We start from the raw sequence: 576716 nt of genomic DNA, 5'->3' as shown, positions 1-576716 counted from the left end.
TTTTCTGAAATAAATGTAGCCCAGGGTACTCCTTATTACATCAACTACCTGCCAATAAAAGTCCCGTCAAAATCGGTCCAACCATTTCAGAGATTAGCCGGAACATACAGACAGACAGACAGACAAAAATTAAAAAAAAAATATTTTGGTGTATGAACCGTATATATATTCATATACATATAGTAAAAACGATTATTTCAATATTTCAAACAGACACTCCATTTTTATTTATATGTATAGATTATGTCAACAGAAACAACTCTAGTAAAATACTGTTTTTATAATGAATCAATTGAAAATCGCTTTTGCCATCAATAACTGTCTTATATACGTTTGTATAACCATACGTTTGATATTTTTGTTTGTTTTCAATGTGTCTATTAAAAATTCGATCTAATAAGTTTAACAAATTCAAGTATTTCAAGAAAATCAGGCTATAATAAACTGCTTATTTTACGATTTTTGTAAAGAACCAGAACAGAACCAACTACTATTTGACCAATTTGTCATTTTTTCCTTGAGTTATTTTGCAGTCGGTTATAATTCTCATTTCTCGGTATGAATTTTTGTAGTCTTATGTAGGTAATGTCTAGGTTCTCATTGTAGAAACAGTATCATACCTCGCTCGCTGCGTAGGTTGTCTACGGTTCTCATTGCATATCGCCAGACGCACTGGTCAAGCAACTATCAACTTTTACAATGCTCTCTGAAGCTAAGAATACAGAGATAATTCTACGTTATATGAATCTATAGAACCTGCTATCTGTAATGGTGGATGAAATCATATATATCTACTGCTTCGTGTCTGCATGTCTTAATCAATTGCATCTACTATGTGTTAGTTGGATTAAATCACATATAATGCCTATATATATGTTGCTAATTACATCGACGCTGATCGCGAAATATTCCTGTCTTGTATACGGAAATCGTGATGGTGCCCGGAAGCCGAGCTTTTGCTAATTGCAGTTGGATAAAATGAATTCGGAGGACATCGGCTGCATCTCCAATGTGGCGTGTTGGACTCGCCCCGCCACCGGTCATCATATTTATACATCAGAGCGGACGTCGAGCAGAGTTCAAACGTGCGACGGGCGTTCGGAACAGTAGACGATAAGAGAGTCGCATCGCGTGGGTACAGTAGGCCGAGTGCAGTGCAGTGCGTGAGGGACTTGTGTCGCTGAAAGCTCGGCCGCGAAGCCTGCGGCACCGCCAGCGGCGAGCGCCCAGTCGCACACACAGTCAGTGCCGGCCGGTCCGCGCCTTCGGCATCACGTTCGCGAACACTCTCTCTGCTGCAGACTGTGACACACACTCAGCGACCACGACTACCATCGACTACGAACTACCACGGAAGTGGACGCCGACTCACTGCTCAACACTGCGGTAAGTTTTATTTCAAACACGATTTCAGCTTTTACACGAAATACCTGTGAAATGTAATTCGAAATTAGTTTGAATGCAGTTCAATTGGAAGGAAGTTGTGAAAACTTTTTTTTTAATGCGATGATAGGCATTATTTGTTGCATCTACGAGTATTAAAACTACTTGGGCTTTGAAAAGCCGGTTGAGAGATTTTCCTAAGCACGCGACGCTCAGCCAATTGCCTAGTAAGAGCCTTATTGTTATATTTTCAGACACTTACACTGCAGTCTCTTTAAAACATTTACTTTACATAGATACGATATCGTTTGTTGCTTGCACAATATTTTTAATTAGCAAACAAGTTAGAACAGGTAATTTTAAATTCAATTATGAGTTAATAAAAACAGTTTTTGCTTGATTTTAATGTTTTATTGTTCCGTATTTTTAAATTTGAAATACCCGTGATTACATTAATATTAACACATATAATAACATAGTTAAAAACGAGACGTTAGAAATAGCAGTTATTTCCGAACTTAAATGTGGATTTTTAAAAAAATATTATATTTTTAGTAGATTTTAGTTAATTGATAATTTTTTCATAAAAATGTGAAAATATATTTGCGTGGATGATTCAAAGCATGTGCCGTACGACCGTAACCAATCGAATATTTTACAGTCACCACCACTAATCGTTCGTCATTGTTAAGTCAAATCAAATATTGTACTTTAATTAATGGATCTTATAATGTATGATACGGTTAATTAAAGTTTTTGTTCTTAATCTCGCTTGTTGATTTCAATTTATATTACTTTGCAACCGTCGAATCAAGAGTCTTACGTTAAAAGGTGTTGCGGTAAAAACTAATAATAATGAGTTTTTTGAAATAAATAACGTTCGTTACATAAAAAACAATAAAATAAAAATTTTGCAATCTATTTAGTTATGTAATGTTTTCAATATCTTAAAGAGGTAAATTTAAATAATCAAATAAAAAAAATGTACCACTTGAATTTAAACCTTAAATTTAATTTTATATTTTCTATTTATATTTGCAGCTATGTTTTCTTGGGGCAAATACCAAATAGGCGTAACTAAAATTTTGACATTTCTATTTTTTTTTAATAAGTTTTTAAACGGTAGGAGCGGTATAACAATGGACTCTAGTCATATAAAATAAATTAAAAAAGGCTCCATTTATTTATTACAGAAATACCTATTACTAATCATATCTTACTTTAATTAACTTAATTTGTAAGAAGCCTGCAATTCATACAAATTAATCTCCTCTCTAAGCTCTAGTTATCATATAGTAAACTTTGGTTAAATGTTAAAGCTAAAAGTTTTTAAATATTTTTTTAGCATGTAACAGGAGATAAAACGAGATTGCAGGTTTCCCGTTGGAAGTTCATTACCATCTTGCAATACCAGAGGAATTATATATCTATACGTAATTCCAACTACTGACTCGCCTATATTTGCATATTTACTATAAATAACTACTAAATTAGCCCTTTGATCAATAAGTTGAATTTTTGCCGTTTAATGTAACTGCTTGGCTTGACTAACTCAATCCAATTTTCATATTAATTTTTCGTCCATTATCACACCAAAAATCTGATTAAATCGGTTTTATGTAGTAAGTATTTTACAATCTCTCACACTCTTTCTATTTTCATTAGATCTTTGCTTAACATTAGTTGAAAGTATTTTACTGACGACTTTATTTAAAAAAAAGTGTACATACACTTTTTTTACATACATACATATACATACATTTTTATACAAACGTACATATGTACGTATGTATACCCGTAAGAAGTTATAATATCTCTTTCGTGTAACAAAACAAAAATCCTTACAAAAAATTATTTTTCGTGCTATTTTTCGTTCGTACAAGAAACAATATTGTAATAAAGATGGTATTAAATACAACCAAAGAAAATATTATTATAACACATAATTTAGTTAAATAACGTTTATTTAAATATCATTGAGTTACATTGTTTTCATACAATTGGAAATAAATGATATTTTTTTTATTTTACAACCTTCCATTTTAACCATATTTTATGAAAAAAAGAAGCCCGCTGAGTTTATTGCGCCCGGTGTTCTCAAGTCTGAGGCTTTTCGAAATAGTTTTTGACTTTCAATAACTAACATTTATATCCCATCCTCTGTTGAACAACAATATTTGAATTTTGAATTTTATACATATTGAAATTTATTAATGTCTCATCCATTTTTTGTAGTTCATTAGACATATGAGTTACAAGTGGCTTATGGTAGCAGAAGTATGATACAAATGGTCTAGTTGACCAACCAACATCAATTTGCGTGTCGGTAGCGCGTAAAAAAGGAGTATAACTTAAAAAAACAAAACAAAAAAGACTGCTAGTTTAAAGTAGCAGTTTCTATGGTTTATAAAATTAACGTTACACCATAAATCTGTGTGAAGAAAATCGAAGTAATTACAGTTTAGGTGTAGCATTGTGCGACATCTCAAGACATAAAGTTACGAGTTAACGGCACGCCCGGCGGCGGCCGCGTCGGCGCGTCGCACAGTATTTTCGCTTTTACATCTCAGTGTGAATAGTCTCTTTGGTCGCGGTTGATTGCGCAAAGCTTACGAGCGAGCGAGTTCAAGAGCAGGGTGAAGGTTCCAATATTACATCCTTTCGTATCATAACTTACGCAAACCGCAAATGTAACTATTATAACATAACTTGTTTATGTTTATCAAAATAGGTGTAATTTTATTTATTTAACATGGCATTACTCATGGGGTATCGGTTTGGGTACTCAATGCACTCTCCCTGATGAAGGACCTCCGAATGGTCCGAAACGAGTCGGTACCCACACCGATAAACCGATAAAGTTAATAATGTCTCACGAAAGTTTTAATAATTCAATAGGTGTAATTTTGCACAATTTTGTAACTAAAAGAGATGTGGACTTGAAGAAAACTTAAGGGGCTGTTAAGTACCCCATACTACATACTATAATATTAAAAACACAGAAAAATAGTTCAAGGATTTCAAATACCAAAATTTTGTTTTCCACTGCCACAATAATCAGGCGCCTTTTTCTGTAGTGAGGCAGTAATATGTAAGCATTATTGTGTTTCGGTCTGAAGCGCGCCGCAGCTAGTGAATTTACTGGGTGACGAGCGCAATTGTAGTGGCGCTCAAAATTTGTGGGTTTTTCTAGAATTCTGAACGGCATTGCATTGTAATGAGCAGGGCTTATTAGTTACCATCAGCTGGACGTCATAAAAAAATATAATTTGGTTCATGTCACTTTTATTAACGGCTAGGATAGCTTTAAAAAGAGAGACAACAGTTACCAGACTGAAAAGATATCTACATGAGGCCTAACTGAAATTTACAATATCAAACCTTTTAGTAATGCGATAATTTATATTAATACAGTTTATTATTTAGTACCTTTTTAAATATTTTATATTATTTAAACACGATTCATATATTGGATGCAGCACCTTACAAACGAATTTGTTATGTATATTATAACCATTAAAAAACTTTAAAATTTGATTTAAAAAAGTAGCCGTTGACTTTCTCGTATGTTCTTCTCACGAGCTCTACTTTTTCTGAACACATGTTAGATACAGTAATTTAATAGTGACATTTTGGTGGTGATTCAAAAGTGATTATCTTAAGCCTAATTGAATAAAGTTTATTTGACTTAGACTAATTATCCATCTCAATTCTCAACTGTGTCTGAAAAGATAAACGGTAATAAATATTTTCTATGAACAATGCATATCAGCGTTATTTATTCGTTGTAAATATTTAGAATGCAGTATGTTACGTACGTAGCAACTGTACTACTGAGAAGTAAAATATTCTGAGAAGCTATATGATGTATATATTCACTTGCCGCAGGACATAATTATTCATACATCGCAACTTTTACTACGTTACTGTCTTCTGAATGGTATTTTTGAATTTATAGTCAGTATGCACTATGAAACACTTAATACATGCATAGTTTCAGCATCCTTATGTATGGTTTAAGTACGTTAATTAAGTTATTATTGAGGAGAGCAAATATTATTATTGGAAATTCTATAAAATTTAAACCTTCATTGCAAAAGGATTGATACAATTTTATTTTATTTACATTTTAAACGCCTGAATTTTTATCGAATCAACTCAGGAAAACACTATGAATTTATTCGGAGAGATGGTAGTCAGTATATATGCGTGTGTGTATGAGTGTGAAGGTGAGTATGTGTGTGTGTGTATTTGTGTTATTTTTATGATATAATAACATTTTATATATGTATGTGAAATACATACGTCATAAATTAATGTTATTAAAAATAACTTCTGGAGCGACGTTATAACGAAGAGTTACTTTTAAACTTTATTCAGCTCTATGCTTGCAACTTTGTAGACAAAATGGATGAGTAAGCACTACTATTTAAAAAAATGCAACTTTGCAACTTTGTAATATGTTTTTCTAACTTTCGACGCTTAGAATTAATTTTATGCAATTTGTCATCACCGTAATTTTCACCTCAGGTTCGATATTACAAATAATTGGTCATATTACAAATTGACGAATTAGAAAGTGAACCCACGGAATAAGGCTGTGTTTTAAACTACACTTCAGTTAGGTATGTTTTTATTTTTACTACGTAGATAATTATTACCCAAAAAAAATCTAATATCCAAAATATTAAGGAGCGTGGCTTACTGTTTATGACTTGTAAATCAAAAATTGGTTACAGTAACAATAGATTCGCTTTTTTTCTATCTTGCTGTATCACCGTTAGAGATATTCTTCTCTCTCACTCTTTCGCTTTGTTTATACGCTAGTATGTTGTAAGTCCAATCGGAACTGTTTATTACATGATATGTGCTATATAGAACAATACGACATGGGAACTGTCGAAACTGTCTGTCTGGACGTATACTTTTCTAAGAGATAAGCAACGCTCCTGTGATTCCTCTGCAAGATAGTGTAGCCGGCGGTGTTTACTTAACATCAGGTGGTCCTCCTCTGCTCTGAAACTAAAAAAAGTTTTTTATGAATGCTCTGTAATCATATTTTAATCACAACATTAATGAGTATATAATATAGTAAGTCCGTTTTGCAAAGACAAAATATGTTAAGTAAACTAAGTAAGTACTAAAATAATATAATATATTGATACGAGCTAACTTATATTTAGTGATGGAGGTTTTGACCGTAGTCAGATCTTCGCGACGCGACAACAGATGTCCGAGGCATTCTCACACAAACACGCGTTCATTTTGCAAAGAAAAGAGTATTGGAACCGTAGAGAATGATGCTTTCTCAGAAATAAGTCTCAAATTCTACGGCTATTAGAAGAACATTAAAACTCTATTTTGTCACGCAAATGTTACGGTTAATGTTTGATCACTGATGTTACAATATTAATTCGACAATCGGACCGTCAAATCAATCCATTATGTACTAATTATATCGTATTTTAACTAGTTATTTCGTATTATCGGAACAATCAATTTTCATGGACATATTTATGCTCATTTTGAATTATAATTTTAATGCACCATGCAATGACAACACGATCTAAGATTCGTTTAGTTGGCAAGGCTTCGGTACTTCCGATTCTTTTGTTTGTCTCGAATCCAACGCGCGGAATTACGCTCATTTGATGGAACTTAAATGGCTAGATGACGTTGAAGACATGTTGTTAAGTCGCTTTTTTAAGACAAATGCAAAAACTCAAGGCCAATAGCATCACCTCTTATTGTTCACGGATATAAAATTCATGCCCTATTCATCGCCCGATCATTACAAACGCTCAAACATAATGACTTGCTAAGTACTAACGTGATGTATTAATTCCATTTGGTGTTTTGTGCTGACAGATCTTTTAGCACCGCAGCTTAAGAAAATGATAGGTGTAATAAACGTATGATATAATATGAACAAATTTATTTATTTGTACTGGGATGATAATATTTGGAGTCTGACGAGAAGATAGTCAATGGCAATTACTAAGTAGTAAGTATAGACTGTGAGTAGGAGGGTGTATAATTTATAACCTACATACATACATAAGGTAAAGGTATCATGCATGTGTGTATATGTGTTAGTGAATCGCAAATCTGTGAAATGTATAATCTCATATCTGAACTGTATAAATTTTGCACAGTCAAATATTATCATTTTTTTTTACATAACCAAACCGCTATTTTGTATTAGTCCACTGCTGGAGATAGACCTCTCACAGGCTGTAGCATATATGATCCGGAACCAGTGCTACTCATACCTCAAGCCCAAAAGACACCCACCTATCAGAGTAAAGAAACAGTAAACTAGGTAAAAGTACCATTAATCAAATCAAATCAAACCAAAATCACTTCATGTAGGTCACGGAAATGACACTTATGTCAAAAAAAATTTTTTTCTTATTGAATCTACCGCTACTTCGTAAAGGGTTGAGCTAATGAGAAGAAGTAGCTAGAAACTCATTGCCACTCTTTTAAATCAAGAGATCATAGGTGTGACAGTCAGTTCCTTAGGCAGAGGTGCATCCTCTGGTGGAAAGCTGGAGGCAGAAGAAACATCAGAACAAGTGATTATATTATAGAGTGCAGGAGTGTGACCGAACAACGGACACTCCGAACTACAGCATCACTATCGGATTCCTGTAGCATTTGAAAATACTGCTAGACTTCTGGGCCGTTTTGGGCTGGATGGAGTAAGAAGGAAAGACACGCACAATGGCCCAATGAAGAGGCTAAGTCCGTAAGCAGCTTAGCTAAACTAACATAGGCCTCTTCGAATGCACGCTACTAGCCGATCATTGGCTGTTCTCATCCAACTGCCTTCAGCTACTCTGCGTATATCCTTGCTCCACCTAGCTGGGGTTGCCATACACTACGTTTTCCGAGTGGCTATCTCCACTTAAGCAAACGTTAACTCCACCATATCACCCGGCAGCCACTTCAGCTTGCTGATTCGAAAGGAAATGTGATCTTAATTATTTGGCGGATCACCTCATTTCTTATTCGATCCTTCAGAGAGATTTCCAAATATTTCAGTCATACCACACTGAGTGACTTAAAAGCGCAACGTGAAAATATTTGAAAGTGACTCTCACCTTTTTCGTGTTCTCCTTACGACCCGGTCGGTCGATATCCTTTGCCGGGTCGACATGAATATGATTATCGAATAAATTTGTTTACAAAGCTCTTATTCCAAAAGTTTTTATGAATTTCACTATTCGAAATGAAAACTCCTTAATATCTGCGGTTGTTTGCTAGAGTTCTAAAAAAATCATTAAATTTTTTTAAGATTAATTTTTACGTAAGAAATCAACTGATGATTATATAGCATATCGTGATTCACATAATATCGTCAATACTAAGCGTATTAAATAAAGGTTTAAATGTTTAAAGTCGAATTTAATACTTATAAGTCAGCACAGACATTCGGTCGTGATAAAATGCGTCCGCGTTGCGTCGCCACAGTTAACGAGCTTCGCGCATGCCCATTTCGCATGACATTAGGCACTGCTTGAGAATCACTCAACCACGGGAATACAATGTGGTTCACATTGGTTTCCCGTGTTCCATATTCACCTTTTTAACACAATTATGATATATATATATATATATATCATAATTGTGTTAAAAAGGTATATATATATATATAAAAGAGTTCACCGCCATACACGGATGCTGTCACAAAAATTACTTTTTACATGTCTTGCATATTACATTTGAACGCAGACAATGGAAAAAATTGAGTCAGGTTTAATACTTACCTCATACAAAGTCAAGGTCAAAGTCAAATAAACTTAATTAAATTAGGCTGACTTACTGAATCCATATGTTCGAAAAAAGTAGAGCTCATGAGATCAAGAAACTCAACCTCACTCTTTTTTAAATCAAATATTTTACATTTACAATAGCTGTAAATGTAATATACATAACAAAATAGTTTGTAAGGTGCTGCATCCAATATATGAGTCATACTTAAATAATAGATATTAAAAAAAGGAATAAAGAGTAAACTGTATAAATATAAATCAGGCTTTTTTACCCTCAAATTTGTAAACGTTCAAATAACAGAAATAACATTAAAAATACCTGAGAATTCGGTTAAAATATATTTAAAAGAATACGACCAGTGGCGCCATCTTCTTCATTATTTTATTCGATCATCAAATACAATTAGTTTAGACATGACTTAACACCAAGAATAGACTTTTTTGTATATTGGTAGTTAATTAAAGATCTGATGCGCAAAAAACAATGAATCACCTTTCGAATGATTATATTTGATTGTAAATATTATAAATGCTTAATTTTAATTGAAAAAAGTACGAGTGTATACATTATTTCAACATTATCTTAAAAATATATCCGAAGGTACTCTTTACTATTGGAAAGACTAGGTTATGGACCGCAATAATCACATACCAGGACGAAAAGATGGAACCCTCAATTTTTTTTACTAAACCATTAAAGAGGTAATTTTTCTTTGAGCATGTCATCATAGAAACCTTTGATATAAAAATCTTTTAAATTAGCGACATTCGTTTTAACTTCTTAATATATATAAATCCAGTCTCCTGATGTTCGTTTGCAATGAACTCATAAACTAATGAACGGTTTTTAATGGGGATTACTTCATGGAGTGCAGTTTAGTCCAACTTGAGAGATAGGCTAGTTTTTATTTCGATTTGGGACCCATAATTATTTTTATTTCCAATATTTGTTTTGTATGAACATATTATTTTCTATGAGAGAATTTACTGACGCACTGTTTGACAATGTCCATTATAACAACATATTATCTTACAAAATAATTCTTGATGTTATGAAAACATATTGACAAATTCATAAAATTCAGTATTTTATTTAACAAGATCATATATTACTATCTCTAATAATAGCTAAATTAATAACATATGCTCTTCGAAATTTTAAGTTCAAAAAATCAGTGTAAAATATAAAATGACATCATTATGGAAAAGTATAATAACTAAGTAAAATAGTATAATACTGTTCCATAACACTTTCGTGCGGAGTGGGAACCGTTACTTGGTATCAAGATTATCACAAAAACTCGTCATTGTTTTTTTTACAACGCCAATTCGCTATGTTTGGACTCGATTACACCTAGATAAATTCTTTGAAACTTTTACTCCTCTCTTAGTATCCAGTTTTTATGCCAGTACTGGCGTAGATCTCTACACTTTATTCGGCAATCACTTCAGTACTTTACTAGCAGCATCATTTTATGGAATTGGAATTTTTAATTGAATTTGGGCAATTTTGGCAAACACAACTAAGTGGGCTTTGTTAACGGTCTTCAAAAAAGGAGGAGGTTCTCAATTCGACCTCAAAACTTTGGACTGGGTGAACCGATTTTGATAATTCTTTTTTTTATTTGAAAGCTGTTGCTTCCCGTGTGGTTCCATTGCGATTATTGTTATTTTTGGAGTCGGTGTCAGCCAAGGTAGGTTTGTAACTACATACATAGTTATAAGTGAGATGTGCTTGAGTCTAAAATTAGATTAAATAATGAGATTGTTTTAAAAATACGCAATTATTTTCATACATTTTAGTGAATTATAATCTATTGATTTGGAATTTTTTTTTGAAGTCAGTTGTTTTATTGTTAATATTTTTTTAAAGTGAAAACTTCTTTAGACGCGAATGAGATTGAGGTGTTACGGTCATTTGGGAAAAGTTGGCTCCTGAAAGACAAGTACATATGTCTATATATTTGTTTCCGAGTCATGGATTTTTATATGTATTAATGTATGTTTAAGAAGTATCATTGGCATTCAAAAAGCCCAACAACTTTTGTGAGAGTTTGTTGCGCCGCTTCTTCTCTCGCAGAGCGCTATTTGTTTCCGAAGCGATGGCAGTGTTAGAAATGACATCAAAAAGAATTCATTTGTCCTCAACTTCCATAAAAAGCTTTTTCTGGACCTCAGTTCAGTTTATTACTAAAATCATTCGTCTTCTCGTATCAAATAAGGCATTAAGGCTGTTTCTTCCGGCTACATTATTATGTTCAGGATCTCCAGTGGCCTCTAAATCGAATTAGTTGACTACGTAATTATTATAAATAGTATGGATAAGACCTGCATTATTAATATTTAATAATGATGAGTTTGGATAATATCCGTAACCGCCATCATTACTAATGATACTACTTGTTGAATCCGACTTATAAGCTACTAGCTTCTACGCGATTGCGTCCGTGCGGAGTAGTTAGAATAGAAAAAAAAATATTGCTAACAAACAACCACCACACAATTATTAAATAACAAACCAGAATGAGTAATAAATTATTAGAACTAACAAATAAAACCAATTAAATAATACAATTTATAGCTAAGAACGAAAAAGGTACTGCGCGGCAGTGAATGTCACCAAATGGAGCTAACTCAGTAATAAGCTGCAATGTCGTGGCGCCAATGTAGCACTGGTTTTCAGTATCCCCAACATTATTGACTCCTGGAGTAGCAGCGACTAGTATTTTTTTTAATGATAGTTACTATTTTTTATGATACTTAATTTGCAAATAAAATACATTCAATCTGATGTGGTTAACTGGAAATTGCTGTCATTATTTTATTTAATTTACATGGTTTATCACCAAAAATTACGAACTTCCATCCCCTATATTAACCCCTACAAACCTTCTTTTTGCGATTAATGGTATCCTAAGCTTTAGTCTATTCCTGTATAATATCATTATAATCGGTTGAGTAATTTCGGTGTGAAAACGTTACAAACAAACTTACATTCACATTTATAATATTAGTAGGGATGGTTTACTAAGATAGTAATGAGATCCAGAAGTCGTATGTTGGGAGTAATGAAGTTACAAATCTATTAAACGGAATGTGAATGTAAAATATTTGATATTATAAAATGAAAACCAAAAGACAAATAATTACTACTGACTCCTGAGCATATCCTACTACCCAACTCCTCTGAATCCTGCAAAGGAAGGCATCCTTTTCATCAGTTAACTTTTAAGTATAAAATTTTTGTAACTTTGTCACAAATAAAGGTTAAAGAGCGGTGCCTCCCGACACACGCGATAAGCTTACTGTGAGATCGGAGAATTTTTTTTTAGTGACTACTGACTATGCTACTATTCAAACGATAAAGCTAATAACGAGATAAAATCAAAACTTGCCACAGAATTTTTAATATTTCAATCCGTAAAAACTTTTCAGATCTATTTAAGTTACGGTAAAAGTGTTTCGAAATATTCAAAACTTTACCAATAGCTCTCGTATACCGCCATGCCCCAGCCGCTTTCCGATCGAGAACTCAAGGTACTTGTAAGAAACCTCATGCCAAGTCGCTACTTGAATACCAATATTGGAATATTACCACAATGACCGATCAAAGAGAATCATTCAAATATGACCTTACGTGAAGTCGGTTTAAAATACATGTTCAATAACGAGGCATTGGTGCTGTATTTGACAGCGCCAATAGGAATGTAGGTTATGATGTTACTTAGCCACACTTTTTGCCGCGCCATGTTTTTATTACAATAGATATCTAATTTCGCGTCAATCAGGTTAGCATGTGGCGAGAAAGTAATGACGTCACTGTGCTAAATTTAGTATCTGATCTTAATACAAGCTATTAATCAAAGCTCTTTAATTTTTTGGATGTGTTAATACAAATGACTTTCATAATGATACCACAGATTGGGAACGGATCGGCGGCCCCAGGCTATTTTTTTATAAGTGTTGACACACTTTTACATAGATTATCTTGCCCCAAACTAGGAATAGCCTACTACTAATACTATGGGTACTAGACAAGGATATATTTACTACAATATACTTACTTTAACATATATAAACATCCATAACTCGGAAACAAACATACATTATTAGTCATAATAAAGGCTATTTTTTAAATATTAACACACTTTCACAAAAATTATCTTACCTCAAACAAGACATAACCTTTCCTATTATTAAACATATATAAACATCCATAACTAGGAAACATACATCCATTATTCATCATTTAAATGTTTGCAAATACCGGAACTTAAACCCGGGACCTAGTCACTAACCACTGGCCTACATGGGTCATCGATTTAATTATAAAATTTATCGTACGATAATATATAGTAGCGAAATTTTACTAAAAGAAAAGAAGCAAACTGAGTTTCTTGCGCTCATTCTTCTCAGGTCTGAGACATACCTTTTCAAATGGGTGATAGTTTTTAACGTTCAATAAGTGATTTTAAATCGTATTATGAAAAAAAAATGAATTAGAATTTTAAAGACTATTATTATTAAGAGGCAACATTAGTTCGGGCTTTTCTGAGTTTTAAGTGCAACACAACGATATATTTAAAACTTCGGAAACAAACATCCATATTCATATTAATGTGTGCACCTACGGGGATTTGCACCCGGGACCTCTAGCTCAGTGAGTAGGGTAACTAACCACTGAGCTATTTGGACGTGAGTTATTATATTAAGTGGATACAAGAACCTCAGTACGAGCTTAAGAAGGATGAAACATACATACGTGCTACCATACTAAAGAGCCCTCAAATACGGCCTCAGAGGTTCACAGCTAAAGCTGGCACCCACACTCTAAATAACAAGTCAAACAGACCTGTCCACTCTTCCATTTATCACGTAAAAATTCTCAAGTTATGTTTGTATAGGTCTTTTAACAATTAGTATTTGTACCGATATATACGACTTTGTATTAGAGGAGGCCGGAGGGTGTCTGTTGCACTCACTACGAACTTTGTCTAGGGCCCGACCCGACGAGTAGAGAGGGTGAGAGAATAAGGATTCTACTTAACACAACAACAATTGTTTGCCTTCAAAACAATAAAAAAGCCGTTTGAATTTTCGAGAATGTCTTTCTGCTTGATACGGGAAAATGGATATGAAATAACAAACAACATTGGATCGTTCGGTTAACGTAGTAAATTGGAATACAAAACATGCTCTCGCCGTGTTGTCAATACCTTTTACCTTTTACGTGACTACAGAATAAAATGGCCAATCATATCTATCGCTGAGTCCGTGCGATGCCGCAGAATCGTAAATCGATCTTCGTACACGATTTGTCTGCGGGAAAAATACAATAAAACATGATGCAGCTATTGAGAATGATTCTCCGATTATTGTTATAGGTGTAATAATTATTATGGTTGTAAAAAGTGAGAAGTGCTTGTTGAGTACAGGTTGTTATGTGAGACGTGTAATGTCATTGTCCTAAGAAGCGCCAATGCGCCTTGTTTGCGACCACAGAGAACCTAATGACTACCAGACATTTTTGTTGAAGCATTTCACGAGTGGGGTGTAAATAAATACAATGCTGAGTTTAATCATAGAGTAGGGTGGATGAACTTTTAAGACCAATTCGCGGACTCATAGCTTAATTATATTTTTAATCATATTTCCTTGTCCAGATTCAGGAAGTTGGAAAAATTCTATTTTTTGCCAAACTTAAAGCAACATCAGTACATATCATAACTATAATATTATAATTTTTGTAATAATTTGACCACTTATTATCTAAGCTGTATTTAAGTTTTTGTTTCTAACTTAAATATAATAATTACATTGGTATTCATTATTTGTTTGGTGACATGTTGTACAACAATTTAGTAATGTTTATCTACCATAAATTTTAGCTAGCAACAGTTAGTGCCGTAGAATCATGCATGTGGTGTTTTCCTATAATTAGTTCTACCATTACTCATAGTTATGTACACTTTCCTTGCTGTTTTATAAGTTTGGGCTAATCATATAGGCTAATTCGGTATATTTGGGATCTCCTCATTTCTGATGAACGCAGGGAAGCTCCGAGCATATATATTAATAATATTAGTTATAAAGCATTATATGCATAAAGTAAAAATTACCACTTTAGATAATATAAACTAAACATACACCTTAATACTTATTCATATATAATTTTTTTGGGTTAACTCAATAGAACTTCCTCATTAGCCGTTCCCTCAATGCTATTAACTTCGTGCAAGCATCATTTCCTTAAAATAAACTATGTTTTGTTAGTTTTTCACGTTCGAATCAATCACGAAGTATTACGCGTATAAAAAGCCATGCATAATTATCTATGAACTATGGATTTAATTTACGTTTTTATTTCTTATACTTTCGCGTCATTCTTGTTACATGTCGGCTTGCTAACGAAATACAGTTTACAAATATAAAATTCTTTAAAAATTGTCCTTTTTGGGAGCTTTCTATGAATCTACTTACAGTTAGGGAAAATCTAAAGTTTTAGTGGAACTCTTTAGCAAATCTTAATCTGACTTTATTTCCCATAAAATGATGCTACTGACATTTTGAATTTCTATAGATGAGGTAAGTGATCCCCGTACCCCATACTCTCTCGCAACACCAGAGGAATCATAAGAGCATTGCCTACCTTAATAGTCTGAACACAAGACTGGATTTAGAACGGCCGAACCTTCAGATGTGATCTGGTAACGGATCATAATCGATGGTATGACGCATTTTCCATCGCACAAAAATATTAATATTACCATCAGGACCCTACCGAGTACGACGCCGGACGGAATACAGTCATTTTAAAATTTGATATAATAATAATAAAAACAGTGTAAAAAACTAAAAGTATAAGTTAAAGTTGAAAAGATAATGGTTGAAATTTTAAATCAACATCTAACCTGCCTTATTATATGTATCCGACGATATATGAAAAAATTATATAAATTAACAAAAATCTTATTTTGCAAATTGAAAAATTGAATAATTTTATCAAATTAATGAATTGTCAAATCTACGGGGTTTGAACCAAATCTGGCCGTTTAAAGTGGGTCAAAATCGCGCCCAATAAGTCGGTTACAAGCAAACATAAATACAGGTGAAGCTAATAAAAAGCGTGTAAAAGATACTTCAAAACAGTAATAGAAGTTGACACAAAATTAACGTTCGTTTAAACTGTTAAATAAACTGTTAACAATATTAGCATTGGAGAGGTGTGTTGTTCAATAAAGCTAATGAACATTGCGTTTTTGAAATCAACGTACAAATCTGTAGAACGGGACTTAGTTGTGGCGAAGTCGATTTAGAACTTGATATACCTACACAGCAAGTACAATAACAAGAAAGCAAGCCGTCTTAACAAAATAAAATTTCCATTTCATCTTGAGTCGGACAGCTTTATTACGATAAGAGCAAAGGCTTATCTCTTCATGCATCAAAATTGATTTAAACGTCCATTTCTTGAGTTAACATCCGTGATGCAATACTCAATTGTATACTATTTAATAGCTGTACCTACCTACTATATTTAGCATGCCTGTTATTACTTTGTTTTTTAAATAAACATTTGATTTAACTGTTATATTTAATATCTAATAAACCATTTGACATCCGCTAAATACATACTGTATAATACACAATAAGTATACATGCTGTAAACTAGTTGATTTTTTTTATGAAAATAAAGTTTTGACACAAGCAAGGTGTTAACCTAATAGTAAGTGATACCCTGCCTATTACAATGCAGGAATCTTATGCATAGCATATGCGCTCGACAATTTGAGACGTATAGATTTTAAGTCTCATTACCCGAATTATTTCATTAGCTGTTGTAGCCATTCAAACAAAAGCCAAATAAATAAGTAGTAGTAGTAGTTACTGGTACACTGGAGAAAAACAATTTTTTTATGAGAACAACGGTCGAGACGATCACTTACTTCAGCTGATGGAATTTGATACGCCCCGCCCTCAGAATTCTTGAAAAACCCAAAAATTCTGTGCGGCACTACAATTACGCTCGAGACATAAAATATGCGCGCCCTTCAGACCGAAACACAATAATGCTTACACATTACTGCTTCACGGCAGAAAGAGACGCCGTTGTGGTACCCATAATATAGCTGGCATCCTGTGCAAAGTAGCCTGCCACTGGCGGAATGATACTCACTAAAAAGCCTCTACAGTTTTCGTAACTAAAACAATATCTTTGGTAATTAAGTGCAAAGTTTAGTTTAATTAGAATCAGAAATTTATAATCTACAAGGAAAATTATCAACGCGATCTTCACAGACGCAATTCCACAACGAAATAAATGCATCACAAAAAACGAGATGTGGATCTTAGATCATTTATACGTCTAGATAGACTAAGACAGCTATAAAAACGGCGAAAAAAATTGAGTTTAGAGTTAACCTCTATTTTGATCGATGTACACACACTAAAGTATTAAACCTAGCCTGTTTTTATCGGTAGTCTAACACCAAGAGACTCTATTTAGACGTATAAATTATCTTAGATGTGGGTTGTAGACAAATGTTTTCTATAGGTATATACATATTTTAACAAAAACAATCTATCAAATATCTCAGATGTCTTACAGCCGTTCCCAATATAATATCTACAGATAAGAGATAAATTACTACCTTCTACTGTCAGTAATTAGCTGTCAATAATCTGAAGCTGTCCCAATATACCCGATAAGTCATTCTTATCGCTTCATATTGGGACGCGTGAATTGCAATTTCCATACAAACTTATATGGCTGGTAAGCTATACGTCGCCCCATTGACAGACAGCGTGTACGGATAAGGTGAGTCACCGTCGATAAGTTTATTGGGACAGAAAAGTCAACGATAGTTACGATTTTTATCTCAAGTAAGAGATAGACTGAATATTGGGAACGGCCGTTACATTTTAATACAGTGTCATACAAATCGCGAGTGTAAGACGTAGCTTGTCACGCACACTATAGAATTAAACCTAGCCTGTTTTTATAGATTGTCTAACACCAAAAGACTCTATCTAGACGTATAAATTATCTTAAGTGTGGGTATTAGGCAAATGTTTTCTAATATATCAAAAATATATAATTTTAACAATATTAATCTATCAAATATCTCGGATCTTCTACATTCTAATACAGTTCCACTGTGATAATTATTCATGCAAGCGGATCAAAATATAGGCTACAACTATAAATCTTAAGTACCCGTACTTCATAAAAAAAAACTCATTTTGTATTAAGAATTCGGGCAATTATTTACAATGTCAATTAGTTTGTCTAATGGCATAAATAAATTGGTCGTAAACGAATTGATGATGAAAGTGGCTCAAAAACAGCGGAATCTTCATAACGGTACCGAGGCACCTTCAAAATGTGCATGTCATAAAGTGAGTGTAACTAAAACGAGATAATTTCCGGTCGCAAGCCCTCTTTTTATGATTATTTTATATCGCGCTCTACAATATTATGGCCTGGGAATCTGCTTCGGAGACCGATTGAGGCTAATGTTTACACCAAACCTGACGCACTCACAGTTTGACCAACATTAATAATGCTCGTGGTAATTGAAATTTGATTCATTTTCTTTGTATATTTTTGAGAAAGTCTACAGCTAGTTGAGCGTAGATATGTATTCTAATAAATGGAAAGTTGGTTTTTTTCCTTTTGTTATACTCCGAAAACTACTGAACTTTTCTGAATAATATTTAAACTATAAGATGCAGCGTGTTTCAGTGATTACATATCCGGATCCTATATTTTTTGACCTATATATTCGCAAAACTTATAATTCAGTCAATTACATTTCATTACATATGACAATTCATACAATGAGCAAGCGCGGGGTACTTAGTTTATATGGCAAAACAAATTTGCCGGTTGTGAATAGTAAACAAGACTAATACAATAGGATTATTATTTGTAACTTTGCTTAAATAAAGTTTTTATATGGATTAATATTAATAAAAAAGCCCTTGAGAATAGTACTCAAAGCTTTAGTAGGGATTTAAGAATTACAATTGCGACTCACGTGGATAAATGGATAACTGGTGGTGAACAGCTATCGTCAATGAGCTTAACGGACGCACGTATATACATCATGGTAATTTAAATAAAAATGTCTGTCATTGATTTGCAATACATACATGTGTTAAATATCTTAGAAGTGTTGGAAAATGCGAGCAAGAGACGCGATATTCAAGGATTTAATTATTTGTACAGTTTGTTGCGATTGAGTAAATATCGTAAGCGTTGCACACCAGCTATTGTTTTAAAATCAGAATAGAGTATTGGAACCATTTACACTCAAATTAAAGACCTTTTAAATTACAATCATAGTTCGGAAGATGAAATCACAAACATTAAATAGTAATGCCTTTTTAGATCACTAAATGAAATGATAAATAAATTATTTGAATTCATTGAATTAAATATATATATTTACAATACTAAGATGCCATTAAATTAAAACTGTCATTACGGGGAAGCGTATCGAGAATACTGGTAGCATTTCCACGTTGGATAGCTAAGCTGATCCGAAGCAGCTGCCAGTGCTTGGGTTGCCAGTAGCCCCATTGAGGCGATTGAGTAAATAGTTCTTTGTAAATTCTTCGCGCCTCCGGGGTCCACGGGCCAAAGTGTCTCGACACCAAATGGCACAAAGTTGTAGGACTCACTGAGGCCCGACATATCTTCGGCAGTCGAAGCAGCAGTATTGAATTTGATATAAAACTTTGAGTAGTTGCTTAAGCCTTCAATAAAAACGTGAAAGCTATGGAAGGAATGGAATAAACAACAATTTACGAATAACTTCTCATACGCATTGATTTATTTAAACATGAAAGCAGTAAACTGATTCTAAGCAATTCAAACCGATTATCTCGTGAAGGCTAAAATTCATGTCATGCAAAACTTAGGAACGGAAATTTCTCATACTTTTTCCGGCCGTACCCAACAATATTATAGGTATACAGTCTCTATACTGGTAGTGTATATATATAAATATAGAGGCGCATAATGATATGCCATCGATGTATACTCATGATCTCAATACAAGCAGACACATGCCCGGGCCAAACGCGTATTCCGACTTACTAAGTCAATATTTGCGCAGATGTCGGCACTAGAATACTATGCTTGAAGCGACCTAAAATTCATACAGCTTATATGGAAACGATAGCGGTAAATTTTCTCGGTAGCTACTTGTATTTCTTTGAATGTGGGTCGATGTTGCACGCATAATTTGACCCCGGCAAGCTGGACTAAAGATTTCAGCCCACACGTTTTGATGAACGTGTAAGAAGAGCCGTTTGAGACTGCTGCTAGATAGCTTAGATTCATTGGCTGAGTGCACTTAGACTTTGCTCAGACTTTGCTTACGTAAAACTTAGCAGAGTGTACGTTTAGCATCATCTTTGCCACCGTTTCTAGAGTCATTTGAGAGCTAAAATTATGTTGAGCTTACGCTAAGACAGCCCAATGCAAAACTCAAGTTCGCGTTTTATCACACTCGGCTAAGTTTCGAAGCTACGTAAGTAAAGACTGAGAATAGTCTAAGTACGCTCTATTGATCTCAGCCTGAGACTCCAATCATGGCAGCTAATTGTAAGGTATTTTTTTTCACTGCAAGTGTTTAGTGTATTATCTGACCGTAATATTTCATGCGGATTTTAAGAATGTATTTCAACAATTAAACAAAAAATTTGTCGCAATTTTGATCAGAAAAATATAAATTCTTTTTATGTGTTAGAATCCGTGATTGGAATGGAGATTTCTATTTGGAAAAGACTCTCCCGTAACATCAAATGGAGACACAGCAGCAATTGGATTGAGAATTATTGACAGAAGAAAAAATTGAGAAAAATGTCTGCTCCTTCCAAGTTTTATATATTAGTATTCTACAACAAACTTATTGATTTTTTCAAAGTGTATCCAAGGGAAAATATTACGCCGGAGATTATCTTCAGCATTAAAATATAATATTTGTAACATAATTTTTTCCTTCACTAGCCGCTTTAGTCCAGGTCCCCGCTGTTAAATTTATCTTGACCCCTATCTTTTGAGCTGTGTTCCCTTTTTCCACTCACTGTATTTTTTGGATACCAATAAATTATACCTTTGCTCCATTTATTCTTTCTTCCAAGTGATCAAAAAGAATGAAAATATAACGTGGAGACCGTTGCCAGAATAGGCAATGAGCCGATTATGTCGGTGTTAATTATAGCGTTGTGATTCCGTAATAGTTAATTTAAGTGTATACATAATTGTAAATCCAATTAAAACGCTTAAAAGTAAAGTAAATACTCATGACTCATACAGAGTTTCAAATGCTTTATATATGAATTCGACTTCTCAAGAATATTTTAATAATGCGCTTAGCTTATATTATAAAACAATATCTGGACGACCGAGTTTTGCTCGGATTTATAAGAATGAACAATACTTGAACAAAAAAAAAGCTAATAGGACATCTGGATTAGAACCGGGGTCTTCTGCTTTCCGGATCACCCAATGTCCCATCTGAGCTATGCCTTGTATATAGTGGTGAAATTTACCTTTGTATTCTAATGCTATTGTAGCTGCTTCACATTTAAAGACGGATAAACCTTCTTAAAATTGAAATCTAGCTAGATTGATTTCTCGCCCCCGAAACTACCTGTTTACTAAATTTTATTAAAATCGTTTGAGCCGTTTCCGAGATTCAGAATATATACAAGAATTGCTCGTCTAAAGATATGTAATTCTTATGTTCATCGTATGCATTTAGCAAAGTAACTGATCACGTTCTAACAGATAACCAAATAAATATTCCATTTCACTACATCAACCATTAAAATTATCTGGAAAAATAATTAATGCTTTTAACTTTGAAATAAATCAGCCATGTTGTAAGACAACAATAATATGATATAAAGTTAAGTTTATGAGCTGTAAAATTATCTGTTGTTATAAATGTAGAACTGATAATCTTTGGACCCGCTGAAGTTTTATGCCTTCTGAAAGCCCAATAACAATGAGCCTAAGAACCTGTTGATTAAAAATACAACAGACTTTTAATGGTTTCATTTAATAGCCTTTGCAATAAAGTGTATGGTGATAGCTAAATATTAATGGGTAGGAGATCAAATGAGTTGCGCTAAAGGTAATACGCATATAACTCATTAAAGTCTGCTATTACTACATAACTTTTTATGGGACTATTAATGAAAGATTTCAATGAAAAAAAAGTAACATCACTCTAAAGTAAATTGATTTCTACTGGTTTATAAGTAAAAATGAGTAAGCCTATGGCATAATTTTCTAAACGATGAACACGATGCCCGAGTAATATGATAATGCATTCCATAAATATTTCATGTTTAGGCCCTTTTTATCGTTTTTGTGCAAAAACCAGTTCTTATGTTGCAGTTTCTATGAGGGAGTAAAGAACAAAGCTTTAATTTTCTTTTTACTTTTTGTTATGAACTCAACCATAAAGCAGACATAATAAATTTAATGGTTGGATATAACATTTGTGTATAGTTATAGAATAGGATTTTATGTTTTATGAATTCACTAGCTGACCCCACAGACTATACAAAAACGCAACAAATTGCATACTAAAACCTTCCTCGACGATCACGCTATACATTGGTGGAGACAGACGCGGCGGAGGACTATGTTTTATAATATGTAGCGATTTTACAGTTAATTAAGTCATTGTAAATTTGTAATACAGATAACGTTATTGACATTCTTATGCAATATACTAAGGCCATAAACCAACCCGGAACTTAAATATATTGAGCGTGAAATATGTAATTCTTCTCTTAATACGTCTTTGAAACAGTAAAGCAGTTAACAGAGAATGCCAACCTTACATCTCCTACGTGCCTTTGCGGAGTCGTTTAAAGTTTTGACGCCCGTTTGTGAGGGCTTGCCATTCAATCCTTACATAGAGATATGGCAGTAATGACTAGTGGGCCGGTTTGCTATCGGTCAGACGCTCATAAAGACTGTTCGACACGAACTATTCGTACATTACTGCGTACACAACTCAATAGACATCACGTAAAGCAACTTACTTCCTTGTATGCTTTCTATGTAACTGTATAAACTCAACGCCCTTTTCAAATTTGCTAAACGCACGCCCTTTGATTGAGTTTCAAGAAGAATATCAGATTTGGAGGTCACAGCTCATATGTGCCCTTGTTTGGAAGGGTGAGTTAAGTGTTTCGGGTCAGCGGTCGCTCTAATGACTACTATCAGATATGTAGTGTCCCGGAGGAATAGGACGTGTGACTGTGAGGGTCATTGGGCATAACGAAAGTACGTAGTTAATGACGATAGGGAGGTCGCCCTAATTGTGTGCCCCGTGGACCAATATTGATCGTTTTACTCATTTCGAGCCACATTAATAAGAAGTAACCGAATAAATTCCTTTTGCGCATTCGTAAGTTTAGCAAAAGTCCGTTTTCTCATTTAGAGTTAGATGGTAGACGTATAATAGGATGAGGAAAGGGGTTGGTCCAAATGAAAAGCATTTCTCTTTTAATTAAATATAGTTATCATATATCTTTATCCACTACATCCTTCACAACATTTAATAAGAATGTTATATCGACAATTTTTATTTTAAGTTCTAAGTCATTTATGTTATAGTAACCTTTACCACACTAATGTTTTTTAACAATTCTTTTGAATTTCGCAATACATTTGTTTTCAACATTCTGGGATCTTGTTGTACATCGCCCCACAAAGACTTACTTACTCCACTTAGAGGAATAGTAGGCATTATAAGTTTACGTCTATATATTTTGAAATAGAGTATAGAAGGATTGACTGTAGAGCTGTATTTGTGGATTGTGTGTGCGACGATAGTCGGGAATGGCGCGAGCGCATGCGCACAGGAACGCAAGGGCAATGCACGTCGGGTAAGCGCGCCACCGAAGCGTGCATCGTTCTTGGACTCGCCGGAGTTTGCGCGAATTCACACTACGAAGCCTAGCAACAATACCCACTACTTTAACATATACGTTCTTTTTACATACTTTGAACTCAGTGCCTTTATATTCTGAAAAAAAAAAATTATGTTACTTCTTTTAAATTTAAATAATTTCTATTGTAGAAGCGTCATTACTTTATATTTCGCCTTATTCGTAGTATTTGTTCTTTATTATAATATTAACAAGGGTATTTAATTTCATTTTACTCAATTTCCATTATTTTGTTTCAAACTTTATCTGCAGCCAATTATCAATATTTAAACTGTTTAACATATTAGCTGCACTTGAAGCCTGTTGCAATTTTAACAAGAGACTATATCAGTCTGAATTGGAACTCCTAAATGTTACATATATATCTGTTTATATTATTGTAGGATAATATAAATGCAAGACAATATTAAGAGTTGTTTGTTCAAACAGAGAAACGGTACATTCTAATCTCCGAAACGGATAACTGTTCCGAATTCATTGCAAATCCAATTCCAAATTCGAAATTTCAACACTTGAAAGTTAGATTTGTGATCTCGGAATGGAAAGATAATTGTTGCAAAGATCCGTGTGGAATGTTAAGATATAACGGTGGTGAGCTGTCTCGCGGCTAACTCGCAGTCAGCTAAATTATTCGGACTACGTTGGTGCTACGTGCTTGGGCAGGAAGGATCAACTCAATATACCTAATAGACCCAAACTAATGTGGAGCGTGAGATATAAGTGACATTATTCTGTTCGTGTTCGATTTGGTATACGCTTAGATTCAACGTTTTCTATACAATAGCGGCCTTACAAATAGACTTGGTATGAAGTTATACCTGGGAATATATTTTTTTATGAAAATAAGGGATGAGGCGAGCAGGATGTTCAGCTGATGGCAATTGATACGCTTTGCCTAATACAATGCAGTGCCGCTCAGGATACTTGAAAAACCCAAAAATTCTGAGCGGCACTACAACTGCGCTCGTTACCTTGAGATATTATGTCTCAACATCTTAGGAGATGTTAAGTGTCATTTGCCCAGTAATTTCACTAGGTACGGCGCCCTTCATACCAAAACACAGTAATGCTTACACTTTACTGCTTCACGGCATAAATAGGCGCCGTAGACCCATAATCTAGCCGGCGTCCTGTGCAAAGGAGTCCACTGGAATAATCCAAGAATATGTGAAATGTTGACAATATCGTTGACAACACTGTCAATACACTTATAATTCTCAAGTTTTCCGGATGTCAAGCAGCCTTGCAAAAAACGGAACTGTTATAACCGAATAAACCAATCATTTTGTATATTTTTTAGCTTATTCTCATTTATCACTTTATACATAGTACATTTGTAAGGCCGTTAGTGTCATTGATCAATATAACTTCAAGTCATCATGACTTCAAATAATTAATATTGCTTCCCGCATCAGTCCTATTTGGTCTCGAACTTATTTCGTGTTATTAAACAACATACATTAACTAGAATTATTATTAGTCACAGTTATTACGGAGCAAACTTACGGAGTAAATAAACGTATAAAAAAAAATTATGAACTACTTTTAATTATTTGCGTTAATAGCGTGAATAAAGATAACGTTAGTTTTCAGAATTAAAATGCAAAATTAGAATATTTTAATAATATTATTTGGATTTTATTTAATAGTACTGTTAATTAACATTAACTTTAATAAAGTACTGTTATATTGAGGCTGGATCGTTCTCACTTGGACCATCTGACGTAAATTCGCACGGGTCAATGACCCCTTAACGACTGGAGAGGGAAAACTAATATTTGTTCACTTCCTACCCAATTTCCTCAGAGACATAAACTTTGTCACATAAGTTCTTCCACACGACTGCCCTACATCAAGTTCTTATACGAAGAACATATTATTCATTTTAATTAGATAATGTATTATAATTATTCATACATTATCCCCCAAGGGTCATTTTTCGATCACAATTTATTGAATTCTTTATTATTTCCAGTTTCAAGTTTTGTTTGTTTTCGATACATTTACTTGGTTCTATAGTCGATGCAAAAAAAAATGGTTATGTCACTTACATTTGAAAATTCTTTGGCAACAATCTCTTGTCCGTGAATGGTTGGTAGTTATTTTGTTGCAATTTATACAAATTAAATTCGTAACCAAATTTATGAACGATGTGGGACTCGAACCCGTGCCTCTTGGGTTCCGTCGGAGCGCCTAGTAATCCCAGAAGTGAGCGATATCACTTTAAAAATATCAAATTGCTTGTTGCATTTTGAATATCTATTACATATACATTTTAAATCTTATTATTTTTATGCACTGTTTCTTTATATAAACTTCAAATATACCAAATACTCCGAATACAAGAGGCCGACAACGCTCCTGCTATTACTCTGGGCTTACAAGAGAGAAAAGAGAGAGAGTGGTGATCATCATAAGGTGTCACTTTGGCAGAGAAGGCTAAGAAGAATCCTTTATTCTCACACTCCTCACATTGATTCGAAGCTGTTTTCGCAAACAATTTCCTTTCCAATATATTTCCGCGGAAGGCAAATACTAAAGGCGTGATAAAGTTGCATGTTACATACTTTGTATGCAGGTGTGTTGGGCCTGCCGTTAATCGGGCACATTGACAACAATTATCGTCTAATAACGATGCAATGTATCGCCGAATCTAATAACAACGCATGGGCCGTGTTCACGACTCGACTCCTATGCTAATCACTTGTAATTTACGACGCTTGATAATCGCTAAGTGTACGTGAGTACATTGCGCGAATGAAACTGTGGCCACAATACTTGGAGCTGCGACCACTGAACTGACACGTACTGAGCTTTGCACAGGAACGGAATTCCTATTAGTATTCGCTAGAGATAAATTCCTTAAACACTCGACACAACTTTTGCTTCTTCAGAATAACCGTCTTTAACAAGTTCACAGCTATCCTATCTGATAGATCCGTTTTATTTATTATTTCTCAAATAACTTATATTTAATTCCTGTTCGTTCGTAATCTGCACTAATTACCAGATCATCTACTTCAAGTTTCTCTGGTATTACACTCGTATTTTCTTATTTGATATATTAATTGTTCTTAATCTATGTAAATCCAGTGTGATGTTTGTTGCCAGTGTACTTCTAAACTATTAAACAGATTATAAATGAGGATTCTTCATGCAGTGCAGTTTGTGAGATAGGATAGGTTTTATTTCGATTTGGGACCCAAAATTATTTTTATTTCAAATATTTGTTTTGTATGGATATATTTTCTATGAGAGAATTTATTCATTACACGCGGTTTGACTGTTAAAACAATTACATTTTAACAGCAGGGAATATATTTTACGAAATAATTCTTAATGTAATGGAAAATTATTCACAAATTCATAAAAAAACACAGTATTTTATTCCTTAAGCACAGAACAACGTCTGTCGGGTCAGCTAGTATATTATAATTTTCTACATTGATGTAAAAACCTAAATAAGGATAAGGAAAATAATATAATTATGTGAGTATTAAATTGGGATTTAGTATTGACGCATTACTAACAACTTACTTACAAACATGAGTCATTTAAGATGTGAGTATTTTTTAAAATTTTAATTCTGTGAGATATATCTAAAAGATTTGATATCCTCCCAAATTACACACTTGCACTTTGTACTTTCAAGCAGTTTCGTGATGATAAAAGCAAGTCAAATCATACACAATAGTATGAACTTGATATTGAAGTAGATAAGTGAAGTATTGGTGTCAATGTTCGCCGTGGCTGCAGCGATCCCAAATTATGTGTTGTGCAACTCTTTGGGCGATTGGCCTGCCTTCACCAAGCTCTTCCGAGTTAACAATTCAATCATCTTCCGTTTTTTATTGATTAAATCTTTGCGGTAAAACCAAATAATAGCTGAGCGCTTTGGTGAAGCGTTAACATTCATATTTTGGTCTTCTTACAATCAAAGCGTTGAATAATTTAAGTTCTGAAGCTATTTTGAAAATAGTAACTAATAAATTAAGATTTATTCTAGATAATTTTCTTTGTTGAAATACATATCTTAAAGATGTACTAGTATAAAGTATTGGCCATCTTATCGTGCTAAAGATGTTGCCAATTTCATTTGCTTCGAGGGAATTAGCTAGCAACAATTTTTTTTTAAATTAGAATTATCAAATTGCAAGAAATTTGAAGTATCTTATATAATAGTGAGGTTGCATGTTGCAAACATAAGTAGTTACTACTATGCATTAATTGTATTATCTATTTTCATACATATATGTATTTACATTCTCGGTCTTAAACCCTTAATACATTACAGAATATATACATAAGATAATCGAATTAATATTAAAACTGTCATGTGCTAAACTTCGCTATGCTTTACCAAAATACAAATTAATTTAATTGCATGCATTTCCTCCGAACAAGTTCATTGGACGATGATGAAGATAAAAATCATTCCCTACAAAATATCAGCGAATCTTGGTTTTCAACGAAAACACCAACATCAAATTAATCTGGTTAACTGTTAACTCCAACGCTACATGAGTGGAAGCAACGGTATTTTAAATTACGTTTGGGAACTAGGCTCCCATTGTGTACATTAAAAAGAGGTGAATTTTGTGAAGTCTTTAAATTATAGCTCATGGCCATTACAGCACTTTAATGGAAACCAGTCGAGAGTGCCGGCCAACTCGCATAACTAATAATTTCGCTGCATTTCCAAGATTATTTTAAATAGCTGATACACCGCGACTGCGTCCGCGTACACACAGAACTGAGCACATAGCAGAACAGTAAAAGTAGTGAACATTTCAATTAAATTTATAAATAAAAATACACTTATGACATACGCTGTTACTACACTTTTTGTTACTAATGATGTGTTCTGCAAAGTCGTAGTACATTATTTTGTTCTATCATTTATAGTTTTCGTAGCGCCCGCGATGTAAAGAATATTTTATTTAATTTTTTACACTTTGTGTTACAGTATTTGAATTTTAGTAAGGATCCCAATTTTTACAGTACAATAAAGCCTTTGTCACCCGAGGATAGTGCAGCATCCCAACAGTGAAATAATTTTTGAAATCGGTTCAGTAGTTTCGGAGCCTATTGCATTCAAACAAACAATCAAATCTTTCCTCTTTATAACATTAGTTTAGATAAATATTATTATGATTGATAACAAGCTATCTCTGCCAAGTATTTTAACGTTTTTTAAGTTAACCAGAACACTCTAAATTACTTCTAAATAACATGAACTTTCTGCCGGAGAAAATTTTCGTAGTCGCAAATTTCTGAGATCAGGAGAAAAATATCCCATTTTTTTCCAGGCATAAATGCCGTCTAATCATTAAATTAAATTTAGTGTTATTTGAATATTTATTTTCAGAGATCTCACTTTAATTTACGTGTATACGATGATAACTAAATATGATGCTATTATTTCTATAAGATACGATATGTCAAACGCAGGAAACATTTTCTATCAGCAAATAAACAGATACAGTGTGGAATCTGCACCCTCAATCCTCACCCTCTCGGAGGTGACTTGCGAGAAGCGGCCGCGGCGTCTAGACGGAGGGACCCTACCTCTCAATACAATAATACTTATATAAGATGAATTTAAATTGAGTTAAATCAGTTATCGATTCAACTAACCAACAAGTCTTATGTCTCCGTTTCTGAAACATTTCCGCGTCGCGAGCGAATTCTAAGGATGAATGGAAGGGGGAAAAGAAAACAGGAACCATTCTCGTACAAAGTTGCATGGAATTGCAAAAAATGTAAGCTTAGATGTACTAGTAGGCAGGACTGGGGAACAACGAATGTAAAATGTAAGAGTACGTTGAATGGCGAGTTGGATGCGTTCCCACGGTAACGCTCGCTCCTAAGCTTACGGAGGTGAAGTAACAATAATTTGCTCCGTTGTTATTGACTCTTGGCATAAGCCATAAATATAAGCTAGCTGAAGCAAGCAGGCGCGGGAGAGCACATAAAATATGTAAAACACCCTAACGCTGCCAGCTAAGAGACGCTTTACTACAAATATAAATATATTGTGAATCGTATGAATATGTTTATGAATATAATAACACTTGAATCATAAAATGGGAACGAATAATCTTTATTCATTACACATTAAGGCTTTTTCGTTACGTAAGTCAGAATACTTTCGAATAACTATAATATAACTTCTTATGTGTTTAGTTTATAACAATATTTATTATTATTTTGGCCTGATACGAGTGGTTAGCGATCCTACCTACTAAGCTAGAGGTCCCGGGTTCGAATCCCGGTAGGTGCAAGCATTTATATGATGAATATGGATGTTTGTTTCCGAGTCATGGATGTTTAAATGTATTAATGTATGTTTATATGAATTTATGTATGTTTAAGTAAGTATATTGTATTAAATATATCGTTGTCTTGTAACCCATAACACAGGGTATATATGCTTAACTTGGGGCATGATAATTTGTGTAAAAAGTGTGTCCATATTATTATTATTTAAATGACATCGTTTAAAAAGAAAATGTGTAAAATGGAACTGAAAATTTTATTAATTCAAATTCAAATATTTTTATTCAAAATAGGATGTGACATCACTTATTGAAAGTCAAAAATTACCACACATTCCAAAACGAATGCCTCACACGATGCCTGAGAAGAATGGACGCAACAAACTCAGCGGGCTTTTTTTTTTCATCGAAAAAATATGTTTACAAAGTAATATTGTACAATTAAACATATTATTTAATAGCCTGAGGGTGGTCGCTCCATTACCAATCTGTGGTATCATTAAGAAAGTCATTTATGTTATAGTTACGTTTACCACACAAAAGTTTTTTAACAATTCTTTTGAATAACGTGATACTTTTGTTTCGAACATTTTCTGGGATCTTGTTATAAAAGCATATACAGCGCCCCACAAAAGAATTACTAACTCGACTTAGCCGAGTAGTAGGCATTGTAACTTTGTCTGTTCCTGTTAATATATTTTTGTATTGTACACATATACAGAATAATAAATCTAAATATCTAGTATGTTCTTAATATTTTCTAACAATATCAGCCCATTGATGAAGCAATGTGTAAACACACATAACAGGCGCTTGGGAGCGCGTCCCTACCCTCTCCTTGAGTACACATCTTCAATACTTCAAGTTCCGTCGACACATTCCTCCCTCCCGTTTACCTATATTACGTATAAGTAGAAACGAATTTATACTTCCGAGAGATTTACATGATTTATTACAATTTCTGCAAACAAGCTTGTTTAAGAAAATATTTCGCTTAAATCTACAAATTTTAATCAACTTAAAATATCCCTACAATTTGTTATGTTTTTTTTTTAAACTGATAATCCTCACTTCTGGGATTAATACACAAATAGAATTGGGAAACAAAATTTTATGAACGATGCGGGACTCGAACCCATAACCTCTCGCGTTCCGTGCAAGTGCTCTCCCAACTGACCTAAGTTCGAGTGACGTATCGTCATAAAATCTTGTAGGCTTTGTTCAACTCTTAGGTTGTGGCTTTATCTACAGGTTCTACTTTACAGTTGATAACCTGCTCAACCCCAATATTTGCATATTAGGAAATTGACTTGAGATGTCGCTCTTGCTAATCTAAACAATTTGTTATGTTTTTTTAAAGTGATAACCCCCACTTCTGGGATTAATACAAAAATAAAATTTCAAAACAAAATTTTATGAACGATGCGGGACTCGAACCCATACCTCTCGCGTTCCGTGCGAGTGCTTTCCCAACTGTGTAAAATATCCCTAATAAAACGTACGTCCCTGAGCTATTTCACCTTTGTTGAGCAAAAACTTTTTTACTAAACATACTTATTCATTCTTGCGGTTAGAATCAAAGTGGTTTTTATTCATATACTCATGAGTATTCCAGAGTTCTTAAACATAAGTGCGTACTTACTGTACCTACGCTGAGTCACGCGAATGGAATTCACTTTTAATAAACAATACAATATTAATTTAATGTTTGAAGTTGTTAACGATACTTACTTCGATTTGCTATTATGTTTATCCCTACTAATATTATAAATGTGAATGTAAGTTTGTTTTGTTACACTTTTACGCTACTAAACCGATTTTGATGAAATTTGGTACAGCAATAAAGTAGAGCTTGGGAAAGGCTACATTTCATCCCTGAAAAATCCATGGTTGCCGCGAGATTTGTGAAAAACTGAAATTCACGTCGATGAGCTGTTACTATACCGGAAGTAGGTTTAGTTTGAAAATAGCAATCTTTCTCGAAATAAGATTCAAATAATAAGTTGGGAACGGGAGCGAAAACTGGAATAGGACATGAGATTATCTTCAATTCGAAACTTGCTTCTTATTTTTAAAAACCCCTTATCTGCGCGGACGAAGTCACGGGCATCAGCTAGTACTTTTGTATATAAGTATATATAAGGAAATTGACTTTTCTTTGAGGCAAACTCGTAAATATTACTGATACTACTTTTGCATTCCATTGATCCTTATTTTTTTTCCTATTTAATTTCATTTTGCATTTTTCCTTTTAGTATTCTTTAAAGCCTCAATGACGTAGCCGGACTAAGTATACTATTATCATAATTTAAACCTTAGATAAAGGATAAGTCTCCGCTGCGCTCCAACTAGATACTGCACTACCTAAGAACAATAGCTTTTTTATTACGGCAACTGTTAGATACTTGTGTGCGTCGCGTTTGTAATATACGCTTCGTGTTATTTTACATTGAAATCAATAAAATACAAAATACCTACTGATGATATTATGTGGTCCCAGGGTCTTTCTTATTTCTTGTAGTATTATTTTTACAAACTTTTTCTACGCAAACCCGGCATTTTAGTATTCATTATTAGCTAATCTAACAAAACTGTGGCACGTCAACGTCACACATTGTTCGAGACTGACTCGAGTAAGCCGACTTGGGCGTAGTATTAGTTGCTGCACTTTGCGACAACGCCTGCGTTATCTAGTTGGAGCGCAGTGGAGACCAATCCTTAATCTAAGATTTAAGCATTTCAAAAATAATAGACTTAGCTTCAATGACAGCAACTTATTTTGATAATTGCAATATCTAATGATAATTTTTCTTTTGTAATAAGTTTTCATTAATTTTATTAAGAAGCATTGTAAAACTTGGCCAACTTGTGAGGTTGTGCCTTTAATAATTCAATAATATAAGCTGCATGTTAATATGAATTATTTAAAGTAATTGTTTTTACAATAATTTTTCACATTAAGCATGCAATTACGTAAAGTATGACGTTAGTAATTACTTACAGTCTAATCTGGCATGAGTTATTTAATAATTATTAATAATACTATGCGTCTAAGTAAGTTTAAATTTCTAATAACAGTATCGTGTTTTTATGACTGACAGACGTTACTACTCAAACTTTACTTCGACCAATACGTGGTAGGAATATCGAACAAAATAATTGCAATTATAGACTAACTAACCACAAATGCAAATGTAATAGAAAGTTATGTTTCTGCCCAAAATATGAAGTTTCATTTAAAAAAAAAACATGCAGGGTAGTCGGGGTAAACATGTAACTTGTGTAACATGTCCAGTGTTTATACAGGCCAGTGGACCTAATTGAATGAATTACTTTTCTTTCTTTCTTGCCAAGGTGTAATGTGTGTTGTTTGTTGCAGGACAACGACGTCAGATGGATCAGTGGCGCGCGGCGGCAGCGCTGCTCGCGCTGGCCGCGTGCTTCGTGACAACCATAGCAGGTAAACAAACTCTAAATCATGAAAAATTGTATTTCTAGGGTTTTTTTTATGAAACTAAGGGACGAGACGAGATGGTAATTGATACGCTCTGCCTATTACAACACAGTGCCGTTCAGGATTCTTGAAGAAACCCATAAATTTTGAGCGGCACTACAATTGCGCTTATCACCTTGAGACATAAGATGTTAAGTCTCATTTACCCAGTAATTCCACTAGCTACGGCGCCCTTCAGAGCGAAACACAGTAATACTTACGCATTACTGCTTCACGGCAGTAATAGGCGCCGTTGTGGTACCCATAATCTAGCCGGTATCCTGTGTAAAGGAGCCTCCCACTGGTGCAAAGTTACGCAGTGGTTTTAAATCGTCGGTCATCCAAAGCCGCTTTTGTCTGTCGTCCTCCATTCAATTCTGATACGTTTTATTCGATACTTACTATAATGGAAATCATGAGGAAACCCACACACTTGAGAACTCTACCGTTGGGAGGCTCCTTTGCACAGGATGCCGGCCAGATAATGGGTACCACATCGGCGTCTATTTCTGCCGCAGTAGTAATCTGTAAGCATTATTTTTGTTTCGGTCTGAATTGCGCCGTAGCTAGTGAAATTACTGGGCAAATGAGACTTAACATCTTATGTCTCAAGGTGACGAGTGCAATTATAGGGCTGCTCAGAATTTTTGGGTTTTAAAAGAATCCTGAGTGGCACTGCATTGTAATGGGCAGGGCGTATCTATTACTATTAGCTCTACTACCGATACTAATAAATTTACAAATAGAGTCGCAACACATAATGCTAAGATATGAAATATAAATTATAAAGATGTCCTGCCACTATACTAATAACAGTAAGGTGACAGGTCACATTACATTATCATATCATTAAAATTATATCTATTTATCATCATTATGAATCATTCACCTTACTCAAGACTACCGTTTCGTTTTTGTAACGGCTTTAATTAGCTGTCAATATTACAGCCACTACATATTTCTTTACAGCCACTATATTATTTTACCACGTGGTTTCAGCTAGTTAAAAAAACAATTTACCGAAATATTCAACGATATATACGAAAGGGTTATTGCTTTTTATAAGGTTTTGGTTTTCATTAAAATGGTGGACACCCCAGACTCCTTTGATTAATTAATAAAGAATGATAATGAAATAAAAATAATATAGTTTTATAATCTATATATATATATAAAAATGAATTGCTGTTGAACTCGGGAACGGCTGGACTGATTTGGCTAATTTTGGTCTTGAATTATTTCTTATTAGTTCAAAGAAGGTTTAAAAGGTGAATAAATATGAAAATACTCGGAATTAAACAAAACACAACAATTATGTTTTTCCTTTGATGTGTACCCCGTCGTTCAGAAATCAAATTGAAAGAGTTTTTATGTAGATTGATAAATCTTAAGTTTTGTCACTTTATTTATTATATACAGAACAACGTCTGTCGGGTCAGCAATTATATAATAAAATCAGATTTAGTTTTATACATAATAAAAAAATATTTTTGAAGACACTAAAACTAATAAAAAAAAAATATTGAATTAGGCGTTACTTTGCGGAAATCCATAATTATACAAATGATTTAGGTTTTCTTTAGTGTTAATTCCGCCAATATTTGTTTTTAAAACAATTCGACACGTGTTTCGCCTCTACACGAGGCATCCTCAGGACGTGTTGTCTTGCCAAAATCTGGCACGAGACTAGGTCTCGTTAAAAACAAATATTGGCGGAATTAACACTAAAGAAAACCTAAATCATTTGTATTACTAAAACTAATTTCTTAATTCAATCCTACAGCGTCTAAAGCATACATTCCTAAGTTATTGAATAATGTTGCAGCCACATAAATAACTTAATAAATCACATGCAAATAATATGCAATAATCTCCACATAAAACACAATACCGAAATCAAGTTTACGATTCCAATCACACTAAACACACTCGTGCAGTTTACTATTGTCTATTCACTTTACCACTCATAATTTATGGTATTCAGGTACTGAAGAACAGGTATAACCGTTTTGCTGTCTGGTGACCTAGAAAGAGCCCTCATGAGATGTCTTCCTGCGATATACCGATGCTTCGAGACAGTCGCGGCATATCTTGCATTACAACACATAAAAGCTAATTTTATGGTTAATTTCTGATGGCCACTATACGGCTGTTATAGGTCGTTGGTCTTTTATCGATATATTATGCGAACTGTCTAACTGTCCTAATATTTAGAATTTTGATAATATTTTATATTTATTTACATTTGATTTAAGATACTGTTCAAAGGTTAAGGTTCTGTTTTGTTTTGTTTTCTGCATTGTTATTCTATACTAGCTGACCCGGCAAACGTTGTTTTGCCATATAAAGTATAATTCACGCGATAGTTTTATAAGTAATAAAATATTGCCTATATTATAGCCTGTACATCATTTTGTTCTACTGTCAATAGTTTTTGCAGCGCACGCAAAAATAGGTTTTCGATTTTACACCTTGTGATACAAAAAAGCAATTTTATTACGGATCCCTAATTTTGAAAAAAAAAAACATAGCCTATAGCCTTCCTCGATAAATGGACTACCCAACACTGAAAGAATCATTCAAATCGGACCAGTAGTACCAGAGATTAGCGCGTTCAAACAAACAAACAAACACTGCAGCTTTATAATATTAGTATAGATTCTTGGACATTGAATATATAATATGATTAGTAGAGTTCGAATAATGCTGCTTTACTTATTTTTGCCGTTGCTGACATTGGGGTATCTTACCCTAAAAAAAACCCATAACCAATTTCAATCAGACTTTCGTATTTTCTTTTTGTTTTAGTTACTTAACAACAATTTTAATGCTTAAAATAAAAGTAGGTATGTTTCTCACACTAATAATAAGATATTAAAACCCTTATTTTCATCAATATGTTAAGTTTGACGTAAATGTAGACTATGTATGTATGTTTATCCATTTTAATATATTTTTTTAAATGTTTAGATTAAAATTAAACTTTTATTTAATTAATCATCAATTTATGTTTAAAGTACCATTGTAGTAATATATAACATAAATATATAACACAATAAGAAAAATTTCAAATTTATACTAAAGAAACTTTCAGTCTTATTATAGATGTTCCATCTTTTTTAATTAAACAAAAACACTTAATATAAATGTAAAGGTAACAAAAATTATTTCATAAATAAATAAATCAATTCAACGTGATATATATTCATATAATATCATATAAATAGAAAATATAATATTTATTATGAAATATGAAAAATGTACTTCTAAAGGGAAAATTTTAGCAGTGTGAGGCTCCTTTGCACAGTTTGCCGGCTCACCACCGGCGTACCACAACGGAGCCTATTTCTGCCGTGAAGCAGTAATGTGTATTGGTCTGAAGGGCGCCGTAGCTAGTGAAATTACTGGACAAATTAACCTAGCATCTTATGTCTCAAGGTAATGAGCGCAATTGTAGTGCCGCTCAGAATTTTTGGGATTTACAAGAATCGTGATCGGCACTGCATTGTAATGGGCAGGGCGTACCAATTACAATAGCTGAACGTCCTGCTCATCTCGTCACTTATTTTCATAAAAAAAAAATATATAACTAATCAAGAAGGCATTTCAATTTATTAATGAATTCATCTTGTCTTACGGTACATTTTCATACAAGTGCTCATACGGCAAACGTTGCTTTGCCATATAAATTAAGTACCCCGCGCCCGCTCATTGTATGAATTGTCGTATGTAATGAAATGTCATTGACTGAATTATTTGTATTGCAAATATATTGGTATTTCTAAGTAAAAAAAATAGAGGTCCCCGATACGTAATCACCAACATATCATATCATACAAAATCCTTCTCCGAAGCACACTGCATCTTATAGTATTAGTATTATTCCGTTCGGCTTAGTAGTTTTCGCAGTATAACCGAAGGAAAAACCGGCTTTACATTTATTAGTATAGATTTTGAAATTGAGTACAAAAACATAAGATAAACTAACTCCTAGACAAGCTAACACACGACGATCGCATATTTTTAAAGAGACATGTATTATGTAACATCTATAATGCTTCTTCATCATCATCATATCATCTGGAAGAAGTCCACTACTAGACAAAGGTATCCCCAAAAAATAAAAGATAATGATATATAAAGCTTATACAGTTAATGTCTGATCATTCGTGTTGGGAATTTTAATGAATAAACCATAAAAATTGTAACAAAACGCATTCATACAGTAATTCCTAGTGAAAATGAAATTGTAGTAACAGATCAAAACTCCAAAAGCACATCGCTATGCATATTGTTAGAGCTATTTTCGTACCCAGGATTAGTATCCTCCGCACGATTACTTCATAGAATTCATATTGGATTTATGTTATACATAGGAAGTATATTTAAATGCGTCCTACAATGTTTAGGGGTACCGTGTGAACTTCGTCGCGCATAGCAACTATAGCGACAGTCGTTCATTGAAACAGCAATCCATATTGATGGAGTGCAAATTTTAAATTCATGCAGTCTACCAGTTTCGGAGCATGTCGCCTAAGCGCACATTTTTACATAAATAATTCTGCTTCCATGGGAATTCATGAATGTTCATTGAAAATATTTTAACGTTATTTTATTTGCTTATGTTTAGCGTCTATGCCTGAGTCTTGACGAGCTATAATTGTTCAAATGGTTTTTGTTTCTGTCTAGAAACTGATTGTGGGTTCGATATCTGCAAGAGATAGTTTATTTTATTTAGCATGATCTACATCTACATGTATACTGCCAATATATACATAAATAATTCTAGTTCCTTGGGAATTCATGAATGTTCATTGAAAATATTTTAACGTTACTTTATCTGCTCACGCTTATGTTTAGCGTCTATGCCTGCGTCTTGACGAGCTATAATTGTTCGAATGGTGTTTGTTTCTTTCTATAAACTTATAATGGGTTCGACATCTGCAAGAGATAGGTTGTTTTATTTAGCATGATTTACATCTCTATGTCTATGTCAATATATTTTTAACAAGATATTGAACGCCAATTCCAAATGAAAAATATGTGCAGCGGAAGTTTGATTTTAGTTTGAGACCATCTTACTTTTTATTTTACTTTTATTTTTATACCCTAAGAAATTTATTAAAAAATCTTGATGAAGTAAATCATTCATTGTTGCGTGAAGGCAATCTGAAAACATTAAATTATTAAAACAAACTTACAAAACACGTTCTTCAAATCAACGTATCGAATCTTAAACAGCGCAAGTCATCAGTGACGAAAACTCGACTATTAGACTCGTCCCGTTATGGCAATAATTTGGATTTTATTGTCAATCATACACTTTAAGATAAAAACTGGACATTGGAAACATTCCTGACAGCCGTTATAATATAAATGACACGGGTTTAAACTGTTATAACTTAATGATATAGATTGGATTTTGTGTTTTTTTGAGTGACACTACAGTAGATACTAAATAGAATTGATCGTAATATTTTCGTGTTTATAAAATTTGTTAAATATTTTAGTACTTCTCTCTGGACCTGACGTCGATGACGTCACATCGTCGCTTTGGTACGGTGTGCAAAACAAGTATCACTAGGATATTATTATTTAAAAAAAACTGCGGTTTATTATTTCAGTATTGTGTTGTGATGCTTATTACTATTTTTATTATAATGATGAAAAAAATTTTAACAAAAAATTAAACCGACTTCAAAAACACTATTCCAAAACAATAGATATAATATGCACTAAAAAGTATGAAAATAACTGCGTGTTTTATACAACCTCATCAATTAATCTAATTCTAGTAACGGTTATTGTTATTTTTGAAATCATCAAAAATTAAAGAACTATCAAAATCGAACTATCAGTCGAAAGTTTTGAGGTAACAAACATAGAAAAAACATACCGACGAATTGAGAACCTCCTCCTTTTTTGAATTCGGTTAAAAGTCAATTATAGGATTTGGGTTAGGTACAAAAGGTCGAACGACTTGTTCCATTAAAAAACTATATCTTTCTGTACATTTGTAGGTGTGTCATTTTTTCTGAGCAATAGTTGTTAGAAAACTAATTAATTAAGACTGCAATGAGAGAGTGTCCATAATGTTATGCCGTTGTTCTTAAGTAATAACTGGTATTTATTGAAAAGCTTCCCTTAAAAACAAGGCTGGGTAACCTAAGCTTAATATAAGATGTATTATTGAAAAGTAATTGATATTATGTTTTATTGTTTCAGCACCCACCTCTAACCAGACAGCGCTAGATCTCTACGAAGGTATGTACTATTGCAACAGTTTTCAACTTCATTCATCGCGCGAGTTGAACGGAGTCGGGGCCTGGGGTGAAGAGCGGCAACATCTCCCCCCGCTTTCCACACGCCTCGCCTCACGCGCCTGTAGTGTAGTGCTGTACCGTAGTCGTGGCTTAAAATTTTGAGATTTAATCTTAGGTTAAAATGATACAGAAATTGATAAAATATTTTTTAATCATTTTGACCCAGTGTTAAATGGTAAGCATTGCTTAAATTTATCGATACACTTATAATTATTGTCATCTTATAATTAGGTCACAACACTGTCACTATTCCTGAACTCTGCATTCAACTCGCACGTTATCTGTATTTAATCTCTCGTCTCGTCCCTATTTTCATAAAATTTGTAAAAAAATATTTGAATGCTTATAATGAAATTTTATGGATTTGTATTTTTTAAGGTGTAGTAAGTATCATCTCTGTAATAATGCCTGATCCAATTTTTAATACAGCAATTTTGTAAAATCAATGTATACCGTCTAATTTTCTTTTTCATTTCTTATCATCCTCAGCTTTGCTCTGACAATCAACAAATCACATGTGCAAACGTTGAGCAAAGCTGATTTAACTAAGGGTTGTTTTACCCATCGGCAGCTTGCTATACGGGGCATGTTCACATGCGAGGGATGCATTGTAGTATTAGCCCAAGAAAATCGTACACCAAACATTGTTTATTAAGAGAATTTCCACTGAGATTAATACAGAAGAGAAACAAAAAAAAACACACGTTACATAGATTTAAAAAGAAGGTTTCAACTAAACATGGAGTATTTCCTTGCAAATAATACAAAATTATTGAATTAACGTAAATGCTGCGAACTGAGCACACTTTTATTTCTCCAGTCTACGGGGACTGATATTAAAATTCTTCGTGTGTGTTTAGCAAATTGGATGGTTTGAAAATGTTTTTTAAATATTATGCTTATCTTGAAAATACAAAAAGAGATAATTCATTATGTGTGTAAGTGAAAGAACCTTTTGAAATATACCCTTGTTTTAATGTAAAGCTCAGGCATAATTTAATTTCCATTCCGGGTTTTCTTTTTCTGCATCCTGTATGTAATTTGATATAAAACTGCTATAAGTTTTATTTAATAAATTTCCTTTATTGTGATTTTCTTAAATTAATCTGAATGTTTGTATGCTTATACTCTATGCGTTGCTAATTCATCCAATTATTATGAAATCTTGCTTATGTTTTCTTTGCAACGTATTAATTCTTGCATCATTCAACCTGTTTACTTAAAATCTAGTACTTAGGTAATCGATTATGGAGATTTTTCGCACTTCGGCTTTTGCTGAAACTTCCCACAAAATAAAACTGATGTATAATTCTTTGATCGATGAATATAGTTTAAGAATAAGCATCGGTGAAGCAATTAGTTTAAATAAATATGGCCATTGGACGAGCAAGCAAGTTATGACAAAGAATTTTCTAGCGTTGCCAATCTTTGCCAGTTTGGGACTTCTTTGCACAAGATGCATTAAATGCTATCACAGCGGCGACTAGTACGTTTGTATTTTTTTGAATCGTCAAGACTCAACCCAAGCTCAACTCTTGTAAACGGGGCCAATATATGTAGATACTTAATAGAGCTGTCGGTAACGGTACCAGTGTCACGAGTGCAAAGGTTTTTCCCATCTCAAAAAATACCCAACGCACCTAAAATACTTTAATTAATAACGGCAATACTTCAACGGCCGGCCCACATTCTAGCACTCTACAAAGCGCGGGTCCGGCCACATATGGAGTATTGCTGTTATCTCTAGTCTGACGATCCCCAGTATCAGCTCAAACCTTTTGACCACGTACAACACAGAGCTGCTCGAGTTGTCGGGGATCCAGTGCTCTGTAAACGGCTCAATAGCCTGGTGTTGCGTAGAGACGTCGCTTCATTTTGTGTCTTCTATCGCAATTATCACGGGGAGTTTTCTGAAGAGCTGTTTCACCTGATACCTGGCGCCGAATCAACCTACGCACGATTAGCATATCATCCCCACCATCTGGATATGCGTTCCTCCACAGTGCGGTTTTCAAGGAACTTTCTTCCACGTAAAACAATGCTGCGGGATGCGCTTCCTTGTGCGGTGTTTCCGGCACGACATGGGTACCTTAAAAAAAAGCGCGTATACATCGCTCCTGTGATTGCTCTGGTGTTGCGAGAGAATGTAGGCGGCGGTGATGATTATAACAAGGTGACGTACGCTCAATTGTCCTCCTTTTCCATTAAAAAAAAATAAAAAATAAAAAGTTTTTAAATCCAAATTAAAGTTAATATTTTATTTCCAGGTTCAACAGAGGGCTGCTATTACAATTTCCAGCATTATGGTGAAGGAGACCGGATTATGACGAACGAGCCCTGTCTCAACTGCACGTGTCACAACCGAATGTTAATGTGTTACCTGAAAGTGTGCCCGTTTACGAAGGCTATTGGCCAAGACTGCACTGTAGAGAAGCGAGCGGATCAATGCTGTCCTATTGTGACTTGCCCAGATGGTGAGTTTGTTCAAAATAAACTACAAAGTGTAATTTTGTATGTGATATATTTGTGGGGTAAAATCCTAAGCTTTATCATATGCGCACGTATTTCGCCACAGTAAACTACACATCTACCTACCATGATGCCCTTTGCAGAAAAGTGGAAGAAGCACATCAGCTTTACAGAATAACGGCCTTTGCCCTAGCTTCTTCTAGTCTGCTAGCAGACTTACTTACGTTTCTATATATTTATGCCATAGAGCGTAAAATCGTAGTCCAAAATTTATTATCACTTTGTACAAAAATCTACCTACGTGTATGCAATTTGGTTGAGCTTTATACATTTTGATAATAACAGTTTACAATAGCTGTCATTCGATTCGTGTTATAGCTGTTTGAATAAAAAAAGGCCCTGTTTGAATAAAAAAGGCCAATGTCATGTAGTTATATTTTTCCTCCAGTTTATAAATATCATTTGTCGACTATGTACTGGACCCTCAATTAGTTTTGTCTTTTGATTTTAAAGTTGGAATCAAGTTTTTTTTTTTTCAATGATATTCCTAATTCGCAAACATTCTCTCATAAGATTTTGAAACATTCGAGAAATAGACAAAAAGTTGTAAATGAAATATCATTGTGATAAAACAAAATTTATGTTCATTTATTTGTTTCTTTAGTTCCAGTTGACCTGCTAACTTCGACATCAACATCTTCACCAGCTGAATACGGCGCAACAGGCATAGGAAAATTAGATAAATATGGCTGCAGCATCAACAACAAATACTTCCCGGAAGGTTCGAAGGTGCCATCGACGCCAAACAAGCCATGTGAACATTGCTACTGCATCCGTAACATGACGACGTGTGTTATGCAAGAATGTACTCTCCACGTAGATGGCTGTACTCCGATCTACCACAAAGATGTCTGCTGTCCCATTCGATACTCTTGTGGTAATTATACTTCCATTTTTTTTACATATTAATCTTTAAAAATATAAGTATATTAGTTATGTCTCAGCTGGCTATGTACGTATATCATAACTTAAACGTCCCTTAAAAAATATTATAATTTACACAAATGTACATGAATTACCAAATATTTCCAAAATTAATAGAAAATGAAATTCACAATGAAAAGACACAGATAAAAATATGATACTTATCCTATACTTAAATATGAATATGAATTGTATTTATTTATAAATTGATATGCTATTAATTCTGTTTACAGATCACCCTGAAGATGAAATACCGCTTTTGGATGATATGACCACTACAGTAAGACCTACACCTGGATTCTTATTAACAACTACAACGATGATGCCTGTAACACAGACCACACAAAACTGTGTACATGATGACCAGATATTCGCTGATGGTGCTCTCATAAAGACTGAAAAAGCTTGTGAGCATTGCTATTGCATGAAAGGAGATATTGTATGTGTCGTGCAAGAATGTGGAACTCCAATGGAAAATGAAGGTAAAAATTGTACTTCTATTCCACCACGACATGGCCAATGCTGCCCAGATACGTATATATGTGAAGGAGATGAAATTCAATCTGAGCCAGCACAAACAAGTTTATATGAAGATATAACTACTACATCTCCTCCTAGACGGGTAGCAGAGGGTAGTGGTTACAGAAATGAACCAGGTGAACCGATTACAGAAACAGGCATTTTTGAAAATGAAAATGAAGGAAGTGGAGAGGAATTGTCTTTAACCACATCTAGTTTCGATACAACAACAATTAAGAATTACACGCCTGAGAGAACAAGTGAGATCACGGGGCTATACACAGACATGGATAAAAATCTAATCACAGCAATAACTGGTAAAGTAGAAGAAGATATCCATGATTCTACAGAGAGTATTTTACCGAGCAACACTATTCCTGATACCTCTAGAGACACTATTACATCTGAACCTCGTGCTACAACATTGAAGGTAGATGAACATACACTACAAGAAACAACTGAGGTTGTTACATCACCAACTGAACCGTTCAGTGAAACTTTGGTAGCTGAAGGTACAACTACGCCAAAGGAGCATTTGGTAACGGATACTTCATTGGATAAGAGCACTCAACTAGATGAAGAGTTTTTGTTGGCCACTAAATTGCCAAGTGATGATATACTTGCAGAAACGACAAGCAATCTAAGTAATGATATTACAACTGAGAAATTACTAGAAACTGAACAACCGTCTAAAATAGATAACACGTCTCAAACTGAATCACCTAAGTTATTGGTCAGTGAAGTAACACCGACGTCAACAGACAAAATAAACCTACCTGATATTACAACAATAAACACGAATGAAAATGAAATAATTGAGGATGAATCTTTAGGACACCAGCCCGGAAGAATTCCTGGAGAAGGAGATTGCTTACTAGGTGGTATAACATATAGAAATAATAGCAACGTACCTACATCAAGCAAATGTCACTCAAGTTGCAGGTGTGTAAGTAGTATAATAAAATGCGACCCTATAGTTTGCACACCACCTCTCGAATATATGGAAAATATGAACGATTGCGAACCTATTTATGACTCTGCAGACTCTTGCTGCCCGACTTATGTGTGTAATACAAAAGAAACAACTGCACCAGAATCCCATAGTCAAATGTCAGGTACTGAAACATCCAAACCAACACTTGAATGTAAGGGTGATGAATGTCATATAATTGAAAGCCCAAAACCTAGTACACCAATCGTTATAAATAATGAGAATTGTGGGGAAAATGGATGTATACAAGAAAATGTACCAAAATGCAATGATGATAAATGTGGCATTGAGATTGAAAAACCAATTCCTGAAAAATGTACCTCAGAGGTTGGATGCCAAGTACCTGTTGTCAAACCTTGTGAAGATGATAATTGCCATCCACAAGAAGTAACCCCTGAATCTACAAAGAAAGAAGTTCAAAATAATATTTGTGACGACGACCAAAATTGTGAAAACCTAAACGATGAACGAGATGAAAGTGCTATATGTACAAATAATGACTGTAGACGAAAAGAACATGGTCAAATAGAATTAAACGTACCATGTATTGGAGATAGCTGTACTAAAGAAGAAGACTCTGACCAAACTTCAAATACGTTTACTTCACTTCAGCAGACTACACCAAAGTTGATCATGACTAGTGAAGATGACTCAAAATCTGAATCTGATATAGGACCAACACAACAAGCCACTGAAACATCACTTGAGCAAACAACACCAGCACAACAAACCACTGAAACATCACTTGAGCAAACTACACCAAAAAAGGTGTCAACTAATGAAGACGAATCAAAAGTGGAATCTGATATAGAATCGGCACAACCAATTACTGAATCATCACTTGATCAAACTACTGAAAGGAAGATTACAACTGGTGAAGATAATTCAAAATTAGAACCCGATATAGAACCTGCACAACCAACTACTGAATCATCACTTCAAGAAACAACGCATAAGCAAATAACAATTAGTGAAGATGATTCAAAATTAGAATCCGATGCAGAACCTGCTCAATTAACAACCGTATCGTCACTTGAACAAACTACTCAAAAGAAAATAACAGATGGTGAAGATGATTCAAAATTAGAACAAACTACGCAAAAGAGAGTAATAACTGGTGAAGATGAATCAAAATTGGGCTCTGATATAGAATCTGCACAAGCAACCACCGAAACATCACTTGAGCCAACGACGCCTACGAAGATAACAACGGGTGAAGACGGTTCGAAAACGGAATTCAATATAAAACCAGCAGAACCAACATTTGGAACTTCATTTGAGCAAACTACGCTAAATATGCTCATATCTAATGAAGGTGACACAAAATTAGAAAATGACGAGGAACCAGCACAATTAACCACAGAAACATTACTTCAGCAATCGATGACAACGATAGAAATAGACGGCAAAGATGACTCAAAATTGGTTTCCAATTCAGAACCAGTGCAGCCGACCACTGAAACATCACTTGAGGAAACTACCCCAAAGACGGTAACAACTATTAAATACGATTCAAAATTAGAATCTGAGGTAGAACCTGCACAACAGACTACTGAATCATCACTTGAGCAAACTACCACAAAGAAGGTAACAACTATTAAATACGATTCAAAATTGGAATCTGAGGTAGAACCTGCACAACTGACTACTGAATCATCACTTGAGCAAACTACGCCAAAAAAGATAACAACTATTCAAAACGATTCAAAATTGGAATCCGATATAGAACCTTCACAACCAACTACTGAATTATTACTTGAGCAAACTACGCCAAAGAAGATAGAAACTGGTGAAGTCGATTCGAAATTCGAATCCGACATAGAGCCTGCACAACCAACTACTGAATCACCACTTCAACAAACTACTCAAAAGAAAATAACAGCTGGCGAAGATGATTCAAAATTAGAATCTGATACAGAACCTGCACAACCAACTACTGAATCATCACCTGAGCAAACTACGCAAAAGAAAGTAACAACTGGTGAAGATGAATCAAAATTAGGCTCTGATATAGAATCTGAACAAGCAACCACCGAAATATCAATTGAGCTAACGATGCCTACGAAAATGATAACTGCTGAAGGTAATTCAAAATTAGAATCCGATATAGAACCTGCACAGCCAACTACTGAATTATCACTGGACCAAACTACACAGAAGAATATAACAACTGGTGAAGATCATTCAAAATTAGAATCCGATATAGAAGTGGCACGAGCAACCACCGAAACATTACTTGAGCAAACCACGCCAAAGAAAATAATAGCTGGTGAGGACGATTCAAAACTAGAATCTGATATAGCTTCTGCACAATCAACTACTGAATTATCGCTTGAGCAAACCACACCAAAGAAAATAACAACTGGCGAAGACGAATCAAAACTGGAAGCTGACACAGCGTCTGCTGAACCAAATATTGAATCACTACTTAAGCTAACTACGCCAAAGGCGATAACATCTGATGAAGACGATTCAAAATTAGAATCCGATGTAGAACCAACAAAACCTATTCCAGAAAAAGAAGAAGGAACAAACCATCCTTTAAGAGATAAATTCCAAGATGAATATACAACTGTTTCTAACTCTGATGTAAATAAATACGAATCTACGGAGGCGGTTATTACCAACCTTTACCACGTGACAACAGAAACTATTCAAAGTACTTCTAGCATCGAAGAAGATTCTGCCAAATTTGAACATAGTACTGAATCTCCTGATGCAACAATACAGCTTCATACAACAGAATTACCGGAGCTTGATAATGATGGTAAAATCTATAATGAGATTTCTCAAGATGACAGTAAACCCGAACACCAAACTACACAAAAATCTATAATAACTACTCAAGAAGCAGACTTAGATATGACAACTCTACTTTATAAACCATCTCAAGGATCAACTAAAGACGATCAACCACAATTAGTAACAGAACGAATCAGAGATGAAACGCAAACAGATGGTCTAATATCTCCAGGGGAGACTGAAGAATCAAATCCACAATATATTGATACTGACTCAGTAAAGGAGACGGTGGCACCAGTTAATTATGATATCACAACGACAAATATAGGCCAGAGTGATGTTGACCATACCACCGAAATTTCCGAAATGTTCATTAATAATAAGGAAACAGATTCAAAATCTACAGAAAGTCCGATTGCAGGTAATAAGGTAACAGAACGAGAAATGACAACATCTGTTTTGTTGGATATTCAAACTAAAACGCCACCAATATACGAAGAGGAATTGAAACCTACTGAAATATTAGGATCAGCTGAAGATGTTGAAAAACACAGTACTGTAGTAGGAGAATTCACATCTCCAAACAGTATTACTGTTCAGAGCTCTTCAGAAACCTATCAAACTTCGCAAACCTTTAGTGATGAATTAGATAAATTAACAACATTGGGGCTATCTGAATCTACAAGCCATCCTAAACCACACAAAGATTATAATGAGGAACAAGCTCAAACAACTGTTTCAACACATGATGATGACAATGTTTTACCAGGTATAACTTTGATGGATGAAATCACAAGTTCTAGCACTGACACAGTTACTGAGACGAATGAACAAGCAGACACAGAACCAAAATTGACTACACCTAAAGATACAAAGCTTGGTGAAGTTGTTACACCATCGTATGAACCTGAAAAAACTACACTTGAAATTCTGGACTCAGATGTTGAAAAGCAAACAGAAAAACAGTATACAATTCCAGAAAAAGAACTATATACAACGTCATTGCCAGGTGCTACTGAAATATCAATGGAACAACAAACAGAGATGGTACCAACTTCTGAACGTATACGTACAACTCCTTCGAATATTTTCAACAAAGAAATATCCCAGACCGATTACATATTTACTTCGGTAGGAACTACAAAAGCCCCACTTGATGATTTTGCAGAAAATACAACGCCTAAGACAATTGAATTAGTTACAAAGCAAGATGAACTTGGCCAAAAATCAACTATAAATGTTGAGGATCAGAATATTGAAACAAAAACGAATAAACCTGATTTACTCGATGATGGGAAGTATACAACTCTATCTCTGTTTGCAACCGAAGATAAAGCGACCACCATAGCTGATGAATACCAAGGAACAAAGAAATATGGAGATGAACAGCAAACCGATCAGCCAACCATGCTTGAAATCGATGTTACCAGTCATCCTGACATATCATTCACACAAGAAGCTGCGATAACTACAACAAAGGAACAGCAATTAGATGTGACCACTGATAGTTCAAATAAAATCGTAACATCTCAAGCCGGATCTGAAAGCGACACGGATGCGACATATGGCCCGTATCCTGTGACGGTACAACCTGTCAGGGTGTCTGATTTTACACCTAAAGAACCTCATATCCAATTTGAGCAAAGCACAATCGTCTCTGGCACACACGTCAAACCTGAAGGGGGTGCTACTGAGGCAACCCAGCTTTTCCAAACGGCTACATTAGAAGAGGAAATCATCAAACCAACTCCTGATATAAAGCCTGTTGAAACTGAAAGGCCGATGTCTCTGGTTACCAGTAAACCAGATACTTCAACAGAAACATTAGACATGGATCAATATACTGTTTCACATGATCTTTATTCTAGTGTTAGCATGCAAACCAAACCCGATGAAAATGAATTTGTAACAACAGAAAAAGTGCAATATTCGATAGATTTAATACAAAATACCGCCACACATAAAACTTCAGATGACACCACGCCATTCACAAAAGCACCTATTATAGATGAAACGCCATTGACAGAATACGAAAAGACATCAAGAAAAACTACCATAACTGATAAAGATGGAGTTGAACTAACACTAATCACTACAATTCCACAAACAGTTGTCACAGAAAAGTCTTCAACCGAATATATTACACAAGCTATATCAGAAGATGTAACAACACCAGGTACTGAATATAACGTAAATGATGAAACTATATCCATTACAGATAATCCTATAATTGAAAAGACTTCACAAGACATTCGGGATCAACCTAAAATAACTGAAATAACATACACAACAGATAATCAATATTCTTCAACATCTCAACTGCCACAAGAAATAGTCGAAGATTCATCACCAAAAGTGACCCTTGTAACTAAATCTCCTCAATCCTTAACAACAGAGAAAGAAGATATATTATTGAATAGTGAAGAAGTAAGAACTACACTTTCAGACGATGCTTTTACAAACAAGCCTATTACAACTGTAGTTGAAAGTTCGACATCCATTGAAGAAGGATTACGAATAAAGACTACAAGTGACGCATCAGTAAGCGAACCTCATATGAATTTAGTAACAACGGAAAGACCAATCTCTAGAGACAGAATTACAACTGAAACTGAAGATCAAGCAACAATATCAGCAGTACTACCTGATGAAATAAAAACAGATAAATACGATGATCTACATACTTTGCAGCCATTTACTTCCGAAGATAAGTATTCAACTCATTCACCAGAAATAAGTGATCAAAATACCCACGCATATGACATTACAACGACTAAGATCCCAGAAGAATCCCCAACAGAATCCATAGAAATTCACGTTGCTGATACTGAGTTACCAGAAGAATTAGAGACAAAACCTTTTGATAATAAATCAACCACACAAGGTATTTTCACAACCAAAGAACCAGGACCAAAAGATATTATTACAAGTATTGAAGTTACAACCGAGTCTAAATATCAAGATTATGAAACAACGCCATACTTTGTTGAGTTAGAAGAACACACACATGTAATTCCTGAAACATCTGTTACACCCGTTAGTGATATATCTACTGAGGAACTAACAGAAATCCATACAACCGAACGTGGTGATCAAATTCTAAGTGATGAAAAATTGCAAGGGGACTTAACCACCGAGGAACCACACATAACAACTTCTAAATACGACAGTTCTACTACAGTTTTATATGACAGCAAATTAAGCACCATATCACCTCAGAAAGTAACAGTCAAAGACACAGCTGTCGAAGAAGAAAAACAAGAAACTATTGCTGTTTATCTTGAGCCGTCAACATCTACGCAACTTCCAGTTCAAAACGAAGAAGGTTTAATATCTATGCCTATCGAAACAGAAAAGCCATTGTATACCAGTACCGAATCCGATAAAACATCTATTGATAATGAACTCCCGAAGGAGGAATCACTCGAAACTAAAACTCCATACCTAGATAAGACTACAATGGCACCAGACCATATAATGACATCTCAGGAAGAAACAACTATGGCCACTATTTCTTCGAAGATACCTGATGTGAAACCTGAAGAAAAACCTGCTGAATCAATAACATCAACTTTTGCACCAGTCACATCAAAACCGGTTATGAGCGACGTGCAGCCTACAGAGGACTTGGTACCTGATTTTCCACCTACCGGTGTCAGTGGGTATGGTCAGGAACCAGACTATGTTGAAGAAGATCAAGCGTTTGGACCCGGAACTTGTCGTTATGGAGGCAAAGTATACGTTTCAGCACAACAAATACCTAGGGATGATCCTTGCGACTTCTGCTTCTGTTTCAGAAGTGACATTATTTGCCTACAGCAAAGCTGTCCTCCTCCTATACACGGTTGTCATGAGGAGCCAATTCAAGGATTCTGTTGTCCACGCTATGAATGTCCTGTGTCGATGGCTACCACACTCAACGTTACGACAACAACGACCACAACAACAACAACACTACCTCCACATTTCTTACCACACGCGTATAAAGGTGCAGCTCAAAGAAGAGGATGTCAAATCAAAGGTCACTCATACAAAGTTGGAGAAGTCGTGCGATCTTCATCGGGACCATGCTTACATTGCACGTAAGTAAATTTAATCTGTTAAATTTTTATATAATTTTAAACTCAAATATTTTTATTCAAAATAGGATATGATAATACTTATTGAAAGTCCAATTCGAAAAAGTATTTCTCAGACCTGAGAACGGGCACAAGAAACTCAGCGGGCTTCTTTTTTTTAACTTAAAAAATATTTTTACAATGTAATATCGTCCAATAAAACCTATTATTTGGGTTCGAATCCCGGTAGGTGCAAGCATTTATATGATGAATATGGATGTTTGTTTCCGAGTCATGGATGTTTAAATGTATTTATGTATGTTTAAGTAAGTATATTGTATTAAATATATCGTTGTCTTCTAACCCATAACACAGGCTATATATGCTTAACTTGGGGCAAGATAATTTGTGTAAAATGTGTGTCAATATTATTATTATTATTATTATTATTTAATAGCCTGAAGGCGATCGCTCCATTCCCAATCGGAGAAATCACTAAGAAAGTCATTTACATTACCTTTACCACACAAACGTTTTTGAACAATACATTTGAATTCCATAATACATTTGTTTTGAACATTTTCTGGGATCTAGTTGTAAAAGCATATACATTGCCCCAAAAGACACACTAACTCGACTTAGCCGAGTAGTATGCATTATAAGTTTATGTCTGTTAAAACTATCTGAACCAATCAGAATTTATAATTTAGCGATCATTCATCATGAACAGATATTGATTTTCATTTTCTCCCTATTTAATATAAAATTGTTATTTCAGATGCGGAGGTGATGGCCAAATGAAATGTGATCCTAAAGTATGCACACCAGAGCCCATGCTTAGACAAATGATAGCAGCAGCTGTATCTGCCAGAAGACGGAGGTGAAAATCTTAATTAAGAAGTAACTCTTTATAGCAAGCAACGGAGATGACCTGAACGGGCTCATCTAAGTGATTCTAATTTCCACGTCTTTATAAATGCACAAGAATAATGCTCAAATTTCACGATGGAGTACTTAGTTATAGATTTTGTGTCATAATAATAATATGTAGAAATTGATTACTATATGTATAGATTATGATGCTGTGGCAGTTATATTTATTTTATTGAAATAATAACTGTGATTTTTATACTAAAATTGAACGATTCAAAATTTTCGTGAACTCACTGAAAAAGATATTAATTTTTCTTTAGACGTGCCAAACTATAGCTAGTTTAATATACTACGTATGTTTACATATATTTATTTCTAAATTTTATTATTAGTATAAATTTTAATGACATATAAAGAACTTGCCACAAGACATGATCATTAACTAAATGGAGAGTAAAATATACAATATAATTAACTTCTTGAACAGTTAAGATCGCCGAAATCTTGACCATTTTCGATCATATAATTTTGATTTACCGATTAGTCAATTCTTTATTTTACACGATTTTATACTTTTTGTCTAGTATCGTGTAAATATAAGATGCCTACGTTTAAGAAATCTAAAGTTGTAAATGCCTTAATTTGTAATAATTTATATATGTTAGGTGTATAGTACTTAAGCCATGTTTTAAGACCAGTGATTATTTTAGTTTAGAAATTTAGGAGGCAATTCTCATTGCGATAGAAAAGTATCAATCGATGTGCTAATTTTTATCACCTCGGTCGATATTTTTCCTTTTAATTTCACGTTTTACAGAAAGCGACCTTAACATCTTGTTTTCTTTAATCCGTGGATACTCGAATGTGCTAGCACTTTTAAGTAGGAATTTGTAAAACGTATTTTGATGAAATTTGTATCCACTTGTAATTTAGATTTTTATACAAAAGTGCTAGTTTATAATTGACAGACATAGGTCGGTACGAAAGTCGTTCGGCTGTTGTAATTATCGATTCATACAAGAATCAATAAATAGTTACATTAATTCGTACAAACCTCGTTCTGAGCGTAATGTTGTAGTAATATTTTATTTATTTAAAGTTCTAGTATATAGTGATACATATTATTATTATATTTGTTTATAATTATTGTAAGTGATAAAAACAGCAAAAAATTATCACAGCGACACAACAGCTACTCAATCATGTCAATTAAACTTTATATGTTATTGTTTAATTACAATTTACCGATTTTGTAAGCTAGAATCTAGCTATATTGAACTGTGAATGAAAATCAATTTAAATAAACCATTTAAAGATATATTTTATTTATTTACACCTGTAGTCCTTATTATGAATTACACAAAAACCGACCTCTTATTCGTCTTCGTGTGGTCAATGAAGGTCGTGTTTCTCCTGAAAGGCCTTCGCTGATTTGTTGACAAGCTGGATCCACATATGACGGGCAATTGTATTAAATAATTGCAACTGTACGAATCCTGTAATTAAACTGCTTCAAGTAATGATTTTATTTTATTTGAAACAGCCCAAAATCACGCATACAAAAGTAGCTTTGGATCTACTTCAGTAAATCTGCAAAATAACTGCTCGAAAACTGCTCCCATTACTATTAACATTCGTAAACATGCAATTATTGCATCGCAGTTTTGTTAGTGGAATAGATCTACATTTATCGGAGCGTTTCTGCAAAATAACTACAACAGCGGGCCTAACATGAACTCTTATTGCAATTCAATTGACAACCTAAAATGAACTGCTTTGCTATTTCGTACCACGACGTGATTAGAGCTATATAATTTAGGTTGACGTCAAATCAACTGATTAAATCGCAATGATGTCAATTGAATGTCAAAAATAATGTCAATCGAATCGCAAACTGATTTAGTTCGATCATTCATTCCTGCCATGAGGTAATATTTCAACCTAAACTGTATAGCTTGTGTCAAAGTGGGCGATTTGAAAAAAGTTGCTACTTCCTTAGAGGAAAGTGAATCGTGTTGTTAATAACTCTTAAAAAATAGTGAAAACATACAGAAAAGGAAAATTTTATTGATGACAGGTGAAATGAGAATACTTTATTGACTTTTTTGTAAAACAAAATACTTACTGAAAATAAATACCAAAAATAAAAATACTAAAGACGAGGCAGTAAGGGCCCGGGCCATAGCCTGTTCGCAATAACAAATTAAAAAAAATGTTCTTGGTGCTTCTGTCAAATAAAACATCAATATTTACGAAAACACCTAAGCAAACATTTAATTTGTAATTCAAAGAATTATTTTTAATTATATTACTATCATTTAATAAGTACAAAAAGGCAAAAATCATTAAGGTTTATAATTTGACGCTATAAAACGCAATTTTTTATATGTATTTTTAGTATTTTTTATGCATAAAAACCGCTAAAATCTTATCATTTTAGGTTTCGAAACGCAACGCATATGGTTCAAGTAAGAGAGACAAACTTATGCAACGACTGTAGAGCGTCATCTCTTTCTCACACCGCGGACCACAGACAAATTTATTTCATTCATTCTTCATAAGCGATCCAAACATCATTCAGTAAAAGGCAATTCATGGTACGAATTTTAGCGATTCAGTTTAGGTACCTAAACTGAACTGCATCGGAATCGCATCGCTTATTAAAAGTTGATGGTAGGCCCTCAGGTCTACTTAGGCCTGTTCCCAATATACTTATATATAATCAAGGGACACAACAGTTTGTTGGGGAATGACGCAGCGGATGAACTTCAAAGGCTGGTCCAAGTGGTCTCTTTGCCACTCCTGTCAATGCCCTTCAGCCAAATGCATTCATGGATACGTTCCCTCACCAACAATTTACACAACATCCAATTAATAATTGTTTGAAGTGATTTGTATACTATCGCCAAAATTGACACGTCGACTTATCAGCCTAAACAGTCACGGTATCTGAATCATGGTGGGCACTCTAACACGTCACACATTACTAAATTAGCACCTTTTCACATTCGGACGGAATAACAGACAGTCTTTAGTACAGAGGATGATTGGCTGCGGACGAAACGACACGTAATCCTGGAATGTGCAGGAGTGGCCAACCAACGGGCAAAAACCTTAGTAACTACAAGGTCGCTCCGAGATGTCCTCCGCTTATTAGCCAGCGAACTAAAATTTAAATATGTATGGACACGCGACGGTAAAATTTATGTACGGCAAGAGCAAGGAAAAGAACGTTTCAGGATACGTGAGGAGAGTGATTTATTCCGGGTTTTTGGAAAATCTTAATATTTGAGCCTTTATTTTAATATCATTCTTATTTTAAACTTACATTTAAAGCTTATATTTTTATAATGTGCAACCTTCTGTTATTTCATACATTTTCTACACAACATAGTACAAATAATGCTCACACTCTAAGCAGAACTCACACTAAACACACAGAACTCTTAAACACATATTCATATAAACATACACAAATGTTAAATATTAGTTGCACATTGTTTATTAAAGTAGTTCATTTAAAAATTCCTAATGGCTAACCCTTCAAAAAAATGTTTGAAAATAGGTTTATTAAATGCAAGATCATTGAATACAGGGACGGATGATTTATTGATAAGTTTATTAAAGTATGAACCAGATATCCTTGCGCTCAATGAAACGTGGATAAAAGAAGGGGAAGAAGCTCTTGTGGTGACCAACTACAAATTTATTCACAAGGCTCGAACCGGTCAAAGGAGAGGTGGTGGAGTTGGTTTCTTTATCAGAAAAGGGATAGTCGCTCGCATTAAACAACTTCCAAGCACTGCTCTTGAGCAGTTATGGCTGGAAGTTCAATAACCAGGTGCTATTATGGCTATCGGTACAGCTTATAGACCCGAGTGTCAGCGTCCGTGATGCGATAGATAACATTAGTGAATCAGTAAACCTGATGGGGCACTGCAACTATAGCTGTCTTCTCGGTGACCTCAATATCAATCTCCTCAATGAAGATCTGCCACAGGTAAGAGATTTATTATCTTTTTGCTATCAACATAATTTACATCAAATAGTTAAGGATCCGACTAGGGTTACGGATAACTCGGAAACATTGATTGACATTATCTTAACTGACACTCCATCCAAATGTCAGAAAGTTGACATAATTCATAACAGAGACCTAAGCGATCACGCGATGGTGTTGACATATTTTAATTTTAAGAAACCAAGGCTTAACAAAACGTTTGAGTTCAAACGATATCTCCATAATATGGATCTGACTTTATTCAAATCTGACCTTAATTTAATTCCCTGGCATCTTATCAACAGCTTCAATGATGTAGATCATATGGTTGATACTTTTAACGATCATATCTTAACATTATTCGACCTTCATGTCCCAATTAAAAGATCAGTTCTAAGAGGCCCACCTAAGCCATGGATCACAGACAGTTTAAAAATTATGATGAACCTGAGAGATAAAGCTCTAAAGAAAGCAAACATTACTAAATCTGATACCTCAAAAACATACTATCGCACCCTCAGGAATCTTGTTACAGCTACTATGGAACGAGAAAAAAAAGCATTTTTTGAACACTCTATTAATAACAATATTCACAAACCAGCCCTCTTGTGGAAAAATATAAAAAATATTACTACGATTACTAAATCAGTCAACCTCTTTACCGGACCACCTTAAAGACCCAAATGAAATAAACGCTCATTTTTTAAATCTACCCCCATACAACAAAGAAGATATAGAAATTACGACAAACGAAAAAGACAGTATACAACAAGCATTTGAACTGAAAATTACATCAGAGCAGGTAGTCCTTAATATTTTAAAGGCTATCAAAACTAAAGCTATGGGTGTTGATAAATTAGACATTGACATGATTTTACTTAACGTTGTAGTTACTCTGCCTATAATAACAAATATCATTAACACGTCAATATTAACTCATAAATTCCCTTCTTGTTGGAAAAACACACTTGTTAAACCTATACCAAAAAAAACAACTGTTAATGGACTAAATGATTTACGAATAATTTCTATTTTACCCTTACTATCCAAATGTTTAGAAAAAGTAGTCCTAGATCAAGTGGTTGCTTATCTCGACAGTATAAAAGTAATACCAAAATATCAATCTGGGTTTCGTAGGGGTCACGGCACAGAAACAACCCTTCTACATATCACTGATGATTTGACAGAAGCATCGGATATGGGATATAGTAGTATACTAGTTTTGCTAGACTATTCTAGAGCCTTCGACTGTATCCCTTCAGAAATACTGCTCTCAAAACTAAAACACTATGGTTTCACTAAAAATACTTGCTGTTGGTTTGAAACGTTCCTGACCGGTAGAAGTCAAATGGTGGAAATTGAAGACAAAACTGGTAAAAAACTTCTTTCTTCGTTGCTGCCTGTGATAAGAGGTGTCCCACAGGGCTCTCTGCTAAGCCCGATAATTTTCTCCATTTTTACTGCTGACCTCCCCAAATATATAAAAACTTGTAAGTACCACCTCTACGCTGTTGACACGCAACTGTATTACTCTTTCAAAGGCAAGGATGTCAAAGACGCTATACGTAAAATAAATCAGGACTTAGAAAATATCTACAATTGGTCAAAAAAAACTCGCTGTCACTTAATCCAGCTAAATCACAGATGTTAGCCCTTGGAACAAAAAACCAAATTAAATATATATGTAACTGCAACGAAAAAGTAAAAATAAATGATATACCAGTAGAATATGTAAAAACTGCACGTAATTTGGGCCTGGTATTAGACGGCGAGCAAAAATTTATGGAACATATTAACAATAAAATAAGAACTGCTTTCTATAAACTAAAAACACTATATAAAATAAGGCCATACCTAAAAGAGGAACTACGTACTTCATTGACTGAGTCACTTGTCCTCTCCCAATTCAACCACTGCAGTACAACATATGGTCCCAGACTTAGTTATAAATTGGAGAGAGCAGTGCAGCGGGTACAAAATGCATGTATTCGATTCTCCTTTCATGTTCCAAACAGAGGCTATATAACTCCATATTTAAACAACAAACGAATACTTAATATGAAAGCTAGGAGAGAATTGCATTATGCCTGTAGTATAAAGAGAATTATCTATAGCAAGCGCCTTGAATATTTATTTGAAAAATTGTCCTGGAGCCGAAGTTCTAATTTAAAATGAATACCATACTACAAAACAACAAGATATAGATCCAGTTTCAAATTCATGGCTTGCCGTATTTGGAATGATTTGCCACCACCTCTTAGAATGATAAAAAATATAAATCAGTTTAAGGGTAAATATAAAATGGCATTGTTAAAAAAACAACAGGAAGCTGAAAATTTTAATTATTGTGTATGGAAAGAACTTCCCTTATATAAATATTTTTCATGATTAAACCATAACATTTGCAAATCGTTTCATATTACATTTAAACTGACACATTGACACACACTCATATATTTATACAACACACACACTCACACTCACAAACACACTAATAATTTATACAGAGGTTGATACATTTAGAAAAAGTTTAGATCTGCATTGTTATCGTTATTAGTTTGCCCTCTTTACTATGTATCCCACCCTACACCTTAGGGAGATGGGAATGGCTGAAAACCAGCGCTGCATGAAAATATTATTTCAGGCAGCGTAAGCTGAGCCTACTCCCTTTTGTCTTAATGTATGTTTTGTAATAAGCTGGTATTGTATACTTAAATTAAGTTCAAGGCAATAAATTTTATTATTATTATTATTATGTCTGCTAACACTCCAGGACTGAACTGAACTTCTGGATTGAGCTTGGCTGGTAGGAATGACTGGCTAACATTGCACTCAAAATGAACCCAATTAATATTATGGTTTTAATGGTTTAATTGCTAAAACAAGAGCCCTATACCAATAATACCATACAAAACATAAAAGTAACAACAGTTAAATTTGTTATCAGTTTTGAATTTGTTAGAATACAGCACATAAAAATCAGTTGCAAAAAAACTTGCTGCGAATCAATATATACATCTGCTTAATAATTAAATACCAAACATTATAATAATGTAAGATAATTGAAAAACTATTTTGTGAGATATAAGTTTACAATGATGAACAGGGATACCATCATTGGAAACAATGTTAAGTTGGATTAGACAGCCTCATCAAGCTGTTAGCTATAAACCCACATCTTACAAAAGGAGCTTTCTTCCACGTACTACAAAGCTGTGGAATGAGCTTCCTTGTGCACTGTTTCCGGGACGATAAGACATGGGTACATTCAAAAAAAGCGCATACACCTTGCTTAAAGGCTGGCAACGCTTCTGTAATTCCTCTGATGTTGCAAGAGAATGTGGACGGCGGTGATCCCATTACACCAGGTACGCTCGTTTGTGCTCCTTTATCCATAAAAAAATTGTAAAGTACACTGAAATTGGTCGTGCGCAAGGCTTCAAATGGTTTCAAATTTAATGATTTTAAAATCTGTTTGTGTTTATTATAAAAATTATAAGGAATCGTTTTATTTTAAATATCTACAGTTAAAGTTAAAGTTTTATTGTAAAACCAGGGACGATAGATAGACCATAGTTTAACACTAAAACATGTTTTGTAATAAGACTTTTGTTTAGACGGTGGTTTAAATAAAAGTACCTGACTGAATATCAGCTGCTGATCTGAATTCGAGCCGTGCTGTCTAAATATCAGACAGAAAAATAATTGTTTTTACAACAAAAACAGCCGACATAAGTCTTCTTGTTGAGGTAGTTAGTTATATGAGGATTTCATTCAACTCGAGAATCTAAATTTAAAAATAATGATTGAGTCAACAGATTGTATTATTTCTTCATTAATTTTAAAAATTTTACTGATCTGTTTGATATTTCGTTATAAAAAATTTAATACATTTAGTTTTATTTGAATCATTACAATTGATTATTAGTAGACCAAACCAACACACTTCTTTGGAAAGGGCATTAGTTACACTGTCAATAATTTCTATTTTGTTTAAAATATAGGGAAGTTCAGGGATCTATCTCCATATAATATCGTCTCCCATTATTTGTGTATATAGATAATCAGATCATTGCATAAATAAAAAAAGCAATGGACCTAATATTGTTTCTTGCGGCACGCCCGTAACATTAGGGGCACCTGGAGACTTTGCTTTATTTATAACTGTTTGTTATCGGTCACTTTAGTATGATTTAATTATTTTTATTGAGACACTACACAGTCGAAGGCCTTAAACAAGCCACAGAATACACCGAGAGCATCTTGTTAATTGTCCCAGACACCAAATATAAATGTTCCGTTAACGCAAAACCTACATCTGCCGTATTTCTTAATTAAAGCAGAGTTTATGGATGGATACTTACGTGAAAAACAGAATTGTCTGTCATGAAACTAATAAATATAATAAGAATTTATAAAATTAACCAACCAATTTATATACACCGGAAATAACAGTAAGAATCTTATAGAAATATTAAAGACATTTGCTTCGAGAACATTTGTTTTTAAATTAAAAGTTGTATTTTTTAATACTTCAAACGTCTATAATATTATTCGAGTATACATTAATACAAATACGTGGGCAGGATTATTGAAATAGGGTTGAACTCAAAAGCCCTCACAATTTTTTATCTTGTACATAAATTGTAGCTTAGATATAGCACCTATTGGCGATTTGAAGAACTATAACTACAATGTGACTCTACATTCTAAATAGACTAGTGGCTGTTCTAATAGTTCACCACTGTTCCCTAACATTTCAGCCATAATAAACTAGGTGGCGCTGTTCTATCTTTGTAAGTAAACGGATTACAGTTAAATTAAAACTTAAATAATTAGTTAGAATTTTCATTTAAATGTATGAAAATGATTCTATCGATCATTCAGACATTGAGTTATTGATAAAGTTAACGAATGAGGCATTAGCTCGACTAGCATTACTTAACATAATATAAGTCAGAATAATATTGTTTATTCCGTTAAATATAAAATTCATCTGCAAAAAATATTTATATTATTAAAGTTATATAGTTATAGTATTCAATCTTAAATGTTAAAATTTATGATTAAAACTATAAAATTCTATTAAAAATTATTAAATGCTATGCCAATTAATTTCACTTCCTATTATTCCATGCTAAGAAAAAAATCACATATTAGACAGCTCCATAACTCTTCGCAATAATGGTAAAATTAACATGATTAAATAATCTATCTTACGTACAGAGTACATTCTGGAATAACCTCTACAAGCTACATAATAATATTTAAACAGTGTAAATACCTGTTCTTCAAGTTGCCCCTGCAACTCTCTTCCAACTTTTATACTTTTTGTTCCATAATCATAACATGGATCAAACATTTACGTCGTACGAAATATATTTGTACATTTATACATATGTACGTTATATCTACGCACGAATATATAAATAACAAAATTAAAACATGATTGTTAGATATATGTCTATTATTAATTAAGGCCGTATTTAAAACAATAGGATAAACAGAATTTAGCCTGTTTCTTTTTAAATAACAATTTATTTTTTATGTTTTTTTCTGGAACCTTTTGTCTAAAATAAAAACAATGTAAGTTATTCCCTCATAATATCTATCTACAAGAGCCAGTGAATGCCCTAAATGACAAAGAAATCAAATTTCATTAACTGCTTTATTAGTTCACGTAAACAGTCGTAAGTATACACCTCGTATTTAGTTGATATTTCAAAACTAATCAATTTCATGTATAGTTTACGTATGTGGCCATAAAATGAAATAATTTTTAATCATAACATCATATAATTATGTTATTATTATTGAGTAGTATAACAATATTTTTCCATAGATTTCTTATAGTGTAAGTTACATCCAAATATTAATATAACAATAAGATTCTAACTAAAGGTGGCATATCCACTTTTTCTCAACTAGCTATTTGTTAGCTACGTAGAATTATGTCGGTACCCTCAATTTGAATAAACCGCTCTCACTCGCTCTAACGAAAATCTATAAATTCCATCTCCCTCTATTCCATTACTTTTATATTGTTCGCTAACTTTCTTGTTTTATAAGCAAATACACATATTTGAAAGTTTGTATATTTGTTGGTTGTGTTGTAGCTACGATAATAACCTCGTGCGCTCTTGTTGAGTTTTTAATTTAGTTAAAATTAAAATCTGATTCATTTACCAGCGTTGTTAGATTGATTGTATTAGTCTTTATAATGCAACGTAGTTAGTTATTATTAAATTAGTTCTATAGGTAATGAATTACTTGAATAAAAAGTAAGTAATATGAACAGTTACATAATTATACAGAAAACTATTAAAGTACATTAATGTTTTGTTTTTTCTGGCACTGTGCGGTATACGAATTCAGCCATGAAACCTTTTTTAGATAGAGAAGTTAACTATTTATAAGTGTTTGGGTGCTTCATTTGAAATGTGACAAGACCTTCACCTGATGCTAACTGTAAGTGATACGCCCTGCCCATTACAATGGATTCTTGATTGAAGTTAAGATTGCGCTTGTCACTTTGACACATAAGATGCTAGTTCACATTAGCCCAGTAATTTGAATAGCTATGACGCATAATTATAATCCTTGCTTCGACTTTATGTCGAATATAGAATTCTTATTTTTATGAAAATAAGGGATGAGACGAGCCGGATGTTGAGCTGATGGCAGTGCGGCCGATATTAATACCATCTTTGTGCTGCAGAAGAGGGCTATTCGCGCGACCTAGGTCCTAAAGAATCATTAAGAGAAAATTTAAAGAAATAAACATTTTGACTGTTGCTTCTCAATACATTTTTGATAATGTTCTGTATGTTCATAAGCACATTGAGGAATTTTCTAGAAACTGTGACATTCATAATGCTAACACGAGGAACAAACATAAACTTGTTATGCCTACTACTCGGCTGGGTCGAGTTAGTAAGTCTTTTGTTGGGGGATGTATATGCTTCTACAATATGATCCCAGAAAATGTACAACAAATGTGTTACGAAATTTAAAAGAATTGTTAAAAAACGTTTGTGTGGGAAAGATTATTATAGCATAAACGATTTTCTTAACGACATCACGGACTGGGAATAAAGCGAACACCCTCAGGCTCTTTAATTATAAATGTTTATTGTATGATATTACATTGTAATCCATATTTTATATTAAAAAAAGCCCGCTGAGTTTCTTGCGCCCATTCTTCTCAGGTCTGAGGCAGTCTCTTTTGAATGGGTGGTAGTTTTTGATTTTCAATAAGTGATTTTAAATCCTATTTTGAATAAAAATATTTGAATTTTAATTTTAATTTGATGGTAATTGATATGCCCTGCCCATTACAATGCATTGCCGCTCAGGATTCTTGATAGACCCAAAAATTCTGAGCGGCACTACAATGCTTGCCCTAAACATATGGTCGTAATTACTACGGTAAGACCATCGTACGGTCCGGTGGGCGCCTCGCACCAATTGGTCCGGCGTAGCACTTGGTACGGTCCGTGCGGTACAAATAATTAATTTTGTGAAATGCACAACACGATATACACTCGAATATGGTCCGCTACCAGACCGCCTCCGATGATATCACCAAATCCGATCATGTGTTTAGGCTATTACTGTATCACGGCAGAAAAAGACGCAGTTGTGTTATACAGATGTCATTAACACTGTTTGGAGTACATATTATTTAAAAAAAAATGTGAAGTAGGCGTTACTTTGCGGAAATCCATAAATATATAAATGATTAGTGTTAATTCCGCCAATATTTGTCTTAAAACAATTCGACACGTGTCTCGCCTCTACACGAGGCATCCTCAGGACGTGTTGTCTCGCCAAATACTGGCACGAGACTGAGTGTTAATTCCGCCAATATTTGTCTTTAAACAATTCGACACGTGTTTCGCCTCTACACGAGGCATCCTCAGGACGTGTTATCTCGCCAAAATCTGGCACGAGACAATTCGACACTAAATAAAACTCAAATCATTTATATATATATTGTACATATAATTTTTTAGGGCCTGAATTCACTTTGAATACCAAAACTTCACTCTGTTATAACCGTTTTTCTCTAAATTAATATTACTAGCAGTTTTAAAAAAATATTATATTATATGTTTAAGATATATTGACCAATAAGATAAAGACCAAAGTATTTATTTCATACTTCAGTTACCATGAGCCTCTTGGATAATATATCGACAATGTAATCTTCAAGTCTGAATAAATCTATGTAATATAATATGAATAAAATATAAAATACTTATCAAACTTTGTATCACTATGATCATTATTAAAACCTGCAATTATCCTCTTCCCGAAATTTTACATTCGTCCCATTATCTTAAAGCCAAAATTTTTCAACATATCTCACGGAGGAATACTCTTTCGCACCATGATCGAATGGAAGGATTTGACTCTCCAAAGGTTTCACTTCAAGCACGTGTGAATCTCACACATGTTTTTTTTACTCATCAATTATGATTAATTAATCATTTAAAACTTTTAAATACGACTCGTAAGCCCTGGTCACCCGCCTTTGTCCTATGACCAAGGTCACTCGCATGTATTAAAGCCTTAATATTCTTAGCTTAAATTTTTCATTAATCATTGTTACTATCTGTAATTGTTTATAAAAAGCTATTTTGTATTGAAGGAAATTTTGATTTGAATGTAAAATATAGACGTGATATTTCTTGGAGTAATGGGAAACGAAAAAAAATCAACCCAATTCATCAATGGACGTTTGAGTACAGAGACTACTTTTTATTCGGATTTGTTCTACTTTTAATCAAAGCTTCTGGTTATTAAAGTTCACTATAAAAGTTTTTTTTTGAAGACGAGGACTAACTGCATGCAACCAGATGGCATTAGATCATCGCGGCCAAAACTCTCATGTCTAAAGTCTTTCTTCAGAGGACTCACAACTAGGGTTGCCAACCGCACTGTAAAATAGAGTACTGTACTGTATACACGGACTTCTAATAAGTACCACTGCACTTGCGGCTGTCAAAGTGCTTTTGTGCCTGTTTGATATTCGCCATTTTGGCGCTGTTGGCCATGTAGCGAGACTCTGTGGTACTAAAACTACTGATGAAAACCTCAGCTAAACAAACAACGATAGGAAAACTATTTCCAAAAAGAATTGCGTACTTTATTACGCTAATTCTTATAAATAACACGGAAAATGGCCGAAATTAATACAAAATGCAAAAATACTTCAGAGTATAATTGTACGCTTCTCTTGCAGCCATTTGTATTATACGTCAAAACTAGTTCTCTGGACGCTCGCGAATGGCGCTTCAAATAGGCACAAAAAATTTCTGTCAAACATAGGAAACAGCCTGTCCAGTGGTATTTATACAGGTCAGTGGCTGTATATCGTGTAGGCATACTCTATAATCTATAACATGTAATAGAGTGTGATACAATACTCTTTTTTACACAATGTTATAAACTATACTACTACCAGTCATGTAATATTATGCAAACTCACTATCATAACCAAAAAATATGTATTCACTGTTAATTTGTTGGTATCCTCAATTTACCCAAGCCACATTCGGACGTTCCTGAACGCAGCCACTAATGTCATTATGTCAATGTCATGCATAAAAAAATACCTTTTTAGAAAAATATAAAATAAAAGTGTAAGTAATGATATTCTTTTTTGTAAGTCTGTACTCTTTATTATCATTATCCTTTGAAATCAGTTATACTCTATTTCTTCTAATAAAAGTTGGCAATAAAGAGGATGTAAATACTACGTAATAAGAGTAGGGACTGCCTAAGTAAAAATTGAAATCAAGTTTATTATGAAACGTGCAGTCATTTGACATAAATCTCCTTTTTTTACAAGATTATAGCCGTCATCTGTCAATCTGTCAATCACTGCACGTTTCATACAATCGAGTGAATCGCTTTTTTCTTAGAGAGTTTCGCTAGGCTGGTTGGCAAACCTACTCACAACCGACCATATAAATATACAAAATATCAATTCGAAAGCAGTTGTGTGCCGTTTCAAGAGCTTGAGATCCAATTTGATATGGACCCGTAATTCAATTGCCCGAGACATACCATTTTAATACACTGTAATTAATCAGTTAACTAGGGATAAAACTGCTAGGTCAGGCGAGTAAGTATACCATTATTAACTGTTTGTCCTTATTAATAATTTTGTGTTCAATTTTATAACTAAAACTTACATTTATAGCAACGCAGTGGTTGAGAGTGTAATAAATTTAACTAACAATTCAACAGTGCTTTTAAAAATTAGATACTTTAATAAAAATATTTGTCGGTGACTTTCAGGGTTTTATCTTATAACGCCACGCGCGCTGTAGGTATTATACTGATGCAGATGCTGTGCTTCATCATATGATTGGTCACTTACTTGCATAAAAAACAGCATTTAATGAAGTGGATTGACGCAGAAGATCCAGAAGGCAGGGCCGGAAGATTCGACAGATACTTTTTTGAAGTGTCATATTGTCTTTTTCAATTGACCGACGGACGGCTCTATAAGACTCTGCAAGGCATTCACTGCAAGTCTGATCTTTAAAATCCCTATCCATTATTATAAATTAATATTAACCTCATATAAAAACACTATCGAGTCGCTCTCTTGAAGCTGACTGATTAATAACATTTAATGAAATCTCAATTAATATGTTAATATGGCGGGAAATATCGAAGTTTATGACATACCGCGTTCCAAATTTGAATTCAAACAAATATAAATTTGAAGTTTGAAGTTATAATTATATTGAAGGCCAGATAAGTAGATCCTTTAGATGGATCTAATGAAGAGTTGAACAAACATACCAATATTATTATCATGCGTCATCGTGACGGTGGGTCTAGTGTTTATAGCGCTGGGGCGTATCTATAGAGTAAATCTAAGCAGTACATACTGTAACGAAGGTAACAAGACAATCCACGAACTAAATCTTACATGAGCTTGATCTTGAAATCTCTTTCACAAACTAGCACGCTGGTCACCTCCTGGTAAGCAAATACTCCCTATGATATCATATATATCATCTTCCTATATATATAGGAAATGTATTTTAGTACCTGATTAACTGAACCTTCTATGGTATCTCTCTTCTACAAAGTAATAATAAGGTTATCAATTGTAAAATAGATCCTGTAGATGAAGCCACAACCCGAGAGTTGAACAAAGCATACATGATTTTATGACTATACATCACTTGAACGGTTAGTTCAGTTGGATGAGCATTCGCACGGAACGCGAGAGATCGTGGGTTCCCACATCATTCATAAAAAATTGTTTGAAATAAATCTTAGAAATGAGGGTTAACACTTTATAAACATAACGAATTGTTTAAATAATAATTTTAATCTCTCTTGATTCTGTCGTTAAATTCTGTTGATGACAATATTGTCAAGTGTGAATCTCATGCCATTCATAAATCCATGCTGAGAGAGGTCTCATTTGCACAAGAGCTTTTCCAATACCTATTATATAAAATTTAAATGCCAAATAATATTTATTACTTACATACGCTTGTAAGTGTGGGAAACTTTTATCGTATTGTAATCAATTATTAATTTCGGAAGATATTACGATACAATATTTTTCTATGTACCGGAAGACGTAATATTGGTCGGCCCCCAACAAGATGGACCGACGATCTGGTCAATATTGCCGTAGTGGGTTGGATGAGGGCAGCGCAGGAGCGACCGTCATGGAGATCTCTGGGGGAGGCCTTTCTCCAGCAGTGGACGTCTTCCGGCTGAAATGATGATGAATCAATAATTTGATTTTACTTATGTGCGTGAAATATTAACAATCTCAGCCCTTTTGGGAAAACCCGTATAACAAGCATCAGTGGTAGTAGGTAAGCATCATAGGTAGAAGCTTTTTCTCTCACCACGTCACCGCAGTTCGATGCTCGTTCGCCACGTGCCAATGATTATTATAGTTTTGGAATTTCAATGTAAGTTTATTCGACGCTTCATAAGCTCTACATCGCTCCTGTGATTCCTCTGGTTTTACAAAAGAGTATCACAATCAGGTGAATCGTTGGTCTGCCTATTATTATATACTAGATGACCCGACAGAATAAATCCGTAATTCTTAGCTGACCTCTACTCGGCGAAAGGAATATTACTACCAAATTTCAAGTCTCTACGCCTTATCCAGGGATATCGTGATGAGTCAAGAAATAGGTGGAAATATCTTTTGTCTATTAATTTTTAAAAGTAAGGGCAAACGGACAGGAGGCTCGTGTGATGGGAAGTAGTGAGGCAGCCGCCCATAGACATGGGCAAGAGATGCGTTGCCAGAGAGAGACAAGAGTTGCGTTTTAAGTCGGGAGTATGCTCTGCTTGAAGGTCTCTAAGTCTTATCGGTTCGGAAAAACTGCTTCCGATAATTGTTTCGACAATGTGGCTGTGCGACACAAAAAGTTTCTTGCAAAACGCTTGGTTGTAGAATGCAAGACGTCAACATGATGTGGGTGAAATCATGATGTGTTGCATATTGTTGAAGAGAGAACCCACATCTCTACGCAACTCCAAAGAATCAAGCCGATGAGAGATGACTTGATCGCCGATGATTCGATTTCGTTGTGTGTGGTCAAATGGAATGGCTGATATATTTGCAGGTGGTGGCTTGAAAAGAAGTCTTTGGACTTCTCTTCCAAGAAAGTAAAATCATTTATTAATTTAATATCGATAAATATATATTGCAAAATATATTTTAATAAAAATAAAAAAAATGTGATAAGCAATAAGAACAAAGCCTCATTATAAATGAATATTAGCAATATATTTCACTGCCAAGCAGCCTTATCATTAATGAAGTCTTTTAAATTGTATTATAACTCAATTAACTTTTAATATAGTGTTTAAGTCTTAGATTAAGGAGTGGTCTCCGCTGCGCTAAAACTAGATACCGCAGGCGTAGGTCGCAAAGTGCAGCTACTGCAGCTAATATTACGCCAAAGTGGGCATACTCAAGCCAGTCTCGAACAATATGTGACAGAAGTGCCACATGTTCTGTTAAACTTTGCTAATAATTAAACTAACATTGCCGGATTGCGAAGTAAAACTTTGTAAAAATAATACTACAAGAAATAAAAGTATAATTTGAATAAATAATAATAATAAAAAAATATAATATTGGCCAATAAACAAATATCAATATATCGAAGCCAAGTCCGCCGATACCGGCTGTTGCAGTTAGGAGTGATCTCGAATCGAGGGATATAACAAACGGAGACTTGTCACCGGTGAACGCACAAACTTGCGTTTACTTAGCGTTAAATTTGACTGAATTTTGGCGGCACCATTCAGAGACTTTGCAAATCATAGTCTCAATTTCAGACACAAGTTTGTTCCGTTTCTCCTCGACGCTATCGCGGGGATGTTGGTACGCCGATGTACGAAGCACACACTATGCTGCCGTCTGCATAGTAATGAATACTGCAGATTTGCAGCATATTATTGATAAGTAAAAGAAACAGTGTAGGGGATAGCAAACAGCCTTGCGGGACACCAGCGTTTATTATTTTTAAGTCGGGACATGCAGTGTTGATAACAATACCTTGATGCTCCAATCTGCCAAAAGCTAGCATGTTCCACAACCTCTCGGGAAGTCCAAAGGATGTCAGTTTCGCTATAAGAGCTTAGTGCCATACCTGATCGAAGTCCTACGCAATGTCCAAACTCACCCTTCGAGTCAACCGCATGCACCCATTAATAGATGAGATGTAAAAGAAGATCACCAGCTAAACGACCTTATAGAAAACCGTAATGGCATACGAGCACCAGCTGATCAGTTTGGAGAAAATAGTTGGCAATGGGACCGTAATTGGATAGATCCCAGCGAACACCCATCCTAGGAATCGGGTGCACTTATGCCGCCTTCCATAATTTTGAGACGAGTAGAAATTCCGAAAAATATCGGCCCGTACTTCTCACCAATTCCAGACCACATATCGGCTGCACTGATGGGGAAAGCTATTGGACCCGCTAGTTTTAAGAATGTCCAAGGTAAAAGCAAGCACCTTAATCACGGCGCCATCCCGGGAATTTATCTCCGGCATTTATAAGTCGCACCGCGGAATATGCGGTGGTGGTGCACTTTGGTTCGGTCGAATATCATGTTCACAAAGTACCTTTACACAAACAATAAATTCAAGCTCTAAACGTTAATGCATCCAATATAGGATAATCACAATTTATATTTATACAATTTATTTTTTATTACTTTTAGTTAGTATCTTAAAACTCTATTGATTGAAAAGAGCGAGCGTTGAGTTTCTTGTATACGCTTCTCACATGCTCTTCTTTTTACGAACATGTGGTAAATTCAGTAATTTAATAGAAATATTTATAGTGACGATTCAAAAGCAATAATTTTAAGCGTAATTGAATAAATATTATTTGACTTTGACTTTGAAAAGAGAGCCCAGGAGGAGGAGATTAGCTTTCTCTTTCACGTCATGGATAAGCGACTTATCGTATATGGCAGGCAAATTTCGTTGAACAGACTTGGCGAGTAACCAGAACGCACGAGTTCCCGTGCAAGTCTCCAATGCCAATTTGCAAGTTCTGTTATGTACTTCGGATTCGCCTCGACAATTACTCTTTTCTGGAACCTGGTATGATTGTAATAGTTTTAAGTTTCCTGGTATTTTCCTCCTAAGAAACCAACGCATTAAGCCTCACAGCACTCCTGCTTTCGCCGGAGGATAAACAATGTTTGTGACTTGCCAACGATAAGCACCAAGGAGAACCTTGCGGTACCACATCAGCATCAGCGTCAGCAGCGGATATGATGTAAAAAAATACCGCATCTCATCCCAGTCAAGCCAACGTTTAGTGGCACACGAGGCAGCAACATCTAAATATTTATGTATAATATCTATTTAATATGAATAGATGTATGATGTAATAAACTAACACTTGCATGTTTAAGAAAACGCAGAAGGCCCTTTATGCAAAGAATGCATGGTCGCAGTAGAAACACCCCGGCACATGCTTGCAGAGTGCACGATATGGCCGAACAACGGGCACACATCTGCATCGTCCGATCTCCAGCATCGCTTCCTAATGCCTGCAACAGATTCAAAATGATGCTAGACTTCTGGAACGGTCTGGGCTGGTTAAGAGGCTAAGTGCGTAAGCAGTTCGGTAAAACTAACTAACTGTTTACCTAAACACAGCATTTTCACGTTGGATAGCTAGGATGACCCGTTCACCAAAACAGCTGCCAGCTCACTTTTTACAATCTCTGTTTTTATAGAAGAGAAGGACAAACGAGCTGGTCATCTGATGGTATGTGATTACCGTGGCCCATACTCTCGAAACACCAGAGGAATTACAACAACATTGCCGTCTAATTGAAATTGAAAAAAATTTACTTCAAGTCTCTTGCCTACCTAGCTTTGACTACCGAAGACATTTGGTCCATTTGCCTAGAGGTGCGGAGAATGTACTACATATATACACATGTCAATAGGGCTACTGGAAACCTAAGCGCTGGCAGCTATTTCGGCCAACGGTTCAGCCTAGCTATCCAACGCGGAAATGTTACCATCATTGTTTTTACTTCGTGTAATCATATTACGTAATCTAAATACAAATATAACCATTATTTTGTAGTAAATAAATATATAATATTAATATTGTTGGCGCAAGTTTAGCAAATTAATTTAATTTTTTCATTAGATTAGGAAACGCGAGTTGCACCCACCAACCCGACGTCCCGAAGCCGCGTCGCCCCCGCGCCGCAGCCGCTTCGCTCGCGGTATCCATGGCGACCAGCTCAAATGACGTATCGATCCCGCGAGGGGGGATGGGGGACGCTCGTGGCTCGCGGGGAGGCACCTCTCCACCCGCCGCGCCAACCCCCTTGCACCCCAGCTACTCTAGACCGTTGGCCCATGCAAAATGACGGATGTAAAGTTTGGATATATCTTGCAAGGAAAACATTCCATTAAAATGCTAATGAGGTTTATTTTAATTTGCAAAAAATATTTATTTAATAACACCGGAAGCCAATACGACAACCTTTAATATAACTCATATTATAAGTAACTTTAAGGGAAACGAATTCGTAGCGATCTATTTTCCTTTTATTGGGTCGTAAATCCTATTTATTGTTACTTCGTTATATTTTTGTTTCAAATAAGAAAATATTTTCCTGTTTCAAGGCCCAGTACCAACTGTATCATATTTTTGTTGTTGTTTAATTATCATTTAAAGAGTCTTAAATGATGTCACGTCTTGATGATTTTCACTGAGCATGTACTTTTTTGGATTTTACGAGCACTTCAATCACTTCCCAGAAAGGAAAGATCTGGGGCTTGAGTGGTTAGGGTGCAATAAAATTACACGAATTTATTTACTGAAAAAAAAAAATGTTGAATTGAAAAAAATGTTGTAAAAAGAAAGTAGAAATATCTTTTTATTACGCAAATTCAAATTCAAATATATTTATTCAAAATATGATGTGACATCACTTATTGAAAGTCAAAAAACTACCACCCATTCCAAAATGAATGCCTCAGGCCTGAGAAGAATGGGCGCAACAAACTCAGCGGGCTTTTTTTTCATCAAAAATATGTTTTACAATTAAAGTAACATTGTACAATTAAATTTATTATTTAATAGCCTGAGGGCGGTCGCTGTATTCCCAATCTGTGGTATCATTAAGAAAGTCATTTATGTTATAGTAACCTTTACCACACGTTTTTTAACAATTCTTTTTAATAACGTAATCCTTTTGTTTTGAACATTTTCTGGGATCCTGTTGTAAAAGCACATACGTCGCCCCACAAAAGACTTGTTAACTCGACTTAGTCGAGTAGTAGGCATTATAAGCTTTTGTCTGTTCCTGGTGTTAACATTATGGTTATGACAGTTTCTGGCATGACATTACATTATCAAGAATATATACTCGTTAAATTTAATGAATTTATTAACTCTGATATTATGTCTGTATCAATCATATGTTAAATAGAGACTAAAATAATATATAATAGATGAATAAAATACTGCTTAATTTTTATAATCTAAATTTTTTCCAGTATAAAGGTGTTGCTAGGCGTGATTTAATGTTTAATATGCATGAAGTAAAAAATATCTTGTGTTAGGGATTTTTTACTTCATACATATTTATTGAGGCTCACAGAACTTTGTAAACCTAATACTTTAAAATAATCCATTTCAATTGTCACACAACACCGGGAATCGATTCGGCCCTGGGTCAAAGAAATCCTCTACTCAATATAAACTCCTTTGCAAAAATAATACGGGTTCCACTCCGAGAGTACCGGCAGATGTGAAACCTTGAACATATCATTGTGGATTTTTGGATAGTTTGGAATGGTTAGGAAATAATTTTGCATGAATTGCTTTATTTATCAGTATAAAAGTACTAGCACTCATGTTATTATATACAATATTCATTTTCAATCATCGAACACAAAAATTACAATTTATCTTATCTAATATATAAAATTCTCATGTCGCGGTGTTTATAGTTAAACTCCTTCGAAACAATAAAAAAAAAATCATATGTATCGAGTGTGGCCTGAACCAACTAAAATATTATGTGCTGCAATTTTTGTGGCATACTTTGAATGAGGTTTTGAATTCTTTGGGAATATCATTCGTTCGTAATAGCAATTGGCTCTCGGGTGATCTTTGGGGCTGGATGTACAACTCTAACACGTCGTTTTAGAAAGTCCCATAAACGCTGAATGGGATTGAGGTCGGGACTTAGTGCTGGCAAATCTCAACGGTGGAACTTCGGTGGTGGTTCGACATCTTCACTTAAGGCTCAAGAATACCCCAACGACCTTCAGCGTTTGGGTGGAGCTATCTTGATTCACACCAATTCCAAAAAAATATAATTGTTGTTAAAGTCAGCGGCACACAGCCTCCCGTCACCCGCACACGGACCCGCGAACGGCTGTTTATAGTGAATGTAGTATAAAGTCCTTTATGTCAAAGTTATATGTTTTTGTTTTATGCTTTTAAAATGTTTGCTTTTTAGAGTAATAAAATAGCTATTTTCTCTTATTAGAGTGATGAAAATATCACCAGTAATCTAGAAGCAGTACAAATTTAAAGTTGAAGACAGCTTCATTAGAGCTCCCCCTTGTGGCGTAATTTCTTGAAAACATACCTCTGCACAACGCTCTCCTGGCCTTCTTAGCACTTTACGACCTCAGTCCTCACCAGGTAAAGAGATTCTAGCTTCATCAGAAAAAAAAACCTTCATCTGTACCCTAGAAATACGGAGCCCACGGAGTTATGTAGGACCGCTAGCTGGTGCTCGAATGTGTATTTCGATTACCACCACTTCAGAAAAGAATTAGCTTCTATAAGAAGATGTGGCAAGAAACTCATTGCCACTCTTTTAAATCAAAATTTACAGCTTCATCATTTTACAAATCATATCAATTACAATATATGCAAAGACGAGTAAGCAAAAACAAAAGTAAATTAATAAGTAAAAACAAAAGAGCTATTGAGTACAGTAGATGCATCAATCCACACACACCGTAAATAAATAAAGGCATTATGCGATTATAAAAACAACCCGCTCCACGTAGCCGAAACAAACAGTGGTCAGGTCAGGCTCAGACCCTTCCAATACCTGCCGGGCATAAGCACCATAAAAAGTAAACAAATAAATACTAATAATATTGACACACTTTTACTAAAATTGTTTGCCATAAACTAGGTATAGCCTGTATGTACTATGACTGACAAGACAACGAATATATTTAAAACAATATACTTGCTAAATCATACATAAAAGCATATTTATCAAATTAACATTTGCACCTACCGGGATTCGAGCTCGGACCCTCTAGCTCAGTAGGAAGGGTCACTAACTACAGGGCTACATGGGTCGAGTCTAAATAATTACTGAGTGAACATAACTCAATTTTATGTTTAATAAATTGAATTTTAGTTTTCTTGATTCAATTACTAACACAATTGAATTAATAATCATTGTTTTAATTTTCATAACCCTTCTCGGTGCAAAAATCTTAAGATCGGATACGAATTGGAAACTAGATTATGATTATTTTATAGCGATAACATTTACAGTACAATATTGTTTATCATATTTTATTAAAAAGAGCGCAAAAAGTATTCTAAAAGAATCAATTTTGAGAAAATAAATGCCTTTTGATGCCTTAAATGTAATATTTTTCTTTATTTTTATGTACCTAATACAAATATAACAAGTTTTCCGCGTGAACACAGAACCTGTGCCATCCATTTTCCACTCGTCTTTATTATTATTTCATATTCATTTATTCCTTTTTCGTGAAAAATTTGAATTGTGAATGAGACAGTCTTGTATAAGTCTCTCACATTGAGAATTATGACAGAGTGTGGTATTTTGATTTCAATGGAATTCTCAAATGGACACACATTTTGATATAAATACATTCACTTAACTGTATGTAAAAATAATTATTATAACTGAAATTGTTTTCATAAATTTAACTTAATGGTTCCCAAAACAGCTTTTTTATATGTATGAGTCACGGACGAGCAAAAAAAGAAGGACTCCGCGCCGTGATATTAGCAAGTGAAGCACCTTTGTGCTAGTGTGTGTGCGGTTACGGGGATACTAGTTACACAATTTTTTCTCCCTTAAACTTATTGTGTATCGTTTTTACACTGTTTAACAACGCACGACGGCATTTTTAACATATTTTATTGATTATTGACGCAAACTGATCTGTCACAGACGATGACAATTCTCATAATGGCCGCCTGTCGGCCTGTAGTAGTGTAAGTGTGTGCGTGGGGGCTATGTATTTACGACACGTTATGACACGGACTCCTTATTTTTTTACCAGTCCGTGGTCTGGGTTCGGATTTCGGAAAATATGGCAACAACAATTGTCTCACATATTATATTCTCTCTGACACTAAAATTAATAACAATGGAAAGATGCAGCAGTTTTCTGCTCAAATGTTACGAGGAGCTGCTAAACACTGATTGTGTTGTATTTATTGGTTTCTTTTGCTTTAACACAATATTTTCTGAGTCCTTTTAGCAAGGAATCATGCGCTGCATCTACCCTGAAAAGTTATCTAACATAATAAATTGGGGAAAAAGTTAATTCCAATTTTATATGAAAACTCAAGGCATAATTTTTCAAAGTTTATTTACATTTAATTACAGTACATATTTGCCATTTTCTTCAATAGCTTAATGTCATCTTTTGGTAATGAGGTGATCCTGACATCCGTAGAAACTTCGGGATATCTGATCAACAAAACGCGACAAGTAGTTTTAGACCTGACACTGCCTAACCATCTCTGAAAAGACCGAAACGGATAGAATTTTGAAGGTGGAAGCTTAGGGCTATTTATTTATAATTAAGGAATCATAAATAGATATTTCATAAAAATTAAGAAAAACTTACAAGAAAATATAGAAATGTATATCATGAAAGATGCCTTAACCGCCTTAGCAAAGCCTTAGCCGCCTTGCCAAACTCTCTTAATTTTTGGTGAGTAGATAATGATAAGTATCCTTGTCCTTTTCCTATCTGTGGATCAATTTCGGCCGCTTTCTGACCACTTCTTGCATTAACCTCATCAGTTGTTGCCAGTAGTTAAATATATGTTTATAATATCGATGTTTGAAGTTCATAATGAACAGTGCCCCTCCCATTCCATACACAGTGTCACCTTATTGTGAGTTAGCCTGTCCAGTTTCATTAAGTCTTAATAAACAAACGCATATGAGTACACGGGTCGCCAAGTTTCTCTCAGTGAGCTCCAAATATAGATCTTTATGTGCCTCAAGCTTTTTTTCATGGGTCAAAACTGTTTAGTGGTCACCTTCTGATTTTAATGACGTTCATTTTATCCGATACAGGGCGGTCAGAGCGAGGTGACAAGGCGATCTTTGACATCAAAATTCCCGAAGTGAAAACTCTTAAGTCCTCGTTATGCTATTCTTACTCACACTACTGCATTAAAACCATGAACTACGAAGTCTATTTCGCGGTTTGCATTGCATTTTGCCTTTTCTTAATAAAATTCTAAAATGTATCAGATTCCTTGATTCTAATCGCTTATTTCGACAAACGGAAAAACAAATGAATAAAGCTAGAAACTTTTTAGTTATATTATGTTCTAGTAATGTATGTCTTTTTATGAAGTGTAACCTTTTTAAAGTCATCAGAACTAGCCAAATATAAATAGTACAGACAAAGAAATTTTATGACAAGTTATTATCAAAAAGACTTTTTCCTTAACCTATTCCATTATTCTATATATCTTGAACACAATTACCAAGTCAACCAAACAATTGACCAGTCGACGTCAATTCTAGAAAATTCAAAGCTAAAACAATAATCCAAACAGCACCGCTCAACATTATGTCTGTCATATCGAGAGACTGGTGTAGTTATTTCATTTCGTATTAAAATTACTAACGAAATATATTTAACTCTTAATTCTACGAGTTTATCAAAGTAAAACTCTATTAAAGCTAAATAGTAGACGCGGCTTCAGAAACACTGACGAAACTTTGATTAGTTCGAGTTGGAAGTTAATTTTGCAATGCAATTAGGATTTCGAATATAATTCAGGTACGTTCTCTATTATTATCATACAGACATTTGAGCTTTGTAGACTGCTTTATATTTGTAAGTGTATAAGTGTTATCTCATGTAAATTTATGTTTAGCGATGTGTGCTTAGTAGTTTAGTAATATACGAAGATAATAAAAGAAAATATACCGCGAGCAACGTAGAGCAGCTTGAATTGTGGGGGACCCAGTGCTCTGTGAACGGCTGGATCACTTGGCGTTGCGTAGAGAAGTCGCTTCATTGTGTGTCTTCTATCGCACTTATCACGGGGAGTGTTCCGAAGAGCTGTTTAACCTGATTCCTGTCGCCGAATTCCACCTTCGTACGACACGCCACAAGTTAGGATATCATCCCTACCATCTGGATGTGTGGCGGTCCTCCACAGTGCGGTTTTGAAGGAGCTTTCTCCCACGTACTACAGAGCTGTGGAATGAACTTCCTTGCGCGGTGTTTCCGGGACGATACGACATGGGTACCTTCAAAAAAAGCGCGTACACCTTCCTTAAAGGCCGTCAACGCTCCTGTGATTTCACTGGTTTTGCAAGAGATTGTGGGCAGCGGTGATCACTTAACAACAGGTGACCCGTACGCTCGTTTGTCCTCCCATTCCATAAAAAAAAAGTCCTCACATATAGGACCTTGCCAAAATATTTTGAAAGCCTAGTTGCCAATTCTACTTTATGACCTTTAATGTTTAAAAAGGATTCTTGATGTAATTAATACTCATACACTTCTGCCTCTCAATCAGCCAGTATCGAGTTCGATTTTCGCTGGTGTCACGTACATTTTTGTTCATCGGTAACTACTAAAGGACAGGGTGGATTTGTACCTTCAAGCTAGATGTTTATTGGTACCTATTCTTCTGAATTCTTCTGACATAAAAAATATTATGAATATCAAAATATGTTGATAGTTATATTTTCAAATATATGCAATGTTTAAAAGTCTCTTCGTAAATTTTGTTTCAAACATTAACATAATTAAGTGGTTCTCAAAGTTTTCCCATTATAAACTTAGCGAGAAATTTTATTTTTCCCTCAAGTCATAAGTCCCTGTGTGCGTCTATATGAACGACACAGCGAATTGGATTTAACTTTGTGTGGGTGAACCTACTTTAGTCGACAGGACAAGAGAACCTGTAGAGTCGTTAATAATATTACTATATAATCTAAAATTATTACTAACTGGCATTTCGTGCAAAATTTTTGTATTTACATACAAACATACAAATGGCAGCACAGACTAAAAAGAGACTACTCCAGGACGGTACCAGGCTATGCAGCCCTGGAGAATCCGTCCCTGGGCGTCCACAATTAGAGCCTGTACCTAACAGTGGTTGCCCAGGCTGCCCCGCGTATTCTGGCAAGGGGGCAAATCTGCGCTGACTCGGGGCAAGCAGAGCAGGAGGCTCAAACCTCCTCCACACTCGCTGTGGACTTTTGCAACATCAGGGGGCTTCGATCAAATTTAAATGCCGTCCACTTTCACCTGGAGACGGCGAAGCCGGCCCTGCTCTTTTTAACCGAGACACAGATATCCTCCCTGGCTGATTCATCTTACCTTTCCTACCCGGGGTATAATTTGGAACACTCCTATATACCACGGGCTGGCGTGTGCGTTTACGTCAGGGAGGATGTCTGTTCTCGACGCCTGAGTTTTCTTGAAGGACAGGATCTATCCATCATCTGGCTGCGTGTAGACTGCGATGACCATCCGCGAATCTACGCATGCCTGTAAAGGTCCCATAGCTGAGACTGACCGGCTCCTCAAACACATCCAAATGGCTACAGATTCCGTGTTGGAGCAGATCCCCACTGCAGAGATCGTGTTTCTTGGCGATTTTAACGCCCACCACGTCGAATGGCTAGGCTCACGTACCACCGATCATGCAGGGAGATCTGTTCACGACTTCGCCTTAGCATATGGTCTGACGCAACTGGTTATTGCGCCAACGCGAATCCTAGATGTGCAAGATCATACACCTTCACTGTTGGACCTTCTGTCGACCTCACATCCGGACGGCTACCTAGTTTCCGTTGACCCTCCTCTGGGATCGTCGGACCACTGCCTGATCCGGAGCACCGTGCTGATCACACACCTAACACGGCCCCGCTTCTTAGGCTGTCGCCGCGTGTGGCACTATAGGTCAGCAGAGTGGGAGGAGATGCGGTGCTTTTTTGCATCCTACCCGTGGAGTCAGATCTGTTTTTCGCTGGGAGATCCAGATGCCGCTGCTGACGCTGTTGCTGATGTGGTACTGCAAGGTATGGAACTCTTCATTCCATCCTCCTCTGTGCCTATCGGTGGCAGGTCCCAACCATGGTTTGACCGCTCCTGCAAAATAGTCTCTCGCCGAAAGCAGGAGTGCTATCAGGCTTGGTTCAATGCGGTGGTATCTAAGGATGTGAATTCCAGCGAACTTAAAAAACACTTCAATCATGCCTCCAGGTCCTTCAAAAGAGTTATTGCTGACGCGAAGTCGAAGCACATTGGCAGAATTGGCGAGAGACTTGCACGCCTTCGACGATGACAAACATGTGTCTGAAATCGAGACTAAGCTTTGCGAAGTCTCGGAATAGGGCTGACAAAATTTAGTCCAATTCAACCTCAAGAAGACACAAGTTTGTGCGTTCACCGCTAAAAAGACTCCCTTCGTCGTATCCCCTCAATTCAAGATCACTCCTCTAACTGCCACAGCCTGTATTGGCGTCGATATATCAAGCGACGTTCAGTTCCGTGGTCACTTGGAAGAGAAGGCTAAACTGGCCTCTAAAAAGCTAGGTGTACTCAGTAAGGCGGGACAGTACTTCAGTATAAATAAGCCACCGCCTGCAACTATATAAGGCGCAAATTCGGCCTCACATGGAGTACTGTCGTCACCTCTGGGCGGGTGCTCCCCAGTACCAGCTTCTTCCATTTGACCGCATACAACGAAGAGCGGTTCGAATCATCGACGATCAAGTCTTCTCCAATCGGCTTGATTCTTTGGCGTTGCGTAGAGATGTGGGTTCTCTCTACATCTACCGCATTTATCACGGGGAGTGCTCAGAGGAGCTGTTCGGGTTGATTCCAGCGGCCGAATTCCACCACCGGACATTACGTGCAAAGTACCACCCGCATCACGTTGACATCTGGCATTCCACAACCACGCGTTTTGTAAGAAATTTCTTGCCTCGCATAGCCACTTTGTGGAATCAATTACCGGCTGCAGTTTTCGCGAACCGATACGATTTAGGGGCCTTCAAGAAAAGAGCATATTCCCACCTTAAAGGCAGGCAACGCATCTCTTCATACTTGATGTTGCGGATGTCCATGGGCAGTTGTTCACCTATCTCCATCCACTGAGCCTCTTGCCCGTTTGCCCCCTCTTATATATAAAAAATAATATTAATAAATACTCGTAATCTTTAAAACGATATCAGAACTAGTTTATGTATTTTTTAGATTTTATCGTTAAAGATATCACCAACATTACTTACATCTCTCTCATATTCAGATAGTTCTGTCTTCTTCCGGCACGTGTTTTTTACTATCTATAACTTATCAGGATAAGTCTTACACAAAATAATGCCTAACACACAGCAAAAGTGATTGCTTCAAGAATTAACCAATTAAATAAATTTAACAAATTTTATAAGGAAAATGTTTATTTTCGACTCTATGTTTTTAATTTTCAGTCATAACCTTCTCCGCCAATGCGAACTAAGAAATATAGATCTGTAAGAGTAAAACCTGTAGTAAATCACAGCTCTGCATTATTGCCTAAATACAGTGATTCGGAAAATAAAATTAATCGGTTTAGAGAAGCTATTACTAACGTATACATAATACATCTATAAGTATAATAAGTATCTAAATTCTCTGTAACCTTATACCTATTTTAGAGAAGAGCAGATAATAATATTTTTGCGTAGCAACTCTTCGAAGTATATGACGAGAGTTGTCAGACTTCAAGACATTGTTAATTTCAACAGCTCCGTCAGCAATACTCGTAGCTCAGCGGAAAAGTGTTTAGTTTAGACGCTGTAGACCCGGGTTTGATACACCTACCCGTGTATGGATTTTTTTTGGGTTTTGTAAAGTTAAAGGAAATTTCTAGAAAGTTCAGGATCAAATCGAACAGAAAAAAAGGGATGGAAAATGTGTAAGCAGGATAAAAATAGGTAAAAGAATTTTCTAGTACAATTTAAATTTAAATATGGAATGGGAGAATCATTTTGAAAATAGAACGGATCCGGGGGTATATAAGCCGTACTAAGCGTGGCCTACGGCAGTTCTAGTTCTGACTCGAAAGTGTAAAGAAGAAGAAAAAGAAAAGAAGAAGTAGTGAAAAGTGGAAGTGTTCCAAGAGGAAGAAGATAGAAGAGACTTTGTGTTCGGTGCGGTGTGACGCGTTGAAGGTACAGCCGCCAACAAGAGGAACAGCAGCAGACCGGCGAAGTGCAAGTTCAGAAAAAGTGAACGCAAATAAAGACTCGTTCCTATAAGCGGAGTATTATTTCCAATCCCTGACCCACTCCCGTGTCAATATGATACTAGCCGGCGCGTGTCTCAATAGATTTTTCACTAGCAAACTCTAAGTAGGTACGCTCTATAGATCTCAGTCGACTTGACTATTCTTTTACGCTCCAGGTTGCGAGTGCGTAAAATGCGATTCATCAAAAAAAAGTGTGTGTGTACTTATGTATGCACGCCAGAAATTATTCTTCTGTGGCCTAACGAAGCAAAAATCATTAAAATGCCTCGTGCTATTCTACGTTTTTAGAAAGAACAATTTTATAAAAACTTGCAAAGATGGCCTTGACAATTAATTATTTAATAGTGAATACTTCTGTATGGGCTTGAACTCATTGCCTGTCCTTATAATGGACGAAGAAACCAAAAAAAAAATAACGAATGACGTAAACTTCAAAAAATTTTAGGAACCCACTTCAACCTGTTACTTTTGTATTACAGGGATGCGCGCGCATCTTAAAATTTCACTCTAATAATTATTTCAAAATTCACATTAAGAAGTATAACTTCAAATATTTATTTTTATAATATGCAACATACACCAATAATATTTTTAATGTAATCCAGTCATAATTAAGGCACTTGTGTTGTTGAATGTCGCTAATGAATAAATCATTATCTTCTCATTATTAATTGTAACGGATCTTTCCCGACATTAAAATTATTATTTTATTTATGTAAACTGTCCCAGAGCATGCCAAAGATTCATACAGATTTTGACATAATTCCAATCTAACTTACACCGCTCGTCGATGCTACATTCTAACTTCCATAATAATTCAGATCTATGCAATGTTACTACCAATTTTATTATAATTCGCTTTTATCCGCGACTTCATTTGCGTTTACCTACACAACCACATAAGTTAGAGTTCCAATGCTGCCACATGTATGTTTACAAAATTTCATATCAATGGCGCCACCAGAGCCACCTATTCGGCATTAACGTAACGTCTCATCCCCGCTTATTTGTTTTGTTCCCAACCGATGTACATGGAATGTCAACAATTATAAATAGACGCAAAGTTATACTGCCAGAAATATTAAGAACCAACATTGAGACCCTATCTCAGCCAATAACGTGTGCTGGGTCGTCTTCTTCCCTCAAATATGTGTGAAGGGAACGATAGCTAGTCCATGCGTCAGCTCGTGAACGTTTGCTGAAGGTCGGTGAAGCTTATGGTGCCAGGTCGACCTGTTATAATTTATAAATCATTGTATTTGTTTGGCATTGCCCCAGAGTAGGTATGGATACTTATGTATTAAATATTACTAATTATGACAATAATCACGACTATCATATTCATGAAGCATCCTTACACAAACAATGAAAAAAAGCTCTAAGGGTTGATGCTTCCGACATACGATAATTTATATTGAGAGATATATTCTTTATTGCATTACACACTACCAATCCTTACACATTATCAATGCAGCACCTTACAAACTATTTTTTATGTTTAATAAACCCATTGTAAAATGCTCTATTTGATTGAAAAGAGTGGCCGTTAGCCGTTGAGTTGTAAGATCTTCTCACGAGCTCAATTTTTCCAAACATATGGTAAGTTCAAAAGCGCTTAGCTTAGGCCTAATTGAATAAAGATTATTTGATTTAACTTTTACTTGCAATCTAGCAATATCTACTAGTGAATTTCCTACTGCTTTTAACGAATAAGTCCAGGTTTTAACGGACTCATAAGAGTGAGGACAAGGTGTCAATAGCTATAGACCTATTTCGATACTCCCCACACTGTCAAAAATACTAGAAAGTATAATTAATAAGAGATTCGAAAATAAGAAAGTAGAAAATAAGTCTACTATCAACAGCACAATTCGGCTTCAGATTTGGAAAGTCAACAGCTGACGCAATACAAGAACTTACAAACTTTTTAGTTATAAATATGGATAACAAAAAAAACAACCACTATTTCTCTGGATTTGACTAAAGCTATCGACACAGTGATCTCTGTCCCTATCCTATTAAAAAAGCTTGATCATCTCGGAATTAGGGTTGTCTACAGCTAAAATTGTTTGAAAGGTACTTCAAGTGATAGGACACAGTGCGTTAAAATTTGTAATTTCATAAGTAATAAAGCTGCAGTGTAATATTAACGTTCCTCAGTTCTCATGGATGTTCCGAGAATATTTCTCGGCCCTACACTATTTTTTGCATATATAATAGACCTGTGTCAACTTCAGCTTCTAAATGGTTTGCTGATAATTAGCTTTACTGTTTAGAGGGGATACTTGTTGGGAAGAAGTTTGTTTGTTTTAGAGTGCACAGAAGGGCTTTAATACCGTCAGTAGTTGGCTAAATGACAAAATTCTGATAAATAAAACCAAATACATTAATTTCTAAAAATTACCAAAACAACAACTAACTATAACTATTTTAATATAATGTTCCACTCATGTGGTAATTCTGTAGTTATTTTATTGTCGTTGTCCTAAACATAAGAAATCAGAGACCGTCAAGTATCTTGGTACCATACAACTAGATAAACGAGTACGAAAATTAACTTTTATTTTTAAGAATTTAAGAAATGCAGCTAAAAGGAACTGGTGATAAACATAATATATCAAGCACGGTGTCAGTCGATATCAACGTATTACATCACATCTTGGGGCGGCGCTACAAAATCATACATCCTGAAAATAGGAGGTCCCAAAGAGGTCTACATTGAAGTAAGCAGCTCACTACCAATCTATCATCCAACTACAGAACTCTTATCATCTTACATCTACAAACTAGCAAAGGTTTTGACGGTGCGTCAGCTTTATATCCTGCATACAGTGTTAAAAAAACATAGCCTTATTAGTTACCATCAGGAAAAAAATAAAACACAACGAAAATAATATAGAATCAAAAAAAAAATGTTTATTACTACTTTCTCACGCCGCTTCTTCTGTGTTAAGGTAAGGTAACCTTTAGAATGAGGTAAAACGTGTGCTGCCAATTTAACATCTCGATAAAACTGAATACAAGCTTGTCTTGAAAGAGTGGATACAGAAATTGAAGTCGGATCTGGTTTATCCAGCGAGTCACCACGTCCTGAGGATGCCTCGTGTAGAGGCGAAACACCTGTCGAATTGTTTAAAGACAAATTGGCGGAATTAACACTAAAGAAAACTCAAATCATTTTGAGGTTGAAGTTAGTTAATAAAAATATGTCTTTTAAACATTGACAATTAACAATTATTGGCATTTGACATATTTCGGACAAATCACATTGATTGTTTGTTTTATTTATTTAGAGCACTTGTAACAAGACTAAACAAAACCAAAATACAATAAGAGAATATTTAAATCATATCTAAATAGGTTAATAGGACATAAAAGCAAAACATACATAATAAGGTTTGTACCTTTTTGATGTTATTGAAGATAAAAACACAAACAAGACATCTAAAAATAAGTTTTCAGAAATTTATTGATGTTTGCGATATTAATTAATTTTTTTGGTTTCGTCGTTCATTATTAGAACAGGCAAAGGGTCCAAGCCAATACAGCCGTATTAGTATTAAATAATTTATTTCACGATTTTTACAATATTATTCTATCGTAGAATAGCACGACGAATAAATAATTTTAGGGATTTGTTTTGTTACGCCAAAGAAGTATAACTTCTTGCGTGCATGCATAAGTATACACACACTTTTTTTTTAATTCTGACAGCCCGATAATGAGTGACCAGTTTAGATTCCTCAATTTAATTTAATATTCAACATACTTAGATTTTGAGCTACATAAAGCTGCATCTTTGTTTTACTAATGAAAAAAAACCCTTGTAATAATAATATTGACCATCAGGAAGCAACGTTTGACTAATAAAGAATAAAAGGAAAATAATAAAAATTATTATTATATAATGCAATTATACGTACAGATGGACTTGACATATTATCGTCTCCCATGCATCATCAAGCGATATTCACACCATAATGACGTCAATAAAATGGCAGCCTATCCCTAACAAAACAAAATATCAACAACTTGAGTTTCCTGTTTGATTCAAACAACGATAAAAACAAATTCAAACAATATTAACTTTAATTTAGGCGTTCGAAATGGCTTACGCTTGGAAAATCTTCGTTATTTCCCCGAGATAAGACAAAATAATATATAACCAATGCTGATAAAGGAGAAATTTAATGGCAAATAAATATTTATATGTTTTATGTCACCACAAAATACATTCAAATGATCTAAATTATTTTTACTAATGATAATGCGTAAATATCCATATTTAACTAAAACAAAAACCAGTGTTTTCAAACTTAGATCATTTATATTTATTATATTAAAATTGACTTAGAACTAACCTCTATTTTGAGCAATTCACGCACACTAACACAAAGTGTCATACAAATCGCGAGTGTAAGATGTAGCTTGTCACGCACACTAAACTAATATTCCTGGCCTATTTTTATAGGTTGTCTAACAGCAAGAGACTCTATTTTTTTATGAAAATAAAGGACGAAACGAGCAGAACGTTCAGCTGATGGTGATTGATACGCCGTGCTCATTACAATGCAGTGCCGCTCAGGATTCTTGAAGAACACAAAAAATCTGAGCGGCACTACAGTTGCTCTCGTCACATTACTGGGCAAATGAGACATAAGATGTTAACTCTCATTTACCCAGTAATTTCACTAGCTACACCGCCATTCAGACCGAAACGCAGTAATGTTTAAACATTACTGCTTCACGGCAGAAATAGGCGCCGTTGTGGTACCCATAATCTAGCCGGCTTCCTGTGCAAAGGAGCCTCCAACTCGTCTCTATCTAGACGTATTCATTATCTAAGTTTTCAAACATGCTCGCATACAGGCCGTGATACGATTACTATAATAGAATTTGTTAATTATTTATCACAACAATCTTCGTTCAAAATAAGCTACGAACTCATTATGTACAGTTAACAATTTCTCCTCGTAACCGGTTTTTAAGTTCGAACAAACGAACTTTGTAAGCTTTATGATGTGGAACTGGTTATTTCATAAGATAATAACGTTAGTAGTTAGAACACTGAATATTAACGACAGAATGTATATAATATAATAAAAATGTTCATTAATTTTAATTGAATTATAGAAGGGCATTAATTAAGCACGTTTTATAAGCTCTGGAGGGCCAGATAAATACATAATAATCGTTGAACTTGGCGACGATGAAGGAGAGCTCAGAAATGTATGAGATAACAATAATTGTAACAAAAAATTACTTAAATATTAAAACCACGTTACATTCATACATTTTAGAAATTAGTGTGGTAAGTTATTGTGTTTGTTAACCGAATCCTCGCGCATGGAAGAATTGGATAGGGATAGAACCATGTGATAAAACGTCAACACGACTTGAGTAGGCTGTCGTCAGCTTTTACTGTCTTTGCAATTTTGTTTTGTATTTCTGTCATTTGACAGAAGTATATATAAGTACTAGCTGACCCAACAAACGTCGTATTGCCATATAACATATTAAAAAAAATCAATTATTAAAATTTTGATGCAACCAATTCTCAGACCTACCAAATATATCGTACTACAATTATTGTATTCGATTGCCATCTTGCAACCCTACCCGTTTGGTGGATGGAACAGAATTATATAAAAATCATGATTCAAAAATAGTTGTTGGCGAAAAATTGAATTTGTATGTATTTTTCAATGCTGAATCATAATAAAATAAAAACAAAAAAAAATGTAAAAAAAATAAAAAATAAATTTGGGGTGAACTACCCTTAACATTTAGGGGGATGAAATGATAGTAGCCGATTCTCAGACCTACCGAATATGCATATAAAATTTGGTAGAAATCTGTAAAGTCGTTTCGGAGGAGTAAGGTAACTAACATTGTGACACGAGAATTTTATATATAAGATACACTTGACAAAAATCACCTTTTAGACATGGAATGAATGTGTCACGTAACCGCTCTTCCATTTTATGTCACATTTTATGTATGTGATCACAGCGGCCTTTCTCTCTGTCTATCTATACACTCTTTTAAAACCAGAGGACGTTGTAAACACATTGATACGTGGCGGGCGAGGATCAAACCGGGGCTCTGCGGTGAGAGTCAACGGTTCAACCTATTCCGCCGCCGAAACCTCAAAAATACATATAACAATTAGGATTACTTAACTAAAATAGTATTATTTTAAAGGAGTGATGTGATAAACTTGAATAAACTGTATGTAGGAGTGCCTCTATTTCATAAATTTTAAAATTGGTGATTTTTAAAGTGTAATTATACCTGGATCTGAAGTACTTCTGCCGTCATTTAGATAGCGAACTCTGTCTGTCTTATCGTACCGGATATACAATAAACAGCATCAGGACTCTATGAAGACACAGTCATACACATATATACTCGATTCCCATGAAAATGCCGTTAAAATTCAAATCAATTTGCACAAGCGGAAAAGAAACGCTTTACAAAAAAATACCTTTACCTTACGACTTTGATGATAGATAAGCAAGATTGTCAACGAGGTAACTGAAAATTAAACAAATAATTTTCATTAATACATTTTGAAGGTGTCAGGGAAAATGTTGGGAAATTATAAAATTATATTTTTGAATGTGTCCAGAAACAGCACGAAAAGGACAAGATAAACTTTAGTATTAAATGAGAACTATTTACAAGACCGACACTGTGTCTCTTCAATACGCTTACATAATGCAGTATAATTTACAATTATTGTGCTGATAATAACTCTAGGAAACTTTTAATTGAGTTTTTGGGTCCCCATATCACTCATACCCACAACAATGCCGATTCACAGCCCACTAGAGGTTCCGCAGGGTTGCACCACTTCCCCCTACGCTGGAATGTCTATTGTTAAATTCTGTCCCCTGTATATAACGTTTTGATATCAAAATTTTCAATTAAATGTGACTCTTTTTAGGTAGAATTAAGAAGGATTTCACCGTATAATAAGAGAATTTAACCATTATACCTTTGGAACTCATATGAATAGAGAATATTGTCAATTATTGGAAATTTATATCCATTTCACTTGTTTTTGGATAAAAGATTGAATTGTTGAAATAGCTAAATAAATAATTTTTCATCTTAGGAAATATTTTATTCTATTATTTTTCAATGGTTTAAAAAATTAGGGATCTCGTCATAAGACATAGATTTTATGTAGTAGCTTTAGGATAGAACATATACTCACAATATACTGTTGTAGAGACATAGTCTCTACAAAAATAATACAATAACTCTACGATAACAATAATTGTCTATAGAGACAAACGTGCGAGAGAGAAGAATCTCTAACCTGTATCTTTGATTGATAAGTCGTAAACAATCAGCCACGCTTCTAGTCTAAGTCTAGGTCTAGGCCTCTCTGTAGGTTACATACATACATGAAAAATAAAAGTTTTTGTAATTGATTTCTTGTTAATTAGATTAAAACTTTGACTTGATGATCCAACAGACGTTGTTCCGTATACAAATAAATAAAATACTGTTTTTATGACTTTGTTAATAATATTTCATAACATATTCAATTATTTCGTAAAATCTTCTGTTGTTATGATGAATTTGTTTCGCAGAAGAACTGTAAAACCGTACGTCAGTAAAATCTCTCATAGAAAAAACAATGTCCATACAAAACAAATATTGGAAATAAAAATAATAATGGGCCCCAAATCGAAATAAAAATTACTATCCTATCTCTCAAGTTGGACTAAACTGCACTCTATGAAGGGTATATACATATATTAAGATATTTGAAGAACCATATAACACAGTGGTTAGTGGTTAGTGGTTATTGACCCTACCCACTAAGCTAAAAGTTCCGGGTTCGAATCCTGGTTACGAATCCATAATAGAACAGGCTGTACCTAGTTTGAGACTACATAATTTAAGTGTACCCGAGTAAAGTTGTAAAGTAGCAGTCCAGATAAAATATCGAATGAGATGTTAATATTCGGAAGAACTCTGCTATTGGAACCACAAACTCAGATTTTTAATAAGATCTTAGATGAAAGAAAAATACCTTGAGAATGGGCCGAATCTGATATTATCTTACTCTACAAGAAAGGCGACCCATGTGACATTGGAAACTATAGGCCTGTTATGAGCAGGACGTATCAATAACCATCAGCTGAACGTCCTGCTCGTCTCATCTCTTATTTTCATAAAAAAATCCTGCAAACTAGCCTCTACAAACTTCTAGCTACTTGCTTAGAGCAGCGGCTATCTGAATTAACTGAAAATATCAACAATTCGAACAAGCAGGTAAGTAAGAGTCTCCTTTTTTTCCTTTATACTTGGCATTTATCGATTATACAAAAGCATTCAACACTATCTCTACAAAAAACTGGTTGGCTCTACAAAAAAGCAATATACTTAAAACTCATACAACTGATTCTAGATATTAGAGCAAAAGCACAAGAGATATTAGAGTCAGGCTGGAGAGAAAAGGAGCTGAGATCAAAGTATGTAAAGGTGTATGTTAGGCATGGCGACCCAGTCTCGACGAGGATTTTAATAATTTAAGTATGCCACCAGCTCAAAAACAAATAGCACCCTGAGAGAGATATATATAATCTCCCAGTCTTATTATTCGCGATCTTTTAAAAACAATAATTTGTTATGATTTAAACTGAAAACAATTTTTTATGAACGATACGGGACTTGGAAAGAGCGTTCGCATGGAACGTCGAACGGTCGCGGTTTTACAAATTGTTTAGATTTGCAAGAGCGACATCTCAAGTCAATTTCCTAATATGTAAATATTGGGGTTGAGCAGGTTAACCACTGTAAAGTAGATAATGTAGATGAAGCAACAACTTGAGAGTTGAACAACGCATACAAGATTAATTTATAAACTATACGTCACTCGAACGGTTGGCTCAGTTGGAAAGAGCGCTCGCACGGAACGCGAGAGGTCGCGGGTTCGAGTCCAGCATCGTTCATTAAATTTCGTTTTCAGTTTTATTTGTGTTACAATACTAAACACAAAATTTCTGGTTTCTGATAAATTAGTTACTACTGGCTTCATGAAATACGTTCGTCGCTCTATCATGTCTCTAAGCTAGTTTTTCTTAATTTAATAAACTAAAAGAAGTTGCGAGCTCTCGACTGTTTTGTGATTGTGTCGTCACTTCTATATTTACCAGTATTATTCCTTATTTATCCACCAGTGGAAGGCTTCTTTGCACAGGATTCCGACTAAATTGGGTACTAGATAGGTACCACAACGGCGCCTTTTTCTGCCGTGAAGCAGTAATGTGTAAGATTTATTGTGTTTCGGTCTGAAGGGCGTCGTAGCTAGTGAAAATACTGAAATCTTATGTCTCAAGGTGACGAGCGCAATTGCAGTGCCGCTCAGGATTCTAGAAAAACCCAAAAAATATGTAATGTAATGTAATGTAATGGGTAGGGCGTATCAATTACCATCATCAGAACGTCCTGCTCGTCTCATCCCTTAATGTCATAAATAAATTTAAAACCTTAAAGTGGAGAATATCGTCCATATTGCCTCTTGAGGATTGTTTTTCGGGACAAGAATGTGTCCTTTTGACAATGTCCTGATTGGCTTAAAAACGGTAAAATTAACCTTCCAAATATTTAGACTCTTCTAAACTTTTGTTGGCAAATTTATTTTATTTTTTTATTTAGATTCACCAGTGGTAATTACAATAATACGTTTATAATTATTATGCTAATGTACAAGGGTCTTATTACTAAATGCATTACCTTTTAAGGTGAATACCGCATGCTATTTTATTTTCAAAAGGTAAGTGATATTTGCCGATTGGCTTGACTGTTAGTGCTCCACTATATTTGCTGGTAAAGGCCCATGCTTAGGATCCCTAAAATAGGTACTGTACCTAACTACCAAAACGTGACCTTACCATAGCCATATTTCCAAGCACGAAATAATAATCTACTTAGTTTTTATTTAGAAGGAGAGTTAACCCTCACTTCTAGGACTAATTACACAAATTAAATTTATAAACAAAATTTATGAATGATGCGAAACTTGAAGCCACAACCTGAGAGTTGAACAAGACTTATCAATCATATGTCTCTCGAACGGCTGGCTCAGTGGAAGAGCGCTCGCACGGAACGCGTGAGGTCGCGGATTAGAGTCCCGCATCGTTCATAAATTCTGTTTTCACATTTAATTTGTGAAGATACAAAATTAAGCTAGATAAGGACTTTAAAATTTATTTTAAAGAATTTTTGAGGATTTTAAAATTAGCGTCCCATTCCGGTATTTTCGTTTGTAAATTAAATATCTAAAAAAATGCATCTCACAAACTACAAGTGGGGTCACCATCCGTACGGATTAAGCCGGACATATGCGCACTTAAATTAGACTCTAGATTTTGTCCGGCTCTCTAACTTTTCTGGATTTTATTTTTAATTACATGGAGTATAGTAATAAAAGTACATGTTAACGCATATCAAATAAATCTTTAAGAAAAGAGTTCAACTAAAAAGTCCGGACTTTTATCGGAATGTCATGCTTTTTGTCAGAACTTTTCAAATTATTAAATGGTAACCCTAACTACAAGTGAATAAATTATATCAAACAGATAGTATATATTTGATTAACGTGTTACACATTTAAATAAATTTATAACATATAATTTTAAAAGTTACATTTTATATTATTTTTAAATTTTTATTTAAGATAAACCGACGTTTCAACACTTCAGTCCCCTTAAAAAGTAAAAAAATGTGGGAAAAAAACGTGAGTCACTTGAATAAAATAAAAAAAAGCACTTTTACGCAATAATCTAATGTAAAAACATAGTTACGCGCACACGCGTTTAAATACTTTAAAAAGTGTCTTATTTAGAAACCAAACCTTGATGCCAATGCTTTGATGACATAAAGTGTGGTTTAATGAAACAATAGGCTCGTAAGGCATAGTCCCATTAAAGCTATTATGTTGTAGTAAAGATATTAAGGTGGTTGATTCAGCGTAGAGCGCGCTGGCCGCGGCTGTAGGCAGCGACCACATCTGTCAAGGCCAACTGAGGTCACTCCACCGCCGATCTCCGAGCCGCGATGCCCGCGACCGGTTCTACAATTTTTAGTCTCTTTTATTTTCATTTTTGTATACACGACGCTGAGACTAAACAATGTTTATAATGCCAGCGTTCGCCAGATTAACTTTTATTTAATGATAAATAAGGGAAGCTCAATTTCGCTGTAAGTTTTACTTTAATAAGTGTAATGCATATATTAATTTTGTTAATAAACGTTCGTATGTAAAGGTAACTCTTACATACATGATTTTCTTAATGATCAGACTGAGAATGGAGCGAATGCCCTCAGATTATTTGATTATAAATGTTATTGTACGATTCTACATATTACATAAAATGCCCACTGAGTTTCTTTCGCACGCTCTTCTCAAGTCTGACGCATACTTTTTCGAATGAGTGGTAGTTTTGTGACGTTCAATTTTAAATCCTATTTTGAATAAATCATTTGAATTTGAAATACATATCTTGAAACTTTGAGTGTTTCCGCATTAGATATCATGCTGAAATAACAAACGGACTAAATAATAAAGGTTGACTGATTGGCCTAATTATGTCTATATAGGTGCACGAGGCATCCCCAGGACGTGTCGTCTCGCCAAAATCTGGCACGAGACCAAGACGTGTAGAGGCGAAACACGTGTCGAATTGTTTAAAGACAAATATTGGCGGAATTAACACTAAAGTAAACTCAAATCATTTGGATTTTAGATTGGACTGGGAAGAGACTGACCCTATGTCACGGGCTATCCTAATTTGGGGGTAATTTTAAGCAAAATTGTATTTTCTTTTTGCAACAAATAAAGATTCATTATTATTATTATGACTTGATTTTCTATTCCTTCTCGTTTTGCAAAACTAATTAGGCTCAGTAGGAAGTGTTTCATTAGGTTATACTAAACGTTTGGCTCATACAAACTCATATGTAGGTAGAATACATACCAAAAACTACTTTGGCTAATTAAATGAAATTATAAAATTTATATATATTATTCTCATCCTTACTAATATTATAAATGCGGATGTGACTTTCTTTGTTTGTAATTATTTGTTTATTTCGCGTTACTACTGAACCGATGATGACAATATTATGATGGACACACGTTGTCAGTCAGGGGCACAGAAAAGAACATACTTAGGGTACTTTTTATCCCTATTTTTAGGGTATTTTTTAGAGTTCTCGAGGAGAAGTAATGAAAATAGATCATCATGTCCTATAAATACCTCTGGGGGAAATATTTAGTGGAAGACGTCGGGATAAATTTTATTTGTCCAGGACGTCATTTTGTGTATGATTTTCTTATAAATCCTACTTCATCTTTGAATGCAAAGTATAGCTTGCTATTACCTATATATATATGAAGGAAAAATAATGTGTATATATATAATATTATTTTTCCTTCAGCGCCTACAATTTAAGTTTATTTTATGAAGCCACAAGTACTTACTAAATTCTGAGGGAATTTCTTATCCTTACATGTGATCGTACATGCCGAATAAATTAACATTCTTAACGAAGCAATAAGTGCCCTGTTATTAAATCAGTCGTAAATCATATCGATGTTTTTTTTATATTTTATTTTTAAGTTATATTATATTTATATATATTTATAGTTATATTTTATTTTTAAGGGCATGGGGTTCAGGATCGCTGCTACATGCTGCTGCTATATATAAATCACTTATTGAAAGTCCAAAACTAGCATCCATTCCAAAACGAATGTCTCGTACCTGAATGGGCGCAACAAACTCAGCGGGCTTTTTTTTCATCAAAAAAATACGTTTACAAAGTAATATTGTACAATTCAACTTATTATTTAATAGCGTGAGGGCGGTCGCTCTATTCCCAATCTGTGGTATCATTGAGAAAGTCATTTATGTTATAGTAACCAAACAAAAGTTTTTTAACAATTCTTTTGAATAACGTAATATTTTTGTTTTAAACATTTTCTGGAATCTTGTTGTAAAATCATATACATCACCCCACAAAAGACTTACTTATTTTTTCTTAATCTATGACCAGAATATGTCTGAAATTAAATCATACAGAAAAAAACTGCAAATTTTTCGCTTAAGTATTTATTAACATTTAAAACGGTTAGCACAGCACCATTCAATCAAAAATATGAAAAATAATTTACCGCCTTGAAAAAAGTTGGAGGTCTTCAATTCAGCTGTGCAAATAGATATAATTTTTAACACTTTAACAATAGTTTCAACTATGTAAAAGTATGTATTTTACGGAAACTTTGCACAATTATGATGCACATACGACAGTATAATACTTTTAATATATATTCTGTATTTTATGTAACCGGGATCATAAGCAAAATTAAAAATATCGACACACATACGATAGGAGAAATCGGGTTTTTTTAATTTGAAGTAACATTTAATGTTTTTTTTGAATTACAAATCTACTGGTTAATCCTACTTATTTAATTAAAAAAATATCAACTTTTTGATGCGTGATTCCGTTTTGTTTTTGTGTTGTTTTCATCATAACAAAACATTATTATATAAACCGATTGGGCATATGCAATGACACACTAATCAAGTGACAATACATTATTATTTCAGTTCTTAGATTTAGGATTGGTCTCCGTTGCGCTCCAACTAGCCACCGCATTACCTAAGAACAATAGCTTTCTTATTACGGCAAACGTTTATACTTGTTTTGGCTTGTGTGCGTGGCATCTTGACACTCAATGGCATCTTTCAAATTTTGTAACATACGCTTACTACTACTTAATACAAGATACTTACTGATGATATGTGATCACTGGGATCACATATCATCATTTTTTTTATGGAATAGGAGGTTAAATGAGGGTACGGGTCACCTGGTGTTAAGTGATCACCGCCGCCCACATTCTCTTGCAACACCAGGGGAATCACAAGAGCATTGCTGGCCTTTAAGGAAGGTGTACGCGCTTTTTTTTAAGGTACCCATGTCGTATCGTCCCGGAAACACCGCACAAATAAGCTCATTCCACAGCGTTGTTGTGGAAGAAAGCTCCTTGAAAACCGCACTATGGAGGACCGCCACACATCCAGATGGTGGGGATGATATCCTAACTTGTGGGTAGTCGTGCGAAGGTGGAATTCGGCGGCAGGAATGAGGTTAAACAGCTCTTCGGAACACTCCCCGTGATAAATGCGGTAGAAGACACACAATGAAGCGACGTCTCTACGCAACGCCAAGTGATCCGGCCGTTCGCAGAGCACTGGGTCCCCGACAATTCGAGCTGCTCTGCGTTGCAAATCATCATCTTATTTCTTCGTCTTTCTTATTTCTTCGTCTTTCATATTTCTTGTAGTATTATTTTTACAAAATTTTATTAAGCAACCCGGCATTTTAGTTTCAATTATTAGCGAAGTTTAGCAGACATGTTCTGTCACGTGCACGTCAACGTCTGGCTCTTAGTACCTAGGCCCACTTGGTCATAGTATTAGTAGGATACTTTTCAAATAATACACATACAAACTACTCTTACCGCTGCTGGCAGTGCTCTTTATATTATACAGCGCATATCCCTTGTCATTGTAGACAGTCTCTTTAAAAGTATTTCCTTGTGAACTTTAATCTCCTATTTCATCCCCATGTACCTGCAAATAGATTCAAAAATGATTGAACAAATGTTTGTAAATTATTTCTTATCAAGTGCCTGAATACTAAGTTTCATGGTTTTATCTTCGATACTGACGAATTTCCATACAAACTACGATCCCCTATTTCAACCCCTCGATTTATTTATTTTGCAATAAAAGGCCTGTTTTCAAGATCTAGTCTATCTCTGTACTATTTTTATAAAAATCGGTTCGGTGCTTTAGGCGTGAGAGCTACACATTCATACAATGAGCGGGCGCAGGGTACTTTATTTATATGGCAACACAACGTTTACCCGGTCAGCACTTGAGTTTGAAAATGATTTCGGTAATTAGCCCTCTCCTCTGAAAATAGCCACAATTGGTCTTACAAAATTGTTTATTTAACATCTACAGCATTCAAACAGATTAATCTATTTTAAATCTAGTCCTTTGTTTACTTTATGTGTAGTTTGTTTTCTCTGATTGGCGCCAGATGGCGTGTGTTGATCACATTCCGAGCGCGGTAAACATGAACCTCTCATCGCTAGCTTTGGAATTTTTACACGCACTTCGACTTGTGTCTGCCCAAATGTAGTCATTGAGATACTTGAGGGGTTTCCCGGCACCTGATGTGGAGTAAAAAACTTGTAGTCACGAACTTTGTGAGCTCTCAGGCTATTTGAATTACTTAAATTTAATTTTTTTAACTCTTAAGTTACAAAAATTAACTCTTAAGTTCATGTACATTTCCAATTACGTGCTACAATTTTTTTTAATAATTTTGGTATAGGTCCGGAATACAATACCGATTATATTTTTCTTCTATTTAAAGATTTTAAATGAAAATCAAATAAAAAAACATGAGGGGCGTGAGGAAAACGTAATATTATGTACTAGAAATCTATAAAATGCTGTAATATATTTATTTAAAAAAAAATATATAGATTTATGTTTATAAGTATAAACGTGGTCATAGACAATATCGTTGTCTCGTAGCCACAGGCTATGCCTAATTAAGAGTGTGTGTCAATTCTGCATGGATATTAAAAAGAGGTCGCGGCAATTTAAACGTCCGAAATGGTAGAACCAGGAGTCCTAAGATACAGCCAGCTGTAGTGAAATTACTGGGCAAATGAGACTTAACATGTTATGTCTCATTTGTGTGGTGACGAGCGCAATTATAGTGCCGCTCAGAATTTTTGGGTTTCTCAAGAATCCTGAGCGGCACTGAATTGTAATGGGCAAGGTGTATCAATTACCAACAGCTGAACGTCGCGCTCGTCTCGTCCCTTACTGTCATAAGAAAAATTGTAATAAGTCATCATATAATTGTGTTGGTAAAATAGTCTTATTGTTATTATTACATTAAAACGCTAGGTGCAGCCATAGTATTATTACTTACATAAAGCGTCCACGGGGATGACGTTGCGGGCAGCAGCTTGTATAAAAGGCATTTATTTTCTCAAAATTTATTCCTTTAGAATTCTTTTTGATGTCATTTCTAATATACCAGATACTACTACCGCTTCGGAAACAAATGGCGCTCCGAGAGAGAAGAAGCGGCGCAAGAAACTCTCCCAGCATTCTTTTTTTGCTCTCTTTTTAATAAAAATATTCAATATTGTACTATCATTGCTATTGCTATAAAATAATCATAATCTAGTCCCAGGCAGTCCTATATGTTCACAATATCACATATTTTAGTGTCGCCTTGATTTATTTCAGACAACCGAGATAAAAGATCGAATGATGGATACCATGTCAGTACTAGCTTACCATTTAAGAACATGCTTTGTATTACAATTTTTAAAGATGAATTCCCAAAAAGCGAAAATGCATTTAACATTTTCAACTCTCATCACAAAATATCGTTTGATTTTATTAAAATTATATTCATGAATCAGAAAAGAGAAATATCAGCCAAGTGAAGAACAATGGAGCATTATGTGGTAATAGTGGAATATATAAGTTTTGTTATGCGTGGAAAAAAGTATCTAAACAAATCGGGGTATTGTTATAGCCGGCTTCATTATAATATTATTATGGTCACTCATATACGTATAACTAATATAATAGAATATCAATAATTTATTTTAGGGGAAGGTTTTTCTAGTTTTTGAAGTAAAACTTCTTTAGGCGCGATTTGGGGGTTAGAATTTTTTTCTGTCGGAAGTAACGCTCAGTAAAAAAGTCAATTGAAACAATTTTTTAAGCCGTTATAATTGTATGGTTTTTTGAATATATCCAATTGTATATAATTTGCTTATTTATTACTACTTTTGTAATAAATAATATATAAGTTATCAGAATTTTGCTGACATTTGCGACATTCGTTAATTTTTATTTTAATTCTTCGTCGATTATTAGGATAGGCAAAGGGTTCGAGCCCATACAGTTATATTCGTTAATATTCAATAACGTCATATTAATATGTGATAATATGACCTTCAACTTCTTAATATCAATCATTTTATTTAATGAGTGAATATTTTAAAATGTGCGAATGTTATTAATGAATTATAAATAGAATATAAAATGAAAATAATAATCAATCAATTAATAAGCATAAAAGAGAAAATCAACAACCTGGTAGTGACCTCACCTGTAAAAAGTTTAAGTGTTTATTTTCTGTTGAATAATAATATCAAAATATAACATTATATCATTCTTTGTAAAATATATAAAATCTCACTTGATTAAATAATATTATTTATTAAAGGCATTCTTTTATTTTAGGTAGAGAAAATGCCAAATTTGATCAAAAGATGGAGTTATATCGTAAGCGTTTCCGAGAAAAAAATAGAAAAAAATCTAACAAAGCTCCCCAGTAATACCTACGTGAGTGCTTATTTGGTAACAAGGCTTTATTTAATGCAATATATTAATGTATCTGTTAATTATTCCTAAAGTTAATTATTATTAAGTTTTACTTCCATCGCGCCTAAAGATTACACGCGCACACTTTTTTTTTATTATAGCCGTCGGCAGGCGAGTACTAGGCTCGCTTGAAAAAATACACGAGTATGACATTAATATTTTATGGAATATTTTTTTTGATTTGAAGTTCATATATTTCCATTCAAAATAGAATGTGATATCACTTATTGAAAGTCAAAAACTAACACCCTTACTTACAGGGCGCAAAAAACTTAGCGCACATATTTTTTTCATAAAAATGGGATTACAATGTAATATCGTACAGTTAAACTTATTATTTTATAGCCTGAGGGCCGCACCATTTCCAATCTGTGGTATCATTAAGTAAGTCGTTTATGTTTCAGTAACCTTTACCACATAAACGTTTTTTAACTATTGTTTTGAATTTCGTAATACATTTGTTTTGAACATTTTCTGGGATTTTGTTGTAAAATCATATGCATATAAATTTTGATCTCAATGATTCTTTACAGATATTCATCAGTATAACCATCAGTTCGTATTCCAATACATGCATATATACGAAACGACCATAATATATTGTCATCGAAAAATTAAGTTTAGTTAGTTTATCTTTGTAATTTAACCGTTAAATAACATATATGTTATTTAAAGTTAAATGCTTAAAAAATCAGGTTAAGAACAACAGTGCTTAAGTTTTATATTGGTTTCATTTAAAAAAAATATTTTTAAACGAAAGAAAAAGAAAATGTTGGATACATTTTCTTCTTCTTTCGTTTATTATCTCCCAAATATAAAGCACCAACCAACACCTATAATAATTTAAAATGACAAACTTTATGTTGTTGAAGTAACAGCATTCCTAGGCATCACTCTAGACTTTAAACTACAATCAGGCATTCATATAAAAAAAAACTTATCGAATAGACTAAGCTCTGCACTGTTTACAATAAAAGACAGTTGTTGAAACGGCTACAAATAGTTATTTTCTCTGACTGTATTTGCCAATCCGACTATCGCGAAAAGTCTTTTCATTTTTCGAGTTAACATATAGCCTATGACACTCACAAATAATGTGGCTTTCTATTGGTAACAGAATTTTCAAAATGGGTTTAGCAAATCCCAGGTTATCCCTTTGAGCCTCACAAATTTTACCTCTTTACAATATTAGTATAGGTACACTCTAGTAGACATCTGTGGTCTCTTGCCAAGTATCAGCTCGAACTATTTGAAAGGCCGCGGTGTTGTGTAGAGACCCGGCTTCATTGAGTCACCTTCTTGCCGAATTAATCACAGGGAGTGTTCCGAAAACCTTTGTAACGTACGCCACACGTTGAATTATCATTCTGACTATCTATAATATGTTCGTTCCTCTTCATTGGTGGTATTTGAAGGCACTTTCTTCCACGTATTATCTAGAACAATACAAAAATCTGTACGTACAAATACCAATAGTGTCTAATATGGCAGTATTTAATAAATAAATGATCAATCCGTTGGGGTAGTAAAATCCTCGAATGGCGACCACGTACTAGAAGATGCAGTGTTGGTGGAGACACAAATGGACCGATGATCTGGTCAAGATCGTCGGGATAGGTGGATGAGGGCAGCGACGGATCGATCGTCGGAGGGATCTTTGGAGGCGACCTTTGTCCAGCAGTGGACGTCTTTCCTGGAATGAAATGAATGGATGGAATAACCATCTTGTGCGGTATTTTAAGAAAGACATCCTTCAAAACTAGTGCGTTAACCTACCCTAGCGGCCAACAATGCTCCTGTCATTATGTTGGAAGAATATGTGAGCGGCGGTCAACACTTACCATTACGTGAAAATTATTCTATCCAGCTATTAGATAAAAAAATATTGAGTAAATATCATTAGTATCAGACGCTAACGCGGATTAAAACCCGCGAAACATTCTAGAAAGTTGTGACTCTCGTCCAATGCACTTATGGCTGTTATTACCTGCTATTATTTTAACAGTTTCGAATTCGTTTTCATTAGCTTTTAAACTTATTACATCACAGTGTTTATGAATGCCACCTGCTTTCACACGACACATATTTTCAATCTCATCCTGTTTCGAGACAGAAAGGAAAAAGTCAACGGTCGACGCCAAGATATGATGACCCTTTGATTTTATCCTTTAGTAGCCTAACAGGAGGCAATAAAGCATAGTTTTGAAACGACCGGGATCATGTGATGTGGTTAAGGCTTCAGGCGAGTCACTTGTCGGGGTCATAACCTGTTTGCGACCCCTCCCTTTGGGATGTAGACTCTGGCTTGTAGCGATGAAGGTCCTGACCTGTCAAACAAAACACACACAATAGCTATCATTTCAAAAATAATATGAGCGAGATAAGGATTTACTTGTTAAAACATTTGAATTTTATGAAACGCTTCCCGAAAATTTTTTAAAGAAATAAAAATGATACTCAATTAAGTGAAATAATATGATATTCTTAGAGATTCTGAGTCGAGTTGGTAAGTCTTTTGTGGGGCGATGTATATGCTTTTACTACAAGATCCCAAAAATGTTCAAAACAAATGAATGAAAAAATTCAAAAGAATTGTTAAAAAACGTTTATTTTGTAAAGGTTACTAAATAAACGTTTATAACATATAACATTGACAAATGACTTTCTTAATGATACCACAGATTGAGAATGGAGTAACCGCCGTCAGGCTATTAAATAATAAGTTTTACTGTCACCACATTTTTATGAGAAAAAAAGGCGTGTTGAGTTTCTTGCGTCTGTTCTTTTCAGGTCTGGGGCAAGCTTTTCGAATAGATAGTTTTCGACTTTATTAAGTGATATCACATCCTATTCTGAATTACTAATTAACTAAGCAGAAACAAGATTTAGGATCTACAATATTCATTATCAATTACAGAATTTTGTCTCCGCGTTTAATTCCATATTGGACGATGTTTTTATCAGATCGTCAATATCATAATTAAACTGATGCAGTTTACTAGTCAAATCTTTATTGTATTGAGTCATTTTGTGAGCATTTAGTTATTGTAGGGCGCACAATGGCAGTATAGGCAGCAGGCCGTTGCGCCTTGTGAAATGTTGCTCGACTACTTTTTTCGTCTGGATTGTATATACTCATGATAGTCGTTTTTTAAGCCACAACCTCGAGATGTACAGGTTTATCTGTTTTAAATTTACTAACATCGAGAAACAATTTAAAACCTTTTCTTTAAATGGCCCTTGAGAGATTCACCATGAGAGGAAATGTTTGGATTATATAATTATTTATTGGCATTGTATTCATAAAACAATGGTTTGAAATCGTTTGTTGAAAAGATGAAATTTTATTTTTCTCCCGCTTTAGGGGCGTTTAAAATTCTTAACTTAAATTCTTTGTTCAAACATGCTATTGTACAGAAATGGAAAACTACTTATGGAATAGTTTAGTTATGTTTAATTATTAAAAATAAATCAATCACTTGCCAATGTGATTTAGTTTTGATAACAAATACCCAAATGTGTTGCCGTATGTATTATTGCAATGTCGTTTATATATCTAGAAAAATGAGAAGTGAAGGTGCATGCCCACATTCGCTCTAAAAAGCACAGATTCGGCTTCACCTGGAGTATTGCTGTCTACTCTGGTCTGTTTCACTGCGTGCAACGCAAACCTGCTCGGGGATGCTCTGTGAATGGCTAGAACTCTTGGCGTTGCGTAAAGACGTCGCTTCATTGTATGTCTTCTACCGCTTTTATCGAAGAGTGTTCATAAGCGCTGTTTGACCTGATTCCTGCCGCCGAATTCAAACTTCGCACGACACCCCACTAATTAGGCTATCATCCCCAACATCTATGTGTGTCGTTCCTCCACAGTGCGGTTTTCAAGGAACTATCTTCTACATACAACCAAGCTGCGGAATGGGGTTCCTTGTGCTGTGGTGCCAGGACGATGCGGCATGTTTACTATAAAAAAAAGCGCCTACGCTTTTCTAATACGCCGGCAACACTCTCATTATTCCTCTGGTGATGCAAGAGAATGTGGGCGGTGGTGATCACTTAACAAAAGATGAGCGTATCTGTTGTTAAGTGATCAATCAGTTTGCATAAAAAATTGTGTGATGAGCTTCTGCTAAAGCCAATTTTCGGCAATCTGCGTATTATATTAATGGTATAAGTTGATCAAGTACTTATTTGGAATAATCTTTTCTAATTCCCTAGATATTTTAATTCTGTTTATATAATATTAATAAACAGCTAAAACGTTAGCTGATTTAATCATTCATGGTCCTATATTATCAGTTCAGTTGCCGTGATGATGCAGGCTCTAAAGCACACGGGAAATTCGGGATAAATAATTAAAAATATTTTTAGTTTTCTTATTGAAGTAATGTTTAAAGAGTCGAGGATACAATTGGTAGAACCGTTTATTCTTACCACGCTTCAAACGGTTCGATCCTCGTCCGTCACATTCAAATATTTTTTTTATGAAAATATGGCACGAGACGAGCAGGACGTTCAGCTGATGGTTATTGATACGCCCTGCCCATTACAATGTAGTGCCGCTCAGGATGCTTGAAGAGCCTCGAAAATTCTGAGCAATCAAGTCTCATTGGACAGTAATTTCACTGGCTACGGCACCCTTCCGACCGAAACAAAATAATATTTACACATTACTGTTTCATGGCAGAAATAGGCGCCGTTGTGGTATCCATCAAGCGGCATCCTGTGCTAAGGAGCCTCCCACTGGTGAAGCACCCAATATGGTAAAGGTTTTTAAATTAAATTACAGATTATGTGGCGCGGTATTCACATACGATCAGTTGACCCTTTGGATTGTTGGATGTATGCTCGTTTTTCCTCCTCTGGGGGACACCTTTGATCAAAAATAGGGTGGCAAATATATTGGAACAAATTTAAAAAAATATAACTTGTAAATATCTATGTCGTGATGAGCTTATATACAGCCTAGCGATACTTTCTAAGAAAAAAGCGAGTTAGTCGATTGTATGAAACGTGCAGTCTTTGATAGATTGACAGATGACGGCTATAATCTTGTAAAAAACGGATATAGAATAAATCCACTACTTTTGAAACAACTGTTCCCTTTCAAACGTAGCCGGATTATACTTCGTCACCAATCGCCACACTGTAATTACTACTATTTCAAACTTATGTCAAATCACTAACTGGCGAGAGACCAACAAGTAAACCCACATTGAAATCCTCTTGGACAACATAAAAAAAATTTTAACAAAAAAAACAACCGACTTCAAAAACACTATTCCAAAACAATAGATATAATATGCACTAAAAAATATTAAAAAAATTGCGTATTAATATACAATCTAATTAATTAATCTAATTCTAGTTACGATTATTTTAATTTTTGTGTCCTTCCGCCGCGACCCGCTCTCACTTCACGTCTCCTCACGACTCAAGCACATCTCACCTATAACTATGTATGTAGTTACAAACTTATCTTGGATGACATCGACTCCAAAAATTACATTATTGATTGATTTTCCTTTGGATTTACAGAAACCCCAAAATGTAAATATATTTTGTAGAAAGTCAACATAAACTTTAAAAATATAAAATGTATTGTTATTTTTGTTTAAGGTATAAAAACCTAATCATGTAAAAGTACCTTTTAAACTTTCATTTGAACCGGAGTCGGGCTGGGGTCGCGCCCTTCTACCTCAATATTTTATTATGTTCTTAAATTTCATTGTTTCCAAATTCTTGCAGCACATACATGATTCATGAAGCTATTTGAGAGATTTATTTGTCGTAGAAATTGAAAACGTTATGTATAAGACATTATTGATTCATTCTTAATGTGTGAAAACTTTCATTTATTTGACTATCTTTTAGGGCATTGTTTTAGAAGGCTAATGTGAAAAAAAGCCTTAGGCATAAGAGTCCGTGCCAAAAATTTACTCGCCCAAGATTAGGCATTATTATGTTCGTATGTGAATTCACGTAGACGGTGCACTGCTTATACCTAGGTAGCACTGAAAATGTTTAAAAAATGAAAAACCGCTTAAAATGTAGTAAATTACCCATACTTTTGTTTTTCGAAGTAATCTCCGTTCCTCTCTACACAGCGTCGCATTCGATGGAACCACTGAGAAAAGTAGTGGGCCCATTCTTCCTCTTCATCTTCTATGGCATTTTCGTACGCTTTCACCGCATCTTCAGGGCTCGTAAAGCGAATACCTCGAATTTTCTCTTTAGGTCTTGGGAATAAATAAAAGTCGCAGAGCATCCTGCTTCGACGGCGCTGCTGTCGAATTTTTACCAAGACAACAGGCAAACAGCAAAACAACAAACATACCAGTCTGCAGTAACTGTCCTTCCATCTTCTAGCACAAGTGTCACTAAATGACCTTTGCGACCTTACTTAGTTGGCCGATCCTCGAAAGGTTAAAACCTACTGAGCTGATTGTCTTTTGGTTTCGGGTTCGTAGCAAAATATCCAGCTTTCATCACCTGTGACGATGTCAAATACAGCATTTGAGTCACCGCCGTTGAACTTATCAGATATTTGGTGACACCAGTCCATGCGAAGGTGTTTCTAGTCGTCGTATAAAGTATGGGGAATCTATCTGGTACAAAGCTTCCTGACGCCTAAATGATCGTGTTATATTTTTTTTTAACTTGACTCATCAAAGTATGGGGAATCTATCTGGTTCAAAGCTTCCTGACGCCTAAATATTCGTGTAATATTTTTTGAACTTGACTCATACCAATGCCTAGACTTGCCCGTATCTACTGATGGGTCATTCGCTTATCTTCCCCTATCATGCGTCACACAGCACCGATGTTATCTTCAGTAGTCGCTGTTAAAGGACGTCCCTCACGCGGATCATCATTGAGATTGCTACGTCCACGCTTAAACTTAGTAGCACGAGATGGGCTTCATTAAGAAATGCTTATCGAAGCCTATCATAGCTTTGTTGTTGAGTGAGCCCACAACGAAATTCATAATTCAAATCATGGACCGAAAATTTTCTCGCATTAGGTTCATTTTCACGTGTAACAAGATTTTTAGATTTGCCGCCAATTCACAAAAACAAATGACAAATGAATGTAATATACAACATTAGATTACCAAAGAGTTCTAAAATTGAAATTCAAAAATGTTTTCATTAGCAATGTTTCTAACTGGCCAGTTCTAAACATTTTCAATGTTATCCATGTAGTATTCTAATAATAGTAAAGGTTTTGAAGTGAAGTGTATTAAATTTAATACACCTCTTGTACATACCTACAACCTTTAAAAAGATTTAATTAAATCTTTATTAAGTCATTTTATACTTTTTAGTTCTTGAGGTCAGTTTTTTAAGCGTAGTTTTTTTTAATCTAGAATGCTCTAGCAGTCATGTGAAATAGTTTCGCACCAACGTTGTATTTTAATCCAAAGTAACCAGAACTCCAAAGGGACAATTTCATACTCAAACACCTATTATTATATAAATTAAAGATTGTTTTTTATGACAGTAAGGGACGAGACGAGCAGGACGTTCAACTGATGGTAATTGAAACGCCCTGCCCATTACAAAGGAGCGCCTCACAGGATTCTGAAAAACCCAAATATTCTGAGCGGCACTACAATTGCCCTCGACACCTTGACACAAAAGATGTTAAATCTCATTTGCCCAGTAATTTCACTAGCTACGGCACCTTTCAGATCGAAACACAATAATGCTTACAAATTACTGCTTTACGGCAGAAATAGGCGTTGTGTTACCCATAATCCAGCTTAACCATAATCTTGTGCAAAAGAGCCTCCCACTGAGATTTTGGTACACATAAAAAAAGTGTTAAAATGTTAAATCTTTTACGTAATTATGTAGTCAACATTCAATATTAGCAAAGATATTCGTGAGTAAAGTGCATATTAATACATGAAAACATGCCAAAGAAATAAAATATTTATTTAAATATTTCAGTTTTAAATTGAAGTAAAATGAAGGAGCGTTCCCGCGCGGGACGGAGCAGAGAATAACACATGGGGTGCAGCGAAGGGTGCGGCGGGGCGAGCGGGAGGGAGGGGGCGGCGTCGCGCCCGGGCCCACTGAAAAGTGCGCGGGGGGCTGAACAAACTCGCGGGGAAGTACAACTGAACCCGCACACTTTTATATATCGATATACCCTCCAATACTCATAAGTCTGACATAACTTACCAACTATGGCCTATAGCATCGTCTAGACACAGTTACCTAACAATAGCTCCAAGAATGTATGAAAATGACATAAATCTGACAGTGTTTTTTTTTAATTCTGGTAATGTTAGTTTGTCTTTTCAATCCGGTACATAATCTACAAACTTTTCATCCGTTATCACTACTTAAAACAACCAAAGTGATGTTAAAGCATGCCATAAAACTAGTAGTTAAAGTCACTCGTTAGTTATCAAAATATTACGAAACATTTTTACTTTAACGCATGTTTAAAGTGCAATTATTTAAGGGCCAATATCGTAAACGCAATACTAACAGTTAGGCGCTGTATGATAAAACACAAAACGTTGTAGATAAGAAAACTTCTATAGAAAGTATGTCATCAATATCCGGTCGTAAACCTTACGTAAACAACGATAAACAAATTATTTGAAGGAATAGATTTGTTCAGGAAGGCATCAGTTGAACGACCCTGCAGCATGTACTCTCAAATAGGGGAACAAGCATTTTAGCATTACCCCCGTGAGCAACTCTTCCCGAGGGGAGGGGGTGGCCCACGGCGACGTAAAAATCAATATGCTGGAGTTGTTAAATCACGCTTATAAACGAGTACTCGTCTTCGTTTCATTCCTGAAAATCCTGAAGTGCAATGCCGATCTTTTCATGCATAATTATTACATATAAACCTGTATTGATTGTAAGCTACATATCTTGGGGTAACCTTGCCAGATAATTGAATAGTAAAACTGAAGTTAGAACAAATTTTTCCTCAGACTAAACTGCAATTGAATGATCAGTTCACTAAAAAGATTTGCTATTGTTTTTTGTGAACGACATCTTGGTAAGATCGTACCATTATAATAAACTGAATTAAGTACTTTTATCACGATGAAATAATGAACCAGTTATAAAATATGTATTACATTTAATATTGCCAATCTTGCCAAAATTATTATATATTAAAATTTGCTTAACACTAACTGAAAATACACGCGCAGGCAGTTATTCGGTAAATGGATCAACCTAGGTCAACGGATGTCCAACGCGGAAATGCTACCAAATGCTTAATATTGTTGGTAAACTTCCTTTAAGTGATAGTTTTATCTATTTTAAGTATTAAAAATAAAGCTAAGAACATTGTTATGTTGTAAATTACCTAATTAAAATTAAAATGACACCTACAACGTATAATATATTTGTCGTTTCATTTAACTCCACATAAAAGTTAAATACCTAACTACGAACATTGTACATTATATTCACTTACAGCAACGTTCATTTTTTGTGAATTCAGTTCATTGCATCATGTAATGTAAGATTTATAATACATTCGAAACAATACTTGTCAAATTATCCAAACTGTTCTGTTCTTGGTATAATTCTATAAACAAAACAAAACAAAACGAAAACGCAATTAATTCAAACAAATACGCTCGCGCTTAAGAAAACATGAGAATGAGGGCTTATTATACACACAGAGATGTGATGTACATTAATACACATAGCATAGCTTTCTTACGAAGAGTTGGTTTACATTAACGCCACCATTATTAGTGTATTTAACGTTCATTGAACTTTCATCTTACCAGAGCAATAATTTTATAGAAGAAAGAGGGTAGTTATAAATATATCTGTAGCATATATTATGTTTGATGTAAAGACTAATGAGACTATATTCTTTAAATAGCTCAGAAGTTATTTACAATATGTAATGTGGTGATTATGATAATAAAATGTGAAATAGTTACCTAAAAGTAAAAAGTAATATTACTTGTCCTGTTAAAGTGGGTCACCCCCAGGCACTCCCCCCCACTCCTACCACAGAGCCGTCTCTCATCCGCCTCTCCGTCCCCACAGCCCACCACCCCTAACATTCATTGTGCCGCAATATATTTCTTTTTATGTGCAAACAGAAAAGTCATTTATTTAAATTTTCTCACGAATTCACATCGCAATTTTATTTTATTATATTATCTATATCGTATTTAGATTGCTCGGAATTTCATTACATACATGTAAAGTAAATCTTATTGAAGTGAGTGTATTCGAATTTTGAATATTACATTTGTATATTTTATATGTGCAATTTAGTTGGTGCTAGTGATGTCGCTTATTCTATATCGACGATTGCTGTTAAGATATTTCGTAAGAGAAAAAAGGTTGCATAATGTTATACTACCACAGCGTCTTAGAGCAAGACTGTCCCAATGGATTGTCCATCGTGACCATTGAATTGGATACCTTGTCTAACTCACGCTGTAAATATAAGCTTTTTCCTATTTCAATAGAATCTTAGGCGTGTTTATTTGAGCACTTTATTATTGTAATATTTCAAATGAATAATGTAACTTGTCTGGGTGTTAATATTCCATAAATTATGTTTACTGGATCTCTGAAGAACACTCGTGTATAATTTTCATTTATCTATAGAGCTTGCTTGCGTCGCTATTATGTCCCCAAATAATTAGATTGAAAGCGCTCGACGTTCCGAGGAATAATATTAAGCTCAATAAAATTGCATAGAACATAATGAATTTACTTTGTCGAATAATATTATAATGCAACTTAGAATATAATTGTCACAGTATATATATATAATATGGATGTTTGTTTTCGAGTCATGGATGTTTAAATGAATTTATGTATGTTTATATGTATTTTTATATGAATTTATGCATGTTCAAGTAAATATATTGTATTAAATATGTCATTGTCTTTTAACCCATAACACAGGCTATATATGCTTAACTTGGGGCAAGATAATTTGTGTAAAAAGTGTGTCAATATTATATTATTATTATATTATATACAATGTGTAATAAATACATTTTTTAGAGTTCTATATGAAATGTACCGAATTTCTTTACAGTCAAGTAATGCTTAATCGATACCGTTGGGGGGTATGTAAGGGGTAACCTCTGGATCTACAAAACCTATTTTGAAAATTCTGTTACCAATAGAAAGCCATATTATTTGTGTGCATATATATTAATTAACTCAAAAAAATTAATAATTAATTTTTCGTAGCAGTCGAATTTGCAAAGTATGTCATAGAAAAACAATCGAACGAAACGTTTTTTTTTAATACTGCCTTAACAATGAGAGATATATTAGGGTAATGCATATGGCAGCATTGGAACGCGGACGAAGCAGCCGGCAAGAGCTAGTTTATAATATTACCCTTAGTAAGACTAGTTAGGCATGACTTATAAGTAATTTTGTATCTACTGGTGACCGGCTTCAGCTCGGTGTATGTAAAGAGCCCAAATGTTTTCTCAAAAAAAAATGTCGTATCGTCCCGAAACACCGCTCAAGGAAGCTCATTCAAGAAGCCAGAGCTTTGTAGTACGTGGAAGAAAGCTCCTTGAAAACCGCACTATGGACGACCGCCACACATCCAGATAATGAGGATGATATCCTAACTGTGGCGTGTCGGGCGAAAGTGGAATTCGACGGCAGGTGAAACAGCTCTTCGGAATACTCTCCGTAATAGATGCAGTAGAACACACACAATGAAGCGACATCTCTACGCAACGCCAAGTGATCCAGCCGTTCAATCCATTTAATACCGACTTTGTGAAAAATAAATAAAATATTACTGTTAATAAAGGCTGGTCGTGTTCAAGTAATATCCAAGTTTTGCGAGTCCTATAAATAACAATTTTCACAGGATTGGCAACGGACTTAAACATGCTTTGGCTCGACTTCAATCTAAAAATAAAAAATATAATATATTATGCTTTACTTTATTTAATTATTTTTCATTTTGGAGACATAACTTATGCTTAGGCCCTCTATAGCTTTGCCACAACCCCTATGGGACATATCCCATGGTTTCTATAAATTGAGGCTGTTATAATGTATATTTCTTCTTTAGTCTAAAAGTACGTACACTTAAAAATTATTTAACTTTTTAATGTAAACTTAAAATATATTATTTAATATTTAAATGAGCAATTCCTATGCTTACGGTACATATTATTACAGCGAAAATATCTTAATTTTTATATTTCACATACATTTACGTGGTTTTCGTTAGTTTATACATTGATATTAATTATTAATAATATAAAGCTCATTCATATTAATCTCCAATTGCCTTAATACATTCTTTCAAACATTGAGCCTCGTAATCAATATTCAAATATGTACTCAATCCATGGGAAGATTCTTAACTGCTAATATTATGGATTCTTTCATGCACTCTGAATTATCATGCACTAAGCATGCCATACTCTCTAAAATTGCCATTTAATAAAAAATTCAGTGGATTAAGATACCCAGCCTACAGCTCTTATGATCTTCTGAAGTTTATTTCCTAGCACTCTTGTGGCTATCTAAACCTCAGCCTTTTCATGTAAACAGCGTTTTTACCAGGTTTTAAGCATTGCTGAAAGGGCCAATCCTGGTAACGGAACTTGGTGTGGGGAAGAGGCCTAAAAACCTTCTTAAGATTCTTGTTATATATTTTGACACCTTTTTCACCTCAGTTACTTCTTGATAGCTAACAATACATATCATCACTGAAGTCGGACAATTGCCACGTTGTACTCTGCCGACTAATTCTCAATAAAAGATTAGAAAAAAAGATGATTTTGTTATTACATGGTAACACCAGGTATTGATCAAATTGATAAGCTTCAATAAACTATTTAACACGTTTATGATGCTTATGTCCTTTGACCATTCTAATTAAAAATTGCCCTATTACTAAAAAGATAACCCAAGCAATTTTGATGAACATATTCTGTGGATAGGTAATATTTTATTCAGGACTTGCCGAGGGAGAGTGTTATAGCTGAATCTATAATATGGCAGTCTTGTGATGAATATACTATTCAACCTACTATTTTACTAGTGGGAGGCACCTGGATACCGGCTAGATTATGGGTACCACAACGGCGCCTATTTCTGCTGTGAAGCAGTAATATATAAGCATTACTGTGTTTCGGTCTGAAGGGTTCCGTAGGTAGTGAAATTACTGGGCAAATGAGACTTAACATGTAATGTCTCAAGGTGAAGAGCGCAGTGTAGAATTTTTGGGTTTTTCGAGAATCCTGAGTGACACTGCATTGTAATAGGCAAGACGTATAAATAACCATCAGCTACACATCCTGTTCGTATCGCTCCTTTTTATCATAAAAAAACTTTGATGCAGGAGAAGTAGGTGTGGTGACAACCCTGCCCCGAAAAACACCGAACAAAAAGGAACTTCTAATACTGGACATTTTCCTTAGTAAACAAGTTACAGGTGTTTGCTAACAAATCTCATACTGTCACTTACCGAAGTAGTCGTAAAGAGTAGGGATCACACGTTCATTCATTCGATGTCACGTCGCCCGTAACTGCACGCCCTTGTCGCAGAGCTAGTAATGTTTTTATGTAACTTAAAAAATCAGTTGCAAGATTTCAATTGCACGAAATAGCTTAGGTTGGTATTTAAGTCTCGTCTCAATACGTAATCCGTGATCAAGAGTGTTTTGTCACTTTCTTTATAACCGTGTATAAAAGAGAAAAAATACACTTGATCAAGGATAACGTATTGAGACACGATTTAGAGGTCCGTGGCCTTAGGTAATTTGTTCAATTGAAATCATGCAATTGAATTTTGAATATTTTATTCACAACTGATTGAGATGAAGTTTTATGCATGTGTAGTTTGGACGACGATACATTTTTATGTAAAGTATGACCTGAATCGACGTACACTATTAGCTCTACATAAAGGAACTCTACATCGAACAGATGTCAAATGTTGTGTACAAATTAAATTATGTAAGCCTAATTTATTTGTTACTTCAAGGTTGGCTCCAATCAAGGGAACTCCTCAAGGGTTAACTGTTTGTAATTTTTAATGAAACCCTTCAAATCACGCAATACCCATATTTATGAATATAAAATGAAAGGGTTTGCTTAAAGAATTCGAAAAACTTTTTCTCCAATCGTACTTAGAACGTGTGCCCCTAAGTTAACGCCGGTGTTAACGCGTCTATTCCGGCACTCATATTGAAAAGGCGTAGTCTCTGTCCATCTGATACAAAAAAAAAGAAGATAGTTCGAATCCGGCAAAGTACAGGCCTATAGCTATTATCTCCTGCTCTCCAAAATCATGGAGAGTATAATTAACTGCCAGCTCTTGGTATACCTAGAAGGTCACCAGTTGATAAACGAGTGACAGTACGGCTTTCGCCATGGTCGGTCGGCTAGAGTACCCTAAGGCTATCTGCTATCTCCTACACATAAAAAGAGCACCGCAATACTTCAAGCCAATCCACATTCTAGCGCTCTACAAAGAGCAGGTCCGGCCAAATATAGATTATTGTTTTCATCTCTGGTCTGGTGCGCCCCAGTATCAGCTTGATCCATTTGACCGCTCGCAATGCAGAGTAGGTCAAATTGTTGGAGTCCCAGTGCTCTGTGAACGCCTGGATCACATCGCGTTGCGTAGAGACGTCGCTTCATTGTGTGTTTTCTACCGTATTCACCACAAGGAGTGTTCCGAGGAGCTGTTTCACCTGATTCCTGCCGCAGAGAAGGAACGAATCCTATCCCAACTTGCTGACTTATAGTGCCAACCGCGGCGGGTCGCATGTCTGCGACGTGGGCGTTGGTTAGGCACTACACCTCTGACCAGGCAATGGTCGAACATTCCGAGAGGGGCGTCGACAGAGATAGATCCGGTAACTATCGGGATGTGTAGTCAGCAGAAGATCTAATAAGGTGTGCGCCATGTGGCTATCCACATCGGGGAGCTGCGTTGACGACTCAACCAATTGTGACAGACCATACGCCAATGCAAAATTTTGCACATATCACCCTGCGTAGTCTGTGGTATTCGGCATTGTGCCCGTTGAAATCACCCAAGACTACGATTTCAGCAGAGGGGATCTGTGCAAATACGTTGTCAATTATTGCTGCTTGAACGTAGCCCATGGATGATCCGTTTCAGCATTTTGCATGCGTTACCGGTCCTCGACACTATCTATGTGAAACATAGAGGCACTACCCCGATACTTCACGCCAGTATTCTGTCCGAGTGTGGTAGTTAACCCGGACGAGTCTGGGCCGATTGCGCTGACGTCATAAGACGGCAGCGTAACTCACAGTCACTTCTTACGACACCCTTGGGCCTGGGACTCCCCTATCATTTTTACACCCCGGGGAATTATTCTACATACTACATATATACATTATTCATTATTTACATTATGCCTTTGTCGTTTACCAGAGCCAGCAATCTCCAAAAAATTTGGAAGGATAATTTCTGCTTGTTTTCATGTCGGATTATGATTTCTGGAAACGATAAAGTGAGTTGATCCGACAACTTATTTAACGATTCAAAATATCTTAGCAAATGAACTTGGATCCTACGATAGTTTTATTAAAATTAAGTAGTGTAAGGCATAGGAAATATCAATAAAATGTTACTAAATACTCGGCGCCAAATTGTACAGTGACTCTTAGTCTAAAAAGGCCTGTTACGTGCTGACGATATACGCATATCTTTGACAGCTGATAAGTTCGCTTGCCTTCTGAGTACTGAATGAATCGTAAGTTCTATTCAACATTACAAAAGGAGCGTTAGGTTGTAATACATTCTCCAAATGATCCCCTCGCTCCCTGTCTAGATTACTGTTAGAAACGAAAGCGAATATAAATGAAGGAAATAGCCTGCAAAAACGATGATGAAGGATTTAGCTGTACAAAATCTTTTATTTAATTAGAGTGGCGAGTTAGTTTCTTGTATGTTTTTCTCAAGAGCTCTACTTTTCCAATCATCCGGTAGATTCAGTAAATAAATAGAATTATGTCGATTAATAAACGCGTAGTTAAAGCCTATTAAAATAGAGATTATTTGATTTTATTTTTATTGGTTGGTGTATATCGTTATTATAGTCCACACTGTAATGAATGACGTAAAATCCACAGCTGACATCGGCAAATGGTGAACTAATATTTACATACAAGTTAGTGCAGTTTCATTGAAAGGAAGATGAGTGGAGTTGTGGTTCACGAGCACGCTAAGCGAGGTCACTTAAAGTTAGTGTCGGCTCGTAAACGTATTGGGCGGAGGCTACTGGGAACGACTCGCCCGCGGCGACCGCACTCGACACGTCGCCGGCTCTGAATCGCACCCATTCACACGTTGTCATAGTGTGGACATGACTTACATATATTCGAAGTTTATAAGAATTTTGCATGAATATTACTTAAAGAGCTGAGTTTTCAGACATTGATTTACCATTATGTTTTTTTAACAATGGATCGCTGGACTCCAGTTGGATTCCCCCAGGGATCACCGAAATTTAAATTTAAAGGTTATAAATTTCGGTCCACTTTGTAAGTCTCAACAATGCTAAGTAAGAGCATATAAATAAATTTAATTGAAGATATACATTGTAATACGAAAGATCTGTTACGCGTGAGTTTTATGGTTGTCATTCCTTGTGGCGAGTTTAAATTTACAGTGTGTTCACTGTAAATTTAAACAACCTTATAAAAATCAATAATTTTGATGATCCTTGTGAAAATTTGACATACAATAAACGGTCACACCGAAAGCATCTCATGAAATGATAAAAGATGGGACATCTTAAAATTATGAATGCATGTAATCTAAAATTGATTGATTATACTATCAACAGGTTCAATGGTTACATTTTATATACTTTTAGATAATCTATGACAAAGAACACCTTTGGCAAATAATGTAATATTTGCACACAAGAAAATTTATAAGTATAGGAAAGTAATCGTAATTGAGAATCGCTTGAAATATGTTTAAAAATAGCGAGGCGTATCCATAGCAAGCTCCCCTGGGAAAGGCGGTGGCGGCGTTCCGACAACAGACAGCGGGTGTCAGCCGCCACGTGCTACCCAAGGCCACTCGCTTAGTGTCAAGGTCATTGCCACTCCAGCTCAGTACACAGTACTCCGTGCACGCCGCACCCACGCTGCGACACCATAAACTACACCGACCCACATACAACAACCTGTGCCTCGCAACTATGTCTCACATCGCATCTCAACTCTCCACATGACACTCTCAATCAATGTTGACGATGTATAGTATTCACGTGTCGTTTGATCAGAAGTACCCAATGTGTGCACTCATATGTATACCGAAAGTCAGGCGTGTATGAAAAGAAAAAACAGCGGTAGACGACGCAGATTCTTGAAACCCATGATATTCTGGGCAGCACCTCAATTGTGCTTGTGAGAGACAAGGACCTATCCACACTCAATATTTATATGTAGATAGGTTTGCTTAACGACACACGAAAGCCAGATTAACATCTCATTCTCTTTTTCTCGTCTCGTTACACATTTTGTGAACCCGATCTAAGATTGTAAGTCGTTATTTTTGAAAGGAATCCGTTTGGCTCAAGATGAGCATCATTGAGGATGAGCCAATAGAATTGTTTGCCCTATCAAAGGTGTATCTAGGTCGCAATTTGCGTTTCATCCTTCCTGTACACCCTCCACCTATTTTTGACTTTAGTGCATTCAAAGACGCCACTCAAGATCCATGTCCGGGCCTCTAGGCTCTACCAATTTAAAGTCCTGCAAGTCTTATTTGGCAGGCCCAATATGGAAAATCGTCAGGGAAACCTTACAGGATTCTAAAAGCTCGTACTCCTCAGAGCAAGAAAAATTTGTTTATATCAATCTCAGTTTTACACTACATATGTCCATCAACGCCTTTTAAAGCATTAGAGCAAAGAGAATTCCTCTTTTAGTTCATATATATGAAAATTGCAGTAAGTTTTTGTTGCTTTCTTGGATTTGTTTAGTTGAGTAACTATTCTTCCGAATACTGCTTAACACTGAAGAACAAGGTCTTTCAAAAGGCATCCGAAATATATGGATCTAACCCGTGGAATTTACCATTATTTGAATATCGTCAAAAATATAAGAACTATTAATCCAAAATACTACATTATAAAGTTCTAGTACAGTACAATCAGCATCTCAGCAAAGATTACGAACCTCAATTTGCCATGTTCCTGTCATTCTCCCCGGCTTCTTTCATTGACATCAACGTTTTCATACAAGCTCTCTTTTTCTTGATAGATTACAATATCTGGCCTATTTTCAATTCAGGTCCCCAATCTGATCATAGAATATCAGCCTAGATTGACCTTTTTCACCCAAGATATTTTTGAATCTACTTTCATTTGTCCTCACTACATATTATATACCTCAACTTAAAATTATATGCCTGGATGAAAATGTGTTCCTCTACAGGGCGGTTTTCAAGGACTTTCTTCCACATACAACCAAATTATCTTCTTTCTTTTTCAGTTTCTTCTTTCGCAGTGTTTTCAGGACGATACGACATGGGGACCTTACAAAAATCACGTAGGTTCGCTTTTCTAAAAGGCCGCAAACGTTTCTGTGATACGTATATTATTGCAGGAGAATGCGAGCAGAGGTGATCTCTGAGCAATGGATGACTCGTACGCTAGTTTCTTTCCTTTCCATGAAAAAAATATAACTACTTATATGTTGCACTTTTTGAATGATACTTAGAATTTAAGAGTAAAATCTCCTTTATGATACCTTGGAGACAAGTAAATGGGCTAAATAATTACTGTTCATCAAACTGGTGCATAAAAACTGCCAAAACAGAAACTCCTTCGTTCAATAAAAAGGTCTATGAGCATGATTCCTCTGGTGTTAAAAATGGGCTGTGATCATAAACCATCAGGTGTCCCGTATGTATCCTCTTTATATGAAGCCCAATCACTGAAGAAGCGTACCTATCAGAATGCTGAATGAGCACTGTTACTACAAGCATATCAGTGTGGTGGGAATTAAAAACAAAAATACTTGCAGATTTTGCCTTGAGGACGATGAAACGCCTGTGCATCTTCTTTGCGATAGCGGCCCATTAATGCATAAAGGTGTGTTTCTTGGAAAATACACTTTACTTCCAAGTGATGTTTGCAATACCAATGTCAAAAAGATACTGTGGTTTGTAAAAGCTGCACGGGCTGATGACGAAGTATGTATGAGTGGCATACACAATAGTTCAATCTTGGACGTACTAAGACCCATGGCACCAGGAATAATACCCCCCTTTCCAAACAATAACATTAAATCCCCGTTGGTCCTCTTTTTCACAAATGCATAACAATACCATTTGCATAAATTGTCTTTACGTACTAAAATATATTAAGGAAGAAGTTAAATTAAAAACTATTTTTCAAATAGCTACATTACTAGGATATCATAAAGGCTCGACTTATTTACGATGCGTCAGGCCACCAAAATAATAAAACTTCATACAAATTGAGATGGATTGAGATATTTTGGAGTCATGCTAAAAAAGACAATGATACTATTATGTTATATATTTTTTATTATACTCATATTCAAATGAATCCTTAGAAAACATAGCAAATATAATATATTTTAAATATAGAAATAAGTCAAATAATAAATGAAAAACTATAGAAGCAACTGAGATTGTAAGTATCGCCAAAGACAAGATCAATATTTAATACTACACCACATAAGTGAAACATCTACACCTACCGAGTCTGCCTTAGGCAACTCGAGCTAATTTTGCCTAAACAAACGTAACATACCTGAGCGTGACCGCTGAATCTCAATCAATATCCGCAAAAGTGCTCAGCTTGCACAACGAAGTTTTTACTTGAAATAATTAAAAAAATAATCTGAAAAAACATATAAAAGGCATATATTTTCTAAAAATTGATGTCTTTAGAATTCTTTTTGATGTCATTTCTAATATACTGGTTAACTATTTATTAAAGTAAACTTAGTTAGTTAGCTATTGATATAAGTTATATATAATAACTATAAATTTAAATCTACCATGCAACTGTTAAGGGACAACATTCCCGCCATTAAATAGGACTCTAATCTACAAACTGCAATTCTGCTAAATTAAAGGATTTATCGTAATAACTTTACAGCGTCGTACTTTTTAAATTAATACATTACTGACGCTTGCAAAATTATATTGTAAAAATAAAAACCTTTATAACTATAACATTAATAGCCATTGAACTAATTAAAATTCTGAATGTATTACTGGAGAATCGAATGACTTCAAAACTTATACCAATTGCAATACATGCTAATATTTTATAGACAATAAAGTTGGGGTAAACGAGGGGTCGGAAGGGTCAATTGATTGCAATACGTATGCTTTGAGCACAAACAATTATTGCATGTCTGGGTCCGCCGAACCACCCTTGTTGTCTGGGACAGAGATTTCCTATAATTATATTATGATTACGAATACCTGTCTGCAGTCTGCATTCAATAGCTACGCGTCATAAATTGTATTAATTTGGACTTTGGAATTCATTCCCATATTTACAAAGGTGTACTCTACATCTTACTTTGTAACAAGATGTATAACAGAAGCCTACATTGTCGCACTTGAATAAAAAATCCTGCAATTTTATAAATATACACTCATTTACCTAATCCGAGTGTTAAGGTAGATTTAGATTAAGATCAAGGCCAATTCAAGAGTACTATGAATAAGACAGCATATTTGAAAGGGTACAGGAATATGACGCGGTTAAAACAAGCCACGCAAGCCTTGTTGATTACATTGCAGTATCGGTCAGAGTCCTTGATTGAACCTAAATTCTGAATGGCATGAATCAAAATTGGTCTTTTGTCACATTGAGGCATAAGATGTTATGTCTCATTAGCCCTATCACTACTGAGCCCTTCAAACCGAAACAGCTTAATGTGCCGCTGAGGTATCCATTCAGCCGGAGTCCTGGGCAAAGACGATTTCCACTGGTAATAATTAAGAACACCAGGACCGTGATGTATAGAGGCGCGTAATCTCTGCCTATCCTGTAGGAGACAGGCATAATTGTATGTAGGAATGACTAATCCGTCCTAATGAATGACATCAAATTAAGCCCTAAGCCCAACAGAAAACATTACTGGAAGTTTAATTTGCGATTAAGGCAAGTATAGAAGCGGGGTGTACGGTGGTGTGGAGGGTTTGGAGTGCATGTGCGGGGGTCGGCGGGGCGCGGAGCGGGCGGGGGGGGACGCGGGCTCCGCGGCGCGCGGGCGTGACTCGGCCGCCACTTCTCTGTACTCCAGGAGCCCTGGTACACCTCGGTTTCCGGAGAGAGCTCCCTCGCGAATTTGCAAGTGTGTCCCGCTGCATTGGGTCCCGTGCCGGCCACGTGCCAGCCTGTTGACGGCGACACCTTGCGTCGCCGACTGCCGAGTACCCATTCCATTGATACCCGTAATTACGATACGTCCGGACTTTTTGTTACGTTTGTTTGAAGACTTTCAGTGAAGAGTTGTGCTATAGCTATTCGTCCGTGTGTGTGATCAATGAACAATTGGATGATTTTAAATTAGTATGACTTTTAACAACACAAAATACGGTATTATAGTTTCGTAAAGGTTTTTTTGAAAGTATTTGACAGTTGTATTTAGAACTTTTTGTTTTAAATTGTAACACGTAGTAAATGGACCGTTGCGATTTAAAATCAGTTTCTCATACTGCCGACACCTCAGTATGGAACAACAGACGACAAGGGATGAGCGTGCTCACGCGTATAAGATTTACAATATGTACAAGGTACTGTACCTATTACTCTCATAATAATATAATTAAGTTTAAGATAGAAATGATAAGGAAGAAGTGTGGTTCGGTATATTTATAGTAGCAAGGTTAATACTTTAGTACCACCATTTAAAAACATAACCAGATCATAAGCTATATACATATTATATATATTTTTGTACCTCATATCGTATCAGCTTCTTTCATACATCACTCGTATATTGACATAATCTTAAATAGTATTTTGTAGTTTTTTTTTTTAATTTACTTTAAAGCATTTAAGATTATTATTATACATTTTTATTTCACGGATGTAAAGTTTGGAGTCTATATAAATCACGGATATAAATTATCAAAATACGATAACCATTTACAAATCCTAAATAGTTATTTGAAATACTTTTATACTTAACAAGTGTGTATAAGTTATTTTTTTTACCTACTCCAAGTGAATGAATTTAAAATGGTTTAAGTACTATTATTTATATCAAAGATGTTTCATTTCTTTTAGATCAAAACATCTTATATTATTTTTAATATAAGATTCAAATTTGAGACTGTTTTTTTTACTGTCTATATTTCGAGTGCCTCGAATAAACATACCTAAAGGGGTAGGGTGTATTAGCATTACTCAAGTAAGGGCGGGTTTATAAGTCCGTAAGTATGAATAAACATAAATTCCAAGCTACGAATAATTATTGTAGATAACACAGGTAGTTACTGAGGGTACATTTGAGTGTATAGGTGAAGGGTACTGAAGCGCCATCGGCATTTCACGGCATATTTGGGTACTACGTGGAACGCCGTGATGGCAACATCGACGCCCCTCCGCGTCTTGCCACTTGCCACCGCCAGTCCGGCAACCAACCGCCACGCAGTCTTGAGTCTTCCCGCGCGGCTCGCACGTGTTCATAGCGTATACATTAATCTCAACAAAATGTTTTCCGACTAATATGTACAGTAATAGGGCCAAAGTTGGTCACCGTTAATATTACGTGAGTTTAATACCATTGCGGTAGACATAGCCGACTTTTTCAGTGTGTGTTCGAGCAGTGTGCTCTACAAATTATTTTTAAATTATTTCAATTTTACTTAACTGTCATATTAATCAAATCTTGTATGAGAGCGGACTTCAAAGTTATAATTGGATTTTTCTTCGTCTTCGTGCATACTAACGGTACGTGGCAGCTGTTTCTATCTAATTAATGTATCATATTATATTATTTAAGGTCTTACGAGAGCATTATATATTGTCAATATAAAATATAATATTTCACCTTTCAGCATATAAGATATTTTTTACAAAGTCAGAAAAATCTATTTAACAAAATTAAGTAACTAAGAAAGTAGTGTTACAATTTAGATCTATAATAGATAATATATCGATATTGCGATAAGGAAATTTATTGCTCATGCTACCTTATCTACATCATTATTATTATTTTAGATTTTCTGTTAGAAAATACCTGATATTTTTATGTTCGTACTGAAAGCTTGATTTACAAGACAATGTCAAATAGAAAAAATGTTCAATACTTTGCTCTCTAAGGAGACAAGTAGGTACATGTCTGATTAGCGTAATGGTTCCGTACAATATACAGATACGTCAGTCGGGTTAATCTAGATACATTACTCTATGTTGAGTTCTTCATCACTGGATGCAGCATACAGATCGTTTTCGGCTGCTCAACCCGTTAACTCGGTATTCCTCACAATTTCTTAAACTAGGAGACCTCCTCCAACACGCATTGCTATGCCGATGATAGTACGTATGGAGGTGGCATATAGGTACAAAAGCCATGCTTGCTCTCTTAAGCAATCTGCGACCGAAAGAAACTTGTATCATCTATCGAGCCTCAATTTGAGTTTCAGAGACACTCAGTGGTAAATTACTATAAAATCGCATATTTTATCGTATCATCACTCTTCGACAATAGAGGGAGCTTTATGCCTCGGCTGGTATCAAAATATTGGGTTTCAAATTCTCGAGCGATTGCCAAATCTGCGGTCATCTGGAAGGTAAAGCCAAATTGCCTGCGAAGAACCTGGGGGTCAAAATTAGAGCGATAATACTTCAAGTCGGCCCACATTCTAGCGCTGTACTTCGCTACACAAAGCGCAAGTCCGGCCACATAATATGAGTCTCTTCTTTGGTTGCTGGATTTCTGGTAGCGTTTGATAAATCAATTATTATAAAATAAAACCATCACAGGCAGCAATAGTTTGACATTAGAACATTCAAACAAATATTCGTTAAAGTATCAAAATCTTTATAAAGCGATTATTCAAGATGTTTGTAACAAACGGTCACCCTAATTGACTCTACATTTTTTGTTGGTAATAAAAACTAGTCACCTGCTTGTTTTTTTGAAGATGTTTGAAGTTTAGTTAACAATTTACGAGGGTTATTGTCAGAGTTGCTTTCCATTCGTAATAACGACAACTCCAATTGATTTAACTATGTTTTAGTAGGAACGACTTCGGATTAGGGGTTATTGACCGTAACCACAGAGTATGTTAACAGATAATGTAGCGTTACTTCGTAATATTTTAACTTGCTCGTGCTCCGTGGCTTAGTTTTGTATTTTAATGTACATTATGTAATACTATTTCTTTCTTGATAATTCTTACAAAAAGAATCGAAAACTAAATAATAAACAATAATATGTACTAATATTTTGTGTTTTTAAATTAATTTACTAATCGATACCTGAGTTGAGTTTCGTATATCATAATGTTATAGGAATACCTACTTGAGATTTCGTAACTCAAAAATAGCCTTTCCGAACAGGAAGACGGATTGAGCTTTATAAATTTAAGATAACTTTGATGGTACTTAACTACTTACCAATATATCGTTCACTTGACAAACACGTCATATCATGATAATATTAATCGGGGCGACCAGTCTTAAGGGGGGTATTTCATTTAAATGAATAAAAAAAACTCATTATTAAAAGTAGCTTAGTACCTATTAAAAAGATTAGAACGTATTTCATATCAGTATTGAAACTTGAATTAGATTATTTCGCGTGCTTTACAGACTGCATTCCAAAATCACTCTACGACCCACTACCAACGCGTAGCCAATACAACTGAGATTAGGAAAGATAACTGAAAGAAAAATGGCTGCTTGAAATTTTAAAGATATTTTTATTACATAACGTAGGTATTCCCCGAGGTTCTTTGAAATCATGAACATCAAAATTTTAATTGCGGATACTGAGCATAAAATTATAATTTTAATTGATGCGTTTTAAACATTCACATTTCTTTGGGGAAATTGGATTGTGTTATTTTCCCATTTCTATGGGAAAATTTTCTAAATCGGTTTTTTCAAAGAAAAAAAAAATGAAAAATTTATGTTTTTTTTTTGTGAAAGAAGAGAAACGAACGTACGGGTCACCAGATGATAAGTGATCACATTCTTGTGCAACACCCGAGGAATGACAGGAGCCTTGCTGGCCTTTATGAAAGTAGGTGAGTGTACGCGCTTTTTTTGAAGGTACCCCTGGGCTCGTTTGTCCTCCTCTTCCATAAAAAAATACCTAAACAAAGGCGACCTAGATGTATTTCGATTCTGGACTAGACAGAAATATTAGTACGATTTTCAGCTGGTAGGGACACATTTACAAATAAATTCTAACAGAGCCCAAAGCAATCCAATGATTTAAACGACGTGAAATGCTAACTTTTGAACTCAAGCCGTAATACTCTGTAATCGTTAAAAAATAACAACACCACGGCGGTGGTGTACACGTACCATTTAGACATACTAAAAAAGTTTTTCACGTTCATTGGTTATCCTAAAACGCCAATTTCAAAAAGACCCATATAAATCTTCCTAAATTCACGGGTAAAATTTTAACCTCTAGCCGCGATTTTACCAATGACACTTCAAACTGAGTTCAATATAACTCAGTTTTACGTAATTAACTTCAAATCCCAGTCTTAATCTCGATTAAACACAAAGCGATTTCACCAATAACTTTTGAGCGTGTTGACGTAAGCTGAATTTATATGTCATATACAATAGAATGTATCAAATACCTGTCAAAACTGTCATCAATCAGAATTGTTAAAAGTCAATGCTCCTATTACGATAACGACAGTGGCAGCTCTTGAATGCAATCAAATATGTTGAACGTCCAAAATTTGGCGATCAGAGGGCCTACCATCAACTTTTAATAAGCGATACGATTCCAATGCAGTTCAGTTTAGGTACCTAAATTGAATTGAATGCGTATCATGATGTGCCTTTTACTGAATGGCGTTTGGATCGCTTATAAAGAATGAACGAAATAAATTTTTCTGCATAAGTTTGTCTCTCTTACTCGAACCATATGCGTTGCGTTTCGAAACATAAAATGATATGATTTTAGCGGGTTTTTTTGCGTAGAAAATACTAAAAATATATTTTAAAATTGCACTTTATTGCGTCAAATTATAAACCATTAAAGCCTTTTTTGTACTTATTAAATAATAATAATATAAATAAATATAGTTCTTTGAATTACAAATTAAAAGTTTGCTAGGTGTTTTCGTAAAAATGACGAGTTATGAACGCACCTTCATTGATGTTTGATTTATCAGGAGCACAGAGAACATTTTTTTATAATTCGTTCTTGCGAACAGGCTATAGCCCGGGCCCTTACTGCCTCGTCTTTAGTATTATCATTTTTGGTATTTATTTTCAGTATTTTGTTTTACAAAAAAGTCCAATAAAGTATTCTCATCTCATCTTTTATCAATATAATATTTCCTTTTCTGTATGTTTTCACTATTTTTTGAAAGTTATTAACAACACGATTCACTTTCCTCTAAGGAAGTAGCAACTTTTTTCGAATCGCTCAATTTGACACATAAGCTATCCAGTTTAGGTTAAAATATTACCTCATGGTACTAATGAATGAACGAACTAAATCAGTTTGCGATTCAATTGACATCATTGCGATTTAATCAGTTGATTTGACGTCAACCTAAATTAGACAGCTCTAATCACGTCGTGGTACGAAATAGCAAAGCAGTTCATTTTAGGTTGTCAATTGAATCGCAATAAGAGTTAATGGTAATTCAAACGCGTTTAGGTTATAACTGCGTTTAGTTTCTGTTCGTAAAATCAGAATTTAATCTTTAAACCCGTTTACAGGTGTAACCTTAGTTCAAAGTGTTAAAGTAAAGTTGTAATCGCGTTCTACTTCAATGGTGAAAACGGAATATAATCCTACAAAGCTGATACACAAATACAAAAATATTTTTATAAACTCGCAGACCTCTCTTTAATAAAGAAAATATTCTTGGTTACAAATATAAAGACGCAGTTTCAAAATAATCTAGCCCCAATCTCGACAGCCTGTGCAACGGGTCCCAGCAGTACATTTATTTTTATACTCAAACTTAATCATATAACATGTATGCTAGCTGATCGGTGTGCTTCGCTTTGCCTAAATAAATGCATACAAATTCATCATTTATTGAAGTAGGCGTTACTTTGCGGAAATCCATAATTATACAAATGATTTTAGTTTTCTTTAGTGTTAATTCCGCCAGTATTTGTTTTTAAACAATTGAGTCTCGCGGCAGATTTTGGCGAGACAACACGGATTTTTTTTTATATTATGAAAGTAAGGGACGAGACGAGCAGGACGTTCAGCTGATGGTAATTAATACGCCCTGCCTGCATTGCAATGCCGCTCAGGATTCTTGAAAAACCCCAATAATTCTGAGCGGCACTACAATTGCGCTCGTCACCTTGAGACATAAGATTTTAAGCCTCATTTGCCCAGTAATTTCACTAGCTACGGTGCCCTTCAGACCGAAACACAGTAATGTTTACACATTACTGCTTCACGGCAGAAATAGGCACCGTTGTGGTTCCCATAATCTAGCCGGCATCGTATGCAAAGGAGCCCCCCACTGGTAAAAACTTAATATTATGTATGTAATAATTTATATGCATACTTAGTGATACCTTCGTAGAATAATTATTATTGTGAACTCAGATACGTTCCAATAATAACAAAATAAATTAAAGCTACCTACTTTAACAACTTTCTACTTTCCGCGCTCTAAATCGTACAAGAGATACACTAGCATTAAGTATGGCTACTTTATATTATATCACTTGTCAATTATTAATAGTATTTTATAATCGTCTGGTAGAAGTGGAACGATACGAACAATGAAATGATTACATTAAAAGTCTAAAGAAAAATCTCCATCTTCCTTTTTAAGATTAGATGGACCCTCTTGCTGCTAGACAAGCGGTGAAAAGAGGCCAGGTTTATTACTTTAGTGTGAGTGACAAGCTACGTCTTACACTCGCTATTTGTATGTCACTTTGTCTTAGTGTGCGTGTATTGCTCAAAATAGAAGTAAACTGTCAATCTCATTTCGTAGTATAAAAAGCTGTCACAGTCTATCTAGTCGTATAGATGATGTACGTTTTAAGTATAATTTTTTCGGGCGGTGAGATTTGGTATCCTTGCAAATTACCTTTAAAATCTTTTTTTCAGTATGCTTTGTAAGAATTCAAATAGATGTTCAGAATTATAGTTATTTATTTTTTATTTTGTGCGTAGTAAATAAAATCGCGTGTCATAGTGTAATAGGGAGAAAGTGTGATTCTTCAATTCGGGTGTTTTGAGACCCTCGGCTTCTCCTCGTACAAACTACACCCTCATAGGAATTCCTAACAATCTCTTCTTAGTGAACAATATACTATTTTATATGCGTATACTAAAAAAAGTATAACAAATGCTTTAAATTTATTAAATAGGTACTCATGGTTCACATTCGTAATGGCATTGTGAACTTAAACGTAGACTTGAGATAAAAATAACTTTTAAATTATCATCGAATGATGAATTGTTTCAGATGAATTCATCAATAAATTTTGTAAATGTATTCGTTTCTAATGATATAAGCACTTATTACACATAAGTGAAACTGAAGAGTGGCAGGGCACATAGCCCTACCGAGAGATGGCCGTTGGGGCAGAAAGTCCTCGAATGACGACCGGAAGACGCAGTGTTGGTAGGCACCCCACAAGGTGGACCAAAGATCTGGTCAAGATCGCCGGAATACGTTGGATGAGGGCAGCGCAGGACCTATCGCCGTCGTCAAGTTATTCTTCTTTGGCATAACAAAACAAAAATCCTTGAAAAAATTATTCGTCATAATATTTTACGTTTGTTGAAAGAACAATATTGTAATAAAGAAAGTATATAACCAATGAAAATATTATTATACCGCATAATTTAATTTAATTATATTAATTTTATACTATGTATTAGAAAGACTCTCATCCATCGGTTGTGGTTCAGTAGATATGAGTATCTGGTACATTGGCTTGGTAGCTGAAGTATGATACAAATGGTCTAGTGCTTAGTAGTACAAGTTACGTCAGGGTGTCGAATTTCCGTGTCGGTATTCGCGCGCATAGTAAAAATTCACTCTAATAATTTTTCCCTAACGCGCCAAAAGAAGTCATTTATTTATTTAATAGATCACCAACATAAGAAACAGTGGTCACAGTGTTAATGATTGCATTGCATTAATTATAAAATCTATCTTTTCCTACAATTAAAGTTATTACTTCAAAAATCATTGCTAGAATTTACTACACGTGTTTTAAAAGAAATGATGTGAGTTTAAAAAAATATAGTAATTATCGGTAATCGCTGTATCCTTTCACTTGTTGGTTACTATGCAATGAAGCAATGGGCCACAGCAGCCGGTGTGCTACAAACTGGTTTGGTGGAATGAGACCAAGTTTGAGTCAGCCCGAGCACTCAATATCTATCAATTTTTGTTACCAGTGTCGATCATTTTACATTCTTACGACATTGACACGCTTGTTACAATTTATTCTTTACGTTTACGACGTAAACTGAAAATTGCAACGGCTTTTTGTAGATAAAGCCATGAGTGTTTTTTTGCGTCGGACCCTAACGGTCTTACAAAATTTTAAAAAAACGAACGTCATTTTAATCAAACGTTGTATTTAGTTATACCTGTCAATAAATCAAGAAGATGCTAAATGTTTACAAATCGATATTTTGCTTATGATTGGTTTATTCGGATTTCTTCTCTCTCAGAGCGCAATATGTTTCCGAAGCGGTAGTAGTATCTAGTATATTAGAAATGACATCAAAAATAATTCTAAAGGAATCAATTTTGAGAAAATAATTGCCTTTTATGCCTTTAACGTTTCCCGCGTTTATTTTGCAAGGCTGCCTGACTCTCGGAAAACTTCAGAATTATTAAATTGACAGTTTTGTCAGTCGATATAGTCAACATTTTGCATATTCTTGGTTTATTCTCAGGTAGAACTTTATTTGTACTAAGTTTATTTGTATAGCCGTAAATATTTTTCAATAGATACTCCCTATGCGTTTGAGAGTATAAAAATCATTACTGAGAAGCAGATTTTTTTTACTATTATTTACCTAATTAATATTTTTATAATTGTATGGCCTCAATCTCCTGCAAATAAAATGGTATATGATTTTTTTTTACGTAGGTACTCGTGTTAGGCATTGATTATTTGACGTTTGAGAACCTATTTTTCTTGCATCACTTTACATATTAAATTGTTATTAAAATAATTTGTAAAACAATGGCAATGAGTTTCTTGCTAATAATTCTTCTCTTTAATGCGCTTGTTTCCGAAGTGGTAACTGGTTAAAAGAAGAAAAAAATAACGGGTTGCACTCCGGGAGTGCCGGCAGTAGTTAAGACTGGAACATCATCGTTGTGCATTTTTTAATATTTTGGAATGGTTGTGTCTGAATCTGGATCGATGTGGCGGTCCTCCACAGTGCGGGTTTCAAGGAGCTTTCTTCCACGTACTTCAAATCTATGCAATGAGATTCCTTGTGCAGTGTTTCCAGGACGATACGACATGGGTACCTTCACAAAATACGCGTACACCTTCCCTTTAGTCCGGCAACTGTGATTCCTCTGGTGTTGCAAGAGAATTTGGGTGGCGGTGATCACTTAACATCAGGTGACCCGTACGCTCGTTAGTCTTCCTTTTCCATAAAAACAAAAAAGAGAGAAAACAGTGGAAATTTTCGGAGGAGGTCTAGAAGAAGGTCTATAAGAAGGCACACCGAGCTAAGAGACATATTATCCCTATTTAATATTATAAATATGAATGTAAGTTTGCTTGTTACGCTTTCACGCCTAAACCACTAAACCCATTTTAATGAAATATAGTACAGAGATAGACAAGAGCTTGGAAAAGGACATAGGTTATCTTTTATCGAGAATAAAAACCTTCCCGGGTATGAAATAGGGGGTTGGGAACTTATATGAAAGATCGTCATTATCGAAGATAGCACCTAAATAGCAACCTAGATAGCAAATCTAAAATATTTCTTCTAGCGTTTTTAAAATTTAGATCTGTGTGGGTTTAAAACGGGGATAAAAGTTCTATAGTTGGTAGCTTATAAGAATGAATTAACCACAGCAGTTTGTAGTGTGCATAGTGAGTATATTAAAAAATAAAAAATGTTGCCCAAAGTAACTATGCACGTGCACGAAGTCGCGGTTAAAAGCTAGTGATTAATATAGTTCAAAAGTATCAATAAGTTCAAATGTATGAAAGTTCGGAATAAAAGGTTTTATTATTATTATAATATACAGTGTAGGAGTATAATATTGCGATCATACTCAATTGTGATGATCAGATAGTAACGAGTACCGCAGAGCTCTTGGACGATCAAATACCATTATTAAAGACCAATGAGCTCTCTCAAAGGCGAATAGAAAACTCGAGTCTACAGTAAGTACATAAAAATTATAGATAATTTTATAAAATTGATCGTAACCATAACGTAGAAAGCTAACGTAGTTAGTTGCTCACTATCTTTATTAGTCTGTGGTCACTTAACTCTATCATCTATGGGTGAATAGAGGTTACTCAAGGAACAAGGAAGAGCGAAATTAATAGGGAAGGTAGTTCTTATGTGATTCGTGGTATATTATTAGTATTATACTATGCTTGTAATATCTAGTAGTATTATTAAAAGAGAAAAGCACATTAACGAATTTGCTAGAAACTGTGGCAATCATAATTTTAACACGAGATACAAATATAAACTTCTTATGCCTACGACTCCGTTAAGTCGAGTTAGTAAGACTTTTATTGGGCGATGTATATGCTTTTACAACATTTTCCCTCAATATGTAGGTAAAAACAAATGTGTTACCAAAATCAAAAGAATTGTTAGAAAACGTTGGTGTGGTAAAGGTTACTATAACATAAATTATTTTCTTAATGATACCACAGATTGGGAATGGAGCGACCGCCATCAGGCTATTAAATAATAAGTTTACTTAATTGTACTATATTACTTTGTAACCATATTTTTTATGAAAAAAAAAGAATCCCGCTGAGTTGCTACGCCAGTTCTTCTCAAGTCTGAGGCATAACATAATATAACCATTCCAAAATATTCAAAAATGCACAACGTTAATGTTCAAGTTTTCACTTCTGCCGGCACTCCCGAAGTGCAACCCGTTATATTTTTTTCCATATTTTCACAGCTTTTACAATCTATTTGTACGTATAAATGATCTAAGGTTTAAAGCATTATTATTTTGTTCCATCTCTATCTATCGACCCATGGACATCCGAATCCGGTGTTGGTTATCTCACGTGAGCCTCATTTGCGTTTGCACCCACTAGTATAAAAAAAAATTATCATTCTAAAAATTGAATAATAGATTTTTTCGTTTTTGCAACTGCGGTATTTAAAATTCGTACAAATTACTAGCTAGCTCTAAACACTGAATAATTTTTCCTAGATGTTGTTCATTATTAGACTACAATTGATACTCACTGAACATAAACGCAGAATGTCATTTTGTAAATGTACTTTTTAGTCAGTTCTCGATGTATAGACGTGGGGTCCTTGATAGATAATCGACCCGGGCCATTACGTCAATGATAATATATTACTAAATTAGCTTCAGCTATAAATCTTCATTGCTTTGCTCAATATAAAATGTATTACTTACGTCAAATACATTATATTGTCAAATGTTTCTTTTTAATAAATAAATATTTGTTATCTAGTTAGGTTATGTGACTTAATGTTCATTTTATACTTGTGACAAGTATAAAAGGAGTCTTTTGGCACCTTAGAGAAATATTATCAGAGTACATTTTTACAATACGCGCGCACACCGTCACGTAAATTCACACCCTGACGTTAGTTGGTCAACTAGACCATTTGATACTTCAGCTACCAAGCCTCTTGTAACTCATATGTCTACTGAACCACAACCGATGGACGAGAATTAAATAATTTTATAATCATTTCTTTCTAATTGTATAAAAGTAATTTAATGAAATTTAAATAAATAATAGACGAGAATTAAATAAATTTCAATATGTATTTGTAGTAAAATAAAAAAAAATCATTTCTTTCTAATTGCATAATTATATTTTAATGATATTTAAATAATTATTTAACGTAAAATATGCGGTATAATAATATTTTCATTTGTTGTATTTACTACCTTCTTTTTTTAAATCTCGTTTACATTAATTATCCTAATCTGTTCTCTAAACGAAATGTTTTTTGTCAATATTAGTAATTATTTGATGTTCTACTTACTCGCGGCTACGCGCTAAACCTGCACGATACAACGCTAGTAGGGAAGATGTTCTACTTTTTCGCGGCCGCGTGCTCACCTGCACAGGAGTGAAGATGTTCTACTTACTCGCATCCGCGCGCTAAACCTGCACGATACAAAGCTAGTGGTAAAGATGTTCTACGTTTTCGCGGCCGCGCGCTGTAGGTACCCTCGAGAACCTCGGATACGATATTATTCATATTGTTGAAACCATAATATTGGATTTAAAAAAAACAAATGGCGCGTAACCGAAAATCGTGACGATTTGCTATAAAATTTCTCTCATTCGTCGATAAAGAGGTTTCACTTAAAAAAAATTGAGTTTTTTGTTTTGTTACGCCAAAGAAGTTTTCTTGAGTGCGTAGGTACCTACACACACACTTATTTATACGTACGTTTTATACACGTAAGTCAAACTTTTAATTGTGTATTGCACCTTGCAAAGTTTCATTGTAAATATGATTTTGCATATAATATTCTATAAAATAACGAATTTGAACTGGAAAACTCAACTTTTCCGAAGGAAATTTGCTGGTGATTAGGTAGATTGTAGGTACCTTTAATTAATCATTATTTATTGGTGGACTCAAGTAAATAAATTATTTTAACTTTGAAGCGATGTCTTCAATATAGTAGTTGCGTAAAAACTTTATGTTGTAACGTTTGTGTTGCTAGAAAAAAAAATATCGTTATATTTCGTTGTTACCAATCACTAGAGGCTGTGTATGTAAAGTCCTTGTATGCTAATTTGTGCTCTCAGTTGTCCCAATTTGAATGTTTATTATTATTAGATGTCAAAGGATGAATAGCTATATTTACTACATGACCACATTATCTCTGAGCCTCGCTGTATCGTGAGCCCCCTCTTGTCCTGTTGCGACAGTACAGTCTGCAGTTTGATTACCATTAGGTACATGTTTGAAGTTTTGATTGTTACGTTATGACTTTTGTTCTTAATAGTGCTGTAGTTTCTATTGTTCTGTGTCATAAGAGCACTACCAGAAAATTTAATACTTTTTTTACATAACCCAGATTCTTTCATTGCTCTTTCATCGCTGTAATAACAATAATATAAATCATTCTTTGTATATTATCAAAGTGCATTGTCAAATTCAAAAAAGATACTAATTAGTACCTTTAGTTATTACTAATATAATTACCCATAGTATAATTATACTATTGTATAATTATACTATGATGAAGGATGAGGGATATATTTGGATATGATAAGCAAATAATAATACCGTATATCTTGAACGAGATCTCAACATACAAAAACTGTTGAAATAATTTCTTCTATGACCTCCCTTTGCTTACCACCTAAGATGTTGTTTTCATTATACTCATTTCCCGATATAAAATCTTTTACTAATAGGTGAAAGTCAAGTTCCAAATTCAAATGTAAGACAAGGGATTTTTTCAACTCCTAACTATACATCTTTACAGAAAGACTAAGTAGCATAATTTTAATATGTACAATAATATTTTTGCATCTTTTTTTTATCATCACATCAGCCGTGCAATTGCAAGCTGGACAAACGTCTCCCCCAAAAGATCGTGATAACATAATATAGGTCTAAAGTTCTTCAAAGGCGTTTTATCGCCCTATTTGAAGAACAGTACCACTATACTTCTGTGCTATGCATGCGGCGTTTTACACTCAAGGATGACGGAATTGAATAGCTTCTACGCGTAGAGGAACATAAGCTCCGTGCCACCAGGTCTCACCCGGCGCCTTGTTCTCTAAACAGTTTTAGGACCATACTAATCTACTAATACAGGTTGACGTCTGGGATAATAATTTCATAAATAAATAAGTTTATGGCCTTTTGTACCTACCACGTCATATCTAGTTATACTTCTTTATCATAGCAAAAACTACATAATAATCCCAAAACTTATATAACAAATTACATGTCTAGATTTAAGAAAATTTATTGAAGTAGGCGTTACTTTGCGAAAATCCATAATTATCCAAATGCTTTGAGTTTTCTTTAGTGTTAATTCCGCTAATATTTGTCTTTAAACAAATCGAGGATCTGAGAATCTCGTGTAGAGGCGAAACACGTGTAAATTTGTTTAAAGACAAATATTAGCGGAATTAACACTAAAGAAAACTCAAATCATTTGGATGTCTAGATTTAGTTATCCCGTCAATCCGTCTGAGAGTCGTGACTCCTCCACTGCATCAGTTTCTCCCGTATGACTCCCCTCCATCTGCTGCGATCCTTAGCCTTATGAAGGGCATCATGAAAGTTGATGTTTAGAGCAGATCGTATTTGGTCCGACCATCTCGTGGGACGGCGTCCTCTGGGACGCCTGCCATCTGCCTTGCCTGTCACCATCAGCTGTTCCAGATTATGACCCTCTTTACGAGCAATATGTCCAAAGAATTCCAGCATCCTACGAAGGCATATTGTGGAAAGTCTAGTTTTGACGTTAAATGCTCTTAGAATAGACACGTTGGTGCGAAAGGCGCTCCATGGAATCTGCAGCATTTTTCTCCAGCACCACATTTCAAAGGCGTCTATTGGGTCTCTGTCGGCCTTTTTCAGTGTCCAGGTCTCCGCTCCATAACTAAATATGGAGAAAACTAGCGAAGTCACCAATTTGTTTTTTTTTGTAGTATTGTCAGTGTGACTCGCTAAACAATTATCTTGCAGATAAATATTACTCTTAATAGTAATCGACAAGTCTCCCTGTAAATTTTACAGGGAGACTTGTCGATTACATGTATCGTGTCGGAAATTATGTAGGTACTAAAAGTAGCGCTCGGATTGTTAAAAATTAATTTTGATATTTTCTCCTAAACGCGGCATTAAAGTCTAACATCAAAATATTTCACAGCATTAAGCGTTGTTTAGTATCTACTAAATATTATAAAAAATAAAACCTAAGTATATTTAAAAAAAACACTCAAAAAACTAAAAATGTATAAAATAATTTAGTAAAAATTTAATACACATCTTATGCAAACCTTTACATTTAATATTCATAAAAAAAAATATTATTTATATATGCTACATATTGATAGGTTTTAAAATTCGGTGCCATATAAAATGTTCATAAAATGAAAAGTACTGGGCCCAAACTATGTAAAATTTTTATAGGACCAAATGGCATATGTACTGCATCGAACTAAATAAGAATCACGTAAATCGGATCGGATTATAAATCTCAGCGTAATCGGTGTACATAAATAAAAAAATACCGATCGAATTGAGAACCTTCTCCTTTTTGAAGTCGGTTGAAAATATAAGCTTTGAGAACTTATCCTACAAGCTGAGATCTATAGAGCGTTAGACTTTGCTCAGGCTTTACTTACGTAAAACTTTGCTGGGTGTAAGCTTAGTATAATCACACAGGGTGGATACTTACGTAGCATAATCTTTGTTTTTATACGTACTTGACAGCTGAAATTACGCTGAGTATTAGCTACCGGCCATTGCCAATATACTATCTACAGATAGAGATAAATTACTACCTTCAACTCTCAGTAATTTACTGTCAATAATCTGAAGCTATCCCAATATACCCTATAAGTCATTCTTATCGCTTTGGGACGCGTGAATTACAATTTCCGTACAGACTTCTATCGCTGGTATGCTGCTATAGGTCCTCCTATTGACAGACAGCGTGTACGGATAAGGTTAAGGTAGAGTTACCGTCGAAAGTTTATTGGAAGTTGGGACAGAAAAGTCAACGATAGTTACGATTTTATCTCAAGTAGGCCACAACCGGAGATAGACTGAATATTGGGAGCGGTCGTAAGACAGCCCAAAGCAATAGTGAACTTTGCGTTTTATCACATTCAGTTAAGTTTTATGTAACTAAAGTCTGAACAAAGTCTAAGTACGCTCTATAGATCTAAGCCTTAGATGTTTTAAAAAAAAAGCAAGTCGGAAATCACAATGGTTCTACTCGTTCTATTTACTTTTTATTAAAGTTATCAACCTTCTTCGCTAACTGTATATTTTTTTTTCAGCGACCTGAAGATCTTGAGCCGGCCCTGCCGCCTACTCGTACAGCAAAAGGGCGACTTTACACTATGAGCGATCAGGTATTCAATTAAATATAATAAAAAATTTATGTATAAGAGTACATCTAGTGCTAATCTAGTGTGTAATTTATAAACAATCTAAGAGATAGGTACCTACCGTTAAAAAAATGAGGTACATTGGTCAAAATATAATCGCGCCATTCTTGGCTTGATCAGCGAGAAACTTTGAGAGCGAAATTATTACCTTATTTGCTTTATTGTTGGATTTATCTTTAATATTGGACATGGTGCCAACCATAAACTAAAAAAAAATGCGTATAGACGACCTGACAGCACAATAACACATGGCCAATTATATTTGTCAATGTGTGCGTTATCAATAGATTCGCTTTCCTATTCTATTTTGCAGTATCTCCGTTAGATTTCTTCTCTCTCGCACCTTTTGTTTGTATATACGCTAGCATATTTTAAATATATGGACACATGCCACTGTCTATGTCACACATTTTATCTGTCAGGATATTGATCCAGCAACGGATGCTGAAAAGAGAGTAGGTTTTTAGAAGTTAATCTGGTAGACTCGTAAAAAATTATGTATCTTCCTCTTACAATTAAACTATGGATCTGGGATTAATTCGACCCTGGGATAAATTGTTCAGGTCGATATTACCAGGTCTTGTACTGCAAAGAACCTGTAATTGGTAATATAGAGATCGTGACTAGAACACTCTCTGTGTATCAAAAGTGTCCCTAAAAGTCGTTAAATTAGGGTAGTGCTTCAATAAATGGGAACATTTGCAAAAAAACACATCATTTAGTAAAGACTACTCTGGTCAGGTAGCTACGTCACTGTGGCATAAAAGGAACTATTCTCGATTTTCTGATTTCATATTTAAACAATAGAATTCAGAGGGTCGAAGCGAATGGCAGGAGATCTCCTGGGACTCCTCTCAGTATCGGGGTACCACAAGGATCTATACTGGGACCGTTCCTCTTCCTTATCTACATAAATGATCTTCCTAACCTTAAAGAATACATAAGGTAGTATTGTTTGCGGACGACACTTCACTGATATTTAAAGAGGTGAAGTGGAAAGGTTATAAGTCAGTGGAATCTGTTATATTTCTTGGCATAACTCTGGATTCCAAATACAATGGGGGCCCCATATTTAAGGATTGACTAATATACTTAGTTCTGCAGCATACGCGGTTGAAAAGATAAGACAATGAACCGACGCAGATACGGGCTATTCGCGCTATTTACAACCTAGGTCCTAAAGAATCATTGAGCAAAATTTAAATTGCCTCTCAAAATTTTCTTGATAATGTTACTTAATATGCTTAGATTAAAGATTGGTCTCCGCTGCGCTCTAACTAGACACCGCACTACCTAAGAACAATATCTTTTTTATTACGGCTACTTTTAGATGCTTGTGTGCGTGGCATCTTGACACTCAATGGCATCTTTCAAATTTTGTAACATATGCTTCGTGTTATTTTGCATTGAAATAATTAAAATACAAAATAATTACTGATGATGTTTGATCCAAGTGTTTTTCTTATTTCTTGTAGTATTATTTTTACAAAGTTTTACTACGCAACCTGGCATTTTAGTTTCAATTATTAGCAAAGTTTAACAGAGCATGTAGGGTAGGTACACATTTGGGCGTAGTAAAAGTTGCCACACTTTGCACCTACGGTATTTAGTTGGAGCACAGCGGAGACCAATCCTTAATCTAAGTTAATATGGTAAAAAGTGTATTGTAAAAATACTGGTACGGTTTCCGCGTTGGACAGCTAGGCTGAATCGTTGGTTGATATAGCTGCCAGGCTTTGATAATACAATCAATTCAATTTCAAAAACACTTCAATCTAGTTGAACATACAAGTAATCCTACCTACTGAAATAGTGAACTCAAGAAAACTTGAGTATTTAAAACTCTTTGAAAATAGTCGAAAGAAAAAAACTTTTTCATTTTACTTTATGTTACATCCTAATGCCAAGGCTATAGTCCTCATTGAGGGCCTGGGAGCAATCGTAGACCTTTTGGTTCGGCCGCCGCCTTCTCAACTATGTACCCCAACATGGACACTTACCACATTCCCACACCCGGTTAATAACAGAGTTTCCTTCTGCGGCCTTGTGATCTGTGGGGGGTATTTTATTTCCTACCCTTTAGGCGGGAGCATCTGTTGCAAATATTCCTGTCTGACAAGCACCCCCCTATCCGTCACCTGGGGACGTAATCTCTGGGGAATAAGCCCATGCTACCCTGAGACACCATAACATTAGATTGTTCTTACTTACTTCGACAATACTTCCCTTCAAGCCTTGCTTAGTAACGGAATTCAATTTGGGTCTCGAAATCTCGAGCGATTGCCAATTCCGCGGTCATTTGAAGGTAAAACCAAACTGGCCTCGAAGAAGCTGGGCCTCAGAAATAGAGCACGGCAATACTTCAAGTCGGCCCATATTCCAGCGCTCTACAAAGCGCAAGTACGGCCATATATGGAGTATTGCTGTTATGTCAGCTCGAACCATTTGACCGCGTGCAACACAGAGCTGCTCGAATTGTCGTGGACCCAGTCCTCTGTGAACGGCTAGATTACTTGGCGTTGCGTAAAGACGCATTTATCACGGGGAGTCTTCCAAAGAGTTGTTTGACCTGATTATTGAATGATATTAATTCATGCCACAAATTCATTATCATCTGAATCTGTAGCATTCCTCCACAGTGCGGTTTTAAAAATTTTCTTCCACGTATGACCAAGGTGTGGCACGAGCTTCCTTTTGCGGTGTTTCCAGGACGAAACGACATGGGTACCTTCAAAGAAGCGCGTACACTTTTCTAAAGGGCCGGCAACGCTCTTATGAATCCTCTGGTGTTTGAAGATAATGTTGGCGGTGGTGATCACTTAACATCAGGTGACCCGTACGCTCGTTTGTTCTCTCTTCTATAATAAACATGGTAATCCATGGTATTATCATATGATATTGAACGTTTTTCTTGAAGATATTTTTGAGAGGCAAATAATAGAATACTGAGAGACAATCTCCTATCCTGGTCTCCAGAGAGGTAGATGGACTCCAATAATCAGTATTTTATCATTGCATTTCTTTCTAGTTCATGGCAAAATGCCAAAGAATTCAAATTCAGCTTGTAAAATTACATTTATTGTATGTGTGTGACTACATTAATAATTAAAAGTGATATGCAGCTCACGTAAACTATATGCGTAGTACATAAGGATAAATAATAAATTTAATTAATAATATTTTTAAATTTTAAATTTTATTTCGTAGACATTCCACACGCCTTCTTTTGGTGATGAGGAGTTTGACATCCCACTCATTCATGGACAACATGCGGCGAGTGCTGGTGGACAAAATTCTCATATTCAATATTCACAGATACACCATCCAGCTCCCCAGGTAAATTATTATACGCGTAAAACAAAATATATACTTATACACACAATGCTTATACATATTTATTTATTACTAGCTGACCCGACAGACGTTGTTCAGTATATAATAAATAAAATAATGTTTTTATATGAATATGTCAATAATATATCATAATATCAAAAATACTTCGTAAAATATGCACCCTGCTGTCGTAATTATGTATGGACACATCAAAGGAAGAACAATCTTGTTGTTTTTATTGAATTTAGCAGCATTTTCCTATTTATTTAAACCTTCTCTGAACTTCCACAAATAATTCAGCCAGCGGTCCAACTAAGAAGAGGACTAAGGTTTATAGATGGAATTGCAACAATTGTATTCTGTGCAGTCCGTTCCGTTCTGGTTCAGTTATTTTTCCTCTGACATTTTACATTATCGCAAGGTTGACTTAGATACCATCTTGTCATTTCTAATAGGTTAGATATGCTATCAAAATGATTAACAAAAAATAAATAACCTCTTCATAGAGTAATCATCGATTTGTTATTAGTTTTAATAAGCTTCTATCATAATTTAACAAAAGGATTATGTTTAAATGCCTTCCAATAACGCACTGAGATTGCTTCAAATAATTTTGAATTACCTGCCAAAAAGGATAATTATTATGCTCGCCAAATTGTGTTTCATTATGTATTTTAGAAATAAAGCTAATTTCCTTTATTATTCCTTATTCCATGCCATAAAAAAATGTGAACGCCGTTAAAGTTAATTTCAGACTAAATATTTTATATTATCGATAAATAGATGTTACCAATATTTCATTTTATGACTTTAATTTTTTTCATTTTTTCTGAAGCGAAAAAACGAGCGATCGGTAATATTACTTACCCCCGCCACAAGTTACTTGTTTATTGATGAAGTTGTTAATAATGGCACCTTAAGAAATACAATAACTAACAAAAAATAACTCAGCTTTTTAGCAACAAAGATTTTTTGGATTTTGCTAGCCTTCTTTCTCTTCTCACCAATAGAGATATTCCTGACTTCAAGAGGTGGCTCTACGTAGCCGGTTAGCCAATTATCATCGTTGCTTGGTGTTATTGCTGCCCATTCACTGAAAAACTATTGCTTATAATTCTCTCAATTCAAAATCAATATCTTTTATTTTTTTATTCTATTATAATTTATCAATACCTACATCAGCTAGAAAATCAATAAAATATAAGTATCATAAAAAGATAACTCACAATTTCATTAGAAGTTATTTATTTTCATCCGATATTGCCATAAAATATATCATTAATTATTATAATTCTAACATAACCTAACCTAACCAATTTTAATGAATTGCAAATTTGAAAAAAAATCGAGAACAAACAAATGTTTATAGAGAACAATCAAGGACAAATGGCGAACTAACGATGTAATAAAAAAATAAATAAAAAGTAAAAAGAATAAAAATCTGGGGGGCTAACTTTCTTGAGCTCTTTTAATGCTGTACACTTTTTCAACTTTTGTCTACCCTTCATAGACAATATGAATGTGAAATGACAATATAATGACATTTTATCTACTTTACTCCGTGTTTAGTTGTTACCTACAACTACCTACCTTGTACTCGATACTGTCAGTAGATGGTACTTGTTTTTACGAAAGACTAGGCAGTATGGTCAAACGACTATAGCCTGCCAATAATTAAATTTAAATAAAATTAACGGCGAATTAAAAAAATCAGTAAATAGTCCTGAGTAATACTCAACCATTTCACCTAGTATTTACATCCAAAGATAATTTAAACACTACGTTCAAGAGACAGGAGTGCGATAGAAAAAAATGAGAAATGTCGCTTGTATTGTATTGTACTAAATCTTGATACCAACATAAGCAACTAATGACGTAATATCAGCGCTGCCAACATAATAAATATATAGGGTTGGAATCAATCCATAATTTTTATCGATAATTTACTAATTATATACTTGTAAGTATATATTTAAATTCATATAAATAACGTCTATTTTTAAGGTTCTATTTTATTAATTTTAATATAGACCTAAGCAAAGTCTAACTAGTTAAAACTAAGGGATAGGTTTTAGTTATCTCAAAGAAAAATACAATTAACATAATTAATATTTTATTAATAGTTTTGTTTTGCGTTGTAGCTTCGGTTTAGACAGTCATTGGTATTCGTTTTTCAGATGTTGCAATAAATATTTTTTGAAGTCGTAGGGGGTCCAGAATCTGAAATTAAAATATTAACAGAAGTTAGTTAATCCTAATTTTTAGGCTTTAAATATTTTTTGCGCATCTTAACCACAATATAATATGATAAAAAGGATTTTAAAGGTTAATAAACTTATAAACTATTTATGATCAATTAACTTAATAAACAAAATATATATACCATAAAAATTGAGTAAATAAAAATAAATTTAATAATAATTTAAAATAAAATATCGACAATCGATAAAAAAGTGTCAAACACTACAGATAGATTATATTATTATAATTTTTACTCTAGATGAATTAAATCAATACTCTTTCACTTTTAATCACTCTTTAAGCATTCTAGCTTATTATTTGTTCTTTAGTGCTTACCTTTCTTTATCCAAACAAAATTTAGCCATGAAAATTCTCTTACTCCCATCTGACCAGCCAGATATTAAACATATTTTACACAATTTAATATTACATGGTGTAGCTTAGAAATTAGACATTTATTTATTAGACATTTATTCTATAAATAATTAAGCAAATCACCCTGAATAATACATGAATAAAGTAAAAGACAACGAAAATTCGTAACAAAAAATGTAAAAAGTCACGTTTATTTTCAATGAATGACATGCCACATGACACTCAAACCAAAAAAAAACAAAATAGAGTCGAATATATGTTAGAGCGAGACAGCGTTTGCCGCCATTATTTTTAGTACAATGTCGTACATATTCGAGTAATAAAGAGTTACGCCAAGCTGTTTACATCCTCTTTGGGCTCAACATAACATTGGCTGTGGAATGTTCAATGTACCTACTACCTAGTGTTTAAATTCTCTTTGATTCCGATTTCCACTAAAATTGGTTACAAATTACAATTTAATTACTACTTTATTTATCACTTTTAATTTACTACCTACTTTCAGTTCAGTTTTTTATTATTCTACTTACGCTGATGTACTTACTACCTAATATTTTGTAAATGACAATAGATAAAGCTAATACATATTATTATCTTTATCATTTTGGTTTCACTTTTCTCACAACATAGTATATAGACCCTATTTATATAAATTAAATAGTGTTTTATGAGTTAAGTACAGTCTATATTTTTCGAAATTATGAAATTAACTTACGTGGAAATTGGACTTGCACGTTCTCACTTCTCTAGAAGTATGTACTATGTACCAATGGTACATAGGTACGTGCTTTATTATGTTTTATTGTTTATATCTGCAATGACAAAATATAGTTCTCTACTTAAATTTAAGGTTTTGGGCATTTGTCTAAATTAGAATATATTTGTTACTACAGGTTGGTATGATGAATCCTGCACAGGATGGCCTATCTCCACCAGGTGGAGCACCTTCTTATCAACAGCCCTTGTATCTTCAAGAATCTCATACTCCAGTCACATCTCATAGGTAATTATTTTTTGAAAAACTTATTTTACGACCCTATACAAAATAAACCTATCTACTTACATTTTAAAAATAATTATTTTACTGTAGTAATTCTTTTGTTTGAATAATTTACATTACTATTATATAATTGTGGTTTGCAAGCTTAATTAGTGATAAAAGCTGCTTACTGCTTTGTAGTTACTGTTGTGTATCTCTTATTTATTATCTTACATTAAATGTTTATTTAAGCTAAGTCAATTTTGTAGTGGTGCAGGCGCCCCTTCTGGAAACTACATGATACAGCAACAGCCTGGAGGACAACAGCAGCTCTTAATGATGCAACCTTCGCAAGTAATCAGTGGCCCGCCAACTCCAAGTACTCCTACACAACCAGCACCAGTTTATGGATCACCACAGAGAGCCTCCCCTCCGGGTACAACAAGTGATGACTCTGATGATAGTGTCCCTTCACAACATTCCCAGGTATAAAATATGTGTATTAAAAAGCCATTTTTGTAGCAATTTAAATATTCATGAATGTAATTGTAAATTTTACTAATTTTAATTATTGATTCTTGTAATACTTGAGGTAAACCCTCAACATCTGATTTGTAATTAAATTTATAATTATGTAATAAAATGAAATATAGTTCATTGGCACATACAGTCAGAATAATATAGATTAGATGAAGTAAGTTCTAATGTATTGGTTGTTTGTTGGTAGTTGCCTGGTGATGCGGAAAGTCTTCTGCCTATCCATTATTGCTCAGCGAGCCGGCAGCAACAAACTGCGCTTCATCAGGTATAGGCAAATTTTCTTATACAAATATACATTTAAATCTGTATTGCCAATGAGCTATTAGTAATTTAATGCTTACTTATTGTTGCTGTACTTCCCTATAATTTATAATTTCAAATTGATATTTTATTTAAAAAAATGTAATAAATTCACAAATATTTATTTTTCTATAGATAAATGTTAATATGGGTGTGAAAAGATCATCCCCGGAACCCATAGATAATGGTGTCAGTCGTGGCCACTTACAAAAGAAGCCGAAAATTCAAAAAAAGAAGAAGAAACGGGACCCTAATGAGCCACAGAAGTATGTCTTTACAACTAATATTATTTATAATTACAGAAAATACATTATGATAATATTTATGACAAGGCAAATGTGCTTGGATTTTTTTTTATACTCATCACCTTTACAGTTTATTGATTCAAGATATCTGTCCCTTTACCTAATGAGAGACCAATCATATTTATTGTCTTATGGACTTTTAATTGATTTATTATCTTTTCCAGTGCATTGATTGACTTAGTTAATTATTTACAAATTCTGATGAAATACTAAAAACAAATTAATTTTTAGGCCAGTATCCGCTTATGCATTGTTCTTTCGAGACACTCAAGCAGCCATTAAGGGTCAAAATCCAAATGCAAGTTTTGGAGAAGTCTCAAAAATTGTGGCCTCAATGTGGGATGGTTTAGATTCTGAGCATAAAAGTGTGAGTATGTATAAAGAATTTCTGCAAGCTATGAAATTTTAATTTTGTTTTGTACCAATAATATACCAGATAACATTAAGTTTAACTCTTTGTTGATAATTTTGACAACAAATATTATTCATATAAGTTTCTTATTAATAAGATTTTTGAATTTGTTAATATTTAAATGTTTTCTTAGGTTTACAAGCAAAAAACTGAAGTGGCCAAGAAAGAGTACCTTAAGGCATTAGCAGCTTATAGAGCAAGCCTTGTTTCTAAGGTAAGTGATATATGATATATTACCAGTGAAAGGCTACTTTGCACAGGATGCTCGCTAGATTATGGGTACCCCAACTGCACCTATTTCTGCTGTGAAGCAGTTAATGTGTAAGCATTATTGTGTTTCTGTCTGAAGACCGCCATAGCTAGTGAAATTACTGGGTAAATGAGACTTAAACAAATTATGTCTCATGCTGACGAGCGCAATTGTAGTCTCTCTCAGAATTTTTGGGTTTTCAAGTATCCTAAGTGGCACTCTGATATTCAGGCGAAAATGTAATCTTATACCTACTAACTAAGAAGCTGGAACAAGCACGGACTTTTCGTCGCGCGAACCTGGTGATGCACAGACAAAGTTAAACACAGTCCTCACTTCTTAGTTCCCTATTAGTTCATATTATTTAAGTCAATTTCTAAGATATAAAAAACTGTGTGCATCTTGGAACACACTCAGATGTGATAATTTAACAATTAGATTTGTTTGAACTACATATTTAATATTGAAATTGTTTAACTTGAGAAAAGCTCAGGTTATTACTTAAATTTTATGTATATTAATATGATAATGTAAGGAAGGTTATTTATTAATAAAATCTTTTATCATTTAAAGATATATTTTATTCTTAGATCTAATTCTTGAATGTGTACATTGGAATTTTGTGTGTGTACATTATAACTATCATTATTTAATCCTATTAAAGTAAGAATTTGCTTATGGTAGCTATAATAAGCAAAATAATTTTTACATTGTATTTTATCTAAAAATCTTGCAAAGACTGCTTTGACAATTAATTATTGAATATTAACGAAAATGGCTGTATGGGCTTGACCCTTTGCCTGTCCTGGACGAAGAAACAAAACAAAATTAACAAATTAATTTAAAAAAATCTGAAGACTTAATTAGTAGCTTCCTGCGGAGTCGCGTCGCCCGCATGGATGCTTTTAACAGCAAATATATATAAAACTATATGCACATAGCCTGACAATATGGAGCGTATATGTTGTCCCAACCTCTTGATGATTACAAAATTTGAATTAAATCTATAATATAATCTAAAGGGTTACCCCCTTATTCATAATGGTCCGCTAACTTTAAACAGCCGCTAAGGTGTGTTTTTTCTCATTCTGACTTAGGTCAATAGAAGAAGACAGAGTGAGAATTAGCAATGCATTAAGATAGCAGACTATTATGAATAAGGGGGTTAGCAGTTACCGCACCATAGTATCGCGCACACTGTTGTATATCGTCATCGTCGTAAACATTCAAATATTTCTAAAAATGATGTAGTGTAAAAGACAAAGTTTATCTACTTTAAATATCAGATTCGATAGAAGATTTATTTAAGGATTGATTCATTACTAACAATAATTGTGCGTTATAAACAAACTATAAATTTTTATTGTATTATTGGTTCACTATTTTGGCGATAATGGCTTATACATAAATGATAGATACCTATATGGTGTCGCGAGGTTTTTGTTAGACTATTTAAGATAAACATTTCTACATTATATTAGTGTAACTCGAACGGTTTTTGCGGTGCACGCCAGAGTAGCTCGCAGAGGGCAGATTTTTTGGTACTTACTTGGCACTTATTGCTATATTTTGGATAATTCACACAATCTGTATAAAAATGAATTGCTGTTCGTATGTCTCGCTAAAACTTGAGAACGGCTGGAATTTATTTAGCTTTTAGTCTTGAATTATTAGTAGAAGTTCAGAGAAGGTTTAAAAGGTAACTAAAAATGAAAATACTCTGAATTAAATAAAAACAACAATTTTGTTTTTCTTTAGATGTGCCCCCGTCGTTCAGAAATCAAATTGAAAGTATAGTTTAAAATGAAAATCTAATAAAAAAATTTATATCTTTCTCACTTTCTCAGGAGGTAAAAAATAAAATTAATTTGACAACCAATATGCCGATCCATCCTCTATGTCAATCGATACCTAGAAAAAGAGTCCATCCTTATATCTTTGTGAGTGACGATTACCGTTACGTATCCGAGAACTTTCTTTACTTCGGTTATCCTTTGTGATAGTGACATTTCAAGTAATGTGCTCTTTTTTTGTTTATCTTCCATTTCCTGAGCAGCTTCGGTTATGCTCGCTTGTATCTGCGCTTCTGTGTTAAAACATTTCGAATAATCAATCCCAATAAAAAATGGCGTGCGTACAAAGTACACATGTCAGAAATGAAACTTCATTGCAAAACTAATTTTTAAATCTTGTTACAACAATTATCCGTAGTGTTTTCTATAAACCAAATATTTTTTGTCAATATTAGAAATAATATGTTCTACTTGCGCCCATGCGCTAAACCTGCACGATACAATGCTAGGAGGGAAGATGTTGTACTTACTCGTGGCCGTGCGCTAAACCTGCACGATACAAAGCTAGTCGAGAAGATGTTCAACTTTTTCACATCCGCGCGCTTAACCTGCACGATACAAAGCTGGTAGGGAAGATGTTCTACTTTTTCGCGGCCGCGCGCTGAACATGTATGATATAACTATTTGGGAATAGGTTCCACTTACTCGCGGCCGCGCTCTAAACCCGCATGATACAACGCTAGTAGCGAAGTTGGTCTTCTTACTAGCGGTGGCTTGTGCTTCATGCTACGTTCGCCCTTACTCACTCTCACTCAGTCGGTCTCAATCTCCCTCTCCTTCTTGGATAAAAACGGCCCACATTTAAAAAATGAAATTTCCAAATCCCAAATTTGTCGTCTGCACCCTCGAGAAGCTCGAATTCGATATCCATATTGTTGAAATCATACATTTGCGCGGCGGCCATCTTGGATTTTAAAAATGATCTCAAATTCATTCTCTTCACCCACGAGAAGCTCGAATTCGATATATATATTGTTGAAATCATATATTTGCGCGGCCGCCATCTTGGTTTTAAAAATGATCCCAAATACGTATTCTGGACCCTCCAGACCCTCTGATTCGTTATCCATATTGTTGAAATCATAAATTTGCGCGGCGGCCATATTGAATTTTAAAAAAAACCTGCACGATACAAGGCTAGTAGGGAAGATGTTCTACTTACTAGCGGCCGCGCGCTAAACCTGCACGATACACAAGGCTAGTAGGGAAGCCAAAGGGTAAGAAATACTCTTAATCAATCGGTGTCAATCGCTCTCTCCCTTGAACAAAAACGTTACAAAATTTTCGTGACACTCTATTGCGTTTCATTCGTTAAAACTTTAGCCTCATGCGCCTAAAAATTTTTCACTTCAAAATCTAAGGGATTTAAATAAGGAGACCTTGGCGGCCCGATATAGGTCCAAGCATGTCAATCCAATTCGATCACGAGGAGGATACCGAACATCTTTAGTTTATATTTCTTTATTTTTTCGATTGAAATACAAGTTTTAAAATTAGTAGATTAACTTTTGCTGTTATGAAAGGGTGCATTTTAATTACAAATATTTCCGCACCTTCAGTTAAAAAGTGATTTTTTTCACACTTGTCCAAGCAATTTTTCCAAATGATACCGTTTTAGAATCCTTATTTATATAATTGAGCAAGTTTTAAATATAGTTAAACAAATCCAGCCCATACATTTTTTACACTATAGCCAATCGAACTTAAAACAAAAAAATTATTCAAATGGATAATTAAGGAATAAACTACTATAAATTCGACATTGCCCTTGTCCCACCTATTGTGGGACACCCAGTATATATACCTGTAATATTCTGATATATAGCTATATTGTTAAATTTCATCAAAAACCATTCTGTAGGTTTTGCTTGAAAAAGTAACAAACTCACTAAGAAAATTTCGCTTTTGTATATTATGACACAATTATTTTAAAGCCATTAAAGTCGGTTAAAAATTGTTTCAAATTGTTTTTTTTTCCTGGTGGTGGTTACGTAAAGAAGCGGTTTACCTTACTCTTACTTATCTAAGAAGTTATCAGTACAAAAACCTTAATTTTTGCGCATTCTTAATTTTTGTGTTCTTTACGATTAATTCACTTCCCATCATTCATAACTTGCTTGAGACAGACAACTAAATTCAGCTATTTTAGGGCACAGCTCCACACTGTATACGTTCTCTGTGGTATCATAGCGTAGTCTGTGTTTGTCAGTTGACATTGACGTCGGTTTGTTCTCATCGATCTTGGACGCTACAAGTCTAAGCGTGTTTTCTGATTTGGATTGAGTGGCTTCAGCGGTTTTGTTGTTTGCTAAAGAAATAACGGTGTATTATTATAATTCTATACATTTGTTTGAATTTCATATCCAAAACTCTGTGTAGTTCAATTATATTTGGAACAGTAAAGTTATCATGTACTTCAATCCATTGAATTGCGCAACGGTATCGATCGAAAGTTGTTTCATCTCGAAATAGAAGTGGTTTAGTATTATATTGAGTATTATTATTTTGTTATTTTAGGGAGGAGAACAAGACAACCAAGCCATGTATAATCACAGCAATTCAAATGCCAATTATGGTAACTATTACCAAGGACAAGTATACGGGAATGGACCTCCACCTCAAGGCTTTGTTCCCAATTCTACACCGCAAGCATTTTCACCCAATAATTTTCAAGGAAACCAACCACAAGCTAATTATACTGCACAAACTCCTCAAGGGTATACTAACCCACAACCACCTCAAAATTATCAAGGCAATATTGGACACCAAAATCAAACGTACCAAGTAAGTTTATTGAATATTATCTCGGGCAAAATAAAAATTATTATTTTAGTAATTTCTTTAAGCCTTTCTGACTTGTAGTTAAATTGTAGTTAATTTTTATTCATTATTTTTTCTATATCAACATTATATTTACTTCTAGATATTTAAAAACCACAGATTATAGTTTTTGAATACATTGTGACGAAGATTTAACACATTAAATGTGAAATTTAATTATTTATTACATGTAAATCAACCCTGCTATCTATTCCATTTGTGTTTCAGTGTCTCTACTCCCTTAATATGAATAATGCCTCCAAAAAAATATTATATTCCCTTTTTTAAATTAATGTATTGAATCTGAATCATTTCTATTTGTTTTTCAATCAAAACTTATATAATTATACTTTTAAACTAGTTCAATGAGGCTGATTTTTGTGTCAATTAAATATAAGTAATACTTGTGAATATTGTGGTGTTTATTGTGTATTTATGTTTTTAGGGTGTTCCTGGTCAATCTCCACAGACTTACCCTGGAAATCCAGCAGCATCACCTCAAAATTGTCAACCAAGTATGGCACAATCACCAAGGAACTATCAACCCACACAGTCTCCTCCTAACTATCAACCAAATACAGGAGTATCACCCTCAGGTTATAGGCAGGTGCAGTCACAGTCGCCACCAATGGCAAATGTCCATGCAGCTATGCAATATCATCACAATCAGCAAGTAAGTTATTATATTGCAAATTAATAGCTTGTACATTAAAATTATAGTAATAATATGAATGAGACATCAATATGTACTTATAATAATATCTTTTTATTGTGATATAATAGATGATATTTATTTCCAATAATAAAGCATTTTCATCTTCAGAAAATTTAAGTAACAGCATAACTTTGAGAGTATCATGATTGAAATTAATATTTTATATTTTGTAAGAAATTAAATAAATATCACGTAGAGAATTTTGTTTTAGATGCAGCAAGTACAACAATATCAACAGACACAACAAAACCATCCACAACAACAAAGTCATCAACAGCAACAAAACCATCAACAGCAACAAAACCATCATCAGCAACAAAACCACCAACAGCAACAAAACCACCCACAGCAACAAAACCACCAACAGCAACAAAGCCAACAACAAACACACCATCAACCACAACAGACACAGCAGCAGCACATACAGCAAACTCAGCATATTGCTCAGCAGCAGCAACAACATCAACAGGCAGTCAAGAATGAGCAGCAGATAAGCAATAATAACACACCTGGCATGCAACCACAATCAGAGGTATGTAAACATTTTTTACTAGAGATGTGCCGACTAGTTGGAGACTAGTCGGTAAAGCTGACTATCGGGCAACAATCATAGTCGGCAACTATTTGACAAAAAACTCCAACTATCATGCTATACCTTGTATGTATTTGTCAATAAAATTTATCTAGGGGAATTACAATAAATAAAAACCTTCTTTGTTTATTAATTTATAATCAGTCTATACATTTCTAAATGTAACACAAACTTTGGTAGTCAGTTTCCAAAATTAAATTATACTTGTTAAAAAATTGTATCTATTCGGCGTCTTTACAACTGACTAATCGGTTAGTCGGCCAAAGTTATAATCGGCACATCTCTAATTTTTACATAATAACATGTAATTAATATAAATAAAAATCATGTTATATTTCACTATGCCATTTTTATATTTGGGAAGGGACATGACAAATTTTGACACTTAGTGCTATAAATATATCAGTGGGTAATTGTACCTATTGAAAACAATTTTCTTTATGATTGCACCTCTTGTTTCAAGATATTCATACTTACTGTTACATAATTGCTTGAGAGGTGTCATGGGGTGCAACTTTCTCATATAAAATATGGTCATGGAAAGTACATTTGCACATGCTTGTGAGTGGGTGCTACTTGTGGTGGCTGCATGATCCTATTTTGTTAAAATTTAAGATTATCTTAAATGTTTATAGTTATGGACAGTAATATTAGGCTCCCATAGTACCTTTATTTATTTACATTGTGCACCAATAATATAGATTTGCGAAATGATGAAACTGTATTTAAAATGAAACTGATTTAAAAAATTGCAATGAATTTCATGCCACTTCTCATTTTTCTGTAAAGTTATAACTTTTGGTATCCTTAATTGAAATTTCTTTAACCTAATTGAATAAAGAGATTTAATTTGAAACTATGTATATGTATCAAACATAGTGTGAGCTGAAGAATCTAGAATAGTAAGTCTGCCAAATGAAGTCTGTAATCTCTCTTCTCAATTTTCACTTGGATAGCATAAAATAAATAATTTTATTAATGTTACTTCAAAGAAAGAAGGAAGGAACACCTACTTCCCTTATTGTACATAATTATTTTTACTAGGGTTCAAACATATGTCTTTAAAGCTTATCTATTCATAAAAGACTGAGAAAATTTATGTCTAGTTTGTAGTACTTAATGTTGTCTTCTGAAACTTATCTGACTAATGTTTGACATTGTTACAATAAATTGTAGGTTGTTAAAATGGTTGATTTAATTTCTTAAATTGTATTATGTGTGTCATTTCTTTTAGCATGCTCTACTTCTTCTCTATGTTAACATTAATTATACACAATCTCACACTTCCATGAGCACAATGTGCTTAAGAAAAGTAGTAAAAGGTTTTTCCTCATAAATTAATATTTTGATTGTATGTATTTAAAATTGCAAGTATCTTAAGTATCACAATAAAAAATTACATTCAACATATTTATTTCAGCAAAACGAAAATAGAACACCAACATCATGTGTTCGCCAGGGTTGCACAAACCCCGCCATTGCTAACAGTGAATGGGAAGATGAATATTGTTCAAATGAGTGTGTTGTCAGCCATTGCAGGTATTTTTATAGTTTAATTAACATGCAAAATATGAAAGTAAATCATGTTCAAGGTAATACATATTATCAATCATCATTAGTAACTAAAATATGAATGTTTTACAGGGATGTATTCAGCTCATGGGTTGCCTCCAATTCAAATAATCAAATGCAAAACTTTTCTGCTGTCAAGTAATGAGCATATCAAAGTTAAAGATGTGATCTTCCAAACCATGAACAAATTGTAACACTTGTATTATAATTTATGTCACAGTTCATGCATACTGTTGTCTTAAACTTTGTTTACCATACCTCAAGGTTATCAGTATTTGTGTTGTATATTTATAAAGAATGAGTGATATTTTAGTTATTATGCATTTTAAATATTTTTATATTTCTATGATTAGATAATGCTTATTGCCTATTCTCTACTAGTGTATAGCAATTAACATATAACAATTAGCCTTAGAATTAATAAGAATACAAAATATGTAACTTAAAGTTAACTCGCAGTGTTTTAATTATATTTTTTGTATTAGTAAGAAATCACTTGTTACTTAGAATTTTGTGGATTTGTTTAAATAAAATATTTAATATCGTTCATTACACATTTTTAATATGAATCTCATTTATTTGTCTTTTAATTATTTTATTTCTAATAAATTACAATCTTGTTTCATTTAAAACAAATTTTAAGCTGTTATTCATTTTAGGTAAAGGAGGAGGTTAGGATTGTTAATCTTAGATGAATTTTGTCACTAAGCTAATTTGACTTTTTAATAGAATCATATTATATTACTTAGTTTAAGTAAAATATTAGGATGTCGCAATATTGTGTGTGACTGATATTAGAAATGGACTGTAGATGATGTTAAACATTGACCCTGTTAAGAAAATACTAAATTTCGTATAGAATATGGTAAATGTTAATTTTACGAGTTATAATAATTTCTTTCCTGTATAGTATGTTTATATTATCAAATATAATGTACACGATGGCAATATATACTCATTCCTCTAGGAGTTGTGCTTAGCATAATATTTAGCTGGACCAAAATGGCATTTGTATTCAAAGCAATGAAAATGAATATATATTTAGGATATTGTTTTTATTGTAAATTTCTAAATGTAATTAGTTACATAAATGTAAATAAACACTTGCAATAATAGTTCTAGTTCATTTAGAGCAACACTTGATAATAATAATATGTTGGCATTTATTTGGCAAGTAGTGTCAGTAGTACATGTAGGTACAAATTGGCAATATCTTCATAAAATGTAAAGTTACAATGTATAAAATATAATTAGAACAAATTCATTAAATACTCTAAGCATATATGAGACATGTTTCCTTTACACCCAACTACCTTTATAGTTTTACATGAGTAAATAGGTGCTAGTGTAGATATCACCAACTCCATGACATATCAGAGCTCTCAAACACCAACCCATAGATGTTTAGGATTTTTTTGTGTCATCTAGTCCCTCCTTATGTACCTTTATCTGATTGCCCGACTATGACAAAATGAAAGATCCTTTTTGTATATATGACTACTCTGCTGGCGTGCATAATTCAAATATTTTTATTCAAAATTAGGATATGATATCTTAAAAGTTAAAAACCTGAGAAGAACGTGCCCAAGAAACTCGGTCGGCTTCCTCTTTCTTTAATAAAAATTTGGTAACAATATAAAATCACTAAAATTTATTAACTAAACCTAGAGTACTTATCATCGCCTGGGATGCAGCACTCGCAGTATTTCCGCGCGCAACTACCAAAGGGTTTACGTGAATCAAAACCATTTTAGCCAAGTGAATCCGCATATTATCCGATTACTTCAAGTTTTTTATTTTTTACCCATATTTTTGGATCGAAGTTCCTTATCGAGCGTTGCGAAAGGGGGTGCGACACTTTTTCTATAGGTAGCTCTCTCTCTCTCATAGAAAGCGAGCCAGTTATTTTCCTTTCGTCTTTCTATTTCGCATTGGACAGTGTGGTGTCACGACGATTATTTTTGTTGTGTATATAGGTTTTTTGTACATAATAATAATGAATTCTGACAGTGTTTCTGCTCAAGTTCCAGATATTGCTGATGGAGTTAGGTAAAAGTACCTAAAGATTTTATACAGACATGAGACAATAATAAATGCTTATGTATTTTTAGCAAGTACGCATAACCTCTCTTTACTATTGCTAACCAAGTCATACGCGTTATAATCTCTCCATTATTGTGTGTTTAGCAAGTGTGCACGTCATAACTAACAAATGCTTTTTAATTATCCAACAATAACTGGGTCGCTTTTGCAGTTTGGATTCCTTAAATGCATATAATTACTCAAACTACAAAAGTCCAACGCAGAACTCATTCTTTACTGGCGAATATATTGCTTTCAAAAGCGGTGTTAAATCAACTTTATAACGTAACTAATTTAAGAGCAATGGCGTCTCTGTACTTTATGAATAACTGCCAATGAAATTGCAGACTCGTGTGGTAAAGACGCGATTCAGCCTTGACTGATAAACTATAATAAGGTATAAGTATTATAATGTTAAAGTTGCAGTTTTATCCTCTTTAATGGGATGTATGCATGTAACTTATATTTAGGGGAAGGTGGGGTAAGACGGGGACCTTAAGGTATTTCATGAATAAAATTCATGTTTTTAATTGCACATTGTAGGAACTTTTATTAAGAGAATAATCAGGATTTATCATAATTATCAGGAAATATCAACTTTAAAAAAATAGTTATTATTTCCCGTCTTACCCCACGTATAGGGCAAGACGGGATACCCCCTCGGATAAGATGGGGTATAGAATATTTTAAAGTCGTCATCTTCACAAACTGGGCAGATATGGACGGCTTCGTTATCTTCCACTCCTGCACAGCCACAATGCGCCCACAAGCCTGGGAAGTGATTCAACCTTCAGTAGACTTGGAATATAAGCCGTGGCAATACAGACATTCTGTATCTTCTTATTCTGATATCTGACATTCATCGCCAGCTTTCTTGGTTTTTTGAGATCTCTTAAATGTTATTTTCTTGTTGTTAGTTTCGGTTTCTTACTGTTTTGTCTTTTTTCTAATTCTGTTGTATATGGAGATGCAGTGATAATAGCTGCTTTTCCACATCTTCGAACTTGTCTTGGTCTTTTTTCGGCGTTTCGTGGATATGGCATTTACTGATAGTTTGAGTACCAGGAGCTGACGGTGTAACTTCTAGTGGAACTGTCAGTGATCGTTGTGAGATCGATGATGACTATCGATGGTGTCGAAGTTGTATCAGCTTTAGGTTCCTTTGCAGCGTTCCACTCGCTTTCGGTGGCCTCTGCAGCAATGAAGTCATCTTCAGTAAAAATCTGTGCATTATAAGGTGAAATCCCACATGCTTTAAATGCAATAATTGCAGTTGGCATTGTTGCTGCCCGAAGAGTTCAGCCACTTGAAATTGGGAAACTACTTTCCCAGGATTAAATCTTAACCACCGTGTTAGAGCCTGATCAAAAAAGATTCTCAAAGGCCGCATAAAACCAGCATCTGCAGGCTGTAGTTTGTGAGTGGTGTGTGGCGGGAAGCATATTATTGTCACACTAAATTTACGTGCTTCATCGATTAACTGCAACTTTTGGGGTGTGAGAGGCATGACCATGTAAAATCAGCATTGCTAGGTTGCGTTTAGAAGCGTTGGTGAGTATCATTCGGAAAACACTGTAGTTATTGGACCCAAGGAGACCTTGACTTTTAGTATATTATTGCCTCATTTTCTCGCTTGGTTAACTGTACGCTCGAGTGTTGTTTGAGGGACATTATAAGCCTTGCTGGCCGATTTATATATAACCTTTTTTATCCATCCAAAACTTCTTGAATGGCTAATTTCATTTGTTCTTCACTCCACCCTCTTCTATCAGATTTTCTTTTATCATTTCGAACCATTCATAGATTATAAAAAATTATTTAAATTAAACAAACGAATAATGATATTATGAATTCAATTTATTCATCCAAAAAATAATAACAAATCAGCGGGTAAGATGATTAAATTATGAAAAATCAACCCCGTCTTGCCCGCAAGTAGGTACCCCATCTTTCCCAAACTGTACCTATAAGGTGTATAAATTTTTTTAAGGTTATAAATCAAAGCAAAACGGAACGAATTAATGAGTTTAGAATAGTAAAATAAACAAACATTAATAAAAAAATTATATAAAAGGCAGCTTGTATAACATATAATATCCGGACGACTTTTAAGAATGTACAAAACTTGAACAAAAAAAATACTAATAGGACATCTGGATTCGAACCGGGGTCTTCTGCTTTCCGGATCACCCAATGTCCCATCTGAGCTATAATAGTCTTGTATATAGTGGCGAAATTTACCTTTGTATTCTAATGTTATTGTAGTTGTTTCTCATTCAAACATGGCTTAAACCATTTTTTTTAAATTGAAACCTAGCTAGATCGATTTATCACCCCCGAAATCCCCTGCATACTTAATTTTATGAAAATCGTTGGAGCCGTTTCCGAGATTCAGATATTATATATATATATATATATATATCTATAATCTGAATCTCGGAATATATCTCGAAATCTCTGAATATATATACAAGAATTGCTCGTTTAAAGATATAAGATTACGAACTGTCGCGCAGTTTATATACGTCAATAGTTCGATAAAACCACTTAAAATTAAAAAAACATATTTACCAACAAGAAACGTACACTCCTTCGACAAAACTTTTTGTGACGCTAACAACTAATACTCAACACCGTCAAATAGCGTTAAAATAAATTTGCTTGTGACACTGCAATACCTATTTTGGTAGGGTTCCCATCTTACCTCGCTACCCCGTCTTACCCACCTTCCCCTAGTTCAAATGTATTTTTTAAATCTTTATTATTATTAACTTTATCTTAAATAGTTTTTCTTGTTAAATATTTGCTGAATAATAAATAAACAAAAATGAAAAAAATGCTCGAAAAAAAAATAAAACGTGACGTCAAAGTCTAGATAAACTTATGCATGGGTATGGTTTTTAGATATTATTTTCAGTGGTTAGCGATATATTCAATTTAATTTCGGTTTTTGATTAGTCAATGATCTGTATTATTATTATATACAATGACTGAAAGTGTATTTGTTATAGCGCAACCTTCATCTTCCAAAAATATACGCATTTATGATGCTATTTCATGACGCGTTTTTTTGTGTTTGAACCCAGGCTTTATATCTGCTGAATTTGAAAGCTACAAGGTAAGTATGTGATAATTAATTTAATTTATATCTTCTCACATTAATCTGTAAAACTACACATAACCTAAAAATGCAGAAATTATAATTTAATAGGAATTACTATTTCCATTGTTTTTTCTGTTGTTAAAGATCTCAACGAGAATCATATTCTGTTTTAAGTTTACATTTTTAAATTAAAAAACAGTAAAATCATAAACTCAATAAAAAATAAAATATTCACACATATACAATATATAATATACTCACTTCAAAATTGGTGCCTTGTTTATTATTTAAATATATTATTTAAGCAAGTTGTTGGAGATACTATACCTCTTCTCATTGATTTTCTTTTTTTTATGGAAGAGAGGACAAACGAGCGTACGGGTCATCTGATGTTAAGTGATCACCACCGCCCACATTCTCCGGCAATACCAGAGGAATCACAAGAGCGTTGGCGGCCGTTTAAACAGTGCACTCGCTTTTTTGAAGGTACCCATGTCGTATCGCACATCACAAGGAAGCTCCTACCACAGCTTCATCGTACGTGGAAGAAAGTTCTTTCAAAACTGCACTGTGGAGCAACGCCGCACGCATGTGTGGCCTTCCGGATACATGGTGGGGATGATATCCTAATTTTTGGTGTCGTGCGAAGGTGGAATTCGGCGGCAGCAATCAAGTCAAACAGCTCTTCGGAACACTCCCCATAAACACGATAGAAGATACACAATGAAGCGACGTCCCTATGCACTGCATCCCCGACAATTCGAGCAGCTCTGCATTGCACGTGGTCTAATGGTAACTATTTACACCACTTTAGTAGTTAGTCAAATAGTTGAACTAGAAAAAATACTTTATCTAGTGCACTTTTCGAAGTATTTTTGCACATAGGCACCAGAAAATTCTTATAAGGAAGTTTTTGCTTTGGTCAAATATTTTATAAATCACAAAATGTAATTAAATTTAATACGTTTCACCAGAGTCACTACAAATTTGGTTATATACGACAAGTGCTGAAATACTCCGAGCCCGCTCATTATATGAATTACCATATTGTAATGAAACGTCGTTGACTGAATTATTTGTGTTGCGAATTTATAGGTTTTTTAAAGTCAAAAAACTAAATGTTCCACATAAGAAATCACCAACATTTAATATACTAAAACCTTCTCCTAAACACGCTGCATCTAATGGTACAAGTATGTTTGACGCCACTATATCCCCGCGCAAAATGGCACGAAAATAATATTTATTTTTAATTCAATATGAATTTTTTCAAATGAATATGAATGTATTTCTCAATAATTTGATGTAGTATTGTATAGTTTAGTAGTAGGATAGTATTTTTAAAAATCATGCATGTAGCCTATTAACTTTCCGCACTGACATTGGCAGAATTGTTGACACCCAGTCGATGGAGCCATTTAATATTAAAAAAAGATTTAAGACAGCTGAAGCTATAAAACTCCGAGTATTTCCTACTCTTGTATCGTAGTAATGAAATGATGGGTGATGTGTAAAATTAATGTACCTACTTGTAATTATTATCAGAACAGAATAAATTATTATCATCGAATTTTTATTAATAAATGTGTTAATAAATAGCATTAAATATAAGAAAAACAATTAATGTGGGTTCAGTCATTACTGAGTGCTCAGTGTGAAAGCTTAAGCTATGATGGACAGTAATGATTTGGGATCTGAGGCTAAGAGAGGTTTTATATCTCAAGGATGGACGCGTATTTCGCAGGTCTGAGAATACTTAAAACATATGCATTAAATAATACACATAAAGTATTAAAATTATTGATATATTTTTATATTAATTCCGCCAAATGTTAGTCAAGTGAGAATAAGTATTAGTTCCTTCCAGTTTGACAAACGTATCAGTGTAACTAACACAATATTTATGTTATGCTGTAATGAGATGTATAAGAAGCAAAATTATGTCAAAAGTCAATTAATAAATCTCGTAATTTCTAAATAAATTGTACGATTTTTCTTTATTATTTTATTTTCTAAAAATCTATCCAGTATTTCATCATGTATGCTTGATTATTTCAGATCTATCAGGGCTTACTAGATAAATGGACTCCTCACATGAAAAGTCGATGGGCAGCAGCTATTATTCTGTTGCTTGCATTTGTTCTCCGAATATTTTTGATGCAAGTAAGTAAACTAATTAATTCACAGAAAAAGTGATATTGTTATCCAGTAGTATATATTGAGATGAAGTATTGGTCACTGACCTACTGACCTTACATTGTAAAAATAATATTGACTCATCATCATCATTGTCTATGGTTAAATTCAGATGACATCTGAAGATATAAATAATTGAAATCCTTTTGAAAATTTCATACCAGTTTCTCTCAGGCCAGTAATTATAAAAAATTATTTGTAATTCCTTGGTTGTTGCATGGTAGTGTAGATAAATGTGAAATATTTGCCCTCCTGTCATACCATCATCTAACATGGTAACATCTTTTAGTATCTTTTGGACATTGGAAATAATTCCATTTAGCAAAGTACTGGTAGATAAACTTGTGTCACTCTCTGAAGGGTTCATTCCAGGAGAATGTCCATCTATATGGTTATGGATTCCGTAAAGTGTGATAAGTGATGTATCACAGTTTGCTACACCATAGGTAGTAAAAGTCTTACAACTTAGATTACATGGTCGCTGTTTATGTAACATCTCTCTGGGGTCGGTCCCTCATGTCTGCCGATTGTGGCCAACATTATGGATGATCTGTGTCTACCGGATTCTGTCCAGTGTGTCTCTAACAACCGTGGAGAATTTGGTCAGTCCAACTTGTTGGAGAACAACCATGTGAAGTTTTCCCTTCAGTATTTCTAACCACCATTATTTTTTCAAAGCTTAGTATTATTAGCTTATATGTCACATAATGAATTAGAATAAATCACCATTTATGATCAGGTGTGTAATCAGCTCTTTCTTTCATTAATTCCCATAACAATGATGTTGTATGGGCTGGGCTAACTGTTGTGGATTCAGATTATTGCTGTAAATAATCATACTTTTCATAACATTGAACTTTTCTCTCAATTTGATTGGTAATAAAGTACTTTTCTATACAACTACAGCAATTATTTCTGATAATTTCTGAACATTTTTTATATAAGAGAGTGCGAAAGACCTAGAGGCTCACAAAATGGGAGGTGGTGAGAACACCACCCATCACAACACCAGGGTCAAGAGATGTGTTGCAGAAAATTGAAAATTCTGAAAAATATGAACATGAAATTTGTAATTCATTTTAAAATATTTGACAATAGTTGTGTTGTTGACATTGTTCGTGATACAGGAAGTGTTGATAAGGCAATCATATTGTGGTAAAAATACAACATTGTATTAATCCAGTGCTTCTCAGTTGGTTCCTTTATAACCAAAGCTTCTTATATGTATTTTTTGTTAGTATAGTAAATAATGAATATATGTTTTTGAATTTATATATGTTTTTGGTGTACTTTGGTAACAGACATTGGCAAATGTTAGTAATATCATATCAATCTGGAAATGCTCAGTTTTATTGTGAATTTCAATTCATTATTATTATTATTTCTTGATTCCTCTGCCATTACAGTGAATCTGGGTGTTTGTGATCACACAGCATCAGGTGGCCTGTACACTTGTTTTTCCTCCTCTAATAAGAGTAGAGGCCCAAAAAATACTCTGAAAATTGCTTTTATTAAAGTAAAGGACAAAAAAGGTTACTGGGCAAAATCTGACTACTTAATGTACCAGTGCCATTGATGTATATAAAAACGTATTGACAATTCCATACAAAATCGACAATTAAAACTGTCCTCAAATGGGCACCGGATTGTTTTTTTCTCAGAACATATAAATGTGTTTTATTTTACATGCTGAGTTGCTGGAAATAGCAAACCTTAACCTTTATTTTAACTGTCCAAATCAACATAATAAACATCTGTTAATCCAAATTAAATCTAAAACATAAGGTTCAAAACTATCTGAAAACACTCATGGGAAACACACTATCATTATAAATTATTATAGAAACAAAATTCAATGGATGAACAGGGTTAGTGTCCATTGGGATGGTAAATATTAATCATGATATTTGTAACCCGCAACCACTCTCAGGCTGTGGCTCCATCTACAGGTTCTACTTTACAGTTGATAAACTGCTCAACCCTAATATTTGCATATTAGGGCATTGACTTGAGATGTTGATGACTAGAGACTGGATTATATATGCAAATGCATATTGCATATGCTTTTGCATATTTAGTACCTTTTCAGTGGTAGTTGCATATTTTAGAAAAAAAATAATTACTATGCATATTTACGCTCGATCTCGCTCATCGTCCGATGTTTTTCATAGTATGCTCAAACATTAGATTCCAAAAATTCTGCCCAGTAACCTCAGTAGATGTGGAACGCTCCTTTTCCACTTACAAAAAATTATTAAACGATCGTACACACAATTTGTCTACAGAACTTAAGAACAGTACTTAGTAGTACATATTTTTAAAGGTAAATCTTAAATTTCATTGTTAACTAAGTAGTTATATATTGTATAAGTTTCTTTCACAAATATGATTGTCAGTACAAGCCTTTATAAAATAAAAATATTACTTTTTATTCTTTCCTGTTTAATTGTATGCATATTTTGGGCATTTTTTGTAGCATATAATCCCGTCTCTATTGGTGACTCTTTTAAGTCTAAACAATTTGTAATTTTTGATAAATAGTTATCATTGATAAATCTTGAATAGGTGGTGGTCTCTTTAAGGTTGTGGCTACACAGCACTTTGGTTGAACTTGGGTGGTTGAAAATGAAATAATGGTTGGCTCAGTGGAAGAGCGCTCGGACGGAACCGGAGAGGTTGCTGGTTCGAGTCCAGCATCATTCATAAAAATTAGTTACAAATTTAATTTAATTAATCCTAGAAGTGATGGGTACCTATCACTTTTAAAATAACAAATTGTTTAGTGTCATGATAACTCACGGAAAGACCAAAATAATATTTCAGTATAAAAAATGTAATAATGCTTATGTATCCTAATTATTACAAAGTACAAACCATTTTTGTTTACTGTTTTTCTACATGTGTATTTTTATTTCTAGGGATGGTATATAGTAACATATGCACTAGGAATTTATCATTTAAATTTATTTATTGCATTCCTGACACCAAAGATTGATCCAGCTATGGATTTAGATGGTATGTAAATATATCTTTTATTATTATGAATTCTTTGAAAACTTTTGAAGTATAACTTCTTTAGGCGCGACTTGGGTGTAACTCAGAATTTTTTCTGACCGAAGTAACGCTCAGTAAAAAGTCAATTGAAACAAGTTTTTAAACCGTTATAATGTTATGGTTAAAAAAAATTCAATATGCTCAGTAATATTTTTTGTAAATCTTCAAGTGTATATTTTGTTTATTTATTACTGCTTTTGTAATATATATTAAATAAGCTTTCAGAAATTTTCTGACACATTCGTTTATTTGTTTTTGGTTTCTTCGTCCATTATTAGGACAGGCAAAAGGTTCGCGCCCATACAGCCTTATTTGTTATTTTTTTATGATAATACGGGACGAGACGAGCAGGATGTTAAGCTGATGGTAATTGATACGCCCTGCCCATTACAATGCAGTGCCGCTCAGGATTCTTGAAAAGCCCAAAAATTCTGAGTGGTACTACAATTGCGCTCGTCACCTTGAGACATAAGATGTTAAGTCTCATTTGCCCAGTAATTTCACTAGCTACGGCGCCCTTCAGACCGAAACATGGTAAAGTTTACACATTACTGCTTCACCTCAGAAATAGGCGCTCTTGTGGTACCCATAATCAAGCCGGCATCCTGTCCAAAAGAGCCTCGCATTGGGAAATAGGTTAAGGTTAATATTCAATAACAACGTCATATTGATATTTGCTAATAATTATATAACCTTTAATTTCTTAATATCAATTATTTAATTTAATGAGTGAATATTTTGAAATGTGCGAATGGTATTAATGAATTATATTAAAATGGCGAAATCGTAGGAACATTTTACTCTTTCGTCAATAAATAAGAAAAAAAATAAGTAAAAAGTGTAATTGTTTATTTTCTAATGAATAATAATATCAAAATATTTCATTATCTCACTTGATAAAATAATATTAATTATATTAAAAAAAAGATGGAGTTATATCGTCATCGATTCCAAAAAGAAAATTGCTCTAACAATGCTCCTAGCTATTCAGTAATACGTGAATGCTAAGACCCAAATTAACCTGACACTATACCGAAGATATATATAAGATACAGGTGTACAAATGTTAGCCTGTACGAGATTAGTATGGCCCGAAAACAGCTTAAAAACAACAAGGTTCCGGTTGATGATAGAATTACAGCTTCTGAGAGCTGGTGTTACCCCTGTACTTAAGACCCTCCAGAAACTATTCAATTCCGTCATCCTCGAGGGCAAAACGCCGCAAGCATGGCACAAAGTATAGTGGTGCTGTTCTTCAAAAAGGGCGATAAAATGCTTTTGAGGCCCATATAGGCCCATATCATTTCTGAGCCATGTGTATAAGCTGTTTTCTAGGGTTATCACGAATCGTCTAGTGCGAAGGCTCAACGACTTCCAGCCTCCCGAACAAGCCGGATTCCGAAAAGGACCACATCATAAGCACCATAGACCACATACGCTGCGGCAGGTTATGCATAAGACAGAGGAGTATAACCAACCACTATGCATGGCGTTCGTGGACTATGAGAAAGGCTTTGATTCGATCGAGACCTGGGCGGTGCTTCAGTCTCTCCAGAGATGCCAAATTGATTACCGATATATCGAAGCGTTGAAGTGTTTGTATGTCACCACCATGTCAGTCCGTCTCCAGGATCAGATCTCGAAGCCTATCTTACTGCAGCGGAGAGTCAGACAAGGCGATGTCATATCGCCCAAGCTGTTGAAGATGTCTTTAAGCTTCTGGACTGGAACGGACTGGGCATCAACATCAACGGCGAATACATCACTCACCTTCGATTCGCAGAGATAATGGTAGACTTAAGCCATATGCTCGATGGCCTCAATACAGCTTCCCAAGGAGTAGGTCTCAAAATGGACATGGACAAGACGAAGATCATTTCAAATGTCCATGTCGCACCTACTCCCATAACATTTGGGATCTGTACTCTCGCAATTGTCGACGAGTACGTCTACCTCGGACAAACAATCCAGTTCGGCAGGTCCAATTTCGAGAAAGAGGTCACTCGTCGAAAAGTGGCAGTGGGCAAGGCACATAGTTCGACGGACAGATGGCCGTTGGGGCAGTAAAGTCCTCGAATGGCGACCACGTACCGGAAGACGCAGTGTTGGTAGGCTCTCCACAAGATGGGCCGACGATCTGGTCAAGATCGCCGGAATACGGTGGATGTAATTAGGCAAGATCTGGTTAAGATTAATACGATAAATAATACGATGGATAAGGGCAGCGCAGGACCGATCTTTGTGGAAATCTTTGGGGAGGCTTTTGTCCAGCAGTGGATGTCTTCCGGCTGATGATGATGACACCAAATTATACATACAGTTTTCACATTTTTTTTTATATTCCTATTGTTCTATCAACAAATCCGACAAAAAACTTGAAATATTCTAGTGACCCTTATGCTCATCTGTTAAAGGAAATGAAGAAAAATATATTACCTATGACCTATTTTGATTACAATGTAAATTTCAATTCTAACTTAACAAGCCTTAATCATACCGTTTGTGTCTAGCATAATTATTGATATTTGGTTGCCACATGAGCTTATTGACAGAAACCTAGTGAACTGTGTACTCATTTATGATTATTTATTGAGGCATAATAGAACTAAACCGTTTTTAAACGATTACTGGTGACGAAAAGTACATCAAGTATGACAGGAACATCCATAGAACTTTATTCAAAGGTCAGTCCGGCTTCACAGACTGTGCCAATACTTGGGTTAAAGCTGATGCTGTGTATGATTGGAAGAGCATTGTTCAATATGAGCTTTTACCACCGGACGGAACCATCGATTCGGGCCTATATTTAGATATATACATCATCACAGTAACTCTATAACCACATACAGCATTAGCCTCTCAGAAAAAATTAAGAGAGTTTGGCTGGGAGGATGCAATCACTGCATAGTATGTGTGGGGTGAGACTGATTGATAGAATTCTGAATGCGATACGAGCGCGCTGTCGTATGAAAGATGTTGTGACAAGGATTGAGTAATAATTCTAGAAATTAATACTAATAGAATACTGAAATGGTTGGTACATGTGGAGCGAATGAGTGACGTCAAGTCAATAAATTAAATATGTAAGCCAAGTGTGTGTGTGTGTGTGCAAGTCGGGCGCTGGAAACCTCGTAGGTCGACCCAATTGCGACCGATTTGGTCGACGAAATATGGCCTTTTGAAAAAGAAAAGGCCAAGTATGAAAGCTTGTAATTAATGTTGAGAAAGCGCATGAAGTTTGTTATAGTGCGCTCGGAAGCTCTAGTCAGTTCTGAGGTATGTGGGGGGGTGAGACGGGGGAGGGCGCGATTGACAAACGCACACGATATTTATGGTCGACGGCATAATGAGTTAGCTTGACGTATGTCTACCTCCCTCACCCTGCCGCTCACATACCTCAGGCGGTGAATAGCGCTTCCGCGCACACTATAGTATAGAAGCGTGTGGCGTTCTGTTGTCTCTGCCTCACCGACGAGAAAAAGGCGTGTTTGTGTGTGTGTGCGACTTGGAGGACTTTCTCCCAACCTAGTATATTCTATCTGATTAAAAGTACAATTTATTGGAGGTAGATATGAATATCATTAAAACCTAGTTGTTTATCATTTCAGGCGATGACGAGAATGGTCCAGCACTGCCAACGAGAGCTAGTGAAGAGTTTCGACCATTCATAAGACGACTGCCCGAATTTAAATTTTGGCTATCAGTCATCAAAAGCACTTTATTTGCATTTTGCTGTACATTTATTGATGCATTCAATATTCCAGTATTTTGGCCTATATTAGTAATGTATTTTATAACGCTATTTTGTATTACAATGAAGAGACAAATCAGGGTGAGTGGTTATCGAGAAAGAATAAATATATCAATATATATTAGTAAAAGATAAGGTACCTAGATCATTAATATGATGTAAGTCAGCCTCTGGCTTTGCAAGGTCTAATTTTTGCTAGAGTTACGTAGCACAATTCTATAAGTTCTTGTGTTATCTTTCCAATGTTCAAAACATTATGTATGTTAGTAAATATGTGAGCGTTATCACTTGCCTGGAAGGGTTCGCATGTCAATTCAGTTATTGTTTTAAACTTTTTGAACAAAATATATTATTGTTACATTTTATGGGAAAATACAATAAACGACCATACGGTTTGCCACCTACATTCTTCTGCACCACCAGATGAATCACTGGAGCCTAGCTGGCCTCTAAGGAAGGTGTTTGAAGCACACATTTTTTTAATTATCACATTGACCTGGAAAAACAATCAACAAGACTTCTGTTCTGTGATATGAAATCAGAGCTGATTCAGGCATTGTCACAAAAATTATTGGCCACAATAATTATATCAAATCAACAATGAGATGTCAACAAAACACAATGGCAGAACTGTAGGATTATTATAATTATGCAATTGTTTAATAAAATAGTTATAGTATAGTGTTTTCTTCAGTAGCAAAATTTGGATGTCATCATGTTGGCAAACATAATACCGAATATTGGGTACAATAAAAAGAAAAGTCTGTGCACCGCTCAATGGCATACTTCAAGCACTGTTACGTTCAACGTACAACCTTTGTATGGAGTGTTGTAATCTGTCTGTTCAATGCTATATCTAAATTATTCGCCTTCATTCTATTATAAGTTCAAAGGGAATTAGAAACTTCTTCATAACAATTTTTTTATTTCAATGTTAATGTGCAGGAAATAAATAGGTTATTCAACTTTATTTATTAATTTAGGTTATCATTAATGTTAATTTCAGTATAATAACTTCAAATTAGATTGTTTCAGCATCTTTAGGAAGCTTAAAAATTTTAAATTTGGATCGCAATGACCTTTAATATGCTTTGCTTTATTTTTCTCCATTTTTTAAATATCGATCGGATCTGTGAAGTAGGTGATAACAACGCTCGCGCGTGCGTCACTGCTCGCTCGTGAGTCCCTACTCGCTGGCCTACTCTGTAGAGGCCGCCGCACGTTCGTACGAGTGAGACAGGCCTGGTTCTACTAGATTGACTGTTATAGACTAGTATAACTGACCCTGTAAAGTTTTGTATTGTTTTGTTTCAGCATATGATCAAGTATCGGTACCTTCCGTTCACACACAGCAAGCCAAAGTATAAAACAGTGGAATCAACTGTATCAGTGAACTGACCACAGAGCATGTTGAGTAAATCTAAAGAACTGTTGTATGCTAATATTCTAGAAATACAGTTTATATTGTAATGTTTATTTTTGTTTCATTTCAATGATATCCTTTATTCAATTATTTGAATTGAATACCTTATAATGATAAATGAGTACAGTAATACCAGAGTACCTATGAGGCGGTATTCTTATAATGCGGTTACATATTATGCAATTTCAAACACCCGTATAATATACGTAACTAATACTTTTGGCTCATATAACGCGGAGATTTCCCACATACATATTTATGTACTGTGAAATTTATAATGATTTGTAGTTGTACAGTTCATAATTAAATTCGCGTTCCTTTGCACGTGTGTCACATGTGTTATTATAAAATTAAATTATTTTATTAAATGTTGTGTATTAAAAACCTCAAGGACGCGTTCTCAAAATAGAGGTATCGAATCGCACCACTACACTGACACCGCTCAAACACATACACGTACTTAAAGTTAATTGCGGGAATAAAATGAATTTGATACTTTACCAAGTTTGAATTTTTTTCACAGATAACTTTCATGTATTTTTGATAATTGGTTGATGTATTCGTTTAGTAGTTAAAACTTTAGATGGCAATTCTGTCGCATAAAGTCGTGTGCAGTAAACGCAGTTTTTTTTTTAAATCCAAGATGTCCGCCGAGAAAAATTATGATTTCAACATTTTGGATATCGTATCTGAGGTTCTTGAGGGTGCAGAGAACGAATTTCGGATCATTTTTAAAATCCAAGATCGCTGCCGCGCAAAATAATGATTTCAACAATATGGATATTGAATCCGAGGTTCTCGAGGGTGCAGAGAACGAATTTGCGATCATTTTTTAAATCCGGTGTCTATATGTGCCAAAAATGCCAAAGTGTCACGAAATTGTGAGACGTTTGTATCCAAGAAGAGGGAGATTGAGATAGTGTGAGAAAGAGCGAACGTAGCATGAAGCACATGGCACCGCTAGTAAGTAGAACAACTTCCCTACTAGAGTTATATCGTACAGGTTCAGCGCGCGGTCGCGAAAACGTAGAACATCTTCCCCAGTTTCTATCACAAGCACTCTTGTCTCCTCCACCAGTGTTGCTGAGTCACTTCTTCTGGAAAATGTTAAAGAATGCCAACAAACTTTCAATTTTAGTTATGTTAGCCCTGGAGAAATAATTAAAACTTTTAAGTCTCTCAACATGCAAAAAACTGCTGTTATGGGGCATTTCTGTTAAAATAATAAGTTCAATAATTGATGTCATAGCTCCATATCTTGCAATAGTATTTAATAATTGTATTAATCGTGGCGTGTTTCCTGACCTTCTGAAACATAGTAAAATTACACCATTAATTAAGTCGGGATGCTCTTCTGACCCGAACAACTATCGTCCTGTGTCGGTTTTGCCGACCCTTAGTAAAATTTTTGAAAAAATAATTTTATGCCAAATGCTTACTTACTTTTACTCTCATAAGTTACTTCATTTGAAACAATTTGGCTTTACTAGGGGACGTACAACAACGGATGCAGGTGTTGAGCTGATCAAGAATATTTTTGATGCCTGGGAGGAATCGCAAAATGCACTTGGCATCTTCTGTGATTTATCTAAGGCTTTTGATTGTGTTCAACATTCAACGCTGGCCAGGAAGCTATACCACTATGGCATAAAAAGAACTGCGCTCGATCTTCTGACTTCATATCTAAACAATAGAATTCAGAGGGTCGACGTGAATGGCAGGAGATCTCCTGGGACTCCTCTCAGTATGGGGGTAGCACAAGGGTCTATTCTTGGACCGTTCCTCTTCCTAATCTATACAAATGATCTTCCTAATCTTATAGAGATAAAACATAAGGTAGTATTGTTTGCGGATGACACTTCACTGATTTTCAAAGTGAAAAGAAACCATGCTATGTATGACGAAGTGAACGATATTTTATCCGACATCGTGTACTGGTTTAGCGCTAATAACCTATTGTTTAATAGCAAGAAAACTAAATACATTAAATTTACCGTACCAAATGTCAAAAATGTAAATGCAAATGTTTTGTTAAACGGAGAGGTGATAGAACCGGTGAAATCTGCTATATTTCTAGGCATAACTCTAGATTCCAAATTACAATGGGGCTCCCATATTGAAGGATTGGCGAACAGACTTAGTTCTGCAGCATACGCGGTTAAAAAGATTAGACAATTAACTGATACACAGACCGACAGATACGGCGCGACTTCTTAATTTATTTCCATAGCATTATGTCCTATGGTATATTGCTATGGGGCAACGCTGCCGATATTAATACAATATTTGTGCTGCAGAAGAGGGCTATTCGCGCTATTTATAACCTAGGTCCTAGAGAATCATTGAGAGAAAAATTCAAAGAAATTAACATCTTGACTGTTGCTTCTCAATATATTCTTGATAATGTAATGTATGTTCATGGGCACATAAGTGAATTTGACAGAAACTGTCATAACCATAATGTTAACACCAGGAACAGACATAAACTGATGATGCCTACTACTCGGCCAAGTCGAGTTAGTAAGTCTTGTGGGGCGATGTATATGCTTTTACAACAAGATCCCAGAAAATGTTCAAAACAAAAGTATTACGTTATTCAAAAGAATTGTTAAAAAACTTTTGTGTGGTAAAGGTTACTATAACATAAATGACTTTCTTAATGATACCACAGATTGGGAATGGAGCGACCGCCCTCAGGCTATTAAATAATAAGTTTAATTGTACAATGTTACTTTGTAAATATTACTTTAATTGTAAAACATATTTTTGATGAAAAAAAAGGCCGCTGAGTTTGTTGCGCCCATTCTTCTCAGGCCTGAGGGATTCATTTTGGAAAGGGTGGTAGTTTTTTTGACTTTCAATAAGTGATTTCACATCCTATTTTTAATAAAAATATTTGAATTTGAATTAGCTTTGTATATGTTTCTATTGCAGGTTTAGCGCGTGGCCGCGAGTAATTAGAACGTATAATAATTTCTAATAATGACAAAAAATATTTGGTTTAGAGAACAGATTAGGATAATTGATACAAACAAGATTTAAAAATTAGTTTTCCAAAGAAGTTTCACTTCTGACATTTTTTGTGTTGTCTGATGCTTTGACATCGAAGCTAAGGCTACGCTAAAGCTACGCCCAAAAGTGGAGATGAAAAAAATACTGGAGACTTACCTTGTATCGTTGGATAGATCTTTGAAAGTTAGATTCAGGTTTGAAACGTGACATTTCCTATGGTCTTTTGAAAATATGGTGGTAATAATTGATAAGAGAGCTTCTTGTGGTTAAAAAGGGGATGAAAATTGTTTTTGCATGTAAGGTATCATTAGATAGGTCTTTCAAAATCAAATTTTGAGATTTTTTAATTAGATTGGTAACGGAATGTGTTTTTAAATATTGTGGGTGAAAAGTCGAAACGTAAATATTTCTATTTTATATGTTGTCTGATGCTTTGACCCGATATTCGTTATTGTTGACCCCGAAACCCATGAAGAGAAGTTGGTAAATTTCATAGGCGCCATCTTGGATTTCGATTTTGACCCCAAAAACCAATGAAAATGACACCCTTGAAGAGAAGTTGGTAAATTTCATAGGCGCCATCTTGGATTTCGATTTTGACCATGAAAATGACACCCATGAAGAAAAGTTGCCAATTTAATATGCGCCATTTTGGATTTCGATTTAATATAGACCTTATATTTAGAGATGAACTTATAAATCACTAATTCTTCAAAAAAATACAGAAACATAATTTTTAGAAAAATCTGACTGCGTCCAAATATGTAAAGTACCTATCGTATCAAAGACAGTATTGTAGAGCTTATAAAAAATATTCATGTTCGTACAGCGATCTTTCCGAGCACGAGCTGCTGCTTACCACCTTAACCAACAATAACCCTTAATACCACAAATTAAAGCTCATGCTTATCAGAAAAATATATGAATTTTAGACGATTTATTTTTATTTTTTTCTGAGATTATTTATAACATATTCATTAATTAATTTCCCGTGTTTTTGAAAATATTATATCTGCTTTCGTTACGTATTTTTAAGAGACAAAATTATGTAAGCAGTAGCAGAAAAATTATCTTGAATGAAGCCCCATTTCGTCAATTTTGTGTGAAGAGGTAACGGATAATCGTTTTTACGACATAAAATATCAAATTTTCAAAGCAAAAATATCTCGCCAATTGGAGATAAAGAGGTAATCTATTTGTGACAATTTTTAGTTTTGTTAGATTTAGTTTCACATCACAAACTCTAACGAAAAATATCTTATTTTTGTCGGATTCGCAAACGCGTCCTTAATAAAATAGTAAAAGTATGCAAACAATTGGAAATACTTGTTACGAATTGTGATTAATTCATTATTATTTTTTCGAATTACGACGTCGTAAAAACGCGTCATATGATAATTATGCGCGCTTTAACGCGGAATCACTCCACCGGGCTATAGGGGGATTATCTGTACTTACTGTCATAAATACCTACCTACTGGTGTGCCTAGTTTGCAACGATACAAGACCAAAATAATGTAAGTATTGCTATTAAGGTAACGTTGAATTTTTGCGTGAGTTATAGAATTCGATACGTACCTACCTATCTAGTCCTTTTGTAAACATGATAACGGGGGGGTCGAAAAGTTGGTGACGCGTCACGCAGTAGACTTCAACTCTTTTGTTGTTCGTGTCCCGACAGAACATATATCGACCTTCCTGGACGTGAAGCTGTGGCCGAAGGGGGTCGTGTTCCGTAAGTATAGCGGACGTCACCGACCGCCGGAAGTTACCGAACCCGCGCCTCACATCGCCGCGAAAATGTGACGTAGATTTAAGTTTTAAAAATATGTTTGTTAGATTATAAGGTATTTATTTTATGGGCCTTGTAGCCTGAAATAAAATGATTTATTATTATTATTATTATAACACAATATGTTTGTTCTTCCTTGTTACTATCTACTTACACTGTTCAAGATCATTTGACAATAATCCTTCCTAGTTATATCTCATTTTATTCATTGAGTCATTCAGTAACAGTGATGAATAAAGATTCGGAGCTATATTCGTGTGTAAGGAGTTATTTTTTATTTAAACATATTTAAGAAGAACAATAGCACAAAGAAGTAAATAACAAATTTCTTCGAGTAGCTATAATATTATGTACCTTAGAATAATTATTAACAGGCAACAATGATATAAATTCAGAAATCAAGTAACATAAATATTTTCTTTATAACTACCTAGTTCAATATTTATGTACCTTTAGAGACTGAGCGTTTGGAGATTAAATAAAACAACTGCTTGAGTAGTATGAATACTGTGAGGAAGAAATGGAAGATATATTTTACTTCAGTAACACGATATATATACAAAATCCTTAAAACTTGTTAACCAATTGTTACTTAAAAAATATTTACAAGTTTAGAAAATACACACCAATACTAAAGCTTACATTTTGACCAATAGTTAAACGTTTCATTCAATAAGAATTGAGAATAATATTATGTGTTCTATCTCGCTCTAAAACTAATGCTATCGAAATAAACCGGCCAGCGAGCGCGCGCTTGTGTAAACTCGCGTCGATCCTCGATCATCCGATCTCAATGAGCATTGAGCACCCACTCTGTCGCTCATTGATTAAAATTGAATGACGCGGCGCCTTAGTAGAGTACGCTCGACCTTGCTGTGAGGTTGTGTAACGCGGAGCATATTACTGATCACGTGAGTATATCTGCGGTCGTCGAGAGAACGACTACTGGTGATCTGCATGATTCTATGACTTGATGTACAGCATTATGAAATGGTTCTTATAAGAGCTAAGCTAAGAACGAATCTTTCGGCATACGCTTATTACAGTTAATATGCACGATTAATATTTCTACGATCTAAAATGCTACGAAGGTATTACGTTACAAGTTAGATATTAGACATTTGTATTAATTGATGTTATTGGTTGTAGGTACAGCTACATACCGTTCACAGATTTACAGTCAAGATCTAATTGTACGTAAGTGGCTTTGACCGAATCAGCAGCAGGGTAGAAAATATAGATAATTATATATAAATACTTACTATACTTTTACCCCCTTATTCATAATAGTCTGCTAACTTAAAGCATTGCTAATTCTCACTCTGCTCCACGCTTAATACTAAGTCAGAATGAGAAATAACACTACTTAGTGGCTGTTTTAAGTTAGCGGATTAGTACGCTTTCTCGCTCACTCGATGACGTTAGTCATAGTTAGTACGATAGTTTTATTAATATACCTATTATTAACCATAGTGTCATAACATAAACTAAAAGGACAAAAAGACCACAAAAATTTTCACTTGAGTACACATACATCGACTCAAGTAAAATACACGAGATTGCTCAAACAATTAAAAACAGAAACTAAAAAAGTAAACATGACTATTAAGACAACGATATCACTTAAAATTAAGCGCTTATTACAAGAACGGAAAGAACTGATACAACAAGGAAAAATAATACTATCCATAAGATAGCAGAAATAAGAAAAAAGATTAGCGAAGAACTTAGAAAAGAACGAAAAACAAAAAGTTAACAACATTAAGAAAACATAGAACAAACAGAAACTATAAAGAAGGCGCTAAAAGAAATGATTCTCAAAAGGGACTGGATTCCAAATATGAAAAGTAAATATAACGGAAAGACCAGAAATACTTGGAATTGCTACGGAATACTACCAAAGTTGTAAAGGGGAACAAGAAGTAAAGGCATATACTATAGTAAATAAAGAGGATACCTAACCAATTCTAAACGAAAAAAAAAATCTATCGAAACACAACAACTAGATAAAGCACCTGGATCAGATTCACAAATGACCTACTAAAAGCTACGCTACCAGTGATAGCACCAAGACTTACAGATTTCTAGAAACGAGAACCATCCCGGAGGACTTTACTAAATCAACGATCATACTGCTGCATAAGAAGGGAGACAACAGCGATATTAGAAACTACAGACCGATCAGCTTAATGTCCAATAATCTCAGAGTACGCAGGAAAGCTTGGACTAATGCTACAGCAAATATTTATTCCGCCTCTCCGCCCGTCGTATTCTGGGGAAGGCATAGAACCGCGCATGTCCTTGGACAACCGTGGCAGCAACACCATGGCACCCCGCTCCACGCTTAATACAGTCTTTTGCAAAATTAGGGGAATCCACTCCAATTTACAACACTTCCACCACGACACGCCTCAAATTATGGTATCATCCCCACCATCTGGATGTGTGACGTTCCTCCACAGTGCTGTTTTCAAAGACTTCCACGTACTACAAAGCTGTGGAATGAGCTTCCTTGTGCGGTGTTTCCGGGACGATACGACATGGGTACCTTTAATAAAGCGCGTACACCTTCCTTGTGGCCGGCGACGCTCCTTTGAATTTTATGCATGAGAATGTGGGCGGCGGTGATCACGCTCGTTTGTTCTCCTTTTCCATAAAATAAATATTATACTTGCCAGTACTTTATATAATATAATACGTAAACAATAATGTTTTTAATTAATTGAGTGCATATAAAAAGTCCTTTGCTTAAGATTTCCATATTTGTACAGAAAATTTTTGGTTACCCGTAATTTTTTGCAAATTTGGGTTGATATGTATACAGAATACCCAGAGTATGTACACTTTAATACCTAAGTGTTACTCTTATTTCACGTAGCAGTAATTATTTTAGTGATAGAAATAAATTATTATTAAGTAAAGAATGGTACGAGTGAATATTATATTTTGTTGCCACGTGAAAATTTATTATTACATTCCTACGAAGACATATCGTATGCAAACGGTTATTCGTTGCCACAGCGGAATTTATTAGTTAAACTTTTCTATCAGCCGAAATAAGATTGGCAAGTTTCTTTTTTATGGCAATGAATGAGTATGAGATGAGTATGTTATCACTATATATGACCCGATAATATTACACTGCGCCCGCCACCTACACTACGTAGACTACACAATGCTCGAATAAAATTAAATCAGACACATTTTCCATTATAAAGGTAATATATAAGAATAGATTGATTTTCTTATCTACAATTTATCTTTTAATGAGTATATGATCTAGTATTTTTTTAAATTACTGTTTTGTTCGGTAACTTTCAGTGAATATTCAGGATATTTTATTTTATCTGAAAAATGTACTTTTTATGTTCTTTAATCTTTTTTAATAAAATTTATATAGAAGGGAAACGTATTGGACATTTCCGAGGTGGCAATACTATTATACAGTGACTAGTGACTTCTATGTTATTCTTCATCCTAGGCTGTGGCAGGTAGGCAATAGGCATATTAAAAAAAATATATCATTTAACGCGCTCGATAGGTCGGTATTCGTTCGGTTTATTTTATTGACCACTCGCCAGATGTTTGCGCATTGTTTTACAGTGCGCAGTAGTTTCTCTCTCGTGAAATCGGGATTCTGTTTTAGTATTTTAGCCATTTTGAAAATAGTGGCGTGTATGGATTAGACCTAGTGTTTTTTAGGTGACAAATATGTCTGGGAACGATGAGAAAGTTTCGACTACGCAGCGTATGATCTCAACTGTTGCTTTCCCTCCAGGCCGCAAGTTGACTGTAAGCGAAGTATTTGATGAGAAAGCTGGTAAACCCTTACCAGATGTATTGAGGCAGCATTTTATTTCAGAGGGTCGAATCGAAGAAAACGCGGCATTAAGAATAATTCAAGATGGTGCCACTTTATTACGATCTGAAAAGACGATGATTGAAATCGATTCCCCAGTGACCGTGTGCGGGGACGTCCATGGCCAGTTTTACGATTTGATGAAATTATTTGAAGTGGGTGGTTCTCCATCATGCACCAAGTATTTATTCTTAGGTGATTATGTCGATCGAGGTTATTTCAGTATAGAATGTGTTCTCTATCTGTGGGCTTTGAAATTATGCTATCCGAAGACATTATTTCTGTTACGCGGTAATCACGAATGTCGACATTTAACGGAATATTTTACCTTCAAACAAGAATGTAAGATCAAGTATTCTGAGAAGGTTTATGATGCTTGTATGGATGCCTTTGATTGCCTCCCACTGGCTGCACTCATGAACCAGCAGTTCCTATGTGTACATGGAGGGCTGTCTCCAGAAATCAACAGCTTAGATGATATTCGTAAACTAGATAGATTCAAAGAGCCACCAGCATTTGGAGCTATGTGTGATTTGCTTTGGTCTGATCCATTGGAGGACTTTGGAAATGAAAAAAATGCTGAACACTTTTCACATAACTCTGTGAGAGGTTGTTCTTATTTCTACAGCTATGCAGCTTGTTGTGATTTTCTCCAAAGAAACAATTTACTGTCGATTATCCGCGCTCATGAGGCTCAAGATGCAGGATATAGAATGTACCGTAAAAGTCAGACCACAGGCTTTCCCAGTCTCATTACCATATTTTCAGCACCTAATTACTTGGATGTCTACAACAACAAAGCTGCTGTTCTTAAGTATGAAAATAATGTGATGAACATCAGGCAATTCAACTGCTCACCACACCCATACTGGCTACCCAACTTTATGGATGTCTTCACCTGGTCCTTGCCATTTGTTGGTGAGAAGGTTACAGAAATGTTGGTGAATGTACTAAATATTTGTTCTGATGATGAGCTTATGTCAGAGGGTGATGATGCATTGGAGGAAGCAAATCTCAGGAAAGAAGTTATACGTAATAAGATTCGTGCCATTGGAAAAATGGCCCATGTGTTCTCTGTGCTTCGTGAAGAGAGTGAATCTGTATTGCAACTCAAGGGGCTTACACCAACAGGTGCCCTACCACTGGGAGCCCTTTCTGGGGGAAAGACATCTCTGAAAAATGCCCTTCAGGGCTTTTCACCTAATCACAAGATTACCTCTTTTGCTGAGGCAAAAGGTTTGGATGCTATTAATGAACGCATGCCACCACGGCGAGATGGCCAACGCACACCAGACCCTCAAGAGAAGAAACCACATGTTGTTAACAGCAATGCACACTCGTGAAGTGCTTGCTGAAGCTTCTCTTCAATCCCCACCTGGTGGTCCACAGTACTAGTGGTGGTGAAATATTTGTGAAGGAGACTTAAGATTTGGAATGATATTTCACTCTCATATTTACAAGGAGGAGTTGAAGGGAATTGCCATAGATACTAAATATTTTAAAATTTGGATTTAACTTTTTTCAATAGATAAAAATAAAAAATTTCTTGTTAAGATATTACCTTTCGATATTTAAAATATTATATCTGATCTGCAGGCAACAAATTTGTTTAGTCAATTAAATATTAAGGTTGCACATTTATTTATAACGCGCTGCACTATTTAATTTTGGTAAAGTAATTATAAATTTTCAAATGAAAAGACATGATATTGTAATATAAATTTATTCAGATTATCTTCTTATATTCAAAATTGTTATCTATGTTAGTGAAAGTTAGACATGACTATTATTTTCAAAGCATAATTAGCTGTGATATTAAGCGATGATCAATATTATTTAATAGCAGTTTGCTAGGGCAAAAGGGGACGGATTGGAGTGTTCATTGGCTAATCATGCATTGAAATTGTGAGTTGGTGAAGTTCTTGGCTTGGGTGTGTCTTTATATTCTAATATCTAAGTAATATAATTATGTATAGTCCATGGCACATGGTGTTGTCGCAGTGTGTGTGTGTGCTGTAAATATGCCAAGTGCGTACACACACATTATTGCAGCTTTAACACATGGGATAAATATTACTCTCTTTAATATCTTTGCTACAAGTTGTACTTAATTGTATTTTATTGTACAAAATAAATTACTATTTAAAATATACTTAAACTAATTTATATTTGGATGTGTGCTGGCTAATCGTTGCCTGCATGCAGTTGTCTTGTATGCTGGAACATCACATATTAATGTTTCTTAGTCATAATGTTTCCGTATATAAGGTGTAGTGGCTAGTCTAATTGCAGATTTTCTTACAGCTTCTATTTAATATTTCACTTAATTAATAATTAAATAGGTCTTTGACCAGTGCACTGTTGGAAAATCTCTTTTGGTCTGCCAAATATTTTCATTCGATAAGTTGTCATTGTGAATACTTCAAGAGGGTTATCCTATTTTCAGAGTCAATAAACTATGTATTTTATCTCAATTCAGTGTGTAGTTCTTCATATGTTTCTGTACTTTTGAATAAATTTTGCCTTTGTAAAAACTAACAATATATTTAATTTTATTTTGTACTAATCAAGGGAAGTGGTGTTTTATCCTTATAAAATATATTAACATTGAGCTCCGTTTACTTTAGTTTTAATATCCTTTATATTTCAATATTGTGGGATCTCAATTAACAATACATATTATTTTGTTGTTAATATACCTGCTACTTCTTTCCCTATAAAGTTCACCTTTTCTATGAATTGAAAAAGAAATATACTGCTTTATAAAAAAGGAATTCTATTAATATTTGTTCTTTATTGTTTATAACTCATATTGCCATTGGCAGAAAAACTTTTGAATTCCAAATTAAAAATCTATATAGCAATGGCCAAATCAATACATTAAACTTATACTATGGTTTTTTCTGTTTTTATTAATAGATAATTTGATAATTGGTTACCTGCATAAAATGACATTTTTAACGCCCGACGCAGAGGTGGGATGTTATCAGTTTTTCGTGTGTATCTGTTGTCTTTTCGTGGCAAGCTCCGAAACTAATAGACTGATTTCAATGCAATTTTGTTAAACATTAGGTTTTGAAGATTAGCTTTAAACATTGTTGGATCTAATAGATATGTTTCCTCTAAAATATCAATTAAAATATTTAAATTATAACATGAACATGTTAGATTACGATACGATTAAGTACCTTCCATAATTTTTTGTTAACGAGTTTACAAATTGATTAAAATAAAAGATATCAATAAAGCAATATAGGTAACAGATATGTAGATACATCGGGCGATCAACAAAAGTATTATAAATTTATTATTATTGTGATCATTCCAAATGTTACATAATATGTAACACCGTACAAATATCAAGACAAAACTCAAAAAACACCATAACTGTTCATAAAAAAAGTCTCATATTTTTATCCAAATTGGAAGAAACTCCGAGTATTCTTTTTTTGCTTTTAAAGATCCCACAATTACGTAAGTACAAAAGTTATTGCTAAAGTCAATCATAATCTAAAAGTTCCTTTTACGATTGTGGAATCCTAAAATAATATTATTATTCAATTTGCAAAATGGGGTCGAAGATCTATGGCGAGGTTATTAGGTCAAGGGGCATCAGGCATATTATGAAAGGCCTCAATTCTAACTTGTATTTAATGTCGCATTTCATGAATTATATTTGAAACTGCATAATACGTATAGTAATTATGAGATGTTATATCGAAACGAGTAGATGGACTTTATGGTAAGGGGCTTCGCCAGTAACAGAATAAATAGTAGCTGAATCTACCACCTATCACAAAACTACCAATGACGTAGCGCGACGGTATACCTAGATAAATCCACATCATGGAATCTCCTATGTACCTGTGTTTCACCGGAACCCACACCAGTCATTTTTACATAGCAACTAGCAAGTGCACCGATATACTTGTGGTGTCTTGTTGAATACCTCGTAAACTAAAACATAACTTGCGTACTTACGAGATATACCTAGCTAAATACCTAACACAACTTTTTAACAAAAAATATCTACTTTTTACATGCATATTTACTATGTTAGCTAATTTACAAGGTAACTAAAACTACCTACTCCTTTATGTACAGTGACCGGTATATCTGCACTAAAAAAATTAACTAAGGAGACGAACGAGACGAAAAAAATTAAAAAAAACTAACTAACTAACAATATCAATAATGGATAACTAGAGTACCATTATTGTCCTTATCAATTTGAGGATGTTCTGGTTTAGGTATACGGCCTGAGAAAAAGAATGAATGATGTGAAATGCAACTGAAGCTGAATGCAGATTTAAATAATATTTTTGACTCGCAGTTACATCCATGTACCTATGAGACTAGCTGGACTATACCTATTTTTGCATAATGTAGAGTAAACAATGTTAGTATTTAGAGTTAACGCAATGCAATTTTCAAAACGTATCGATTTTCATTCCCACTCAGGCCTAGGGTTTTCAGCTGTTGTTATCCCAAGGTCATGAAAGATAACGCTAGATGATCATAATAATATAGCAAAAACCAACACCAGAGCTAATTAACAGTCGACCGGATATCCAGAAATCCACATATTTATAGTTCTAACGCTCGACAATGAGGAAGTAGACAAAGCAGTTTCCAAAATACCTTTATTAGTTTAATATTGAAATTCATGTATCCGATTTCATTACATTCCTTGCAGACAATCAGCCTATCAACGATTGAATGTAATATTCCAATGAAACAATAGATAACTGTTTATTTTAGAAATTGGGTGGAGTGTTAAGAAATTATAAATAGTCACACGATATATGCGCGTGACGGCGCGACCGCTGAGACGCGCATATGTAATAATTATATATTGTTGATTTGTTACGGCCGCGTCGACTAGTCTTGATGGTACTTGTTAATGTTCATTATTTGCCATTCAGATAACATTGTATCTACTCGTTGACCATGCGTCATTCCACATTGGATATAAGTAAGGATACAAAGAAACACACTGCTAAATCATAGTTTTATTTTTATCAAAATATAATTTCTTGGAGACATAACGAATGTCTAAATCATGTAACTGCGGCACAGTGTTCTGAAGTAATTCTTCAGGCATTGGAGAGTAACGGTCTTTCATACATGATTGTTCATCCGCACAAATACAAACGGGCACGTTACAGTCGCTAGCCCTGTTTACTGGGACGAGATCTGCGCTAAATTTATCACAAATTGTACTTTTACTGTCTCTAGTACAGGTCAGCATTAAATTGGCGCTTGGATAAACAAGAAATGCAAACAATGTGAGAGCGACCAAACACTGGATCGGTATTGCTGTTGACCAATATTTTATAGGGAAATAATAAATATTTATATAATTCAAATATTGATCTGGCACTATCGCCCATAAACAATACACAATTAATATAGTCTTACTGAAAAGATACATGAAAAATCCGTACAAAGATCTCGCAGGAGTAGGTGCTGGGGTGTGTTCTGGCATGCTTGCATCAGATTTTTTACTGGCTCATGAAATTAAGGAAAACACGCCATTGTTTTCGTTACTAATTTAATACTTTGAAGGAATCCGTTGACGCTGACCCTCAGCTTCTTCAAATCTTCACCCTCAAAGTTGCTGAAATTAAAATAATAATAATAATAAATAGATTTAACTAGAAATACATGCATCTACTATTTTAACTGTAAACTGGCTAAATATACGTATTGTATCGCATGATCTACACAAGGAAAACCAAACTATGTTATGTATATTATACATATTAATAGTAGCCTTTTGAAGTGAGAACTTCTTTAGCGGCGTTGAGCACTTTTTTTGGGATGGGTATAAAATGTTACTCGCGTCAGAACACGTGTACTGATCGAAAGTTCGTAAGGCAGTCGTTGAAATTATGGATGAAAGTTGATTTTTCTGAGAGATAAACTTTTTAATGTAAAATAACGAATAGTTCTGAAGTGGTAAATTTTTTATGTGATATAAATTATCATTTTTGTGTACGATAGCGCAATAAATTAAATATTGTATTAAACCATAAATGCTAGTACTTTCATACTAAAGCAATTCGTGCGAAATCATTCCCTAACCATTCCAAAATATTCAAAAATGTATAACGTTAATGTTCAAGTTTTGAATTCTGCTGGCATCCCCGGGCCCCTTTATTTTTTTATATAAGTGGCGGTAAACGGGCAAGATGCTCACGGGATGGGGAGTGGTGAGGCATCTGCCCATGGACATCCGCAACAACCGGTGTCAAGAGATGTGTTGCCTTTAAGGTGGGTACGCTCTTTTCTTGAAATCCCCTAAGTAGTTACGGTTCGGGAAAACAGCAGCCGGTAATTGATTCCACAAAGTGGCGGTGCGTGGCAAGGAATTTGCATTTGTGGAATGCTAGACTTCAAAGTGATGTGGGTGATACTTTGCACGTAATGTCCGGTGGTGGAATTTGGCCGCTGGAATCAACCCGAACAGCTCCTCTGAGCACTCCCCGTGATAAATACAGAGTGAACCCACATCTCTACGCAACGCTAAAGAATCAAGCTGATCGGAGATTTTATTTTTCTTTATTTTTTCCATTGAAATAAAAGATTTAAAGTACAGCTTTAGTTAAAAATGTGAAGTTTTTTCACACTTTTGTGCAAGTAATGTTTGCAAATTATACGGATTTGGAATCACCATTAATGGAGCAATTTTTTTAAATAGTTAGACAAATCAAGTCCATATATTTTATTACAGAACTTAGAACAAAAATTCACTCAAACAAACCCAGACAAACAAAGGTTAATAGCAACCATACAACGAATGTGGGGTATCACTTTTTCCATATTTCATATAAGCTCAATAACTCAAAAACTGTCAAACTTTTACCGAACTTTTTTTTGCTTATCTTAAAGCTCATAGACCAAAGTCATTCCCATTTGCTCTAGTCCCACCTATTCTGGGACACCCACTACATTTACATTTTTTTTATATGAGAGGGGGCAAACGGGCAAGAGGCTCACGGGATGGGGAGAGGTGAGGCAACCGCCCATGGACATCCGCAACAACAGGTGTTTCAAGAAATGCGTTGCCGGCCTTTGAGGTGGGAGTATGCTTTTTTCTTCAAGGTCCCTAACTCGTATCTGTTCGGGAAGACCGCCGCCGGTAGTTGATTCCACAAAGTGGCTGTGCGAGGCAAGAAATTTCGAACAAAACGCGCGGTTGTGGAATACCAGACGTCTACGTGATGCGGATGGTACTTTGCACGTAATGTCCGGTGGTTGAATTCGGCCGCTGGAATCAACCCGAACAGCTCCTCTGAGCACTCCCCGTGATAAATGCGGTAGAAGATGCAGAGAGAACCCACATCTCTACGCAATGCTAAAGAATCAAGCCGATTGGAGATGACTTGATCGTCGATGATTTGAGCCGCTCTTCGTTGTATGCGGTCAAATGGAAGAAGCTGGTACTGGGGAACACCCGCCCAGATGAGTGAACAGTACTCCATGTGAGGCCGAATTTGCGCCTTATAAAGTTGCAGGCGGTGGCTTTTCGTGAAGTACTGTCTCGCCTAACTAAGTACACTAAGCTTTTTAGAGGCCAGTTTGGCCTTCTCATCCAAATGACCACGGAACTGAACGTCACTCGATATATCGACGCCAAGTATGCCAATACGGACTGTGGCAGTTAGAGGAGTGATCTCGAATCGAGGGGATACGACAAAGGGAGACTTTTTAGTGGTGAACGCACAAACTTGTGTCTTCTTGGGGTTGAATAGGACTAAATTTTGTCGGGCCCATTCTGAGACTTTGCAAAGCATAGTCTCTCAAGTTTGTTCCGGCTCTCGTCGGCGCTATCCCGGGACATGTTTGCACGGCCTGTGTAGGAAGCATACCCTGTGCTGTCGTCTGCATAGCAATGAATACTGCTGATTTGCAGCATATCATTGATATGGATTTTTACATACCGGTATGTATATACTTAAATAGACCTTGGTCATCCAGAGTCGAGTTGGACGCGGGGCAGCCTGGGCAACCACTATTAGGTACAGGCCGCAATTGTGGACGCCCGGGGATGGATTCTCCAGGACTGCACAGCCTGGTACCGTCCTGGAGAAGTCTATATTTAGTCCATGCTGCCATTTGTATTTGGGAGGGAGGTGTAGGCCTCCGGATACCCCACTCACCGGATCAAACACAGCAGCAGAGCCGCTATTTCACGCCGGTTTCGAGTGGGGGAGTGGTATTTCTCCGGGTGCGGGCCCAATTCGGTTCTGTCCTTAAGGACTTAACATGGCACTACCACTCCTGAAATTTGACAGTAATCAGTATACAGTAATGTATAACTTCTAAGGTTTTATTTATTTATCATGTAAGTTATAAGCATCTGAGAAAATCCATTAGTGTTAAAAAATGAAAATAAGTAATACAGAATTATTTAAATAAATATATATCTTTGGATCTCTTTCATCCTATAAGATTAATTCCTGTTGCTTATTGACAGCAATATTTTTAGTTGTGATTTAAAAAGTTTCCTTGATTAAAAACAAACAAATTAATTAGACTAGAATTTTTGGTTTTCTCTAATATTTCTAATTTATGAACATATACTTATTCAATAAGGTCAAATCAAATATTTTATTTCGTAGGTAAATCACATTACCCTAAAAATATGTATTTTTTTTAATCAATAATTGACACTTATCAATGTTAAAAAATAAGATTAAGTTTTAAGTAACACACAAGACATATTTATATATTATAACAAATCTGTGTGTATTTTTGAAGTCATTTTCTAATTTTACCAACAGCTTGTATATTTGTTTCAGAATTTAAAATAAAACTGTTGTAAAAACACTGATCATTACCATTAAACTGGAATGCTCTTCAACACCATACCTTTACTCATTACTTCGTAGTCTACCTCAAGTTGACATTGGCTCAGTTGTAGTGCCCTTTCCATAAAAGCCACAATATAAAGAATAGAATAGAATGCATTTAAGAAAAGTATAAGCTTTAATGATGAGAAATGGCTCTTTGCCAATTTTTTAAATTAATATTTACAGCTCCATTATTTTTACAAATCATTTTAATTACAATATTGGTTGAAAACAAAAAAAAAACTCCCAATATCACATACACAAGTAAAAATAAAAAAGTACACTTTACTTTGTATGAAATAATAGATACATATTATCAGTTTCAATAATAAATGACCATTGATTTAAAACCAAATCCAAGCTTTGCTACAAGCAACGATTGATAAATAAGTTTGTTCTCTTAATATATCTAAAATAGACACAGCACAAGAGAGAAAAACAATAATACTTCAAGTTACTGTCTCAAACAAACAAGGATTATGTGTCTGCACTTAGTTACATTCACTTATAAACATTGGGTCTTATTTTACTAAACACAACAGCTTGGTGATTACCAGGTGAAGTCTTCTTAAAGTATTTGTAGTATGCCAAGTAGATCATTGTGTTTAGATTAATATTTATGTTTATTAATTATAGTACATACACAATAAGCTCTGCACCATCAGTAGATAATTCCCTCTTGATTCCTTTTAGTTCTTTATCTACATTTAATACTTCATACACCAATTTCGCTTCACGAGGTGAAGAAAATGGGATTTGTAGCTGTCTAAAAACACACAATAACATAAATCTAATTAAAACTGTTTATAGTATAGTAACTACAGCTCCTTAAATTTTTATTACACCTTTTATGTTTTGTAGTAGGTCCCTTCTACATAGATTCATTTTTTTATTATCATTTATAACAACACTTCCAATACATATTACATATTATATACTTACATATTTTTGGTTTCAATTGACATGTCACATAGCATTAAATAAGATTTAAATAAAATGAAATAGTTTGTAAACTTAACTATATATTACTTTAGTGACAACTCACAATACGCTGATGAGCAGAGAATAATATATTTACTCTATCTGGGTAAAGGTGAAGAATGAGTGATAAGTGAGGATTGTTATTAATAATAAAATGTTTAATTTAAAGGAAAGGCAAAGGCCATGCAGCATAAAATATTTTTTGTATTGATACTGATTCTTTTGAGATAGGTATTTCTGAATCAAAGAGAATTTAAACACTACGTAAACTACGTTCATGTTCTGAATTATTATGAGGAACTTGCAATGTCAACTGTCAACTTAAATTAACTTAATTTTTTTTCCATTTCTTACAGGCAGTTTTTGGCTCGCACGTTCAGAAACTTTAGTATTGAATTCCCCACAAGAGAGGACTGGCTAAAAAACCTTCAAATATTACTTGAAAAAAGGGAAACTTTAATGGTATACCGACGGATCCAAATCGGGATCTGACGTTGGCTGTGAAATCTTTGGAGGGTGCCCCAAATTTGGCAAATCTGTCATCTTGGGAAAGCATGTCGCTGTTTTCCAGTCGTAGACCACTGCCGGACTATACTGAAGGTTCTGGGAGAAATTATGTGGTTCTTTTTTTAAATAATGTGCAACATTCGATTATCGACTTTCAGTTATTTTTTTTAGTAATCGTTTGGAGCCACCGTGCTTTTTTGGTTTAAACGCTTTCGTGATGGAAACTTTGAGTTGGAGAACGAACGTCGTGGAATACCGCCCACCCAGGTGAATAACAATCAATTGAAAGAGATGCTTGAAGCAGAACTGAGCCAAATTACCCATGAATTAGCGGCATGGTATGACGTTACCTTACCAACAATATTGACTCATTTGTGTCAAATCAATAAAATAAAAATATGAAAAATGGGTGCAGTGTGATTTGACTGATCTGCAGAAAGAAACGCGTGTTGAAACTTGTGTTGCCTTGTTGAATCGATATAGAAACGAAGAAATATTGGATCGAATGCGAACATGCAATGATAAGTGGATTCTTTACGATAATCGTAAGCAAAAAATGCAATTGCTGACGCCAGGTCAAACGCCGGGTGTCCTAAAGCAAAGCTTATTAATAAAAAGGTAATGGTGACAGATCAATCTCCGATCTGGTCAATCAATAACGGCAGATGTGTACTGTGCCGAATTCCGAACAGTGATAGCAAAAGTAGCAGTGAAACAGCCCTGACTCATGAATCGATCTTCACCATTATTACTCCATGATAACGCGAGACCCCATACAGCACGAGAAACATTTTTTAATTCTACAGAAACTGCCATGAAACCATTCGTCACCCTCCGTATTCGCCAGACCTTGCTCCAACGAACTACCTTTTTTTCGTGATTTTAGACAATTTTATATTTTTTTTCTCAGGAGGTTCACACAGATTATCGAATTTAGATCACCACAGTCCTATCGCAAAGGCATAAATGACCTTTATATAGAAGTTTTACTTTAAATGAAGTATTCACAATTCAGTTTAGAATGCGATAATGTTAAACAAGTGAAAAATAAAATACCAGTAACTACTATCCTGAAAAATGTTAGCACAGCCGTCTGCATAGCAATGAATGCAGCTGATTTGCAGTATATAATTTTAGAATGCATCATGTGCAGAAGATCCCTGCACTGCAATCCTACAATGCATGACATGAAACACCAGCATTTATGGCTAGTGACTCGTTTCCATAACCTCTCGGGAAGCCCCTACTTTATCGCTTGGTGCCACATTCATTAGAAGGCTTCATTATGCCCAGACGCACTACTAACGCCTCTCTTCGACTCCACCGCATGCGCCCATTTATGGGTGATATATACAAGATCACCAGCTGAACTAAAGGGAACTCAAGGGAATCGCAGTGCTCCTCTAGGTATCCCAAGAACTGGCCGTTGATAATGGACTCCAAAGTTTGCAGAAAATGGGGCGGCAGTTAGATGAATATTATATAAGATTATATTCAAGGGCACAGTTATGATGTTTACTACCGCCATCTTGTTAAATAATATATTTTATTTGCCACACGCATTGACTACTGTCAGTACGTCTAAACAACTGGACTCCCAATCGCCTAAAAGTCGTCAAAAATGTCCAAGCGGCGTTGTATATAGGTACGTATACAGATAACATTAAAACATTTATGCAAATTAACACCTTTTTTCCTGGTAATGTTCAGTCTATTGTATACCTACGCTCATTGATTATGGTACGAAATGAGACGGACGTCTCCTTCGCACATTTCATCGGCAGCAAACACTTCGTTTAATTTAATTACTTCGTTTACAGTTACTAATTCAAATGTAATTATGTGGCAAAATGATTAGACGTAATTTTAGTAACTACATAATTTTGTTAATTTAAAGGGGCACTTACGTGAAATACGACATTGCATCCTTTAAGTTAGGATATGAAGTTATTCGGGCAGTTTTTCACTGAACCCTTTGTTATTGCGTGGCGTTATATTCAAAGCGCAGTCGGAACACAACCTAATAGACTCGTAGGTAGTTTTCTTTAAACAATTATGAGCTAATTGTGAGTCTAGTTCTTACTTATTGTACGTCAATGGCCACACGGTGTTAATCTATTTAAAGAAAGGCGTCTACAAAAGAAGTAGGAATATTTATAAATGAAACAATGAGATAATTGTAAAAGGTTTTATTTAATATTTCAACCACAATTACCTATGTACAATTACTTTGTAAAAATATTACTTTTCATCTTATGATTTACTCAATTCATTTTTGTAGGTAACACTACAAACATAAAAAAGATAATATTATGAAAAATTATTCCATTACATTTTCCCAATAAGTACAATTACACATATTGTGTACCTACATAACATGGTTAAATAACATTAGCTCAATAGTCCATATAAAAGACAACGCAAAACAAAATTGTAAACAAAAAAGAGCGTGAAGAAAAAGTAAAAAAATAGTATGTATTGAACCATGTTACGTAACTTATATTATTATCAATATTATATATTATTATTATGCATAATTATATTATGTAAAAATCAAACCAACATGATAAACATCTCAAATAATGGCATATTCAATAAAATAATAATTAACATCTATGCAATTTATCAACTAAGAAATAAAAATACAACGGTATGGCTTAATTCGGAAAAGACAAAAACAACCTTTAGATTTTAAAATGTTAGCTTATAATCTTCCAATACTGCGACTGGAAGAACATTAAGTTATGAAAAAGACATTAAAATCAAGAATTAAGTCAATCTTATTAATCTATTGACTGTTCAGCTGTTACATGTTATAAATGCTTAAATCTGAGTCAAGTGTTAATTAACTGTAAAATTTAGGAATTTTCGCGAGTGTATCTCAATAACTCCAAGCTTAGGCCTCAACCTTATAGCACACTGGTCAGGGATATGTATATATTTAAATTGATAATCTACACGACAGTTAAGTTATGAAACAAAGATTAATAAAATAAAAGAAAATGAAGAAGTCTAGTTGAAGAGACATGCACATACTTAAATAGCGGAATAGTCATATAAAAAACCAGTTTTAGATGTTGTGGTTCAGGTGTTCTGATGGTATGAAGAATTTAGCGACGGGGTCCCCAGGTTGGTGGAGCAGAAGTAGGCTGAGGGGCTGGGGCTGCGCGAGGTCCTCCAGGCATGGTTGGAAATTCATGAGTTGAGGCAGTGTCTGGGGCGCGTTGCTCCCACGGCCCGCCCTTAACCACGAAACCAGTTGATGGAGGATTATTGGCATTCACAGCTGGGGCTGAACTTTCCACGGTCAGAGCCTCGCCGAAGTCACCCAATGACGGGGCAGCCGGTCGTTGGTACCGGTCTGTCACATCTTGTAACTGTAACAAACACACACATCCTCTAAGCTTCAACTCCGCGGACTACCGAGCGATTTTGTCGCGCGGATTTTAAGCGTGAAAGTGTATCTATGCGTATTATTTATGTGTTGCTATAAGAATGCTTATTGTTAAGATAATTTCAGTGAAAGTATCTGAAAGCTGTCGAAACAAGCTATAAATAAGACCCATGCATAAATTATTTATATTGTGTTTTATATTATACTAGTGGACCCAACAGACGATGTCCTGTACATACGTCTTAAATTTGAAAAATCGTTCCAACCGTTAGGAGGAGTTCACTAACATACACATGAGCAGGAGAATTCTATTATATGGACGGAATTGAGAACCTAAACCAATCTCAAATTCACTGAAATAAACAAAAATATCATCAAAATCGGTCCAGCCGTTTAGGAGGTAGTTCAATTGTGAATCTAAACCATCCTCGAATCCCCTTGAACTCATAAATATTTCACCAAAATCGGTCCAGCCGTCTAGGAGGAGTTCAGTGACATACACACGCACACAAAAAATATATATATAAAGATTACACACACGACACAAAGTTGAGAAACCTTCATATTTAGAATAAATGAGTATTTTCAATGAAAACAAATGGTTTTATTTCTATATATATTTATGGTTTTATAATGAACAATATATGTTATTTTCTAAAACAAAACTAAAATAGATATGCTTTCATTGAATTAATTTGAGATATTCATTCCGAAAGACTATGAAGAATCGCTTGACCTTGATCGTATACATATTTCAACATATTCTAAAATAAATATATTATAAAAAAAAGACAAAGGATACTACGCTTCAAAGTCCTTATTAAATTTGAATAAACGCTATTTCAAGTCGAATTTATATCAACAAAAACTGTGTATCATGCTATTATAATTATTCTAATGTCTTGGAAATACAGTCTAGAATCTAGATGTATTATAAAACACCAAACTACCAAATATTGGGTAAAACTATGAAAAATAACAAATCTGGGCATTCACTATCACATCCAAAGACTGAAGTCCCTGCACCCTTTTTCCGTTAACTGTTGTATGCCAACATCCCATTGTATTTGTTCTTATTTGTACAGAACTTAACGGACTTTTATTCTATTATAATTTCAAAGGAAAATAGCATTCGAAATCGAATGAGGCTTTCGTCGTTGGGCCATATGTACCTGCGGTGTCTGGCAGGCGACCCAACAAGTGGCGTGTATCTTCTGTCAGAGAACAAGTCAGGGCATTGAAATAGTGACATACATATAAGAAAAAAATAATTTAATTGTGTGATACCAAAATCCAGGAAAAAGGCTTTATTCGTTCGAAGATATTACTGGCAGGTTATAAAAGAACGTCGCTTTCAAAAAGTTCATTCTTAATGTAGTTATATTATAATTAACCTGCCTGAGTTCAGGCCTGTTGTTAAATAAGATCACTTTGTTGTATATTTGTTCCGCGACTTTACTAGAATGGATTACTGATTCGAGAATAGATTCTTAATAACGTTTGCGATTAATCTTATTTTCCTTCCAGATACATTAGGTGTATGTTAATAGATTAAATTCTATAGAAACTTACATATTCCTCGGCAACATTGAGCAGATGGTCCTTGGCATCGAGTACATTGTCCTCCTCATTACCTGCAATGACTACTGTCATTGCTGGGGGCGCTGAACTACCATCAGCAGGCTGCTTGGGGAAGCGGATGTCGACCTTGTACTCGTCCATGATGCGACGAATGTTCCTTCCCTTCAGCCCTATGAGACGTCTGTGCACACGCGGGTCGATATCGACCTCCTCTCGGTACCGATTGTCCTGTTTCAAATAAATTAGACATTTTAGATCTCCTTAATGTTTAAAAGTAATTGAATCTGTTTCCTAGATACATACAAGTTGTTGAACAATTGCCATAATGGCATCCTTAGCCTGCAGCACCTTGTCTTCATAACCCTGGATGGTTATAATGTTATCATCGGGCTCACCACGTTTTGGCAGATTGATTTGTACTCCATAGTCAGTACGAATCTTTCTAATCACAAGTCCACCCGAGCCAATGACAAGTGGATGGTACTCAGGGTCTACTTGGAACTTTACTTCAAAGGATCTGAAATTTAAAAAATGCGCGTTATTGTTATAATAAAAATAATAGTGCAGAAATAGTTCATTAAAAAAATAGTGTAGTCACCTGAGAATTCTGTCTTCTCTTTCTTTTTCCATTTCAGCTATCTTCTCGACAAGAGCTTCCTTGGCTCTCTCCACATTCACAGGAGTACCAGTTAACTGTAAAAAAATTAAGCATAATTTATTATTTTTTATAATCAAATGCAAAAATATTTATAGCATTTGTATAATATTTATAGGCTCTCTGGGCGACTATATTACACTGCATCATTAGCAACAAATTTTTTTATGGTATAGTGAGACAGACAATCGGACATATTTGGCAAAGTCAAATTGGCTTCGAAGAAGCTGGGCGTTATAAATAGAGCATGGCAAAACTTCAAGCCGGCCCACATTCTAGCGAAAACGCTAATAATAAAAATAAGGCGCAGATCCGGCCACATGGAGTATTGATCTGGCGCACCCTCGTATCAGCTCGATCTATCTGACCGTGTGCAACGCAGAGCAGCTCGAATTGTCGGGGACCCAACCCAGTGCCCTGTGAACGACTGGCTCACTTGGCGTCGCTTAATTGTGTGTACCGCATTATGTTATCATCGCCGCCGTCTTCACACGACACGCCACAAATTAGGATATCATCCCCACTATCTGAATGTGTGGTGGTCCTAAACAGTGCAGTTTTCAAGGAACTTTCTTCAACGTACTACTAAGCTGTGGATTTTCCTTGTGCGGTATTTCCGGGACGATACGACATGGGTACCTTCAAAAATAGCGCGTACACCTTTCTTAAAGGCCGGCAACGCTCCGCAGGTGTTGCAAAATAATGTGGGCTGCGGTGATCACTTAACTCCATGTGACCCGAACGCAAGTTTATCCTCCTTTTCCATAAAAAAAAAAAAGTGATGGTTTGTTGTATAGTTTGGTTGTATGTGGAAGGAAGTTCCTTAAAAACTGCACTATGGGAGAATGCCACTCATGCAGATGATATTATTTTAGCCTGCGGCAGGTGGTGTAGTGGTGGAATTCTGCGGCAGCGATATGGATGGTCTAACAGGTCTTAAACTACAAACAAAGATAAATTGCAACAGAACATACAAAATGAAGCAATGCCTATCTGCAATCATTTAATCGAGCCGTTCACAGCTCCCGACAATGTTCTTCATTTGATTTTATTACTCATCAAATTTTAATTTTTACTTTACAGTATTGGCTCTATTAAATACAAAAAATTTAATAAGATTTACATGTACATTTTACGAAATCTTAAGTTGTTTAGCTAGGCGCTACGGAGCGAAGGTTTGTGACCACAGGGATGTAACTATGCTTCACTCACTCATAGCGACATTTCAAACGTATGAAATAATTAAATAATGTGGAAACGAAAATTATTACATACACTATATCTAAGCGTATATAGTATGCGTAAGTGTGTATTGAAGTTACTTTTATGAGGAAAGCAAAAAAATATTATTAAATCACAACCTGGCGTATTTCATATTCATACACCTAGTTTCAAGTGATATAATACATAGATACATACATAGTAATATTCTCCATTACAGCAGCTCTGATGTGGGCACTGAACACCATATCAGAGAAAAGAACAATAAGCTATGGACATACATCTTTTAGTGCTGGAACTTAAGAATTGTCTGTTTCAATAAAGTTCCTTGATTTTTTGGTAACCTTCTAAGTGACTGTGAAATTGGCAGTCGTTTCAAATTTTGAGAATGGGTACTTCTAGACTAAGACGAGTCAGAGAGTGGAAAACGAATGGGCATAAAATTGCGTGTGGTGGAGGAAAACCAAATAAGGTATTTTTTCCTATGGAATTAATGGACAAACAAGTATATAGGTAAACTAATTACTTCATACTCTTGAGTAACACCAGGTTGCATCAAGTAATTTTCATAAAATCAATAAAATGTACCTTGACAATGTCACTATTTTCATCATTTGCTGGCATAAGAATGTGCACATCATAGGTCTGCATCAACTCTCTTCTCTTCTGGCCAGCAAGCAGCCTATGCAATTCATTTGGCACTTCCGCTTCTATTGTTACAGGAACCTAATAAAAAATATCACATTACAAAAAAAAATTCTGAAATAGCAACATTGTCCAAAGAACTGTAATGACATTTTTGTCAATGGGTAAACTCATTTTAAAGTCATGTAACTTTAGTGTAATTTACTGCACATGCTCAAATCATCATGTTATTCAAATTCAAATATTTTTATTCAAAATCACTTATTGAACGTCAAAAACTACCACCCATTCCAAAGAGACTGCCCCAACAAAAAGACCTGAGAAGAATGGGCGCAAGAAACTCAGCGGGCTTTTTTTTTAAATATAAAATATGGATTACAATGTGATATCGTACAATAAACATTTATAATTAAAGAGCCTGAGGGTGTTCGCTTTATTCCCAATCTGTGGTTTTATTAAGAAAATCGTTTATGCTATAATAACCTTTCCCACACAAACGTTTTTTAACAATTCTTTTAAATTTGTTTTGTACATTTTCAGGGATCATATTGTAGAAGCATATACATCGCCCAACAAAAGACTTACTAACTCGCCCCAACCGAGTAGTAGGCATAACAAGTTTATGTTTGTTCCTCATGTTAACATTATGAATGTCACAGTTTCTAGAGAATTCCTCAATGTGCTTATGAACACACAGAACATTATCAAAAATATATTGAGAAGTAACAGTCAAAATGTTTATTTCTTTAAATTTTTCTCTTAATGATTCTTTAGGACCTAGGTCATAATCGCGCGAATAGCCCTCTTCTGCAGCATAGCAGTTAACGCCCATTGCTCAAAGATCAGCCACTTGGATCAAAAACTAACATAATAGGAATTATTACCTGGTCCAAAAGTGCTTGCTTCGCGGCTTCACAGTTTTCTGGGCGTCCGGTTATCCTAATTATATCATTAGGACCTGGCTCTGCATTGTCATCATAACGAACTTGTTGTTCGGCACCATCTGTTGTATCTCGCTCAGGGAACTTTATTTGCACATCAAACTCTGCTGTGATGTCCTTAACCTTTGAACCTCTAGACCCCATCACAGTGCGATGATGTCTTTGCGGAATTATGCAATCAATTGTCACCTGCCAACAATCAAAATTGTTATTCAACAGCCCCCAATATTCTAATTTGTTTCAGATCACGTTTAATGTGAATTTCTTATCATTTACAAATTGTTAGTTTGGTTCACACAAATAATAAAATATAAATAATCACTTAAGTAAGTTATCATGGACAAACATTTAACCCTTTACATCTCAAAGTGGGAGTGAAAAGAAATGAGATTTTTGGAATCACTTTTTTTTTAACTATATTTACCATAGGTAGATCTAATTATTCACATTTTTGGTGAATTTTGGGAACATGGTTGAAATGTAGCTGCAGGTAGTCCACCAGCTAAATTTTGAATGTGACCTATGAGAAAAAGGCTGGGTACCTCTGAATTTTTAACAGAATCATTTAACTTTGTATCATAACCAACTAGTTTCAGAACTTGCAGAGGTATTTATCATGGCGAGATAATTAGCAGTGCGTCCCAGTCTCATATTGACTGGGCGAAACTATTAGTAGCTACTTCAATTGGATGTTAGTAATTTTTTTTTGTTCCCAGCATTTGTTAGTTTTGTGCGAGTAAAAACATGGGCATGATAAATACAAAGATTTGTAAAAATCATGCAACTATACAAACCTTAGCATCTAAATCTTCAATGATTTCACTTATCCTAATTTTAGCAGCTTCAATACATTCTTTAGGACCCTTGAGCACAACACGATCACTGTTGACACCTTGCCTCGGGAAAGATATCTGAACGCCACCACAATCGTCAGCAATGCGACGCAGCACCTCACCACGTCTTGCCACAAAGTGTCGGTGATGCTTAGGATCAACAGACATCTCACTCTCTGAGACATTGCTGATATCTGATACAGCTGCCTCAAGTTGTTTACGGGCTGCTTCCACTTGATCTTCCCGACCTGGTAACAGGACATTTTAGGACTACCTTAAAATTTACTCTATTTATACTGCTCAGAATATGCATAGCACCATTGACATACATTAAACAACAAGACTCACAATCATGCTCAAACACGGTCTGAAGCAAAACTGTGTCTACTACTAAAATTGTTTCTTTCTCAGAATCGTATTTTATAGAATGGAAGGATAAATAAGTAAACAGAGTATAAAGATATACATATTATCATGAATTATTTATAGTAAATTGTTATATTTTTAAATGTGATTATCAATGATATTACATGAATATTTCAGCCCATCCAATAACTGTTACTAATATAAGTAAGACAAGTAAGGTAATAATATAGTAAGAAATATAATATATATAAGGAATGTCATACCTATAATAAAGATGGCCTCCTTATCCTCATCTTTGTCGGTAGGAAAGACAATCCTAGCACCAGTTTGTTCACGTATTTTCTTAATATTGGCACCATTCTTTCCAATAAGGAATTTGTGATGTTCTGATTTTGCTCTTACTGTCGCTGTATGTGACGTAAGCTCTCTCTCTGAAGCATGGGCTAACAATTGTTGCTTGGCCTTCTCAACATCTTCAATTGGACCCTTAATAATTACTTTATCACTGTCACTTTCTGCAGGAGGAAATTTAATGAGTACACCACCACACTCCTCCATAATGGAATGAATAAGTTTACCACCAGCTCCTATCAGTGAATTATAGTATTTAGGTGGAATTGTAACTTCTTCAGTAACAATGTTTGCTTTCTCATTGTGTATTTGTTGTATTCTTTTTACAGCTTCTTCTACATTTTCTCGTTTACCTCTTACAGTTATAACATCACTATCATCTCCTTCAGCTGGTAGGTCAATTACAGTCTGTGTCTCATCCCGAATCTTTTTCAGGTTTAGTCCACCCTTTCCAATAATGAATTTGTGGAACTGTTTGAATATAGGCAGTTCTTGTACATATGATGACTCTGCAATTTCTTTCATTAGTTTATGGAGGTACTTTTCACATTTTTCGATATCTTCCTGGGGACCTCTTAATTTAATTGGACTTCTCTTTTGACCCTGATCAGGCAGTGATATAAACACCCGGTCGAATTTTTCACGTATTTCCTTAATTCTTTCACCTCTTGTACCTATTAAGGACTTAATATATCTATGGTCAACATAAAATTCTTTAGATCTCTCATTTTCTAATTTCATGACCATTTCTCTCAGTTCCCTTTCAGCATCTGCAACACCTTGTTGGGTTCCTTCAATTCGTATTGTATTGTTGCTTTCATTCTTTAAAATATTGATCACAACACCAGTCTCATCCTTCAGCCTATGAACTAGAAAAATATTAAAATGAAATTATCCATACCTATAAACAATATCAACAATGCAAAATAATTTAAATAAACTTACTGTTTGCTCCACTTTTGCCAATTATGTGTTTAAAATACTTAGAATCAACAGTCAAATCAACATATGTTATTGTTGCAAGCAAATTTTTTACAAAGTCATCCAATTCTACTGTAACACGTTCAACTTCTTCTGGGGGTCCATCAATTTTCACTTTGTCTTCTGAATGTGTAATATCAACGTGAATCTAGAAGAAACAGTAACACATTCTTAAAACCTTATAACATTAAGTTGATACTCACAACATTGTAATTAAAATTAATTAACAGAATTACCTTAGGGTAGTCCTGTGTAATCTTCTTAATGTTTGAACCATCTTTTCCAATGATATACTTATGAATCCATGTTGGAGCATCAACAGTTGCTGTTTTAACTGAATTCGCCTTTTCGCATACCATGGTAAGAGCTGCAAAATAAACATATATTAAAACGCAATAATAAAATCATTACAACCTACAACCTGATTAAAATTTAATAATTAATCCAAGAACTAATTAAAGAGTAAAAATATAAATTAATAACCTAATCCAAAATAAAAATTACTTTATAGTACACTTAAAACTACTATAGATGACTATAGATATGTCAGGTTGGTTGCTGGATGATATTGAAAAATACGCAAGACAATGTAGAAAATCATACCTGAGCCTATCTTGTTGTGTGGTCCATGAAGAGTGATTGTCCCAAGAGGAGAATCAGGTGGTGGCATCTCAACAGACACACCAGTCTCCCTTAGTATTTCTTGAATAGTTGTTCCACGAGCACCAATAACATATTTATGTTGCGATTTAGGCACCTCCACCTTTACGGTTTGACACTTCTTTTTCTAAAACAGAAAGGAGTTTTTATATTCACTTATGAAGCAAAGTGGATTATAAACTATAAATTATTTTATTCAAATAAATTATTAAGTGTTAATATTAGAAAAACATTTCTTGTAAGGATAATCAGAACATAAATTACCATCTCCTCATAGATTTGCTCAATCTGTGCTTTGGCAGCAAGAACTCCATTCTTTTCACCAGCAATTACAATCTCATCTTTTTGAGTGGATGTGGGAGGGATATGTATACGGGCACCAGTTTCGGCAGTAAGTGCTGCAGCACGTTCTCCAAATGGTCCTTGGATGAATGGATGGTATATTTTTGGAATTGAGATACGTTCTAGAGCTTTCCTTGACTAAAAAAAACAACATCATTATTTCGCCATTCATACTATATCAAATTTAAACCAACATTGATATCTCTTGTTTAAGGATATATGGAAATTTATCATCTTTATTTAACCCATATTGTTACAATGACAACATAGTGTGGCGGCCATCATGGATTAAAAAAAATGATTTTGAATTTATTTTTTAATCCCTTCTCAGCCACCCCGAAGAAATGCGAAATGGTATCCATATTGTTGCAGAGAAAATGTAGCATGGAGTCAAATAGTGTTGGCCCTAGTAGTTTTGCCACTACAAAGAAAACAATGATTGATAAATAAATAAATGAGAATTGAATTTGACCTATCAGGTGAGTCCTGCCATTAGTTAAATTGTGTATTTTTATGTCAAGTAAGTCCTACAATCAAATGAGCTTTTACAACAGCTCAGTTCTAACACTGATGTAGGGCCTAAGCCCTAGTGCCTAGAAGACTATGGTCAGCTGGTATGTATGTCTTTCCAAACGCGCCAAAAGTAGTAAAACCTGTAAACAAATCTGAAGTAAATATACAGTAATTAGTTTTTATTATGTGTAACTTACCTGTTCTTCTGAGCAAACACGGATTTCATGTTCAGCTTTCTCTATCCCTTCCTTGGTGCCAGTAATTGTAATAGTTTCACTATTGTCTGATATTCCTGGAACACTTATTTTCGTTGCAGTCACTTTTTCCAATTCTTTCAATTTATGGCCCAGTTTACCCAAGATTACACGGTGGTGTTCTTTTGGAATTGATATTTGTTTGCTTGCCTGAAAAACATTAATTATATCACAGGATTTTGACAATATCTCCAAAGGTATGAAACAATGGCAGTATTCTTTAGCTCTTTATGAAGGGATATCTTCCCCTATCACTTAAACGCAAACTCGTTGACATGTGCATCCTGCTCATCCTTACTTATACAGTGCACACACCTTACGTGCACAGAGATAGTCACTTACACAAAATCAGAAGGCCAAACTCCAGATTTGTCAGCGACCGACCAAATGGCATTGTTGATATGGGAGAAAAAAACTGGGCTGGGCATTTGTATTGGATGCACACAGACCGATGGGCACAGGTCGTGACGCATTGCGTGCCTCGGGACGGGCAAAGACGTCGAGGTGGCAAGGAAAACGATCTAGATGCCTATGCAAATGACCGACATAAATGGAGTAAAAACAGGAGATGCCTCTGCCCAGCAGTGGGATCCGTTATGCTAATAAAAAAAAGTATTAATTTTACGTATGAATAGATTAGAATATTAATAGTAAATAGCAAAATACCTGTTGCTGGAAATGAGTTAAAATGAGACGTCTTGCATCAAGAACAGCACTATTTTTTCCTGTTATAAGGAAGGTGAGACTTCCATCTTTGCTGGTTGATATTTCAATGTGGGCACCTGTGTCCTTCGTTATGGATTGGCAAGTACGCAATGATTCACCTTCACCGAAAGTATTAGCATTGTCTAATTTTCTTTCTTCAAATGGAACATGGAAAACCTGAAAGATTCAAAACTTTTCAATGGACGTGATGACTAAATATTCACGTTCATCATACGTGAAAAAAGTGAACTAAATTTTGATGCAGATATTATGATTAATAATATATTCAATAAAATAGATGTATAAAGTCCGGTAATCGGCCATTTTAAATGATACATGGTTGACGTCACACCTCAATTATTACTGCGAAGCTCAATGTTTTGCTATACTTTATAGCATGGATTTCGGGGGCGTAGTCATAATCGGCATTTTACGAGCATTTTCGCCTAATACCAAGTAGTTTGATAAAAATATTTAGTAGACATAGACATAATTAGAGAATAAGAATCCAAAATCAAGCATTATGCCTAAGACAAAAAATACGGAGACGGTGTGGATTATTTTACTGTGGCTACAAATAAATATAGATTAAAAGTTAAATATCAACCCCTTCGTCTGGTGACTGCGCGTCGATCAGGTATATCTTTGACGGTAATAATAAAATAGACGGTAGGTTGTAATAAAAAATGAGTTAATTTTAATGTAGGCGCATGTACCTGCGTATGCAGAGACGACCCAACGCGCATCTTGCTAGGCACCTGTTGAATACTACGTTGAATGGGAGGTTGAGAATGTGGCAATGCTGGGAAAAGATCGTCGTACGCATAAGTGCTATTATTCTCGTATCCAACATTGTTCATCTCCTCGTTGTTGTGCACAGGTAGATCAGAGGGAACAGGAATCATATCCATCATTGGTGGCTGATGCATCATTTCAAACTCCTCCAGCGGTCCTTGTTCGCGCCAAGTCGTTACAGTACTAAAAGAATACACTTTAATCAAGTAAACTCAACCTACTTAATATCGATATTTGAACAGGTGTTAATAATAAATATAAAATAACTTGCGTAACTGGCAGATGGTGCTACCGAAAGAATAATTAAAAAAATATATTATTTATAATATAAAAGGTAGGTAGTTGCATAAATAACAATGATAATAAATTTTATGTGCCTTCGGAGTTTATCTATAAATTATCGTCTCGCTTTGTGTTGTTTAAGGTCAAGATGAAACAGTTCAAGCACAGAAATGAAGTTAAAATAAGATTATTACTAAGAAAGAAAAGTTTTATGTCCTTATCCACGTTATAATTCGTCGTATATTTCATTTTTGACGAGACATTGATTCGATCTAAAAATAAATCAAAGATAACCTTTTATAAGAATTAATACTTACAAGTGTTATGAAAAGTCAACCTTATTCCAAAAATCCTAAGTAGGTAGTAAGTACGTTAATCAATTGGCAAACTTATCTAGCAAGACACCACAGAAAATTGATGAATTTTTGATATAATAATTAAGTATACAACAGATACCTACTTAAGTAACTAGTTCACAACAATCAGGTTTTATTGAAAAAAGTAAGAAGGACCTATCTATATAAAGGCAGGACAAAACAAAACCTTAACCTTCAAGGCTTCAAGGAATTTCGCAACGTAAAACACAATATAAAATGTATACTAATTATACAATGAGTTTTCAACCTAGGTACCTCTCTACCATACAATCAACAGAAATGCGACCTTGAAGTAATTCAGTACATTTGTCTTATTTGTTTTATATCAAGTTAATATAAGAATGTTTAAAAAGAAAAGTAGTGAAATTACTGGGCAAATAAGACTTAACAGCTTAATATGTCTCACGGTGACGAGCGCAATTGTAGAGTTGCTCAGATTTTTTTCAAGAATCGTGAGAGTAATTAGTAACCCTGCCTGAGAGTAATTAATGTCATAAAAAAAAACTATAACAATATTATGTTAGAGTCTGGGTATAGAAAAACGGCACTCAACACTGAATAAACAAAGTTGATACTTACTGTTAATTTTGGGAACAGCAAAAATACTCCCATATATTTTATGACGAATTTCGATGTTCCGATTGACAAGTCGAAATGTTATAAGAATTAATATTATTACATTATTTAAAATTATGTAATTTGTTACCGAAAGTCGTAAATGTTTGTTTTCCGTTTAACGTACGTTCGAAGAATTAAATGCTTGACCGGTTCTCGGTCTGCACAACAACATTCCACTTTTCAATACTTCGAATAGTGTTAAAAATTGAGATTCAATGAGTATTTAACCTTCTGAGTCCCGAAGTGCTATATTCTAAATATAGCACATCCATAAAAATTAAATATTTTGCTAAAATGTATCAGTTTCGCAACAATTTATTGTTAAAAATGTAACCTTACTATACAAAGAGAGTAAAAAAGAAAAAAGTTACAGCTCTCTGTCGCTTGTTTCAAACAGAAAATGGTGGCACATCCAGGTAAAACCTTCCAAATTTTTGCCATCGATATAGATATATTGATATGAATACAACAATCTGTTGAAATTATTTTACTATTTTATCCATATAACCCAGTTTTATTGGTTGAAGTCCACCAATGTACTTTTTATAGAACATTATTTTCCTACACGGAGAGATTCGTTTTTGAATGCACTTATTTTAGGTCTTTTGTTCTTTAATTTAATTTGTTTTGTTGTTGTAGTTTTAAATGAAGATCAAATTCTAGAGTATTTGGTCAATAGTGAGGGAGATTTCAGTGCTTCTGATGATGACGAAATATATGAGCCACCTCAACATCGCGCCAATTCAGATTGAGTTGTGCTCAACAGTTCCAAATCAGATGAATTCATTTCAAAATCTGATGGTAATTTACCATCCCAACCATCATCCCCTGCACTTTCCTCGTCTTCGTTGACTCGAGGACGATCGAGTTCTAGAGCAGCAAGAACACAACAGCCAGGCAGAGCTATAGTGAACAGAGTACGTCTGGTACGACTACGCGGAAGGGGGAGAGAGAGAGAGAGAGATACTTCTCCAACAAAAAATTATGTAAGAATTAAGTAACCGTAGTTTCAATGCTACTGGTACCATCATGAAGAATCGCGTGCCTCGGGACTGCATCATGGCCGCTAACATTGAGTTTTTGAAACTGAACCGTGGAACTACTGAGGTGCTAGTTTCTCAACACGGAAAAATTACTATCAAATGGTTAGACAACAAGGCAGTTTTACTTATGTCAACTTGTCTAGCTGACATAATTTACGTGTACATATGTGTACGCGTTGGAATAAATAGATTAAAAGATATTTGCAAGACATGAAATCATCAGAATGTACAACGCTGAGTGGCGTTGATTTGGGAGAGAGAATGCAGATAGAGGTCTGCCTGACAAAAAATTAAATGGACAATCAGGTTTATCTTCCACATGATCCATATCATAGTATCGAAATCCTGGATCATGAACATGATGTTCTCTTGCATAAAATACCTCAGCTCCATGAGTACAAATTAAAATTGGGCTATAAACTCATTGTCACTTAACACTACACGTAACTTCATCGTCGGATGAAGAGCTAGAAGAGCCTAGCCAGCAAAAAAAGAGACAAGTCACGATAAATCCACTTGCAGAAGAGAAAGTCACTATATGCCAAAATTTATGAAAAAGCAGCAGAGATGTAGTAACGAGGGATGGAATAAAAAAACCACAGCTAAGTGCCGCTTCTGTCAAGTTTTCCTATGTCTAAATAGTTCCAGGAATTATTTTCCTCAATTCCATGGATTCACTGACTCTGAATCAAATAAATTATTTTTATGATCTCACTTTTAAATACTATTAGATTCAATGAAGTTTTGTACTACAGCTTGATTATCTAGACCAAAAAGTTATTACGTTTTTAAGATTTTTTATGTTCCTCTTTTGTTATTTACATAAATAGTCAACCATGGGACTAGCACTGAAAGTAGTATTTGTTTCTTTATTATAAGAATTAATAATTATGTAGTAATAAGATACCCAAGCATTCATTATTAATAAATACATGTCTGCATATAAATTGTTTTATTTAGTTAAAGAGAACAAATGTCCTAAAGTAAGTACATCAAAACAATTAAAACTCAATAGTATGAAACTGTTGTCCTATTTATAGTACGTCGGGAAAATCCAGTTTTTCACACATATATTTTTTTTACATTTCTTCTTACTTCTATACTACGCAAATATGTAATCTTTAAAAATTCAAAAATAAGTAAAAATCATACCCTCGGACTCAGGAGGTTAATATAATAACACATACAATATATTCATAATATAAGTAACTTTTAATGTAATATATAAACATCAGCGTACTTTCTCTTTAATATATGTGTATTATATAAGATTTTTGGGTTTTCTTCTTATGGTAGCTTGGGAGGGGGCCATCTTCTTTTATTAAAACCTTTGGGTTAACCAGTGATAGTGATATATTTTTTCAAATAAAAGTCAGAATTTTTGTTATTCGATCAATTGTAACTCGTTATTTTGGGTATTCCCATAGTATTATCCTAGATTAGCAGTAGAATTTAAATATAGGATGAATTATAAATTAGAGTTTACCATAAGAAATTTTGAACTTTTCGTAATTATTAAATTCGGTTTGAAATTTTTTTTCTATTCTAGGTAATAATAAAGATATAAAATATAAATTGATTGCATGTGTGTGAAGATAATGACTGATGAATAGATAGTCATGATATTCAGAAACTAGGTTTGCAGATTATTTTAAAAACTTTCTTGGCTATCCAACAATACATAACAATAAGGAAAATTCATTTCAAAGAAAATGAATAAAAATTATACACACATGCAATTATTTGTATTTAAACTAGACTTAATTAATAATGAGTAAGAATTAAGATATTTTGTAGTTTAACTTAAAGTTCTTGGTCGAAATGACTTCCTCTGTTGGTAATGCAAAGTCACATTCTATTTTTGAGTTTTGAATTAACTACTAAGTAGTCAAATTATTTTCGTGTTCATTTATGTTCCAAACAGGCCATGGAATGGGTCCTCCTCACCCTTTCCAATGATAAGGTAATTGGCTTTCCAGCAATCACCTAACATTGTGATAAAAAGGTTTGTCTTGCCTTGCCTTTGCCTTGTATCTAAAAGTATGTCTTCAAGGAGATCAAATACATTTCTCAAAAAAAATTTGTAAGGTACAGCATTTAGTCAAATGTCAATTTATGAATGGGAATAATTAATCACACCACATTTTTTACTGATCAATCATTATATCGTTTAAAATATCAGTTTTTTGAAAATTATTTATTATTGTCTCAAAGATTCTGTTACCAACATGCTGTAATATTGTACATATCACTTTTTTTTAATAAAGCTCATTCAATATCAGCTGCCCTCCCTCAAAAGCATAATAAATAAAAACATGACCTAGTGACAGTGAAATGGAAATAATGTGACAATAGATTAAAAAATGTAAAAACACTTCATAATAAACTTTAATAAGAAATGTCTTAATTACAGCTAAGACAAGATTATCTCCAAATTGCATAGCAAATAAGTATGGAACTGATTAAAATCATTGAGATTTTCAGCTTTACAATATCAAACCAATACTCATTTTAATAAAAAATCCATGGAAAAACTTCACATCAATAGATTAATAATTATTCTCTTGAAAGTCTAATTTGTACATACATTATACATACAAATATTAAATTTTTAAAATATTAAGTTTTTTTAAATGCTTATTAATCAATATTTTAGGAGCTTACTAATTTCTCATAGTCAAATTAGATATAAATAAATATTGTGAGAGTGATACTAAGATCATGAGTTTATATTACCACTGTTTTAACAGCTTTACTATAATTTTGAGTTTCTTTCAGATTTCATGTTATTTAAGCCATCTAATTCAAAATTAACATTTTTACATTTCAAAATATTGTATCTGGACATAATTGATAAGGTTCATAATATGTAAAAATGTGACAGTAGGTTATTTAGGTGAAACATTTCAATTTGTCATACATCTTCAGCATGGGTATCAATAATTGTACAGATTATTGAGTTGGTATAAATTATACAAGATAAGAAAGCACATAACTAAAAGAACGAGCATTGATGCTGGGAGAACGGCGGAAAGATGGGGTAACATTAAAATTAATTCATCTGAACTGATTGACAATATCTACAAACAGAATTATAGAAAATGATAAAATATTACAATGATATTACATGTGTGGGAAGAATAGTAACATTAATAGTAAAGCAAAAATTATTGCAATATAAAAAATGTGGTTGGTATGTACTTTAATTTATTTGTACAAATATCAAGTTTGTGATAATACGTGTCACCTTTTCCCGACACATTTGACGTGGAACTTGTGTGTATACATTATGATCACTTACCGTGCGTACTGTAGCTGATCGACCAGAATTTTTAGCCTAGAGACGCCAGGATCAGGTATTGCTCCACCTGGATGCAAAGTCTACATGAGAAATAGAAAAAATCAAGAAATATTATTTAGGCAAACGCGGACCTACCTATCGCTGTCGCGGTCGGAGGAACATAGACTAACAATAATAGTCAATTAACATAGACCAAAGACCACAGATAAGAAAACTATTCTATAATCTGTTCCTCTGTTGTTCCCTCTTTCATATTACAAATAAATTTTAAAGTAGTGCAAGAAGAAGAATAATGGAATGTATAAAATAATCTTAGATAGTGGTGAACGGTATTGTCTCCTCGCTCAGTGGCCGCACGCGTCTCTAAGTCAACGTCGTTCACCGCTAAATTTATAGTATTTTAAGATAATTGTGTTTAAAACATGACGTGTTGTAGAATCAAAGTGTGCGGAAACTAAAATCCGCTAAAATTAAAAACAACAAAACAGTCACATGTTACCAAAAAATAGGGCAAAATATTAAAAAAATAAATTTTATTTAGCATTTTAAAGATATTTTGTATATTAATTTTATTAATTACAATTGAGGCTAATTAACATTTAACATGACAACATGACACCTCGCTCGCTCTTGACAGTCGCGTTGCGAGGGCAGTACCTAGCAATAGTAGAAGTTTGTTGCTAAAATTGTTTAGTCAAACGTAAATTATTAAAACACTCTTAAAATTAAAAGTCACTACAGCATTATAATTTACTGCGTAGTTAAATATCACCATTTGATAATTTAACATTAGCATAACATTTTATTTATGTTAGCAGTTACAAATACAATCTACAAAACTTTTTTTTTCGTGTTTATGGATCGATTCCTGGAAGGTGGGATCTTTATACAGTCTCTAGCTAGGTATAACGTGTTGAATACTACATTATATACATGTAAATCGTGTATATGTGTATTCGTGCGTGCGTTGATTCGGGCGCTCTATTATGAAGTTAGAGTACTGTTTTATTACTGTATTGTGTGTTGTGTCACTTTCATGTATAATATTTAATATTTCCAAATTAAACATTCATTCTATCGAGTATAATACTAGGACATGAAAGCAAGGGTGAAGGCCTGGCAGTTGGCCTGGATATAGCGAAGGCCTTTGATAGTGTATGGCACAAGGCGCTCCTCTCAAAACTTCCATCATTTGGGCTTCCCGAGAGCTTATGCAAGTGGACCTTCTTTGTCGTATCACCGCTCTTCGACAACACTTCCCTTAAAGCCTCGCGTAGTATCGGAATACTGGGTCTCGAAATCTCGAGCGTGGTCGACCAATTCCGTGGCCATCTGGAGCAAGCCGGCCCACATTCTAGCGCTCTACAAAGCGCAGGTCCGGCCACACATGGAGTATTGCTGTCATCTCTGGTCTGGCGTACCCCAGTATCAGCTCGATCCATTTGACCGCGTGCAACGCAGAGCATCTCGAATTGTCAGGGATCCAGTGCTCTGTGAACGGCTGGATCACTTGGCGTTGCGTAGAGACGTCGCTTCATTGTGTGTCTTCTACCGCATTTATCACGGGGAGTGTTCTGAAGAGCTGTTTCACCTGATTCCTGGCGCCGAATTCCACCTTCGCACGACACGCCACAAGTTAGGATATCATCCCCACCATCTGGATGTGTGGCCATCCTCGACAGTACGGTTTTCAAGGAGCTTTCTTCCTCGTACTACAAAGCTGTGGAATGAGCACCCTTGTTCGGTGATTCCGGGGCGATACGACATGGGTACCTTCAAAAAAAGCGCGTAAACCTTCCTTAAAGGCAGGCAACGCTCTTGTGATTCCTCTGGTGTTGCAAGAGAATGTGGGCGGCGGTGTGTTAGAGCATAGAAGTACAATTGTTCATTGACTGGTTGGTTATGAATCATGACGCATGTTTGGATTTTTAGGGTGACTGCTGGTTTTCTATGTCAAAATGAAAAACTAAAACTATCTTTTTATCTGTTGTGTCAGCTCAGGCTGAAAACTGTGTTTTTCTATTATTAATGTGCTATTTTTACCAAATATACTATATAACTGTATCGGCTATGTTTTTATTCAACTTCTAATACGGTGATCACTTAACACCAGGTGATCCGTACGCTCGTTTGTCCTACTATTCCATAAAAAAAAGATATCGGTTATGATGGATGGCACTGATGACACTTTACTTAAATAATTATAATCAAGTTTTTCTAATTTAATTTAATCCTTTAGAACAATTTATATTAACATGGTTAATGTTTTGTTCTTCCTTAGGCGCGTTATGAAAAGATGATTAGAGTGTAATTTTAATATGCGTGCGCATCGTTGTAACACAAAAGTAACAAGTTGAAGTTGGTTCCTAAAATTTTCTGACGTTTGCGTCACTCGTTATTTTTTATGGTTTCTTCGTCCATTATTAGACCAGGTGAAGGGTTCAGCCGTATTAATTATATTAATTATTATCAAAGCCATCTTTGCAAGATTTTTACAAAATTGTTATTTCTAAAAACTGCACGAGTGCATACACAAACACTTTTTGAAGTGAAACTTCTTTACCGACGTATGAGAGAAATTTTATTGCATATCTTCACGATTATGAGTTACGCGCCATTTTGATTTTTTAAATCCAAGATGGCCGCCACGTAAAATTATGATTTCAACATTACGAATATCATAGGTTCTCGAGGGTGCAAAGAACGAATTTGACATCATTTTTGAAATCCATGATGGCCGCCACGCAAATTTATGATTTCAACAATTTTGATATCGTATCCGAGGTTCTCGAGAGTGCAGTGAAAGAGTTTGGGATCATTTTTGAAATCCAAGATGGCCGCCGCGCAAAATTATGATTTCAACAATAGTGATATCGAATCCGAGGTTCTCGAGGATGCAAATAATGAATTTGACGTCATTTTTGAAATCCAAGATGGTGTACGGTCCAGCGGCTAATACGCCAAAATGGCGGCAGCGTGCCGGTAAGCGGCTTTACTTGGTTTCAAATCAAATAATAAAACCAGAATCACTTAACAAGCAATTTATTAACCAATAAAAACTAATATTGCCGCGGCTGGCAAGTGGCCTTAATATCTGCTTGTACTCCCGGTTCGTGAGTACTCCGCTGTGTGTAATGGCCGAAGATGTTGGAATGGGTCGGAGAGAGGTGGTTTGCGGTCAACTTCGCACGTGGTCAGCTATGTACTAAGCGGCGCGACAAGCTGCTTCTAGCTGGACGTTACTCGAACTTAACTTGAACTCCGTAACGTTACACGAAAGGTTCTTGAATGGTGTAATGTTACTCCTGGAAATTTATAGCATGGAATCTCAGTACGTGGCATTTCAATTCCGTTCTGGAGCACCAACGACGGTAACACGAACAGGTTCGATAATAACATATAGAATAGAGTTGCCGATAGTGTCGGTACAACCAAAACGGAATTCAGAGTAATATAAAAGCTGAAGGCTAATAGAAAATGGTAATAGAACCATATTATGTAGAAATACAAGCTAATAAAAAATGTTAAATTTTTGAGGCTTGTTTTCTAAAATCATGATGCAATCAAATTGAACTGTTACAATGATTAGACAAAGTTAATACTAAACATAATTACTAAATGAAAACTACTATAATAAAATGACACAAAATGTTGAAATAAAAGAAGCTAGCTATGAATTATGATTAATGGATCGATACCTATTAATTATATGTGCCATTCAGAACTTCCCCTAGTGGGGGAGAAAACACACACGAAGTAAAAAGGAAACAAAATATAATAATTGCTACTACTGTAATATTAACTACACGTGGCAAAGTCAGACACGTAGGAAGGCTAGTCAGTAGCGACGGCGTATCTCTCGTCTAAGGCGATTCGGACACGGCCCGTTCTGTCAACTTCAGTTACTTGCTCGTTATAGTAATTATATTCTGTGGTCTCGTTTTCAACAATATGGATATCGTAACCAAGGTTCTCGAGGGTTCAACGCGTGGCCGCGAAAACGTAGAACATCTTACCCACTAACTAGCTTTGTATCGTGCAGGCTTAGCGAGCGGATACGAGTAAGTTGAACATCTTCACTCATAGCGTTGTATCGTGCAGGTTTTACACGTGGCTGCGAAAAAGTAGAACATCTAATAATTACTACTATTGACTAAAAACATCTGGTTTAGAGAACAGATTAGGATAACTAAAATAAACGAGATTTAAAAATTAGTTTTCCAAAGAATTTCACTTCTGACATGTGTACTTTGTACACACAATATTTTTTTCTGTGTAACAGTTTATAATTTATATTAACGGTTTAATTTTTAACACACTAAGGTATAGCATCGCAGTTACCGTTGAACGTGTCTTTGCGCTCTAAAATATTCGAGTTATTCTCTTGCTGTTATATGTTATTCTTATTAGTTACAATGATAAGTTAATAAAATACTTTAAGAACGCGTGTAATAGTTATTATTAACATTTTTGTCATTGTTATGTTTGGACGATTTTTCTTGAAATAGCATTTTTTAATAGATGAAAATGAATATAGTATCGGGAATAGTAGAAATACACGAAAATGACGATTCAGCGTGATAGTAACTATAGTACTAAAAAAAACTAATACAAAAATACGAATACTATTTATTTTTGTTTTATTTCTATATAAATCGAAGGACAACTACAAGTTACCATCTCAAACCGATACATCTATGTAATTTAATTATCTAAACCCACAAGACGTTTAAAAAATAAAAATATTACTAATCGTTTTCAAATGAGAAAGTGAAATGGATCAATAATTATTTATTTATTATCCAATTAGCACGGCACTACCACTTACACTAATTAGACGAAATTCATGATACTTCTGAATTGGTTTATAAATAAATTTTCGTGAATAAAATCAATAATTGTATTTATTGATTGGTTGGGAGAAATGTTGATAGCTACAATTAATACTGGTTGGCTTAACATGCACATATTTCTTCCAATTTAGAAAGCTGAACTAATAATGATTCCATTTCTAGAGTAACAACACGGGCTCCATCATTCGAATAATTTATGGTAGATTGCAACCCCACCGGCTCTCGTATGTGGCAAACAAAAAAAAGCTAAAACAAGGAACCCCAGAAGAACCACGAACATAAGAAACACTATATAATGCTTCCTATCTCATTTTCTCCTACGTTGATGTTTATGAATTTGTGTCTCTCTCTTTTTACTGTCGCTTTTTGTTTCACATCATACTTTCAAATCACAACGATATAAATTCACTGGATCAATTGAGTAATAGATATCGATAAAATGAATCGATTTATAGCTTCAATAAATTGATTTTTGGATCATGTTAAGAATTTGAGTTTGTACTTCAATATTATGATCTCAGATCATCATCCCTAGTTTATTTTATATTATCTTATCTCTATTGTCTGGCATGAAAATTTAAAGGCAGCATTGTCAAATGACAATAGCCTGCCCATAATATGCGAATAAAAAAAAAAAAATCTCTGGTATCATTTGTGATTTTGTGGTTGTGGTTATTGCGGATACGTGAGATTTATTTTGGTGTTTAACTGAATAGATTGAAGAAAGAAGTTAATTAATATAAGACCGAAGAAAACAAATATATTAAATGTGTGTTTCATAATGGATAAAATACCTAGAACCCACGAAGGTAATATAAAAGCTATTAGCTACTTAACTTTTTAACCAGCCATGTTTGTCTAGGCTAGTACAGTGTAATTGTATTGTTTATGAATGATGAATGCTTATCTTGTTATTATTTGTTTCCATTCGAGAAAGTTTTTGTATGTTTTACGCATACGCAAGTTTTCTTGTTGATCGTACAAATAAATATTTCTCCGTTATAGATGCACAATAGTCGCAAGTTAGCCAATATTTTATTATAACATCAATAAGAAGGTTGAAATTTAAAGTCTTACATTATATCTGTTATCCTAACTTACAGCAATTGAAGCTCAGATACGTGAAATACAGTCAAAGAAAAATGAGCTGCCAGAGAATGGTTCAGCAAAAGGTGTATCCTTAGCTGATACTTATTATGATGCTGACATATATGATAGCTCTGGCCAGACTGGGAAATCTAGATATGATGGATATGTGACTTCTATAGCTGCCAATGATGAAAATGAGGATGAAGATATAGAAAATGTCCCTGTTACACAAAAGAGGCCAGGCTATACAGCCCCAGCATCAATTCTAAATGACATAGCACAGGTTTGTTATTTATTTTTTATTGGCTTGTAAATTTGTCACTCATTTACTGTTCAATACATTTGTACTTCCACATTACACTCAAGACACACCTTAATTTTACAGATTTGCAATGAACGCGATTGTCATTCACAATCAAATACTTAAACTGCCATGATCTATGATTTCAGATAATGTTGGTTGGTTAATTTGTAGATTTTTCTCTACATACAAATGAACAACATAACATATTCAAAAGAGATTGCCCATGAATGTATGGACCATGGCATATAATTGAGTAAAATTTAAAGTCCTTTTGGATGGTATGTAACTGTAAATTCCCCCCAGTTATCATTTTTTAAATCAAAACCTGGGTTTTGATGTTATTTACATAACATAACCTCAAAATCATGGCAATTCATATGAAGTCCAGGAAATTACTAAGTACTAGTTTATGTACAATGATATATTGATCATATTAACTACAAAAGGATGGACTGGACCTATGAACACAAAGACAGAACAAATTATGTACCTATTTGGTAGACTTGCAGATTAAGTAGACTTTCCAAAAATACAAGTTAACTATAACATTGTGAAACACATAGGTTTTAAAAATAATAATATTTTTATTAATAAAATAATTTACATTGACAAAAATATTTTGGAATACACAGGTAGTAAGTACAACTAAGTATTTCAACATTTGAAGCTTTGTTTTATTCACACTAATGTTAGTATATTCTCAACTGGGTCGCAGACATAATATGTCTGCTGTCAAAATGGCGATAACTGTGCACCACACATATTATGTTCGATCCACTATGGTCTCAGATTTCTTTTCTTCTTTATTTTAATTGTGAGGACAACAATCTAACAATGAAACAAATGAATTTTGGATAAACAAGGAAATCATTAATGTCAACAGCACACTGAGCCCCATGCAATTTTTTTTTAAATATTCATTCATTTATTCAGGTGTGTGTGAGCACCCTGCATTGGACATAATTTTCTCATGTTCTTCCTGTAAAAAAATGTATGTAGATGTAACCTTTTACATTAAATTAAAGTTAAATGATGTTTTGTTATGCAATATAATTGGCAATAATTTCTATGGAATATTGTCTTATTTGTTAGATCTGAGGGTTTAAATAAAAGTATTCGGGGGGAAAAAACTTCAACTTTAGTCAACAATTGATAAAATTATAAAGTCTTTATCCCTACGATTATTAAACAATGACATAGCTTATTTCATAAGGCATGCACTGGTATATGTAACATGCCTATACTCCTCATAGTTTGTGAAAATTTGTTTATATTGTAACTGGATCCACTCAAGTGACTGTGAGATGTGCGCGCCCGTCGCAGTCGCGCCATTTTGAATTCTATGTGTGTCCAAAATCACAAACACACACTAAATCAAAATAAAATGTCCTATCCACATATACAGCTACCTGTATATAGCTTAAAGTTAGCTATGCAAATAAGTCCTTTCGTATAACAATCAAATAATTACTATATTTTTTCATTTTGACGCATGAGATAACCTAGGCGGCATATGGGAATTCTCCTTTATCTTATATCTTTAAACGAGCAATTCTTGTATATATATATATATATATATATATAATCTGAATCTCGGAAACGGCTCCAACGATTTTCATAAAATTAAGTATGCAGGGGTGATAAATCAATCTAGCTAGGTTTCAATTTAAAAAAAATGGTTTTATCCATGTTTGAATGAGAAACAGCTACAATAACATTAGAATACAAAGGTAAATTTCGCCACTATATACAAGACTATTATAGCTCAGATGGGACATTGGGTGATCCGGAAAGCAGAAGACCCCGGTTCGAATCCAGATGTCCTATTAGTTTTTTTTTTGTTCAAGTTTTGTACATTCTTAAAAATCCGAGCAAGGCTCGGTCGTCCGGATATTTAAATTTAAAATCACTTATTACCTACAAAAAAACTACCACCCATTAGGAAATATATGCCTCAGACCCGACAAATCTGGGTGGGATCTTTTTAAATAAAATATCATAACTATAACATTTATTACATAATTAAATAGCCTGTCACTATAGTGCTCTATTCAAAATAGGGTCTAGAAAGAAAGTTTATATTTACTGTGTGGCTTACAGGTTTACCAAACAATATTATTTTTTATATTGCAACTTTGTAAAGCAATGGTAGTTCATTTGGATTGGTTGCATAACTTTAGATGTATTGTAATTAAATTATAAAGCTGTTAATGTTGATTTAAAAGAGTGGCAATGAGTTCTTCTTCTCATTAAAAGTTCAAATTTTCCCAAAGTGATGGGAAATGGTAAAAGCATAACTGACTGAAGTAAAATTGATTTAAGATTATGCCAATGTCAGCTTTCTTCAGCTTCATCTGCCTTTCCACAAAGCATCATTCCTTTAGAGCCTTTGGCTGAAAGAGTAGGGTTTAACAGTTGAGATGGCACATTATTAGAAGGTTCTGATAGGGATTCTGCATATTAGTGCATATTATTCATCATAATATCTATCTGTGTGGTGTTGTGATGTTAAATATTACTTTTTAAGCTGATATTGAGTTTTTTATTATTGCTTATTCTTATATTTCCATTCTTGTATATATTTACTCATTATGTGGAAGTGTACCAAGAATACTGGCAGTATTTCCAGGTTGGATAATGGCTAATGGCACAAAGATGTGTGACTCACTGAGACTGACATATTTTTAATTACAAATAAATTAAGACTAAGCAAATAACAATTTAAACCAAATTATCTAAATCAAAATTATGTGGATCCTATTTTTTGCACAGAAAATATAAAATAATTCAGGGTGTCAGTGGGGCTTAAGGTTGGGTTCACACACCAGTCAACTGTATCTTATGATCAATCATCCTGTATAACAATTTATATGATTTTAACAGAGTGACAAAGACTATGACCCATTTGCTGATAAAAGACGCCCAACAATTGCAGATAGAGAAGATGAATACCGTCAGAAGAGGCGTAGGATGATTATATCTCCTGAAAGAATTGATCCTTTTGCAGAAGGTAAATAAATATACTGTACTTTAATTTTGTTACAATATTATACAATTTTAGTTACTTATATGATTAATAATATACTTGTTTTGTGTAGGTGGAAAAACCCCTGATATTGGTTCAAGAACATACACAGAAATTATGAAAGAGCAATACCTTAGGGCTGAAGAAACGGAGGTAAATGATATAATAATATATATGAAATTAAATCATACACACTATGCTATGATATATGCTACTTGTATATGTTTTACATCAAAAAATCTTTGCAGTTACGAAAAAAACTATTGGAAAGAGCTCAAGAGGGAACATTGAAACCCGTTTCTCATGCCAATGGTGATGCTACTAAAGCAGCTACTAAACGTAGAGGCAGGTGGGATCAAAGTTCTGAAGAGACACCTACAGTGAAGAAAGTTGTATCAGCTACACCAAGCTCCCAGGCTACGCCATCCTGGGAAAATGAGGTATAACAGTTATATTCTGTCCTTCTTCCATAGTTATACATTTCCGACGTTTTTTTTAGTAAAATCTTGCCTTGAATAGTCATTATTCCCCCTTTAGATTATTTAAGAGTGGCACGGGTGGCCCATTGGCCTAGTCTTTGCATTTTATCTGCCCACATACCAATATATTTTCATTTACCCAAATTCATATGTATGTTTATTCTCTTATGGTGAAGGGGTAAAACCATGAGAAAATCTAAACAAATCTGCGAAGATATTTAAAGGTTCTGTGGAAAATACCAAATAGCATTGGGTTTACAAGAGCTTGAATCCACGGTGTTCTCACTCAAAATGCGCACCACAGTAGATGTCGTGTTGGGGATAATTGGTCATGGATAAAAGCTGGCCAATGTGCGATTGTGTTTGTGCCTGCTAAGTGCTAACACAAAATCAGCTAAGGTCTATAATATTTACCATTTCGATATTTTAGGGTGCTAGGAATGTTAAGGAAAGAAGGAAGTTTTGTTATATCTATATATATATATATGTAATTTCGTGTATTCAAAATGTCCGGCGGCTCCATTCCCCCGTTTTTCTTCAGTTAAATGTGTGAAATGATAGGAAATGAAGATAAAAAATGAGAGAATACGCCCTGTCCATTACAATGTAGTGCCATTCAGGCTTCTAGAAAATAACAAAAAATTTTATGGGCTACAATTGCGCTCGTCTCCTTGAGACATAAGATTTTAAGTGTTGTTTGCCCAGTAATTTCACTAGCTACGGCGCCCTTCTGACCGAAACACAATAATGCTTACACATTACTGCTTCCCGGCAGAAATAGGCGCCGTTGTGGTACCCATAATCTAGCTGGCATCGTCGACTATTTTTATGCACTTATTAGTTTCAAGTTAACAAAAAAGTTTTTATTGTATAATCTATGATTTATATAACAGAGAGGTGCTTGGGAAGAAACTCCAAGTGCAATGGGTAGAGGTGGAGAGACACCCGGCGCTACTCCCTCAGCTCGTGTGTGGGACGCCACTCCTGGACATGCGACCCCAGGCCATGCAACACCTGGACGTGAAACACCAGCTCAGCAGGCCTCCAGGCGTAATCGCTGGGATGAGACACCTAAAACTGACAGAGGTATCTCTTTGTAATACGCACGATAGTGTCACTGGCAACTTTTTGATTAAGTAAAATATTGAAAAAAAGGCATTTAAAAAAATAGTTTAAGATTTTGATTAATAATTGATTAAGTACAAACAACAATAAATCTAAAATTGCACGGACAAAATGAATCGTTTTATTAATATATAGAAACACCGGGCCACAACAGTGGATGGGCTGAAACGCCGCGTACTGATCGCGGAGCTGGTGTGGAGGGGATCCAAGAAACGCCGACCCCTGCTACGAAACGTCGTTCCCGCTGGGACGAAACACCGGGCGCTACGCCCATTGCGGCTACTCCCACACCTTCTCATGCTACGCCATCACATGCCACCCCGACCCATGCGACACCTGTGCATGCCACTCCGACACCTCATACACCCATGTTTACACCTGGTGGCGTAAGTACTTTTATTATATTATGTAATTCCCTGTTAACAAGCTCACCTGTATTCAAATTCAAATATTTTTGTTCAAAATAGGATGTGACATCACTTATTGAAAGTCAAAAACTACCACCCATTCCAAAAAGTATGCATCAGACCTGAGAAGAATGGGCACAACAAACTCAGCAAGCTTTTAAAAACATGATTACAAAGTAATATTCTACAACTAAACTTATTATTTAATAGCCTGAGGGTGGTCGCTCCATTCCCAATCTGTGGACTCATTAAGAAAGTCATCTATGTTATAGTGACCTTTACCACACAAACATTTATTAACAATTCTTTTGATTATCGTAATACTTTTGTTTTGAACATTTTCGGGGATCTTGTTGTAAAAGTATATACATCGCCCCACAAAAGACTCACTAACTCGACTTAGCCGAGTAGTAGGCATAACAGTAGTATCTAGTATATTAGAAATGACATCAAAAAGAATTCTAAAGGAATCAATTTTGAGAAAAGAAATGCCTTTTAACAAATTTATGTTTGTTCCTCGTGTTAACATTATGATTGTCACATTTTCTAGCAAATTCCTCAATGTGCTTATGAACATATAGAACATTATTAAGAATATATTGAGAAGCAACAGTCAAAATGTTTATTACTTTAAATTTTTCTCTTAATGATACTTTAGGACCTAGGTTATAAATAGCGCGAATAGCCCTCTTCTGCAGCACAAATATGGTATTAATATCGGCTGCACTGCCCCCTAACAGTATACCATAGGACATAATACTATGAAAATAACTAAAGTATACTAGTCGCGCCGTATCTATGTCAGTTAACTGTCTTACTATTTTTTTAACCGCATATGCTGCACAACTTAGCCTATTCGCCAATCCTTCAATATGGGGCCCCATTGCAATTTGGAATCAAAGTAATACCAAGAAATATAGCAGATTCCTGGTTTTTTCCATTTCTGGTTTTATCTTATTACCTCTCCGTTTAATAAAATATTCGCATCAACATTTTTGACATTTGGCGCGGAACAACTAATAATTAATAACGCACGCGACGCAACGCTAAGGAATCATAAGGATTGATGATTGTGTTCACGTCGCATTATGAATGGGATCAGAATGAGGTTGAAAATTCACTTTCAATATACATTCATTCTAGCCATGTCATATCACATCACATACTTTAAAAACTATCCATATGAATTATAAGAAGTATGGGTTTTTCGGGTCCCTTTGGTATCTGCTACTAGGGCCACTAGATATATCTATATTCCATATTCTAGCTTAATATATAGCTGTATATCTTTAGTTTGAAATGAATATATATGGTGAATGTTATTATTATCTTTTAGTCAACCCCAGTTGGAGTGAAAGCGATGGCAATGGCCACACCAACCCCTGGACACATTGCAGCCATGACTCCAGAGCAATTGCAAGCTTACCGCTGGGAAAAAGAAATAGATGAACGTAATAGACCGTACACTGACGAAGAACTCGATTCCATGTTCCCACCCGGGTACAAGGTTTTGCCCCCACCTGCTGGTAAGTATACAATAATTTGAGTGCAGCAAATTTACTTTACATTTTTAAGTTTGATCTAATGTACACAAAATTTAGTTTCAGGGTAAATGTTATTGAAAGCCTTCAACCAACTGGATACACAAAAGTGGTCTAAACTGTGGTGTACTGTTCAGTTTTGAATGAGATATTATCCATATTAAATTAGAAATTTCTCTTTCAGATGATCAATAACAGTCATGCCGACGGAAGATGCGGTGCTTTATAAACCTTGCTGTTCACATGATTCCTTCGGCACGACTGTTGTTGACACTAATTGTTATTGTTGCCCAGGTTACGTGCCCATACGGACTCCGGCCCGTAAGCTGACCGCTACGCCCACGCCGTTGGCTGGTACCCCAATCGGATTTTTCATGCAGACGGAGGAAGCCGGTGGCTCGGCTGCTGCCGCCGCCAGGCTTCTAGATCCGCAGCCCAAGGGGTCCCAGCAGCTGCCCTTCATGAAGCCCGAGGACGCGCAGTACTTCGACAAGCTGCTCATTGACGTCGACGAAGACTCTCTGTCGCCGGAGGAACTCAAAGAGAGAAAAATTATGAAACTTCTTCTCAAAATTAAGGTAGAGTCCTTGAAGTGTTTTGTATTTATAATATTTTTTATTGCTGAAATTTATTTGTTGGTATAGTCAGGCATACCTATGAAATTGGTTCATTAATTGTCATAGGTAGGTAATAATATCTAATGTTCATTTTTAGATACATTAACAGCGATGTTTGCGGTGAATGGTCTCAGCAGTAACCAATTTCTTAATTTTTACTACCGTGATCTCTTTCGTTCATGGAGCCCGCTTTATAAAGCAAATTTTTAAATATACTCGACATTGGTAAAATCTGTAAGGAAACGCCATCAACCAAACAATTCAATTTAATAATTCCATAATATATTAAAGCAATGTGTATCAGGTCATAATATCACAGATAAATCTTTCACTTGTTGTATTATTTTAAAAGCTTGGTTTTAATTCTTTAATAAATAAATTAAAAATAAATCCCCGACTTGCTTCTATTTATATCCCTGCCTGCCTCGGGAATTTTGTTAGAGAATCGAGAATATACAAAATCCGCGATTATTAAAATGTCAGTCCAAATAATACACAAACTAAGTAAGCAAAGGTCTTTAATATTGTAATTAATAAGTAAACATTTAATTCTGAAGAATCCATACATAGATTGTTAGTACCGTAGTATGGGGCTTGCTGACCCAGCAAACGTTGTATTGCCATATAAAGTAATTAAAAAACATTTGGGGTATAAAAAATAGATGTAGCCGTTTACCAGACCTACCAAATATGTCGTACTACAATTGTTGTATTCAATTGCCATTTTGCAATTCTATAGTGGATTTGTGGATGGAACAAAATAATATGAAAAACGCGATACATAAATAGTTGTAGAACGTAGAAGGGCGAACATTTGAAGTTGTATGTATTTTTCAGTACTGAATTATAGTAAGATAAATATAAAAAAAATGTCAAAAAAATAAAAAGTTTATATTTAGGGGTGGGGTATAACCCTTAACATTTAGGGTATCAAAAAAAAGATGTTGGCTGATTCTCACAAAATTTCATACAAATCGGTTCAGCCGTTTCGGAGGAGTTTGGTAACAAACACCTGGACATGAGAATTTTATATATTAGATTATAATCTTAAAATAGTGTAATAATTTCTTTTCACGCTCTTATTAGACAACGTCATTCTGACAGCGTTTTTGTACAAACATTATATCCTGATGTATATCATTATATAACTGATTCGCAACATCCGAATGTTAGAGAAACAGTGGTAGTGTTTTGAATTGACATCAAAAAGATTTGTAAAGGAAACAAATTTGCTTTTATGCTTTTAACATCACTATATCGACACACCTTACATGTTTCATGCATCTTCTTGTTTCCGTTTCAGTTCGTGCCAAGATAATCAATGAAATATGTCTTTTAAGTCTTAATCTTTTTCCATAGAATGGTACACCACCCATGTGTAAAGCGGCGTTGCGTCAGATAACAGACAAGGCGCGAGAGTTTGGTGCAGGCCCACTCTTCAATCAGATACTGCCGCTGCTCATGAGTCCCACCCTCGAGGACCAGGAACGTCACTTGCTTGTCAAAGTCATTGATAGAATATTGTACAAACTGGACGATTTGGTGCGCCCCTATGTACACAAGGTAAGCCTAGTAGTTCCAGAATTATTATTACTATTGATTGGGTTGGCAGGGTAAAAGGTCATGAATTTAATACAAGAAGATTTAAAGAATAAAAAAGACAGAATTTATCCCAAAATTTACAAACGTTGCGTGACTAGAACCCGCGCCACGCCTACTTATGATTTACAATCGATGTGTCTTGAAAGGTTGGCTCAGTTGGTAAGAGCGCTCGGACGGATATCGTGAGGTGCGGGTTCGAGTCCCGCATCTTTCGTAAATTTTGTTAAAATAAAATTTGTATTTAATCCCAAAAATTAGAGATCACTTAATAATAACAAACTACTTAGAAAAAAAGACATTTTTGTTAAAAAATTTAGTCTTTTTTGGTAGTGCCATAGATCTTCAAAATTGCGCGACCGTTGAAGTAGAGTAAACATAATTTTTGAGCAAATTTTTGTAGATTCTAGATTCGTATTAAAGTTGCGTATTACTTTCTAGATTCTTGTTGTAATTGAGCCCTTGTTGATCGACGAAGACTACTACGCGCGTGTTGAGGGTCGAGAAATTATCTCGAACCTAGCGAAGGCTGCCGGCCTGGCGACCATGATCTCCACGATGAGACCAGACATTGACAACATTGATGAATACGTGCGAAACACAACCGCCAGGGCTTTCGCAGTAGTCGCTTCTGCTTTGGGTATGTTGTTTAGCTTTGGTCATTTTTAGGAAAAATAATAGTATGTCATGTCACTTTAAATTACAAATTGCAAGCAAGTGTTAAAATAAATGCCTAAAAAATAAACTTGGTATAAAGTTATACCTGATAATAAACCAAGAATATGCAAAATAATTATAATTAAATATTTGTTTCGTTTTTTAATTCTGCATAAAAGGGAGATAAAAAAAATACATTGCTTAATACTCAATATTTTTGGTGATTATAAAATCTTATAATTTCAGGTATACCATCCCTTCTACCATTCTTAAAGGCTGTGTGTAGATCAAAGAAGTCATGGCAAGCGAGACACACTGGTATCAAGATTGTCCAACAGATCGCCATTCTAATGGGGTGTGCCATATTACCCCACCTCAAGTCACTTGTGGAGATCATTGAGCATGGTTTGTGATATTATTTTATATTTTTGTACTCACCATAACTCTTCAACTTCGAAAACTTTTTCAATTGATTTTTTAAAATAATATTCAATTTAACAATTTAAACTTAGCTGCTAGATTATGTGGTTACAATATTTAAAGTTAACCATGTTGATGAACAGTTGAACACCTGATGTCAAGTATTATCATGTGTGCATAATAGTGAAAAAAAAAAATATCTGAGCCCTAAGACATCATAAATCCACCTAAAGAATAACATAATGTAATGCGACTCGACCAAAACCGCGACCGTGAAGGTAGTTGAAAAACCTAGAAACCTAGCGTAGACTCATTGAGCACATCTTTGACGCCTGGGAAGAGTCACAGGATGCATTGGGCATTTTTTGTGATTTGTCAAAAGCATTTGACTGCGTCCACCATGAAACTTTACTCCTAAAACTAAAGCATTATGGAGTGAAAAATAGAGCCCTAAATCTGTTAAAATCATATTTAAGCGAAAGAGTTCAGATAGTCGATGTAAATGGCAAACGGTCTTCGGGTAAACCTGTGGGAATAGGTGTTCCACAGGGTTCTATTCTCGGTTCTTTCTTGTTTCTTATATATATTAACGATCTACCGTTTGTGGTAGATGATAGCCATGAGATTGTATTGTTTGCTGATGATACTTCACTTATTTTTAAAGTGAAGCGACGTGCGGATATTGATGACGAGGTAAGCAATGCACTCTCAAAGATAGTGCGTTGGTTTGAGACGAATAACCGTAAACGAGTGTTTACGGTTCATTACACCAAACACAGCGGAGGTACAAACCAACGTACTTATAAATGACCAGAGATTGGAACTTGTGGACACTACGGTCTTCTTGGGTATCACGTTAGATAAAAAGCTTCCGTGGGGTCCACATATTACCCATCTAGCAGATAGACTCAGCTCTGCGGCATATGCAGTTAGAAAGATTAGAAAGTACACGAATGTTGCGACCGCTAGATTAGTGTACTTTAGTTATTTTCACAGCATCATGACGTACGGTATATTACTATGGGGTCATGCTGCTGACAGTGATATAGTGTTTGCACTGCAAAAGAGAGCTGTTCGTGCTATATATCAGCTTGGTTATAGACAGTCTCTCAAAGAAAAATTTAAAGAAATAAATATTATGACTGTTTATTGTCAGTACATTTATGAAAATTTAATATATGTTCACAAAAATCGTCACCTTTTTGCTCTTAATAGTGATTTTCATTATTATAACACTAGAAATAAGGGATTGCTTGTAACTAATTCTAGTAGGCTTCATAAGATACATAATAGCTTTAAGGGTAAATGTATACACTTCTACAATAAAGTCCCAGCCACTGTTCAGGCATTATCTATAAATAAATTTAAATGTTTTAAAAAAAAATGGCTCTGTCGTAAATCCTATTACTCCACTGCTGAATATCTAAATGATCGGACAGCCTGGGACTAGATTGTGATTATTTTATAGCGACTGTACAATATTGTATATTTTTATTGAAAAGAGCGCAAAAAAAGAATGCTGGGAGAGTTTCTTGCGCCGCTTCTTCTCTCTCAGAGCGCCATTTGTTTCCGAAGCGGTAGTAGTATCTAGTAGTATAAGAAATGACATCAAAAAGAATTCTAAAGGAATCAATTTTGAGAAAATAAATGCCTTTTTATGCCTGTTAAACTTCCTCTAGTATTGTTTGTGATTGATCTATATTTTATATTCGAGAGTTTTTCTTTTCAAAATACTTTTAACTTCTATGAAGAGATGCAATTTTGAAACACGACTGCAGAAGCAATCTGTCATAATAATATCATCAATATAATTGGTATCGTCATCTGTTCCTTTTAGTATAATTTAATAAGTATAGAAGCGATCATTCCTTTTTATCTTCCCGCTTCCCCCACCTTTTCCTGTGTCCATCGACATGCCTACTTAAATCGTCTTAGCCTATAAGGGACAACGCGAATGAAGGTCTTCTACTTTAATATTTAATTATTAAGATAATTAAACCACCAGTGTGTGACAGTGATTGGTGTAAGAAGAACGCTTCTGTCTAACACTATTTCGTCATCATCGAGCCAGATAAGCCGTCGGCCATCTTACCCTCGATATGAACATCGGAAACTTTAAGGCGTGTCTTCTCCTAATTCCTCAATCACTGAAAGCAGCCACCACCTCGCTCTATATACAGTCCACTTAAATTTAAATTTAAAATAACCGCCTTTTTGCGGATTCGCGTAAATAAGTGGTCGTTTATCCTCCAATAATATAAAAGTGTAATATCTTACGTCCGTATGTAACACGCGTACTTACTTATATACTTTTTAATATTGATTTCTTATTGTACAGGGTTGGTTGATGAACAACAAAAGGTCAGAACAATTACGGCCTTAGCTAGTGCTGCATTAGCCGAAGCAGCAACACCTTATGGTATCGAGTCCTTCGACTCTGTACTGAAACCATTGTGGAAGGGTATAAGAACCCACCGTGGTAAGGGTCTGGCAGCCTTCCTGAAGGCCATCGGTTATCTCATTCCTCTTATGGACGCCGAGTACGCTAATTATTATACCCGTGAAGTAATGTTGATTCTGATCAGAGAGTTTCAGTCTCCTGATGAAGAAATGAAGAAGATTGTCCTCAAGGTTGGTATATCTTACAGTTTTTTTAATGTTGTATTTTTAACAACACAATGCCAGTGGTCAAGTTAATGGTAAAGTAATACATTGATTTTATAATCCATTTAGTAAATTAAAAATATTAAAAAAATGGGAAAGATTCTCAAATATTTCATAAGATTATAAAAAAAAGTGTGTGTGTACTTTATGTACGCACGCAATAAGTTATTCTTCTTTGGCGTAATAAAAATAAACCCTTGAAAAAATTTATTCTTGCTATTTTACGTTTGTAGAAAAAACAATATTGTAATAAAGAAAATATTAAATACAACAATGAAAATATTATTATACCGCATAATTTAGTTAAATAACTTGTAATTAAATATTATTAAATTATTTAATATACGGCTTTAGTCACCATTTATCAGTGTGGGTACCGACTAGTTTCGGACCATCCGGAGGTCCTACTACACTCACCCTGATGAAGGACCTCCGAATGGGCACACCGATAAATCGTGAGTAAAGCCGTATTAATAAATAAATTAACAATATCTCCCGAATGTTTTAATAAATTAATTATTTTTATACAATTTGAGATTTTTTTTTAAGCTTATGTACATACATTTATTTAATTCTCGTCAATTGGATGTGGGTCGTTAAACATATTATTAATAAGAGGTTCGGTAGCTGAAGTATGATACAAGTGGTCTAGTTGACCAGATAACGTCAGCGTGTTGAATTTCCGTGACAGTGTGCGAGCGCATCGTTAAATTACCTCTGATATTTTTCCCTAACGCGCCTAAAAGAAGTATAACTTCAAAAATATATATATGATATACTATTAAAATATGTTTATTAATAATTATAGGTAGTGAAACAGTGTTGTGGCACGGACGGTGTGGAGCCTCAATATATAATGGATGAAATATTACCACATTTCTTCAAACACTTCTGGAACCATCGGATGGCACTTGATCGTCGAAATTATCGACAACTGGTCGACACTACTGTGGAGATAGCGAATAAAGTAAGTTTATCTGATTCAAAAAGTACAGCTTTCTGTCTTCAATATGACTTTTGACACCTTTTGTTATTGCATATTGTGTAAAAGCCAAAATTATATGGGATATCATTTCAAAGTATATTTTATAGTTATAAATCGATATGTACTTTTTGTAGCATTCTACACTTTTCTAATTTAGCCTAGATCGTCCAGTCTTGAAGTTAGAATTGACTTATAAAGTTATTTGTAATGTTTTTCCTGTTCCATCATTTACTGGATGTATTATCGTGGAGGTACAGGATCATATACCTATTTTGGTCTTCATGATGTCTATATTTCACGCACACTTGAAAGCAGACCTTTAGTTAATTACTGGGCAAATGAGACTTCATCTTATGTCTCAAGTTGACGAGCGCAATTGTAGTGCCGCTCAGAATTTTTGGGTTTTTCAAGAATCCTGAGGGGCACTACATTGTAATACGTACCTACTCATTAGTAGGGCGTATCAATTACCTTCAGCTGAACGTCCTGCTCGTCTCGTCCCTTATTTTCATAAACCAAAAGAAAAGCTTTATATTATGCTTGTATTTGAGAGCTTTATCTTAGTAATTTTCATTTATGTATTGACTAGGTTGGTGCTTCGGAAATTATTAACAGGATAGTGGACGATCTCAAAGATGACAATGAACAGTACAGAAAAATGGTGATGGAGTCTATTGAAAAGATTCTGGCAAATTTGGGCGCTGCTGATATTGACTCCAAACTTGAAGAAGCACTCATTGACGGCATACTTTACGCGTTCCAGGAACAAACGACTGAGGTATTTGTTATAAGCTTACATCATTTTACATTGTTTTTTTTTAATTAAACTTGCCAAAAAAGTGTACACCCAACAAGATGGTGACGTTTATAATGTCAATTAGAAGCAGAGAGCAGTTAATGACAAATGAACATACTGTGATCCATTCATTTATTTATTGTTAAATAGAAACAATATGGATGTTCAATATTTTATTAGAATCGTAATTGTAGATTCATTAGTAGAGTAGTAACTAAGACTCTAACGGCCTTACAAATATAATTGGCATGCAATTGGCATTGCAAGTTATAACTAAGCATAAACCAAGTATATGTAAAATGTTTACAAATAGACATTTTGCTTACGAATGGTTTGTTCGGACGTATAACGTTTCCCGCGTTTATTTGCAAGGCAGCTTGTCATTCGGAAAACTTCAGAATTATCATTGTATTGACAGTGTTCTCAACGATAATGTAATCATTTTGCATTTTCTTTGTTTATCATCAGTTATAACTTTATACCAAGTTTATTTGTAACAGTTAAAATGTATATTTTAACTGTTGCCTTTCAAATTTTGCTCTTTAAGATTCTTTTATGCACAATGATGGTATTAGTAGTGCACTGCCTAATAACAATATACCATAGGACATAATACTATGAAAATAACTGAACTAGTCGCGTCGTATTTATGTCCGTTAGCTGTCTAATCTTTTAAACCGCGTATGCTGCAGAACTAAGTATATTAGCCAATCCTTCAATTCGTCATTTAAGTCAGACTCTCCATGCTTAACTTTAAACCAGCTTATTCAGAGCTGGGATTGTGTGCGTTTTTAAGTGTTACAAACACGCTGTAGTGTAAGTTACAATATTTAGATGGTTTTGCAATTTTGTTTTGTATTAAACTCATATTATTGTTCGGATTTCTGAGATATGGTGGATCAAACAAATAATTTGTAAATAACATTTCAGGATGTCGTTATGCTAAATGGTTTTGGCACTATAGTGAATCAGTTGGGGAAACGTGTAAAACCATACTTGCCCCAGATCTGTGGTATAATTCTGTGGAGGATGAACAACAAATCCGCCAAGGTCCGCCAACAGGCAGCTGACCTCATCTCCAGGATTGCAGTTGTCATGAAGACATGTCAGGAGGTTCGTTTTTTTTTACAATTGATTAATATAAAACGAACTAAGAAGAGGTGAATCCCTCAAATGCTATGGATTTACATTACAAGTAACTATCAAGGATTATAAAGTAACATAAAGATAACAATGATCAATGATGGAAGTATGATGGAGAACCACCCTATCTATAAGTGTCTGACTGAATGTAACTTTTTTTTTATGAGAAAAAGACGAGACAAGCAAGACATCCATCTGATGTTTAGTGATACACCCTGCCTATTAGAATGCAGTGCCGCACGGGATTCTTAATTGAATCTAAACACACTTACTTCTGTGATTAAATATACAAAAATTATTTTATACCAAAATTTACGAACGATGCTGGACTGGAACACGCGCCTATCGGGTTCGTGTCCCGCATCCAGCTGGATCCACAACCTTAGAGTTGGTCAAGATTTACGATGAAGGAGTCACTCGAACGGTTGGCTCAGTAAGTTGGTAAGAACGCTCGGACGGAACCCGAGAGGCGTGGTTTCGATTCCCCTATCGTTCGTAAATTGTGTTATAAATTTTTTTTTGTGTATTGAATCTAAATTCCAAAATTAAACAATCTGTTGTTTGTAAGCAAGCTTACAACAAGTCTAATTCATTTCGAAAACTTTATTGTTTCTGTAGACATTGCTAAGATTGACTATTGAACACAAAAAAAATTATGCTTTCATTTATTTAACTGCAATTACTAAAGTAAGATTTAACTTTAACTTTTATTTTCAATCCATTGTTGCTTGTTTCGCTACTGTGCCGGACAGCTTAGAAATGTTTTACAAACACAGTAACCATTCAGGTTGGCAGGGTCACTAACCACTGGGCTTTATGGGTCGTCGAATCGAATCAATACATATATTGCTTGCATAATGCATATTGATGTATTCTGGTGGTTTCAGCTTGATACAGAGCAAAATAATAACTCTGTATAACCAAGTAAATATTATATTAGACAAAAAATATTATAAATTTATTTTGTAACTGTGCAGGAGAAGCTAATGGGTCACCTTGGTGTTGTGTTGTATGAGTACCTCGGGGAGGAGTACCCGGAGGTGTTGGGTTCAATTCTCGGAGCCCTGAAAGCTATTGTCAATGTTATAGGTATGACTAAAATGACCCCGCCCATTAAGGACCTGTTACCAAGGTTGACACCCATTTTGAAGAACAGGTACGTGTTCAAAATTTCTAATAAGTAAGCTTATACATTTACCTTATAACCCAGTAAACATTTGATATGATATATCTCGCGTTCAGGCATAGATGGAACAACTGTAGTTCAGTAAGAAGCACTGCAACCCGCTCGGGTCGGGAACGTCCGCTCCCGACCAATGACCGATTGGAACTGGCGTTCCCGTTGAGCTGTGAATTCTGTATATAGCACTTAATGTTACACAATTAATGTGATAATGATTCTTAACACATTCAGACTAGATGTCTACGATACTACATCTAACCCATATATATATCCGCAATGCAAACAATTCATTCCACCAACCGTGTGGGCGGGTGTTTTTTTTATTTATGAAAATAAGGGATGAGACGAGCAGGACTTTCAGCTGATGGTAATTGATATGCCATGCCCATTACAATGCAGTGCTGCTCAGGATTTTTGAAAAACCCAAAAATTCTGAGTGGCACTACAGTTGCGCTCGTCGCCTCGAGACATAAGATGTTAAGTCTCTTTGCCCAGTAATTTCACTAGCTACGGCGCCGTTCAGACCGAAACACAGTAATGTTTACACATAACTGCTTCAAGGCAGAAATACGCGCCGTTGTGGTACCCATAATTTAGCCGGCAACCTGTGCAAAGGAGCCTCCCACTGGTGTACTGAACGCTCATTGGTCAGGTACTTATCATAACATAGCGATAGCAATTGCTATTATCTGCTGTGACTTATATAAGATCTGCGGCCCTACTATGAACTCTTATTGCGATTCAATTGACAACCTAAAATGAACTACTTCGCTATTTCGTATTACGACCTGATTAGAGCTATCTAATTTAGGTTGACGTCAAATCAACTGATTAAATAGCAATGATGTTTTTTTTAATGAAAATAAGGGACGAGACGAGCCGGACCTTCAGCTGATGGTAATTGATACGTCCTGCCCATTACAATTCAGTGCCGCTCAGGATTCTTGAAAGACCCAAAAATTCTGAGCGGCACTACAACTGCGCTCGTCACCTTGAGACATAAGATCTTAAGTCTTATTTGCCCAGTAATTTCACTAGCTACGGCGCCCTTCAGACCGAAACACAGTAACGCTTACACATTACTGCTTCACGACAGAATAAGGCGCCGTTGTGGTACCCATAATCTAGCCGGAATCCTGTGCAAAGGAGCCTCCCACTGGCGATGTCAATTGAATGTCAAAAATGATATCAATTGAATCGCAAACTGATTTAGTTCGTCCATTCATTCGTACCATGGGGTAATATTTCAACCTAAACTGGATAGCTTATGTGTCAAAGTGAGCGATTCGAAAAAAGTTGCTACTTAGAAGAAAGAGAATCGTGTTGTTATTAACCTTTTATTTCGTTCATTCTTCATAGGCGATCCTAACGCCATTCAGTAAAAGGCACTTCATGGTACGAATATTAGTGATTCAGTTTAGGTACCTAAACTGAACTGCATCGGAATCGCATCGCTTATTAAAAGTTGATGTTCCTCTGTTCCTTATGTGGTATCTTAAAGCGTTTGTTCGAATTAGATTGCTTTGCTATTAAAAATACAATATAATTTGTACGAAATGCCGAAATTGTTATAAGTACTGTATTCTAAAGATACTATAATATTAAGTTTAATTGCTAGCTGCACGCGACGCGGTTGACAGTTAATTGTGCACTCTCTGAGTGAAACGATCGCGACTAAAAATCACTGAAACAGCGATTATAATTAAATGCTCGTTTTAGCCCCAACAACGTTCATTAGGCATATAAGGGGTTATAAGGTCGTTTAGATATCTAGATAGGAATGTGTTATTGTGTCACTAAAAGTATTACGAAATGCCCAAGTTGTATTTTGGTTTTAAAAGATTTTAGTTTGCCATTTCTTTACCTTAGGGTTGATGGGGATATATGAAAACCAGTGTTGCACAAAATGTCATTTCAAGCAACATTAATTATATAAGGCATTGTTTGTGCGTGGTTAAGATATGGTTATATTATAAGAATTGCCTACTTAGTTATGACTAAAATAATATGCCGACGTACCTGGTATTACTGGACGCGATGGTCTGCAGCTGGGGGTCCCCAGGTCCGCTAGTCCTTTAAGTGGTGCTAAGGTGCGTGCTACTTCCATCGAGGTGCGTAGAAAAAGGTTTTTTTTTTCGATGCGTTACACCGAGAACTTATCGACTAGCTAGTTGACCACCGATGAAGTCTTCTGAAGGACTTGCGTAATTATATTAAGATTATATATATATGCGTATGTGACGATTTGCGTGAGAACTATATTGCTCAGTGACAATTTGGTTATATTATTAGGCGGTGAAATAGACAGCTGTCATTATGTTAACCTCGCAGATGAGAATGCATCTGTTGTCTATGGTATTTCTTTGTCTACAGGAATGGTCGGCCATAAATTAGCCACAACCAAATAACAAGAAAAAATAATAATTGCGATCCAGGCATTATAACATATTATACTTTAATCGTGATAATAAGTATGGTCGGAAATCCACCACTGGTAGTATATGCAAAACTAAATGCTTGATTATTTCCAGACATGAGAAAGTGCAAGAGAACTGTATCGATTTAGTCGGGCGTATTGCAGACAGAGGCCCAGAGTTTGTGTCGGCGAGGGAATGGATGAGGATATGCTTCGAGTTGCTGGAGCTGTTGAAGGCCCACAAGAAAGCGATCCGAAGAGCGACCGTCAACACCTTCGGTTATATCGCCAAGGCCATCGGTCCTCACGATGTGCTCGCCACCCTACTTAACAATCTGAAGGTCCAGGAACGGCAGAACAGGTGATGATACAAATTTTGTTTTATAACTTATATTTTTTTAATGAAAATAAGGGACGAGACGAGCAGGACGTTCAGCTGATGGTCTCTCCGTCTCATTTGCCCTGTAATTTCACTAGCTACGACGCCCTTCAGACCGAAACACAGTAAAGCTTTCACGTCACTGCTTCACGGCAGAAATTGGCACTGTTGTGGTACCTATGTACCACAACGCTGTACAACCACCGCTGTAAAGGATCCTCCCACTGGTAAAAATGACAAATCTATTTAGCATGGATTTTCATTAAACTGTTGTCCTAAGAATGTGGAATATTATTAATGTTCAGGGTTCTGTACCCGTGTAACCCACATACAAAATAATTGGTTTAACCAACAGTAAACCTATTACCAAGACTCGGCTGACCGTTCATGAGCTGTGTCATATAAACTGAAAGAAAAGAATGATTCTGCTGTAGTTCGTCAACTAAAGTTTTTTTTCCAAAAGTAAAAAGTATATAGTGTTAAGTTTTGTACGGTGTTGCGGCACCAATTGCGTGTAGGTCACTCTCATAGACTTACTATTGTATACTAGGGAATAGAGGAACAACAGAGGAGAACATTTGAACGGAGATATAGCTAGATAGAAAAGGTAAACGTGTCTATGGTCTCTGTAACTATTTTGATTGGCAGGTGGTAAATAGGCAGCCACGTTGTTGGACATTAGCACCTTAATATTTTGAATATTAAATCACTCAGCTAATGCACACATTGACAAATCAAAATCGGATACGCATTATCAGGTCGTCTATAATCTATACACTAGTACTATTATTCTAAGTCTACGTGGTTTCATTCAGTTCAAGTTTGAGTTGAGGTTTCTCAGATTTTTTCGATGTGAATTATTAAAATGCAATATAAATTAATATCACATCAGCGGCAATCCCCAATACCAAGAGGTTCGCCTATCTTGTGACAGTATATTATACAAATGTGTATTCTATACCTTGACTTGACTCATAACAATGCCTAGGCTTGCCCGTATCTGCTACCAGGTCACTCTCTTATCTTCCTCTATCATGCATCGCACAGCACTGATGTTATCTTCAGTAGTCGCTGTTAAAGGACGTCCCTCACGCGGATCATCATTGAGATTGCTACGTCCACGCTTAAACTCGTTAAACCAATTGTAAATAGTGGCACGAGATGGGACTTCATTAAGAAATGCTAATCGCATAACTTTGTTGTTGAGTAAGCCCACAACGAAAGTCATAATAAATCATTGGCCGAAAATTTTCACGGGTAATAAGAATTTTAGATTTGCTGCCAATTCACAAAAACAAATGACAAATGAATGCAATTATACTACATTAGGTTACCAAAAGTTCTAAAATTGAAGTTCAAAAAAGTTTTCATTAGCAATGTTTCTAACTGGCCAGTTCTAAACATTTTCAGTGTTACCCACGTATACTTACTTAAACATACAAAGTTATATATAAATATCCTTGGCTTGGAAACAAATATTCATCATATAAATGATTGCACTTTCCGGGATTCGAACCCGGGACCTCTAGCTTAGTAGTCAGGGTCACTAACCGTTCGGCTATATGGGTCGTCAAAAATGTCTAATCTTGCGCGAGTAAATTTTTGGTACGGACCTTAAGCCTAATTGAATTAAGTTTATTTGACTTTGTATCGTTCTCGCAGAGTGTGCACCACAGTCGCCATTGCCATCGTGGCTGAGACGTGTTCGCCATTCACGGTGCTTCCCGCGCTCATGAACGAGTACCGCGTGCCCGAGCTCAACGTGCAGAACGGAGTGCTCAAGTCTCTGTCCTTCCTGTTCGAGTACATCGGGGAGATGGGCAAGGATTACATTTACGCCGTTTGCCCTCTGCTGGAAGACGCGTTGATGGACAGGTACATGCTGATTTATTTTGATTCTATACTATTTTAGATTAAGGAAATAAAAATTATTTCATTGTGTAAGACAATATCATTTCCAAATTTATGAAAGCTATTCCGCATAATTAATCTTTTGCATATAGTATCGACATTGATCATTTAAACAAATTGTTATTTTTTTAACGATATTCCTCAATTCTGGGATTAAATTGGTTACAAATTTGTATAATTAATCCCAGAAGTTGGGGATATCTTTAACTTTACAAAAAAACTCAAATTGTTTAGATTTGAAAGAGCGACCTCAAGGTCTCAAATCAATTTCCTAATATCTAATTTTTGGGTTTGAGCAGATTATCGACTGTAAAGTAGATAACCTGATAAGATCCTGTAGATGGAGCCACAACTTGAGAGTTAAACAAGACATACCAAGATTTACAAAACATGCGTCACTCGAACGGTTGGCTCAGTGGTGCTTAGTGTTCTTTAAGCGGCAAATCGTCCGTGCCCGACTAGAACACGCAAGTTCTGGTCGTTGTCGAAAGCTGCTCTTGGTAACTACAACCAGCCGTCCATGCCGCCGTTGCACACGAGGAATGACACCCTGGACCATACGGCAAAAGAGAATGATGATTTACTGTGCGCTCTTTTCGCCTCCAACTCGACTCTTGATGACATCGGAAAAACACCGCCGACCATCCCGCGGTATCAGAGAGCTCTATGCCTGAAGTACAGTTCAGACAGAAAACTGTTCGGCGAGCTCTGTCGTTGGTCGTCAGGAAGTCGAGCGGGCCGGATGGCATTTCTCCAATCGTGCTTAGAACGTGTGCCCCTGAATTGACGCCGGTGCCCGGTGCTAACGCGTTTATGTGTCTTCTACCGCATTTATCACAGGGAGTGTTCCGAAGAGCTGTTTAACCTGATTCCTGCCGACGAAATTCCACCTTCGCACGACACGCCATAAGTTAGGATATCATCCCCACAATCTGGATGTGTGGCGGTCCTCCACGGTGCGGTTTTCAAGGAGCTTTCTGCCACGTACTACAAAGCTGTGGAATGAGCTTCCTTGTGCGGTGTTTCCGGGACGATACGGCATCGGTACCTTCAAAAAAAGCGCGTTCACCTTTCTTAAAGGCCGGCAAGGCTTCTGTGATTCCTCTGGTGTTGCAAGAGAATGTGGGCGGCGGTGATCACTTAACACCAAGTGACCCGTACGCTCGTTTGTCCTCCTATTCCATAAAAATAAGAGCTCTCGGACGGAACCCGAGAGGTCGCGGGTTGGAGTACCGCATCGTTCGTAAATTTTGATTACAAACTTAATTTGCTCATGTAAATCAAATTTTTTCCTCGCCAAAAATAATGAACCTGGCAACTGTTTGCAGAGATCTGGTCCACCGGCAGACGGCGTGCGCGGCCATCAAGCACATGGCACTAGGCGTGTACGGTTTCGGGTGCGAAGACGCTCTCATACACCTGCTGAACCACGTGTGGCCCAACATATTCGAGACGTCCCCGCATCTCGTACAGGCGTTCATGGACGCCGTCGAGGGCATGCGGGTCGCGCTTGGCCCGGTCAAAATACTGCAATACGCGTTACAGGTACGTACGATCTCTACTCTTATTTTGTTATATATACTATTATTAGATATTATTTTCTTCTTTTGGCAATAGCGTTTACTTTTTGCCAATGACGTAAATTTAAAGAATGGGAAACTAAGTTAAAAAGGATACGGAATACGGATGATAAAAATTTCATAAATATATATATATATATATACACTTACACACCAAATGTTTAAACTTTAATATGGTTCTGAAGGATGAAAGATGACAATATTTTAAAAAATTTACATGGATACATATTTATACAGGATATACAGGTAGGAAAATGACCATTAAGAGATATTAGATCATTCAGGAATGAGGAGCGGTCGAGTAAATTTAAAGAAATACTGAAAGATTCATCATTGTATGCTTTTTTATTTATGGAAATGGAGAACATACGAGCATACCTGGTGTTAAGTAATCACCGGCACCCACATTCTCTTGCAACACCCGAGGAATCACAGGAGCGTTGCCGGCCTTTAAGGAAGGTTGTTTTTGACGTGGTTAAGATATTATAAGAAAACAATTTAAATTTCCAACGTATTCTTTTTTTTTATTGAAATGATTTTCCAACCCTCATGATCTTAAACCTTGATATCAGAATAAAACTAATAAAATATAAGAAGATCTTAAGATTATTACAGACATACTCTACGCAATGGGCGGTATTATTGCTAGAAACGATCTCTTCCAAACGTCCCGAAAATATAGTTTATTTCGATTAATGTGCGATTCTGCTGGAGTTACTAGTGTGTGTGTCTGTGTGGTGATCACATACCATCAAGTGAGTGATATGCTCATTTGCCCTCAGACTCTTCCAAAAACATAAAAAAATTCACGTGGACTGTAAATGAATTGTTATTTGATCGATGCGAGACATAGGATACATACCCAAGTTTTTTTTTCCTATAAAAACAAGGGACGAGACGAGCAGGACGTTCAGCTGATGGTACCCAATACAATGCCGCTCAGGATTAATGAAAAAGTCAAAAATTCTGAGTGGCACTACATTTGCGCTCGTCACCTTGAGACATAAGATGTTAAGTCCCATTTGCCCAGTAATTTCACAAGCTACGGCGCCCTTCAGACCACACAGTAATGCTTATACATTACTTTTCACGGCAGAAATAAGCGCCGTTGTGGTACCCATAATCTCGCTGGCTTCCTGTGCAAAGGAACCTCCCACTTGGTGTTCTGTAATTAAAGTGAGTCTCAAATATTGTTTGTTGCAGGGATTGTTCCACCCCGCTCGGAAAGTCCGGGATGTTTATTGGAAGATCTACAACACGCTGTACATCGGAGGACAGGACGCGCTCGTGGCGGGATATCCCCGGATACAGAATGAACCAAATAATCACTTTATTCGATACGAACTGGATTATATGTTGTAAGGTTTCATTTTCTAGGTAAGAATGTAGACATTTTGATTTAATTGCAATAAAAATTAACCAAACACAATGTTTTATTTATTGTAACTTAATTTGGATTGGACATCACCGCAAAATACTCTTTCTGGATTCAACTATAAGGTTCAGTATGCCAAATACCATGAATTAAGTTTCATTTGTGCTCATGGGTTGTTGTTGAATCAAGTCTGTGACAGTGTTCCTCTATTTGTGGATATACAGGGTCAGAGGTAGTAGGGGCAAGGTTTAGAATGTAACATTTTGGTAGTTGTTTTATAGTATTTTATGCAACAGTTGTAGAATGAGGGTAAAAAAACGCGAGTGGCGCAATGAATGACGCCACGAGCGTTTATTGACCTAGTTATACAACGTCACGCATGCAATATTTTTTGTACGACTTGGTAATTTAAAATAAAACAAAAATTAATCAAACAGAGTATACCACTAGTTTTTAATGCGCGGGAAATGTATCGACGGTATACACACTCTTAGTGTGGTGAGTGGTTTAATTTTTGCTGCAAAAAATGACAAAGGTACAGTCAGCATCAAAAAGATAGCGTCATCCATTGTATTCAAAAACATGGCAACACCTATCGTTAACATATACATTGATTCACTAAAAGTGACCAAATAGATAGCGTCATTCAAAGTATGCAAATATATCGGGACACCATAAACGTTTGCATTGCTCCGTCTGCATGTTTACATTCAATGTTAATATTAATATGTCAGATGATGTTAAAAGTTTGTTGACAATCTAATTTTACTTCTATAACCTTACACCGAAAGTTCATTTTCCACAAATGTATGCATATTCTGAACACTGTGTAGTTCTGTTTATGACGTTTATGGTGTCCCGATATATTTCAATGTATATAACGATGGGTGTTGCCATGTTTTTGAATACAACGGGTGACGCTGACTTTACACCCATACAGCCAACGCGGGAAAATTGAAAATTACAAAATATACCTAGTAACATCTTGACAAACTATATTAACAGTTTCTTCTTAATTTGACATTAAAATGTTTAGTCTAATGATTTAAACATGAAAATATTGTGTATTATCTAATATTTGTATGAACTTACCATACTTAACCTAGATTTAGTTGTCTGTGGCACCAAAATAACTGTGCTTTTTGGCAACATTACAGTACAGTAAAAATTGCTTTAGGCTATAGAGTACAGAATTTTTCAAAGCCTCAGTTAAGTATGTAATTATAATACTGATAATAGCTAATAATAACAGATAAAAGAGGAGTAGAAATAAATCCTTATTAATTGGTTGAAACAAATATTAGGAAAATAATACTTAAGTTGAAACTGTAACCTGATAAATGATTCAGGGATGGAGGAAACCGTTCTTAACCAGTTCCTTCAAAAAAACTATAATGAATATAAATAAACAAAACCGAATGAAGATATCTCGTCGTAAAATGCATGTTTAGTTATTAACCTATTATAATTTTCTTTCTGTTTTGCCCTAGGTAATTATTAACAAACTGACAAAGGAATGTTATATCTAAAACAAACTATTAATTCTACTTTTATTAAATATAATATTATTTAAATAGACCATTGCTACTAGCCCTACAAAAATTCCATAGCCTGACCTGTATAAATACCACTGGACAGGCTTTTCCATATGTTTGACAGCAATTTTTTTTGTGCCTATTTGAAGCGCCACTCGCCTCCAGAGAACTAATTTTGACGTATAATACAAATGGCTGTAGAGTATTTTATTACTTGTACTTTATTACTTTGAAGTACTTTTGCATTTTGAATCAATTTAATATTGAATAAATTTAAATCAAAGTAATAAAGTACACAATTGTTTTTGTAAATAGTGTCCCACCATCTATCGATGTTTGCTGGGGTTGTCATCACTAGTTTTAGTACCGCAGACTCTCGCCACATGGCCAACAGCGCCTAAATGGCGAATATCAAACAGGCACAAAAGCACTTTGACAGCCGCCAGTCCAGTGGCTTATAGAAGAGGTCAGTGTCCATAGTCCAATTAAAATGCCGACCGAGCTGTATAGGGGTCAATTCATTAATTTCAAGCCCTGTGTTAAAGACAGGTATGCCGAGTGTTGTGAGGCGCCAGATTTTAGCTCTAGTCCCAAGAAAGAGCGCTTGTTGGATCCCCACCCTTAAAAGGGTTTTTTAATTATATCATATTTTTTTAAATTTATTTGGTGGTGGTGGTGGTTTCATAAAACCGCACAATTGCTTTTTTTATTATTATATCGACTTTGCGTTCAACATTAACGTTAGTGGCGGTGGTGTATCAGTCCATTTTTTAGGTGTAGGGGACCAGACTAGGGGACAACTAGAATTAAAATAAAAGTGAATATACACGAGAATTTTATATTTGGAATACATTTAAAAGTTCATTCAACTCTAAACAAACTAGCATTTTTGGTACATATTCACTATTTTACATTAAAACTTAATAACAGTGACTAGATTATGGTAATACACATCTTAAAACTTACAATAAATAATAGTGTCTAAATGCACTGAAAATCATACGAGATCTTAATTAGGAATAATAAATATTGAAAAGCATAATAAATATATCACTTTTTAAAGGAATGTGCTCATAATTACAAAACTAAATGTAGTTTATCCCTAAATATAATGTTCTTTGCTTGTGCGACATTGTGAATATTAATTTAGGATTTAGTGTCTTACACTTAATTTATTGTATGATGATCCATGTATTGGAATAAAAGGAGGTAAAATGGTGGTACAGAATAAAAAAAAAAAGTGATAAATGAATGCCTTTTGTTGAAAAGCTGCTAGCCAATACAGGCACTAATTTAAACTTAAAACAATTGAGCAATGTAAGGCTGCAGCCTCATAAAATTACTTTCAATTATAGTTTTCCTTAAAATAATAACACTGGTATATCAATAACGGCTGAAAGCAAATCTTTCCAATTCTCTTGGTATTAATTTAAGTTCGGTCGATTTAATTGAGCGATTGATTAAAACTCCATTGACCGTGATCGGAATCCGGACAGTAGATACACCGGTATTTTAAAATGACCACAAAACAGGTTTATCATTAAGGTATCATATCAAAAACCTTTATGAGAAAATAATTTCTAAAATATCCCACAAAATAGCAAAAAATTAACAATGTCGTTCAATTCACAATGTTATTTATAAATCATTATATAAGTACCTCGCACTTCTTCCCGCTTCCGTTAGTATTTCCACCTGCATACATTTTCATAACTTACAATATGTAATAATTCCATTATGACGATTTCTTAAGCAATAGCAATAAGCAATTTTGTTGATTAAAAAGGTTGGTGTCAGTCATTCATCTGTCATTATAATTTGGTTAGATTTAGTATAATGGTGCAAAAATTGGAAATAATAAGATTTACCGCAATTAATAATTCGCAAGACTATACAATACAAAGTTGAAAATCACTGCAATTATGCTGCACATGAAAAACAGAATATTTGATCACACACGAGAGTCATGGTATTCAAGACTTCTGCTAGGAGGATCCCCTTACTGATATATGCACCAAAGGAACGTTAAGGATCTCCTGCCAGGCGATTCCGGAAACATTATCGGCAGTGACCCCGAGTCTTCTCTGCAGGGAGCCGTCACTTCGCACTGCCCAAACCTCGTGTCCCATACATGACACATGCTTGAAATATTCATTTTCTGAAAGACAAAAATTATTTTAATACACAAGGGGAAGTTTCTTAACAAGGTGAGGCGCTTGCAAGAGATCGCTTCTAGGTTTTTTCAACCCACATGATATGAAAACGTTTAACTTCTCGGCGGTAATTACCCATTATAACTCTTTTAATGTCTTTTTAAGATACTCTGCATTATTAATATCATACAAACAAGGTTTACAGCACAGTAATTCAATTAAATGATCTGTCATTGCAACTAATGCGCCGTACGTGTACGTACGCATAGCGTACGTAGCCCTTAATAAGGATATATGTTACAAATTCTACTCTGAGCTTACCCTTATTGTTTTTTTTTTTTTATGGAATAGGAGGACAAACAAGCGTACGGGTCACCTGTTGTTAAGTGATCACCGCCGCCCACAATCTCTTGCAACACCAGAGGAATCACAGGAGCGTTGCCGGCCTTTAAGGAAATGTTTCTGTGTGAATGGCGCCGTACCTCGTGAAGTAACTGGGCTAGCGATGCTTAACATCTAATGTTTCAAAGTTACACTTAATCGCGTTGCCACACACAATTATGGATTAATCTCTATTCTATAAATCGAGACTTGAGCAAACATACGAGGATTTATGGATTATACTCATTCGGGTGGTTGGCTTAGTGTTTAATACGCTGGAGCCGTATACCAAGAGGCGTGGGTTCGAATCCCGGATCATCCATGTTTTAAGTACTTATGCAGTGAAGTTACTCATTATCATATCAGCCGGAAGACATCCATTGCTGGACAAATGCTTAAGATGTCCCCCAAAGATCGGTCCTGCGCTGCCCTCATCCAACTGGATGGAAGTCACATATATCAAATTACCTGAAAGATATTTCCAATGCACCCCCTCGGGTTCTTTCTGTGACACATCTGTTCTAACAGCAAGCATGCCATTCGTAAGAAGCACCCACGCTGCATTGGAGCACAGTGAAACCAACTTCGCCCCAGCACCAGATTTCTGGCCATACGGATAGCTGCACTTCGGCGCTTCAACCAGCCTCCAGTTAGTGCCAGAAGGATGTTCATTTGTTACGCCATCTCGGTAATATATTTCTCCTTTTCTTCCAATTGTCCATACTACGTTGTTACAAGTGCTGACACCTATAAACGACTGAGGGCTGTTCACGTGCTCCCAGTGAAGACCCTGTCAACATAATATCACAAATTAATATCTAATAATCTAATAGCCCTAATTCTGTTAAAATCATATTTAAGCGAAAGAGTTCAGATAGTCGATGTAATTGGCAAACGGTCGTCGGGGTGTGGGAATAGGTGTTCCACAGGGTTCTATTCTCGGTCCGAGATTGTAATGTTTGCTGATGATACTTCACTTATATTTAAAGTGAAGCGACGTGCAGATACTGATGACGAGGTAAACAATGCACTCTTAAAGATAGTGCGTTGGTTTGAGACGAATAATCTGCACTTAAACAGTAAAAAAACAAAGTGTTTAGGGTTCATTACACCAAACACAGCGGAGGTACAAACCAACGTACCATAAATGACCCGAGATTGGAACTTGTGGACACTACAGTCTTCTTGGGTATCACGTTAGATAAAAAGCTTCAGTGGGGTCCACATATTGCCCAACTAGCAGATAGATTCAGCTCTGCGGCATATGCCGTTACAAAAATTAGAGAGTACACGAATGTTGCGACCGTGCTAGATTAGAGTACTTCAGTTATTTTCACAGCATCATGACGTACGGTATTTTACTGTGGGGTCATGCTGCTGACATTGATCTATATCAATGTTTGCTCTGCAAAAGAGAGCTGTTTATGGTTTATATCAGCTTGGTAACAGTCTCACTCTGTAACAGTCTCTCTAAGATATATATTATGACTGTTTATAAGTTATAAAATTTAATATACGTTCACAAAAATCGTCACGTTTTTCTCTTAATAGTGATTTTCATTATTATAACACTAGAAATAAGGGATTGCTTGTAACTAATTCTAGAAGCTTCTTATGATACATAATAGCTTTAAGGGTAAATGTATACACTTTTATAATAAAGTCCCAGCCACTTTTCAGGCATTATCTATAAATAAATTTAAATGTTTTATAAAAAAAAATGGCTCTGTCGTAAATCCTATTACTCCACAGCTGAATATCTAAGTGATCGGACAGCCCGGGACTAGATTATGATTATTTTATAGCGATAGAAATGACTGTACAATATTGTATATTTTTATTGAAAAGAGCGCAAAAAAAGAATGCTGGGAGAGTTTCTTGCGCCGCTCCTTCTCTCTCAGAGCGGCATTTGTTTCCGAAGCGGTAGTGGTATCTAGTATATTAGAAATGAATCAATTTTGAGAAAACATGCCTTTTAATATGTAAAATTATTGTAAAACTCTTCATACAAGCAAAAATAATGTCAAGAATACTTGGTGAGCTGTTTCTTAACATGATGTTATAAAAATAAACTGTTGAACATAATGATTCCAAAAAATAAATGTTTAAGCTTACCGCTGGTGTTGCAGCTGTGACCCCCGTTCGATAAATGGCTTCACCTCCCATTGTAATTGCCCAAACACTTATCTCATGAGTGCCACACTAAAATTGAAAAGATTAAATAAATAACTAAAACAATAAGATAATAATCTGTACAATGTCAACACCTTTATTACTATGACTATTGTTATGAAACAGGATGATATTCACTACTATACCTGTGTAAGGAGAACCCAATATGTTAATATAATCTTAGTAGAACGCGACTACCGCCCACGAAGCCGATCTAGCTTGAACAGCCCGCGGTGGCTAGACCGACCAGTTAATTTTTGTAAACCCAATTAACAATAACTTTGATATTTCTGGCACCTGGAGACTGCTATATCTTTTTCTAGTACCAAAACAGTCAATTTCATTGACAATTGTCCATTTTTACGTATTCGCCGCGCCAATTTACCAAAAATCCAACCGTCGACGTCCCGTCCGTCGCCGCCATTATTATCATTTTATTATATTATGTTGGTACTATAGATAAAAATTATTTACCCAAAGTGATATGTCAAGTAGCGGCGTAGAGCCTGCTCTAACCCATGGGCCTTCAGTGTTTATTTGGGCCTTCCTGTACCACCGCCGACGGCGCACACAGTCTGTAAATATTTTTTTACCATGATAAGGTGCTGGGAAATCTGTTGCATACTGCCATCCTTCGTTGTCTACCCCACCAGGTGTGTTATAATCTGTCATCCATTCTGAAATCTGAGCATTAACTATATTTTACATTAAATTTCTTCAATGTTAATGTTAAAAATTCAAAAAAATGTGTACATATATTTGTATTTTCAACAAAACAACGGTAGCTATAATATAGGGTTCTGCTTTTCAAGAAATTAGTAGTTGATTTATTTCTGTTGTACCCAGGTACGATTTAAAAACAGATTTATTAAATAATAGGTACAAACTCACGAAATGTCAGGGAACCAAGGAAACGAATAAAATATATAGGGCTTAGGCTATAAGACTAAAGTCAGTAACATAAACATTAGGCGCGAAAAAAAAACGACAGCGACGTCTTTTTCTGCCGTCAAATAGTGATATGCAGACATTGTTGTGTTTCGGTTTTAAGGGTGCCGTTGGTAGAGAAATTAATAGGCTTATGAGACTTATTAACTTACTAATCTTATGTATCACAGACTGTAATCTCATGTATAAGTGACAAGGGCAATAGGAGCTGCACCGAATTTTAATGGCCAAGGTGAATCACATATTAAACACTTTTTCTGGATTTTTTGGATCGGAAATTTGTTGCATTTGTTATAATAAAAAAAAACAACCGAAGGTTTAAGTCGGTTCTTTCCCGCTTGGGTTGTTTGGTTCTAGACGAAGCTATACCGCTCAAAGTCACTTGTGGCGAGTGTAGGTACATGCTATTACATTTGGCTTGGCACCGACTTTAAACCTATCAATAGGTAGCACAGAAAATTTATATTAATATTAAAGGTATAAGATGTGCATAAGAGGTCTATTAAATTAGTTTATATTTTGAGTTTTTACTTCTTAGTGTCATATATTAAACAGTATTTTTAAGTAGCTATGGGTAGGCCTACGAAAGGTTCCGCGTGCCTTAAACAATATAGATCCCATATTTCACGCAATATACATCCCATGTTTCACGTTCTTGTGAGACACTGAAATATCTTAAAAAATGTTTGTCCGCTATCAATGACAGATAGCCTAAGATCCACTTTCTGCAAACGGCAAAACTCCTAGGCCAATCTATGTCAAATTTTAATGGGACCAAATTTCAAATATTCTGCATCAAACTAAAGGAGAATCACATAAATCTTAGCGTCATCGGTGTACATACCTACATAAAAAAATACCAATCGAATTAAGTACCTCCTCCTTTTCTAAAACGCTTAAAAAATGCAGTAAACATGCTACTGTCTGGTACCCCGAGGTCCCCCTGGCCCCAAAGGTGGCCAGGTAACAAAGTAAGAATATTCCAAACCAATGATGGTCCAATGGTTTGAAAACAGTTTAAGGTGATTGGAGGAGGCCTATGCTCTGAGCACACCAAGCAGAGACAATGTTTGTTTTGACACACATTGTCTCACACATTTTGATGTGTGCGAGTTTGGCAAAAAAAGGCTTAATTTATTACATCATTTATATGTCTAGATAGACCGACACAACCTCTATTTTGAGCAATGTACGCACACTAACATAAAGTGACATACAAATCGCGAGTGTAAAACGTAGCTTGTCACGCACACTAAACTAAAACCTGGCCTGTTTTCATCGGTTGTCTAACAGGAAAATGCTCTGTCTAGACATATAAATCATCTAAGCTTAATTTAAAAGAGCCAAAGTCATTGACTATAAGATTTTCTTATGTTAGATTAAGTGTCGACTCATAGTTAAGATTAATTAGATTCACTTCTTTGGTCACGTTCGCGATTGGGAGCGGACAATTTAGTTCATAGCTCCTTAACGAACTAGTTCAATCTTTTAGTTCGTTAGTACCTACCCTTCTAATCTGAGACTGAACTTTCGCCCGACCCAGATTTTCCCGGTAGTTAACTAAAGAACTGCGAACTACAGTGAAGTACCTAGATGCGAACTAAAACTATTATAGTTAGTAAAAATAATAATTAGATACCACTGACCACTATACGCAGAATATTTTGTATTGACCCTACACAAGATAATTAGTTTGCGAAGTACATAATAGTATTGGAATTCGGAAAGGAATCCATAGCACAGATCACAAACTTGTTGCATGCATGTGATCGAACGAATGAGAGAGGGATCTGGGAACTAGTTAGCCTGTGGGAGCGCTTTATCGAACAAGTTTGTTCACGAACTAAACTAGACTACTACAGGTGAGCCCAAAGGAGACACAACTTATCCTTAATACCTATAGAATCTACACAGCTTTAAACATACCCAGTGCCAATGTCGATTAAGTAACTTTGTGTGCTCGCGAGTCCTCTTGTGCTTTCCTGTTATATCACTCCACATGTAACGGTCTGTAGGTAATCCACTTGATGTGTACCCAGACAATGGATTCCATCTTTGGTTTTCGTAAACACAATATGTTTGTGTGTCAGTCATAGGATGTAAACCATCATTACCATCTATACCTAGAAAATACAACATTTTAATTATTTCTCATTTAATATTATTTTATTAACTATGATGTGTATATATATATATATACTAGTTAAAACAAAATAAGGGCCACTTGATTTTTTTGGCCTCGCTAGCGATAATTTATTTTTTATGCATTCTCAAGTAGCTGATAATTTATTGTGGTGTTACCATATTTGTTTACACACATTTTTTGAGCATTCCACCCGCATAATTGTTTAAAGTGGGTAGTTTTAGATAATTTATTGTAACCACTTGATTCTACCCGATTTTAAGACGGATTTCAACTCAGTGAAATTGACGATTCTCTCAGGAACACTGTAAGTTTTGTTTGACTAGTGGCTGAATTAACATTTTAAAAAAGTTACGCCGAGAATCCGAAGCCATATGGACTTGCCAACCGTAACTAGGGCCGTAACATTGCTTCAAGAAGACCATTCCAAGCGTTCTGTGGCGTTGCAGCTGGGTTTTTCCCGGCGACCGATCCAGAATACTTGGAATCGTTTTCAAGAGACTGGGAGACTAACCAGGAGACGGGGATCTGACAGAGTTCGAGCAACTACAGCACAGGAGGACCGCTACGTGCGCTTGACTGCGCGTAGAGAACGATGTATAACAGCCCGTTCCTTACAAAACCGTTTGCGGCAGGCGACCGGTACACGTGTTAGTGATGCGCTTGACTGCGCGTAGAGAACGATGTATAACAGCCCGTTCCTTACAAAACCGTTTGCGGCAGGCGACCGGTACACGTGTTAGTGATCAAACTATTAGAAATCGTTTACACGAGGACCAGCAGTTCTTCAGGAGACGCGTAGTGCGGCTACCGTTAACAAGTGCTCATCGTGCAAACCGATTATCATTCGCAAGGCAGCATGTGGCGTGGGATATGAATGATTGGAGGACAGTATTGTTTACGGATGAGTGCAAAGTTAAATTTTTTTGTGATGACCGTCGCATTAGGGTCTGGAGGCGTGAAGGTGAGCGATTTTCGGATGCTTGCATCCATGAAAGTTACAGATTTGGGTGCCCCAATGTTATGATATGGGGAGGAATCTCTATGTCCGGCAGAATCGAGCTGGTTATTCAAAACGAAGGCACAATAACAGCTCAACGTTACATCGAGGACGTCATAAGACCCCATGTGGTCTCAAATGCACACAAAATCGGCGCAAGATTCCACCTGATGCACGATAATGCTCGCGGTCATACAGCTAGGGTCACCAGAGAAGCCCTAGAGGAGGCTGGTATACAGGTGTTGGACTGGCCTGCAAACAGTCCGGATCTAAATCCCATTGAACACATGTGGGACTTACTGAAACACAGTGTTCGAAGCACTAACCAACCCGTGCACAATGAAAGACAGCTAATAAACATTCTGAAATCAAGCTGGAAACAAATTCCTCAAGAATCAGTGGTACACCTGGTGGAGAGTGTACCTTCTAGGCTTCAAGAGTGCATTAGTAATGGAGGACGGCATACTAGATATTGAGGAATGTCATAAATCAACCGACATTTTAGGTTTTTATTTTTTCAGAATTTTTTTTCCCGACTATTTATTTTTGCAAAAATGTTAATTCTTAGAAAAAGTGGAGAAAATGTCTTTTTTTAATGGAATGCATCATTATTTTATTCTGTCTACAATAAAAATCAATCAATTTATCCAATTGAATCATTGATCAATCTTTAAACCTCAAGGATTCATGAGAATACTGTAAAAACGTGGTGGCCCTTATTTTGTTTTGACTAGTATATAATTTATGATTATGATCTGAATATGTAGATTGAAGTTTCACATAAACTAAGTTGTAAGCTCATCTTCTGTATTACCGAAATAACTGTTTTTCATTTAAAACATAAATAGGAAGTAACAATTAAATTAAATTACCTTTAAGTGCCCCACCACCCCACCCTCCAGTGTATACCCATGCTCTATGGTCATGAGAAATGCCCCATACAACTGCATCAGTACATGATTCAATTTTCCTCAAATAACCTCCCATCATCCGCCAATACATTTCATCTGGTCCTATGATGACACTAGTAGAACAATATTCCATTGTATATAATTTTAATGGTCCAAAAACATAAGCAGAAGTAATAGTTTCTGGACACAAGCGATGTTTGAATGAGCAAAAATTATTATCATTGACAATGATGGTAAAACTAATATTATCACAGATTATTTTAACACTGAACTCTTGACCAGGTGCTAAAGGTAGAGAATAGCGTTCTTCAACACCCCACTGACCAGACTTTTTTGTATTACAAACTACAACATTTTCATCAAATCTCATATTAAAATGAAATGGGACTTCACTCACTTCACTTTCAGTTCTATGCCTATGCTTTTGTACTTCTGGTCCTTGTAGGTTTATGTGAAACCTATCTATTTCATCATACAGACATCCAGTGATTCGTAAAGTACTACCGGGTGGAAAGTTGTTATGCAAGTTTGCTGTATACCCCTTCTGGATATCTTTTCCAAATACTTGAAATTCTTTCATAAAACTTCCACTTTTCTCAGCCAATAATTGAACAGGGGCAGGATCCCAATTCAGAACATCACCTGAACTTGTTATAGCCCAAACTGAACTGACAGAAGGCCTTCTTGACATCAAGGAATGAATCTGTGATGTTATGTCTACAAGAACATTAAGCCATTCCTCTTGTTCCATTTCAGAGATAAATTGAATTCTGATGTTTTGAGTACTTTGGCTAGGAATTGTTAATAATATCCTAGGGCAGCCAGGTTCTGAAGCAGTTGTTATGCTGGTAACTTCACCAAGATTGAATATGCACTTAATGGTTCCATCAGGTTGAAACACAGAGAGAGTTCCAGTGTTCTCAGAAGCATGCCAATAAAGTGAGATAATGCATTCATCGTAAGAGTTATTCTTATTCATTAACCTGGCTTCACAACTGCGAGTCCAACCTCTTTCTTCAATGGCTACACCAAAATTAGATAAATCTAGGTTTAAAGTATTTCTCTTTCTTAAGTCTTCTAATATTTGAGACCTCCATTTAGCTACAATGTCAGCATTGTGTGAATTTTGAGAGTCTGTAAACCAGTTTGGTGGCTGAACAGCATCAATTGTACATGCTCCAGCTTCGGCAAAAGTCCAGGCTATATCACAAGTACCCCATGCTGTTTGACTAACCTCTTCATCAAAACACATGCCTGAATCAAGATCAAAGACACTACTATCACTATCAGGATGTGCTTCCATTCCCACAACTGACCCTACACTTCTGACAGGACTCCAGGCACGAGGATTTTTTAGTGTAGTTTCATAGCTCTTTCCACTTACATCAATATTTAGTATGTTTGTACTTCTTTTGTTTTTAATTTCTTTTGTAGGCTTCATGGGTAAAGTATTCTCTATTGGAGCTGAATGAGATTCTTCCCAAGAATCTTTAAGATTAATGTTAGACTTTGGTTCAACTGTATTTTCATTAAGTAAATTTAAACTTTGGTGTTTTAAATTAGAAGCTGATGATATAATGCTAGCTGAGCTTGATGTTCGACTAACTTGCATATTAGCCTGTATCTGCCTCCATCTCTTTCCAGACAACTCTGCAGCAGTGATTCCACTTCTCCAATATATGCTTTTATTAGAATCACCAATTGCAAATACTTGATCATTAATGCCAACAGATATATGAGTCATATTTCCATTAATTTCCATCCAGCCACTTCCCATTGCTGCTGATTCAGAAGATCCTGCAGCATTTCCATCAATACCTTTTCTAAACCAAACTCTTGTGTCAGAACTAACAGCCCACACTGCATTATGTCCAACAGAAACCACTGTCAGTTTAGTTTCACTTGGTGATTTTACTTCCAACCAGGCTTCACCTGTAGGACAATCTTTTGTAATACCTTTTCGAACTATAGCTCTACCAGACCACAATAAGGCCCATACTAAGCCAGTTGTGCCAACAGAAATTTGTTTTAAATCACAGTTAGGAGGAATACTTATATTAATCCACTTCAATCCTTCTGGAGAAGTAGTACTTACACCAGACCTATACATTACACGGCCTTGAGCAGTGATAGCCCAGACGGCGAGAATACCCGGATTGGCATATGGAATTTGATCTCCTCCAATACTCACATCAATAAAAGGCTCTTGTGTAGGATCTTTATGAAGAGGTGCTATTGCACACCAGGAGTTCATAGCACTGTACTTTCTGTACCTAATCCACTTTCGCCTCCTAACACAAGATTTCCATTGCTTAACAGATCCAAAATGAGCTGGAAAGTCGAGGGCATAGCTCCATCCATCGTGATCTAATGGTTGACCATCAAGGGTTAATTCTAGCTGCCAATCCCCTTCCCACTGCCATGCCATAGACGGTAGGCGAATTCGATCAATTGATCTATCGTTCGTTCCATCTTGTGAAGAAAAGTGATAGCGATCTGTAGGCAAGAGCCTACCACTGAATCCTTCTAATGGAAGCCACCGTTCATTTTCGTATGATTCTTCTTTAACTCTTATTGGTATTTCTAAGCCATGCACGTGTAGGTAAATTTGTCGATCACCTCCTACTGCCCACAAAAAATGTGGAACAGCTGACAATGTTTTGAACTCTAAGCCTAAATACATAAACTCTCTCCAACAAGAACTATTAGTTGAAAGGGCATAAACTTTGCCTTCATTGTTAATTGAAAATAAGAGCGAGTTATTGGACATCTTAAAATATTATTACTTAGAAATATTTGGAAAATTCTTTTGACATTATTGAATTATGTATCTTCTTCACCGAACAATGTTGATCAATACTCAATTGATCATGAAATGTTTTTGAAAAATAATAAATATCCACTACCAAGTCCAAACTTAGAGTAAATAGGTATTAAATATTCCTCGGTCGATAAAGAAAAATATTCTTTGAAATATTCAATACCCAAAACCAAAGTATGTAGGTACTGTATACTAAGGTACTGAAATTAGGAAAAGTAAACTAGAGCCTAAAGTCAAAACAAACATGAAACTTAACTTACTCTTTGCTGTCTCAGACTCTTGGTGCCAATTAAAACCATTTTTAGTTTTTACAAATTTTAAAGTAAGTCATGGAGCGAGGTCCAAAGATAGAGTGGCCACTAGCCATGTAATATAAACCCCATCAAAATTAATCCAATTACTGTTTACGTTTTAGTATGTACGAATAACAAAAAGTAGGTACTCAGTGTTATCAATATATTATTTACTCTAACGAGGTACTATCAGTACCACACTACATACCCCGATTGAGAACATCCATTGTCATAAAATAAATTAAAAAAAAAAACACTACGTACCTATCTCAAAGAGTATAATAATAATATATCTATTGGGGCAATGAGAAATAAATATAATCGTAGTGTTTACATTCTCTTCGCGCCTTATTTTCGAGCAGTCATCAGGAGTAAAGTCTAAAGACGTATTTACTATTTTCTCAAATATTTTGGTTGATTATTTCCTAATTCTCATATCTATTAAGGTCTAAGGTTATATTTTAACCAAAATATGTGTTCGTTATTTTATGTTTTATGTTTTAAAATTTGTTTTTCTCGATAAGTAATACTCAGTACTCTGCGAATTTATTATGAAATTGTTCAACCCTAAATTATGAATAATTGCTGTTGATAGTTGATACACAAACGAATATAATGAAATAGGAAGTGCGACCTTCGATGGTGTACGGCCTTGACCAAAATAGCATTGTTTTATGCTATTTGTATTTAGAATTTCATACATTTTACTGTTTTGGATTACGTTATAACTTATCACACAATGGTCTCCCTAAGTAAGTTTTCCAAAACTTTAAAACATCCTCTTTTTAGAGGTATGGCATCTTATGGGATTATCTGGCCAATATCTAGTTTTATTCAGCAAACATTTGAAGGAAAAAATTTTAGTAAGTATGACTCATTAATATTTATTTTCATATAATATTTCAAGGAAGTGGAAGTTACTGAAGTCGAGTTTAATTTGTTACTCAATAATTTAACTACTACATAATTATTAATTTGAATAGAACTGTTAATGAAAAAAAAAATGTCTTTTAACCACAATTATATATAACTCATTATCATAATTTTAATATAGAGGACAACACATATGACTGGTGGAGATGTGCACGTTTTGGATTGTACGGGTCGTGCTATGTGGCACCAACTTTGTATAGTTGGCTAACTGTTGCAAATGTTATGTGGCCGGGAAACTCCATTAAGTCTGCATTGATTAAGGTCAGAAACATATAATATATTTATATCTATATAATATATTTATTGTTATACTTGATTGTATTATTAATTCAGGATGCACTCCAATAATTCTACAATGTCTTCTGAGGCAAGCTTTTTCAAATGGGTGGTAGTTTTTTGACATTCAACAAGTAATTTTAAATGCTATTTTGATTCAAAATATTTGAATTGACTCCAAAAACGTGATAAGTAATTGTAGACTTGGATATTTATTTATCAGTTTGGGGGTTATACAAAAAGGGGCTTAGCCAAATGTAACAACCATAAGATGACTTGTTTGAAAAAGTTCAATTGGTTAAAACTTTAAAATGGACAAAATCTAAATAAGAAGGTATCCAAAGTGACATAGCCACATTATAAATAATGCCTCATAGGTGACTTACAGACCAGCAGCAAGTAAGTAGGATTTAGTACAAATCAGATTGGTGGATGTGAAAACAACACATAAATATGGTGTATTAAACGAATATCTTACACAACTTGCAATTATTATACGAATCAAAATATTACATATCATAGGTATCCCTTTATCTATATAAAATATAAAGAGTTTCTTTATTCATTTATATTGCAGTCTTTTTGCACATCAATTCCAGCACAAGTTTATATTTTATATAGTTCATAGTTGTGATAAAATATATGCATTATTTCAGACATTTTGTGAGACCATCTCCTACACACCATTTGCAATGTGCAGTTTTTACTTTGGAATGAGTTTATTAGAATTAAAACCCTTCCATGAAGCTGTTGCTGAGGTCAATGCAAAATTTTGGCCTACATATAAGGTAATAACTTATATTTATTTTTATATATATTTAAAAAAAACTTTTTAAAGGATTGAAACACATTGTAATAATAATTTTCAGATAGAACATAGATAAATATGCTCTGGTAAGATCATGAAACAAATAATAATAATAAAGGCATAAAAGGCATTTATTTTCTCAAAATTGATTCCTTTAGAATTCTTTTTGATGCCATCTAATATAAAAAATAACTTATAGATAAAATGTAATATAAAAACACAGTTACAATTACTTATTTACTAATTCCTTTTAAATTTAGTCATTTTATTTAAAACTGATGTTACTCAAAGAAAATTATATGTTGTTTATTTTATCATGATTTTTTTTTTCATACTTTCAGGTTGGAGTTTCTGTGTGGCCAGCTGTAGCAGTGATTAACTTTTGGCTCATACCTCCAGCTAACAGAGTACCTTTTATAAGTGTTTGTAGCCTTATATGGACTTGTTTTTTAGCATATATGAAACAATTGGATAAGGCAGATGTACCACAAAAGTTAGAACAAGTAGGAACAGTTAAATTATTAAGTATTTAAAATATTTTCAGAATGATCTGCTCCTATAGAATTTATCGCAACATAGACTGGTAATTGAATTACTGTAAGTTTATTATACCTACAATAACCCTTTGAAACAAATCCTTAGTCATTAGTTAATACATATTGTATTTCACAGTATTTTTTTTAGTTAATAATCAACTATTTATTTCGGTATTAGTTATATAATGATGTATATAATACATCATTTTGATGAGTCTATTAGAGTTATAGTGTAAATTATATAGTGATATATTTTTGCTGTAAGCAAGTTTTTAAAGTTAAAGTCCTGTTGTGTCACAACACTTTTTGTAAATGATGTGTTCTGCAAGAATATTTCAGGTATTTTTTAAACCTTGGGTTACATTATTGTAGTTTTAGTAAGGATCCTCAAATTTTATTAAAAATATAATATCATCTGGGGATAGTGTAGCTTTCCAACAATGAAATAATTTTTCAAATCAGTTCAGCAGTTTCGGAGCCTATTCAATGCAAACAAATATTCAAATCATTCCTCTTAATATTATTAGTTGTTGTTGAAATTGGAAATAGATATATAGGCACGTAATTGTGTTCCAAACAGACATAAATTAAATTAACGATATCTGAATCTTAAGCTGTTTAAGAAATACTTTGGTACATAATTGGTGGTTAATAAAATAACAAATAAAATATAGGAAATATTGTAATTACCAAGGAAAAATAATTATGATTTAGAGTGCACATTACAATAGTCATTAACTATAATTTTTTTATTAAAGGGTGTCTTGTGTTCTCTGCGAATTTTTAATACATGACAGTTTTGACGTGAAATATTGAAATTATATAACAACTGCATGTATTAATAAATGTCGTGTTTACATTTTATTTTAAGAATTAATTTGGTAACATATATCTACATATACATATGACACCAACAGATATGTTTGAAGTGTTTAAGCAAAAAGCAATCATATATACATATGATAGTAATACATACGGTTAATAAAGTTCCTACTGCTAATTTAATCTCATTTTATACCGATTTTATAATGCAGAAGGTTTCTTATAAAAATGCAGTGTTGTTCATCCAGTAATATTTATAACATAGGTAAATAAACTTATTACTGATTGGGAGAAGATGTAGCTAGAAAACTCAGATAATTTATTCGTCTAGATACAGCCTCTTGCCGCATGGCAACAGGCCAGGTTTTATTACTTTTGTGTGCCTGACAGCTATGTCATACACTCGCGTACGCATACGTCGATCACTTTGTTGTAGTGTACCTATGTTTGCTGAAAATAGAGGCTAATCGTTCGCCGCTATTTCTTACTCTATTAACAAGTTCACAGCTGTCACAGTAAGTATATCTGGACGTATAAATTATATAAGATACAAAATTATTGTCAATGTGACTTGTGTGAAACTTGAGAGTGAGCATGTAATTATTTTTTGAATGGATAATCATGTAACTGCAGTATTATAAATAAACCAAGACAGTGTGATATAAATTAGATATGTATACTTACACATATTTAGGAATTACTAGATCTATTTATATTACTAGATTTTTATTACTAGAATCTTTGTTCAAAATAGCACAATGTTTCACGTTTGAAATACCCCCTTATTGTTTTATATTGGTCCATTATAATGTCCATATATAGGTATATATGTAGGTACATACCATAGGTACCTACTTAGTATTACTGTAATATGGTATAGTTGTTGCAAAAATGTATGCTGTGTTATGAAATGCCATATAGTATTACAAAGTTTGTGTTACTTGTCGATAAGCGCACCCTATTGTCTCGGTTATTTTATATTTGATGTGATTATGACGTCTTTCTTGTTGCTATTTAACTTTCATCGATTGACCGCTAAACTAAAACATCTATCGATATCGGGAATCCATTTATCGATATCGTTTATCGAAAAGTGACGAGCGAAGCGTTCATCACTAACCCACTCACCTACCAATTGGTGTTACAATTTGATCAAGTGTAATTCCTTAAAAATTAAAAAAACGTACCGTTTACCAATTAATTACTTCATAAAACTGTTAATAGTCTGACAACTTCGTGCGCGACCGTCCCACGGGGTACTACAGATGTCAGCGGGTAGCCGGTAACGGCAATTTTACGCGTCGCCCGTCCGCGCCACCGCCTGTCACCCCATTGGACGGTAGCGAAAGAAGTTGTCACTTGTCGGACTTTAATACTTAATCACAATTTCAAGTCGCCGAGTCATTTGGCTGACTGATGTTTCGTTTTTGTGTTTACCTAGTACCTAATAATATATTTATTTATTTATTTACAAATACAATAACAGATAACAAGATAAAACTATCATCTAATAACGACTACAGCATATTTTAATGATCCTGAGATCCAATTAAAATTGTTCACATCATTCACCAAATTTACATTAAATTATTTTACGTAAACTAGCAAGTTTTATAAAGAGTATTTTTAAACAAGTGTATATTTGTAAAGAATATATCAAAATCAACACACTTCGTTAAATTCTCTACAAATTCTCATGTTATGCGATACATTATTATTTGAGGAATTGATCTAAAACAAACGTTTTTAATATAATTAACGTTTACACTCCGTACGAAAATCGTATAGATGAAAACTGGTTTTACCAGATAACAACCGTTCCGTTGTTCCATTTAATGGTTAAAATCTGTTCTGTATTAAGTAGAATTTTACAAAAGTCCTACCTACCTAAATATGTTCCCACGTAGTAGGTACGATAAAGTCACTTTGTACCTATGTAATTAGCTTAGATAAAATATACACATGTTTGTGCAAACGAGATTGTTATTTGTGATATTATTGAAACATTAATATATCTATTTATTTTCAGTTCAGTTTGTTTTATTTAAATACAATGGGGGGGGGGGGGGGGGGGGGGGACACATTTTTCTACTTTGGAAGTAGCAAACTATTGAGTTTGTTGAGTTACCCCACACGAGTATGGGTTTGATGAAAAATATTTTTGAGTATCATTTCGAAGTATGGGGAACTCCCAAAATTTATTGTTCTTTTTGTATATTTGTGTAAAAATCTTAATGCGGATTACTACTCTGTGAAGAGCAAAAAGCGGCTCGCGTTACTTGGTGCGTCAGAACTCTCGAAAGATTCCACGCAGGATCCTCAAAGGCTGTATACAACATCGTATCAGGTGACGAATCCTGGATATACGCGTACGGACCCGAAACAAAAAACCAGTCACGAGTTTGGGTGTTCGAAAATGAGTTAAGGCGCTATAGTCCTAAAAAGTAACATATTTAAAAATCTACCTTAAGTACTTCTACAAATACTACGGCTCCAATTTTTTGACATGTTTATCTTCATTTCTTTATCTAAATTATCTCTGTTTCGAAAACACGATTACGAAAAAAAAACTCGATTGATTTGTTTTTTGAAAAATAGTCTTTTTTTATTTGAATTGTTTATATTATCATAAAACTATGATAGCTATAAACACAAAACTTATTTTATTCGATAGTTTATTAGTATTTATAAGTTTTTACTGTGGGATTTATCAATACGCTTTTTGAATTATTTTATATTAATTTTTTCGTAATAAATCAAACGCGACGCATGCTCCCTCAAGCCAGCAGTATGCCCGTGACCACTGTCAAGGAAAGTACTGTGTTCGTGTCTCTCGGGCTCAAATTACGTAAGATTTTAGCAAACAAGTACAAAGCGGGAATCATATTAAAAAATAATGATGATGCGACAGCGTATTTGTTGAAATATATAGGTAAATGTAAGTCGGAAAGTACTAAAATAAAATTTACGTAATATTATTTTGAATATTATGCCACACGGGATTTTTGTATATAATATGAACTTTAGGGAAGTTAGATAATCATAATTTTGCGCGGCGGCCATCTTGGATTTCAAATATGATCACACAATCGTTCTCTGCACCCTCGAGAACCTCGTACACGATATCCATTTGCTGAAATCATAATTTTGTGCGGCGGCCATCTTGGATTAAAAAAATGATCACAAAATCGTTATCTGCACCCTCAAGAACCTCGGGACACGATATTCATATTAAATCTAGGCCCACTTTCTACACCACTAACTTTCAACCACCGACGAAAACAGTGATCGACTGGCAACGGCTGGAAAAGGATCTCGAGTCTATCAAGTCCGACGACCTTGACCTTATACCGGACGTCATCGACTCGGTCGACACGGCTCACAGTGCTATCTCTCATGTGACGTCACATATACAGAATAGGATCAAGGCCTGCTCCAGGCAGGTTCCGACGATGCAACCGCATCGCCTAAACCTGCCTCCAGAGGTCAGGAACTTACTCACACAGAAGCACAGAGCCACTAGACTTTACGATAGGTATCCATCGGTCGAGAATAGGCGCCACCTCCGCTACCTACAGCGGGTGGTACGGGAACGTATCGCGGAACTCCGCGGCGAACGTTGGGACCGCTTGCTCGGCAACCTTAAGCCATCACATGTGGCTTTCTGGAAGCTGCCTCGCGCGTTCAAACAGGAGCCGCCCACTGTCATGCCTCCTTTGGACAGACCGGGACTGCTCGATGACGATGAGAAGGCTGAATGCCTCGCCGATAGTCTCGAGAGTCAGTGCTCTCCAAATGCAGCAGCCGACCCGACACACGTTGACGAAGTTGATCGTGAAGTTGAACGTCGCTCCGCTCTGAGCCCTTCAGGCGATGTAATAAAACCCACCTCTTACGAAGAGGTGAAGCTAATCATTAAGGAGCTTAACTCCAAGAAGGCCCCGGGGCCCGATACTATAAACAATAGGGTTCTTAAAATCCTACCCTCGACTCTTATTACTTTATTGGTTACCATTTTTAATATTCTATTGTCTAACAGCGCGTTCCCCGAACAATGGAAGGATTCCATTGTTATCGGTATCCCAAAACCCAATAAACCTAAAGCTAATCCGAGTAGCTATAGGCCTATTAGCTTAATTAACTCGATCGGGAAACTTTACGAAAGATTAATTCTCGCGCGTCTTAATCATTACATCGCGGAGCTCAACCTGATACCCGACATACAGTTCGGATTCAGAACCGCTCACTCGTGTCCCCAGCAGGCTCACCGACTCACCGAGTACATTCTCGTACGGCGTCAACTTCACGCTACCACGGCAGCCGTGTTTTTCGATGTCGCGAAGGCATTCGACAAGGTATGGCACAACGGCTTAGTATTCAAGCTGTATCAATTGGGAGTGCCAGACAGGCTCGTGCGCATCATACGAGCCTACCTTACTGATCGCTCCTTCCGATATCGAGTAGAGGGCACCCTATCCTCACCCAGACCCATCAGGTCTGGCGTGCCACAGGGTTCAGTCCTCTCTCCCACTCTTTTCTCGCTCTTAACGAGCGACATTCCCAAGTTTCCGAGTGTCCAGCTCGCTCAGTACGCTGACGATACGGCACTCTACTTTGGCTCCGCTCTATTGAACCGCTCAACCTTGAGCAGGAACATTAAAGTGCTTCAAGCCGCCGTCGATGAACTAGGCAACTGGTTCAGAAAATGGCGGATTGAAGTGAACCCCACCAAGAGTGCAGCGGTACTCTTCGGTAACGCGAATAGCATCCGCGCTAAAAAACGACCGACCGACGTCATTAAATTGTATGAAACACCCATACCGTGGGTGAAGGATTACAAATACTTAGGAGTCACATTCAACAGCAATATGAACTTCAAGAAACATATTGATACGGTATGCAATAGAGCCCGATTTGTCCTCAGTCGCCTTTATCCACTTGTGTGTGGGCGAAGCAAACTTCCGCTCAAACACAAAGTGACGCTGTACAAAACCATCGTACGGCCCATACTGTCATACGCAAGCGTCGTTTTCGCGCACACCCGACCGAGCTACTTACGTCGTTTGCAAGTAGTTCAAAATAAATTCACGCGCATGGCAACCGGAGCCCCGTGGTTCATCCGAAACGTTGACCTTCACCGCGACCTAGAGCTCCTCAACACTTTAAAGAGATCTCGCGACGCTTCTTTGACAAGGCACAGACACGCATACACCGCCTTCGCAGGCGTAGGCGCGGTCAACCACCGCAAACCACTGGCACTCGTCGCTCTGACGATGGCCAGCGGCCCGCACCCTAGATACACCACACATTGTTTTGATACCCGACGAGACGTTAGTCCTCGTCCTGTAATCGCTTCACTACACTCACTAACACACGGACTGACATACACCACTTACACAATCACAAACGCACTCCACAAACACAAACATACATGCACACAAACATTTACACTACGTACATACATACAAACACACATACATACAATCATAAACACATACATACACACTTACATACATTACACAAAACATCACCACACTCGCCGGCGAGTGTGTTCTTATCACCTTTTCATCTTTCATCTTCATTTTCATTCTCTCTCCTTCCCACAAGCACACACAGCCGGTCTGAGGTTCGAGTCTCCTTAGGAGACGCCCCGCGACTGTTGTTGTGTAGTCTTTGCGGCCTCCACGGCCCACGTCCTATTGCGCTGTGAAAGCCAGGGCTGCTAACAGCACAGAGGAGGTTTTAGTCGGTATGGGGTGTCCGCTTACGCGGACACTCTTAATACTTTTTGAAGCATTAAAACGTATGTAATTATAAGTTTAACAATAATTATTTGTTAAAATGAATAACATGAGTTTTAATTCTTTAAGAAGTATTAAAATAAATGTATGTTACTCACTAATACTGTCTTATTAATAAACGCAATGAGAAGTTACTCCAAGTTTAAAATTTCTTCTCCCTGTCATGTAATTCTGTAGTGACATAGGTAAGATAATGACAAAAAGTTAAAAAAACAAAGAAAAATTAATTTCGCGTTTATTAGTAACAAGGATAATGTAAATATGTTATTGCTGTGAACAAGTGTTAATCAAATGTGGCATCGGATGCTATATATAGTGGATATAGAAATATTATTTATTGATTAAATGTTGTAGGCAATCATAGTTTTTTATTTCATACACCATTAGTATGTAGGCCAAGATACTGGCTAAGGTGTGAGCCTGCGATATACAGTTTACGCGAATAGAAGAAGTGCTGTTTGTAACGCGACGAAAGACAAAACACCCGGGCAAGTTCGAGCAGGACTCGCACTTACTTTCATACTATTTGTACAAGATACAACCCAACCTGTGTATACAAATTCAAATACTTATTAATCCGATCGAAAATTAATTAACTCAGGCCTGAGACGAACGGGCAGAAGAAACTCATTGGGATTTTTCTATTTTTTTATATTATGCAAAAATATATATTACTTAGAAGCCTGACGGCTCTCGTTCCGTTCCCAATCTGTAGTCAGAAAGTCTTTAATGTTATAAGTACCTACCTTTGCCACGTACACGTCTTTTAACAATTCTTTTGAATCCTGTAACAGATTCGTTTTGTAAATTTTCTGTTATCTTGAATCTGGGACAATATCCTATAGGTCATAATACCTCTACTGAAAATTACTGAAGCATTTGGTGCGAGGTATATAATGTTATGGTCGCTCAATGGAGTGGGGCTCGGTGTTTCCCTGCGGGATCGAATCAGAAATGAGGAAAACCAAAGTCACTGACATAGAGTAAATTACCTTCTGCAAATTTAAGTGACAGTAAGCAGGGCACGCCCGACGCCGAGGCGTTAGCCACTTTTCACACTCGGACTAGGTTCTACGAGGGCGGCACTGAAAATTTTGGGAATCATGGAAGTGACACAACATTACTATTTAAAAATGTATTTATTGCTTTTCGAAGTATTCTCGCCGAAATTTGACACATTTTTCCATACGATGGAACCAATCATTGAAGCAACCATTCCATTCGGAAGTTGGCGTCTCCAAAATGGCTGTTTTGTAGGCGTCCACAGCTTCTTCAGGTAATGAAAATCTCTGACCACGCAATTTATTCTTTATTTTAGGCAAAGTATAGAAATCATTAGGGCTTAGGTCGGGGCTGTACGGCGGATGGTCTATAATTCTATGTTTTCTTGCTCTAAAAACTCTTTTGTTCTGTGCGCGGTGTGAGAACTCGCACTGTCGTGATGGAGGATGATGCGGCGGTTGCAGTTTTCTTTACGGAGTTCAGAAACGACCTGTGGCAAACAAATGCTAGCATACCATGCTGCATTAACCGTTCTTTGTCCCTCAAGAGGAATAGTCGCAACATGGCCGGTTTTGGAGACAAACAATTTTTGTTGGCTTTAAGGCGAGGTTTTCCCAACAATTTAGGTAAAAATTGCGCGAACGTTAGATTCTATAGGTACGCATGGAAACGGGCGTCGGGCATGGCTAAGAACGAACCGAGCGATGCGGGTTAACGACTGCCGACCCAGAAGGACCGCGTAATATTTTTTAAAACTTACAGTTGTGCTAGAGTACGGAATTACTGTGATAATATTTTTTATGCATTTTTGAAGTAAATCTTTTTTTCTTTCTCGAGAACCTCAGACACGATATCCAAATTGCTGAAATAATAATTATGAGCGGCGGCCATCTTTGAATTAAAAAATTATCACAAAATCGTTCTCTGCACCCTCGAGAACCTCGGACACGATATCCAAATTGCTGAAATAATAATTATGAGCGGCGGCCATCTTTGAATTAAAAAATTATCACAAAATCGTTCTCTGCACCCTCGAGAACCTCGGACACGATATCCATATTGCTGAAATCATAATTAAGTGCGGCAGCCATCTTGGATTTCAAAAATGATCACACAATCGTTCTCTGCACCCTCGAGAACCTCGGACGCGATATCCATATTGCTGAAATCATAATTTTGTGCGGCGGCCATCTTGGATTTCAAAAATAATCACAAAATCGTTATCTGCACCCTCGAGAACCTTGGACACGATATCCATATTGCTGAAATCATAATTATGAGCGGCGGCCATCTTTGAATTCAAAAATGATCACAGAATCGTTCTCTGCACCCTCGAGAACCTCGGACACGATATCCATATTGCTGAAATCATAATTTTATGCGGCGGCCATCTTGGATTTCAAAAATTATCACAAAATCGTTCTCTGCACCCTCGAGAACCTCGGACACGATATCCATATTGCTGAAATCATAATTATGAGCGGCGGCCATCTTTGAATTCAAAAATGATCACAGAATCGTTCTCTGTACCCTCGAGAACCTCGGACACGATATCCATATTGCTGAAATCATAATTATGAGCGGCGGCCATCTTTGAATTCAAAAATGATCACAGAATCGTTCTCTGCACCCTCGAGAACCTCGGACACGATATCCGTATTGCTGAAATCAAAATTGCCGCGCAAAATTATGATTTCAACAATATGGGTATCGTATCCGAGGTTCTCGATGGTGCAGAGAACGATTTTGTGATCATTTATGAAATCCAAGATGGCCGCCGCACAAAATTATGATTTCAGCAATATGGATATCGTGTCTGAGTTTCTCGAGGGTGCATAGAACGATTTTGTGGTCATTTTTGAAATCCAAGATGGCTGCCGCATAAAATAATGATTTCAGCAATATGGATATCGTGTCCGAGGTTCTCGAGGGTACAGAGAACGATTCTGTGATCATTTTTGAATTCAAAGATGGCCGCCGCTCATAATTATGATTTCAGCAATATGGATATCGTGTCCGAGGTTCTCGAGGGTGCAGAGAACGATTTTGTGATAATTTTTGAAATCCAAGATGGCCGCCGCATAAAATTATGATTTCAGCAATATGGATATCGTGTCCGAGGTTCTCGAGGGTGCAGAGAACGATTCTGTGATCATTTTTGAATTCAAAGATGGCCGCCGCTCATAATTAAGATTTCAGCAATATGGATATCGTGTCCAAGGTTCTCGAGGGTGCAGATAACGATTTTGTGATTATTTTTGAAATCCAAGATGGCCGCTGCACAAAATTATGATTTCAGCAATATGGATATCGCGTCCGAGGTTCTCGAGGGTGCAGAGAACGATTGTGTGATCATTTTTGAAATCCAAGATGGCTGCCGCACTTAATTATGATTTCAGCAATATGGATATCGTGTCCGAGGTTCTCGAGGGTGCAGAGAACGATTTTGTGATAATTTTTTAATTCAAAGATGGCCGCCGCTCATAATTATTATTTCAGCAATTTGGATATCGTGTCCGAGGTTCTCGAGGGTGCAGAGAACGATTTTGGGATCATTTTTTAATTCAAAGATGGCCGCCGCTCATAATTATTATTTCAGCAATTTGGATATCGTGTCTGAGGTTCTCGAGAAAGAAAAAAAGATTTACTTCAAAAATGCATAAAAAATATTATCACAGTAATTCCGTACTCTAGCACAACTGTAAGTTTTAAAAAATATTACGCGGTCCTTCTCGGTCGGCAGTCGTTAACCCGCATCGCTCGGTTCGTTCTTAGCCATGCCCGACGCCCGTTTCCATGCGTACCTATAGAATCTAACGTTCGCGCAATTTTTACCTAAATTGTTGGGAAAACCTCGCCTTAAAGCCAACAAAAATTGTTTGTCTCCAAAACCGGCCATGTTGCGACTATTCCTCTTGAGGGACAAAGAACGGTTAATGCAGCATGGTATGCTAGCATTTGTTTGCCACAGGTCGTTTCTGAACTCCGTAAAGAAAACTGCAACCGCCGCATCATCCTCCATCACGACAGTGCGAGTTCTCACACCGCGCACAGAACAAAAGAGTTTTTAGAGCAAGAAAACATAGAATTATAGACCATCCGCCGTACAGCCCCGACCTAAGCCCTAATGATTTCTATACTTTGCCTAAAATAAAGAATAAATTGCGTGGTCAGAGATTTTCATTACCTGAAGAAGCTGTGGACGCCTACAAAACAGCCATTTTGGAGACGCCAACTTCCGAATGGAATGGTTGCTTCAATGATTGGTTCCATCGTATGGAAAAATGTGTCAAATTTCGGCGAGAATACTTCGAAAAGCAATAAATACATTTTTAAATAGTAATGTTGTGTCACTTCCATGATTCCCAAAATTTTCAGTGCCGCCCTCGTAGAACCTAGTCCGAGTGTGAAAAGTGGCTAACGCCTCGGCGTCGGGCGTGCCCTGCTTACTGTCACTTAAATTTGCAGAAGGTAATTTACTCTATGTCAGTGACTTTGGTTTTCCTCATTTCTGATTCGATCCCGCAGGGAAACACCGAGCCCCACTCCATTGAGCGACCATAACATTATATACCTCGCACCAAATGCTTCAGTAATTTTCAGTAGAGGTATTATGACCTATAGGATATTGTCCCAGATTCAAGATAACAGAAAATTTACAAAACGAATCTGTTACAGGATTCAAAAGAATTGTTAAAAGACGTGTACGTGGCAAAGGTAGGTACTTATAACATTAAAGACTTTCTGACTACAGATTGGGAACGGAACGAGAGCCGTCAGGCTTCTAAGTAATATATATTTTTGCATAATATAAAAAAATAGAAAAATCCCAATGAGTTTCTTCTGCCCGTTCGTCTCAGGCCTGAGTTAATTAATTTTCGATCGGATTAATAAGTATTTGAATTTGTATACACAGGTTGGGTTGTATCTTGTACAAATAGTATGAAAGTAAGTGCGAGTCCTGCTCGAACTTGCCCGGGTGTTTTGTCTTTCGTCGCGTTACAAACAGCACTTCTTCTATTCGCGTAAACTGTATATCGCAGGCTCACACCTTAGCCAGTATCTTGGCCTACATACTAATGGTGTATGAAATAAAAAACTATGATTGCCTACAACATTTAATCAATAAATAATATTTCTATATCCACTATATATAGCATCCGATGCCACATTTGATTAACACTTGTTCACAGCAATAACATATTTACATTATCCTTGTTACTAATAAACGCGAAATTAATTTTTCTTTGTTTTTTTAACTTTTTGTCATTATCTTACCTATGTCACTACAGAATTACATGACAGGGAGAAGAAATTTTAAACTTGGAGTAACTTCTCATTGCGTTTATTAATAAGACAGTATTAGTGAGTAACATACATTTATTTTAATACTTCTTAAAGAATTAAAACTCATGTTATTCATTTTAACAAATAATTATTGTTAAACTTATAATTACATACGTTTTAATGCTTCAAAAAGTATTTGATGTTAACATTCTAATTTGAATAGCGCATTCGGCATACACAAAGTCTTAACATACTAATAAAATTTGGCATTTTACGACTTAAAGGCCTGCACTGTACTAGGCCACTATATAATCAGCGCTCAAGAAAGTTGCTGTCAATAATATGTTATGGAATGTAAGAAACGTGAGTACTGGCCTAAAGTATACCTATTAATTAACCTTACCCAGTTGATACCCAAAAACTAATTTAGTGTATGTTTAAACTTTGACATCAACTTGTATATCGGTCGTCAAAAGCCAATATATAGTACACTACATACGCCTTTAAAATAATATTAACCCACAAATATATATAATGAGCTGAGTACCTAGCTCTACACCAAACGAAAACGAGTATCCCGACAAGTCACGGGCACGGATGGACATTATAAGGTTATGAAGGATGCCATGATGTAGGTATAGATGAATATAGACAACACTATGTTATAATAAACTAACAGAGAGGAAGCGGAAATTAGGCGCAAAGGCATTGACATACTATAAAAATAGACTCCTCGCCTAGTAAAGGTTTTTTAATGTCTGACTTACATTGTTTATATATACATTTACTTATACAGATAACATTAAAACATTCATTCAAATTAACACCTTATTTTCGTTTTTTTAAGTTGTTCTTAATTTCGTGGCACTAATGTTCAAAGTCGATGAACGAAAACTAACATAAACAGATACACTATAGCCACTTGTGTTTACAATAGTCGAGCTATCATTATGCAGTTTATGTTACTGGTTGCTAGATACACAAGCTTGGTTATTGTAAACAAAAAACGTGTTCTATGATGGATTCGTGTTGTTATATAGCCGTTGTTCAAAGTCTTTGAACGAAAACTCTGCCTAATAGATCCGTAGGCAGAGTTTTGCTATTGACACTTTTCTAGTCTAGTTGTTTATTGTACATTAATGCGTTAAAGGGCTTCGCTACTTCCTAAAAAATGGAGAATTTAGTACAGGTATTGTTCTGCCTAATTTCCATGTGTATATATTAAAACCATATTAATAGTCCCTTTTACATAGAGCTTTGTTCCTGTGCACTTCGATGATCGCCTCTTCGTCTGGATATTGTACTTTCTTTTCGTCGTTCAGGACATACGCGAAGCCATCAAAGTGAGAGAACTCCTTCGATATCTGAGGCTCTAAGTGGTAGATTCGACTTGGACGCAGCACTTCGGTAAGATTCTCTAAAAAAAAAACAATCATTAAGTTATGTGATAAACTAATTCTAACACTTAAATTTACGTTTTATTGTGTCCCCTCATAAGACCTAAGAAATTGCCCGAAATATAGCAACTTCAACAGCTCAAAATAGAGGTTTTAGAATATTCTAAAACCTCTATTTTGAGCTGCTAACTGCTCTATAGCAGTTAAGTATTTAATCCAGGTACTATTCAGTGGGCTATTTAAGCACTCAGCCACTTGATTGTTCAATTGTATGGTATAGGAAATTATTTGAACTTGATATATTTTGTCTCAAACAAAAATCAATAATAATAAAGAAAAAATTGATTTCATTCAGATTTGTTACATCAAAACATTATGATAAACACGTAAACTAGAACGTAACCTACTCTCGGAGTGTAATATTTTCAAATAGCTTAATGTAATGCCACATAATCTCTGGACCTCCCGTTCCCCTTTGGTGAAAGGGTTCTCGCGCTCGTCCGGTTGCGTCAGTACAGTTTGCAGTTTCGTTAGGTTGATGTTTGATATTTTCGTTTACATAGGTATATAGCACATATATTTTTGAAGTTTTATTCGTTATTTTGACTTTTGTTGTTAATACTTCTGCAGTTTCTGTTGTTCTGTCGCTATAGTTCTATATATATAATATAACATTTTGTACTTAACCCAGATTCTTTCATTAATTTTTCATAATTATAATAATAATAATCAACACAAAACCTTTACATCAATCTATTATACTGAAAAAATAAATCGTTGTTCCTTTATTTATAATATTATCCTAGTGCTGCTTGTTTTGCACACCGTAACAAAGCGACGAAGTGACGTCATCGACGTCAGGTCGAGAAATAATGTAACCGGGCAGTAATTAATGAACGGCCTCAAACGACGTCTTCACAGAACGCCAGCGTCATATAGATACCCCGAAAATCTAATATTTAATTTGCCACGCGCTCCTTTTGAAGTGAAAATTCGTTATCGACGTATGAGAATTTTTTTATAGCAATACGTCACGTTTTTGATTACGCACCATGTTGTTTTTGTCTTAAGTGCCACAGTACTGACTGACAACTGATAACTCTGTCTTTTAAAGTTTATTAAATACATTGTGTATTCTAATTGAATTTTTGAACAGAAACTTCTATCGACGTATGGCAGAATTAAAGAAAAAGAAATCGTCACTAAAAATAACGTCTACTAGATTCACAGTATTATAAATACTTGCTGTGCGAACGAACTAATTCGAAAGAGCGCTCGCACAGACGGACTACGCGAACTAGTTCCCAGATCTCTCGCTCCTTATTTCTTTAGTTCATTATCAAAGTTGCTTAAATGTCACTGCTTGTGGCGGCGACATGGGACGGGTCGTCCCCTTCCCTAAAATATGGTTGATTGGAGGCGATGGCTGGCCCATGCGTCATGCTCGTGATCGGGCGCTGTTTGTGGTGGCAGGATGATCCTGTTGCCGGAGACTCGATTTCATATTCTTAAAAGTTATTGTGTGTATATATATGTATGGATATATACTTATTTATTTATTTATAATCGCTTATAAAATGCTCACAGAATATATTTATTTATGGTGTATGTGGATGATGCAGCTACTGTACTCAATAACTTTTGTATTATTTTACATTTACTTTTTTGACTTACTCGTGTAAGACATTGACTATTTGACGTTTGAGTGTGTTTGTTGCATCATTTTACATTTTACATATTATATTGTAATTGAAATTATTTGTATATCGATGTAAATTTAAATCTTGATATAAAAGAGTGGCAATGAGTTTCTTGCTACTTCTTCTCATTAGCTCAACCCTTTACGAAGTAGCGGTAGATTCAATAAGATTTTTTTTGACATTCATAAGTGTCATAGGTCACGGACCTACGTGAATAAACTGATTTTGATTTGATTTGAATCCTACATAATATTACCTAGTAATCTGTGCTACGGATCCTTTTTCGAATTCCAATACTGTTATGTACTTCGCAAACGAAATTACTAAATAGTTTATTATTATCTTGCACAGGCTCGATATACTAAATATTCTGCGCAGAGTTGTCAGTAGGTATTTAATTATGTTTACTAACTATAATAGTTTTAGTTCGCATTCAGATCGGTATTGGATTTGAGAGAAGAACTAACGAACTAAAAGACCGAACTAGTTCGTTAAGGAGCTGTGAACTAAATTGACCGCTCCCAGTCGCGAACTATTATGCGCAAGCCTTTGTTGTTTGTGTCTGTGTTAAGACTTTGCTATAAAAGGTCACCTTGAGCTACATATCTCTCGGATTGATCTGCCGCCGTCACGCGATAGAAGGGTTGCTTCCGTCCGAAGAACAGGTCATTGACCGTCTCCAGGTGGTCGCCGTTCAGGTCCCAGCCGCGCACGATGCAGATGTAGTCGAACCTCTTGTGGTAGCAGACCATGCCCACGGCGTACAGCACATTGCTGCTGTGTTTCTTTACCACCACCTGTTGTTGTTTTCAATGAAATTATAGAAAATACCTACTGGCAGACGTCTTCAAATCATTGAAGACTGAATTATTATGTAAAGGTACTATAATAATTATTAATGTAATATACTATGGTACAAGTGAGCTACGTTGTTGGCTGGTTACGAGGCTGTGAGTTTCAGCCCAAGTCGTAGGCGAGGGCATAAATCAGCCGAGTATCTAGTGAGCAAGTTGCTCACGAGTTTCATTGGGAAAAACGCAGCCACACAAAACATGAAAATTATGAGAAATGGCGTCCAATTTTTTTTGCACGCGCGAAATGTAAGGTAATTATATATAGCTTACTTAAAAATATAATTTTAGTGATAAAATTCATATATTTTATAACAAATTATAACTATATTACTAACTTAATATGGATAATAATTATATTATGCACGTGTGTGTTATAGTTCGGTTTGTGGCCCTAAGAACGATGTGATAAGGCTCACTTTACGAGCAAGTGTGTTGAAATAGTTATTTATGCAACTGTTGTGTAATAAGGGGTATTAAAATACGAATGTGATTTATCACACGAGGCGAAGCTGAGTGTGATAATAGCATCACATGAGGGTTTTAATACCTAATTATCAACAGTTGCATACAAGACTTTATCTACACCCAGAATATGAATCCTTTAAAAGATTTTGAAACAGCTTACTGCTAACATTAAAACAGCCAGTCCTAGTAGTAACTTAATATCATCCATTACTGATTTTATACAAATAAACTAAGTGTTAATGAAATACTTAATTATTTATTTTAGTAGTAATTTACATTTTGTATTGTGCAATTATTAAAATTCACTTGAATATAATGTTCTTTTGCAGCGTTTAAAATATCCGGCGCTGTGCTGTCAAAACTTCAATCGCTCATTTTTTTAAGAAAAATGGCGGGGTTTCGAAAAATATACTTTTTTAAGGCGCGCCACGTTCTGGTAGTGTGGAACGCGCGTAAACGAAAATGTTCTTTTTCTGAAGTTCATACAGATACCACGCATCGAGCAATAAGAATGCGGCTGTTTGTTGACTCTTTGCACATGAAGGGATCGAAAAAAAAAACAAGGAGTATTGTTATGAAATTCAGTACAACATTACAACACTCGTTTGGATGATGTTAATGGTTATTACGACATTGGGTGTTTTAATGTTGGTAATAAGCTAACTGTTTCAGATTCTTTAATAGAGGATTTAAGGCATGGGTGTAGATAAAATATAATGTATGCATGTGTTTTAGGCGTAATAGACAAACACTCTCCTCATTACGGCAAGACTACATTTGAAATGGTTATGTGTGCTAGTTTTAAAGATGTGTTCGTGAGTTAGTGAAGTGTGTAGTATTTTGCTTTTGGTCAACCCTATGACAAATATTGATAAACGGCGTCATATTCACGTACACAATATTTAATTATCTAAAACATATTTTCTTAAATGATTATAATCTTAAGGACGCGTTTACGAATCCGACAAAAATAAGATATATTTCGGTAGTTTGTGATGAAATTAAACTAAGTCTAACAAAACTAAAAATTGCTACAAATAGATTACTTCTTTATCTCCAATTAGCGGGAAATGTTTGCTTTGAAATTTTGATATTTTATGTCGTAAAAACGATTATCCGTTACCTCTTCACACAAAATTGACGAAATGGGGCTTCATTCAGGATCAGTTTTCTGCTACCACTTACACAATTTTGGCTCTTAAAAATTATGCGAGGAAAGCAGATATAATATTTTCAAAAACACGGGAAATAAATTAATGAATATATAATAAATAATCTCAGAAAAAAATAAAAATGAATCGTCTTAAATTCATATATATTTCTGATAAGCATGAGCTTTAAAGTGTGGTATTAAGGGTTATTTTATTTTGTCACTCCGTACGCATTGCACAGAAAGATCTATCGAAATAACCTCAGTCCGCGCTAGGCCGCCGTCGTGGGTAGACTCTGTGTGGGTTGTAAGCAGTAGCTCGTACTCGGAAAGATAGCTGTACGAACATGAATATTTTTTATAAGCTATACAATACTGTCTTTGATACTTTACATATTTTGCACGCAGTCAGATTTTCAATGAATTATGTTTCTGTATTTTTTTGAACAATTAGTGATTTATAAGGTCATCTCTAAATATAAGGTCTAATCGAAATCCAAGATGGCGCTTACAAAATTGGCAACTTTTCTTCATGGGTGTCATTTTCATGGTTTTCGGGGTCAACAATAACGAATATCGGGTCTAAATCGAAATCCAAGATGGCGCCTACGAAATTTACCAACTTCTCTTCATGGGTGTCATTTTCATGGTTTTCGGGGTCAATAATAACGAATATTGGGTCAAAATCGAAATCCAAGATGGCGCCTATGCAAATTACCAACTTCTCTTCATGGGTGTCATTTTCGGGGTCAACAATAACGAATATCGGGTCAAAATCGAAATCCAAGATGGCGCCGATGAAATTTACCAACGTCTCTTCATGGGTGTCATTTTCATGGTTTTCGGGGTCAACAATAACGAATATCGGGTTAAAATCGAAATCCAAGATGGCGCCTATGCAAATTACCAACTTCTCTTCATGGGTGTCATTTTCATTGTTTTCGGGGTCAACAATAACGAATATCGGGTCAAAATCTAAATCCAAGATGGCACCGATGAAATTTACCAACATCTCTTCATGGGTGGCATTCTCATGGTTTTCGGGGTCACCAATAACGAATATCGGGTCAAAATCGAAATCCAAGATGGCGCCTGTGAAATTTACCAACTTCTCTTCATGGGTGTCATTTTCATGTTTTTTTAATAATATTAATTATTACTTAAAAACTTTATTTGGTTCAAAAATACAGAAATCTTTTTACTAATAACAATATTATGGACATTACAGAACCAAAATGGTGTCTAGTCAGCATTATGTTGGGAATTTTACTTCTCAACGCTGGTATTCTCTAGACACCGAGACACAGACTTTGAGAATTAAATATTTATATATTTATAATCCCCCAAGTCTACTGCTACCATAAACATTGGCAATAAATTTATATATATATATATATATATAGATATATATAATAAATAAAAATCTGTTAGTAACTAATACACTTCTCAATTTAAGGAAAATATTAATAACATAACATTAAATCATAATATCATAACATTGGTAAGTAATCGGAAAATTTTTTCTTATAAGTAAAATAACAATAGGTTTGAATAAATACTAGATAAGTCATAACTTTGACCTTTTAAACAAAATAAAATATATCCATAAGACATCAATAAATCAGCTATAAAACCCAATGATGTTCTATACACATATACATAAATAAATTTAAATGTTTTATAAAAAATGGCTCTGTCGTAAATCCTATTACTCCACTGCTGAATATCTAAATGATCGGACAGCCTAGGACTAGATTGTGATTATTTTATAGCGATAGAAATGACTGTACAATATTGTATATTTTTATTGAAAAGAGCGCAAAAAAAGAATGCTGGGAGAGTTTCATGCGCCGCTTCTTCTCTCTCAGAGCGCCATTTGTTTCTGAAGCGGTAGTAGTATCTAGTAGTTATTAGAAATGACATCAAAAAGAATTCTAAAGGAATCACTTTTGAGAAAATAATTAATGCCTTTTACATAAAAGCCTATGAAACTTACTAACTTCTTTACATGGGTGTCATTTTCATGGTTTTTGGGGTCAACAATATCGAATATCGGGTCAAAATCGAAATTCAAGATGGCGACTATGAAATTTACCAACTTCTTATCATGGGTGTCATTGTCATGGAGTTTGGGGTCAACAATAACGAATAGCGGGCCTAAATCGAAATCCATGATGGCGCCTATGAAATCTACAAAATTTTCTTCATGGGTGTCATTTACATCGTCAAAATTAGAATTCATTCATAAACTTAAATTATCTTATAAAAGGCCTGTCTAACAATATCCCACATGCTAAATTAATTCTTCATTCCCTAAATATAGAAATATTTACGTTTCGACTTTTCACTCACAATATGTACAAAACACATTCCGTTACGAATCTAATTAAAAAATCTCAAAATTTGATTTTGAAAGACCTATCTAATTGTTCTCTGCACCCTCGATAACCTCGGATACGATACCCATATTGTTGAAATCATAATTTTTCGCGGCGGCCATCTTGGATTAAAAAAAAAAAAACTGCGTTTACTGCACACGACGTTATGCGACAGAATTGCCATCTAAAATTCTAATTTTTAACTACTAAACGAATACATCAACCAATTATCAAAAATACATAGGTATTAAAAAAATAAAATTCAAACTTGCTAAAGTATCAAATTCATTTGATTCCCGCAATTAACTTTAAGTACGTGTATGTGTTTGAGCGGTGTCAGTGTAGTAGTGCGATTCGATACCTCTCTGTTTTGAGAACGCGTCCTTAGGAAATAGAGTTCTTAGTGCGTATATAAAATGTAATATTTTAGTGCATGTTTTACGAAACTAAACATCACGAAAGTAGTATTGAAGAATCAGTATTCACCTGTGAAATATTTCTTTAGTTGGATTGTTGATAGCAACAATCCAAATAAAGAAATATTTATATAAATGTATCAACACAATCAATATTTTTTAATTAATATCTGTTACAACACAGAACAATAACGATAAAAACACTAAAATTAAAACGCGGTCCAAGTTGACAGGAGACTAATGGACACTAAATTGTTGAAAAACGGTTTTATGGTCTTCATCTATTCCGTCTCTTTCTCACACCTAAGTTTTTATGTAAGGATAGTTACCTCACTTTCACACAGGGATCGTCTATTACGGTAGTATACATAGTTTATGGTTAAAACTGACATAAGCCTCAACTAATGTTCTTAAAGGCCGGACTATGTGATTCATCTGCTATTGCAAGAGAATGTGGGCGGCGGTGATCACTTAACATCAGGTGACCCGTACGCTCGTTTGTCCTCCTCTTTCTTAAAAAATTTAATTAAAATTATCGATGTTAACGTTAGTTAACCTATAAAACGCGTTTGTTTCTAACGCACCTATGATCAGCGGGCAGCTTGTTATTGATAATATTATAATTTGGTATGGACATGACTTGCGGTGAGGATGAGTATCGGCTATATGTTATGCGATATTTCGAAGTATTTGTAACGCAATCCCATGTAACACACAGGAAGAAGTATGATACACAGGATAATCTACTTAAACATACAAGATAGGGATGTGCTGTAAATATACAATAGAATTTACTTTAGATAATTTATACGTCTAGATAGTCTCATGCTGTTAGACAACCGATAATACAGGCCAGGAATATTACATTAATGTGCGTGACCAGCTACGTCCTACACTCGCTATTTGAATAACACTTGTGTTAGTGTGCGTGAATTGCTCAAAATAGAGGTAAGTTCTAACGCATCATAATTTTTTTCGACGTTTTCACAGCTATCATAGTCTATGCATTTATTTTATTATAAAAACACAAACAGAAATACAAAAATATGAGTAGACAAAAATAAACATTATAATACATGTATTCTAGACCACGTGTTCCGCTGATTTTTAATAATATTGCATTATATACGCTTAATAGATAAATATCTGGACGACCGAGCCATGCTCGGATTTTTAAGATTGTATAAAACTTGAATAAAAAAAACTAAAAGGATATCTGGATTCGAACCGGGGTCTTCTGCTTTCCGGATCACCCAATGTCCCATCTGAGCTATAATAGTCTTGTATATAGTGGCGAAATTTACCTTTGTATTCTAATGTTATTGTACCTGTTTCTCATTCAAACATGGATAAAACCATTTTTTTTAAATTGAAACCTAGCTAGATCGATTTATCACCCCCGAAATCCCCTGCATACTTAATTTTATGAAAATCGTTGGAGCCGTTTCCGAGATTCAGATTATATATATATATACAAGAATTGCTCGTTCTAAGATATAAGATATGAGTGACTTAAAATTAAGATTAAAAATAATATTTATAAGTAAGTAATAGTAACACATATAAATATAAAGTTTTATAATATAATAAAAATAATATAATCACAGATATAGACGTATACCAACATTATTAAAGTAATACATTAAAACATATATATTATATTATGTAACCTATGTAATATAGCAAGTATATGCAACGCAACTGTAGCGCCTTAGTTCTTCGATAGAAAGAGAAACCTTGATGGGCAATAGCGAGAGGTACCTGTCACTGACGTCTGGCAGGGCAACTGTGGCGCCTTAATATTTCAAGAAAAACAGTTTGACGTGCGGGAGTGAGAGGTACCTGTCGCTCTGACGGAACGTCGTCGGTTCGTTGGGCGGCCATGTTGCTTGTCAATATTTGAACGAGCATCGGCCCGACCGGTCGTTAACGACGGATCGTCTAGCGATATTTTGTAATCCGATTTAATCCGCTTGAAATAAGATTGTAAAGCGATTTGAATTATAGAAGACCAATTATAATTTGATTGTACTTAACCATTGACGTTAATTTCTTAAATAACCTCGCCCGATTACCCACGTAGAATGGATAATTCTGATAAGGGCGCAGAATCGCCGTAATATAGTTCATATTTAAATTTTGTATTCGTCTTCTTGTTTCGTTCTTAATATACTTATAACTCCGCCTCCATATCCTTCCCTATATCAAAGGGTTGGTATGGTGCCGGTCCCAAGCCCGGATAAAGGAGGAGGGAATCCAAGCCAAGTTGTGAGACGTACCGTGACGAGGGCTACGTGTCTGGGGGAGAGCTCAGACTTTAACGGTGTACCTCCGATACCTGGGCACCTCGGAGTGTTATTTTATGCCCTTCGGCCAGTAAGCGGGGCTCTGCTGGTTCGTGACCTTTATTTCCCTAGCTTCTCGTGGGAACAAAGTGGAGGAAAATAACATTTTAAATTCTATTTTGTCTACCATAGGTACAAACCTATCTATCTCGGAACCCGAGGGTGAGCGGCTAGACGCCCCCAAGGGAACCGAAAACTTACCTCAGGCCGAGAGGCTAATCCCAGGCGAGCTGGCAACCGTTAAGGAAACCACAACGCCTACGGAAACAGACTCGAAACTGAGAAATAAAAAGACGAAGCCAAAGAAGCTGTCCGGTGCAGCCCGGAAAAGATTCAGAAAGCTTCTCCAAACGGATATGCCTGTAGAGGAAGCCAAGGCGTTAGCCAAAATGCCTTGGAATGACCTACAGAAAGCAGGTCACAACCCTCCACCACCTGAAGCGAAAGCTGAAAAACGTGGCAGGTCAGAGGAGATTTCTCCGAAAACCCAGCCGAAGAAGGTACCCAGGCTAGATGACACTCAGTCAACCTCGGGAAGACCTAGCTTCAAGGAGGTAACCGGGTCCTCACGTGTGGGCATTCGACATACCCATACTATGAGCGAGGACGAAATGCGGAAAGTGCGCCGCGCACTTCTTGCTTTGATCACCGGGGCTGAACAAGGTACCGGGCCGACATTTTTGGGCTTTGCCCACAAGCCTGGCTGGATTCTGGTGACTTGCGAAAATGATTTCAGCCGAGAGTGGCTTGTGGACAAAGTCAAGGATCTGAAGCCGTGGCCGGAGGCAGAGCTCTCATGCATGTCGGAGGAACAACTGCCCAAACCCTCCATAGCCACGACTTTTCTGCCGAATACTGAGGCTGACACAGTCGAAGAGGCACTGAAGCTGATCCGAGCGCAAAATGCGGGACTGAACACCGAACACTGGAAGGTGCTCCACGCGAGGGAGGACAAGGGAGGCCAAGTGGTCACTTTTTCCTTGGACGATCCCTCCGCGGAGACTCTGAAAGAGTCCGAGTACAGAGCTGCCCTTGGTTTTAGAAAGATCAATTTTAAGATCAAGGGCGTCTCTGAGGGTTCCGCAGCAGCGAGTGGACAGCAACCCACCCAGACCAGCGGGCCTGTGCGACCGGGAACATCCGGGATCTCAAGGACCCCGCAACGGCCGGCTGCCCCCACAACTACGTTCCGGGGCAAAGGGTCGATGTCGAGGAACGTCTCAGGTCCCCTCAGGGGAGGGAAGGATTAGAGTCGGGCTAATTCTGGCCGCGGGCGGAAACACCCATACCAGAAGACCGACCGACCTAAGCCTTCCACCTCCGGTGGGATCCAATGACGCACCGCAGAAATAGGGCGAGGATACTCCAGGCAAACCTCCACCACGCCAAAGCTGCTACTGCAGTAATGGAGAAATGCCTTGCGAGTGGTGAAATCCTCTTTGCCCTACTACAAGAGCCGTGGGTCAATACCGGCAAAATACTGGGACTGAACACCGCTGGTAAGTTAATCTACAATACCAGCGGATCAAAACCCAGAGCTTGCATAGTCTTCAACAAGAACACTAATTTCTTACCTGTTACAGAGGTCTGCACCGACGACCTTGTTGCGGCGTATTTCTGTTTCGAAGGTTGGGAAGGCACCAAGGTGATCGTTTGCTCGGCGTACCTTCCATATGAAGAAAGAGACCCGACAACAGAATTGGCGAGAGTGGTCGAGTATGCACGACGCAACAACGCCGAACTGATTGTCGGGGCCGACGTCAATGCGCACCACACAACTTGGGGAAGCAGCGACGTCAACCACAGAGGTGAGCAACTTCTTAATTTCTTAGACACTAACGGCCTACAGGTACTAAACAGAGGTAATATGCCAACCTTCGTAACCTCAAACAGGCAGGAAGTTCTAGATATTACTTTCGCTACCGACAACATTGCCAGGCGAATATCAAACTGGCGAGTCAGTGATGAAATTTCGCTATCGGATCACCGACACATAGCATACGACATCTTGACTTGCCTCGAAAAACAACTATATACGTTTAGGGATCCAAAGAAAACAAACTGGACTGTCTATAAAGAGAAACTCAGGAGTAATTTGGAGAATATCCCTAAGCGCATCAGAACCCTGGATGAGCTAGAGTTGGCAGTGAAAGTAACCACGGATGGCATCACTGACGCCTACGAGGCTAGCTGCCCTCTCTCCTTACAACACTCAAACAGGAAAGTGCCTTGGTGGAATTCAAACTTGAACAAACTAAGGAAGAAATCCAGAAGGCTGTTTAACAGGGCTAAAAAGACCCAAGAATGGGAACCCTACAAAGAAGCCCTAACAGATTACAACAGAGAAGTTAGGAAGGCCAAACGAGCATCTTGGAAGAGGTTCTGCGAGGATTTATCTAAAATTCCCCAAGGATCCCGAGTACACAAACTGCTCGCCAAGGACAAACCTAGCCAAATCGGCCTGCTTAAGAGACCAGATGGATCTTTTACAGCCGACGACGTAGAAAACGTAAGAGTACTGATGGCCCACCACTTTCCGGGGGCTACCTATCAACCAACTGTAGCAACGCCTACACAACGGCCTCTTGACGAGGACTGGCGTAGAGCGGCAAAGATAATCAGACCCCGGGATATAAGGTGCGCCATCAAGACTCTGAAACCCTACAAGTCAAGCGGTCTAGACAACATTTTTCCAGCGCTTCTTCAAAAAGGCCTGGATATCCTAGTACCGCTACTAGTCAAGATATACCGGGTAAGCTTTGCCTGGGGCTATCTTCCAGAGCAATGGACTAGGGCTAAAGTACTATTTATACCTAAGGCAGGCAGAAAGGACTTCTCCCTGCCAAGCTCCTTCAGACCCATAAGCCTAACCTCCTTTCTCCTGAAGGTTATTGAGAAAGTCTTGGACAGACACATAAGAGAGCATGCTCTAAGCCTAAAGCCCATTCATAGTTCTCAACACGCCTACTGTAGAGGCAGGTCTACAGAAACGGCCCTTCTACAACTTGTGGATAGAGTCGAGAAGGCGTTACAAGACAAACAGATTGCACTTTGTGCGTTTCTAGACATTGAGGGCGCCTTTGACAATACCCCGACAGACACGCTAGTGAAGGGACTAATTTACAAAAATGTAGACTCCACCACTGTCAAATGGGTAAGGTCAATGCTCTCAAATCGCAAAGCTCTAATCTCCCTCCATGGGACATCACTGGAGCTATACACTACGCGAGGTTGCCCACAAGGTTTCTTTCGCCACTTCTATGGACACTAGCAGTAGACGAACTACTTAGTAAGCTGGCAGAACTCAGAATTGATGCACTAGGGTACGCAGACGACCGAGTTATTATCGTCAGAGGTTTCTGCAAAAGCTTACTAAGCTCTATATTGCAAAAGGCGCTAAACACCATCTCACAGTGGTGTACAGCCAACAAACTGTCAGTCAACGCAGGAAAGACTGTTATTGTGCCATTCACGAGGAAACGGACACTTAACAAACTGAAGTCTCCCACCTTGAACGGCTCTACTTTGGAATTCTCAGCTGAGGTTAAGTATCTGGGAGTCACATTCGACCAGAAACTCACATGGAATTCTCACATCGACAAAGCCGTGAAAAAGGCTAAAACAACCTTGGGTGTATGTCGACGTCTGGTAGGGAGACATTGGGGAATGCGCCCCAAGATCCTCCTATGGCTATTCAAAGCAATTGTGAGACCAACAATCACATACGCCTCCATTGTGTGGTGGAACAAAGCCAACCAGAAAACAACTGCAGACAGACTAAATAGCCTGCAGAGACTTGCCTGCATGTTGGTAACCGGAGCCATGACGTCTTCTCCTGGTGCGGCCATTGAAGCAATGCTAAACCTACCGCCTCTTCCACTGTTCATACAGCAAGAGGCGAAGGCAAGCATGCTGAGGGCAATCGCCCAGGGGGGTTCATGTAACTGGATGTCGCAAACGCTTAGGACCTTAGAGGACTCAGTTCTGCGAGACCACATATTAGGCATGTTACCTGATCAGATGATTCCACAATTAATCTCTGTTAAACACTATATCGTGGAACTACCTTCCAGGGACGACTGGATGAACAACAAAGTCACGTGGAAGGACGGGAGCCTCATGTGGTTCACCGATGGGTCCAAAATGGAAAATGAAGTCGGCTGTGGGGTCTATGGAGAACGCCCCAGGTTTAAATCCAGCACAAACCTGGGAAGCTTTACCTCCATATTTCAAGCAGAGGTGTACGCCATCCTGGAATGCGCGGAAACCAATATCCAAAAAGGCTACTTCAATCATAACATATACATTCACTCTGATAGTCAGGCAGCATTGTTGGCTTTAGACGCTGACTTGACGTCGTCTAAGTTAGTCAATAATTGCGTCGAATGCCTGAATTCATTAGGCATGAAAAACAGAGTGATTCTCAGATGGGTCCCAGGGCACGCCGGAATCATAGGCAATGAAATGGCCGATGAGCTCGCAAGAGCTGGGGCTAAAGCAGTCCGATATGGTCCGGAACCCATTTGTGGACTGCCCAAGAGCGCCATCCGACACACCCTGAGTAACCAATGTAAACAAGAAGCACTTAAACGCTGGAACAACTCTTCAGGTTTAAACCACTCTAAAGCACTGATAAGGGCATTCAACAGTAGCTATGCGAATGAAGCCCTATCATTGAACAGGAAAAATCTATGCATACTCACTAGGATGCTAACCGGGCACTGTCGCCTAAACAAGCACCTCAGTGTGGTCGGCATCAGAAGCGACAAGGCTTGCAGGTTCTGCCTTGAGGATGATGAAACACCTATTCATCTACTCTGCGACTGCGGCCCACTAATGCATAAGCGTAACACAATCTTTGGCAACTACTTCGTACCACCAGATAGTGTTTGCAACACTCGCGTCAAGGAACTATTGCGGTTCGTAAAGGCGGTAGGGCTTGACGATGAGCTTTAGTATGAGTGGCGAACACAATAGTCCAATTCTGGACGCGGTGTTACTAGGAACCTTTTAGGACCAGGAAATAGCCACCCTCTTCAAATAATAATAATAATATAACCTGCGATTTAAATGTGGACTGCTTCTCAGGAAAAATATCTAAATTAGTGAAGTATTCATTATATCTATAACACATTCTACGGACGGGTGAGCGTATTCCAGCATTTGTACGCGATGGTGGTATATAAAAGAGTCTAGACGTATAAATGACCTAAGGTATTTAGCATGCAAGTAAAGTAATGTTGAACGCGGTACTTACATCGTGACTCGCTGTCTCTGTCGGTTTATTTAGTGTCGACAAAGACAGAATACTATTTCGATACACCTTCTTCAGCTGTAAAACACATTCGAATTTAATAAACGTTACATTTATCAACTTAATAACATGAAGTCTTGGAAAAACAGCATTAAATTTAGGGCCTACACCACTGACGTACGTCAGTGAACTAGACTCCAAAGGTCGTCAAAAAAAGTCGGTCGTAGCGGCGTTGTATATACGTTTAATACAATTTATACAGGTAACATTAAAATATTCATTCTATTTAACACCTTATTTCATGGCAGTAATGTTCAACGTGTTATACTATTGTAACAGCTGATTAAAAACTCGGGCGCGAACATGAGGCAAGAATATTTTGTTATAGTAAAAAAGGTATACATTTAAATACCACGAAAACCCCCAAAGGGTTTATCTGGCTAAGTTGGTAATTATTGATTGATAAAACGCAAAATGATTAAAAACGTCACATTAGTTACACAGTTTTGTTATTTTAAAGGGGCGCTTATCTGAAATACGACACTCCATGCTTTCCGTAAAATATTTTGTATGTCTTGTTCAACTCTCAGATTGTGGCTCCGGCATATGATCTTTAGTCTCACTGACCCAGAACCTAATATCAATAGGCGAGGAATAGAAAAACATAAAACGGTTTTCTCCCCAAATCAAAGCCCCTTTACTAACTGATGGAGGATTAACAAGTGTTATTGCAATATGTTATGTTATTGTCACTGCTGAAGCTAAATAAGTATATTTAAATTTCTATGTCTCATTTTGCACAAACCTCAGTGCCGGATTAAGCACCTACCAAAAGAAGAAACTGCTACTGGCCCCGCATATTCAATCAGCCACCTTCTCTGCCTTAGTGTAATTCTTTGAGTGATACTTGTTAAGATGTGGAATATTGAGTATACATAATGTCATAAAGAATTTAGAAAGAAATTAATTCTCAATCTTATGTAATCTTGTTACGAATGGGGAAAAAATATAAGTTATTGTATTGTTTGTTGTAAATGTTTTTATGTACTCTTTGTATTTATGTTTAGCACTAGGTATGTAAATTAACATTGTAATTTTTTGCACTATAAGTGTTCTCATTAGTAATAAGGTAATATTAAAATTGTAATTTAACTGTATGTAACTAAGACAATTCAGGTTAGATACTCGATAACCGACTTTTTTTTATGAAAATAAGGGACGAGACGAGCAGGACCTTCAGCATGCAGTGCCGCTCAGGTCAGATTCTTGAAAAACCCAATAATTTCGAGCGTCACTACAATTGCGCTGGTCACCTTGAGACATAAGAATTCAAGTCTCATTTGCCCAGTAATTTAACTAATTACAGCACCCTTCAGGCAGAAACACAGTAATGTTTGCACATTACTGCTTCACGGCAGAAATAGACGCCGTTGAGGTACCCATAATCTAACCGGCATCTTGTGCAAAGGAGCCTCCCAATCCCACCGACTACTTCAAATATGATCAAGGGCTCTTTGATAGAATTTGCTACGGGTCCCGCTCTTGCTTAAGGTATTGTCAAACATTAATGCGAAACAAACCGAACTGAAAGCATGGAGAATGCGAACCAAAGCGGAGACGAACAAACAAACCGAAAGGGAATCGTTGCGGGACGCCACTTGTGTCAAAGTTATGTAAATAACACAACTGTCGCGCTTCGCTCTCCCATTTGACGATCCCCTCTTTGTTTGACGTCTTGTATACAAAGCCAGCTAAATGCTAATACAATCTCGCTCACGCCTCGCTTCGCGCGCTCGCCTTTGGATTGTCCTGACCTGACACGCCTCTCGGTTCGCTACGTACTCGGTGTGCTTTCGCTTTTCTATGTGACTAGATTCAAACGATTCTAAACATAACAAAATGAAAACGCTTCGCCACGCTTTCGGTTCGCAGTCTGTTTGACAATAGCTTTAATCCGGCACTGACATAACTACTGAAGTGTGAACCCCGCCCACCCAGCCTACATCACGTTTATCCAAATGTTTTGAGTTTTCTTTAGTGTTAATTCCGCCAATATTTGTGTTTAAACAATTGGACACGTGTTTCGCCTCTACACGAGGCATCCTCATGACATGTTGACTCGGCAAACACTGAACTAAATGAGCCGGAAACCGCTCTTTTATACCCTTGTCCCATAAAATGACGCGCTCTGATTGGTCAAAATCAAAACGTTTATTGACCTCATAACATTGATTTACAATGGCTTAAGTTCAGTCATACACAAAATTTCATAATAATAAATAAATAATATCAAACAGATAAAATTAAAATCAAACAAATCAAATAAGTAATATAAATAACATGGTCGGCTGTTGTGACGTATTACCCCAGGAAGAGATACGTAACAATGGCGAAGGGACCAAATTTGTTTGTTCATTCAACAATGTAAACATGTTATTTTTGTGTTTTATTATTTCTAATATTGGCGGAATCAACACTAAAGAAAACTCAAAAATTTTGAATAATTATGGATTTCCGCAAAGTAACGCCTACTTCGATAAATTTTCTTACATCACGTTTTGCACCGGCCTCCCACTGGTTTGATAGATATAATAATAATACTCACATATTTAATATCTATAGGTAAATTGGTTGTGCACAATTCTCCATCCTCAATCAGATATTGGAAAAAGTTTTTATATGGATTTTGATCATTTTGATTTGTCCCCAAAAAGTTCAGCATGAATAATGCATTTTGTGTGTGCCTGAAAATATAAACGACAATTAATTTTAAATAAAGTCAAAAATAATAATAAAATTTATCCAAAATCTCTGTCCCTTTTAACTTTCAAATATAATTCGGATATATAATTGTGGGTATGTACCCTAAATAATTGAAATAGTAGACTCGCCATATATACACAAAATATTTCAAACCGAATCGATAATAAGACTGGTCGTAGATTTAAAATATATTTTAATTTAAAGAAATGATAATATTTCTTAATTATAATTACTTTTTATGTCATATCCTTAGTATATATACATGTAATATTATACATTTCAGACGTTGTGACTTAGGGAGTTAGTTAATATTTTATATATAAATATATATAAATGAAAGGATTCAAAATGTATATCTTATAATTACCAATATCATATAATAAAGTTTATAAATTACGCATTCACATGATCTAATTTCACACCAATTATTTTCATCATGATAGAGACAAAAATTCTAAAAGCCATTTCATCGAATTAGTGTCAGTGAGTCGTACAACATTTATCTATCACAGAATTCCACTCATCCACTAGAGAGCTTTTCTACTGGCTTATAAAGTAGAAAAAAAGAACACCTACCAATTTCTGATCGCGCCCATTGTGAGAAGAAACGAAGAATAAACATATTGAAGTAAGGAATCAGGGCAGTAGGAATAGTTGGAACGGGCGTTGGTCTGGGAAAAAGGGCATCGGCGTTTTGGTATCAATTCTCCAGTGCTCATAGAGATGGTGTACCAGCGAACATTTTTCTCGTCATAATCATCCATCCACTCCAAAAACAAATGGTTGGGGAATGCAATCAGCTCCAACTTGACACCACATTTCCTTGCAACGGCTTGCCAGATCGCAGCGAGGACGATACCGTTGCTGCATTTGTTTTTTAAAGCCTGAAACATAAAAATATATATTCATATTATTATTGTTGCTTGTGACAGCCCTAGCCTCCACAGGTCGATGCAGCACTGTCTAGATTCTAAAAGGTTATAATTATTATAATTCCTATCCTGTATTTTATAAATCGCCTCTCCACGCGTCGCATGATATATATATAAACATACCAAAGGACATAAATACCGTAAAAGGGGATGAATAGCCATTTTCATCCAATTTAACGGTAGGGTATATTTTTAAACGCCTATGCCGCAGGGCCGAGTCTATTAGCCAATCGAATAATTGCTTTTATGGGATTCAGGATGTCTATTACCAAAATCGAAAGCCGAAGTTTCGTCCGAAAAGAAAGAACGACGAGCGTCAAATTAAAAGGCATAAAAGGCATTTATTTTCTCAAAATTGATTCCTTTAGAATTCTTTTTGATGTCATTTATTATACTAAGTACTAGATACTACTTCCGCTTCGGAAACAAATGGCGCTCTGAGAGAGAAGAAGCGGCGCAAGAAACTCTCCCAGCATACTTTTTTTTGCGCTCTTTTCAATAAAAATATACAATATTGTACAGTCATTTCTATCGCTATAAAATAATCACAATCTAGTCCCAGGCTGTCCGATCATTTAGATATTCAGCAGTGGAGTAATAGGATTTACGACAGAGCCATTTTTTTATAAAACATTTAAATTTATTTATAGATAATACCTCAACAGTGGCTGGGACTTTATTGTAGAAGTGTATACATTTACCCTTAAAGCTATTATGTATCTTATGAAGTCTACTAGAATTAGTTACAAGCAATCCCTTATTTCTAGTGTTATAATAATGAAAATCACTATTAAGAGCAAAAAGGTGACGATTTTTGTGAACATATATTAAATTTTCACAAATGTACTGACAATGAACAGTCATAATATTTATTTCTTTAAATTTTTCTTTGGGAGACTGTCTATAACCACTGAAACTAACTGATATATAGCACGAACAGCTCTCTTTTGCAGTGCAAACACTATATCAATGTCAGCAGCATGACCCCATAGTAATATACCGTGCGTCATGATGCTGTGAAAATAACTAAAGTACACTAATCTAGCGGTCGCAACATTCGTGTACTTTCTCTAATTCTAATTCTCTAATCTTTCTAACTGCATATGCCGCAGATCTGAGTCTATCTGCTAGATGGGTAATATGTGGACCCCACTGAAGCTTTTTATATAACGTGATAACCAAGAAGACCGTAGTGTCCACAAGTTCCAATCTCTGGTCATTTATAAGTACGTTGGTTTGTACCTCCGCTGTGTTTGGTGTAATGAACCGTAAACACTTTGTTTATTTACTGTTTAAGTGCAGATTATTCGTCTCAAACCAACGCACTACCTTTGAGAGTGCATTGCTTACCTCGTCAGCAATATCCGCACGTCGCTTCACTTTAAAAATAAGTGAAGTATCATCAGCAAACAATACAATCTCATGGCTATCATCTACCACAAACGGTAGATCGTTAATATATGTAAGAAACAAGAAAGGACCGAGAATAGAACCCTGTGGAACACCTATTCCCACAGGTTTACCCGAAGACCGTTTGCCATTAAATCCTATTACCAAAGTACTTACTTCGGATCCGAATTGTGCTGACGGATTTCGTTTCGGAACCATAGATATAATCATAAAAAGTGAAGTTGTAGTTACGACCTTATTAATCTCAAACAACGAAAAAGTAAATGTCAAGTGAATTTGGGAATAAAGTAAATGAAAGACAAAATGTTCTAATCGCAAACTTAGTATCGATCTTCGGATACGAAACACTTTCGTAATAGGAAAATGTACGATCTGTCAACCGAAATTTAGTATTTCGATTTTGGTAATAGGGCTTCTGAGTTCGAAATAAGTCGTATGCAGGAGGACGTCCTTGATATTGTAATTTCCGACACCTAATACAGTGCTCGATCGACTTATGAGGATAGGGTTGTCACAAGCAAACAACTATTAATGTTAGAATTTTTTTCATGCTGAATCACCATCATCACTACAATCATCAAACATCATAATTATATTATAATAAAGAAACTGAAACTAAGATCAACTCAAAGTAAATTTGAACTTGAAATTTTGATCATGCAAATAGGAAATACTTTGAATTGTAGTGATTTTTGTGTTGCACTGATCAAATGAAAGTCCAACTCTTATATGTAGATATGCACTGTAAAAACTATAAACAACAGTTATAACACCTAATATTTCAGGTTTTTTTATAAGTAATGAAGATGGTATGAAACTTACGGCTTTCTACATTGTCGTTTTTGCAATCGACCAGGCAACATAATATGTTCCGTTTTTTATTCGACTTTGACACTGCAACGTATACATTACTTAACAGCGTTTTGTATGAAATTACAATTTTGGCGTATTGGCTACTTACTCAAGTAAAAGTGCGAGTATTCAAGTATAAATTGAAATGTGGCAAAGTAACTTACATATTATTTATTATACGCTTTTTGCGCTCTTCTTCTTCATCAAAGGTAGTCTTCTAGTATTATTCTAAGAAGACAATAGCATTACGTTAGCACTCCAAATGCGCCACAAGTTTAACGCTTACTTGAACCGCTGTATAGAAATCTATTTAAATGACAAATAACTTTTTTCTTGTATTTTGTCTCCATAAAAATGTTGGCAATAGTCGCTTACTTTCACAATGCTCAATGAGGCCAGGTCAGCTGATGTCGTGATGGCAATATGTCTCTGTTGAACCAGCACCTTCGACATCGCAGTAAGCACTTCCCTGTCGGTAACCTTCTTCCATCCCGGTGGAGGTGGTTTTATAGCTCGTGCAGCACGTATCGCATCTTTGACTTCCTCAACTATGTCAGTTAACTGTCAAATTCAAATATTTTTATTCAAAACAGGATGTGACATCACTTATTGTAAGTCAAAAACTACCACCCATTCCAAAGAAAATGCCTCAGACCTGAGAAGAATGGGCGCAACAAACTCAGGGGGCTTTTTTAAATCAAAAAATATGTTTACAAAGTAATATTGTACAATTAAACTTATTATTTAATAGCCTGAGGACGGTCGCTCCATTCTGAATTCATGTGGAACTCATTAAGAAAGTCGTTCATGTTAGTAGTAGTAACCTTTACCACACAAGCGTTTTTTAACAATTCTTTTGAATGTCGTAATACTTTTATTTTGAACATTTTCTGGGTCTTGTTGTAAAAGTCTTACAAACTCGACTTAGCCGAGTAGTAGGCATAACAAGTTTATGTTTGTTCAATTAATGATAATTAGAAAAGTTTTACTGCCCAGTAAGTTCGGACATTAAAGTCCTCAAATGGCGACCACGTAATGGAAGACGCATTGTTGGTGGGCCTCTACAAGATAGAGCGATGATCTGGCCAAGATCGTCGGAATAGGCTGGATAAGAGCAGGGAGGGAGGCCTTCGTCCGGCAGTGGGACATCTTTCGGCTAAGATGATGATAAAATTGAAGGCTAACCTTCTTCTTTATGGAAGAGGAACAGAAATAAGTATTAAGGTCAATTAATGGGCCACATTCGCCCATATTCCCCTGCAAGACCAGTACCAGCTATTTTGAAGGTACAAATATCGTGTCGTCTTGGAAACATAAGACAATAAAGTTCATTTGGAAAGTAAGTCGTAGAGAGTTCCTTGGAAATCCCACTGTGGAGAAACACCATACATCTCGATGTTGAGTAATTATCGTCACAAATTTAAGTATCAATTATTTAATTGTTATGTCCAACAGGAACAGGAATCGGAATACTTTCAGTGATAAATGCGGTAGGAGCCACATGATGATATGACGTATCCATCACAGAGTGCTGTATCCACGATCATTCAAGCAGTTCTTTTGCATGCACTCAAATGGCTCGAGTTGATACTCGGGTGTACCGGATTAGAGATGACAACTATATTCCATATGTAGACCTTATCGAGCGCTGAAGTAGTCTCTCTCTATTGATAACCCCCAGTTTCTTTGAAGATTTGCCTTTGGCTTCCAGTTGACCGCGGGATTGGTAATTATTCATTATTTCGAGAGCCATTTCGATACTAGGCGCGGAATAGCAAAATAGGCGGAGTGTTATCGAAAAGCGGTGATGCGATACATGGGGGTTTTAAGTGGTTAAAGCGCAAACTGAGTCTTCTGGGCGTTCAATTATACAAGGTTTATTTTGACCCACATTCGGAGATCTTTTTATGAGAGGATCAATACAAGACCCAAGTTTCTTCTGGCACTGCTCGACGATTTCCCGAGAGAAAGGTAGTAGGTACTGTCATCTGCACACTGGAGGCATCCAACATATCATTGATTTGCAGAATAAATAGTGTAGGAGATAAATAGTTAGGAACAAGGCCCATGCCTAAAGCCATATTATCAGTCATTAACCCACTGGTGCCTATATAGTTATAGAGATAGAGAAATAGCTGACATGCTTTCAATAATTTTAAGAGCAGGCATGTATTAGCAATAGGACAGTTTTTATATGAAATATGTTCTTCTATGGCTACATAAAAATACTTACCATTTCATCAACATTTTCATCAAAATAGAAATTAGCTGGATCAACCCATTGTGCGAAAAAGTTAACTACGATTTCTGGACGCAACTGCTGCTGCATGTGTTTCTTGACCCATTTTATAGCAAGAAAAGTGTGCATTAAATATTGTAGTATTATTTTGGCATAGTAAATGTCTGTCAGCGTAAATGGTCTGTGAAATAACATTTAAAATCAGCAAAATTATGGCTTATTAACTAAAAAAATTAGGAAGTATAGTGAGTTAATCTAATGCATAGTAAGTGGCTTAAAATGTCTATTAAAGTTTTGACCCAGTTCTTAAATACATTAATGTATAAACTGACATCAAGTCATAGCGACTCATTTGTATTAGTTGATATTCATTCATTTTTTCATTATAAGTTAAGGTTGATAAAGGATACTTTGTATCCGGCATCTAGATATTAGCGACAGATAGCTACTTTATAAGCATTTAATGTACAAAAACAAAACATCAGACAAATCACCGGAAGAAGCAAAGTCCTACGGTTCAATAAGTCTCCTGCCGATACCTTCAAAAATTTTTGAATCTCTGCTTCTTCAACGTATGCATCCTATTATAAAGGATAAGAAACTTATCGCAGACCACCAATCTGGGTTCCGCAACAAATATGACACAGTTGACCAAGTTCACAGGTTAGATGAAAAAATTATGAAATCCCTTGAAGACAAAGCATCTGCAATAGCGCTTTCCTTAACATATCTCAAGCCTTTGACCGAGTATGGCACCAGGGTCTCCTCTACATAATTAAAACATCCTTTCCTGATCCCATCTATAAAGTCCTCCAGTCATACATTGAAGAAAACACTTTCTCGTAAAAAGTGGCGAAGCTTTATCAAACTTACATAACATCGAAGCCGGTGTCCCGCAGGGAAATGTGCTCGGGCCTACACTCTACTTGCTCTACACTTCAGATTTACCTACTCCTGACTATGTAAAACTAGCACTTTTGCCGATGATACCGCCACTATGGTTTCACACAATGATCCAACGGTTGCATCCTACTCTTGCATCTGCAAAATGGTCTGAATGAGATATCATCCTGGCACAGAAATTGGAGAATCAAGGCTAAAGAATCAAAATCAGTGAATGTGAATTTTACCCTTAAAAGAGCTACATGTCCTCCTGTTCAATTAAATAATGTAACAGTCCCTCAAGCGGAGCATGTGCGTTATCTTGGCCTACACCTAGACAAACGTCTCACATGGCAAAAACACATCTTCACTGAAAGGAAACAATTAGGCATCAAACTAAGCAAACTGCATTGGCTTATTGGTCGTAAGTCACAGCTTTCACTTGAAAACAAGGTACTGCTTTACAAGGCATTTCTTAAACCCATCTGGACATATGGTATACAGCTATGGGGTACCACATCACACTCAAATATTGAAATAATTCAACGATTTTAGAATAAAACACTACGCTTAATAGCCAATGCTCCATGGTTTGTTCCAAATGAACTATTACACCATGACCTCGGAATACCAACAGTCAAGGATGAGATAACGAAATTCGCTAAGGCACACAAAACTAGAACAGACAATCACCCTAACATACTAGCAAAAGCCCTAATGAACAAAAGAACGAAAGTATCAAGAAGACTGAAACGCAAAATACCTCAAGATCTCCTAACTAGCCAACCAGATGATTAATTATGAAATTGGGTTTGGCATAGGCCATTCTCCAAGCAAGCCAATATATATATACAAGTAGGATACACATATTATTGCATGTCCCAGCAAAGGAGACAGATTATAATAAAATGAATACAAAAAAAATGTACAAAAACTTACTACCTCCATAGTAAATACAAATATTAATAATACAAGTATCAAATTTCTCAAGTAAAGAATTTAAATTAGACTGTATGACAAAGGATAATATTATTTAAACATTATTCCTCAGCCTATTCTGGGCTTATCCGGCACAGTTTTGAATTTTATTGATTTCAACTTACTTTTCTCCTTTGTTCTTCTCGAGTTTCCTTTGAGCAATTTGCACAGTATTCTGTAATACAGATATTGTGTAGAAATAACTTCGCTCAGTTTCAGCAGCTATTATGAAAAAGTCCTTTATATCATCTAATGTTATTTGATTGATTCTCCTAGAAATAGAATTAAGAACAAGAATTTGAAAATATAATTAACTAAAGAATTTAAACATTATGTACTTTAAATATATAAATTGTCATATAATTATAATCAGCAAAAATGAGCTTCCTTGTGTAGTGTTTTCAGGACACTGTGACATGGGTGGTTTAAAAAAAGTGCATACACCTTACTTAAAAGGCCGGCAACACTTCTTTCATTCTTCTGGTGTTGTAAGAGACCCATACACATATTTGACCTCCTTTCCCTTAAAAAAAGTCTAGTCTCATCTGCAGTATTCCCAAACCGAGACATCTTAAGGGCCTTCAAGCCTACAGCTTACACCCACTTTTAAGGCAGGCTAGCACATCTCTTGCTCTCTGGTGTTGTAGATGTCACTTCCCATCACATGAGCCTCCTGCCAGTATGGCCCCTGAAATAACTTCAGATAATGCACGAGTTGAATGCAGAGTTCACGAATGTGATAGTGTTGTGACCTAATTATAATTGATGACCATAATGATGAGTGTATTGATAAATTTAAACAATGCTTTAAGTTTACCATTTGCACTAGGTTATAATGATTAAAAATTTATTTTATAAATCTTTTAACCTAATAATTGAATCTCTAAATTTTGTTCGGCCTTTCTTCACCACATGTCTAAAACATTTTTCGCTATTTCTCATGCTTGACAATGAATTCGTTTGAAACTCGTTTTTAATGAAATGGACACGGATCAGTAATGATAAGCGTACAATAACTGTCAATGACGGCACAGCACTTCAAAAGGTGCACGAGGCGAGGTGTGCAGACAGCAGGGGAGATGCTCTCACTCTTTACCTTAGGCCCAGACTGCATTCAACTTGCACACTATATGTACATGTAGATATATATTAGCTGGTCTATGATTTATAGGGCTACAAGCAAAACTCATACATCAATGCAGCAAAAGGACTAAATTCTACTTTGCCTTCTAATGTTGTAAAATTGTTCTAATGTGCCTGCCTGCCATTATAAACTTTTGTACCTTTGTTAAATTTTGTACATACCAGCAAAACTTTGGAGACATTAACATTAATTTTGCTTCAACAGCTTTCTTGATGATGGTAAATTTTTTCAATTCCTTCAGCCAATTTCCACGGCAATATGTTTCAACAGTTTTGTGTATTTGATCAGGTAATCTATAATTTTATTACTGTTAATTATTATTATAATAAAAGAGATATTTATCAGTGTCTTAGTTGAGTTTGTTTTTTGTTCAGTTGAGATTTGTTTTAGCTTGTTAATCTCACAGATTTGAAGGTAGTTTTCTCACAGGTACAAGAGATTTGTCTAATAATGTTCACACAAACTTACAAATGTGAAAAGAAAAGAATCCAATAATTCTAAATCATCTGAGATAGCATAACAATAATTTTAAATCAAAAGATATTTAAAAAACTGTTAATAGTCACACATTTAATCTCTACTAAGATAAAAGAGAAGATAAAATTAAAATAATATAAAACTTCACAAAAAAAGTTTCTCAATCTTCAAAAAAAATATTTTCTCTCTCTTTTGATAACTTCTGATACAGTTTTGCAGAGCTCTGACCATCTTTAATGTTGCTTTTCCTATGACAGTAGAATTAATAATTGCTTGAAATTTTGATACAATGTTGAAGAGCATTGATAGAGGTTTTTCTAATAGTAAATGTGCAAAATTGTGACTTCTGGAGCTTACTACCCCATTCCACAACTTCACAAAAGAGGTCTTGATCATCCAAATATGGTACACAATTCCCCAAGAAAACCCTTCAAGGCAATGCAATATCAAAATCTTTTATTATTTTTTCAATATAGTTATTTTCATGGCATATGCCAAATTGAATTCGATATAATAAATTATAATATTATCTTAATATACAATAGCTTCATCATATCTAATGTATTTGTCCTGTATAACTATGTATTTCAATTAACATTAAGAGACCCCGCAAACTGCAGACTTTCGATCGGCCGATAGTCTGGTTGAGTTCGGCTGTAAGTGCGCACACTGGCCTGACTAAACAGTTGGGTCTGTGATGAGTCTGGACACTAGACAAGTATCGGCCGACAGTTTTAGGGACGATTCACTATTAGTTTTAAATTGGCTATTGATGAGTCTGGCCGACTAAACATTAGGTGGTGTGCGCGCCTAGAAGAGTGCTGTACTGATTTAACATTCGGCCGATAGTTTGCTGACAGTTCAGTTTGAAGGCAATCTTGTAGCCCATCAAACTTTTTTGTCGGCCAACACCAAATCGTAATAATGTGCGCACTCTCATACTGATTAAGAAACCAACCAAACTATCGGCCGATCAAAAGTCTGCAGTTTGCGGGGTCTCTAAATCACTTACGTGAGTCTTTAAACACTGTTATGTATAACACAATATACAAGAATAGTAGAATATACTAACACATTGTGAATTCTCTATGAAAGTTTCAATATGTAATAAGTCGTATTTTTTTAATATTTCAAATTAAATTATTACAACAAACTATGAAGCAACTAGTGGGACTTCAAGTCTAATGGTTCTTATTTATATTCCGATGTTTAAAGTTTTTATAAACAAATTAAAGAATGAAGACCATTATATTATGTTATTGCGTGGGTATTTTTCAATTAATTTAGTTTATACGCCTGAAGTGTCTGTTACCTAAAACACATACATTCAAAATTTGGTAATAGCACAAAGCTTACGTTTCTAAGCATCTGTTTTTCCAAAGAAGGTGGTCATTGTAAATTAAACTGTAAAATGATTTGCAAGTTTGTCCAAGAGTTACTATCTCTTTCAATTCCATTTTCTTTAAAATGAGCCCAATTAATTCTTCTGGTAGTTGTAAAAAGTAACAGGCATCTTTTTCTTCTGGATCCATGATAACTGTTGAGGTATACAATATTTGTTTATGATAAATATTTAATTAATCTCTAATTTAAATTTCCAATTTCCATACACTGTGAAAAATCTGTATGAAAATTTTATGTTAAAACGCCCGATTCAAAATTGACACAATGACAATTGACAGATGACATTGACGTTAGTACATAAAAATAACATGTAGAAGACTAAAATTTGGCTGAATGCGCATACCGCTGAGTTAAATTGAACATAAACTGAATTAAAGCCCGGAGCGCACCTTGAGCAGTGAAAATCTAAAAAGTATGTTAGATAAAACGGAATAGGTTCCTATAAAACATTCGACTACGAATGTATGTAAGCAAGCTTTTTGAACGAAAAATCTCATAGAGGTAGGTACCCATTTTATTCATACTTGTGTCTATCTATATTAAAGCAGAAACTGACTGACTGATCGATCAACGCACAACAAACCTGCTATCTAAAAAAACTAAAATTTGCACAAATATTCATTAAGTGACGTAAGTGGCCACCTAGATTTTCTGTTCTGTGGGGTCCACTAAGAAAGGATTTTTAAAAATTCAACCCAAAAGGGGGTAAAATATGAGTTTCTTTGATTTTGATGACAAAACTTGGCTTCGTTTCACTTTGAATATAAGTGAAGTGTCATCCGCAAACAATACCACCTTGTGTTTTTTTCTACAAGGTTAGGTAGATCATTTATATAAATTAGGAAGAGGGAGGGTCCAAGAATAGACCCTTGTGGTACCCCCATACCGAGAGGAGTCCCAGGAGATCTCCTGCCATTCACCTCGACCCTCTGAATCCTATTATTTAAATATAAGATCAGAAGATCGAGTGCAGATCCTCTTATACCATAGTGGCATATCTTCCTGACCAGCGTTGAATGCTGAACACAATCAAAAGCCTTAGATAAATCACAGAAGATACCAAGTGCATTCAGTGATTCCTCCCAGGGCTCAAAAATATTACTGATGTGTTCAACACCTGCATCCGTAGTCGAGCGTCCCCTAGTAAAGCCAAATTGTTTTATATGAAGTAACTTATAAGTGTTAAAGTGAGAAAGCATTTGGCTTAAAATAATTTTTTCAAAAATTTTACTAAGGGTCAGCAACACCGAAACAGGGCGATAGTTATTCGAGTCAGAAGTGAGTCCCGATTTAAATATTGGTGTTATTTTACTATACTTCAGAAGGTCAGGAAACACGCCATGTTCAATACAGCTATTAAAAACTAGTGCTAGATATGGTGCTATGACGTCAATAACAGAACTTATTATTTTTACAGATATGCCCCATATATCAGCAGTTTTTTTCATTTCTAAAGATCTGAAAGTTTTAATTATTTCTGCTGGGCTAACAACACTGAATTTGAAATTTTGTTTACATTTCTTAACATTTCCAAAAGATGTGACTTGGCAACACTGGTGGAGGAGACAAGAAAATCCGTATGAATTGAACACGGCAATAATAATGAGTTTTGTATTTCCGCGTTTTTCTAAAATTCAACCCCCAAAAGGGTAAAATGAAAACTAACATCCCCTATGGTACTTCTAAGTAAACACATAGGCCAAACTGTTAGAGCTAGGAACTTAAAATTTCGCAAATATATTATAAATGTTACTTAATTTTTTGCTGAATAATAAATATTGATTAAACAAAAGTGCAATATATACGCGCAAAATATAAAACATTGAAACGCAATGCTATTGGTTGAAGCGCAGTGTGACGTCAAACTTACGATAAACATAATCACTGGTATGGTTCCTAGATATTATTTTCGGTGGTTAGCGATATATTACATTTTATTATTGAATGTTCTGTATAATTTTTATTCACAATGACTGAAAGTGAATTTGTTAAAGGGCAATCAGATAATCATTCTAAAATAGACGCGTTTATGATGCTATGTATTTGATGACGCGTTTTTTGTTGTCTGAATTTAAAAGAGAGTGAAAGGTACAAGGTATTTATGTGATAATAAATTTAATTTTTAAGTTTTTTCAATTGTTCGTGGAAGAAAGTTCCTTGAAAACCGCACTATGGAGGACCGCCACACGAATGTGCCACAATCAAACAGCTCTTCGGAACACTCCCCGTGATAAATGCGGTAGTAAACACACAATGAAGCGACATATATATATATAATTATTATTATATTAATATATAATAATATAATATAATATTGACACACTTTTTACACAAATTATCTTGCCCCAAGTTAAGCATATATAGCCTGTGTTATGGGTTACAAGACAATGATATATTTAATACAATATACTTACTTAAACATACATAAATTCATATAACCATACATAAATACATTTAAACATCCATGACTCGGAAACAAACATCCATATTCATCACATAAATGCTTGCACCTACCGGGATTCGAACCCGGGACATCATATACTAAAACTCCTCCTTCTCCGAAACACGCTGCATTTAATACAACAACAACGGTACAAGAATTATTCCCATCGGTTCAGTAGTTTTCGCAGTATAACCGAAGGAAAAAACCGGCCATACATTTGTTAGTACAATATAGATTCTTGAGATATACTCTGACGTCACAGAAACCCCGCGCAAAATGGCACGTTTGAATACCCGAAATATATTACTGGAAAAGAATATTTATTTTTTAATTGAATAAGAATGTTTTTATCTATAATTTTATGTGTTTGACAACTTTTAGGATGTAAAAAATCAGATATAATAATTTTTTAATTCATGCATATGCAGGGTACCGTTTGTTGTGTCATGATCGTGAACCGGTGCTAGTTGTGGTGGCAGGATGATTTTGTAGCCAGAAACTCTACTTTTTTCTTATTGGATCTACATTACGTATAGGGTTGAGCTAATGAGAAGAAGTAGCAAGAAACTTATTGCCACTCTTTTAAATCGAGATTTACATTTTACAGGTTTTAAAATTAAATGTCCTAAAAATTTTAAATTTTTGAGTATTTTTATTGCATCACTTAACATATATTAACATAATTTATTAAACTAAAATGATTTGTAAAAAGATAAAGCTGTAAATGTTGATTTCAAAGAGTGGCAATGAGTTTCTTTGCACTTCTTCTTCTTATTAAAGCTCAAACCTCAAAGGCGGTGGATATAAAAAATATATATCAGGGATCCCCAAACCATTTTGGACAAGTGACCCCTTTTCCAAAATGAACTGTTACTGTTAAAGTTAATGTATGCATATCTTCTGAGGTTACATCTTCAGAAGATATGCATACTTTTTAGAGATACAATGTGTCACCATAAAATTAAAACTAGCTTGTTATTCACTTGTGTTTTGTAATGTAATAAGGAAGAATAAAATGTACTTATACTTGAGTACTGATGTACTTATACTTTTCTGTATAAAATAAAATCGAGACGAATCTACTCGTAAGTGTTACCTCAAACCCCATGGCCAAATTACCTACTTTTAAGATAAACCCAACAAATCAATCAACCCAATCAATGGTCCGCCAACCTAAAACAGCTGCTACAGAGTGTTATTTAACATTCTGACTTAGGTCAATAGAAGAAGACGGAGTGACAATTAGCAATGCTTTAAGTTAGCAGACTATCATGAAGAAGGGGGCTTATCTTTATTTTATTCCTATTGATACAAAATACTTAGGTAGGTACTGAGGTGCTTATTGGAAAACTTTGCACTTGGTTAAGTGAGTAAACTTTTCTTCTTTGACTTCATTTTCTCATCAAAATTTAACAAAATACAAAAGATATACAATTCAGTAAATCTCAAGTTTAATTTATAATGATTATTACAAAGTGCTTAAGCACTTACATAATCTTAAGTAGATAGTAAATTATATTTAAAAAAGTATTAATTCGCAAAGAGAAAATAAACCATTCAGTGTGATGGATGAACCTGGTGACTATCTACCTATCTAGCTACATCCGGTTCAATATTGGTGAGTTGCAGCCTTAAATCTCCACGTTCGTAGATTTTCAAACGGTTTCTTTGTTTCGTCAAAATGTTTGTTACCACACTGAAGTTTTTATCAAGTAGGTACGATGATGGAGAAGCGATAAGGTATTTTTCAGCAATGTTCCACAGTGTAGGATACTGTGTTTCAATGTTGCGTTACAACCAGAACGTCTGATAGCCTTGGTTGAACTTCTACTTAAGCTCTTCATCTGTGCTAATGGTAATCAATTCTTCTTGCATTATCACATTGTCTTCTTCTATGGCTGTGGTATTGTAAGGATTTATTATCCATTAAAGAATTTGTAAATTTAAAAGATCCTCAAACCTCTCCGTAAAATCCTTGTGTAATGCGTCCAAGTGAGTGACATATAATAAAATGTCATCATTTTGAAGCATTTCTGGTAATTTTGATAAATGCGGAAACTGCGAATATTCTTTTCTGCCTAAATTTTGTTTATAAAGGATTAGTTTACCCACGAAGGCCGATATTATTGATTTTGTTTTAATCAAGTTTAGATCATCACCCTGCAGCTGCAAATTAACTTTGTTTCACAATCCAAAGATATCAGTCAAGTATATCTGTTTTACAATTGTTCAGTTTTTCTTTCAAATTCGGATATTTTTCTTGTAAAAACTCCAACACAGATTCAAAAATGGCTGAAAATCTATCTAAGCAAGAGCCTCTTGATAGCCAGCGAACTTCAGTGTGCAGAAGTAATCGAGTAAAGACTTCGTCGTTTTCCTCACATATAGCAATAACAGATAGTTCAAAAAATTGCTTCGAATCTTGTTGATAGTATTTATTACATATCGTAAAGACTTATGCAATCTAGGACTCAGCTTTTTTGCTACTAAGTGCTGCCTGTGAATCACGCAGTGAGTGACCAGTCAGTTGTCGCTTTAAGTGAGCTATAAAACCACGATGACGACCAACCATAGACGGGGCACCATCAGTCGCAACAGAAAGAATCTTCCATGGAAAAGCTTTGTCAGTAAAAAATGTTCGACTGCCTGAAAAATCAATTCTCCTCTGGTATCAGTCTCTAAATATGTAGCAAAAAGCAGTTCTTGGCACATATTTTCATCTTTGATATATCGAACATATCCTAACAATCTGCTGTTTCAACAACAGAGCTTCAGCTCTGGCTTCATTGCCGGCTAATGTAGACTCGTCCAAATAGAGAGAGAATCTGTTGGTCTGTAAGAACTTGCATAAAATGTTTTCCACGTCGCGTCCCGTCTCGTCTATGCGTCTCTGGACAGTGGAATTGCTCACAGGTATTCTCTTTAAAATATCATGTGCGCGTTTGTGCAATACATTGTTAAGGACCTCCGCTATGGCTGGTAAGATAATCTGCTCTCCAATTGTGTGGGGTTTCCCCGACTTCGCTATTAGTAAAGATATATTATAGGACGCTCGTAAACCATCATCGTCTTTAATCGGTGATGACGCAAACATTGATCTTATGGATGGCCTTTTGTCTAGTTTTTCTTTAAGTGCTTGAAGAAATGACAAAGGTTTACTTTTTTTGTCAGCACGTACTCTTGATAAGTGGCCATCCATTTTTGAAGGCTTCATGGCATTGTTACTGTTTACGCTTCGATAGTCGCTGGTATGGTAAATGATAATAATCTGGTTGCTGTCTGAATTTGTATAATGAATAGGTAATAACAATTACAATATTCTGAACTAAGTGTAGGTAATGTACGGCTGAATGTGAGCGGCGCACACCCGTCCTTGCTCAGGGCGCGCAGGCGACGACTGGAGGATGACGCGGGCGGTGGGCCGCGCCGCGCTGATGTCTGTGTATGTGTGAGATGCGCGTTGCGCGTGGTACACGCACACCAGCGCGATGTATGGGCCGGGCTCCGCTCGGTGAAGGCGAAGCCGCAACAGTTACTGAAAACTTTTTCACATATGAGACACATCGGCAAGGGTTGATATGATGGAGATGCAATAAATCCGAACTTCAAGTAGTCCAAACTGTATTGTCTGCATTTTTTTTCGTGTCCGCCATCTCAGTAATTCTGCAAATAAAAAAATAAGAAACTACCTAACTAAAAAACAATAATAAACTGTTAAATTTACTGGTAAATCTTTACAATTGAAACAACTGAGGCAACTGCAAACTGTTTATTATTACTATCACACAGTGGGGCAATGCAGACAGCGTCCCCAAGACGCATTGCCCCACTGTATGGCAATGCTGATGCGCTGTGCCGGATAAAAACTGTTTGGTACTTACCCTGTTAATTTTTCATAAACTGCGATACGACATGGGTACCTTCAAGAAAAGCGCGTACACCTTCCTTAAAGGCCGGCAACGCTCTTGTGATTCCTCTGGTGTTGCAGGAGAGTGCGGGTGGCGGTGATCACTTAACACCAGGTGACCCGTACGCTCGTTTGTCCTCCTATTCCATAAAAAAAAAAAAAAAAAAAAAAAAACTGCAGATATTGTATGGTTACGCTATTAACTCGCTTATGGAGCTCAGTATTTTGTAAATTCTTTTTCAGTCACTTTTTTCAACTTCACTTAATTTAGCTATGTAATAACTTTGTAATCTCTTGAAATAAATGAATACTTACATGAGTTATTATCGTTCAAGCTTCAATGAATTTCAAAACGCAAATGAACTTTCAACCTAAGTGCAAGCTCGTTAAAGAGTAAAATATCAGGAACATGTTTGGACTTGCAACTTAATCATGAATTCGTTCGTGTTAAGTCGCGTAACCGTCAATTAGAGAGCAAGTCAAAACGCGCCTGAAAGACGTAGGGTACCCTCGAACTCATTATTTTGCACAAAATTGTTCACACTGACTTGCCGAGTTTTTCATCTTGTACGAACTTGAGATTTCACATTGCTACAAAAATGCTATTTCCTACAAAAATATTAATTATTCTTAGTACACGTAATACAACATAAACAATAGAGTCCCTACCTTCCCATCTTGAAAGTCTTAAATAAGAACTTGTGTTAATTTAATAGGGGTCGATTTTAAGACCTCCTCAACCCCCAAAATCAGTTTTCGTTTATGTCGACCCCAAGGGGTTGATATCGACCACTTTGAGAATCCCTGAATTCTACATGATACATTTACATACCCTAAAGGATTTGTGCTTCTGATTACTGTTAGTAAAAATATAATATTCCTAATTATTACAAATTATATTAATATATATAATATTAATTACAAGTTTAAGCAGAATTGTCAAATTGTAAGTAGAGGTATTTGGTGAGTATTGCATGATATGTAGATTAAGATTCTTTTTTTGTTGTTTGCTTGAGTTCTCGTGACAGGCTTCGTTTAAAGGTCACTGCTTGTGGCGGCGACATGGGACGGGTCGTCTCCTTCCCTAAAATATGGTCGAGGGAGGCGATGGCTGGCCCATTCGTCATGCTCGTGAACGGGCGCTACTTGTGGTGGCAGGATGTACCTGTTGGACTCGGCTTCAGATTCTTAAAATATATATATAATCCCTTATAAAATGCTCAAATAAGAATACCTTTATTTATTTACGGTGTGTGTGGATGCAGCTACTATACTCAATAACTTTTGTATTAATTAACATTTACTTTTTTCACTTACTCGTGTAAGGCATTGACTATTTGACGTTCGAGTATGTTGCATTAGGTTCTTTCAACCCTTTACGAAATAGCGGTAGATTCAGTAAGAAAAAAAATTTTCTTGACATTCATAATTTGTGTCATATCCGTGACCTACACGGATAAAATGATTTTGATTTGATTTTGACCTACGTCTTCATTATTTTTGTTGTCGCGAATGTTGTAACGCAAATAGGTACCCTCCTAACATTTTCCAACGGTGTTTTATTCAAAAGGTAGGTACATAACTCGTTACACTGCATATTTGGTACACGAAACTATACAATAAGTTATAAAATCAATATGGAGACACGCAACCATTAGTGGTAAGTGATGTTATCGTTCGCGTTGGGTAAAAATAATAAGCAGACACACAACAGTTTACATTGAGTAGATACCTTGAAATGACATATTATAACGTATGTTAAATAGCTCTAATAACAGTTATATAATAGACCATATAATCATTCAGTGAGTTTTCGTAATGTTCGAATTAATTAAATAATTGGCTACCAACAAAAATTCGGCGAGTGTGGTATGAGTATTCGCATATTGAGTTAATGCCGGATAATAAGTTTTAGACTAGGTTCTTTTTATAGACAATAAGGTGTGTTAGAACTAGTCTGCATCCTTATTCTAACTAACTGCCTTTAAATAAAAACCTTGGCGTAGGTAATCAGTAACGCGCGATAGTACTTCACTTTAAGACACCTGTAATTATGTAAGCCACAAATTTTATTCGCGACTACACTTTCTCACCTGGGCGGGCACTTCCCTGTACCAACTTCTTCCATTTGTCCGCTTACAACGAAGCGAATCAAGTCATCTCCGATCGGCTTGAGTCATGAGTTCTGTCTGAATCTTTTTCCGCATATATCACGAGGAGTGTTCAGAGGAGTTGTTCAGCTTGAGATCATTAGTCGAATTCAAAAACCAAACACAACGTAAAAAGTAGTATCCCCATTATGTTGACGACTGGCATTCAGCGATCGCGCGTTTTGCGAGAAAATAATTGTCTCGCACAGCCACTTTGTGGAATAAAATGCCGGCTACAGTTTTCCCAAACCGATACCAGTTGGCGTCCTAAGCGTAGAGCGTACTCCCAACTAGAAGGCCGTTACGACATCTTTTGACCCCTAGTGTTGTGGTTGCATCTCCACTTTCCATTACGTGAGTCTTTTGCCCATTTCTTCCTACCTACATAAAACAAAAATGCGATATGAGTTTTTTCTTTGGTATGAGTGTTTCGAATTATGTGCGTCTTAACAACTCAAGTGCGAATATGAATTCACGTACATTGTATCTAGGGAAGGGATAGGATAAAAGGAGAATGTTTAAAATTTTAAGAATCTCCGAAAGAGTGATTCCAGAAGTTACGGGCAGTTGTTTTTAAACACAAAATTAAACTTATAATGTTTTATTAATCATTATTTTGCAGCGACAACAATGGCGTTTGTATACAGCTGCTGTTTTTGGTTTTCTTTGCGCCTCGGTGGTATTCTTATTGCATGTTTTTCCCTAGTAAGTAATTATTTTATATCTTCTAACATAAAATATCTTCACTTGTACAACAACATTTTATTGTTAAAAATTATACACTGGCCTGCAAAAGTAAGTATCACACTTTTCAAATTAATTTTTTTTCGTAACTATATAAGGTAGAGATTTAAGATTAAAAACGTTTTGTTGCAAATTTTATAGGCTTTAATTCTTAGAAACTAAAATTATACATTAGTAACATTTTTAACTCAAAAAAGATAAAACAATGAAAATAGACATTTTTAGTTTAGTGTAAAAAAATTCAATTAAAATGTATTACATGTTATTTAATTTTTAATAACTGGTATTGCCTCCTCGAGCTCTGTTTACAGCTTCGAGCCGGTTTGGCATACTGAACAATAGGTTTCGGAGCCGATGTTAGGATTGCCCTGAGGGTAGTAGGTGGTGGTCTGCAATTTCTGACTAGCCTCCCAAGCTCATCCCAGGCGTGTTCAATCGGGTTGAGATCAGGACTTCTTGATAGCCAAGCCATCACGCTGTTACCGACCTTCTGAATATCTGAATATACTCTTGTACGATATGAGCCGTGTGTGGCCGGGCATTATCATGCATCAGCATCGATCCAATACCCATATTTGCTAAATACAGCCCTGCATACTCCTTGAGAATCTCTTGAGCATATCTTTGCCCAGTGAGGGTGCCATTGTCTATGGCTTCTAACTCTGTGCGACCTTCTGAAGATATGCCAGCCCATACATGTACACTGCCTCCACCGTATTGGACTCTTTCTGAGATGCAGGCTTGAAGGTATCGCTCACCAGGTCGTCTGTTAACACTTCGCCTTCCATCAGAAGTGTAAAGGGAGAATCGAGACTCATCTGCAAACAAAATTCTTGACCATTCTTCTTCATCCCACTGCATGTGTTCACGGGCGTATCGCAGTCTCGCTACTCGATGCTGTCTCTCGAGTTTTGGGCCACTCGCTGGTCTTCGGGGTTTCAAATTTGCTTCAGCAAGTCTTCTTCTCACTGTACTGTCACTAATGTAGTCTCCGGGTCTGAAGTAGCTGTTGCTGGACTTCAACTGCATTTTGGTGGCGATTTCTTAACACAGTAGAAATAATATAACGATCTTCTCGGGCACTGGTACACCTGGGTCTGCCATTACAAGGTCTCCTCAGATGGTGTCCAGTCTCTTCGTACCTTCGCTTTACCTTCTGGACCGTTCGTACCGTCACACCCACCATTCTTGCAGTGCGACGCGTACTGATGCCTAGTTCCAGAAAAGTCATGATCCTAGCACATTCTTCAACTGAAAGAGGCATGATAAATAAATGTTATGTGCTTTTTAGCATAAATTTTTAAAACAAGACCCTTCGATCTTGAAAAAAATTTAAAACAGAAAGAAAAATGTGAATGGTAAAATTGTAATTCGGAAACGTCCACTTTGAAAAAGGAATGGTTTTGTTTTTGAAGTTTTTTTTCAGCCAATTCTTAAAAGAAGGTTACCGACTATAAAGTTTTTATGTACAAAATTAAATTCTCTTTGGAGACCTTTTTATTTCGAAAGTATATCTTGTGAACTTAAAACGTTATCCCAATTTTAAAAGTGTGATACTTACTTTTGAAGGCCAGTGTACTACGTGGGCCATATTGTAAAGCTTCTGGACTAGTCATTTGTAATATACCTAATATAAAAAACACATTATTTTGAATGAAACACTCTGAGAGTAGGTTGCATTTAAGTTTGTGTGATTGACATTTGTTTGTACATTGTGCAAAGAGGATGTAAATACTACTACACGCGTCCCAATATAAGGCGATAAGAATGACTTATCGGGTATATTGGGACAGCTTCAGATTATTGACAGCTAATTACTGACAGTAGAAGATAGTAATTTATCTCTATTTCTAGATAGTATATTGGGAACGGCCGTAAGCCAACAAATGAGCTTTTGGAGGTCTCAAATATAGAGCTGTTAGCGCATCCACTGTACGGATCTTGCACCATCTCATTTTTAATTTCGTAAAATTATAATATACGCTAAATTCTAAAATTATTCATTCAATAGCATCAATTGGATAGCTTTGAATCGTCAGCTTCAAATGATTTATTTACAATGGATTCACTATAGCGTCTTAACTGAGGAGAAGCCACAAGCCCCGAAAAGACAGTGATTGCGTACCAAGAGGCCCTTTAACACATTTCTCACGAAGACTGGGAAGACTGATTTATACAATAAATAAATAATATAAACCATTAGTTATAATTAAAATAAATCATGAGTTTGTCTATTTCACTCGCCACCTTTTCCTTAACAGGTCTTATTGGGTCAGGTCTACCCTCATAGAATCCTTCTCATTCGCGTAACGAAAAAAATAGAAAATAACACCTGAAAATCTTATAGTAGGTCATTTTTTCCGTAGATAAAGCACTTAGCGCTACCTGATGGTTCCGTCATTTATCTTAATAATAATATTATTTTAGTTTTAGTAGGTAAGAAATTTGTATTAAAGTAAGTAGCCTATTCATATTAACGTTAATGTGACGTCATTAGTTTCGATTGATGATTTTTGAAGTATTTGCTTGACGTCACTAAGATGGCCACCCGTCTTAAGTTCTTTAAACGCGCGGGATTTTTTTATAAATATACTGGAATACAGACCTAATTAATTTAACTATGTTAACGTAAAATTATATTTTATGTTTACGCAAAAATGGTGCTGTAGTTATCAATCAACAGTCATTGGTACAGAAAATCTTATTTTTTCAGATACAAGCTATCGTTTCACTTGCAACCATAGAAGTTGTGAAGAATAAACCAAATCTTGTGAAAGATCAATTTACATCATGGATAACCAATATAGAACTTGTTCATATGAAAGAAATACTAAATACTTTTAAAGGTAATAAATACATAAATTAAATATATTTTTAACAGACTTCATAAAAGTTTGTTACCTCAGAACCTTTGACTGGGTGAACTTCTATTGATGATTCTATTTTATTTGTAAGCTGGTGCTTTCCATTTGCTCCAGTTCTGACAATGCAATTCATGAGAAAACCATATTATTTAAGTTAAGTCTTAAATTTGCATTAAGTATCTGCGCGACAAATGTACGAATAACGCAATATCACGTCAACCGATATCGATGATTTTTTTTTATTGGAAATGATTTACTTTAACATAAGTTTGATGAGAGTTTGGTTAAGTTTTGATTACGCTCTATTATTATATTATATTCGGGATCCATGACAAAGTAACGGAACTATTCAATTCTTACGAGCAAATTAACGATACTTGGCTGAATCTTTTATATGGTACCCGGATATTTGAGTCACCTACCGTAACGTCGTTATGGTCAATTAAATAATTGTCGTAGTCGAATACGAGGATGCTATCTGAATTGCACTAACGTTCATTGCTGCATTGCAACATGGCCCAAGCGATCTTTCTATTTTTGCGCTCTTCGCAAGTCTCAGGTAGATTTCCTCTGTTGTGATAGGGGCTCCCTGACTTCGATTGTTACATTTACACGTCACTGTCTCATATGAGCAACACGTAACAGATATTCAGACAAATTAGTGAGTGTACTTCAGATTCACTAAAAAAAACTAATCCAAAACAAGATAATGTGCACATAAAAGTTAAAAAAATTGCGTATTCTTCTACGACTTAATAATCTGAGTAAGTACTTATTTTTAGAGTTCTACTAAATAAGATGAAATGAAAATAGTAGACTACCTAAAAGTCAATCAAATTATTACGGCAATATAATGTATAAAAAATATTGTTGCTTTTGGAGCCGTGAAGATTCATGAAGTTATCTCCAAGATTGTTTTTGATGTTATTGTAGGTAAACTTCCGATTTCGTAAAGCTTGGCTCACAATATATCGATCATCCTTGGGCTCAGAACATAGTCTTCTTCCTGATCACGGCCTTCTTTTCAAAGAACCAGTTGCTTTCAGTGGAACGACTGACACCAAACCGTTCCGACACGTGATATTGAGTACAGCCTTCTTGAAGTTAGTTACTACTATAACTGATAATATCAGCGATAATTATAATTTTGTCTGCCATATTATAATATAAGTTTTTTTACAAAATGCCAATGCGATTCGACATCAACAATTGTTTAAAAGTACGAAAAACCCTAAGATATTTATTTATTTATTGCACAATACATAAACAGTTAACAAAATTTAGTCCAATTCAACCCCAAGAAGATACAAGTTTGCGCGTTCACCGCTAAATAGTTTCCCTTTGTCGTATCCCCTCTATTTGAGATCCTCCACCTGTCACAAACTGTATTGGCATACTTGGTGTCGATATATCGAGCGACGTTCAATTCCGTCACTTGGAAATTTTATTGCCTCGCAGATCCATTTCGGGAATAATTTACCGGCTGCGGTTTTGCCGAACCGATATGACTTAGGGACCTTCAAGAAAAAAACATACTCCAGGGGCGTGCATATAATATAGGCAATTACGCAGTGTCTATCTCGTTATGAACCTGAATAAATATAGCACTTGTGTTATTTAATTTAAGTTAATTTAGTTTAATTTGGTTCCCTTATTTTATTACCAAACTTTTATTCAACATCCACTCATAAAATTTTTCCTCACACTAGACACTAAATACCTACGGTAGACAATCTGTGCTTATTCCAAAGCTCAACTACGACTAGTTAGATCCACAGTGCCTACCTTACCAGAAAATCAATGCACGCCCCTGGCATACTCCCACCTTAAAGGCCGGCAACGCATCTCTTGACACCTGTTGTTGCGTATGTCCATTAGCGGTTGCCTCACCTCTCCCCATCCCGTGAGCCTCTTGCCCGTTTGCCCCCTCTTATATAAAGAAAAGTTAATACAAACTGCGCGCAAACGCTCGAATCGAACAGAATTCGTATTTTTAAATTGGAACGTTGTATTTTACTTGCCAGTACATTTTAATACGTTGAATGCGTGCAACTTTTGTTTGAGATTTTCATAGTTGTACAAGTTGTATGGGTTTATAATAGTCCTGGATGAATTAAAGATACCTAATGTATATTTGTTTCTATTAATCTTCACAATAATTACTATAATGCTTGCATAATACCTTTATGTACAGCGTGTGTGCGTTGACGCAGCTACTGTATTCAAAAACTTATGTGATTTTTTAATTAATTTACATTTTTTTAACTTACTTATGTAAAGCTTAACGTTTGAGTATTTTTGCATCACTTAACATTGATTGTAATTTAAATGATTTGAAAATCGATGAAACTGTAAAAAACAGTAATAATATAAGTTTCATGCCACTTCCTCTCATTATAGCTAGAGTCGTTTCTTGACTGAATTAAAGTGATTCTTTTATTTGATTTTAAATATTTGTACTGAGTAATAATTTTTTGTTATGTTTTAACAGAACCAGAAAAATATTGTGGATATATAATAGCGGCTTTGGCAGTTTATATTTTCACCTGTGTATTATTCATCTATGGAGCTTATACGGTTAGTAAACTCAATTTTAAATTTTAACAAATGACTTACTAATAATTATATAATGGATGACAACTCCCTTCGTAATGGCTAAGCTATGTATAATTAATTATATGTTTTGAGAAAATTAATATGAGTGGATATGTGCTAAAAGTATTTTATCGACAGATGTTCTCCTTATTAAATTATAAATAAATAAATTACGTTTTTATATATAATACTGTCTAGACATAAGTTCTGTTATAAATCAAAATGCATTTATTTGATAGTGTAATGTTTATGAAACCTATTTGTATTCAGTTATTAAAGGCTCAGTAATGAATTAAAAAGAATTAAAAAGATTTATATTTCAAATGGCTACTTTTGGAATTAATTCACGCCATTAATCTGTCTGGACACGAATCTAAAGATTAACGCACTGTTTCCATGGGAACTGAGTCAGAGCTTGTTTTAGAGGTTTCTTAATTATTGTTTTTGATGTGGTACTACAAGGTATGCAACTCTCCATTCCATCCTCCACGATGCCTATCCATGGCAGGTCACAACCTTGGATTGACCGCTGCTGCAAAAGAGCCTCTCACCAAAAGCAGGAGTGCTATCAGGCTTGGGTAATGCGCTATCTAAGGATAAAAATTCCAGCGATCTTAAAAAACACTACAATCATGCCTCCAGGTTTTTCATAGTTGCTGATGATTGCTGACGCGAAGTTGAAGCAACAAGCAATTCGCCAACCCTCGGGAACTCGTGCGTTAGGGTCACTCGCCAAGGTTGCCCAAGGAAACACAGAGACGATGACTCGTTGGCCCATGACGCGATAGAGAAAGTTGATCTTCTGGGCTCCCTCTTCGCGTCCGACTCGACTCTGGATGACCAAGGTCACCACCACCACCATCGTATAGCATTCTACGAAACACGCACAGATCCGGACGCAGTTCTGAGAAAATAAGCACAGCCTTAGAGTACACGTCCCTCTCCACAAAATTGCCGAGACGGCGACTGGTGACAGCAGATATCCTTAAAGACACTGATGCTATGGTATACCTAAGGCAAGAATTATTTGCTCAGTTCTGTTGTTAAACGAATATTCATCAGAATTTAATGATGTTCTTATACAGGTTGATAGAAATAAGCTTCCAAGGAAATTAAGCGCCACGAACCTATCTACATCAATAATTTTAATATTTTCAGCTAAATAATATCCTTCTGGCACCATATATTTTACTAGAATGTTTGAGACTCATTGCTTTAACCACTCTAGTCATCACTGTGCTGTTAATCCTCAAACAAAATACCATGGACATTGGCCTTTTGATAGGAGTCAGCGTAGCAGCTGGTTTTACTTTACGTAAGTTGTTTGTTTTTTATTTATGTCTGCAGCTTTTAGTTGGAACAGTTTAAGAAATTAAAGTAATTAAAATCGGAATGTATATGTATTCATGATTTGGCCTCAATTAATTTTTACTGAGACAAGGTACCTTGTTCTAGTGGGGACTGTGCATGTGCAGAGTCTCTGCACTGCTTACTAGACGATGGTAAGACAATATGACAAACCCTCATCCAAACCCCCTTGCAGTCCTAGTTATTTCCCAAAACTTAGGAAAAGAAGTCAAGCTTGCCAAGCCACCTCTCCTCACATCAATGACATAGATAGTTCCAAAGTACGCATGCAAGTTATAGGTAGGTACTTCTTTGGCGTAACAAAAGAAAACATATATATCATTAAAATATTTTTATACAACTAGAAAGAAATGAAAATTTTGTTTTATTTGACAAATTATATATACTCACTGAAATTTATTTAATTCTCGTCCATTGGTTGTGATTCAGCAGACATGAGTTGCAAGAGGTAGCTGAAGTATGATACAAACGGTCTAGTTGACTACTTGTTTAACGTCAGGGTGTTCACTCTGGTAATTTTTCCCTAACGCTTCGATAGGAGATAACTTAAAAAGAATTTTACTTTTTCTTCCGCATAACCTTTTCTGTTAAGTAGTTTAAGATTTACAATTACTATCAATTATTTTTTCATAAATATTAAATACATAATTTTTTTTTCTTTACAGTCGGATTGTTCTACCTATGGGTTTGTACCGCGAATTTGCCAATTCTAAAAAAAGAGATGGAGCAAGACGAACAAATGTTTCTCATTGATGCATTAAAAGGTCTAGTAGGTCAAGCAAACGATCGATATTATTGGTCTATTCATAGGAATACTCAATTTCAAAATAATGTTGTGGATACAATGCCATATTATCGTCAAAAAAATGTTTTCGTCGTACCTAGAAAATGGATGATTCCTGTTTCCGAAACATAAATGTAGATATAAGTTAAGAATAAAGTTTCTTGGCGAAAGGCACTGAGATGTCGTAGAACAAATAAAGTTGATTATAAAACCATAAACACTTCTAAATGAAAGCAATTGTTTTCCTTGAAAATCCTCTTTATTCCAAAATATAAAAAATAAAAACATTTTTTTTTTCAAAATTGAAATCTTGAAAAACAATTCAACTTCTGCCGAAAGAAAGGTCTGTGTAAAATAAAATAGTTTCACTGGTTTTCAGATAAATTCACTAAATACACCGAAACTATAAGCATTCTTTTGCTACACGTATACACGGACGAGAAAAAAAATAAGGACCTCGTGTCAATTTATATAACAGTGAGGCCGGTAAACGTGTAAATACTTAGCCCCACGCATATACTTACACTAATACATGCCGATCTACAGCCATTATGAGATTTGCCATCGTCTGTGACAGATCAGTTTGCGTCGCTATAAAATATTTTAAAAATGCCGTCGTGCGTTATGAAAAAGTGTTAAAACAACAATATCGAAGTATTTGTGGATATATGATTATTTATGGCAGAAAAAATTGTGTAACTGGTATACCCCGTAACCGCACACACACTAGCATAAAGGTAAAGCTTCACTTGCTATTATTACGGCGCGGAGTCCTTCTTTTTTTACTAGTCCGTGCACGTATATTATATAGATACGGGCGCGTTTAAATCGCCCAGTGAACAAGCGACATTCAATGCTTAGAGAGGCCGGAATATATAGGGTTAAAACCCTATATATTCCGGCCTCTCTAAGCTTTTATTATTTGTGGCCGGTATTATTATAAATAATTGTAACCAAATCTTGGCGAAAAATATCTGTCATATCCAAACCGATTCGTTTATAATCTGTTTGTAATAGGAATGGCGAGTTGTTAAAATTATACTTACTGAAAAACTTAAGTATTTTTATGTGAGATCTATTCCGTTTTCTCCGAAATGTCAAAGTGATCACTTCATTTAATCATATTGGAACAATATTGGAGGAACGCGGTATATTTGGTAGTGACGGTATTTAACCATCAAATTACTTGTGGGCAGTCTTGAGGGCGGTAGGTGGGAGCAGGTAGGATACGTACAGAGGGAGCATTCGTACAGTGGTTATATTTTTACTATCCAACACATTGATGCGTTTGTATTTATGTGCGTGACTCCTCCGTTTATGCGTATAAACTAACCTCGGGCGCAGCGGCGTGGTAGTACAACTATGAGTTTCGTTGGAACGAGACGTTACGTGTTGTCACGCTGCGTAAGTTATTTTTCGTAGTGTAGAGCCCGCGCAGGAGTTCCGAGTTCTGTGTTCGGCGTTCATTAGAATATACTGAGTCTATAACAACAACGCATACAGCGGGCGGTCTGACCGCGGCGGTCAAAGCGGAACGTAGCGTTCCAAGAGTTATTTTCCCGCCATGACAGAGAACGCCGCGTTGTCTGAGTTTGGAATAACGGAAAAGTTAATTGAATTGGTTAGGGAAAGGGGTTTATTAATCGACATTCGAAAATAAATATAGAATCTTTGTTCATCTTTAAGTAAATCCTGAAAAATATTACTGAATTCGCCTTGTTCTTCTCGCGTTGTGTTAATTGGGTGCACCCAATACTTTCTTTTCTTCTTAGAAGCTGCTGAGCTCCACAAGATCAATAATTCTTCATCGGATGACGAACTTTCGAGTGACATGTTGCATGTGGAAAGACCCAAACGAAACTAGAACGCGAGAATTTGCACGCCGCTTGTGTGCGTTGGAACTCTTGGGCGGTCAACGGTCACTAAAAGGCAGAACTCTGACCGCTCTCTGTCTGCGCGGGCTCTTAAAGATACATCCTTTGAACGTGTTTAATACCAACGTTTTTGGTCACATTGTCTTAATTTCAAAAGCTATAGGATTAATAACGCCAGAAATTATCTGACCCTAAATTACACAGAAATGCATGGGAAACATGGAAGGAATATTGCCAGGAAATTCAAGAATATATTATACCTGCTCATGAAAAGAACAGATTGGAACAGGAAAATTAAGAGACGGACCTGAAGAAGACGAGCATGAGAGGAAACAAAGTACCAGGGAGATGAAACGCGCTTTACACTTGCTAGCAGAGACAAATATCAAATCTAAACTAAAGAAACAAAACTGTAGACTGATAGTGAGGACGAGACTCATATAAGTAAGAAGAGAAAATTCTTGTTCTTCCTTAGAATAGAATGTCTGAAGAGCTTGATATTTACAATGAAAATCGTGTTACGACGGAAAATATAAAAGAATGCTTTCTGCCAGTTAAATTCGAAAAGAAAAATACAGTTCTACATTATTTGTACAGGTGGTAAGATAATATAGCCCCACTGAATACAAAGTTTCAAGTATCAAACCAGAGTACCTGGAAATCTTGTGTGTGTACAGTACACATAATACAGTACACTGCATGTGCAATAAAAGATCCATTATTTGTTGTTTGTGTGCCAATTCGTAGTTTTCATTAATAAATACCAATGAGTATATAAGTAATATTGATTGATTCATTGAGGTAATAAGAAACTTTATTAAAATTGTTTTACTAGTTCAACTGTTTTATAGTTATAACTACTAAAGTGTAAAATAACAATATTGTTTATTATTGCTGTCATTAGTGCCAATTCTGAGTTAATTTTGATCTCAATAAAGCTTACGTTGAGTATAAATGGCATTTTTATCACGTTGTACGGAGGCTCACCACTATGTACGAATGTGCCCCACACCGTACACGTAGTGACACACGCGTGGGGTTGCATTCGTACAATTTCCATTTTTTGGAAAAAGCACCACAACTTGGTTATAATACTTCGTATCAACATACAGCTATGTATTATTATAGCCAGATCTACTAGTAATATAGCAGTATTAAAATATATATTTTCAATTACCTATAATATAACATTTTAAAAGCCTTAGGGTAAAAAGTGTACGAATCCTACCTGCTCTCTCCCCTATGTCTTATTCAGAAGACAATCGTAATTCCAATGTTTATAATACAATAATTGCATAATTTTAGCATTAGCTTATACGTAAAAGTATAAATATTCACACGACCATGTCGATATTTTTGTCTAGTGCATAGTTATCTAAATACCAGGCAGTCGATTCTAGTAATTGTATTCAAATTATGAATAAACTTCTAAATTGGCGGTTCACTTATTAACGAATTTACTCGTTGTGAATTCAATCTCTATCAGCAAAAGCCTGTAAAGTATTTAAGAAGGGCGCTCAATAAAGTCTCCGCTCAGGATTCTTGAAAAACCCAAAAATTCTGAGCGGCACTACAATTGCGCACGTCACCTTGAGACATAAGATGTTAAGTCTCATTTGCCCAGTAATTGCACTAGCTACGGCGCCCTTCAGACCGAAACATAGTGATGTATACACATTACTGCTTCACGGCAGAAATAGGCGCCGTTGTGGTACCCATAATCTAGCCGGCTTCCTGTGCAAATGAGCCTCCCACTGGTAAATCTTCAGTGTTTCTGGTTTGAGGCTACTAGCGTATACAGCAAAGTTTTATATACACTTGTCATCGACGAAATCTAAGGATATGTCTGAAGGTTTTAATGTGCAGAATGCTGAAATGACAACAACGATAACTATGCCGATAATAAAAGGTAAATTATTAATTTTACTGTTTTGTTTTATATTGTTACTCTTAGTAAACTTACCTTTGCACTGCAATACGGGGTGTATGTACTACCGGTGACGAGATGGACATTGCCTGAATTAAAAGCCTACTAATAATAAAATTATTTTTTACTGCTAATTCACAACTGTTCGCCATTTTAAAGCGCCTGTAGGTATATATGCGCAATTATACTCGCAAACTTTTTACTTATTGTATGCATAATACAATTAGTAATGTTTGCCTCTAGTTTGTTGAAAAGAAAAAATTTCCAGTTTATTATTTAAAGCAATATAAAGACTCATGAATATAAAACACCAACAATCTAAATTTGATACTCTAAGCATCTCTCACATTATTCATAAATTTTATTTTAAAATTTTATTTGTGTAATTAATCCCAAAAGTGAGGGTTATCATTAAAAAAAAAATAACAAATTGTATAAAATCATAATTTTAACTATTATTAATGTTAGTAAACTACCACTATGGTTCTCATGAATTCAAAGAAACGAAATAAGCGAAACAGTAGTCAGCTGATTACAAATAAAAACATTTTTTGTTCACAAATATACTTTATTGTACATCTGATAAACAATATTTACGACTTAACCTAAGACCCAGTAAACCTTTCACTTCAGTGGAATGAACCTGGAGCTGTGAGTGGCTCCAATACCGGGTCTACCGTGCTTTACAGGTTTGTATGTGACAGAGAACTCTCCAAGGTAATGTCCAATCATCTCTGGTTTAATTTCCACCTGTAATAATTATTTTTAGTATAAGTTTTGTACCTGCAGGGGAAGCATCTTAGTGTAGATATCCTAAGAGACACAAAGAATAAGTGAGCTGTCTGAATTCATTCCACTCTAATACACCACCCCACTCCAACATATTCCGAGGTTAATATGCTTGCCAACTGAGCAAATTATTGCTGATTCTATCCCTTCTACTAAGATTTAAGTTGTTTTTTCATGCATGTAAATTTTATTAATGTAATATACTAAATTACAATACAAAAAATTAGTAAAGTGTGAACCATGTAAAAGATATAAAACATTGTTGACCATTATAATATTAATCAGTCACATGTTACATCCCCATGTACATAACTTTTCACCTACATGGTGTTTGACAAAATTATGTCTATTATGTGCCTATTTTGTGTAGTAACTTTTGACCATATTAAAATTTTATAACTGAAAATTGCAAGAGCGTACACATTCATCAGTTAATGATGTATTTTCACATGAAATCCTTGATAAATGGATAAGTGATTTGAAGCAAATTTATTAATTCTACTAAAAGGACAGATTACCAGTGAATTTTATAAACATCACCAATGTTACTTGGCCTTATAAAAAAAGAAATTTAATATTTTAATCTAATCAATGAAGAGGCGTTCCAAAATCACCTGATTAAAAGTTTTTCCATTGTAAATTCCCACAATAGATCCAACCATTTCTGGCACAATGATCATGTTCCGTAAATGAGTCTTCACAATTTCAGGTTTTTCATTTGGTGGAGCTTCCTTCTTAGCACGGCGAAGTTTCTTTACTAGCGCCATGGGTTTACGTTTGAGACCCCTGGCAAATCGCCGGCGGGCGCGTGCATGCATCAGCTCCATAAGTTGCTCACTGGAAAATAGCAGTGAAATTTTAGAGGTTAAATCATAACAACTCGATTCTCAACATCTCTCTTATTATTTGGGGGAAATACATTCAGTGCAGACTTTGTAAACATTTTTTGAAAAATGGTATTTACATAAAACTTACTTTGGCATATCCAGAAGCTGATCTAAGTCTACGCCCCGGAAGGTAAACTTCCTGAAGGTACGCTTCTGCTTGATTGGTTCTACGACCTGAAAAGGTAAACATCATACTATCACCACCATTACAAATATCACTTGAAATTTCATCACCGAGCACCATATTTTAAATAACACGTAATAAACTGATATTTATCCTAATGATTCAAAAGATATAACGAGATTTTTAAAAATTATTCCAGTAAACTAACCTCTGCCATGTTTCACAAAATTGACAGCGAAAAGAAAAGGAGACAAAAACAACATGCAAAATCCGACAAAGTCAAAACGATATGTCAATTGTCAAATGTCAATACTTAGTTGTCATTTGAAATTTTCTTAATTAATTTAATGGCACTGAAGATCGAACATAAGTCAACAGACAGACCAAATATACCAGACCATTTCCGTTTATTGTTAGCGAAACAAATATGGCTTTTGTCAGTAGTTCATAAATCAATAGTGATCAAAATATCTTCACGTCACTAACTTATCATGAAGATCATAATATTATATGTGTCGTTATTTTGATCGGTATCGATACATTTCCAGCATTAGTAACCCAACACTTGCAAGGCATAAGTAACCCAACAACTCACATTTCACAGTGACACAAGCAATCAAATTTTGATCCCACTCGATGATTTGCACTGCCAATCTACTAACGTCAGTGGGATAATATTATATCTATAAGATCTATCTTACCTTACTTGGTCTACCAATGGGCTATATTTGTTGAGTTTATGAAAACCATATCATGCTTATCTCATGTTAATAATAATAAGCTTTAATTTCTCAAAACAATCAACCTAACAAAACTCTCTAAGAAAAAAGTAATTCACTCGATTGTATGAAACGTGCAGTCATTGATAGATTGACAAATGACGGTTAAATCTTGTAAAAAACGGAGATAGCCAAAATCCACTACGTTTTAGCAACTGCTCGCTTTCAAACTTAGCTGAAATATACTTCGTCGCCCAATTGTAATTACTATTTCAAATATATTATGTCAAGTCTCACTACACGTTTCATACTAAACTAAATTTCAAATTTTACTTAGGCACTCCCACCACTTATTAAGTAAGTTTTACTTACATCCTCTTTGAACACAATTACAGAATGGTTCAATACAATCCAAGCATACAATGAATTTAAACTGAAATGTACAGGTAATTGCGAGAGACTGCTAGGAAGCCGGCTAGATTATGGATACCACAAGGGCGCCTTTTTGGGCGCCGTGAATGTAACTGTAATGTCAAAGCATCATTGTGTTTCGGTCTGAAGGGCTCCGTAGCTAATGAAATTATTGGCTAAATGAGACTTAATACCTTATGTCTCAAGGCAACGAGCGCAATTGTAGTGCCACTTAGAATTTTTGGGTTTTTCATGAATCCTGAGCGGAATTGCATTGAAACGGGCAGGGCGTATCAATTACCATCAGCTGAACGTACTTCTCGTCTCATCCCTTTCAGTCACAATTGGCCTGCCGACTCCACATAAAGTGGAAAAGGAAGTCTTATCCATAAAGGGCTTTTATAGATAAAAATTAAGATTTTCACTTTGTTTAGATTACTTAAAAGACGGTTACGACACTGGTTTCAAAATGGATTTAAATTCAAAAACATCGATTCGAAACAAGAAATGTCAATAGTACCTCAATTATAATCATTTGCTAAACCGCAACTCTCAAAAAAATTGAAGGGTTTATTTCCGTCACCGCCATTTACAGGTTAATCTATATAATTTGTTATTTTATTTTAAATTGAATCCCCTGCTCAAGCGATTATAGTAAAAATTGAGTAAATAATTACTATAGGTATTAATTTCATTTTGACGCATGAGAAAAACTTAGGCGCAAATGGGCATTCTCCTTTAACATGAACATTTTTTAACTTCTGCCATCGGGTTATAAACAAAAAAAACCGACTTCAAAAACACTATTTGTCGAGTGGCAACATTAGTTCTAAGGAATTACTTTGACGTTTTAAAATTACTGTTCCCCTCACCCCTTTCCTCTATAAAATGTCAACTTCAATTTGAATTCAATAAATTACTCTTGCTGAGATATTTCACGAAGAGTGTCGTTTTAATATACGCAACACTGCATCCAAAGTTAAAGCATTTCTAAAATCATCCAAAGTTAATAACCATAGACCGATTCTCATGAACTTTTGAGTGCATATTGGGTAGGTCTAAGAATCGGACAACATCTATTTTTCATCCCCCTAAATGTTAAGGGTGGTCCACGCCAATTTTTATTTTTTTGATTTTTTTTTAAATTTGTTTGATTATGAGTCAGTATTAAAAAATACATGCAACTTCACATTTTCCCCCATCTACGATCAACAGTTACTTTTTTATCGCGATTTTAATATCGGCAAAACAACGTTTGCTGGGTCAGCTAGTATTCCATAGCGCTCTATCTCAGAGAATGGAAATGTTACTCCTGTTTCTAACATAAGCCCGAGTGTCTACGTGTCACTGCTGCCATACTGACTTCCTGCTCAACATAAAGGTCCAGGGTATTCGTACGCATGAATCCAGAGAATCATCTTTTCAGTTGTCTCTGGACACATGTGAGATGTATATAACGTCATTGAGTAAGAGCAAAAAATATATAATAGTACAAGTACCTACAGAAGGCTCCTCAAACTCAATTATAGAAATAGGGACTCTTGCGTCAATACAATAAGGTGCAATTCAGATCGCACAGCCGCTATTATCTTAAATTTTTATTCAAGAGAAGAAGAAAAAGTGGCCTCTATTTCTGTCACGTGACTCTTACTTCTGACGATGTAAGGGTCTTTGCTTCATTACCTAAAACTGTACCTACAGCTAAATAGCTCAGTGTTTTCGTAATATTAATATACCTATTAATTAATTACTAATTATGTATCCATAATCGTTATTTTAAGTAAATATTCTATCGTTGTTTAACCTACATTAGTTGCAGATAGTAATGTATGCGTTGGAAGACCTACATAATATAAGATATGGTACATAGTGCATTTAAATAGGTAGCTATCATGAATGGTAACTTTATAATAATCATCACTTTAAAATAGATTGATTCAGCGTCTTAACGAAGCTTAAAAAAAATAATTTGGATCGCAATGACCTTTATATGCTTTTTTTTTTTTTTATGTTTCTCCATTTTGAAAAAAATCGGTCGGCTAGATTAAAGTAGATGACAAACAAAGCGTGCGTCACTGCTCGCTCGCAAATCCCTACTGGTCGGCAAGGGCCGCCGCGCGTCAGACTTCAGTGCAATACAATTGATTTTAGGTACCCATTTGACTTTTTAGACTCGCCAGCAGCTGTCCATGACTTTGTTCTCTGTAGATCTTATCCACAACAAACGTGAGCAGGTCACCTGTTACACAAAAGTTTCGGAACAATATGTACCTATTTAACCAGGTATTCGCATTAATAACATTAGTTATGATAATAAAGAAGGGATCGACTCCACTATTACTTGATGGATCAATAAATACCAGAGCAATAGGTAATAGTGGTATCAATATATAAAGGATTATTATAGGGTGGACTACTTTCCCTCTTTTTGTGGAATACCGTAAGTCGTTGGCAATGAGCTGATGAATCTCCGACTGAACAGATGTTGATCGTAAAATAGGGACAGACTGACGAACATTAAACTTATAGATACCCTCTTTTTCGTCTGGTTTAAAAAAAACCCTACCTGCTACTCCACTGAGGTCTCTGTCAAAATCGGGTTGTAAATTCAAAATATGTAGCTGAATCTGAAATAGTGTATACTGCTGCTGCGATTGCTGCCTATAGACCAATAAAATTTTAAAAAACTGTAGGAAACGCAGAAATGTATAGACATAGCAGTCGAAGGTTATTAGTTACATATTAAGATGTCATTTGTGGCATGTGCCATATTTCGACTTTGATTTTGTATGAGCAAAGAGAATTTAAACACTACGTTCATGGTATGAGGTGCATTGTCTATATGTATTATGTATAGAAAGAACGCCATTGCTTTTACTAGTACCTAACTTATTGACTAGACTATAATTTGGGAGAAATATTTTTTTTATACTAGATATTCACTGCAAGCTTCACATTTTATTGTATATCTTTATATTTCAGAAAATGATTCAAACGGCATAACAATATCTTATAATAATATTTTCAAAACACTAAGGCCTGCATTGCAGGATGCTTCACATAATAGCATTTTGCAGTGAATTTACCACACATCTTTGATCTTACGATTATAATATGAACATAGATATTTAATGTTGCAATTTGCACATAATTATTATGAACTTTTATTGGTTTATATAATGGCGTTATTTTACGGAAATCCATAAAATTATCCAGATGTGGGATTTATTGAGTGTAAATTCCGCAATGATTAGTTTTTTAATCAATTCAACACGTGTTGTGCCAAATTCTCGAGATAACTCACAGCGTTTGGATATTAAGAACTGTTAAGTATTGAAAGACTAAAGTCTTTAAAAATAGATATATTTTTATATTATTCTTATTTCTATTACAACTTATTGTGGCATTAGAAAAAATATGGATGGCCTGTGGCCAAACTACATAGATTGTACAAAGATATTTTTCACTGCTTCAAACCAAATACTAAAATTTTACAACATAATATACAATTTTACTAGAAATATTAAATTAGTACAAAGTATAAATTTTCAATTAATTAAGAATTGAATTTGTAGTATGTACCTATGTAATAAAGTTAATTTTTAACAATTATATAAAACTAGCCGTTCCCGCCCATTTTGATGGTTAAATTTTAAAAGAAAGGATCTTTGGAATTCGAAAAATAGCCAGAAACCATCTAGGATAAATTTAGCATTGATTAGTGGTAGTTTCATTTCAATACGATCATTTGTTTAGGTGTGATTGAGCCTCAAACAAAACCATTTTGATTATATATATAGACTACTATAATAAGTTATATAGAGAAAAAAAGCACAAAATTTTGCAACGATGGACATGTATAAATAAAACTTTTATTTTAACCTACAGTTTTAAATATAAACTAATATCAAAGAAATTAATTTGTAAGCAAGTTATAACAAAAAAATATGCAGTCAAGTTTTATTAACACTCAATAAATCTGTTTCTGTTTGTCTTAACAGCTTTGACAGTCTTTTGCCAATTAATTTAGGGTATGTCCTAGTTTTTAACAAGAACTCCTTTGATTGATGCGTTACTGCTCCATTTTCTAACTGAAATTTGCACAGCATATGCAGAGGTTCTATTAACAGTTCACTATAAATATTATTATTTTCTAACTGTGATAATGCCTCTGCAGCTGTTTCAAGTGTACTCAAACAGCCTTCTGTAGGTTGCGTTCTTATAATATAATTGCTAACATTAGTAGTAATAAGTTTTACTTGTTTAATTGAATGGAGTATTGGACTTGAGGCATATATAGCCTTAGCTTGTGGCCATGTTCCATCAATGATAACTAAATTGTAACTTTTCACATCACTTTTAGGCAAGTCTTTAATATTGATGGATGTTTTACTTGGGTATAAAAGGACAGTGTTTTCTTGAAGTAATATTTTTTCTAAATTTTCATGCTTAGACTGAGGAAACTTCTTTCCCCTATATATAAGACACTTATCATTATCTAAACCAAGTTTTAGCATAGGAGCTGTGCGCAAAGACCTTTTTTCTTCTGCAGGGTGTTGTAAAAGTATGACTGTGCTAAGAGGTTTAAGTCTGTGTGGTGGTAGAGCTGTGCACCAGCACACAGCTGAAGGCCTCCTGAAAGTCAAAACATCTGTTGAGATAAAAAATAAAAAAAATATTGTATGATTTATTTGAAAGCTTACACTTACTCGCACTCTTTACATATATCACGCATATCCGGTGGATCTGGTGATATGTTTGATAATTCTTCCCAGCCTTCTAATTCTTCCATTGTATTTGAAGTTATATTAATTGTATGTGTTTAATGTAAAAACCTGAAAAATATTGATTCTGTAGGGAAATTAAATATTAACGACTCATAATAACAATATTTTCATTTGATTTTTTTTCCAACAAGCTTATATTATGTACGTGAAAAAAAATGTAAATTGTAGGTGGAGCAGCAAGTCACGCAGGATCCGATATTGTTTAATAATCAATATATAAGAGGAGGGCAAACAGGCAAGTACCTAACCTGATTCAATGTAACCACCATCACCACCCATGGAATTTCACAATATCAGATAACAAGGGATGCATTGAGCTTCGAAATTAAATTATGCAGTTTGCTTGAACGTGCCTACCATTCTGTGGTGCCTACTTATCAGTTCAGGAGTAATCTAGTTGGCAGTAATTGGCTTGGGTTCGATTTAGTATCGTGTGGCAAGAGTTGAGAAGTAAATGATATTAAAGATAGAAAGAGAGCAAGCTAATTGATATGAGTAAAATTTCGAACTTTTACGTTTGGTCGGGTGGTGAATGATATGAATTCTGATAATGATTTAACAAAATAAAATATGTATGAAAATAATAATTCTGTATGATTCACTTAGACAATAGCATAGTTTATGACATTATGAATTATAATGTCATAATCATAAACTATGCTGGCTGCTAGTGCTACTGCTAGTGACAGAACTGACAAGGGACAGATAACTGTTATCCATAGATAATTCATCCGTCACTTGTCAGTCATATATACCTGTTATACAGATAACAAGCTCAAGAAAATTAGCCCCCCAGATTAATTTTTTAATTTTTTTTTATTACATCGTTAGTTTGCCATTTGTTCTTGATTGTTCTCTATAAAGATTTGTTTGTTCTCGATTTATTTATTTAAAAAAAAATTGCAATTAATTAAAATTGGTTTGGTTAGGTTATGTTAGAACAGTTAAAACAACGCACGAGCCGAGCGTAGCGTGCCGCGGCAGCGGCCGGCGAGTGCCAGAACCAAATAGTAGGCGTTTCCTCCCATTAACCCCCTGTTAATGCGGGGGCTAATTAAAGGGTATGTTTTTAATTAATTGTTTTTAAATAAACAACAAAAGAACAAACAATTATTTATAGCGAACAATTAAGAACAAACTACGAACTAACGATATGCGATATTGAAAATTCAAAAATAGAAAAAATTTTTTTTTGGCGGGCTAAGTTTGATGAGCCGTTATCTGACACTTTGACGGCTCAAGGCAGACCATAAACTCAGGCTTAGACTTGGATGGGCTAAACTAAAAACAACACGTCATATTAAGAAAGAAGAGGACACTGTCCGCAAATAATGCCAAAAACCATGTGTCTACAGTAAATACCACCTCTGAGGTAACAAATGGTGTTAAACTATATAATGACAACTATGACAATTAGTATCTTGACTCATTTCAACCGCAGTTCCCCTGAAAACGTGATCTGGAAAGGTCACGACATGTCTGGTTAAATAAAATAATATTAAAAATATAACCTTTACGCAAAATTTTATGAAAAAACAAAGTTGAAATAATTACACACGTTTGAATACTTTAAAAAGAGTTACATTTAAATATTATTATTTACTTAAATAAAATTAATCAACTACGTTGCATAGGGACGTCGCTTCATTGTATGTCTTCGACAGTATTTATTACGGGGAGTTTTCCGAAGAGCTATCCTACCTGATTCCTGCCACCAAATTCCACTTTCGCAAGACACGACACAAAATAACGATAGCATGTCCACCATCTGGATAAAATAATGGGAAGTATAAGTATATTTATTGAAGTGAATCTTCTAATGCGACTTCCAACAAGGTTGCTGTAGAATGCATAGTCAACCACAGCGAAAGTAATCAGAAGAAATTAATTCTAATTGCCATTTATATTTCACCAAATGCAGCCATGAGGGATATTAAATTATTTATTACAAAATATTTATTGCCACTATCCACTACAGGTTCATAGGCTCTGGCAAACGTTATTGGTGAAGAAATTGATTATTGTGAGCGGCCTGTGTTCCTTGCAGGAGTTTTTAATGCGAATTTCTCGTAACCTGAAGCTGAAACATTATTAACCTTCCTTAAGGACAAATTTGGACTGGAAATGATAATGATGAGAATGATCCAACAATAAAAGGGGGAACTACCATTGATATTACCAGTTTTTGCAAAAAATATTGAAAAAATAGAATTCAAACATTTCGTATCTTACTTTAGTTATCATAATCCTATTGTAAATGTTACAGATTTGGATAATTTATTGAATTAAGCGTTATTTTGCGGAAATCCATAATTATACAAATTATTTAAGTTTTCTTTAGTGTTAATTCCGCCAATATTTGTCTTTAAAACAATTCGACACGTGTTTCGCCACGACACGTGTTTTTCGTGTAGAGGCGAAACACGTGTCGAATTGTTTTAAAGACAAATATTGGCGGAATTAACACTAAAGAAAACTTAAATAATTTGTACAGATTTGGATATTTCTCCACTCAAAAATGATAAAAAAGATGCGATATCTAGCAACCTCTTCTGTATTGATAGTAATTGAAAGTAAACCTTACTGCATTGCGTCGATTCATTTAATGTATCAGGTGTTTCTTGAATAATTTGACTGTCCTGCCTGCCCTAATAGAGCTAAATGACGATTCGAGACCGCTGATTGCCGATAAGCAAGGTGAACATAGGAGTAATCCGGATTCACGTGCAGTTATTTTCACTTCCTCAACGATTGGTTGATATTGACGCGATTAAATTTACGTATTAGCACTTGTTCTGATTCTGTCAACCAAGTTGGTATGGATACTCCATTCGTCGATCTTCTGGAGTGATTAAACATCCCTTCGTGCGGCGAACAATGAGTGGCCGTGCAAGCAACAAAGATCGAATAGAGTGTAACGCTTGAGCGCTTGAGGAAGTACTTGCTCCCAATTTTCTATTGGTTTTTTAGTCGAGCGAAGTGCTAGCTGAATTGTTTTCCAAAGAGTGCCATCTTCATGCCTATTGCTCTTTTAAGAGTACCGTAAATCTGTTGGTGGAAGTAGTCTCAGTAGTAAACGTAAGCGATCACTGACTGGCTTGAATACCTGATTTTTCACAATGTATCCGAAAATATTTATTGAGTTCTAAGAATTTTTACTCTTTTCCTTATTTAAAGTCAGATCGTATCATTAAGCTGATGCCATAAATTTATGCAGATTTTCATTATGTTCTTCCTGAGTTTTCCCACATACAGTGATATCATCTAAATACCGTATATCCATTTAAGTTGCTCGTTTAAAATAACCCAATCTATGGTTTCTTGAAAACAAGAGATCTAGACTAGAATTCGCGGAAATTAATGTGAATTTCGTAAGGCTTTGAAAGCTGTACAATGACGTTCTTTAGTCAAAATTGGCACTTGATGATAAGCGGTCTGTAAATCAACTGCACTGAAAATGTGATATGTAGTAATTTGTTAGACCAATTCCTCAATTATTTGTAATGGGTTTGCATCTAAATGGGGTATATCTATTAATGGTGAAATAATCTATTGCAAAATGTTTCTTGTGATTAAAATTCTTTGTTATGAGAACTTGAGCTCTCCAAGATGTACAGAGAGACAGATCCTCATCATCTTAGATTCGTCAAGTGAAGAATGTTCGTTAAGAATATCATGTCTAATAATAAAATCAGCACATATTTTTTTTACACTGAGCAAATTGAATTTATCATAGTTATGTTCTCCGATTTTCACAGAGACGTAAGTTTGACCAAGTAAGTTAAGTTTAAGTTTGACTGCAATACATTTTTTTAAAGACAACAATTTGAAGAAATAATTATCAATAGCGATAAATGGAGCTACCGATATCAATCAATACTTGAGCACGAATCCCTTTAATAAAGGCTGTTACACTTGCTTTCTTTATAGAAATTGGAGGTGCTGCTTAAGGCATAAAAAGGCATAAAAGGCATTTATTTTCTCAAAATTGATTCCTTTAGAATTCTTTTTGATGTCATTTCTTATACTACTAGATACTACAGGCTGAACTATTGTCGCTTCTGTCTCGAAACGCTAAAACAGCAGAAGGAGAAGTGCTATATTTCTTTCTACGGCATACTTTAGCGAGATGACCCTTTATGTCACAAATTTCGCAGATAGCGTTGGAAGCTGGGCAATTCGTCTTCCTACTCTTTCTATGCATTGACATTTTCTTCGTTTAGCTGCTTTCTAGTCGCAAACAAGTGTCTAGTATAAATTTAATTCCGTAGCTTAACGTATATTTTAAGTGTGGCCATGGTTGCTTCGTATGTAGTACATTGACTTATAAATGAGAAGATCGCGGCAGATACATTATTAGTTAAAATTGGAAGTCTTATCTCTTCATTTTCTTCCTTGCCCCCAAGCGCCAAAAAATTTCAAGAGTTCGTTTCCAATGTTCCCATTCTTTTGTAGCAAAACTTGAAGATGGATCAATGTCGAACGTTTCTGGGAGTAGGAATCTTTCCATTTTAGTTCCTGAAATTTGATTTTGTTGATTAATTTTATAAATAAGATAAAACCTTTAGAAAATTATGGTTTTAATCAACAAAATTCATGATAAAGGTCTTTGCTAAAACACCGATTGACAATTTAGTTTTAAGCATTATAAAACTCCAAGGAGTTTCTGACTAATATAACACGTGTTGTTAGTCTACGCTACTAGTTCTACGCTAGTAGAACTGTATCTATACTTTAAGTCTATGAGTGAAACACACGTTGTGAGGTGTATATATGTTACGATTAAAGCCCGCTGATACAGGAAGTAACAGCGAACATCAGCCTTAGTTATAGAACCGTTATGTTCTGTGTATTTAGGTATTCCTTCCTAAGAGCCAACCTACAGAGCCTTAGGCATATTATTATTAATAAAGTGAAATACTCTAAATTTTGTGTTTTTAATTGAGGAGTTCCTTTATATTTAGCTACGCTTTTTGTTAATCAAAGACATGCTTGTAAGACAATCTCACTGTACGTCGTTAAATTCAGTAACCACTGTGTACGTTTTTTGTTTTCATGGAATAGGAGGACAAACGAGCGTACGGGTCACCTGGTGTTAAGTGATCACCACCCACACTCTCTTGCAACACCAGAGGAGTCACAAGAGCATTGCCGGCCTTTAAGGAAGGTGTACGCGCTTTTCTTGAAGGTACCCATATCGTATCGTCCCGGAAACACCGCACAAGGAAGCTCATTCCACAGCTTCGTAGTACGAGGAAGAAAGCTCCTTGAAAACCGCACTGTGGTGGACCGCCACACATCCAAATGGTGGGGATGATATCGTAATTTGTGGCGTGTCGTGCGAAGGTGAAATTCGGCGGCAGGAATCAGGTTGAAAAGCTCTTCGGAACACTCCCCGTGATAAATGCGGTAGAAGACACACAATGAAGCGACGTCTCTACGCAACGCCAAGTGATCCAGCCGTTCACAGAGCGCTAGGTCCCCGACAATTCGAGCTGCTCTGCGTTGCACGCGGTCAAATAGATCGAGCTGATACTGGGGTGCGCCAGACCAGAGATGACAGCAATACTCCATGTGAGGCCGGACCTGCGCTTAGTAGAGCGCTAGAATGTGGGCCGGCTTGAAGTATTGCCGTGCTCTATTTATGGCGCCCAGTTTCTTCGAAGCCAATTTGGCTTTGCCCTCCAAGATGGCCACGGAATTGGCAATCGCTCGAGATTTCGAGACCCAGTATTCCAATACTAGGCGAGGCTTTAAGGGAAGTGTTCTCGAAGAGCGGTGATACGGCAAATGGGGTTTTTTAGTGGTAAACGCGCAAACTTGAGTCTTGTGGGGTTAAATTGGACAAGGTTCAATTTACCCCATTCCGCGACCTTCTCGAGAGAGGACTCGATAGAAGACACAAGTTTCTCCCGGCACTGGTCTTTTTCCCGTGAGAGACCTGCATGGCCCGTGTATACGGCATCACCAGTGCTGTCGTCTGCATAGTCTGCACATATCATTGATATATATAGAACAAACAGCGTGGGAGATAGCACACAGCCTTGGGGCACTCCAGCGATCACGGGCTTGGGATTCGAGCAATAACCGTCGACAACGACCTGTATGCTGCGCCCAGTGAGGAAGCTGAAGGTCCACTTGCATAAGCTGTCGGGAAGCCCAAATTATGGAACATTTGCAAGGAGCGCCTTGTGCCATATACGATCAAAGGCCTTCGCTATATCCAGGCTAACTGCCAGGCCTTCCCCCTTGCTTTCGATAGCCGTCGCCCATCTATGTGTTAGGTATACCAGAAGATCGCCAGTCGACCGACCATGGCGAAAGCCGTACTGCCGGTCGTTGATCAACTGGTGACACTCAAGGTATACCAAGAGCTAGCGGTTAATTATGCTCTCCATGATTTTGGAGAGTAGGGAGGTAATAGCAATAGGCCTGTAGTTTGCCGGATCCGAACTGTCTCCTTTTTTTGGGATCGGATGGACAAGGGCTGACTTCCATGAATCAGGGACTACGCCTTTTGAATAAGAGTGCCGGAATAAACACGTTAGCACCGGTGTCAAGTCAGGGGCACACGTTCTAAGCACGATTGGAGAAATGCCATTCGGCCCGCTCGACTTCCTGACGTCCAACGAAAACAGAGCTCGCCTAATAGTTTTCTGTCGGAACTGTACTTCAGGCATGGAGCTCTGACACAGCGGGATGGTCGACGGTGTTTTTCCGTTGTCGTCAAGAGTCAAGTTGGAGGCAAAAAGAGTGCACAGGAGATCGGCTTTCTCTTTTGCCGTATGGGCCAGGGTGTCATTCCTCATGTGACAACGACCAGAACTTGCGTGTTCCGGTCGGGTAACTGGAAAGCTGCTCGCCAATTTTGTCGACGTGCTTCGATTTCGCACATGCGATTTGCCGCTTAAAAAATCTGGAGGCACAACTTTGCAGTTCGGATCCTTTGAGCCCAGCGCCGCAACCCAAGTTCGATACGCCTGTTTTTTGCATTCAGATGCTGCTTTAACTGACCCATCGAACCAGGGCTGTGATCTGCCACCGATCGGTACTACAGAGCTTGGTATAAAAATATCCATGCCCTGCAGTATCACATCGGCTACTGCAACGGCGCAGGCACTAGGATCATCCGAAGGGAAACAAACCCTGCCCCAAGGGTAGGATGCAAAAAAGGAACGCATCCTATCCCAATCTGTTGACTTGTAGTGCCAAACGCGTAAGTAAAAGTAAAGCAATATTTTTAATATTCCCTTCTATATTGGGTAAAAAATGTGGCAAACATTGCTTCTGGAGCGCGGATAGTTCAAATAATAGTTAAATGTTTACTAATCGTTGCAGCTGTGAGGCAAATTACGTTCTCATTTTGTTATCAAGACGAAGTTATTTTGTATGTGCATTTTCTTTAGCTGTTATTAAAATCATTCCAATTTTGTGTTTACTTTATTCATGTGTTACCCAATAAACCACTCTAATTTTAAACTATGTTATGTTATGCATTTAGGTTAAAAAAGATCGGCCTGACTGCGTAATACTCTTTGAATTGTGCTTTGAATCACGATTGACGATATTTACTGCTCTGTGATTGAAAGACATCACCCAATCACAATCTTGCATGCATCTTTTTTAAATACTGACAGCTCTAAAGGCATATTCACACTGCACCATTTTTTATTAAGGATCTTATTATGTTGCAAATGAAATTATTTTATATTTTTGATAAATTATTAGCTAAGCACTCCAATGTCGGATGTAGTTGAAAATAATTCCAAATTTTCACAGACACAGTACCTCAAGGGCCTCTTTTTCTGCCGTGAAGTGAGTAAGAACTATTCTGTTTCAGTCTGAAAGGTGCAGTAGAGTAATTACTGGGCAAATGAGACCTAACATCTTATGTCTCAAGGTGACGAGCGCAATTGTAGTTCCGCTCAGTATTTGTGGGTTTTTCATAATTCTCGAGCGGGACTGCATTGTTAAAGGCAGTCGTATCAATTACCATCCGTTGAACGTCCAGCTCGTCTCGTCCCTTCTTAACATAAAAAATGTATTACCCAATTATGAAAATTCTAAAAGGCTCCTATCAAGAAATTATTCTTCACTGATAAATTTATTCAAAAATAGATATCTCTGACCGTCCTCGTATTAATAATAGGCAGGCAGGTATTCCTTTCCCAGGCTTTGCAAAAATAGTTATTGGGTTTTTGGTAAGAAATTTCTCAATAGCAGCCCAAACTTTAGAAATGTGGAGGCCTGCCCCCTATTTCGTGTGAATTAATCATGTTGGGTGAACCGTGGGTGGAAAAAATACACCTCTGCCTAACCCTTCAGGAATACAGGCGTGAAACTATGACATGTTATGTAGTTCCCATATTTTATTTATTTGTTACGCAGTAATAGGAAGTTAGTTATTGTAATGAAGGGCATAAACGTTCATGCCTATGTATTATTCGCTCTTGTGTTTGTTTGGTCTAGGCTCTATGTGTATAAACCTTAAAAATAATCCCAATTTCAAGGGATATTTACATATTCACCAAAATCAGTAATCTTAATTCTTAGACTTTAGTTCTCTTCCTGTAGTTGTGCCTGTCAGTTCGTGGCGTTATATTATTTGCAGTGACGATTGCAGTGATTTCGTATGATTATGTATTGAAAGGGAAGGAAGGCACGTTCTACCAGTATCATGTGTGATGTACTTGGGCTGTTTTGTAGGTACTAGTGATGAAATAACTAGATACCTAGTTATGTACCTAAACATGAAAACTCCAGGAGTGTTTAAAAGCTGCGCAGGAGACAAATAAGAAGGATGGTATGTACTTGTACACTTTTTTTATGTTTATGGTATATCCTTACGTCCGTGGGTAGGTTACCTTATTTAGTTTACAAAGAACGGCTCCGCCTAATAATGACGGTCTCTTTTAAAGTTGGGGTTGTCTAAGAAAAGAAATGGTGAAATAATATTTTTATTTTGTAGGGACTTTTATTTTTATTTATTAAAACTTTAACGTCACAATACTATTGGATATGACGTAGCATTGAAGGGATGTTATACCCTTTCTGATTCACGCAGTATTTACATACATACTAAGTATTTAAGTTTCAACGCGTATTTATTGTCTTACTCAAGCTTGTTCATTGCTAGAACCACGCTAGAATGGTCAATTCGACATTAACTTGACCTTCAACTGTTAAATGTTGCAGTAAAGTTATTTAACTGCGGAATTTTCGGTAATTTTAATCAACTCACATGAGTCTCTATGCTGTGCTGTGCACAGCACACAATTACTCTAACGATGCTGTGTTCTCAAATTGAGACCGCCGTTGATGAACGTTGAAGTGTAGGTTGGACATTATTGAAAATAAATCAAATTCGATGATGGCAGCACTGAGTACTGCGAAGCGGTACAAAAAATACGTACATTTTCTAAATGAAACATGAATGATTTGTAAACATGGAGGATAAGTCAAGCGAGCATCTACATCTCATTTAATTATGTAATTCGTAATAACATCTTATAAGTTGCTTTTCAGTTTATTTCGCGAATGGTAAATTGGCTTTTATTATGTTCCAAGAGGCGTGCTTTTCGGTGTAATCGGAGATGGCTATGAAAACTAACAGAATCGTCAATAGAGTATAAATTGTAAACGTAGCTAATTGGCGCGAATGTCGTTAAGAGCCGTTAAAATGTGTAATTTCGGAGTGTTTTATAAAACTGTAAATCTCTTTAATCATTAAAATAGATTTTCATAAATCAGAGTGATGACTTGTTCAGCTGAAGAATTCTGATAGCGTTATGAAAAACTGGTCTTACTGGTGTCGTCAGATCTGTCATTCGACCAATTGCTAAACCTTAAAATATCTTGACTGCGTATTTTGTGAAACTGACCGCAAAATATTTGTGTAGCTTATGAATATAATATGTGAACTGATTTTTCAGTGGACCTCGATTTGAGAAACCGACTTTTGTTTTGCCATGAAGATAATATACGCCGTATTTTACTCTGGAGTCCCTTGACCAATATTGTAGTGAGTAGATCATTAATTGTTACATTTTCACTTGATTTGAGCATTATATCTACATTATGATCATATGATTATATCAATATACCCACCTTATAAATGTTAAAATCTAAAATTAATATAATTTTATTTAAACACAATGTTTGATGACTACTATAATTTGATTAATATCCCATATATTGTGAACTCTATAAATATAAATTTGGTGATATTTCAGAAAATGGGCACAGAGGTGCCTAAAACTCAAGATTCAAGTGGAGATTCTGTTTCAAATAGTGAATCTGAGGTTTGTTTATTATTCAATTATTGATCAGTGTTATTAAAAAATATGCTATTTTAAATTATTGCATGCTTAAATCTATATTAATATGTCTTACCAAGTAAGAAAGGCAAATTAAAGTCAAGTGCATAGGAAAGGAGGCAAAGAAAATCTTGAGTCTTTCAATTAATGGTTGGTTAAAATATCAATTGATGGTTGAAACGTTTGGAACGGAGTTGAAAATCAGATTTAATACTAATAATGATTTTATCAAGCATTCAAAGGCAATCTAAATCAAAACACTATGCTACTTATATCTTTAGATGACTGACACAAATATTGTTTTATTAATTAATGATTTATCATTCTATGCCATGTTAATACCAGAGAGAGATTATAGCAAAAATTATGGTAATTTTCTCAGTCTTTATTGATACAATGACATGCTTCCCATAATAAATATGGGGAGCATGTCATTGCCTCTAAAATATCCTTATAATAATGTTTAAAATTGTTATTATTTCAATATTTTAATTGCATATATATCATAATAGTAATTATAAAAAAATATAAATTTCAGACAAGTTCAAGTGACACCTCAGGCAGTGATTGGGAGTGCACAAGCAACAAAGAACCAAACACTCGGAAACCACACTTCTCAGTCACATCAAGTGAAACAGGCTTAAAACTGAAAATTGCAGCTATACCAAGAAAGGTAACACCAAAAAAAGCTATTAAGCCCAACACAAGCAGTAAGAAGAATGAATCAATATCCAAAAATCAAAACCAGAAAGAGAAGACGAAAAAAAAGTTATCTGAGAGCAGTTCAAGTTCAGAATCATGCAGTAAATGTTCAACGGATTCTTCAAGTGAAGATGACTTGCCATTAAAGGCTGTAAAGAAGTCAATACCTAATAAAAATTCAACACAAAAGAACTCTAATAAAAATACAAACAAAAGTGGTAGTGATTGTAGTGACAGGGACAAATCATGTGTAAAGACAAATGTGAAAAAGAAGTGTGATGATGAATCAAACCAAGACAATAATTCTAAAAAGGGATGCCAGAGATCTAAGGTAAGTGCTGAATTATTTCATATATATATATAATGAAAATGGTCTTTGTTTGAGGCTCTTTCACACCTAAACCACTGATCATATCAACATGAAACTATCACCATTTGATGCGAAATTTATCCTAAATGGTTAAACCTTGATGATGATTTTGATTTTTGTATTTGTAATAAGATGAATAAAATTTGTTTTATATCCTTTTAAAATTCGCACAGCTAAGCTGGCGGGAAAGGCTAGTAAATGTATAGAAATGGTGCACATAAGTTGAAACAGCTCTAGCTTTATTAAGAGTTGAGTGTTTAGTCAAACATGATTGCACAGTTTGAGTTGGTCTGATAAGATTTTCTCAGTAAAATACATGTTCAATGTATATATTATGAAGATAGAGAAGATAGAGTAGCAAGAACCCTAAATACAGTATCATGTTAAAAATTATGATATAAGTAATCTATAATTGCCTTAAGAATTATGTTTTATATTATTGTTTATTAACATTAATTACACTGTTGATTACCAATAACTAAAAAAATAGTTCATGAGTTGGTTGGCTATGTTTAAAGTAGTTTGGTTTGAGTGTCTGTGAATAGTAGAGAGGAAAAGAGTAGTACTGTATATTAACATTGAAAGACCTTTTAATATAATAATAGCCTGCCCAAAAATAAAATGCTAAAGCACAAAAGAGAGCTTGTCGCCACATTAATGTATGGAAGTGAGAGTTGGGTATGGCAGAAGAAGCATAAAAGCAGAATTAAATCAGTTAAGATGCGATCACTATGACTGGCTGATAGAATTCGGAATGTGGTAATATGAGCGGGCTGTGGTTTGAAAGAGGATGTTGTGACAAGAATTGAAAACGGAAAGCTGAAATGGTTTGGACACATGGAGCGAATGAGTTAAGAAAGAATGACGCATCAAATGTATAAGGCAAGTGTGTGTGGGCAAGTCGGTCGCGGAGACCTCTCAGAACATTCATCGACCAAATTGGGGATGAATGTTTTGAGAAAAGGTGAGGTCCAAAGCACCCGGAACCGCCGAGCATGTATGAAAAGAGTTATGAATGTAGAGGAAGCGCGTGAGGTTTAAAGGATAGAAGCAAATGGCATTCTATGTCTCTGCCTACCCCGACGGGAACAAGGCGTGAGTGTGCATGTACATATGTATATACAAAAGAGCAGGCATAATTATCACGCTACTTCGATATTAATTTCTAGCTGTTGCTACAAAGGGCCATCCATAAATTACAACACATGATTTTTTGACTTCTTCACTGTCCTTGTCATAGCTGTTGACATGTGTGAGAACCCCTAACTAATGTGATGTCACATATTTTGCAAATTTACATTTAGAATTTTATGATATCAAAACAGTATTGTTCCGAAATTATTTTAAATTTGGAACCCCTTCCCGCCCCTTGTCACACTTTGACAACCCCCTCCCTTCCCCTTTATGTGTGACATAATTTTTGAATTGCCTCCAAGGATCAATCGGACAAGGCCAAAGCTAATAACTATACAACTCATACAATTAATTACAGGACTAGGTAATTTATTCCCATAATTGGTGTTCCCATATTTGGTGAAATGTTTATTTTTTGTTTTGTTATCAAATCTTTTAATGCTTCTACATGTTTGAGATGTGTTTTACTTGTTTCAAGCAATTAAACCTCTGTGTACCTATCTACCTGTATGAACCTGAGACTGGAATAAAAATTTGATGCATTTTTTGGTTTCGCCATTGACATTCAGCAGAGCAATCGCCTCCCAGGATACCATGTGAAGTAGATTTGTGTTATTCCACCTAAAGTCAAGAGTGACACATACTTGGTTTAAGAGTTGAAGTAGTTGTTGCTACTTTTCATGCAAATTTTTATGCTATTCACAAACTCACCACCCAGGATATTTTCTATACTTTTAATTTGAGTCTGCAATATAAATTGTATCAATATTCTTTTTTTCTTTGAGTAACATGTACCTAAATACCAACATTTGGAAAATAAATCCACATGAGTTCACAATGAACTTTCTTGCACTTATCAAATTGAAAATCATCTCTCTTGAGTTCACTCCAGGTCTCTCCAATGTCTTTTGCTTTGTGACAGTCTCCGGCCAGGTATGCTTTTTACAGCCACATGTGTGTTTTCCTTGAGGGCTAAACACTGGCTATATGCTGTGATTTTTCGGGTTTTGCAAGAGTGTGTGTGGTGGTAATCATCACTTACTCTCATGTGACCCTCCCACATACTCATATGACCCTTTCATGTTATGTGACACAATTGTCGTAAAAATAAATAAAGAATTTATATATAATATCTACTATTATTGCTATCAATAGCATAAGACATTGACATTTAAATTAAAAAATCAATTGAGTTTACTACATCTTCTCAGCAATCTTTTCAAGATTTTCAGCAAATGAATATTGTGAATTTAATCTGTTTACTCGATAGAAACTGCAATTATGGCTTGGAGCAGTACAGCAATGATGCAATTTTTTTTTATGGAAGTGATTACCACTACCTACTTTCTCATGAAACACCACAGGAGTGTTGCCAGCCTTTTACAAAAGTTAACACTTTTTTTAAGGTAAATCATCAAAGGCCAAGTCATATTGTCCTGGAAATACCACACAAGGAAGTTCATTCCACAGAATAAAGTTCCTTTAAAACGACACTGTAGCGGACACCGCACATCATGTGGTGTGTCGTGCCAGAGTGGAATTCGGAAAACAGCTCTTAGGAACACTTCCTGTGATAATTGTGGTAGAAGACACATTACAGCGACATCTCTACACAACACAAAGAGATCTAGCTGTCCGCAGAGCACTGGATCTCCGACATTTTGAGTAGGTCTGTGTTGCATGTGGTCAAACGGTGTGAGCTGTACTGGAGTGCACCAGAGGAGTGTAATAATATTTACTGGAGTGTAATAATATTTACGAATATAAACTTGAAGTTTATATGACACCCATCTTCTTTAAAGCCAGATTGGCTTTGGCTTCTCCAGATTACCGCGGAATTGGCAATCCCTCGAAATTTCTGTTATCTAGTTTTGTTGCGTTAATTTAATTAGATTAAAAACTTCACTTTTATAAATATTTGGATAATACACTCATTAATTTACAGGATTGATGTATCTATTGTGAATAAATACTCTTTTAAAATGTTTGTTACACTTAAATATTGAAATATTGCAAAGATTTCAAACTTTTTTTGAAGGTACCCATGTGGTATCGTCCCGGAAACACCACACAAAGAAGCTCATTCCACAGCTTTGTAGTACGTGGAAGATAGCTGCTTGAAAACCGCCACACATCCAGATGGTGGGGATGATATCTTAATTTGTGGCGTGTCGTACGAAGGTGGAATTCGGCGGCAGGAAGCAGGTGAAACAGCTCTTCGGAACACTCCCCGTGATAGATGCGGTAGAAGACACACAATAAAGCGACATCTCTACGCAACGCTAAGTGATCCAGCCGTTCACAGACCACTGGGACCTCGACAATTCGAGCTGATACTGGGGCGCACCAGATCAGAGATGACAGCAATACTCTATATGTGGCCGGATCTGCGCTTTGTAGAGCGCTAAAAAGTGGGTCGGCTTGAAGTATTGCCGTGATCTATTTACGACGCCCAGTTTCTTCGAAGCCAATTTGGCTTTGCTCTCCAGATAACCGTGGAATTGGCAATCGCTCGAGATTTCGAGACCCAGTATTCCGATACTTAGCAAGGCTGTAAGGGAAGTGTTGTCGAAGAGCGGTGATACGACAATTTTTTTTTGTGGTGAACGCGTAAACTTGAGTCTTCTGTGGGTTAAATTGGACAAGGTTCAATTTACCCAATTTCCGCGAACTTCTCAAGAGAGGACGCGATAGAAGACACAAGTTTCTCCCGGCACTGGTCGACGATTTCCCGAGAGACCTGCATGGCCCGTGTATGCGGCATCACCAGTGCTGTAGTTTGCATAGCAATGTATGTTGGAGGTGTCCAACATATCATTGATATGCAGAAGAAACAGCGTGGGAGAAAGCACACAGTCCTGTGGCACTCCAGCGTTCACGGACTTCGGGTTCGAGCAATGACCGTCGACAACGACCTGTATGCTGCGGCTAGTGAGGAAGCTGGAGGTCCACTTGTATAAGCTCTCGGGAAGCCCAAATTATGGAAGTTTTGAGTGGAGCGGTGCCATACACCATCAAAGAGCCTTCGCTATATCCAGGCTTACTGCCAGGCCTTCCCCTTTGCTTTCAATAGCCGCCCATCTATGTGTTAGGTATACCAGAAGATCGCCTGCCGACCGACCATGGCGAAATCCGTAGTGTCGGTCGAGCCAAGAGCTGGCAATTATGTTCTCCGTTATTTTGGAGAGGAGGTAATAGCAATAGGCCTGTAGTTTGCCGGATCCGAACTGTCTCCTTTTTTTTGGATCGGATGGACAAGGGCTGACTTCCATGATCCAGGGATTTCACCTTTTGAATAAGAGTGCCGGAATAAACGCGTTAGCACCGGCGTGAACTCAGGGGCACACGTTCTAAGCACGATTGGAGAAATGCCATCCAGCCCGCTCGACTTCCTGACGTCCAACGAAGACAGAGCACGCCGAACAGTTTTCTGTCTGTACTGTACTTCAGGCATAGTGCTCTGACACCGCGGGATGGTCGGCGGTGTTTTTCCGTTGTCGTCAAGAATCGAGTGTGAGGCGAAAAGAGCCCACAGAAGATCGGCTTGCTCTTTTGCCGTATGGGCCAGGGTGTCATTCCTCATCGGCAACGGCGGCAGGGACGGCTGGTTGAAGTTACCAAGAGTAGCTTTCGACAACGACCGAGAACTTGCGTGTTCAAGTCGGGTAACTGGAAAGCCGATTTTGACAACGTGATTCGGTTTCGCATGGGCGATTTGCCGCTTAAAGAATCTGGAGGCACGGTTATATTTTCTCTTTAGAACTTTGCAGTTCGGATCCTTTCAGCCCAGCGCGGCAACCTAGGTTTGATATGCCTGATTTTTGCAATCAGATGCTGCTTTGACTGACGCATCGAACCAGGGCTGTTTTCTGCCACCAATCGGTACTACAGAGCTTGGTTATAAATACATTCATGCCCTGTAGTATCACATCGCCCCGGGGAAGCACAGGGCAAAGGACAGGATCAAGAATATTAATTTCAATAAAAAAAAATGAGAGTCGCTTAAATCGTAATTTGATTATTATGAAATTATGACGTGTTGTATTAAAAATTGGTATATATCCATTAAAAATTCAATAAAAAGAAAACATAGGAAGCGAAAGATATTATATTATTAATATGATCATAATATCATTCCCAGTATTCATGTACTGGAAACAAAGACAACTTTTCATGCTCATGTTGACATAAAAAAATGTCTATTAACAAGTTCAAAGCATCAGACGAAAACGTATTGAAGAAATTTGTTACCATGTAGAGATTATTTAAATGATGAAAGAGCTTGGTTATGAATAAACATGGCATTGAGAATTTCGAATTTCAGAAAAATATTCTATTTTTATTATAAAGTGAGGTATTTAATGTAAATTAGATAGTATATATTATAAATATTATATCTTGTTATTTGATTAACTTCTCGAAGGCGGCTTTGTCATTCTCGTAGTGACGTTGTGAGCCTTCCCTAAAATATGATCAAAAAAGGCAATCATTGGTACATGCGTCATGCTTTTGTTGTTAAATTTTAAGCTATACATTATCTTTAAATAGTTCATAATATATATAACTTCCCTTTCTTGGCGTGCGTCCGTGCTATAACTATGCCCGTTTCCAATATACTGTCTACAGATAGAGATAAATTACTACCTTCTACTGTCAGTAATTAGCTGTCAATAATCTGAAGCTGTCCCAATATACCCTATATGTCATTCTTATCGCCATTATATTGGGACGCGCGTGTTAATTGCAATTTCCATACAGACTTCTATCGCTGGTAAGCTATACGTCCTCCCATTGACAGACAGCGTGTACGGATAAGGTGAGTTACCGTCGATAAGTTTATTGCGATATTACGATTTTTATCTCAAGTAGGTCATAGCCGGAGATAGACTGAATTTTTGGAACGGCCGTTAATGGCTGACAGGCTGGCCCTGCATGTTTCAATATCTCAACTCTCTCTGTTAATGATTATTCTCATAATAAACATATTTATTGAGATAAAACCTTTAGTTGCCAATGCAACGGGCAACTACTTGTTGAGTAATAAGTTACCTGGATTAACACAGTCTAATAATATGTAATAGTTCAAGTTACTAAAAACACAATTTACGTTTTATGAAGTTAGGCGAGTGAGACTATTTAACTTGTCGCGTCTTTTATAACCCCTTTATACATATTCGGGTTTTTTCCGCTAGGGGAATGTTTATGAATAGGGTTACTTATATGGAGGAGACTGAATTCCAAAAGGTATCCCGGTTCCTTTGTACTCCTGGTACAATCCAGTATTAATATGAATATTGATGTGTAATATTCTTATTTACCGCACACTTAACTGAACAGTTTCAAAAGGACCCCATTTATTTGCTCGTTGGAATTTGAATAGAGATAAGTTGTAATTGTTGAAAGTGAATTAATATGAATAATGTACATCGTTGGTAATCTGTCAGGGTCGTTTAGTGACGTAACTACTGTGGGCATGAAAACAGTTTATATTAGTTTATATGAAACACCAATTCTCAATTTAATGAAAACATAACTAACAATATGTTATGTTTTTAAAGTGATAACCCTCACTTCTAGGATTAATCTATACTATAATATTATAAAGCTGCAGTGTTTGTTTGTTTGAACGCGCTAATCTCTGGTACTACTGGTCCGATTTGAATGATTATTTCAGTGTTGGGTAGTCCATTTATCGAGGAAGGCTATGTTTTTTTTTTCAAAATTAGGGATCCTTAATAAAATTGCTATTTTGTAACACAAGGTGTAAAATCGAAAACCTATTTTTGCGTGCGCTGCAAAAACTATTGACAATAGAACAAAATGATGTACAGGCTATAATATAGGCAATATTTTATTACTTATAAAACTATCGCGTGAATTATACTTTATATGGCAAAACAACGTTTGCCGGGTCAGCTAGTACACAAATAAAATTTGAAAAATTGTGTATTAATCCTTCCAGGTTGAGAGTCCTTACCAGGTATATATGTTATCGCAGTGGCATATGGAAGTCGGTTATGGGAGATAATTAACATACCATTTATATTTTCGCAAGAGCGGGACATCTGCGGAATTAAATAATAAAGAAAGATTTTAGTGTTTTCACTAAACACAATATCTATAAAATGTCGGGTGTTCTTCCCGCGCGAATCTAGCTTCCCTCAGGAGCGCCCGCGCCGTAGCACTGTTTTCGAGCGGGAAAAAATACATTTTATATTATTGTTTAGTCTGCTGCTTTCCATAAGTGAGACTATGTCAGCCTCGCTGGCGACACCGAGACAGAAAGCGGGACTGTCCCGTTTAAAGCGGAACGTATGGTCACGTTAGAGATACTTGAATCTTAACACCAGAAACAAACAAAATGTATTTCCCTACTACTCGGCTTACTTGAGTTAGTTAGTCTTGTTGAGCGATGTGTATGCTTTTACAACAAAATCCCAGAAAATGTTCAAAACAAATATTACTTACGAAATTCAAAAGAATTGTTAAAATACGTTTTTCTGGTAAAGGTTACTAATAAAATTGATCACACTTTCACTTCTGTGATATGTATAGATTTATCTATTACGTCATTCGTCAAGTCTTCTTCTGTTCTAGCGGCCGTTCCCAATATTCAGCCTATCTCTTACTTGAGATAAAAATCGTAACTATCGTTGACTTTTCTGTCCAAATAAACTTATCGACGGTAACTCACCTTATCCGTACACGCTGTCTGTCAATGGGATGACGTATAGCTTACCAGCGATAGAAGTTTGTATGGAAATTGTAATTCACGCGTCCCAATATAAGGCGATAAGAATGACTTATCGGGTATATTGGGACAGCTTCAGATTATTGACAGCTAATTACTGACAGTAGAAGGTAGTAATTACTCTCTATCTGTAGATAGTCTATTGGGAACGGCCGTAAGTTGACTATTTTGTCCTGCCCGGACTCGAGTTATAGAATCAATTCAACCGTATCAAACTTCACGATCGAGTAAATTTGTTAAAATATCGTTTGTATAAGATTAGATCATCGTCGCAGACGTCACGTTTTTCCTCACATACTCGTTATAAAAAAAAAAACTACTCAGTAATTAAATACGTAAATTGCGTGCTAGTTGTAATAATTGTTGATATCTGTTTTAATTGCTTGTTTGTAGGTGTTTCTATTTTTTTGTATTGTATTTTTATATCTGAAAGCTATGTCCAAATCATAATTTATTTATTTATTTATTTAATAGGTACACGCAACAGAATTACAACAAATACTTAATAAAAAAAATAAACTATCAGCTAAATACAAGATAGGCTGCAACTCCACGAGGGTGTGTACTCAGCATGTTTAGCATAAGTTAATAACTATGCAAATACAACAGAAATAGCGATTTTAAAACTAACTTTAGGTAATGTAGTATTATAAAAGAAAAAGATAGAGAGAATATATATTTGGACAAATAGAAGTGAATAATTATGGTAGTTATATTATGATGCTTTTTTTAAAAATTTAAACTAATTAAGGAATTTATATAAACTAGATTTCCATTTACAAACAGATGAACTGTGGATGTCAGGTACTTCACTGATTTCGAGTAGTAGTGCATTGTATTGACGACAAATTCTATAGATAGGGTTATGGAAGGACACGTTATTATTGCAGAACGGAATGATAAAAGGCTGTTCATGTCTTGAAGACCGATTGGGAACTCTTAGATGGATATTCGACAAGAGGGAAGTAGAAATTGTGCCATCCAGTATTTTGTATAAAGTCGTTAGGCCATGCAATTTGCGACGACTCTCGAGGCTCAGTAACTTGAAGTGAGATAGCCTTTCCTCATATGTAGTCAGCTGCCTTTTTAGACCAAACCTAATCGTCAATACGCGAAGATAATAATAATGGTGATTATAAAGACATACTTATTGCAAATTCTCTCTCTTTAGTCAGTATTGATAATGTTTCACACGAAATCTATAGCCATATATGCCATATGTCATGCCATACCATGACAGTGCTATGAACATATTAGGCACGGATTTACACGCGACACGGTCTGCTATATCCGCTTAAACACATCACCAGCGAAGTACACGACAAATGTTGTTTAAATCTAAAGTTTATACACTAAAATATAATATATAGTAACGCTTTCATATCGAACAGTCGTCAGCCTGGAATGTACCACGTGTACAAACTAACCCGGCAATCCTCAGTGTTAAGTCGAAAGAAAAATGCATCCTGAATGCCTTTAGCGATGACAAGCTCTTCAAAGATGATGATTTAAAGAAAATAAAAGAATGCGAGAATTAATTGCTATTTAACATGCTATAAATGCGGTGATCTTGAGTGTAATCGGCTAAAAGTTTCACAAAATCATATTGTGGTGAGATCTTTCCAGCGTTTGGCGAGTCAGTCCCTGAAGATGTTCCACGTAGAACCTTCATGAGCTGTTGTAACATTTTATAGAACAACTAACTGACCCAGCAAACGTATTGCCATATAAAGTAGATAATAAAATAATTCAATAATTAAAATTTTTAGGGTATATGATGACTACCAATTTTCAGACCTACCAAATATATCGTACATAAAATTATTGTAGTAATAATCATTATTTTTGATTGCCATATTGCAACTCTATTGTGTGCCTGTGGATGGATTAGAATTATATTAAAATCGCGATACAAAAGTAAGTGTTGATCGTAGATTGGTGAAAATTTGAAGTTGTATGTATATTTTAATGCTGAATCATAATAAAATAAACTTAAAAAAAAGACAAAAAAATTAAAAAAAATGTTAAAGGTGAACCCTTATCTCTTAGGGGTACGAAAAATAGATAGTAGCCGATTTTCAGACCTACTGAATATGCATATAAAATTTGGTAAAAATCAGTAAAGCCGTTGCGGTGCAGTAAGGTAACTAACATTGTGACACGAGAATTTTATATGTAAGATTATTTTCAAATCGCGAGACGCATTGATACAGAATTCAATGATTCAGATGAATTCGTAGGCGTCGAAGTTATTTCAGGCATTTGATTAATTCCGCACGTAGAAAGTTGCGCTAGTTGGAATCCTGAGCCTAATGGCGTCGATCGATCGGCTTAGTAATTCTAAACGTAATTTCATCGTGGACCGGAGCAAATATTGTAGTAAATGTGCATTCACGTCGTTATCAATACATAGTTGTGTGACGTATGTGTTGTACCGTGGTTACACATTATAGTAGATACATACGTGAAGATTTAGCTCACGGCCAATCTATTAAATTGTGCGGCTTCGTTAATAGAATTTTTAAAACTGAGTGTATCTGTTTATATTCCATAACTAGGATTAGATATATAATCGTTGTATGTTATGGACTCCAAAATTGCTGGACTTATTTTAGTAACATTTTAAATGAATCTGTAAATATCAATAAAAGTAATAGCTAGTAATTTTTTTATATTATAACACACACAAAAATTTTATACATTAAAGTTATTGTTCTTTCAGAATTATTGCTAGAGTACGTCATTTTGAATCTGTAAAGAACCTTTCGAGTTATCTAGTGGTGTATTTTTATAAATTTTTGAAGTAAAACTTCTCTAGGCGTGACTTGGGGGTAACTCAGAATTGTTTTTCTGACTGAAGTAACGTTAGTACTTCCGGCAGAAAAAAGTTTTTAACCATTATAATTTAATGGTTTAAAAAATTGTCTCAAATTGCTCAGTAACATTTTTTGTAAATCTCCAAGTGTATTTGTTCATTTATGACTACTTTGTAATAAATAAAAAATAAAAGTTCTCAGTCTGACGTTTGAGACAATCGTTAATTTATCTTCGTACATCGGACAGGCAATAGGTCCGAGCCCATAGAGCCAAATTCGATTCAATAACAACGTTATATTGATACTAGCTGACCCGGCAAACGTTGTTTTGCCATATAAAGTATAATTCACGCGATAGTTTTATAAGTAATAAAATATTGCCTATATTATAGCCTGTAGTACATCATTTTGTTCTATTGTCAATAGTTTTTGCAGCGCACGCAAAAATAGGTTTTCGATTTTACACCTTGTGCTGCAAAATAGCAATTTATTTCGGACCCCTAATTTTGAAAAAAATAACATAGCCTATAGCCTTCCTCGATAAATGGACTACCCAACACTGAAAGAATCATTCAAATCGGACCAGTAGTACCAGAGATTAGCGCGTTCAAACAAACAAACAAACACTGCAGCTTTATAATATTAGTATAGATGTGCGATAATAATAATTTAATTATTTTTATTCATTTATTTATTAATAACACGGCTTTAATTAATGTAAGTATATCTTTAAAGGTATAAATTAAATCTTCTTGTCTTTCACCTTTTTATGAATATTTGTTATATATACTAGATGTCCTAGAATAGGTGGGACAAACAAGGGCAAACGAAAATAACATATTTTATCTATGAGCTTTCAGATAAGCAAAAAAATATATATATGTATATGTTAATTATTCCTGAAGTTAATTATAATTAAGTTTTACTTCAATCGCGCGTAAAGATTACACGCACACTCTCTTAATGAGTACAACTAGAGAGTTTCTTGCGCTTTTTACTGAGGTCCGGACTACCTTACTTTCTGAATGGAAGGACTTTGATTAAATTATATTATACATAAAAAGTACTTCAATTTGAAAGTTTGAATAGTGAAATCTTTACAGCAAAAAGGTGTCGAAGCGTAGTGTATTATTGTAATTCGGAGGGTTAGTGTTCAGCGTTGAGCGTGTAGCATTTAATTAAGGCGGTGGGTGCGTTTGGCTCGCGTGCATGCAGTTGTGCACTTCCGGTCCCGGGGGGAGAGAATGGGAGGGGGGGTGTTATTTCTGAGATTTTCCCCCGCGAGCGTACGGTGAGGAAAGCGCGAACGGTCGTCACCCGCGCCTCGGGAATTAACAATTTTTCACGTAAACTGGTTTGATAGCTCGCACGGTGGCAGAGTGGGGGTCGCAAATATGCGTCGCGCCGGCCATTAGTCGGCTTGTTACGAAGCGCGCGCGCGTTCTGTGTTCTGTGCGCTGCGGTGTATGTGCGGTGACTCGGCGTGCGCGATTGTACTCGCTGTAAATACCGCGATCATAAAACAATTTTCGCCTTTGGTCATCATCATTCTAAAGTGTCACTCAAGTGCTGCCTTGTATCTCTAGAGACAGATGCATTCGTTTGTTTTTTGTATTTTTAATTTAAATAATTAATTATAATCTAAAGCGTGTGTCGCGACATTATTTGATTTAAACGAAGCCGATAAGAGTTCACAGAGGCTCGCGTGCTGTAGCCACCGCCGAATTTCTCTTATCAATCGCTTAGCGCGATCCAAGGTCGCGACGTTATCAGTGCCATTTGTGCACGGCAGATGGATTCGTTCTGTGATTGCGCGCATCACTGCAAATCGCTGCTTCTATTGCGCACCGTACAAACTCTACATAATGAGTCTCACATGAATTAAACATACGCGTCTATATAAAATCTATTGTTTTAAATATCATCATTAATAATATACTTGACACCGCCTTGTCTTACAAACAGTAATTGTTGTCAGTGTGTATGTGTGGTGTTTAGCAAGTATTAATCGGTTTAGATCTCGCTATTTGGATCGCGGCCTAGTTGTGCGTGATTGAGGATAAAACAATATTAATAGCTCGTCAACAGAGCCAGTGTGTGTGTGTGTCTGTGATAAATCGGTGTGTTGTGGTGTTTGTGATGCGCAATGAGGCACGAGGCAGCCCCAGCGCCCTGGACTGCACCAGGCGAGGTCTGGGAGTACGTCAGCCAACTTGTCAGCTCTTATCATGAACAACACGATTGCCAGGTGCGATATATTCTAATATTAATAATCGAGTGCGACCTTGTATCGAAAAAATATAATTGTCGGTGCCGATGTGACTACAGGCACATGGCAGCTATTCCATCTATAAATCTCTTTTTATTGGAAATGTTTTTCACATTTAAGGTCCTTTTGCAATTTGTTACGACTGGATCGTATTGTCACTGCATCAGATGGCATTAAGCAAATTTTTAATGCAATAATAATTCATTGATTACATAATTTTGTTAAAAAATATTGTTTTGTATATATCACAACGAGCAGGGAGTTTGTGAGAATAAGACAGTAATGTTTTCAACCACTCGTTTTTGAATTCTTTGATCTTTGATCCACAAACTTTGAGTGTTCAAAGGAATTTTATAAACGCTCGTTTGCCCCCCTATTCCATAAAATTTTATCACAATTTTTTCTTCCCATATCAATTTGAACCTCTTGATTTTGAAGAAACTTCTTTATGGACACTGACCGCACTGCAACTAAGAAATACTTGAGAGTTGAACAAGTTGCTCAGTTGGTAAGAGATCTCGGACGGAACCCGAGAGGTCGCGCGTTCGAGTCCCGCATCGTTCATAAATTTTGCTTACAAATTTAATTTGTATAATTAATCCCAAAAGTGAGGGATATCACTTTTAAAACATAACAAATTGTAAAGAAGAACCTGGTTTCGGTTCCATATTTCTTCTAATCACTGCGACAATATTCTTTACCTTTTGTCGGCTTTCCCCTCTAAATAATATAATAAAACTAAATAATTGGCCGTAGTTAAGCAGAAAGGACTCAAACCACACTTTGGTCAAAATAGAATTAAGTATGCCATAGTACTACTGTCATGTACCTTGTGGAAACCCTATTCTTAAAATATACACGGAAACTGTTTTTTTATTATATTAAGAGCTGAAACTTCAAATACCTATGAACCAAAAGTGCCTTTGGTTTGAGTCCTTTTTGCATAACTACGTCCAATTGTACCATACGGTTTTGTCGCTTTCGAAAGGATTAGGGTTGACTGTATCTCTTATTTTCAAAGGGTTGTAATAAGAGTGATTTTTTTTAATAATTATGTTCGTTTACAATAACAGCTCCATTATTATAATAATATCTATGTTACTACGATGTACTCAACATTATAACTCCGCTATATCAAGACCAAGGACGCTGTTTCATTATAATTATTGTTCTTCAGTGATAAATAAAATACGATTTGCATATAATAAATGGCAATAATAGAACCTAGAAGTCGGCTTTAGATCGTAATTCAAACATTATTTATACGTTCTTAGGGTTCGTTCATTGGTTCGTCATGTCTGTCTGTCCGTCCGTATGTCACAGCCAGATTTTCACACAAAAATGAAAAAAAAAAAACAATAAATTTTGGGGGTTACCCATACTTAGAACTGAAATTCAATAAAATTTTTTCATCAAACCCGTGTGGGGGGAAGGTATCTATGGATAGGTTTTCAAAAATGATATTGAGGTTTCTTATATTTTTTTTCTTGCAACTACAAGAACTTTTATATTAAGTATGTTACTTGCTGCTACGGAACCCTTCATGGGCGAGTCCGACCCGCACTCGGCCGCTTGTTATGATAAAATTTGAAATTTTTTATTATTTTCATTATAAAGCACTGTATTATATTAACATATTATATTGCTCAGGGAAATGTTTGATTTCACTTCACGGGTTTATTGACGCCCATCGACTTCTTCTCGTGCCTTACAAATTTATTTTCTTATTATTTATTTACTTTTACAATTTGAACCCTCGTTAAGAATCGATAATTTTATCCCCTTAGTGAACAATGTACTATTGAATCATTCAATTTGAGGAAGAATTATGGAAGTTATGTCTTTCGAATATAAATAACCTAAGATCATACCAAACATCTATTAATGTTAATAATAACTTATCGCCTTTACGTAATGTTCAAGTGACGAAGCTATCTTATAAAGCAGCGAATGAGACTACACACGTGTCGTATTAATGCAAAAAAAAAAAAAACTAAACGTTAATGTATTGAATAATAAGTCTGTTATCTCTGTTAGATATTTAATAATAGTAGTAGTAGAGTAGTATCCGATCGAAAGATCCGAAACAAAAAATAAATTTGAGAAAGATAATAAAAATAGTTTGAAATTGTTTAACTAAACACACAATTTGCTTGAAAAAATAATGGTTGAAATATAAAATGTACATCAATTCCTGCCTAATCGACTTAGGCTACGTTTATTTTAGAAATATAAAGTAATGTTGCAATGTCCAAGAAGCGGTCTAACTCTTAAAATTCAAATGGCAAAACATAGTTTGCCGGGTCAGCTAGTAATATAATAAAACTAAATAATTCCTAATCCTACGCACGCGTTAAAACAAAACTGAGATTGTAAATTTATGATGCCTATAAAGAAGCAATGTTTGTAATTAGAATAAAGTAACGTTCTCAGGTGTGAGGCGTACTTTATCGAATGAGTGGTAGTTTTTGACTTTCAATAAGTGATATCATTGAGTATCAGGTATGCTCTTTAACTAATCAACTCTCAAAATGTTTTCAGGCAAATGATCTGTGAATTAGTGCCATGTTAAATCTTATATCTTTAAAGGAGCAATTCTTGTATATATATATAATCTGAATCTCGGAAACGGCTCCAACGATTTTCATAAAATTAAGTATGCAGGGGATTTCGGGGGTGATAAATCGATCTAGCTAGGTTTCAATTTAAAAAAATGGTTTTATCCATGTTTGAATGAGAAACAGCTACAATAACATTAGAATACAAAGGTAAATTTCGCCACTATATACAAGACTATTATAGCTCAGATGGGACATTGGGTGATCCGGAAAGCAGAAGACCCCGGTTCGAATCCAGATGTCCTATTACTTTTTTTTTTGTTCAAGTTTTGTACATTCTTAAAAATCCGAGCAAGGCTCGGTCGTCCGGATATTAATCAATAATGAATAAATGAAATGAAAAAAATCATTAAACAGATGGCTGAAGGTCGGTTTTCTATTCGGATCCTCTGCTATCAGGTTTATCATAAAACACGCGCTCATATTAGATTCATGTACCAGATAATGATGATATATTAAACTTATTACAGTATTTTATATTGTTTTGATCCGTGTTATTATAATTAAATGATAATATAGACTGTTTTCCGGGTACGTCGACCTTTTTTGTGATTTACCGTGAATAAAAATTTCAAGATTTATAAGTTATGTAAAAGTCTGTTGGACTTTTTTTCGGCATAGACATAGGATTCGGATAAAGGACGCGGAAGTAGTGTAAATTAATGTGTGTTTTGTGCCTTGTGTCATAAAGTTAATGCCTATCTATATATATATATATATATATATATATATATATATATATATTATATAAGAGATTTCCACGTATACATATAGTCACTCATCACGATATCTCTCGAACCATAAGCCGCAGAGACTTGAAATTTAGTAGGAATATTTGTTTTTATTGAATAAGGCGTTACTTTGCGGAAATCCATAACTATACAAATTATTTAAGTTTTCTTTAGTGTTAATTCCGCCAATATTTGTCTTTAAAACAATTCGACACGTGTTTCGCCTCTAGCAATCTGGCACGAGACTGCAGTCTCGTGCCAGATTTTGGCGAGACAACACGTCCTGAGGATGCCTCGTGTAGAGGCGAAACACGTGTCGAATTGTTTTAAAGACAAATATTGGCGGAATTAACACTAAAGAAAACTTAAATAATTTGTATAATATTTGTTTTGTCTAGTTTAAGAACGGATTTCACGAAATGCCACCCGCAATTTTTTTTTATTATTATGAACAGAACAACGTCGGGTCAGCTAGTTATATATAATATACTAGCTGCTGCCTACGACGACGTCATCCGCGTCGATGCAACTATAAGGCAGCAAAAACACTATGCCTGAATCTATTTTCATATGTAGTATAAATTACCTCCTTTGCACATAAAGCCGGCTAGATTATGGGTACCACAACGGCGCCTATTTCTGCTGTGAAGCAGTAATGTGTACACATTATTGTGTTTCGGTCTTAAGGGCGTCGTAGCTAGTGAAATTACTGGGCAAATGAGACTTAACATCTTATGTCTCAAGGTGCGAGCGCAATTGTAGTGCCGCTCAGAATTTTGGGGTTTTTCAAGAATCCTGAGCGGCACTGCATTGTTATGGGTAGGGCGCATCAATTACCATCAGCTGAACGTCCTGCTCATCTCATCCCTTATTTTCATAAAATAAATATTATCTATTATAATATTATAAAGCCTATATATTTTGCCGACCTCTTGTTAAAATTTATGTTAAATTTGCAGACAAAAATTCTGTAATCTACTTTTTTGGCTTCGGTATTGTTATTTCAACATTTTATTCATTCACATAGCAAATATCCCCTTAATACAGTTTATATTTTGTTATGTTATTATTATATTATGTATATATTATATATAATATTTGCGAAGTATACATGTACTGTCTTACTTCTGAGTACGTTACGCTAACCAGTACCCACTATACAGTGCAAGTGGATGAAGGGGTTACGGAGCGCTTTTTCTTCCTGTTTTCCTTATCACATACCAGACTAATGATTTATGTCCGACTAACTCACTCAACAACTTAACTTTTCGTCTTTATATTATTAGCATGGATCAAGTTGTCTACATATGCTGTCGATGGTGAGGCCGTACCAAATCCGACCATGTGTTTAGGATATTATAAACACCGGCACAGTCCTTGAGAAGCGCCAAAGTCTCTCAAAGTCATTGAATACACGAAACTAAAAAATAATTAGGGTAACATTGGTCATATGTAGACAATTGTATTTCCTTTGATTAACGTGAGTGTTACACATTTAAATAAAACACTTTTAAAGGATTAAAACGCGGTTAATTGTAACTGTTTTTAAATTAGACTTTTGCGTTACATTTTATTTTAGTTAACCCGACGTTTCAAGACCTTTCCAGATCTCGTTTTAATCGGGACTGCAGATGAAATCAAAATCTAATGTAAAACGGTTACAATTAAACGCGTTTTAATCCTTTAAAAGTGTTTTCGCGTTAGTCAATGAATATACTATTGTCTACATATGACCAATGTTACCCTAATTAATTGAGAAATAGGAAGTTGACGAGAAGGGTTGAGTTACTTTTCGTTACATTTTATTATCACCAAGTTTTCTATTATTTATTCAAATTTTAAATGGTCATATTATATTCATTACATAAGTTTTGAATATTTACATTTTGTGTAAATGATACCAAATTGGTAATGCAGAGTCTGGCATGGTCCTTAGCGCCTAAGCTGTTTTGATTTTTGACACTTAACAGCGACATAGCACAGATAATAATTTAGTTTTTCAAGGTTTGCGCACTCTAACATCGTAAAAAGATCTAAATATTAGTCTATGGTTACGATGTTGTTACGATACACGATATGGAATACGAACATTTGTTAGAGTAGGGTAGGTAGTTGCGATATATTCGGAGTATTATCGTATCATTCCAAATATATCGTTGTCGATTTTGCGAGTAGACCTCCAGGTAGCGGACCATATTCGATGGTATGTCGCATTCAAAGTCAAAGTTTTTATTTGCATAAACATGTTGGATTGATGTTACATAAATATTATTGTAGATGTTTGCCACATTTATGACGTGCAAATTTTATAAAATACATTTCTAAATCATTAGTTACAATAATATAAATTTAACAAAAGATTAGTAGCAGTATTATATAGTATATAGTCAAGTTTTTAGTTGAAAATATTCGTCTAATGAATATAAGCAGTTTTTACTAAGGTATGTTTGAAATTTAGATGAGAAATTCCTATTTGACCGATACCTCTCTTATTATTTTTGGGATGTGATTATAGATTTTTATGCACATACACAAATTGTACATTGTCCGTAGCACAGCATTATTATAATTACCGTGCGGACCGTACCGAGTGCGACGCCGGACATATTGGTGCGAGGTGCCTACCGGACTTTCCGAAGCATCGGATGGTCTTACGAAATCCGACCATGTGTTAAGGCTATAACAGTCACCCGATTGTCAGTATATGATCAACAAGCGATACTCGCTCAAAATTATTTCTTAAAATAAGACATTGAGTTGTATTCGTGTTATGTTTATTTTACGTAATTAGATACATTTATTATGCGTAACTAATTGTATTTTTTTAAACTTCGTTGTAATGTTTGTTACATGTTATACATATTAATATTATGTAGTCTGTTAGAATTAAAATAACAGCTTCTTATTTCCATGTACATGGGAGGGAACGGGGTGATTGCTAAATATGAAACAATACTGATTTAGGCAGCTATGCTAGTTATACTGCCAAAACAGTTTTATATTCTCTTTGCTTGAGTTTGGTTGTTTCATGGATATATCTTTTACCTCAAATAAAACTGAGAGCGTTTGGCGGGTTAGTCTGATTAGTGCCAGCGGCAGAGTTTTACCAGTTCCTCCTGTCGTTAGGAACTGGTAACTAAGGTACTTTCAATCCCGCTATTAACACTCTGCATTATATTAACAATAACGTCCCTTTGTTAATAGCGTGAGCTTTGAGCATTATGATTGAACATAAGACAAAAGATCTTGGATATTGTTCAAATATCATCCACGAAGTAATTCTACATCAAACCCTGCAGCAGCAAATCGATTCGGTGATGGCATTCCCACTTGCCCTTTCCAAGCACATATGTTCAATTCAAATATCTTTATTCTAAATTGAATTTAAAATCATTATTGTACAAAAGATTGTAAATAAAAAAACACCTATTCGAAAATGTATGCCTCAATGCTGAGAAGAACGGGCACTACTGTTAAAATTAGTTCTACCTACGGTAGGGAGTCTAAAGATTGCATAATATACGAAGCAAGCAGCGTTTGTTACAACTTATATCAGACTAAAGCGAACTACGACTTGTCAGATCTACAGTCCCTACCTTGCTAGAAAACAGATGCAAGCCCCTGCTGTAGCCATATACGATTTTTATTTCTCCCATAACTCATCGGGAGACGAAGGAGAGCAGGAAACTATTGCAAATAATATACGAACTTGATTAACGAACATTCATATTAGTGTCAGTCGTTTACCAATAAACTTACACCAGGGATAGTGGAATATGTAATGACGATAACAGCTCTCAGTGGTTTGAAAGATGTTGGATTTACTAACAGTAGGCGAGAACTAAGTGTAGGTAAAGTCTGCTTTTACTATATTCTGCATTATAAATGCCAGGTTGTCTATCAACTTGCTCTCCTTTCCATCGTCAAACACTAAATGATTTTCTACGTGCAGTCCATGATTCAGTCTGTCACATGCAAAAGTGACTGGGCTCGTTAACGTGCGCCTTCATGATTGGCTGCACTGCGCTCTACTTCTTCCTATTTGAGACATTATTTATTAACTTTGCTAGTCCGCTAAAGCCTTTTCTTGCACTCGTTCACATATTTACTCATCGGACTGCTGTCTAATAGAGAAAAAGTTACACATAACTTTGCTAGAGCAAACGATATTCTAGCTGTAAGGTATAATGCCTCGAAGAATGTCAAACTTAGTTCGTTCTCACGGAAAGTAATATTAATTCAGTATAAAAAAAAATAATCGACTTCAAAGAATGTATAAAATACGTATGTATAGCAAATTTAAGACTTTTATGGTTTTCTAATGGATCCCACTGTCAGATATGGACAATGGGGGAAGCACCAGCTTTCAAATCAAAAAAGAATTATCAAAATCGGTTAACCCAGTCGAAAGTATTGAGGTAACAAACATTAAAAAAAAGAACATACCGACGAATTGAGAACCTTCTCTTTTTTTTGAAGTCGTTTAAAAATGTGAAAGAGTGCAAGAAAGGGCTTCAGCGGACTAGCAGTAATAATTAAGTAGGGAATTTAATTAATTATTTGGAATGAGATAAATATCAGAAAACACTTTCTGGTGTGCTGCAACCGTCGAAATCTCTTTTCCCTTCACTTTAAATCTAATGCCGTTGTATAATTTTGGGTTACTGATTTCTGATTTCAATTTTAAGAAATGATTCATTGAATTTTTAGTAATGCTCTATACACGCGTGCACGCACATACACAAACACATGCATGGAACGATGACAACAAATGACTGACTGAACACCATTGTGTGTCCTCTACCGCATTTATGACGGGGAGTGTGCCGAAGAGCTGTTTTACCTGATTTTTGCCGCCAAATTCCACCTTCGCACGACACGCCACAAGTTAGAATATTATCCCCACCATGTGGATGTGTGGCGATCCTCCACAGAGCGGTTTTCAAGGAGCTTGCTTCCACGTGTTTCCGGAACATGGGTACCTTCGAAAAAAGCGCGTACACCTTCCTTAAAGGCTGGCAACGCTTCAGTGATTCCTCCGGTGTTGCAAGAGAATGACGGCGACGGTGATCACTTAACTTAGGTGTCCCGTACGCTCGTTTGTCCTCCTGTTCCATAAAAAAAAAACAATTTCTAATTTTTTTATTCTCCAAATGCTTGGATTTTATATGATTACGATAAATAATTATAATAATGCGCCGAAATCTAAACGGACAGAGTCGCGGGCGACGCTTTTAAAGATAATGTGATTGCACAAAGACGAGGTTGCTCAATCGGGTTTAATTGCTCTTCGCCGAGGCTAATGTCTGTGCTAATGATTGTATTGTAGACTTATAATTATAGAGCATCGTAAAGTCGTACTTCCGTTGAGAGTGCCGGCCGTAGTGTTGTATGTGGGTGGTGACTGCTGGTCGATATCTATTGGTCATCTACATTGTAGTGTATCGACGCCATCTTGGTGGTATTTCTAACGTAAGCTATCGTTATAGCTCATTTGTTGTGAAAGCGTTCCGTTATTCATCCCGAGATATTTCTACAGCAAATGGATATCGGCTTCGTCAAACTCGCATCATTCATGTATACCTATTGGGCAGTGCCGTTGAATGCGCAGGAGTGGCAAGTTTTTTTTATGAAAATTAGAGACGAAACGAGCGAGACCTGGCTGGCGGTAATTGATTCGCCCTGCCCATTACAATGCAGTGCCGCTCAGGATTCTTGAAAAACCCAAAAATTGCGAGCGGCACTACAATTGCGCTCGTCACCTTGAGACATAAGATGTCAAGTCCCATTTGCCCAGTAATTTCACTAGCTACGGCGCCCTTCAGACCGAAACACAATAATGTTTACACATTACTGCTTCACGGCAGAAATATGTCACTGGCCATGCAGACCTGGCATATTTTGTGCGCGTAATGGCCAACTATCAAGTGTTCTTAGCGATGTAATCTTTATTGTAATGAACAAGACACTTCGAAAATGTCCCAAATTAATTAAAAAATCGACCACGAAGCACTGCATCAGCACTGTGTCTAATTCTTAGTAGATTTCAAAACTTTAATACAGTAAGACTTCATTAAGGCGACACTAAATGCCAGCGACCTTGAGCGATATGAGTTCACGGCTGCCGGCCCGCCATCTATGTAGCAAAGCCAATATTTTTAAAATTCTTGCGTGGAAAACAGTTTATATGCTTACAATCCTCGTTATTCACTACTAATCTGAATAAATGAACCTACACAAAAAAGTACAAGCTATAAGAATAACTTTTCAGAGAGAAGTACCAAAAAAATGCGTCACGCCATGCCAAAAAACTTGTTCAAAGATGATTTGTAGTTCAAAAAGGATCGGCAGCAACCTACAAATTAGACTTAAGGATATGTGTAAAAGGATTAAATAGTGTTCATAGCTCGAAATGCTATACTTTCACCACAAAACTTTTAATGCTGACTCATAATCAAACAAATTAAAAAAAAATGTCGAAAAAAGTTAAAAAAAAAAATCGTGTACACCACCCTTAACATTTAGGGGGATGAAAAATAGTTGTTGTCCGATTCTCAGACCTACACAATATGCACTCCAAATTTCATGAGAATCGGTCAAGCCGTTTCGGAGGATCAATTTTTAACACCATGACACGAGAATTTTATATATTAGATTATTGGCACTACAGATTGAGTTGCTCTCAAACGCGGTCATTATACTTGGCTAAAACGTAGTTGTGTTGGTTTAGCGCCTCTGTCCATTGAACTCGCACCACCGAACAACAGACAATAAAATAGCGCGTAATAGACGGATCCCAGTTATTTTATTTGACCGTGAAATTGTGCTCGGCCGAGCGTGACCGAGTCGCGTATTTCGTAGGCGCGTCCATACATTGCTCGTTGCAAACACGACTTGACATATCGTATGTATGTATGTATGTATGTGTCTATCGGTTTTTTTTTATTATGAAAATAAGGAACGAGACAAGCAGGACGTTCAGCTGATGGTAATTGATATGCCCTACACATTACAATGCAGTGCCGCTCAGGATTAAGGAGTGAAAAACCCAAAAATACTGAGCGGCACTACAGTTGCGCTCGTCACCTTGAGACATAATATGTAAGTCTCATTTGACCAGTAATTTCCCTAGCTAGTCAGACCCAAACACAATAATGTTTACACATTACTGCTTAACGGCAGAAATAGGCGCCGTTGTGGTACCCATAATCTAGACGGCTTAGTGTGCAAAGGAGCCTCCCACTGATGTAAAGTTTTAAGTTTTTACGTTTAATAATTATTTACTTAGTACCTACATTATTTATGCATCTAGATATTCTTTGACAGGCTGCTGTGAAACCGTTGGAAAAAATTGAGTTTAGAGGTAACTTCTATTTTGAGCAGCTTGTCACGCACACTAAAGTATTATACCAGGCCTGTTTTTATCGGTTGTCTAACAGCAAAATACTCTATCTAGACGTATAAATTATCTAAGATTAACTGTTTGGATGTATTCATTAGTAGATTCCCTACTAAGAACGACTCTCCGCTGTACATTTTTTTTATGAAAATAGGGGAAGAGACGAGCAGGACGTTTAGATGATGGTGATTTATACGCCCTACCCAATACAATGCAGTGCCGCTCGGGATTCTTGAAAAACACAAAAATTCTGAGCGGCACTTCAATTTCGGCTAGTCACCTTGAGAGATAAGATGTTAAGTCTCATTTGTAAGTTTTTGTATTTGCCCAGTGATTTCACTAGCTACGGCGCCCTACGTCACGGCAGAAATAGGCGCCGTTACACATAATCTAGCCGGCATCCTGTGCAAAGAAGCCTCCCCACTGTTAAACAACATAGATTTGTGATAAGTCTTTTAAAGAAGTGACAGGACACTTTCAGGAATCTTGAAACTTATAAATTAATTCAAATTCAACATTCATTAAGCGTCATGAGCCCAGTTATTTCACCTGCTATGTCGTTCAAACCATAACAAACAAAGGATTGCACGATACTGACTGTCGGTATACAAAGGCCCGCTGTGCCAGCATCCTGTGCGAAGGAATCCCGTAAAAAATTTAATTGTCATCCACAAACCAGTAAGCGATTTCCCCATCGAGGATCACAGGAGAAAACAAAAGCACTGGCGTCATAAATATTTTAACAGAATTATTTGATTGCTAATACAGACATAGTTCGACCATAGAGCTGCAGCGGATAAACAAAAATTGTTGATTATGTAGAAAAATGTTATGATGTCGTCAGGCTCTTTGAATAAGAATAAAAAATATGGAAAATAACAAAACGTTCTATCGCTATAAGCTATCGCATAAGGCACAATTGCTGAGACGAGTATAATAACTTTATTATTGCACAAAAAATGTTTTACGATCACATAGAAATATAAGTGTGAATCTTTGTTTTTTTAAACGTACAAACATTTTTTTTTTGAATTTGACAAATTTTAATTTGACTAAATCGATTGCCATTAAACAACAAATTGTGATATTTTATTATTTTGAAGTAAAAGTCACGCTTGACAAAAAATTTTTTCGCATAAAAATTCACAATTCAATTCAGTTTAAATACACATACTAGCTGTTATCCGCGATTTCGCCTGCAATTACCAGTGTAACCTTATTAGATACTTGGTTAGGTCTAAGCCTGAGATCTATAGAACGCACTTAGACTTTGCTCAGACTTTACTTACGTAAAACTTTGCTGAGTATGACAAAACGCGAACTTGAGTTTTGCACTGGGGCTGTCTTAGCGTAAGCTCAGCTTAATTTCACCTGTCAAATGACAATAAAAATAAAGCAAAAGATTATGCTACGCTTACACTCATCTAAGTTTTACGTAAGTAAAGTCTGAGCATAGTCTAAGTAAGCTCTATAGATCTCAGCCTTAGTATAAATGAATCTTGACGAAGCTCATTATAAATAACCACGATTCAAGTTCCAAAGCAATCATTCAGCACAGGCATAGCTCTCGACCACTGATTGATGCGCGTCTCATTGAAAGCCCCATAGATGTTATCCGAGCTATCTAATAGCGCTAACGAGATTACGGTACCATTCCGGCATTCGGTCCACATTTCTTCCTGACTGTTATCGCGACTTTATCAACGTTTACTTCGACACACTTCGTAATATTACGAGTATGTTATAATTAAGCTGCCAACTTCCTAGTTTTAGATATTTTATTATTGTTGTGACGAGGGTCTGTAATTATAATAGCTGATTGGAAGAAATTTGTCGTTTATTATGTCTGTCTATAAATTAAAATTATTCGTTCTTTCATCATATTGTTATTTTAAATAATATCTCTGTTTTATTAAATTTATTTTCTTTTCAAATTTTAACAGTGCATGCAATAATAATCAGTTTATGGGTTCCGTAGCCAAATGGCGAAAAATTGGGAACCCTTATGGATTCGTCATATCTGTCTGTCTGACCGTCACAGCCGCTTTTTTCCGAAACTGTATGTATGTATTCTGTGAACCGCATTAAGATTTTCACACAAAAATAAAAAAAAACTGCATACTGAGAACTGATATTTATGATATTGAGGTTTCTAATATCATTTTCATTATCCTTTCTAAACTGAATACTTTGCGCGAGAGAAACTTCCAAAGTGGTAAAATGAGTCCCCCTCCCTTCCTGTAACTTCTAAAATACGAGAATGATAAAACTAAAACAAATATATGATGTACATTACCATGCAAACTTCCACGGAAAATTGGTTTGAACGAAATCTAGTTAAAGTAGTTTTTTTTAATACGCCATAAATCGTATACCGCATTTTACCTTTTATTCAATAAACTCACATATAAAGTTACAGTGAACTACAAGAACTTTTATATTATGTTACTTGCTGCTATGGAACCATTCAAGGCTACTCGCACTTGGCCGATTTTTTTTAAAATCATTTAATCAATAAATTAAAATATTTTATTAGTTAAGTTAAGGAAGATTTGTTAAGGAAGATTTGTCAGTTGGTTGTACTTCTCTTATAAAGCGAACTCTCCATATTTAAAATTATTTTTTATCTTTATATATCGCCTTGCTATTATAGCCTGTTTTGTAGGTTTTTTAACAATTATCTGTTTTCGTTCTGGCATTGTAGTCCATTGAGATTAACCCCCTTATTCATAATAGTCTGCTAACTTAAAACATTGCTAATTCTCACTCTGTCTTCTATTGACCTAAGTCAGAATGAGAAAAAACACTCCTAAGCGGCTGTTTAAAGTTAGCGGACCATTATGAATAAGGGGTAAATATGTATCTTCATTTATTCTTATTAACTGTTTCAATTTGACTTGTTATTAAAACACAAGTGTGAAGAATAATCATAAAATAACATATTATTTAACTAAAGTGTTACTCAATACTCTTGCATCATTGCGGTGTTCGCGGTTGGTATTTGACGAGTTTTGAATTTGCAGACGCGCTTATGACGACGGTACTCGATCGCAGTGCCAACAAAACCGGTTGAACACCTTTGATGCGAACGCCGGCTTTTGGTGACACACACAAACAGTGCTCAATAACATCACGCGAAATTCAACTGTGAGCATGTTTTAATCGACATTATCGCAGTCGAATGCACAAACTATCTTCGGCTTAACTTGATCACGGCGAGCCATTGATTTCCTTCGCCCCGTCTCTTGCAAACCGGTCGCGCCCGACTCTATGAACATAAACGATTATAGACTCTTGTTCTGTGAAAATAGACGATCGCATTGCATTCCCAGTTACACTCAACAGATGGATAATAATGATTGTATTAAAATAACAGACGAGTCTGTCCGCCGCGGTCGTCGAGATATTCGGTGTGTGCATTCCTGTTTTATGTACAAGCGCGCGATTATCATGTAAATTGCGATGTGCAAAGTAAACGTAGGTGTGTTCTGACTTCCAGCCTCATTCGGTGAGGGCGAGGAATTCGCGAAACGTGTCAGGAACAAGCGTTGCAAAAACGTTTCGCTTAAACGGCGGAATTCTTTCGTCAATGCATCAATCGTCAGTACATAATAGAAAGGCGTAACTAATGAGTAGTTTAGAAGCCATCCTCAGGTAAAAGTATTAAATATATCCGTGCAAACATGTAAATTCGGAACGAAGCTGTACAGGACCATAATTTTGGAGCTAAAAATCGTCTGTCAACGTGCGAATATGCAGTTGCATTTTATGCGCCATTTGGTGCGCGCATTCATTCGGCCTCTATGAATTCGCAAGCCCTTATACGGGCACGTTGTGTTATAAATGCATTCAATCGAGCTCTTATAAGCTCATTACTTTGTGCGCTTTTTAATATGTAAGGGTTTGTGTGGCCGCGTTCACTGTTAATCTATGAGTATAGTTAAGTTATGCAATTTATACTTAAAAATTTACAGTGTTTTTGTTTTTTTTAACAAGTCTTTATTTTATCTTGATCGAGCAACTGCAATTGAAATATAGTAAATATTATCTAGCTAGGATTAATACTTAATAGGTTTATTATTTATATTATATTATACTTTTAATTTTTTTTTTATAGTAGACAGCCAGACTAAAGAGATTACTTTTGTTGCACAAAATTTTTGATTTATTTATTAAATATCGAATTATTTTTAGAATTTGATTGAAAATCGCAGCATTTATTGTTATTTGAATAGGTATAATATTATTATCAACCTTATTCTTATCTAATCTATAATATTAACTGGGCACCTAGTAGTAATATCATAAAGTGTAGAATTTTACTATTTATAGGACGATATTTTTCTAAAAGTTACTGTGTATAATATTGTATATTGTTTTTTTTTTGCGACAGATATGTATAATAAATTAGTAATTTTATGAATTATTTATTCCAATTCGCAAAACAAGAAAGTCGATCAAATATAGATAGCAATAAAACATGTTTTAATGAATTGTTTCGAATATAACAATATTTTTAAATTATAGTCGCGATAAAACTCGTTTGGTGAATGTCACTTTCAAAGTACCTATCTTGTAAGAGACACAACTTTGAAATAAAAATTATTTCGTGAATACCAATCGTCGTGTCAACAAATTCCATACTGGTTCGAATTGGAATTATATGATTATTTTGTTATATAGTATATTTTGAAGCGTGTCATAACATAAAATGTCGTGTTATAACATAAAATTGATTATGATATGTTATCTTTACGGAAGTTACTGTTCACAAATATATATATTTATCAGGCGTTTTATGAGTTTCTCCAGTTACAAAGTTAAATAAGAAGTCATACGGAGTCGCGTAATAATTCATCGATCGGGGTTCGATCACATACCAATAGCATCACATGAGCCCCATTGATTTCTCTGACCTAAAAAGGCCTATAAGCATTGCTGGCTGTAGAGCAGTGGTTCCTAACCAGTGGTTCCTAACCGCATAAGTCAGAATATGGTCCGATATTGATTTCACGAGAACTGGAAACAACTTCAAAAAAGTGTCGACGGAATCGGAATATTTTCAAATAACATAACATTAGCTGGGAGAAACTCGTTGGTTTCTGTACGGATGGCGCTCTGGCCAGCAATTTTGGGATCACGCTCTGGTCTGGCAACGTTAGTAAAACCGAAGAATCCTAAGGCAACAACAACACATTGTATCATCCAACGTCAGGCATTAGCTTCGAAGAGTCTTCCTGGATGACTTAAGAATACAATGCTAATGCAATGCAGTTTTTAAATTCTACTTTTTGATTAAAGTTTATTTTCGGATTGCCCTGTAAGTCCCTGCTAACAATAAAAAAAATCGAAGGGGTCCATGGCCAAGAAAAGGTTGGGAACAACCACTGCTGTAGAGTCACTCCGAATGCTATTTATAAGTTTTAATATACTGCACATAGTACTACAATTTAAAATCTATAAGCAATTGAATTTTGTAAAATGGTAATAATAATTGTAGATGGGAATACTCGTTATGGAACCTGGAGCCGACCAGAGAGCGGTATGTGTATTATATTGTCAATTATTACGGCTGCAACCTGTTTGATCGTTTAACATAACGCAGTGGTAAGCTATTTCCCACGGCGCCGTTTAAGCATTCGTCGAGTTATAACCCTTTATATGCAATAAATCGGTATTTGTGTTCCAATAATCATTTTACGGGATCACAAAAGAATGACTTACGATATTATGAAATAGTCAGTGTGTTTTTGAGCAAACGTGGATGGTAGTGTTGAGAATGGTTGACCTTTTCGTAGTTCGTACCAATATTTTACGATCAAAACTTGGGTGCAGTAAAAGTAGATGTATGAAAGGGTAGATAGCAGTGGAATCAGCCAGGGAACTATGCTGAGACCGAAATAAACAAAGATCTTTTATCTCATAGAGTGGCTTTTGGAGACAGGCACTAATGTAATGATATACATTAAAAAACTGCAGGTGAAAATTTTAAGGAAAATATATTTTTCTATCTTAGTCTCGAACCGAGTGTAACTTAATGAGCTTAACATAGCTGAGCATGCCCGCTCAGTCTCATTAAATACCAACAAAATGAAATGCTTTACCTGCCTTAAGAAGTTTTCTGAACAAATTTTCACATCGAGCAAATCATGTTTCTTTTATTTGCGCTCCGTATTACTTATAAAAGCTGTACTGGTATGGTATATCTGATAAGAGTGCAATGTAAGCTGTTTGTACACAACTACCAGTTAGTATGCAGGCTAATACAAGTCTCCATCCAGCAGCCACTAGCGAGCGGTGAACACTGGCCTTATCGCACTCACCATTAGAGTTATTACCGGCCGGTATCTCAAGCATCGCACCGCTTCGATTGTTTCCGAACGCGCCACGAAGCCGCCACCATCGTAATTGACTGCCACTGTTTATTTCCCAGACGAGCTCTTTATTTTATGCATTATTCTGCGGTTCGACTTATATTTCACCGCTAACAAGGGCGTATTTTGCGCAGTTTAAGCGTTTGAGTTTTTGTATGCCGATGACGCGTCTTACGTTGCTACGGAATAAAGCTATCGATTGATTGCTACCCACATTATGTAGACTACGATATTACACATATACATATATAAGTGTTGTTGAGATGATTATTGACTGATCAAGCCAGTTGGAACCTTCGAATATTTTCTCTTCATATTATGTTTTATTTACCTCCCAGTCATTCTCAATATAGAATAAACAGTTACATACCACGTGTCCCACAGTGATAGCCGATTTGATATATTAAGTGGTAGTATAATAAGCATGAAAAGTGCGACCGCACTTTTCATGGAATTTACGAAATTTTTAGGTTAGTTTAGTGTATCCTTATATCTGTGTATGTATAAGTGTTTTTATTCTAAACCTATAGTTAGGCTAAGCAAATTTATTTCTATATGTGGAAGCGTGTAATTGGCATTTTGAATTATGTTATTTTTGCTTATTTGTAAATGTTGCTGTAAACTCCAAAAAAAAATAAGCCTAACATCGCGTTTATACCGTGGTAAAAATGTAATTATTGATCATATCGCATGACTAAACGGAGGCTTTACAGAGTACTGCAACTCTCGTAACGACGTCTTGGCTCACCCGTATATTAACTGTTGTACTGATGTTAATAATGTTCACAATATTGTGCCCACGCAATGCGGACAAGGATACGAACTCTTGCCCTGTCACTTATAATAAATAATGCCTCGATACTCAGTGAAGCTTCCTGGAAGAATATCTCGTGATACAATTGTGATTGATCTACGCATTTGAAAACAACAGATAAACTAATTATTCTATTGGTAAATTAATACGGCGGAGTAATACGTTCAAATTAAACATTATGAAGTCGGCAATATACATTTAATTCCTCGAGTATTTCAGGGTTGATTAACTTGTCATCAGGTGGTACTCTTCTTTCATTTATTTCTTCCATTTGTCAGGGATCTGACGTACTTACCTGGCTCCTTCAAATTATCACCTCATCGAACTAATTCTGTTTACTGCCCGTTTCCATATCTCCATCGGATTGTGAATCCTTAAAATATAAATTCTCTTTTCTAAAATATCCATCAACATTAGCTCTATAAATCTGGGCTGTCATAGATGTGTTTACATTAAACCTTACTTTATGACCAAACCGCCTCAATACGAAGAAAATATCTCTACGCATTGAAACACAGCAACGTAAGATGCAAAACTTATCTCTATCCACGTACCGTATTTAAAATATATTTATGTTTTATATGAAACGTAATGCATAGAATGCATAAATTATTGTTAGGTTAGGTCAGGTTCTCTGCATCTCGGCCAGTTTTATGATCGCACGCTTCTGTTGCCTACTATTGTTCTAATGGCTTGCCTTTTCCCATTTAACGCGTCTTGTTACCGAGTGTGCCGAACCCGAAACACACTCATTCTTCAAGATTTTATTGCAATTGATGTGAGAAATATAATCCGATCTACTAGGACTGTGAAGAAGTAAAATAATGCAACCGTGTTAAGGTGTGTCTCCACCGAAATTTTAACTATTATGGCTATAATATAGTAATAGCTACACCCAAATTCTCTACAAGAGTTCTTATTAAAGTTCAGTACAGTTCTCAGTCCAAGAGAGATGATCATATCGACAGTTTTATGAAATCAATCATTTGTAATTTAACTGCGATCAATCAATCACATAATCTGTTAATACCATTATTACTTGTTCGTTGATAGCTACGACTGTTGACCGAAAGCTCTCTATAGAATTTAGATAGGATTTGTTTATTGAATCGCTGGAAAGATATTGTAAGATCTTTCCTGCCTATGTTTTTATATATTATCATACTAATAAGGCCGGTTCGAGTGGGTAAGGTAGAAAAGTATATCGACGTCGTTTGTTAGTATTGCTTTAGTAATATCTAATGTTTGCCTATCTGTCTGGAGATGGTATAATAATGTTGTTAGTAACCTTTTGACCATTCAACAGCTCATGTCAGCACTGTAAATCAAGCTATTGTTTGCCGCCAAATAGTAAGTGCTCTGCTTCTTTGGTACGTGTGAGTAAGTAGGTATGTATAATATAATGGTACCTATATGGATGGAGTGTAACTGATCACTTGTAGACAACAACAGGGATAGTTGTCAAGTGCAGTGGAGAGGCAGCCTTAGGTCAACGATAATCGTGCACGAGCCATCGCATTCAATTAATCTCGGAGAATTTGACGTGGCATGCCGCGGCCGTCCCGACTCCGTGTCGCAGTGACGGGTGCTCGCCGCGCTAATATTTTACACGTGATTGGAGCTGCTCTAGCTCAGCCTGTATGGGTAAGCAAATTGCGCCGAGCGCAGTCACGATCTGAACTTCGCAACAACCTGGGATAGTCTGAGAATTCGATATCAATATTGTGCCGTGTTAACTCTTTACGATGCAATTCGAGCGATGGAAAACTTTACAGAAGTTTTTTAATGGATAAATATCTTCTATTTAGCAATTATTACTGTTAAATAGATTTTGTATACATATTTGGAAACTAGCACACGCAATTCTTGTCCTAAATTTTCGCCGTAAACTATGCGCGATGCCTATTTTTTTCTCTTAGTTTGTTGTTGTTGGAATAAGTTGGGTCTGTTTTATGCCTTTTTTAATAATACATACAAATAATTTGGTGACATATATGTAGAGTAATATTCTCTTTTATTCTATCAAACCTCTCACTTAAAATCTCAAGTTCGTGTAGCACCGATTCCGGCCAGCGACAAAGGCATACCAATTGTCAATAATTTGAAGTGCCGTTGGCATATTACATAAAGCCAAATTGGCATTACCTAAAAATATGGTTGGGGGATGCGATGACTGGTCGATGCGTGGTGGCTGGGTCATCGAGAACCCTGCTATTATTGTTAAATTTAAAGGTTTATTGTCTTTAAATAGGTACTTCAAATGTTTGCTAAGATAATACTTAATCTAAGGTTCTTCTCATAAGATTTTTGGAAGTGCCTTCATAGTAAGGAAGGTAGGTTATCACTAACGCCTGCACCTTTAGATAAATTCCAACTGCATGTAAGAATCCATATTAATCGTGGATACTGAAGAGTAATAAATAAAGTGCATTAATGCTATTAAATAAATATTTATTTATTCAACTTTCGCATTAATATGGACACTGATATCGATCTACATTAATTACCTAATTATAATCATCATCAAAAACGTAGCAGATAACATGACAACGCTAATGGCATAATAAGTTCCCACGAAGTAATGCCACGGCAAGGATATGTCAGATATGTACAGGGATCAAGTAGTTGGATATTTAAATTGGCCGTCAGCGGCGGTCGGCGCGGTCGGGCCGATTGCATCGCGTTACGGTTAAGGAAGTCGTTCTGTGGGTATCTTGTCATCTGCATCTCCGGGACCCGCTGCCACTGCAATTTTAATAATTTATGAATTCGTGCTGTCTTAGCTCGGTTAACAGATTATACTCATGCCATGTTAAAACGTGGTTTAATAAAACGCGTCGAGTGCGGCGACCTCGGTTAATGAGCGACGCAAACAAGCGGTGACAGTAACCCCTCTACACATTATATGAAACTTTTCGCTAAGCAAAACTAAGGGATTCATTGCACAAAATTAGGTTAGCCGGGAGGTAACAACGATGGATTGATGTTTAACTGAATGTCTAATGCCTACACTTTCCTAAAGGCCGGTAATGTTCCTGTGACTCCCCTGATGTTCCAAGATAATGTGGGCGGCGGTGATCACTTAACATCAGGTGTACGTACGCTTGTATGTCCAGTTCAATAAAAGAAAATGACACACGTACACAAATTATCTTGCCCTAAACTAGGCATAGCCTGTACCATGGGCACAAGACAACGATATATTTAATACAATATACTTAAACTTACATAAAGACATAAACATCCATGACTCGGAAACAAACATTCATATTCATCATATAAATATTTGCACCTACCTGGATTCGAACCCGGGACTTCTAGCTCAGTAGGCAGGGTCACTAACCACTGGGCTATAGGGGTCGTCTATGTATTTTATATCAAATTATATCAAAAAGAAGATGATGGATGTTACGTTTTTATCTTAAAAATTTAAGATTACGGTAGTTCAAACAAATTAAACAGCAACTTCTAAAATTTAAAATAGTAATGAACGTAGAATAACTTTTGATATTTTAAACAAGGAGACGCTTGAGCACTTCAATAAATAACTAAGAATCGAAACAACAATAAATATATAATGCTTTTATTTAATACTTAATTTACTGGTTGTGTTTTAAAAGTGGAGACAAAAACAATACTATCGATTGTCTTCCATCATTCCAAATTAATATTTAAAACATTTTGTTATCTACGTTTTGCTTATTCAATGTATTTATTTCAATGTGACTCATGAAACAAGAAATTATCAACAAATTATGGTTCTTAGCGGCATGTTTAGATCGCAGCTTTATAATACTTTCGCTGAGCTAGTTCGACTCGTACTTGACCGGATTTTAGGGTTCCATAACCAAATGGCAAGAATTGAAAACCTTATTGATTCGTCATGCTGTCTGTCCGTCCGTCCGTATGTCACAGCCACTTTTTTTCGAAACTATAAGAACTATACTTTTGAAACTTGGTAAGTAGATGTAATCTGTGAACCGCATTAAGATTTTCACACAAAAAATTTTCATCAAACCCATAGGTACGTGGTATCTATGTTATGTGGTACGTGGTAGCTATCTCAATATCTTCATAAATGATATTGAGCTTGCCAATAAAAAAAAATCTAAACTGAATAGTAAGTAGTTTTTTCAATACGTCATAAATCGTAAACCGCAATTTACCTTTCAATCAATGTCATACTTGCTGCTAGGGAACCCTTCATAGGCGAGTCCGACTCGAACTTGGCCGCTTTTTTATTGTAATTTAGCTGTCGGGCTTGAAAATTCCCCCTGTTATATCCTTATTCGTATGTAGTCTTATCCGCACTCAATCAAACGTTGATTCATTCGTGTTCACTCGAATCATATTTCTTATAATATTTTTGAAGTTACTCCCTGTTTATCGTACACGTTAATTAGCCATGGTAAGGTATAGAGTTGATTATTATCAGTATGTTAATGCGTGGCCAAATAACATTGAGTCACACGGGGCCGGGTAACACCTTGCTTTTGTACGATTCAGCGCCTGTGACTAATCGCATCGAATACATCATTACAATAAATGGGTATTAAAAAAATTATGGTCCCCTAATGCGCAAAAGAAATATCTACATAGGCCTTCACATGCCCAGTAAGAGGAAAAGCAATTTATCACCTAAAATTACCGGCCAAAACAATTTTATCATTCACAGAATCAATGGGTCTAATGAAATTTGTAGGGCTTCCACAACAGACCCTCAATATCACAATGTTCAATATATACGAGTGTTTTGTTTTGGGTACAAAGCCCCAGTTTTCTAGATAAGTAAACGGCTTATGGCATTATATATATTTTAGGCTTTCGCAATGTTACTTGTTGAGCACTCTGCCCGTGGTCCAAAAAAATGGAATAGAAAGTAAATATACATATAGAGTCTAGAGGAGGTATAATGTCCCTAATTCTAGTGTATTTACGCTTCACACTCCAGTAATACAAGAAGAAAACTTATAGCATTCTAAAGATCGATTTAAATGGTTTGATATGAGATGCGGACGTGATCTTTGACCGCAAGACAACTAGTCAACAAAGGCTTATTTAGTTGCTGCTACCAATGAAGTCAAAAGCTACATTCAACAAAAAAAAAATGTTTCGATGTAACTTTTAATCAAATTGATACTGTGATGATTTATGGCACTGCGGTCTGCGATTGCATGACAATATTATTTAGTTATAGATCCATTTATAGTTATCACCAAATCTTGCCATTGCATGATGTAGTTTTGGGGGGACGGGACATTTCTATAATATATTCACTGTATTAGTATAATAACACCCTTATCTGATTAAAAATGAGAGTACTACAATATTAATTAAGACGATGCACCGGTATCGAGCCAATTGGAACGCTTTTCCCCTACTTAGTTTCGACCTTGCATGTGGTTTGGACTCGCATTATCCCATTGTTCGCTTCACATGTAAAACACATTGTTTCGGTCAGGGTTTAATTTTATCTGTACTTATAGACAATCATTCTTATTGTTTCATTTATTCAAACTACAAAGTCCTCTAAGACTGTGATCTATTGAGCGTACTTACGACTTTTCTAGTACTTTACTTACGTAAAGGTTAGCCGAGTGTAAGCTTAGCATGATCTTTGATTACGTTTTAGGGACTACGCGCACTTATTTAGCTCCATTCGCGTTTCGCTGAACGATTTTGGTCACACTTATACAGCTCTGCTTCTATCAGCCGCGTACGGCGTCGTAAGCATGAGAATAATAACTTTAAATCACGTCTGCACTCTTTAGCCTTTGCGTGCATTATGACTACGTCAAATCAATGCAGGACCAATACAGGTCGCAACTTGTCGACAAGGAGTCGCGAACCATCCCTGTAAAGAGCTGTTCTGCCGCATTCGACGGCGAATAGCGCTGTACGCGGCGGAACAGCGCCGAACGCTCTCTATAGCATTCGCATAATAAAAACACATTTATCCTATAGGCGCCGTTGTGGTACCCATAATCTAGCCGGCATCCTGTGCAAACGAGCCTCCCACTGGTTTATATGAGCTTTAATAAGGCCTGGCACTTCTGTGTGCGAAATATTGTTGGTAATTTTAAATTTATTTGAATATCGATATTTCATTTTGTCGTATTTACTGTCCCTTAATCAAAATAGTCGAATGAAATAGCAATTCTATACTAGAGGTCTTGTTTTTTTGAAAATTCAGTTTAAAACTTATTTTTTTTTATTTTAATACAAAATTAACTTTATCGCTTTATTTATGTTTTCTTTCGCGATTGGAGCATCAGAAGAATCGGCAAAAACTGGACTCAGTTGTGTTTTTGTGATTTTATTAGAGTCTTCGTAAGGGCATACATTCCATATAGATTGAAGCACAATTCGTGGCGTTGCTTAGCCGATGAAAACATCACCAAGAGGTTATAAATTATATGCGCAATTTAAAATACTTTCAATTTGTTATGGTATCAATAAATTAATTATCTTTTCTAATAATTTTATTGTAAAACAAAGTTCGTATAAACATAAAAATGAACTAAATGTACACCGACTACATTGGTGCTAGTACTACTAGTACTTTGGTGTTTCTTTCTATCAACAAAAATAATTTTAGTTGTGTTTCGGATGTTTTAAAATTTTAAAACCTTAATACTAAATAGATTTACAATAAAAAAAATATATTGATGTAAGTAAGTATAATAACTTCCAACTTTCAAGTGTTGAACTGAACTTCATAGTTCAAAAATTACAGGTGCCTACGAAAATTGTTCCAATAATGTAACCCAAGGTATATATTGCCGTAGTCATTATTTTACTGGAGCAAAGTGAGAGCAAGTTACTAGTTTTTTTATATGTATTATCAGTTATATAAGTAGATGCATAATAATTGATTAGAATGAACGAGACACAGATAGGTAGATTGCATTAATAATGTATAAATAAACATGACTATGCTCGTACGATTATAAGATGCATTTTAATTGGTTGTGATTAGAGCATGTTTGTGCAAAGCGGTCGTGGTTGCGAGCCGTGTTGACTTATTAATTGAAATGTCCGACCGGCTGTGGCGGCTATTTAATGCCGTTCGTTCAATTTGCTTGGGTGGTTTCGACCTCTGTCAATTGAGGTCATTTTTGTGATATGTACATAGACACTGGTGCGTATATTAAGGCGACACTAAATGCCAGCGACCTTGAGCGATATGAGTTCACGGCTGCCGCGCCGGCCCGCCATCTATGTATCAAAGCCAATATTTTCAAAGTTCTTGCGTGGAAAACAGTTTATATGCTTACAATCCTCGTTATTCACTACTAATCTGAATAAATGAACCTACACAAAAAAGTACAAGCTATAAGAAAAAAAGCTAAGCTTTTCTGATAGAAGTACCAAAAAAATGCGTCACGCCATGCCAAAAAACTTGTTTAACTTCAAAGAAATGTGGTAGTTCAAAGAGGCTCGGCAGTGTTAACTATAACCAACAGCAAGCATTAGCAACCTACAAATAAGACTTAAGGATAGGTGTAACAGGATTAAGTAGTGTTCATAGCTCGAAATGCTATACTTTCATCACAAAACTTGTCTAAAAACACCATGTTTGCGTGTTTTCTGCTTACTCTTCGCCTTAAGCAGTTAGTAATATTAAACTGTCGCATTGTGTGGAGCCTATCGGACATGGCGAACAGGCTGAACCTTCTTCTCTTTTCTCTTCATCTAAGGCTGAGATCTATGAAGCGTGCTTAGACGTTGCTCAGATTTAACTTACGTAACACTTAGCTGAGTGTGATAAAAAGCGAACTAAACTTTTGTATTGGGCTGTATTAACTTAAGCTCAATATAATTGTAGCTGTCAAATTTGCACAAAAAGGAAATTAAAGGTTATGATAAGCTTAAAAAAGCTCTGAGCAAAGTATAAGTACGCTCTATAGATCTGAGACTTAGTATCGGAACCGTACAGTGGGAGGCTCCTTTGCACAGGATGCCGGCCAGATTATGGCTACTCTGTGTGGCTATTTCTGTGTTTCGGTCTGAAGAGCGCCGTAGCTAGTGAAATTACTGGGCAAATAAAACTTATCATCTTATGTGAGACATAGGTGACGAGCGCAATTGTAGTGCCGCTATTTTTGGGTTTTAGTAAGAATCCTGAGTGGCACTGCATTGTAATGGGCAGGGCGTATCCACTCTAGCGTTGCCAGCATTCTCCAATTAAAATAAAAGTATAAAATGAATTTTTATATTTACAGCTTTTTAATAGAATAATATATAATATAATAGAAAGAAGAGTCGTGAAGCCATTAATTGTACAGATAAGAATTTCAATAAATGGAGAGCTAAGTCCCGAATTACTTTTTAGATCAAATTGGTAAATTCTTACTTTCTTTTATAAACCACTGTTTGTTTCTCAATAAAATAAAATATGATTTTTTCGGTATCCGACTGTTATTAGTGATATATTATTACGCATGTAACTCTTGTTTTTTTTTTTAATTAATTTACGTTGTTTTTAACATACCTACTTTCACTTTACGTTCAAATAGGTTGAAATTGAGGTGAAGCTATGATTAATGTTCATTTGAAAGAGTGGTAATGAGTTCCTTGCCACCAAAAAAAACAAATGAAACTTTTGACATTCATAAATTTAATTTTTTGTCCTAATGAATCTGATTTGATTTGATAAAGATTCTATCATCATCATCATTTTCAGCTGGATGACGTCCAATGCTGGATAAATGCCTCCCCCAAAGATCGCCACGACGATCGGTCCTGCGCTGCTCTCATCCAACGTATTCCGGCGATCTTGACCAGATCGTCGGTCCACCTTGTGTGGGGCCAACCGACACGACGCCTTCCGCTACGTGGTTGCCATTCTATATTATATAATTTCTATATTATAACAGAATTTCTAAAAAGCACTGATTCTGGTACTCCTCAACATCTTGAAGTTGTAATGGGCGGGGTGACCACCTTGTAACAAATGGGTCACATGCTCATCCATTGTAGTGAAAGATAAAATTCAAACCAGAAAACCAACGAATGTTCTCACGACGTTCTTTTACACTGTCGAGTCGAGAATTCACTCGGCGAGTTTTTGTATTGGCAAATATTCGCGTTCGATGCATCACTGTCTGTTATCTGCGTACAGTAATCGTGTATAACTTATGGACAGTTGCTAACCAGACGTTACACGTGTTTTATTTGTGAAGTGATGATCGCACTTGTATGGCAGCTCGATTTGATTCGACATTGCCCTCACAGACTGCTGCAGACATTAAAGACAATTTAATCTACTCATGTACAGAGCGTCAAGTAATAAGGTGGCGCTTATAATTAGCTGGTACTTTAATCGACACAATGGCGCTCTATAATTCCAAATTTGAATTTTTCGAAGTTTTTATCCATTAGTTAAACCAATGTGAAGATTGTTGTCAAGGTTTATTCCGTTTAGTTAATTTGTACCTTAAAAAATCGCTTAGTAGTCTACTATTAATTCACTCCTGTTTCCCGTAGGTATATAGAATGATAAATTCTTGAATACTTACATGACGCGTACCTGTATATTGTTTATTATTGAATAACTAAGATATACAAAATCTAATCTCTCTCTCCTCTAATCTCTAATTACATTGAAACAACGAATGTCGATGTTAAAAATTGCTTTTTGAAGTGACAACTTCTTTAGAGGCTTTGAGCTGCACTTGTCTCGGGGTGGGTATAAAATGCGCGTCAGGACACGCGACCTGATCGAAAATTCGAAAGACAGTAGTTGAAATTATGGATTAAAGTTTGATTTTTCTGAGAGATAAACGATACGATAGCGCATTAGTGGGAGGCCCCTTTGCACCGGATGTTGGCTAGATTATTGGCACCACAACGGCGCCTATTACTGCCGTGAAGCAGTAATGTGCAAGTATTGCTGTGTTTCGGTCTGAAGGGCGCCGTATCTAGTGAAATTACTGGGCAAATGAGACTCCGCCATCAGCTGAACGTCCTGCTCGTCTCGTCCCATATTTTCATTAAAAAAATAATATTTTATTTAACCACATATGTAGCTAGTACTTTAATACTGAAAAATAAAGCAATGCGAAATGATTCCCTTACCATTCCAAAATATTTAAAAATGCTCAACGTTAATGTTCAAGTTTCATTCTGCCGGCATTCTCGGAGTGCAACTCGTTATTTTTTTAGATTTAGATTTGTAGTATTTGTATCACATGTGTGTTTATTGATAGATGTATAAATTTTAAAAATGTAAAAATACGTGTGATTTTAAAAAGAGTAAGTAGTCTTTGAGAGTTTCTTGTACGTTTCTCTCGGTAGTTACACTTCTTTCGAATAAACGCTAAATAAAATAAAAGGCCGATTAAAAAGTGTTTATATCTATTTATATAAAGGTTTAAGTTTATTAATTTAGCGCATTTGTGATGTGACTTCAATTGCAATTAATGTTAATGAACGAAAAAGATAATATGCTGGCGAGGCGAGTGAAAGAGAGCATTCGCAGGTTTTGGTGCGACTTTCTTCTTTGTATGTGGACAATGTTTAAAACTAACGTAATTGAGATAGGCTTATCCAATCAACTCTAATTGAGCAACGCTATCTAACCGGACAATCGAAAGTACATCCTTTGTTCTCGTATGTGGTTGTTTTTTTTCTCGATTGGTTGTGAAACTATGTTGAAATGACATTTGCATACACGTTTTTGAATCTTCTCGCGCGCGTCGTCTCGTCTCTACCATTGTGATACAATAATATCATAGTTGTAATTGAGGAGTCTTTGTTTTCGATCTTATAACGATACAATTATACCTATTTTATTTTTAAAAATTTTTATTTCCTTACCTAGAGGTACAGTAAGTTATTTATTTGTACTTTGTATTTATCATTATGTGTTAATATTTCACTATTTTACATTAAAGTAATTTGTTAGTATTGTTATTTATTATTTTCGATATGAGGACCGCCTTTAGCCGGAAAATCCTCCTCCATTAATTTCCACTCGTTCCTGTCTTTTTCAATTTTTGTCCACATCTTTCCTGCTGTTTCTTCTATGTCATCGCTCCATCTCTTATTAGGCCTGCCTGGATTTCGTTTCCTATTCATAGGGTACCAGTTCATTACTACTTTGGACCATCTTTCGCCTTTTGGTCTTTGTACTTATATGTCAATTTTACCTAGTCTCTCAATTATTATTCTAGCTTATTACACTGACCAGCAATATGATAGTGCAAAAACGGTTTACAAAAAGTTTAGCACATCACTGATTGGTCGTTAGGGTTACTGAACCGCGATAGGTTTAGTTGGACGATGTTTTTGCCACTAGTTGGGTATCTACTCGATATTCAAGTGATTTTAATCAGTGTTAAACAACAAATCTATATCGAGAACAGTGATAACATAATATATATTGTGCAGCACGGATTTTTTACACAATCCCTACTAATATTATAAATGTGAATGTAAGTTTGTTTGTTACGCTTTTACGCCGGAGCTACTGAACCGATTTTAATAAAATTTGGTACTGCGATAGAGTAAAATTCATGGTTCCCGCGGTATTTGTGAAAAACTGAAAGTCACGTTGATAAGCTATAACCATACCTATAATAGGTTTAGTTTGCCATAGCAATCTTCCTCGAAATAAGATAGAAGATTCATAAAATATGTTGGGAACGAGAGCGAACTATATAAAAATAAGCGAAATAGAAAATAAGATAATCTTCAATTCCAAACTTGATTATTATTTTAAAAAACCCTTTATCTACGCGGACGATGGCATCAGCTGGTAATAAAATATCTTGTCTCAATTTTTTTTACAATTGCGTCGTTTATAGTTTTATGTATTTATTAATTATGAAGTCGTTGAAAAAAACGCTCATTATGACATATTATCATATCGGCGGACTCTTTGTATAAACAAAAAAAAATTGCAGCACATAAACTGCGATATTCGCAAAGAAACAGTTACGTCATTATTGCCACACGAGACACAAAAAGAGATAAGTATAGTCACGAGCACATGAATAATAATAAATAGATCATTGCCGCCCATGGTCCTTCAGTAAACTTAACAAATTACTAGAACCTTGGCATTTGTAATAAAGTCTTTACGGAAAGAGAACCGTCCGCGTCGTGGCATAAAATGGAACTAACATTATGACTTTTATATGGCTCATCCTAAACTTTTATATGTACGTCAAATAGTATTGTTTGCGTTCAGAAATTTAATTTGTGATAAAACTTAAGATATACCAATCTACATAAACATAACCTGATAGATAGTTAACAACCAAATAGTCAAAACCAAGTAGTTTATCTACCAACTATAGTAAGCTAAAATTAAGTTTATTTTTTTCCTCCTGTGAAAATTTGAAATATATAAAAATTCTAATTAAGTCTTAGTTATTCATTTTAAACTATTCTTTCAATTTGATTTCTAAACGAGGGGGACACATCAAAGGAAAAATAAAATTGTTGGTTTTATTTAATTCCGAGCATTTGCAAATTTATTCACCTTTTAAACCTTCCCTGGATTACCACAAATAATTCAAGACCAAAATTAGTCAAATCGGTCCAGCCGACCGGCTGACTAACGAACAGCAATTCATTTTTATATATATAGATATGAAAACATTATATTCTAAAATAATTAACAAGTATCAAGATGTCATTACAAATGTAATTAACTAATCTAATATCTAATTACAAATGTGGTAATTAAATGAAGCTGTTCCCCTTAAATCTTATGTCGGTTCTTTTTTCGCATAGACTATACACGAATCGTTACATGAAACTAAGTAGACAGTAAATAATACTGATATGTCATTTATAAATGCAAATGTGAGGTTGTTTAATTTTTTTTTGTTACGCTTTCACGGTTTAAATACTCAACTGAATATTATTCAATATTCACACACGTTGTCAGAGATACATGAATAGATATGGAGTACTTTAATCCCGTAATTTCTAAAGTTCCCAAAAATGCACGCTACCAATTCTAGGTCGGGTCCAAATATAACGAACAACGGCGAAAGATAGATATGGAACGACAGAAATCGTATGTTTTCACATGAAGCGAAAGATTCTATTAAGGCTTTAATTGAGTACCACAACGGCGCCTATTACTGCCGTGAAGCAGTAATGTGTAAGCATTTCTGTGTTTCGGTCTAAAGGGCGCCGTAGCTAGAGGAATTACTGGACAAATGAGACTTAACATCTTATATCTCAAGATAACGAGCGCAATTGTAGTGCCGCTCAAAATATTTGGGCTTTTCAAGAATCCTGATTGGCACTGCATTGTAATAGAAGGGGCGTATCAATCACAGCTGAACGTCCTGCTCGGCTCGTCTCTTAATGTCATAAAAAAATTGTCGTTTTCTCTGCGTGGACAATGGCAAATATGAACAAAGTCGCGGGCAGAAGGCAGTCAACTACAAGGTAAATACCAACAGGAACTAAATAATATATATTATAATATTTGCGCGGGCTCGAAAACTATAGCTGAGGCGTCTTAAAATAAGCCCGACCACTCCATCACGTTTCCTTTTTTGTTACAAATCATAATTATTATTGTTCGATCATTAATAAATTCGTATTCGTCGTATCATTGAATTATTAAAAGCCTTGATTGATAATTTTAATATAAATTAATACCTTGTCATTGAAAAGTGTTGGTATATAGTTATATGAGAAACAGATACTGAATGAAACTGTACTTGTAAATATGTTGATTAAACTGAAGATGTTCAAAAAAGGTCAAGAAAAATATGCCACAAGAGTTGGTTTACTTTTGTGTCCGGGACTTTAGCCTAAAATTTGAAAGGCTATCTTAGCACTATAATTCATATAATCAGAAAATTCTCCTAGAGCTTACTCATGCGGAAAAATTATGTGAGATATTGGGCATTAACCCCCTTATTCATAATAGTCTGCTAACTTAAAGCATTGCCAATTCTCACTCGTGTCTTCTTCTATTGACCTAAGTCAGAATGAGAAAAAACACTCCTTAGAGGCTGTTTAAAGTTAGCAGACCATTATGAATAAGGGGGTTAATATATACACCTTTGTGAATTAATATGATAAATATCACTTCACACTATACTACAAGGAGATTTATCGAAAGTGTCGCAAAATCATGTGGATGTGAAGAATTCACTATAATTTTTTTTCCAAACGCGCCCTAAGAAAAATAAAGTTCTAGTGTGCAACCAACAAATCTAATATGAATCCTTCTTTACGCATAGCTACGTTAAATATAAGATTCAGCAATCATCATACAAATTAGTCATATTCTCAGTGCATTAATTATTGGCATATGCGAAGTACGACAACGTGTCCCAACTACAACATACTGCTCGGAACGTTTTGACAACCTTGAAACTTTATTTTTAGTTACTACTTAAATATTTGCTGCATCAATATAATTAATGGCTTGAGACAATGTGTCAAATCGAATAATATATTGTCAAGAAACGAGCTTTGTTTTTAGATACATAATTAAATATTGACTACTAGATGCTGCCTCCGACGCCGTCCGCGTGGACGCTATAAAGCGGTAAATGTTGGAAAAAGTACCTATGCCTATATATCCCAACTATAGTATGCCTATATATGCCAACTATATGAAATAGCCTGAGTAAGTATATTTGCAATCTGTGGCATCCTTAAGAAAGTCATTTATGTTATAGTAACCTTTAAGCTCATAAACGTTTTCTTTACATTACTTTTGAATTTCGTAACACATTGTATTTGTACATTTTCCGGGATCATGTTGTGTGAAAGCATTAACATTGCCCAAAGAAAGAGTAACTCAAACTAGTAAAACGAGTAAACGGCATAAAAGGCAATTATTTTCTCTAAATTGATTCCCTTAGAATATTTGTTGATGCCATTTCTAATATACTAGATACTACTACCGCTTCGGAAACAAATGGCGCTCTGAGAGAGAAGAAGGCGCGTGAAAATCTCTCCCAGCATTTTTTTTTCTTAAAATGAAGTAGAAAGCATAAAAACTGTGGTCTTGTAAAGATGACGAAACATCGGCTTAATTAAATAATAATAAAAATTTAACTTTTACGATAAAAAAATCATGTTAAAATACAGTTATAATTACACGCGTTGTATACTTTAAAAAGTATTTTACTTAAATATTTTTTTTGTTGTTTCTGGTGCTAAAATTATGATTATGTATCGCAGTTAGAAATTTCGCTATTGTACCTACATAATATATAACATTATGTAGATTATATTCAGATCTCTATCGTGACAATAAGTGGCAAACAAATAATATTTGGTCCCGATATTTGTTAATATTCATTCAAAATTGAATTGAATTAAAACTTTTTGTACTTTTTACGTTTTGCCCGGACATATGTAGGTACATACAGACAATAATTCTATAAAGGAGTTTTCTGGATTCGGTAAATTGTTTGTAGCCCGCACAGCAAGACTACAAACCATTCAATGTACAGTTGTTATTTCTAAAGATTTTATTATGTGTAGGGATTTTACTAGAGCGTGTATTTGTAGCATCTCTGTTATTGACACTTGTTCCGTACCAACAGTAGATCTATAACGAAGAAAACTGTTCGTCTGTGTGTCTGTTAGAGCTCTCACACATCTTGATATTTTAACAGTGTGTATTACAATTGCAAATATGGGAAATATTTACCAGAGGGAGGCTCCTTTGCACAGAATGCCGGCTAGTTTATGGGTACCATAACGGCGCCTTTTTCTGCCGTGAAGCAGTAATGTGTAAGGATTATTGTGTTTCGATCTGAAGGCCGCCGAATATAGTGAAATCACTGGGCAAATGAGATTTAACATCTTATGTATGACATACAAGGTGACGAGCGCAATTGTAGCGCCGCTCGGAATTATTGGGTTTTTCAAGAATCCTGAGCGCCACTGCATTGTAATGGGCCAGGCGAATCAATTACCATCAGCTGAATCTTCCATCTTCCTCGTCTCATCCATTATTGTCATAAAAAATATGTACAAAAATTGCAATTTAAACAACAAGTAATATACGCGTTTTGTACAGATCGCAAAATATATTTTCATATTTTAGGAAGAGAACATAATACTTATTGTTTTCTCTAAACCCGGTAACAATAAACAAACAAACCCAGCAAATAAATATAATTTAGTATGATGTTATATACTTGAGTTGGTAGTGATCTCACGATACGGCCGACTGGTTAATATACAAAAATAAATTCTTAATTGTCTTAACGTCTTTTTAGCGAGGGTCAAGGTCGTCGCTAAACGGCTTTATGCTCTCGTCTGTTCGCAATGTGTTCGTCATGATGTCGCCGCTGTTTGCGAAGTTTTGTTGCCTACAGTACTTCCAAAGCTGGTTTTTGAACTTTTACTTTGTCTTAACAAAAAGCACCTGAGGTGTTTTTGTACATTGTGATGGTTTAGTCACGAACAGATGAATTTATCGACCTAAGGCTGGTTTGTATCATATTAGCTGTTAAAGTTAAGGTTTAAGTCAAATTTAACTTTAACAGTAATGTGTTGCACCATAGTATAGCTTTAACCGGCGATGATTGGACGGCTACGGTTAACAATTAAAGTTACGGCGTCATCTAAAAATTTACAAAATTTAGAACACATTTTTCGCTTATCCGGTACTTTAACATGTTTGTCATTGCTAAAGTTAGTTGGTGCAACCTAGCCTAAGAGTACATTTCACTATTAGATCGGGGTTGTACTGAAACGGGGTCACGTCATTTGTATCAAGAATGAGAGAGCTTTCATGTACTTGACACAAGTGGGAAAAGAAAGCCAGGAGGTGTGCCATATGTGTTATTATATACCATCGGCCAATGATATTATTGTGATTCTGCTTCTCGGTTTTTGAACCTATTTAAAACAAATAATTTCTGAGTCTAGGATCAACAACGTGATTAAAAAAGGTCAAGTGCAAGACATTCAATTCCAAATACTATTGTCTCAGGCCATTTATAATGTTGATGTAGCAAATATTAGGTACCAAAGTAGTAATAATACTTCCGAGGCTGTTTTAAAACTGATAAAGATTAAAATAATTATAATATTTGGTTTAATATAATAAAAAAATCAGCGAACTTTTACAGGGCTTAAATACCAAAACCATATTAAAAATATATTTTTTACTTTGCTGCTATACTTATATTATAAACGTGGACTCATATATTATAATAGGATATATATCTACTAGAAGACGCCCTAAGATTCATGACGTTTTTTAATTCAATTCAACGGAGAAAAATGTTTAGTAATACTTGTACTTCATTTAAGCTTTCTGTACTTCCACACTGTGACTGTTACTAAATCTCACTCCTCCATGAGCGTAATATTCGTATTACAAAGATGTAAAATGCTTTTCTTCACCTATAAATATATAGATATGACTATTACGTACAGAAGCTTTTAATAAAAACAATACAAATCAAAATAAATGTCTGATTAAAGTTTAATATTGTAATGCCTGCCGATCCTGTCGCATCTAACGAAGCAAAAATGATCAACGCTCGACAAAAAATATCGAAAGGACAAGCGACAAGTCGAGACGGAAAATACAATTTATAGAGATTAACCGTCGATATTGTATCATGAATATAAATGAGTCTCGGCAAAAACAAGATGTGTCGAGGAGGCAATAATAACGACGGGTGAGTCTATCCGCCGCTGTCGTCCTTGAGCCCTGGTATCCTTGATGAGGACACTCAACCGACGCTGGGCTTCAGGTTACGCAGAGCTGCCAATTAAGGGCCGGACCGCATTACCGCGGCACAAAGCGTCAAAATTTAATTTCAATCATTTTGTATGATACATGTCGTACTAGAACGGTGCTGCACTGCATGTCAGTGCGCGTCGCGGCATAATTGCCTCCGAGAGAACAATATATTGCCGGGCAGCGACGCTTAGTGCGACACAGCAAGCGGCGCGTCGCTTGAGTATGCAAACAGATAAATGTTAAGTTTATAGAGTTTTGTTTTCGACATTCTGTAATAAAAATGTAATCGTCCAGAGTCGTTAACAAATTTTAACAAAAAAACAACCGACTATAAAAACTCTATTCCAAATCAATAGATATAATATGCACTAAAAATAATTGCGTATTTTTATACAATCTAATTAATTCATCTAATTCTAGTTACGTTATTTTCTGAAAAAACTCTTTTTCTTTGTTCTGAGGTAACAAACGCAAAAATAACATACTGACGAATTGAGAACCTCCACCTTTTTTGAAGACTGTTAAAAAGGCGAGGAAACAAATTGTGATATTTTTTGTTATGTCAGCATTCTATTTCTTCTTATTTTTTTTCTCTTCCATAATCGTTCTTCTTTTGCTTAATAAAGAAATAATGACCAAATCCACGTCACTATCGCTCATCTTGTAATGTTACTCGCACGTAAACCTGTATACTATAGAAATAACGCGTGCTTGAAAACTTATATCAGCTGCCGCTTATTGCAGTTGTAATGCGATAGGTTATAGGTACCGTCTAGCGGCGCTGCGCTGCGCGCTGCTTCAATGCGGTCCGGCCTTAATAATAACTAGTGCAGTATCATTGGCGTAATTCGTAATTCGCGACTAGTAAACGTGCCAATTCGATTCTTATTATGTCCTTGTTAGATCGTGTACACTAAGGTATACTCGTGTGTTCAACAAGTAATATGCAATAGGTATTTTTGCTACCGTTCACATGGAATAACATGTTTAAGGCAACATTTGTCATACTCTTATCATGATCATGGGTTTTATGTACAGAGTAATGATATATATGATATATTCACTCTCAATTCTTTTCGATTGAGATGTGACTATATTTTTGCGTACCTAATATTAATATATATATATATATATATATATATATATATATATATATATATAATATAATAATTCTTTATTGCAGGCATAAAATCCCATACACAATATTGAGTCGTACAAATAAAATAGTATACAATACAATACAATTACAAATTTATTTTCATTAATTATTTATCTCAGTCAGATAAAAGCAAAAAGAAAACAGCTTTGTGTCCAAAGCTATTTTCTATTTGCTTCCCGATGTGTCGAGAGCCAATCATTATCGGTTAGGTTAGGGTTATCATTGGACTACGCAGGTCCTGGCCCACCACCTGGAGGATGCTGTTACACGAGCTACGCAATCTTTCCCAGAAGGAAGATATACGAGCTCTGATGACAGCAAAGAAGTCGGGCATTCCCGCCTTGGCAAACATGCCCGACGCGCTGCAGTACCGCGGTAACTTCATAAGAATGCGATATGCATCATTATATTGCACCCTTATGGTGCTGAAGGACGCCCTCTTGTATCGGTACCATAACTGGCAGGTATAGAAACACTGGCAGTATGCCCTGAAGAGGGTGCCCTTCACTTCATCACTGCATTTAGCAAATCTGCGCGCGAGCATGTTGCACCGAACCGACAATGACCGCCTTTCCCGCTCCATGTCGAGATCGTCCCTGCGATCGTCAGTGACAATGTGTCCAAGGTATTTGAACTGCTCAACAACCCGAACCTCTGTTCCATTCAAATACACTTCGGGAACTCTCTCCGGACCCTTTTCCGCTTTGAAAACAAGCATTTTCGTCTTCGTGACATTGTACTTCAGTCCGTGAGAGTTGGCATAACTCTCACAGACTGACAATAACTTTCTGAGTCCTTTGATCGACGGGCTAAGGAGCACCATATCGTCCGCATAGCTCAGGTTGTTAAAGCAAACACCATCGATATGGCAGCCGACTCCAGTGCTCCTCAGCCCGCCTATCAGGTCGTTAACGTACACGTTAAAAAGGTCCGGAGAGGTTAGTCCACCCTGACGAACCCCGCATTCTGACCTATAGGCATCAGAGGTCGTGTCGCCCCACCTCACATGATTCGTTTGTCCCCCGTACCAGTATTTCATCACCTCTACCACTGATTCAGGAACACCTGAGGCGCGCAATTTGCTCCAGAGGATTTCATAATTCACTAGATCAAAAGCGCGGCTCAGATCCAGAAAGCAAGCATAAACAGACGTGTTACGGCTCACATAATAGTCAACTGTGTGCTTGAGGCTGACGATGGCTGAGTCTGTTGAGACGCCGGGACGGAATCCAAACTGTGCCTCATCTATACACACTTTCTGCAGTAGTTCGGGCTGCAACAGCCGCTCAAACAACTTGCCCACTACGGTGCAATATTGATAGTGAAATTTTAGGTTTACTTATTATTTTCTGTTCCTAGGCGAATTGTTAGAAAAACGACATTTACTTTTTTACTACATTGCTGAAAACTTATATCATTTATACGTCTGGATTGACGCCTAGTTTGGGGCAAGATAAGTTGTGTAAAAGTGTCCACTGTATGGTTTTTGGAGAAACGTTTTGTCTCTTATCATGCTGGAAGGACCACTCTTGATTATTGAACATGGTGTTGTTAAGGGGCTTCACTACCTTCTCAATAATGGTATCTTGATATACTTGTGCCGATGTTTAGATACCTTTTTCACAAAAGTATGGGTCAGTCACTCCTCCACAGCTATCCATTACTGAAGTCGGATAGTTCCCACGTTGCACTCTGTCGACTAATATCGGGAAGCGTCCTTAGAGCTTTAAGCATAAATGCTTAAAGCTCTAAGGAATTGGAAAAAAAATCTCATCCGTAAACAATTTTTTTCTGTGACTTCACCACCCTATTGTTTTTTTTAATTATGAGTTTAGAAATGACCTGCACGTCTCTTATAGGCTGTAAGTCCTAAGTCATCTTTTAAAATACCCGACAAGGTTCTAGGTGCTATCATCATCTCCAGGGATAAAAAGCAAGCGTATGGAGAGTTTAAAAATTGCATTTGGCTCCATACGTACATGCAATCACAGCATTTCGGGTCTCTTTATCACCCCAATCCATTTTAATATCGCCAAACATTGTACTATGTATTGGCGCCAAAATGAGAAAACTCAATGAACAATCTAAAAAATATAAAAATGACAGATTCCAAATTCAAATGTAATATTATGATATGAATTATTATAATTTGAATTTCTTATGCAGTCAGGTGATTATTTGCTGTATTCCTTGTTTTTATATACATATAAGAAGGGGAAAACGTGCAAGATACTCACGTGACGGGTAAGTGGGGAGATGCGCAGATATGCATGAAATATTATCTACATTAATTGGTTATTTCAATTATAGTAATTCAATTGTCCACCATCAATCACCTTGATCGATTTCATGCTTTATCGTTATATTGTTAAAAGAGCAACCGTCGTTGTTGTATTAAATGATCTTTATCTATGTAATCGAAGCATGAAAGTAAAAGAAACTCGATCGGTGAGGTCTAAGTATTGTGCTTCGGTCTTCAGGGCGCCGTAGCTAGTGAAATTACTGGGCAAATGAGACTTAACATCTTACGTCTCAAGGTGACGAGCGCAGTTGTAGTGTCGCTCAGAATTTTTGGGGTTTTTCAAGAATCCTGAGCGGCACTGCATTTTAATTTTCAGGGCGTATCAATTGCCATCAGCTGCTGCTCATCGTCCTGTTCGTCTCGTCCCTTATTTTCATAAAATAAATAAATACAATGTATAAACTTTACATTGAATATTTTTTTATGAGAATACTTAGAAGTAGTTTTTAGAATTTTTGTCTGTTGGGTTTGAGACAACGTATAGAATACATTATCATCACGCTACGTGCGGCATAGTATTTTTGCTGCTCTAGGTACCTACAGTGTCCACGTGGACGACGTCGCGGGTAGCAACTAGGTTACAACGTAATATGTACTCTTGGTGCCAACCATTGCCGCATTTGTGATATTTTTGATAACAACCAATTTACTTATTACCAACTAATTTCAATATATATGTATTTATATGAAAAACGTATATCCTATGTTCAATCAATAATATTATATAGAAATTTTCACCCGAGTTCTAACTAGAGCAGACACTAAAAATGATATAATAAAACATATTATTATTAAATTGTAAATAAAACAGGCACAAAATGTAGGTACGAATCGTTCCCTCTCACACATAAAAGTACATTATAGATTCATAAAAAACCTAAAGACCGTGTAACCGGTACAAATTCGATCCGATCAATTCGATCGAGAGTTTCTTGCGCCGCTTCTTCTCCCTCAAAACGCCATTTGGTTCCGAAGCGGTAGTAGTGTCTAGTATATTAGAAATTACATCAAAAAGAATTCCAAAGGAATCATAAAGGAAGTAAAAATAAAAGCCTTTTATTCGGCATGAGACTTTTTTTTCAGTAAAATATCGAAAAAAAAAAATGTTATATTTTTTTAAGTGATAACCCTCACTTCTAGGGTTATGAACAATACGGGATAAAATTTTGGTTTTCAAATTTTATTTGTGTAATAAAATATCTACTATATTTTCTCAATAAATAGTTCCCACTATTTGTTTATTGTGACTATAGAACATCTTGAAAAGGGTTTTTGGCCGATATCTCGGATACTATGATACACTTCAGGGCAAAACTTATTGGAACAAACGCATATTTTATTTCCTGTAAACCCTTTTTTTGTTTATGATTACCGTTTAAGATTTATGGCACATTAAATGAACCGGTTTCTCTTTCGTGGCTCATAGCTCTTAAAATATTGTTTACAAAAAGTAAATGCTCTATCCATTATCCATATACATCTATCCATTTTTAAAGATTAATTTTTTTACTACACCTTTTGTTTAATTTTTTTTTCTGATGTAATTTAAATAATTATTGCGAGGTTTAATTTGATTTTTATTTGCCTAACTGGGTCATTAATATTCAAAGCGTATGATATATCTAGCACTGCTACCGGCACCCTAACAATTAGACTAATAACGTGTTGTTCTCGAAAGGAAATCAGTGATTGCGAACGCGAACTTAGCGGTAACGCTCAAAAAATAATGGGCATTGTAATATAATATTGTGTTCGTGGAAGTGTAAGATCAGCCTCAATACATGATCATTACGAGGCGGTCCATTACTAGTATTGTTCTCAACATTTGGCGCGGGTCAACGACTTCTGCAGAGACGTCTATGAGCCAGCTTCAAATTGTTGCGCCATCGTAAATCACGGCTGAATATAAACCACGACCAAGTATTGGTGATTGTTAATAAAGATTTCTTTGATTTATTTTAAAATTATTCGGCCTTTCAAATAAACTTGGTATAAAGTTATGTCTGAGAACAAACAAAGAATATGCAAAATGTTTACATATTGTATATTTATTTGCAAGGCTGCCCGACATTCGGAAAACTTAAGAATTATCATTGCATTGACAGTGTTGTCAGCGAAATAGTCAACATGCATATTCTTGGTTTATTCTCAGTTATAACTTTATACCAAGTTTATTTTTTTTATCGTATTATATTGTAGTGTTGGAAATGTTTCATAAATATATTTAAACAAGGATTTAATGAAGTAATTTGTGTGAGGCAAAACTGGCAATAAACGCAAGCTTATCTACAGATTACAGAAGAGTTACTGTTCATTTTATTGTGCCAAAACTCTAATTCTCATATCGAAATGGCCCTCGTAGTACAAATGGTGTTTCACCACACATTATAACACTAGAAATAAGAGATTGCTTGTAACTAATTCTAGTCTGCGTCATAAGATACATAATAGCTTTAAGGGTAAATGTATACACTTTTATAATAAAGTCAGTCCTGAACAATAGCTGGGACTTTATTATTTATAAATAAATTTAAATGTTTTATTATAAAATGGCTCTGTCGTAAATCCAATTACTCCACAGCTGAAAATCTAAGTGATCGGACAGCCTGGGACTAGATTATGATTATTTTATAGCAATAACAATGACAGTGCAATTTTGCACATTTTTATTAAAAAGAGCGCAAAAAAAGAATGCTGGGAGAGTTTCTTGCGCCGCTTCTTAGTATCTAGTATATTAGAAATGACATCAAAAAGAATTCTAAAGGAATCAATTTTGAGAAAATAAATGCCTTTTATCCCATTCTATCGATTAATAAATAAAGGTCTAATTTAAATGTTCACAGTTCATTCACAACATAAAAATACGCTCAATTATTGTTCGCTGACGGCGACCCATGAAAATTCAACATCTGCGTATACATATGCAGATGTTTTTTGACGTAGTATCGATCGCTTGATCAGCAGGTGAATACATTTAGTACGTTTCACTCGATTACTTTATCATGCTGTACTTAATATTGTTGACAAAATTATCACAATTATTGTTTGAAACACCATTTGACAAGTCTATCTTCCTTACATTTTGAAGCCCTGATTGTTCGTTTTGGCAAGTAGGCAACCTGTTGTCGAATTGATATAGAGGTTCCATAGTTCGTAAATTAATCATAATTCATATTTGTTTAAAATGCCATTGATTTTTTTTATTAACTGAGAAAATTACTAATTTATTTATTAACAATTAGGTACAATAACAGATGACAGGACTAAATATCATCTAATAACAAGTGCAGGATACTTTATTTGATCCTGAGATTTAATAAAATTGTACACAGCATTCATCAAATACAGTAAGAAAAGTGGACACAACAGATATTAAATAATAATGACATTTTAAGTTTAGCTTATTGTATGAAGAATATTTTAAACAAATGCATATTTCATAGGAATATATTAATATCGGCACTTCATTGAATTCTCTACAAATTCTAATAATGGGATTGTTATGCGATACATTATTACCTACTTGAGGAATCGATCGAAAATAGGCATGGAATACGCACTTATTTAATCCGACATTTTGACTTTTTTTTCATATCGTTTAAAAGAACGTAAATAATTTTATGTAAGCTATTTATTTGTAATTCATGTTACAATCACGGACGAGTAAAAAAGAAGGACTCCGTGTCACGTTACATAACAGTGAAGCAAACAAAACAAGCCGGTAAACGAGTAAATACATAGCCCCACGCACACACGTTAATACAAGCCGATCGGCCGCCATTATGAGATTTGCCATCGTCTGTGACAGATAGTTTGCGTCGCAATAAAATATTTAAAAAATGCCGTCGTGCGTTTGGAATTTTTAAAAAAAAAAGATACTATAAAAGTATTTGTGGCTATATATGATTATTTAAGGGAGAAAAAGTTGTGTAACTAGGATCCCCCATAAACGCACACACACTAGCATAAAGGTGCTTCACTTGCTAATATCACGGCGCGGAGTCCTTCTTTTTTTCCTCGTCCGTGGTTACAATGTTATTCGTTTTAGCTTTTTGCGCTTCTTTTGGTAACTTTCACTACGATATATTCCGGACTCTTCCGTGTGCGCAATGTTCTTAAACAGAGGTTCAATTTAGAAGGTCCTCGCATCATATATTAAATATGAATTGATTGAAAGTCAATTGAAAGTAAATATCACATTTCATTAGCAGCTTTTATGTAAGGTTTGATTTGCATCAAATACCAAAGCTTAAAATACAGCGTACACAGAGCGGTCATTGGAAAATAAATTCATATAATCCCAAGCGAAAATGGCGCTACCTCTATTACAACAGCTTTAATAGCACGTATTAACACAATTAGAATGTATATCAGCTATCTTACGTCTGAGACTACTGTGAACTTTCAAAATTGTCATTAAAGAGCTCTTAGTTGATATTACATACAAAATATTTATATTTATCGATTTGGTAACAATATTGGATTTCAAATCTGTTCGTCTTGTGTGCAGCTCAATGTATCTATAATCCCTTTCTTTTTGATAGTACTTCGAGTAGTATAGGAGCAATCGGAGAATCCTGAGCGGCACTGCATTGTAATGGGCAGGGTGTATCAATTACCATCAGCTGAATATCCTGTTCGTCTCGGCGTCTTTTATCTTGTATCTTGTATATAAGTACGAACAGCGATACTGTTTCGAAATGATGGTCTCATCCCTACGATATAACAATATGCTAGGGTCACGAGAAAAGTACTTTCACAATCGACATTTGAATGTATACAATGGTGTGTTTTGTGTTCGCTTGTTTGACTGGCTGTCAGATATAAATCTCGGCGATCACGAGGTGGTTAATGTGATTGTCGTGCCGGCGCCGTCTCTTAATAGGCGAACAAACGCCGTTATTGTTGCGCCCTAGGATTACATATTGATTGGCAATGTCGATATGGATACTGCCGAGTATAAATTGTTCTCAACTCTGACGTAAATGGAGGCGCTCCACTTAACAGCGTTACTTATTCGATGCACGATCAATAGTTAAGTTTAGTAAGTTGACGGGGCTAGTATATAAAGTGTCTGATGATGAGAAAATCAGCACCTTATGACCTTAACACTAATAGTGTTATAAATAAACGCGACGTAAAGTCATTCCAAGCTTAAAAGTTTTTGTCTTTATCTTACCTTTGTCACTACAGGGAGAAGTAATTACATAGTATTATCTAGATATAGGTACCTAGATAATAATAGCCCTAAACAAAGAAAATTCATGAACACTAAACCTTGTTAAACTACAAAAATTGTTGTTTTCATAAAATATATACTATGGTTCATGTTGTCAACAGTCTTTTAGCTAAACACGTAAGTGCATTAGTAATCGTCTGTTTACGTTTTCATTTGCGTTAGGGCGCCCACCGCCCGGGCCCACCTCCTGGTATTAAGTTTGATAATGTAGCGTCGATAAGCCGCTGACCAGTCGCACCTAGCACGCCATTCAACCCCTTGCAACGCTAGGGTTGCTTTCCCTTCCGCCTTATTGATTTACCACCCACAACGAATTTGTTAATGCACAACTAATTTCACTGCATCTACATTGATAGCTTCAAGACCGAGACCGTTGTGTTTGTTCTCTTTCGCCTATCGATGGGATTTGATATTATTGTATTCTTTACGATGGCGGTGTATGTAAAACAATGTATCGCGTTTTTTCAGTAAAGACACGGCACATGTACCTATAGAAAATGACCCTGACGTGTCATAATTTGGGTGAGGCTGACTGAATCGATAGTATCGTGCGATCCAACCCTACCTGTTGTATACATTATCTTATACTAAATGATTATCGCGCTCAAGACTGGGTGGCCGATGTGACGAGTTCAAAATTCATCATCGTTCAAACATTCTAGAATTACGCCAGATGTCAGTCCTAGCTTTATGTCACATCTTTCTTCCAAATTGAAACATCCAAGGAACGAACCCCAATTTGTATCGGCCTGGAAACAACTGCGGAGCTGCGCTAAAGACGCTTTAAAAGTCAGAAAAACTCCTGTAATTCCTGTGGTTCCGCGAGACAATATGAACGGGCGACGTGTTCATCTATTATCATGTGAACCGCATTCTCGTTAGTATTATTCTATAGAAAATTCTAGGGCGATTATTAAACATGGGTCATAATTACACATTGAATATACGAGTACCTAATTACTACAATAGTATTGAAGACGAAATTCGTTTAATAGTTAGCTGGAAACATGAAGTAAATATAAATGACGTTGATTCAATTGATATTCGATACTGCGAGTAGTGAGCGTAAGGTATATTCGCGCGGGATTGCGGTCAGTAGCGATAGTTGCGACATAGCCCCATGTTGCTGTACTTACTACAGTAATTTGTGTTGAATCAATCTCGGAAACTAATGACACCTTTCGATATAACGATCTACTCAATACAAGTGATCAATTATCTCTATTCCATGTTGTGTATATTATTTAGAACGAAGTTGCGTAATTTTTAGCTAGGTATATTAAAGTAAGATTTTTAAAATATTGAAGTCGGAAGTCGGAAAGTCAACCAAGGAGTTCATATCTTCTTTTTTTTATGGATGAGGACAAACGAGCGTACAGGTCACCTGATGTTAAGTGATCACCGCTGCCCCCATTATTCTGCAATACCAGAAGAACACAAGAGCGTTGCCGGCCCTTTCAAAAAGTGTACGCACTTTTTTGAAGGTACCCATGTCATATCGGAAACACCGCACAAGGAAGCTCATACCACAGCTTGATCGTACATGGAAGAAAGTTCCTTGAAAACCGCATTGTGGAGTAATGCCTCACATCCAGATGGTGGAGCTGATATCCTAATTTGTGGCGTGTCGTGTGAAGCTGGAATTCAGCGGCAGGAATCAGATCGAACAGCTCTTCGGAACACTCCCCATGATAAATGCGGTAGAAGAGACATCATCATCAAATTAAGCTAGAGCAAGATAAATAAGAATAGGAGAGGATAATTTGACGATTGTTGCGAGTGGTGGACCGTACTGAATTTAAGGTCCACAATCTGTGACTCAACCGTTCAGAGAGATTTCCGCCGTTATTCTATGATTTATATTAATAGTTAAGCATACCGTACGATGTCGCTTCAAGAATCGTTATAATAGTGTGCTTTCAGTATTTCATTTAGTTTGGTCTTCGATGTATATAATACTAGCTGGCCCGACAGACGTTGTTCTGTAGATAATAAAAGAAAATACTGTTTTATAGGAAATAGCCAATAATATTTCAAAACATCAAGAATTATTTCATAAAAAACTGTTTCACAGCGGAACTGTCAAACCGTGTGTCACTAAATTCTCTCATAGAAAATATGTCTGTATATTTGAAAATAAAAATAATTATGGGTCCCAAATCGAAATAAAAAACTATCCTATCTCTCAAGTTGGACTAAACTGCACTCCATGAAGTAATCCCCATTAAAATCCGTTCATTAGTTTCGGAGTCCATCGCGGACAAACAACGTGTCACGTAATTTATATATATTAAGATATTATTATAAGTCTAGATACGTAATCCTTTCAAAATTAACATTAGTTCGATTAACAAAGCTATCTAAAAAGAAGCGCGAAGCGAATGATACGTACTAAAAGAACACGTGTCGTTGAATTTGCGCTCTTTGTAATAAATTTATAACTACAATAAGTCAATACTAAAAAAAAATACACGGTAACTTCTTGACTAGATATTCACAATTGCAATATTGCAACAAAAAGTTATTATAATTTACAGAAAGTAAGACCTTTTTTGTGTCTTAGATAAGCATTCAATGTCCACATTTCTCTAGCCGTTTTTATGGTTGGCCGTTACTTATTTAATGGAAATTTTGAAGATGATATACAATGTCTAGAATAAGTAAATACGGTTTGTTGTTCAAACGGAGGATATTAATATAACGTCAGTAATAGATAACTTTGATGTAACGTTGTGTATTTTATTTACAGTTCGCATCATCAACGACTGAGAATGTGGTATGTGGCAGCAGTTCGTCATCGACCACCTCGTCGTCATCCTCGTCTTCATCTTCATCATCATCATCTTCATCGGACTCGGACACAGCGGAGGTCGCGGGCGGCCCCACTAATAACCAGCCCGATGACACGAACGTTGTTCTGGCCGCTGCGTGTCAATTGCAGGTCAGTCTGTATTATGTGTCACAATAATCTTATATCTTTAAACGAGCATTTCTTGGATATATATATATGTATCTCGGAAGTGGCTTCAACGATTCTCATTAAATTTAGTATACGGGGGATTTCGGGGGCGATAAAACGATCTACCATGGTTTCAATTTAAAAAAAAATGTCGTTTTATCCGTGTTTTAATGAGAAACAGCTACAATGACATCAGAATACAATGGTAAATTTCTCCACTATATACAAGACTGTAATAGCTCAGATGGGACATTGGGTGATCCGGAAAGCAGAAGACCCCGGTTCAAATCCAGATTTCCTATTAGTTCTTCTTTTGTTCAAGTTTTATACATTCTTATAAATCCGAATCTGAGCAAGGCTCGGTTGTCCAAATATTATATAATAAAACTACAAGATTTAGATTTTAGATAGTAAACTGATAAACCAACTGTGTTTGTACATAATTCTTGTTTAGTACAGACATTTGACAGGGGCTTAAAATTATTAAGGTGGGGTTGCATCATATTAGCTGTTAGTTAAGGTTTAAGGCAAACTTAACGTTGACTGTAACGCTGACTTTAACATGACTGTATTCCTTGGTTTTAATTATAAATATAAAATAATGTTAAGGCGGGGGGTTGCATCATATTAGCTCTAATAGTTTGGGTTTAAGGCAAATTTAACGTTAACAGTGACGCTGACTTTAACATAGACTGCATTCCTTGGCTTTAATTTTAAAGATAAAAAGTGAAATATCAAGTCAATATTTATTTGAAACTGTTGACAGGTCGCTACTTATCATTAACAAAAGCTTTAACCGGCTAAGATTGGATGGTTACGGTTAACAGCTAAAGTTATGACGTCATCTAAACATTGTCAAATTGTGCAACTATTTTTTTTTTGGATAACCGGTACTTAAAATTTTCGTTATTGCTAAAGTTAGTTGGTGCATCTTTCGAAATCCAAATAACTATGTAGAAATACATAATGTTTATTGGATACATTTGAATTTTGAAAGAATTTTGCTTGATTCGAAAAGCGTATAATGTATAATAATATAATATTAGTAATTTTATGATAATTGTTGATTTATATATTGATCCTTTATAATTTTAAGGTCATGATTAAAAAAATCTGCTTTTTCTTCAACTTAATGTGAAGCTGCAAGCCATAAAACAAACAACTTTAGGTAATCCATTGCGCGAGTCAATAATTGAGTAACAATTGGACTGGAAAATTCTTAGTTGTAAGCTATAGAAGAAGTAAATTAAATTTAATTAATAAAATAAAATATATAACGAAGTGTTGTGTGACAGATTTGCCAACAAAATCTTATCAAGATCTTTACTTATATAATTCTTCATATACATACATCACGTTCAAAATAATTGCTATGAGATTAGTAGTATATGCATTAGTACGTCAAAGATTTGAATATCAATGCAAACGTTATGAGGCCATGACCTAATAGATTCTAAATACCACTACAGGTCATAGACGACGCGGACCTTGCGGAACTATTTCCAGAACAAACATCGAGCGCGCCGGTGCAGCAGCCAAACTTCTCCACATTCTCGGTTCACAACGCTTCGCCAGATAACGATGACAAATCTATCGCTGACAATGGTAAAAATTACAATAGATTTGAATTTTATTTCAATACCTCTCATTTTGTCGGTTTAAGTTTATTGTCTCTAATATTTTTCAGGTGATGGATCCGGTAGTGAGATGGAATTAACGCCTCAATTAGTGACCGCAGCAATTCAGAGAGCTACGGCAGAATCATCTGGATCTGATAATGATTGTTCCAATTCTGATACGATCAATCAAAATCCTTCTCATTATGCTTCTAGCTTGTTGCAACAGTTTGTTGCGCAGACTCAACTTCTCAGTAGTTCTGCGTCTATAACAAGCATCAATAATGCAACAGCATTGGCACCACTTAGTGGGAGCCAAATAGAAAATGTTGCCTCCATCAGCGACTGTGTGCTTGGACAAATAAATAGTCTCCCAGATATTACTACAACATTTTTAAGTAGTAATCAGCATTTAAGCCCTCAACAGTCTGAAGAGTTAAGGCAAATTAATAAAGACCTTGAAGAAATTAGTTCTGTGGCTGAATCTGTGGATATATCTCTTCATAATCCGCCTAGCTTAGAAGATGACATTATGAGCATGGAAATAACAGCTGGAGGTTCAGAACTAGTTAACCCGAATGATCTATTAAAACATTCTCCATTAAACGATGTTAGTTCTGATAGTAATGCCTTGAATCAAGTAGATCCTAATAAACTCGATGCAATAAGTATGAATTCAGTTGAATCTCAAGATGATGCCGGAAATTCTGTTGTGGAATCTAGAAGAAAACGTGGCAGGCCAAGAAAGGTTAGAAAATTAGTAGAATACGCCAATCAAGGTTGTGAATCTCGGATGCAGGACAAATCGGCTGTTAATGTGATAAATGAGTTCAATTCAAATGATCCGCCTAATGTATCTCCAGACTCAGGAATTTTATCTAATCATAATTCGCCAACTCACTCGCCCTTACGAAGGCATGACATCGATGATGTCAATAGTAGACACGGAAGAAAATCTATTCTAAAGGAAAATAATACAAAGACTAGAAAAAATGCACGGTCTAAATCTATGACACGGTCAAGAACTCATAATAAATCAGATTCTAGTGACTGTGATTTTAGAAAAAAGAAAATAGAAAATGAAATCAAACAAATAAAAACTGAAGCACCGTCGCCAGTTCCACTAAAACAGGAACAAAATAAATTTGAAAAAACTAAGAGAAACGATCGTAAGCTCGATATTGCTGCTTTAGACAGAATGCTGTATGCAACGGATCGAGTATTATACCCACCTCGTAAAAAAGTAGGAAGAAAACCGCAATCGAAACCAAAAACTACAAAACCGACTGCTAAAGCATTAAAAGATAAGAACCAGTATAATTCACCTGACAGTGATAATGACTCTATTTCTCCCAATAGATCTGTATTGTCTGGTGTATACGCAAAAAGAAAAGAACTGAATAGCAAACTTGCTAATTTACCAAGGAAAAATAACAAAGTCATTAATAATTCTTGGAGGGATAATCAAAGTGAAAACGAAGCAGCAGATGATCTAATAGATCCAACTTGGAAGCAAATAGATTTGCATCCAAGATTTAAGGATATTCTGTCAGGTTATAAGAGCGATTACGAATTTAAACCCTATAAAAGTTGTAGTAAAGTTATAGAGTCTGGATATAGAAGCGATTATGGATGCAGATCTGGGTATAAAAGTGACCATTATCGCTCCGGATATAAAACAGATTTTAAATCAGGATACAAAACAGATAAATCAGGTTATAAGACTGACTATAGTGTAAGAAGTTCACGAAGGCCAATGAAAAAATTGAAGAAATCTAGGTCAGTTCGAAATAGATCCTATTATAAAAATCAAAAACATTTTGTTTCTGACCAAGACATCATATTACTAACTAACAAAACATTTAGTAGTTTGACGCTTGGACATAGTTCAAGTGATTCTGAACGGGAACCTTTTTTACGAAAACCAAGTGCCAGCCCTAAATATGTTAGTGTTTGTACGAAATACCCTATGCCATCTAAATATGATTATAGTTACAAAAAAATGAGTCGTAAAAGTATCTTAAGACCAAATTCAACAGATCCGTTTGCACCTGGACCAGTTTTCAGTGGCTTACAAAGGCCAATTACGACTTATAATATATTTAAAGTCAGTCATAATAATAATAACTCCCTATTAAAATCTCCATCTAAAGTCAATTATACCAATGGTCGCCTACCTTCGCTTAAGCCCACTTTCACGCAGAAATTTGGAGTTTCGCCTATCACCTCCGTTAAACTATCAAAGAAAGATCCCGATTCGAAACATCCTTCAAGAAATCTTTCTCCCAAAAATAGAAAACTATTAAAAAGTAGTACAACAGCACAGCGTTCTAAAAAAGAAAGTCCGAAGCAGTTGCCGAGTATATTTGAAAAAGCGAAAAATTCTTATATACCAAATAAAGAATTATCAAGAAATGTTTTTCTCAACTTCAAAAAATCATTTATTAAACCGACTTATCATATTAAAAAACACAGGCCTGTCGTGCTCGCTCCGCCTAAAATTAATTTAAAACCAATAGAAAGGCCATCACGTATAACAATAAAAACTGAAAATAAACATCATAAGCATAGAAGTAGAAGAAGGCATAGATCAAGGTCAGTTTCTAGATGCCGCGATTCATATAATAATCGTAGCATGGCAGAAACGCTGGATCAGAAGTTTAATAATGATATGGATAATCTCATAACAAGTTTTATTAAACTGTGTCAAATAGCCCCTAAATTTATCAGTTCTGTGTCATCTAGCCCTAGAAGTACAGAAAAAGAAAAAATATTACCTGAAACTGTGGCAACAGCTAAGGTTGTAAAGCGAGCTTCTAAAAAGCGAAAAACTTCTGATAATCCAGAGATTGCCACCCCGACTTCTAAACGAAGACACAAAAAGCAGTTGATGGAATCTCACAATAAAGGTGGCAAGGAGACTAACGAACATAAGTTACCTCTTAAAAAGAGACATTACCACATAAACTCATCCACAACTTATTCTTTAAGTCTAAGTTTAGTAACAACAGAATTCGAAGAACATTCAAAAAGCGGTACAAGCCCAGAAAAGTTTTTATGTACCGAAACAGACTGTCTCGTGGATATTACCGATTCTCAAGAATCCTCTGAATCAAAAAATATAAATGAAAAAATAAAAAAGATTCACGAAATTTCTAAAAATGTATTGTCGCCTAATGATAGTGATTCTAAAAGTTCTACTTCATTTATCAAAGAAGTAAACGAAAGTCTAGAAAATTCTCCAAAAAAAGAAGATGACAATTATCATTCATCTACAACTGATGGAAGCCCAAGTATTCTAGATGTTGCAGATGTTGAAATGCTGATTCAAAAACCTTCATCGGACCAATCGGAATTCTCTAAGAAAATATATGAAACGTCCGAAAAACTTAAAGCGGTTCATAAAATGGTTCACGAATTGGAAAAATCGTTACCAAAGTCCAAAGAGGACGAAACAAATAATACAAAATTAGAAGCTCATAGAGTCTCTTCTCCCAGATCGGAAAATAAACCATTACCGGTACGGAATACAATAGTCACACCTAAAAAAAGACATAGACTGGAAGCTGAAAAGGTTTTACCAAATTCGAATTTAGACCAAGTAGCACAGTCACTCTCAAAAAAAATATTGGATGAAAAAGGTTCTCAAGCAAACAGTATCAATGATAAAAATTTAGATTCATTGAGTCTTGATAAAAAAGAAGTCGACAAAACAAATATACCAGCGCCCAATACTTCAGAAAGTGGTGCATCTGTAGACCCTTTGAAAAGCATGTCTGCTCGTTCTCTTTACAAAAGTGCTATTCTTCCACAACAAAAATCTGAAATAATGACACGAAAGAAAAATAGACTTGAAGGTCTTACAAGCAACTTGGTTTCAAAGATAAGTCCTAGCGCGGCTACAAAAGTACTAGACACACTTTTAAATAATAATATTCGAAAATCAATAGAGTCTCGCATACTTGAAAAGGAAAAGACTAACATAAGCGAAAGTACAGTAAAATCAATTGATGATAAAGGTAAAGGGAAAGATTCATGCCCGATCAATACTAGGGCTAGTGTAATTAAATCTCCTGTCTCAAAGTGCAAATTGTTGGAAACGAAAAAAGCTAAAACACCGGATAGAGCGGTTCCTACCATTATTGTGAATGAAGATAAACCTACCGGTATCTTTGAGCCTTCCGTTGATCTAGAAGATCAAATACCAAAGTCTTCTATAAGCGTAAGTAATATTTTAGTAGACGCACAGAGAACTAAAAATAAACTGAAGACAAGTGACAAGAATGCGAATTCCTTGTTGGTTCATATTGACACTGAATCTGAAATTCCCCTAGCTTTAATTTCGGAAACACCTGATCCAATTATTAGACCTAAAAGGGGAGAATCAATAGCAGCAGTTATTTCTGATAAAATTCAAGAAACTAACACAGGACACAATCTTCGACAACCTAAAAGAAATTTGACCAGTGATAGTGACGACACTAATGATAAAAAAAAGAAGAAAACTAGTAACAGTATTATTAGGGAAAGTAAATTAGTTTTGCCACAAAAAATATTAATGCCTAAAGTGCAAGCGGAAAGACTTCATATAACAGAGGTGGAGAAGAAATCAAATTCTCAAGCCACAAATGTTGTTGAATCGGTGTCCAATGATGCTAAATCTATGGATTCTTTAAAAAAGAAGACAAGGCGACGTAAAGCATTCAACCGTACAGGTTTCCCCAGTGTTAAGAAGAAGAAGAAAAAGATAGAACCAGTTGCCATTTGTGGTAACGTTCATGTAGCATCGGAAGAAACAGATAGCTCAGCTTTTGATAGAGTCCCTAAATCAGGCGAAGCTATGAGCACATTCCTGGAACGTACGGGTAATAAACAACCCGAATTGAAAGTTGTATTGAGTAAAGATGATTGTCCTAAACAGGGGCGATTAACAGTCGTAGCAATTGAAAAGTTACAAGGAAAGGTAACTAATGAAAATAAAAAACAAGAAGAGAAAGGATCACAAAATAAGAAAACAAATACATCAATATTGAGGGCACCATCCCTGCAACTGAAACAAAGTAAAGCCGACAAAGATATTAAAAGTCATATAAATAAATGGGAAGTGCTCAGTGAGACTGATAGTATACCCTCTTTAGCTAGCTCTTCTGGTAATGATCCCGAAGATAGTATACCTTTGAGTCTTTTAAATGCCAAACAAAAAGATCCAGGAACAAATAAACGAAAATCTAGAGCTTTATCACCGTCAAATGAGATTGAGGAAATAATGTCCAAACGGAAAATTATTGAAAACAATACTAAAGTTTGCTTGAGGCCAAAATCAAGTTTAGCAGTTTTATATCCACGCGAGAGGAGACAAACGCGAAGTTTTGATACAATCGAAGATAGCAAAATAAAAACGAGGAAGTCAGAAAATAAAAAGAATGTTGAAGGTGCTATTGAAAAAGTGTTGAGCCCAATGAGTATAATGACTAGAAGAAAATCCAGATGTCAGCTTGGTAATAAGACGACAAATGATATTCATTCAAGTTCAAGAGAAAGTTCTTTGGATACTATTGTTAGTCGGAAGGTAGTAAGCAAGTCTCGGGAGACTTCTGTGGACACACTTCAGGATCAAGATGAAAATGAACCTCTTCCTCTTAATGAAAAGGAAATTGACTTTGAAAAGAGTATAGATGTTATTTCTAAAAATGTTATTTGCAAGAAAAGAGCTGTAGCATCTCGAGATGATAGTCCATCAAACAGTATTGACAGAGAAAAAGCAGTGTCCAAGAAAAATCCACGACTTAGAAAGAAGTTCTTAGTAGCTGGTCTCTTTTCTGACTACTACAAGGAAGAGTAAGTTAAAAAAATAGTTGAACATAATATTGTTAATGTTATTATATATAATTATAACATTTTTTTTAATTTCAGTCCAAAACCTGAAGGGAAAGGAAAGAATATTGTTACGCAAACTGAATTTCCCCCGGGGCTGTTAACCCCACCACCGTATTGCGAACGTTGGGTTAGGAAAAGACTGATACATTTCACATTGCCTTATGACATCTGGTGGGAACAGCACTACAATCAGCCAGTGCCTTCATGGAATTATAAGAAAATTAAAACAAGTAAGTATAATATAAATAAGCTGTAATAGATAATTAGTAAACATTTATTAATTAATGAATCATCCTTGCTGACTACACCCTGCTCCCAGGTGCTGTTTGTATGAGAGGCGAATACAATAGGTCGATTTTGGACGAGGTGTTACTTTAGGACTCATGACTAGATAAATAGCCACCCTCTCCAATTAATAATATACCCTTACGTGGCTGATTTGTTATTCCAAAGAGTTGCTATTAAAAAAAGATAATATGTTTTTTTTTTATGAAAAAATGCAGTAACAATTTAAAGGAAAAGAGAATCTAGGCGCGAACTGATGTCTCCATGTCGTGTATACAGGATATCCTATTATTTCAATGGCCATGCATCTCCGGTATTGTCTTAATACATAGATAGTATTTTCAAAAGATCCCTTTTTTGTTCCAGATGTGTACTATGACGTCAAGCCGTCGGCGGACGAGTGTGAGAGCGTGGCGTGTAACTGCGCAGCCCCCACTGGCTGCAACGAAGACTGTATCAACCGCCTTGTGTACTCTGAGTGCTCGCCTGAACTCTGCCCGTGCGGGTTAGTTTTTTATTTTGTTCGTATTATGTCTCTAGGTGAAGATCGGAATTGTAGTGTCGCTCAGAATTTTTTGGCTTTTCAAGAATTCTGACCGGCACTGCATTGTAATGGGCAGGGCAATTATTATCAGGTGAACATCCTGCTCGTCTCGTACCGAATTATCATAAAAAAAGAATTTTATTCAGGCGGAAAAATTGTAATAAAATTCATTTCTAAATCTCCTACTCCGATTTATTGAGGCCCTTGACTTCGGTTTGACTTTCAGGGTTAAAATAAGGCTCTGTTTACTGTAATATAATTTGCAGTTAGGTTCTAACTTACCTTTGTTGGGATAATTCTAATATGCACTAGTGTGTAATATTAGCCCGTGTGTGTCATAGTTTGGTGTAGGGCCCTAAGAACAATATAATAAGGCCCACTTTACGAGCAAGTGTGTTGAAATGTATTTGCTTCTGACATTGGTTGGGGGCTCTCAATAACATATATCCTTGAATTTCAGGGATAAGTGTAAAAACCAGAGAATACAACGTCACGAGTGGGCGTCTGCCTTAGAGAAGTTTATGACCGAGAATAAGGGATGGGGTGTCCGGACCAAGCACAAGATTACCTCCGGAGACTTTATACTGGAGTATGTCGGGGAGGTGGTCTCCGATAAGGAATTTAAGGTATTTTAAATGTGTAGCTTAAGCCTAATCTTTAAGATTATAATTGTAAGAATTTGTAAGGCTATGCCAGTATTAATAACTGACGTCTTAATGATAATTATAGAAATATATGAATACCGATTTACATAACAATGATTGGTTGAAACGATATAAAAATTATGCCATTTGTACATCCGTCAAAATTGTCTCAAAAAATAAACAAAAATTTGGTTATACCTACATACCACGTCATCAGTATTCATCAGCATTTGTTAAAAAGTTGTTATGTTGACCGTATAAACAGATATAAAGTTATTGCGTTACCCCGTGGTTTTACTTTTCAGATGATATATAATATTAGGTAGAAAATTTAACGCACACAGACATGTCTTAACTGTAAAGTGAATAATTGTAATAGGGGACTATGCATGTTTTATTTATTCATTAATAATGTAAAGTAACTTGAAGTACTTTACTAAAAAGGGCAAATTTTCTAACACTTGCGTCTGCTGTTTTGGCACCGTTTTGTACGACATAGTAAACGACAAGTACAATAGAACAAGAATTATGTCACATTTGCTCTGACCAATAATTTTCCCTTCTAAACTTATCGCTAAAAAATTGTAAATTCATAAAAACCCGGGAAGTTATTGGTTTCGATCAATTGAAACTCAAAGATTGTCAAGAAGGATCAAAAGACTGTGGAATGTCACCAACCGTGAAAATCGGTTTTTTTAAAGTTATTGCGGTTTAAAAAATGATATGGTTTATATTTTAACTCTGTTCGCGATGAACAAAAGAAAAATTGATATCTTCTTAAAGATGTATATTTCGTCTGTCTTAACAGCATTAGATATAATTATTGTTTCTTGTGTAGTTCAGTAGTTGTGTCGTGTGCAAGTAATTGAAGTGGTATAGAGTGAATGAATGAAGGTTGTATTTGACAGATAGAGGAAGGATGAAGTATGAATTACAGAGTAGGTAAACGGAGTAATGTTTGAGTTATTTGATGGGTTTAGATGCATGGCTCGATATAGTAATAAAATTAAATTTAATGCAGTCGACGATAGGAAATCTGGCGTTGACAAACTCTAATCAGACTTTAGAGCTCGAAGATGGTCATCCGTTTCCCTATTTTTTTTTTTGTTTAAACAGGAGAGAATGGCGACCCGTTACGCTCGCGACACTCACCACTATTGTTTGCATCTTGACGGTGGACTCGTAATCGACGGACACCGCATGGGCGGGGACGGCCGCTTCGTAAACCACTCGTGCCGCCCCAACTGCGAGATGCAGAAGTGGACCGCCAATGGTTAGTGGTGAAACCTGCACTCATATTATTTGGATGTGAATCAAGACACTACAAAAATACCCAATCAAAAGTACCAGTTTGCATAGTAACAACTACTTGCCGAAGTCATGGACAGATTGAAGTTATTATTAACCCCGCACCCCAGTATCAGCTCGTTCCATTTAACCGCGTGCAACGCAGAGCAGCTCCAATTGTCAGGGTCCCAGTGCTCTGTGAACGGCTGGATCACTTGGCGTTGCGTAGAGACGTCGCTTCATTGTGTGAATTCTACCGCATTTACCACGGGGAGTGTTCCGAGGAGCTGTTTAACCTGATTCCTGCCGCCGAATTCACCTTCGCACGACACGCCACAAGTTAGGATATCATCCCCACCATCTGGATATGTGGCGGTCCTCCATAGTGCGGTTTTTAAGGAGCTTTCTTCCACGTACCACAAAGCTGTGGAATTAGCTTCCTTGTGCAGTGTGTCCGGGACGATACGACACGGGTACCTTCAAAAAAAAGCGCGTACACCTTCCTGAAAGGCTGGCAATGCTCCTGTGATTCCTCTGGCGTCACAAGAGAATGTGGGTGGCGGTAATCACTTAACACCGTACGCTCGTTTGTCCTCCTTTGCCATAAAAAAATCAAGACCCCAATGTGCGGTGCTTGTACTGCATAATAAGTCTATACTATTTATAATATATTAAATTAATTTATCTTTATAATTATTATGTTTTATTGGTAAAGGTACATTCAGAATGGCGCTGTTCGCGCTACGGGACATAGAGCCAGGCGAAGAGCTCACATATGACTACAATTTCTCACTGTTCAATCCAGCTGTGGGACAGGTAATATTAATTATAACTGTACTTGTGATTTTTTATCAATTTAAAGATCTGATGTAATACAAGACTCTTATATAATATGTCAAAAATCTAAACTCATTTGTTATGATGATGTATATCAAAGTTATACCTTTTTGTCATGTGTGTACATCATCATTATTTCAAACTTTCACTTATTTGTGTAATTTAAAAAATAAAAAATGTAAATAAATCATAAAAAAAACAAAACCTCAAGAATCCAACATCCACACTACACATTTCACCTCCTACATAAATAAATGCGAACATTGTAGAGATATGTGAAATATTTAAAAAAAAAGTATCGACAAGTTCTCGATGACAAAATAGCGCAGTCACCACAATTAGCGTCCGTTCACGAGAATGAAGCATGAACCAGTCATCGCTTCCCTCGACCATATTTACCACCGCTCCAAGTTAAAATAAAGTTATGATGATATAAATAATGAATATATTTGTACATAACTTTAAATATTTTATCAGCCCTGCAAATGTGATTCGGAAGACTGCCGCGGTGTAATTGGCGGTAAATCTCAACGCATCACACGAATGCCACAGAAGACCCAGTCTCGCACTCCATCCAACGCGTCCAACCAGTCCAGCAGCTCTGCTGGGCAACAGCCGCGGGTGGGGAGACCCCGCAAGGCGGTCAAGTGCAACAAGAAGACGGAAAATCTGAACGAGGAACGGGAGGTTAAAAATATGACGATTCTGAAGTACCAGCAGCATTTGAACAAGCTGTGGCAAGACCCCAGTCTGCAAGAGCCTCAGTTCAAGCCGCTTACAGTTAAGGAGAGGGCTCTCGTTAAGGAGAGGCATTGCTTCTTGTTTAGGAACTTGGAAAATGTAAGTAGCCTTATATAAACCGTTATTATATAATTTTATATTATTTTAAAAAACTTGTTTATTAGTTAACTGAACACAATTATGAGAAAAAATTAACAAACATTGTCAAAAAAAACGAACTCATTAAAGAAACGAATCGCAAATAATCCTGTCTGTTATAGTATATGTTCGTACAATTCACAATATCATTCATAAATCGCTAGGCTACTTGACATCGCGACCTTGCTCAGTACCGTGCCGCCTTTTCATTATTAAAACAACACATTCTGTATTTAATATGATGTTAGTGCAGTAACGGATTAAGCTTAGGCGGGGCCCGTATCAAATTCTTTCAATGAGCTGTTGTTATATATACTGGAAATAATCAGTTACCGAGTGTCTGACGTGGGTTGTCTCAGTTGGAAAAGTTGTAACGTTTCATGTTTTTGCCACGTCAAGAAATTCAAAGAACATAGATTTATTGAACTGAATGTCAAGATATTCATGTAGCATACTGTGATACTTTATAAGAAAAACAATAAAGTCTTGTGTCGCTGCAGGGTAATGGCAATTTTTTTCCACATTTCCGGGCGATTTCGCCTCGGACTTAAAGGACATATAATCTCAGTTAAAATAGGGACAACCGAGCTTAAGAGTATTGGTAGGCCCCCCACAAGATGGACCGACGAAATGGTCTCAAGATCGCCGGAATACGAATTACGATCGTCTTGGAGATCTTTGGGGGAGGCCACAAGTTAGGATATCATCCCCACCATCTGGATGTGTGGCGATCCCCCACAGTGCGGGTTTGAAGGAGCTTTAATAGTCATTTGACAGCTAAAATTTTGCTGAACTTAAGACAGCCCAATGCAAAATCTTCCGCCAATTATTCGTAGTTGTGAATGAACTTCCTTGTGCGGTGTTTCCGGGACAGTACGACATGGGTACCCTCAAAAAAAGCGCGTACAACTTCCTTAAAGGTCGGCAACGCTCCTGTGATGCCTCAGGTGTTGTAAGAGAAAGTAGGCGGCGGTGATCACTTAACACCAGGTGACCCGTACGCTCGTTTGTCCGTCTTCAGGCTAATGACGATGAACTTAAGAGTTGCCTGCCTAATGACTACACCCATCCATCACGTGACTCGTCAGTTTATTTGTTCTCTCTAAACAATGTTTTCCAGGTCCGTCGAATTCGAGAGCGTATCACCTTGGCAATACCTCCATCACCTTCGGAAGAACCCGCCGTTCCGTCACCTCAAACACCCGAATCAGTGACGGTTGACCCCTTGGCGCTACCCGATACAATGAACCCGCAAGTATTCCTCGACAAGCTGCAGACTCTACGTGCTTCCAAAGAGGAGGTGATGAAGTTGTCCACCTTCGAAGATGACCCCAGTTTAGAGACGAAGGCGAGGATGTCGCGGGTGTTCAAGGCGCTATATTTAATTGTGACCTCGTTCAAAGGTTAGTTTTAAGATAGACTAGATCGTTAAAATATTTAGCAATTTCAATTTGGACAGTTTTAATATGCAATTTTCTAGTTTGAGTTTATTTAGAATCCATATTTTATGTCATCCTTTGATCCTGAATCCTCTTTCAATAGATTAATCTAAATTTTCTTAGCTATCAGATTCATATCATATCAGCCCTTTGTATCCTTGACAATGTGTGGCAAAATTTCATGATTATAGTAAAGGCCGTAACTAGGACTATCTCTGAAGAAAACTGCGTTTAAAAATGCGCGGTTATAAGGATAATAAAATAAGTACACAGTAGGAAGAAAAAATACTTTTTTTTTTTTTTTTTTAAATTTTAATTTAACATGTTAGTTTTTACATACCCACATTTGAGAGATCTTCCAATTATATTATGATTAGTTTCTTAATACATAAAAAGGAATAATATAATTAAAAAATAAACATTGACTTCTAATTATATTTCTGTGAACGAATTTTTTTAACGAACGACTACGAATTTTTTTCTGAGCTAATATACATTATCTATGAATAAAATTCGTTACAATATTTATTTGTCCAAAAGTGGTTGCGTGCAACATGTGGTATGCATGAACCAGTGGGAACGCTTCTTTGAATCGGATGCCGACAGCATTACTGTGTTTTGTTTTGAAGGGCGCTGTAGCTAGTTAAATTACTGGGCAAATGAGACTTAACATCTTATATCTTAAGGTGACTCAATCTTGAGCGGCACTGCATTGTAATGGGCAGGGCGTATCAATTACCATCAGCTGAACGTCCTGCGTCCTCACGTCCCTTATTTTCATAAAAAAAAGTACGCAACCACCGTGGAAGATCAAAACGCCTGACTTAGAATAATGCCGGCCCGACGACTGTTCAAGGGCTAAAATGTCTGGCAAGTTAGGCGAGAGCCTACCAATATGGTAACCCTATGCGTAACTAAAAACAACGAATAAACAAACAAATTCAATATTTATATTTATAACATTAGGATATTCAATTTTCGGTTGAATGCAGTTGCTTTTGTTTTGTTTAAGGCGAAGAAGATAAACCGTTGTGCACACCAATACTGAAGCTTAAGAACCACAAATCGGATTCGGGTACGGCTGATCTGAGTAAAATACAACAAAAGATCGATGCTGGCGAATACGAGAGCGTGGCTCAGTTCGATAGCGACATGAGTGGCTTGCTGTCTGCGCTGATCCGAGAACACACCAAGATGACAGCTGTGGGAATGGCCGCCACGCAATTGAAAAAGGTGTGTATAAAAGCATATAATTTATTAGGCACTAGGAGGATAATCTCGTTAAAGAAGCATCTTTACGCCAACACTGAATTCTCTAAGCTCAGCTGCACACATACGTTTTCTCAATTCATTTTTCCGAATTGGTATACGTAAGCGACGGATCATGTACAGATTGCATAACAATATCGAGTTTATAATATTAAATACTAAGCAAAAGCACAAAGAAAACTACGTATAAACTTTTTTTTTATTGAATTGCGTGCGCTGTCTGTCAATCTTTTACTACATGTGATACAGAGAATAGAATAGTAAGATGCTAACCTAAGTTAACAGATGTAACACCGGATCATTTTATTCAAAATGTCGCGAAAGTGGACGAAAGTTTTCGATGTTGTTTAGGAAAAAATAACAATTTTATACTGTTGTCCATGTTTACCGATACTTTACTTTTAAAAAAAAACTAATCATTATTTTTTTAAGTTATCCACTTTCTTTCGAACGTGTCGCTGGCTACATTATTATTCAGTGAGTAATTTATAATAACTAACGAAGAATAAAGACTTTAGTTACACAATTAAGTTTGTAAAATAGTCAATTCGTTCCAAATCTGTCATTATAGAACCTTATGGGTTCAAACACAAAAAATATAAATAAAATATAAACCTTTTCATTTTATAAATACTAAAAGTGACAACCCCTGACGGTCATAATGTTTCCTGCTTATAAATTATAACCGTTCGAGTCCCGCTTCGTTCATAAATTTTGTTAATAAACTTATTACTGTCACAACACCCATAAAATATATGCAGCAAATGTTAATTACTCATTGCAACTCTATTTTCTTATTTAATTATAGGTTTACAACACGGCCAAATTGGAATTCGCGGACCATTTGACGAAAATTCTAGGATCACAGGAATCTCTGCCATCTAGTTTTATACAAAAATCTAAACCAGGTCAGTAGATAAATCACATTATTAATAATTTATTACTACTTCCATATCTAGGACTTATCCACATAAAATTTATGACTATACATACATGTTGGTGTTCATATAGTGTTAATTCACTTTAGTCGATAGAAAATTCTTTGATAAAAGACATATTTATAAAATATTTCATTATTATTGAAATTCTCTATCAGTTGTACCATTTCTTTAAAAAACAATAGTACAGATTTAACTTAAATCAAATTTTAATTCTACAAGACTCAAATTTCACAAATTAAATTAATTTAATGACTGTATACTATATACTATATTACTGTGGTCCTAAAAGGAGTCCTTCCTTTAGGACCACAGTAATATTGATAGCAAAGTGTACATTGTTATGTTTTAGCTTTTGTTCTTGTTAGGTCATCGGGTCGGAAATTGTCCAATTCATTTAATTTTTTTAATTTTATTGTTTGTATTTCCAGAGGAAATAATTCTGTGTATCTGCGGCTTACACGTAGAAGAAGGTCTGATGGTGCAATGTGGTAACCCCAAGTGTGGTGTGTGGCAACACGCGCGCTGTATGAGGCTCGCTGATACCAACTCTACCCATTACTGCCATCTCTGTTCTACTGAACCAGTGAGTGGCATTTACCCCTTTATGATAAGATTTTGATGCGTAATGCATGCTCGAAACGATGATAATCATAGTTAGAAAATAGTTATTTATGCAACTGTTGTGTAACATTTTGTTTTAATACCTAATTATCAACAGTTGCATAAAAGACTATAGAAAAAAAGATTCTGAAACAGTTAGCTTATTGCTAACATTAAAAAAACCAGTCTTAGTAACCATAATATCATCTAAAGGAGTGTTATTATGAAAACGGATGATATAATGTTGTACTGAATTTCTTTACAACACTGATTTATATGATGTAATGGTTATTAGGACTTAGTGTTTTAATGTTGGCAATAAGCTCACTGTTTTATAATGTTAAATAGAGGATTTAAAGCATGGGTGTAGATAAACTTACAGTCTTGCTGTGTATAGAACTGTAAAAGCAATGGTGTAAGGTAATTAAATGAGGTATTATAATAAAAAAATGGATATCTACTTATTGGAATCTTGTGAATGTAAGTAATAAATTAATTTTAAAATGCACATGACTCTTTTCCATTTAACAATTATATGTGTTGAAATTAATTTGCATAATAGTATGTGAACTTAAAATTCAAACAATTTGGCGGTGCGTTATTAATGCTGTAATGAATATATGTATTTACCTGCAATCAAGTGAGTCTCATGAACGAACATTTAGCACATAAAATTTATAGATTCGTGTTATTAATTATTTTATAACGAAATATCTATATTTTAATTGGCCACAGTGAAGCGTATTCGTGTTTTACTATCTAGAAAAGAGACAAATCTAATTTGCGTATATAAGCAAATAAAGTTCTTTGCTATTACCGCGATATAATCTATGTATAATATGGCAATTTCTAGCAACTGTATTTTTTCATCTAGCTATAATTTGTTAGCGTAGCGACTCTCCTTTCGAATCTCGGCCTTAGTCAATATCGCGTACCTTCCTTAATATTCGGCCTGTGGTTCCTCTGGTGTTGTTGCAAGAGAATGTGGGCGGCGGTGATCACTTAACACCAAGTGACCCGTACGCTCGTTTGTCCTCACTTTGCATAAAAAAATCACACTACATCCACCAACACGGTCTCCTCTTTTTATCAGTTTGTCATGATAATATAATGTGCCCTATCCCATTGTCATTTCAAGTTTCGTGCATGTGTGTGTTTTCACTTTTTACTACCTTCCATGGCTCGTTAATGATGTGACGTAATGTGGTTTCCATTGTGACATAGTTTGGGTTCACTATTCAAATAAACAATTGTATAATAATGACTTAACTGTACAGGTGGACCGCGAGATCCCTCTCGACGAGTACACGGAGGAGGGTCACCAGTTCTACCTGTCCCTGATGCGCGGCGGACTGCAGGTGCGGCAGGGCGACACCGTGTACGTGCTGCGCGACATACCCATCGACCCGCGCCGCCCCGACGTGAGCAGCGGGCTCGGAGGACACCCAGCGACCGACTCGCCCAACACCAGGCGGCAGGACCGGAAGAAGCTGAAGAACATCAAGGGGAAGGACAAGGAGGAGGCGCCGTCCAATAAGGTGCAGCAATATGACATTCAAAAACACGACTCCTTTTCAATTTTTATTCATTTGGTAATCTAACAGTGATACAGTTCAATTAATTATATTGGTCGAATTTGACCTTAGTGGTATAAAAACAGTGTTGTATCAAAAGGTCTTATTTTAAAATCACATGTATTTAGTATAGTAATGTCGTGCTTACCTATATTTTATGTACATTTAAACTATTTTATTATATTTGTCCAATTCCCGGTGCATAAGTAAATAAATTGTATTTAGTTGTTAAGCCTTTTTGAATAAATAAATTGATGTTATCAGAGGGAGGAGAGCTCTGTCCGCAAGCACACGTACCAGACCATCGGCGCCGTGCCCGTGTCGGAGCTGGACATCTTCCGCGTGGAGCGACTGTGGCGCCACAAGGACACGCGCGAGCGATACGTGTACGGCCACCACTACCTGCGACCGCACGAGACCTTCCACGAGCCCACCAGGAAGTGAGTTACACTGACAAACACCACGCTTAGCCAACTTTTACTTTTAGTCAATTTCTATGGATGAGTAGTGCTTACTAGTGGGAGGCTCCTTTGCTCAGGATGCCTGCTCAAGATAATGGGTACCACAACGGCGCCTTTTACTGAAGCAGTAATGTGTCAGCATTATTTTGTTTCCGTATAAAGGGCGCCGTAGCTAGTGAAATACCTAGGCACATGAGAGTTAACATCTTATGTCTCAAGGTGACGAGCGCAATTGTAGTGCCGCTCAGAATTTTTGGCTTTTTCAAGAATCCTGAGCGGCACTCTATTGTTATGGGCAGGACGTCCCAATAACCATCAGATGAACGTCCTGCTCGTCTCATCCCTTATTATTATAAAAAAAGCGAAAAAAGTGGTACACCAGATGTTTAGTAATCACCGGGCGGCACTCTCTTACAACAACAACCATGGCTACAATAGTTCCGTAGCTATTCTTTCTTTATCGTTAGTAGCGTTTTATTATTAGCAACGTTTGGCAATTCCTTTATTCTGACCACATTAACGAATGAATGCCACCGAAAGTTCTTTCACTCGCCGCGTTACACATTCTTACTTTTTCGTTTCTTAGTTTTCTATCGCTATCGTTATTTATAGTCGGTTTCCGTCTTATCTGTTTTTACATTGATTTTTTTCCTCCTTATTGATTTCAGTAATGTTAATTTGTCATGTTATTTTTTTTTCAAATAATGGTTTATATTGAGTGATATTTTTACTTTTTTTGCTTAGGTTAAGTTTTTCGTATAAAACATGTCTACGGTACTATTGTTAACTACGACTACATGAGCTCGAAGCTGATTTGAATATCATTATTAAAATTCTTCAGACATAAACGTAAGAATTACAAGGAAACTCGAACGTATCTGCCATAGACTGCAATAACAAAAAGGCTATAGCCATTTTAGTATGCATACTCATTAATAATAAATACAGAGAGAATTCATTAATTTGTACTTCCAAACTTATTAGAGGCATTCATTTTGGAATGGGTGGTAGTTTTTTGACTTTCAATAAGTGATTTCACATCCTATTTTGAATAAAAATATTTGAATTTGAATTCCAGATTCTTCCACAACGAAGTGATGCGTGTACCTCTATATGAAGCCGTGCCTATTGAACTTGTCATGTCACAGTGTTGGGTTATGGATCTCAACACTTTCTGCAAGGTGAGGTCTTGAGCATTGCATAGTAACTATAGAGCTTATTTTTAAATTCTCATAAAATTTAATATTTTTTTTAGTGTACTAAAGATTATAAAAGACATCTAAATGTAAAACATCAGATTTGAGGTGTGATTTTTTTTTTTGTTTTGTCAACATATTATATTCTGTGACGTTTAATAAAATCAAACATATTATCTACCAATGAAGTCGAAACTAAATTTATTTTTGTTATATTCAAACACATTTAAAACTTATATTCTTTATTGACATATACTTTAATTTTTTAGTATGATATAGTACTTTGATTTGACCAGATACATTATTAATTGTTGAAGTAATAATAATAATAATATGCAATTCACTTTATATTTTATATGATAGTTAAATAATATTTAACTTTATTAAAAGTTCTTAAAAAAATGTTTATAGATAGAGCCAACAGTTATGGACATTGGACAGCGTGTGCCATCTAGGCCCGCTTGTTGCTCAACAAAATGAGTTCATAGTTTATAGGAACAAAACAAGAAACTATGAGATTTTAATTTGTCGCCATTATCTTCCGTGCTCAAACGCGTCCTTCCAAATATTTAAATATTATTTATTATTTGGAAAGATGCATTATTATGTTAGATATTATTGAATTAAAAAAAATCTCGCTCAAAGTAAAACTATCATCAAAAATATTGATGAAGGCAAAATTCTTAAGTAATTAAATGAATTGATGAATATTTAACTCTTATAATAAATGAAAATATGAGTATAATCTATTTGGTTGTTTACTATTAATAACGTTGCACGCTCAGGGTCGGCCAGTGGGTGCGTCAGAGGCCCATGTGTACATCTGCGAGCTCCGTGTGGACCGAACAGCGCACTTGTTTACCAAGATATCGCGCCCCAAGTATCCCATCTGTTGCAAGCCTTACGCTTTCCAGCACTTCCCACAGCGGCTCAAGGTCTCTCGGACTTATGCTGTGAGTATTATTAATAACACCTTTATTGCTTCTGTTATGTAAAGTAGATAACCTTTTCCTTTCACGCTACATCATTTGGACAAATAGTTTTAATAGTTACGACGATGACCAACCGAGTGCGCGATATTCTGGTGCGGTCCGGCGTCGGGCGAACTATTGAACAAATTTAATTCAAATTTGCAATTTCAACAAGACGTCGGGACATCAGTTATAGGCTAGATATTGTCACGCTAAATGCAGACATATATACTTTATACTTTTAGACGTCGCGGGCAGCAGCTAGTCCATAATAATCCACCAAATTACTTCTTAGTACATCCAAAACGTAGAATGAATTCACCTGTTAGAAAGTTTGCGAGTTTTCCTACCCAAAAGCCCGGCGACGCTGCGGCGGCGGTAATCTCCATCAAGTGAACCGTCCACTCCTCAGTCCTCCTAATCTACCCATAAAGTTGAGATATTTATATTTATATATATATATAATACTTATTCATACTTTGTGAATTGTACTAATTTGCTTAACCTTTTTCAGCCACACGAAGTATCACCAGAATATCTAAAAGGTCGAGCAGGTAAAAACTTTTTAGCGCCACCAGAAAAACCCAAGACTCCCCAGGAGAGTAAGAAGAAAATAGCAGCAACTAATGTCGCTGTCACAATAAATAATACTAAGGTAAATATGCAAAAATACCTTGTGGTATATGATTAGATTTATAATTACTATAACGTTAAAATTATTATACTTATGTGAGGCCATCAATGACGTTCTATAACATATAGATAATTCACGTCATACAAAAACAAAGATGAAATGTGGCACATGCCACAAATTACACCAGATTCGACTGTCATATCTAAATATTTCTGCATGTACTCCAGTTGTTTAAAATACACACATCAAAAAAAGTCTGAGCAATATGTACTAATTTAAATTTTAGGATGGTTTTTCACATTATAACGTTGTATTTTATTTTTAAAATAATATTTTAGGGTCCTATGATGTAAAAATAACAGCTGTCTTTATAAGTTCTTTTAATAACAGAAATTAACAATATTAGAATATACTGCAGAAACTAAGGTACATAGCAACTAAACATTTTTTTAACAAAATGAAATTTGAAAGAATAGGATAATTTAATACAAAGTATGGCCTCCTCTGCTTTTCAGAACTTGTTGGCAACGATTATTCATTGAGTTAATGAGACTGTTTATGTCATCTTGCGGTATTCGCTCCCAATGGAGTTGTAGCAAATCCTTCAGCTGTTGGGTTGTTGACACTCCGTCCAAGTCCTTCAAAACACTTCTCTGGAGCATGTCCCATGCGTGCTCGATGGGGTTGAGGTCTGGCGATTGTGCAGGCCAGGGCAATACCCGGACCTTCTCCGTTGCCCAGTATTGACTGGTTCGCCGAGCTGTATGTGAACGTTCATTGTCATGCATTAACGTAAAATCGGAGCCAAAGGTTTGTGCAAATGGATGGACATAAGGTCTGAGAATATCCTCAACGTAATTTTGAGCGTTCATGTTTCCATTTACAACAACGAGCTCAGTTTGCCTGTTCTTCATAATACCCGTCCATACTATAACTGTTCAGATGAACTTCCTGAATGCACCTGAGCCTTTCAGTATTTCCGGGCCGACGGTACACTTGCACCCTTCTTGTATCAGGCCTAAACCCGAATTGCGACTCATCGGAAAATATAATTTTATCCCATTGTTCCTGGGTCCATGTTCTGCGATCTCTACACCATTCATTTCGACGAGCGAGACTCCCGTGACGTATCGGTGGGAACCTAATTGGGCGTCGAGCTCGTAGGCCGTACTCATGAAGTCGATTTCGCACAGTTTGGAGAGTTACATCAATACCACTAGAATTTTGTAGCCTCAAACTTATCTCTCGAACGGTTAACATCGACTGGCGTCTTGCAGTCAGTTGTATGTACCGTTCTTGCCGAGTGGTTGTACTCCTTTTACGGCCTGAATGCTGTTCAGCGGGTTCCCTTGTATTATTGTAGCGCTGCCAAAGACGACAAATAACACTTCTATAAATGCCAAAATGCCGAGATACCTGAGATTGATTACTTCCCGCTTGCAACATCCCTACAGCTCTTTGCATTTCATTAGCCGTCAAATGACGTCGCTCCATGACGTAAAGAATATCTAACAATTCAATTTTGTCCCTAACTTTATTTAAATAGTTGGTAAAATTAAAAAAATCAAGACGTAGCAATAAAAACGCACTTAAATTCAAACAAATTCCCTTTCATTTGATCTTATGAAAAAAACAAAACAAAATCGATTTTTTTTTACATCCAGCCAGTATGTCATCAATAACAAAAAAGTTTACATACCTATGCACTTTGAGTGAATAAAGACTTAGAAATTGATTAATATAAATGGTAAATTTGTAAAATCATGCATGTTGCTTAGACTTTTTTGGTGTGTGTATTATTGGTCAATAGGTAGCAATGTAAACATTTTTTCATTTTAAGCTGTGTGTTTTAAATTTAGAACCCAATTTGGACAGTGACATCAGTGGAGTAGGAGTTAGGTATTTTTTAAACCCTGATAAAAAGATGGTTGCTATGAGTTTTACGTTTGTCAATCTGACCCTATTTTCTATTATTATTATCAAGATTTGTTCAGTTGGAAGTTTTTCACGTTTTTTTTATCAAAATTCATATTCATATTAAAAAGGAGACAGTTTGTATGTTTATTTATTGGTTTCTGTGTATATTTGTTACTCCTTAACGTTCTAATGGGATTGGGATCTAATCAGTTAAGGTAATCTAAAAAGGTTTCGTCTTTAGGAAGTAAGTAGTCTTAAAACTTTTAAATTTGGATCACAAAATTTGGACCATTTAAATGCTTTGCATTTCTTATGTTTCTTCATTTTTAAAAGATCCCTCGGATCGGTGAAGTAAGTGATGAACAAAGCTCGAGCGTGCGTCACTGCTCGCTCGTTAGCACTCGTGAGCCCCTGCTGTATAGCCACGCTGGCGTGGCCGCCGCGCGTGCTCACAATTTCAATACCAACATGTGGAGTGAGACAGGCCTGCTATTAACTAATGGTACATGGAACAATGGAAGTCGAAGGGTGAAAAACGCCTCACAGACCTAGATCCCGCGTTGATGTAATATAGTTTCATCTTGAACTTTGGACAGATTCACTAACGGTAATATTTTATTTAATACTACAGCACAGATGATAATAAGCGGCGTCATCAGATATTAACAGTGACAGTTGAGCGGAGTAGCACGGCATTACAAAACTAAATACAGACAAGGACATCTCTAGGAACATGTTTATACAAAATATACTTTGTATTAAATGTATTAGTATTAAACATTGTATGAAATGTTCTAGTTGGCCTAGTGTCAATTTCGTAGTTGCTTGATTCGTTCATAGCATGGGCGTGAAATGGTATGGTGTAGCGGATAATCTCCTTTTAATAGTAATACAGGAACGGTAAGGCAATAAAGGTGGTATTCGTATGGAGAACCAGATGCCGAGAAGACCATTCGTCTTAGAAGTTTGCATGTAGCAAGACTTCCATGCTTAGAAACAACAAGATTGAAGTAATTAGCGTAGATTAGCACCAAATAGAGAAAGAAAGGCCAAGCCAACATCTAATGAGCTGTTTCACCACTGTGGTAGGGTCAAGCTGATATGTATGCTTAGATAATTTATATGTCTAGATAGAGCCTCTCGGTGCTAGGCAACTGATAAAAAAACTGTGTGTGTCAGCTCTGACGCACGACTGGAGTTTACTCCTCAAGAACGATTGTGTTTGAACAGGTAGTAAGCAAAATCAAGTCCAATGGAATCGGTTACAAACAGACATATAGTAGAAGCTAATAAAAGCGTATCAATTAAAAAAGATCGACATCATATGTAAGGGTAAAAATAAACGCATTAATGAAAATTCTTAAGAATACAGTAAAAGCTCTTTATTCGCGGGGTATATGTTCCGTAAATATGCCGCGAATACAGAAACCGTGAATACGGAATGGTAATTTATATGGGATTATAGGGGATATGTTCCTAGGTGACAAAATAAAAAACAAACATATAAAAAAACAATTTAATTGAAGCTTTTGACCATACTTATTAATTATAATTAACAACGGCAACGGTTTAAAGAATTTCGTAATGTTTTCGTGCTTGGAAATTTTTAAAAGGTCCTTCAGTTCAAACTGATATTCAGCACTGGCATTAGCAATTTGCCTCTAAAAAATAAGACTTCGTTCCATAGACGGATCAATTTTCATAAAGAAATCACAAAGCTTATTTGCCATTTTTAAGCTTTCATTAGGACTTTTCATAAGTCTAATTTTTATCTTGCATTTCAAGCAATTCCTGAATGTCATTTTATTTTATCTGTCCGTACCCATCTCGTCCTATTCCATTTGCAATTTTGGCTAAGTTGGAATTCTTATTATTCTTATTATTTTTAATATGCATGTATTGTATACTGATTGCATACGCGAATAAATAAATTTTTAGCCGCGAATATAGGAATTGGGTCACAATTTTTTAATACGCGAATAGTGAAAACGCGAATGAAGGAAGCGCGAATAATGAGCTTTTATTGTATATATATTTTTATTTTATTTACATTTTTTACAACATATTGTATATCAAATATAGTCATACACAACTGAAAAGTGAAAGCTGCCCGAGAAATGATGCGTACCAAAAACGTTATCATTCCATTTGATGAGTAGGTTTTACTCTCCATATTTTTCTCATACCGGGCGCCTTATATGAAAACCGATTCTTAAGGAGTAAATTTTAAAAGCAGGTCTGGTTTATTATTTTATTGTGAGTGTCAAGTTACGTTTTATACTCTCGATTTGTATGTCAGTTTGTGTTAGTGTACCGCATTTATCACGGGAGTGTTTAGAGGAGGTGTTCGGGTTGATTTGAGCGATTTAATTTCACGACTAGATACCACCCGTATCACATTGATCGTAATCGCGTGTTTTGTAGGATATCTCTTGTCTCGCATAGCTACTTTGTGGAATCAATTACCGGCTGCTGTTTTCACGAATCGATATTAATTTGGGATCTTCAAGAGTAGAGCAAACTTCCGATAACGTATTTCTTGCCACCTGTTATTGCTGATGTCGATGGGCGTTTGTTTTACCACTTCTCATTATGTGAGAATTTTGCACTTTGGCACGTTATAAGAGGGGTTATATATGTAATAAAAGTGTGCGGGTATTCGGGTTCAAAAATTTTTACATTTATACAGTTTTTTTTAGGAAAATAAGGAACGAGACGAGCAGCACGATCAGCATGGTAATTGATCCGCCCCGCCTATTACAATGCAGTGCCGCTCAGGATTCTTGAAAAATTCAAAAATTCTTCGTTCACCTTGAGACATAAGATGTTAAGTCTCATTTGCCCAGTAATATCATTAGTTCTGGCGCCTTTTAGATCGAAACACGGTAATGTTTACACATTATTGGCTCACGGCAGAAATAGGCGCCGCCGGGGGACTCATAATCCGGGCGGCATCGGGTGCAAAGGAGCCCCTCTCGGCTGTGACAGTGTCTGTAGACGGTGTATGTGATGTGGGGTTACGTGTCGCAGGTGCCGGCGAGCCAGCGGCGCGAGCAGCAGAAGGCGCGCGTCAACGAGATAGGGCGGCGCCTGCTGCGAGCGGGAGCCGCGCGCGGCCGCCCCGCGCTCGACGCGTCCTACCTGCTGGCGGCCCGGCCCCGCCCCGCGCGCAGGGTGCGCGCCGCTCGCTCGTGACCGCGCGACCCGCACCGCTGTCTGGCCTGCAGCGACTGACGACACACACCCGGAGATAATACACTATATACTCTCTGATCTGCCACTCATATTTTTATTATGTAAAACTCAGTGTACCCGGCCAAGAGATGGCGCTGCGTTATTTTTATTACACCCGTAGCGTCCCGGGTACCGACTACAGTCGCTAGATAGCGCTCATTATGTTTATACTTTTTCTATTGTTGTAAACCGTACTGATTACGTATTACGATATCGATTAACATCGTAGTTTGTTCTTTATTTGAAATTGTGGAATCTTAAACGTGTTTATCACCTCGATTACCACATGATAGACAAGTCTTGTTTTAATAAATAACTTAAGTGCGTTTTTGCTAACACTAGCTCCATCTATCCATTTATCATGTATGCAAAATAATCGCAATCGTGATGAATTTGCAGCGTACCTAATAGAATAGATGGCAGCACTTTCAATGCAAATTCTTATCATGTGTCAATGTAGGGAAGTTGCACCCCCCTGACCACACCTACCGCCTGTCTTATAACTCACCCGCTCTTAGTAAGGCCGGCCCTCCACTGGATGCGGACTCGGTCTGGCCGGACCAGACCAACAGCTAGACGAGAGCGGACAAACAAAGCAGAATCCAGCGTCAGTACTTTGTGAACTCTCGACGAGGAAAGATGTCGATGTTTCGTCTGGAGTCTGGACTAGACGAAAAATAAACCTGTTTAGTCGTTGTCAGACCAGTTCACACTTGTTCCCTCTCCTCGAGGCGAGTACTTTGTTTTGTTCAGTCCCGACCGGAGAAATTCCGCTTCCAATATAGGACCGGCCTAAAAGGCGAACGCTCTCAGGAACACAGATCTTAAATTAATCGGCAGTAGTGTTTGTACACTGACCAATTTGTTGTTATTGCAACCTGACTGTTGAGCATTCAGACCGCTAATAAATCATCATACACAGCCGTATTAAACATGTATACCATGTCACATTATCTCTGTACTTCTGCGTAAAGAAAGAGAATCACCACAAAAGTCAAATTATCACATAACATATTTTTAATTGTTTTTTTTTTTCGTTTATTAATTTAATTGGTAACCGTTCCGCTTTCTGACCCGCACCTAGCACAGATGATGTAATGAGTAGTTCCTGCCACATAAAAGGAGCTCTAGCAAAGAAACCTACGCAATCAACGCCTATTTGCCATGAAGCAGTAATAAGTAAAGATTAGTGTGTGAAGATCCCCTGTGAAATTACTGATCAAATGAGACTTAACATCTTATGTCTCAAGATGACAACCGCAATCATTGTACCGCTCAGAATATTTGGGTTTTTCAAAAATATAAAGTGTGAGTGCATTAAAATAGGTAGGACGTATCTGTTACTATCAGCTGAACGTCCTGCTCGTCGTGTTATTGTCATAAAAAAGATTTGTTGTGAAATATGGGGAGACGTGCCACTTGTCGCGGTATTGGTCGTAAGGAAGTACGCCCGTACAAAACTTAACACACTGTCATTACAATGTCGTGGGTATTAGTCACTTAGCTAATTGCTCTTTTTAAGTGGCACAAACTTTACTCGTCGAGAGCTTGATCGTTGCGGCATAATTGTTATGTACAAAAAAAAAACGTAATTTTGTCTGTAACGATTTATATGCTGTTTTAAATGATAATACATACATACAATAAAACTCGAACGAAACAATACAGTATCACTCTAAAGTACGCTTATGAAGCATAATATAGTGTGTTCTGATACCCAGCAACGTGAACTGAGGCCTTACATTGTCAGTATCAATGAAGGATTTTGGATGTTACAATTAATTTAAAGAACAATTATATATATAGAACGAATGAGATTATGCAGTATGCTATGTTTTCAAAGACCTTAAACTGCAAGTTAACTCCGCCTTGTCTTCACATCACATTATACAATTCCTTTAAAATGGTACCATTGATATGCCAAATAAAATAAATATTCGAAATAAAAAATGGTCTACAAATTTGTATTATATAAAATGTAAGCAAGAAAATCTTTGGTATCGAATACTTTAGAAAGGGCTCGTCATATTATAGTTATGCAATAAGATTATTATATCATATTAGGGCTAACGTCATAGTTTAGTGACAGTGACTCGATTATTATTGTCAATGTTAATTTATGTAAATAAATCGCGTAATCATATTTTTCAATATTGAAATAATCACTTATTAGATAGTTGTTAATCAGGGAACTATGCATTTATCACGAATGAAATTAGTAGTTTTGTGTTTGTTAGCAAACAATAAAATTTCATTTAAATGAAAGAGTGAAAGTACGTTGACATTCCTTAATAAATTGAGATTTAGTGACAATAAAAGGGATGGGCCTAATAACGGTTGCAAAAGGGTAAGAACACACCAAGAAAAGGAATCTCTTATCAGTTTGTAAAAATAATATTGCTAAGTAAGATATTTTGTATCTTGGTCAGATCAGATATTTTTGTAATATAAGAAAAAGTGTTATAAACCCGACGAGTATTTTGTCGTCACTTATTTAAGTATTTATTATTATTTAAATGGTTAATATTTATACATTAAATTTATTCAAGTAAGTGTAATCTTATTTTAGATTATTCAATCTCGTAGTTATATGATTTTTATTGTGCTTTTAACTGTTTATAACACAGCAAAAAATATTTCCATATATCATAAATTAGTTATATATATATTTTTATATAGGCTAATATTGTTGTAATTAAAACTTCAATGACTAGATTAATATAGTATAGAACGAACGACCAGTGGTGCGGATTGATGTTGAGTGTTGAAAGTTTTTATAATGGTTAGACATTGTTGTATGGCGGTTGTTATGGTAATGTTACAATCATAATTATGTATTAATTATGATTTATTATGTATTAACATTAAGTATTTCTTGTAACATTCATTTTTCTCTGGTCACTTAGTAAAACCCTCAATTTTGTTGGTTTAACTATGCATTGAATTTTTATTTGATTGTACACTGAAAATCTCTCTATTTTTTCTATTTTGTATTCGAATAGGTTGTATATAATTTACTTAAGGTGGTTGGTTGATAAATTTTAAAATTATTAATATATTTGGTTAATATTGTGTTTATCGATTTCATTCATGTTTGACGCATTTGAAAAGGCCCAAAGATAAAATTTCTTCGTCAATATGCACACGTAATAATAATTATATAACTTTATATACGACCATACAATAAATGAAATCGTGAGTCGGGTTGCGCGCCTTATAAAGTGATTATCGTGAACAAATTGTTTTTGTTTCTTATTTATTTGTAAATTACTGTTAGGTTATTCCATGATTATGTCATAAAATGTCTCAGTATGAATGGACTTGTAGTTTTAAGATCTCTTTGATATTGTTTTGCTTTTGCTATTTACATTAACTAATTCTAAACTGGTAGCTTAATAATTGATCAGATAGTCAAACAGTATATAAATAGTGCGATAAATGAACTCAGGATAATGTAGCAGTTACGTGTAGACACTGTTGTTATAAGGTAATATTGCACTAACCACTGCCAAAGTAGTTAAGGTCATAATTTTGTAAGGTTGCTTTGAAATCATTTAAAATACTGAACCTATTGTATAAGTGACATTATTATACTAACGAAAATATATAGCATATTAATTATCATTAATTATTTAATTTAATCAGTCACTTTACAACTTGGGCAGTGGTTAATCGGCTAAGTTTCGTGGCATAATTCTAAATAGCACAAATAAGCACTAAGTCGCCTTCTAGTAAGTTAGGTATACACGATCACGTTACAATGTTATTATGAATGTTACACACATCCGTTTTACTACTACGATACTAGAATCGAGAGAAGCAACACGATGTACTTAAATTATAAGATTTCAATACATAATCTGAACTTCGTTATATACTCCGTGCGTACCTATATTTGGAATTGGACACGCTAATTGCTAAGGTTCCACCTTTAGATCATTTATCCGTCTAGATAGACTATGACAGCTGTGAAAACGAAAAAATAATAATAGAGGTTAACAGTTAACCTCTACTTAGAGCAATGCATGGACACTAAGACAAAGTGACATACAAATCGCAAGTGTATGACGTAGCTTGTCACGCACACTGAATTTATATATAAGTTTTTATCAGTTGTCTAGCAGCAAGTATCTAGACGTATAAATTATCTATGGTTCCACCCTTGTTCTGACGCGCCTGGTCTTGCGTTAGTTGTAGATTGCACTCACGTTTCCTTTTCAGTATTTTCTTATATTCAAACGCTTTTGAGATCAAAATTATACACTCGGATTGTCATTGAGCAAGTCAAACTTTTATTATTATTATTTATACTATTATTTGTACTTATACTTGAATCAACTGTTAGTACAAGTCTACTATTGCCTGATCTGCGGTTATACACAAATGGTTGTAGACAATTGCACAATAGATTAGTAAGTAATAGTATTGAACAACTTTATATTGTTTTACGAATGATTTTCTCCATTTACTACGACTGTTCATGATTGCACGTAGGTAATCTAATAATATATGTTGTGATAGAGTTGTTGGTTCAAGTATTAGGACATCAAGTAAGTACACGATGAAATCAGTGAGCAGCTTTACTATTTTATAGATAAGGTTTTGTTTTTAAGATGCCATTTGTTGTAACTCATGTTTTATGAATAAATCTAAATCAAATATATTTGTTTTTTATTTGCTCAAGTTCCATTCCTCTTAAACAAGTATTAGTAAGTAGGTATACAGCGTGGTGTTACAATGTATACAAAAAATAAAGACACGGGTTAAGCTAAATAATCGTAATCATAAAGAAATAAAGTCAAAAATAATGACGAGGAAAGAACCTCTGTATTGTTTTTAATAGGTGTGACGTCATTACTGTTGACATCACAATTGCTATCTTGCTGAAGATCACTCATTTGTTCTTCTAAAGAAAACTACACGAGTAGTTATTTTATTTTGTTTATTCAACGGGCAGCGTTACAATGTCCCAGAGAGGTCCGTACCGTACGACAGCCCGAGGACGACTGACTCAAGTGTCTTTTTTTTTTTTGAGAGGAGGAAATACTGTTACGTATTTACGCCTTACGTATTTAATATGTCGGACTCGAGTGTCCGCGCAAGCGGACACCCCATACCGACTAAAACCTCCTCTGTGCTGTTAGCAGCTCTGGCTTTCACAGCGAAGTAGGACGTGGGCCGTAGAGGCCGCAAAGACTACGCAACAACAGTCGCGGGGCGTCTCCTAAGGAGACTCGAACCTCAGATCGGCTGTGTGCTTGTGGGAAGGAGAGAGAATGAAAATGAAAATGAAGATGAAAGATGATAAGAACACACTCGCCGGCGAGTGTGGTGATGTTTTGTGTAATGTACGTAAGTGTGTATGTATGTGTTTATGATTGTATGTATGTGTGTTTGTATGTATGTACGTAGTGTAAATGTTTGTGTGCATGTATGTTTGTGTTTGTGTCTGTTTGTGGAGTGTGTTTGTGATTGTGTAAGTGGTGTATGTCAGTCCGTCAGTCAGTCCGTGTGTTAGTGAGTGTAGTGAAGCGATTACAGGACGAGGACTAACGTCTCGTCGGGTATCAAAACAATGTGTGGTGTATCTAGGGTGCGGGCCGCTGGCCATCGTCAGAGCGACGAGTGCCAGTGGTTTGCGGTGGTTGACCGCACCTACGCCTGCGAAGGCGGTATATGCGTGTCTGTGTCGGTGTTTGTGTGGGTGTCGCGTTCGCGATGGTGATGTCGTCATCCGGGTCTACCATTACGTGTCTGGGACGTCTTATTGGGTTGAGACTATGGTGAAGGGGGGTGTAACCGCATGCCTTCCTAACCAAGATGTTGGGATGGTTAGGTGCCTTGTCAAAGAAGCGTCGCGAGATCTCTTTAAAGTGTTGAGCTATTGTCGGAAGCTCTAGGTCGCGGTGAAGGTCAACGTTTCGGATGAACCACGGGGCTCCGGTTGCCATGCGCGTGAATTTATTTTGAACTACTTGCAAACGACGTAAGTAGCTCGGTCGGGTGTGCGCGAAAACGACGCTTGCGTATGACAGTATGGGCCGTACGATGGTTTTGTACAGGACTCAAGTGTCGACCGTGCGGCTGTATTTATAGGACCCGGTGCACGTGCACGTGTTTTCAATAATTTCACACCACAATGTAATTAAAGGATAAATTATGAACTAATTTCAATATATAATTTACCTAAATAAATCAATTTTCCATAATATTATTTCGTAACGCGCTACCGTAGGCAGTGACACTTTGTGCCTACTTGTGCGACCTCCTAAGGATTATTATAATTGATTTCTAAGCGCGACTTCAGGGACTGCGATTTTTTTAACTCAGAAAAAAAAAATCAATTATACAAATTTGGTGCTGGAACACAATAGCTGTGATTTAACGACCAACGGTGTTGTGCTTTGTTTACGTTTGTTTGTTTTAGTGTTGCGTTTATAAAAAAATCGAGGCACTTGAGCGGCTTAACTCGCAGAGTGCGTTGTTTGGGATATCGAGGAAGTTATATAGCATGTCGCAAATTACTCAACACGTTATTTTGCAGTTTAGATAACATTAACATTCGAAATTTTTGACCTACATTTTACTATGAAGAGATTATCTATGGAAATGAATTCATGCATATTTATATACATACAGTGTGTTTGGAAACTAAATAATAATTAAGAAATTTAAAATACCTACATAATTAATGAGATTCTGAAATTTAAAAAGGAAAGGAAATAATTATTGTTTATTTATATTTTTCCTTTCTTCTTCCCATTCCGCTTGGATTCACTCTCTCCTCGTCCATTTTTCTTTTCCTGTTATTGTCATTTTCGCGGAAGACCGCCGCGAGTCCAATAGTAAATACATTATAAAGGGGAATGCCCATTTGAGGCTATCAAACGCACAGTAATTTACTTTTATCTAAAAAAAACTTCATATATTTCTTCTTTATAAAAATATTATAAAATATATAATTATTAAAAAAGGAGCATCGGTCGGCCAGTGCAGTAATTATAGGTTATGTTACAATTTTGACTAAAAAGTTATTATAATTCATATTAACGATAATTTGAAAAGATGTTTTCTTACGACGTTATCACGTAAGATTATCGTCCGTAAACCAAGTTTACAGAAAACCATTTATTTTTCTTATTTTTAAGGATAACTCCACTCTGTATGAAAATATCCTTCAACACACCGTGAGTTATAGAAAATGCAGCAACTTTATTGGATAATTAATAATAACCAAATTTAATGTGGTTATACCTAAGAGCGGATTTGGTCCGCTTCCTATTTTTTTATACATGATATTGTGTTTCCTATGATAGGAATAGAAATAGGAATCCTATCACGCGTGCGAAACTCGGATTTGTGAGCAGAAGCGTTCAGAGTAAACGCATGCGGACGAGATCCGCAAGCGGATGGAAACTGCTTGCATAACGATTTAGAGGAAAGTATCTACCGGGTTAATGAATATAACTTCAGAGTATGCTGTCAATAAATTAAAACTAATTCAAGCCATTCGATTAATATCCGCAAGTACCTACTAATAAAATATACGTTATAGTACACAAAATGAATTGACGAATGAGTTAACTAGAGATTAGTACCGTAAAGGAACCTAAATGTTATTATGATTTTTAATAGGTTATAATATTATTAAATAAAGTCTCTTGAATCATCGACGATCAAGTCATCTCCAATCATCTTGAATTTTGCCGTTGCGTCAAGGTTTCTTTGTATGGCCCACTGCATAAAGGTACCACGAGGAGTGTTCGGAGGATGTGCACTGTTATGGATCATCAATCTTTTGACATCTGGAATTGCGGATATCCATGGGCAGCTGGTTTTCAATAGCTGCATCACTTGTTCGTTAGCCCTTTTAAGATAAAAAATAAAGTATTTCCATTCCATGTAGTGGTGGCTTCGTTTTCGTATTTGTTTATGTGGTAAAGGTTACTATAACATAAATGACTTTCTTAATGATAGGACAGATTTTGAATAGAGCGACCACCCTCAGATTGTATCGTAATTTTATAGATAACAAAAGAAGAAGCCCGCTAAGTTTCATTTGGTCTCAGGATTAGAGGAAATTGTAGAATGAGTGGTTCGCCGTTCAATAAGCGACTTCATAATATCCTATTATGAATACAAATATTTTCAATTTAAATATTCATAGGCACTGATCTCGTATTATCTACTATGAAGTGAGCTCGTAATTTGTTGATGACTTAGGTACCTATAAACCTCAACTTTGTAGTAGTAAGAAAAGTACTTGTTTTTTTTTTATGAAAATACGGGACGAGAACTGGATATTCAGCTGATGGTAATTGATACGCCCTGCCCAAAACAATGCATTGTAGCTCAGGATTCTTGAAAAGCCCAATAATTTTGCGCGGCACTACAATTGCGCTCGTCACCTTGAGACACAAGATGTTAAGTCTCATTTGCCCAGTAATTTCACTAGCTATAGCGCCCTTCAGACCGAAACACAGTAATATTTACACATTACTGCTTCACGGCAGAAATAGGCGCCGTTGTGGTACCCATAATCTAGCCGGCATCCTGTGCAAAGGAGCCTCCCACTGGGCGCGTTTGATTATGTCAATATAAGTGTAATGTGTATTAACATTTAACATTGACCTTAAATAACCATTTACGTTTGTCCTGCGGCTGCCTGCGCCGTGGCCCCAGCGGTGGGGTCAGTCGCAATGAGAAGATTAGGCCGACGTCCGCCCGTATAGTATGGCCACAACACCACACGCACCCAGTATGCAACATACGTACCTACTACTTACTAATGGTAGGTACTTAATGAAAACCAGTGTTGGAATTGGAGTGATAAATATTACAATTCCAAAAATGCTGAGTGGGTGTCCATTTTATGACATCCTATTTTTAATCTGTTAATTTTACTATGTATATAATATGTTTTGTATTGTCATGAATAAATGCAAACTTTAGTTTAATGGCAAATGGTATGGATCTTATTGAGCGAGGACTAAAAAGAACAAGTCTCATTTCTACTAACTACATACTTACATATACAAATCGCTGCAACTAATTCTAAACTTTATTCTAGTCATTGATTAAACTAAGCGCTATTTTGCGGAAAAGTCTACCAGAATTTGGAAGATCAACATCTTCTGGGGATGCTTAGTAATTTAGTATTAATCGGAGCGGTGGACAAGAAGCAACGTGTAATCATAATACTGTATACTTAAAAAAACAGTAGCATAACTAAGCAGTCTCTTTTGATAATTAACCCACGTCTGAGCGGACCGCTAGGGGCGGTACACACGAAAAGATTGACGACGTGGACGGCGTGGGGAAACTAATTTAACTCTGACAACGACCAGTCTCGAGCGGCGTGGCACTTAATAGTTTTGTCTTCCCAAGATTGCTTAGCGGCCGCATAAATCGTGTGTATGTGTGCGTGCGTCGATTCGGGCGTTCCAGTATGAAGTTAAAATACTGTTCTATTACTGTGTTGTGGTGTAATTCAGTATATCTCTTTCACAAATTGCAGTTTTACCAATCAATACTTTTTTTTAAACTAAACAGTTGTTTTTTTTTAATAAAATATATTGCGGTCATTTGCTTACTAAGTGATACTTCATTTATTCGTATTGCATTATGCACACCAACACAAATCACTCAATATCGGGCGAGTTGCAAGGGTACGGCGACATTCGTCTCACAAAGAATAACCATTCCTTTTTATTTTACCACAAGAATTAAGTTACGCGTTGAGGCTCTATAATAGGACTCTAGTGTCAAGCACTCATTGCCCGTTTACTAAACTTACGGTACAGTTTTGTATGCAATACCTAGACACGTGTCACTTTCATAAAATGAACATCGAGAAATTTGTGTGTTTCTATGTCTCTCGGCACATACGAGATAAGAGTGAAATGGAAGGTCACAAACATAACCTTCTCCAGGTGAAAATGTGGTTTCTTTGAGCAGAGATCTGTTTAAGATTTCTATCCAGGACAATAACTGGCCACTGCAAATTTAATACTACAAGTCTTAGTAAGTACCCCAGACAGACTGTTGTGAAAATATGGATACATGTTTTGAAATGATAGCTAGCACATAGTCATTGCAGTGCGTTACAGCGCCAGTAACTGGAGGAAATTTTTTGTAGTATTGTGAGCAATAAAAATTGTGTGTCTTCTACCGCGTTTATCACGGAGAGTGTACCGAAGAGCTGTTTGACCTAATTCCTGCCGCCGAATTCCGCCTTAGCACGACACGCTACTAATCATCCCCAACATCTGGATAGAAAACCGCACTGTGCGGTTTTCAAGGAACTTTCTTCTACGTACAACCGAGCTGGATTGAGCTTTCTTGAGCGGCGTTTCCAGGACGATACGAGATGGGTATCTTCAAAAAAAGCGCGTATTCTTTTCTACAAGACCGGCAACGCTCCTGTGACTCCTCTGGTGTTGCAAGAGTGAATGCGCTTAACATCAGGTTAACCCGTACGCTCATTTGTCCTCCTCTTCAATAAAAAAATACCAGAGCTGAACATGTGTTGCCAACCTTTAAGGTGACAGTGACCTCAAAGCTTGGAGTTCCATAAGTCGTATCACTACAACCGGCAGTTCATTCAACACAGTGGAGTAAAAGTATTAAGAATTCCCATCAGAATTCTATCACTTAAATCAGTAACACAAAGTTAGTTTTGTGGAATATGACAGTAAATGAATGCACAGGAATAATACCAAAACAAAAAACTAAAACCTTTATTGTAATTTCATCGAGTTGTCAGCAGGATGAGTTCGTAATCCGAAGCTATTATTTAGTCATGGAGACTGTATGGCTCACGGCTCAGTGCTTTCAAACACAACACAAGTATTCGTGTCCCAATACCCGACACACGCATAAACCAAACCAAATCTATAACTTCGAATAAATTTATTTATATTCATCATTACTACAACTGTGGTTTATAATAGTGTTACGGATAATTAGCAAATTCGTATTTGTTTTCGAGTGATGAAAAAATCTTCAGCTCATAGACAACTCTCACGAAACAACACCAACACCAATCGGTCGCATAACAGATATGTTCAAGTAAGTAATTCTAAATATATGTTATCAATGTTTTTAGAAGTTCGCAAATAATATACGCATATTGTGTTATCTTCAGTCCTACCTACAACAGTAGGTATTTTATTGAAACTGTTTTTCATAATGTTTGTAAAATACTTATCATTTTGTGTCTTTGAACTGCTTATTGGATCTAAGAGGGCTTCGTGCCGTATTTTATTAGAGTTTTGTCATAGTATTTTTTTATCAAGTTAACCGATGTTTACTTTAAGTAAAATAATTGAAAGCCTTAAAGCCATGCGTCTTTAGGGATAATTATGCAATCTACAACAGTTAAACCATTTAGTTACTATTGTGGCTAAGCTACCCGGATAATAATAATAATGAAATGAAATGGACCATTTGAGGACAACTTACATTTTCTTCCACATCCCGAAATTTTAAAGGGTTTGATTAGAGAACGCATATTAAATAATAGCCACGTTTATTAATAGTCAGTCTAAATAAAGAACAGATTACAAAATTATTCCGACCGCAAACATTTTTTTATGACAATTAGGGACCAAACGAGCAGTACGTTCAGCTAATGGTAATTGATACGCCCTGCCCACTACAATACAGTGCCGCTCAGGATTCTTGAAAAACCTAAAAGATCTGAGCACTACAATAGCGCTCGTCACCTTGAGGCATGAGATGTTAAGTCTCATTTGCCCATTAATTTCACTAGCTACAGCACCCTTCAGACTGAAACAATAATGTTTACACATTACTGCTTCTCAGCAGCGCCGTTGCGGTACCCATAATCTAGCCGGCATCCTGTGCAAAATAGCCTCCCACTGGTAAACCTCAGCCCTCAAACATATAAAACTAAAAATTAATTAAAAATGTAGCCAACAACATCGCTGGTAAAAATATTTACTATTCTTCAAGCTGCCGGCCGCAACTAGCATAAATAAACAAACGTAAAAACGGACAAACCGATAAAAATTCCATAGTATTTTTTGAATTTAGTATTGTTTTTAGAACCCACAGAAAGCATTCCTTAAATTTATATTATTCCTTATTATTTAACGTGAACTTTTTACTTTATTATGATTTTATTATCTACTAGCTGACCCGGCAAACGTGGTTTTGCCATATAAATTATTTTTAGAGTTAGACCGTCTCGTGGACATTGCAACATTATTTTATTTTTCTAAAATAAAAGTATTTTTCCAAAATAAACGTAGCCTAAGTTACTCCTTATTACATCAGCTACCTGCCAATAAAAGTCCCGTCAAAATAGGTCTAGTCAATCCCGTCCAGCTATTTCAAAGAATAGCCGGAACAAACAGACAGACAGACAGACAAAAATTGTAGAAAATGTTATTTTGGTGTATGTACCGTATATAGTAAAAAACGGTTATTCCAATATTACAAACAGACACTACAATTTGATTTGTATGTATAGAATAGAAACGTACTCTACATTTTGTTCCCTTATGAATTTATAGAGTTTTAGTGGTGGTAATTTATATAGTTAAATCGGTTTAATGTTGGTGGGAGTTCTGGCAGACATTGATAAGTTCCGATAGATTGTAATTAATATTTGGATTATTTGTCAAGAATTGATATTATTAAGAAAAACTTTATTTATATCGAGCCAACATTTATAATTTAAACAATTACAAAGCAATTATAACATTATATTTTATGGTTAATAAGACCAAAGATAATGATAAACTTATCGGAGGTTTTAAATGTTTGCAACAAAAATGGTTTTGAACAACAAAAAATTCTGTAAGTAGATCAAGCATTTTAACAGAAATTCAAAATTCGATTTCAGAAACATTTAGCTATCTTTGGCAATGTTATGGTTCGGAGTCAAAATTATTTTATAGGGACAATGTTATCCAGTCTTCAACTGGTTGTCAACAGGGTGATCCACTCGGACCGGCAATAATCAGTCTCGCTATACACCCACTAATTAATTTACTAAACTCTAAATTAAATATGTGGTACTTAGATGACGGCACTTTAGGAGATGAAACAAATACAGTTCTAAAAGATCTCAGTTTTTTGATAAAAAAGTTTTATGAAATTGGTTTAGAGCTAAATTTTTCATAGTGTGAACTTCTTATCTCAGATTTGGTACCTTTTGATAGAAGAGATGCGATAATTATACAATTCAACATTATTGCCCCAAATTTAAAAATTATAGAAAAGCAATCTCTTCGCCTTTTAGGTGCACCAATTTTGGATGAATCTTTCTCAGTATATCTATAAATGAACAAAATTCAAAATCTGATCAATATTCAGACCGCTTACTATGCATACACATGGCCTATCATATAATTCGGTTTTGTCTTTTAGTCCCCAAGCTAACAAATGTTCTCCGATGTTGCCCTTTTTGGAATCATGAGATACTTTTGTCAAGTTTGGACGATTCTTTACGAAATTTACTATGAAAAATATTAAATTGTTCATTGTCTGATATTTCTTGGTGTCAGGCTTCTCTGCCCATTCGTCTTGGTGGAATTGGCATCAGAAAAATATCTAGTATATACTTACCAGCATTCTTATCTTCTGTTCACAATGTCAGCACTTTATATGATAAAATTATGTCCCCGTCATTAGGGTCCCTGCCACTGGTGTATGCGGAGACTGCTAAAAATGCTTGGAAAATTGCCTGTCCAAGTGAAAATTTCCCTTTAAACATGCGATCACAAAAGCTTTGGGATGAGTCACAGTGCAAAATCATTCACAAAAGGATATTATTATCAAATAACAATATTTCGGATCAGGCTCGTTTTATTGCTGTTAGCGAACGAGATTCAGTTGATGTGACATATAGAAGGTAGCTACCCTTTTTTATGCATATTTAACCCCTCGATAGCATAAAAAATAACAGTTTGCACTCCGGGAGTGCCGGCAGAAGTGAAAACTTGAACATTAACGTTGTGCATTTTTGAATATTTTGCAATGGTTAGGGAATAATTTGGAACGAATTACTTTATTTATCAGTATAAAAGTACTAGCGCCATCGTACTCATAAATCATAATTATTCTACATTAAAAAGTTTATCTCTCAGAAAAACAAAACTTTCATCCATAATTTCAACGACTGTCTTATCAATTTTCGATTGTGCTAACGCGAGTTTAACATAAACGCTAAAGAAGTTTAAACTACAAAAATCTAAATCTTCCAGACGTCTCTTAGCTATTTGAGAAACGTAATTAGGTGGCGATTTATCACCATTATTCCATGCAGTATTCATCGCAGATTCAGGAGGTAGATTTATTTAACGGCGAAGTCATAACTCTTATTTACAATAATACAATAGACAATGAGAACAAAGAAATACAAGTATAACTATTGCCTTATGGAGAGTCTTCGCTAATGACATAGCTTAAAAACCAAATAATTAAATTGTAAAAATATTTCATGGATGAGATTCGATTCCTCGACCTCGCGGTGTTTCGGCTTCGCAATTACAATGATTCAACCACTGGTCCAATGACCGCATGATCATTAAGTTTTTAAGACCCTTAAGACCCGCCTCTGGGATCGTCGGACCACTGCCTGATCCGGAGCACCGTGCCGATCACGCGCTTAACACGGCCCCGCTTCTTAGGCTGTCACCGCGTGTGGCACTATAGGTCAGCAGAATGGGACGAGATGCGGTGCTTTTTTGCATCCTACGCGTGGAGGCAGATCTGTTTTCCCTGGGTCATCCAGATGCCGCTACTGACGCTGTTGCTGATGTGGTTGGTTTGACCGCTCCTGCAAAATGGCCTCTCGTCGAAAGCAGAAGTGCTATCAAGCTTGGATGAATGCGGTGGTATCTAAGGATGTGAATTCCAGCAAACTTAAAAAACACTTCAATCATGCCTCCAGGTCCTTCAAAATAGTTATTGCTGACGCGAAGTCGAAGCACATTGGCAGAATTGGCGAGAGACTTGCACGCCTTCCCTCGGGAACTCGTGCGTTCTGGTCGCTCGCTAAGGCTGTCCAAGGAAACTTCTGCCAGCCAGCTATTCCGTCACTGCACAGGGATGATGACTCGCTGGCCCATGACGCGAAAGAGAAAGCTGATCTCCTGGGCTCCTTCTTCGCGTCCAACTCGACTCTGGTTGACCAAGGTGCACCATCACCGCATATTCCGCGGTGCGAGTCATACATGCCGGAGATTAAAATCCGGCATGGCACCATGCTTAAGGCACTTCTCACCTCGGACATTCACAAATCGAGCGGGCCCGATGGCATTCCCCCGATAGTGCTGCGGACACCTGCTCCGGAACTGGCGCCGGTCCTTACCCGTATTTTCCGGCTCTCCTACTCATCAGGTGTAGTCCCGAAATTATGGAACGCGGCTTTAGTGCACCCGATCCCTAAGAAAGGTGTACGCTCAGATCCGTCCAACTACCGCCCCATTGCCATTACCTCCAATCGACTCCAAAGGAATGGAGTCGATCATCAACTGCCAGCTCTTGGGATCTGGGCTCTAGAGGGGCACCAGCTGATCAGCGAATGCCAGTACGGTTTCCGTCAGGGTCGCTCAGCTGGTGATCTTCTTGCATACCTCACCCATAAATGGGCGCATGCGGTTGAGTCGAAGGGAGAGGCGTTGGCGGTGAGTTTGGACATAGCGAAGGCCTTCGATTGGGTGTGGCATAAAGCGCTTATAGCGAAACTGTCATCCTATGGGCTTCCCGAGAAGTTGTGCAAATGGGTCACTAGCTTTTTGGCTGATCGGAGCATCAAGGTTGTTATTAACGGTGCATGCTCCGACTTAAAACCCATAAACATTGGTGTTCCGCAAGGCTGCGTGCTATCCCCTACGCTGTTTCTTCTGCATATCAAAGATATGCTGCCAATCAGCAATATTCATTGCTATGCAGACGACAGCACAGGGTATGCTTCCAACACCGGCCGTGCCAACATGTCCCGGGATAGCGTCGACGAGAATCGGAACAAACTTATGTCTGAAATCGAGACTAAGCTTTGTAAAGTCTCGGAATGGGGTCGACAAAATTTAGTCCAATTCAACCCCAAGAAGACACAAGTTTGTGCGTTCACCACTAAAAAGTCTCCCTTTGTCGTATCCCCTCGATTCGAGAACACTCCTCTAACTGCCACAGCCTGTATTGGCATACTTGGCGTCGATATATCGAGCGAAGTTGAATTCCGTGGTCACTTGGAAGAGAAAATCAAACTGGCCTCTAAAAGGCTTGGTGTACTCAGTAAGGCGAGACAGTACTTCGCTAAAAGCCACCGCCTGCAACTTTATAAGGCGCAAATTCGGCCTCACCTGGAGTACTATTCTCACCTCTGGGCGGGTGCTCCCCAGTATCAGCTTCTTCCATTTGACCGCATAGAACGAAGAGCGGCTCGAATCATCGACTATCAAGTCATCTCCGATCGGCCTGATTCTTTAGCATTGCGTAGAGATGTGGGTTCTCTCTGCATCTTCTACCGCATTTATCACGGGGAGTGCCCAGAGGAGCTCTTCGGGTTGATTCCAGCGGCCGTATACCACCACCGGACATTACGTGCAAAGTACCATCCGCATCACGTAGACGTCTGGCATTCCACAACCACGCGTTTTGTTCGAAATTTCTTACCTCACAAAGTCACTTTGTGGAATCAACTACCGGCGGCGGTCTTCCCGAACAGATACGACTCAGGGACCTTCAAGAAAAAGCATAGGTGAGAGACCTTAAAGGTCGGCAAAACATTTCTTGACACACCTGTTGTTGCGGATGTCCATGTGCGGTTGCTTCACCTCTCCTCATCCCGTGAGCCTCTTACCTGTGAGCCCCCTCTCAGATAGATAGGGGATGATATCCTAACTTGTGGCGTATGCTGCGAAGGTGGAATTCAGCGGCAGTAATCAGGTAAAACAGCTCTTCGAAACACTCCCGTGATAAATGCGGTAGAAGACACACAATGAAGCGATGACTCTACGCAACACCAAGCTCCAGACCAGAAATGACAGCAATACTCCATATGTACAAAGCGCAGGTAGCCGCACAGCGCTAGAATGTGGGCCGGCTTGAAGTATTGCCGTGCTCTATTTATTACGCCCAGTTTTTTCGAAGCCAATTTGGGTTTGCTCTCCAGATGGCCGCGGAATTGGCAATCGCTCGAGATTTCGACTCCCAGTATTCCGATACTAGCGGAGGCTGTAAGGGAAGTGTTGTCGAAGAGCGGTGATACGACAAAAGGGGTTTTTTAGTGGTAAACGCGCAAACTTGAGTCTTCTGTGCCCGTGCTGTCGTCTGCCTAGCAATGTATGCTGGAGGTGTCCAACATATCATTGATATGCAGAAGAAACAGTGTGGGAGATAGCACACAGTCTTGAGGCACTCCAGAGTACAAGGGCTTGGGATTCGAGCAAGAACCGTCGATAACGACCTGTATGCTGCGCCCAGTGAGGAAGCTGGAGGTCCACTTGCATAAGCTCTCGGGAAGCCCAAATGATGGGAGTTTTGCGAGAAGCGCCTTGTGCCATACACGAACAAAGGCCTTCGATATATCCAGGCTAACTGCCAGGCCTTCACCCTTGCTTTCGATAGCCGCCGCCCATCTATGTGTTATGTGTAAAAATCAAAAATACTTTAATGACACAAAATCAACAGATTGCTCGTCAAAGTTACACACACAGACACACACACGCAATTTCAACTATCATTATTCCGCTGAGTAATACTAAATAAGATGCACTACTTTTGTAGTTGACTGTACGGGAGGTTCGCTAATAATAGTTACTTTGAACCGTAAACGGGGTCAGTATTAAAGTATAATTGGAGTCAGACGATCAAACCTCTAAGTACTAACCTGCACTCTAATAACCTGGTCATCTAAATTGACTATAAACACCAATCTAGTACTATACCTACTGCGGACTCATCGCACACAGAAACACAGTAATGTGATATTCTTTAATATAAATTAATACTTTCAACTAAAACTTGAAATACATCCGAAACGTTTTTTTTAAATATAAGAGGGAGCAAACGGGCAAGAGGCTCACAGGATGGGGAGAGGTGAGGCTACCGGCCATGGACATCCGCAACAACAGTTGTCAAGAAATGCGTTGGCGGCCTTTAAGGTGGGAGTATGCTTTTTTCTTGAAGGTCCCTAAGTCGTATCTGTTCGAGACACCGCAGCCGGTAATTGATTTCACAAAGTGGCTGTGCGAGGCAAGAAATTTCTTGCAAAACGCGCGGTTGTGGAATGCCAGACGTCAACGTGATGCGGGTACATTGCACGTAACCGGTGGTGGATTTCGGCCGCTGGAATCAACCCGAACAGCTCCTCTGAGCAATCCCCGTTGTATTAGTTTGGTAGTAACAGCTTATATACTATGCGAATTTATATTGGAACGATGTTCCTTACGGCAGGCTTGGAGGAGATAGGGTTTTTGCTGCGGGACCGAACTGAAAAAAATGTGATAGTAAAACCGTAAGAAAAAGTCCGTGGAATAAAACCGTTAATTGAGACGTGCGCAGGCGCGACAGTCGTATACACAAGCGAGTAGTGTATAATACCTTTCTCTTTCTAATGTACTTTATTATGTGAGTGCAAGAAATCTTAGCAGGGTTGACAATCTTGTCATTGGCAATCAAGTAATAGATGTAATATTACTTAAAAAAATTAAGATGTACAGCAACTCTACAATTGTTCCATACATTTATATAACATTACATTTTGGTTGCATTAAACTGTATTGTAATTTAAAAACCCTTCTAGAGATGGCGGTAATATGCATTCGATGACCACGTAACTTTACTACGGCATGTAAGATGGCGCCACGTTCTCTGTTTGAAAATATTTTTACAATTAGCCGAAGGAACTTCGTTCCTACCTGGTGTCCCACGACACCACATCTTTTTTTATATTCCACTATACATACATCATTAACTTATTGTGGATTTAAAATGTTACTGTTTCTTTAGACAACAGAGTATCACAAATATGTAAACCTCAACTTTAATTTTGATTTCTTTCAATGAGCTTTATTATTCAGGTATATTGTATATATAGATATTAAAATAAATACATTGTAAAGACAGCACTCTTTTGTTTTCAATCTCCAATCCTAGAGCTGTCGTTACTATTAATATGTTGTCATTATTCCACTGTTTCAAAAATGGTTTCGACGTTATCCATAACATGGCGACCGGAGCGAATTTTCTGAGACTGCATAAAAGACACAATGTCGTTTGCGGATTGTGACGCATTTCCTTTATTTGTAATAAAACTTTAATATAATATGGTTGCATCATTTTCGAGTTTGCCAACTAGGTATCAAAAACAAATTTAATTTATACACTCAGAAATGGGTTCATAAATATGAAACCGTGTTTTTATACGAATCATTCAATAAAAATAGCTAGAGAGAGAGAGAGCTAGTAGAATAGCTACTCGCTAAGATTATATTTCAATCCAAAAACTGCTTCGAAACACCATACATAGCGTACTATAGATATAGGTGTTTTGTGAGTCTGCGAAACACGATCTAGGGCCCAGTGGACGAATGCTGACCGAAATGATGTATCACTTGAACCGGAACACTTCATAGCGTTGTTATTGATAAATTGCCACTCAATTTCGCTGTGGCTGGCTGACTGCGACACGCACGTCGCACGTTTGGTCCGACACGATAATTCAATTGTCTCCAAATATGCCTCGTTTTAGATCTCGGCGCGTTGAACGGGGACGGAAACTTGCTCTTTTTTAATGAAAATAAGGGATGAAACGAGCAGGACGTTTAGCTGATGGTAATTGATACGCCCTGCCCATTACAATGCAGCACCGCTCAAGATTTTTTATTTTTATTATTATTTATGGAATAGGAGGATAAATGAGCGTACGAGTCACCTGTTGTTAAGTGATCACCGCCGCCCACAATCTCTTGCAACACCAGAGGAATCAAGATTATTGAAAAAATCAAAAATTCCGGGCGGAACTACAACTACTCTCTTCACCTTGAGACTAAGATGTCAAGTCTCATTTGTCTAGTATTTTCACTAGCTACGGCGCCCTTCAGACCGAAACACAGTAATGCTTACACATTACCGCTTCACGGCAGATAAAATATCAACATCTGCGCGGTTACAGCAAATAGTCGTCACTGTAAACGGTGCATTTCATTGGGATTTATGAACCTGCCTTTTGTGCCTTTAAAAGTGCTTAAACCTTCTTAATTGATTTTACAATATATATCCTTATTCTTTGATTTTTATTAGGCTTTTGACAAGTCTGTTGGAAAGGCAGTTTATTTGTAGAGTAGTAGTAGGCAGAGTATGAAATCGCCCTTTGCAGTGAATATTTTTAAATACTTAATAGCACATTACTGCAGCGGCAGCAAAACAGGCATTGATGGGCGAACTTGTAAATAACACAACATACACAAAACTCGCATACGTAAGTCCATCAATGCCTTTTTGTGGTCAAGTGCGTTCATTGTGGCGAAAACGTGTACAATAATTTTAAATGGCTCTTGCCGAATTTGAATTTCAGGTGGCGTTAAAGTAAGTTCATCACACTCGTTGTCTTCACTTGAAATCATTTTGTCAAAGACAATTACTTCTCAAAATCAATGAGGAACAACAAACTACAATAATTTTTCCCGCTTTAAAGTATTTGTTTTTTTCTTTTCAATAAACAGCTATCTATTTGCAATCCAGTTGGGACTTTACGTAAAACCTTTGATAATTTACCTTCTTGTTTGACATGTAAAGGGTAAAAGAAAGTTCCGTCTTTACCCGACGGATATAAGTTTACTATATAATTTATTTGGCCGCTACACCCCGACAGATATATTCATTTCATTAAAGTATTTACTGTTCCGTTTTTGCCATCTCATGGGAATGTCATTACTGCCTTTGCAGCAGAACTCTGTGAACTTGGACAACAAAATCTGTGAAGGCAATACAATCAATTCAAAAATTTATGATAGTTGGTTGGGTCGACGTCTGACGAGTAGGTACGGAGGTCGTTACGGTGTTTCTGTAGATCGGGGTCCCCACAGCACGGGGGTCCCGTATAAAGCTCTGTTCAAACTGAGGCGAATAACGCGGGTCGCGTTTTAGAGCAATTCGCTCGCTCGCTTAGCCTCTCAAACTGACGCAACTTCCCGCGTGTCATTTTTGGTTCTTCAGTCGAGAAACATCATGCATTCATTGCATTGTGAGACTTAACAATCCCGCCGGGTGTCATTCGCTCTTGTTTCGCTTCAACTTGAGCGACTACTCGCGTCAATTTGAACACGTCCATACAAGTTAGCTGACAGTTGACACAATCGGCGCGAGCGACTTCCGTCCCGCGTCCCGCGCGTTATTCGCCTCAGTTTGGACAGAGCTTAACTGATACGCCTCTGGTAGAACGTAATTGCATGAAATATATATTTTTTGCGCCCATTGCTTACTTGGCACAAGAGCAATCACACCTCTCGCCTGCTTTGTGTGTCGTTTTTATAGCAGGGCAAAGATTCAAAAGAATAGTTGCTTAATTTTTGCCTGAGTTATTACTAGTCTAGTATGGTGTAGTGGGTAGACACCTTAAAGATAAATCGACTCTATAGTCTTGACATTAATCTATAAATTAAATGAATTAAAATACTCGTAAGACCAGTTTTCAAATGTTGTGATTGCTTTTAATTTCACGCATTTACTAGTTTAACTGAATTAGCATTCACACGTGATTAGTAGATACACGAGTATTATGTTATTATACTAATTTATAATTATATTCGAACGCCATTGCCGTGTCCATTAACCGAAGTGAATCATCTAATATATAAAATTCTCATGTCGCGGCGTTTGTAGTTAAACTCCTTCGAAACGGCTAGTGAGATTCTCATGAAATTTTGAGTGCATATTGGGTAGGTCTGAGAATCGGACAACATCTATTTTTCATCCCCCTAAATGTTAAGGGTGGTCCACACAAATTTTTTATTTTTTTGATTTTTTTTTTAAATTTGTGAGTCAGCATTAAAAAATACACACAACTTCAAATTATGACCCATCTACGATCCACAGTTACTTTTGTATCGCGATTTTAATATCGGCAATACAACGTTTGCTGGGTCAGTAGTAGTATATGTATATATGTATCTACATGTTTAGATAGGATGCTGCCTTTTTTGAAAATTTGAAAAGCATTTCAAACAAACACTACAATTAAAAAAAATACATCGAATTTACATTGGCCGCATTAAAATCAGCCTGATTAAATCTGGGAAAGTATTTATTTTATTGGATTTAACAGGCGTACCGAAATGAAGCAACAAGTTTTTTTTTTATGGAAAAGGAAGACAGACGAGCGTACGGGTCACCTGGTGTTAAGTGATCACCGCTGCCCACATTCTTTTGCAATACCAGAAGAATCACAGTAGCGTTGCCGGCCTTTAAGGAAGGTGTACGCGCTTTTTTTGAAGGTACCCATGTCGTATAGTCCCGGGAACACTGCACAAGGAAGCTTATTCCACAGCTTTGTAGTGCGTGGAAGTAAGTTCCTTGAAAATCGCACTGTGGAGGACCGCTACACTTCCAGATGGTGGGGATGATATCCTAATTTGTGGCGTGTCGTGCGAAGGTGGAATTCGGCGGCAGGAATCTCTCTTCGAAATACTCCCCGTGACAAATACAGTAGAAGACACACAATGAAGCAACGTCGCACAGACGCACACACAACGTAGCAAAGAGCAACGGGTCCTCGACAATTCAAACTGCTCTGTTTTGCACACCAGAGATGACAGCGATTCTCCATGTGTGACCGGACCTGCGCTTTGTAGAGTGCTAGAATGTAGTTAGCCGGCTTAAAGTATTATTTGACCCTTGGGCCCTTTCTTAGATGGAGAGTAATATCGGCTAATTATAGTAATATAGATGTCAATTTTATAACATTCAATTAATCCTATTTTCATAATTACTTTCATAATTTCAACCGTAATTATAAAAATTTTCACTGTATTATTATCACATTCAATATATTGATACCATGGCTTATCGTAACTAAAATAAGTCAAATAACTTTTAAATTTATGTCGAATGTCAAATGTGTGACAGCAAAGACACACAGCGGTCATTTGCTAAATTTTAATATACATTTTTTACTATATTACTATATATATTGTACTACCAACCAGTCACCTTTGCACAGGATGCCGGCTAGATTATGGGTACCACAACGGCGCCTATTTCTGCCGTGAACCAGTAATATATAGCCTTTAGTGTGTTTCGGTGTGAAGGGCGCCGTAGCTAGTGAAATTACTGGGCAAATGAGACTCAACATCTTATGTCTCAAGGTGACGAGCGCAATTATGGTGCCGATCAGAATTTTTCGGCACAGCATTGTGATGGGCAGGGCGTATTAATTACCATCAGCTGAACGTCCTGCTCGTCTCGTCCTTTATTGTCATAAAAAATGCTATAATAAAACGATGGAGTCGACGTGTCTGTCTGTCTGACTTTTGTACACACTAGACACTAAAAAGTCGGTTAAAAATAATCATAATCGGAGCAATAGGATTTACTACAGAGCTATTTTTTAATAATATATTTAAAAAAAAATTACCTATAAATAATGCCTAATCAGTGTCTATGCTTTCCACAACCGACAACAAAAAATTTCTTGCCTCACATAGCCACTTTGTGGATTCAATTACCGGCTGAAATTTCCCCAACCGATACGGCTTAGGAGCCTTCAAGAACAGATCATACTCCCACCTTAAAGGCCGGCCACGCATCTCTTGGCCTCTGGCGTTGCAGATGTCCATGAGCGGTTGCCTCACCACTCAATATTAGCGGTAAAAGGTAGCCTATGTCTTTTTCCAAGTTCTAATCATTCTCTGTACTAAATTTCATCAAAATCTTTCATTGGTTAAGGCGTGAAAGCGTAACAAACAAACTAACATTAACATTTATAACATTAGTAGGGATTGTCTTAAAAATTAAAACGCCAAAATACAACCATACAGCCGTGAACAATGAAACCGGTATTTTGGCATTGGGTAAGTACATGAATTAAGTACATCAACTATTATGCATCACACACACGACACTTATAATATATAATATAATATTGACACACTTTTTACACAAGCACGGCAACACTTCAAGCCGGCCCACATTCTAGCGCTCTACAAAGCGCAGGTCCGGCCACACATGGAGTATTGCTGTCATCTCTGGTCTGGCGCACCCCAGTATCAGCTCGATCTATTTAACCGCGTGCAACGCAGAGCAGCTCGAATTGTCGGGGACCCAGTGCTCTGTGAACGGCTGAATCACTTGGCGTTGCGTAGACTCATCGCTTCATTGTGTGTCTTCTACCGCATTTATCACGGGGAGTGTTCCGAAGAGGTGTTTAACTTGATTCCTGCCGCCGAATTCCACCTTCGCACGACACGCCACAAGCTAGGATATCATCCCCACCATCTGGATGTGTGGCGGTCCTCCACAGTGCGGTTTACAAGGAGCTTTCTGCCACGTACTACAAAGCTGTGGAATGAACTTCCTTGTGCGGTGTTTCCGGGACGATACGACATGGGTACCTTCAAAAAAAGCGCATGCACCTTCCTTAAAGGCCGGCAACGCTCCTGTGATTCCTCTAGTGTTGCAAGAGATTGTGGGCGGCGGTGATCACTTAACAACAGGTGACAAACACAAATTATCTTGCCCCAAGTTAAGCATATAATATAGCCTGTGTTATGGGTTACAAGACAATGATAAATTTAATACAATATACTTACTTAAACATACATAAATATATTTAAACATCCATGACTCGGAAACAAACATCCATATTCATCATATAAATGCTTGCACCTACCGGGATTCGAACCCGGGACCTCTAACTTAGTAGGTAGGATCGCTATAAAAACGTGGCGTTAGGAACCCAAGCATTAAACGGCAAATTGTAAAAGTAAAACGTTTTCCATATTCTTGTAATAGCGCTCAAAATGATCCTAAATTCATTCACTATTACCCCTGGAACTTGAAAACAAGATACACATAACTGAAATCACTTATGTGCAGCTACTATAAATGACTATACATATAAATGATATCACTGTTGGGGAAAAGAGCGACCGACCGACAGGCTATTTAATAATAAATTTTATTGTACGGTTTTACATTGAAATTGTGTGTCTCAGACCTCAGGCAACAAACTCAGCGGGTTTCTTTTTTTATAAATATATGGTTACAAACAATATGTTATGTTTTTTTTTAAAGTGATAACCCTCACTTCTATGATGAATACACAAATAAAATTTGAAAAACAAAATTTTATGAACGATGCGGGATTCGAACCCACGACCTCCGGCGTTCCGTGCCGGTGCTCTAACCAACTGAGCTAACCGTTCGAGTACCGCCTCGTTATAAAATTCTGTTTGTTCAACTCTCAGGTTGTGGCTTCACGGAACGGCACGGAACTCCGGAGGTCGTGCGTTCGAATCCCGCATCGTTCATAAAATTTAGTTTTTCAAATTTTATTTGTGTATTAATCCTAGAAGTTAGGGTTATCACTTTAAAAAAAACGTAACATATTGTTTGTAACCATACATTTATAAAAAAAGAAGCCCGCTGAGTTTGTTGCCTAGGACATGGGCAAAAGGTATGCCTCAGACCTTAGAAGAATGGGCATTCTTCTAAGGTCTGAGGCATACCTTTTGGAATGAGTGGTAGTTTTTGACTTCCAATAAGTGATTTTATATCCTATTTTGAATAAAAATATTTTATTTTGAATTTAGATTAATTCATAAAATAATACCAAATATGTCATCTAAATAACTACCTCTAAATATAACCATGGCGTTATCCATTAAAAAATCTCAAATGTTCTATGCCATTCTAAGTACCTTGGAAATAAAGCATCGGATCCCGGATCGACTTCCGGTTCTGAAGCTTATAAGAACACATCACACATAACAAGCACTTGAAAGAAACTTCCTTGAAAACAGCACCGTGCAACACCGGTACACATCCAGATATTTTGGATGATATTAACGTCTGTGGTGATTGCTTCCACTTCTTTGGTGGCTTTATGAAGACTTTCCTTCTCTCACAAATATTAAATATATTCATATACTCAGCCAACTAAACTTTGTACATGCTGACTAACTGATATTTAAACACCTAAGTAGAGTACGTCTGTTTGTATGGTGTTATATTGGAAGGCCTTGAATGTTGACATTGTGTTTAATTATTATACAAGGTTTATCGATTAACTACCTTACCTTATTCTAATTTGATCTGTATATATGTCAAATAAAGATCATCTTAATTGAAATTCTTGATAAATTCATAATGTTAACATCAGGAACAGACATAAGCTTATAATGCCTACTACTCGGCTAAGTCGAGTTAGCAAGTCTTTTGTGGGGCGATGTATATGCTTTTACAACAGGATCCCAGAAAATTCAAAATAAAAGTATTACTTTATTCAAAATAATTGTTAAAAAACGTTTGTGTGGTAAAGGCTACTATAACATAAACGACTTTCTTAATAATACCACAGATTGGGAATGGAGCGACCGCCGTCAGGCTATCAAATAATAAGTTTAATTGTACAATATTACTTTGTTACTTTGTAAATGTTACTTTAATTGTAAATCATATTTTTGATGAAAAAATAGCCCGCTGAATTTGTTGCGCCGATTCTTCGCAGGCCTGAAGCATTCATTTTGGAATGGGTGGTAGTTTTTTGATTTTCAATAAGTGATGTCACATCCTATTTTGAATAAAAATATTTGAATTTGATTTTTATATGTAATCTCCAATCCGAACTTTTTAAAATTTTGTAAAGCGTAAAATACCATGTACTAAAACTTACTGAAATTAATTTGTCTTCAACTTTTAATTTGCTATTGCTTCTAAACTACTGGTTATATTTTTATCGCTCTAACAAGAGAATATAGCTATTTTATTTCTGTAAAAGTTAAAAAAAAACATATAATTTTGACATAAGGGACTTTATATATTTATTTACTACGAACAGCCGTCCGCGGGTCCGTGTGCGGACGACGGGAGGCTATGTGCCGCTGACTTTCACAACAATTATATATTTTGTTTTGGGAATCGTGTGGACGCGTGAATCGAAATAGTTAGCTTCGCCTAACGCTGAAGGTCGTTGGCGTGAGCATCGCTGAAAGGGACTCGAACCTTGGACTGGCTGTGTGCTTGTGGGAAGGAGAGAGGGTCGCTTACGATTTAATATAGACTGATAGTCCGATGGACTTTTGATAAAGGAGATAACACACTCGGCGAGTGCAGTGATGTGTATTTGAATGTATGTAACTGTGCGGGTATGGACGTGTATGTATGTAGGACGAAACTAATACTAGATACATATTATATACGTTTAACAATCATCTATCATCGTACTACTGAGACTAGGCCACGATATTCAGTTCAATTCGTCACAGGAGTGATATTTCCGGCCTCCTATCGCACGTTAGCAGTTCTCTAGAAAATGAAACCATCGCAACATTCTCTTTTAATAACTCTCACTTCAAGGCAATCTACAATATTAATCCTTTTTCAATAAACAGTATTAAAGCTTAAGTGTGGTATGAGCATGTACCTAAATAATTAGTGAACATTGCCCCCTTGGTGACTACTTTTCGACATTGATTGATCTGTAATTTGGCAAGAAGCAATGTACTCATACCATGATAAAACTAAAATCTACATATAGCAATAGAGATATACATATTAAATTTATAAGCTTTTCACTTCGAGTGAGGTACCAATGATAAATTTAATTTGTGTTATTAATCCCTGAAGTGAGGGCTATCACTTTAAAATAACAAATTTTTTAGTAAAGTATATTTTAATATGACCGTTATAAATCATGATAAGCGATTTTTTTCGTGTCTTTGTCCTTAAGACTAAGGGCGCGTGATAAAACACGCGCACACAAAGAAGTCGATTATTCGTTGTCATTTAAATTATAAAAAAACACGCTTTATAGTATACCATACCTAATAGTAGAAATAAATAAGTTTAAATTACGAATAGCTTAAATCATACGTCTTGATAGACTATGACAACTGTGAAAACGTCGAAAAATATAGACTTAAGAACTAAACTCTATTTTGAGCAATTCACGCATACTAACACACTGATATTCCTGGCCTTTTTATTGGTTGTCTAACAGCAATAGACTATAACTAGATATACATCTCGATTAAAGGTATCTTCCGATATGCACTGCGATCACAGTACAGTGTGACATCAATTTAGTGTACTGTGAAGCCGTTCGTTTATAGCCAGTTATAGTGGTTACTATTTAAAACGGAACGCAATCCCGTATACTGTCAGCCGCATTTTTGACGCAGCATTCAAATGAGTTTATTTAAGTTTTCTAGTTCATTAAAAAAAAACATTTGTTGGAGTACTGTCAAAATAAAATTTTTGGGATTAAACTGTAGGTATTGTTTATAAAACGTTATGCACTCCAGTGGTTTTGACTGATCACGTGCTCAAAGTACTGCGAGTACCTTACCTCGAAAACGCCAGTGCTCACAGTAGAATATTGCGGCGAATTTGACGTCATATATTTCCCTAGGGTACTACGGCAGTATACTGGCAGTCCATGGCGGAACGAATTTTTCTACAGTGAGTGCTATAGATGCACTGTGCAGTGCTTGCAGTGCATATCGGAACATACCCATAGTCTATTGCTGTACTTTATACAAATTATTTAAGACGAATAGTTTGATAAGCAAAAAATTTGTAATTTAATTGTATAAAAGCGCGTATTTTGATATTTTTTCAAAATTTCTCGTCTCTTACGTAGAGTAGAGTCATTTTGTTGACAGATACAATTTATTAAAGTAGGCGTTACTTTGCGGAAATATAAATGCTCTAAGTTTTCTTAAGTGTTAGTTCCGCCAATATTTTCGTATTAGTCTCGTGCCGGAGTTTGGTCAACATGTCCTGAGGATATTGGCGGAATTAATACTTAAGAAGACTTAAACCATTTGGATAGCTATAAATCTGTCAAATATTTATAGCAATTAAATTGGCAATTAACAACAAGCAGCCCCGGATTTTTGAAGTGAAAAGTTCTCTTGCCGCGTTGAGCACTTTCTGGTAGGGGAAAATCTGATGGGTTCCTGTGGAACAAAACAGCTAGGCACGTTTGGAATTAATTAACCGCATTTATCACGGGGAGTGTTCCGAAGAGCTGTTTAACCTGATTCCTGCCGCCGAATTCACCTTCGCACGACACGCCACAAGTTAGGTTATCGTCCTCACCATCTGGATGTGTGGCGGTCTTCCACAGTGCGGTTTTCAAGGAGCTTTCTCCCTCGTACTACAAAGCTGTGGAATGAGCTTCCTTGTGCGGTGTTTCCGGGACGATACGACATGAATACAGGAAGGTGTACGCGCTTTTTTTGATGGTACCCTTCAAAAAAAGCGCGCACACCTTCCTTAAAGGCTAGCAACGCTCTTGTGATTCCTCTGGTGTTGCAAGAGAATGTGGGCGACGGTGATCACTTAACACCAGGTGACCCGTACGCTCGTTTGTCCTCCTATTCCATAAAAAAAAACTTCTTAGTATTTCGAATATTAATCTAGCCAACTATTAGTACACTTTGAAAAATTAAATTAGTCACTATGGGTCAATATCGGCCTGTCATGTCATCTATACCTAAGCTTTGCAATGAAATGAATATTTTTATTTACGTAAGCTTATAAATGCATTAATTTACAATTAGTCATGTTTACTTAAACAACTGCGCAAAAGAGTCATAATAGTTATTTATGCAACTGTTGTGTAATATTATCAACAGTTGCATAGACTTTATCTACACCCATAATATATATTATATACATGTTCTGTATAGAAGTAAAAAGACAGTCCTAGTAACTATAATACCATACCAAGAAGTGTTATTATGAAAACGGATGATATAATGTTGTACTGAATTTCATTACAACACTCGTTTGGATGATGTATTGGTTATTAGAACATTGGGTGTTTTAATGTTGGCAATATGTTTCAGAATCTTCAATAGACGATTTAAAGCATGGTTGTAGATAAAGTAAATTACGTAATTAAAACTACATGGATGCTACGGGGGTCATAGATACATACATACCTTCAGTTTACAATCAAAAAAGTAAAAACTTCTATTTGAATGGCTGAAACACTTAGACTACACTGAAACTGAAAACTTTCTTAATATTATAAGGTAAAAATTTTCTACAAAACATTCACCAAGTCACTACCCACACTCAAACACACACACACATACACATAACCAACACCCACACTGACACCAATTACTTTCTTTATCTTAATAAGTTTTCTTTATTTAATTATATTTTATTATAATATACTTATTTTTTTTGATATCTTTTACAACATTACATAGCATATTGTGCTTTGGGGGCCTGGTGACTTATAGCACAGGAATTCGTTACCTATTTCAAGCACCGGTCTCTCATAATTGTTATTAAAACAATTTTTCGATTTTAATAAACTGTGTATACTATGTGATTGTGAGAGAAAATAAATATATTATGAATTTGAATTGAAAAAAATAGAGACTCGCGATATGAGTTTTTTGCGCCCATTCTTCTCGGGTCTGAGGCATTCTATTTGGAATTGGTAGTAGTTTTTGACTTTCAATAAGTGATGTCACATCCTATTTTGAATAAAAATACCGTACGCCAAACCTCTTCATCCTCAATATACTCTTTTATACTATAATAACCATTTTTTTCCGAAGCGGTAGTAGTATCTAGTAGTTATTAGAAATGACATCAAAAAGAATTCTAAAGGAGTTAATTTTGAGAAAATAAATGCCTTTTCTGCCTTTTCTGCCTTTTCTACCACATTCTCGGGCCATTCTGTAATGTTCGTGGAGAGTATATTAAACAATCTAACAGAATTTCCCAAAAATGACTTATTTGCCTTAGTGCTTCTAAAACTGGTTATATCAATTTTATGTTTATATCTAATGTTAAATTTATACAGTTCAAACTTTTTACCATACTTATGCATATTTTTCCTAGTATGCATGATATTTTGACTTACATGGATTGGTCTCCGCTGCGCTCCAACTAGATTCCGCACTACCTAAGAATACCTTTTTTATTACGTTAACTTTAAATTGTAGGGTGCATTGGCTATTTGCAAAGATGTTTGTGTGCGCGGCATCTTGTCACACTCAATGGCATCTTTAAAATTTTGAAACATACGCTTCGTGTTGTTTTACATTGAAATTAATAAAATACAAAATACTTACTGATGATATGTGATCCCAGTCTCATTCTTATTTCTTGTAGTATTATTTTTACAAAGTTATGCTACGCAACGCGGCATTTTAGTTTCAATTATTAGTAAAATTTAACAGAACATGTGGCACGTCAACGTCACACATTGTTCGAGACTGGCTCGAATACACCCACTTGGGCATAGTATTAGTTGCCGCAATTTGCGACTACGCTTGCGATGTTTTGAAGTGTTTTGAAAAATATATTCTGATGGCACTTATATATTGTAATGTCTTGTGTTACGTCATGAATGTGGTATATCTCAAGTGTGCGTTACGTCATCAATCTGTCAACTTCCTGCAATGTGGAACTCCATATCCGGTAGTTTGTTTATGATACGAGTATACAGAACAATTGACAAATGTATTTATTAATACGCAGGTGTTAGTTGCTTCCGCGGCTGCTCTAACATTGTAGATATCGCTTCAGGGTCGCTCCCTGAGAAATCATCACAATAAAATTATATGGACATTATAAATTAGAAATTTAGATATGGATAAGCTGTGTTTCTTAGACTTTAAGAATTTGTTTACTAGTGGGAGTAGGGTCACCATTAAGTAATTTGACAAGTCCTGTCAAAAACCTGAAATCTCGATAAAAGTCTTTAAGTTGATCTATTTAGATATCGTTTCCTGTAAAAAATTAAAACTTATTTGATATTCAATATATAAGTAATAAAATTACATAATAAATATGTATATATTATTACATAATATATATTCCATATAGTGAATTATTAATAAAATCTGGACACGTTAGAGAGCCGTACAATGTCTGGACTACAGTCTTCCTGTCTTATTTATATACGCAGTGTAAAATAACACCAAGTTTAAAATCACTTCTCCATGTCATGTAATTCTGTAGTGACAAAAAATTTTAAATTTGAAGTAACTAGTGGTAACTCTACGCGTTTAAATAATATACAGTCCGGACATGTCCGGAATGAATCCGGACGGATGGTAACCCTAAGTGGGAAGCATTTTTTTTCTTTTTATTTATGGAAAAAAAAGAGTACAAACGAGCGTACGAGGGTCACCTGGTATTAAGTGATTACCGCTACCCACATTATATGCAATACCAGAGGAATGACAGGAGCGTTGCCAGCCCTTAAGGAAGGTGTACGCGCTTTTTTTGAAGGTTGACTTTACTGGACTTTACAACAGATGCGTCATATTCTGCTGCGAAGCATTTGAATGAAGCCGTAGCTAGAGAAATTACTGGGCTAATGGACTTACATCTTATGTCTCAATTGTGATGTCGCTCCAAACTTTGGGTTCAGTCAAGACTTCTGAGCAGCACTGTATTGTGTAATGTGAGCGAATAGCTTGTCTCGTCATTAGTTATTTAAAAAAAATTGAGATTACAATGTTTTCTCAATTTATTATTATTTTTTCTAATTTATTTTAGTACTTATAATTAATTTTCTGATGTAAATTGTATCTATATGTTTTTTTAATAAGTTGTATGTCATTTTAAATTATAAATAAATAAAATATGGTTGCCAGCCGTAGATATGCTCAGTCAGCCGCAACATTAAGGTTGCCAGGTGTAAACAGGTACATTACAAAAATTTCAGTATGTAAGAAATAACCAAGTTTCTCTTTATTTAGTGATAATTGAGCGTCGGTTAGGTGTTAGCTATTTAGGAGTGAATGAACCATATTTTTGTGATAAAGGTGATATTGGTTTTGATAACTGAACACGACTTTTTAGTTTTTATAGATTGTGCTAAGGCCACTAGGGATAATTTTGAATGAGCTTTATAACTAACTGATACTATAGCAATAAATTTTTATGTAATAGAAATAAAATACATTTTTATTGTAACAATATTAACGGCAAGACTATGTATAGTATTAATTGGTTTTGGGTATCGATCAGACGAGCATCGAAGTGATCTTTTTTTAGGTTCCGTACCCAAAAGATAACTAGCGAGAATCCCATTATTAAGACTCCGCTATTCGTCCTTCTATTTGACAGCGGGTTGTTTCTTATAAACAACAATAGCTATACAGTTGAAATTTTGATAATGTGCGTATTAGAATTGCCACTTTAGCAGTAATAAAATTCCAAGATGGCGAATTTCAATATGGTGGATCCTATTATGGCTGATTCTATCATGGCTGATTCTAATATGGCTGATTCTCATATGGCGGATTCTAATATGGCTAATTCTAATATGGCAGATTCCAACATGGTGGATTCTAATATGGCGGACTTCAATAAGGCGAATTCTAATATGGCGGATTCCAACATGGTGGATTCTAATATGGCGGACTTCAAAAAGGCGAATTCTAATATGGCGGATTCCAACATGATGGATTCTAATATGGCGGACTTCAAAAAGGCGAATTCTAATATGGCGGGTTCCGACATGGTGGATTCAAAGCGGTCATGCACATTTGTAAAATGTTCCTTTTACAAAGTACCTATTTAGATAGTACATCGAACGGTTCTGTAGATGTATCGAGCCAAGTAAGATAACGTTGAATTTAAATACGTAATGAATAATTATATAAGGCAGCACTTTATTTATTCATTGTAATTCCTTTGTGCATTATTTATAAATCACTTAAATCTGTACAGCGTCATGTGCCGTTTGTTATGATTTGAGTCTTAAGATTTTTATCAAACTATTTAAACATTGGTAAACTTTAGGAAATATATATTATTTAACTACTTATATACTACTGCCAGCAGAAGTAAAAACTTAAGTTGGTATTTTAACTAAGAAGGGTTTTCTAATAATTTATATTTCCAAATTACTTCCAGTATTATAATTTAAATTTTATATTGGTTATTTGAACAATTAATATATCTTTTAAATTTATAGGTAATTTATTACCTTAATATATATCTATAATATAAGTAGTGTTGGTGTCTTCTGGTACTAACACAACAAAGGACAAACGGCCGTTCCCAATATACTATCTACAGATAGAGATAGATTACTACCTTCTGCTGTCAGTAATTAGCTGTCAATAATCTGAAGCTGTCCCAAAATACCCGATAGGTCATTCTTATCATTTATATTGGGATGCGTGAATTGCAATTTCCATACAAACTTCTATGACTGGTAAGCTATACGTCGTCCCATTGACTGACAGCGTGTACGGATAAGGTGAGTTACCGTCGATAAGTTTATTGCGACAGAAAAGTCAACGATAGTTACGATTTTTATCTCAAGTAAGAGATAGACTGAATATTGGGAACGGCTGTTAGTCAACTCCTTTTAACAGGGAATTACGCACAGCACAATTCTTATTTTTTCTATATTTTCTTACGGCCATTCCCAATATTCAGTCTATCTCCGGTTGTGGCCTTTTTGATGTAAAAAAGCGTAACTATCGTTGACTTTTCTGTCCCAATAAACTTATCGACGGTAATTCACCTTATCCGTACACCCTGTCTGTCAGTTATTGGGTATATTGGGACAGTTTCAGATTATTGACAGCTAATTACTGACAGTAGAAGGTAGTTATTTATCTCTATCTGTAGATAGCATATTGGGAACGACCGTTAGATAATTTATTTATATGGTTAGATAGTGCGTGACAAGCTACGTCTTATAGTCGCGATGAATTGCTCAAAATAGAGGTTACTTCTAAAGTCTTTTTTTTTCGACGTTTTCACAGCTGTCATAGTCTATTTAGACGTATTTAATCTAAGTATATTTTTGTAATTATTGTTTTTTTTTTTCTATATTTTAGTAATCTTATTCTAGTATTTTAAGATTTTCATTAATATTTTAAATTGAAGGTGTTGTGTGTTTCTTATTGCTAATAAAGTGTTCTCTATTTGCTATTACTATTGCAGCCAAAACTAAACAAGTTGTAATAATCATAGACTTAGAAATCTTACAATATACGAGCCTATAGACGACCCGACATCCGGATAATGCGAGACCAATTAAATTTTTCAATATGTGCGTCAGCTAGTGGTTAGATTTATTTAATATTCAAAATATCGGTTACAGTAACTATAGATTCGGTTTCCTTTTCTATTTTTCTGTATGCCCACACGCTTTGTTTGTTTATACGCTAGTTTATTGTAAGACTATGGTAATTATATGCATATTATGATAATATATGAACACGAGTGTTACATGCGCATTACGTGATACCTATAGCTGCATATTACATTAATTTGTCTATACATATGCCTTGATTTATACTATTTGCCTCCCCTGAAAGTGTATAAATATGTTTTGAATAATAGAGTTAGTTAATAAGTATAAAAATTCAGTCTTGGTGTTGGATTCATGTCAAACCTTTTTGGTGCGAAATTTCAGACACTTTTATCACATGACAGCTGTCACTGATGTTTTAAATATATAATGTTCTAGCTAAAATATTGTCTCAGCCGGCAATATTAATGCTGTGTTAGGAGAGTGATTTTGGCCTACTTTAAGACGTCTCAGTTAGTTGAAAATTTTTATACGTTCATCCCATGTATTCGAAAAGGACGACTTGGTTCGCATTTAAGTGCACCTAAAGGTGGTGTTTTCTATAAGAAACTTTTAGTGGGCAGTAATGAGTTTTTAATCGTCTTTATATGTGCCCCGGAATTATATTTGCCGCGCACTACTTGAATTTGGAATATCTTAGTGTTAAGTGTCAAAGAAATCAAACGCAAATATTGTTTGAATAATGAATGAGTGAGGTGAGGTTTCATTTAATTTCATCTCATAAAATTTCATTTTCTATCTACTAAAGGCTTGGCTGTATGGGCATAGTTCCCTTTGCCTACCCAGAATGGGTGAAGAATACAAAATAAAATCTCTGCTTATATTCTTTTACGGTTGACGCCAATTTCCATGATTAGTTATTTGAGTTTATTGTGTTTTTATTATTCTATTAAATTACTTAATTTTTTCGCAACTGTATTAAACATAATTGTACAGTACACGTACGGAACCGTCATTGCATACTTGTTCCGACTGTCAACCCTCACCTTCGGCTGTGCCTCGGCTCGGTCGGAATTTGTCGAAACTCTTTGCAATGACAGGCTTTCCGCACTCGTAATGAAATATACTATTATTTCCTCATAGTGGGCGATGAAAAATACAGTGTATATCGGGTGCAAAATATATTTTTGGCTCGGGCGACGTACTTTAAATGCCTTGCTACGTTTAGGATTCTACTAAATAATTCTACTTTACGACGTAAAAATATTATTTTGCTCCCTTAAGTCCCCTATATAACAATCTACTATTTCATAACTACTACTGCTCTAAAAATTAAATCCGACCATTGTTAAGTCATAAATAACATATACTTTTAGGTCACACAATTACACTTATCGTTATATATATATATATATATATATATATATATATATATATATATGACATAGATATATTATACTAGTTACAAAGTAGTTTTAATTTTACCTTTTTCCTCCACTTCGGAAAAGCTGAGTTTTATCAAAACTAAATGGCAACAAACTCACCGCCAATTTTATAAATCAACAAACATACTAACTACAAATATTTACCAGGCACGACTTAAATCAGCTAGTTGAAAAGTGATTCACAAGAAAAGTAGAGGTGACATAGTATGGTTTGTAAGTCAACCTATATTCAAATTTTAAATACAAACATGATATTACGTCTGCCGAGGACACCAAACGTCGCAAATATGTCGATCTCAAATTCAAATATTTTTATTCAAAATACGATATAAAATCACTTATTGAAAGCCAAAAACTACCTACATATACGAAAAAGTCTGCCTCTCACCTGAGAAGAACGGGCGCAAGAAACTCAGAAGGCTTCTTTTTTTTTCATAAAAATATGGATGACAATGTAATATCGTACAATTATTTACAAGCCTGACGGCGGTCGCTCGGTTTTTTTTTTTAATCTTTTGAATTTCGTTATATATTTGATTTGAACATTTTCTGGGATTTTTTGTAAAAGCATATACATCGCCTCACAAAAGACTTACTAATTCGACTTAGCCGAGTAGTAGTCACTAACCTCCTTCATAATGGTCCGCTAACTTTAAACAGCCGCTTAGGAGTGTTTTTTCTCATTCTGACTTAGGTCATTAAAAGAAGACAGAGTGAGAATTAGCAATGCTTTAAGTTAGCAGACTATTATGAATAAGGGGGTAAGTGTATAACATTATAGTGACGGTTGACGTTATGACAAGTCACTGAGTCTAATATCTTTGTGCCGAGTCCAAAGTAAAAAGTACTATCTATGAGTCTCAATTGAGCTACTGGAAGCCCAAGAACAAGCAGCTATATCAGTCAACGGCTCATCCTAGCTGTCCAGCGTGAAAACTCTGCCAGTGTTCTTGGTACACTGTCTCTGATAGTTTTGAACTTATGTAGTAAGTATTATAAATACAGTTAAAAGCATTATTATAATTTAAAATACACTTTAAAATAAATTAATAAGAGACTGTTAAACAATAATAAAAGCATAATATTACAGAAATAACCTAGAAAATAAGTAAAAAAACTTATTGTCAAAATGGGCTGCAACCTTAGACAATTTATATATCTGGATAGATCCTCTTGATGCTAGACAACCGATGAAAACAGGCCAGGTTTATTACTTTAGAGTGCGTGACATGCTACGTCTTACACTCGCGATTTTTATTTCACTTTGGGTTGGTGTGCGTGCATTGCTCAAAATAGAGGTCAACCTCAATTGTTTTCGATGTTTTACAGCTGTCACACTTTATCTAGACGTATTAAAGATAGGCCTAGGCCACAATGATAGGATCGACTTCCTCAAGCAGTGCCCATCCACGAGGATGGATCACATTTCCTTCCCTCAATTGCTATGTCATCGCTATCATGATCCACAAATTAATACTTGTGAATATTAACTTATTCAAATTAAAATATTTTATTCAATGTATACACAAACTTTTTCAAACTACACATTTGACAGGAGACAAATGAGAGCCCTCTCCAGTCAATGCAAGCTGAATGGGCACCTAGCCAGAATGGTTCCCAGTGAATCAAACCTGTGCAGATTTTGCGGCATCGCAGCAAAAGCTAAAGACTCCATACACATCCTTATAGAATGGGAAGCCATTGCCTGAATCAGGCTGGGGTGTCCTTATTTACCTTCAATTAAAGCAGAGGACGTGCCCTGCCTAAACCCTCCTACGCCTCTTAAAATTAATAAGTCTCGAGGATATAATTTAAATCTCGGCACACTAACACGTTTCCTAGTCAGTAGCTTCGATTCTGTTCCTAATCTAATTTTTTTATTCGACACAGGGAGACGAGGGCAGGCGCACTAGCGCAAGCAGGGGGAACAATAGATCCTAGGATTTAGGGCGCGGACTGACTAGGATTGTAAACTCTACAATCAACTCTACAATATTTGTGTTTATCATGTGGCTAAGCTGCAAATAGGCATTTATTTTACTGGTTTTCTTTTGTTTATTAAAAATTTATTAATTATCATATTAAATTGAATAATTGTTCGGCTTAAGTCTTAGAAATGTACTAATTCTATTAAATTCTTTAAAAAAAGAATGCTGTTATTGCTGAAAATTCAGAGATTATTAACTCAAAAGTTTATTTTTGGGAAGCAACTTCTAAATTTTTTATTGGATATTTCAAATTATATATAAATATTTTATTAGGTTCAAAATTTTCTTTAAGTCGTTCTTTGTGCACTGTATTTTTTGCGTCGGAATATTTTCATTGCGTTATGTTGTAATCGACTCTCTAAGAAACTAAGTTTTGTCGATATTGAGGTATCACCGCGCCTTAAGTGCATTTTAATCTCCAAATCATATTTAATTATAAATCCAAATAATAATATTAGAAAAGAAGACTCAGCGGGCCTCTTTTTTAAATCAAACTATAGCGTTAGTAGGTACCTACAACATTTTATAGCATTAATGAAGAAGTTTTATACTTAAAGACAAATAACGTCGTAAAAAAACAAAGCCAAATTAAGGAACATACCAAAAATGACACCATAACAAGCTTCAACTGCTATATATCTATACATTGCCGCATTTACTCCAGTTGCTTAAAATATTCTTAATCAATAAGCAGCAATGTAAAACATTTATTCAGCCAGTTACGTATGTTGAATTTACAGCCCGATTCGGATAGTAACAGTTCACACACGATAAAGAAGAAAACTGTGCTTACGTGTCTTTAAGCACTTTTGCCCTTCCGCAATCAGACTGCAACTGAGATGTCTTTATCAATGTCACTGGGCATTACAATTAAATTTATTCGTTAAATAGCTTGGGGACGAAAGTTGTTCTATTCCAAGGTTTGATATAATAATAGAGCAACACGGACCACTCCTACCGCCGGTGGCCCGTGTGATCTATGGATATCATTTACAAAGTAAAGTAAGTATCATTTACAAGTCATTTACGATGCGGCAACCATTTTGTATATTTGATTAAAAAGAGCGCAAAAAAAGAATGCTGGGAGAGTTTCTTGTGCCGCTTCTTCTCTCTCAGAGCACCATTTGTTTCCGAAACGGTAGTAGAATCTAGTATATGAGAAATGACATCAAAAATAATTCTAAAGGAATCAATTTTGAGGAAATAAATGCCTTTTATGCATATTTTATTACTTTATTACCACACAAAAGATTTTTAAGAGTTCTTTGAATCTTGCAAGTGAATTAATTTCTAGATTTTCTAGGATTCTATTATAAAGGCTAACATTAACCTTCCCAAATCGGCAGTGCCGCAGGGCACTAGACTTTTCAGATACACCAAAACGGAGTGTGCCGTACGGCACCCTGCTCCCTCACCAAGTTCTGACCCTTATTTAGTTAATATGATAGTTTATTTTGCATGGTGTTATAGCTTGTTTCAATAGCTTTCTTATACATTCACCTGAATCATTCTAATTTTAAGCAATCTTTTGCTACACGTAAAATAATACGCATTGACAGAACGCGGCGTCAAAATTACGCCGATCTGAGATATACCGCGCGAGAGTTTCCCGGAAAGGAAAAGAAAAGGAAACTTCGCCCAACATATACTTACTAACTCGACTTAGTCAAGGAGTAGGCACAACAATTTGATTTGTTCCTGGTGTTAATTTTATGCATTATATATATCGTATTATCAAGAATAAATTGAGTGAAAACAGTCGATATAAAAAATTATTTAGAAAAATTCATAATGATTTTCTTTGTTATCAATACCGTGAACCCTTTTCTGCAGTACAAAATAATCGGCTACATTTCCCTACAATAATATACCATATTACAATACTATAAACATCTAAAGCTATTCCAGTAATCGTGATACTTTCCTGATAAATAATAATAATGTAGCTATTAATTTCAAAGTATGTTAGTGAGTATCTTCGTGTCAACGTCAAAATCCGTATACAAATAATGTTTACGAGTTTTCGCGTATTATTTACTGTGAGATAGTCTCTGTTGACTTCTCGAGACCCAATATAAGCATGCCACTGTACCATCTATTCACACTCTCATGAGTGTGTCTTTACGAGAACCTTTAGTGTTAAGTTCATCTCATTTTTCATCAAATTTTTTGTTCATAGCCACTTCTGTGGTGGAACGTTCACACTTCATCAAGGAATCAACAGGCGCATCACTCCAACCGGTAAGTCTTGCTAATTTGCTAAACACGATTCGAGGCTAAGTTGCAGGTCGGTCAGAATTGTCATTATCACAGACATAAAACATACGTACACACTTCCAAATATAAATTGGCAAGTGGCAAAAAAACGAACTAACAATCTATCATTATTAAGTACTTATAGAGTTAATATATTCAATAATGTAATTATGACAGATTTTCTTGCCTTATTTGTCAATGATTTAAAATATTAAATTTTCATTCTCAAATGATATTATGAACATAATATAACATGTCAAATCGCTAGAAGCGCCCCCGTTTAACCGCCAAGTTATACTTGACACGGTGTATGTATCTAATATAAATCGACGTTTTGATATATCTGTGTTATTAAAATATTCCACGCTGATGATCATTCTATTAAAGTATAAACAAAGGATTTTACCTTTAATATTTATGATAAGTCTAGCTTGTGCCCGCGACTTGGTCTGCTTAAACATAAGTAAGCTGAGTTTGTTGCGCCCATTCTTCTCAGGTCTGCGGCATTCATTTTGGAATGGATGGTAGTTTTATGACTTTCAATAAGTGATGTCACATCCTATTTTGAATAAAAATATTTGAATTTGAATTGGGTTCAGAGCGAACGGTCGTGCTATAATACCCGGTAAATTTGTCTAACGAAATTAAAACATAGTCGTTTTGTAAGCCATCTCTATGTGGTTGATTAAAAACATTCAAACGAACAAACATGCATAATTATTATTCCGAGGGGCGTACGATATATGCCGTTAATAAAATAGTAATGAACATACTTAAAAATATTGTTTGCCAATAGGTACATACTTAAAAATATTGCTTTCTGAGGGTAACATTACCCTAAATCGTCCTGACGAAGCAGTTTACAGAGTAGTCGCCAAAAAAAATGTTTGACTAAGATTCATTTAAATATCTTAGCTACAAAAATTTTCGTCATAAGTATCCAATACATAGTTTAAAGTCAACAAGAATCACGTGACAATATTGAAAAATAGTGTTTGTACTTAAGTACCTATGCACTCAAAAATTTATTCTTCTTTGGCGTAATAAAACAAAAATCCTTAAAAAAATATTTATACATAATTTAAAAGCAAGATATCAATTATATTACATACTTATTAGGAAAACATCACGATTACTAAATAAACCAATAAGACTAACAAATGAACCTAAATAATACAATTAAAGAAATGTGATCCATGCGTCTTATTCGTCTTATGGCCGTTGTAGGGTTGAGTTGACCGACGTTATTAGTAGATTTTTCGAACCTTTAAAAACTAATATCCCTAAAAATATTAGCTTTATCATGAAATGTCATAAAACCTTTTTTATTTGTATTTAAAAAAAATATAACAGAAATAAAATTAGAAAAACAAAATCTTATGAACGATGCGGGACTCGAACCCACGATCTCTCGAGTTCCGTGCGATCAGGTTGTGGCTTCATGTACAGGATCTACTGTACAGTTGATAGCCTGCTCAATCCCAATATTTGCATATTAGGAATTGTCTTGAGATGTCGCTCTTATAAATCTACACAATATGTTATATTTCTAAGTGATAACCCTCACTTCTAGGATTAATTCACCCACAAAAAAAAGTATGTGCGTGTAAACTCTACGCGCGATTGAAGTAAAACTTAATAATAATTAACTTTAGGAATCATTAACAGATACATAATATATATTACATTAAATAAATCCGTATTAGCAACTAAGCACTCACGTTACTAATGAAGGGCATTGTTAGATATTTTGCTATTTTTTTTTCTCGGTAACGCTGACGATATAACTTCATCTTTTGAGCAATGTTTTTCATAACATTTTCTTTACCTAAAATAAAAATAATGCCTTAATTAATATATAATATAATTAATATTGTTTTATCAAGTGGGATTTTATATATTTTACAAAGAATGATATAATAATGTTATATTTTGATATTATTATTCATCAGAAAATAAACACTTACTTACACTTTTTACAGGTCAAGTCATTATCAGGTTCTTGATTTTCTCCTTTATTCTTATTTATTGATGAAAGAGTAAAATTATCCTAGGATTCCGCCATTTTATTTGACTGATTATTATTTAAATTTTATATTCATATATATAATTAATAAATACCATTCGCACATTAGAAATTAAAGGTTATATTATTATAAGCAATATCAATACGACGTTGTTATTGAATATTAACAAATATGGCTGTATGGGCTCGAACCCTTTGCCTGTCCTAATAATGGGCGAAGAAACCAAAAGCAATGTCGCAAATGTCAGACTGAAAACATATTTATTATTTATTACAAAAGTAGTAATAAATAAACAAATTATGCACTTGGAGACTTAAAAAAATATTACTGGGCTATTTGAAATATTTTTTAAAAATATTAAATTATAACGGCTTAAAAAATTGTTTCAATTGACTTTTTTACTGAGTGCTACTTCCGTCAGAAAAAAATTCTGAGTCACCCCAAGTCGCGCCTAAAGAAGTTAGTGCCATATTATTTTAACAATTCCTTGCAATTGTTTAAATTATATGGCACGGTGTTGCCCCATGGCAACATGCATTTATATATAATCAGTGGTAATAATTTGAAGAGTATCGCATAAAAAAACTGAGGTGGAATAGTTTTTGGTACTCATACACCGATTCCTCCTGGACTATATTCTTATCTATATTTTCCACATAAAATCAAAACACGGTAGTAATATTCCACTCTGCTCTAGGGCAAATACATATTACTGTATTCATTATCATATCAAATATAACTCCATGACAACATTATCCTACCTGGACAGGTGGACATAAGGAGGTTAACGAAACACAACTAATATTCATACAAGCAGTGCGCTTTTTTCCCCGTCTGCACGAGGCAAAGAAAGGCAATTGGATATGATTGTTCATTTGTGGCACACCAGTGGTAGATTATGGGTACCACAATGCCGCCTATTTCTGCCGTGAAGCAGAAGAGACAAATGAGACTTAACTAAATGTCTCAACGTGACGAGCGCAATTGTATTGCCGCTCAGTTTTTTTGTGATTTTCTGTGATTTGGAATCCTGAGCGTGCTTATGTTTTACCGTCTGCGGAGACGATGAATGCTTCAAATAGAATTTATTTATTTAAATAAAATTTCAAATGCCAAGATAATCGGAAAATTATGTAGAAAATTTCATATGTATTTACCTAACTGTATTGGAGAAACCATTGGATATCGAAGCTATAACTCGTGTCTAAAAATGGTTAAATATTTTTGCCAGCTATATTTTGTTTAGAAGTTTTAAAAAATATGACACTTATGCTCGCGGATTTGTCCATCTTGTATTCGGTCAATTTCCGCCTGATATATTCAAATAATAAAGATGGACTCTGCAAATTTCACATTGTCATTCACATGCAGGTCATTTTTATACTTCAATAAACATATCTGCATTTTAATAATGTAAATATTGTTCAGTACCATTTCAAGATTTTAGCCCACTGGAGTGATACACGTACAATAGAATTTCAAGGCTTTATTTTAACATTGGCTTCATTATTTAATTATGACATATCTGCGCCTGTTTATCTTTGATAAGTCTATTTGCTTTCAAAGAGATGAACGTAAATAAGAGATATTATAATTAATTTGCATTTTATTGAATCACTTTACATATATTGTAATTGAAATGATTTGTAAAACGATGAAGCTGTAATTGTTGATTTTAAAAAGTGGCAATGAGTTTCTTGCCACTTCTTCTCATGAAAGCTCAATATTTTACAGACCGAGGTCTGAATTAACAAATATTAAACTACACACATCTAACCATTTGTTTTGATATCCACTCATTTGTTTTTCCAATATGGCATCATTTCTATATATTTAAATAAAAAAGAAAAAAAATTACTGAACGGAAAAAGTACTGGAGTGATTTCAATTAGGTCTTCCAAGTTTTATACCTTAGACACTTGGCCCTTACCTAAAAAAAATATTGCAATCTTCATTTAATATACAGTTAAAAAAATTTTGAGAAACAACGATTTTTAAAAGAACTTCGTGCTCCTGTGTGTACGCGGACGAAATCGTGGTATAAGCTAGTTAAAAAAACGGGTTGCACTCCGGGAGTGCCGGCAGAAGTGATAAATTGAACACTAACGTTGTGAAATTTTGAAAATTTTGGAGTGGTTTCGCAGGAATTTCTTTATTTATCAGTATAAAAATATACATTTATTATCATGCACAAAAATGGCAATTTATATTATATAAAAAATCACTTCAAAACTATTACAATTATTTTACATTAAGAAGTTCATCTCTCAGAAAAATCAACTTTCATCCATAATTTCAACGACTGTCTTACGAATTTTCTATCAGGTCACGTGTTCTGACGCGAGCTTAACATTTTATACCCATCCCAAGAAAAGTGCTTAGCGCAGTTAAAGAAGTTTTCACAGTTTTTTGAATTTCAAGAAGTTTGACGAATCAACATAATCGGCCTACGCGTTTGGTCTGTACAGCGCGCACAAACGAACAAACATACATAAATTGGCTAATAGTTTTCCCTACATATATTAACATAATAAATATCATGACATTTATTTGCAAATACATATTGTAATTATAGTACAATTTAAATACGGTAAATGCATATACGTCACTCAATTATAAACCAGTTATTTACTTGGTAAATAGACTTATGATAGGTATAGAATGTTTACCGCAGGTTTGATTCGGTAGCATTTAGCAGCCTTCAGAAATGATAAGAGTGATCTTTGAACAAACATCAACACTAATATAGCTCTTTGATCATCGTGTTTCGACATCGAACTGAGCGGGAAGGTTTGATGACGTCTCTAAATTTATTTGTTAATTATTAACTATACTTGTGAAGTTATACTTGTTTTGGCGCGTTAGGAAAAAAATATTTAATGAATTTTTACGATGCGCGCGCACACTGTCGAGTAAATTCAATTATTTCGACCCCCTCTACATTAGTGTGTCAACTAGACCATTTGTATCATACTTCAGCTACCAAGCCTCTTGTAACTCATATGTCTACTGAACCACAAGCAATGGACGAGAGTTAAATAAATTATTAAGTTTTAAAATAAATAAAAAATTAGGAAACGGTTGGCCCGGTAAGGCCATCCCTGAAACTTCCCGCTAATGCCACATCTAAACGCTTCAAATTTTACTTATGACGATTTTTAAACATATGATTTTTTAATTTTGAGCTCTTTGAGCTCAAAGAGTTTGCTGTTTGGAGCTCTTCGAGCTAAAGAAATTTTTAAACCGCAATTACTTTTGGAATAATAAACCGTTATCACGCAGTTTTCAATCGATCTGTGAAGCCGTTAAAATCGATTCCAAAAACACCACATTTTGAATTTTTTTTCGTAGTTGTTTTGAGATTTCTCATTATCTACCGGTCCGAAGCGGTCCGATTTTTCCGAATGGCGCCAACGCGATTAAATCGATAGAGGCGTTCAAAAGTTATAAGAGGTTAACATACATATATACACAGAAACACACAAACACACACACACACTCACACATAAATGCATACAGACGTACGGAACCATCCCGAGAATAGTCAGGGAAGCTTCCTAGAACCTTAAAACGTGGAGGATCTCATAAAAATTCGATTTTCGAAAAACGGGATAAAACCAATAACATCCCTAAATTTGAAAAAATTCAAGGGGGAATTGTCGTATTGTTGTCGCTGTACCTATTGCCAATTTTTTTTAAGTATAATGGATATAGTATGTTATCCTTATGATATAGACATGCTATCCTGGACTTTTCTGTAGAACAATTTAAGATACACAATTCCACCATACATTATTTTGTTATATCTTAAACAGCAGTTTCGTTGAAAGCTTCCAGACAGACTTAATTTTTCCCGACACCTCCAACAAACATCGTTAATGTATACTAAATGTGTATAAAAACTTTACAATTTATATACTAAAACTATCCCCGAGAACCCCGCTATCCATTGGTTATAACAGCATGAAAATCGGTGCAGTAGTTTTTGCGTTTATCGCGAACAGACAGAAAGAAAAACGTGGCGGAGGACCTTGTTTTATAATATGTAGTGATAGACTCGATGGCCTCAATACAGCTTCCCAAGTAGTAGGTCTCAAAATGAACATGTACAAGACGAAGTTCATGTCTAATGCCCATGTCGCACTACTCCCGTAACAGTTGGGAACTGTAATCTTGAAATTGTTGACGAGTACGTCTACCTTGGACAAATAATCCAGTTGGGCAGGTCCAATTTCGGGAAAGAGGTCAATCGTCGAATCCAACTCGCATGGGCAGCGTTCGAGAAACTCCGTAAAATCTTATCGTCCAAAAATACCACAGTGTCTGAAGACGAAGGTTTTTAACCAATGTGTGTTGCCAGTGATGACATACGGAACACAGACTTGGTCGCTAACTATGGGCCTTATGAGGAAGCTCGCTGTTGCTCAGCGGGCAATGGAGAGGGCTATGCTCGGAATTTCCCTGCGAGATCGAATTAGAAATGAGGAGATCCGTAGAAGAACCAAAGTCACCGACATAGCCCAAATGATTGCGAAATTGAAGTGCCAGTGGGCAGAGCACATAGCTCGGCGGACGGATGGCCGTTGGGGAAGTAAGGTCCTCGAATGGCGACCACGTTCTGGAAGGCGTAGTGTTGGTAGGCCCCCTACAAGATGGACCGACGATCTGGTCAAAATCGCCGGAGTAAGTTGGATGAAGGCAGCCTAGGACCGATCGTCATGGTGATCTTTGGTAGAGGCCTTTGTCCAGCAGTGGACGTCTTCCGGCTGAAATGATGATGATAATGATGAGATAAGACTTGAGTCAGTTTCTTAAACTTGATCTGTAGGTCACTGCAGATTCTCTTTACTCGCAATTTTTATCAAGAACTTAATAATATTTTTAGTTGATACAGCATATTTATTGGCTCAAAAAACAGCTTACAAATAAACTTGTTTAACTGTTTATTAAAACATAACACACAGTGTACCGAAAATCCAATTTTAAATTACTTTCGTACGGTACATACGAGTGGTTACACCGGCGCCAAATGCATTTGCGAATCACTAAACGAGTTTTATTTGGGTGATAATTAACATAATCTAAAAAGAATCTGTAAGATAAATATATTAGAAATGAGAAAGTTTGACCTGTTAAACTATTTTGTTACACTACTATAAGTACAACAATAATATTGGAGCCATTAGAAATTTTATTGTTTCACGAAATATTTTTTTATGAAAATATAGGACGAGACGAGCAGGATGTTAAGCTGATGGTAATTAATACACCCTGCCCATTACAATGCAGTGCCGCTTCGGATTCTTGAAAAGCCCAAAAATTCTGAGCGGCGCTACTATTGAGCTCGGCACCTTGAGACATAAGATGACATGTCTCATTTGCCCTTTAATTTCACTAGCTACGACGCCCATAGACCGAAACACAGTAATATTTACACATTACTGCTTGACGGCAGAAATAGGGGCCGTTGTGGTAGCCATAATCTAGCAGGCATCCTGTACAAAGGAGCCTCCCACTGGTCCATAGTATTATAATATACATGTAATAGTCTTCACTTGTTTTAAAGCATTGCGATGGAACTAATGGGTATGTTTTCCCCGTTATTTTTATTGCAGTAACAATATGTTCAGTATTAATTCATCGATATCATCGAAAGTTTATCTTTTATTCTGAAAAACAAAATCAGCTTCTTGGGCACTGCTCTTAAACGGTTCCCAAAAAACCAATCTGCAGAAACAACATTCCGTCAAAATAATTTTGCAATAATCATGGAATAAATGGAATGTTCAATTCTGCTGGTAGCTTTTCCATTTCGAGCCCAGTTTTAAGAGCAATCTAGATATACCAGTGGCAGGCTCCCTTGCACAGGATGCCGGCTAGATTATGAAATGAAATGAAAATGAAAATGAATTTATTTTGGAAGAAAAACTGACACATTCACACAAAAATGTTTATGAGAACAAAATATATGCTTAATCTAATACTTAACTTACTTAATACAAAAGAAACAAAAGCAAAACTTGATGTGGCAGTGGTCTTCCAAAACTGGAGTCCACCCTGTTATAGTTGTGTCCATACATTATGAGCACAACACTGATTTTCAGTGATCCCATTGTGTGAAATTTGAAACTGAACTGACATATTTTAAAAGCAAAATATAATTAATTGTGGCACTAAAATAAGGGTACAACAACAACGCCTATTTTTGCCGTGAAGCAGTAATGTGTAAATATTATTGTGTTTCGGTCTGAAGGGCGCCGTGGCTATTGAAATTACTGGGCAAATGAGACTTAACATCTTATGTCTCATGGTGACGAGCGCAATTGTAGTGCCGTTCGGAATTTTAGGAGTTTTTCAAGCATCCTGAGCGGCACTGCATTGTAATGGGCAGTTACCATCAGCTGAACGTCCTGCTCGTCTCGTCTCTTATATTCATAAAAAAAAAAATACGATACTATCCACCTAGTACAGAGATTTCAGTCTCTATCTTTTGTTTTTGACATACACGGTACACCACTACCTCAACTTGGCTGAGCCTATTCGGATGTAACACTATATTTAAACGCGATCCGAGATTTATATTTTAATCTAATCTCTGCTTTAAGCATTACAATTAAAGATTTAAGGATCGTTATGTTGATCTATTTCTCGATCCATCTATATCAAATAATGACAGACAAGACTGACAAGAACAAAATGACAGTTAGGTGATAAATTATACTTACAAATATTTGTAATCTGTGTCCACGCGTCGGTAAAACTATCACGCACCTAACCAACACAAAAGTAACTTAAATAGATAAAGCACATTTATTTTCGATTCCAAAATCATCTGTTGACAGAACAATAACATTATTCATTTAGTTACTGTCAGTATTATCTTCTCTAATATATAAAATTCTCATGTCGCGGTGTTTGTCGTTAAACTCCTTCGAAACGGCTTGAACGATTCTCATGAAATTTTGAGTGCATATTGGGTAGGTCTGAGAATCGGACATCATCTATCGACAACAACTTTAAAAAATACATACAACTTCAAATTTTCACCCATCTACGATCAACAGTTACTTTTGTATCGCGATTTTAATATCGGCAATACAACGTCAGCTAGTAACTTATAATAATTATTGTAAAAAAAAAATCAAAATCGACATATGCTCTTAGAAAATTTCGTCATATCAGCATAAAATTTGAATTCACGTGAGTAGGTAGTCTACCTAACACTAACTACTCACGTGAATTCAAATTTTTTACCCGAGCATCCAATACTATCTATTATCATTTCAATATAATGGTTTTTAACATAACCAATATCGAATTTTAATTTATTTTCATATCCGCATCACGTTTTATTAACTGTCTCATTATTTACCTTATCAACCAGGAAAATTGAAATGCGCCGATATTTCTTCGTTATAATATATAATATATTTATTTATGTAAATATATGATAACAATCAATAAATGTACTCTATATATTACCTATTACTTGTTCAGTAAGTACTCAGGAATATAAAGTAGAAATGTACAAGTTTTTTTTGTTTATTATGCTATCGGTACTCTACGATGTTATTGTTCTAATTGAACATTGTTCTTTTTAAGTGTTTTTGTAATTAAAAATTCAACGTCTGATAAGCTTTATAAAGTTCAAATATTTGTAATTGTATTTTAATGTATTTACTATCTACACAAATTTTATAAAGAACACATATAACCTAGCTTAATATGTATCTCTAGTTCAACTCTCAGGTTGTTCATATACAGGGTCTATTTTAAAGTTGATAACCTGCTCAACCCCAATATTTGCTTAATAGGAAATTGAATTGAAAATTCTGAGCGGCACTACACCTGCGCTGACGAGCGCAGAACCTTTTGACATAAGTTGTCAAGTCTCATTTGCCCAGTACATTCACTAGCTACGGCGCCCTTCAGACCGATACACGGTAATGCATTACTGCTTCACGGCAGATATAGGCGCCGTTGTGGTACCCATAATGTATCTGGCATCCGGTGCAAAGGAGCCTCCCACTGGTAAAACTCAGCTGGTAGCTCTACATTTATTTGTGTTAGTGACAATGTTAGTTAGCATATCTTTTGGTAGGCTATTATGTTCTACTGTACTCAAAGTCAACTTTCGCTTGACTATCAACTGTAAGTATAGGTATGTGTATATATACTGATAGCGTGTCAGGTGTAACAGTTGTACCAGCTACGAATGGCAGTCTCAGTGCTGTCGAATTTAATATTAAGACCAAGAAAAAAAATACGTTTGTTATACAACAAACGCGATTTTCATACGGAAGCTTCCCTATAACATTATACTTTTAAATTGAATAATTTAATTCTAATTTCAAGATCTGTCTACCAATATCGAGAGAAAACGAGCCATTAAAATTGCGTTTGCTGCTTCGAAGCACCCTCAATTTTTTTATTATTTATTTTTATAGCGGCAACAGGAAGACATCATCTGTGAAATTTTAATTGTTTAATTGTTACGGTTAATCAGATACAGCTTGGTGACAGACGGACAGAAGGATGCACAGTGGAGTCTTAATAATAAGGTTCGGTTTCTACCGTTTGGGTACGGCACCCCAAAAACCAGGCATAGTAATGGACGAGTAAAAAGGTAGGACTCCGCGCCGTGATATTAGCAAGTGAAGCACCGTTATGCTAGTGTGTGTGCGGTTACGGGGAATACTAGTTACACAATTTTTGCTCCCTTAAATAATCATATGGCCACAAACAGTTATATAGTATCGTTTTTATACTTTTTCACAACGCACGATGGCATTTTTAAAATGTTTTATTGAGACGCAAACTGATCTGTCACAGACGATGACAATTCTGATAAATGGCCGCCTATCGGCCTGTAGTAGTAAGTGTGTGCGGGGGGCTATGTATTTACACGTTAATCGGCTTGTTTTGGTGCTACACTGTTATGTAAGGTGACATGGAGTCCTTATTTTTTCACTAGTCCGTGGGCATAGTATATCATTGAATAAAGTATGTAACTACTCCAAAGTTGATATAATAATAGTGCAGTTCTCCGCTATTTATTAAACTACCTTCACCTTGGCAGCCTCACCTCGTTCACGTGCTCATTCGGAGGTCACGCCAGCCAGATTGATCACTTTTTATGAGATCACATGTCAACAATCCGCCGAATCAGAATACGTTTCCTCATACTTTAACAGATACTTACCAATAAAATATAATAATAACCAGAATTTTGCATATATTATATTATGTATGATATCTTCAGATTTTTCGACAGCTCGGAAATATCTCGCGCATCAAATGCAAAAATGTTTTTTTTTTTTAATTATATAAATTAACAAAAATCTTATTTTGCAAATTGAATAATGCAATAATTTTATCAATTAATGTAATGTCATCGGTCCTCAATAAATCTACGAAGTTTGAACGAAATCTGGCCATATAAAGTGGGTCAAAATCGCGCCCAAATGAGTCGGTTACAAACAATAATACAGGTGAAGCTAATAAAAAGCGTGTAAAATCATCTATTGATATCAAAAACTATCACCCATTCGAAAATGTATCTCTTAAACCTGAGAAGAATGGGCGCAAGAAACTCAACCGGATTCTTCTAATTCTTTTAAGCCGATTTCATCGGTACCTGAAAACTTCGTGGATTTTCATTATGGTTGGCTTATTACACTATTGGCTCTTGAGTGCTGAGAAAGTACAAAATACAAAATATATTACTCAATGTTATGTATTTTTTATGGATGATGAGGACAACCGTAGACTCTCACCACAGAGACCCCGGTTGGATCCTCACCCGCCAATGTGTTTTCGGTGTCAGTGTAGGCAACGCTCTTAGAGTATAGGCTGTGGTGAATAATTGGTGACCCGTATGCTCGTTTGTCCTCCTCTTTCATAAACAAAAACAAGCGTATTTATCACTTGATGTTAAGTGATCACCGCTGTCCATATACTCCTGCAGCACCAGATGAATCACAGGAGCGTTGTCGGTGTTTTAGAAAAGTGTACGCGCTTTTCGTGAAGGTGGCCATGTCGTGGAAAAATGTAGACATCCAGATGGTGGGGATGATATCTGTAATTAATCATAGCGGACTTTCGTCATCAAATTAAGAAATAATTCCATTTTCGGCAACAGTGAAGCGTGTTATATACAAATATAGTATAAAATGACAAACTCATCATTGAATAGAAAAGTAGCAATATTTAATTATGATGACAATAAGTTTATTAGTATTTCATTTTAGTTCAATGTTGACATGCCTCATGTCATTTTTTTTTCATAGCTTAATATATTTTATTAGTCAAGACCTTTCATTTACCCAAATTGAAGGGGTTGTGAAAAGATAAATAAACCTGCCATTTTTTTTGGCGATGATATAATACTACAAACAGAACGACCGACCTCAGGATATTTATAAATTTTGCTGTACGATGCTAATGTAACTAAATTAAGAAAAAAAAAGCCTGCTGAGTTTCTTGCGCCCGTTCTTCTCAGGTCTGGAATAAGTGATTTTAAATCCTATTTTGAATAAAAATATTTGAAATTGAATTAGAATCGGATTTCTATTATTTTCTATACTAAACTATATTCTACCAGTCAACCTTTCATTTGAAACCCATATTGAATGGGTTGTAAAACAATATATAATCCGCCATTTTGTAGAAGCGGCCATATTAGATTTTGTAAATAAAAAGAATGTTTTAAATTGTTGTTATCAGAACATAATTACCTTTCAGATCTGTCAACATAACACGAGGGGGGTGAAATATCAATTAATGGATTTGACCCAAATAAATAAACAGGGCAAGCTAAATAAAACTGTTTAAAACAGCTCTAAAAAACTCTGACTCTGTACACTAGTGACGTTACAAAAACAAATTGACGAGTAAATATATTTTCCAGTGTTAGTTTGCACTAGAGACTATTGCGTCACCCTAAATTCGCACTTAGGCATCATACGAATAAGTGTGATTTTGGCTGTTTGTTGGCATTTAAACAATGTCACTTAAGGCTAGAATGAATTGATTTTTCTCAATAATATAAATATGTTATCTCCACCTACTGCCACTCAGCCACAGAATATTAACTAGGTACCTATACATTTAGTAAAATGGCAACAAAAATTAAAACTTTGCAATTTAGTATATATATTTTTTTTAATTCTTGCTGTGTGTTCCACAGACAAAGCAAAAAAAGTAATTTAAAGAATTCATGTCTGTTTGCCTGAATGAAATTCAAAAAAAAAATTAAAAACGAATTGTCGGGGACCCATTGTTCTCTGAACGGCTGGATCACTTGGCGTTGCGTAGAGACGTCGCTTCATTGTGCGTCTTCTACCGCATTTGTCACCGGGGAGTGTTCCTAAGTCATATTTATGTTATAGCTATATATATATAACCTTAACCACATAAGCGTCTTTTAAAAAATCTTTTGAATTTCGTAACACATTTTCTGGAATCATGTTGTAAAAACAATTAGGTTGCCCAACAAATGCCTTACTAACTCGAGTAGTAGGTATATATATACTAGATATTAGTAAAAATACACGTAATCTTTTTATATATATTTACTTATAGTTAATTATACATATAAATAAACTAATAGTTTTAAATGATGTTATCACAAACATTATTTAGATGATTGGGGTCTTATTTTTAACTATATAATTAAGATAGGCAGTTAAATAATTAATTAATTGTTAAATTACTTACACAAACAGTGGGTCACTATTATTTATTTTTAAATAGTTATATATTTTAACATTGCAAACAAACAAAGTCATGTAGATTAAGGTGATCACCTACTAACAAGTGAGCACAATTGAGTACGAGATTTTTTATGACTTATTAATATATTATGCAAAAACTTTACAAAAATGATGGATTATGGTTTCTACAAATTGAGCAAAAGGTTCGAAAAGGTTTGAAAAAAAACTGTATGGCAGTTAAGATATGGGAAAATGGTAATCAGTGGCAGGCAATTTAAACGTTGATATATATACGATTTTTTTATGGAAGAGGAGGGCAAAAGAGCGTACGGGTCACCTGATGTTAAGTGATCTCCTCCACCCACATTCTCTTGCAACACCACAGGAATCACAGTAGCGTTGCCGGCCTTTTTTGAAGGTTCCATGTCGTCGAAGACATAAACACAGCGCACCGGCTGGTAGTGCGAAGATGAAATTCGGCTGCAGGAATCAATCTTTTTGGAACACCCCCCTGATAAATGCGGTAAAAGACACAATGAAGCGACGCCTCTACGTAACGCCAAGTGAAGCTGTTCACAGAGCAGAAGACCCCGTCAGCTCTGCGTTGCACGCGGTCAAATAGTTCAAGGTGATACTGGGGTGCGCTAGACCAGAGATGACATCAATACTTCATAATATGTACTCGTAGCTGGACCTGCGCATGTTGGCCGGCTTGAAGTATTGCTGTAGGCGAGTAGCTCTGGTCGAGGACTACATAGGGTTATTTGCATGTGGAGGCAGTTTGTCAAAGTCATAAATATTTTATTGACATAAAATCAAAAGATTGCTCGTGAACGTCAATCAACAAAAATACTATACAAATACATGTTAAGTACACAAAAGTTTAAACATATATATTTTTCTCAAACATGCATGGAAATGTTGTCATTATTTTCGAAAAAAGAACACGCGAAGTATCGAATTTTCTAATCTAGGACATAGTAAATAAAATCCATTGCAGGAGCGTTTTTTGAATTCGGAACATTACAACGCTCCTGCAATGTTATATGAAACGGCGTGCTGGGGTTATTAAATACTCTTTGATCGGATCTCTTTTGTCATTCTTGGCATACCATAGTCTCTAATCTTTATGCTTAGTACAAATTGCGTTTACGTGGCTGTGTACCCATAAATGCGTTTGCCTGTCGGCTCAGATGATAAAAAAAATTGGCGGCAAAGCTGAAAATTTGTCTTGATTTGTTATTTCCATACCTACATAAATATAAATTTAATAATAATTAAAATGAGTTCCAACGGTTCAGAGAGTGAAATGGAGATTGATTGTACTCCAGCAAAGTTAAGATTAGAAGCCAAATTAGCAATGGAAAACCTGCTTCCAGCGTAGTTAAAAGAAAAATACATGAATGTATATGAAAATTTTATGCGTTGGAAAAACGAGAAAAAAGTGAACTAATTCTCCGAAACAGTATTTTTGGCGTATTTTAATGAGATTGCTAAAACTAACAAGCCATCTACATTATAGGCAATTCACTCCATGCTGAAATGATCAGTTCATGTTAAAAACGGCATTAACTTGAAAAATTATTGGAACTACTTTTCTTAAACGACAATCGACCGGATGCAAAAGCAAGAAATCGAAAATTTTTATCGGCGAAAACATAAAGCAATTTTTAATTAAAGCCCCAGATGATATATATTTAGCGACAGAGTTAAATTAAATTTGTTGTAAAAAATGTATACTATAAAAAAGTGTGTTTTATATCCCTGCATTCTTTTGAGAAAAGCACTATATATGCCTCGGCGGGAAATGGCCTTTGCAATAATGAACTATTAAAAATAATGCAATCTAGTGAAACAATACAAGGCTGAACCATAAAATCCATAAAAAAAATCAACTAAGCATAACACTACTCAATTCCACATTGTAATATCGTTTATGTAATCTTCAATACTGTAATAAGCCTTCGACATAAGTCAGCATTTAATAAAAGATTTAAATTTATTTTTTGATAATTCAGATACACTTTTTCGTAATATATTGTAAAATTTAATACCAATGCATGCAAAAGAATTGTTTATTTTACAGAGCCTAGTAGGTAGCACTATAAGCTTGTAGGTATTTCTAGGAAGGGGGGGACTATGCTAAGCCAAGGGCTATCCATAAAGCCGGTGTAGTAATAACGGCATAAAAGGCATTTATTGTCTCAAAATGTATTCCTTTACAATTCCTTTTGTTATCATTTCTAATATTATACTAGATTCTACTACCGCTTCGGAAACAAATAGCGCTTTGAGAGAGAAGAAGCGGTGCAAGAAACTCTCCCAGCATACTTTGTTTTTTGCGCGCGCTTTTTAATAAATTAAAAGATAACAGTAAAATATGTATTTAATAAAACATTTTAATTACTACGAGTACACCCAATTTAAAGTTAACCGTCATTATTTATCTTGTAAACGCTTATTTTATTGTTTATTGACAATAATGAGTAACTCAGCAAAAAATTCCGAGCAATTTAAAGTTTAAGTTATGCAACTTAGATGGAATAAGTTAGAATAGCCCGCTCGCTCTCGGTGTAACACTATAAACATAAATGCGGACAAAAAGTGCACACGATTTCATAATTGTTTTGATAAACAAAACCCTTTGTTCATTATTACCAAACTCATTGATTGCTACACTTCATACAAAACTATACGCGATACAGAAAGGTGTATGATTTGTCCAAGTCGATGAGTTTTTTATGGAAATCCGGGACGACACGAGCAAGGCGTTCAGCCAATTGATGCACCCTGCCCATTACAATGCAGTGCCGCTACCAAGAATGAGGGTATTGACATGACAAGTAAGAATATCCTCCAGGAGTTATATATAAAAGCACCAGTTTGAATGCCGATTTCTGGAATAAGAGTAATAATAAATTATCATCTCTGAATTTTTGAATGATTATTTGAAAAACACAAAATGACTACTGATGACTTCAACATTAACGTTCAAAATTAATAAAAATGATCAGAACAGATTTAAATAGGTAGGTACCTACTGATTTGGTTTATTTATATTTGGAAGAGTTTTTTTAATGATAATAAGGGACGAGACAAGTAGGACGTTCAGCTAATGGTAATTGACACGCCTTGCCTATTAAAATGCAGTGCCGCTCAAGATTATTGAAAAACCCAAAAATACTGAGCGCCATTACAATTGCGCTCGTCACCTTGAGACAGGATGTTATGTCTCATTTGCCCAGTAATTTCACTAGCTACGGCGCCCTTCACACCGAAGCACAATAATGTTTACATATTACTGCTTCACGTCAGAAATAGGCACTGTTATGGTAACCATAATCTAACCGGCATCCTTTGCAAAGGAGCCTCCCACTGGTTCATTATGCATCAAATAGTAAAAACAATATACTTTACAAATTATATTCAAGTATACCTTTACATTACATTCGGTTTGTGACATAAAAGTAGGTTGAAAAAATTTACAAGTTTTCTTGAAGAGAAAACCGTGATGAATGTAAACAAAAACTATGACGTCATAAAGTTAATACAACGTTTAGTTGAACTAAGAAGTGGTAGAAAAGGAGGGGCGTTTCATTATAATGTTTAGTTAAGTTTAAGTAGTAATATATACCAACCCGACTGTTTTATGAAACTTCTCAATTCTTAGCTTAAACCATAATCCAATACGGTTTCAGTGAGAGAGCACGTATCAATAGACACTGCCAAGTAATATTACTAGAAGTCAGAGAGCTAATCAAAATATTGTAATTGTTGCAACGTCCAGTGAATTTTAGTGATATTCCTAACTCTATGCAGATTACCAGGACCCAAAGTGACGTGCAATGCTTGTTTATAGTGACTTTTGATAATAGTTTACGAAAATTTGTGTTAAATATAACTTTTTTGACTGTGAAATGTGCCGTGGTTTTATAGCTGGTGCATTTATTATTTTTATTACTTCGTGATTGGTAAGGTTATATATATCGTTTTATATACTTTCTAAATTTTAAATTGTTGTTTTAATTTTTTTGTTAGTGCTATTGAAATTAATTGTCTAGTCTCTTGTAATCTTTATCGCGTTAAGTTTTTTATTTTTTTGCGAATAGCGATAAAAACTTATTTAAAATAAATTGAAAAATTAAATTGAAAAGACTGGGTTTACTTATTTATTAATTACATTTTTTGAGTTGCGTTTTCACTTAAGTAGTTTTAACTGAACAAAATTAGATCGTTTACATTTTTGGTATCAGTTATTGTGATGAAAAATTTAATTACTGTTCTAGTTTGATTGTATTTGTTACAATTTCATGGCTTTCTCGTATCCACCGGCTAGAGAATTCATATGGACGTGTAGGAAACCACCTCTGCTTCATATCCCTTACTGGTGGTAAGGGATATGAACGCAGTATCGCTCAAATAGCTTTTTATGTAGGAATTCCAATTTATGCAATATTTTGTATAATATGATTGCTTGTAACATAAAAAGTACTAGAAGTGCACTATAGTAAATATTTATTTATAAACATAATTGTAAAACTTTTAAAATTTTCCTTAGATATAATTTTATATATAGTTAGATTTTTTTCCATATGTGGCCTTTAATTGGCCTTATGTTTAGTCACATGTTTTAAATGTATTGGGTTTATGGCTGTAATCTTCTAATAAAATAAAATAAAATGGCAAAACAAAAAGGCAATTTCGTTTTATATAAATGAGCGCGCACTGAATAGGTAATCGAGCGCAGATATAGAGAATTTTGTAGTTTTTTTTTTGTTTAAAAATTATTACTTAGAACTTATTTTTTCAAATAATGCTGTTCTAGAAATTTATATTTCATAACGGCGTAAATTTTATTCTAAAATAATTCAAATTCAATTATTTTTATTTAAAATGGGATGTGACATTACTTATTGAAAGTCAAAAACTACCAACCATTCCAAAATGAATGCCTCAGACCAGGCGCAACAAACTCAGCGGGATTTTATTTTTCATCGAAAAAATATGTTTACAAAGTAATATTGTACAATTAAACTTATTATTTAAGAGCCTGAGGGCGGTCACTCCATTCCCAATCTGTGGTATCATTAAGAAAGTAATTTATGTTATAGTAACCTTTACCATACAAACGTTTTTTAACAATTCTTTTGAATAATGTAATACTTTTGTTTTGAACATTTTCTGTTATCTTGTTGTAAAAGCATATACATCGCCCCACAAAAGACTTACTAACTCGACTTAACCGAGTAGTAGGCATTATTAAAAATTAAAATTGAAGCTAGCTCAAAAATAAGAATTTTTCGAACATTAATAATTTTGCCTCAGTGTTTAGTTTTATTCGTGGTTGTTTCATTTTATTCATATCATAGAACCATAGAACAAAATTTATATATATCAAAAATTTTATTTATTTTATTTTATATTTATTTTATTTGGAAAACTTACAGTGTTACAATAACTTAATTACTAAACAATAGTGTGAACATTTTACACCATTCAATAGTTTTCGCATATTGTTTCTATATATATAATAACACATGGCATAATACAGGTACATTTTCTTTTTTTTTTCTTATACAAGTATTATATAAAATATGTTAATAATTACATAGGTATTACATTTATTATGTACAAAGAGAATTTAAACACTACGTTCAATATTTTGCGAATTATTTATAATCAAGTGATAGAGTCTAGAGCCAATGAAATGGTAATTAAATCAAAACTCTACACTAAACGTGAGTCTGAGTGAGACATGAACATTTATATTTTAGCCTTTTAATAAATAATATTTTGATATAACAATGTTGCAAGTTTTTGAAATACCAAACAATATTAAAATAATTACAACTTTTTGTTATCAAAAGTAAACGTGCTCTTATACTAATTAAAGCTTTGATTTACTCATTATATCATCTGAGAATCAAGAATATTAGGACATAAACTAATTGGGTTTCTTCGTAACACACATGTAATCTGTATATACGCGGTTTTTTCATTTCTACCCACTTTGTTTTGTATAGACTCGCAGTACTACGAATAAGATACCTAATGTTTATATTGTTTTCTCATGTAAGTGAATATGTTCTGTTCTTAATGAGAATAAAGTTCTTTAACCATAAATGTAAATGTAAGTTTTTTTGTTGCGCTTTCACGCCTAATCCAACGAACCGATTTTGATAAAATTTAATACAGAGATAGACAAGAGCCATAAAAAGAACATAGGCTAACTTTTATTGCAAAAAAGTAAATGGTTGATTGAAATAGGGGATGGCAGTTCGTATGGAAATAAGTTATTATCGAAGATAAAACCATGAATCCTTGTATTTAGGCAGTTGACATTTGTTCGAGAATTTTTGAGACTTTGACCTACATGGGGACGAAACAGGAGATAAAACTTCACATGGAAATACTATTAAAGAGACTGTCCACAATGACAAGGGATATGCGCTGTACCATAGAAGAGCGCTGAGCGGAAAGAGCATTTGTATATTATTTGAAAAGTATCCTAAAAGATAAAAAAAATGCCCAAAGTAACGATTCAACGTGATGAAGTCGCGGGTAAAAGCTAGTATATTATAAAGAGAAAAGATTTGATTAATTGTTTGCATTGAATAGGCTCCGAAAATGCTGAACCGATTTGAAAAATTGTTCATTGTTGGGAAGCCACACTATCCCCAGGTGGCATAGGCTATATTATATTTTGAAAAAAATTAGGGATCGTTACTAAAACTACAATAATGTAACCCAAGGTGTAAAAAAAATACCTGAAATATAATTTACATTTCGTGCGCTGCAAAAAGTATTGACGATAGAATCATATAATGTACGACTTTGTAGAACACATTATTATTTACAAAAAGTGTCGCGACAACATATGTTGTAAGTGTTCTCTTATTACACGCTTTTAATAAGCTTCACCTGTATGTATGTTTGTTTGTAACCAACTCATTTGGGTGCGATTTTGACCCACTTTGAACGGTCGGATTTCGTTGAACCGTTGTAGATTTATCGAGGACCGATACATTGGTTTGATAAAATTATTCCACTTTTAAATTTGCAAAATAAGATTTTTGTTAATTTACATCATTTTCATCTATCGTCGATAAGGCAGGAATTGATGTTAATTTTGAATTTCAACCATTATCTTTAACCGATTTATCTAATATTATTATATTTTCGAATACCAAAGATAATTTTTTGCTCTTTACCGTGTTTTTTAGTTTTATAAACTATTATATTAAAAATTTAATTGAAATGTCGCTTCTACCTGCTCAGTACTGTGTGTACGCGAATGAAGTCGCGGGTTTTCTGCTAGTATTAAATAAGTTGGAATTCTATTTATACGTGTTAATGTTAATCATTACGCATTTTTACAATGATTAACATTTGACTCCATCTGAGGACTACCCGCAAAAAAACACAATAGCTGAATAAATATCTTTGTTTTTTATTGAATTTAACAGGATATGTACAGTTAAAGAGAGTGGCTCGACCAAATGCTTGGTGTTCCGAAAATATATACAATGATGAAAAAAAAAATTTCAAAATTCACTACAACAAGAAAAATGTCAAAGATCATAGCTCCAAAGACGCTTTACATGTAAGAAAAAGTGTAAAGTTGTCACCATCCAGTGTCTGTTAGGGTGTAGTTGAGCATGACTTACCAAAGGGTCACAAAACTTCATTTGTGAGAATAAAGAGTAGAGATTTGAGCCAAAGTATATATATGAGATCTTAGAATGCGCTTTTTAAAAATGTACCACAAGGCATACTATTCTAGCTTGCAAGGAAGTCTAGTTCCAGACCTTATAAGAGCTGAAGACTGGCCCTCGTCTAGCCCAAATCTGAACCCTTTTTTTATGTTAATAAGAGACGAAACTAGCATGAAGTTTAGCTGATGGTAATTGATACGCCCTGCCCATTACAATGCAGTACCACTGAGGATTCTTGAAAAACCCAAATTCTGAGCTGCACTACAATAATTGCGCTCGTTACCTTGAGACATAAGATATTAAGTTTCGGTTGCCCAGTAATATCACTAGCTACGGAGCTTATCAAACCGAAACACAGTAATGCTTACACATTACTGCTTCACGGCAGAAATATGCGCCGTTGTGGTACCCATAATCTAGCCGGCATCCTGTGCAAGCCTCCCACTGGTAAAACCTCCTTTGGCTTTAAGGTAGGCCTTTCATAATCTTTCTGTTAGGTCATGAAACTATGGATTTACGCACAGCTCCATGGAAAATTCATTCACAGCTTGTTCTAAAGATATCGTAACTCGATGTCGTTTAGACCATGGCCTCTAAAACTGACTAAAATTTGCTGTCCAACCATTTGTTCTGTCACTCTTCAACAATATTCCTCTTAGTATTGGAATCCTCAGTCTGAGATCTATAGAGCTTACTTACTGTTCAGACTTTACTGACGTAAAACTAAGCTGTTTGTGATAAAACGCGAACTTGGCTTTTAGATTGGGTTGTCTTAGGTTCAGCTCTGCATAATTTCGGATTTCAATTAACTACAAACACGTATTCAAAGTTTACGCTAAGTTTTACATGAGTAAAGTCTGAGTAAAGTCTTAGTACGCTCTATCGATATCAGCCACATATAAATCTTATATATAAAATTCTCGTGTCACAATGTTCGTTCCCGTACTCCTCCAAAACGGCTTGACCGATTCTCATGAAATTTTGTGAGCATATTGAGTAGGTCTGAGAATCGGCCAACATCTATTTTTCATACCCCTAAATGTTAAGGGTGATCCACACGAATTTTTATTTTTTTGACATTTTTTTTTAAATTTGTTTGATTATGAGTCAACATAAAAAAATACATATAACTTCAAATTTTCACCCATCTACGATCAACAGTTACTTTTGTATCGCGATTTTAATATCGGCAATACAACGTTTGCTGGGTCAGCTATTCTTAATATATGTATATAAATTACGTGACACGTTGTTTGTCCGCGATGGACTCCTGAACTTATTAACGGATTTTAATGGGGATTACTTCATCGAGTGCAGTTTTGTCCAACTTGAGAGATAGGATAGTTTTTATTTCGATTTGAGACCCATAATTATTTTTAATTTCATTATTTGTATTGTATGGACATATTTTCTATGAGAGAATTTATTGACGCACGGACACGGACATTGACGCATCTATACATAATATAGAACGTTATTGACAGGGAGCATATTTTACAAAATAATTCTTGGTGTTATGAAATATTATTGACAAATACATAAAAAAAACAGTATTTTTTTATTATGCACAGAACAACGTATGTCGGGTCAGCTAGTCTGCCTGCCTCATATATCTAATATCTTTAAATGAGCAATTCTTGTATATATATATTCTGAATCTCGGAAACGGCTCCAACGATTTTAATAAAATTTTGTGTAGAGGTAGTTTCGGGGGCGAGAAATCGATCTAGCTAGGTTTCAATTTAAAAAAATGTAGTTTTATCCGTGTTTTAATGAGGAACAGCTACAAAAACATTACAATACAAAGGTAAATTTCGCTACTAGATACAAGACTATAATAGCTCATTGGGTGATCCGGAAAGCAGAAGACCCCGGTTCGAATCCAGATGTCCAATTAGTTTTTTTTTGTTCAAGTTTTGTACATTCCTAAAAATCCGAGCAAGGCTCGATCGTCCGGATATTATATATATATATATATATATATATATATATATATATATATATATATATATATATATATATGAGGCAGGTATGGATCTTTGTGAGTATTTATTGAGCTACATCCCTGAGCCCTGCGGATAATAATAACAATATTAGCCTGAGATCTGCAAAGCGTACTTAAACTTTTCTCAGACTTTACTTACGTAAAACTAAGCTGAGTGTTAGCTTCGCATAATCTTGGTTTTATTATTATATTCATTTAATAGCTAAAAATATACTGAAATTAAGCTAGGATCTAGCTTAAGTCTCGGACGATAATTTGTACTCATGTTGACAGAATATAGGTAGATAGGTTGGTAGGATAGAAAATTTTGAATCGTGCGACACGTAAGAAATTTTTGTGTGACAAAATTTAATTATTTAGTTTTAGTATCTCTCATGTTCAAGGTTCTGTTAATTAGTCAAAAAGTCTCATTAATGTAATGTTGTTTACGCACGCAAAGCCTTGATAACATTAAAGATAATAATAATAATAATTTGTTAAAGCACTGTTAAGTTGCTTGCTGGTATTTCGTACATAGATTAGAATAGATTCAAGACATTCCTATCTGATCTTGTTGAAGTGTGTACAGAATATTCTGTGTGCTTCAGTAAGAAAAAAATTCTAGTTGTAGAGATCTTTTAGTATTAAAATTTGAAATTTCATAATGTTTAATAACAATTAAATTAATATTTTCAATTTATTTTTAATACTTATTTTCAATAATATTTTAATGAAAAAAAAAAACACTATTTCAACAATGCACAGTATATACTCATTGAACTTTTTACTAAATCCATTCAATTTCATTTATAAGATATACTCGTACAAGGCACAATACGTCAGCTGTATATCTACAGATATCTACAACTATAAGCATTTCGGTGACGCGAAATCAAGAGATTTCACCCATACAATAAGTGTCGAATTATATATATTTTCATTAATTATTTATTTATCACGTGTACCAGTCATGAGTGTCACCGACTTGGTGACGCGAAACCATCAGATTTTCCCCAACCAAAAAGTACCCAACGCGGCTTAAAAAATTTAAAAAATATATAAATCTTTCTTTCAAATCTAGGTATACATAGTAAACACTTAAGCAGGATCTATATTCTCTTCTCTACTCTCTCGACTCTACTTTTAATTTCTTATGTCGAGCTAATTCCATTCTGGATAATTATTTTAAAAATTACGTCATTATATAGGGAATTTAATTGCTATGCAAGACCAGCATGATTTGAAAAAAAAAACAAAAAGGTGTGCGTCTCAGGCCCGACAGAAGTGAAAACTTAATCTTATCTAAGTAGAACTATTTAATATTGAAATTATTTACCTTAAGAAAAGCTTAGCTAATTACTTTAATTTTATGTATATTAATATGATAATATACATAAAATAGTAAGGAAAGGTTATTTATTAATAAAATCTTTTATTAATTAGTAACCAGTGGGAGGCTCCTTTGCACAGGATGCCGGCTAGATTATGGGTACCACAACGGCGCCTATTTCTGCCGTGAAGCAGTAATGTGTAAGCATTACTGTGTTTCGGTCTGAAGGGCGCCGTAGCTAGTGAAATTACTGGGCAAATGAGACTTAACACCTTGTCTCAAGGTGACGAGCGCAGTTGTAGTGCTACTCAAAATTTTTTCCGTTTTTTCAAGAATCCTGAGCGGCACTGCATTGTAATGGGCAGGGCGCATCAATTACCATCAGCTGACGTCCTGTTCGTCTCGTCCCTTATTTTCAAAAAAAATAAAAAACATATTTTGTTCTTAATTACAATTCTTGGATATGTACATTAGAATTTTGTGTATGTACTTTGTTAGTTTAGTAGTAGTATGTAGTTTGTACATTATTTAATCCTATGAAAGTAACAATTGGTTAGAGTGAGAGAGGAGGAGCCTGCCTACCGTTGTCGTATGCGTGAGAGAAAGGGAAGCTAGACAGAATGGCGCCGTAACGCGTTACGTTACTTAAAATAAACAAAAACTACAAAATTCATCATATTACTGCGCTCATTTATACGTTATATGAAAAAAAATGTATTTTTCTTTTGCCATAAATCCTCTTTAGGTACTACGGATAACGGAACATTAAAAACGCCTCCCAGATCAGTCACAATATGAGTAACCACTTAAACAGGCTCAGTTACGCACGGAAGTCCATAGTAAAAATGAGAATACAACGCACTTGTTCACACGTCGTGCATTCAATACAATGTTATAATGGTTTGTAATCAAATGAAACGACGGGCTGTGTTTAAATATTTTTTGTGATCCTAATCGCATAATGTGATATCTACAATTATACGGTTGATACAATGTACTTCTGGTTACAAGTACAGGGTATTTCTGATTAGAATTCTAATAGCTACGGCGTAAAGGACTTTATGTTTTTGTGATAAGGTCTATATCAATTTAATTTACTCAACTATTTCCAAATGCCTCTAATTATCCAAAAGAACGTTCAAATATAATTTTTTTGTGAGTCATCATATCTACAAACGTGATTCTAACTAGAGCACCAGAGGAATCACAGGAGCATTACCGGCCTCTAAGAAAGTCTACGTAGTTTTTTGATGATGGCCAAATTTTAGAGAAACTTTGCGTAAGGCAGCTTATTCCGTAGTTTGGTTTTCCGTGAAAGACCAGTGGGAGGTTCCTTTGCACAGGATGCCGGCTAGATTATTGGTACCACAACGGCGCCTATTTCTGCCGTGAAGCAGTATTATGTAAACATTACTGTGTTTCGGTCTGAAGGGCGCCGTAGCTAGTGAAATTACTGGGCAACTCAGACTTGACATCTTATCTCTCAAGGTGACGAGTGTAATTGTAGTGTCGCTCAGAATTTTTGGGTTTCTCAAGAATCCTGAGCGGCACTGCATTTAATGGGCAAGGTGTATCAATTTCCATCAGCTGAACGTCCTGCTCGTCTCGTCCCTTATTATCATAAAAAAATACAGGTTTTGACAGTGGTGGATAAGTTAATAAATCAAAAAACCTACTCGAATAAAGAATACTTATGTTTGAAATAATATATTTCACCATGTATAATATTCAGGTACTCGCGACTGCTCGTAACTGGATAATATCAGATATCTCCCTATTTTGACCGCGTCTCCCATTGTTCCAGCCCTCCTTGAGTGATGATTTCCTTGATTTATCGGATTGACGGTCATTTTTACAATATGACTCGGCTATACAGTTTATCTATTTCAAAATCTTAATATCAAGGATATTCATCTATCTGGGTCACAGTTCATTTTAATATGATACTGTCACGATTATGACCTAAGAAACTATGATAAAAATTATGGCGTAACAGATGTAATGAGAGAAGGTTGCTGATCTATGGGACGATACATGCAGTCAACGTAGCAGCCTCTCTCAAAATAGAAAAAGGGGGTAGTGCAAAAACATATCTTTCTATTTTCAACATAACATAAATAACTTTCTTAATAATACCACAAATTGGGAACGGAGTAACCCCCTATTAAGTAATAAGTTTTATTGCACAATATTACGTTGTAGCCATATTTAAAAAAAATCTTGCGCCCGTTCTTCTCAGGTTATGAGGCATACCTTTTCTAATATGTGGTAGTTTTTGACTTTAAATAAGTGATATAATATCTTATGAATTAAAATATTTGAATTTGAAAGTTATTTTTTATTAAAAATATCTTCTCCGTGGCTACATCCCAGTAACAAGTACTATCTCGACTATCAACCTCAATCCTCTTAAAAACGTGAGCCTGAAAAGATCACGAAACGTCGGGTTAAGATACACGATACGACATAAAAAGCGCGCCTCCGTATCCGAGATTCCTACGGTTTTGCAAGAGTATAGGCGGCGGTAATTACTCACCATCAGGTGACACATACTATTGTAAATCCTCCCATTCCATAAAAAAAAAACAAAAGTGTGGATCAATCTCAAATCTTCCAAACACGTGCGTAGCCTAGCGAAAGTCTATAAGAAAAAAGCGATTCACTCGATTGTATGAAACGTGCAGTCATTGATAGATTGACAGATGACGGCTATATTCTAGTAAAAAAATGGAGATAGCCAAAATCCACTACGGTTTAAGCAACTGTTCGCTTTCAAACTCAGTCGGATTATACTTCGTCGCCAATCGCAATACTGTAATTACTACTATTACAAACTTATGTCAAATCACTGCACGTTTCATACTCAACTAAATTTCAATTTTTAACTGGGCAGTGCCGCCTCTTATTACGTAGTATTTTCATCCTCTTTACACCCGCGTAAAATAAAGTTTCGATCCAGCGACTGTCGAGGATTTGAAAAAATCTTAGGTACTGACTATTTGTATCTAGATTCAGAGTTCATAAAATGTTAAAAATAGTTTATTTCAGTTTTTACGAACGGCATAAACAAGCCTTGACGTAATGTTTCTTAAAAGCATCTGGAGATACGAAGCGATATATTATTTATACGATTCAACTTTTCACTAAGTCACAAATACATTCATAATATTTATTATACAATCGGAGATCTAAAGTCAAAGTTGCGAAACTGAAGTAGCAATGGGCAGGGCACATAGGTCGATGGACAGATGGCCGTTGGGGCAGTAAAAACCTCGAAGGGCGACCACGTACCGGAAGACGTAGTGTTGGTAGGCCTCACACAAGATGGAGCGTAGGTCTGGTCTGGTCAGAAATTCCATATGACATAATGCTATAGAAATAACTGAAATAAATCAATCTCGCTGTGTTTAGTATCAGTGAGATTTTTAACCCTTCTGATAGCAAAAGTAGTAGCACTGAGTTTATTTGAGATTGCCTCAATTTGAGCACCCCATTGTAGTTTTTCATTGACATTCCAAGGAACGAAGTAAGATTTAAGGGTTCTCGATTATTTAATATTATGCTTTTATACATTACGGTAGGGAGAATTCAATACGTTCTGTTTTGCTCGCGTTAAGTGACAAATTATTCATTTAGATATTTAAACTGAACCATTCAGATATGTTTTCCAATGACACATAGGTTATATAATAACTTGATTAGGCAATGAATTAACATACATACATATTAAGATAAAGAATATACTTATGTTATAGTTTTACCATGGTTATTATTTACACTTTCTCTAAACTGCTTGTTCCAAGAAATAGTTTTTATTTGTGCGACATACCATCGAAGGGCGCCGTAGCTAGTGAAAATACTGGGCAAATAAGACTTAACATCTTACGTCTCAAGATGACGAGCGCAGTTGTAGTGCCGCTCAGAATTTTTGGGTTCTTCAATAATCTTGAGCGGCACTGCATTGTAGTGGGCAGGGCGTATCAATTACCATCAGCTGAACGTCCTGCTCATCTCATTCCTTATTTTCGTTAAAAAAAAAGAAAAATGGACTGCTACCAGTCCGCGTCCGATGGTCCGGCCGTACCAAATCCGATCATGTGTTTAGGCTATTAGGAAATCTTAACGACCCTCTCCAGGACGCCCTTATTTCTCAATTGTAAAAGTATTTCAAACAATATCAATACCTAACTTATTGTTTGTTACAGACGTGCCCAGTGCCGCACAAACAAATCTCGGAAACAATAGTTGAGTGTGAGTGCGCCAGCCGAAATACATCGTTGTCTGCACCCAGAGGATGGTAGAAACTGACCCCGGGCCCAAGAAACCACACAGTAAGTTAAGAACTGCATGTTGCAACACTCCAACCACAGATCACTTAAGTTTTAACTGCAAACAATAAATACCAATAACATGTTGCTAATTCAGCAATTTTGTGTGAGTATTGCAAAATGAAAATGTAAACAGAACTTGTTGCAGTTATTTAAGTACTCTTATTCTAAGGCTCACTGAATGTAAAAAAAATATTTTCGGCAAAAAATAACCTTTAATTAAGGATTGGACTCCACTGCGCTGCTACTCGATAGAACAATAGCTTTTTTATTACGGCAACTATTAGATGCTTGTGTGCGTGGCATCTTGACACTCGATGGCATCTTTCAAATTTTGTAACATACGCTTCGTGTTATTTTATATTGAAATGAATAAAATACAAAATACTTACTCATGATATGTGACCCCGGTGCCTTTCTTATTTCTTCTAGTATAATTTTTTCGAAGATTTACCACGCAACCTGGCATTTTTAGTTTCAATTAGCAAAGTTTAACAGAACATGTGGCACGTCAACGTCACACATTGTTCGGGACTGGCTCGAGTACATTAGGGCGTAGTAAAAGTTGCCGCACTTTGCGAACACGCCTGTGGTATCTAGTTGGAGTGCAGCGAAGACCAATCTATAATCTAAGACCATTACAAATGTCATATCATGTCAATGTTACTAGGATTTTATTTTAATTCAAAATCAAATCAAATCAAATGGTTTTCTGATTTAAAGATACTCAAGAGAGCTCATAAAAAAAGAAAGAGGCCCAGTACAGCCTACATACAGGTTTTAAATATATTGAAAACTGTTTAGAAGAATGTTTAAAAGTTACATTTTCTTTTATAAAACGTAGTAAGATAGCATAGCATTGAACTCATTCAATAGGATAATTATTTCATGCGTTTTTCTTTAAGATAACTAAATAGTAATTATATTAACATCTGTTTGTGTGTACATCAATAATTTTCCGAAACTTTCTTACACGTCAACGAGCGTCAATGGAAGCTTACAATCGTTTGTTCTTCGATTCTATTAACAGATAGAATATTTCATAATAGTCATAATTTTTATCAAATTGAAAGTATAGTTTAAAATGAATAACTAATTAGAATCTTTGTATCTTTCTAACTTTCTCAGGAGGTAAAAAACAAACTTAATTTTAACTATAATTGGTAGAATAACTACAGATGTTAACTATGATGGCAATACAACGTATGCTGGGTCAGCTAGTTAGAAATACAATACGGAAATTATAAGCGCTTTATTTTTGAATTTATAGCCCGCAAAATGTTTGTTTGAAAGGCGTGAGCTAATTATGATTAAAAAGTTAAATCAGAATTAGTTAAAATAATTATTAATACGATATTTAATTTCAGATTGTGATGTAAGAAGTGACCAACAGCTAAACGGCCAGGATTCCAAATCAGCCGAGCTTGGTAAGATTGTTATTGATAACGTTCTAAATAGCTACTCCATAAGAGATGATTAATCTCTTGTTTTGGATCATTAAGTTTTGTATTACCTATATAAAGTAAACACTTATTTTTTTAACCGACTTCGAAAAGGAGGTGGAACCGATTTTGATGATTCTTTTTTTATATGCAAGCAGGTGCTTCCCGTGTGGTCCAATTTAAATTTGGTCTAGTTCTGACAATGGCAACCATGAGAAAACCATATAAGTCTTAAATTTGCATTAAGTTTACTTAATAATCAATATAATGTAGTTACAATTATTATTATTACTACTTAGTTATAGGTGAGATGTGCTTGTGTCGTATGCGCGACGCGAAGAGGCGAGAGGAGTCGCGGCGAGAGACACCTTATTGGATATTTATATATTTTTATGTACTTTTGGAATATTTTTTTTAAAGTCGGTTATTTTTTGTTAAAAATTTTATAGTGTATATATAAAATATAAATATAAAGAGAATATATTTTATTTTATCAACGTAGCATGGATAATTGAATGATATACGTAAAACCCCATACTCAAAGAACTTGAATAGTTCCAAAAAGAGAATATGTATGTATGTGGGAATCATTAACCACCCAGAGTAGGTACAGAGATCAGCAGATAGTACCTTGCCATATTTCCTCTTAATAACCAATTATGATTACTCGGAAGCACCGTTATAAAATTTACAAAGCCAATGTTTAGATGACGTCACAAAATGATTATAACTTGTGGGGTAGCAAACCCCATTTTGTATAAATCTATTCTACTCTCTACACCCATTGTATCGTACTTTGTTTTCTTACAGCCGTCAAACCACCACTGCACTCACCCACAAAGTTCGATCCTGAAAAGGGAGTCCCCGAAAAAGCTGACTTCGAAAGGGCTATCGAACTAGCTCGTAAGTACAAGATTAAAAATTAATTCTCAAACATGCTTGGGAATTTGAGCATTATTTGACAAACTTCTTCGAGGTAAATCTTAATTTTTATACCAGCCAAATACACAGGGGTAGCTGCAGAGGCCGGCAAAAGATTAGCGGCCTAACGAAACTCTCTAAGAAAAAAGCGATTCACTCGATTGTATGAAACGTGCAGTCATTGATAGATTGACAGATAACGGCTTGAGATAGCCGAAATCCACTAGGTTTTAAGCAACTGTTCGCTTTCAAAGATAGCCGGATTATACTTCGTCGCCAATCGCCATACTGTAATTACAACTATTTCAAACTTATGTTAAATCACTGCACGTTTCATACTAAATTTCAATTTTTACTTATGCCGCCTATTATTACGTAGTATTTACATACTCTTTGTTGCATAGTACAAACTCATATCTATCGTGTAGTTTAAAAATGGAAAGGTCTTTTACTCCGAAACAAGGCAGGCAACCAAGGACGTTATTTATCAAAGGTTTTATGTAAATTTAGAATTGGCTCGCAAAAAGAAATGTGTTCATAGAAAAAAAAACAAATGAACACTTTAACGCGGGAAAAATTCTTGTTGTTCGCTGTTTGGTTTAATTTTGTAATTTTTGCGGCAAGTTCATCAATGCCTCTTTAGGTGGCTGCTGCAAGTAATATGCTATATATTATACTTGAATGCAAAATTATTAAAATTTTGCATACTTATATTAAAATACTGAATACAGTGTTGTAATGATAAACGTGGCCCGTGTAATATGATAGTTATGTCGCGTTGTAAATAAAAGTAACACTACCAGAGGATTCTTTAATCTTTTATGTAATTACTACTATTTCAAACTTATGTCAAACTAAATTTCAAGTTTTACATCCTCTTTGTTACATAGTACAAACTCATATCTATCGTGTAGTTTAAAAATGGAACGGTCTTTAAATTCCGAAAACAAGGCAACCAAGGAGGTAATTTATTAAAGATTTTATTTAAATTGAGAACTGGCTTGAAAAAAGAAAGATGTTCATAGAAAAAAGAAAAAAAAAGGAACACTTTAACGCTTTTTAATTATTGTTGTTCGCTGTTCGTCATTGATTTTGAAAAGTTTGCATCTTTGGCTGGCGGCTGCTGTTATATATTATTAAATTTGAATACTAAATTATGAAAATTTTGCATACTTGCATTGATATTACGTTAAAACAATGAATACAGTGTTGTAATGATAAACGTGGCCCGTGTAATATGATACTAATGTAGCGTTGTAAATAAGAGTAACACGACCAGAGGATACTTTAATGTTTCCATTTATGAATGAAGATTGCTCGCTCTGCATTCCTTCCGAGTGAGTGTTACAAACACGCCATGTTGTAAACAGAACTTTTTCTGAGAAACTGCGACACGAGTTAGGGGTTTGTTTACCGTTCGTGTTTTATGTGAACCATGAACGTGTAGTCATTCACGTACCACTATTTACTTATTGCTTGATCGCATTTTTAGGTTTCTGTACGTCCAAGCGGAAAAATACGGAAATCATTCTATAGTCCGGTCAATTTAAACATTCGAAGTTACATAAAGTCCCAACAAGCTGAAAAAGTTGTTATCGTCATAATATGCACACGTTTCCACGCCACCTATGAGGTAGTGTACTTAGCGCGTTTTTTACAACTTTTTGAATCGTTATATCTCAGAAACGGTGGCTCGTAAGAAAAAAAGTATTGATACATTTTTTATAGATAATTTTATGATCTACAATTTTTGTCTGAGGTATTTTTATGATAAAAATTACCGTTTTGCTGAAAATCGCGAAAAACTCATTTTTTTTACATTTGACCTTGAATATTTTTTTTCCATACACGGGAATGATGGGAAACTTTTAAACATTGTTTATAATTATGTTTTGAACTGATTTTCAGCTTGTTGGGACTTTATGTAGGTTATATAGGCTATAGGCTATCACGGGCTATTATCCGCAACTCGACGACAACAGCGCGCCTATTTTGCGTGGTGAGGTGGGCGGCTAATCCTGCCACCCCAGCTCCTCAGGTATTGTATCAAACCTCTGATGTTACCCATGACCTCGGGGAGAGTCCTCGGTGACCCCAGGTGTTTGGCCCGGTATGTGGCCATACTCCTACACTCCAGAATGACGTGTTCGGCTGTTTCATCTGCCTCCATGCAGGCTCTGCACAGTGGACTGTCGGTGACACCTATATTAAGCAGATGCTTGTTAAAAGGGCCGTGACCCGTTAGTACATGAGTTATTTTCCGTAACCTAGGTCGTGGAAGTTTTACTAGCTTGCGAGAGAGCTTGGAGTCTATTTGAGGTAGAGCTTCTTTTGCTTGTCTCACTTCTTTATGACTTACTTTATGTAACTTCACTCTCATTTTTTGATCTAAATTGACCGGACTACTAGGATGCATTACTAATTGTGGCACTTATCACGACTACCATGTTCACGAACAATGAATACAAGCTGAAGGTTGATGCATCCAATATTGATATATCCAAATAGCACATTGAAAAATTGTATTTAGGCACTTGTTATTAAATTAATTAATATTAGTTCTAGCGTTTTTAAAATTTACATCTGTGTCGGGATGAAAGTTCTATAGATGGTTGTTTATAAAAATGTATTAACCACAGCAGTTTCTTGTGTATTATTTGCATAGTGAGTATATTACAAAATAAAAAAATGCCGTCCAAAGTAAATATTGCACACGCACGAAGTCGCGGGTAAAAGCTAGTAAGAATATAAATATGTATATATATAGGTATATAATTTTTGCAGGATATGGCCGCTTCCACTATCTCCTACTCGCCGTGTGTGGTCTCGTCAGCACATCCGAGGAGATGGACGTCATCTCTATGTCGTTCATCCTCCCCTCGGCACAGTGCGACTTAAATCTCACCACACAGACTAAAGTAAGTTTAAAGCACAGGTTCACTATAATTTATGGCTATAAAGGTGATTGACCACCGAAGTATACGTTTTGGTTTCACATTGTATCATGATGTGGCTTTATGAAACTGACTTAATTAGTAGAATATATTATTAATTCATCTTAAACAGGTTAAAATGTACAGTTTAGTTTTTAAAAAGTGGTTAATAATATTTGGTGTCAATTTAAACATTGAATTTAAAGGAAATAACAAAATCATGTATTGTACTTTTTTATAGCAACATTTTTGTCCGGCGAAGTTATGGCTTAGTGTTTTTTATAGAATATTGTTAAAAAAATACTTAATATTTTGACACTAGTTTCAATCTGTTACAATACGAAATCATGTTTGGTCAATCCCCTTTCGATACTTCGTTCCACATTCTAGAAACCGTCTCCATACGTGATCGAATCTTGTCTCCTTTACACACAGTTATGAAAACACTTCCGGATACCGGACCTTAAATAGTCACTTCCGGATATTTCGGTAATTGCAAGTGCCTATAATATCGCTTTTAGCACAAGGTAACTTTGAAGGATTTGAACAGTTTAAAAATAAATTATATTTTTATATTTTTCCGTGTTTATTTACAACGTGTTATTTTTTTAAAGTGATATCCCTCACTTCTGATTAATTAAATTTAATGTGTAACCAAAATTTAAACCATGGGAGACTCGAACCTGCGACCACTCGGTACGAGATGAGAAAAAAATATGGAAAATACGTCCTTATTAATATATTTTACTGTTTGAGCTTTTACTTATTTTATGATAAACTTACATTTTATGGACGAAATCAGCCATGAGTTAAGTACCTACTCAATGTGATATCAGCTTACAGAAAACGATGCATTACATATGTTTAAAAAAAATGAGTTAAAGCATCTTTGTATAAATAATGCATACCTATGTCATAATAATGCTTGGGCCACACCGGCGGCTATCGTCACGAAGCGATACGACACACACAGATGTGTCCCGAACATTCGGGCTGCGAGTGCGTTATCGCGCGGGAGTCGGTACATCAAATAGTGCGCTAACATATCGCGCTTCCTGGTTACAGCGACTGGCGACTAGCTGTACATTTCTTCGGTTGTTCTTCGTGTGGGTGGCTAAATATAGGTACGATGTCGTTTAAATAGTAAAAATGGAGTAGAGCCAACGCTCTAACAGTGGTGGAATTCCTCCATAATTATGAAGCCGGGCCCAGCATATTATGGGATATAAATGTAAACCAAGGAAAAAAAGTCATCGTTCATAGTTAAACGTAAAATTTTGGTCATCTTATTATTAGGATTATTGCACGATAACTCATGGAAAATATAGAAGCCTCTTATGTGAAAAGGGGCTTTATCGCGGTAACATTTTAGTGTCAAAACGCACGAAGCTTCAGCACGCATTACTTCGGGACGGTAGGCGCAGATGTGGCCAAAGCATTATATACACACAAGTTACTAATGTCATAATATGCAATAACCAATTTTAAAGGAATTTTGTAAATACAACATCAGCTAGTTGCAGAAAGCATCATTAAAGTGAATATTTCGTTAAATATAATACCGTCACTTTCTTTTTCATTTTGACAGTCAAAGATAGCACGACAGTTAAATAATGAAACATTAACTTTAAAAATGCTTTCTGTAACAAGCGCATATGTAGCTGTTTAAGCGCTGGTTGCTATAAATATATCTGTCGATGTCAAAAGGTAAGGTTAGGTAAGGTAAGGTTAAAATTTTAACAAATACAATATTTGAATCTTATGCAAATAAACGTATGAAGCGTCAATTCGTTTTTTTATTAACATTTTCACGGCTCTGGATGCTAACCCCTTTGAGCCTATCTAAATGAATATATTTTTTACTAATACCATAGTATCGGAAAACTGTTTACGTTGAGAATGTCTATACATTCTTAACCATATGGTAGAATCAAAAATTTATCATAATAAATTAAAAGAAAATTATTTTACTTATTAATTGATTTCTATATTTCGAAAATATTTCTAAATATAAAGACTATGTGAAATTCGGTATTCACATAACAAAAACCAAAACTTTAAATAAGTTGTTTGCTTATCGAGTTATTTGCTAACAAATTTCAAATAGGCTATTCCCTATAACGCATCGACACCATAAACAGACAGATTCATAGAAGCAGGTATGTTTTGCTACTGCTTACTGAGAAAATATGATATCATAGCACGTAAATATTTCGTATCGTGTGAATTTTTTGATAGTAATGTCGTTAGGAAAAATCGGAAGACTATGTAACAGCTTCTTCAAATATTTGAACGTGAATCAATCATTAATGTTATCACTCGTGGTAACCACAAATATTTTGATATATATTTAGCAGTTCCGTCAGAAAGATATTTAACACAAATGTGTTAAAAATAAATAGTAGTTGAAAATATTAAAAAAAACACGAATTCTAATAGAAAACCGAACGAAAAAATAGGAATTATTTCCTACTTTTTAGTTTGGTTTACTTATAAAACCGTGTTTTTTTAAACTATTATTCGCCTTGTTAAATTTAAAATTCTCTTTGATTTTCGAATTTTTCCTAATATTAGATAAATCGGTTAAATAATGGTTGAAATTTAAGATTAACATAGATGCTTGCCTTATAGACGATAGATAAAAGTTATATATTTATATAAATTAACAAAAATTTTATTTTGCAAATTGATAAATGGAATAATTATATCAAATGAATGGAAAATATATAAAATTCTCGTGTCCCGGTGTTTGTTACTTAACTCCTCCGAAACGGCTAAATCAACTTGTTTGGTCTGAGAATCGGCGAACATCTATTAACTAAATAGTTTTTTTAATTTTTATTTTATTATGATTCAGCATTAAAAAATACATACTTCAAATTTTTACCCGCTTACGATCAACGCCTATTTTTGTATCGCGATTTTAATATTATTCTATTCCATCCACAGATACGTACATAATAGCGTTGCAAGATGCCAATCGAATATTTATATACCTTAAAAATTTTGAATATTGAAATTTGTTTATTCCTTTATATGGCAATACAACGTTTGCTCGGTCAGCTAGTATAATATATATTTTACTAGCTGCCCCGACAGACGTTGTTCTGTAGATAATAAAAAAAAATACTGTTTTATAGGAAATTGTCAATAATATATCAAAACATCAAGAATTATTTAGTACAAATGCTCCCTGTTGTTATAATGAAATTGTTTCACAGCGGAACTGTCAAACCGTGCGTCACTAAATTATCTCATAGTCCATACAAAACAAATATTGAAAATAAAAATAATTATGGGTCCCAAATTGAAAAAAAAACTATCCTATCTCTCAAGTTGGACCAAATTGCACTCCATGAAGTAATCCCCATTACAATCCGTTCATTAGTTTAGGAGTCCACCGCGGACAAACAACGTGTCATGTAATTTATATATATTAAGATTTTGATAACCGATTCGAAGCGAGGGCGATTCATATGACTTGACATATTAGACCCTGTAATTAACATATAATTATTTATGCAGGGTTGGTTGAACAGTATCATCTTCATCGGCATGATGGTGGGGGCGTACGCATGGGGCTCAGTGGCGGACTCACTGGGTCGAAAGCGGGTGCTCATCGTCATCTCCATCATCAACGGCCTTGCAATCGTCGCTTCCTCCTTCAGTCAAAACTACGAGCTTTTCATGTTCTTCAGATTCGTCAACGGTGCTGCGTAAGTAACGTAATTTGGTATATTCTCAATCTGGCAATCGACAACTTGTCGCACGAGTCGCAGAATATACTATTTTGTTTTACAAATGCGACGGTTTATTAAATTAAACAGTCAGACGCGTCAACCTCAATTCAGTTTTGATATTTCGATTTTTTTTTGTTATTATTTTAATTATATTTGCGTGTGCCAAGTTTATTATTATTATACAGATTATTTACAAAAATTGAGAAATAAAACCATGACAAGGTTAAAATTTTATGGATACAAAAAAGAGAAAGAAAAAATGTGCAACAAAATATAAACAATATAAAAGGTATTAGTTATGATTTTAATGCTTGTAGCTTTTTCTACTGCCAAGAGAGTAGGTATTATTTGGGTCTCACTTTACAATCAACAGTTCTACACAGTGTTTTTACCCAGCACAGCGTCATACCTAGTAAACATGATAATAATGACAATTGTGTAAATAATATAACGCAACGTAATGTAAAATTAATAATATTCGTGTGACTTTTCCTTTGGTGGGTAAAGATGTCGTTTACAAATGGTCACTTATCCTGCCGATTATGGATTTTATGTATGTATTCCTTAGATTAATTATAATACGTAAATTATTTCCGTATTTATAAGTTATTCAATTATAATAAAAGGACAGAACTGAATCGAGTATGATAATTTTCTGCTATTGAACAAGGATCATAATCAATTATTAATTATTTATAAAATCCTTTCCCTTCTCAAACAAATTGTGGATCAATAATTCATGACATCACCACAGCCGCTAACACCTACCTATTTTAAAAGGAACTAGATCTTCTCATATCGTGGCAATACTCGTAGCAGGTTTGAGGGGATCTACTAAAACAATATTTCGTATTTCTGCAGTTCTAGAATTACCCAGTGTCTATCTATATATATACTTAATAAGGAAAACCCCTTTTGTTTTTTCGGTTATACCGCGAAAAGTTTCTATAACATAATAATGCAGGGGTTTTTGAGATGGTTTTAGTGTATGATATGGGAGTGTAAAGTGTTGTTGCAGTAAGTTATAACATAACATATTGCAACAACACTTGGTAAACGTCATGAAGGTCCATCAGTTCGTAAAGAGGCGTTGATATGGGGAGAAGAACTGATAAGAAACTTCCATCCCTTTTAATTTTAGATGGTCTGCGCAGAACCAGACAATAACCATGCATCATTATCTTAATATATATAAATTACGTGACACGTTGTTTGTCCGCGATGGACTCCTAAACTAACGAACGGATTTAAATGGGGATTACTTCATGGAGTGCAGTTTAGTCCAACTTGAGAGATAGGATAGTTTTTATTTCGATTTGGGAGCCATAATTATTTTTATTTCCAATATTTGTTCTGTATGGACATATTTTCTGGGAGAGAATTTATTGACGCACGGTTTGACAATTTTGCTGTGAAACAATTTCATTATAATAGGAAGCAGGTTTTTGAAATAATTAAAAATAAATAAAAAAATAGTATTTTATTTATTATATACAGAACAATGTCTGTCGGGTCAGCTAGTCTTATACATAATCTACTAATATCCGGACGACCGAGCCTTGCTCGGATTTTTAAGAATGTACAAAACTTGAACAAAAAAAAACTAATAGGACTTCTGGATTCGAACCGGGGTCTTCTGCTTTCCGGATCACCCAATGTCCCATCTGAGCTATAATAGTCTTGTATATAGTGGCGAAATTTACCTTTGTATTCTAGCTTATGTTATTGTAGCTGTTTCTCATTCAAACATGGATAAAACCATTTTTTTAAATTGAAGCTAGATCGATTTATCACCCCCGAAATCCCCTGCATACTAAATTTTATGAAAATCGTTGGAGCCGTTTCCGAGATTTAGATTATATATATATATACAAGAATTGCTCGTTTAAAGATATAAGATACTATACTAAGTCTTCGTTGTGACAGGAGCTTTAATATATTTCTTGAATTTGTGCCCAGTGAGTCCTAGTATACTATGTGGTATTTTATTCTAAAATTGAATACCAATACCTATTAAGGAGCGCTTAACTATAGCTAACTTACAGTTTATTATTTCTTCTTGAATTGAATGAATGAATTACTTATCAGGAAACTATATTTTTTGACTTAGAAACACCTATATATTCGCAATACAAATAATTCAGTCAATGACATTTCATTACAAATGACAATTAATACAATAGGCGGGCGCGGGGTTTTATAAAATTTAAATTTATATGGCAAAACTCGCCGTTCCCGCCACTTCACTGGGAGAATTTTTAAAGGAAATAAATTAATGAAAGAACGTTGGTAGAACGAAAAATCTATATAAATATAAATGAATTGCTGTTCGTTAGTCTCGCTAAAACTCGAGAATGGCTGGACCGATTTGGCTAATTTTGGTCTTGAATTATTCGTGGAAGTCCAGAGAAGGTTTAAAAGGTGAATAAATAGGAAATGGAATTAAATAAAAATTTGTTTTTCCTTTGATATGTCCCCCGTCGTTCAGAAATCAAACATATTTTCTATGAGAGAATTTATTGACGGACTGTTTGGCAGTTCTGCTGTGAAACAATTTCATTATGTCATAAAAACATTATTTTATTTATTATATACAGAACAACGTCTGTCTGGTCAGCTAGTAATAAATAAAAATATAAAAAAAACATAAACCATCTAGGATAAATTTCGCATCCAATGGTGTTAGTTTCATGTGGAATGTCGATACGATCAGTGGTTTAGGCGTGATTAAGCCTCAAAAAAAGACCATTTTCATTATATATATATATATATATAGACAACGTTAGCCAGGTTAGCACTTGTATCATAATATTATTTGTTCACAGACTAGGAGGTTCAGGTCCTGTCATCTGGTCATACTTCGCGGAGTTTCAGCCAAAAAAGAAAAGAGGTGCTATGTTGAGTTTTATGGCCGCATTCTGGACTCTTGGCAACTTGTTCGTGGCAGGATTAGCTTGGGTTATCATTCCTAGTGGTAAGTCAGTAGTATGTAGATATTACATAGTTACTATTTCTGCTCAAGGTTCTTAATCGCCTATATCAATCACCGTATTATCTTCAGATTTAACGAATTATGTAAACAATTACTACATCACATATTAATAATGATGAAATGGCCATTATGGCATAGATATTATTTATTCTAAGCCTACATACTTCAACGTCTTTACAATTTTCAAACTAACTACTTAACCAGTGGAAGGCTCCTTTGCACAGGATGCCGGCTAGATTATGGTTACCACAACGGCGCCTATTTCTGCCGTGAAGCAGTAATGTGTAAACATTATTGTGTTTCGTTCTTAAGAGCGCCATAGCTAGTGAATTTTACTGGGCAAATGAGAATTAACATCTCAAGGTGACGAGCGCCTCTGTAGTGCCACTCAGAATTTTTGGGTTTTTCAATAATCTTGAGCGGCACTGCATTTTAATAGGCAAGGCGTATCAATTACCATCAGCTGAACGTCCTACTTGTCATTTATTATCATTAAAAAAAACTCTTCCAAATATAAATAAACCAAATCAGTAGGTACCTACCTATTTAAATCTGTTCTGATCATTTTTATTAATTTTGAACGTTAATGTTGAAGTCATCAGTAGTCATTTTGTGTTTTTCAAATAATCATTCAAAAATTCAGAGATGATAATTTATTATTACTCTTATTCCAGAAATCGGCATTCAAACTGGTGCTTTTATATATAACTCCTGGAGGATATTCTTACTTGTCATGTCAATACCCTCATTCTTGGTAGCAGCGCTGTTATTTTTATTACCTGAATCACCAAAATTCTTGATCTCGACCGGCCGACATGAGGATGCCTTGGAAGTCTTCCGGGGTATCTACATGATGAACACGGGCAGAAGTAAAGAAGAATATCCGGTAAAGCAATTGCTAGTAGACGAGCCCCACCACCAGAAACCCGAAAAGACCATGGATGTAAAAGAGCCAAAGTCAAAGCTGAGAAGAATGTTAAGTGACATCGTGGAACACAGCAAGCAATTGTTCGTGCCGCCTATTCTGAAGTTTACAACAATATCCATAACAATCAACTTCACTTTCCATATTGGGTAAGATATATTTTTATATATTACTAGATGACCCGACAGACGTTGTTCTGTATATAATAAACTAGCTGACCCGGCAAACGTTGTTTTGCCATATAAAGTATAATTCACGCGATAGTTTTATAAGTAATAAAATATTGCCTATATTATAGCCTGTACATCATTTTGTTCTATTGTCAATAGTTTTTGCAGCGCACGCAAAAATAGGTTTTCGATTTTACACCTTGTGTTACAAAATAACAATTTTATTACGGATCCCTAATTTTGAAAAAAAAAATATATATAAATGGACTACCCAACACTGAAAGAATCATTCAAATCGGACCAGTAGTACCATAGAATAGCGCGTTCAAACAAACAAACACTGCAGCTTTATAATATTAGTATAGATAAAATAATGTTTTTATATGAATTTGTCAATAATATATCATAACATCAAAAATTACTTCGTAAAATATGCACCCTGTTGTCGCGGTCGTAATGAAATTGTTTCACAGCAGAACTGTCAAACCGTGCGTCAATAAATTATCTCATAGAAATTATGTATGGACACATCAAAGGAAAAACAAAATGTTGTTTTTATTTAATTTAGCAGCATTTTCCAATTTATTTACCTTTTAAACCTTCTCTGGACTTCCACAAATAATTTAAGACCAAAATTAGCCAAATCGGTCCAGCCGTTCTCGAGTTTTAGGGAGACCAACGAACAGCAATTCATTTTGTATCATATGTATATAGATTTATGATTATGACAGTAAAAAGGAATATTAAGCTTTCACGGTACTTTGTATTACACATACAATGTAATAAAAAAAAGTATTTATAGAGTAAGTAGTTCGTATACTTTTAAATTTTATTTTTCTTAATCTGGGTTCGTACAATTATATTTTGGCAAGACGTAGGTACCTATAAAAATTTGCATTATATTATTTTAAATAAATAAAAAATTAATTACAACTGCCGGCCCATTTTAGAAAAATTATAAATGTGTTACTCAAATGGTTTAAATAATGTTCAATCAACATTAATTCATTAAAATTACAAACAACCCTATTTTATTTTTTTAGCATAATATGCCAGCAAACGCTCGAATCGAATAGAATATTTTTGAATATCTTTGAAATTTTCAAATTTGGAACAGTTAATTCTACTGAAACCACCACAAGAAATAGGTACTGTCAACCCATTGTACTTGCGTGTGGTGTCGCACCAGAATATCACCACTCCATCTCTTCCCGTGGGATTCAAAGAACCAGAATGGGCAGCAGCATTCTTCTGAGAAGCTTCAACATCCACTGTGATCGCCAACCCGCCTGCTAAGCGTGGCGATAACGGCAGAAAGCACCTACTTCTTAATAAAATAAAACCTCTTTTAGATTTCCATAGTTGTACAGAAAAGTTTATATGATTTATAATTTTACAGGTATTACGGTCTCATGATGTGGTTCCCCGAGATGTTCAACAGGTTCGACGAGTGGTCGCGCACGCACGACAATGCGGAGGCAGACATCTGCCAAGTGACTGCGTACGTAACCAAGTACGGCACACACTCGACGGACGCTCGCTGCGACCCGCACATACACTCGGACGTGTTCATGGAGTCTCTCATAACGGTCGCCGCAGCCATACCGTCTAATATATTCGCAGTGCTTGGCATGGATCGACTTGGCAGAAAATTCTTCTTGGGTTAGTTTCAGACTGTATTGACTGCCGATAGAATTGAAAGCTTTCAGTATTAAAATTTGATAATGTTTAAACTTTTCACAAAATCTATTCAATTTCACTTATAAGATATACACAGCACTAATATTGCACGCAATGTCAGCTGTATTATGTACCTATAGCTACAGGTATACTGCTTTAAGCATTTCGGCGACGCGAACTCGAGATTTCGCCCATCCATAAAGTGTGTATTTATATTATTTTTTTGGATTATTTATTTTTCGCGTGCGTGTCATGAACATGTCATTGACGCGAACTCATACATTTTCTCCCACCAATAAGTGCCCAACGCAGCTATAGAAGTTTTCATTTCAATAATTATGCAAACGGCACTTTTTTTGTTATTTTAGAATAGAAGAATTTGAATATAGTCCGTTACCAGACCGTGGCTCAAGATGACGGCCTATCTCGAACTCAACTCGCGTAGATAATAATACCTACTCATGCAACACGTAAAACTTAAAGTAACAGTCAGATCAGCGTCGTCAGCTGCAAAACGCATCAATGTGAACCTCATTATAAGAAGAAACAATTAAAAAGTTTAAATAAAATATCGAACATCGGCAAGAAAATAAGGGACAAGACGACCAGGACGTCCAGCTGATAGTAATTGATACGGCCTGCCCATTACAATGCAGTGCCGCTCAGGATTCTTGAATAACCCAAAAGTTCTGAGCGGCAATACAATTGCGCTCGTCACCTTAAGACATAAGATGGTCTCATTTGCCCAGTAATTTTACTAGCTACGGCGCCCTTCAGACCGAAACAAAATAATGTTTACACATTTCTGTTTCACATCCTGTACAAAGGAGCCCCCCACTGGTTAAAATCAAGTTTCTTATACGTGTTAAAACACACAACATAATTTTTTTCATAAGTAAAATGTTATTTTCCAGTATTCGCGACGTTCTCGGCTGGTCTCTGCTCAGCCGCGATGTACTACGTCTACAACAAGACAAATAACTTGATAGTTAGTGCCATCTTCAGCTCCGTGATATCGTGTGGTAACGCCTCACTCGACTGTCTGATCACCGAAGTCTTCCCCACTAATTTACGGTAACTATAATATTGTGATGATATATGTGTTATATTTAATCAATTTCAACCTCGTATTATAAATAAAAATACTAAAATGATTGCGAAACTGAAGTGGCAGTGGGCAGGGCACATAGTTCGACGGACAGATGGGTATGGGTAGTAAAGTCCTCGAATGGCGACCACTTACCTGAAGGCGCAGTATTGGTAGGCCACCCACAAGATGGACCTATCATCTGGTCAAGATCGCCGGAATACGTTGGATGAGGGCAGCGCAGGACCGATCGTCGTGGAAATCTTTGGGGGAGGCCTTTCCGTCAACGTCCAGCAGTGGACGTCTTCCGGCTGATGATGATGATGATAATAATAATATTCAGCTTATAAGGTTTCATTTGTGTAAAATTTGTCACCAAATATTGACAAGGATATGATGTAAGGAGAATTCCAGATTTATATTTTTTGACTAAAAAAGGTTACGATAAAATAATAACAGTCAGAAATTAAAAATCGAATAACTTTTGAACAATGACATTTTGAGAATGAGAGTTTAATGAGAGAGAGAAACAGGTCAGGGTTATTACTTTTGTGGGCGTGACAAGATACGTTTTACACTAGCGATTTGTATGTGGTTACATTGCTCAAAATAAAGGTTAACTATCAACTTTAATTTTTTTCGACATTTTCATAGCTGTCACAGTCTATCTAGAACCAGTCTTTCTCAAAGTGGGCGATAACGGCCCCTTGTGGGCGTTGAAGACCTAGAAGCGTTAAAGGGCCCAGAAAAAATGAGGGGCATTGGAATGAGTTTAGGGTAGCGATGGTTGATTTATAATGTCATTTAGATACTTTATATATTAAAATCTCGAATAAGGGTGTTTGTGCACTCATCTGTTATTTTGTATGACGGCTACGGACACGGTTACGAATTAAAAACGTATGAGTGCATAGACGCTCTAATTAGTTTATATTTCTGTCCTGTATGATGGTTTTAAACTATGAATACTTTGTACTAGGAGTGTATAAAGAATTGGGGGCGCTTGTAAATAATTGATTTTCAAAGGGAGCGGTAAAAGAAATAAGTTTGATGGTCTCTGATCTAGTCCTACAAATGATTTAATATAATATACTTTTTTTGCAGAGCTACCGGTGTTGCAGTGTCGATGGTAGCCGCTCGTTTGGGAGGTATCATTGGTAACGTGGTCATAGCAGCTCTACTCGACACCTATTGCCCAGCACCCACCTTCATCGTGGCCGTACTCCTAGCTGGCGGTGGTCTGATGTGCCTCTTCCTTCCCAACACCACGAGACAGGCTTTAAAATAACCAACGTACAAACCAGCACAGAATGTAGAATAGATTCAATCAAAAATACTTAAATTCCGGCACGTTACAAATTATTGATATCTGCCTATGATTGAAATTATGCTAACTGCATTTGAAGGGACAGATTGCGGTTATTTATAGGCAATATTATTTCAATTATATTTTTTTTTTCATTTAAAGGGCACCGCTATGAAGCTTAGCTATGAGTTAAATTATAGCACTACTCAGACTTGACATGGTATCACAGTATCTCGTAATGACGAGAGCAATAATGGTGCTGGACAGTATTTGAGGGCTGAATATATCGCTTAACATCAGGTGAACGCTCCATGACTCGCTTCGTCATTTTTCATAGAAAAAATATGTCGTGCCATTAGAATTTTGCCAAACAGCATAGCGTGTCAACTGTCAATAGTACTGTATAATATATATGTTTAGGACAAAAACGTTACGATGCGAGGAGATTGTTTTTGGATTCAGCCTAGCGAAACTTTCTAAGAAAAAAGATATTGCATGAAACGTGCAGTGGTTGATAAATTGACAGATGACGGCTATCCTCTACGTTTTTAGCAACTGTTCGCTTTCGGACGTAGCCGGATTATACTTTGTCGCCCTAAATTTAGGCAGTCGCGCCTCTTAATATGTAGCATTTACATCCTCTTTGATTGAATTATTATGGCATTGATCAAATTATATATTATGTTATATACTCACAAAACAACCGAGATGATGTTAAAACTAAACTCAAATATGACAGCTATTTATTGTCACAATATGTAAACAGCCGTTACTCGTTTGATATCTAGATCTACATTTTAGATAATTTATACGTCCAGATAGAGCCTCTTGCTGTTAGGCAACGCATGAAAACAGGTCAGGTTTATTACTTTGTTGTAGTGTGCGTGCGTTGCTGAAAATATAGGTTAGCAGTTCGCCGCTATTTTTCGATGTGTTCTATCTAGACGTATAAATTCTCTAGGACCTTCCTTGCAAATGTCAAAAAAGATTTTCGACTATGTTTGACATAAAATTATCATATTATAATATTTTTATTGGAATTATGTATATATTATGTAGTTTACTGTTTTCTACAGTAGGTACTAAAGTAATGGGTATCAATTTTCGTATCCATGTAATTTATCAATAGCCACGGAAAATGAAGAATCTACATTTATTGCAATGTTGTTATTTAATAACTAATTGCAGCTTCAAACTTTAGATTATTTATATGTCTAGATAGAACCTCTAGCTTTTAGGCAATGCATGAAAACAGGCCAGGTTTAGTGTGCATCGCAAGCTACGTCCTCCATCTGCGATATGTGTGTCACTTTATTTTAGTGTGCGTGTGTTGCTGAAAATAGAGGTTAGGAGTTCGCCGCTATTTTTCGATGTGTCACAGTCTATCTAAACGTATAAATTATCTAAACTTGGTTTTCCGATATGAACTAAGCCTGTCTGATTATAATACGGATTTTGTAGATAGTTCTTATTTGTACAATATTTACTTATTTATTGAACCATCATAATTGTGGAAAACGACAACTCGAGATTCCAGTCTTTTCTTTTGTAAAAAAATATTACCAGATTCTAAGCAGGCGAAATGTTTATTATTAGGACCTAGTTATTTGAATATTTTTTGCTATGAAAAACTACACATTTAATGTTAAGAAAAAGTTTTAATCATTAAATTGCAAAATTATATGGAATTTTGGTTGCACGTAGTAGACCACTCTTAAATTAATTCCGATCAAATGTATGATATCTTTTATGAGCTTTGGCTATTTATATATTACAGTGATTTTACGATTCCATAAATTGCATTATAAAAAAATTAAAAGTATTAATAGGTTAAGTCATGAAATATTGTTAATTACGTTTTATTAGAAATTTTGAGATACGAATTAAATACTGTTACCGTAGTTTTTAGTAATAATTAAGTGTAATCAAACAACATAGAGGTAGTATAGATAAAATTTTGTAATTATTATAAAAATCGTAGATAAAAAATTTAGCTACACTGGCAATAAATTTGAATGATCATGATAACTGCGAATTTTATTTACGCAATTGTAGTGCCGCTCAGAATTTTTCAAGTCCTGAGCGGCACTCCATTGTTATGGGCAGGGCGTATCAATTACCACCAGCTGAACGTCCTGCTCGTCTTGTCCCTAATTGTCATAAAAAAAGTAGTTTACTGAATGAATGAGCAAATAAAACAAACGAATATTTTTCAAAATGGTTTATTTATTTAAACCTTATATTATTTATGCTACAAATTAATATATTTTGCAGCTAAAATTTTATGTGGCACTTTCCGTGCATTCGACATACAGTTTCAAAATTACATCAACAAATATTGTACTTAACATTAAAGAGCATCACTACAGTTAATTCATACTTTGAAGTAATCATTGCTTTAAAATAAAACAGATAGGAAATTAATAGTCGTCACATGCTTCAGTACATAATTAATAGCACAATTTCGTGTAAATGGTGTTTTACATCACATGATCTCACCTGACCATCATAAAAAAATATTACAATACAGCTAATATTCATATAATACACACTATGATCCAACAATATTATATTTGAATTTACAATTATAGTAATAACCTTAAAACATTTGATGCACAATGCATTTCTTACCTACATAAAAATAAACTCAACGAGATGAAAACCTCAGAGATTTAACCTATGCTATTTACAACTGTCCACGTTTAAACGTGCTTACTCTTTGCCACTCTCTAGTCGACCAATTGCACTGTACTCTTTGATTGATTTAAGTTATCAATCTAAATTTTAATAGGTAGCTCTCGCTACAATATATTAATTGTTATGATTTTCAAAATAATTATACTTCGTGAATTTGTATTGTATGTTATATACATTGAAATTTTGTAAACAAATCCAAATAAATATATCTCTGTGATTCATTCTAAGATTACATTAACTCGTTCGTTGCGTTAAATCATCGAGGGACAACTGCAATGTCGGCTGCAAAGGAATTTCCACTGAAGTTTCTGACATGTCTGATGCTGGAGTCAATAATCTCCTCGGCCACTGGCTTCCGTCCTCAGTCTCTGATTCCCGCACCTCTACCGAACACGGCGACTCGATGGTGGTAGATTCTATTGAAGAGACATTTCTCTCCGCAAGATCATCGGTCAATATGGGCATTGATTTCCCAATAGACTCATCACCAGTCAATTCAGTCAGCAAGGGCATAGAAATAGGCCCAACTACTGGTATGTTACTTTCTTCAGAAACAAAAAAAGTCATTTCCGTGTTTGGTGATGGCAACAAAGATGTTCTGTAATTGTTGCTACTTAAGGGGTTTGTAGTTTTGGGAGCAATACGCGGGTCAGTTACAGTAATAGGTAGCTCGAGAGACGTGGGTACTGTGTGGGGCGTTACTCCTATCACAGCCAGGCCGTCATCCAAACTGGCTGGAATAACCGCTTCTGGTTCTCCCTTTGTAGGAACTTCAACAGGGGTCATAATAGGTTGGTTGAGAGTGGTACTCGTTTCTGAAACACGGCAGTGGACTGACACATTAGCATTCAGATCCCGAAAATCTGGCGCCTCGTCGCGGACTGGATCTGCGTGGAACACTTCGCTATTCACGAGAGCTGCTTCCAAAATGTCGCGTCGCTCGGGCTGAGGGGCAACTACTTGTATAGGCTCCACCATTGGGACCAATTGGTTGTTTTCAAGAATCAACGGCCGATTATCTATAGCAGTAAATGTTCCATTTTCTTCTACGCATAGATAAAACGAGCCCGGTGGTCCACCGAAGTTCTCTCCGGGAACTGCCAGCAGTTGACCATCGGAGAGCGGAGCAGCAGGTATACCTGGTGCAGGAAAAACTGGCTCAGGTTCTGCCACTATTGGCTCCGTTTGGCGAACAATAGCATTCGCAGGTAGCATCTCTTCGAAATTCTCTAATTCAGGATATGTCGAAACAGGTGTAATAGTGTTGCATATTGTCGATACTGACGTGTGTGTATTAAGTAATGAGTTTGTTGGTATTATAGGTGTTAAGCTTGGCATTGGTGCAGGGGCAATTGCAATTTCTTGCTTAATTTTCTTCGGTGGCGTTGGCGAATCGGCGGAAACAATTTGATTTCTCCGGATTCTTTGTTTATGTTGGGTAACATTAGTCTCAGTTGAGGGTAATGATATCGACTTTTGGATGATCACTCTATTTTCTTGGGCTGGTACCGGCAGTTTCTGAACAATTTGACCCGTCCTCTGTAAGTGCTCAAATTGCGCCGCAGTTAATTGCATGACAGTACCTGATTTCTGCTGTAAGAAAATTAATGGCTCTGTTTTTTGTACTGGCGGTACATTTTTCTTTACCTCTGTAGGTCGTTTAGGAGCTGGTCTTATTTCTGGTAGAGGTGCTATATTTGGCGTAGCTGCTGCTAGACGACCTCCAACAATAAGTTGTCCCTTGGAGGTTATAAAAGCGTTCTTCTTTGATACTACCCGAGTTTGCGTTTTGCTTGTGGCAGTTGCAGTTACTATTTGCTTCGGTTGGCTAACTGAACTTGTAGCAACACGTTGAGTTATTGTTTTGAGCTGTGAAACGTTAGGTTGTTGTTTATTGGGGAACAACAACTTTTCATGTTCTGGAGTAAGGACTATCCTAGATTGTCCTCCTTGTGCATTGGTTATGATCATTACAGTATTTCCCGGTGTATTAGAATCAGCAATAGGAGATATTAACTTAGCTGATACTGGTTTGGTATCAGCACAACAGCTAGCATCTGATCCCTTTCCTACGACTACATGTGCTTTCCTTGTTTGTGGATCTATTATGATTTTTTGAGTCCTAGCATATTTCGGTGAAGCAGCTGATGGCATAATAATAAATTTTTCCGTTTTAGGACTTCCTTGTTGAGGTACCGCTTGTATAATAGTGGGTGATTGTTTTAAGTCTCTTGTAGAAGAATCTGTTTTAGACACCAAAACTTTTTGTTTTCCTGTGTTTTTATCAATTATCAGAATAGGCTTACCACTTTTTAATTTTGAAGACTTTGAAAGAATGTTGGGTGTTGTAACTTTTACTTTGTTTACCTCTTGGGACGGGTTCATCAATACTGTTTTAAATTCAGGTTTATTAGGGGTTGAACTGACAGTAATTTTTTCATTGTTAACAAATAACTTCTTGTTCTTTACAATTTTTGAACTGCTTGGCGCACTCCGTAATAGATTACCATCTGACATAACTACAGGCATTTTTTCTATGTTTTCAGGGGTAAATATATCATCAGATAGAACAACTGGCATAGAATTAATGTCATAAACAGTTTCATTTGTTTTGGCTTCTTTGTTGTTCAGATTATTTGAAACTGCCACCACAGGATTGGTTTTTTGTATTTTAGGTGCGGGTTTCGCGATCTTTCTAAATTTCGGTTGAATTAAGATTGTGTTGCCATCCGACTGCCGGATATCTGGCGTTGTCTGTATTGTATAACTCTGTACAGGCGATCCGTCGTTAACGGTTTTATTTGAAGGTGACAAAATTATTTGATCAGTTGTAGTAGTAACTTCACTCATAGCATTGAGTAATGTTTTAGGTGTTGTTCGACGTATGATAATCTTCTGTTTTATCGGTGGTTGTTTTTGCTTTATAGAAGATTTCCCGACTTCAAAATTGATTATTTTGTCTTTACCAGTTCCAATGACTTGTTTATTAGTTAACGAGTTATTTTCGACCTTAATTCGCGAAGTACATGGGTCTTCCAAAATTTTAAGCAATTTAGATGTTGTATCTGTTTTTAACATTGTTTCTGGAACATTTTCATCTTTTTTATTATTATTTGGTATGGTCAAGATATTGCTTTCAGATGTTGATTTATCTAATTTTGTAACAAATAAAGACTCTGACGTACCACTGGCTATTATTAAATTTGCATCTTCTGGCCTAATATCTCCAATATTTATTTTGTGTTCTACAGATTCTGACATCTCCACCAAGGACTGTGCTGCGTTTAAATTTTCACTCTTTTCCTCTTCACTTTCAAATCGGACATTGGTTGTTACGAGCGGTGTACTAACTGGTGCTATTTTTTCACAAATTTTAATAATATTGTCATTTTTAATAGAATCAATACAAGTGGAAGTACTTATGAGAATACCGTTAGATGCAGATTGGTTGTCGTCTGTTGGAGATATATGCGATAAATTATGTTGCTGAAGATCTGTTATTGATTTATTAGTAATAGTAGTTGAAGGCAAATTTATTAAGGCTTCCGCAATTTGAAGATCTGATTCAGAAGGCGTAATATCAGTCATCATATTCAATGCTTGTTCATTACATCGAGGATCTATAACAACTTCACTGTTATCCAGCTCTAGCTCGTTCACATGTTCTTTTTCAGAAAAGTTTGGTTTATCGTCTCCAACTCTTGGCGAGTGAGTTGGAGATAACGGCTTTGAGTCTATTTGCTTATTGGTATCTAAATATTCCTGTGCATTTGTATATAATATATCTTCACTGCTTTTATAATCTTCTTTTTCTATTTCTTCATTAGTATTGGTATTTTTTGTTTCTTTAGTAGCGTGGAAGGTGATGGCATCAGTTTTATTATCAAGAGCTATGTCTTTATCATCTTCAAATAAATCCTCTGGCGGATCCACACTTACGACTTTTGTTACTCTATCCGCTTCTCTAGATACACTGAGTAAAGCATCAACAGCGGACGCAGTAGACTCGTTCATATATGGTTCATACAAATCTTGAGCTTTTTCCTCAGTGTTGATAATTTTACTATTTTGTAATGTAACTTTTCCTACTTCATCATTCGCTCTTCCGTTTTTAACAATTTCACTACTTGTAACAAGAGAATGATTATTTTCTATGAGGGCCTCTGGAAAAGTTTTAGTAGGAATATTATTGACTGTCTTTAGACTTTCACATTCATTCATATTTACTATTTCATTTGATGTAGATGTTTGTTTTGTGACACAGTTATTATCATTAAGAGGTCTTGTCTTCTCTGAAACAAAAAAAATATCACTTTTGTCATCATTAACTTTTGATTTCTCTGTGTTTATTTTTTCCTGTTCTTTTAATTGCGCTGCTTCAGCTTTCATTTTTTTCAATTGTATTTTCGGAGCAAGCCGTGCCACTTTCACTGGTTCACTAGGTGGCGGAGATATTCTTGGTTGTGGTGACAGTGTTGTTCCAGTCCCATTGAGGTCTATATCATTCATATTCATTCTTTCTGCGGCATTTAGTTGTCCTGTTACGTACTTTCCTATTGCGTCTTGACTTCTAGAATGTCGGCTCCGAAAAAACGTCTTAGTCTTAAAAATAGTTTTTGTTGGTTGAGGTAGTGTAACAGAAGTTTTATTTTCCAATAATTTACAGATTTCTTTCGAATTTCCACATTTGTCCGGTGATTTCACAGTTGAAGGCTCAGGAAAATTTTCCTCCGTTTTAAATGTTTCAGGTACAGTGGGCAATTCAGGCACTGTTGTTTTATTAAGAAGTTCTGCAATCTCCCTTGCCATTTCATCGTCATCAATACTTAGGCTCTTCTTTTCTTCTTTTCGTATAGAGGGTTTCACACGAGGAATTTTCCGTCCTACATCCGCTTCCACAGGCCAGTCTTCATCTTCACAGAAGTCATATTTAGTGTCATTAGATGCTTCAGATTTATCTAGAATTACAATATCATCTTTTTTCTGATGATGAGAAACTGGAGTAGGGATTTCATTAGGAACCTGTGCAATATGTTGCTCAGCAGGTGTCGGTATAGCAGGAGATCCAGCTACTGGTACCTCTGGTGATCTTGCTATGGGAATTGTGGAAGACTCATCATTTGAATCATCTTCAGCATCCTCCCAATCAGCTAGTAAACTGCTTTTAATCTCTACATCTGTTTTTATCTTTTTTATATCAGGCAAATTTTCTTCATCACCTTCTCTTTTTTCGCCAGTTTTTTCCTTTACAGTTTTTTCTATATTTTCTGGTCGAGGCTGACGGGGTTTTGGAGGTGTCATAGTGTTTGATGGTTGTTTCTGAACCTTAATAGCAGTAGGTTTCTTCTTTACTGGTGAGGGTATGTATGGAGTAAATGTAGAACTATGTGTTTTATTATGTAAAATTAGCACATTCATACGGGTTGTGGTAAAAGGACACGCGTGGCATGCATAAATGCCTGCACATGATGTTGCATTTTGTGAAGTAGTAGGTTCTGGGTTTTTTTCACTTTCTTCATCAGGCTTTTCTTCACAATCTTCGGAATCAGTAGTTTGTACAGCTGGTGTTGTATCTGTTTCTGTAACTTGACTAGGAGTCTTACACCCTTGTACTAAAATGTGCGCTTTATAGTTAACTTTATCTTTAACCTGAAACAAAATATTTTTTAGTATAAACAATTCCATTACCAACACAACAAACGGAATAAAAAATATAATACCTTTCTTATTGGAGTTGCCAGTCGTGGTGAGTCTACTGATTTCCCTCTAGCACTGCCTGAAGAAATATATTTACAGTCAATTAAAATGAGCAAAATAATAATCTTGTACAAAATATAGATATTAATAAAAACTTATTTCATGAGCACTTGCTCCATAAAGTTGACTTTACTGAGACTTAAACGATTTAACATTCCTCCTGCAAATTGGCAAAGAGCTGGAGGCAAAAAATTCACACAATATGTCAAATGCTATATCATTCTTTATAGCATTAAACAAATGGATCTTTTCTTTTGCACTCAGAATTACCTGGAATGAGAATCGTTTATTGAAATCATGGCAGCCTCTGCTTGAAGCCTTTTTATAACTGGCAACCTTGGATTATTGTAAACAGTAAAAATTAAAAAAAAAAAACAGGTGACAGTAAATAATCAATAATGTACCTGTTTACACCTGACAACCTTAATGTTGCGTCTAACTGAGAGCTGGCAACTATTTTTTTTAATTCTTTATATATATTCCTCTAAAATGACGTAAAATTTATTAAACAAAATCATATAGTAGCAATTTTTATCAGAAAATTAATTACAAGTAATTGAGGGCAATTTTTATAAGAAACCTATAGTTAATACATTGCATAGTTCAGCATTCATTTAGAATTATTATTATTTTAACTAAAAAAAACAGATAGGTGCTGAATTGTGCCGTGGGACCTTGTACTAAAAGCCTTCTAAAGATGAATGGTCCAAATTGTCCCTTAAATGAATAATCCCTTTAAGTTTAATGTTATGAATTTTTATTGATAAATTCTAGCTTTTATTTTGCTAGGCTTTAAACAATTCACTCTTGTTCCAAAATGTGACAAGTCAAACTAACCCTTCTCTTAGTCGAAGGTAAAGTGGGAGCTGATTTTTCAATTGAGGATGTATTTAATCCCTAATTTTAGGCCGTGCAGTGGTTTACATTCTTTATGACTATCAAAATATAGCGGAATTAACACTTAACGAAATATTATGTGTACATAACATTTAAATATTCACTAAATACAAATTCAATAGATTTTCTTAAGGTCCCTTTTGAAAAAAAAAAAGAGCCCACACCTTATTTTATATGGAGGTTACTGTCTTACCTTTTTTAATACAGCTAGGTGATTTTTTTCTTGGGTCACCAAATAAATTAGCATAGCTTTCCTTTTTGGTCTCTTGGAATTCATCTCTTGTTAATATTTCGGGGTCGCCTCCGACAGCTGATTCAGCCCGTATAACATCCTCTGGGAATTTCTCCATGAGTCCATGTTTTGTCCTATACAAACCTGAAAATAAACATATATTTTCTTATTGTTCATGTTAATACAGATTTAGTACACCATCTCACATAAGCATTATTTATATTGTTTTCTCAGCCTAGGCATTATTTTTCATAAGCCAGAACCTAGAGCACAAAATGGTTTGACCAACGTAATATTGATATTGCAAAAAATATTTTTTCCAATATTATATTCTAATCAAATCATTATTTAGATAGATAAAATAATATGTTTTCTATATAGAACTTAGTCTATAATCTATATACATAGGCTAAGTGCTTTATGCTTTTACATTAATAAAGACTTCGCGATATTTGCTTATGATGGATATTTTACCTAAGAGAAGGAAATGAGGGTTTTAAACGGTCTTTGTAATGTTTATTCAAATCATGTTGCGAAATAGCCCTCAACGTCCGATTTAACAGACGAAATGGTTTGTCTAGGCTCTTATTTGACTGTGTCGTTGTGCGAGATTATCAACGCCCCGTGAAACGGTAACGTAGGCAAAGACGACTTCCAGCACTCTACATACTGCGCAAATTGGATACCACTTCATGTTGCCAAGATTCAACTTTTAACTTCGTTCGTCTCAGCTCGAATTACGTCTTCTCTCCATAATAACATTCTTCTATTTATAAGACTCAGAATTATTGCAGAAATGAGACCGATTATGATGGTTTAACAGAAGATTTTCATCTTTTGACCAAGATTCAAAAATTAAGCACGTCTCAATAACACTTTTTTTATGGTTTATATATATATATATATATAATTATATATATATATATATGTATATAAATATATATATAATTTTATATAAATATGTATATAAATATATATAATCACTGATCGTATCGACATGATACTACCACCATTCGATGCGAAATGTATCCTAGATGGTTAATGGCTTGTTACTTTTCTAATTCCAACGTTCCTTCCTTAATTTATTTTTCTTTAATAATTCGCCCAGCGAAGCGGGCGGGAACGGCTAGAATCACTATAAAGCTAAATCACTTGATACAAATAAAATTGTAAATAAAATTTGTGAACGGGACTCGGCTTTCGTCCGAGCGCTCATTCCAACTGAGCCAACCGTTGAAGTACGCATGAACGTTCACGCAGAGTTGAACAAGATATACCAAAATTTACTAACGAAACAAAGTAGAATCAGAACTAGAACAGCATCACCATCGAATTTACTCTCAGTGGAAAGTAACAAAGGCTTGTGGCCAGCCACAACACGTCAAACCATCCTCTAAAAAAACTAGACAATACTTGGGCCAAAACTAGCAAAGATAAAGCTAATGAGTATGCAAAACATCTTGCACAAGTGTTTATGACAAATGAAAGTAGGAGTAACACATTTGAAAAACACATTAATGAAATTCTTAATGACCCTTCCATTAAAACCAATATACATAAGAGAATTCCACAAAGCAATAAGAAAGCTCAAAGAGAAAAATGCTCCAGAATTCGACCTGATTACGAAAGAAATTATTATGCTGTTACCACGAAATCAATGTTATCACATTCTCAGAGTACAAGTTTTCCCCCAAACATGGAGTCTCATACATAATAATAATACAGAAAGCAGGCAAAAGCCCTCACGAGGTATCATCGTACAGACTGATTAGTTTCTTATCCATCTTCTCTTTGAAAAGCTCTCTCTTGCCAGTACTCCAAGAGGCATACCAAATCATCAATTTGGCTTCTGAGGGGCACATAGCACTATAGAAAAGTACATAAGAGTTTATGACAAAATCAGGACCTCCTTGGAGAGTAGGGAATATTGCTCTGCTGTGTTCCTGGACATGCACAAGCATTTGACAGAGTTTGACACAAATGGCAGCTCTTGAAGATCTAGGCAAAACTTCCTCATAGTTATTACTTACTTCTGAAGTCATACATAATGGGCAGGATATTTCAAGTCTGGGTAGATCAAGAAATATCAAATTTCTGTGATATAAAGGCAGGAGTGCCACAGGGTTCTGTACTTGTGCCAATACTTTATTAACCTTTACTGCAGACCTCCCCAAAACGCCAGGTTTAGTGACAGCTACCAATGCTCATGACAGCACAGTAGCAGTATAAAGATGCTTAAGAAAGAAGAGCATCCGAGCTTCTGCAAGCCGGCCTAAACAAAAAAGAGCAATAGCTAGATAATTGGAGGGAGAATTTTGACACTAACGAGAGAAACCTAACCAGTGAAACTGAGAGACAAAGAACAGCCACAAAGGGAAAGAGGAAAATATCTCATACTCTATTTAGACAGGTATCTTACATGTAAGTAAGTACTTGCTAATGGAACAAAATTCTAAACTTGCTATGTAAAACAATCTTGAAGCCTGTATGGGCATATGGTATACAACTATGGGCAATTGCAAGCTTACCTAACATGAATGTTATCCGAAGGCAGCAAAATATTATATTAAGAAATATTTCAAGTGCACCATAGTTTGTTACTAATGCTTACATACATGAGCACCCAGGTATAACAACAATCAAACATGAAATAAGACTAGCTTCAGAGATATAAAAGTAGACTGTCTTACCACCCCAATGCTTTAGTAACACCTCATGTAGACTTAGCTACAGAAAACGGTTGATCTGCTATGATGAGTAAGAAAGCAGGACGAGTAGATGCTTCCACTGGGAAGCATACTCTGCATGTGATAACAGGTAACATCCGAGTATAGTTTAAGACTGATTGCATATACAAAAAAAAGGTCAGATTGGACCATACTAGACCACTGAAATACTAAACAAATTTTATAGGACATGGTTACCTTAGTGCATACACTTTTCTAAAAGGTTGGTGACACTCCTGTGATTCCTCTGGTGTTTGCGAGAGAATGTGATGGAGTGATCACTACCCTAAGGTGCCCATTTAATAGTTTTTCCTACTCTTCCATAAAAAGAATACAACTTTGCATTGCACCCTAATTGCCTGAAGTTTATTTGGACCTAGTGTAATTGTGTCCAAACGGTAGCAATTCCAACTAGATTTTTTTTTATCTATATTATAAAGATGATTGCTGCCAGAGTTGACTGCTAATTCTGGAAACACTGGATACAGTTAGCTCTAATATAATTGGCTTATATTACTAACATTATTCAAAAGAAATATTGTTACTCCTGAAATACTATTACAATAAAACAGTTATATGAACTATTCATTGTTTAAGTCTTAACCACACTTGTACTCCAGTTTTCTTAACTAAACTTAGGATTAGAGACAATTCCCTTTGTGAATGTGGGCTAGATGAGGGTAACATGGATAATTTGTTCTTCAATTGTCTTCAATGCAACCTTCTTTGTTAAATTTTACACCTGCTGAAATTCTTCACCCATTCCCACCCATTCTTTAAAATGTCTCTTCTCCCAAGTTTTCACACCTTTTATAAATATATTAAAAAGAGTAAGATTAAGCTGCAAATATCACTAAGTACTTAAATTTGTGTATATATTTAGTTCTTTATAGTCTTACAGCATGTATTTTTTTTATATATAAAAATTAACTATCTGCAATCAGTAAATTATACTATATTGCATATGTGCAGAGGCCCTTTTCCTGCGAGAAGGACTCTTTCATTTAGATTTCTCTATTTGACTAGTTCAGAGAACACATGCTCTTTTTAGTCGTTTTGGCCGGTTAGATACAAGGAGCTCATGAGCAAGCTTGTTCGGGTGGACTTATAAACAAGTTCTATATTTATCTCGAGTTGCCGCAATTTCTTGCTTTACTAGTGGGATCTTTGTGTACTGGTTGACCTCATTGTTGGTTATGAACCATGGCACTTTTACAATACTTTTCAGGATAGCGTTTTGGGACCTTTGGAGTATCTCAATATTAGAGTGGCCGTCTTTACCCCAAAGCTGGATTCCATAAGTCCAGATGGGCTTGATGGCTGCTTTGTTTACTCAGCAGGGATACTGGGGAGTTTCTACCAATAAGCCAGTACAAGCTTCTGAATTTGAAGTTCATTTCGTCTCGCTTAGCTGTGATGTGCTTTCTCCAAGTTAGTCGATGGTCCAGGTGAATTCCCAAGTATTTTACTGATTCCACTTGTGCAAGAGGTTCACAGACTAGGGTAACTGGAGGACAGTTGCTCTGTCTGAGGGAGAACAACATCAGGGTGCAATACAATGACGCGTATCGTATCCTGATGTTGCCACATACTGCAGCGCGTTGGACATGTTCGCTAAGGCCGGAGTACCAGATTTCTTCTGGATCATAAGATCACGAACAGCATCTTTTTGGAGTCGCCTCCATACTTCTAGCGGTACTCTTTGTCTTCCATTGAGTTTCTGATCTTTTCGAAAACTCTGTGGACCTGGTCAATGGTATAATGGTGTTGGTGGAATCCAAATTGGTGGTCTGGGATGATCTTGTGTTCTGTTAGTGATACAGACAATCTCATGAGCAAAATTTTTTCAAAAACCTTTGAGAGAACCGGGAGTAAGCTGCTTGGGCGATCAGAAGAAGCTTCATTTGGTGGTTTACGATTCTTATAGATCATTATTACCAGGGAAACCTTCCAAGGCTCAGGGAAATACGATGTTCGAAGAATATCATTAGTTAGTATTGTAATGAACACTATCACTTTTTTTGGAAGCTCTTTAATGATACATGGAGTTATTAGGTCATATCCAGGTGCTGACTTGTCTTTAAGTGATCTGACTATCCTTTTTATTTCTTTTGGGGAGGTATTTCTTATTGGAAGATCTAGCTGAAAGACCTGGCTAAGAACCTGATTAATGGGGTTTTCGTTAATGTCTAGAGCGGCATCATTAGGAGTGAACACTTTTTCCAAGTGCCTGGTGAACGTATCAGCTTTAGCTTTACTAGATCGGGCCCAACCGTTATTTGCAGTTCGTAAAGGAGGTTTGGGATTTTGTGGCTGATTAAGGTGTTTGGTAGCCTTCCAGAGAGAATAATTAGAAGTCTTTTCCATGCTCAAGGACTCTAGAAAAACGGTTCAAATTTGTTATTATGGATGTCTTTGATAGCTTTCTTTAAGCTAAGGCATGTTTAAGTTTCTTTTATCAGCTGCTTGCCTACTTGTATGCCAGATGCATCACAATCTTCTTTTTCTTCTATTTGGGTTTTCAATCACCATCAACATAGAGGAAAATTCACTAGATTCGGGTGTATTCCTCCAAGCAGCCTCCTGAATGAGACATGTTAGATATTTTGTGGCTTGCTCAACATCCTCTGGGGTTTAAGTGGGATCCTAAGGTTAATATTCGCAGGAGCACCAGATAACCAGCAATTTCACAATTACGATACAGTTTGCTTGAAACTTCTAAAACCCATCTTCATTGTCAGTCCCCCAAGGTAAATTAAAAATAAATGTTTCTTACAAATAAAACAAATAAATAAACAATATGACAGAAGGGATAAAACATTTTTTTAACAACTTAGCATTGTATTTTATAATACAAGAAAACTTACACAATCCTCTTTGAATAAATTCAGCTTTTCGGCTGGAGTTATACTTTTCTATGGCATTTTCTTTCCTTACATATTCACTGAAAAAGAAATTCACATATTTAATAATATTGATAATAATATATCTCAACATTATCAACAGTGATCTTCTAAGCTCCTTTCATGAATCTAAATATATCTTTTGCAGTGACCAAAGTGAAAAATCTCTACAGCTGCAGAATCAGTCTTCCCAAAGATATGTTATTTTTACACGCTAAAGCACAACATTCCCGTAACATAAGTAACAGGGTGGCATCTACACTGTTACAGAATCTACACACTCTAGACTCTCTGGGCCTGCAGTGATCTGTAAGAAAATTGGATATGTTGCATAAGTTTTCCCTTTTTAAGCAAACTGCCTAATAAGCAGCCCTTTTTTAGTGAGGTTTTATTGATAGACCCATTACAATGTACTGCCAATCAGGAGTCTTGAAAAACCGAAAAACTCTTTAGTTGATGTTAAGTCTCATTTGCCCAGTAATTTTGCTAACTATGGCACCATTCAGACCAAAACACAATAATGCTTACACATTACTGCTTTAAAGCAAAAATAGGTGCTGTTGTGGTACCGATAATCTAGCCGGCATCCTGTGCAAAGGAACCTCCCAGTGGTAAATTTGGTATTTTGGAGTCAGCTTAACCTGATGTACTGGTTTAGAGTTAAATGCATTCTTGTCAACATAGGGTGTTATGGGTTAATTTAATAAGACTCCTTGAAAGTACAGGTTTAGTGCTAAATTTAATGATTTGGCACTGTTACTATTTTTATAATTAACATCTATTGCCAAGGAACTTAACATTATTGTACTATTACTGTTATCAGAATAAGCCACTGTACCTCTCTAGATGTTCAGTGGCACCATAATTTTCATAATTATGACTATATTAGTTTAAGTCATAACACATCACACTGTACATGTCACCCAAGACTAAAATATAAAATTTCTCCTTATTTTGGTAAAGTAATATGTATGGTGGCAGTACTACCACAGATAAAATGTTAAGCATGTTGAGTTTTACTGTACCATGTGTATATCATATTATTTTTCAACTTTGTTTACATTTAGCATTGGATTGGTCTTGAAAATGTACATTTGACGATAATGACTTACTTACTAAGTAAGAATTAAGTGTTTGATAACATATATTTAATAAATATGGCATAACTAGAAAAAAACAATATTTACATAATAAAATTGACAAAATAAAAAGAACATGTTACAAAAAGGACAACCCACTCAGCATATTTTGAACTGAGATTAGGTGAAGCCCAGTTCCAACAGTAATTTTCAGGGGAACCTACCAAGTCGAACTTTATTACTTTGTCTTCCTATAGCTTAAAAGCTATAGAAATTTTAATATTTAGTTGACATTAAGATGATCATTAATTAGTTCTCTACTTTTGTGACTCTTCTACTCTCACAACAGAGAGTATGGTGGTAGCTTCTATTCAACTAAAACAACACTCAGCACTCAGTTTGAAGCTACCGAAAGACTGAACAGACAGAATGCATTTCTTAGTGTAAAAAAATAAGGTTTTCAAAATTTATCAGTAAAAATTTAAAATTAATAAGAATACAATTCATATTTAGCAATAAACATACGTACTATGTATTTTCTTGATAGAACTTAACTACAGCTATCGGTGGTTTCCGAAATGCTGGAAGCACATCTGGTGGAAGCTTTTCGGGGTCCACTACCTCACCAGGCCACCAGCAGGTTCCCAGTTTCACCCACACAACATCTCCATCAACATAATTTACTTCAGCCTCTTCACACATCTTTTTTACTCAGGTATATATGATCAACAAAACCACATTATTTTGTCCACAGTCACTTTATTCGTATGAACGATGAAGTAATGAACCTGTCACCATAACATTTTTCAAAGCTTATTTAAACACTTAACTAAGACGGTATAGTTAACAGTTCATCAATCCAATCTTGTAAAAAGCAGAAATAAAAAAAATACTGTTCTAGAAATAGAGAACAAATTGTATACAGAAATTGTAAATAAATTCACCGACTGCGTACGAACTACGATTTTGCTTCATGAAATAATAGATGTGGTAGCACTGAATTATAACGAAAATTCTTAAGATGTTTTTTTAATATCAAATTTTTTTAACAGCTTAATAATTAAGTAAAAAGTATAAGTGTATTGTTTTTTCATGAATATATATTATAATATCAAATTAAATAATAAAAAGTACTTTATTTTGACCGGAAGTCACTAAAGGACAGCGTCAGCATCTGCCAATATAATTAAAGTTACTTGCCACCTGAAAAAATGAATAGTTAAGAAATAATAATTTAATCTATACATAGTAGATACCGTGAGTACAAAACTTGCTAATAATGAAACAATCTGATCTCCAAAAATAGATGTAAATATTATAATGAAGAAAAAAGATAGGCAATGCAAAAGAGTCAGCCCATATAGTGCGCGTGTGTTAGTCGCTCTTACTAGACAGGCAAGACCGCAGACTTACAATTACTGAATTCTGAACGCATTTTGAACGCATTGAAGCAATTTAACGCTTTAAGCACGCACAAAAGTATACTACTAAACTAAAATTATTCCGCGGTGGTCAGGGCTTAAAAACTGTACCGGCACGTGGATCAGTTCAGTTAGGCGAGTGAGCACGATCGTAAATCGGATCCAGTCGGATGGAATTTTAAAATCAGATTAAACAGGGTATAAAATGCATTCATGTATTTTAAAGTGGTGCAGAAATCATCGTCGTTCCAAGATAAGTTGAATCACTTTTCATGTGTAAGTAGAAAAAATACTTATAAATACAATAAAATTTATTTTATTTGAGGGATGGCATTATGCATTCTGTAGTAGCATATTATAACAGAACTAAAATATTTAGTTAGATACAAACAGATTTTCGTGAACGTGGACGGTATCTCGCACCAATGTATCCATCCTCAAAGAGCTACAATCAAAAGAGCTCAGAAAGACAATCGTGCAACTAAGAATACTGAAGTTCTTTGATCACGTCTCTAGAAATGAGAACTCGATGGAGAGACTGGTAGTTCAGGGCCAGGTGGAAGGTAAGAGAGCACGCGGTCGATCGCCAACCCGCTGGTTAGATGCTATCATAAAGGCTACTGAGTCCACCATGGTCCAGTGTACTCGCAACGCCTCGAACTGTCAGAAATGGAAGCACATCGCTAGGAGAGCTACCCTCAGCAAGGATATCGACCCACTGAACACCCCACCGTGTTCCTCGTCAGCGCAACCACGGCAAGAGTGTGCGACTAAGAAGAAGAAACAGATTTTGATTTTAATTTTGCCTTTTTGGGATTATATTTTTATGACTCCCTTCAACTCTTACTTTATAAAAAATATGTACGTGCTAGGGCCTTTCTCATTATTATTCATTATTTTTAATTTAGATTCCCACATGCCCAGAGTTGAACAGATTTATAGATAAAGCTGTTCCATTAGAGATATGAAAATCATTGCATGAGGTTGCTTCTACCTAACAAAACATCTAAAATGTGTTTACTTCATTTTAAAAATAATCATTTCAATTTATACTACATTGAATTTTTATGATAAGGTCACCTGATGCTAGTTAAATGATCACCGCCGCCCACATTCTCTTGCAACACCAGAGGATACACATGAGCGTTGCTGGCCTTTGAATTATTTATGATGCTTTCTAAAATAGCTGTACCAATTTGTACCATAAGTATTTATTTGGTTTAATGACAATAAGATTTTGTTCAATGGCATACTTAATTACTTAAAAAACTCGTGCATCTCTATCGCGTAACCCATTTTAATGTTTGTCACAATTTCAACTGTGTGTCAAACGGTTTTGTGATTTTATTGTTTTCAAACATATTTGATGTGAGATATGTGTAAGATTTAAAGTTATAAAAGTTAAAATCGTGGTTGGGTGTGGTGTGTAGTCCTAATCAAAATCAACATAACATAAAATAGTAACAACTATAATGTTTCCAAAACTAGATGTCGTTTTATCCAAGTTATAGGGTAACGCTTTTGTTTAAGACATGTTTTTATTAAAATAACATATAGCGGGTAATTATTGTTTGTATTTATTTTCAATGATATTTTTTTATGGAGTAAGGAAATTAGGACGACTCTTGAACGTTTTCCTATAATTGATAATAAAACAAGACAATAAAACAATCTATACTTATATATAAAGCTAAAGAGGTTGTTTGTTTTAACGCGCTTATCTCCCATCACCATGCCAGCGCTCATGTACGTAGGTCACACTAAAAGTTTTGCGTAACTTAAAAAAGCAACATGTTATAACCAAAACATTAAATACTCTTTATTATTTCTATAATATAATACTCTCCTTTACATTTTAAACATTTTTTCAAGCGATCGAACCATTTTTTAAAACAGGAGGACCACAGATCTGAAGGCATGTTTTCCACGTGCTGATTGAACGCTATCACTGCCTCTACGGAATTGGTAAAAGTGAAACCTCTCATCAAATCTTTGATTTCGAAAATACAGAAATCACAGGACACCATTCCACGCGAGCCCGCTACTGCTCCGCTGTCAGTACATGAGGGATCCAACGACAACAAAGTTTCCGAACTTTCAATTCTTCGTGTAAAATTTTCTTAATTTGGTTCATACCAATCACCAATGGTCTCATAGATAATCCGCGGGTTTTCTTCAACTATCTTCATGAAATTCGTCATGTAAAGAAACCCGACCTCTCTCAAATTCAGCAAACACGGTGCTCAAGCAAGGTACTTCTCTCCCAAAAGAAATTTTCGGCACTATAAGTCTTCTCTTTACTAATTATATAACATTAAAATTGTAATTTTGTAACTGTTTGATGCCAAAATAAAATAAAATAAAAGCATTTTGAAGACGAGCGGAAGTCTTGCGGAGAGAGAGAACTTTAAAAGTCATAAAAAATCATCGTTCTAAAATCTTTTCAACATAAATCCATTTTCGTTGCGTACGTAGAACTTTTATATATGACAATTGACAAATTATTTCCAGCCAATTCTTTTTTTTATTTCTAAGAAGGTTGTAATTTTAGAAATAATGTGACAACACCTAGACTACGCCTATCAAAACTATTGCAATCTAAAAGGGGCAGGCTCAGCGGTGGATTTACACTAGGGGCAGTTGGGGCAAGTACCCAGGGCGGCGAATTTTTTAGGGAGGCAAAATTTTGAAAGTGAAAAATTTTTCTTCTTAAAGTCTTATCAAGATTGCTCAACGTTTAGATTGCAAAGATTTAATCGACCTATTAGCAATTCAAAAAGTCAGACGTAAACACGATTATATTACATCAATTTTTTCACAGGCAAACGCCTGTGAAAAAATTGATGTAATATAATTATTATGAGCACCCTTAGTGCCAAATTTATAATTGTCAGAAAAAAACAAATATTTATTCATGTTTTTATGATATATAACATATAATAAAGTACTAGGAATGGGACTACTTAAATTAAATATTGTTAATATTCTACAAATAATTCAAGATAAGTGACGGAGATTCAATGACTGAGTCTATAAAGAATTATTTTTCTGTAGTTATTTGTATATTTAAGACAAAATGTTCACTAAGGCATGTTTAAAAATATTTCCATAGTGTTTTTTTTTTGGTTCTGTTCGTCCATCTGGACAGGCAAAGGGGTAAATGCCTATACAGCCAAGTCTTATTTTTATTTTTCTATTCTTCAGTCTTCACTTTACACAGCTTGTTCAAAGTCAAGCTAAGTCTTTATATCATCTTCATCTTCAAACATAAATAGTACAATTTCACATAAAAGTAGTATTTCGTGTTCTTCATGTTTCATTTTCTTCATATACATATAGGTTCGCATGAAAGGCCGAAGCCAAGTCTTTTATTGATAATATTACATAATTGAATTGAATGTTACATAGGATCGTGGGCCAGCACAACTACAACCTCCGGCAAACTCGCGTCAATGCTCAATGCAAAACAAAGCAGTTTCGACTTGATGTTGCTTCGAAAAGTACAAATTGTGAGTGCACTGCGATTGTGATATACTTTTTAACCTGGCTATGGATTTAGGATATTGATACTGCATTACTGTTGACCCTTGCTTGTTAATTTGGACTCTGTTTAAGCCTTTTGTTGTGGATTTCGTCGATATGGCCGAACGTACGCAGAGAACTGTTCTAAACAGTGAGTTCGTTATACGCCTTTGTAACTATTTCGATCGTGAATCTCAAAATGGAGGGCCAATTTTACCTAAAACGTCAGTGGTTGAACGCGTAGCTGATGCGCTTAATATTGGACAACGAACTGTAAGACGAAGAACCAGAGTAAAATATGGCGAGACTGGCACAGAAGAAAATAAACTTCACACACCAAAAAAGAGAAAACGAGCAAAACCAGCCTTAGGCATCGAAAGCTTTGAAGCCGATGCCATCCGAAGACATGTGTACGGCTACTATTTACGGAAAGAGTATCCAACAAGAAAAAGGTAAGTGCAATTACTGAAGGAAGCTGGATTATTTTTCGATGGGGAAAGTTCTATAACGAAGATTTTGAAGACCGTTGGACTTCGATACAAACAATGTAACAAACGCAAAATATTGATGGAAAGATTGGATATAGTGATGGCAAGATATAGTTTTTTACGACAAGAAATTGAAAATTGGCAAAATGTTGTGTTTTTTGATGAAACATGCCTTAATGCTAACCATACAGAAAATAATTATCGAAATTGGTTGGCGCGATATTGAGTTATTCGTAAATTTGTTGTGCACATACTTACACCAAATTTAAGACTTTTATGGTTTTCTCAATTTATTGGATGATAATTCTTTTTTTATTGGAAAGGATATACTTCCAAGATAGTTTGGTGAGAGTTTGGTTAGGTTCTGATTACGGAATCCATGACAAAGTAACGGAACCCTTCAATTCTTAGGAGCAAATTAACGATAGTCGACCGAATCATTTTTATGGTATCCGGATATTTAAGTCAGCTACCATAACATGGCCAAGTAATTGTCGTAGTCGAATATGATGATCAATGGGACTCCTTAACGAATAAGGGTGCGGTCTGTACAGAATTTCTTACTGTCTGTAATCAAATTGCGAAGCGCTTACGTTCATTGCTGCATTGAAAAATTTAGTATATCTACACATATTTAGCCAAATTGTTAGTTAGTGTACTTCAAATTCACTAAAAAGCATAAAATAAAAAAAAATTAACAAAGAAACAACCGACTTCAAAAACACTATTTTAAAACAATAGATATAATATGCACAAAAAAATTGTAAAAATAATTGCGTATTTTTATACAATCTAATTAATTAATCTAATTCTAGTGACGATTATTGTCATTTTTGGAGTCGGTGTCATCCAAGATAGGTTTGTAACTACATACATAGTTATAGGCATAGATATGCTTGAGTTGTGAGGAGGCGAGAGGCGAGAGCGAGTCGCGGCGGATGGACTCCGATTCCAAAAATGACAATAATCGTAATTAGAATGAGATTAATTAAGGCACTATAGTCCTAAAAAGTAACCTGAACCTCGGAAACGATATCCAAATTGCTGAAATCATAATTATGAGCGGCGGCCATCTTTGAATTCAAAAATGATCACAGAATCGTTCTCTGCACCCTCGAAAACCTCGGACACGATATCCATATTGCTGAAATCATAATTAAGTGCGGCGGCCATCTTGGATTTCAAAAATGATCACACAATCGTTCTCTGCACCCTCGAGAACCTCGGACACGATATCCATATTGCTGAAATCATAATTTTGTGCGGCGGCCATCTTGGATTTCAAAAATGATTCCAAATTTGTTCTCTGCACCCTCGAGAACCTTGGATACGATACCCATATTGTTGAAATCACATTTTTGCGCAGCGGCCAACTTGGATTTCAAAAATGATCCCAAATTCGTTCTATGCACCCTCGAGAACCTCGGATACGATACCCATATTGTTGAAATCATAATTTTGCGCGGCGGCCATCTTGGATTTCAAAGATGATCCCAAATTCGTTCTCTGCACCCTCGAGAACCTCGGATACGATACCCATATTGTTGAAATCATAATTTTGCGCGGCGGCCATCTTGGATTTCAATAATGATCCCAAATTAGTTCTCTGCACCTTCGAGAATCTCGGATACGATATCCATAATGTTGAAATCATAATTTTGCGCGTAATATAACATTTCTCTCATACGTCGATAAAAAGATTTACTTCAAAAATGCATAAAAAATATTATCACACTAATTCCGTACTCTAGCACAACTGTAAGTTTTAAAAAATATTACGCGGTCCTTCTGGGTCGGCGGTCGTTGACCCGCATCGCTCGGTTCGTTCTCAGCCATGCCCGACGCCCGTGTCCATGCGTACCGTAATCTAACGTTCGCGTAATTTTTACCTAGTGTTGGGAAAACCTCGCCTTAATTAGATTGTATACAAATACGCAATTATTTTTATACTTTTTAGTGCATATTATATCTATTGTTTTGAAATAGTGTTTTTGAAGTCAGATGTTTTTTTTGTAAAATTTTTTTTTGAAGTCGGTTTAAAAGATCGTCTCTATTGTATTCATTTCTGACTGTATCTTTTCATCTGTCCCATTCTGACAAGCGGGTCTTGTCTGGAGACTTGTCAATAAATGTACCATATTTAATAAAAAAAATATTAGTTTCTTTTAAATTACTGACGCTTTTTGCATATCAATCTTACTTATATATAAATAAAATAACCAATGATAAGTCACACCATCTTTTTTTGAGTCGTAAATGTATGCACTTAAATGCACTGCGACCACTGTACAGTGTGACGTCAATTTAGTATACTGTGAAACCGTTCCTTTATAGCCAGTTATACTGATTACTATTTAAAACAGAGCGCAATCCCGTATATACTGTCAGCCGCATTTTTTGACGCAGCATTCAAATGAGTGTATTAAAGTTTTCTAGTTCATTAAAAAAAACTGTTGTTGGAGTACTATAAAATTAAAAATATTTGGGATTAAACTGTAGGTATTAAATAAATAAATAAAATTCTTTATTAGTTTTAACAAATTTTCCATAATAAATAGTGGCAGGAACCTCCTTTTAAGCATATAAAGAATGCTTGTGCCAGGAGGCTCCGAAATAGGTATTGTTTATAAAACATTAGGCGCTCGAGTGGTTTTGACTGATCACGTGATTAAAGTACCGCGAGTACCTTACCTCGAAAATGCCAGTGCTCACAGTAGAATATGGCGGCGATTTATGACGTCATATATTTCCCTAGGGTACTGCGGCAGTATACTGGCAGTTCATAACGGAACGAATTTTTCTACAGTAATAGCACTGTGCTCGCAGTGTATATCGGAGCATACAAGGCTTGTTGACTGACACACAGTTGACACACGACTAAGGAGAAAAGTGTGCTTACATTGTCTTTAAGTACACCTTTGCCGTTCCGCTATGACACTGCGAATGATATACATGTATACATATGTCCATAAGTATTGATCGTCATTGCAACACTCAAACACAATTTTATATAATACTAGCTGACCCGACGTACGTTGTTCTGTAGATAATAAAAAAAATACTGTTTTATACGAATTTGCCAATAATATTTCAAAACATCAAGAAATTGTTTCACAGTGGAACTGTCAAATCGTGCGTCACTAAATTCTCTCATAGAAAATATGTCCTTACAAAACAAATATTGAAAATAAAATAATTATGGGTCCCAAATCAAAATAAAAAGTATCCTATCTCTCAAGTTGGTGTAAACAGCACTCCATGCAGTAATCCCCATTTAAATCCGTTCATTAGTTTAGGAGTCCATCGCGGACAAACAACGTGTCACGTAATTTATATATATTAAGATATATTCTAAAATAATTCAGGTATTTATTTTAAGGAAGCGGAGGACACACGAGCGTACACTAAATGGACAAAGAATAGTAGCACAAGAATTACAAAAGTGTTACAGGCCTCTTAGATTTTGAAAATACCGTAAGTATACCAATCTAACTTATATCCTGTCCAGATTGGCGCTCTCTAATCTCGCACAGCGTTCACTCCAAGCGTAGTTATTATTTTACGTGTAGTAATGCAATGCTTATAATTGGGAACCACTGACAAAGTGGTTTATTGAAGATAACCATTCACATTCATTTGAGATAAAAATCAATATTTCTTTGTTAATGAGCCAATTGGCGTTATTGTTGTGAAACAGCTATCATGTTATATTCAGTATACGAAAAAGGTCGATCCCAAAATAATATTTAAATGAGCAGTTGCCAACTGCTATTCTCGCAACTTGCCATCTTTTAACCACGCCGACTATATTCATGTGTGCTGGTTTTTCACTTTCCATAAGCCTATTGCGCGTTTCTACTAAATAGAATACTAGAGCACACCTATTATACAAACGAGCATAGTTAAGTTTAATAATTTTACCCTAAAATTAGTTCATAAATTATCATTTGATTATATTGGGGTGAGGAATTATTGTTTAAAAACATGGAATTATTTGTTTCATTGCAATTGTAGTAATCAATACTTAATCGAAAACTCGTACACGTGCGCCCTATAAATATGGCCCTAGTGTCGATACTCGATTACACGTCAAGGGAACAGGCGCTACCTCAACTCCAAAAGATGGAAGACCACAAAGGGGAGCATCCGCTACCCCAACAACCCCAAGTCGAATACACCAGGGAGCTAGTGAACTGCTGCAGGCGGTGAAAAGCCCCGAACAGCATTCTCCCAGCGCACCTAACGGACGCGGCGAGAGAAGACCACTTAAATTCATTCTTGCTCCAGCTGTCGTACCGTAGGGACCTCTGTGGGACGACGTTACGCTGCCCGTGGAACAAACGACTCCTTGCGACGACGTGACATTTTAAAAAACAATACGAAGGTTCTTTCTTTGCATTATAATATTATAAAGTATATTATTCAGTGCATTTCATCTCCAACCGCGATAATTTATGTACTTATGTCTAAATAAAAAACCAAATAAAAGTAGAAAATTTATTAACAGTCAGCTACAGATTTCAAGAAATAATATTATAATAAAAATATATGACATTGTGATCGCTTCATATTTATTTAATCTATTTATATTGTATTGCTGTCCGACATTGTTGTGGGCTAATTCGTCTGTCTCAGTCCGATTCTTCGAGTAGACACGCAAACCGGTGAGTAATATTTGGTACCTACTTATTGCATTCTTCACATAGGTACACCAAAATAAACTGTTGAGCGTAACGTAGACCAAACATAATATTAAAAAAAGAATATATTACATATCTCCAGTTACACAAGTAAATAAAGACTTTATCCCTATAATCTATACATACAATCTTAATATTACAGAATGTTATAGTATACTTGTCTGTCCTTTCACGTCAAGATACATCGGCAGATTTATGTCAATTTTGTATGAAGTGGGCTCCCGGATCAAGAGCTATATTAATTTAACCCAACAGCACGTTTCATTATTTCTTATATTCACACTTTTTTATTTATCGATATTAAAGTGGCAAGCACTAGCTTACTGGATTAAAAAACGGCTTCATATTATGGATTTGGTTTGAAGTCGATTGCCGCATGTCGTCTCTTTCTATCGCACCACCTAGCGCTCCCCAGGCTTTTTATAAAGAAGGCGTATAATAAAGGCGTATTATAAAGAACGTAATTGGTTATAAATTATTATTGTTATATTCCGTGTACAAGCGTAGGTAGCAAAGACTATACTACTCTCTATTGTAGTAAACTTCAGATGTTTCATATATATATATATATATATATATCAATAATATAATCTATCTATATATATAAAAATGAATTGCTGTTCGTTAGTCTCGCTAAAACTCGAGAACGGCTAGACCGATTTGGCTAATTTTGGTCTTGAATTATTCGTGGAAGTCCAGAGAAGGTTTAAAAGCTGAAAAAATATGAAAATGCACGGAATTAAATAAAAATAACAATATTGTTTTTCATTTGATGTGTCCCACGTCGTTCAGAAATCAAATTGAAATAATAGTTTAAAATGAATAACTTACTAGAATTTATACCTTTCTATCTTTCTCAGGAGGTAAAAAATAAACTTAATTTTATATACAGAACGTCTGTCGGGTCAGCTAGTATCTTATAAAAAAAACTGGAAGTATTCATTAATCTTTATACAAGAATTACACTAGAATCTAAAGTTTAATTATGTAATTTTAAATAAACATTATTGTTAATAATAATAATAGAAAATTTATTGAATTAGGCGTTATTTTGCGGAAATCAAAAATTATTCAAATGAGTCTTCTTTCAGTGTGAATTCCAATGTGTAATATATAAATAATCTATAGCAATTCTTGATTTTTTTCGTTGTCGTTTTGTCTTACGACTAGGTACAAAATTATTTGCGGATCAAAATCACTTTAACATAATAATTCATAATCTTATTTCTATTATCTTATTGATATATGTATTTGTATATAATATATGGTTTTTAACCAGCATATTGCTTGACAATTTTTGCCCATTGTTGTGGGAAATTTCTCTGTACATATGATAGCGTTCTTTGGATCTGTTTTGTTTCTTGAGGAGTGCACTGTGGGCAGGCACCACGCAGAACTAGTGGCGCTAATGCTGTAATCAAAACATCAAATAAATAACAAAATGTGTAGTGTTATTATTATAACAGAAATTTTTCAAAACAAAAGTATTACGTTATTCAAAAGAATAATTGTTAATAAACATTTTTGTGGTAAAGATAACTATAACACAAATGACTTTCTTATTGATACCACAGATTGGGAATGCAGCGACCGCCCTCAGGCGGTTATATAAAAAGTTTAATAGTACAATATTACTTTGTAAACATATTTTTTTGATGATAAGCCCGCTGAGTTTGTTGCGCCCATTCTTCTCAGGTCTGAGGCATTCGTTTTGGAATAGGTGGTAGTTTTTGACTTTCAATAAGTGATGTTACATCCTATTTTGAATAAAAATATCTGAATTTGATTTGGGTAAATTATAATCTCTACGCAACAATGGACTAGACTACAATCTCAGTCAAAGTCAAAGTCAAATAAACTTTATTTAATCATGCTTAAAATAAGCTCATTTGAATAGTCACTATAAATATTTCTTTTAAATTACTGAATTTACCAAATGTTCGTAAATAGTTGAGCTCGTGAGAAGAACATTTTAGAAACTCAACGGCCACTCTTTTCAATCAAATAAAGTATTTTACAATGGCAATATACAATATATTAACTAAGAGTTTGTAGGTGCTGCATCCAATATATGAGCCGTGTTTTAATAATATAAATTATTTCATGATAAAGAATAAACTGTATAAATATAAATTATCGTATATTGGATGCATTAACCTTTAGAGTTTAACTCATTGTTTGTGTAGGGATACTTCGTGAACATGATGGTCACACAATTCAAGTGATCTGTCTACTGCTGACGTAAACACAGCACGGGAATTTCCACGACGATTGGTCCTGGGCTGCCCTCATCAAAAGTATTCCGGCGATCTTGACCGGATAGTCGGTCCATCTTGTGGGGGGCTTACCAATACTGCGTCTTCCGGTACGTGGTCGCCATTTGAGTACTTTACTGCTCCAACGGCCATCTGTCCGTCGGACTATATGCCCTGCCCAGTGCCACTTCAGTTTCGCAATTATTTGGACTATGTCAGTAACTTTGGTTTGTTTGTCCTTTGTCCAGCAGTGGACGTCTTCCGAATGATGATGATGATGTTATCCAAATGATTTGAGTTTTCTTTAGTGTTAGTTCTTCCAATATTTGTCTTTAAACAATTCGACACGTGTTTCGCCTCTACACGAGGCATCCACAGGACATGTTGAGTCGCCAAAATCTGGCACGAGACTCTCGATGTCTTGGGACAAATATTGGCGGAATTAACACTAAAGAAAACTCAAATCATTTGGATAATTATGGATTTCCGCAAAATAACGCCTACTTCAATAAATAAACGATGTTGTTATTAAAGTTACATAATATACCTCTAGATACATTTTTGCGTGTAAGATTATTTTAGTAATTAATTGTCACATTTTTGAACGGATCTACAGGACGGATAAGAGTTGCATATTATGTTGTTTATTTTAAGACAACCAGTTTAGTTTGAAGAAAACAGCAGCCATAGATAGATAATATCTTGCTGCGAATCCAATTTAAGCAAATCTTTGCTATTCAAATAAAATAACATAAGAAGGTATATTTATATATATAGTAGGTATATCGGCAGGAAATGTTCTAGCAATTTCTATCACTGATGGCATTTATTTGTTATATTTCGAGATAACAAGCAGAAAATAATGCTTACTTTTGAGTCTTTTCCCAACAGGATCACATGGTGCTTCACCAAGGGCACATTTCAATTGTCTTTGTATGAATCTCTTGTCGTTGAGAGCATCGTCCAACGCGGTGTCGGAGACTTGAGGTCTTATTGTTTCAGCGAGACAGGATGTTGCTACGACGCAGATAAATATAACTCGAACGATCTGTAATAGAAGGTAACTGAGTGTAAATAAATTATTTAGTTATCTAAACTTATATCATGATGATAAGTTTTTTTAAAGAACTCAAAAAATAATTAGATGTTCGCTGCCTTATTTACATGAGGTTTATCAAATAAAGAAATCATAAATTTAGCCTATTTGGTATGAAATACAAAATTAACAGTATCAACTTCGTTTATTCAGTGTATATCTACAAATCTATATTATACCATATTGGTCGTGCGCTGATAAAAACTATTTCTGATACGTAATAAAAAAGGCTATATTTAATTTTGACGATTGAAGCCGACTTTGGGTCACTAGTCATAATATGGAAGACGGTATGTTTTGTTTTTGAAACTCTATGTCATGGTAGTTTGAACAGAAAATCAAGTAGTTTTCATTTGCGAGTTTTGGATCCAGCGTATGCATATGACGCCGGAGGAAAATTTTGCCGATTGTGCATTTAAATCTTTTACAATGCTAAGTTATGGCTGACGAAACTTAAAAAGTAAGTACAGTGTCTTATGAGATCATCTTCTTAGAACCCTGGAAGTTAAGTTAAGCGGCTTCTAAACGAGATATATTTCAAACATAAACCTTCAACCATGTATACGAAGGTAAAGTATACAAATTCTCGATCTTTGGTTTGATAAGATTTAATTGTTAATAAAATTTATATAACAATTTTTTGGTATTAAAAAAATTAATACAAAGTTAACAGTGTCAACTTCGTTTATTCAGTTTATATCCAATGTTAACAGTAGAAGATTTTTTGAAATTGCCGCTGTTTTTCAGGGACAACATTCATTAGCTAGAATCTATTGGGCCCGCAACAATATGCTAGCACTATCGCGGTGTTGCCGTCTCTGTCCACACACTGGACGACGCTACGGAGCTTTCTGCCGGTCCTTTGACTCGCGCTCAGAAATCTACAAAATTGGAGCGGGAGAATTATGTTTGGCATGACGATCGACGAGTAATGTTGCCACACAACTTCATCGAGTGTGTGGCAGGCCTATAAATTATAATATTATGAGTATTGCGCTCTTTAGAACTTAGAGCAATAGTGTTCTGTGTTCCCTATATATTATTATACTCTTTGGTTCTGTGGTATTGCGTGCAATAACCTCGGCCAATAACGCTATGTTTAAAATATTATTTTTGATTGAAAGTTGATATTATATCAAACAACACCATGGTACCTTTTCTTAGCAATGTTTCTTGGTTAAGTGATCTAAAAAATCAACCGAAAGTTTGTAATAAATATATATTAATTTTTATCCTTGTCTTTCTACATCTTTTTGATAAAATTGTCATGCCAAAACATATTGAGTCAGTTATTTCAGGGGTGTATGTCAGGTATTTCTTTATTTTTACAAATTTTACATAGAAATAGTATTTAATTCTTTTCAGACAACTTACAGCTAAGTCAAAAACTAGCACCTACAAAACTAAATTTTAAAAGCTAATTTACATATTTTCATTTTTAATATACCTAGGTACTATTTAAATGTGTAAAATAACATTTACGCATGTTTGCGAAAACGAGAATTAGAGAAGTTGGAGCGCAGCGAAGACCAATCCTTAATCTAAGATTCTAAGATCTTATTCTTCTTTTACATAATGCGATATTTGCCAACTTTCAACAACGATAAATATTATTATAATATCCCGTCCTAATAAAACTTCACATAAAAATCAACAGGTATAAGCAAAGTAAGCAATGTTAATGAGTAAAACGTTGCTGTTTAAAAAACACAAGGCGTTATTTAATTTTCTCGTAAATTTTTCCCGGAAAGCGGTGCTGCTGTAATTTAATCCATCCACGGAAGAGAAATAGTAAAAAGTATATATAATAAATAGGACCTATTTGATTGTGAGAGATATGTACCCGCCACTAAAATCAACGACAATGCTCCGCCAATAAAATTCGTTGTTATTAGGTATAAATATTGTAAATTATTATTATTATTGTTTATATTAATTGGAAGTGTTGTCCAATTTCAAAGTTTTCTTTTTTATCGTGCATCTAACTTAACATCTTATTACTAGATGGCTGGCTGCAGTCTACCGAAGTGCGTATTCTACTGGAGCTTTCCAGTGAAATACATAGTTCCGGCGGTCGACATCTCCGCTACAAATATGTTTTCAAACGAAACCTTACAGCGTGCAGTAAACCAACAGATAAATGGGAAGCTCGGAGGCTCATAATTAATAAAAAGACAAACAAAAGGCGTTACAATGTTTGAGGATACTCGCTTTTCAGATTTAGATCCAAGGCGTCGAACTGTCAACAGTATCGTGACAATTTTTTTTTTTTTTTATTTAATTTTGATTTACGCGTTTACATCCTAAGACATTTCATTCTCATTTGTTGCCTTAGTTTCGATGACAATATATTTTATGATAGATTGGGCCTGGATTTATGCAAGAAGGACTTCTTTATCGGTCCAAAATTTAATGCTGGGATGGCTTTAATCATCTACTTAGTGCATTCAAGGCTCCTAACGTGAGAGCTCAAAAAGTAAGTCACTTTACATAAACTCCCATGGTATGGGGATGTAATGAAAGTGCTGAGAAGACTACAAATACATATTTAAAAAAAAGCTTATATCACAGAGTAGGACAAGATTAGAAAATATTCTTAATAAATAAATAGATAGAATAGATTCTTACGTATAAACTTATATCAAATTTTTGAAACTTTTAATTTTTTTATTGCGCAAGTAAAAAAGGAAGAAACGAGAAAATAAATTATAAAACTTTAAAATAAATGTCTAAATTGCATACAAGCTTGTTTATTAATTACGTATTATTAAAATTTGTTTATTTTCGATGGACCGACAGGATAATTAAACTCTCCCCAGAAATTGCACACATTTCCGAGTCCATCGTAATCTTTGTTCGTTTATGTTATACAGCGTCTCCCCAGATCTATTCCTTCCAAGAAACTGAACATCATAATCTTTTAGATTGTATGGCACTGTACGAAGCTTCATTCAGTGCATTAAAATCTATATGTACTTAAATCCATTTGTATGGATAATGATTCTTTTATTGCTACACAAATTAAAAAGAGTGTTATATGTACTTCTGTTATGGTTACGTGGCTTTGAAAGAGGCCAGCGTCCGTGATATTTTATAATATCCTCATTGTTAGTCTGTAAGAGACGTGATTAGAAACGTAATGTTTGGATAGCTAATCGTAACATGGTACGTAGGACCAATTATTACACATACATGTTCACTAGTAGGTACACCTAATATAAATATTTTTCGAGATTAAAATATTATAGAAGTGGACATAGATTTACTAAGTGTCAATATTATTATAGGACATTTTATTTAATCTGTCTATATGTATAAAAATGAATTGCTGTTCGTTAGTCTCGCTAAAACTCGAGAACGGCTGGACCGATTTGGCTAATTTTGGTCTTGAATTATTCGTGGAACTCCAGAGAAGGTTAAAAAGGAATAAATATAAAAATGCTCGGAATTAGATAAAAACAACAATATTGGTATTTCCTTTGACGTGTCCCGCGTCGATCAGAAATCAAATTGAAAGAATAGTTTAAAATGAATAACTAATTAGAATCTTTATATCTTTCTGTCTTTCTCAGGAAGTATAATAAACATAATTTTAGCTACCTATAGTTGGTAGATTTTATGTACGATTTAACCACCTTCGGACGACCCGCCACAAAAAAGGATATCACCACCAGATGGTGGTGATATCTTTATCCAGATGGATGTGGTCCTCCATCCACGTACTACAAAGCTGTGGAATGTACTTCCGGTACGATACGAAATGGGTACCTTCAAAAAAAGCGCGTACACCTTAAAGCTTAACGCTCCTGTGATTCCTCTGGTGTTGCCAGGGAATGTGGGTGCGTTTGTCCTCCTTTTTCCATGAAAAATAATAATTTGATACCATTTATTAAATTACTTCTTCTTCTACACACACCATTTTTACTTTATTTATATATATTATAATTATTCCAGTTTAACTTTCGTGATTGAATTTCGTTTCGAACATCGTTTCTTAGACATTGCAACATTACTTTATTTTTCTAAAATAAAAGACTTTTTCTAAACTAAACGTAGCCTAAGTTACTCCTTATTACATTAGCTACCTGCCAATTAAAGTCCCCTCAAAATCGGTCCAGCCATTTCAGAGATTAGCCGGAACAAACAGGCAGACAGACAGACAAAAATGCTAAAAAAAATATTTTGGTGTATGTACCGTATATTTATTCATATACATGTAGTAAAAAACGGTTATTTCAATATAACAAACGGACACTCCATTTTTATTTATATGTATAGATGTATAGATGAAGGCACGTTTCATACTAAACTAATTTTTACGTAGGCAGTCCCGCCACTTATTATGTAGTATTTACATCCTCTTTGATGCTTTGCCGGTCTTTTTTACAACAAAGACAAAGAGGTAGGGTACCTCTTGTATTAATTATAATAATGTTCGTGTGGATGGCGAGTGAGTCAGTGATTTCCGTAGGAAGCTTTTTAATTTAATCCTTCTTCTCACAATCTTTATATTTTTGTCAACATAGTGATATAAATTAGTAAAAACACGACGATTAAACAAGTATTAATGTTAGTACGCTCTGTAACAATCTATATATATAAAAGAGATTGTATGTTTGTATTTTCCCTAATAACTCCTAAACTATTCGACCGATCTCAATAAAATCTTTTGTAATAGATTCGTTGAAGCTCAAGGAAGGTTTACACATATAATTTATATGGCAAAACAACATTTGCCATGTCAGCTAGTATAATATACTATATGATTCAAGACATGACTCATGACAAGACTCAAGTTTGCGCGTTTACCACTAAAAAAAAACCCCATTTGTCGTATCACCGCTCTTCGAGAACACTTCTCTTAAAGCCGCGCCTAGTATCGGAATACTGGGTCTCGAAATCTCGAGCGATTGCCAATTCCGTGGCCATCTGGAGGGCAAAGCCAAATTGGCTTCGAAGAAGCTGGGCGTCATCAATAGAGCACGGCAATACTTCAAGCCGGCCCACATTCTAGCGCTCTACAAAGCGCAGGTCCGGCCACACATGGAGTATTGCTGTCATCTCTGGTCTGGTGCACCCCAGTATCTGCTCGATCCATTTGAGCAGCTCGAATTGTCGGGGACTCAGTGCTCTGTCAACGGCTGGATCACTTGGCGTTGCGTAGAGACGTCGCTTCATTGTGTGTCTTCTACCGCATTTATCACGGGGAGTGTTCCGAAGAGCTGTTTAACCTGATTCCTGCCGCCGAATTTCACCATCGCACGACACGCCACAAGTTAGGATATCATCCCCACCATCTGGATGTGTGGCGGTCCTCCACAGTGCGGTTTTCAAGAAGCTTTCTCCCTCGTACTACAAAGCTGTGGAATGAGCTTCCTTGTGCGGTGTTTCGGGGACGATACGACATGGGTACCTTCAAAAAAAGCGCGTACACCTTCCTTAAAGGCCGGCAACGCTCTTGTGATTCCTCTGGTGTTGCAAGAGAATGTGGGCGGCGGTGATCACTTAACACCTGGTGACCCGTACGCTCGTTTGTCCTCCTATTCCATAAAAAAAAAAAAAAAATGATGCCCGAAACTTAGTCCGAGTAGATAAAGAGTTTTTAAAAATAATAAGCAAGTTTAGAATTGAAGATTATCTAAAGATAATCTAATGAAGATGATCCAAAAAAAGGAGACAGTTCGGATCCGGCGAACTACAGGCCTATTGCTATCACCTCCCTGCTCTCTAAAATCATGGAGAGCATAATTAGCCGCCAGCTTTTAGTATACCTAGAGGGTCACCAGTTGATCAACGACCGACAGTACGGCTTTCGCCATGGACGGTCGGCAGGTGATCTTCTGGTGTACCTAACACATAGATGGGCGGTGGCTATTGAAAGCAAGGGGGAAGGCCTGGCAGTTAGCCTGGATATAGCGAAGGCCTTTGATCGTGTATGGCACAAGGCTCTCCTCTCAAAACTTCCATCATTTGGGCTTCCCGTGAGCGATATTGCTCGAACCCGAAGCCCGTGAATGCTGGAGTGCCCCAAGGCTGTGTGCTATCTCCTACGCTGTTTCTTCTGCATATCAATGATATGTTGGACACCTCCAACATACATTGCTATGCGGACGACAGCACTGATGATGCCGTATACACGGGCCATGCAGGTCTCTCTCGGGAAATCGTCGACTAGTGCCGGGAGAAACTTGTGTCTTCTATCGAGTCCTCTCTCGAGAAGGTCGCAGAATGGGGTAAATTGAACCTTGTCCAATTTAACCCCCAGAAGACTCAAGTTTGCGCGTTTACCACTAAAAAAACCCAATTTGTCGTATCACCGCTCTTCGAGAACACTTCTCTTAAAGCCGCGCCTAGTATCAGATTACTGGGTCTCGAGCGATTGCCAATTCCGTGGCCATCTGGAGTGCAAAGCCAAATTGGCTTCGAAGAAGCTGGGCGTCATCAATAGAGCACGGCAATACTTCAAGCCGGCCCACATTCTAGCGCTCTACAAAGCGCAGGTCCGACCACACATGGAGTATTGCTGTCATCTCTGGTCTGGCGCACCCCAGTATCTGCTCGATCCATTTGACCGCGTGCAACGTAGAGCAGCTCGAATTGTCGGGGACTCAGTGCTCTGTGAACGGCTGGATCTCTTGGCGTTGCGTAGAGACGTCGCTTCATTGTGTGTCTTCTACCGCATCTATCACGGGGAGTGTTCCGAAGAGCTGTTTAACCTGATTCCTGCCGCCGAATTCCACCTTCGCACGACACGCCACAAGTTAGGATTTCATCCTCACCATCTGGATGTGTGGCGGTCCTCTACAGTGCGGTTTTCAAGGAGCTTTCTCCCTCGTACTACAAAGCTATGGAATGAGCTTCCTTGTGCGGTGTTTCCGGGACAATACGACATGGGTACCTTCAAAAAAAGCGCGTACACCTTCCTTAAAGGCCGGCAACGCTCTTGTAATTCCTCTGGTGTTGCAAGAGAATGTGGGCGGCGGTGATCACTTAACACCAGGTTAAATACGCTCGTTTGTCCTCCTATTCCATAAAAAAAAAATATCTCATGTCTCAGTTCTGGTTCCCGTTTTCGTTCCCATTCCCAACATTTTACATGAATCTTATTTCGAGGAAAATTTCTATGGCGAACTAAACCTACTATTGGTATAGTTATAGCTCATCGAAGTTAACTTCAGTTTTTCATAAATCCCGCGGGAACCATGGTTATTTCCCCGGATAAAATGTATATCCTTCTCCAAGCTCTAGTATATCGCTGTATCAAATTCAGTTGCTCCGTCGTAAAAGCGTAACAAAAAAACTTACATTCACATTTATAATATAAAGTAGGTAATGGTACCACATTTATCATAAAGTCTCAGCCGTGTATCTATAAATAAATTTAAACGTTTATAACAAAAACGTTCCGCATAAGGTAAATAAAAGTCAAATACAGATAATCTAAACAATTACACTGCCCGGTACAAGATTATGATTATAGTAAAAACTTTTTTACATCATTGAATAATGGCAATTTTTGTGTCAAGAGCGCAAAAAAGAATATTAGCATCATAATTTATGCGGCCGTTTTTTTACAGAGCGCCATTTTGTTTTCGAAGTCATGGCGGTTGCAGTGTATGAAGTAACTAGCTGTTGTCCGCGTCGTCGTCCGCGTTAACACTTAAGGACTCTACCCACTACAACGTATCATACCATGACCGTGCTATGAACGTATCAGACACGACAAGTAACACGATACGCTCTACCATGCCCACTAGAGCGTATCAATTACGTATCAAAGTCGTATGTATATGCTTTAATGACCGGAGCGTCAGCATATCATCTTATTATCATCCGCGTGACAAGCCCGTGCGTAACGATTTAGTGATGGGAGGGTCCGCATATCATCTTCGTATCATCCGAGTGCCATATCCGAGCGGTCCCTGTGCGCTGTTGACGCGTTTGTAGTAATTCACCTGATTCGCAACGCGTTTATAACGGCCATCTTACGCGGTTATAACGCGAGTGCTCACCATTTCGCCGCCGCACCGGTGTGGCAACGTCGCGTGTCATGCACAGAGCGTATCGCCACCGGCAAAATATTCTCGCCGACAATACTTGCCGCTCCGTGCATGGCATGCTACGGTCTCATGGTCTCATACTTTTTAATACAGAGAATATTTTTTTGCCTGACACTTTCATAGCACGGTCATAGTATGATACGTTGTAGTGGGTAGAGTCCTTAATAGTAACAAAAATACTATGTCTTAGTATGCCTGAATTGCTCTAAATAGAGGTTAGTCCTAAACACAATTTTTTTCGACGTTTTCACAGCTGTCGTAGTCTATCTAGATTCTAGACGTATAATTAATGATCAGCCTATCTATCCAACGTGAAAATGCTGCCAGTATTCTTGGAACACTTCTCCGTACTAATAATTTTAATTTAATGTACTTAATCATAGTATTGTAAATATTGATATAAGATTTGTTTGAATAAATTACATAAGAAGCCATTTACAATTATTTCCTCTCTAGAATATTGTCTATGGTTTCTTTTTGTGTCAAGCCAAGTTCAGATATGTTTGGAGATATTTTAGTCGCCAGATAACCAGTTTATTGTTTATTGTGAGAGATCTTTTATCGCAAGCTTTATCCTTGAGTCCGGATATGCAGGATAATGAACTTATTCTTTTGTTAGTTGTTAATACATCAAGTTTTCTAAAAATTATTTGTCATTTGTAGGTCATATTTTTTTTAATGAAATTAAGATACAAGACGCGCAGGACGTTCAATTGATGGTAATTGATACGCCCTGACAGCCGCTCAGGATTGTTGAAAAACCTCAAAAATTATGAACGGCACTACAATTGCGCTCGTCACCTTGAGACATAAGATGTTAAGTCTCATTTGGCCAGTAATTCCACTAGTTACGGCGCCGTTCAGACCGAAACACAGTAATGCTTACACATTACTGCTGCACGGCAGAAATAGGCGCCGTTGTGGTATCTATAATCTAGCCGGCATCCCGTGCAAAGGCATGTAAAACATTTATTCACAGTGAGGTCCTCAAGGTACCTTTTTCCAACAGTTAAACTTTAGAAAGAACTTCCTTCTATGGTGTTTCCTGGTCCTCATTATGACATGAGTACCTTCAAAAAAGAATATTCACCCTTGATATATATGTTTTATAATTCATCTTGTATTGAAAGAGACAACATATACATCACCACACCCAAAACGACTTGCCTTGAGTTCCTATACAACAAAGATTTTTGTTATATCGGACTTTTTGGTCTCGCCCATAAAGGGTTCCGTAGCAGCAAGTTAGGATAAACGATTTATGACATATAAAAAAAACTACTTACTATATCAAATTAAAACCAATTTCCGGTGGATGTTTGGGGGGGGGACGGGGACGACGACACATTTAACCTCTTTGGAAGTGCCTCTCGCGCAAACTATTCAGTTTAGAAAAAAATGATATAAGCAACCTCAATATTATCATTTCAAAACTAATTAATTAACTTGAGAAATATTCCGATATTCGCAATATAATCATGATCGGGAAAACCCCGGTGCAGTTTCGTTGAGCTCGAGCAACCAGCCAACCATCGAACCGCGATAACATAACATTCTAGTGAACTGTGTGAAAACTTTCCAGACCAGTTTTATCAAATGACTGTGTCTTTACCAGTGGAAGGTTCCTATCCAAAGGATGCCGGCTAGATTATATGTCCCGCAACGGCGCCTATTTCTGCCGTGAAGCAGTAATGTGCAAACATTACTTTGTTTCGGCCTGAAGGGCGCCGTAGTTATTGAAATTACTGGGCAAATGAGACTTAACATAGTATGTCTAAAGGTGACGAGCGCTATTGTAGTGCCGCTCAGAATTTTTGGGTTTTTCATGAATCCTGAATGGCACTGCATTGTAATGCAGGGCGTATCCATCGCCATCAGCTGAACGTCCTGCTCGTCTTGACCCTTATTTACATTAAAAAAAAAAGTCCGCAGTAAGTATTGTAAACTGTAAGTAACAATAAATCGCTTTGAATCTGAATTAGTGGTCGAGGTTTATGGTCACACACGGCAATCATTTACGATTATTTCTGCTTGAACTAGGGTTGCCAAGCGTACTCTAAAATAGAATATTGTACTCTCATGTAGAAGTAATTTTGACTTTGTAATCTATAACATTATTAGAATATGCCAAAATACAAAATATTTTACTACTTATATTTTATTTTATTTCTCTTCTTTCTGGTAGCAGTTACAAATATATTTTTGAAAGAAGCTAATCAAATCAGTCACGGCAAACATAATAAAAAAAAATTAAGTCATTTAAATAAATAATACTTATTTTTATTAATCTGTAACTCTTTATTAACTCTCTCCGAAAACACATACCTGCTCTATACCTTCCAGAAAAAATTGGCAACCCTAGCTTGAACCCAAATTACAATGATATATTATAACGTAGTGTTTTTTTTTATTTCATAACTGTTTATGATTATAGAATATGTTTAAATTATCATTTTTTTTTATTATGTTTATGTTTTAGGTTTATGCGAAAACAACGTGAGAATGGTGTTGTGTGCCAGTTTTAACTCGAATAATAGGTAATTATGAATTATCATTCTAGATTGCTCAGAATCAGCCCCGTTTCGGCTATTGTTTTATTGTTTTTTTTTAACTATTCTCTTTTGTTTACGAAATAGCATCAAATATTATGCAACACAGAATAAGATCTTTGTGTACAATATATTAGCTACTTTGTAAACCGCAAAGCAAATTATCCTGGTTAGCATACAAGGCCGAATTATGAAAATATTGTTCTGTCATTGGTGTTGGAAACGTGTCCATCTGAAGGTGGTCAAAATTACGATGCTAGATCCCGTTTAATATATAAATGTCTAGTTCAAAAGTGTAAACATTTTTAATGGAACAGGAGGTCAAACGAGCATATTTTACGGGTATTGAGTGAGATTAAGCCATCACTTTCGGAGATGTAACTCTCTTCGGGCTAAACCAGTTCGAGTCTTTTAAGAAAAACTCGAGACAACTACTCCCGCCTTTATGTCATGGTACCTCTAATATATAGGAGTATTTTTTTTAAATAATCCAGCCGCGTTATAGCCACCGGGTTGTGTCATAAACATACTAACTTTGTCAAATTCAATCAAATTATAAAAACATTGTTTTCGGTACTAAACATATTTTAACAACTCAGACAGACTGTGGTTTTTTAAAAATGGTTTTAAGTATTCACTTGCCACTGCGCAAGAAGGAGGGTTTATTTATTGAGGAGGAAGTTTTATTTTTCCTGTAACAAACCAACTCGTTGTGTGACATAACTAAATAACACAATAAGGTTAGGTCACAACTATATATTATTGCATAAATAAATTAATATGTAAATGTTGTCTGCCAAATCGTTTCCGAATGAAACCATTAATATTCATACTAAAACCTAATTGAAATAATATACATACAAATAAATATTCATACAGGGAATGTAACAATGTAGAATAAAACATGTTAAACAAGCTTAACATTTTCGGTGACAATGAAACTCGAAGGCGGTAAAGAAATATTAAATAACAACCTTCATTTTAAACAATTTTGCCCTTTAAACGGACCAAATAACGGGCAGGTAGAGATACGTATAATTAAAATTAAGTCAGGCTTACCTGCATCCTGTGTGTTACAGCAATTCACTTTTACTTTTCGATTTCTGTCGTCGGATTTAAACTGATACACGAGAAATTCGCAAGGCGCTGGTGCGTTCAATTAAGTTCGTGCTTCAAGAGAGAATGTTGGCCCCGCTTATTCCGTAACCTCTTACTTAACAATCCCCTCTACGAACACTGCTTGCATACAAACGTTACGTGAGCTGGCACCGAAGTAAAACATAATAATATTATTCTAAGAATAAAACAAAATGTTATTATAATCTAATTTATTAATATAAGTTGATCAATGTCATAATTTTAACTACCTTGTACATAATTACTTTTAATTTTACTAATTTTCTTAACAATTACATATTGTACAATTTTTTATTTATATTTTATGGTTTTATAGTTTTAACATAAATTTCACTGTAAAATTCTGATAAATATGAAATCCAAGATTTATCTTCTTATTAGTTACCAGATAGAAGTGAAAACTTTGTAAGTCGCATCACCAATATGCAAATTTAAGATCCTGTTGTATCTGTTGTAAGTATATGAAAACACGGTGTACCTATCTTTATTTTTATTAAAAACACAATTTATCTGACAAGTAATACATATTATATATAATTAGATTGTTTAGTGCGATGGCCAACTCAATCTATTTATTTAAAACATAAAATACTTTTAATATTGATATGGTCACTATAAGATGTTGTTAGGATTGCTAATTAATTATTTATTTTATTATGCCATCAAACAGGCGCAAAATTACAATTTTAATGTTATATTATTACTAAATAGAAGGCTTATAGTATCAAAAATTACTACAATAATTATGTAATAACTTAAGACAGAAGGGACTTATGTAGGGACTAAATAAATTGACAGACTTATCCATGTCATAAACATTGGATCTCACAACTTTTTATGGTAGAAGACCTGAGTTGCGAGAATTCTAAATATATGCTGATGAAGATATATTTGCGCGCATCATATAAGCAACATGGGCACATTTTGGTTAGCTGATAGATCTTGACTAAAGATATATACTATATTTAACATCATATTTAATCAAATGACATATCATTGGTATTAAAAATATTAAAAAAAATTATATAATTGCTGCTGTAGGTAAACTAAACTAAACTGTTATTATTAACATTGAAACTAATAATAATTTGAAAGTTGAAAACTAATCTGTCATTACAAAGTTTAAGTTTTTTCGCTGATTGTCCATTGGTCGATTATAATTGATGTTTCGGTTGTAGGTAGTTACTGTCAATATTGTGCCAATCTTTTTTTGTTAGTTCGCGTGATAGATCAGCGATTATTGCAGAGAATAATGAGTCAGCCGTGTTGTCTAACAATCTTACTCCATTCCCATGGATAGTTTCTCTGAACGAAGGCCAGAGTGCGACGAATCTGTTTTGTTTCTTGCGCTGAACATTGAGGACAAGCGCCTCGTAAGACTAGCGGCGCTAAAGCTGAAATAATTTGTTTAATTTAATATTTACTCTTTGTTGATTGGATGTCGGGTACTTTTAGACTGAGATTTAAATAAGTAGGTAGTTTTTTTATTGACGAAGAGCGTACGGATCTATGTTAAGTGTATGTTAGCTATGGAGATGGGCAGGGCACATGACTAGAGGAAAATATAAAAACTGTTACAAGATGGTACCCCAGAGGCGGTAAACGGAAATTATATAAAGTTACATTATGTTAAGTGATCACCGCCGACTAGAGATTAAACAGGAGCGGTGCCAGCCTTTTAGAAAAGTGTACGAGCTTTTTTCGAATCAAAATCATCCAGATATAAATAAACGGTACAGCCCGTTTCCCTGTGAGAGACTCCTTTGCACAGGATGCCGGCTAGATTATGGATACCACAACGGTGCCTATTTCTGCCGTGAAGCAGTAATGTGTAAATATAATTGTGTATAGGTCAGAAGGGCGCCTTAGCTTGTGAAAGTATTGAACAAACGAGACTTAACATCGTACGTCTCAAGAAGACGAGCGCAATTGTAGTGCCACTCAGAATTTTTGAATTTTATCAAGAATCCTGAGCGGCAATGCATTGTAATGGGCAGGGTGTATCAATTACCATCAACTGAACGTCCTGCTCGTCGTGTCCCTTATTGTCTTTAAAAAAAATTAATTTATTAATAGTTTATCTATACTATATGTGAAAAGACCTTTTCCCAGACCTGTTATTTGTATGTTATTACGCCACTATAATAATGCCGATATTAGTATGGCATACGAGTATAAAGTCTATTAATGCTTACTTCTAAGACGTTTTCCGACGGCATCACACGGTCCTTCCCCTAAAGCGCATCTTATGTGTCTTTGCATCGAGCTCCGATCAGCTAGGGTCCTCTCTAACTGGAGATCTGACATTTGAGGTGCGCTTGCGGCGATGGAGAACAATAACGTGGCAGTCAGGATCGCGAACACCTGAATAGGATAAAAATGAGGCTATAGTTAAAATGTTAAGGAAAGTTTGAAAAATCTAACAGTGCACGCATTATAAACTTATTTTCCACGATATTTTAAGATGAGGGATATATAAAAGTATATGAGGAGGGAAGAGATGTATACAAAAAAATGCACAGCCGTATCTTAGTTTTCACACGTTTCCGATATCGAGTCGAGGGCACCCTATCCTCCTCACCCAGACCCATCAGGTCTGGCGTGCCAAGAGTTCAGTCCTCTCTCCCACTCTTTTTTCGCTCTTCACGAGCGACATTCCCAAGTTTCCGAGTGTCCAGCTCGCTCAGTACGCTGACGACACGGCACTCTACTTTGGCTCCAACCGCTCAACCTTGAGCAAGAACATTAAAGTGCTTCAAGCCGCCGTCGATGAACTAGGTAACTGGTTCAGAAAATGGCGGATTGAAGTGAAGCCCACCAAGAATGCAGCGGTAGCTTCACTTGTATGTATGTTTTTTGCACAGACATGGATCCAAATAGATGGCGCGAGTGTATGTACTTCGCGTGTCAAAAATACGACAAAAAGCGGAGCAATGCTCTTCCTTTGACGCTTTTATTGCCGATTTTAGTAATAAGCAATACCGACTATTGATGTACTGAAAACGTCAATTAATGATCAGGTGAGTGGCTAAACGTAAGGCTCGATGCACTGGCATTTTTAACGACGTCACAGTAGGTACAAAAAAAGGGCACGCTTGCTTTCCTGTCTGTATTTTTTTGTAACCGACTCATTTGGGCGCGATTTTGACCCACTTTAAACGGCCAGATTTCGTTCAAACTTCGTAGATTTATCGAGGACCGATGAAAATACATCTATACTAATATTATAAAGCTGCAGTGTTTGTTTGTTTGTTTGTTTGAACGCGCCAATCTCTGGTACTACTGGTCCGATTTGAATGATTCTTTCAGTGTTGTTGGCTATGTTTTTTTTTTCAAAATTAGGGATCTGTAATAAAATTGCTATTTTGTAACACAAGGTGTAAAATCGAAAACCTACTTTTGCGTGCGCTGCAAAAACTATTAACAATAGAACAAAATGATGTACAGGCTAATAATAATATAATATAGGCAATATTTTATTACTTATAAAACTTTCGCGTGAATTATACTTTATATGGCAAAACAACGTTTGCCGGGTCAGCTAGTTTATTAAATAAAATTATTTCATTTTTCAATTTGCAAAATAAGATTTTTGTTAACTTTAATAATTTTCATAATATGTCGTCTATGAGGCAGGATTTGATGATAATTTTAAATTTCAACCATTATCTTTAACCGATTTATCTAATATTAGGAAATTTTCGAATATCAAAGAGAAGTTTTAATTCAACACTGCAAATAATAGTTTAAAAAAAAAATCTTTAAGGAGCGTAATTTTTTGTTGTTTTTACCTAGTTACTATTTATTTGTAACTAACTAGCTGATACCCCGCGACTTCATCCCCGTACATACAGGACTGAGCACGTAGTAGCGACATTTTAATTAAATTTATTAATATAAAAACACTTATAACATGCGGTTGCGACAATTTTTGTAAATATTTATTTGTTCTGCTAAGTCGTTGTACATTATTTTATTAATATCATCAATGCGATAGCATTTGGTAAGTATTTTAGGTATTTTTTTACACCTTGTGTAACATTATGGATTACATGGAGTTTTAGGGATACCTAATTTCAATGAAAATATAATAATTTAGCCTATGTCAACCGGGGATAATACAGCAATTCCAATAAGTGAAATAATTTTTCAAATCGGTTCAGTAGTTTCGGAGCTTTAATGCATACAAAAAATCAATCAAATCTTTCCGCTTTATAACAAACGACGGGGAATTGATCGCTCATATTAATTGAGAAAGTCCGTGGCACTTTAGATAATAAAAAAAGATATTCCGCTAGGATAATTTTTTCGACCAATTTCAATGCCACATACCCATATAAACACAGACACATAAACGTCCAGAAAAAATATAATATAATCAAATATATTTTATTAACATCACACATTATTTGACTTGATGTAAGTGCACTGCTATTAACCTGTCTGTACGATATAAATAAAAAAAAAAAAACAATTTCTATTTCGAGCAACTGTTTTTTTTGACATCTCGAGAGTAGAGTACTACCTCACTCTTCCCTAATGAGACGTGCAATATATGTGTAATTTTTTCTTAATGGAAAAGGAGAACAAACGAACGTACGGGTCACCTGATGTTAAGTGATAAGCCGCCCGCATTCTCTTGCAACATCAAAGGAATCACAGGAGCGTTGCCGGCCTTTAAGGAAGGTGTACGCGCTTTTTTGAATGTAGGGTAAGGTTAGGTCGTATCGTCCCGGAAACACCGTACAAGGAAGCTCATTCCATAACTTTGTAGTACGTGGAAGAAAGCTCCTTGAAAACCGCACTTCACAGTGCGGACCGCCACATATCCAGATAGTGGAGATGATATCCTAATTTATTTTATTTTTATGAAAATAAGGGACGAGACGAGCAGGACGTTGAGCTGATGATAAATAGCATAATCATTGATTACGTTTTTATAGTTATTTGACACGTCGTGAGATTATACTGAGCTTAATCTAGGATGGCCCAATACGTTAAAGTTAAGTTCGCGTTTTACACTCGGCTAAGTTTAACGTAAGTAAAGTTTTAGCAAAGTCTAAGTACCTACGCTCGCAGAGCGCGTACGGGCGCAGAGCGATGTTGTTAAGGTTGACATTAGATTACATCTTATGTCGTTTTGAGATGTATAACTTATCAGATCATATTTTCTTTTATGGACATGGATTTTTTTTACGCAAACTTACAAACAGCATCTATAAATAGTCATAAAATGTTCACAAGTGCGCAGAAGCGCAAAAAAGAAAATTACGTAAGTAATTAAAAATACGTCAGTGGATGTTACAGGGTCGCAGAGACTCGCGATATGCATGGTACCGTACTCTAAACTTCTTTGTCATCCTGTGGAAGTACGCAAAATATACCAGTCTAGCCGTTGCTATATCCGATAGTTGCCTCATCTTCCAAACGACGTAGGAAGCCAAACTTAATTTAGATGACAATTTCTCAATATCAATATTAATCTCTCTCCCCAATGCAATTTAGAATCTAGTGTAACGTAAGATTGAGAAAGTAATCCTGAAATGGTTTGAACACGTGGAGCGAATGAGTGAAGAAGAAATGACGAAGCAAATATATAAGAAGACGATCGCGGAAGACATCGCAAGATATTCGTCGACAAAGTGGGGACGATTTGAAAAATGGAAGGCTTCGGGCACCCGAAACCAGCATGTATTAAAAGAGTAATGAATTCTGTTACCTCTGCTTATTCCGACGGAAAAAAAGGAGTGAGTGTATGTATGTAAACATTCTATAATCTCCTAAAAATATTTTAAGTAATGTGGGTTGAGTTGTACGAAGTGCCATCATGTACTCCCACTTATGTCCGTCTATTGACGTAAAGTAGCTCTTCCAATTGCAATGAATATCACCCTACTATCATTGAAAAAACTAACCCATACATTATAAGTCCTTAGTATCAGTGGGTAAATCAAAATTATATAAATTATAAAATCCAATTGAATATTAGTTTATCATTGGACATATTGGACTTAACGCATTTTTCGGGTTCCGTACCTCAAAAGGAAAAAACGGATCAGTTTGTCGTCCGACCGCCCATCTGTCTGTCTGTCAAGACCCTTTATCTCGGGAACGCGTAGAGGTATCGAGTTGAAACTAAAGCGATATAGTCAAGTCTACCTACAGTCTCTTGAAGCTCTGAGTCATACTTCTAAATTAACATAAAAAAAGATATGGCCGTTTATGTCGCAAAAAACGTATACTTGGACACTGAAGGGAATGAAAATTTGTAGGGAATTTTCCGTTGACCTACAACTATGAAATTTGGCAAGTAATATCATGCTACAAGTACAGGGAAAAGTCTGAAAACTATACATTACTAATTAAATCTGTAAAATAAGCAGGGTCTTTATGCAATGACGTTTTTTTTATGAAAATAAGGGACGAGACGAACAGGACGTTCAGCTCGTGGTAATTGATACGCCATGCCCATTACAATGCAGTGCGCTCAAGATTATTGGAATACCCAAAGATTTTGAGCGGCACTACAACTGCGCTCGTCACCTTGAGACATAAGGCTCATTTGCCCAGTAATTTCACTAGCTACGGCGCCTTTCAGACCGAAACACAGTAATGCTTACACATAACTGCTTCACGGCAGAAACAGGCTCCGTTGTGGTACCCATAATCTAGCCGGCATCCTGTGCAAAGGAGCCTCCCACTGGCCTCTATATAATATGTATATAGAACGTCATTGTCTTTATGTAAGGAACGGCGCGGGTCTAAATTTTAAATGAGTTAACCATGTCATGTGGGATATTGCATGAAATTCTGGGCTTCATTGGCACAAGCTAAAACCGCTTATTTTTGTATTATATTTTTCGATTTATGACGAAGAATGAAAGTAAAACCTTTTCCCTTTTTAAATGAATATAGGCACCTAATAATATGTGCCACCTCGGTGGGCACGTCCGACTCGCATTTGTCCTATGTTTAAACTTTAAATAGCTGATACACTTTTTTAATTAATCTGTAAGTAGGTACCTACTCTGTATTTACCCTCTTTGAGATTAGATACAGTTGACTAAGAAGTCAAATGTATAGAAGTTTTCATACCTATATCATAATATAACAATGTATATGGTAAAAGAACCTGTAACTATGTATTACCTAGGATATTAAATACATTACCTACCTAATGATCTCATAGATATATATCTGCAAAAAAAAATACTATCTAGAAGCTAATAACCAGGAATACCTATGATGTATATTTTTAATAATACTACTATAGGTATGTTATATTAAGTCTTAAGTAATTAAAACAGTTATTGTAATTACCGCTCGCACATAAACTTTAGAGGTTTTGCGAGTATGTATTTATTATTATATATATTAAGATAATTTTATTCATTGAATAAATAAATAAAATCAAATGATTAACTCCAACACGTTGGCAGCCTTACCTAATCCATTCTCGTATCAGTGACGATCCGAATTATCGTGTTAGAGTTATGAAAAATAGAACTATACAAAAAATGTCAAATTTCATTACATTTCGAATGCTAATTTCACTCAGTTTTAGGCCCAACATGGAACGATGTAGGATAATTTAAACATCTCAAACATTTATTACACAATTCAGCAAAATATTAATATAAATTTATTTCTTCAGAACTATATTATAAACTCACGAAACACTAATGCATGTAAGTATTAAAAAAGGCGTCTGTCAATACGAAATCTGAGATCAAGTGGCTTTTGTTTCTTTTCTTATATTCTTATCTTTATTAATAAAAAAATTAAAATACACTTAATTTTTTCACTTATTGTTAATTAATAATTGTACTCACTAATCGTTCATGTTAATATTTAATACGTTCGTAATTTTATAATAGAAAACTAATTAAAATCACAGAAGTTTACGTGTGTCTTATAGATTTGATGTTAGCGTCTAGCGAAGCTACCAAATAGATCGATCGACTTAAGATTTGATGTTAGCGTCTAGCGAAGCTACCAAATAGATCGATCGAAGATTTGTTCGTAGATGCGATCTAGAAACCCTTTTACGCGTAGATATCGAGCTTATGTTTGGTATGGATGTAGGTAATGATAACCATTCCCTGAGGAACGCAATTTTACCGAACCACACAGAGGCAATGTCGTTTTAAATTAGATAGGTATTAAATAGTATCAGTACAAATCTTCTTTATTCTTTGATTTATTCCTTTAATGGCATTCCGGCTATATTCCAGTAAATCTTGACGAGATAAATCAAAATATTTATATACCGAAGTTTTTTAAGAACAGGACAGCAGATAAAGAATTCCTAACGCCGCGCTGGTGTTTCACTTTAACAACTTACTTGTAACTATACTAAATAGTTATCTTATAATTAAAGAAATAGAACAAATCCAATGATTTTCTCACCTACGAAATCGTAGCTTAAGTTAATACGTCAAAAATATGTACTTATGTAAAAATATATGTTAAAAAATTTAAATAAAGTGTACTTAATGGAGAGTTACTTTATTTGACTAAGATAAAAAAAATTACGTTTAAAAAAAACCAATTTAAAAAACTTAAAAGTTCTAAAAATTAATTTAATACACCTTTACCTTTAATATTAATAATATACTATTATTTATATGTGCTACCTATTGATAGGTTTTAAGTCGGTTACACAAAAAAATATATGTCATCGAGGTAAACAAAAATTTTCATATAATACTGTGCCAAACTTTGTTAAAACTTTTATAGGACCAAATGGCATATATTCTGAATCGAACTAAAGAAAAATTACGTAAATCGGATCATAAATCATAGAGTAATCGGTGATCGAATTGATAACCTCCTCCTTTTTGAAATCGGTTAAAAATAAAAGAAAATTAATGCGTTAAAAATCCCATAGAGTTGGCTCCACTTACATTAGTAGGAATACGTATGTATTAATTAGAAAATAGCAACTAACCTTCATTTTTCCAAATGATATTTTATTATTAATTCAAGCACAAGTAAGACAACACTCACTGTCTTCACTCACAATTTTGGACAGCAACTGAATAATGAATCACTTGACACTGGAATCCTGGGCCCGCATTAAATAATTCTGGGAACACAGTCCCCTTTGTGACGTGATTAAGCTAAGAATTACTTCGTAATGCTCATGACAGTCATCCGGTGCTTTTTGTTTCCCTTGCAGTGTACATTATTATTCTGTGCACAATACCCATAAAACAGCAGGCTTAGGGTTAATAGCTATAGTTGAAAATATTATTATTGATAAATAAATGCTTACCCCCTTATTCATAATGGTCCGCTAACTTTAAACAGCCGCTAAGGAGTGTTTCTCATTCTGACTTAGGTCAATAGAAGAAGACAGAGTGAAAATTAACAATGCTTTAAGTCAGCAGACTATTATGAATAAGATGGTTAAACACTAGTGGTCTGCCCATCGCTTTGCATCGGTTATCAAAATAATAAAGCATATTTTATGTATTAAGTATATATATCATCAATAATTTGCGCAGGGATATTAGCGCAGGGATCTCCCATTTTTAGAGTTCCGTGCTTCAAAAGAAAAACGGAGCCTTTATATTTCCATTTAAAATTAAAATATTTTTATTCAAAACTAGCTGACCCAGCAAACTAAAATAAGAAAAAAATAATAGTTAAAATTTTTGGGGTATATAAAAATGGATGACGACTGATTCTCAGGCCTACCAAATATTAAATCGTACATTAAATCTAACAACTATAGGTAGCCAAAATTAAGTTTGATTTTTACCTCCTGAGAAATCTTTCTCTGAATCTTTATATCTATAAAGATTCTAATTAGTTATTCATTTTAAACTATTCTTTCAATTTGATTTCTGAACGACGCTTGACACTTTAAAGGACAAACAATATTGTTGTTTCTATTTAATTTCGAGCATTTTCATGTTTATTTATCTTTTAAACCTTCTCTGGACTTCCACAAATAATTCAAGACCAAAATTAGGCAAATAGGTCCAGCCGTTCTCGAGTTTTAGCGAGACTAACGAACAGCAATTCATTTTTATATATATAGATAGGATATGATATCACTTATTGAAAGTCAAGAACTACCACCCATCCACTCCAAAAAGTATACCTCAGACCTTCGGACCTCAGAAGAACAGGCGCAACAAACTCAGTGGGCTTTTTTTTTCATAAAAAATATGGTTACAGAGTAATATCGTACAATTTAACTTATTATTTAATAGCCAGAAGGCAGTCGCTTTATTCCCAATCTGTGGTATCATTAAGAAAGTTATTTATGTTATATTAACACAAACGTTTTTTATCAATTCTTTTGAATTTCATTTGTTTTGGACATTTTCTGGAATCTTGTTGTAAGAGCATATACACCGACCCACAAAAGACTTACTAACTCGATTAAGCCGAGTACATTAGTACATTGAACGTATAGGATATTTTTGTTATCCGTCCCTGCATCTGTCTGTCAAGAATTTTTATCTGTGAACGCATGTTGAAATACCCAAGTCACTGTCTCTTGAAGCTGTGAAAAATGAAACTTATAAAGAAGATACGGCCGATTATGCCGCAAAGAAGAATATTTGGACTAGTGTCCAAATATACTCATGGGAATCAAAATTAATAAGGTATTTCCCGTTGACCTAAACCTGTGAATTATGGTTATTAAAACTGAAAAAGTGTAAAAATTGTACATTGGTAATTAAATCATACAAAAAGTAAAGAAAAAAACCGACTTCAAACCTTACCAAACAATAAATATATTATGCACTAAAAAGTATAAAAATAATTGCGCATTTTTATGCAATCTACTTCTAAGTTCCCAGTCACAATTGATATTTTTGGAATCGGTGTCCTCCCGCTCTCGCCTCGTCACGTCTCACCTATAAGTATGTACTTATGTAGTTACAAACCAAACTTGGTTTACACCGACTCTAAAAATAAGAAAATCGAAACTAGAATTTTAGTGGGACAGGTTTTTTTAAGTCAGTTGTTTTTATTTTTTTTATTTTTAGTGAATCTAAAGTACCTACACTAACTAATTTGTCTGACTATGTATGCAATGCAGGAATGAACGTAAGAACATTGCAATATGATTACAGACAGGAGTAGTGCCACAGATCGCACTCTTACTGCTGTAAGCCATTAAGAAGTTGCATTGATCATCATAATCGACTTGACCATAACGACGTTATGGTAGGTGAATATCGATCTCCGCTGAGTATTGAAGAGTTCCGTTATGTTTTCATTGATCCCATAATCAGAACCTAACATACCTAACTCTCATCAAATTACCCTTGCATGTATCCTTTCCAATAAAAAAATCATTGAAATCGGTTGGCGTGATATTGAGCTATTCGTTCGTTGGTCAGGCACACACTTAATGCAAATTTAAGAATTTGGTTTTCTCATGGATGCCATCGTCTGATCTGTACCGCAGTGCAATGGGAAAGCGGAGCTTTCAAACAAAAACAGAATCATCGAAATCAGATCACCTCGTCGAAACTTCTGAGGTAACAAACATAAAAAAACCGTCGAATTGAGAACTTCCTCCTTTTTTGAAGTCGGTTAGAAACAGTTGCCCTGTGCTGCTCCGGGGCGTAAAAAGAATAGGGTAATCCCAGGTCCAAGGGTGTCGTAAGAGGCGACTACGGGCTTTTTGAAAGTGGGAGAGTCACGCTGCTGTCTTATGACGTCAGCACAATCGGGCCAGACTCGTCCGGGTTACTTACCACACTCGCACAGAATACCGGCGTGAAGTAGCGGCCTAGTGCCGCTATGTTTCGCATAGGTTAGTGTCGAGGACCGGAGGTCATTCCCCCCCCCCCCTTCCCCAACAAAGATTATGAAAGCGGTCCCTAAAGAGATAGTACCCCAGGAGGGTACCGGCTCTACCAGAGTCGGAGAATCCCTCCCCGAGCACTCTAGCTCGGGCTGCCCTTCGTATTCTGGGGAGGGCACAGTACCGCGCATGACCAAGGACAAACGAGGCAGTAACACCACGGCACCCCGCTCCACACTCAACGTGGACTTTTGCAATATCAGGGGAATTCACTCCAACTTAAACGCCGTCCACCACCACCTTGAGACGGCGAAGCCGGCCTTGTGTTTCCTTACGGAGATGCAGATATCTCGACCTAGCGATACGTCATATTTAATGTACCCCGGGTACAAAATTGAGCACAATTTTTTGCCTCATGCCGGGGTATGTGTGTACGTTAGGGAGGATATCTGCTGTCGCCGTCTCGGCAATTTTGAGGGTAGGGACCTGTCCATTCTCTGGCTCCGCGTAGATTTAGAGGACCGCGTCCGCATCTATGCGTGTGTCTACAGGTCCCATAGTGGTAACGCAGAAACCGATCATCTCATGGGCTGCGTTCAAGCGGCAATTGACGACGTGCTTGCACAGATCCCCTCCGCTGAAATCGTAGTCTTGGGTGGTTTCAACGGGCATAATGCCGAATGGCTTGGATCACGTACCACAGACTACGCAGGGCGATATGTGCATAATTTTGCATTGGCGTACGATCTGTCCCAATTGGTTGAGTCGCCAACGCGGCTCCCGGATGTGGATAGCCACATGCCGTCCTTATTAGATCTTCTGCTGACTACACATTCCGATGGTTACCAGGTCATTGTCGACGCCCCTCTCGGAACGTCCGACCATTGCCTGGTCAGGAGTGTAGTGCCTATCCGACGCCAACGTCGCAGACCACCAGCGACCCGTCGCGTTTGGCACTACAAGTCTGCAGATTGGGATAGGATGCGTTCCTTTTTTGCATCCTACCCTTGGAGCAGGGTTTGTTTCCCTTCGGATGATCCTAGTGCCTGCGCCCTTGCAGTAGCCGATGTGATACTACAGGGCATGGATATTTTTATACCAAGCTCTGTAGTACCGATCGGTGGCAGATCACAGCCCTGGTTCGATGCGTCAGTTAAAGCAGCATCTGACTGCAAAAAACAGGCGTATCGAACTTGGGTTGCGGCGCTGCGCACAAAGGATCCAAACTGCATAGTTCTTAAGAGGAAATACAACCGTGCTTCCAGATTTTTTAAGCGGCAAATCGTCCGTGCAATGTCAAAACACGTCGTCAAAATCGGCGAGCAGCTTTCCAGTTACCCGACCGGAACACGCAAGTTCTGGTCGTTGTCGAAAGCTGCTCTTGGTAACTTCAGCCAGCCGTCCATGCCGCCGTTGCACATGAGGAATGACACCCTGGCCCATACGGCAAAAGAGAAAGCCGATCTCCTGTGCACTCTTTTTGCCTCCAACTCGACCCTTGACGACAACGGAAAAACGCCGCCGACCATCCCGCGGTGTCAGAGCTCCATGCCTGAAGTACAGTTTCGACAGAAAACTGTTAGGCGAGCTCTGTTTTCGTTGGACGTCAGGAAGTCGAGCGGGCCGGATGGCATTTCTCCAATCGTGCTTAGAACGTGTGCCCCTGAGTTGACGCCGGTGCTAACGCGTTTATTCCGGCACTCTTATTCAAAAGGCGTAGACCCTGATTCATGGAAGTCAGCTCTTGTCCATCCGATCCCAAAAAAAGGAGACAGTTCGGATCCGGCAAACTACAGGCCTATTGCTATTACCTCCCTACTCTCCAAAATCATGGAGAGCATAATAAACCGCCAGCTCTCGGTATACCTTGAGGGTCACCAGTTGATCAACGACCGGCAGTACGGCTTTCGCCATGGTCGGTCGACTGGCGATCTTCTGGTATACCTAACACATAGATGGGCGGCGGCTATTGAAAGCAAGGGGGAAGGCCTGGCAGTTGGTCTGGATATAGCGAAGGCCTTTGATCGTGTATGGCACAAGGCGCTCCTCGCAAGACTTCCATCATTTGGGCTTCCCGAGAGCTTATGCAAGTGGACCTCCAGCTTCCTCACTGGGCGCAGCATACAGGTCGTTGTCGACGGTTATTGCTCGAATCCCAAGCCCGTGAACGCTGGAGTGCCCAAAGGCTGTGTGCTATCTCCCACGCTGTTTCTTCTGCATATCAATGATATGTTGGACACCGCCAACATGCATTGCTATGCAGACGACAGCACTGGTGATGCCGTATACACGGGCCATGCAGGTCTCTCTCGGGAAAACGTCGACCAGTGCCGGGAGAAACTTGTGTCTTCTATCGAGTCCTCTCTCGAGAAGGTCACGGAATGGGGTAAGTTGAACCTTGTCCAATTTAACCCCCCCGGAAGACTCAAGTTTGCGCGTTTACCACTAAAAAAAACCCCATTTGTCGTATCACCGCTCTTCGAGAACACTTCCCTTAAAGCCTCGCCTAGTATCGGAATACTGGGTCTCGAAATCTCGAGCAATTGCCAATTCCGTGCCCATCTGGAGGGCAAAGCCAAACTGGCTTCAAAGAAACTGGGCGTCATAAATAGAGCACGGCAATACTTCAAGCCGGCCCACATTCTAGCGCTGTACAAAGCGCAGGTCCAGCCTCACATGGAGTATTGCTGTCATCTCTGGTCTGGCGCACCCCAGTATCAGCTCGATCCATTTGACCGCGTGCAACGCAGAGCAGCTCGAATCGTCGGGGACCCAGTGCTCTGTGAACGGCTGGATCACTTGGCGTTGCGTAGAGACTTCGCTTCATTGTGTGTCTTCTACCGCATTTATCACGGGGTGTTCCGAAGAGCTGTTTAACGTAATTCCTGCCGCCGAATTCCACCTTCGCACGACACGCCACAAGTTAGGATATCATCCTCACCATCTGGATGTGTGGCGGTCCTCCACAGTGCGGTTTACAAGGAGCTTTCTTCCACGTACTACAAAGCTGTGGAATGAACTTCCTTGTGCGGTGTTTCCGGGACGATACGACATGGGTACCTTCAAAAAAGCGCGTACACCATCCTTAACGGCCGGCAACGCTCCTGTGATTCCTCCGGTGTTGCAAGAGATTGTGGGCGGCGGTGATCACTTAACAACAGGTGACCCGTACGCTCGTTTGTCCTCATATTCAATAAAAAAAGGAACGCCTACTTTAATAAATTTTATAATATAAATCAGATTATTGGAGAACTATACCTGTCTATATTTTCGAAGCACTTATTCCTCTTAATTGCTTTAATATATTAAAATTGTAATGAGAATTTAAAATATCAATAAGATTAACTGATTTGTCGTTTTTGTGACCTTAGCGCGTTTAAACCATCAATCATTTCGCCTTAGAATAAGGATTGGTCTCAGCTGCGCTCCCACTAGATACCGCACTACCTAACTTTATAGTGTAGTGTGTATTAGCTATTTGTATAGTCGTTTAAAAAGTAAATTTTGTAACTTATATACGTTTCGCATTATTTTACATGAAAATTAATAATATATAAAATACTTACTGATGATAATATGTGATCCCAGTGTCTTTCTTATGTATTGTAGTAATATTTTTACAAAGTTATATTACGCAAACCGGCATTTTAGTTTCCATTATTAGCAAAGTTTAATGGCACGTCAACGTCACACATTGTTCGAGACTGGCTTGAGTACGCCCACTTTGCGACTACGCCTGCGGTTACTAGTTGGAGCGCAGCAGAGACCAAACCTTAATCTATTCTTTTCGCCTATAGATTACCAACTCTCGATGAACAATTCAAATGAAACTCGTTCAAGTCATTTGTGCTATTTAATTCACAGGTAGAATTAATTATCTTAAAATAATTTACATGATAAAAATCCTACTTTGCTTTCAAAATGTGATCAGAAAAAATATTTGAAGACATCAAATATTTATATTATTGGTCTTTACTAATTTATATTTTAGCGTATATGACTCCAATTTACTTTTATATAATTTTAAATTAAATTCTTTGTATGTTGATGTGCACGACGTTTTCACCTGTATTGCAGGAACACGATTTTTGTACCTTGTGTTATTATTTTGCGAATTGACATGTGTATCCTGTGTTAGTGGACCTTCAATAAACTAAAAAAAACAAAGTAACGGCGCCTTTATCTGCCGTGAAGCAGTAATGTGTAAGCATTACTGTGTTTCGGTCTGAAGGGCGCCGTAGCTAGTGAAATCACTGGGCAAATGAGACCTAACATCTCATGTCTCAAGGTCACGAGCGCAGTTGTAGTGCCGCTCAGAATTTTTTGGGGTTGGTCAAGAATCCTAAGCGGCACTGCAGTGTAATGGGCAGGGCGTATCATTTACCATCCGCTGAACGTCCTGCTCGTCTCATCGCTTATTATCATGAAAAAAATAGATATTAGATATAATTTTAAACAGCATTTTATGTCTGAGTGTTTTTCCTCGGTATGTTTGAAAATGGCATAATAAAATATAATTGAAATTCGAGTGTCGACAATGAACGTAGCAAAAGATGAAAGAGGGTAGACAGAAATATTTTCTCTTATTGATATTATTAAGGTTACATATACACATATTCACCAACATGTGTACATGGCACAAGTAATACTTAAAATAGATGTTCGACAGTCTATTTTTGAGTGTAGTAAGATAATTTATTTTTTAGTCTTACATTATTTATACATCTAGATAGATTGTGACAATTGTGATACTTCGAAAAAAAATGAGGCTGACTGTTAACCTCTATTTTGAGCAATGCACGCACGCTAACACAAAGAGACATACAAATCGGGAGTGTAAGACGTAGCATGTCACGAACACTAAATTAATAAGCCTGGCCTGTTTTCATCGGTTGTCTAGCAGCAAGAGGCTCTATCTTCTCTCTCAGAGCGCCATTTATTTCCTACGCGGTAGTGGTATCTAGTTTATTATAAATGACACCAAAAAGAATTCTAAAGGAATCAATTTTGAGAAAATATATGCCTTTTATCTACATGTAGTTATCTAAATTTAAACTGATTTAAATAAAAGTTTGTTAATGTAACGCCCACACTGCCAAAATTTATAGACAATACGAGATTTGCACCTGAACAACAAGAACTCCTCTAGCATTCCTGACTTAAAACCGGTGTACAAGTAAGCTAACCATTAGATGATATATCATAAAAGCAAACCAGGCTTGATCCACTCGCCCCATTGTGGCTCCACCTACAGGATATACTTTTCAGCAGGGGGTGCATAGGATATAGGTAATCAGGCAGTGCCTACGTCGTTATGAACCTAAACAAATATAGCACTAGTGTAAAAGTTAATTTGGTTCCGTTATTTTATTACCAAACTTCTATTCAACACCGCGTAAGCAATCTTTGCTAATTCCAAAGCTCAACTACGACTAGTTAGATCCACAGTGCCTACCTTGCTACAAATCAATGTACGCCCCTGCTTTGCAGTTAATATTATCTTTGACAAACGGGAGTGTTTACACATTTAAATAAAACACTTTTTTAAGGATTAAAAACGCGTGTAATTGTAACTGTGTTTTTTTACAGTCGTTTTTGCGTAAAAGTTACATTTTTATTATTATTTTAGTTAGTTAGATGATTTTTCGTGATTTTTCAGAGCACGTTTTCAGGGGGACTGAGGTTGACAAGATTCGAGATAGTACTAATATAGAGAAAATACTGTTACAATTACACGCGTTTCTAATCCTTTAAAGTGTTTTTAGACATTTATATCAAGGCATTACCTCTCATTCGAATACTGCATCGTCCATAAATTTTGGCAAGAATTAAAAAATTTGCAATAAGACAATAAGTCCACACACTTATGGTTTTCAATTTTCTCGTTTTTATGGATTAAAAGGATAATTTAGTATTCATTTCGACTAATAGAGTGATCACTTCTATGATCTATAAACCAGAGAGGTCCGGCCCTTATGGTAAGTTATGAATTCAACGTTGACCTAAAACACCTGGAGGTCATGTCCACTACAAAGGTTGGCTATTGAATTCCTTGTTAGTTTTTTACTGTTTTATTAATTTGCTTTTGGCGGAGATAAACATAAGCAATATATCACAATAATCTAAGTTTACTTACAATACTAATAATAATTATTTACAACATTTCATCAGTAATAAGTAAATATTTTGTACTCAATAAATATTTTGCAATCATGTTAAAATTTAGATAGTTCGTATTTGATTTAACTAAGCATACAACAACACAAGATAGCTTTGATATTCCTTTGCACCATATTTTGCCAATAAGTTGATACAGACCAGATATTCTTTCATTTCATGTTCTGCTATAATAAGTATTCGAGATACTTTTTCTCGTTTATTGCATAAAAGCATACAGAATGTATAATATGATTCAGCAATCAAAATTGTTAAAAACATCAGACAGCCAATTAGTATGGAAGGGTGAATGGCCTTGAATAATATGGCATTCAATTTAAATTCAGCTGTAGCGAAATTTACATCCCGCTTCTGCCCTTATCACTGTTTCTGCCAGGTGGCTTCTCTGTCTGTGTGGATATTCTATGTATCCCTATAGGGAAGACGAAATTACAAGTTGATCATTATTTACCAACCCTAATAATGCTTCATTTGGGCTATCAATTTGTAACTTTAGCTCTTTATGGTACAAAGGAAAAATACTTCCAATTACAATCTGACAAGAACGGAATACACAACATTGTCATCAAACATATTAATTATAAGTAGCAAATTAAATGGATTGAAACAACTTAATATCATTAATGTATGTACATATTACTATATATTAACAAGAATTATGGTGAATTATATTTCCTTAGTTGATTTATACATCTCGATAGACTGTGACAGCTGCTGTTAATAAGTAACTTCTATTTTCAGCAATACACACACACTTAAGCAAACTGACATTGGTATCGCGAGTGTATGACATAGCCTATGATGCACACAAATAAAATTTGAAAAACAAAATTTTATAAACAATGCGGGACTCGAACCCATGACCTCCGGCGTTCCGTGCCGGTGCTCTAAGCAAATGAGCAAACTGAATTCGAGTGACGTATCGTCATAAAATCTTGTATGCTTTGTTCAACTCTCAGGTTGTGGCTTCATTTTCATCTACTTTACAGTTGATAGCCTGCTCAACCCCAATATTTGCACATTAGGAAATTGACTTGAGATGTCGCTATATTGTAAATCAAAGCAATTTGTTTTGTTTTAAAGTGATAACTTGGGTTGAACAAAGCATACAAGTTTTTATGACGATTCACGACGAGCTCAGTTGCTTAGAGCACCGGCATGGAACACCGGAGGTCGTGGGTTCCAGTCCCGCATAAAATTTTGTTTTTCAAATTTTATTTGTGTATTATTCGTAGAAGTGAGGGTTATCACTTTAAAACAAAACTAATTGCTCACACAAAAGTAATAAACCCCTAGGCTTTATCTAGAGATATAAATTATCTAAGCTTATTAACATAAAATACATTATGGTTTATAAAATGTAACATAATTTCATGAAATCAGTCTCAAAATATACTAAGTAATTTAATAAAATTATATTATGTATACAAATATAGCGTAATTACAAGACAATAATTATGTAATTCACTATTATTGATAATACTTTATTTATTACTATTTTGTTTAATTTTTATAGCTATTTATACTATCATGTATGGTTAATAACAAATAATTATGGATTTTTATCCATAATCTGTCCCAAACGATGTCAGTCCTTTGTTTTGAATTGCAAATGAGACAGCAGCATCTAAGAAATCATAATTTTCTATAACATCATCACTGCATTGTATTGTTTCATCGCCTTCACATTCAATATTAGAGTTATCAAGATCATTCTCGCCATAGTACTTATAAGAGCTTGAACTGCCAGGGTAAAAGGCTATCTGCATATCGTTACAATCAAGTTCATTGGATGAGTTCGGATCACTGTTCTTATTACTATTCGCTGTTTGTGATAATTCATCATCTGATTGTATCGGACTGCTCGGAGAAGAATTAAACATATCTTTTGATTGTGAATCCGTTAGTGATTTCTCATGATCGTTACTACTACTTGCATTGCTTGTGTTCTGTAGACCATGAGCTGAAATAGCCATTAGAATACCCTCATTTTCAATTGTATTATCTCCAGGGAGATTGTTTATGAATTCGGCTACATCTAAAGCCAGAACTCTGTTGTTATCAGCATCTGGTGGAAGAGGTGCTAGCATCCAGTTGTCGAGTACACGGTTTATGGTATTGTCAACAAAACACTTTGCCATCTGAAATAGTTAAAAGTTTGAAGTTATTAATATTGCATACAACAAAAGTGATTTAGCCACATATTGTAAAAAAAATTGAGAATTTAAGAATAAATACACATTCAATTATATACTTTTTAGTGTTATTTCATTTTAAATAGCTTGAGTTATCGCCTAAAAGTTGTGTAGTTAGATAAATTAACTTTACAATAATTTCTTCATTCTTCACATTCTTAGAACTATTCAATAAAATAATTGTGAACAGGGCTGAACCAGGAATCCATAATAAGTTATCTTTAATATTAAATTTAAATGATCTATGATAGATATGACCAAAATCTTGAGGATATAGCCAAACATCACATTTCTATACATTTCCTGTGTCTCACAATCACTATGTGAAATTAATCTTTTTTATATTGACTATATTAACAACTATATCAATTTATATACAATTTATACAAGCAAACTGATGAAACTAAAAAACTCAAATGTTTCATCTTTCTGGAAAAAGTAATAATGGAAATCTGTAAATACTTATATAAAAAACTTCATTATTATTGAGTATAGTGGATTGTTAAATAAAAAAAAAGGTATTTTAAAGTAATATTAATTTACTTACATTACTATCACTATTATTATCACTTTAAATTTAATAAGATAAGCAGAGTTTTGAGATGGAAGGATCATCAAGCCACCACAAGTAGCAGGTTGGTTCACTAACATGACACACGGACCAGAAGAAAAGAAATATTTGTAATGTTTTTCATAATTTATACAATATCTAAATACTATAAGAAAGAGGCACACAACAACACAAAAAAAAACTGTGGAATATTATTTCTATCATAGTAGTCTAAACTCAGCATGTTTGATGCTTTGAAAACCAGCAGACCAGCCATAAGTTCTATCAACTATTCAACCCATTAAAGCAACAAAGTCTGCTACGAAATCTAATTAAAAGAAAAATATAAAAATATAAGCATTGTTAGCTGACCACAACTTCTATAAATATCTGGTACATTTGAAGTTAACTAATAATAACAACTGGTGATATTCAAATACCAACATTTCTCAAAAACAGTTTTTAACTAAAGTATACCTACCATTTCTAACATATGGCTACCAAGCCTGGGCTCTGACTAAAACTCGTTATTTAAAAGGTTTGATAGAATAAAGAAAGTGAATTAAGACTTACAAGTTAAGTGGCAACATAGGTACTATAAAAAATAACAAGTTAAAAATAAAAATCATAATAATATGACAATCACAAGATAGAAAAATCACAGAAAATTCATGGGATGGGAAGGTGATCTAAAGAAAATAAGTGTTATATAGACAAGGACAGGAAGAACATTGGGACACATCATCATTTCAAAATTTAGAGAAAGTGTTATATATATTAATACAAATTATAAATATGCCAACAATGAAACTCCCTACCTGTCTTGCTTGCCACCGTGCTATACACTGATCCTCTGTGTAATAATTACTGTTCATTATAGGGTTCGATGACTGTGACTGCAATTCATTACTATTACTTTCATTTGTACTATTTGAAGATGTCTCAAAGGAACTTATATACCGTGGATATGGTAACTTTTCACTTGCTGTTGTTGGAGGCAAAAGTTTTTCACAATCCGCTACTGAATCCAGTGTATTGAAATCTTGCTTTAAGAGATAGTCACCCAAAATTTCAAGGTTTTGTTCAGTATTCCCCACTACATTCTTGTGTTCGGGGTTCACGTGTGATGAAGAACAAGGTTTATCATAATCGTCGTTGGGAATTGAAGGTTTAACTTCAGTAATTTCATTTTTTAAATGGTATTTACCCTTTACTTGCCACGCAAACCTTGCTTTCTTTAAAGGGCGATCAGTTTCGAGCTCTATTGGGGCGTCGCCATTTTCTTGACGTTTGCAAGAAGGTTCTCCTGCTGTTGAATCCGGTATATTATTCATGTTAAAACTAATCTCTTAAGTTTGTTGACATACACACAACAATAAAAATAAACAAACATTGACTTGACATCACTAATTAGCCAAACATATGATTGGTTGACAAGGCATTGGTAATTAAGACTGTTTTTGCAAAATTGAATTTAGTTAAAACTTAAAATCGCTATTCGTCTTCTAGAAATCAAGGATCTTATACACGAAAAAGTAAATTAGTATATATTCATTTCACATAAATATTGTTGGAGCAATTCCTGAATAATTTGCTCATTACTTCCGATACGATACGGGATATAACGGGGGGAGGGGAACTTGGTGGGGATACCAATCATTTTAGTATTACAGTTTTTTTTTTTAATTAGACGGCACGGGGTTCTGCAATTCAGCTAGCTAGTGCTGCCAATTGATGAGAGCAAATAATGGCAGCACTGTAATAACATTCATTATCACGTTGCAACTGGCTATAAAATATTATATTCAAATTCAAATATTTTTATTCAAAATATTATTTAAAATCACTTACTAAACGTCAAAAATTACCACCCATTCGAAATAATTCAGACCTGAAAAGAACGGGCGCAAGAAACTCAGTAGGTTTTGTTTTTAATTTAGTTACTATATTATATTATGTAGTACCTATTATATGTTTACAATTATCGCCTGAGGCCGTTCGCTCTATTCCCAGTCTGTAATATCATTAAGAAAATTATTTATGTATAACGATTTTTAACAGTTCTTTTGAATTTGGTAAGTAACTCATTTGTTTTGTACATTTTCTGGGATCATTTTGTAAGTAACTTAGTCATGAGAAGTTTATGTTTGTTGCTTGTGTTAAAATTATGATTGTCGCAGTTTCTGTCAAATTCGTTAATGTGCTTATAGACATAAAGAACATTATCAAGAAAACTTAAATTGAGATCAGAATGCGTATTTTTTTAAATTTTTATCTTAATGATTCTCTAGGACCTAGGTTACCTTAAAAATATTGTTTAGTTATAAGATTAAACAATATTTTTTATATATTTCTTTGTAAATTGCAAGTATTTTAATGGTGTAAAAATAATTTGAGATTTTATTTATTGAAAGTAAGCGTGGCGACCACGATGTCCTTAATGCGTGACGTCTCATTAGCTCAATCATTGTTATTTTCTCTTCTCTGAAGATGCTATCAATATCGGCCCAGAGTAGAATACCGTAAGACATAATGCTGTGGAAATACGCAAAATATACCAATCTAGTCGTTGCTATATCCTAATTTTCCAAACGGCGTAGGAAGCTGAATTTAATTTAAATGACAATTCCTGAATATGTGGGCCCACGCAATCTATGATCCAGTGTCACTCCTGTGAACACTTTATTAGAAACTTAGTCTAAGGTTATATTATTTAATAATTTAGTTTAACTATTTATTCAGTTAATGTAACACTTGTAAGAGAGAATTTAATACATCGCTGCCTTGGAAGAATACTGTTTCAACCCAAAAATGCTATTTTTTTCAAGGGAGCTGATTGAATTCAAATTTTTATAACTTTTTACCTATTGTACTTTTATGGATGAAAATCAGAAAATTTACCATTCTATTTGTTTAAGAAACACGTGTTAGGATTTGATCACTTCCGTGAAACAATACTTATAAAAAAATTAAAGAACTTCGATATACTTCAAAACGTCGTTAGTAATTTTATGACGTATTCTGGCTTAATTTCGTAATGATACATATAAAGGAATAAATCTTTTTTATAATTTACGATCTTTTTTGCAATATCTCTGCATGAATATTACAATTTTCTATAAAATAATGTCACATTTTGGATTAAGACAATAACACGTATTAATATAAAGTCATAAGGCGAATTCGGCCACTTTTAATATGTGATATGCGGCGTAAATATAAACTGCCATTATTTATAGCGAATAGTTTTGCTAACCACAGCAACCGTCTGAATAAAATACCAAATCCAACTTTGATTCTAGTATTTTGGACGTTTCTTTTTAACTTTTAATATTGAAGCACACAACGACCATTCAAAAAATAATAATAATTGCAACTACATTATAATATTGTCGTAAGAATTTGATTAACTTTTAGGTAGTTTTAATACTTATCGTTTCATTTTACTTAGGAGAACTCTAAAAATAAGTTGATTACTGAGTTGTAGAAAAACACGCAATTATTAGCTTACTTTTTAGAGTATATTATGGAATGAATGTGGGTCATTTAACAACAGGCTTACGCTTGTTTTACTTGAAGGAACTTTAAGACGATCTAATGTTTTCATCAGCATTTTCTAGATTATTCTTAAAATTTTGCTCCATATTTTTCACCCTATATATTTAAACGTTGTGTTCATTCTGATCTAAAAATAAAAAACCCTTGTCTATCTACCTAAAAATGTTTTTAGGTCCTAAGACGAGGAAACTTTATTTCATTGTTTAGTTGTTGATGCAGGACAGTCGATTGAGAACCGCACTATGAAATTAATTTAAGTAATTAGTTTATCTACTTATTTTAACCTTAAATTTTTTTCATGAACGTTTGCTACTT

General features: G+C 35.5%; 18 protein-coding genes and 2 long non-coding RNA genes across 41 annotated transcripts; 9 read left to right on the top strand and 11 right to left on the bottom strand.

Moving 5' to 3' along the window:
• The first annotated feature begins 1097 nt into the window (after positions 1–1097).
• On the top strand, positions 1098–54194 carry LOC126966911 (uncharacterized). Of its 2 annotated transcripts, XM_050811192.1 has the most exons (8): positions 1098–1386; positions 33804–33884; positions 40143–40181; positions 42508–42714; positions 43374–43646; positions 43927–46694; positions 46791–52027; positions 52782–54194. In XM_050811192.1, the coding sequence occupies exons 2-8, from the start codon at positions 33818–33820 to the stop codon at positions 52885–52887; spliced, it is 8697 nt and encodes a 2898-aa protein (XP_050667149.1). In that variant the 5' UTR covers positions 1098–1386; positions 33804–33817; the 3' UTR covers positions 52888–54194. The 2 variants fall into 2 exon arrangements, with proteins under 2 accessions (XP_050667149.1, XP_050667148.1); XM_050811191.1 differs by having other exon boundaries at positions 43927–52027.
• Positions 54195–121782: 67588 nt separating this feature from the next.
• Positions 121783–155574, top strand: LOC126966924 (TOX high mobility group box family member 3-like). 6 transcript variants are annotated; one of them, XM_050811218.1, is made up of 14 exons: positions 121783–122275; positions 137895–137969; positions 141213–141341; positions 144848–144957; positions 145203–145419; positions 145661–145738; positions 145909–146039; positions 146310–146445; positions 146624–146704; positions 151111–151377; positions 151859–152086; positions 152340–152660; positions 154141–154259; positions 154365–155574. In XM_050811218.1, the coding sequence occupies exons 1-14, from the start codon at positions 122213–122215 to the stop codon at positions 154432–154434; spliced, it is 2025 nt and encodes a 674-aa protein (XP_050667175.1). In that variant the 5' UTR covers positions 121783–122212; the 3' UTR covers positions 154435–155574. The 6 variants fall into 6 exon arrangements, with proteins under 6 accessions (XP_050667175.1, XP_050667176.1, XP_050667180.1 ...); XM_050811220.1 differs by lacking the exon at positions 121783–122275 and adding an exon at positions 123139–123437; XM_050811219.1 differs by lacking the exon at positions 145661–145738.
• LOC126966956 (uncharacterized) lies at positions 143435–144136 on the bottom strand. Its single transcript, XR_007729858.1, has 2 exons — positions 143916–144136; positions 143435–143558 (listed from the first exon to the last, which is right to left on the bottom strand). It is a non-coding gene; the product is annotated as an uncharacterized LOC126966956 (long non-coding RNA).
• A 5376-nt stretch (positions 155575–160950) lies between the features above and the next one.
• Positions 160951–169952, top strand: LOC126966885 (protein RER1). Its single transcript, XM_050811172.1, has 5 exons — positions 160951–161221; positions 161536–161640; positions 164592–164688; positions 168336–168559; positions 169793–169952. Exons 1-5 carry the CDS (start codon positions 161147–161149, stop codon positions 169874–169876), a joined length of 585 nt encoding a protein of 194 aa, XP_050667129.1. The 5' UTR covers positions 160951–161146; the 3' UTR covers positions 169877–169952.
• Positions 169953–178211: 8259 nt separating this feature from the next.
• Positions 178212–181183, top strand: LOC126966851 (serine/threonine-protein phosphatase 2B catalytic subunit 3-like). Its single transcript, XM_050811117.1, has one exon. It carries the CDS (start codon positions 178417–178419, stop codon positions 179905–179907), a length of 1491 nt encoding a protein of 496 aa, XP_050667074.1. The 5' UTR covers positions 178212–178416; the 3' UTR covers positions 179908–181183.
• A 2378-nt stretch (positions 181184–183561) lies between these two features.
• LOC126966888 (phosphatidylinositol N-acetylglucosaminyltransferase subunit P) lies at positions 183562–188687 on the bottom strand. Of its 4 annotated transcripts, XM_050811178.1 has the most exons (4): positions 188365–188687; positions 188066–188188; positions 186730–186850; positions 183562–184184 (listed from the first exon to the last, which is right to left on the bottom strand). In XM_050811178.1, exon 4 carries the CDS (start codon positions 184050–184052, stop codon positions 183564–183566), a length of 489 nt encoding a protein of 162 aa, XP_050667135.1. In that variant the 5' UTR covers positions 184053–184184; positions 186730–186850; positions 188066–188188; positions 188365–188687; the 3' UTR covers positions 183562–183563. The 4 variants fall into 4 exon arrangements, with proteins under 4 accessions (XP_050667135.1, XP_050667136.1, XP_050667133.1 ...); XM_050811179.1 differs by lacking the exon at positions 186730–186850 and having other exon boundaries at positions 187977–188188; XM_050811176.1 differs by lacking the exon at positions 186730–186850.
• A 2397-nt stretch (positions 188688–191084) lies between these two features.
• Positions 191085–208979, bottom strand: LOC126966838 (vigilin). Of its 2 annotated transcripts, none has more exons than XM_050811100.1 (17): positions 208904–208979; positions 208769–208835; positions 203069–203330; positions 202314–202529; positions 201591–201797; positions 200803–201018; positions 200482–200665; positions 200115–200245; positions 199843–200026; positions 198810–199766; positions 198142–198428; positions 197291–197536; positions 196350–196487; positions 194484–194578; positions 194189–194402; positions 193877–194113; positions 191085–192287 (listed from the first exon to the last, which is right to left on the bottom strand). In XM_050811100.1, the coding sequence occupies exons 3-17, from the start codon at positions 203282–203284 to the stop codon at positions 192021–192023; spliced, it is 3795 nt and encodes a 1264-aa protein (XP_050667057.1). In that variant the 5' UTR covers positions 203285–203330; positions 208769–208835; positions 208904–208979; the 3' UTR covers positions 191085–192020. The 2 variants fall into 2 exon arrangements, with proteins under 2 accessions (XP_050667057.1, XP_050667056.1); XM_050811099.1 differs by having other exon boundaries at positions 208769–208848; positions 208904–208922.
• A 5295-nt stretch (positions 208980–214274) lies between these two features.
• LOC126966835 (splicing factor 3B subunit 1) lies at positions 214275–239370 on the top strand. Its single transcript, XM_050811094.1, has 21 exons — positions 214275–214430; positions 214725–214993; positions 217898–218024; positions 218113–218192; positions 218288–218479; positions 219412–219604; positions 219779–220029; positions 221387–221576; positions 221886–222169; positions 223568–223771; positions 224249–224447; positions 224711–224869; positions 227223–227515; positions 228357–228515; positions 229123–229311; positions 230260–230442; positions 231450–231628; positions 234187–234432; positions 236113–236325; positions 237690–237906; positions 239145–239370. The coding sequence occupies exons 1-21, from the start codon at positions 214403–214405 to the stop codon at positions 239301–239303; spliced, it is 4014 nt and encodes a 1337-aa protein (XP_050667051.1). The 5' UTR covers positions 214275–214402; the 3' UTR covers positions 239304–239370.
• A 2305-nt stretch (positions 239371–241675) lies between these two features.
• LOC126966837 (tectonin beta-propeller repeat-containing protein) lies at positions 241676–253592 on the bottom strand. 2 transcript variants are annotated; one of them, XM_050811096.1, is made up of 6 exons: positions 250521–253590; positions 248432–248628; positions 246032–246241; positions 245501–245587; positions 243854–244175; positions 241676–243009 (listed from the first exon to the last, which is right to left on the bottom strand). In XM_050811096.1, exons 1-6 carry the CDS (start codon positions 253327–253329, stop codon positions 242837–242839), a joined length of 3798 nt encoding a protein of 1265 aa, XP_050667053.1. In that variant the 5' UTR covers positions 253330–253590; the 3' UTR covers positions 241676–242836. The 2 variants fall into 2 exon arrangements, 1 of the variants encoding a protein (XP_050667053.1); XR_007729830.1 differs by lacking the exons at positions 241676–243009; positions 243854–244175 and having other exon boundaries at positions 246032–246132; positions 250521–253592.
• A 455-nt stretch (positions 253593–254047) lies between these two features.
• On the top strand, positions 254048–259076 carry LOC126966884 (mpv17-like protein). The gene is made up of 4 exons (XM_050811171.1): positions 254048–254536; positions 254728–254867; positions 255539–255670; positions 256032–259076. The coding sequence occupies exons 1-4, from the start codon at positions 254413–254415 to the stop codon at positions 256221–256223; spliced, it is 588 nt and encodes a 195-aa protein (XP_050667128.1). The 5' UTR covers positions 254048–254412; the 3' UTR covers positions 256224–259076.
• An 8880-nt stretch (positions 259077–267956) lies between these two features.
• LOC126966848 (uncharacterized) lies at positions 267957–297411 on the bottom strand. The gene is made up of 10 exons (XM_050811112.1): positions 297131–297411; positions 295459–295590; positions 294279–294425; positions 292288–292474; positions 290430–290615; positions 287437–287744; positions 286703–286841; positions 284101–284175; positions 271828–272032; positions 267957–269555 (listed from the first exon to the last, which is right to left on the bottom strand). The coding sequence occupies exons 1-10, from the start codon at positions 297304–297306 to the stop codon at positions 269371–269373; spliced, it is 1740 nt and encodes a 579-aa protein (XP_050667069.1). The 5' UTR covers positions 297307–297411; the 3' UTR covers positions 267957–269370.
• Positions 297412–302974: 5563 nt separating this feature from the next.
• LOC126966905 (uncharacterized) lies at positions 302975–304895 on the bottom strand. The gene is made up of 3 exons (XR_007729843.1): positions 304763–304895; positions 303844–304137; positions 302975–303163 (listed from the first exon to the last, which is right to left on the bottom strand). It is a non-coding gene; the product is annotated as an uncharacterized LOC126966905 (long non-coding RNA).
• A 4345-nt stretch (positions 304896–309240) lies between these two features.
• On the top strand, positions 309241–314494 carry LOC126966976 (uncharacterized). Its single transcript, XM_050811294.1, has 4 exons — positions 309241–309268; positions 311778–311863; positions 313040–313196; positions 313915–314494. The coding sequence occupies exons 1-4, from the start codon at positions 309241–309243 to the stop codon at positions 314163–314165; spliced, it is 522 nt and encodes a 173-aa protein (XP_050667251.1). The 3' UTR covers positions 314166–314494.
• Positions 314495–318381: 3887 nt separating this feature from the next.
• Positions 318382–319924, bottom strand: LOC126966891 (uncharacterized). Its single transcript, XM_050811181.1, has 4 exons — positions 319843–319924; positions 319599–319684; positions 319238–319460; positions 318382–318584 (listed from the first exon to the last, which is right to left on the bottom strand). Exons 1-4 carry the CDS (start codon positions 319849–319851, stop codon positions 318459–318461), a joined length of 444 nt encoding a protein of 147 aa, XP_050667138.1. The 5' UTR covers positions 319852–319924; the 3' UTR covers positions 318382–318458.
• A 4187-nt stretch (positions 319925–324111) lies between these two features.
• Positions 324112–367003, bottom strand: LOC126966874 (tRNA-uridine aminocarboxypropyltransferase 2). Of its 5 annotated transcripts, none has more exons than XM_050811160.1 (3): positions 366981–367003; positions 325474–325599; positions 324112–325399 (listed from the first exon to the last, which is right to left on the bottom strand). In XM_050811160.1, exons 2-3 carry the CDS (start codon positions 325554–325556, stop codon positions 324718–324720), a joined length of 765 nt encoding a protein of 254 aa, XP_050667117.1. In that variant the 5' UTR covers positions 325557–325599; positions 366981–367003; the 3' UTR covers positions 324112–324717. The 5 variants fall into 5 exon arrangements, with proteins under 5 accessions (XP_050667117.1, XP_050667114.1, XP_050667113.1 ...); XM_050811157.1 differs by lacking the exon at positions 366981–367003 and adding an exon at positions 325795–326187; XM_050811156.1 differs by lacking the exon at positions 366981–367003 and adding an exon at positions 325800–326187.
• LOC126966829 (uncharacterized) lies at positions 334938–428071 on the top strand. 5 transcript variants are annotated; one of them, XM_050811084.1, is made up of 23 exons: positions 334938–335091; positions 335484–335572; positions 335784–335852; positions 336406–336900; positions 396996–397187; positions 398675–398810; positions 398893–404659; positions 404735–404928; positions 405350–405488; positions 405988–406153; positions 407288–407444; positions 408174–408274; positions 408773–409135; positions 410295–410577; positions 411626–411846; positions 412691–412790; positions 413252–413406; positions 414701–414961; positions 415262–415437; positions 416537–416639; positions 417440–417607; positions 418140–418280; positions 423207–428071. In XM_050811084.1, exons 3-23 carry the CDS (start codon positions 335787–335789, stop codon positions 423369–423371), a joined length of 9549 nt encoding a protein of 3182 aa, XP_050667041.1. In that variant the 5' UTR covers positions 334938–335091; positions 335484–335572; positions 335784–335786; the 3' UTR covers positions 423372–428071. The 5 variants fall into 5 exon arrangements, with proteins under 5 accessions (XP_050667041.1, XP_050667039.1, XP_050667040.1 ...); XM_050811082.1 differs by lacking the exon at positions 423207–428071 and adding an exon at positions 420510–421983; XM_050811083.1 differs by lacking the exon at positions 423207–428071 and adding an exon at positions 420510–421983 and having other exon boundaries at positions 334965–335040.
• A 6253-nt stretch (positions 428072–434324) lies between these two features.
• On the top strand, positions 434325–512654 carry LOC126966850 (synaptic vesicle glycoprotein 2B). Of its 3 annotated transcripts, none has more exons than XM_050811116.1 (11): positions 434325–434480; positions 493308–493433; positions 494798–494857; positions 495683–495775; positions 498578–498711; positions 502252–502442; positions 505292–505440; positions 506133–506532; positions 507953–508215; positions 509148–509307; positions 510425–512654. In XM_050811116.1, exons 2-11 carry the CDS (start codon positions 493397–493399, stop codon positions 510606–510608), a joined length of 1671 nt encoding a protein of 556 aa, XP_050667073.1. In that variant the 5' UTR covers positions 434325–434480; positions 493308–493396; the 3' UTR covers positions 510609–512654. The 3 variants fall into 3 exon arrangements, with proteins under 3 accessions (XP_050667073.1, XP_050667072.1, XP_050667071.1); XM_050811115.1 differs by lacking the exon at positions 434325–434480 and adding an exon at positions 464182–464317; XM_050811114.1 differs by lacking the exon at positions 434325–434480 and adding an exon at positions 481745–482044.
• Positions 512655–512832: 178 nt separating this feature from the next.
• On the bottom strand, positions 512833–527881 carry LOC126966831 (uncharacterized). Its single transcript, XM_050811087.1, has 5 exons — positions 527447–527881; positions 525803–525879; positions 520171–520353; positions 519044–519099; positions 512833–518972 (listed from the first exon to the last, which is right to left on the bottom strand). The coding sequence occupies exons 1-5, from the start codon at positions 527617–527619 to the stop codon at positions 513558–513560; spliced, it is 5904 nt and encodes a 1967-aa protein (XP_050667044.1). The 5' UTR covers positions 527620–527881; the 3' UTR covers positions 512833–513557.
• Positions 527882–536831: 8950 nt separating this feature from the next.
• Positions 536832–561248, bottom strand: LOC126966898 (uncharacterized). Its single transcript, XM_050811188.1, has 5 exons — positions 561096–561248; positions 554341–554509; positions 553421–553539; positions 540174–540351; positions 536832–538459 (listed from the first exon to the last, which is right to left on the bottom strand). The coding sequence occupies exons 1-5, from the start codon at positions 561099–561101 to the stop codon at positions 538320–538322; spliced, it is 612 nt and encodes a 203-aa protein (XP_050667145.1). The 5' UTR covers positions 561102–561248; the 3' UTR covers positions 536832–538319.
• Positions 561249–567752: 6504 nt separating this feature from the next.
• On the bottom strand, positions 567753–574460 carry LOC126966863 (uncharacterized). The gene is made up of 2 exons (XM_050811134.1): positions 573662–574460; positions 567753–572239 (listed from the first exon to the last, which is right to left on the bottom strand). Exons 1-2 carry the CDS (start codon positions 574175–574177, stop codon positions 571661–571663), a joined length of 1095 nt encoding a protein of 364 aa, XP_050667091.1. The 5' UTR covers positions 574178–574460; the 3' UTR covers positions 567753–571660.
• Positions 574461–576716: the final 2256 nt, after the last annotated feature.

Source organism: Leptidea sinapis, chromosome 11 (genome assembly GCF_905404315.1).
Source record: "Leptidea sinapis chromosome 11, ilLepSina1.1, whole genome shotgun sequence".
NCBI classification, from domain to species: Eukaryota; Metazoa; Arthropoda; class Insecta; order Lepidoptera; family Pieridae; genus Leptidea; species Leptidea sinapis.
This window is presented reverse-complemented; position numbering and strand designations above follow the sequence as displayed.

What these genes read in the sequence shown, in the direction of transcription:
- LOC126966911 (XM_050811191.1), top strand. Translation starts at nt 33,818, where the DNA reads ATGGATCAGTGGCGCGCGGCGGCAGCGCTGCTCGCGCTGGCCGCGTGC. An exon ending in AGCGCTAGATCTCTACGAAG is followed by an intron (nt 40,182 to 42,507) that starts GTATGTACTATT and finishes TTTTATTTCCAG; the next exon opens with GTTCAACAGAGGGCTGCTAT. An exon ending in TCCCATTCGATACTCTTGTG is followed by an intron (nt 43,647 to 43,926) that starts GTAATTATACTT and finishes TTCTGTTTACAG; the next exon opens with ATCACCCTGAAGATGAAATA.
- LOC126966924 (XM_050811218.1), top strand. Translation starts at nt 122,213, where the DNA reads ATGGAACAACAGACGACAAGGGATGAGCGTGCTCACGCGTATAAGATT. An exon ending in TACACCATCCAGCTCCCCAG is followed by an intron (nt 141,342 to 144,847) that starts GTAAATTATTAT and finishes TTGTTACTACAG; the next exon opens with GTTGGTATGATGAATCCTGC. An exon ending in TAGATTCTGAGCATAAAAGT is followed by an intron (nt 146,446 to 146,623) that starts GTGAGTATGTAT and finishes ATGTTTTCTTAG; the next exon opens with GTTTACAAGCAAAAAACTGA.
- LOC126966885 (XM_050811172.1), top strand. Translation starts at nt 161,147, where the DNA reads ATGATGGACAGTAATGATTTGGGATCTGAGGCTAAGAGAGGTTTTATA. An exon ending in TCCGAATATTTTTGATGCAA is followed by an intron (nt 161,641 to 164,591) that starts GTAAGTAAACTA and finishes TTTTATTTCTAG; the next exon opens with GGATGGTATATAGTAACATA. An exon ending in TCCAGCTATGGATTTAGATG is followed by an intron (nt 164,689 to 168,335) that starts GTATGTAAATAT and finishes TTATCATTTCAG; the next exon opens with GCGATGACGAGAATGGTCCA.
- LOC126966851 (XM_050811117.1), top strand. Translation starts at nt 178,417, where the DNA reads ATGTCTGGGAACGATGAGAAAGTTTCGACTACGCAGCGTATGATCTCA.
- LOC126966888 (XM_050811179.1), bottom strand. Translation starts at nt 184,052, where the DNA reads ATGCCAGAACACACCCCAGCACCTACTCCTGCGAGATCTTTGTACGGA.
- LOC126966838 (XM_050811100.1), bottom strand. Translation starts at nt 203,284, where the DNA reads ATGATGCATCAGCCACCAATGATGGATATGATTCCTGTTCCCTCTGAT. An exon ending in GGAGGCCATCTTTATTATAG is followed by an intron (nt 198,429 to 198,809) that starts GTATGACATTCC and finishes TCCTGTTACCAG; the next exon opens with GTCGGGAAGATCAAGTGGAA. An exon ending in AGAGAAGACAGAATTCTCAG is followed by an intron (nt 194,403 to 194,483) that starts GTGACTACACTA and finishes TTTAAATTTCAG; the next exon opens with ATCCTTTGAAGTAAAGTTCC.
- LOC126966835 (XM_050811094.1), top strand. Translation starts at nt 214,403, where the DNA reads ATGGATAAAATACCTAGAACCCACGAAG. An exon ending in CGCCATCCTGGGAAAATGAG is followed by an intron (nt 218,480 to 219,411) that starts GTATAACAGTTA and finishes TTTATATAACAG; the next exon opens with AGAGGTGCTTGGGAAGAAAC. An exon ending in GACACCTAAAACTGACAGAG is followed by an intron (nt 219,605 to 219,778) that starts GTATCTCTTTGT and finishes ATTAATATATAG; the next exon opens with AAACACCGGGCCACAACAGT.
- LOC126966837 (XM_050811096.1), bottom strand. Translation starts at nt 253,329, where the DNA reads ATGTCCAATAACTCGCTCTTATTTTCAATTAACAATGAAGGCAAAGTT. An exon ending in TACTTGACATATCACTTTGG is followed by an intron (nt 245,588 to 246,031) that starts GTAAATAATTTT and finishes TTTCAATTTTAG; the next exon opens with TGTGGCACTCATGAGATAAG. An exon ending in TCACAGCTGCAACACCAGCG is followed by an intron (nt 244,176 to 245,500) that starts GTAAGCTTAAAC and finishes TTATGTTGACAG; the next exon opens with GGTCTTCACTGGGAGCACGT.
- LOC126966884 (XM_050811171.1), top strand. Translation starts at nt 254,413, where the DNA reads ATGGTCTCCCTAAGTAAGTTTTCCAAAACTTTAAAACATCCTCTTTTT. An exon ending in ATTTGAAGGAAAAAATTTTA is followed by an intron (nt 254,537 to 254,727) that starts GTAAGTATGACT and finishes ATTTTAATATAG; the next exon opens with AGGACAACACATATGACTGG. An exon ending in TTAAGTCTGCATTGATTAAG is followed by an intron (nt 254,868 to 255,538) that starts GTCAGAAACATA and finishes GCATTATTTCAG; the next exon opens with ACATTTTGTGAGACCATCTC.
- LOC126966848 (XM_050811112.1), bottom strand. Translation starts at nt 297,306, where the DNA reads ATGGATCCAGAAGAAAAAGATGCCTGTTACTTTTTACAACTACCAGAA. An exon ending in CCTCATTGAGCATTGTGAAA is followed by an intron (nt 287,745 to 290,429) that starts GTAAGCGACTAT and finishes TTTATGTTTCAG; the next exon opens with GCTTTAAAAAACAAATGCAG. An exon ending in TACCTATAGATATTAAATAT is followed by an intron (nt 284,176 to 286,702) that starts GTGAGTATTATT and finishes TGTGTTTTACAG; the next exon opens with CTGAAGAAGGTGTATCGAAA.
- LOC126966976 (XM_050811294.1), top strand. Translation starts at nt 309,241, where the DNA reads ATGAAAGAAATACTAAATACTTTTAAAG. An exon ending in AATACTAAATACTTTTAAAG is followed by an intron (nt 309,269 to 311,777) that starts GTAATAAATACA and finishes ATGTTTTAACAG; the next exon opens with AACCAGAAAAATATTGTGGA. An exon ending in AGCAGCTGGTTTTACTTTAC is followed by an intron (nt 313,197 to 313,914) that starts GTAAGTTGTTTG and finishes TTTTCTTTACAG; the next exon opens with TCGGATTGTTCTACCTATGG.
- LOC126966891 (XM_050811181.1), bottom strand. An exon ending in CAGCTTCTGGATATGCCAAA is followed by an intron (nt 319,461 to 319,598) that starts GTAAGTTTTATG and finishes GCTATTTTCCAG; the next exon opens with TGAGCAACTTATGGAGCTGA. An exon ending in ATGGAAAAACTTTTAATCAG is followed by an intron (nt 318,585 to 319,237) that starts GTGATTTTGGAA and finishes TAATTATTACAG; the next exon opens with GTGGAAATTAAACCAGAGAT.
- LOC126966874 (XM_050811160.1), bottom strand. Translation starts at nt 325,556, where the DNA reads ATGGAAGAATTAGAAGGCTGGGAAGAATTATCAAACATATCACCAGAT. An exon ending in GATATATGTAAAGAGTGCGA is followed by an intron (nt 325,400 to 325,473) that starts GTAAGTGTAAGC and finishes TTTGACTTTCAG; the next exon opens with GAGGCCTTCAGCTGTGTGCT.
- LOC126966829 (XM_050811082.1), top strand. Translation starts at nt 335,787, where the DNA reads ATGGGCACAGAGGTGCCTAAAACTCAAGATTCAAGTGGAGATTCTGTT. An exon ending in TCTCCGATAAGGAATTTAAG is followed by an intron (nt 406,154 to 407,287) that starts GTATTTTAAATG and finishes TTGTTTAAACAG; the next exon opens with GAGAGAATGGCGACCCGTTA. An exon ending in GCAGAAGTGGACCGCCAATG is followed by an intron (nt 407,445 to 408,173) that starts GTTAGTGGTGAA and finishes TTATTGGTAAAG; the next exon opens with GTACATTCAGAATGGCGCTG.
- LOC126966850 (XM_050811116.1), top strand. Translation starts at nt 493,397, where the DNA reads ATGGTAGAAACTGACCCCGGGCCCAAGAAACCACACA. An exon ending in TGGCAGAAAATTCTTCTTGG is followed by an intron (nt 508,216 to 509,147) that starts GTTAGTTTCAGA and finishes GTTATTTTCCAG; the next exon opens with TATTCGCGACGTTCTCGGCT. An exon ending in GTCTTCCCCACTAATTTACG is followed by an intron (nt 509,308 to 510,424) that starts GTAACTATAATA and finishes CTTTTTTTGCAG; the next exon opens with AGCTACCGGTGTTGCAGTGT.
- LOC126966831 (XM_050811087.1), bottom strand. Translation starts at nt 527,619, where the DNA reads ATGTGTGAAGAGGCTGAAGTAAATTATGTTGATGGAGATGTTGTGTGG. An exon ending in TTCTATCAAGAAAATACATA is followed by an intron (nt 525,880 to 527,446) that starts GTACGTATGTTT and finishes TTTCTTTTTCAG; the next exon opens with TGAATATGTAAGGAAAGAAA. An exon ending in ATTTATTCAAAGAGGATTGT is followed by an intron (nt 520,354 to 525,802) that starts GTAAGTTTTCTT and finishes GTTTATTTTCAG; the next exon opens with GTTTGTATAGGACAAAACAT.
- LOC126966898 (XM_050811188.1), bottom strand. An exon ending in CGTCGGAAAACGTCTTAGAA is followed by an intron (nt 553,540 to 554,340) that starts GTAAGCATTAAT and finishes AAATTATTTCAG; the next exon opens with CTTTAGCGCCGCTAGTCTTA. An exon ending in TGTTGGGAAAAGACTCAAAA is followed by an intron (nt 538,460 to 540,173) that starts GTAAGCATTATT and finishes TTTTGATTACAG; the next exon opens with CATTAGCGCCACTAGTTCTG.
- LOC126966863 (XM_050811134.1), bottom strand. Translation starts at nt 574,177, where the DNA reads ATGAATAATATACCGGATTCAACAGCAGGAGAACCTTCTTGCAAACGT. An exon ending in CACGGTGGCAAGCAAGACAG is followed by an intron (nt 572,240 to 573,661) that starts GTAGGGAGTTTC and finishes TAACTATTTCAG; the next exon opens with ATGGCAAAGTGTTTTGTTGA.